Source organism: Episyrphus balteatus, chromosome 2 (assembly GCF_945859705.1).
Source record: "Episyrphus balteatus chromosome 2, idEpiBalt1.1, whole genome shotgun sequence".
NCBI classification, from domain to species: Eukaryota; Metazoa; Arthropoda; class Insecta; order Diptera; family Syrphidae; genus Episyrphus; species Episyrphus balteatus.
Window position 1 is genome coordinate 124101783 of NC_079135.1, and position 444082 is coordinate 124545864.

Here is a 444082-nt window from a genome sequence, read left to right on the forward strand (position 1 = left end):
CAAAAACAAATTGTGCAAACACAGGTTTTAAAAGTGTACATCTAATCCAAAAATTGTGTTAAAACCAACTGCATTTTTTAATGCAATATATCAGCAAAGTGCCTCAATATTAAAACTAGTGAAAAGTGAAGTAAAAGACAAAGTTTAATTTTGCTTTTTCTTATTAAGTACTTAAAGTGAAGTGTTAAGCCTTAACCACTAACATAGATATTGAAGATTAATTTAACATACTATTTTTTTTTAAATATCCAAAAAGGGAAACATAAGTTTTATCAATTTGATTTCTTATTTTTTTTTTTAAACAAAGTTTTGTGAAATACTGTGCCTTTGTTTTGATCCAGCTAAAGAAAAAAAAAAAACTACTACCAGCAAGGCGGTGAAACTGACCAAATTGTGTTAAGATATTGATTGGTGAGTTATTTTGAAAGATAAATAATTTGTTCATAATTTGATTTTGACATTTTGATAAAATTTTACATTGAATTTGAAATGGAAAACAATTTTTCACAATCTCAAAACACCAATAAGGGGAAAAAAAATAGAACATTTAATTTTTCTAAAACTGATAAAAACTTAAATAAAGTCTGTAGCGACGTTATTCCTAAAAACGATGACAATTTTAGTTGTATTAAGGGGTCTTTCTGTCAGAACAGTGACATATTTGACGGTAATTTTAGAAATACTCAGTGCACCAGCAATGCGGTGATGGCATTGTGTATGTCCCAACTTAAATCCGTGACAACTTGGAACACTGATTTCATCGATAAGATTTTGGTACAGGGACATGAGCTTCATGTTCAATCAATTTCCAGTTTTGTTGAAAGGTTTGGCCAACCGCCGCCGTCATCTTTTTACTTGGCGGCAGACGAAGTTCTTGAATTTTTTTCGGTTGAAAATACCAATTTTCATGTAGAATATAAGTTAGATCCTTTTCAAGGCTATATTGATGAGTCGGAATGTTTTTTTACGGAGCTTAATCGTTTTTTTTCCAACGAATTATTTGGTGTTTTGACTGTTGCTAATTTGTCGGTTGCAGTTTTAAAGAACGAAAATTTGATTTGTTTGTTCGATCCTCATAGTAGAGATCAAAATCTTAACGCTGTAACAAATGGTGTAGCAGTTCTTCTAATGTTTAAAAGCATACAGGAACTAGTTTCAACCTTTAAATCGTCCTTAGATTCAATGCTAAAGCCTCTATTTAGTATAACTCCATTAAAAATAGAGTATGAGTCATTTTGTGAGAATGAAACTCCGTGGACAGTTAAGCGAAAAAGTTTTTCATTCAAACAAAAACAAATTTTAGAAAAAAACAAAGCTAGATTAAGACTTTTACGTTTGAATGAGACATTTAAAGCAAAAGAACGGAGAACCCAAATAGAATCAAGAAAAGGGAAGAATGAAGCAATTCTACATGCGATAAGAAAAATGGACGTAAAACGGAAAAAAATCTTGCGATCTCAAAAAGATTTTAAAAATAAGGAAAATGATAGTCTTTTAATAAGAATGCAGACAAGGAGAAGTCTAGCTGAAAATCGAATTTTAGAAAAAAAGAAGGACATAGCTAAGAAAAAGATTTTAAGGACTGAGGAAACTTATAAGAAAAGGGAAAATGAGAAACTATTGACAAGAATGCAGACAAGACGTAGCCTAGTTGAAAATCGAATTTTAGAAAAGAAGAAGGACATAGCTAAGAAAAGGATTTTAAGGACTGAGGAAACTTATAAGAAAAGGGAAAATGAGAAACTATTGACAAGAATGCAGACAAGACGTAGCCTAGTTGAAAATCGAATTTTAGAAAAGAAGAAGGACATAGCTAAGAAAAGGATTTTAAGGACTGAGGAAACTTATAAGAAAAGGGAAAATGAGAAACTATTGACAAGAATGCAGACAAGACGTAGCCTAGTTGAAAATCGAATTTTAGAAAAGAAGAAGGACATAGCTAAGAAAAGGATTTTAAGGACTGAGGAAACTTATAAGAAAAGGGAAAATGAGAAACTATTGACAAGAATGCAGACAAGACGTAGCCTAGTTGAAAATCGAGTATTAGAAAAGAAGAAGGATATAGCTAAGAAAAGGATTTTAAGGACTAAAGAAACTTATAAAAAAAAAGAAAATGCAAGACTATTGACAAGAATGCAAACAAGGCGCAGCATCCCTGGATTAAAACAAAAAGAAAAGGCACTCAATTCTAAACAAAGGAAAGAAAAGCGAGAACATCATTTATACAAATTTCGAGAACAATATTACAATACCTTGCAAAAGAAAAACAGTTTAGACTGTCAAGCAAAGCTTAGATTTATTAAAGAAAGAAGCATGTGTCCTGAGCATATTTGTTGTTTTTGTGAAGGGCTATTTTTCGCGCATTCAGTTGTAAAATACCAAACTAATTATTCCAAAAAATATTTTGGAAAAGAATTTGTTGAGAGCATAGATAAATTGAGAAGTAATTTGTCACCGTGGACATGTAAGACTTGTTATAGATACGTCCAAAAAGGTGTTATTCCAAAATTAGCGACCACAAATGGACTTAAATTTATTCCCATTCCAAATTGTATACAAATACTTTCTCCTCTTGAAGAAAGAATGGTTGCGCCCTTCATCAATTTTATGCAAATTCGCGATTTGAAACCCTTTGCCCTGAATCCCCAACTTGGAATGAAAGGAAGCGTTGTCAATATTTCAGTTGAGGTGAATGATATGCTGCAGGTACTGCCACGGCGTTTTGACAATATGAAGACGATTCAGTTAAAACTCAGGCGACATCTTGACCATGCCACAAACTATATGTTTGAGACTATTCGACCAGCAGTTGTGTGTGATGCTTTGAAATACCTCATGACCACACCTCTCTATATAAAAAACAACATTCAAATCGATAAAGCTTACTTTAATCAGTATGACAAGGAGTATGATGAATTAGTTGAGTTCATTGTGGACTCTAATGATGCACAGAACCCACAGGGCTCTCTCGATAGGTTTTCACAAGGTGATAGCATGTTAGAAGAAATTAATTTGGATGAATTCAAAGGGTTACCGAAAGCAAAACCTAGTACATCAAATAAGGGCAAAAGATTTGAAGAGTATCAGGTTTTACAACAAGAGATTCACGATGAGGTCTTAGTTATTGATAGAAACAAAGAAGCAGCAGATTGCATTCCAATAATAGCACCTGGTCAAGGGAAGACTCCAGTACCATGGCACTTATACCCAAATTTAGAGGAACTATGTTTTCCTAAAATTTATTGTGGGCATCCCTTAGAATCTTCAAACAAAATATCTTACTCAGAGAGAGCAAAGTCAATCGCTCGGCGAAATGACAGGCGCGGGTGTGTTCCCACTAAAATTTTATACATGGCAAAAAAGAAACTCGAACAATCGTGTCTCTCAAATATTAATATTTGCCTCCGGAAGAGCAAAAGAACAAATCAAGTGACCGCAGACAATATTTTAAAGAAAAATTTTGTTGATTCCCTTATTCAACACGACGCAGGGTACAGGATTTTAAACCGTATTCCGTCATCTCCGTCATACTGGGAGTTAAAAAAAATGCAATTAATGGCAATGATTCGCCAATTGGGCAAACCTACACTCTTTTTAACTCTGTCTGCTGCCGAATCGAATTGGCCGGAATTAATCCAACTTCTTTCAAAACTATTAAATAACCAAACACTTAGTATTGAAGAAGCCATGTCACTAGAAAACTGCGAAAAAACTGAGCTTATCAGAAATGACCCTGTTACTTGTGCTAGATATTTTGACCATAAAGTTGCCAAATTTATGAAGTACATAAAAAGCAAAAATGGGCCATTCAACGAATTTGAAGTCCTAGACAGTTATCAAAGAGTAGAATTCCAGATGCGTGGTTCACCCCATGAGCACATGTTCTTATGGCTCAAAAATGCTCCTGTTTATAAATTAAACGATGAGGAAAGCAAGTCGCGATGCACCTCGTTTATTGATAGGTTTATCACGTGCGAAGATAACCCTATTAGTCCCTATATACCCTACCTTCGCCATAGGCATTCGCATACTTGTAATAAGGGAAAGTTAAATAAAACCAAATGCAGGTTTAACTTCCCTATACCAGTTATGCTAGAAACCCAAATTCTTGAACCTCTTCCCGAAACTCCAGTAGGTAAAGAAAAAGAAGAACTTTCAGCTATTTTAGGAAAAATTAGGACCCAAATGCAACATTATTTTGAAAAACCATCCCTTGTTCCTTTTGGTGAGATACTGCATTCACTCAAAATTACAGAGTCCCAATACATTAATGCGATCAGGAATTCCTTAAAGAACCCCCAAGTATTTTTAAAACGCAACAGTTTAGAAGTTGCAATAAATTCCTACAATAAGGACGTTTTGAATTTGTTTGAGTCGAACATCGATGTTCAGTTTGTCTTGGAGGAATACGGAATAGCTAATTATATTGTGAACTACATTAGCAAAGTGGATGCTGGTTTATCCAAGCTTCTAAGAGATGCTGCATCAGATATTAATCAGGGCCATAAAAATATTAAAGACAAATTTAGAAATATCGCGAATGTTTTTCTCAACAGCAATTTGATGTCTGCTCAAGAAGCTGCATATCACGTACTATCTTTGCCATTGTCGAAAAGTAGTAGAGGACATGTTTTTATAAATACAAGTCCAATTGAAAGTAGATTAATGATGCTAAAGTCCAATAAGTTTCTTCAGAACCTTAACTCTGATTCCACTGACATTTTTGTCGAAAATGACTTTAAAAAATATTCAAAAAGGCCTGTGAAACACGAAGAATTATGCTTAGCAGATTTTGTTGCGAATTTCACACATTCGCGTAGGCAAAATGATGAAGAAAATGAAAACGAAGATAACTATCATTTAAGGCACAATTCTAAGATAATTCGATATAGAAGATACAAATTGGCACAGGATCCACACAATTATTATCGTGAGCAGATACTTTTATTTATGCCTTGGAGAAATGAGGCCGAGGAAATAGAAAATATCGATTCTAAGGAAGCTTATTTGAGGAATAGAACATTAGTTGAAGCGAATAGATTAAAATATGCCATAGTAGAAGACGATATTTTAGATGAAGCACTTGAAGAAATAAGACAAGGCAACGAAAGGCATGAATGCACTCCATCAGATTTTCTTCCTGAACCAGAGCAGATAGATATTTTAGAGCAGGGCGGAGTAGAAAATAAAAAGGAAAATTTAGTTAATCGTTTCGTGAGTCCACCCAAAATTTCCCAAGAGCGTATGATTTTACTGCTGAACAAATTAAACAAAGACCAACGAGAATTTGTAATGCATGTATATAATTGTTTTAAAACGAAAAACTGTTTGCCTCTTAATATATTCTTAAGTGGTTCTGCTGGAGTCGGTAAATCTACGGTAATCAACTCCATATTCCAACTAATTACTAAATATTTTGATAATAGACCGGGAGCAATTGGAGATTCCATAAAAGTTTTGCTAACTGCTCCCTCAGGAAAAGCTGCTTTTTTGATTAATGGGGTGACACTTCATACAGCTTTCGCTCTCCCCGTTTCTCAGTACGGAGGGACCATGCCCAATCTTTCCAGTGATATTGCGAACACGATACGACAAAAGTTAATCAATCTTAAATTGCTTATTATTGATGAAATATCAATGGTTGGAAGTCGTCTTCTAAGTAGGGTAGATACAAGACTACGACAGGTTATGGGCCGAAATGAACCATTTGGAGGGATTTCCATTATTTTAGTTGGAGACTTGAACCAGTTACCTCCTGTCTTTGACACGTTTATATTTAAGGCACCACAAAATAACGACTTAAATGTTTTTGCCGAAACGAACACGTTATGGGCACTTTTCAAAATTTTTGAGCTAACCAAAATCATGCGCCAACAAAATGAAACCTTATTTATAAACGCACTGAATAATCTTGCTACGGGAACAATGACAAGTGAAGATATTCAGCTAGTTAAGAGTCGTGAAGTTGATAGCACTTCTATACCTGAAGACGTAATTCGATTGTACTCAACGAATAATGACGTTGATGAGTATAATAGTTTAAAACTGTCAAAAGCACCGGGTGAAGAAATAAGTGCCACATCCATCGATTCTGTGCTTGGAAAAGTGGGAGAAGCAATTAAAAAACGAGCATTGGAAGCACTTCAGAAGAAAAAGTTGTCTGATTTAGGGGGTCTTTCAAATATAGTACGTCTTAAGAAAAACATAAAATATATGATTACAACAAATATAGATGTTGAAGACGGTTTGGTGAACGGAGCCTGTGGTGAACTCAAGCACATTTCAATGAAACCCAATACGAGTGAAGTAGACAAAATTTGGATTTTATTTCCACCAAATCCTCAAGTTGGATTGAAAGCCCGACAGTCCTTAAATAAATTCATAGAATTAAATGACATAGACCGCAACTTGGTCCCTATTGAAAGGAAAGTTCATTCAATAAATGTGAATACCGTTAACACATACCAAATTCTTAGAAAACAATTTCCAATAGTTCCAGCAGAAGCCATAACAATTCATAAAAGCCAAGGCCAAACATACGATAAAGTGTGCATCGATCTGAGAAAATCGAAAAAAATCAGAAGATCTATGATGTACGTTGCGTTAAGTAGAGTAACATCTTTGACAGGGCTTTTTATAATTGGTAATTTCTCACCACCAAATGCTACAGCCGAAGAAAATTTGATTTTGGATGAGTTAAGACGTCTTAGAAATGATTGTAAAATGAATTTGTCGTTTAAAAATTTTGACCAAAAAACCGGCTTAATTGTTGCTTACCAAAATGCTCGTTCTCTTAAAAAGAACATAAATTGCGTTATAGCCGATCACTGGTACTCAAATTGTGATGTTTTAGTTTTTTCCGAAACTCAAACACTTTATTCAGATTCTTTGAATATACCGGGATTTAAACTAATTTATAGGTCAGATCAGGATTATAAAAAGCGTAAGCCCAGAGGATTAATGTGTTTTGTAAAGGAAACCTTATCAATTGACACAAAGAGCATCAAATCGGCTACAATACAAATAATTATAGATTCGACAAAGAAAACTCATATTGATTTGCTCTCATTTGAATTAGGTGAAGTTTTAGTTATCGCAGGTTATAAATCTCCTTCGGCTTCATTTGAAGACTTTAGGGAACAATTCAAAGATTTTATGAATGAAATAAGACACAAATTACTTGGAAAAATCGTTCTGTTGGGAGATTTTAACATCAATTTAAGAAATAAGCCGAACACATTTCTCCATGAAACTTTGACGGAATGGAATCTTAGATCCGCACTACCTAACAATACAGTTACTACAGACAACAATACCCAAATTGATGTCATATTTTCAAACATACATCCACTAGAGTGTGGAGTGTATGAAAGCTTCTTCTCAGATCATAAACCAATTTACTTTATATTTCCACAAGAATAATTAATATGGTGAGATGATCGAATAGGTTTTGGTTAGGTTTTCATAGTTCTTCTTTTATAATTGTTTTTTTTTTTCTTTATTATAATGTTACATTCATTTTGCATACATTTTTTGTTCATAACCGTATTTCTTACATTACAACATGAGGACTATGCCTACCGGGGAAACCTCGGTAAAAAAAACGCGTGAAGGGTCTACCTCCTGGGTAACGTGGAAAGACCTAAAATTTTATTTTGAGTGTTAAAAAAAATATAAGCTAAGTTGTAGGTTTTAAGAAATGTGGGTTATATAATTTTTAGAAAAATTTGGTTCATAAAAGGGAAGAGCCGACATTTAGGACAGATTTTGCTGAATTTTTTTTGTGTTTGACTTTTTTGAAGAAAAAAAAATGCAGTTATATTGCAATTATATTGTATATTACATTAGAGCCGTTTTCGAGTTATTTGGTACAATTTGAAAAATTTGTATGGGAGGTAGGTACACTTTTTAGACTTTTTTGAGAAAAACTAAAAATGCAGTATTATTGCAATTGTTTTGAATATTACGTCTGCAAAGTTTAATCAAAATCGTTAGAGCCGTTTTCGAGTTATTTGGTTTGAACTGAAAAATTTGTATGGGAGGTACACTTTTTAGACTTTTTTGAGAAAATCTAAAAATGCAGTATTATTGCAATTGCCTTGAATATTAAGTCTGCAAAGTTTAATCAAAATCGTTAGAGCCGTTTTCGTGTTAATTGGTTTGAACTGAAAAATTTGTATGGGAGGTACACTTTTTTGACTTTTTTGAGATAATCTAAAAATGCAGTATTATTGCAATTGCCTTGAATATTACGTCTGCAAAGTTTAATCAAAATCGTTAGAGCCGTTTTCGTGTTAATTGGTTTGAACTGAAAAATTTGTATGGGAGGTACACTTTTTTGACTTTTTTGAGAAAAACTTAAAATGCAGTATTATTGCAATTGCTTTGAATATTACGTTTGCAAAGTTTAATCAAAATCGTTAGAGCCGTTTTCGAGTTATTTGGTTTGAACTGAAAAATTTGTATGGGAGGTACACTTTTTAGACTTTTTTGAGAAAATCTAAAAATGCAGTATTATTGCAATTGCCTTGAATATTAAGTCTGCAAAGTTTAATCAAAATCGTTAGAGCCGTTTTCGAGAAATTTGCAATATCGTATTTTTTTGTATGGGAGGTATACGATATAAACGAGATATAAAAAAACAAAAAAAAACCAACTTTCGAAATTCTATAAAAATCATCTGTACCAAATTTGAAGAAAATCCGACCACCCGTTTAGCCAGTAGAAATGTGTACAGATGGACGCACAGACGCACAGACGCACAGACGCACAGACGCACAGACGCACGGACGGAATTGCGAGACCCACTTTTTCGGAATTCTCCATCATCGTAATGTTGGTTTTGATTAAAACCTCAATTTTTTTTTTCGACACGAAACCAATACTTGCCCTATAGAGCAAGTAAAAATCAATACAGTACTCATCCTCATACCCAGTATCCACCCATAATCCTACATCGAAGCAAAAAGGAGAACTTAATAATCTTTAAAAGTTTGTGGCTGTTGCATAAAGCCATCAGACAATCCTCCCTCTGCAACTTTATAACACATATTCTATGACATACACACATGGTGGCCATTACTTTTAAGCTTTAAAGATAATATATGTAGTTCCGTTGAGAACAGAGTGGATAGAAAACTTAAGTATATTAAACATTGAACTAGGTTAAATATCTGGAAACAATATGTTGTTGATGTTGGTCGATAAACTGAAAATAAAAATACATAAACTATTTTATTATGCTCAGTCCACTTAGTCAGTGTTTCATCAAAGTTTTAATATCACATCAATAGACTTTACTATAGAAACAAAACAACTATAGAGTTGAAAAGTTTGCAAGTTGAAAGTATTCATTTGCATAAGTGTGGCAAGTCTTGTATTGGTTTTCAACTTTATATTCTGTGCACTTTCAATTCTACTCAAATTAAAAAAAAAAAAAACTCACTTTACCATGCATTCAATTCGAAAAAAATTGACCACTGAGGGTTTTGGCATAATAATCCCCAAACAGCTTAGAACCTGTCAAAAAAACTATGGAAACAAATTATGTCTAGACTTAAAAAAAAAAAAACTGTTTCTTCATACTTTTTTAATTATTACATATTTTTATTTTAGCACTGGAGATTATTATTGTAGCGAGGTGGAGCGTTTTCGAAGGATCCAACCATGTGATTAAAAAAGGCCCTTTTCTTCTGTGCAGTGATTACGAAACTGTATTTAAAAAGTCCCTAACACCCCCAAAATCTGGAGTTATGGGCAAAAAATAGTTTTTTTGACCTACACCCATTGAAAAAAATCTAGCTTCGTCAAATTTTTACCCATTTTCGATTTTTTAACAGTTTCTGATAGGAGATAAATATACCTTTTCAACAATGTATAAAACATGTTACTCGGTTGAACCACCTAGAATTTATAAGCTGTCAAAGTTCAAAAATTCCATTTTTTTCGTCATTTACCCAACTTCGACATCAAATTAAAGTATATATTTTCACAACAACATGCTGTTTTAAAAATATATTCTAAAATAATATTTATTTCCAAATCAATCGAGGTATTTTTTATGAAAATCGGTTTAAAATTGGCTTAGAAAAAAAAATTTTACGATTTCAACCCAGATACAGAAATTCGAACTTTTAGGTATAGAACAAAAATGTTGTTTTGGCACTTAGTAGGATAACTTGGGCGCCAGGATTTGATAACGGGTTTTTGTAGAGGAGCACAATACAAACAAATTTTTTGGTTTGGGAGGGGGGTCTATCTCCCCCCGTTTAGGTGGGAGGAGCAATTTTCTAAAAAACTTATCAAAATAATAACAAATTATTAAAAAACAACGGCAACACTTACAGTAATGCATGATACCATTTCCGAAAGGCAAAATTGAATATTTAATTCAAATTTTTAAATCAATATATTATAACCAATAGTTTTTGAAATAATCGATTTCAAAGTTAAAAATAGGCGAAAAAAATTTTTGTAAAAACTCATTTTATACTATTTTTGTTCAGACTGTGAATTTTAATAAAAAAAATTACTCACACAAAAACTGCCTCAATTGATTCCTTATCAAACAGTGAAAACTATATGTTTCTATGTCTTCTAGTTTTTGAGAAAATTGAAAAATAAAAACAAATAAAAATAAAAAATATTTTGAAGAAAGAAAAATCTGATAAAATAATTTTTCAATTTTCTCAAAAACTAGAGTCGAAGTTGGGTAAATGACGAAAAAAATTGAATTTTTGAACTTTGACAGCTTATAAATTCTAGGTGGTTTAACCGAGTAACATGTTTTATACATTGTTGAAAAGGTATATTTATCTCCTATCAGAAACTGTTAAAAAATCGAAAATGGGTAAAAATTTGACGAAACTAGATTTTTTTCAATGGGTGAAGGTCAAAAAAACCGTTTTTTGTCCCAAACCCAGATTTTGGGGGTGTTAGGGACTTTTTAAATACCGTTTCGTAATCAGTGCGACTAGCTCTACAAAACGTGATAGGTCTCCGATCGCGTATATTTTGAGTGTTACACCGTGTAATTCATAAATGTCGGTAATCTGCGTTAGTCCAAATGTCTTTCTGCTTTATTGCATTTCAACACACAAATCCTGCAGAATGTTCTAAGGCTTGCTTAAGTACTTACAGTTTTCAGTAGTCACTGAATGTTCATGATTATGTTAGGCTAGGCTAGGTTATAGTAATTGTCGGGCAAAAGACCCGACCTAACCTAGCAGTTAAGGAACTCACTGAATGTTCATAAACGTCAAACAAAAACAAAAAACGACCGCGGAATCAGTTTTTTTTTTTCAATAAGGGTTCATCAAAAAAAAAATATTTACTTTTTCAGTGCCCGAAATTATTAAAAAAAATTTTGAACCGTGTTACATTCGGGTGGCGCACTTTCTTCTTCTTTTAATAGTGAAATTAAAAAAGAAACATGGTTCACATTTGTTTAACAAATTTTTTTTTTTGAGTTTTTGAAAAAAAAAATTTTTAGTGCACAGAAATTGTTTAGAGTGCGTTTTTTGGTTTAGTAATATTAAATTTATATCAAATTAAATAAATCGATTTTGGTTGAAGTCTTAAATGCGAAAATACCTACTCAATGATACATTATTTCGTAAAATACGTTTTACGAAGTGAAAATCAATTTTTTTTTTTTTAATTAAAAAATGTTTGAACAACCCTAATGGCATTTAGGTATTAGTTTTTTCTTTTTCATTTGAGCCACCCTAATACAAAAATTTTCAATTTAAACTAAATATCCCAAAAAAACACGTTTTGATGGAAGTTTTCGATGTTATTAAAATCCAAATTTTTTAAAAACTGAAAAAAAAATATATTTTTTGCTACACCCTAATAAGTTTTGTTTCCCCATTTTTTGTGTCAATATTAACATTTTAAAAACAATAAAATCATCGAATCGAGAACCAAATAAGTTTCTTCGTGAGTTCTGCAGCCAAAAATTTTAGTTACTTAATCTGCCCGACACGTTGACGATATTTTTGAAGTATAAGCATTAGGGCGTTCGTTATTTAGGTTTTTTTTGGGAATCAAGTTCCTAAGTTTAAAAACTATTTTTAAATAATTAAAAAAAAAATCCCCCAATTTTTTCAGATTTTTATTTTGACGCTAGATGGCGCCCCAAGATTGTTAAAGTTTTTTCTCATTTGAAATAGGTCTATGTTGACTTATTAGACCATTTTTTTAGAAACAGTTTTTCCACTTAGGAACTTGATTTAAGAAAAACGAACGCCCTTATAAGCATGGCTTGCTTGAAGTGCTCTCTGGAATTCTAGAAAATTATCTAGAGAATAGAGCTACCAACATGTAACACGAATTCCAGTATTTTGAGTTTAAGAAAATAGTGGCAGGGGACCTACAAGAGAATATTTGAGGTCCTTTATCTTTTGTAAAAATGCGATATCTCTTAAACAAAAGACATAGCAGGAGCTACGTTTGATGACAACACCGAAATGCTTTAAATGAGAAAACGGTTGGCAAATACAAATACTGGACAATTCTGGTGGTGATAATTCCCGGGAAACGCCCCCGTTATGGGGGCCTTAAGTACATTCTTGCCATTTATCTTTCAATTCGCCACTGACTGTTATTCTCATTGTGGATTTTTCACTCGTATTTTTTTTTTAACCACCCGCTTGACACATTGCAAGATTAAATCCACCAAAGAAGAATAAAAAGAAATATGAACAAGAAAAAAAAATAAATACATTATGAAACTAAAATGTAATAAATCCGCTTCCAGGATATAGTACTCTCTTTTTCTGTTTCTGTTACAAAATCCAGTTACAATCATTTTTCGTTTGGGATATCATGTTCCACTTATATACAGCTTTAATTAACATCAAACGAGTTGTGAGTCAGTAAGGAGGACTAATTAAAAATTTTAATTAAAAAAATGTTTATATATTTTTGTAATGTTTTGTAATTTGATACAACTTCTGTCTGGGAAATCGTTATAATTCTTTTGAGAACATATTTACAAAAAAAAAAAAAAAGTTATGTTAAATTTATTATGAAAATAATTTACATAATAATCGTACAGTTAAAAAAGGATAAGTTATTACAACAAAAAAAACTACATTTTTAAAAAGTTTTTGTATTATTTTTAATAATGTTGTAATGTAAATTATATTTAATTGTTTCATTTTTCTGGAGAAAGGATTTGATTTATTCTTGGGTATTTTTAATTTAACTTTTTTTAAGGTTTCCAAGGGATAAACGTTTACTTATGGTTTGGTGACATGTGACTTACACAATGTGAGTTATGTTATGAGAGGTGATTAAATTCGAGCTATTTTCTAGAAATATTTTCAATGAGATTAAATTTGTCATTTATAACACTGTCGGCCCTATTCTGCTATTCGATTCATGTGAAACTCTTAAATAAGAAGCGGTTAAATGGGGGTTGAAATAACATTTAAGCAATTTTTTCTTCCTTAGAATTGTTAAAATAGACGGAAACAACGTTTTGCCTAAGAAAGTTAAGGGTTTTTCATGATGTGATAAAGAAAGGAAATCTTTCGATCCACGTGAATCGAATAGCAGAATAGGACTGTGTGTTACAAAATAAAAATCATGTCAATTACTTTGGAAATGACCTAGCAGAGGTTGTAGGTATTACTGAGTACATCATAATTCGGTACTTAAAATTTTTCGTAGACCCTCAAAATTTCAGGTTATCGTCAAAAAACCGTTTTTCAATGTTTTCAGATTTCAACGAATATTTACTCAGCCGTTTTTCGGTCAATTTCATAATTGTTTACATTTCGAAACAGAGGAGTACTTGTTCTTTTTGAAAATATTTTTTATTATGCTCAAGCACCTAATTGGGTGTAGATTTAATAGGCTGAATCTAAAAGTACCTACAACATTTTTTCACAGTTTTTTAGAGTTCGGAGAACGTTTTAAGCTACATTTTGTGTTTTTACAAACAGTTTTATTGTTTTAAGTTTAATTAAATTTTACGAAACTCACCGCGTAATTATAAGAAATATTTACTTTTATTTCTTCGCCCGACGTTTCGAAGAACTTTCAAACTTCGTGGTCACGGGATTACAATGGGTTTGATGGATGTTGTTAATTGTTGTTGTTTGTTCTCGATCGCACACGCAAGTTGTACCTGTGCGTAGTTGTTGGTGCATTTTCTATTGCAGTGGGTGATGACGGGTTTGGTTCTTCTTGGATTGAACTTGTGTAGTCTTGTGTACACACAACGCTCACGACATCAGCTACTTCTGTGTTCATTCTTGTTGGTTTAAGCTTGCTTATCAGTGGGTCCCATGTTGTTGATAGTTTGAAGCTAGAATCGTGGTTGAAATTCTTGTGTTTTTTTATTTCTATAGCTTCTCTTACTATCCTGGGTACATAAAACCTTTCTGCGGCAATCGATTTAGCTTTATCAAACCTAATAAAATGTTCATCGTTATAAGCAATGTGTTCACATATTGCAGATTTTGTGACAGCATTATTCTGAATTGCTTTTACATGTTCATTTAATCTTGTTTTGATCGCTCTTTTTGTTTCTCCGACATATGATGAACCACAGCTACAAGGAACCAAATAAACTCCTGGATTTTGGAGGGGAATTGTGTCCTTTGGTGTTCTTAAGAACTGTCGAACTTTGGCTGGTGGTTTAAATATGGTTTTTATACCAAATTTGCCTAAGATTCTTGCAATTCCACCCGAAATCTCCTGAATGTAGGGAAGAAAAGCTCGCTTTTCCAATTGGAAAGGTGTGTTTTGTGTTGCATTTGATTTGGGCTTCCATGCTCTTTGTCTTGAGCTGTAACCATTCTTTTTTAAAGTCCTGTCTACATACTCTAATTCCTCTTGTAGGTGATCAGGATCACATATTTTGTGTGCACGGTTTACTAGTGCCGATACTACAGAGGTGAAATTAGAAGGATGGTGATGAGACGTAGCATGGAGATATCTGTCTGTATGAGTGTTTTTTCTATAAACTGTATGTCCGATAGAACCATCATATCTTTTTATCAACTTTTTGTCCAAAAAGGCCAAACAATTTTCTTTTTCTTTTTCTATTGTGAATTTGACCTTTTCATGTATCGAGTTCAGGTGATTTAGGAAGCTGTCTACATGATTTTCTTTGATAATACAAAAAGTGTCATCCACATACCTTTTCCAAATTGTTGGTTTAACCGGTGATGTGTCTAGCGCAAGTTCCTCAAAGTGTTGCATCCATATATCAGCTACTACCGGTGCTATGGGAGAGCCCATAGTTTCGTAAAATTTAATTAAACTTAAAATGATTGATACCCGCGAAAAGCATAACTTAAAAGTTTTATTGTTCTATTCATGCTGATTTAAGAAGGCTTTTATTCATTAAAAACAGTTAGAATTTGTGGAAGTTACGGTTTTTTTACTCGAGAAAGAAATTTAAATTTTTTGGGACAATGAAAGAAATGAAAAATTAATTTCTCTGTTCATAATAATGGTAGAAAATTTTTGATGGTATTAATTTTTAGAAAAAAAATTATTCATTTAATATCGATTTTGGTTGCTCAGATATATATTTTAAATACTGTTCATTTTTTCTTGCCCATGATAACACAAGCCAAAAAAAAAGTGTCAATACTTTTGACCGAACCTGCCTATCTTTATGTATTTTGACGTGCTGAATCCGAATCTGAAGTCAATTTTGCCCAAATACCCTCAAAATTTTGATAAAATTTCAAAAAAATCAAGAAAATTGGGGTTTTATTGCAAAAAAAATTAAATTTCTTTCTCGATTAAAAAAAACGTAACTTCCACAAATTCTAACTGTTTTTAATGAATAAAAGCTTTCTTCATTCAGCATAAATAGAACAATAAAACTGTTTATAAAAACACAAAATGTAGCTTAAAACGTTTTCCGTAGCTTAAAAAATATTTTCAAAAAAGAACAAGTACTCCTCTGTTTCGAAACAATTATGAAATTGACCGAAAAATGGCTGAGTAAAAAATCGTTGAAATCTGAAAACATTGAAAAACGGTTTTTTGACGATAACTTGAAATTTTGAGGGTCTACGAAAAATTTCAAGTGCCGAATTATGATGTACTCAGTAATACCTACAACCTCTGCTATGTCATTTCCAAAGTAATTGACATGATTTTTATTTTGTAACACAGTGAATTAAATGCGTCCTTCACATTAAGATCAAACGGCTAAAAAGAGATTCCATTTTGCCGAAAAGGTATACTGTTTGGTACTATGTCCTACAAAAATATCCATGATTTTTGAAATTATGTTGCACTTTGGAATTATTCAAATATTTTTTAAAAAAAGGGTTTACGATTTCAACGATTTTTTATTATTTTATTTAGTATTAATATTAAAGCTTTTAATGGAAAAATTAATAAAAGAATATTTTTCATTTAATTTTACTACTAATTTAACAAAAAAAAACTTTAAAAATAGCATAAAACTTTTTATTTAGGTAAATAACGAAAACGTCAACAAAGGACTGGGGTGTTTTCCATGCAACCGAAAGGAATGCAGTTATAAGATTTAAGTTTTTTTTTTACTTCGTCCAAAATTTGAAATGAATCAGAAAACTCTAAGTGGTCTTTGCTTATCATCATTTGACTAATGAAGTATCTTTGGATAAGTTTTGCTTGCTGGTGAAAAGTTATCTGAGCTCTAAAGTCGCTACTATCTTGCCCTCTAGAAGAAAAAAGTTCCTCGTGTTAAATCACTCTAATTTCGAATTGTATATTATTATCCACACACAATAGATTTCTGGTACTCTTGTTGCCTAAAAAGTTACCCACATCTGAACAAAATTGACAAAAACCGCTTTTACCCAATGAACAAAAAATTTGTTATTACAAGTACTTTTTTGGTTTATTTTACGTTTTCGAAATTATATCCTTAAATAACAAGATAAGCTATGTTATTAACTTTTTGAATAAGCATCATGAATTCTATTTGACTATTTTGTTTAGGCATTGGTTTTTTCCACAGAATTTTCACCAATCTTGGGAAAGAGTTCTATTAGATTCGATTTTTTAATAAATCGTTTCAATCTTCCATGTATCTGCTGATCCTCAGAAGCGCACAATAAAAGTGCATCAACTGTCATCTTAAAAAAAAAGTGATATATTCAAACTTTTTTTTCACAAAATTCCATAACCTTTAAAGACTTACCTCAACTACAGAAAAAACAATATGACCAATACAAAAAGCACACAATGTACTAAATAGCACTGGTGCCGTGTAGAAAAAGTATTCATGTCTATCCTGATTGAACAAATAATCCTTTCTTTCCTTTAGAAGTTTGATACCAACCAAACAAGTCAAAATTGCAACAAAGTATTTACTCAGGAACAAAATAAAAGCAAAAACTTCACTGATGTCCTTCAATTCCTTAGCGTTCTTAGCAAATATTTTCGAAGCCTGGGTAAAGTAATTTCGTAAAAATATCAACTTATTAGGAATTTCTTAGAGCATTTTACAACTTCACCAGCTGATCTCAAGCTAGTCGTTTCCATTGCAGCTGGAACATAAGCATTATGATTCCAAATTCTAATACGTTCGTCAAAATATTGCAAACGTTGTAGCCACAACAAGTTGGGATTTTGCTTGAATCTGAAATTATTTAAGAAAAATTATCTTGAGTTTTGTCAAAATTCATCCAATACTTTTTGAATATGGAGGTCCAAATAAATTTTGGAACATTAACCAATGCAAAAACTGCTGATCCTTTCGCAATAGTCCCCAAATGATATTTGAACAAAACTCCAATAGCGTGTAAGGATGGATTGTTAATAGAAGGTGTAAAATACCAAAATCCAATAGCAGCACCAATGCAAAATTCTTCAAACGCAAATATAAATTCAGTAGTCCATAACATTCCGATGGTAAAAATCCAAAATGTCTGCCGAATTGTCTTCATGTCAACGTACTCAATTTGCTCAAAAACTAAAGACTTTCTAAGTTAATAATACGTTTAAGTTCCAGTTGTATCACTGAAAAAGCTTCTTACGTCTTAGATCTTTGTATAAATCGATGAATGAGTCTTCTTTATTCGTTTTATAGTTTTCATCTATCAATGGTGAAGTGACAGGAGTCTTGGATGTCACTATACACAACAAAGTATAGCCCGAAAGATAAATCAGTAGACTCATGCAGAGTAGAGCAATAGTTGGAGCTATAATAAGACCCGGTAAGTTTTTCAAACAAGCCGCTACTTCGTCAAACAACAATTTTAGTCGATTCAAATGAAACATCCATACGAATATAACAGCTATTAATATTGTCTAAAAATGAACTTATTGACATAACAAATATCAGATTAGCAATGCTTCGCACTCACATTGACACACAAAGTGAAAAATGTTAAATATAAAATGATATCATTGTTAAATTGGACTTCGTCCAAAAAGTCCCACAAAATTCGATCGAACATTTCGTAAAATATTGATCCACCTTCGTTTCTGAACAGAATTTTTGGCTTAATATCATCTTCATCTTCTTCTGTGTGCAATCCAATTTTCTTATTAAATGGAAACTTATTGTAATTTGACCATAATTCAATACACAGAATTGCATTTGTAATAATCGTTGCCAAGCATATCAACCATGGTAGAAATTTCGGTAGCAAAAACATCAGAATCAGTATTATCAATGAAATTCCTAAAAATTTGTATCACTTTTGTCAATATTGAAGCTTATAAAAATTATATCTCACCAAAAGCAAATCCACATAAAGTCGCAACATAATTCCAAGATTGATAAACTGCTATGAAGAATATTTGGGCTAAGCCACCCTCATTAAGAAGATCATAAGATTGCTGAAGAATTTCAAGACGCTGTTTATCAGGTACACATCTATTTTTGAAATGAATACTGAATGGACAAAAAAAAAGAACATTATGTAAATCTTTTTTTCAAATAACTTTTTTTTTTAAATACTTCCTAGCGGTTAAAGATGGACAAGGACCCATTCTACGCATTATAACCTTGTCATGTTCATCTTTAAGTGTCATTCCTTCTTTCATTACATTCAAATCGTATCTGCATAGATGAGTATGATATTCTTCTTGATAGAATGCTATATCCTGGATATTGTACAATTTTCCAAAGGGACAATTTTCAACACATATTTTTAAAACACTATCGAGATTTTTTATATCGAAGTAAAATAAATATGGTTTCTCGGATGTGTCCCATCCAGACAAAGTAAAGTTTTCAAAGTGTTTGTTGTGGGTTTGGTTGCAAATGTTTCCATAAGAATCAACTCCATTTATAATTGCAGTATAGTTTCCGTAATTAATTGAGAATACAATTATTACAATCTGCAAAAAATTAGCTTATACCAAAAAATTTTAGTTAAACAAAATAAGAAAACAAATAGAAATCAAAAATGAATCGCATCGACTCGTTGACATCCTTGCCCAGTGCACACGTGCGTTTTTAACGAAAAAAAAAGTGATGTAATTTGTTGGAACTGTTGGTTAATTGAGAAAAAGTTGAAAAAAGACAATTTTTACACTGAAAAAAAAAAAATTAATTTTGATTTTTAAGAAGTTGGTAATTTAAAAAAAAAAGTTTTTTTTTTGTGTACCGAAAAACAAATCACTTCACACCATTTTATATTTATTGATACTTTTGAAAAATGTTTGAATATATTTTACTAAGCATGTAGCTTTTCTAGGTGCTTATATGGAAAACCAAAAAACATCAATGATTTTTACACTGAAAAACATTTTTGTATGTTGTGCTTTTTAAGTTGAAATGTCAACTTTAGCTTCTTTAGAGGAATGTTATATGGACAACATTTAATCAATTAAAAATTTTAAGTTAAATAAATAACATTTGAGGCTCAAATTTCGTAATTATAAATTAAAAAAAAGGGTCACTGAGGTGTATGCGTACTTTTTTTTGGGGTGAATAAAAACTAATTCTTCTATAATTTTTAAACTACGCGTAGAATAGCGAAAATAAAAGTTGGGCTATCCTGGGCTAATCTTGGGCAATCGAACCAGGCACGTTTGAAAAAAAATTAGCATTTGGGGGTGACAACTTCACATAGCCCATGGCAGTGTAGTTTTTCCTTCATTAGTTATAAGCAGGCATAGGATGTTGTGGAATTTGCCTTTTTTTTCTTCCTCAATCAAAAGCTAACTTACACAATTTACAATACTTGATTGAAGAAGTTCTCCAGATTTTGGACATACCTAATCAAGAGAGATTTGGAAGCTGCGAAAGGGGCAGTCGCAAAAGATGTTGTTGAGAAGTACAGACAGAGATACCCAAAGGAGATGGGAAACTTCTGACGTCATACGCGTTTGCCTACAAGCTCCGTCGGATACTTTTGGCTAAGTTAGCGTGAAAAATCGGACGCTTTTGGCTAAGTATGCGTAAAAAATCGTACATTTTTGGCTATAGGTATGCGTGAAAACACCGTAGCTACACTGTGCGTGTTTTTTACATTTATTCACGAATACAAAAGAGATTAGGTACATATTACAACAACACGAAATAAACAAATGGGTTTTGGGGGGTAAAACATACTAAAGTTTCCCGTCTCCTTTCGGTATCTCTGAGTACAGATCAGTTTTTTTTTTTGGCAAATAAGGGACTCGAGAGAGTTGAATAAATAAATTGAGTAATAAATGGGAACACAAATCAAGAGCTCCTGGCAAATGTTAAAATGGGTGATGTCGAGTGCTTTACTTGGGCTCCAGTCGTCTCTACAGATGTAGAGAGATCTTTAAGCTCCTTTAAAGCACTGTTAAGGGACAATCGCGGGCGCTTGTTAACTGAAAAATTAAAATAAACTCATGATTGTTCAAAATTACTACAATTAATTTTTATATTTCATTCTTTCTCTCAATAAATGCCTTTTTTTGCCTTTTTGGGAGTTTTATTTTGCCTTTTTTTAAGTTTTTAGCTCCACAAGGAAATATATAAGTGATGCGGAAGTACCTACTTAACATTAATATTAACGGATCAAAGTTCAGTTCCCTATTTTTGGGTCTAAACGAAACTTTTGAGTCTGCTCTGAGAAAATAAGTTTTTTTTTCATGATCAAAAGTATACTTAAACTTGTATTCCAAACTATACAGCTTGCTAATTGAATTAAAAAAATTTTGAAATAGTAAAAAATGTTTTATGAATTTTTTAATTTTGATCTTGAATATCTTTCAAATGATTAAATTATAATTTAGAATATATTTTTTAAAAAGCATGTTGTTTTGAAAACATATACTTTAAATTGATGCCGAAGTTGGGCAAATGACAAAAAAAATTGAATTTTTGAACTTTGACATCTTATAAATTCTAAGTGGTTTAACCGAGTTACATGTTTTATACATTGTTAAAAAGGTATATTTATCTTCTATCAGAAACTATACAAAAATCGAAAATGGGTAAAAAATTGTCGAAGCTAGAATTTTTTCAATGGGTGAAGGTCCAAAAAACCGTTTTTTGCCGGTAACTCCAGATTTTGGGGGTGTTAGGGGATTTTCAAATACCGTTTCGTATTCAGTGCGACTAGCTCTACAAAACCTGATAGGTCTCCGCCCGCGTATATTTTGAGTGTTACACCGTGTTATTAAAAAAAAAAGTATATAAGAACCCTTTGTTGTGGAACAATCTGTTTCCTACAATTTCAGGAATATGACAATTTTTAAAATTTGTTACAAAATAAGTATCGAAAAAAAACTAATTATTAGTTCTTTTCTCAGACTTTGAACCTCGATTTTTTTAAACGGTCTGATAAACGAAAAAAGTTTGCAAGGCATTTTTTTTGTAAAGAATATGTAAAGAAATTTCTTAAAAGTCAAATGATAAGAAAATGATTTTTTTTATATAAGATTGGTATTAAAAAGGGAAAAAGTGAAGCGGAGGATCTTCCCATTAAAACCCGTAGATTTTTGTTTTCAAATTTTGTTTTTGATTTTCCTTTATATTGATTTAATTTTGCTGCTTACCAAAAAACACCAGAATGTTAAAAATAAACAAAGCCATAGTATATCTTTGCAAGTTTTTTTGTTTTTATGAATATTTTGAAGACACATCATATCAGATTTTTTTTGTATTTTATATTTTTAGGACTTTCTACTCTATAATTTATAAACTAGCAAGTACTGACTAACTATAAGCCTCATGAAAAGTTTCAAAAATATGTTTTTTCTATTATTATTGAGTGTTTCAATTTAACAAGAAATATGTATTTACATACAAAAAATTTTATCGATATCAGAATATAAATATGTAGCTATATGCTATTATACATAGTATGGTCTTTATAAGGCTTTTAATTTTTTAACGTAGTTATAAATTCAAGTGAATAAAACCTTAGGGAAACATCTTATAGTATTAATTGAAAGCTTTTAAATAACTAATGACACGTAAGGGGTAGGAAGGTTAGATTAAGAGTTTTTTTTTACGTAAATAATGGATGGGTATATCAGAGGCATACGTTGAGTTGCCGGGGCCCCCCGGGGCAAAGACTAAATTTTCGGGCCCCTTTGATATTCATATCAAATAAAATAAATTGCACGACTGGGGTCGCACGTACTTGCTCTTATGCTTAAAGTAACTATAATTTTAAAGCTTTTTATTCAAGACATTTAAAATTTGATATTTTTAAGAAATTTCATAAGTAGTATAAAAAATTAAATCTGTTTTTATAATTAATTAAACTCCGTTTTAAATTATCTTAAAATAAAAAAAAAATATGCCATTTTATTTCTCGTATAAAAAGGTATTTTTAGAAAAAAATTTTCGAAAATTGTAGGAGCCGTTTTTTAAAAAAATAATTTTTTGTATATAAAAATTTTTTAACATTTTTCAAAAAAAAAAATGGTATGCCATTGTGAAGAAATAATTAATTTACACATAAAAACGAAATTTCAAAATTTTTCATTGATCCGTTTTCAAAAAATTGATTTTTCAAAAAAAAATTTTGAAATATTTTTTAAAAAACCAAAAATGCGTTTTTTGAAAATTTTCTAAAATTTTAATATTATCTTTACTTACACACTTTTGTATAAAAATTTTCATTTAAATCGGATTAATGTTGTACGAGATATTCAGAAACGAAAAATACCGTTCTATGACAGGTAAAATATTTTTTTTATTTAAAAAGTTGGCCCTTATGTGTAGTACTACACACAAAAATTTTAATCAAAATCGTTAGAGCCGTTTTTGAAAAAAATTAGCTTTTCTATTTCCGTTATATGGCAGGTACCGTTAGTTTTGGTCATAAAAAAAAAATTTCAATTTCCCCTCTAGGGAATCACCAAAAACTGCTAACTACCAAGTTTGAAGAAAATCACTTCACTCGTTTAGGCTGCAGCTCCAGATAGAGACAGACACACAGACAGACAGACAGACAGACAGACAGACAGACAGACAGACAGACAGACAGACAGACAGACAGACAGAATTGCCGGATCCACTTTTTTGGCATTCTCCATCATCGTAATGTCATGTAAAATTGTTATCTCGAGTTCGATTTTTTTTACGAATCCTAAACTTGCCCTATAGTACCTATATCGCAAGTAAAAAAGTACGTAGGTATACGCCATTCTTTTTTTTGAAGTTATACTTCTTATGGGAGGGTGGGTATGAAAATTTACTTTTTGACAAGAATGTCAAAGGGATTATGACGCGATCACCCTGGGTAGCAGGGCTGTCGTTTCACCTTTAGAGTAGGCAGTACTTTAGTATTTAAAAATGCAGTACGCCGCAGTACGGCAAACATAAAACACACAACACGTTGCAAGTTACATGTTTCATGTGGCAAGTTGCATGTGGAAAGTCGTATGTGGCAAGTTGCATGTGGCAAGTTGTATGTGGCAAGTTGCGTGTGGCAAGTTGCATGTGGCAAGTTGCGTGTGGCAAGTTGCATGTGGTAATTTCCATGTGGCAAGTTGCCAGGGTTGCAAAAAGCTCACATTTCAGCTCAGCTCACAGCTCAGCTCAAATTTGAGCTAGGTACCATAGCTTAGCTCATTTGAGCTGAGCTGAAAGTGAGCTGAGCTGAAAGTGAGCGCCCCAACTTCCAACGCCTATATCTCGGAATTTTGAAAAAAATGAAAAAAAAAATTTTTGATGCCAAAAGGTAGCGAGGACTCTAACCTACATTTGGGTACAACTCCCATCCCTGTTGGTGCACGCGTTCTCAAACCGGGTGAACTTAAAGGTAAAAAAAAAGTTAAGCCCGATTCTGAAAAAATAGGTATGATGTGGCGGTTTAACATGGAAGATGATTTTTTAAAAATCTGAGAATGTGCAAAGCGTAGGCCCATGACACAAGCTATCATTGGGTATCACTCCCAAAAATTGCTCTCAAGCGGTTTAGCTTCCAGGAGCATTCAAAGATTCGGGGATTTTTCGAAAAAAAATTTTACCCCAACTTTCAAACGCGATTTTCTCGGAATTTTGAAAAAAATCGAAAAACCGGATTATACCACTATCGGCTAGCTGAGAATATAAGCTTTCATATGGCACCACTCCCCTGTCATTAGATCAAAGCGTTCCAACGCCTATATCGCGGAATTTTGAAGAAAATGAAAATAAAATTTTTGATGCCAAAAGATAGCGGGGACTCTAACCTACATTTGGGTACAACTCCCATTCCTGTAGGTCCCCGCGTTCTCAAACCGGGTGAACTTAAAGGTAAAAAAAAAGTTAAGTCCGATTCTGAAAAAATAGGTATGATGTGGTGGTTTAACATGGAAGGCGATTTTTTAAAAATCTGATAATGTGCAAAGCGTAGGCCCATGACACAAGCTATCATTTGGCATCACTCCCAAAAATTGCTCTAAAGTGGTTAAGCTTCCAGGAGCGTTTAAAGATTCGGGGATTTTTCGAAAAAAAAATTTACCCCAACTTTCAAACGCGATTTTCTCGGAATTTTGAAAAAAATCGAAAAACCGGATTGTACCGGAATTTTTTTTTATGATAAAAAAAGAAATATTTTACTAAAAAAAATAGAAATATATTTACTATCAAAAACACCAAGAGAAAAGATCACGAAAAATTATCTGTCTTATTTATAAAAATATCTATGTGTTAAAATAATTCCATTAATAACTAGAACCAAACATCTTAAGCTATGGTGTTATATAAAAGTTTAAAATATCTTCATATTTCATTATACTTTCCAAATAAAAATCAATGTATCCTCTCACCCATCACAGCTCAGCTCAGCTCACTTTACCTTAGCTCACCCAACAGCTCAGCTCACCCCACCGACAGCTCAGCTCACCCAACAACTCAGCTCAACCTTCAGCTCAGCTCAAATGAGCTGAGCTATGGTACATATCTCAAAAGTGAGCTAGCTCAAAATTTGAGCTGAGCTGCGAGCTGAGCTCAGCTCACTTTTGAGCTTTGTAGCAACCCTGCAAGTTCCATATTGCTACTACTAGTGCTGAAGCACACACAATTCTCATAAAATTACCATATCGCACATTTTATGCGCAATCATTTACTTTCGTTAACCATATATAGTACGTTCTGAACCGCACAACATGAGTAAAGTTCACAGATTAAATTGAAAACTACATGGACGCAAGGAGGATGAAAGAATTAATTTATTGTTCACTTGATAAAAATGTAAAAAACGAAGTGTGGATTAATTAATTTAATAATAGAAATTAAAAAAATCAAATGAAATTCATTTATATATGTATACTGAATGAGAAGTATAACTTCAGTCGAGTGTACATGTGTACACCTGTACACACACTATTTTTTTTTTTTTGGGGAGGCTCTTAATGTAGTATTTGATGGTCGCTAAGATTATGCAAGTACCTAATATTTTTTGGAACTCTAAGACCATATTTGATTTTTCTTTCAAATAAGTAATTTATTTTGTTGGGGGCCCTGAGGTAATATTTTTTAAGGTGAATTCTTTATATTATGTGGCTGATTACTAATGCATTAAACTGAAGAATATAATTTCTCTCTTGTGTCCGAAATGATTTATATAAAATATATTATCTTTTTGCTTCGTTACTTTTTTATAATAAGTCTCCTTCTCTGTATAGTCTCCAGTTGAAGCCCTGGCGTTGATCGGGGGCCCCGATGCACCGCCCCGCATGTCCCAATGGTGTGTACGCCACTGAAGTATAGTCGTATTTAGGTAGAGGTTTATAGTTTTTAATACAAAAACCTAGATTGTACCTTTTATTAAATAAAACTGTAAGGTGCATAATAATATGACAAGTCTGTTATACCGAAATCTTTTTAAATTGGTATTTTTTTTAAAGATATGCCGGTAAAATGAGAAGAGAATAAAAAGAAGTTATGGCAATACTCCAATAAAGAATTTTAAACCTTTTGCTTAAACTACAAACTTCTGAGAAATGCTTTAAAAAAATAATGGTAGATTTTTTCGTTTGAGAATATATTTAATTTCTATATGCTTTCAACGGAATAAAGATTCCAATGCTGATTCATAAACAATAAATGTTTGTTGTCTGAGCTAAAAAGAACTTATTTGTTAAAATACTATAATAAGCTTTGAAGTTATGCGGTAATGTACAACTTCAAATTCTCAAAAACTGATTTTTATACATAAACAACTTTTTACCAACGCCACTTTTTTGGTTAGGTATCAGTGTTTTGAAACAGCTTTATAAAATTAGATTTCCTAATATCACGCTTCAATCTTCCATTCATCTGGTGATCTTCACAAGTGCAAAGTAAAAGTACATCAACTGTCATCTTCAAGAAGTGAAACATAATAAGTCAGACTGTTTCGAAATTGCAATATATATTTCTATTAGCTTACCTCAACCACAGCAAACACAATATGAGCAATACAAAAAGCACAAATTGTACTAAACATTACTGGTGCCATATAAAAGAAGATTTCATGCCTGTCTTCATTGAACAAATAATCTTTTCTGTCCTTCAGAAGCTTAACACCAATCAAACAAGTCAGATTAGCAACAAAGAATTTGCTCAGGAACAAAACGAAACCAAAAACTTTACTGATGTCTTCCAACTCCATAGCGTTTTTGGAAAATATTTTCGAAGCCTGGGGAAAAAAATTCGTTAAAATATCAACTTATTAGGAATTTCTTTGAGCATTAATTTTACAACTTCAGCAGCTGATTTCAAGTTTGTCGTTTCCATTGCAGCTGGAACATAAGCCTCATGATTCCAAATTTTAAGTCGTTCCTCAAAAAATTCTAATCGTTGTAGCCACAACAAGTTGAGATTTTGCTTGAATCTGAAATATTATTATAGAGAAAAAATCATCTTGAGATTTGGCAAAATTGATTCAATACTTTTTGAACAGGGAGGTGTAGACCAATCTTGGAACCTTAACCAATGCAAAAACTGCTGATCCGTTCGCAATAGTCCCCAAATGATATTTGAACAAAATTCCAATAGCGTTTAGGGATGGATGGTTGATAGAAGGTGTAAAATACCAAAACCCAATCGCTGCACTAATGCAAAACTCTTCAAATGCAAATATAAATTCAGTTGTCCATAACATTCCGATGATAAAAATCCAAAATGTCTGCCGAATTGTCTTCATGTCAACATACTCAATTTGCTCAAAAACTAAAGAGTTTCTATGTTAAAAATACTTTTAACTTAAACTTCAGCTCTCAGCTGTATCACTGAAAATACTTCTTACGTCTCTGATCTTTATACAGATCTATGAATGAACCATCTTCATTCCCCGTATAATATTCATCAATCGTTGGTGATATGACAGGCATCTTGGATGTTGTTATACACAACAAAGTGTAGCCCGAAAGAAAAATCAGTAGACTCATGCTGAGAAGAGCAATAGTTGGAGCTATAATAAGTCCTGGTAAGCTTTTCACACAAGTCGCTGCTTCGTCAAACAACAATTTTAGTTGATTAAAATGCATCACCCATATCAATATTAAAGCTATTAATAATATCTAAAAAACAAACTTATTGAGATAAGAAATAGCAAATTAGCAATGCTTCACACTCACATTTAAGCACAATGTGAAAAATGTTAAATATAAAATGATATCATTGTTAAACTGAACTTCGTCTAAACGGTCCCACAAAATTCGTTCGAAAAATTCATAAAATATTGCACCTTCGTTTCTGAAAAGAATTTTATCCTCTACATCTTCATCCTTATTATACGGAAGCTTATTGTAATTTGGCCATAATTCAATACAAAGAGCTATATTTGTAATAATCGTAAAGACACATATCAGCCATGGTAGGATTTTTGACAACCAAAACATCAGAAGCAAGAGTATTAATGAAATCCCTAAAAATTTGAATCAGTATTGTTAATATGCAGTTTTATAAAAATACTCATACCAAAAGCAAATCCACATAAAGTCGCAACATAATTCCAAGATTGGTAAACTGCTATGAAGAACATTTGGTCTAAGCCACCCGCATTAAGAAGATCATAAGATTCCTGAAGAACTTCAAGGCGTTTATTATCAGGTAGACATCTATTTTTGAAATGAATACTGAATGCAATTGAGAAAAAAAAAAAAACAGTTTAATTTATTTCTTTTTTTTTTTTTTTTTATGACTTTTGTAAGACCTATAAGTGGCTTTAGATGGACATGGACCCATCCTGCGCATAGGACTTTTTTCATTTTCATCATTTATTCTCATTCCTGCTTTCATTACATTGAAATCATAGCTACATAGTTGAGTATGGAATTCATCTTGATATTGAAACATTTCTTGGACACTATTAATGTCGCCTTTGGGACAATTTTCAACACATATTCTTACAACAAAATCGTAATTTTTGAAGTTATACTTCTTATGGGAGGGTGGGTATGAAAATTTACTTTTTGACAAGAATGTCAAAGGGATTATGACGCGATCACCCTGGGTAGCAGGGCTGTCGTTTCACCTTTAGAGTAGGCAGTACTTTAGTATTTAAAAATGCAGTACGCCGCAGTACGGCAAACATAAAACACACAACACGTTGCAAGTAACATGTTTCATGTGGCAAGTTGCATGTAGCAAGTTGTATGTGGCAAGTTGCATGTGGCAAGTTGCATGTGGCAAGTTGCATGTGGCAAGTTGCATGTGGTAATTTCCATGTGGCAAGTTGCCAGGGTTGCAAAAAGCTCACATTTCAGCTCAGCTCACAGCTCAGCTCAAACTTGAGCTAGGTACCATAGCTTAGCTCATTTGAGCTGAGCTGAAAGTGAGCGCCCCAACTTCCAACGCCTATATCTCGAAATTTTGAAGAAAATGAAAAAATTTTTTTTTGATGCCAAAAGGTAGCGTGGACTCTAACCTACATTTGGGTACAACTCTCATCCCTGTAGGTCTACGCGTTCTCAAACCGGGAGAACTTAAAAGTAAAAAAAAAATAGGCACGATTCTGAAAAAATAGGCATGATGTGGCGGTTTAACATGGAAGGCGATTTTTTAAAAATCTGACAATGTGCAAAGCGTAGGCCCATGACACAAGCTATCATTTGGCATCACTCCCAAAAATTGCTCTCAAGCGGTTTAGCTTCCAGGAGCGTTCAAAGATTCGGGGATTTTACGAAAAAAAATTTAACCCAACTTTCAAACGCGATTTTCTCGGAATTTTGAAAAAAATCGAAGAACCGGATTATACCACTATCGGGTAGCTGAGAATATAAGCTTTCATATGGCACCACTCCCCTGTCTCTAGATCAAAGCGTTCAGCTCCCAGAAGTTTTTTCGCGCCCCCAACTTCCAACGCCTATATCGCGGAATTTTGAAGAAAATGAAAATAAAATGTTTGATGCCAAAAGGTAGCGGGGACTCAAACCTACATTTGGGTACAACTCCTATCCCTGTAGGTCCACGCGTTCTCAAACCGGGAGAACTTAAAAGTAAAAAAAAAATAGGCACGATTCTGAAAAAATAGGCATGATGTGGCGGTTTAACATGGAAGGCGATTTTTTAAAAATCTGAAAATGTGCAAAGCGTAGGCCCATGACAAAAGCTATCATTTGGCATCACTTTCAAAAATTGCTCTCAAGCGGTTTAGCTTCCAGGAGCGTTCAAAGATTCGAGGATTTTTCGAAAAAAAAAATTTACCCCAACTTTCAAACACGATTTTCTCGAAATTTTGAAAAAAGTCGAAACACCGATAAAAAAGAAATATTTTACTAAAAAAATAGAAATATATTTATTATTAAAAAACCAAGAAAAAAGATCACGAAAAATTATCTGTTTTATTTATAAAAATATCCATGTGTTAAAATAATTCCATTAATAACTAGAACCAAACATCTTAAGCTATGGTGTTTTATAAAAGTTTAAAATATCTTCATATTTCATTATACTTTCCAAATAAAAATCAATGTATCCTCTCACCCATCACAGCTCAGCTCAGCTCACTTTACCTTAGCTCACCCAACAGCTCAGCTCAGCTCACCGACAGCTCAGCTCACCCAACAGCTCAGCTCAACCATCAGCTCAGCTCAAATGAGCTGAGCTATTGGTACATAGCTCAAAAGTGAGCTAGCTCAAAATTTGAGCTGACCTGTGAGCTGAGCTCAGCTAACTTTTGAGCTTTGTAGCAACCCTGCAAGTTCCATATTGCTACTACTAGTGCTGAAGCACACACAATTCTCATAAAATTACCATATCGCACATTTTATGAGCAATTCATTTACTTTCGTTAACCATATACCGTACGTTCTGAACCGCACAACATGAGTAAATTTCACAGAATAAATTGAAAACTACATGGACGCAAGGAGGATGAAAGAATTAATTTATTGTTCACTTGATAAAAATGTAAAAAAACGAATTGTGGATTAATTAATTTAATAATAGAAGTTAAAAATATCAAATGAAATTCATTTACATATACTGAATGAGAAGTATAACTTCAGTCGCGTGTACATGTGTACACACACTCTTTTTTTTTTTATATCGAAATATAATAAATATGGTTTTTCGGATGTGTCTCTTCCAGAAAGTGTAAAGTTTTCATAACGTTTGTTGTGGGTTTGGTTGCAAATGTTTCCATAAGAATCGACTCCATTTATAACGGCGGTATAGTTTCCGTAATAAATTGAGGACACAATTATTACAATCTGCAGAAAAAGAGTTATAATCCAGCATTAAAAGATAAAAAAAAGTTGTCAAAGAAAGGAGTGTTCTAAATCCATTAGTCTCGTTATGATGTATATGTCAATGTCATACATTTTCTAATTTGATCATCGGTCAGTCTCTTTCCCTACTCTTTTACTCGCAACATAAAAGAAATCCAAAAGGAGAATTTTGGGGGACTCTGAGCTTTTAAATCAGATGTCCTTCAAGTTATAAACTAACAATTTTTCAAAATTTATTTTAAATATAAATACAAATTAGAACACGTATACGCCACAGTGCATTTGGAAAACGTGCTAATAATGCGGACAAATTACTCTAATTTTTCTTTAAAAAAATATATAAATTTTGTGTTTTTTTTTTTTAATTTTGTTTTAGCTTAACATTGATTTAATTTCTATTACTTACCAAAATACACCAAAATGTCAAAAATAAGCAAAGCCATAATATATCCTTGCAAGTTTTTTTGTTTTTATGAATATTTTGATGGCACTTCATATTAGGTATTTTTATTTTCTATACCTATTGTGTATTAAATTACTTTCTTCTCTATATAATTATAAACTTGCAAGCACTCTACTTGGCTGACTAACTAAACAGTTTATAAAGAGTTTCAAGGATATGTTTTTTTATTGATTGTATGGTATATTGAATATTTATGGGTTTAGAAATGCTTTTAATTTTATATTACATATTATTAATTCAGTAGAATTATCCCTTAGGCAACAATCTTAAAGCATTAAATGAAAGCCTAACTAATCCCAATCAAGGGGTAAGGCAGGTCAATTTAATAGGTTTATACATAAATAGCGGGTGGGTGCTTTTTTGTAGTAGAAAAATAAAAAAAAACAATAACAGGGACGTTCATGCGATCATGTCCCGAGCATATCCCGAAGGTGTCCCAAACATGCATGAGCCTGTTCCTAGCATGTCCCGAGCATGTCCCGAAAATGTCCCGAGCATGTCCCGAAGATGTCCCGAAGATGTCCCGAGTATGTCCCGAGCATGTCCCGAGCATGTCCCGAGCATGTCCCAAAGATATCCCGAAGATGTTTCGAGCATGTCCCGAAGATGTCCCGAGCATGTCCCGAAGATGTCATGTGTAATGTGTCATCTGTCACCTGTTACCTGTCACCTGTCACCTGTCACCTGTCTCCTGTCATCTGTCATCTGTCATCTGTCTTCTGTCATCTGTCATCTGTCATCTGTCATCTGTCATCTGTCATCTGTCATCTGTCATCTGTCATCTGTCATCTGTCATCTGTCATCTGTCATCTGTCATCTGTCATCTGTCATCTGTCATCTGTCATCTGTCATCTGTCATCTGTCATCTGTCATCTGTCATCTGTCATCTGTCATCTGTCATCTGTCATCTGTCATCTGTCATCTGTCATCTGTCATCTGTCATCTGTCATCTGTCATCTGTCATCTGTCATCTGTCATCTGTCATCTGTCATCTGTCATCTGTCATCTGTCATCTGTCATCTGTCATCTGTCATCTGTCATCTGTCATCTGTCATCTGTCATCTGTCATCTGTCATCTGTCATCTGTCATCTGTCATCTGTCATCTGTCATCTGTCATCTGTCATCTGTCATCTGTCATCTGTCATCTGTCATCTGTCATCTGTCATCTGTCATCTGTCATCTGTCATCTGTCATCTGTCATCTGTCATCTGTCATCTGTCATCTGTCATCTGTCATCTGTCATCTGTCATCTGTCATCTGTCATCTGTCATCTGTCATCTGTCATCTGTCATCTGTCATCTGTCATCTGTCATCTGTCATCTGTCATCTGTCATCTGTCATCTGTCATCTGTCATCTGTCATCTGTCATCTGTCATCTGTCATCTGTCATCTGTCATCTGTCATCTGTCATCTGTCATCTGTCATCTGTCATCTGTCATCTGTCATCTGTCATCTGTCATCTGTCATCTGTCATCTGTCATCTGTCATCTGTCATCTGTCATCTGTCATCTGTCATCTGTCATCTGTCATCTGTCATCTGTCATCTGTCATCTGTCATCTGTCATCTGTCATCTGTCATCTGTCATCTGTCATCTGTCATCTGTCATCTGTCATCTGTCATCTGTCATGTCATGTCATGTCATGTCATGTCATGTCATGTCATGTCATGTCATGTCATGTCATGTCATGTCATGTCATGTCATGTCATGTCATGTCATGTCATGTCATGTCATGTCATGTCATGTCATGTCATGTCATGTCATGTCATGTCATGTCATGTCATGTCATGTCATGTCATGTCATGTCATGTCATGTCATGTCATGTCATGTCATGTCATGTCATGTCATGTCATGTCATGTCATGTCATGTCATGTCATGTCATGTCATGTCATGTCATGTCATGTCATGTCATGTCATGTCATGTCATGTCATGTCATGTCATGTCATGTCATGTCATGTCATGTCATGTCATGTCATGTCATGTCATGTCATGTCATGTCATGTCATGTCATGTCATGTCATGTCATGTCATGTCATGTCATGTCATGTCATGTCATGTCATGTCATGTCATGTCATGTCATGTCATGTCATGTCATGTCATGTCATGTCATGTCATGTCATGTCATGTCATGTCATGTCATGTCATGTCATGTCATGTCATGTCATGTCATGTCATGTCATGTCATGTCATGTCATGTCATGTCATGTCATGTCATGTCATGTCATGTCATGTCATGTCATGTCATGTCATGTCATGTCATGTCATGTCATGTCATGTCATGTCATGTCATGTCATGTCATGTCATGTCATGTCATGTCATGTCATGTCATGTCATGTCATGTCATGTCATGTCATGTCATGTCATGTCATGTCATGTCATGTCATGTCATGTCATGTCATGTCATGTCATGTCATGTCATGTCATGTCATGTCATGTCATGTCATGTCATGTCATGTCATGTCATGTCATGTCATGTCATGTCATGTCATGTCATGTCATGTCATGTCATGTCATGTCATGTCATGTCATGTCATGTCATGTCATGTCATGTCATGTCATGTCATGTCATGTCATGTCATGTCATGTCATGTCATGTCATGTCATGTCATCTGTCATCTGTCATCTGTCATCTGTCATCTGTCATCTGTCATCTGTCATCTGTCATCTGTCATCTGTCATCTGTCATCTGTCATCTGTCATCTGTCATCTGTCATCTGTCATCTGTCATCTGTCATCTGTCATCTGTCATCTGTCATCTGTCATCTGTCATCTGTCATCTGTCATCTGTCATCTGTCATCTGTCATCTGTCATCTGTCATCTGTCATCTGTCATCTGTCATCTGTCATCTGTCATCTGTCATCTGTCATCTGTCATCTGTCATCTGTCATCTGTCATCTGTCATCTGTCATCTGTCATCTGTCATCTGTCATCTGTCATCTGTCATCTGTCATCTGTCATCTGTCATCTGTCATCTGTCATCTGTCATCTGTCATCTGTCATCTGTCATCTGTCATCTGTCATCTGTCATCTGTCATCTGTCATCTGTCATCTGTCATCTGTCATTTCATCTGTCATCTGTCATCTGTCATCTGTCATCTGTCATCTTGTTGTTGTTGTTGTTGTTGTTGTTGTTGTTGTTGTTGTTGTTGTTGTTGTTGTTGTTGTTGTTGTTGTTGTTGTTGTTGTTGTTGTTGTTGTTGTTGTTGTTGTTGTTGTTGTTGTTGTTGTTGTTGGTGTTGTTGTTGCTGTTGTTGTTGTTGTTGTTGTTGTTGTTGTTGTTGTTGTTGTTGTTGTTGTTGTTGTTGTTGTTGTTGTTGTTGTTGTTGTTGTTGTTGTTGTTGTTGTTGTTGTTGTTGTTGTTGTTGTTGTTGTTGTTGTTGTTGTTGTTGTTGTTGTTGTTGTTGTTGTTGTTGTTGTTGTTGTTGTTGTTGTTGTTGTTGTTGTTGTTGTTGTTGTTGTTGTTGTTGTTGTTGTTGTTGTTGATGTTGGTGTTGTTGTTGCTGTTGTTGTTGTTGTTGTTGTTGTTGTTGTTGTTGTTGTTGTTGTTGTTGTTGTTGTTGTTGTTGTTGTTGTTGTTGTTGTTGTTGTTGTTGTTGTTGTTGTTGTTGTTGTTGTTGTTGTTGTTGTTGTTGTTGTTGTTGTTGTTGTTGTTGTTGTTTTTGGTTGATTGTAGTTTTAAATAATAAACAATATAATTCTGGTGCTATTTAAAAGGATTTATTAAAAAAAAACAACAATTGAAATAATAATGTATTTCCCCCATTAACAGTTGTTTTTAAATAGCTTTATAATAATTGATTTCCTAGCAAAACCGTTCAGTTTTCCATTCATCTGATGATCCTCACAAGCGCACAATAAAAGTGAATCAACGGTCATCTCCAAAAATTGAAATATAATTTAACTGTTTCAAAATTGAAAAACTTTGCTTACCTTAACCACAGAAAATACAATATGAGCAATACAAAATGCACAAACTGTACTAAATATTACTGGTGCCGCATAGAAGAAGTATTCAAGTCTGTCTTCATTGAACAAATAATCCTTTCTTTCTTTCATCAGTTTGACACTGACTAAGCAAGTCAATACTGTCACAAACATTTTGCTCAAAAACAAAACATAACCAAAAACATTGTTGATTCTTTCAATTTGGTCAGCATTTTTAGAATATATTTTTTGAGCCTAGAAAAGTTATCTAGTCACATATTTTTCACATTTTAGACTATTTTGAAGCCCTTACAATTTTAGCAGCTGGATGCAAATTAATTGTTTCCATTGCAGCTGGAACGTAAGCATTATGGTTCCAAATTTCAATTCGTTCCTCAACAAATTGTAAACGTTGAATCCAAATCAGGTTGACTTTTTGCTTGAATCTGAAATTATTTAAGATAAATCATATTGGGTTTGGCAAAGTTGATATCAATACCTTTTGATTATTAATGTGTACACCAATCTTGGAACTTTTAACAATGCATTAACTGCTGATCCCTTTGCAATAGTCCCCAAATGATATTTCAATAAAACCTTAATAGCTTTTAGGGAAGGATAGCTGCTTGATGGTGTAAAATACCAAAACCCAACAGCTGCACCAATGCAAAATTCTTCAAACGCATATATAAATTCAGTTGTCCATAACATTCCGATGATGAAAATCCAAAATATCTGCCGAATTTCCTTCAAGTCAACAAACTCAATTTGCTGAAAAACTTTAATCTTTTCTAGTTCAATTTTTGACGAAGAATAATTGAAAAATATTCTTACGTCTTTGATCTTTGAATTGATCTATAAATGAACCACCATCATTCCCCGTATAATATTCATCAATCGTTGGTGATATGACAGGCATCTTGGATGTTGTTATACACAACAAAGTGTAGCCTGAAAGAAAAATCAATAGACTCATGCAGAGTAGAGCAATGGTTGGAGCTATTATAAGTCCAGGTAAGTTTTTCACACAAGCCGCTGCTTCGTCAAACAACAATTTTAGTTGATTCAAATGAATCACCCATATCAGTGTTAAAGTTGTCAAAATCATCTGAAAAGGAACTTTTTGGCATTGGAACAACAAATAAACAGCGCACACACTCACAGTGGTACAAAATGTGAAAAATGTTAAATATAAAATAAAAACATTGTTAAACTGGACTTCGTCTATAAGGTCCCATAAAATTCGGTCATACATATCAATAAAGAAGATTTCATCATCGACTTTGAAGAGAGTCCTAGGCGTAGGTTCATCTTCTCCTTCTAAATATTCAATCGTCTTATCATATGGAAACTTATTGTAATTTGACCAAAGTTCAGTAAAAAGAGCCGCATTTGTAATAATCGTAGCCAAACATATCAACCATGTTAGAACTTTTGGTAGCCAAAACATCAGAACCAGGATTATCAATGAAACAGCTGAAAATTTGAATCAGTTCTGTAAAAATATTTTAGTTTTATAAAAATACTCTCTTACTTAAAGCAAATCCACATAAAATGGCAACATAATTCCAAGATTGGTAAACTGCTATGAAGAACATTTGGTCTAGGCCACCAGCATTCAGAAGATCATAAGATTCCTGAAGAATTTCCAGACGTTGCTCATCAGGTAGACATCTATTTAAAATTGTTTTTTTAAACTTTTTTTCTAGTGATTTTTTATTTTTTTATTTTTTTAAACACCTTGAAGTGGTTTTACCAGGACACGGACCAATGCTACGCATTAGTTGTTTGGCATCGGCTCTTGTCATTGTCATTGAAGATCTATATAAATTAACATCATAAAAGCATAATTGAGTTTGATATTCTATTTGGTAAAAAAATAAATCCAGAAGATTGTCAAACGTTCCTAAGGGACAATTTTCAACACATAGTTTTACAACGCCATCTAGATTTCTTATATCGAAGTATAATAAATATGGTTTTGTGGATGTGTCTGTTCCAGATAGTGAAAAGTTTTCAAAGCGTTTGTTGTGAGTTTGATTGCATATGTTGCCAAATGAATCGGCTCCATATATAGCGGCAGCATAGTTTCCGTAATGAATTGAAAATGTAATGATAACAATCTGCAAAAAAAAAAAAAAAAGAGTTTTCAAATGAACATATCCGGAAATTATAGCGCACGTATAAGCTGAACCTTCAATATCTTTACTACGAACAACTTTTTTTACTTAAATATTTTTTTTTACTTAAGTAGTATGAGTATCGGTCATAGTGAAATTTAAGGAATGTGCCAATAACCAGGCAAGGTTAAGGTGGGAAGAGAAACAGTTTTCACTGAACGAACTCGCTTCAGGCTCTGTGATGCTGAATGGGAACTGAATCTTAAGACGATGGATGCTTTCTTGGGCGATGGAAATAATTCAGGTTAAAGCTATTTCAACAAAATGTTCAACAACTGTAATCAAGAAGTAATGCCTAAAGTGAACAACATTTACGAGTACCCTTTCGAGGAAAAGGTGTATTCACTGGGACGAACTAAATCGGAGTAGGAACCAAGTATCTTGGCCGTCAGCGTGACTGGCTGTTATGCGGACGTCTGTTGTATGGGCAAAACCTACTTTTTAGAAGATAACTTATTGCTACATTTAACAGCTCAAACGAGACTAAATGCCAGCGGAAACCTCAGGACTTTTCACAGATCGTAAGACACTTCAATTTTTAACTGACTTCAAAAAAGGAATTTTCAATTTGACTGTATTTTTGTTTGTTTATGTTTGTTACCGCAGAAGTTTCGATTTTTCGATTTTTATAATTTTTTTTTTCTTTGTGTCCCAAATCAATTTGATCCAGTCCTGACTAGGAATCCATCCAAAAACCATATAAGTAAATAGAATTTTTTTTAAACATAAGAATCTTAGAGTCTTTCTTTTTAGGAACCAACGACTAAATGGTTGAATAGAGACCTTAAAGTTTTATAAATTTGTTTATATTTTTAATTGTTATTGTTTGTACACAAAACACAAAACTTTATTTCAAATATAGAGTTTCTTACCAAAAAACCCCAAAATGTCAGAAAAAATAATAGCCATAATGTATCTTTGCAACTTTTTTCACTTTTCTTATAAGTTTGAAAATACATCATAGTGAATTTTTTTATTGAGAGTACTAAAACTGTTTAAATGCACAATTTTCTCTATTAACTTGCAAAATTTATTTTTTTTCTGATAAAGAAAATATTTCTTAAAAAGTATGAAGAGAGGGACATATTTTTATATTAAACAACAAATTTAATTAAACTACAAAGCTTTTAATGCCATAACATAGCTCATTAATGTTATTGCACAATGCCTTTGGGAACTAAATAAGCATATTATTGAATCAATGCTTTTAAGTATAATTAAATGCAACTAATCAGTACTAGGGATATTATCACCTACTTGGGTAAGCATGAGAAGTGTGTGTTTATTTTTAAGCCCACGAAAAATCCATAAATTTAACATTACAAATTTTATTTTTCTTCTATTTGAATTTATACACTTTATGTTAGTTTTACAGTATTTTCTCCTTTTTCAAACAATTTCATAAGGCCTGATTTCATAATAAAACACTTAGTTCTACCATTCTTCTGCTGATCCTCACTTACGCACAATAAGAGATTTTTGAGATTTTGAGATTTTTCCGAAATTGCAAACACTTTCATAAACTTACCTCAAATACAGAAAACACAATATGAGCAATACAAAATGCACAAAATGTACTAAATAGTACTGGTGCCATATAGAGAAAGTATTCATGTCTGTCTTGATTGAACAAATAATCCTTTCTGTCCTTTAGAAGTATGATACCAATAAAGCAAGTTATAATTGCCACAAAAAATTTGCATACGAACAAAACAAAACCAAATACAGTCTTGAGTTTTTCAATTTGTTCACCGTTCTTCGACATTATTTTCCAAACCTAGAAACAAGAAATTTCGTCAGATATTCACCTACAAGTAATTTCTTGAAGTTCTTACAACATCAGCATCTGAGCGCAAGTGAGTAGTTTCCATTGCAATTGGAACATAAGCATTATGATTCCAAATTTCAATTCGTTCCTCAAAAAATTGTATCCACTTAAGCCATAGCTGATTGCTTCTTGATTTTGTTCTGAAACGATCTTAAGATATTTTAAAATTGAAACTAAAACAAAATAAAACAGTTTTGAGAACTTTTTGAATATGAATGTGTACATCAATCTTGGAACCTTAACCAATGCAAAAACTGCTGATCCTTTGGCAATAGTCCCCAAATGATAATTGAACAAAATTCCAATAGCGTTTAAGGATGGATTTTTGATAGAAGGTGTAAAATACCAAAATCCAACAGCAGCACCAATGCAAAATTCTTCAAACGCAAATATAAATTCAGTTGTCCATAACATTCCGATGATGAAAATCCAAAATGTCTGCCGAATTGCTTTCGAGTCAACATACTCAATTTGCTCAAAAACTAAAGGTGTAAAAAATTAAAACAATTTTAGAAACAAAATGTTATCAATGAAGCTTAAAAAGCTTCTTACGTCTTCGGTCTCTGAATATATCGCTTTCCCAATCATAGAATTCATCTATCGTTGGTGATATGATCGGAAACTTTGACGTTGTTATACACAACAATGTGCAGCCTGAAAGGAAAATCAGTAGAATCATGCTGAGCAGTGCAATTGTTGGAGCAATAATGAGTCCTGGTAAGTTTTTCATACAACTCAATGCTTCGTTAAACAGCACTTTTAATTGGTTCAAATGTAGCATCCATGTCAATGTAATAGTTATGAAAATTACCTAAAAACAAACCATTAATTGACTTTATAAAATGGTGAATATAAACATCCACTTACAGTTACACACATTGTGAAAAGAGCTAAGTAAAATATGAAAAAACTATTGAATTTGAACTCGTCTAAAAGGTCCCACAAAATTCGATCAAATTGTTCGTAAAAATCGTAATCACCTTCGCTCTTGAAAAGTATTTTAAACTTAAAACCTTCTTCATCTTTTAAATCTAAATCAAATGGATACTTGTAGTAATTTGACCATAACTCAATACACAAAACTGTATTTGTAATAATAGTAGCCAAACATATAAACCATGGTAGAAACTTCGGTAACGAAAACATCAGAATCAGTATTATCAATGAAATTCTTAAAAATTTGTATAACATCTATAAGTATTTTTATTTTTATAAATTTTCTTACCAAAAGCAAACCCACACAAAACGGCAACATAATTCGAAGATTGATAGACTGCTATAAAGAATAACTGGTCTAATCCACCGACATTGAGAAGATCATAGGATTCCCTTAGATCAAAACGACGGCGACGTTCTTCATGTTCTTTATCAGGAATGCATCTATTTTTGAATTGAAAACTAAATACAAAAGAAAAAACTATCTTTTATTACGTTTTTTTTTTTTTAATTTGTTCTTAACACCTTCGAATAGTTTTGGCAGGACATGGTCCCAATCATGGGCGTAGCTAGAGATTTTATCTAGGGTGGGCCAGATGTTATCATCGACCTGAGTGTGCAATTTTTTTGAAAGTTGTTTTTTTTTTGTTCTTTTTCTACCTTAATTAGAAAGTGTACCCCCATACAAATTCTTCAAGTTATACCAAATAACTGGAAAACGGCTCTAACGATTTTGATTAAACTTTGCAGGCGTAAAACTGCATTTTTAGTTTTTCTCAAAAAAGTCTAATAACAAAAAAAATTATTTAACAAAACTTTGCCCTGAATGTCGGCTCTTCCCCAGCATCGACAAAATTTCTTTGAAATTTATATAAAGGAAGCCCTTACAATCCGTAAACTAACATAAGTATTAGTTTACAGCAACTACGTGACACAGTCGTGCATTTTATTTACTTTGCTCGTTGCTCCTTTAATTGGCAAATAATTCGCCACGCTCTGTTGTTTTTAATAACTTAAAATAAGCAAAAAGTTTATTTTTAATAATATATTCGATCGGTATTTTTAATAATATATTCGATCGGTAATGTAATCGGTAACTCATTTTTTTTTTTTTGAAAAATGTGTGTTTTTTGCTCAATGGTATCGTATTTTGTTAATATCTTTTAATCATTGACCTATTATATAATATAATATAATATATAATAGGTCAATGCTTTTAATATAAAAAGGAATCAACTCCAAATACGCAATATATTTTTGATAGTTACTAGTTTTTCTTTTTATATTGTTTAGTGTAATATGGTACTCGGTTTTTTTAAAGTTTGTTATATCGAAATGCAATTGGATGGAGTTACATACTTTTATTTTGAGCGACACAAAAGTTGAATTCAGTCACAATTTATGACAGCGATTGGCTTTAAAAACTGACCTCACCAAGTTTTCAATTTTATTTGCTTTATTTTTTTGTTTAAGGTGCTCTTGAAACTTAAGCCAGAAGTGTAGGTACATATAAAAATAAAAATTTGTAATTAAAAGTTGTTGTATGCGGGTGACTATATGACTCTAAAGCCATATTTTAAATATTTAGCAGAGGATACATTTTTGACATTTGAATGTCTGGTGAATAAAAGATTATCTTTAGCTCAATTTAGCTGTGTGAATTTGGATACATTTTTAACGTAGATAAATATTTTTTTTCTGCAAATCGAAAGAAATAATGATTTAAAAAAAGGTATAAATATTAACAATTTACAAACTTCCAACACGCGTTGTCATGTGAATTTTATTTTTGTGTTGCCATTAATGGGTAACTAACAATTTTTTTCATCATCAATAAAATGAAATATATTGAAAAATATAAATTTTTCCTAATATACACTCATAATTTTGTACTACTTTTTCAATTTTCTTTCTTTATTTTCAGTTTTTGATTAGTTATTGAAAAAAATACTCGAAAAATTCTGCAAAAATTTTTTTCTCTGAAAATAAAAATTAAACCGGCTCTTAGAGCAGGATAAATTTTTGACAACTGAAATTACCCTTTCACCTCAAAAGTGTCAAAAATATATTCTCGGCTTAGTATTTAACCCGATTCACACACGGTCTAAGGCCGTGTGTGAATTGCGTTAAATAGTTAACAACGTGTAAAATTTTTGACACTATTGAGGTTATTAAAAAAATTTCAGCTGTATGGATTATTATTGTTTAGAATTTTGTCTGCCTTTTTCTGCCATGATAATCCTTTTTAATAAGAAAAAAAAACAAAAACAAAATAAAAGCATCTGCAAAAAAAATTTAACTCAAATTTAACCAGGTGCCAGAGCCCAATAAATTTTTAACAGCTGAAAATTTTTTATTAACCTCAATAGTGTCAAAAATTTTACATGCTGTTAACTATTTAACACAATTCACACATTGAAAAAGCTAATTATTGAATCCGACCTTTTAGACTGCTCATATAAACGGGGTATTTATACATATCGCTGACTAAGAAAAATATACATAAACACAAGGCTGGTTCAAAAAAATCGATTTTTTTTTTTGATTTTATACTCCGATAGATTGCCAGACATCTCTAGAATATACTCACCAAATATGAAATCTTTGTATTAACGGAAAGGTCCTTCGCTTCGCAATTTTCCATTTTTTATATTATCCTTCTACTAAAAAAAAATCATGTTTTTATAAATCGACTTTTTAGCAGGTTTCTTTACATATTCTTGTAGGAAATTGAACGCTCTACAAAAAAGGCCTTTACCACCATTTTCGTTTATCTAACCGTTTAAAAGATATTTGACGTCCAAAGATCTTAATTTTGTAAAAAATTAAATTTAATTAAAAAATTAATTTTAATTAAAAAATTAATTAAATTATTAAACATACATACAGCCCTATAATTTTCAGCAAGCGATATTAAAAAAAAAATGTTAGTGGGATCTAAAACCATACTAAAAGTTCCGTAGAACTGTCAGTTTTTCTAGGGTGGGCCATTGATTTTCTAGGGTGGGCCTGGCCCACCCAGGACCCCCCCTTCCTACGCGCATGGTCCCAATCTACTCCTAAGTTGATCGACATTTATACCAAATGCAAGAAATGCCATAGAATCTTTTAATACATTTACATCATAGCTACATAATTGAGTAGGAATATTTACTTGATGCCTAAATATCAACATAATACGTTTAAGTTCATCTGGGGGACAGGTTTCGACACAAATTTTAACAACACCATCGAAATTTTTTGTATCGAAATAAAGTAAATATGGTTTTTTGGATGTGTCTGTGCCGGACAAAGTAAAGTTTTCAAAGTGTTTATTGTGTGATTGATTGCAAATGTTTCCATAAGAATCGACTCCATTTATAACGGCAGTATAGTTTCCGTAATTTATCGAGAAGACAATTATTACAATCTGAAAATAAGGTGTGCTTTTAGAAATTTAAGTTTATATGCCTTCGGAGGGTCTTTTTCCGGAAAATAAAGAAAAGAAATGGACTCAAAAGGCAACCTTGTTTGACCCCTAAAACTAGTGCCATATTTCATGGGCTGATAAATATTTTATTTTTTGGTAATAATTTTACGCATTAGTTAGCTAATAGTTCACTGAAGTTATCTACACTTTAAAGAAAGGTGAATTTGATTTGCAAAAGAGTGAATTTAAAGAAACAATCTTCTTCTTCCTCCGACTTTTCTAAACAAGTATTTTATGCAGTAGTTTATGGATTTTATTATGGTATTGTTTTTTTTATATTTTTTTAATTCACAGAACTCCAAATCTTATTTTGAAAAATAGTGTAACTTACTAAAAAACACCAAAATATCAAAAATATACAAATCCATAGTGTGTCCTTGCAGGTTTTTTTATTTTTATTAGTATTTTGATGGCTCTTAATAATACAATGTTTTATAAACTTTCACAGAATCAATTTTTCTGACAATGTATAAACAACAAGTCAACAGTTTCAATGATATGGTTTTTGTATAGTAAATTAAACATTTTTGCAAAAATTACTTAACCTTTAAATTTTAATCAGTATAATAACATAAGCATGTGCTTAGGAGAACTTTGAATATTCATCCTTTCAGATAATGCCTTGGGGATCAAAATAATGAAAGTAAATCGAAGTATTTAAGTTAAATTAATGCAACTAGAGCGACAGGTCACCATCTAAGGCGGTTATCATGTCAAATTAATCTATAATGGAAAAGCAAATAAAAATAAAATGCATGATTGCTTATTTTAAAATAGGATAGATTATAAAATTTTATTTAATATTTGTATTTAATTTTTACTTTTAAAAAACTAGAGGAAAACATAAAATAATAATAAATAATAGTTTAAAATCTGTTTTATACTACCAAATTTATGTAATTAAAATATTTTGATCAAAATATACACAAAATGAATGAATTATAAATTGATTCTACAATGAGATAACAAAAATCAATTTCTTACTTAAATTGGATAGTGATTGGAAATTTATAAGGTGTTGTTAGTCTTTCTGTATAAAAAAAAATGTTACTCATACGCCACAGTGACTTTTATATGTTTTGTGTAATAGATGCAATACATTTTATATTCAATTTTCATTTGCATTAGGTTTTTTTTAGTTTTTTTTAGTTTGCATTTGGTGTTGTGGGGCATCTGTAAATTTTGAAAAACTCAAGTCTCAATATCTCGAGAACGACTTGTCGCATCTGATTGGAGATATGTATAATTATCTCTCTATCTCTCCTACATCATTTGCCTATAAGAGCCGTTTCATTTTTTTAACCGACTTCCCCTTTGAAATTATCCTTGCCACGTCACAGGTTGGTTTGGTTCATAGGGGAGTTGTGCTCAAATGACATACTTTTTCTTGTTTTGGCAAGAATGTTGTTTCTTTTTATAATTTAACAAGATCACTTCAGAATAAAAACCATATGAAGGTATATTTCCTTTTAAAGTTATCTTTATTAGTAAAATAGGTAAAAGGATCATCTTATCCACTGCTTTCAAAATGCTTATTAAGATGAAATTTCATAATAAAACCCTTCAATCTTCCATTCTTCTGATGATCCTCACTTGCGCACAGTAAAAGTGTATCAACAGTCATCTATTAAATATGAAAAATGAGAATATTTTGTATTTTAAAAGTTCAAAATGTTCATAAGCTTACTTCAAACACCAAAAAAACAATATGAGCAATGCAAAAAGCACACAATGTACTAAATAGCACTGGTGCAGTGTAAAAGAAGAACTCATTTCTGATCTCATTGAACAAATAATCTTTTCTGTCCTTTAGAAGTTTAATACCAACTAAGCAAGTTAGAATTGCCACAAAAAATTTGCTCACAAACAAAACAAATCCAAAAACATTACTAATACTTTCAATTTGTTTAAGGTTCTTCGACAACATTCTCCAAGCCTAGAAACAAGAATTTTTATAAATAACCAAACCATTATGTAGAACTTTTTTGAAGATCTTACAACATCAGCAGCTGAGTGCAAGTTATTTGTTTCCATTGCAGCTGGCACATAAGCATTATGATTCCAAATTTCCATCCATTTTTCAAAAAATTGTATGCACCGAAGACATAACTGATTGCTTTTTGATTTCATTCTGAAATGATTTTTTTAGATATTTACGATATTGAAGCAATACCAAAAACTGTTTAGAAAACCTTTTAAATATCAAAATAAATATTAATCTTGGAACCTTAAACAAGGCAATAACTGCTGATCCTTTAGCAATAGTTCCCAAATGATATTTGAACAAAACTCCAATAGCGTTTAGGGATGGATTTTTGATAGAAAATTTAGAATACCAAAATACAACAGCAGCACCAATACAAAATTCTTCAAAAGCAAATATAAAATCTGATGTCCATAGCATTCCGATAATAAAAATCCAAAATGTCTGCCGAATTTCCTTCAAATCTACATACTCAATTTGCTGATAAACTAAAGACTTTCTTAGTTAATAATATATGTATGTATATAAGCTGTATCACTGAAAAAGCTTCTTACGTCTTCGATCTTTAAACGGATCATCTTCGTCCAGATATTTATCGTTTGTTGGTAATATTTCAGGTATTTTGGCAGTTGTTATACATAACAAGGTGTAGCCTGAAAGGAAAATCAGTAGAATCATGCTGATCAGTGCAATTATTGGAGCAATGATTAATCCTGGCAAGTTTTTCATACAATTTGCTGCTTCGTCAAACAACATTCTAAGTTCATTAAAATGAATCATCCAAATTAATGTTGAAATGATTACTATTATCTGAAAATGAATTCATAAGAAAACAAAATAGCAAACCATTTTGCATTCACTCACAGTTGTGGCCATTGTCAAAAATGTTAAGTATAAAATGAAAAGATCGTTTAAAAGGAATTCATCAAAAATGTCCCATAAAACCTCAGAGAAATTTTCATTAAATGTGAAACCACCCTTGGTGACATGATGAGGTATCGGTGTCACATCCGGTCCATAGACAATATTTTTATCATATGGTAACTTATTGTAATTTGGCCATAATTCAATAGAAAGAGCAATATTTGTAATAATTGTTACCAAGCAGATAACCCATGGCAGAAATTTCGGTAGCCAAAACATTAGAGCCAGTAATATCAAAGAAATCCCTAAAAAATTGAATCAATTCCTTAAATATTTTTTTTTTTTTAATTTTTCTTACCAAAAGCAAATACACACAAAACGGCAACATAATTCCAAGATTGGTAAACTGCTATGAAGAACAATTGGTCTAATCCACCTGCATTGAGAAGATCATATGATTCAATAAGAAGAGATCGACGTTCTTCATAAGGGACGCATCTATTTTTGAAGTGGAGACTGAATACATAAAGAAAAACTTTTTTTACAGTATATTTTTTTAAGGATTTTTCAATTTTTAAAACCATTTAGCTGCGGAAGAAGGACACGGACCCATCCTGCTCATAAGTCGTACAGCACCAATTTCGTCTGTAGATTCCTTTAATACATTCATATCATAAAAGCATAGTTGAGTAGGGAGGTCTACTTGGTATATAAATATAAAAAAAAGATCACGCATGGATCCTAAGGGGCAATTTTCGACACAAATCTTAACAGCTCCATCGCAATTTTTGAAATCAAAGTAAAATAAATATGATTTTGCGGATGTGTCTGTTCCGGACAAAGTAAAGTTTTCAAAACGTTTGTTGTGTTTTTGGTTGCAAATGTTTCCAAAAGAATCGGCTCCATTTATAACAGCAGCATAGTTTCCGTATTTCATCGCAAAAAAAATTATTATAATCTAAAAAAAAAAAATTTAACTTCTTCAAGTTAGTAAAGTGTGTATAAGTGAATTTTTGATTTTGGGAAGACTTTTGAATCAAACTTAATAGGAATATTTTGGTCGGAATAAATCTTAAAAAGTTATTTTATATTTTTTAAATTATATTTCAAATAAAATAATGTAACTTACCAAAAAAAACCAAAGTGTCAAAAATAAACAAATCCATGGTATATCCTTGCAAGTTTTTTTGTTTGCATTGATACTTTCAAAATCCTTCATATCACTTTCTTTTCTTGATTTTATTTTATTTTTAAGGTTTTTTTACTAAGCAAATGAACAGTTTGTATAGAGTTTCAAGACCAATTCAAATATTAATACTTACAATTTTTAACCATTTTGTTTAGCAAAGCTTTTAATGTCATAACATGATATACCTATATAAATCCTATCGGAGTATTCCCTTGGGAACTTAATAATAAAATCAATGCTTTTATGTTATAAATGATGCATTAATGCACTTAGTATTAAGTACGTAGAATTTAGCCAATTAAAACAACAGGTAGATCACAATCACATTTATATAATATGCATACAGGCCTCCATAACCGTTGATAAAGGTTTTAGTATTACTAACGCCAAAAATAAGAAAAATTTTTTAAAAAAATTATTTTTGGATTAAAAAAAATTGAAAAATCAATTTTTTGAAAATCGATTAGTGAATTTTTTAAGTCTCAATTAAAACTTTTTTTTTTTGAGCATACACATTTATTTTAAAAGATTTTTAAAAATTATTATTTAGGTATAAAAAAAAACTATTTTTTTGAAAAAAAAAAAAATATTTCCTTGAACAAAAAAAAAATATTTTTTGAAAAAAAAAACTCAATAGAAAAGTAGAAAAAAGGAATATTGATGTGATTATTGAAAAATTTAAGTTCTTCAGAATCAAACTTAAAATGAACATTATTTTGAAATAAACCCATTCTTCACTGATCGTATAATTGTATAGCTATAGCATCTTAATAAAGTTTTAGAAAACACTTTTTTCTTTTTTTTATTTCAAATCAACTAATGTTACTTACTAACAGACACCAAAATGTAAAAAATAAACAAATCCATAGTAAATTTTTACAAGCCTTTTTCTTTTTATTATTTTCCAGATTTTTCATAACGCTTTTTCAATTTTTTTTTTTTAAATAAATGTTTTCACTATAAACTTGTTAACATACTCAATTAAGCTATAAAAGTAAACAGTTTCGTGAAGAACAACAGCAAATCCTTTTAGATTATTCCTTTGGGAACTAAGTTATAAAATCAAGGCTTTTAAGTAATTAATACAACTAATATATTTTTGTCTGCAATAAATTAGTAATATGTATGAAGGGATTAAAAGGAAGAGGTATGTTTAATGTAGGTTCTTATATGCATGCGGGCCTCTATTACTATTACCTTTGCAAGACCTAAAGTACAGTACATCTATGAAATTGTATGATGAACCAAACAGTTTATTGAAAGTTGAAACCCCAAAATTTACTATCTCACACGATAGAATTGGTCGAAAACAAAAACCCTGATTATTTACACTAGCAAAATTTACCAAAGCGATAAAGTGACAAGGCGACAAAATGACAAGACGACAAAGCTAATATCTTTTGTTCAATTTGATTGAATCACGCAAAGTTACATTCAGACGTCTTTACCACACCTACATAAATCTATGAATTTTGCATGAAAAGCAAACAAATCGAAAAGTTTGAACAAGGAAATTAATTTCACTGTGTTACAAAATAAAAATCATGTCAATAAGGTACTTTGGAAATGACCTAGCAGAGGCTGTAGGTATTACTGAGTACATCATATTTCGGCACTTGAAATTTTTCGTCGACCCTCAAAATTTCAAGTTATCGTTAAAAAACTAATTGGGTGTAGATTTTATAAGCTGAATCTAAAAGTACAAAATTTTTTCACAGTTTTTTAGAGTTCGAGGACCTTTTATTCCACCTTTTGTGGAAGTTATGGTATTTTTTCTCAAGAAAAAGAAATTTCAATTTATTTTTGCAATTTTCATGATTTTTTAAATTTTATCAAAATTTTAAGGGTATTTGGACAAAATTGACTTCAGATTCGGATTCAGCACGTCAAAATACAAAAGTATTGACACTTTTTTTTTTGGCTTGTGTTATCATAGGCAAGAAAAAATGAACAGTATTTAAAATATACAGGGTTTCCCAAAAGTTAACGTCGAAACGAAAACGATAGATAGGGTAGGTGGTGACAGTTATCAGAAAAATAATAAAAAAAATCGCAGCATTATATTTCGGGAGTTATGGGCATTTGAAAAAAGTCGAAAAAATGGTCACCCTGTGACGGTTTTTCATGTGCCGTGACTACAAATCTTAATTTTTGTCATTTTTTTCATTTGTTATGGAACCTTGAATAACCCTGCTATCAAATGCATTCAAAAATTTTAACTCAGCTGTATCAGTTTTAAAGAAAATATTACTTTTTTACCCAACTTAGTACTAAAAATTTTTACATGACTCTAATTCAATGAGCCGTAGTGTAAAAAAAAATGCACTACAATGTTTCGGCAAGTTGCCTTAAAAGTTGGTGTGTTCAATTCTCTTTTCAAAATGGTATAACATTGTTAAAAATATTCCATAAATAACCGACATAAATTTTTTTTTCTTAAGAAATCCGACTTTTTTATGAGGTAATTTTTCCATAATATATGGCTGCGATTTTTTTAATTATTTTTCTGATAACTGTCACCCTACCCTATCTACCGTTTTCGTTTCGACGTTAACTTTTGGGACACCCTGTATATCCGAGCAACCAAAATCGATATCAAATTTTTTAAACGTTGTTACAAGGAACAACATTTTTTCTTCAAATTAAGACCATAAAAAATTTTCTACCATTATTATGAACAGAGAAATAAATTTTTCATTTCTTTCACTGTCCCAAAAAATTGAAATTTCTTTCTCGAGTAAAAAAATCACAACTTCCACAATGTCTAACTAATTTGGATGAATTAAAATATTTTTGTTCAGCATAAATAGAACAATAAAACTGTTTTCAAAACACAAAATTAAGCTTAAAACGGTCTCCGAACTCTAAAAAAAACGGTGAAAAAATGTTGTACTTTAAGATTCAGCCCATAAAATCTACACCCAATTTGGTGTTTGAGCATAATAAAAAATATCTTCAAAAAGAACAAGTACTCCTCTATTTAGAAATCTGAAATTGACCCAAAAATGGCTAAGTAAAAAATCGTTGAAATCTGAAAACATTGAAAAACGGTCTTTTGGCGATAACTTGAAATTTTGAGGGTCTACGAAAAATTTCAAGTGCTGAAATATGATATACTCAATAATACCTACAACCTACTTTGCAACAAACATGGTTTTTCAAAGCAAACAGTTCGAAATGTGTTTATTTTTGTTTGTTTTTTTTTTTTTTTGCTCTGAAAAAATCTGTTTTGTTGAATTCAAATTGTATTATTTTTCGATCTAACTTCGGAAACTTTTATACTTTTTTTTGAAAACTGCAATACCGGGACAAGTTTTCAAAATATAATGAACCATTGTCACCTACAAATTTTTTTCGGCTTGTTGTTCTGAAATAAAAGTAAGAAATAAAGTTATTATAAAACTTAGAACTTATACATGATTAATTTGCAACAAAATAGTGTATGAAATAAAACATATTTTGATCGTTAATTGTTATTATTAGTCACTGTTCTAGTGAAAGAATAGTAAAAAAAAAAAGTCTTTTATAGGCGGAGAAAGCGAAACACTGTTGCAAAGTAGGGATTTTTCGAAATTTTAAAAGAATTGTTTTTAATTGAAAACAGTAAGGATTTGAGATCAACAAGTTAACAAATTCTGAGAGCCCTTAAGTTGGCCTATAAGCATATTTAGTTTGATCTATTACTTTTGGGACACCCTGTATACATACGCATGATTTATTAAATCTGCCATAGTGTGATTTCTCCAAGTGTTTCTGGTTGCTTATCGTATTGCTTTATATGATCTGCTTCTAAGGATTCTTGGGATGCGAATGCGACACCATTCGCTTAATTGAAAAAATGTTATTATGTCCTTTCCTATGTTACCAATTGTATTTTGTTAAATACTTACATGTTTCTTTCAACAGATTTACAAATTGTTCCTCTCCTCTCGAATACTAATTTTCTTGGCACCGGGTACAAAGGGGCCAAGTCAGAAATGTAGTATCCGAAAAGTGCATTTTTGTGACTTAAACCGGCGCCAAAGATTTATCCTCTTAGCCACGAATTTTGAGGTTAATGTATTGTATAAAGTTTTATATAGAGTTTTGTATAGAGTTTTAAGCACTTGTTGTTCGTTCTACCATGAAATTTAAATTCATTTTAGAAGGTTTTACTCTGTTCAGATTTTGCACTATTTTTGGTTGAAGGTTGAGTCTCAAAAAGATGTCAACGAAGTTTATTATAGGTTCTTAGGTTGTGTGGCTAGAAAGTTAAGCGTTTTACATAATTTCATTTTTTTAATGAATAAAGATCACTGATGCATAATAAAAACGAAATTTGTATTTTCCTTTCCAGTATTCTTTATTAAACAAATAAGAACAAGCTTTTAATTAAAGATGGCTGCCTTACTAATGTATTTTATTAGTAACAAGTTATCCACTACTTTGAAAAAGCTTATTAAGATCAGATTTCATAATAAAACGCTTCAATCTTCCATTTTTCTGATAATCCTCACTAGCGCACAGTAATAGGGCATCAATTGTCATCTTCAAAAAAGGGATATGATTAAAATTTTTCGAAATTACAATAATTTTAAAAACTTACCTCAACCACACAAAACACAATATGAGCAATGCAAAAAGCACAAAATGTACTTAATAGCACTGGTGCAATATACAAAAACAAATCATGTCTGTCCTCATTAAACAAATAATCTTTTCTTTCTTTAAGAAGTTTGATACCAACCAAGCAAGTCAGAATTGCTACAAAGCATTTAGACATGAACAAAACAAAGCCAAACACATTACAGATGATTTTCATTTGGTCAGAGTTTTTGGAGAATATTTTCCAAGCCTATAGAAAAATTTAATTTTTTCAATTATCACTTTCTTATAATTTCAGTTTCTTACAATTGCAGCAGCTGAACCTAAATCGGTTGTTTCCATTGCAGCTGGAATATAAGCATTATGATTCCAAATTTCAATTTGTTCCTCAACAAATTGTATTCGCCGAAGCCATAACTGACTGACTTTTGATTTTATTCTGAAACGATTTTAAGATATTGAACCAATACCAAAAAATGTTCTGAGAACCTTTTGAATGACAAACTATAAACCAATTTTGGGACCTTAGCCAAAGGAATAACTGCTGATCCTTTTACAATAGTCCCCAAATGATGTTTAAACAAAGTTCCAATAGCGTTTAAGGATGGATTTTTGATTGAATGGGTCGAATACCAATATCCAACAGCTGCACCAATGCAAAATTCTTCAAATGCGAATATAAATTCAGTTGTCCATAACATTCCGATGATAAAAATCCAAAATGTCTGCCGAATTATCTTAAAGTCAACGTACTCAATTTGCTGAAAAACTAAAAACTTTCTTTGGTAAAAATACGTTTTAGCTCCAAGACTCATTGAAAAGCTTCTTACTTCTTAGATGTCTAATTGGATCGTCTTTCTCGTTATAATCAAAAGTACCCTTTGTAGGTGATGTAATTAGATATTTGGACGTCGTTATGCATAACAAAGTGTAGCCCGATAGAAAAATGAGTAGAATCATGCTGAGTAGACCAAAGGTTAGGGCTAAAATAAGTCCCGGTAAGTTTTTCATACAAATCGCTGCTTCATCAAAAAGCAATTTTAGTCTATTTAAATGTACCATCCATATGAATGTTAAGATTATTAAAATTATCTAAAAACAAACTTTGTAAGCCAAGGAAATAGCAAACTATGTACTAACTCACAGTAACACACATTGTGAATAAAGTTAAATATAAAATGATAACATTGTTAAACTGAAATTCGTCGAAAAGGTCCCACGGCATATTAGAGAAAGATTCTCTAAATATGAAACCACTTTCGCTGACATGATGAGGTGTTGGTGTTGCATTTGGTTCAGGTTTTTCAAATGGCAACTTATTATAATTTGACCACAATTCAATACAAAGAACTGCATTTGTAATAATCGTAGCTAAACATATTACCCACGGTAGGATTTTCGACAGCCAAAACATCAGCGCCAAAAGTATCAATGAAATCCCTAAAAAATTTGAATCAGTTCTGAAAATAATTATATTTGTTAAAATATTCTTACCGAAAGCAAATCCACACAAAACGGCAACGTAATTCCAAGCTTGGTAAACTGCTATGAAGAACAATTGGTCTAATCCACCCACATTAAAAAGATCATAGGATTGCTTAAGAACAGGACGATGTAGTTCTTCAGGTAGGCATTTATTTTTGAAGTGGTTACTAAATTACAAAGAGAAGAAAAGATTTTTCATTCCGGTTTTTTTTTTAATGTTTCCTTTTTTATTACATTCTAGTTTTGAGAGTGGGACACGGACCGATCCTATTCATAAGTTGGAAGGACCTTTCTATATCGTACATAGCTTCTTTTACTACATTGAAATCATAGATGCACATTTGAGCGGGAAGCTCAAGGTAATATATTATATCCATTATACTGTTTAATAAGCCTAGTGGACAATTTTCGATACAAATTTTAACAACACCATTGTAATTTTGATAATCAAAATAAAATAAATATGGTTTCTCGGATGTGTCTATTCCAGACATATTAAAGTTTTCATAACGTTTGTTGTGTTTTTGGTTGCAAATGTTTCCAAACGAATCGACGCCATTTATAATGGCAGTATAGTTTCCGTAATTAATCGATGATACAATTATTATAATCTGGAAAAAAAAATTGATTTAGGCAAAATTTAAATGTATGTATTGATTCTTTAACAAATTAGGTGACTTTTCTTATATTTAAAATACATTTTTTTATTGTAGGCTTAAAGTCAGTTTTATTTAATTGTTATCTTTTATTTTTTTGGCGCAACGTTTCAGGAATGGTTATCCCCTTCATCAGGCCTTTAAGTAAAAATTTTAAATAATTAATAAAATTTATAAATAACAAAATTGGAAAACTTACAAAATATAAACAATATTTGATGGAAACAAGATAATTTATTAGTGGAGTAACTAAAGCTCAAAAATTGGCAATATTATGGAATTCGGCCGAACAGCTTATAGATTTTGATGATCTTTTTTTTCAAACGTTGGTAATTAAAAATACTTTAAAGTCTATAGATTAAAAGTTTCCGGTGTTGCCGTTTTGATTTTTTAAATTTAATTGAAGATTTTGTGAACAAAAACAAATTTTTTTCAAAAATTTTTCTTAAATTTCATAAATTAATTGATGCCAAAAGATTGCCTAGGAAATTCAAGGAAAAAAAATATATGGGAGTGAGGGACAATCTTCCATAGTTCAAGCGATAGATGCAATTTTCTTATTAATTGACTTCAAACACAAAAAAAAATATTTGAACACAACGGCAACACCTACAATATTCAAATATATATTTTTTAAAAGCTAGAAGCTTAGTCATATATGTAAAATTAAAATTAAGTTAATTGAACGGCTTTTGAAAGAATGGTAATTGAACTCAGATTTTTGAAAAAAAAAATTATTGAAAAAATTTTAACATGTCGTTTTTTAAACTTGGTCGTAGTATAAAATGCATTTATTATGATTTCAAATTATAAAAGGAAATGTCAATATGTATTACGGTTTATGAAAAAAATTAAAAAGTATTTCATTTTCGAAGAACTTTTTTTAAAAAAAAAATGTAACTTATTTTTTTTTTAAAGTTCAACATCTTAACATAAAATTATTTTTTATTCATTTAATAACCCTTACTGTTAAAAGTTAAAAAGCAAAAATTTAAAGTTCCTATTTACCATACCAAAAATTCAGTTTTAATAAAAAAAACCATTGAAATTGAAGTAATTTTTCATTTTTTTTTCAAAAGTGTGATATATTTTACCTTTTTACTTGCGATATAGGTACTATAGGGCAAGTTTAGGATTCGTAAAAAAAATCGAACTCGAGATAACAATTTTACATGACATTACGATGATGGAGAATGCCAAAAAAGTGGGTCCGGCAATTCTGTCTGTCTGTCTGTCTGTCTGTAAGAACCTCGAGCTACAGCCTAAACTACTGAAGCGATTTTCTTCAAACTTGGTAGTTAACAGTCTTGGGTGATTCCCTAGAGGAGAAATTGAAGTTTTTTTTTTAGGACCAAAACTAACGGTACCTGTCATATAACGAAAACAGAAAAGTTGATTTATTTCAAAAACGGCTCTAACGATTTTGATTAAAATTTTTATACTTACTGTTACAGATAAGAGCCTAATTTGATAATGCGAAAAATATTTTTTGTACCGTTATTAACGGTACCTGCCATAGAACGGTTTTTTGGATTTATGAATTTCTCATAAACGACAAAACCGATTTCGACCAAATTTTTAATACAGAAACGTTTAAACAATCATTATTTAAAAAAATTTTAAATTTTTCAAAAAACACATTTTTGGATTTTTAAAAAATATTTCAAAATTTTTTTTTTAAAAATCAATTTTTTGGAAACGGGCTGGTGAAAAATTTTGAAATTTCGTTTTTATGTGTAAATTAATTATTTATTCAAAATTGCATATCAACTTTTTTTTGACAAATGTTAGAAAATTTTTATATATAAAAATTATTTTTTTAAAAAACGGCTCTAACGATTTTCAAAAAATTTTTTCTAAAAATTCCTTTCTATACTAGAAATGAAATGGCATACTTATTTTTTTGTAAAAGAGCATTTAAAACGGTATTTAATTATTTATAAAAGCAGATTTTATTTTTTTGCAGCACTAACGAAATTCCGAGAAAATATCAAATTTCAATAATTTTTCTCTTATTTTGTTCAATTGAAAACTTTAACATTAGAGTAACTTTTACCATAAGAGCAAGTACGTGCGACCCCAGTCGTGCAATTTATTTGCTTCGAAATTCAACTGATAATATTTATGGCCAAACATTTTTTTTAAATAAATTCATATTTTATTAGAAAAAGTTTGGAAAAAAGTAATTTTAAATTTTTCTAATAACATTCTTTTTTTAATTCTGAGTTTGAGGACCATTTTTTCAAAAAGTATTGATTAAATTTAGTGGATTTAAATTTAAGAGATAAGAATGAGCTTCTGGCTTTTTAAAAATGTATTTTAAAATATTGTAGGTGTTGCCGTTGTTTTCAAAATATTTTTTTTGTGTTTGAGGTCAGAATGTTAGAAAATTGCATTTATCGCTTAAACGATGGAAGATTGTCCCTTACTGCCTTTTATATATTTTCCTTAAATTACCTAAAAATCTTTTGCTATCATTTGTTTTATGAAATTTAAGCAAAAAAAATGGTTTTGCTAAAAAAAATTAATTTTAATTTTAAAAAACAATACGGCAACACCGGCAATTTTTAATCTATAGACTTTAAAGTATTTTTAATTACCTACGTTTGAAAAAAATCGTCAAAATCAGAGCTGTTCGGCCGGGTTCCTTAATAATTTGCTTTGGTTACTCTACTATATGATTTTTACAAAATAAGCAAAATATTTAAAATGAAAACAAACTCAAAACTTAGTAATAAAAATACATAAGTGAGGTTATTTAACATTTAGCTAAATGACTGTACATAATACTAAGACCATCGTTTCGTTTGTTTTCTTATTGGAACATCGAAACAAAAACTTAAAAACAGGATATCCGGACACAAATCAGATGTGAGAACCGGTAACTCACAAAAAAAGGCACTAGCTATGCATTGTTTAGAAGAAGACCACAGGCCAGATTTTGATAATGTAATAATCTTACAACAAGAAAATCATTATTCTAAACGTATGCTATTAGAAATGCTGCACATTCAAAAGAACGAAAATGTTGTCAACAGAAGATCGGACTGCACACACACTCTTTTTTTTAAATAACGGCTGTAAGTGACCTTTAACCCTTTCGAACCCAAGCTATGAAAATCAATATTAAAAAATATTTTTTCGGTATTATCGGGTCAAAAACATCACAACTAAGAAATATGAATAGCAAAAAGTTATTTTCTAAAATAATAAATAGCAAAACTAATGTGTTTTTCTCATGTTACGTGTAAGTAACATGCACTGCCTATGACCACCAATAACAGTCGGAGAACTGAGAAAATAATTTTTTATGAAACTATAATGTACCTATGCTACTTCTTCTAAGCAAAAAAACAAAACACTTTCTGCATTAACATTTTTTATATCTTTTTTTCAAAATTATGACCATTTTTTGCAAAAAAAAAATGTGAATTTCAGTCTTTTTCTCGATAAAAAAATTAAAGGTATGATATTTGACTAATTTTTTGTAATAATCCAGTAACTAGGCATTATTATCTTTCAATTAAGGCATCGTAACCTAAAAAATTGTTTAATTTAATATTTTTTACGAATTTTTAAAAAAATGTTACATGAGAGTAACGCTGGGTCCGAAAGGGTTTACGAACGCATTGTTTTAAAATGTATGGGCTGACAAAAATGCTTGAGGAAATTGCACAACAAATTCTGGTTAGAACTGGAAGAACTTCTTTGCTTCTTTCTCAGAATTTGTGACAGTTGCGCATAAAGCAAATGTAACTTCCATTCCATGATTCAAATTCCTAATTTTTTTTTAATGTGCCCATAATTATGAAAGTGGACTTTAAGTGACTGCTAAAAAACGATTAAAACTAGCATTGAAATAGTCATAATTTAAGGGTAAAACTTTATTTGAAAACGAAATTGCAGTCAATAGACCGAAAAAAAATAAAGGAAAACAACATAACCTCAAAATTATAGTAGAAGCAGAGCCCGACTCAGGACAACACGACTTTGTACAGCCCGACTCACGACAGCCCGATTCAACCCATAGCCCGACTCATCGCAACTCGACTCAGGTAAGAACTCGACCTGAATCGAGTTGCGATGAGTCGGGTTATCTTGAGTCGGGCTATGGGTTGAATCGGGCTGTCGTGAGTTGGGGTGTACAAAGTCGTGTTGTCCTGAGTCGGGCTATACCCTTCCCAAAATTATTGCCCGCTTAGAAAAATAATGTATGACAAAGAAAAAGATAATTAAATTTTCAAGAACTTTGATCTGATAACCATTTTTATAGGACCCATAGTTTTGGAGATATAGAGCGATTCGCGTTTTCCAAAATGGCGAATTTTTCCAGGGGGTGGCGTATTTCGTTCCACGAAAAAGTCTATCTTTCCTGTAGTTTAATCTTACCAATCAATATTCATCAGCCAAGATGTATAAGCAAATTTGCCAAAACTCGAAACTACCGAATTTGACACACGTCAGGACTAACAAGGATACAAGAATTTCAAACTTTCACATGTTAAATTAAATTAACTCAATAAAGTTAATTTGAAAAAAGGTTACTTACTAAAAAACACCAAAATATTAAAAATAAACAAAGCCATACTGTATCCTTGCAAGATTTTTTATTTTGATTATTATTAAAACCTTGAAGGCACTTCATAACGCAATTTTTTCTATTTTCCAACTTTTTTTTAAGCACTCTTTTTTTCTAAAAAAAAACTGCACACATTAGACTTGACTGACAAATAAAACAACTTTAAATTTTCAATCAATATAAAAACATCCCGTGTTTAGGAAAGCTTTTTATTTTATAAAATGATTTATTAATCCTTTTGGATTATGCCTTTGGGAACCAAATAATGGGATTTTAACAAAGCTTTTAAGTAATTATTGCAGGTAATAAAATCTAAGAGGCTTAAGAGGTTAAATTAATCACATAGGTCTTCATTTTCAACTAATTTTTTTTTTTTTTTTTTTTGTAAATTATATACATAGAAGCCATTGAATCTTTTTAATTTTGAGGTGATTTTAATTGAAATCACCTGAACTATCAACTATATTAATACTTTCCTTATGTAGATATATTTTAATGATAAGCTTGCTCAAGAAAAAAATTCCCAAAAAAAAGTTGTTATTATTTTTCTAATCATTGCAAAAAGATGCTATAACCATTATGCTTTTCCTTTCATTTTAATTAGAAAACAAGTAGCCCTTTTTACTTTGACACAATACGAAAAACAAAATAATGTCAAGGAAACCAAAACCAAAACAAAAAAACAGTTAAATACCAAATGAAAGTTTCACAATTACTCAAGACGTAAAGTGAGATTAACTTTGACACTGATTCGAGTTGATTGATTCCTAGGACAAGACAGGTCACAATCGACACCATTATTTGATTAATTTCTTTTTTTTTTTTTCTTTTAGTTTGTCGATGTTACAACCTAACCCAAGGCAAACAGGAGAAGAAATCAATGGACAACAACAACAATATAAAAAAAAAGAAAGAAACAATATCCTAGCTTGACTTTGTAAAGTAATCACATTTCCATCAGTTATCGACCCATCATCACCTTAACACTTAATTTTATATTTTTTTTCTAAGAAGAAAAAAAAACACAAAAATACTGGAAAAATTGTTTCAAAAATGTTTCATTGAATAACAGGAAGTCTATGTCCTTCATTTATATACAAATCAATAACGATATACATGGACCAAAATAGAATAAAGGAAAAGAAAAGAATCAATTCTATCTGTCACGTAACATTAAATTCATGAAGGTAATTTTGTTTTGCATGAAAAGCTGACATAAACATCTTGTTAAAGTGTCCTTTTACTTGTGAATCCTTTTTCATTATGATTTGTTATTTATCAATACTTGAAACAATAGATATTTGACCTTAGTAACCAATTACAAGCAAGGTTTTTATATAAAATCTTAACCTTTCAATTTGTTAGTATTTTGGTCCTTCGACCCGGATATCAGATACAGTAAAACCCGGATAAGTACCTCACCTTAAATGCACTATTTTGACAGGCACTAAAGCGGGTAAGGTACTTACAAGAACCCGGTTAAGTGCTCATAGGCACTTATCTCTATATTTATTAAATAATTAAAAAAAAAATATGTTTGATTACTAAAAACATAATCTTCACAAAACAAAATTACTTTGAAAGTTCAAAATAGCTAACTAGTTAATTTCTACCTTTAGTAGAATTTTTGAATTTAAAGCGGTTTAGGAAACAAAGTTTTTCTTACAGTTCAAACTTGTTTCAAATGTGTACTTAAAAGAATTTTTTGCAAGTAAATTCAACTATAAGTATTTGAAAAGCCAGGCAATTAAGCGGGGAAGGCAGTTAAGCGAAAGGTACTTAAAAGATGAATTTTATATGAAAAAAATACTTAAAATGTTGGTTTTAAAAAAACAAAGGTAGGAACTTATGCCGGTTAGGCACTTAAGCGAGAGTCACTTATCCGGGTTTTACTGTATTTGATTTTTAACAAATGAACTTTTGGTATAATTAAAAGATACTCTCTCTGATTCCTTCGGAAGTTTCAAAGGTTAATTTCTTCAACCCCCTCACCCCTTTGTATCCTGACAAAAGGACAATATAAACAAAAAAATTTTTGGAACTATTTTTTCCGGATTATTGTGTATTCCCAAAAAAAAAAGGTATAAGGAAGGACGAAATAAACGAACTAACACATATTCATCGCATTTGGTATTTTCTGCGTCAGCAAATATTTTCAATACCGACGACGACGGAAGAACGTGCTAGCCAGATTCTCAAATTAACACCGATGACAGTCAAGATTGGAACTGGCATCAAAAGAAACAAAAAAAAATTCATAAAGAATTTCGTTTATAGCAGACTATAGCATCGAAGGAGCATACATACAATCGTATATAGAAACGAAAATTCTGGCAAGGATATGACGACGAGAAGAAATACTATAGAAAATACCAACAAAAAAAATGTATGAACCATGCCATGTGGCTGGCTATGCGTACATATGTATGGTGTATGATTTGAATGTGTCCAGAATTCAAAATGAATTCGAAATTGTATCGTCAGTGTATTGTTGGTCGTTCAAATACAAAATGGTCATGTGCCTGTCAAGTCTTGAGAGGATAGATGAAAAAGGCAGGGCCATCCGTCGTCATCGTATATAGGTAAATCAATTAATAGTTAAAATGATTCAAGTGTCCATTTGAATTTAGTGATTTGTGATAGAAAATTACTGACATTTAAGGACATTATTTATATTCAAAATATAGAAATATATATTGACTTTAAATATACACATGAATATAATTAAATACCATCTTATGATATTTAAGACAATTTAATGAAACGTTTTTGATGTTGACTGACATACGATTTTGTATAATTTTATTTTAAATAAATAAACGATTGAATATGCTAAATAAATTGATCCTTCATGTGTAGTATGATATAGGCAATGGAAGGATATTATTTGATTAGGACTAAAAGTAGCCATCTTTATAGTTATTTGATTCAAGGATAATGATTCTACGAAAGGACGTGTTGGATGTGTTGGTACATATTAATCTTATCATGGTTAATGACGTTTTGTTTCTTTGTAAATATTGATTAGTAATTTAAGAAAGCTGAAGGATGGCATACTGATACTAGGATTTCTCCGCTATGAATAGATAATTCTCTTGAATTCTTCACTTTTGGCGATGAGGAAGTGAATTCTAAGAAAAGAATCTCATTGGCTCTTGAAAACACTAAGCATAAATCCCCAATTACAGTTTAAAATGCTGATGGGAGATTGAAATTAAAAGATATTTATTGTTTGTTTTCCAAGTTAAAACTGATTTTATTTTTATTTTGAAACTCTATTCATGCAAGTTTTAATCAGTTTGTTCTTTTCAACTTATTCTCACGATTCTATACGAAAACTATTTCCAACAAAAAACCAAATCCTGATTAGTTATTTGGAGTTAACAAATGCTCAAATACCAATCACTTCTAATATTTCGGAACACATGCTTAACCCTCTGTAGGCACATCTCTTTTTTGTGACGTGATAGGCACACGGGTGCGAATTTGGTTTATACTTTTTAATGTCGCTAGAACTTTTTTCGGTCACAATATTTTATAGAGAATCAAGTATGAAATTGATGTAGAATATTCCGAGGAATTCGAATATTGTATTCACAATTCTGAAAAAAAAATATTTTCACCCTTATAAAGAGACTTTTTTGTGACCACTTTTTTGAAAAATCGTAATTTTTTTAATTTTTGTCCTACCAAATTCGCACCCGTTTGCCGACAGAGGGTTAAAACAAGCAACTGCTAAGCATTACACAGTTCTTCATTCCTTGAAGTACTAACCATAACCTCAAAACGTTTTATAAGAAATCAGAAATCAGAAATTGCTTCTGACTAAACGACTGCAAAGCATTTGTAATTTTGGAACTGCAAAAACAGAAGGGATCTGTAGAAAACAATAAACTGACCAATTAAAGGTTTCAAAAATCCAAAGCTTTTTACATTTCACGTTCAAGGAGTTCGAAGGCTAAATATCCCTGAGCCTATCGTTGGATCCGATTTCTCAACTTTTTATAATCTTTTCACCAATATCGAAAACAAAAAACTAATTGATCGAAAAACTCTACTTTAAACATTAGGTTTTGCAGTAACATAATCAAGAATATAACACAGACTTTCATTTAAATAAATCATAAGCCTTATTTCAGAATAATCGAAGTTCATAATTTAAGCATGTTGGTTACCCCTGGAATGTAAGAAATCAGAATCTTAAAAATTAATCTAATAATTCTGCTTTAAATTATACCCTTAGATCATGAAAAAAACATAATTATACTATGCTTCGTATCAAGATTTAGCTATGATTAGGAGGAGAATTTTCAGCGAAGCATTGAAGAAGTATAATACAGACAATCTTCCCGAGGAAGTGCAGTTATCAGCTAAAAACTGATATCAAATTCAACCAGCTACTCCGTTTCAAACCACATACCACATTTTTTGATTTCCACTGTATCCACTTCCTGATGTGGGAATGACATGTGCTTAGTTACTACTTTACAAGCAACTTATAAGGCTTATTATATCACCTACAACTTCTATCAATAGAAGACATACATGAAGAAGCTACTTAAAAGGTTGCAAATCCGCACAGTGATGCAATATTCCAGGACGCGAACTAAATACCGACCGAAAATACAGCTCTTCAAATTGACAATTATATCTTCCAATTACTTTAAGGTGTTACCAAAATCAAGAAAAACATTTCAATACACTACTACTAAGGAGCATAATCCGCATCGCAAGAAATCTAGAGCATCTAACAATCTACCTGATGAGAACTTAATAAACATAAATAACGCTGACTCTGGCTGAAAGCCTTTTCTCCCCACATCAACGCAATGACAACCAAACCAAACTCTAAAAACCCGAGACAAGAAGCCGTCAGCAAAAAATAATTAAAATACAGCAAACGGATCACTGTGGCTTATGCGCAACTTTTTTTTACTAAGACACAAAAACGTATTGTTACAAGATCGCTATCCCTCACAAAACAGCCAAAATCAATATAATCATAAGATGTATGTAAGCAATTTTGTATTACACGGCGGAAATTGTTTAACAGTTTTTTCTTATATTTCTATTTAAACTTAAAAATTTATAAAAAATAAGTAGTTTTAAATAATTTAGGCCCATTTGCTGAATCGAAACTTAAATAATTTATGTGGAACCTAAACTCTTATTCCCTAGTTTTTCCTCTGTGTAAACTATCACATAAGGATTTATGTAGAACTTAAATGCTTAAGTTTTGATTTAGCAAACGGGTCTTAGGTTTATGCTGAATATTTTTTCTGAACTTGTGTGGCTTTGGCTTTCATAAACTAAAATTCCGATGCATTTGAATTGTAAAAGCTGAACCCCTTTAGTCTTTTCTATTAATTTTAATTAACGAAATTCCAATTTCATTCAAATGGCTTTTAAAATTAACGTAGATTGAATTCCATGCAAAATATTTAACAACACGAAAATAATTTCACTTGAAAACCAATCATCACAAATATTTTCTTTTAACTTTATCCCGTTTTACCTTGAAAAATAAGACTACATTATTCTCTTTAAAAAAAAGTTACCTACACATTTCAATAAAAGAAAGATTTTCCAAGGTTATGTTGAAAACAATAAATATGTCTGTGCATATTGGAGAAGCCGATTTAAAGTCTCCGAACCCGATGTCAATCCTTCGTTGTCATGTCTACTAATATCGTCCTTCAACCGAACGAAAATTGGTAAAACCTGAAGCAAAGAGCTTACCTTCATTAAAACAAAATAACGATGACGTTGGTACTATGCATGAAACGTAACATAAATGGTAATCATATCTTTTTGTTTGTGATTTCATGTAACAATCATTTTATGAATTTACATGTAAGAGTAGATTTATATGTTATAGAATAGACATATGTAACAGACAAAGTAAGGATTGGAAGTCTTTTGAGTATTTTTGATTAAAACCACTTCAAGTAAACAAAAAATTAATGGTTCTAACCGATTCGATTTATAAATCCACCAAGAGAACTAAAAAAAAACTGTTTATTTAAAACATATTAACTCTAACAATATTTTTTTCATCTGGGTTTCTATTTTATTGTATAAAAGTTTAAATGACCCGAAAGCCCAAAAGTTTCCCCAAAAAAAAAATCACAAAGTCAATAAAACATAAAGAAAACATATATCACATTACCTGAGAGATATAGAAAAAAAAAAAGAAACTAACCAAGAAAAAAAAACACACAAACTCTTTATACAATTGTCAAGGACACACCTCAAAAAAAGGTTCGATGTTCTATTAAATGAGAAGACTTTTCTCTTTTTTTGTTTGTCTAAGTCCCATGTGTGAATGTTATTTAAACAAAGTGTATTGGTCAAGGACACTTTAAATGTAAATCACCTGTGCTCTCGAGTTCTTTAAATAGATGAAAAAACATAGAAACCCTTTTTTTGTTATTTCTATTTTTGTTTGTCCTCAAAAAAACTCTATCTTTAAGTGGGAGTGGTTTATTTTATTTTTTTTTTTAAGAATGAACTGTTTTTACCTTTCTTGTGGGTTATTATCTTCAAGACAGCTTATTATCTAGACAAGTCAAATCCAATATAAACCTTCCATTCGAGTGGATGAGACAATGACAATGGGGAAATTCCAAATGGACACAGAAGTAGTGATGGGAACTATCGAATGATTTTAACTATCGATAGTTAGTAACTGAATGATTTGAACTATCAAATAGTTCATTCATTCATTCATTCATTCATTCATTCATTTATTCATTCGAATAAAAACTATCGAATAAAACTATCGAATAAAAACTATCGAACAAACTATCGAATAAACTATCGTATAAAAAAACTATTCAAGTGAAAAAACTATCGTTTAAGAAAACTATTTGAATGAAAAAACAATCGTATAAAAAAACTATTCAAATGAAAAAACTATTCAAATGAAAAAACTATCGTATAAAAAAAAATATTCCAATGAAAATAGTAACTAAACTATTCGAATGAAAAAACTATCGAATGAAAAGCTATTCGAATGAAAATAGTAACTAAACTATATGAATGAAAAAAACTATAGTACAAAAAAAATCTTTTTGAATGAGATATCGTATAAAAAAACTATTCGAATGAAAATAGTAACTAAACTATCGATTGAAAAAACTATTCGAATGAAAATAGTAACTAAACTATCGAATGAAAAAACTATTCGAATGAAAATAGTAACTAAACTATCGAATGAAAAAACTATTCGAATGAAAATAGTACCTAAACTATCGAATGCAAAAACTGTTCGAATGAAAATAGTACCTAAACTATCGAATGCAAAAACTATTCGAATGAAAATAGTATAACTAAATGAATGAATGAATGATTTAAAACTATCGAATGAATGAATATTTTACAACTATCGATAGTTTGATTGTTTTTATTCGATAGTTCCCATCACTACACAGAAGTCGTCTATTTTCAAAAAAAAAAAAAAAACATTATTAAGGAAGATAAAAGTTAAATCAATATTGCTGTAGAGGGAACTGGAAAGATATACAATGGAAATGTATCTGCTTGAAAAAAAAAAGAAGAATGATTATCACAGTCGAATGGAAATCGATAGTCAGAATGGTAATGTCTTAAAATAATTTACAAAAAGCTTTCATTAAACTTCTTTGAAATTTATATATTAAATGCAAAAATGTATACTTTGTGAACACATCCCTAAAATAAAATTGCATATTTTCGGTACTAAATTAAGGACAAAAAAATATTTTACTGAGATTGTTGAAATAGTAAGACTTAATATATAAAACATTACCTCCTAAACCATGGTTTTAAAAAAAATACAAAAAATGATAAATAGGTCTTAGGATATATACCTACAACAAAAAAAATATTACACGAGGAAAGTTATGTGTCATTTCATATGATGTGCTTATGCCTTTTAGCCAACCTTAGTTAAAAACGTTGACTTGCTAACCCAGCTACTTGTATACTTGTAGATATGCCTTTGACAAGGCATGAAATTGTTTTGTCACATATCCGATAAGCAGTCTAGCGTCAGTTTTCATTACCGTGTCAGAAATATTTTTCACATCAGGGAATAGGTAGGTATATTTGGATAAAGATTGGAATATGTTTTAAAATGGAAAATTATGTGCTGTGAGTTTTTTTTAAACAATAGGCCTTATTTAGTGGAGTAAGAGAAGCTTGTCGCCTTATCATTATGTCGCTATTTCGTCTTGTCATTATGTCGCTTTTTCGCCTTGTCATCATATCGCCAACAAAGCGAAAAGGCAACATGGCAACATTGCGACAAGCGACAAGGTGACATGGCGACAAAGCGACATGGTAACAATGCGACATGGTAACAAGGCAACATGCCGACCAGGTGACAAAGCGACATGGCGACAAAGCGACAAGGTGACAAAGCGACATGGCGACATGACGACAAGGCAATATGGCGACAAGGCGACATTTCTACAAAGCGACATGACGACGAGGCGATATGGTGACAATTTGACATGGTGACAATCCAATTAGATTGGCATTGGACGCTTTTATTGCCTTTCAATGCATGTCACTTGTATCAAATAAAATTCTTAAGTGTTCGAATTTTTGTCAGGACATTGTGAAAATACTGCAATAATCCAGTCAAGTAAGGGTTTAACCTCGGAATGATTGCTAATAGAATTTTTTTTTGCTCAATATCTTCGTTTTGGCATTCTATAACTTACCTCAAAAGTCTAGAAAAATGTCCGCAAGTCGCGATTTCAAGGTGAAAACGCGAAATGGAGATTTTCAAAATTAACAATAATAGACGTTCGTATTATTTACTCATATGATACATGATTTCAAGGTATTTTTTAATGCTGATTCCAAAAAATCTAAAGTCAAGGCAATCTGAATTCTCTGAAAAAAGTTATACCTGTTTTTCATGTGTCAACCCATATTATTATAACAGTTGCAAATTTACTACCGAAAAACCCTTAAAAGTTATAGTAGTATGGATTTGCGGGCATGAGATTTTCTTAGATTTTTGACATAAGTTATAGAATATCCAAACAAAGATAGAAACCAAAAAGTTAGCTTATTAGCACTAATTCCAAGATTGTACAAGGACGTTTTTTAGTGCATATCTTAAAATTTCCCTCATTCTCAAAAAATACCATTTTTTTTCATAGATATATATACTTCTTTCATTGCACTGTTTGGATTCTTAATGATAATGGATATTTAAACTTTCATGCAAAATTTGGTTCCTCTACTATAACTTTTAAGGGTTTTTCGGTAGTAAATTTGCAACTGTTATAATAATATGGGTTGACACATGAAAAACAGGTATAACTTTTTTCAGAGACGTCAGATTGCCTTGATTTTAGATTTTTTGGAATCAGCCTTAAAAAATACCTTGAAATCATGTATCATATGAGTAAATAATACGATCGTCTATTATTGTTAATTTTGAAAATCTCCATTTCGCGCTTTCACCTTGAAATCGCGATTTGCGGACATGAGATTTTTCTAGACTTTTGAGGTAAGTTATAGAATGCCAAAACGAAGATATTGAGCAAAAAAAATTTCTATTAACATTCATTCCGAGGTTTACCCCTTTTGTCACCTTATTTGACTGTATTACAATGTTTTTTTCATTTTTTTTTTGCCATCAGTTTATAGTTGAAGGTTCAAAATATTAAATGAGATTCTAAGAATTTCAGCAGAAGTATCGTAACCCTAGGAATTGTTTATTAAAAAAAAAAAAAACTAGTTATTCTAAACTTAAGTGCATATAACTGTTTTGATTTTTCTATAGTTAAAAATAATACACATCCTCCACAATGACTCGATTTTACAAATAAATATGACGTTGATATTGTATTCCATTTTTAAGACTTAAGTATCAAATGAACAATTAATGCTTTTGCGGTATAAGTTTGGCTCGTCAAAGAGTCTTTTGTTTGGAAACAAAAATATTTATTGGTCATAAATTGTTTGTAATTTTCTTTTCTTTCATAGTACATGTATTGTTTTAGTACGAAAAAATACCAGCTTTCAGAAGTTACATACTTGCCAAAAACAATAAAACAAGAACTTTCTATACGAGTCTGCATACAGTTCCCATGGATAATTAGCAACTTTATCCCAACAAATTAGCAACAAATTATCAAACTTATCGCATGTTTAGTGGCGATTGTTTTAGATAAGGTCTTGGTCATCCTTAAACTGTTCACCCTGGTAAAACACTCTCTCAAGGGGCAATTATGATTCCTTTAAAGAATAAAGAAAACTTAACGCATATTTACCTCTAATGGTCTTTAATAAGAAATTTATTTTAACTGTATAATTCCATAAAAAATTGTATTATTTCCCTATTTACAAAACATAAGTTTAAAGTACAATCAAACTGAAATAAGTTTCCGCATCCACTTTACTTTTCAAGTTGGTACTTTAATACCAAACCATTTACTTTTTGATGTTCACCAAAGTAAACGCCCTAACGAGCAACTTTTTTCATCACAGTGATTGTGGCCCTGGCCAGTAACAATTTAAAAGAGCTGTCGCAAATTGTGGTTAAAATGTTGGACTCGAAACGTGCTCTTCGATGTCATTCTATGTGGTTACAATGCGAAATAAATTTAATCAACTCACCGCATGCAGACGAGACAGCACGCTTGACATCAATGTCACTTTTCCATAAAACCTCGAAATGATGGACTATACTGCATATATGTATATGAATATTTTGTTGCTGTTTCAAAAACTGCAAAGTAAAGTAAAGAACAATTCAAAATTAATGTAAAATGGATAATCGGTTGGTAGACGTGTAAAATTAATCAGAGTAACTGTTGGAAGTGATGTGGTTGGTAACCATAGAGTTGTCTCCATTAAAAAGAGGTACACAATACATGCAATTAAATTTTGAATTTAAACAAGCTATGGAAAATTGAAGGATCGATCGGTGGAAGGATGAATCTTTTAAATAATAAAGACATTTTGCCAGAAAAAGAGACACTTTTCAACTTTTACAAGGTTCTAATTGCTTTTAAACGTAATGAACATTTATATCATTATTTTTTCCAAGAGTCTGAACATTTATTTTCACTTTTCTGTACTTACTTTATTTCATAAAGTTCAAAGAGTAATCCTTCAATGCATCATAACATGCGCCAACAAAACAAAAATGAGTATAAAATTCATGTTTATTTACAAGACTTTCCTTGTACTCATTAAAATGAAAAATCAGTTAAGGACACTATTTTCTCTTTTTTAGTTTGAACTTTTTCAATCCCAAACTCAAAAACATTTTGTAAAAACTCTACAAAGTTATTTCTTTTTAATAAAACGAACGCATGTTTGTAACATTTTTGGAAAATGTTTTACACTCGAACATACTCAAGTGCACAAATACGTTACGTTTTTATGTCATTCCACCTGAATGTCTTTCATCTCGTCCTTTTAGCTGTTTTATGTTTGGAACGAAAAAATGACAAAAAAACAACTTTGTTCAGAGTGTATCCTTTGCAAAAAAAGTGAAAATCGAAAAAAATAAAATTTTCCATCTCACATACAAAAGTAAACTTTAGTAAAAGTTATTTTTCATTTATTGAGAGTGATGACATCGTAAATAAGGCAAAGTAAAAGAAGCAAAAAATAAAAATAAAAATAAAAAAAAATATGAGAAAGGATAAGGACGTGCGCAAAGTTGTTTTTGAAAATAAGTATCCGAACGTTTATAAGCACCACTTTCAGAATATTCCCAAAAGTCCTTTTAACTGTGCGTTGTTGGGTTGTTTAGAGAGAGAGAGAGGGAAAGAGAATATACTTAAGGTTTGAAGATAGAATCTATAGTGTAGTTTGTCTTTCTTAGTTCCTTTGAGTACTATAAACATTTTTTGGTCTTAAGTTGCTGTCAAGTGCAGTGATAGTTTGCAGTTACTTTGGGAACAGTAAAGTAAAAAAGGATACAAATCAACATCAAGAGAAAAAGGTCTTTTTTCGGCAAATAAAAGTGTATTGGTGTCTACGGATTACAGATTTCAGACAGAGTTTGACAAGAAACACAAATACTTTTAAGTAATTTCTATGTTTTACTTTCTTTTGAACTGCATTCGGTTTGAAAAGGGAATGCAAATCTATTTTTATTTACAATTACAATTACAATTACAATTACAATTACAATTACAATTACAATTACAATTACAATTACAATTACAATTACAATTACAATTACAATTACAATTACAATTACAATTACAATTACAATTACAATTACAATTACAATTACAATTACAATTACAATTACAATTACAATTACAATTACAATTACAATTACAATTACAATTACAATTACAATTACAATTACAATTACAATTACAATTACAATTACAATTACAATTACAATTACAATTACAATTACAATTACAATTACAATTACAATTACAATTACAATTACAATTACAATTACAATTACAATTACAATTACAATTACAATTACAATTACAATTACAATTACAATTACAATTACAATTACAATTACAATTACAATTACAATTACAATTACAATTACAATTACAATTACAATTACAATTACAATTACAATTACAATTACAATTACAATTACAATTACAATTACAATTACAATTACAATTACAATTACAATTACAATTACAATTACAATTACAATTACAATTACAATTACAATTACAATTACAATTACAATTACAATTACAATTACAATTACAATTACAATTACAATTACAATTACAATTACAATTACAATTACAATTACAATTACAATTACAATTACAATTACAATTACAATTACAATTACAATTACAATTACAATTACAATTACAATTACAATTACAATTACAATTACAATTACAATTACAATTACAATTACAATTACAATTACAATTACAATTACAATTACAATTACAATTACAATTACAATTACAATTACAATTACAATTACAATTACAATTACAATTACAATTACAATTACAATTACAATTACAATTACAATTACAATTACAATTACAATTACAATTACAATTACAATTACAATTACAATTACAATTACAATTACAATTACAATTACAATTACAATTACAATTACAATTACAATTACAATTACAATTACAATTACAATTACAATTACAATTACAATTACAATTACAATTACAATTACAATTACAATTACAATTACAATTACAATTACAATTACAATTACAATTACAATTACAATTACAATTACAATTACAATTACAATTACAATTACAATTACAATTACAATTACAATTACAATTACAATTACAATTACAATTACAATTACAATTACAATTACAATTACAATTACAATTACAATTACAATTACAATTACAATTACAATTACAATTACAATTACAATTACAATTACAATTACAATTACAATTACAATTACAATTACAATTACAATTACAATTACAATTACAATTACAATTACAATTACAATTACAATTACAATTACAATTACAATTACAATTACAATTACAATTACAATTACAATTACAATTACAATTACAATTACAATTACAATTACAATTACAATTACAATTACAATTACAATTACAATTACAATTACAATTACAATTACAATTACAATTACAATTACAATTACAATTACAATTACAATTACAATTACAATTACAATTACAATTACAATTACAATTACAATTACAATTACAATTACAATTACAATTACAATTACAATTACAATTACAATTACAATTACAATTACAATTACAATTACAATTACAATTACAATTACAATTACAATTACAATTACAATTACAATTACAATTACAATTACAATTACAATTACAATTACAATTACAATTACAATTACAATTACAATTACAATTACAATTACAATTACAATAAGACCTTCAAGTTGTTGTTGTTCGTTCAAATAAAAACAATTTATTCTCATTACTTCTTCCTTCGATTTTCTAATTCTATTGTTTATCCTAAGAACCTGCCTTTCAAACGTTTACCTTGAAAATCCAATAAGGAGAAAACCTTATACCTCGAGTACTATTTACGAGTATTTGCTCAGTTACGTTTACCATTAAAACTATACAAATATTTTTTCTCTCTTGATTTCTTTGCAATCATTCATTTTTAAACAATAGCAGTTAAAACAGATTTATCGATACAAATGACATGAAAATCGATATCGAAGAAAACAAACCAACTCACATACAAGAGTGATCAAAGGTTGAAAAGAGGAAACATTTTTCTGCCTCATGGCAATCAAAATGATTTATCTGCAAATTGAAAAAGGATTAGAACATGCGTAAAGGTTAGAAGTCTTATATGTATCTGGACTACACATCACCAAATTGAATGTATACGAGTATATGGTATGTTGTCTTAGCCTTTAGGGTACGTGACTGACTACACTTAAGCTTTACCTTAGGATTAGTTTTGTGATTTCATTTTGGTTTGCAATTTCTTTCTTTGATGTATACATTTACCGAGATAGGAGAAATACATCGATTAAATGGTATTTCCACGTAAAAGAAATTAAGATTGAGGTTGGTTTTTTTTTCTGGTTATTTGTTTGGGACAGGAAATTGGTTAAGTACATTATTGATCAATTTGGACAAAACTCTCAAAGCGCGAGTTTTCAAATTGTTTGTTATTTGTGGAATAGACATTTTTGAATCAAAATATACATATTTTTTGTTTTGATTTGTTTTTTATCCAAACAATTGTTAGGTGTGCGAAAATCAAAAACATGATACATTTACTTAAAGGTAAGATAAGATCTGAAGGGAACGGAGTCCATATTTTATCCAATTTTAGTCGTATTCATTTTTTGTGACCATTATGTTGAAAGATAAAGTATTTTCTTTTCTTCGTTACATGTTCAATATCCATGAATGTTAAAAGGATAACAATAGACTATTTAGTAAAAACATCAAAAATGTCATTTTTTTTCTCTTTCTTGAATAGGTAGTTTCTCCTGAGTTTTTTACAATATTTTAATTTTAAAAAAAATTTTATAGGATACATATAGAAAGGTAATATATAATTCTCTCTTCTCTGTCTGTCTGTCTGTCTGTCTGTCTGTCTGTCTGTCTGTCTGTCTGTCTGTCTGTCTGTCTGTCTGTCTGTCTGTCTGTCTGTCTGTCTGTCTGTCTGTCTGTCTGTCTGTCAGTCTGTCAGTCTGTCAGTCTGTCAGTCTGTCAGTCTGTCAGTCTGTCAGTCTGTCAGTCTGTCTGTCTGTCTGTATAAGGAGCTACAGCCTAAACGGATGGACCGATTAATGTCAAACTTGGTATGTAGAATTATTTGGCGACTCTCCAGAGGGGTTTTTGGAATTAATTTTTCTGGACCAAAAATAACGGTACTTGTCATATACCGATTTTAGTAAAATTGAAATATCTCGAAAACGGCTCCAACGATTTTGCTTAAAAAATTCAAATGTTAGTTTTAAGCTAAGGTCTATCTTTCAATGAAATTTTTTTTTTTAAATCATTATTAACGGTACCTGCCATAGAATCGTTTTTTTTTCAAATCCGATTATCTCTTAAACTGATTATTCGATTTCAACGAAACTTTTTGTGAAAAAGAATTTATACAATTTAAATATAAACCAAAAATAAAATTTCCAAAAAAATAATTTTTGGATTTAAAAAAAAAATTTGAAATTTTTTTTTTGAAAAATCAAATTTTCGAAAACGGGTCATGAAATTTTTTTGAAATTTTGTTTTTAGATGTTGATTAGTGATTTCTACAAAATGGCATACCAATTTTATTTTAAAACTTTTTTTCCAAAAAATTATTTATAAAAAATTAGTTTTTTAAAAAACGGCTCTAACGATTTTGAAATTTTTTTTTCTAAAAATGCATGTTAATATCTCAATCAAAACTGCATACTTGTTTTGGAGGGCAATTTAATTTCAGATTTTATTTTAATTTTTTAAAAAAACGAATTTTATTTTTTTTCCAAATTTCTATATAAAAAGTCTTCAAAATTTAAGCAACTTTAACTCTAAGAGCAAGTTCGTGCGACCCAGTCGTGCATTTTATTTCTTTAATGTTTTGATACATTGCACTTAAACATCTGGAGTGACCCAAAAAAGTTATTCCAGTGTTTGTTGATTTATTAATTCAGCTTTCAGGTGCCGATTTTTTTGTTCAAAATCGTTTATTATTCAAGATTATGTATATGCTGGGAAAAAAAAAAAACGACAAAAAACTTTAAAAAATCATATCTCGAAAACATATCCATAAATGTTTTTTTAAATAAGATTTTCGAGTTTCCTGAATCTATATGAAAAGTATAACGATAACGACACTTGATGTCCAAAAAATTTGTATTTTTTTGTAAACTAGTGTTATTCGACCCTCCAAGACAAAATTTCAAACAAAACCATCGGGCCACTGTCGAAAAATTGATTTTTGAAAAACAAAGTTTTAAAAATGCATAGGTTCATAAACCTCTTATTGTATAAAAAGTTTTTTTTGTCGCAGAAATAATTCAGAAATGTTAAAATTTTATCCGGGGTGTCTAATGGGACGGACATATCGACGTTTAAAATTATTGAATTGTAGCTTGGTGACAAACAGTCCCATGGAAGACCAATTTTTATATATCACATATAGGAAATGAGACCGGTGCACAGTGGGGCGACCCATATGGCAATGTTGGAAACAATTCAAAAAATAAAACAAAAGATATCAGTGTTTTTTGTTAGTTTTCCGTTATATAACATTCCTATGCATCAAAACCACACTCATTTTATCTTGGTGCATGATTTCTCACTCTAAAACGAGCACTTGAAGTTGCCACATTAGTTGTATTTTAATTGTGTTGTAAAAAAATTAACAAAAAGGTTTAATGTTCAACTAGCTGCCATTTTTGTTTAAATAACAGTATAATTCTGATTAAACATGGAATCGAAAGATTCGGTTGTATATTTTATCATTTAAATAAAAAAAATTTAAATCAATGAATTATTTTGCTCTATTTTGTATTAAATGTAGAGTGTTTAAAATTGTTAGTTGGAAATTAAGTTATTTTCTAAAAACTTTAGCTTAAAGTTAGTTTCCACACACTTCCACATCGAGATTTTAGTATTTTCATATGCTTTGATTTATTATCTGTGGAATTCTAAAAAGAAAGGGTGCTCATATGTGCTCCATTTTTTGTTTTAGTTTTTTAAAGTACATCCTCAGTATATTTTAAAAGGCTTACTTTTTGATCCAGGTTTATTAGGAAGGTTTTTGTTTTTGAGATATATATAATTTTTCGCTCTCATAATCTCATATGGTTAAAAAAAATAAGAATTTACGTTCCTCAATTAAAGTTCCTGACTTAATTCTAACCCGTTTTTCTAAGGAACTGAAGTTTCTTATGGGAACAGTGTGGTATTTGAGTCCTTGCCTTGAATAGTAAACTTTAAAATCTAGCGCAATATTGCATACTTTACTATAGCACTACAAACAAATAGATTATCTCACTTCCACATTAATTTCATCCATCAAAAAAATTAAAATAAAAAACGTTGAAAAAATGGTCAAAAACTTTGGGGCAAAATAAATATTTTTCAACTTTATTCGGTGAAAATCATTTTAGAAATAGAAATTTTTGCACACTAACATAAATCAATCTCACCTATAAGAATTAAAAGTTTCAGATTTTTTGCAAGCTTTCAAGAAATCCTAAAAAAAAAATACCACTCAAAAATACTCCTACAAAATAGCTGTTTTTCAAAAATTCACGTTCTACGACAAACCGTTGTAAAAAAATAATTTTTTTCTTACCATGTCATTTTACCCCTATTTTCCCTATCTAATGATTGAATTTTTAGAAATCCTTCCTCAGTGTTCACTTTCAGGATATAAACTTTTAAATAAACAATATTAAATTTTGTCTTTTGGCGTCATATGAAATAAGATGAAACTCTAATCTATACCACATAGCTAACGGCAAGTGGAACGTGAGGAATAGTCATCCTTTTTCGTTTTTGCAGCACGGGTTCATCGATTTATAACATTTTACCACGTCACAAATATAATTCAGCCAACTAAATTTCGCAAATGAATTAATTCCAACTTTTGGGGTATCTTGCCCCATTGTGCGGTGGTGAAATCCCTTTTTTCAAGAGTATGTTCTTTAATGTGTCGAATCGGATCTGTAGACGCTACCATTTATTTCATTTGGGAAATACTTCCACTGCTTCAGTGCCACCTATAATCAAGGAATAATACTCTACTGTAAAGATTTTAAAAGGTTTTTCCTTAGAAAGGTCTTTCACCTAGTGTTATCTATGCTGGCAAAATATTCCAAATGTTTGGAAAGAGTTAATATTTCTCTCATCTCATTTGTATTTACTACTTTTTTTTTATTTTGGCTGTTTAGAAACGAAAGTACCTACATCCATTTTTAAAATTAATTTCACATGAAAAAGTTCCTGAAAATTAACACGAATTCAAAAGTACTAAACAAAAACGGAATAATCCTTTTATTTTGTAATTAAATGATTTAGTTTAATCTTTCATTAACAAAACCTACAGGTCTATTAAGTTCTTATGGTATTTTTTCATTCAAAAAAAAAGTTCAAATTTTATCCCACACAAATCATACAAAGTTTGTGTTTTATATTTTCCTCGAATCTAATAAATTTTATCCATCGCAAATAAATCAAATTAAAATGAATACATTAATAAATTACTATTGTACCATTATAATTTCCAGAAAAAAAAAAGATTTAAATTACCCCAATTCGATTGAATTGCCAAAATCCGGTTGCCATAATGCTCTTAACCTAAGGCCAAATTAAATTATCACCCTTTATCCTCTTAACAAATGTATATATAAAATGTAAAACAAAAAACAAAATGAGTAATGTTTTATTTTTTTTGTATAAGAGATGTGGACCTAACATCTCTTATACAAAAAAAAAAAAAAACATAAAAACCACTAACATCATCAATTTTCTGTGGCAAACCAAAGATAGAGATATAACAAGGCACATTCACAGTGACACATCCGGATTGGGTATATACGAATGCAATTTAAAATAATTTTCAAAGAACCACAATGTGCGATGGGATTCAATATTCAGAGAACGATAAAAGTGTCAGAAATGAATCCAAAATTCATACCTCATATTTTGGTTTGAAATATCAAAAGTTCGCACATATGTGCAGGAAATACACGTTTTATTGGTTTATGAGTGTGTTGTAAATCCTCAAAAATGTATCGTGTTAATAATTTTAAATAGGCCACAATTTGTCACTTTTTATGACATACAGCTTATTTTTTTTGGCGGCTCGAAAGATTCAAAAAGACACAAGAGTTTACCATAAAACTTATGTATCCGGTTTTGTGACATTTAAGTGATTTATGTTTGTACCCTTGTCGGGGTTAATTCAATATAGTTAACTTTGGAAAAAGGGTTTGAAAATTATTTTCTTAGTTAAGAAGAGATATCCAATTAAATGTGTGGCAACAAAGATTATGAGAATAGTTTATTATAAAAATAAAAAAGGTTGTTGTCAAATATACGGCTTTAACGATTTTGATTTTAAAAATAAATAAATAAATATTTTTTCTAACCGATATTAACATTTCCAGTTGTATGACCTTTTTTATATTTCTTACGTTCTAACGACAAAACTAATTTGTACGAAAACTTTATACAGTTACGTTTAAGTAACCTTTATTGAAATAAAGAAAAATTTTCAAAAAAATCATTTATGAATTTATTTAGGTTGACTTCACTAAAAATAGTTTTGTCTATAAAAAACCTCTTCGAACCTTTTATAATTCGGCTCACGTAGTTTAAGAAATAAAGAATATGTCTAGGCTCCTTTTTGTAAAGTTATTTTTGTCTAGTTTTGAAAAATGTATCCGTTCACTATGGTGTATGCGTACTTTTTTTCCTTCAAGAATTTTTTTTTTCGTTTGAATTGTAAAATACATTAATTTTAAGTATATTAAATTTTATAATATTTTCACAATAATTTTAATATTTTAATTATTCGTTATTGCACATAAAATAAAGCCGTGTTTTAAACCTATCCGTTGAGAAACATGTTTAATAAGGTATGCCGAAATTTTTTTTACTTGCGATATATGTAGGTACTATAGGGCAAGTTTAGGATTCGTAAAAAAAATCGAATTCGAGATAACAATTTTACATGACATTCCGATGATGGAGAATGCCAAAAAAGTGGGTCCGGCAATTCTGTCTGTCTGTCTGTCTGTCTGTCTGTCTGTCTGTCTGTCTGTGTGTCTGTCTCTATCTGGAGCTGCAGCCTAAACGAGTGAAGTGATTTTCTTCAAACTTGGTAGTTAGCAGTTTTTGGTGATTCCCTAGAGCAAAAATTGAAATTTTTTTTTATGACCAAAACTAACGGTACCTGCCATATAACGGAAATAGAAAAGTTAATTTTTTTCAAAAACGGCTCTAACGATTTTGATTAAAATTTTTGTGTGTAGTACTACATATAAGAGCCAACTTTTTAAATAAAAAAAATATTTTTTGTACCGTTATTAACGGTACCTGTCATAGAACGGGTTTTTTCATTTCTGAATATCTCGTACAACATTAACCCGATTTAAATAAAAAATTTTATACAAACGTGTGTAAGTAAAGATAATATTAAAAATTTAGAAAATTTTCAAAAAACGCATTTTTGGATTTTTAAAAAATATTTCAAATTTTTTTTTTGAAAAATCAATTTTTTGAAAACGGATCAATGAAAAATTTTGAAATTTAGTTTTTATGTGTAAATTAATTATTTCTTCAAAATGGCATACCAACTTTTTTTTTGAAAAATGTTAAAAAATTTTTATACATAAAAAATTATTTTTTTAAAAAACGGCTCCTACAATTTTCGAAATTTTTTTTCTAAAAATACCTTTTTATACAAGAAATAAAATGGCATATTTGTTTTTTGTTTTAAGATAATTTAAAACGGAGTTTAATTAATTTTAAAAACAGATTTAATTTTTTTATACTACTTATAAAATTTCTTCAAAATATCAAATTTTAAATTTCTTGAATAAAAAGCTTTAACATTATAGTTACTTTAAGCAATTTATTTTTATTTCAAATCGTAATAGCGCGGAAAAGTTGCGAATGGTGGAGCTAAAATGGGTTTAAAAAATAATCAAAATCAGTTAATATCTTCTCTGAGGCTTAAAAAAAAATAAAAAAAAATGGTACTTTCACTAAAAAAATTAATAACCCTAACAATTTTTTTTAATATAATAGATTTGGACATCTTTTATATGAGCTAAATGTTAAACAGAAAAAAAATTTTCAAATTGGGTAAGGACTTCCGGTAGCACAAAATTTGTCGAAATATGGCAAAATTCCTATTTTTACGATATTTTTTTCATTTTTATAGACTTTTTGGACAAAATCATTGAATGATATTAAAAATCTTCCAACTTTTTTTTTTTTATAAAGCTAGAATGTTTGTTCTTATATTTATGTAAAACTGTTCATATTCAAAGAAAAAAAATTTAAAAAAATCATGTGTGCAATTCACACGTGGTAGAAGTGAAACCTTAAAAAATCATTTCTTCCAAAAAATCCACTTTTTTAATTCTATCACCCTTAAATCCATGTTTTTAATATGACAACCTATAATAAATTTTATATCAACGAAAAGCTTATTATTTCACCTTTTGTATGACGCTTCAATCATATTTCTACCATGCCTTCAAAAAAAGTAAGAATTTTTTAGAGCCAACCATGTTATTAAACTGGTGGCTGGTCATCGGCAACATCGCTTTTTCGTTTCATCTTGTTTCAAATATCACTACGATACTAAAGAAGTTTTCACTTCAAAAATTTCAAAACTAAGACCAAAAGTACCAAAGTAGTAAAACACACTCTTAGACCTTTTTTATGCTATTATTTCTTGGATATTTTATTTAAGTTAGAACATTTTTTTTACATCTTTCCTATTTATTTTCATATAAAGTTGATTATTTTGGGGTTATATATTTGCCAATTATGTTTTGAATAGGAAAGATGCTAGTTCAAGTCTAGGACTTGTTTGAAAGTAGATAGCTTCAATACAAAATAAAATGCATGTTTCATGCGTTTATCAAAAGTCTAAGAACTAAAGGACTTGCTTTCATTCAAGATTGTATGCAACCCTATACGTTCCCATTCATGGCAGTTTGTTTAAAAGTTCATTTTTCCCTCTGACCTACGATAAGAGATTTCATATTATGATAATATTATAAGAAAAACCTCATCTTAAGTGTGAAGTATTTGTTTATAAAAAAACCCTGCACCAATCTGAAATCTCTTACGATACTTCGATCAATTCAAATGCCCTCAAGAGATTTCTGATAACTCTTTCATCCCGTTCCATTCATACTGTTTTTTTAACTCCAAGGTTCCGCTCTACTTACATTGAATAACAAGAAACGCCGCAGGATTATCACGAACTACTTAATTCAGACAAAAAAGTAAAATCTGGAATCAAGAGTGCTCCTTCACCTGGTCAGGCTAACTATAGCGCAATAAACTTTACTTGCCTTTATATTTTTATGCTTCAAGATACAGATATTTATATATACCACCAAAGCACTCTAAAGTAAAAAAAAAAAAAATATTAATACAAATCCTTTTCAATATAAAGAAAGTCAGAGAGAGATACCAAAAAAGAAGAAGAAAAAAAATATCTACAATTTCAGGTTAAATAAATAGATTTTGAGTTTAAGGGCGGTTAAGAGCTATAGCCACAACCACAGCTACCGCACATCCACGGATGGGAACCCTGGATTCGAGCTGATGAATGAATAGATAAGAGCGCTACGAGAAAAAAGAAATAAACTTTCAAGTATAAACAGAGACAGGAGTAAAAAAATAAAAACGAAGAGATAGTTTTCCATCTTTTAGGTCGAAACGTTTTTTATTCAAATTTGTTCAGGCATGTAAACGATGCAGAAGGGAAAAAAGGATACGACGAAAAACCGCTGCTGGTGTATTTTCTTGTATTCGTCTATAGATGCCGAGATATTTTCTAGAGTAGCCACTCCTGGATTTGAAGAGTTTTTTTTTTTTTTTTTTTTTGCAGAGAGAAGAAGAAGAAGTTTTGTGTACATATTTTCTGATAGTTTCTATTGAGAAATGAAACAGGAAACAAACGTTGTTGGTTTAACGGTAAAGAAATTTATTTATTTATTATTATACAGAACAAAACGTATGCTTTCTAAGGCTAGGGGATATAAATGCAAGGATTCGACTGATTTTTTTCTAAAAAAAAAAGAAATATATATGAATAAGGATATGGACCATATTGTAAAGTGAATTCCAGAGAAACAAGGAATTCAGATTACCCATTAGGAATTCTTTGTTTGTTTGTTAAATGCAATGGGGTAGTAGCATTGAAATCTTTGGTTAGAAAAATTTTCCAAAACTGAAATTCAACAGAGCCGAAAGTGCAGCATGAAGTTATGGCAGAAATTTTCAAATTAATAGAAATTGACTTTATAAAATCACTTTATTAACTAACGTTACTAAAAATTTGCCTATACACTTACACACCCTTAATTTCTAAGTCATTTAAGCTGCTGTAAAGTTCAGCATCACTAGGTTTAATCATCTCATCATTGAATTTTAACCTCTTATTTCCATTTATGCAACAAACGAGCATAAATGAAGAATCTTTATATTTACTTAATTGCAAGTACAAAAAAATTGAAAAAAGTACGCATACGCCATAGTGAACGGATAAATTATTTAAAATTAGATAAAAACAAGGTGCCAAGCTCTCCATTGCACCAATTTCGTAGATTTGGGTTAAAATTTGTATTAATTGAAAAAATTAAATACACTCTAACTCTAATATTAATCCTCTGTAGGCACACCTCTTTTTTGTGACGTGATAGGCGAATTTGGTTTATACTTTTTTATGTCGCTATAACTTTTTTCGGTCTCAATATTTTATAGAGAATCGTATATGAAATTGATGTAGAATTTTGCGAGGAATTCGAATATTGTAATCACAATTCTGAAAAAAAAATATTTTCACCCTTATAAAGAGACTTCTTTGTGACCACTTTTTTGAAAAATCGTATTTTTTGTATTTTTGCCCTGCCAAATTTACACCCGTGTGCTGACAGAGGGTTAAAGCTTTTTATTGAACAATATTAGTTTTCATAATTAAGTAAATATCGTTTTAAATGATCTTTTACACAAAACCAAGTTAGCAATTTGATTTCTTTTATAAAATAGAATTTTTAGAAAAAAAAATTTCTAAAATCGTTTGAGTCGTTTTTTTAAAAAAATACAAAAAAGTTGGTATTCTATTTTTAACAAAATATTATTAAACACATAAAAACGAAGTTTCAATAAAATTCATCAACCCGTTTTAATAAAATTGATTTTTCAAAAATAAAAAAATTGAAATATTTTTTAAAAATCTAAAAATGTGTTTTTTTTTTGAAAATTTTATGATATTTTTATATAACGTTTATTTTAACGTTTCTGTATAAAAATTTTGGTTGAAATCTGCTTTGTTGTTTACGAGAAATTCATTACTAAAAAAAAAATCGTTCTATCGCACGTACTGTCAATAACGGAACAAAAAATATTTTTTTTATTTCAAAAGTTGGGTCTTATGTAACACTAAAAAATCTTTGCAGCTGTTTTTGAAATAAATTTACTTATCTATTTCCATTATATGACAGGTACCGTTAGTTTTGGTCCTAAAAAAAAAGTTAATTTGTCCTCTAAGGAATAACCAGAAACTGTTAACTACCAAGTTTGAAAAAAATCACTTCAGTAGTTAAGGCTGTAGCTGGAGGTACATACAGACAGAATTGCCTGGTCCACTTTTTTGGCATTTTCAATCATCGTAATGTCATGTTAAATTGATATCTCGAGTTCGATTTTTTTTTTCCGAATCCTAAACTTGCCCTATAGTACCTATGTACATATATCGCAAGTAAAAATTCGCTCGCAAAATTTTGATAAAACAAATTTTTTTTAAATCCATCGTTCGTTAAAAACACCTTTTTTCAAAAATAATACATAACGGTACTTTATTCGGAACATTTTGAATATTAAGATTCCTCGTAAACTACATAACAAAATAACATACATTTTTTTGACTTTACCTAATAACAGTTTTAAAAGAAATTTTTAAAAACAAAAATTTGAATGAATTTTTAATTTGTTTCATAATCTTGATTTAAATTTATATATAATTATTTGAAAATTGCATACTACATTTTTTTTTTACCTATAAGTTTTATAAAGAGAAAATAACAGTTTTTAACGACTTTAATTAAATTGTGTGTCCTTAAAAAATCAAATGAAATGACATACTTAGTATATTTGGAAATTTTATTAATTTACCCCCTCGAGATATTATAAAAATTGTATTTGTATAGGGAAAGCGGTCTATTTGCCGCCTTCTATTTTCTGAAGAAGTTCAAAATATTAAAGTGAATATTTTTACTCTTAACATATCAATAAAATGGAATTTAACAGATTGATTTGAAAATTTATATTTTTATTCATAAAATTTCAAGGAACAATAAAATTTTAAGAAAGTCCTGTAAATAATTTTTAAGATTTAGGTACCCACGCATCTCCGTCTAATTTGACTGTACTAATATAAAACTTATATTTTCCAACACACGCATTAATACGTTAGTTCCTATATTTTATTTTCCCCTAGCTTCATAACCTACACCTACATAATATTCCTTTTTCATAAATCGTTATTAAATTCCCTCAGAAACACCAACTTTCAAGTCTCAAGTGAATATCTCTTCTACTACCCATATACTACCTATATGTATGTAAATATGAGTATGTACGTTGTATTTAGTGTCTGCCTTTCTAAAACATGTTTACGTACACACACTTGGAAATGATTTCATTAAAAAGTTTTTCTGTTTTATATCAAAGTTCTTCTTGTTTAGGCACAAACGTGTTGCATATATGGGGGAATTAGAGAGAATGAACATGAAACGGAAAACTTGACAGAATGGCACTTTGAAGAGGCCAGCAAAATATGTGAATATTTTAATAAGGATTAAGGTGGAAAAACTTCACCCATGAGCGGTTTAATGGGAAGGGGGACTTTATCACCCCCTTTATTATAAAAGAAAGCAAATTTTCTTTTTTGCTTTAATATATAACGAAATTCATAAAACATTTAAAAAATATTCAATAACAAAAACAATAATAAAATGAATTAGTTGGAAAAGCATTTATTAAAAACATGTTCCCTCCCCCCTCCCCAATTTTACACATTCTAAGGGCGCATATGGTGAATAATCAAAGTTTACAAAAGTATTCCCCCTAATTTTTTTTAACATTTGATGAATTCTCTCTCCTTAAGTTAATATTTACAAAATGCTCCTCGAAGAACTTTTCCTTCCAATAACGACTCTCATATTTTGTTCATTGTTGGTTGTTACCTACATACACTCTTTTGTATATATTTTTGATTTCTAACAAAAGGTAACGAGTTTGCTGGAGAAGTTCAAATGAAGGTACAACAAGGGTTGTATCGTTGCTTTCTATATCGACAAGAACTGCTCAAAGTTCGATAGAAATTCTCCCCAACATGTTCCACAAAAAATAAGGAAAATGAAAACCAATACCCATACCTTTTACATTTGTGTCCTCTTCACTTTAAGATTTTTCCATCGTTAGAAGAAGTTTTTTTTTTTGTTGGTAAAATTGTTTGCAAATATTTTATGAGAGAAATTGTGTTTGTGTGTTGAATTTTGTTTTTTTTTTTTTTTTACTTTTGGATCCAAAAGAGAAATTTTGGGTGAACGATTCAAAAGAATTCCAGCGAAATGTGAACAATAGAACATACACATATTTGCTATTGTTAGAGCCTTTTGTGATTGGGCTCCTTTTGTATAACCTTTGTAAACAATCAGCCTTGAACTTATCAACGACCAACATACATACATTTATGTATGAGACTTATAAAAAGTCGAAGTCGAAGAACATCATTGAGGTGGAGGTGGTGATGTTTTTGTGTCGTTAAAAAGCTATTTTAAGTTAAGAGAGAAGATTAGGTATTTGTTGGTCATATGAAAATAACAAAATACCAACCACACGTTGCTTGTCTTATTTTTTTGTCAATAGAAAAAAAAAAAAGAAGAAAAAATATTTTCACGCTCTTCGATGTGTAATTTTACCAAGGTGATTGAAATTTCTTTAGTATTGCTAACTTAATAATATGAAGGTCGCACGTTTTTGTTAAAATTTTCCAAACCCTTTTTAAATTTTTTGCAGAATTTTGTTAAATCATCTTCTCGCAAAATTTGCTGCTTATTTGAGATAACTTACTAACGAGTAGGTACTTTGTCAATTTTTTTAACATTAATTTTTTTTTGCTGGTAGAGATTTGAAATGCAGAATTTTAAAAAGCAGAATTTTGAAAAACTGAATTTTCCTTAAAAAAAAAAATACAGAATTTTGAAAACCAGAATTTCGAATTCAGAATTTTGAAGAGCTGCCAGCTTTCCAGATAATAATAATTAAAGAAAATTAACTGTACTTGCCATATGAACAAAAAGGGAAAAGCTAGTTTTTCTCAAAAACGACTATAACAATTTTAATCACGCGTACTGTGGTAAATCAGGTTATACTTTTGAAATAAAAAAAAAATATTTTTGTAATTATTTATAACAGCCATAAAATCGTTTAGTTATTTCTTGCTGTCTTATAAACGAATTCAACGAATTTTTTTGTACAAAAACCTTACCTTGCCTTGCTTTAATGTTAAAATTAAGAAAAATTTTCAAAAAAAATATTTTTGAATTTAAAAAAAAAAATCAAAAATATATATTTTGAAAAAGCACCAATGAATTTGTTTAAAACTTTTGTTTTTCGTGCCGGTTAATGTTTTCTTTTAAATGGCATTAAAATTTTGTTTTGGAAAATGTTTGAAATTCGTTATGTATAAAAAATCTTAAATAAAAAAACGCCTCTAACAATTTTGAAAAAGAATGTTCTTTAATTCTTTGTCATTCAATTAAATTACATACTTGGTTTGGAGGTTACAACGTTTAAAAAGATGTTAAATTTTTCAGTTAATAAGTCAATTTAAAGTTTTTACAAAATTTCTGATAAGATTAATAATGTATAAACAAATATGTAGTCTTTTATTAATATTTACACAAAAAGCCATTATACATATCCTAGGCAAAATTTTTCCATAAAAACAAGTAAGTACGACCCAATTTTTACTTGCTCTATAAGGCAAACAAAATTTCGAGGTTTTAATTAAAATTAAAATTGGAGAAATTCAATAAAGTCGTTGTGTCATGCTATTCGTTCGTCAAGCTGGGGCATTTCCTTTTAGGTTTGTTAGAATAACTTCAAAATTGGTGCAGATGATTATTGCGTAATTTCCAAGACAGTTTTTTGTTTATTTTTCTCAACAGCTACTTTTAACGGATTCCAGCCATATAACTTTTTTGAGGTATTTCAATAGGTACTCTCGAAAATGGCTCTAACGATGGCCGTAATGGTTTTAGTGATACATATTTCTTATCATTTTAATATTTTTTTAGAATTAAAGTTTTACAGTTTACGCAGAGGAAAAAGTACATAGATAAAATTTTCAGTTTTTTTCTTAAATATTTAAGTTTCATTAAAGTAAATGGTGCTTAATTGGATATTTATTTACATGTTTGTATAACATACATCGCAGTGTTTTTTACTGGCATTAATTGCGTTTAAAAAATGAATATAATGATATTTATTTGATTCCCAAAAGGCAATTTTCAACAAAATAATAAATATTTAAATAATGGAATTAAAAGCTGATTTTAAAAATCAAACCTTCACGTACTTATATTGATTAAATTTTAATTTGCATGTATTTATTTAAAAAAAAAAAACAAAAATTAATTGCATTAATTAAAAATATTCATCGGAAACTTTTTAACAACTATTTAGTTTGTCAACGATGTTAAATCCGTAGAAGTTTATTGGCACAAAAGATATGTGTTGTTTTAAAAATCATAAAAATAAACCAAAGATTTGCAACGATATTTTATGGATTTGTTTGTTTTTAACGTTTTCGTGTATTCTGGTATGTAACATTTGTCATTTTAAATACATATTTTTTAAAATGTAATTTTCCCAAGATTGTAATGATGCTTTTCTCGATAAAATTCGGAAACTATATGCTTTCGCTATAAATGGAGTTAACTCATTTGGATACATTTGCAATAAGAAACACAACAATCGTTTTGAAGACTTTTGATTTTTAATAATCTTTTTTTCCAAATTAAGTCAATTTTTTTTTTAAATTTCCCCTCCTCGTTAAACAAAGGGGAATAGACCCTCCTCAAAAAAAATTTTTTTTTTTCTTATTTCGACCGAACCTACACGTTCTAGCTTTTTGACATATTGCTCCTGAATCACCCAGTATTTTACTTCCACCAATCATGTAAATGTTTAAGGGCGTTGTGAACCCTCAAGATATTTTTTGATCGGGCTGAGATTTGTTATGCTCTTTTTTTTATAACTAATGGCACCCATCCCAGATATGAACAGGAAAAAAAATAAATCATATGTGCAATTCACACGTGGCAGGAGTGAAACCTTAAAAAATCATTTTTCTAGCAAAAAAAAATCGAAAAAATCTACCTTTCTTTTATTCTATCACTTTTAAATCCATGTTTTTTATATGACAAAATGTAATAAATTTTATATCACCTGAAAGCTTCCTGTTTCAGCTCAAAATATTTATATCGACCATGTCTATACAAAATCTACAAAAAGAGCTAACATTTTTTGAACCCAATCACTTTTCATCAAAAAAGCAAAAAAAATCAATCTTTTTTCTCTTCTAGCACCATTACATATATTTTTTTAAATGTAAACCTATGATAAATTTTATATCATCTGAAAGCTTATTTCACATTTTATATCTATATGGAGTTTGGTATTAACAGCATAAGTCCATTTTTTTCGAAAATGAGTTAACTACGCAGAACTATTTAAAAAAAATCTATTTTCGTTTGGTCTTAACAGCATAACTCTAAGTTCCAATGATATTCAATGGCCCTAACCACACTTAACTCCTTTTTCTAAAATTATGTTTGTACATAATGGCAAAACTCCAACTTGTGCTGTTTTGACCATGCAAAAATTCTTAAACTTTTAAATAAGTGTATGTTCAAAACAGCAAAACTCAGTTACTTTGCTTTTTTGATCAATGAGGGAAATGACGGGAAATATTACCAAAAAAAAACCAAAAGTAAATAGCGGTATGTCCGAAAAATTTAAATTCTTAAAAAAAATAATTCCAATATTGGCACTAAGGACACAACTCGAAATAATCTTATTCTTGTTTGGTCAAAACAACATAATATCTCACTAAAAACATAATAAATACTCTTAAAAATTAAAATTTTTTGCCTTATTTGTATAAATATTATTATTTAAAAAAAAATTGCATCCCAATATATTTGTATTAAATAAAACTGGATTTGGAGGAATTTTTCTAACTCTAAAATGCTTTTATCTCAAAACGACGATTTTGGACTTATGTCGTCAATACCAAACTCCATAGATATGACGAATCAATCATACATATTTCTACCATGCCTACAAAAAAAGTAAGAATTTTTTAAATAAAACTATGTATGTCGAAATTTCAAACTGAGATTACGGTACTTCCTACACTGGTGGCTGGTCATCGGCAACAGATCTCCACCAGGGATGGGACTTTGCTGCAATTGCAGTAGATCTACTGCATTTTCTTCAAGAAACAAATCTACTGCCTTTAAATAAAATCTACTGCACACAAAAAAAAAAAAAATTATCAGCCTATTGTGAATCTCATGTGAACAAGATTTCACCCGAAAAAATTGAATTTTACTTTTATTTCTATTTTGAGTTCCGTGAAAAAAGTTGTCGACGTTCGGATAGCTCCCCGTATTTTTTACCGACTTCCAAAAAGGAGGAGGTATTCAATTCGTCTGTATTTTTTGTTTGTTTGTTATGTTTGTTATGTTTGTTACCTCATAACTTTGGACTGAGTAAACTAATTTTGATGATTCATTTTGTATTAGAAAGCTGGGGCCTGCAGTGTGGTCCCATTTCAATTTTGTACAGTTCTGGCTATAAAAACTATGAGAAAAACCATAAAAGCCAGTTTTTAACCATGGAAGTCGGTTTTGTTTTTTTGATCAAAATGATTATTTCAGGTAATGTGCGAGGCAGTGTTGCCAGAGCCGGCTATTTATTGCCAAACAAGCTCCTTGAACATTTCACTGGCTACTTAAAATTTTGATTTCCGATTTATCGGAATTGGGCTCTTTTAATTTTGAACTTGGCGACTTAAGGCTCTTTTGAAATCAAAGCATTTTACAACAAGAATCCATTAGAAATGTGAACAGAGATAAGCAATTTGCATACATTTTTGATTATAAACTAGGTACTACTAATTTAATTTCATGCCCGTCAATGAGCATAAAAACCAGAATATACAAATATCAACAAATCTCATAGCAAAAAAAAACTGTAGGTATGCGTTTTTTAGGCCATATTTTAAAAATCCTATTTTTGGCTCCAAGATTTTTCAAAATCGGCTCCTTGCTTCTTAAATATTCTGGCAACACTCTGCTTCAAAGTTTTGGAAATTCATGCAATCTTATGTGAACTCGTGCTACGGAAATTGATATTTTAGGCTTTTGAGCAACAGATGGATTATTGGGGTCGAAGCAATGGATAGAGGGACCGATAACAAGTTTAATGACGCATTAAAGTGAAAATGTCCAAAAATGCAGATTCGTGGTTTTGGCTTTGTGCCGACGACATTATTTATATTATTTGTTTGATCGTTATTCTGAATGCAGTCAATCTCAATCAAGATATAACGTGTTTAGAAAAAGACCATCTTTTTACCGTTATCTCAGGATATTGAACAAAAAAAATAGTTGAAATTTTGCACAATTGTAGATTATTTAATTGCCTATCAACAATATAAATTTCATTGATCTATCTTTTAAAACAAAAAAGTTGTGTAATCAATTGATTTTTCCTGTCGCTTTTTCGTTTCATCTTGTTTCAAAGAAGTTTTCACTTCAAAAATTGAAGTTTCACTCCACCCTAATGTTGATGATATTGACATTTTTATGAGCACTGAGAGGCACATATGTGCTGGTATTAAGGCCCCAAAAATGTGTTTTCAGGTTTATACAATTAAACAATTAATATGTTCTCACCGAAGAGATACCGATTGCCATCTTCTGTTGGCAATTTTCTCTGAAAACAAAATAATCTTGAATGACTATGAGGCTAATAACCCCTATAATGTTTCATTTCTTCCCTCTCAGCCAAACTACCTCTTTTTCCATTTCCATTTGAAAAACACATTTTTCAACAATTTTCAAACGCACAAAAGTTGTTTGCAGTCTTAATAGCTCAGATTAAGCTTTAAGCATCATTTCGTTGTCGTCGTCGTTCTAAATTGGTTCTGTTGCATTGTTTTTATTTTTGTCCAATTTCTATGCTAAACTTGTTGATACGTTTCATGCATATCCAAAGCATCCTTGATATACTCACTTGTGTCTCCTGAAAAGGCACTTGACAGCGATTGATGTTGACAAAAGCGGATGTTTGGCACAGTTTTATTTGTGAAGCAGTTTCGTCGCTCTCAATGTGTATATATGATTCCTTTCGTGTGCCTAACCTATAGATAGTATATACTAACACTTGTCTACCTTCTTCAGTTGCTGAGTTGTCAATGTTGACACTTCAGCTCAGAGTAATGAAAAATTCAAGGAGGTAAACGTATCTAGGTGTACATTTATATTTATATCCTGAGTGCAGCAAAAATGGATGCAGCAGGAGATTCTCTCTTGCATCGACAATTTAATAACAAATCTCTCAACGAAATCCGTTCAGCTTTTGGCCTAGATCCATCTTTTTTTTTTTTTTATTGAATAGTTCCATCTTTCAACACAGATTCTGTTGTGTTCTATATTTTTGAGCTTTTTATTTATGTGAAAGACTCTGGAGTGTCTTAGCTGCCTTACTATACCATCGAGGTTCATAATCTTGTATTTCACAAATAACACCTACTTGGGAGATGGATTAATGTTTCATGATATCCAGGAAGTAACCTGAGTACATCTACATTATATTGAGAATGGAGATGGAAAATCCTCCTGACAGGAAACCCATAAAACAAGATTCCAGGTGCTACAAATATTCTTATAAATAGCAAGCGAAGGAATCAACACACACATATACAAGAAGACTCATCAATTTGAAGTGTCTTCTATCTATGTGAAGTTGGGGGTTTTTGGTTTCCATCTTAAATAAAATTAAATGAAATGAAGAACCCTATATATTTCTCAGAATTGGATAAGATTTTCACTTTGGTGTAATAGTTGGTGCTGGATGCAGATGGGTGCTTCATCGGACATTAATCCTTTGCTTTGAATTAATTAAAGGATAACCTAAACCAGATAAAGAGAGAGGATTTAATTCTCTAACTCTCCAAAAACCACGGATGTAGAAGAATGTGTTGAGTTAATTAAGTTCTATATAAATTCGCCTGAAGCACATGACAAGCACATCAGCTGCAGAATAGTCTCCTTGAAAAGTGAATGGAATTCACTTTTTTGTCTTGTGAGGAAGCATACATAAATATGTATGTAAGACATTTTCCACTGTGGAGTCCTTTGAAAAGGAACTCTCAGTGGGAATGGATTTGATTAAGGGAAATCACACTGTGTCGTCTTTTATTTTATTTTTGATTTAAAATTTAAATTTTTAGCAAGTTGCCAAACAAGATACATATTTGTAAGAATTAATTCTTAATGTAAGTAGGTACAGTCTGTATCACTTGATTAAAGTCAGATTCGGTTTAAAACTAAACACTTCTTTGTGAACTTTTTTATACTAACTAACTAACTAATTAACTAACTAACTTACAATGTAATAAAATCTGGGAACTAAATTTTGACCTGGGGGTCAATTCCCGATCTGTGAAAATGTGAAGTGATAAGTTTTATCACGTTTTCATTATAAATTCGATTCTTGATTTGTGAAAGAAATAAAACAAATGTCTAAATCTTTTCACATGATAAATTACACGGTGTTACAAAAAAGAGGTTTTAAAATAAGCGCGGGCGGAGACCTTCACCCATTGAAACAAATCTAGCTTCGTCAAATTTTTACCCATTTTCGGACTAAGTCAAAAAATAAAAAAATCCAAATCTGGTGCCAAAATCTCCCCTCTCAAAGACAAAATGTTTGTATTGAACTCCTCTACAAAAACCCATTATCAAATCATGGCGCTTAAGTTATCCTACTACGTGCCAAACAGCATTTTTGTTCTATAACTAAAAGTTCGAATTTTTGTATCTGGGTTAAAATCGTAAAATTTTTTTTCTAAGCCAATTTTGAACTGATTTTCATAAAAAATACCTCGTTTTATTTGGAAATAAATATTATTTTAGAATATATTTTTAGAACAGCATGTTGTTAAAAAAAATATACTTTAATTTGAGGCCGAAGTTGGGTAAATGACGAAAAAAATGGAATTTTTTAACTTTGACAGCTTATAAATTCTAGGTGGTTTAACCGAGTTACATGTTTTACATTGTTGAAAACAAAAACATTACTGTTAAAAAAAGAGCCAAGTTAGTTCTCCTATGTTGAAATTATGCTGGCACAAAAAGTACTGATATGTAAAAGTGTACCAAGTTCTAAGGTTTGGGTTCAAATTCGTGTCAATAAAATTTTGATTGTTCTCTTGACAATTTTTCATTTAATTACCGATTTTTAAAGTTATTTCAAAAATTGCCAAGTAGGAATTCCTCCACTTATCGTATCGAACTTAAACTCTGTACGTAGGTATGAGGTAGCTCAGATGACTACACAATATTTTAGTTGTCTGAACCCTGGGGAGGGCTTTGGGAGCTAATACAACTCAAGTCAAAATTAACCTGCTTTTAATCATGATAAGACTAAAAAGTAGAAAATAAAATAGGTATATGGTTTTAAATACTAAAAATTTGCTTTTATCACGCACCAAAAACTATAATATAATTTAATGGAAATGGTTGGATCAAAAAGCGTAGAGCGCATTTTTGTTGCGTGTACTTTTATAAAGATTGAACAAAACGCTCTACGCTTTTTGATCTAACTGTTTCAAATAAGTCCATTAAATTATGTTATAGTTTTTAGTGCGTGATAAAGGCGTATTTTTAGTTTTTTAAGCTATGTATTTTATTATTTATTTATTTACATGAGAATGCTTTAGAACTTTGAGATTTAAAATCGTATTAGTTTCCTCTTAGCTAGTAATACAAGAGAGCTAGTTGATTTGATGATTATGGATTTCAAAATCCATAATAAATCAATGTTTATAATACCAAAGTTTTCGCAAACATTAAATGAATATTTACGATTATGAAATATTGAATAACCAAAAAGAAAGCAGTATGGCATAAGCTTTGACAACACAATAATCACTATGATTATCCAAAGCTAAATCATCATCCCTAGATTCTTACTTGTTTCAATGTGCTCTATTCTCATTATTTAAATTGATTGATGGAAAGCAAGAAAAATCTAATCGTTTCCTTGATATAACCAAGTACCTACTTTGTCTTTTTTTGTGGTTTAAAAATGAGACCGTTAGATTGGGACCAATGTACTCAACTTTCTTAGTTACCTTACCTTTCAGAAGGTTGCTAAAATACACTTGGTCGTGTCATGTCTTTTGCATATATATGGGAAGACAAATTCTTAATAACAGATGGGAATTCGTTAATATACATGGTAAATAGAAGCGGCCCAAGATAAGAACCTTTAGGGACACCGCATATATGTTGGGCAGAAATTCCTAAAGTTAATCTTGCCTTCTGCTTGTTAAATACGAAAAAATTCGTTTCGTAACAGCAGCTGAAAAATCCTTCTGCTACATCACCTCATTACACAGATTAAAATTGTTGACTGTGTCAAATGCCTTAGAAAAATCAATAAGTTGCTCTAGGAAAGTGCTTTCATTTTTATCTAACATTGTCAGTAATGTTAAACTAAACATAGTCCCACATATCTATGAGCACGCGTTTTTCGGTCCTCATTGAATCTCTTGAAGATTTCAACACCTACCCACGGAAAAAAATATATTTAACAAAACAGTGATGCTTTTCACGAAAACCTGACTTTTTTATTGGTAAGCATATTATTTCAAATCTATGAAAGGTACTAAATGTTTGCCTTCTTCCAGAGTTCAGGTAAATGATTAGTTACAAGAATAGCATTAAAATTACTGATCAGTCAATTGATTCCTCATAAATCTTCTTCTAAACGTTGAAAGTCAATGTTATGAAAATCACGGTGTGTTTTTTTGAAGTGAAAACTTCTTTAGTATAGTAGTGATTTGAAACAAGATGAAACGAAAACGCGACACGAACATTCAACTTGTTATAACTTTTTTGTTTTAATAGATAGATAAATGAAATTTGTACTGTAGATAGGTAATTAAATAGACTATAAATTTACAAAATGTCAATTAATTCCATATTCAAAATTCTGAGATAACGGTAAAAAGATGTTCTTTTTCTACACAAGTTATATCTTTTGACCTAGTGCACATACAAATTTTATTTAACTTTAATACGCATGCTGATAACATAAACTTTCATTATGATATATCAAAATTAACTGTACGAGCTCTACAAGTTACACAATCTTAAATTGAAAAACTTGAAAAATACCTCAAAACACCTGTGGAGATCTGTTGACGATGACTAGTGTAGGACATATAGTTGGCTTTAAAAAATTCTTATTTTTTTCTAGGCATGGTGGTCATAAAAGGTGAAATAACCCTTCAGATGATATAAAATTTACTATCGGTTGTCATTTAAAAAAATATATTTAATGAAAAGAGAAAAAAGATTGATTTTTTTTGCTTTTTGGATGAAAAGTGATTTGGTTTGAAAAAAAAATAAGCTCTTTTTGTAGATGTAGGACGATATAAATATTTTGAGCTGAAATAATAAGCTTTCAGATGATATAAAATTAATATAGGTTGTCATATAAAAAACATGTATTTAAAGGAGATAGAATAAAAAACAGGTAGATTTTTTGTTTTTTGCATGAAAAATTTTTTTTTAAGGTTTCACTTCTACCACGTGTGAATTGCACACATGACTTTTTTTTCTGTTACAGTGGCATAACACTTAGACTTGGGTCGTTCTCAAAGCAAATACTCTTTGGTACGCCATATTTCTAACAGAGACAAGAAAAATAAAGTTCGCTGCTCAGCTCTTTTGTTTAAACGAGTCCTATTTTGCTTGCTTAAAAGCTTTAATGTAGAAGTGTCTTGCAAGTAGAGATTTTGGTAGTAAAGAAAGCAAAATTATCGCAATTCCTGACTTATTACAAGAAAAATATGAAACTTAGTACAAATAACTTGTGGATGTTAAAATAACAGACTTGGTCTAAAGCCTACTATAAGATTATTTATTTATTTTTGTATGAAATGTTGATAAAACCGACAATCAACAATGTAGTCGTTTATGCTTCAAAAACCCTTTTCTCCATTTGTCACAATCCTTCAAAGCTTACACTAAAAAAAAAAAAAAAAATTCAAATTTGAAATTCCAAATGCCAATCTCAAAAGCAAACAAGGTTCCTGTTATCTTTTTTATTTTGTATACCTCTTCACATTGATATATCACTATGTTGTCCTCTAAAACTCAATGATGGAATAATAATTCCTGTGAAAAGTCCATCTCTTGTTGCACAATCAAATTTGTGTTATTCCTGGAATAACAAAAAACACAAAAAAAAAAAAAAAAAACCATATCGTATGAGAAGCACTCATCCATCATTATTTCCTTGTGCCAACATTGTGTATGGTCATAGTCAAACATAGGTACGAGACATTTCATATCAGTATTTTTTCTACAGAAAAAAAAAGGATTTTTTTCCCTTGATCCTTCCAGTCTGTTTTAGGTAAAAAGAACGGAATATCCAGCTCTTGTGTTAGCCATGACAACTGACAGCGGAACTGGAATTGATTCGGCATGCATGAAAAAGCCCATTAGTGTGCATGTTAATTGATGACGGCGTTTCATGTTTCATTTCTGACATTTTATCTTTGTTTATAGTAGACATATGGAGCATGGGGGATTTATATTCCTTATGTAACCTTTAAACCAAAACATAGGAAACAAAATTTTATCCTACTAAAAGGGTTGGAATATACAGACTATAAATTTGCTATTTTTAGAGTTCGTAAAAGTAACCTACATACCTCCCTTTTTTTTTTGAATAAACAATGGCTAGGGTATAAAGCCTTTTCCAGTTCATTGAGTTGTAAATCAAGATACCTTTTAAAGTAACCACACACTACAAAAAAAAGCTTTGCTTTGAAAAATGCCCAGAATATTTTTCTCAGGATTTTTCACAACCAAACGTTGTTCATTGTAAGTACAGGTTTTAGCACCTTTTGTGTGTTTTTTATTATTTTTTTTTTACTGTTGTTGTTGTTCTTTTGATAAAGGCAACATGGAGAAACACTTTAATTGCAATATGTGTTAAGGAAATACCTATAGCATTCAGGAAATATTTCATTAGGCTAGCTTCCTTGCTTGGTTGTTGTTTGAGAAAATAAATTTTATTGTAAAGGAGTAAAAAGTAAAACGTTCCTACTTTTAACAAAAAGGTAAACTCTTGTAGATAATTGTGCTTCAAGAACATTTTTTTTTTGTTTGTTTGATTAAACACGTACACATGTTGGCTATAAATAACATTTTAAGGCTAATGGTGAAGCCATTAAAGTCCTATTCGGAGTAACATGGTTTTCAAACTTTAATAAATTTAAATTTGTTTTTGAAATTCTTGGGCGAAAACAAGATTTATCTAACATTTTAAAAAAGTGGTTCAAGTTTTTTTTTAACAGAAGTACCTTACAACCTAAAAATTTAATAGTTTGTGTGTTAGATGAGCTGATTCTTAGTTTATTTGTACTTTGATAGATATTGCAAGTTAAAAGAAAGGTAGGCGTTAAAAACTATAGAAATAGAACAATACAATACCGGGAGGCTTGCCGACGATTCCTGAGAAAAATTTTGTTTTGTAAACTTTTCCCTCTAGATGAAAAAATTTAATTGATTTTGCGAATAAGGATGTAGGTACTGCCAAAGATGGTAGAGAACTTGGCTAGCCACTGCTGTGATCCTTGATCTCATACAGTTTGCGTTTTATTAAAAAAAAAAAAACCTAACAAGAAAAGCGCATATTATAGAGCCTGATTCTTTTTGTCATGTTGGATAATGAAGCTGCAAAATAATTTGACTCCACCCTAGAGGAGTTGATGCACGTTGTTGGAAAGGGGGACCTTAATCAGGTATCTGGGGAAAGGCCTTTTGGTTGCAACCGTACCACTCTAAAGAATTAAGTACATCCGTTCCTCGTATCGCAGCCAATAATAGTTCAGTCAATGGGGAAAAATCCGACAAAAGTTATGACGTCAGAAGAGGAGTTTTTCCTGAGTATAAATCTCAGTTTGCGTATTATTTGGTTTGCCATTTTGAAAAACACATTAGTCTCAATATCTCGAGAACGACTGGTATTCATAGATATTTTTTGACATGGTAGTGAAGTTTGTTCTTAAATGCATCCAAGTTAACAAAAATGAAAAAATGAATATTTAAGTTAATTTATCGGTTTGTTGAATTTTCATTGCTGGTGGTTATAATTATTCTCACCAAAACTTCAATTAAATAGGTACCTGGAGCGAAAACGATCGAACGATATCGTAATGTAAAAAAGTCTGTTAAAAGTTGTAGATAATTATTTTTAAATTTAAACATCTCGATAATTCGATTAATTTTGTTTACAACTCACTTGTTTTAACCATTATAACTAGTGATTTTATACTAGGTATGATTTTAACAATTTTAAGTGGGTTTTATGAAGTAAAAACCATTCAAAGGTTTATTCAACAAAGCATAGATTTCCGTTCCTTTTTAAATTCAACAAATATTTAAAAATTTTATTAAATTCTATGACGGTGTCTACATTGGATTGCCTCATCCGACTTTTTTTGACTTTAGACACTCTGGTCGAAGAAAAAGTCACAAAAAATCCATAAAGTTTTAAAAAATTTTAAAATGTATGGATTTTTTTTTTGATGAGGCATTTATGTATGCACACACGTCAAGAAAAAAAAAAAAGTATAATATTATGAAGTAAAATAAATTGAAGCCTCAAGTAACATTTTGCTAATCTGGGGATACATATCTTGTGAATCATTTTAAAAATAATATTTTAATGGAAAAAAGCAAATAATGATTCGATTAACGATTAATAACTCTGGTCAACGAAGGGTTTTAGTGCGCTGAGTTCGAATCCAAACTCAGAATTTTTCCATCACGTCAGGTTTTTGAGAAAATTAAAAAATTAAGGTTTTTTTGCAATTTTTGAAGCTGTGCAGCAATGTGGGGTAATTTTTTTCAACAAAATTTTTAATAATTTCTAAAAGTTCTAATCTTATTCTTTCAAAATCAGTTTAAATCTTAAAATCTTTATTTGTCTTTTTTTCCCTACATACATATAGGTATGTAGTTTTAAATAAAATGCTTAGGTATATCGTACGTATAATAGCAGAAACACATACAAAGCTTTCAACTAGATATTGTTCCCAAAGTAAAAGATATATTGGCAAGGTTTAAACTGGATTTTAATGAAGAAAATTATGACTTTTAGAAATCATGCACAGAATAAGGTTTTTAAAACTTTAAAACAGGTATATCTGAAAACCCGACCTGATAGAGCAATTCTTTAGTTTAATTTTGCTGACCAGTCTAATTTGTATTTTGAAAACAAAATTCCAAAAATCTCAAGCCTATTAAGTATGAATCGTTCATATTTGCATAGAAGCAACAATATTCATTATTTAGGGTATTATTAGTAGTAGGTTATTTCAGTTATTAAGTATCACAACAAAAACATTACTGTTAAAAAAAGAGCCAAGTTCTCCTATGTTGAAATTATGCTGGCACAAAAAGTACTGAGATGTAAAAGTGTACCAAGTTCTAAAGTTTGGGTTCAAATTCGTATCAATAAAATTTTGATTGTTCTCTTGACAATTTTTCTTAATTATCGATTTTTAAAGTTATTTCAAAAATTGCCAAGTAAACAATCAAAATTTTATTGATACGAATTTGAACCCAAACTTTAGAACTTGGTACACTTTTACATCTCAGTACTTTTTGTGCCAGCATAATTTCAACATAGGAGAACTTGGCTCTTTTTTTAACAGTAATGTTTTTGTTGTGATTTCACTACTTTTTGCAAGGTATGGCTGTAGAATATAAAATCTCTATATTTGATGAAAATTCAGTGAAAATGGGTGGTTGCCACGCGCCCTGCCTGAAATTCTCAAACTTTAAATTTTTTCCTTTGTGTAAACTACCAGCTCCAACATTCTACCAAATTTCAAGATTCTACGACAATCAGAAGTGCTCTATAATATTTGATGAAAATTCAGGGGGAATGCCGGTTGCCACGCCCCCTGGCTGAAATTCTCAAATTTAAAATTTTTTCCTTTGTATAAACTACCAGCTCTACCATTCTACCAAATTTCAAGATTCTACGACAATCAGAAGTGCTCTATAATAATTTATGAAAATTCAGCGGAAATGGGCGGTTGCCACGCCCCCTGGCTAAAATTCTCAAATTTTAAATTTATTCCTTTGTATAAACTACCAGTTCTACCATTCTACCAAGTTTCAAGATTCTACGACTGTCAGAAGTGCTCTATAATATTTGGTGAAAATTCAGCGGAAATGGGCGGATGCCACGCCCCCTGGCTGAAATTCTCAAATTTTAAATTTTTTCCTTTGTATAAACTACCAGCTCTACTATTCTACCAAATTTCAAGATTCTACGACAATCAGAAGTGCTCTATAATAATTTATGAAAATTCAGCGGAAATGGGCGGTTGCCACGCCCCCTGGCTGAAATTCTCAAATTTTAAATTTTTTCCTTTGTATAAACTACCAGCTCTACCATTCTACCAAGTTTCAAGATTCTACGACTATCAGAAGTGCTCTATAATATTTGATGAAAATTCAGCGGAAATGGGTGGATGCCACGCCCCCTGGCTGAAATTCTCAAGTTTTAAATTTTTTCCTTTGTATAAACTACCAGCTCTACTATTCTACCAAATTTCAAGATTCTACGACAATCAGAAGTGCTCTATAATAATTTATGAAAATTCAGCGGAAATGGGCGGTTGCCACGCCCCCTGGCTGAAATTCTCAAATTTTAAATTTTTTCCTTTATATAAACTACCAGCTCTACCATTCTACCAAGTTTCAAGATTCTACGACTATCAGAAGTGCTCTATAATATTTGGTGAAAATTCAGCGGAAATGGGCGGATGCCACGCCCCCTGAATTGAAAATCTCAAATTTTCGATTTTTTTCTTTGTATACACCACAAGTCCTATCACCGTGTAAAATTTCAAGTTTCTACGACATCGGGAAGTACTCCATAATTTTGATGATCTGTCAGTGAGTCAGTGAGTCAGTGAATCAGTGAGTCAGTGAGTCAGTGAGTCAGTTACGGTTTTTGCGATTTTTGAAGCCCTATATCTCAGTAACTACTCATCGTAGGAGGCTGAAATTTTGTGTGGTGTTTGGTTTCGACCAGCTCAACAAATGTAGTGAGTTTGAAATTTCTAGCATCTTTGGTGTAGAAGTTAGAGGGGGGTCGAAAATGGCCTGAGTTGTTTCCTGTAAATAAGGGTGTAGTGCCAAAGTTGCTAGAGAACTTGGCTGGGCACTACCGTGCCCCTTGATACAGACAGATGCCTCTTCGCTTGAGGCTATCACTAACAAAGTTATTGTAAGCTACGATACATCTTGTAGAGGGGAAACCGACGAAATTACGAATACCAGAGTTACGGGCGACAGAGTTACGCGCGTCAAAGTTACGCGAAACCGAAGTTACGAAAAACTAGAGTTATGAATTCTAAAGTTATGTTAAGCTATGACATGTGATTTTTGAGTTGGCAACAATTGCGAGGAACGATATAGAATTATGGAAATACAAACAAGAGATTAACATTTTTCTTATTGGTCAGAACTAAATGAGTAAAGCTAAAATGGGTGTTATTTAATCTTGTAAAATTTTGATTGGATAGGTCATCCTTATTGCAATTGTCAGGTATTAATTGATAATAAATAGTAAAATTCGTTGTCTTTTTAAACTCAATTATTAAATTTTAATATACATCAACTATAGTTGACAATAGCAATTGGGGTGACAATCTTCTAACGAATTCGCAATTGTTGCCAACCCAAAAATCACATGTCATAGCTTAACATAACTTTAGAATTCGTAACTCTAGTTTTTCGTAACTTCGGTTTCGCGTAACTTTGACGGCCGTAACTTTGTCGCGCGTAACTCTTTTATTCGTAAATCCGTTACCATTTCCTTGTAGATCTACTATATCCTCATATTGGCTATCATACAAAACATAGACGGAGCTATGATGACTCTTTGCTTAAAGAGCTATCACAAACGAAGTTCTGGTAAGGTACGATACATCTTGCATAGGTTCTCTGCGCAAAATAAAGCTACTACATCCGCATATTGGCTATCGTATTCAAGTGGACGTTGTCACGGCTAAATAAGTCGGATACGATAGCTCTTGCGATTTGGTACTATACCTTAATTTTTTTTCTTTAAAATAAGAGCTGAATGAATGTGTTGCTGCAAGTATGGAAAGAGAGATGACAGCTCTAGTTGGGTCGCGGTGCCCGTAATTTGCGTATAATAACTCTGCTTTGGACACGATAGCTGGAATTTTGGTCTTGTTTTTAAATTTTTTGTTCCGGTACCCGAATTTCAAAATGAAAATTTCTGAGTGTGCCTAAAGTATAATTGTTAAATTCCACTGATATCGAGATTTAAAGACCTACATATTTCCAGAAAAAAAAAAAAAATAAGATCATATTTTATTATCTCTTTATTACAGTAACTCACTTACTAAAGGGCTGTCTGACTAAACGTTTGATTTTAATAGTGTTAACAGGACTGCTTCTGTTTGTTCTGCCATTAAATAGTGTTGTAAGATTAGATTTCATCATAAAACGCTGCTGTCTACCATTCATCAAGTAGTCCTCACAAGCACACAGCAATAGTGCATCAACCGTCATCTTTGAAAAGATTAACTAAAAATGATGTCTTTTAAATTTTTTATAAAATCTTACCTCAAACACTGAAAATACAATACGAGCAATACAAAACGCTGAAAATGTACTACATAATACTGGTGCCATATAAAATATTAATTCATTTTTCTTGTCTATGTCTAAATAATCCTTTATGAACTTCAAAAGTATAATTCCCAATAAGCAAGTTAAAATTGCCACAAGGAATTTGCTCAGAAATAAAACAAAATCAAATACATTACTGATGTTTTCAACTTTTTCAGCATTCTTCATAAATATTTTAAAAGTCTGAAAAAATATTAAAATAATTTATACAAAATTATTCTTTTGCATCTCTTACAACTTCGGCAGATGTTTGTAAATCAGTCGTTAAAATTGCAGCTGGGACATAAGCGCCATGATTCCAAATTCCAATTCGTTCATCAAAATATTGTAAGCGTTGAACCCATAACTGATTGATTCTTGGTTTAATACTGAAATAATTTCGTTAAATTTCAATATTGAAGCAATACCAAAAACTGTTTGAAAAACCTTTTGAATATCAAAGTAAACACCAATCTTGGGAACCTAACTAATGAAATGACTGCCGATCCTTTGGCAATAGTTCCCAAATGATATTTGAACAAAAGTTTAATAGCGTGTAGGGATGCCTGATTAGAAGGTTTGGAAGGTGAGAAATACCATAAAGCAACAGCATTTCCAATGCAAAATTCTTCAAATGCAAATATAAATTCAGTTGTCCAAAAAAAAACAATAATGTAGATCCAAAATGATAGACGAATCAGCTTATAATCAACATACTCAATTTGCTGATACACTGAAAGTTTAAAATTTAAAAAACAAAAATTGTTGAGTACATTTTTCCCAATCAATTTTTCAAAAACAGACATAAAAGTTATTAAGCAAAGCTATTAATTAAGATATCATATATCATAAAAATTAATTTACAGCAATGCTGCAAAATACAATTGATCAAGGGGCACGGTAGTGCCCAGCCATGTTCTCTAGCAACTTTGGCACTACACCCTTATTTACAGGAAACAACTCAGGCCATTTTCGACCCCCCTCTAACTTCCACACCAAAGATGCTAGAAATTTCAAACTCGCTACATTTGTTGAGCTGGTCAAAACCAAACACCTGGCAAAATTTGAGAATTTCAGCCAGGGGGCGTGGCAACCGCCCATTTCCGCTGAATTTTCAGCAAATATTATAGAGCACTTTTGATTATCGTAGAATCTTGAAATTTGGTAGAATGGTAGAGCTGGTAGTTTATACAAAGGAAAAAATTTTTAATCTGAGAATTTTAGCCAGGGGGGGCGTGGCAACTGCCTATTTCCGGTGAATTTTCATCAAATATTATAGAGCATTTCTAACTTTCGTAGAATCTTGAAATTTGGTAGAATGTTAGAGCTGGTTGTATGTATACAAATTTAAAGCCAAGCTTTAGAACTTGGTACACTTTTACATTTCAGTACTTTTTGTGCTAGCATAACTTCAACATAGGAGAACTTGGCTCTTTTTTTAACAGTAATGTTTTTGTTGTGATAGTTATTAATTAATGACATCCTAATCTTGTTAACTTCTATAATCTTACGTCTTCCTTCACTATAATCATCTTCACTCTTATTATCTGTTATAGGATCTCTCGTTGGTGATATGATAGAGAACTTGGAGGTTGTTATGCATAACAAAGTGTAACCGGACAATAAAATTAGCAGAACCATGCTTAAAAGTGCTATTAGAAGAACGATAGCGAGTCCCGGTAAGTTCTTTATACAAACAACTGCTTCGTCAAATAACAGTTTTAGTTGACTCCAATGCTTCCTCAAATTCCATGCTAGAGTCATCAAAATAATCTTAAAAACTCATCGCATTAGAAATGGTAAAGCAGAAAATAAACTTTCACACTCACTGTGTTAAACGTTGTCAAAATAGCTAAGCACAATATGATAATGTTGTTTATCCGAAATTCATCCAAAATGTTCCAATGAATTCTTTCGAAATAGTTTGGAAATATTACGGTTTCTTTTTCCGGAATGAGACGATAACTAGATGAATCCTTATCATCCACAATCTTATTATCAGAAGGATAGTTATTGAAATTTATCCACAAACAAATACATAGTGCTACATTTATGATGACCGTAAGCCAGACAATGAGGAATGCTATGTTCTTCGTCAACCGAAACATTAGGCCAATTAAAAGTAAAGATATGACTAAAAAAACTTTAAGTAAGTATTTAATTCTCAAAAGTACATATTTTTGTATGTCCTTACCAAAAGCAAAGCCACACAAAATAACAACATCAATCCATGATTGATAGATTGCTATGAAGAATGATTGGTCTAAGCCACCCGAGTTCAGAACATCATAGGATTGTTTGACGTCATCATGCTCTTCATCATCATATAAACATCGATTTTTGAAGTGAATACTAAACATAAACCAAAAAAATATTTTTTTTATATATTTGAAACAAATACGAATATGTTTCGACCTTTTTGTACATACTGAAGGACACGGCCCTCTTCTGCTCATAAGTGGACCGATTTCTTTTTCCATTGGCGCGAAAGTCTGTTTCAAAACATTGACATCATAAAAACATAATTGTGTTGGGATTACTTTTTGGTAATGATGTATATCATCAAAATAATTAATTAATAAGTTAGGGCAATATTCAACACAAATTTTAACAAGACCATCGAAATTTTCCTTATCAAAATAAAGTAAATATGGTTTGTTCGATGTGTCCGTTCCGGAAAGAGAAAAGTTTTCATAGTGTTTGTTGTGTGCCTGATTGCAGATGTTTCCAAAAGAATCGACACCATTTATTGTGACAACATAGTTTTCATAGATTATAGAAAATACAATAATTACAATCTGAAAATGAAAAATGAAAAATTAATAAATCATGCAATTCGTTCCCATAAAAGAACGAAATTTTTATATGGGTGAGTTAAATTTGAGCATGAGTGTATTAAGCAATTTCGCAAGCCGTTTTGGTATCTAACTTTCACAAGTACCACTTAAATCGAAAGATAAGACAAGTCACTATGGTGTATGAGTAACATTTTTTTCTTACAGAAAAATTCAAACATTTTGTATCACAAATTGATTTTTGTGATCTCAGTGAAGACTTAATTTATAAATGGTTGGTTTACCCCAGAATTATGTTTTTTTTTTATTTTAAGGTGATAAGACTTACTAAAAAACTCCAAAATACCAAAAACAAACAAATCCATAGAGAATCTTTGCAAGACTTTGGTTGTTGACTACAACTTTGAAAACACTTCATATCAGATTTTGTTACACTTTTTTTTTAATCTATAAACCTGAACAAATCAAATTTTACCATCAACTAAACAGTTTTCTGTATCAAAAACAAGTTTATTTTAAATCATGCAATCGTTAAACTTATGTTCATGTAATTAAAAAGGCTTTTAAATCAATAATATAATAATTTATTAATTTCTCTTGTGGGAATAATATATTTTTAACTTTTAAGTGATTAGTGCAAAATGTTACCCTTTTGCAATTAGAAATGCCCCACATGGAGGAACAACAGGTTGTTGAATCTTAAATACGAAGTAACAAGTGTCTCCACTCACGAGAGTATGTTTTATTAAATATTTTAGTCTTTGCTTAAGATAAAAATATGATGTTGCAGAATAAAGTTTTTATTGGGAGCATCTGCACTCGAAAAAAAAAATCAGATGCAGATGTTGATAGCTATAACCATTTGCTTAAACTTAACTTAAATATTTAAATTGGACTGTAGCAACATTCGTATTTAATACAGTTTTATAAATTGGTTTTCAAAGGTTATTAAGTAAAACTGGCTTTAAAACTTAATTTCCCTTTAAACAACGTTGCTTAAATTCTTTTCTATACACTTTTTCATCGATGATAAATTAATCGAAGGTTGTATCAAATATTGTAAGAGAAATAACAAATCTGGTACAAAACACTATTACATTTTAGGAAAATCTAAATGTTTTTCTAACATCTTATATTTTTTTGACCAAAACATGTTTCCAAATTGAATCGTATTGATCTTTATTTAAGTTTTGATCTTCAATTTTTATGTCAAAATCAATTTTAAAATGTCTCTAAAATTGTCAAGCAACGTTGTTTGTTTTTTTTTTGTACTGTTTAAAAGTTGTTTAAAGTTAAATAGCCTTTAAGATTCTTTTATAAATATAATTGTTATTTTCTACTCACATAAGTTTTATGTAGAACTTAAACTTCAAAGATTCGTTTTTCTTTACGTGTTGTCACCCATGGGCCAGTTTGACCCTTGACCCTTAACAAAAAACTAACTGTTTAAGGTTACAATGTACGAGTACCTATTCCAAATCAACGGAAACAAGCTATAAATGTCTTGAAACCTGACAAACCATCAACATAAAAATCGTACAGGTGCATTTCGTTTCTTCATGTAATATCGAAAGTTTTTGAGAGTTTAAAAAAAAAATTTAAAAAATATTCTTACAAAATATTTTATTTTTTTCAATAAACAATACTATGAGCATTATTCAATTACTAAAAGGCTGTCTGGATAAATGTTTGATTTTGATAGTAGTAACAGAAGCTCCTCTACTGTTTTTGTTTTGAAACAGTGTGGTAAGATTAGATTTCATCATAGAACGCCTCTGTTTACCATTCATCAAGTAGTCCTCACAAGCACTCAGCAATAGTACATCAACTGTCATCTTTAGGAATAGACGAGTTAAAACATCATCTTATATTCAAAACCTTAAATAAGCTTACCTCAAAAACTGAAAAAATAATACGAGCAATACAAAAAGCTGAAAATGTACTAAATAATACCGGTGCCATGTAAAAAATTAATTCATTTTTCTTGTCCCCAGCCAAATAATCCTTTATAAACTTAAGAAGTATAATTCCCAATAAGCAAGTTAGAATTGCCACAAGGAATTTGCTCAGAAATAAAACCAGATCAAATATATTTTTGATGTTTTCGACTCTTTCAGCATTCTTTGTAAATATTTTCCAAGTCTGAAAGAAGATTAAAATATATTCTTATTGAGTTTTTCTTGATTCTCTTACAATTTCGGAAGATGTGCGTAAATCAGTTGTTATCATGGCAGCTGGGACATAAGCGTTATGATTCCATATTCCAATTCGTTCCTCAAAATTTTGTAAGCGTTTTAGCCATAACTCATTGAGTTTTGGTTTGATGCTGAAATAATTTCGAAAAACATATTCCAACATAAAACCTAAGTACCAAAAAATTTTCTAAAAACCTTTTGAATACCAAAGTAAACACCAATTTTGGGAATTTAACTAATGAAATGACAACTGATCCTTTGGCAATGGTTCCTAAATGATATTTGAACCAAAGTCCAATAGCTTGTAGGGATGGTTTGTCAATAGAAGTTTTGGAAGGTGAGAAATACCATAAAGCAACAGCATTTCCAATGCAAAATTCTTCAAACGCAAATATAAATTCAGTTGTCCAAAAAAATCCGATAATATAGATCCAAAATGATCGACGAATCATCTTATAATCAACGTACTCAATTTGCTGAAATACTAAAAGTTGAAGATTGAATAAAATCGTTCAATAACTTTTTCCCTTTTTTTTTTGTTAAGTAAGAAATTAATTTTAAATTTGTCGCGTTAAAGACAGGCTGCAAAATAAAATGAAAAATATTGGTTTTATTAAGAGTTAGTAACTTGTAACTTGCTAATTTAGTTTTCGTCCTTGGAAACATACACCAATAGTTCGAAATTAAAAAAATTGCAGTATGTACTTTTCTGAGTTAATGGTTAAGCATGTTAACTTCTATAATCTTACGTCTTCGATCAGCAAATGGATCTTTGCTCTTATCATAAAAAAGGTAATCTATCGTTGGTGATATGATAGAGAACTTGGACGTTGTTATGCATAATAAGGTGTAGCCCGACAGTGAAATCAGCAGAATCATGGTGAATAGTGCAATCATTGGAGCTATAATAAGTCCCGGTAACTTCCTTATACAAACAATTGCTTCGTCAAACAGCAGTTTTAGTCGACTCCAATCCTTCCTCAAAAACCATCCTAAAGTTATCAAAATTATCTAAAAAATAAAACAATAAGGAAATGGTGATAATAATCAACATTCTAACTCACTGTATTAAACGTTGTCAAAATAGCTAAAATCAATATGATGATATTGTTAATCCGAAATTCATCCAAAATGTCCCATAGAATTCTTTCAAAATGATTTGGATATATAGTTTTGTCTTTATCCTGAATAACACTATTACGCGGTGAATCATCCTCAATCTTTTCAAAAGGATAGTTATTGTAATTTATCCACAAACAAATACAAAGTGCAACATTTATGATAACCGTAAGCCAGACAATGAGGCATGCTATATTTTTGGTCAACCGGAACATTAGACCAAGTATAATCAACGAAATAGCTAAGAAACTTTAAATAAGTATTTAACACTCTTAAGTAAATATTTATTTATGTCCTTACCGAAAGCAAATCCACACAAAATAACAACATAAGTCCATGATTGATAGATTGCAATGAAGAATGATTGGTCGATGCCACCCGAGTTCAAAAGAGCATAGGATTGCTTGAGAACATCATGCTCTTCATCATCAATCAAACATCGATTTTTAAAGTGAATACTAAACATAACAAAAAAATTTTTTTTACAACTTTAAAACATATATGCCTATCTCCTTCGACCTTTTTGAGACCATTAAAGGACACGGGCCTCTTCTACTCATAAGTGGTTCATCATATCTTTCATCATATCTTTCATCATCCTCTGGCACGAAAGCCTCTTTCAAAACATTAAGGTCATAAAAACAAAATTGTATAGAGTAGTCTTCTTGGTACTCATGTATCGGAACTAGAAAAAGTACTAGGCCTCCATAATGACAATGTTCAACGCAAATTTTAACAAGACCATTGAAATTTTTAATGTCAAAGTAAAATAAGTATGGTTTGTTTGATGTGTCTGTTCCAGAAAGTGAAAAGTTTTTAAAGTGTTTTTTGTTTGCCTGGTTGCAAATATTTCCAAAAGAATCGGCACCATTTATTACAGCAGCATAGTTTTCATTGATAATCGAGAATACAATTATTACAATCTGAGAAAAAAAAAATATAATAAATAAAAATTTAAAATAGGCAATTTGGTCGAAAGATACTAAACGGGCACTATGGCGTATGTGTATCTTTTTTTATGTGTAGAAGACATACAATTTTTCTTTATGAGAAAATTAACTTACTAAGAAACACCAAAATATTAAAAACAAATAGATCCATATTGAATCTTTACAAGTTTTTGCTTTAGAACTGCGATTTTGATGGGATTTCATATCGGTTTTTTATTTCGAATACCTTTAAAAAAAAAAAAAAACACTTACATCTATTAACTTGAACAGATAAAACTTTACTGACAAACTAAACGGTTTTTCTATAAAAAATAATTTTTGTTTTATTTTATGTATACGTACATACATAAAATCACTTGCATTTTTAATGTGATTTAACAAGCCATTTACATAATAATTTATTTATCTTTTGGGATTAATGTTTTAAAATTTTAAGTAATTATACAAGTAATTTGTAATTCTTTTCTAAAGTAAGAATTGTTGGTGTCAATATCCTATAGAATAAACATAAGTGAAGTACTGAAGTTTCCACTTTGCGTGTACCACGTACCACGTATTTGCTTCACACCTGTTATCCGCCAGTGGGGTTCGCCGGGTTTACCTCAGAAATCGGTGGCAAGCCTCCCGGTTTTGTATTGTTCCATTTCTGAGACCAACTTAAATTCAAATTCAAAAGTCTTTTTCTGGAAAAAAGCAAAACAAAAATATTTTCAAGGATTATCTTGGTTTATTGTTACTATACTGTTAATATTACTGAACTGTTTGTCAAGCCAAATACATAACCCCCAAGACAACGTCTTATCTCTATAACCACACATAGATATGATTTTCATAAACTCTTTGGATGCTGTACTCTTAAGCTTTGATTTGACACCAGTCTCACGGCTATTCTACTTTGTGGAAAAATGTTCAACTTTTGTAGTGCAATTCGCGGTTTTTTCCGTAGGTACCACCCAATTAGGACAGCTCTTTAGAAGCTGCGAAATTGGTTTTATACTACTTCCATAATTATATCCTAACAACACTTAATTGTTAATCGACCATCAAGATTCGTATCGTAGATTTACTACGAACCCCCAAAACCAATCCCAGAATCCGTTCATAGTGGAACAAATCATGCAAATGTTATAAGTTCTACCTAACAATTCTTTTCTGTTAAGCAATAAGGTCTTAAGTCACATATTGTTGTTTTTCAGGGGTGACATTCTGCATCGCATAAGCGAACAAACGTTTTCGCGTGTGCGAAAGATTTGCCTTATGACATGCGATACAGAATGTCACCCCAGAAAATAAGATTGAAGTTTGAAAATTACTTTTTGAGTATTGACCCCCTTATTTCTATAAAAAGAAGTTGTTTCAAATTTATGTTTTTGATACGAAATTAAATAGAATAAAGAGCTTATTCTTACTCAATCAAACAAAAATGCAATTTTGTGACTTGCCTAACGTCAAAAAAAATGTCCCACTGTATTGTGTCAGACAATGGGCTATAATGCATAAAAATAGTAAATGCTTTTACTTGAAAAATTATTAAGTATGAACTTTTTTATCCACATTTTGTGCATGTCAAATCTAGTTTATACTTATTAACTTCATATTGCTAGAATTTACTATTTTTTATGCATACGGGTCAATATTTTAGAAATGGGATTTTCCTGCTTCTTATTTGATTAAGCTCTGTCGTCTACTAAATTTGGTTGGCAACATACCATACATAAAGAAATCCATACCTTGACTATAAAAGTCAAGTTGACTTCATAAAGATTTTTTGTATCAATCCCGCAAAGTCGTTTTCCATCTCAAAGTTATTACGATCCATTGTGACGTTTTGTCCAATACGTCGTTATAGAGTGTCCATTTTTGAGAAGAGCATATACTTGGTTTTGCCCTCATTGACCTTTAAACCCATTTTTCTTCTGTATGGCGTAAACGAACAAACGTTTTTGTATGTGTGAATGTATCATCGGCATACGCAAGCAGGACGAATTTTTGAAAGATAATGGAATGGAATAACAAGAACTACCGACAAAACATTGCAGCCCCTACAATTGACGATGAACAAGTACCAGTAAAACTGGTTAAATGAGGCAATCCACATGTCCCTTTTTCTAGTTCCAACTTGACTGTGTCAAAAGATTGCGTTATTTTCAAACTCATTTCCGTTTTCCAAAGATTAATTTTTCTTTATTTTTAATTAAATTCACTTAAATGAACCATGATTTTTGTTTGTTTTTAATGTTTTTTTATGTTTAATAATAATTATAATTAATAATTTAATTATTATAGATCACAAATTAAATGCTTATATTCCTATGTTTATAAATGTTTTTAATTTTTAATGATTTTTTTTATTATTTTTTGCATAAATTATTCTTCAAAAGTGATACATAAATAAAACCTAAAAAAAAGAGTGATTATTAAAATTGCAAAATGTATTATAAATTAAATAAAGAAATAGTAATTTCCAACTTAAATAAAAAAAAAATGAGAATTACATGAGGTATTATATGAAAAAACACAAAAAAAATGATGTGATGATGACAAGAAATCTGTGTTTAATATGTGAGAGAAGATTAAACCTAAAACAAGCGCTAAATCAAAATCTCATTCATCACTTCTATTTTTTTTTCGTTTTGATTCCATTTTTTCTGAGAAATGGCCATGGCACACACAAAAAACCATTCTTAATTTCTAAAAGGATAAAAAATACTTGAGTTTTATTATATTTTTTGGTTACACACGGGTGCATTAAGCTGAAGCTGAAAGCAGTTATTAAAAAAGTTATAATGATTGTGCTCTTTGAGAGCTCTCGATTCTTATTGTTTATTCTGCCTTGGTTGTCTTCTCCTTAAGTTGATTGATCTTCGAGGAGATGAGAGTACCAAACTGATTCTTCACGGTTCCAATAAAACCATGGCGATGGAGACCAGGATACATGCCCAAGAATAAAGTGGTCATGTAGGCCAGGAAAAGGTTGTCCATGATAGATCCAATCCATGCCAAACTAAGAAGCACTGTGCTCACAACAATGAGGAACTGTAAAAGTAAATTAGTAATTATTTCTATCTTCGTCACCTTTTTATCAATATATTGAATCCTAAGCGGCCTTTAGGTCATTATTGAATAAATTACTGCTAACGTTACGCGTTTACGTTCTACTTCAGGGCTATCTATTAAATTTTAAGATTTTTCTTAAAATTGTCGCTTTTGTTTACATATGTTGAACATAAACTCTTATTCTCTACTTTTTCCTCTGCGTAAACTGTCACTTAAGGATTTTTGTTGAAATTAAATGTTTAAGATAATTTTTTTTAATAGTAGGCTTAAGCCTACTTAATTTGTTAAAGAATTTTAATGTTAAAGTTTCGAATCAGCAAACGGCTCTTAGTTATTGATTGTTTTCAAACTTAAAAGAAAAAATGGACAAAAATGAAAAATCAAATATTGTTTATAAGATAAAATGTTGAGTAGATGGTACAATCAATTGTTGTTCAGTTTATGTAGGAACATCAATGCAAAAGCTCAAGAATCGTATCGAGCTATAAACAACGGATATTCACAAAAAAGAAAAACAGCTTTAGCTTTCCATTGTATAAATAAAGGACATAGATCAGACTTTAGTAACGTAGATATTTTACAGACTGAAACTCACTATTATAAGAGAATGTTAATAGAAATACTACATACACTGCGCGTCACTTGAAAAACAACAATTTTGCTTTAGAAAATAACGATTGGCGCATTGGTGACGTAACTTAGTAGATTTTTGGTTTTGCATTTTCAACACATTGCCATCGCACTTTTTTGATTGATTTTAGCGGCAAATTTAAGGCAATTGCAGCGAGTTTTTTCATTATTTTTTTCTCTGCCCTTGGTTTGGGTCTCACCTGACTTATTTTTATATTCAATCACTAGTTTAAAAGAAGATAACATTCTTTCAATCACTAGTTTAGGTTATTTTAAAAATATTTGCATCCAAATTTGGCAAATCTTCCAAAATCTTTCGCGATTTTGTATAGTGCAAGTGCATTTTCAATGTTAGCTTCTATTTATGCATTTTCTGCGGTGCCTAATGGCGGATTTTGTTTTGTTATTGTTTTGCAAATAAATACAATTATCTGATCTGGATCACGAGGAAAATAAAACACACAGCTAATGTCTAATAACACTGGTCTGCAGAATATATAACTTTTTTTTTTTCTTCAAATAATTTTTTGAAATTATGAAAGATTTTACTTTCCTGAATCTAAATCTGGTTTCAGAAAAATTCTAGCACGTACCATTTTTTTTTTTAAATGATTTTTTAAAAAATATGAGCAGTTTGTCGATAATAACCTTTTTAGATTCGGTTGACCTAGTACAAAAATAAAACTAATAATCGTATTCAGCTAAAATATGGAGAACTTATTTCTCATAACATGATCTATCACATGACGCCAAAATTGTATTTATTAATTAAAGTTTACACACTTAAGATACTAATTGACAAAAACCGCAAAAATATTGAGATTCTGCATCTTAATTAAGGAAAATGTAAAATCTTGACGCCCGCCCGTTATATTAAAACAGTGAAATATGTTAAGAAAACTATAATACAATACAGGGTGTCCCAAAAGTTAACGTCGAAATGAAAACGGTAGATAGGGTAGGTGGTGACAGTTATCAGAAAAATAAAAAAAAATCGCAGCCATATATTTAGTGAGTTATGGGCATTTGAAAAATTAAAATTTAAAATTTTTGAATGCATTTGGTAGCAGGGTTATTAAAGGTTGCGTAGCAAAAGAAAAAAATGAGAAAACTTCAGATTTGTACTCACGGCACATGAAAAACCGTCACAGGGTGACCATTTTTTCGACTTTTTTTCAAATGCCCATAACTCACTAAATATATGGCTGCGATTTTTTTTATTATTTTTCTGATAACTTTTGGGACACCCTGTATATTAATACAAATTTGTACGTGTTTTGTAATTGTATATACTATTTTTCTATTTTAAAATATCTTATTTGTGATAAACCATTCCATAAAATGCCTTGTAAAGCTTCAGATTTGTTTCTCCTAGAAACAAAATTATTTTTTTTTATGATTTTTGATGTGCTGATTTCGAATCCAAAGTCAAAAAAATTCTATCACGTCAGGATTTTGAGATCACAAAATCAAGTTTATTTGTAGAAAAACTCAAAAAAAAAACTGCTAAATCTCAAAAACGAAAGCTGATTGAAATTTTTTGAATTCGGATTCAAAATCAACACACTAAAATCCATTAGAAAAGTATACTTTTGTTCTTGGGGGAAAGAAATATGAATTTTTAAAGATCAGTTTTTTTTTAAGGTAAGACTGATTTTTAACTTAGTAATCTACTCAATGGTTTTCGCAATTATTTACTAAATCGTTTAGAGCCGTTTGCTGAATCGAAACTTAATCATTTATGTTCTATATAAAATAAATCATTATGTGACAGTTTACGCAGAGAAAAATGTAGAGAATAGGAGCTTATGTTCAACTTAATTATTTAAGTTTCGTTTCAGCAAATGGCCCTTAAAATTTTTCACTTATGGTTTTAAGAATTTATGCAAAGAAGATCGTTTAAAAGTTTTGTTTTTATTCATGTTTTTTGTACGATTTATGAACATTCATTCATGCTCCATTCATGAATAGTAGTGGAATTGCCCTAAAATTAAATAGATAGCATACTAGTCCTGACCAGTGGCGTATTGAGCTCAAGCCCCCCCCCCCCCCCCCCAAGCCTCCAAGAATATGTTATTATTTAGCAGATTTCTTCCATGATTAACTGAAACTTGTTCGTAAATCTTAGAGATTTAGAGGCAGCTCAGATGTTTGAGCCCCCTCCAAATTCTGAAAGGGCTGTTTGTGGTTGTTTGAGTAAGGGCCTTAGCTGACGTTGATGGTTGGGATACATTTTTTTCGGATTTTATTCTAATTCGGAATTCTTCAAATCTTTTCTTTCGGTATTTTGGCGTCGAATTACATCACCGTTAAATTTTGTAAGACTTCTTATGCAAACATCGTCTTCAGTATATTTCCTTTTTTTTTCAAAATAATATTTTTCTCAAAGAAAATAGAAATTGTTTGTTATCTTAAAATCTTAGTGGTCAACATAACTAATGGTTTCTTTAAGGAAATTCCAGTTTGCGCTTCTGAAAATTAGTTTGTTCAGACTTTCACGTTCTGCATTTCACTTTTTGCGCATTCACTTGCCGATAGTGAAATTAAATGTTCTGCATTTTTTCACTCATTTTGGATTTTCTGATCGAAAGCAGTTCACTTTGTTTTTGTAAGTGAATTTGGTGCCTTTTTCAATGAATCTGCAATCTTTGGACAAAATTTGTTGTTAATTTATTTATATCATTATTAATCACTGCCTCTGTGTTTGCACCTCATTCGCTTTACACTTTACCTAATTAATTTTTATTTGAGTATTTACAAATTGCAATAATATCGCCCATGTTCTGCATTTCACTAACATACATATTTGATATGTCTCGAAAAATGTGTCTACTTATTTTTTCTTTTAAATTCTGCTTTTTTTTCATTAAAATTGTAAATAAAATTGCATCCATGCAACAAAATAAAAATGGATGATACTTCAGTTTTGACAGTTCGAAGCATTTACGAAGTTGTCGAAATCGATCGAAGATCCATTTCACGTGAAATTGAAAAGTGATTTCAATTCACTTTCGGTCGAATTGCGGAAAACAGTAATGAGTATAGCTCAAAAACAAGACGTGGTAGGAATAAATACGTAAACAGTTTTGAATTCAGCATGACAAAGTTCATGACAAAGTTCAAACGATATAGTGTTTTTTTATTTTTAAGATTACTCAACACCTTGCTGTTTGTGTACAATGATTGGGATACAAGAACTTTGAAAAAACACTACTTTGACTGTGAAAGGAAGAGAGAGTAGTACGAAGCCGTCGAGAGCAGTAAAATGTAACTTTCAGTAATGCAGCACAGTGCACAAAGACGAATTAAAAAAAAGAGAAAAAATGTTCCTACATTTAGGTACCCTATACAAAATTTTTGAAAAATTTTCCAGTTCCTTCCAAATTTTTTTCTAGATACGCCACTGGTCCTGACAAAGAAAGTAAACACGTTTGAAATCTTGACAGTAATTTAAGAATATTCAATAACGACCTAAGGCCCACTTAGGATTCAATTTAAGTAAAAGTAAATATTTAGAAGAAAAACATGAAAATGGTTATTGTTTTGGTGTTTTACTCACCATAGTTGATTTTTTCTCCTTGGCAGTGAACAAAAACGTGTACCATGAGCATAGTTTCATTTTAGTTGCGCATATCTCATTGCAGACCTCTTCGAATTGATTTTCCTTTGACCCGGTCCAATTCTCAGCATGGAAAACAAAATGCGATAGAATTCCATAGCCATAATCGAAGATGACCCCACACAAAGCAGCTAGAGACACTAGCGTCAGTGTGGACATGTCAAGATACCACAAAATCAAGTAAACTAGCGAAACGATGCCAAAAATGACGCCAGGATAAAATTTCTTTTCCCATTTTAAAAAGGAATTGGTGAGAACAATTAATTCACGCCATGCTTCCAAGTCGTGTTTTAATTTGTTGAAAGCTCGTTTCTATTTTAATCGAAGAAAAAATAGAACAAAAAAAAAATACAATTTTATTGATTGCTAAAAAAAAAAGGGTGGCGGCACCCCTTTTTTTCATTTGCTTTACCTGGTCCACTTGTGACATCTCGAATAAAAAACAGTAATCTTTTTTTTCTTCAAGTGTGTAAAATTGTGCAGTTAAATTGCGTTTTAATCTTTTTTTGATGATATTTTTTCGAAAAGTAATTTGTTGATAAGATTAAAGAGATGAAATGACCTCACTTTAAAAAGCAGTTACAAATGAAGATTTTGAAAAATGTTCTTTTTTTTGCTTTCAGAATGCGTTTACGGCAATTTTTTTTTTTAACTTTTTTTTGCAGCACGACCTTCTCTTCCCTTGCTTTTTTTTTTCTTTTCGTTGGTGATTGATGGTGAGAACGGTGACTTTTGTTTTGTTTGTGCGCCGAAATGGATTGATGTGGTTTTGTATATTCTTCTCGCTCGGATGTTGTGGTTTTTCTTATTGGAAAAAGCCGCTGTATTGGTATTATAGTAGAATAAAGAACTTTAGGGGGGAAACAGATTGAACGTTGGTGTTAAGCATTTTTTTTTAAAGAAAATTTAAAAGTGTTTGCTTTTGCCATAATGCCTATGCCCAATCATATAGACAACTTGATTATTTAACCAGTTATTTCAACTATTGATGTTTATGTTGAATCAGAGGGCTTTTTTGATCAATTTCTTCTACATACATGCAAATAAAAAATTTTATTTCATACGTTTTCCTTACGTTTCTTCCTAATTCCTCTAGCCTGGAATGTAGATCGAGTTAAATTTTAGCTCCCATACAAATTCTCCTAGCTAAAATTTATCTTAAATACCTATAGGATAAATTTTAGCTCCGCTAAATTTTTTCGATAATTACCGTTCTATAACAAGAAATTTTAAACTATTGTTATTTGAGGGATGCAAACACATTTTTCTTTTCGTCGTATAAAAGTTCTTTCATTTTTTAAAATAATGGCAACGGTGCCATAAAATAATGAACTTTCTCTGTCAGTGTGGGCAAGAAGCCAAAACCGCGAATCTGCAAAAACGGCTTCAAAGTTTTTTAAACTCATGCAATCTTATGGAAACTCGTGCAACGGAAATTGATATTTAATGCCCTTAGGAGATAAATAAATTTAGAAGAGCTAAAAGCTCCCATACAAATTATCAATATTTGTATTTTAGCTCGGCTAATTTTTTTCGATAATTTGTGTGTGCGCTAAAATTTATCTCGATCTGCGTACCATCAGGCATAAAGAAAAAAAACAAATAAAATTCTTTCGGATTCGGAGTAGTAAAATCTGACTCCTTTGAGATTATTTGAGCATTTTATTAATACATTAATATTGTTTAAATTTAAGATAAACCAAAGAAAGGAAAAATTTAATGATTAAAATAAAAAACATTTCATAAAATTTTAATATATTTTTCCTGGATTTAAAATTGAATTTTTCTTTGGGTACCACCTATTCTTAAAAACGATATATGAATAAAATGCTCAAATGGACTCAAAAGAATTAGATTTTGCTCACTTGTATTTTTGTTCTTCTTTTTTGTTATTGTTTGGCTAGTGTTGAAATTTGAAAAAAAAAAAACCTTCAAACAAAACACAATAGGGGTTTTCATGAAACAGCGTAAAAGCGGAAAATAGGTGTGTTTTTTATTACCACCGGTCTTAACTGAACAAAAAAAACGCCTCGGGGCTTAACCTGAAATCTTGGCAGCACTGTATATTGAATGTTCCGAAAACAGCTGACACAACAAAAATTTAGAGTTGTCATATTTTTCGCTTTCGTCCTTTTCTTGTAATTTTCATGTATGTTTTACAAAGAGATACAATAATGTATGCTAGCAAAACTATTTTAATACATTTTGTCCTTCCAAACGTCAGTTTTCACGTTTTTAAACAAATTCTAAACAATTTATTAAAAAATTAGTTTGGTACCACAGATTTAAAACTCTTCAAAAAGTTAAGCCCAGAGAAATCTTAGGGCTAAACAACTAAGCCCAAGGGGCTAAGGTGTTGTTGTATTTAACATGTAAATTGCTTAGCCCAGACTGCGTTTTTTTTGTCTAGTTAAGACCGGTTGTAATAAAAAACACGCCTAATGTTAAATAATGTGGTAATTCAGTTATCAGTTGTAGGCTTACTATATAAAAAAAAAAGACTTGTGGCACTCGAGGACTGCCGCGGTTAGGCTATTGCATTCCATTTTTTATCAATTTATCATCATCATAAGCTTCTCCAGATCAAAAAATAAGAAAACACAAGAAAACTTTTTCTCTTTTTTATTAAATATCGCAATCCCAACGCAACGCTTTACTCGTTTACAAATCACAACAAGTTGAACAAGAAACAGAAGAATGGGAAGAGAAAACAAAAGAAAAGAAAAAAAATTTGTTGGATTATGCTGAATTAACCGTTTTACCCCAAAGCACCGTTACAACCACTAGATGAGAAAGGTTTTTTTTTGGAAAAGATCATAATAAAAAAGTAAAGAAAAATAAATAGTAAATTTTTGGAAATAAATGTTCTAAAAGTTTAATGTTGAAATCTACTTCCGAAATTTTGGATCTGCTTCACTTTTTTTTTCAAATTTGCTTCGAAATTTTGAAACCAAAAACCATTCACACAAACAGCGCTTGCTTCCTCTCGTTCGTCTCGATACATGCAAGCACATTCGTACCATGTACATTGTACATGTACACACATACCATACACGTTTAGTGAACCGTCCATGTGTGCGGCGTAATAATTTTTCGTTACTAATTTTCGTTACTATATTTCTTGGTTCGCACCCCATCCCAGGCCTGCGTTAAAATCTATGCAATAGCTTAAAAACAGAAAAGAGGTAGTTACTTTATTTTGAAGTTCTTATAATTATTATTTTTTTTTTTATTTCATTTATGAGATTTTAATTTTAATTTCAGTTAAATTTTTTTATAAACTATGAAAATTATATTAATTATTGTAAAAAAGTTACGTTCCACATTTCGAGTCAAAAACTTATTTATTTGTCAAATACCTACTACCAAAAATTGCACCTTCCGTATATGCAAGGACAGCTTAAGATCATTAAAAAAAAAGAAAAATCTATTCAAAATATATTACGTAAACTTTAAATATGATAAAATATATATAAGCAAAAGACCTTTACTATAGCTGTAATACAAAAAAAAAACTTATGGACATCTGTTTATTTTTTATCGAAAATAATTAGGCAGTATTGGAATTGTTAAGTACTACCAATGCATATTTTTATTAGATAAATATAAGCGTATTTTTGTAAAACATTCTCATCAATTAGATGATAATCTTTTCTAGTCTGGATATATTTAGCTTAATTTTTCACAAGAATCCTGTTATTATTTATGGGAGTCTACGCGTGCAAGTAATTAATAGTTGAGAACAATAATTTAAAATCTTACAGAAAATATTCCTTCGCATCTTTTCACTTATAATAGAAAATTAGTTTCACAGCATATTAAACAATAATATCTTTTAACTGGTTATTTGTTTAACTTTATAATTTTAACTTAATTATATCATACAAACTGCAAAATACATATTTCAGATGTGATTATTTATTACGTCTGGAAATTTAGTTTTAAAAAGCATAAACAGTATTTTCATGTTTTTGTAATGAGTTATTAAAAATAACAATTCTGTTGCGCATTGATCGAATAAGAAGATCATAGAGCCTCTGATTCAGAGGAACTATATAGGTATAATTGAAATTGACATGTTCAAAGGAGAGATCCTGAGAATCCCATCAAAAAGGCACTATCATACAAAGTTCGAATTAAGAAGGAAGGTAGGCTTAAAAACTTCTGGTAAAAACAAATGCAAAAACATCAGCATTCAGTTCACCTAATACATATATGAAACAAAATAAAAAAATGTGATGCTTTCCGCCGATTTCTGAGATCAACCCGGTGAATTCCACAGGTGGATCACAAGTGTAAAGCAGATACATTTGTGGGAGAGTTCTGATCTCCTCGACATCGAGATCATAACAGCCTCGAATAAAAAGGAAGAAGAAGTTCTGATTAAAAACAAGCAAGTTTAGACAAAAATTTTGAGTACATAATAGATCTGTTACGATCTTAAAACAAAAGCTTTAATATGATTTTAATTAGATATTAATTTATTAAAGAAGTTTTAATTATTAAAATACTAGCTAACCCCCACCCGCTCCGCTGAGTGCACTTTTGAAAAGAATTGAACCTGTTGGAAAATAAATTAAAACCCGTAAAAAGAGAACTTGTTTATTGTAATTGGGTTGGGTTCGGTATCCCGATTTTCATAATCCTGTTTTTTAAATTGCTGCCATTAATATCCGGATTTTTTTAATACTGTGTTTTCTTAAATCCTGTTTTTTAAAAACCCCGCTTTTAAAATCCCGTTTTTTGCCATCCCGTTTATTAAACTCCCTTTTTTATAACCCTGCTTTTGGAATCAACACAAGGTGTTTTATTTTAAAAATAACCGCAGGGTTAATAAAACGGGAGTTTAATAAACTTGTAGGAACTTTTTTTTAATCATAATTATAAAAAATTCTTTTGCTCAAACCAGTTCTTCCAAAAATCCAACTTAAATAAAATGCACGACTGGGTCGCACGTACTTGCTCTTGCAGTTCAAAGCACTTTTATGTTAGTTTACTTATAGATTTTATGAGCTGGCTCTATATAAAATTAAAAAAATATTTGATATTGAATTTTGTTAATGAAAAAAAAAAAATGTTTATGCAGTTTTTTTGCAATAGCTTTGAATTTTACGTCTGCAAAGTTTAATCAAAATCGTTAGAGCCGTTTTCGAGTTATTTGGTAGTTATAACATGAAAAATTTGTATGGGAGGTACTCTTTCTAAGCGAGATATAAGAAAACAAAAAAAAAACATTAATTTCAGAATTCCATAAAAATCATCAGTCATAAAACCCGTTTAGGCTGTGGAAATGTGTGCAGTTGCGAGACCTATTTTTTCAGACTTCTCCACAATCGCAATGTTGGTTTTGATTAAAACCTCCAATTTTTTTTCGACACGAAACCAATCCTTGCCCTATAGAGCAGGTAAAAAGAGTAAGCGGCTATCTATTCACAGATTTATGTCAGCTTCTCTCTACTATATGTAGTTTTCTTAAAAAATTTTTTTTACAATTTTGACTACTTGACCTTACATTAGCTTCATTATTATAGTTGAAATAGAATGTAAGGTTTAATTGTCAAAATTGTTTAAAAATGTACGAATATTAAAAAAAAATATTTTCCTTCCAAATTTTCCATTGAATTTTTTTTTCAATGCTATTTTTTTTTCAATGCAATTTTTTTGTTTGCAATAAAAATTTTGTTTTCAATGCATTTTTTTTTTCTTTTCTTCGAATTGAGGAACTGATAGGTAATACTGATATTGTACCATATTGAGTAGCAGTTATATGAATTGGGATTTGCTGTATAAACAGGGTTTTAAAAAGCGGGCTTTCCAGAGACGGGATTTTGCTTAAACATGATTTTTATAAGCGGGATTAAAAAAACAGTACTTTAAAAACGGGATTTTAAACATTTCTTTTCGGGATTTTAGAAAACGCGATATTGAAAATCGGGATTCCAATACGCTCCCATTGTAGTTAATATTAACCAATTTATTGTAATGCTTTTTGATATACATACAACATTTTTTGTTTTTATATGTTTTGCATATATAAATTGACCAGATGGTTTTCCTATACACGAACAGCCAACATATAAAGTTGACCATGAGAAAAAACAGAAAAATCAATATGTACCACATATTTTTAAAGATTTAAAACAGAAGACGCTTTAAATCAAGTGGGAAATCTGACGGAATCATTGGAATTCGATAAGTCAATACTTCTTCGCCTTTGAATTTTCAACAGCAGTTTTAAATCTTTAAAAATATATATCCACAACATATTGATGAAAAAATCTACGACATAACAAAATCTGGTTTAGTTCATTTCTGCGAACCATTAACCTGTACGCATAAAAATTCATTGCAAAACAGCAACGGTAAATACACTATACTCACTTTGCTTTAAGCAATTCTCGGAAATCACTTTTAACGGTTTTATTTTGAAACTCTGTCTTAGTTAATATTTTTACTACTTACCACGAATATTGTTGAAAAATATTTATTTTACTTAAAATCAGGCTTGAAACTATAATCATTATTTTGAAAGCATGTCTTATGTCGTTTTCGATTGGCTCTCCGGAAGCGTCCGGAATCATTCAGAAGACTTCTGAAACCGTTTTATTGGCATGAAAATGACAGCCAGAACGCTTCTCAGAAGAGAAATTCTCTTCTTGATTTCAAATCAGAAACAAATCAAGAAGCACTAATACATGAATACTCACATGTCAAAGATACACTCAATCATTGTTTATTATTATTTTTCATTCAAATTTTTTCGTTTTCTGAAATTAATTTGTTTATTTATTTTTAAACAAATAAATTAAGCTTTTAAAATATTTTGCAAAACGAATTCCCGATTAATTTGTTGAATATTAGGTACTATTTTCTTCACATATTATTTATTTTTCAAGTCTTATGCCATATTTGACATTTTAAATTTCACAGAAAAACAAACACAAACACAAAAAAATAGAATTGAGTGGAAGCAATTCAAACTGTTTTATTGGATTTCAGAATGAGTGAATCCTTGAGTGATTCCAATCGAAAACGACATTAATAAATTTGCTTACAAATTAAGCTTAGTTAAAATTTTTAAAAAGCGAGAGTGTTTTTTCTGTCGTACAATTTGACAGCTATGTAAAGATGGTAGAAAAAGTATAATTTGTTTTTATACAAACCATCTTCTTATTAATACCTTTCAAACAAAAAAAAAATTACCAAAATCGGAGCAGTCAAACGCGAGTTTATCGGCCACACACACTTAACGAACTCTCTTTTATTTATAAGATTAAAATTTTCTAAATTTTTGAAGAAAGAATATTTTTGAGATTTTGGATTTAGTCGATAAAATTTATAATTTCTACAAAATGGAATTTAAACTTTATTGCTTTGATATCTGCACCTCTTCAATTATTCAAAAATTATTAACAAGAGTGCTTTTGTGAAATATTATAAAGTATGAACTTTTTCCATCCACATTTTGTGCACATCAAAACAAAGTTTATACTCTTTATTCTTTTGCACAAGAATTTTCTATTTTGTATGCACATATGTGGGTCATAGTACATATGTGTGGATCAGAATCAAAACCCATTATATCCACTTTTCAAAAAAAATGACTTAGGTATGAGGTTTTGTTTCTATTATTCAAATACATACGTTGCGCCCAAGTTTCAGTCTCTTACATTTTTTAGCGTAGAAATCAGACCACAAAGTTAGAGGTTAATTCCAAAACCCATTTTATCCACTTGAGTTTTTGTTTCAAAACCCATTATATCCAAACAATTTTATTCGCATCAAAATTCATTATATCCATTCAAAATATTATTTCTAAAATAAATTTGAAATTCAAAAACCATTTTATCCATGGGATGAGATTAGATGGGAATATCGGAAAATGTATACGGATTTTTGAAAAAAAAAATTTCGGCATTTAGGTTTGAATTTATTTGTTCAAGAAAGTAGGCGTAGTTAAAAAAAAGGAAATAAAGTTTTCTCGTTTTTAATTGAGTTTTTTTTAATGCCATATTGTCTAATTTTGGTCTGAAATTCAGAGGTGATTTTCAAAATCCATTCTATCCATATTTGTTTTGGGTATAACTCTAAAACTAAAACCCTCAGATCACGATTTCTGGACTTAAACTGTAGGGAATCCTAATTGAATCAATCCTGCATTTAAAAAAGTACTAAAAAATGTTTCGTTTACGTGATACAAGTTTTTCTCGATTTACTCGAAATCAAAAAAAGTGGATAAAATGGGTTTTGATTCTGATCCACACATATATCCATATTGAATATTCTAAGTTAAAATTTTTAATTATAGTTTCCAACTTTTACTACGGTATACAACAAGAGGTTTTTGGTAGGTATTACTTGAAAAAAATGATTAAAGACATAACAAATTGCAACTTATGTTCAGAGATTTTGACATAAATAACTTGACATTGTAATTGTTACATTAATCTCAAAAAAGATATTACCAAACCTGAACTAAACTATTTTTACAGCAATTTAAATTTCTACTTAATGGTTTGGTTTCATACAAATTTGATGACAATAGCAATTAAAAAAACAAAACAAAGGTCGTTAAGCCGGTGGTGGTGGTACTTCTGCATGAAACCATTAATCTTTAATAATGCTTTCATGCAGAAGCACAACCAACCTACAACTGCCATGTAAATTACGTACTACCTTATTATCATTATTAATAATTTTCATTTATGTATGTATTTACGTTTTGTTTATCATTATTTGCATTGAAACTCAAGACAAACAATAAAGTTATGTCACACAAATTAATTTTCAAGCAAAAAAAAATAAACAAAAATATTTTGCTGACACGGTGACATGATGCCTATACATATGGTGGAAAACTTTCGCTTGGGGGGTCTATTCCGGAAGCATGTATTTACCATACAACTTCAAGTCTTGAAAAACTTCTATTATTTGCATGAGTAAACAGTTTGTTACCCAAATACGGAGTAATTTGAAACTTATGATGGTTTACGAAATCAAACTGAAGTTTAAGTTTAGTTTAAAGAAAAGTAAAAGCACGATAGGTACGAAGTATTTTTAATAGTTATTGCTGAGCTTAGCAACTGAGATCATCAACTAGAGTCTTTTAGCTGAGCTATACAGAGAATAATGGCTTCAAATAAAAGTGAAGGAGGATACAAATTTCCCTACGATATAGTTCCTATTGATCCTGATATAAACGTTGAGCTTCTTAAATTTTTCCATGGTATGCGTTTTAATTCGTTATTATTTTTAGAAATTTTGAAAAATATTCATATTCTTCAGGTGAACGTGATGGATTTGTTCAAGTTGGACCAAAAAAATACTTCTTTCCACAAAAATTCAAGGACTCTGCAGAAGCCTTTTATAATTTTAAAGCTCGACAAAGTGATGTGTGGGTTGTTAGTTTTCCCAGATCGGGAACAACTTGGACTCAGGAAATGGTTTGGTTGATTGCAAATGATTTGAACTTCAAAAAAGCTCGAGATCAGTTTTTAACAAAAAGATTTCCATTTTTTGAGTAAGTGAATATTATTTTCAAAAAAAAGGTTTTTCTATAACTAGTTTCAAGGCTTTTTATTTCAATTTTTGTGTAGATTTTCCAACTTTATGCATCCCCAAGTGAAAGGTGAACTTTTAAGTGAAAATGCTGATAATCCGGAAAAACAGAAATTTATCGAAGAAATATCTCAGCCAGGTTATGAGTTTTTGAAAAATGTATCAGAGCAAAGATTTATTAAAAGTCATTTACCCTTTTCACTTCTTCCGCCATCTGTTATGAAGGAAGAGTCTAAGGTATGAATTAAAAAACAAGTCAGGGATATAAAAAAATGATATAACCTGAAATATTATTTAAAAAAGGTAATTTACGTTGCTCGAAACCCAAAGAACGTAGCTGTTTCCTTCTACCATCTTAACAGACTCTACAAAACTCAAGGATATGTTGGAGACTTTGAACGTTATTGGCAATATTTTGAAAATGGATTAAGTATGCATTCAATAAATATTTTATCTCATTAATGCATCTTCATAAAAAAAAAACATATTTCAGATCCATGGATGCCATATTGGAGTCACATTAAAGAAGGATGGGATCATCGCCATCATTCGAATGTTTTGTTTTTATTTTATGAAAATATGGTAAAAAATTTAAAAACAACTTTAGTTGAGTTATCAGAGTTTTTGGGAAAAGAACTAACAAGTGAAGATTTAGAAAACCTAATGAATCATTTGAATGTTTCAAATTTTAAACAAAATCCAGCTGTGAATGGAGAAGAAATGAGTGATATTGGAATATTTAATATGGGTGAAGCTGGATTTGTAAGAAATGGACAAGCTATCGATGGATGGCAAGCAGAATATAGTGATAAATTGAAAACTAGAGCTGAAAAGTGGATAAAAGAAAATATGGAAAAGACAGGAATATCATTTCCAGAATGAAATAACTGTGAAATAACTTATAGTTTTTAATTTGTGGTTGTTCTTGTTATTGTTTAAAAAATAAATTAAATGTTTTGTTTTACAAATGTATTATTATTATTTTAAAAATCTATTTTAATATTATGATTTTTTTATATTTTTCTTAAATACAAATTTTAGGAACCTCTGAACTTGAGTATAGCGCCCGTTTATATTTTAAAGCGGAAGTTGTTCCCAAAATATGAATTTATAGTTAAAAAAATACATAATATAAATTGGTACTAGTGTCTGATTTTTTGAAAACATCATGTTATAAAAAAAAAAAAAACAAGTTTTAATTTAAATGGCTATTTAAAAATTTAAATTTCATAAGGCCGATTTCATAAATATTTAAAAGGCTTTTAAATTTTTAAATGAGGTTTTTTGTATGGAACCAACATTCATTTTAGGACGTAAAAGCCTGATAAATATTTAAAAGGGCTTTATGAAATAGGCCTGTAGAGAAAAAAAAATTTATGGGAAGATTTAGTTAAAATTGAGTTTGTTCGGCATTGCTGGAAACAAGCAAAAGTGTTGTTTTCTTCTCTCATTTTAAGAATACCCATGAGAAAAAAAGGAATATAGATTTATAACCAAGCAAAAATGAACACAAAAATGACAATAAAGGAAACTCAAGAACATTTGCCTTAAAAGTCTGTTGAAAATTTAAAAGCCCTTTTTAAAATGGGCATAACTGCTGATATACTTTTTTTAAATTTTAGCCCGTATAGATAGTTTGTTGAGTTATGATATTTTAAAGCACATCTCTAACGATTCATTTATAATAATTCAATAATCATTGAAACAAAAATCTACTATAGCTATTTGAAAGACTATTATTCTAAAAGATTTTTAAAAATTCAATCATTAAAAAGGGAAAATAGGGTTAAAAGTGACATGGTAAAACAATTGTTTTCTAAACGGTAGGTCGTTATTAGTTGATAGATAAACTATTAGAAAAACCATAAAACCCAGTTTTGATCCATGGGAGTTGTTTTTGTTTTTTTGATAAAAATGATTATTTATTTTTATGACATGACTTAAAGATGAGACTAATTTACGTACGTAATTCCATCTTTTTTGTAGGTGATGTACAGACATGATTGTGTTGAATATTTTTAACTGAAATAAAAATCTATCAAATGGTACAAAATTTATATGAGATCAGGGGCGTATACAGGTTTTCTTCTTGGGGGGGGTCATGCCAAAATTTTTTTTACAAAAGTTTTGGTAGTAGGCATAAACTTGAAAATGTGCTATTTAAATTAAAAATATTAAAAATACTCAAATTTGTTTGTTTTGCATTTCGAATCGAACAGTTCCGAAGAGTTCTAAGAATAACCAAACAAAAACGTTGTGTGCATTGTTTTCCGATAGTCCAGAATTATTTTACAAGTTTAAATAAAATCTTTTTAGCCCTGATTTTTCAATCGTCAGTTAGACTATCAGATGAATAAAAACTGCCAAATGTCAATATAAAAAAAAATTTTATTCCTAGGAATAAGCTCTATCTGAGGTTTATCTGACTATTGAAAAATTGGCCCTTAGTTTAATTACACTGATAACTTTCGAATTAATTGTCTTCCTAACCTCGGGCAAACGAATCGCAAGGTTTTGCAAAAAAAAAATTGCATTTGAAAATACATTTTTTTTTTTAATTTTTTTTTTTTTTTTCTTTTAAGACGATACAGGATTCAAGTACCTCTGTCAAAATAGTAAGGACAAAAAAATATTTTTGGCGTAACAGAAAATATTAAACAAAATTATGCTATACTTTGTCCGATAAAAATTGGCAGTACAGGGAAGGTAGGGCATTTGCATCTCACTTTGCTTCACGCCTTCTGGATATGTCTTCTTCTTCTTCTTCCTTTTTCTCGGCGCTGTTATGATCTCGATGTCGAGTTGATCATAACCTTCCCACGTTACTGCTTCACACTAGTAATCCGCCTGTGGGGTTCGCCGGGTTGACCTCAGAAATCGGCGGCAAGCCTCCCGGTTTTGTATTGTTCCGTTTCTAAGGCCAACTGAATGCTGGTGTTTTTGCATTTGCTTGTACCAGGAGTTTTTAGGCCTACCTTTCTTTTTATTTCTTCTGGATATGTCTATCACATAAAAAAGCTCACTTAGCGATGCCGTACCTATTATCAAAAAAAATGTTTCGAAAAGGTACCATTTTGTCAGTAAAATTTCACAAAAACGAAAAAAAAAAATAAATTTTTCGTTTAACACCAAAATAACAAATAAAAAATTCACTCATTTAAGACGCAGGCCGACCCCACGCATGGGTACAAAATTTTGCCTGTTGAAATCTTAAAATGCATGTTAAAATGTTGACATTAACTGTTTTCCTACATACACAAAATAAAAATTAAATAGCCACCAACATTACGACAACACATATGCTTTTTTTCGTTCAAAAAGCTTGAAAAAAGCATTAAGGGGTAATAACACCTTGTAAACCACGAAATCGAGCGTCATTTTCATTAGCGTATAAAACAAAGAAGAAATATTATTTTCTTTTGGTGTTTGTTTAGTTTAATTAAGTATATTAATAGGTAACAGAAAAGGCTAATATTAAATTTTTTAATGATGTGAAATTTTTTTAAATGGTGGTGTAATTCAGGATGATAGCAAAATCATGTGCTTCCATCGGGCGACCAGGTAACTCCTACAGTTTTTAACTGATTGGGCTAAAATTTTGTATGGAGATTAACATTACTATTCTCCATTGAAGTACGTAGAATTTTTTTGAAATATTAAAATTTAATAATTTTATGGTCTTTTTTTCATCGAATTTTGTTTTTCGAATGAAATATTTTTTTCAAAGTAGTGCCATTTTTTTAAAAATTAATATTTCAAAAAAATCCTACGTACTTCACTGGAGAATAGTAATGTTAATCTCCACACCCAATCGGTTAAAAACTGTAGGAGTTACCTGGTCGCTATCATCCTGAATTACACCACCATTTAAAAAATTTCACATCATTAAAAAATTTAACATTAGCCTTTTCTGTTACCTATTAATATACTTAATTAAACTAAACAAACACCAGAAGGAAATAATATTTCTTCTTTGTTTTATACGCTAATGAAAATGACGCTCGATTTCGTGGTTTACAAGGTGTTATTACCCCTTAATCCTGAAAGCTCTTTCAGAAAAATAATAGAAAAAGGAGTAGTTTATGAAGGAAGTTTACCAATGGTAACTCTTATGTATTGTGAATACTTTTAATAAACAGCTTTTATGCTTGAGTTTCATTCTGCCACAGATCGTGAGGCAGATCGGTCATAGGAGGGTGTACTTCGCTTAATAAAGAAATAACAACAACAATGCCATGGCACGTCTGTGGTGTTCTTGTGTGTTTCAGGGGCATATTTTTCGTAAATTGCTTTTTAGCAATCGTTAGGTCCCATTGTTTTTGAAAAAGCTCTCCCATAAGGCCTGTACTGCCAATATTTATCGGACAGAGTATAGTTTAGATATTTTTTCGAAATTTCAAACGGCATTACTAATTAAAGAAATGCTTTAGATCACTTACGAAGGATTTCATAATATTCGGCTCTGATTTAATCAGCTTTCAGGTGTTTATCAGCGGTTTAAAATATAAAACATATTCAGTTATATTTATTAGTTTTTCTTAAATCGATTTTCGAGATTATTTTAAGTGACCTAAGCTTGCTTAAATATTTAATTTGCCTTTAGAAGAGGTTGCCTATATTCTTATCTATTCTCGGTTTAGTCAAAATTAAAAAAATTATTTGGATTTTAAATCCATACAAAGCTCTACAGCACAGCTTAACTTGTAGCCTATCAATGCCTTATATTATCGAAGAATTAAAATAATCCTAATCCAGCATAGCGTTCGCTAAAAATATGACCACATCCCCAGATATGGCAAAAATATTCGGTTGAATAGCAACAAATTTTTTGACTATTCATTTTCGTTCTTGTTCTAAAACTTCGACATTTTGAAAATCATCGTACTCAAAAGAATTTAGTAGAACACAACAATTTCTTGTTTAAGTTTTGAGTTCTTGGGGGGGGTCATGACCCCGTGATCCCCCCCCCCCCTGTATACGCCGTTGTATGAGATTGTCTTGTAAGAACATTGGCAGAATGTTGAGCAAAGAAAAGGAAGTTATTTTTTTTTTGTCATGAAATACCTAGTGATTTCAGAAACATTACAATGCCTTCTACAGAACATTCTGAACTTGAATATATTTTTATTCTTTAGAAAAAATATTAGGATTTAAGATGGTATAATTTTTTGTTAACTTTTCATCCTTGCACAAAAATTGACAAAATGAAAAAAAAGTACCTATTTTTTTCTTAAATAATTAATTTTAATAATTAAAATTAATATTAAATTTTAATATTTATTTAATAATTTAATTAAAATTAATATTTTTTTTACAAAGCGTTTTTTTTAATTTGAAGTTACTGAATAAAGTAGAAACACAATTCACGACTCAAGAAAATTATACAAAATATTTATCTGAAAAAAATGTCTTATGTGTAAAATAATAAGCTGTCTCTTTGCTATATCTTTGTTTCTTTTAGATTTTTTATATCCGCTTACAACCTCATTATATTTGGCCAGCCAATAGTTAAAATGTAGTAAATTCAAAAGTTTTTTTCGGAGTAATACTCGTTATGTGGAGTAGGTAATATTTGTCTTATTAGCTGCGTTCCTTTGGAAATATTTATCTACTTTTTAGTAGCAAAGTAGTTCAAAGTAGTTCAAAGTAGTTTTAAGTACTAAAAAGTATTTCCAAAGGAACGCAGCTATTAATTTTTTCAGTGCTGATTTTTAGAAGTCTTTTTCGTTTCAATAAAATTTTTTCATAATAATTTATGAAAACAAAAAACAAACAAAACTTATTAAATTCTCCTTCAATTTATTATAATAGGGGTTTTTCTTTTTTAGTTCAGAAGAAAGCTCTGAAAAGAGTCTGAACATTCTGAGCACGCTCTGAACATTCTCTGAACTGAACATGTTCTGAGCGCTCTGAATTAATTGAAACATATTTGACAACAAAATGTCACCAAATTACATTTTGTCAATTCATAGTTGTTAAATCCAACAGAGGAAAAAAATATGTTTTAATCATTAAAAATAACATATAGTTTGAACGATGAAGTAATTTACTATGTATTAAAACTTACCAACTGCGCTGGAGCCGACAACTTCAGCCGCCATTTAAGTTTTGATTGTGCATTAATTTTTTTTTTTCATTGACGTAAAGCGTTCAGGTTTTACTCAGAATATTCGGTCTTTTTTTCGGAGCTCGTACAAGCTCCGAACAAATAATAAAAACAAATTTTGAGGCTGTGAACAAAAAAGAAATACAATGTTTTTTTTGACAGTTCAGACTTTGTTTAGAACTAAAAACGAAAAACCCTTAACGAGCATAAGGTCCGCTCCACACTCAGTTTGAAACTGCCGAATTTAGTAATATTTGGTTATTTTTGGTCAGAGTCTGTTCCCAACTTCAAAAATTGTGTAGAAGAGAGCGCTCACGAGAGAGTAAAAAATTTTCCCACCCTGACAAATTTAGCCCAAAGAATTTCTTCGGGCAGAAATATGAGTTCTGTCAAATGAAAAGTTGACGTATGTCAAACAAATAAATAAAGTAAAAATAACAAATCAAAATGTAGTGATTTTTAAATTGAATCGTGTTTACGTGTTTTTTGCATTAAAAAAGTGTTAATGTTTATCGAATTAAGCATAAAATATGAAATTGTGTTGTATAATGGGGTTCAACTTGTTCCAGACTTTTTGGCAGTCTTTCGTAGTTTTATTTCCTACTGAGAGAATTCTTTCCCAACTCTAATTAATTTGACAGACTTCCTAATTTAGTGCACAAAAAGTCTGGAACAGACCTATAGTTTTGTTTACATAAAAAACATTTCTAAACATTACATTGCACATTGACTTAATATATATGGACTGCTAGAAGCATATTCAGATTGGTTCCACTTGTTTCTTCGCGATACTAGCGCCCTAAAAAAAAGCGGAGAATAAGTGTAACATTTTTGACGAAGTGCGAAAGGAACAAATATAGAAAAACAGAGAAAGCACTGCCTTTTAACGACAGATGTCATTAACTAAAAGTTTCCTCTTTTCGCCGTCTAAGGTTATACAGCTAGTAGAGCTAGAAAGATGTGGAATCATTTTTTTTCAATTTTTGTATGGAAAAGTCAAACGACTAGCAGTCCATATATAGTAGGTCAATGACATTGCACATACACAAAGGTATATTACTCCAAAAATGCAATGAAAAATCCTACCCATGTATTTCCGCTCATCAACCTCCTTCATAACATAATACCCCATCATCGCACACATATAAAACTCATGTAAACATGTCACAGCAAATGTAGAACTCACATTAATTATTTGTAACAAATCCGAGGTCTTTAGAGATAAATAATTTTTCAATTTATTTTCTATTGTTTAATTTGATGAGTCCTCTAACATATTAAACATATTCCATAAGTTTTTCTATTAATTCAATATTTATTTTAAACTTTAACAATTAAATTGCGGGTTTATCGCATCTGGAAGTTTGTTAAAAATCGATCGATAAAATCAGTAGTCTTCAGCAAGAATATGAGTTCTGTAAGTTTTTTTTATTATTTTTTTTTTATTGTGTGTGGCATTGCAATTTTGGCTTGTTTTCTTTTTTTGTACAAATGGCGTTTAAAAAATGCAAATAAGCATTTAGAGTTTATTTTCAAGGCAAAATGTTAAATAATTTGTTTAACTTTTCTTCCAAAAAGATCTCGAATGTTGAGAATCTCTCCCCGCAGACGATACGCCAGGTCATGAAGGAAATGCGTTCGTTAATCGACAGTCCGCTAGAGGGCATCAAAATTCAAATAAATGACTCGGATGTAACGGACATTCAAGCTTTTATTGAAGGCCCATGTATGTATTAAATTTATTCTTATTGGAATCATTTTTTAAAGGTTGTTTTGAGACTAAAATAAATGAATTGTTCTATAGCTGGAACACCATACAGTAGTGGAGCATTTCGTGTTAAATTAACATTGGGAAAAGACTTTCCACAAACGCCACCGAAAGCATTTTTTTTGACAAAGATTTTCCATCCGAATGTCGCCTCAAATGGAGAGATTTGCGTCAACACATTGAAGAAAGACTGGAAACCAGATTTGGGCATTAAACATATTCTGCTTACCATCAAATGCCTTTTAATTGTTCCAAATGCCGAATCAGCCTTGAATGAGGAAGCTGGTAAAATGTTGCTGGAACGATATGATGATTACTCGCAAAGGGCGAAAATGATGACGGAAATTCATGCCCAGGTAAGAATATATTCACTTATATATATTTTATAACTAAATAAAAAAAAATTCGGTTGGCAATGGTGCAGTGGATGTATAGTGTTTGACTGCTAAGCTAGAGGTGTGTGTTTGAGCCCTACGTTAGGTAGCATTCTTTTATTTATCTCCTAGGTTTTACTCAAAATGTTCGGTCTATTTTTTCTGAGCTCGTAGTTCGTGCTCTGAACAAGCTTGGACGATTTCTGAACAAAAAAGATACACAAATTTTGAGGCTCTGAACGTTCTGAACAAAAAAGAAACGATTTTTTGTGTTTATTTAACTCTAATGGTTGTTTAAAATATTTAAAATATCAAAAAACGCACAATTTGCGGTACTTTAACTCTGAAATTATAACTCCTAGAGAAAAATATTGTACTAGAGAAAGAAAAATAATTATATTTCCTATCTAAAAAGTCCTTGCAAGTTTTCTGTCCGACCAGTCGTTCTCGCGATACTGAGACTAATGCGTTTTTCAAAATGGCGGGTGCCCCACAAGACCAAACAATACGCAAACTGAGATTTGTACTCAGGATAAACCCCTCTTCAATACTGCATTCAAACTTAGCTGACGTCACAACTTTTTTCGAATCCCCTGCATTTGACTCCTCATTGACTGAACTATGTATAACGGAAGTTAACGAAGCGCGCATATGCGCATTATGGCTATCCCACAAGAATTGTGTATGTCCGACAACTCACTCATGCCATTTTGACATAAGCCCATGCGCGCATATGCCTATTATAGTTGAGCCTTTATTTTATATTCGTCCTGTTTCCGAGTTAAATCTGCTTTCTTAACCATTTGCTGATATAAACCTGGCTTTGTTTCAATTTGCTTAGAATTCAATTAAAAAGAATTATTTCAGCACCAAATTAATTCTTTCTTGTTTATTCATTCATAAAATTACTCTCAAAAAATTTTCTTTTGACAGATCAACAAAATGTAACATTAGTCGTTCCTAAATCAAAGTTGAAATTTTCTAACAAAATCTAACAAAAACAAATACAACGATTTTTTTGACATAACAACAATAGTTAACTTTGTTCAATAAAAGAACGGACCACTTTTATTTTAACTCCTTTGACTTGTAGATGGTTAAAATGTGTCTTAAAAGACATTAGAAGTTTTTGCTGGTTTCACACTAGGTTGTTCAAAATAAGTTCCAAATTGACACTCTAATCACACAGTTAAACTTTTCCACATTATTCTAACTGATGTATAAGGGACATATTTGAACTTACACATCAATTGAGTTTGGTAAGGACTCTAGACTTAGAGCCGTTTTCTTCACTAAAAGTTGAAGTCAACTTGAGGATTTTTATTCTCAGCTACTTTGTACTATGCGCTTAGTAGTGAAGGAATGAAAAAGTACATTATTAAAGTAAGGAAATTTTATTTTAAAGTATGTACTTATGTCGCGTTGAAATAAGAAATCAAGTACATTTTGAAGAATGAAATTTCAATATTTAAAAGTTCTTTCGTTTACATTTATCGCTAAAACAAAAGAATTCTCTTAATTTCGTGTGAAGAAATTAAGAAACCAAGAAATCAAATCGACACGTCGTTAATGAGTTTTTTTTCTGGTGGGTTGTTGTTGTTGCTCGCCATCCTCAGTTCCAAAATTTGGTATAATTAAATCATATGATGTAGAATAGGTCTTCAATAAAGGTCACATCTCTCCTTTCAACAATTTGTTTCGTTTTTGGTTGATAGAGTCTATGTTCTTTGGTAATTTTTTAATATGCAACCAGTATCAGTTTTTTTTTTTCTTTTTTCTGTAGTAATGCATATTATAGCTTTTGAACCGAAAAATGTTTGGCATATTTTCGATTCAGACTTCAAGTGTTTTGTCAGACAAACTTCTAGTTGGGTGATCGATTCATAAGTTTAACGGCGGTTGACACTGCGATGGCCCAAAAATTTGTCGGTAAACGCACGCATCAAATAATAACATTTTTCTAGAGTGCTCAAATTTGGTTCGACTCAATCGCCTTGCGAAGCCGTTTTTTTCTACTGTGTAAGGGTTCCTGATGTCTGATTCTTTTCTTATTATTAATTTCATAAATTCCTTATTCCAATATTCTGTTCTGTTGTCAGTTCTTAAAATCTTGATATTTCATTCAAGGGCCCTACTATGTAACTTTTTGCTACTTTCGCATCTATTTTGGGTTTTACTAATTGTATTCCTAGTCAAACTGCGAATCTTAAATGAATAATACCTATCTAAATCTTCCAAATAAAACATTTAATGATGACTGGAGTTGTATAATTTTCATTTTTTACGGAATTACAGAGATCCATTTTTGCGAATTCGAATGAATCGAAGCGAATTTTTTGTAGAATATTATATTATGTATATTTTCCGCGTAATTAGAAAAACTTAAAACATAAACTATTGTATATATCTTGAACATTCATTGAAAAAAGTTAGGAAATATTTCTCATGAATTCAACATTACATTGTAATGTTGCTTTATGTTGCAGTGATGTTAGAAAGGTATAGAGGTCTGCTTTCCCTGGGGGCTTTTCTGAAAATTCAGCGCTATAATTGCCATTCCATTTTTTTACTTTTTCGTGTTCTCAACGTGTACATGGCCTAATCTTCTGTGCTACAAATCAATTTTTCTACAGTCAAAAGGAATCTGCACTTTTGTAACAAGTTAATACATATTGCCAACAACTAGACGTCCTACTCCAGAAGAAACAACAAACACTGCACAACATTCGGCCATCTCATACCAAAAAAAATACACTATGTACTTGATTTCTCTCCTTAAAGTTAGTGTATGAATAAAGAATGAAACATTTTTTAAAACAAACAACAAAAAGCATGAAAAATAAAATAAAACCTAAAAAAGCATGCATATCCTGACTGAACCTCTGGTCCTAGAAAAATTATTTATGTCGAATTCCAATGAACCAAAAATTCGCTACTTTTTCCTTAAATGAATTCCAATAGAAAAAAATTCGCCACTTTTTCCCCGAAGAATCGATCCTTTTTAAATCTCTTTTTTGAGACGGATTTACACAGATTTTCACACACTACAATTTTGCCAAATTCAAAACGTCAAACCAAACTAAAATTTTGTAAAGAAATGAAGAACCAGGGCAAATTTTTGTTTATTTGTGAAATATATGTAAATCTTTTTAAGGGAACAAATTTACATTTTTTTGTTCTTACTATAAAATTGGGTATATTGTTTTGTTTTTCATCGGTACTTGGACACAAATACATTCACAAAAATAGATCGCTACCTTCTTTAATTTCCCAAACAGCAAAAAAGTATCGTCTTTAATAGCAACTGCAGGTGGTTCAAAGAAATTCGACATTATACCTTTATGAAACGCTATGTAATGCAGAAAAGAACCTCCTAAACTTTACTGACCTAAGTACTGAGTTAACAATAAAACATGCTGATATTAGCCGTGTTTTTTTTTTGGTAACACAGTACATGGCTCAGCAAAATTTTGCACGCGAATCAACAACAAATGATTTCTAAGGAACAAAAGTTTTTTTATTTGTTGCTTTACAGAGGAATTTTTTTTTTTTTTTTCTTAACTTATACATTTTTGACCCTTCAACAATAAAGGATCGTTAATAATAAATAAAAGTAATTGTTTGTTGTTGTTTACAGCATTAAATGTTTACTCAGCAAAATACTGAGTACTCAGTAAAATACAGAGTACCAATAAAACACGGCTAATGTGTTTCATTCTTTAGAATATCTACGTTATTGACGTCTGGTCTATGTCCTTCATTTAAACAATGACAAAATGTCAGCTGTATCGGATTGAAGAGGGAAGTTCCTTGTGGCATGAAGACTTCATTGTTTCATCAATATTTACCGCATTGAATTTCCTACATATTATTATTCTTTGTCGAAATAAATAGAAGTATTCTGCTAGATTCCTCATATCACTTTCACTCGAAATCTAATTGAAACTTATACAAATTATAATTTAATTTCAATCCAATTTCACTTGTATCTGGAACTTGTCTTTTAAAATGTTTTACAACAATTGGTAAATTATCTCTTCGTTTATCACCTAAATGAATGCCGAGCTGTGAAACTGTGAATAAAATGTATTACAGAGTTTCTAAGTAGTCTGGGATAATTTATGTTTATGATTACTCATGGAACCAGTTGAGTGTAACATTATCATTGAAATGTAAAGGTTAAATCGAAGTTACGTCCTTTAATATTAAAGGAATAACACAAGTTCAATCATTGAACCAAGAAGGTTTTTCGTTTTTCTAGCTTTTAAAATCAATAGCATATTTTTGTTCTGTCTTTATTATATTATTAATAATTTTTTTTTTTAATTTTACACCTTTTTTCTATTCAAGCCTCCAAAAACAACAGACGCCAAAGACGATGACGGCCCTTCCTCCAAAAAGCATGCTGTCGACAAAAAACTCCAAGATAAGAAAAAAGAAAAGCTCATAAAGGAAAAGAAACGCATCCTCAAGCGATTATGAGGCGCACAAAACTAATTTTAATTACAAACAAACAAAAACAAAACAAAAAATCGGGCGCATTTCATTGCCAACATGATATAATATGATTTAATGATCTAATAACAAATTTTATTTTATTAATTATAAATATTTATTCACTTTCATTATCCACAACCAAACGCAATTCCTATCACAGTTTAAAAAAACCAAACCAAAAAACAAAAAAAAAAAAAAATAAAAACAATTGCAAAAAATATAAGAACTAAAAACAAAGAAGAAAACAAACAAAAATGCACTTACAGAGAAGAGAAATAGAGAAAAAAACAAGAGAGTATTTAAGCGACGATGACCAGCAGATGTTAAAAACCAGCACACATCACATTTTTAAGTTTTATTATTCGTGTGCGCGAATGTGTGCTGGATTTCTAAGGCAACTGGTTGATCATCATAATCATCACCAACAACACAAATAAACAACAATTACTGCTCAATAGTTATTCAAGTCGCTCTATCTCGATGCCAGGAGCATCATTCGACTCAGTAAGTTCTTGTCTCATTTGTATTCAGATTAAAACAAAATAAAAAAAAAACTTAAGGGGAGAATAAAAATCATGTACAAATCTACTTTTAGTGTAAACAAACAAAACGACTATTAAATAGCAAATACATACAACTGGAAAATAATAATAACAAAAAAGAAAAAAACACTTAACTATAGAATTGGGGGGTTAAATATTAAAAATTAAAAACAAAAATAAGAAGATAAATCATAAAAAAACGCCTTTTTGAATAAAATCAAATGAAAACACTTTCGATCTGCTACTAAAGCTCGAGTAATATCAAGTAAAAACCAATCAATTCCTTTTCTTATCTAAATAATCCTGGTATTATGTAAGCCTTCGAAGCTGAAAATTGCTAACTAGAAATTTGTTCATCTTTTACTTTCATTCAAAAGTGAGTTACAATTGATTTGCTATTGGTTCTGCTTTTTTTTTCTACATTTAACTTAACATCCCGCCATTCGCCAGGTTGCACTTAGATATTACTTGAGATTTAGTAAATTATCTAGAAGATTTTGTTTTAAATAAATTATTCAAAAGGCATATTTAATTTAAGTGCAAGACAAAACAAAAATCATAATTGCAATAAATGAGTTCTTAAATTCAGATTTTAGAAAATACAAATCGCTCTGGTATAACAAATTAATTTTAAATATAAGTTATAAATGTTTGTTTTTTTTTTTAAGAATAACAATTAAATTTACAAACAGCGTCACATTTGTCGCAAACAAAGAGAAGTAAAAGTAAATCAATCACATTTTAAAAAAGAATTAAATTTAAGATAAATGAATTCGTTAGATTCAAGGAAAACAAAAGCAAAACAAAAAAAAAATATTAAGATAAGTTTTTAATCCTTCATCGTAATGCATTTTTCTCAAGTGCAAGAGGGTTTAATTAAAATTAATGATAATTGTGTGTGTCATTTTGTCATTTTAACAGAAAAATATATGTCCTCTATAATTGCAATAATTTGTTATTTATTTTTATTAATTAGTTGTATCAAAGTTCTTTAGTGTTGCCATAGGCCGTTGTTAACAATTGATTTCCTTTGTGCCCTATTGTGAATCTCCAGGGATTTTATAAAAGGCTTATAAAAGGGATCAACCATTGATGAAATCTGAAAAATAAACCAACACCGCCAGTTTAAGAGAAGAAGATGTACAATCATGGAACGTTTTAACAATGTAATTGAAGGGCAATATGAGTGCGCAGCTCACAAGTCAACACCAATGGTATAATTTTTCCAGCAGAGACTTTCTAAAAAAACGTATGAAATGACAACTAAATTCCGCCTCGAAAATTGTTTGCCGAAACCAATAGAATCCGAAGGTAATTTATTGTGTTCATTTTGTTGCCATGTACAAAGGAAATATTTCCAGGAAAATTTTTATTCACGATATTGATATTGTACAGGTGAGAAAGATTAAACATAGGAAATTAAAAATTGTATTTTTTTCACTATTGTGAAATCTGGGTGAAAATTATTGGAGTTATTTCCCTTGCTCTAAAATATTAGGCCCTAATGGAAATTTTCTTTTCCTTGGAATATTCTTTCCACCGAAATTTATTCTGCGATCGTGAATTTCCCTGGGAATTTATTTCCGGGGGACAAAAAAATTATATTAAGTGATTAAACTCACCTACAAAATTTAGTCATTTATTCAGGCAGACACCCTACCCATTTAGGACCTTTCTAAATAGAGAGCATTTTACTCTAGAATCCTTAAAAAAAGAGGACTTGAAAGAAAAGAGAGGAAGGTACCTAACATAAACAATAAAAATTCTTTTTTCTAAGCTGCCACATAATAAGTAAGGGATGTTAGGATACAATGAAAAACGCATTCATCATGGTCAAGATGACCATCTCCAAAAAAGAGACTTAAAACAGGTCATTTGAAAAATAGAGAACAAAAAAAATGTATGAAAAAAAAAGAGTTTAAAAAAGATCAGAGTTATAAAAAGAGAACATGTTTTGTTTAAGAGAAATGTTCTGGAAAACTTATTGCAAGAAACCGGAACTTTTGTTCGGTACGGGTAATTGTATGAAAAAAAATTCCACATCTGAATTTTGATGTTCCAGTTTGGAATTTTTTCATTCAGATACCCGTACCGCTACCGCATATACCCTATTTGTCGTTTTTCGTCGTTGGTTTGGGACAGCCTTCATTTTATTTGATTCACGTGAATAATTCAATTCCCATGTCAAATTGACTTTGCAAAAATTCCATCTTTCGATGGAAAAGCGTTTGCATGTTTTACAAAAAAAAAAATTGTTTGAACACACTCCACGAAAAAACGCATTTCTTTAGTGGAGTTCAGGTGTGACTTTTTTGTTACAGAGCGTCAAACGGTTCTCTTCCAACTCATTATGACGTTTCATGACTTTATCGAAGTTTTTTTTTTTTTTTTTTTTTGACAGGAGGAAATCTTCAAAAGACACTTGGCAGTATTCGACACCAAGTAGTGTGGGACGCTTAACCACTAAAACCACCTCTTTATCAGGACCAATCTTGACATGGTATAAAAAGAGAAGGTATGATCATTAGAAAAAACTCGGTATCGAGAACTGTCAAAACTTATGGCTACTTAAGGTTTTGACAGCCCAGCCCATTGAAATTGTTGTTGTAAACAAATTTGTCTTGGAAATTGTTGTTGCTTTTGACTTTGCCAAATGCCAAACGTCAAAACCTTATTACCCCATTTTGTAAGATGGCGGCTCTAATGATCATACCTTGTCTTTTTATACCATGCAATCTTGAGAGATCGACATCAGATTTTTCTTTCTTAACTTTGTAAAATCACTTTGGGGGAAGTTTAAACTTTTAATACTTTCCCATGATTTTTTAGACCATAAGCTCATGAGGCTTGGTTCTTCTTAATCTCCGAACATGGTTTCTTGTATTCAAGACGGACACCATTTCAGAATTGGTATGACTTTGCAGTCTCTGATTATGCGATACAGCATATTTTTTAACAACTTCTGTAACCGTTTCTATTTGTAAGTCACGATGTAGATCGCTATTTCTTATGTACCAAGGTGCATTAACTATTCCACGAAGGACTTTGTTTTGGAATTTTTGGATGATTTCGGTATTTGTTTTCTTTGTACAGCCCCATACATTGTACAGTCCAAACAGACTTTAGTACTTGATTATACAGCATTATTTTGTTTTGGGTTGATAAATCAGAGTTGTTACCAAGTAACCAGTACATTTTTCTATATTTCAAGTTTAGTTCTTCTCTTTTCTTTTTGATGTGCTCTTTCCACTTTAGCTTTGCATCCAGTCATTCCAAGGTATTTGGCCGTATTGGCGTAAGGTACAGCTTGATTATTAATGGATATTGGAATATTGTTTATCTTTTTATTTGTAAAGTTTATATGTGAAGATTTTGTTTCATTGAGTTTGATACGCCATTTTTCGGTCCAATCTCTGACTGTGTCCACGAAATCGAAGTGAAGAGCCTCTACTGGAAGAATTTCACCAATCTTATTTAATATGTGTTGCTCATTTAATAAAAATTTCATAGATGTTTCGTTGTCGACAAAATGGGGAAGCTTCCATAAGTCATAAAACTTAAATTTGACTTATGAACCCGACACTACAGAATACGAGAGCCTTCAAATTCCAGTTTCTTTAAAGGTGGTAAACTACTAAGTGTTTTACAAAAATCTTCCATAAAATCATAGAGGAAGGAATACCTAGAGAGCCGACTCGTACCCCCCTTACCTAAAACACCCGCAAATTTAATTTCAGATAATCTCTCTTATTTTTCTCTTGTTTTCCTATCTGTGAATACGTGTGAAAAGTACAATTCGTTTAATACCTTCCTTTCACCAGTAGATGTCCTCACAAATTTTGAATTTAAACATGATTTTGGTTTGTACATGAACTTGAATAGCTCAAATAGCTCACTCCAGACACCCACCTTTCAATAAATATGTACAGAAATAAAAAAAAAAGGTTCGTGTTTTGAATTTATTATATTATTTTTTTATGAATTTATTTCCTACTGAGCACTTAAATTGTTTTTAATTGTTTTGAGCTCAACTCCACAGTTGAATGTGTTGGTGCCATTTAAAATGCACGGGAAAACTACCACATATAAGCACTGTGGAGTTTTTCCTCTCATTGCAGCTTGTAGGGTGGAAGAGAAAAACCAACCGAAGTCGCGTCTCTAGGTATTCCTTCCTCTATGCATAAAATGATCTTTTACCGAAATCAATGCAATTCCCATCTACTCTGACATATAAGATCATATCTACTCGTGAAAAGTTTACTTTCAATGGAACACGCCTAAAATTGCACATATTTTTATGCAAATTATTAAAAGTGTTATACCAATTTTCCGATATATTGGCATCACTTGTTTGCCATTCGTTTGACATTTCAAAAATGTCAAAATTTCAAAAAACAAAATTGTAAACAAATAAAAATTCAAACGTTTTTTTTTTCTTACTAAAATATATACATATATTCAGTTTAGGGGGGTTCACATTGACTAACTTACCGGACAGACCAGCCGCCGTTTGGTCTGATCTGATGCTGTTTTGATAGTGTGAACACCCATCCGACGACCTGTCCGGTTTGCCGGATGGTTTTCAAAAAATTTTGATTTTTTGGTGGTCGGACGGACATGTTAGTCAATTGAACGACATGTCTGTCCGGCAGACAGTGATAATCCATTCTCTTGAATTTGAGAGCAGAATAGGTGAAAGATACATTAAAAATAAGATGAAAAATGGGTTTTGATGAAAATTGTCTGATGAGTGTGAACGAAAAATATAATTCAGCCATCAGGCCAAATGACAATCGGTCTGTCCGGTAAGTTGGTCAATGTGAACCCCCCTTTTGACGCATTCTCCATTCCATAATTTCCATTTCTATAGAATTTGATAACGCCACACCCCCATCTCTTTTGACTTTCCTTGGCCTATATATTACCATACACACACTTATTTGGCCTTACCACGAAATTTCCTAAAAATACATGAAATACTCATTACTTAAATGATGACTGATCTCAAGGAAATTCAAACAAAGGTCGACATTAAACTTGCCGAATTGCGTCAGCAAGCACACTATGCTATAAACAAATACGATTACCATCACAAAAATGATGAACTACAAATAATTGAACAATATAGAAATATTTTGAAGCAAGTGGCAAGCACTCACACGAGATTCCTCAATGAAATGCAAAAGTTCAATCAAACATTAAATGATGCCAAAGAAATGAGCGCACATTTTGACCAGTTGTTAAAGGAATCAAAGCCAACAACGCAGCAATTATCATTGTCGCCATTAAATGAACAAAACGAGATGAAGAACCTGCACCCGCTGTCATGTACAAAGAAGGACAAACTCAAGGACACCACTTCAAAAAAACAACTCTTCCCACCTTCATAAGCTGGTTCTACTGCTGCTGTTGGGTTGTTCCCGCTTCCTCCATCATCTCCGCAACCATCACTATCATCCACTGTAGATTCAAGATGATTTAAGAGAAAAACAAATTTTTATTTTTTTTTTGTTGTTGTTTTCCTGTAGACAAAACTTGCAGTTAAAACATTTATTTAAAACTTTCAATGTCTTTCTTTTCTTTTTTTTTTTTTTCTTGTTTTTATGTTTTTTTGATTGAGGTTTTTGGTTGTTTTTTTCTTTCTTTTTTTTGTTTTTATTTTTAAATAAATACTTTAAATACATTTTTTCTACATTTTACAAACAAGCAGCAGCGTTTTTTTTTTCTTTCTTTTATTTTATTTTTTTTCTTACATGTCTCTTCTATCTATTATGTACCAAGTATATAATTGTATATAAATAAAACAAAAATTAAAAATAATTAAAACGTGTTGCTCTTTTTTTTTCTATCTTTTTATCGAATTTAAATAAAAAAAAAATTAAGTTTCCACTTTATAAATCTAGGAAAAAAGAATATAGAATGATGTATATATAATATTACTAAACCAATACAATTATTATTATTAATTACAACAAAATCCAAATAGATATTAGATAAATTTTTTTTTTTTTAATATAAAGTGTGTAATTTAATTTGATTATACTCTAAGATATATATGTTTTCTATCTGTTTTTGCGCTTCTTTCCTTTGTTTCTTTCCTTCCTGACATCCAATTCATATCAGTAAATTTAATTTAATGTACTATGCTCAAAAAAATATATAATAATAATTTCTCCTCCTCCTCCAACTCCGACTACCATCATCCTCATCATCATTCCGTTCCAAAAAGATTTTATTGTTTTTAAGTGTTGTTTGTTTTTTTTTTGTATATGAACATCGCTGCGAGCTGGTATTTATATATATAACAAGTAAATTGGGGATAATTCAAACCATGTTTTTTTGTGTGTGTTGTTTATAGTAGGTATTTCTAATCATCTAAGTCTTCTCTGCATGCTACAGCCGCTACCAACGCTGCACCTCTTCCCGAACCATCTTCCGACAACATCAAATCAAATCTGATACCCGGTTTAATTAAACTATTAATCTTCTCAACCATTATATTGTGGAATTTCGGATGGAAACGATACACAGAGCCATCCACTCCGACCGTTACAAAAGGTTCATTCATTTTATTTATCAAAGTCGCTATACCACAACTAACCAAATGAGCCGCCCTCTTCGATACACATTCGCATATAAAACGAACATCTTCACAATCCTCATCACTGGCACTATTCAGACCCAATTCTTCCAGTACACTCCGGCAGTTTGTGTAGCTACCAATTTCATCAGCTTCAATTTCTGAAACATATTTGGTAAAGAATGTTCCACGAGTCATCAAAATGTCACAATCGACTCCTTTAAACAACATTCCTTGTTTTGCAAATTTAGCCAACACCAACCGGACCAGCTCGCCCATATACATACCAGAAATCATTTTCTCAAAACATTGCTTACCCGGATTAATACTATGCTTGTCCACATCATCATCGTATTCTGTTCGTACAAAATCTAGAGCTCCATTGTCACCAAATGCTCCCCATTCAGTATTGATGAGGACGTGTGGTTTTGAATTGTCTTTAACATCGAATAATTCAGCTTCCTGGACTTTCTCGACGTAGCAGACATTGCAACCGGTTCCAACAATCAAACCAATTTTGCAATTGTGATTCTTCCAGGCACATGACATAAGAGTGCCAGTAGTATCGTTAAGAATAGCACAAACATCAATTTGTACATCACCTCGTCGTGCTATAGCATCTTTAAGCAATTGAACAACATCCTGATCAACAACACCTTCACAATTGAAACCTTTTGTCCATGTAACAAGTAGACCTTTAGTCAGACCCAATTGCGTCAGAGGAAATGAAAATGTAAAACCCAATGGCAAACGTTCTTTGTACACGTCATGTTCGTTCATGAAATTTGACAAACATTCAGCAATATGATCGAATAACTGAATTCCAGATCCAGTCATAATATGTTGTGGTATCGCATAGATACGTGATTGCATTTGAAAGTCATTCTCACCTTTTAAATGAATTAAAAGTACTCGAAAATTAGTACCACCCAAATCGAGTGCTAGAAATTTGCCTCGTTCATTGCCATTTGGTAAATCCTGTACGTATGTGACGAAACACTTGACATTAGCCCGATCGTGGGTATCCTTGGCTAAACCACGTTTTATTTCATGCAAAATGCGATAATTTAATTCTTTGATTTGCTCTTCGGTAAGGATGAGCTCTTTGCAGTGTTCGCGTATCATTTTTGATTTTTCACTGAAAATCTTTGGCGCTTTAGATTTTTCTTTGCATTTGTTGTATTTCTCTTTGCATAAATTATTACTATTAATAGCAATTGTTTCGAATTGTGCACTTATCTCTTTATCCATTTTTCTAGTTTTCTTGTTTATTTGTTGTATTTTTTTTTTTTTTTGTTCAAAATGCAAATGTGTAAAAAAGATTTTTCTTCTTTTCTTTTTTTTTCGTTGATGATTTTTTGAGTTGAGTTGAATTGAGATTTTCCCACTGAGAAAGAAACTAGTGCTGCGTCGATTTTGAAGGAATCTTGAAGGTCAAAATTGACAACTCTCGCACAAGACACACAGACGAAAGAGAAGAGTAGAAACGAACACACTTTACGTTGGTGGGTGGGTTATTGGTTAAAGAGGAAGTGAGAGCACTACTACTACACCATTTACAAAAAAGTAACAAAATGAAAAAAAAAAAAGAACGAGTTATCGTACTAAACTGTTATATACGCACGCAGGTGCATGAATGACAGCACATAAAAGAAAATAGATGTTTTTTTTTTAATCTTTTTTTACTTTTTTTTTTGTTTTCTAATTTATTTTTCTTTTTCTTTATTATTATATCCCGTTTTTTGCGAATTATGTGTGATGTTTTTTTTTAACTGTGTGGCGTGTGTTTGTTCGCACGTCCAGCTAGTCTGAAGGGCGAGAGCAAAATGTCATATCATAATAACCGAATGGAGCCGATACCGAGACAGAAAATAATAAGCTTGCGTTCCGTTGGTATCTGTATCTGGTATCTGGTTTTGGTTGTTTTTTTTTTCGTTTTTTTTGCTAGCTAGCCCAGAAGCAATGGAGCGGTCGGTGATAAAAAATCCTCCTCCAGTTATATCATTTTGAAGAAACTGGTTTGAACAACAATCGCTAATAAGAAAAAAGAAAAAATGCTACGCGGCAACACGCAAACCATTCAGAGAAATATATCTCATTTATTTACTGAAGCTGGAAACATACACAACTCGTGTGTGTACTAAACTAACACGTGCTACAAAAATAGACTAGAACAAGAGATAATTTTTTTTCATTTTTGTAGAGGTATATATTTTTCTTATCACTGAGTTCTATGACAAGATGCGCTCGAGCCCAGCCCACTTTACACCCAGCCTATCTGTTTTGTAGTTTTTTTTTTTTTTTTTTTTGTGAAAGGGGGCATGAACTCCATGACGTGCCTTCATGACCTACTTTTTAACTCTAGTAAAAAATATCTCACACGATTTATTACTAAGATGAGCAAGCAACGACCAACAACAACAAAAAAAAATTGATTAATTTAAGATTAAGATGGGATGAGTAGTTTATTTCAATTGCTAAGTCATAACTTTTGTCTACTATCTAATTTGGTTTAGTTTGGTGTATGGTTTAAACCAGTTTGAGAGATGAATGCAAATGTTTAAATTAAATGGAAGTCAGACGGAATCCAGTTGATAACAAGTTGGAATTATTTATTTACATAAATTATTTATAGAGGTATATACGCGTTCATCTTTCTTATTTTGCATGTTTGGCAGTTTTTTGCAGAAAGAATGAAAGTGAGAGTTTTTTTTTTTAAATTTGGTCTCGTGCGCAATTCTTGTATCTAGTTGATTCCTTAAAATATTGTTTAGGTGATGTGGTTTACTTATAGATTTGTGTAATATTTCATTTATACTTATTACATAGATGTGTATTGTGTACATTTTGTACAGTCTGCGACCGGATATAAAGCAGTTTATAATTTTATTTTCATTCAATACCGAGTGAGATTTTTCAAAATTTGTAATTTTTTTTTTTGAACAAAAAATAATGTGGGTATGGAGCAAAATCATGGAGGTGGAACATTTAAGTTCCATTAACTTTTTCAATTTGTGTATTTTTTTGCTGTTAAAAAAAAATTTCAATTACAAGTACCGGATCGAAAAGAAAATGTTTTATTAAAAAAAGTTACTCTTACGCCACCGTTACCCAGTGAGTTTAATAGCAAGAAATGATAAAACAAAATTATAACTGACTGAATGGTGAAACTAGTTGACTTTTTTTTAATGTTTATTGACCGTCAAAATAAAATTTTCTGATGAAATTATGCTATGGGGACGGATCATTTTTAGCCTTTTTTAACTTGGGCAAATTAAATAATTTCCAATACAATTCGTAAGTTTGATTGATTATTCAAAAGGGTATTAAATCACTTTCCACTTTTTTTTCAATTAATTTTGGAGTTCTGTTCTTCATATTCCATCACCTAATTTAACCCACTCATGTTAAATAAAAATAGCAATTTGATCCCACAAATCGGGCTCGGAAAGCTGATGAGAACTAAAAATCTTAAGAAAAATCATAATATTGCTTAAAGCTTTTTTTGATTTTCTGAGAAAAGAAAAAAGGTGTTTTAGGATCCTCTTTTCTTCATTCCTTAAATGGAGATAAAGTAAGTTAAACAGCAAACAGATCTGTAAGAAAAAAAAGTAGGATTTCATTTGCGAAACAGGCTATACAGCGAACAGAATTGAGCAACCCACTTTTTTGACATTCTCCATCATCCTAATGTTATGTGTGATTGTACCTATAGTAATTTTGAATCGAGAACATGTTTTTGGTTAAAAATGTTTTTATCTATTTTCCTTATGGAAATTTTTTAATGTGTACTGGTTGACATTCCTGCAAATTGTTCCACTTTGTTGACATTGACAAGAATTTTTAAAATGTTCTATTTTGATTTTGTTAACTGTCATTTCCAATACAATTTGTAAGTTTGATTGATTATTCAAAAGGGTATTAAATCACTTTCCACTTTTTTTTTCAATTAATTTTGGAGTTCTGTTCTTCATATTCCATCACCTAATTTAACCCACTCATGTTAAATAAAAATAGCAATTTGATCCCACAAATCGGGCTCGGAAAGCTGATGAGAACTAAAAATCTTAAGAAAAATCATAATATTGCTTAAAGCTTTTTTTGATTTTCTGAGAAAAGAAAAAAGGTGTTTTAGGATCCTCTTTTCTTCATTCCTTAAATAGAGATAAACGTAAAACGTAGAGGTCAAATGAGATAATTTTCCCTATTAATTTTCAATTTAAATTTCCACCCGCTAGGAAATAAAGCCACAATTTTACGAACGCGTGTCTTTTTTTCATTGTTATTATGAGAGAGATATGATATGACAGAAGTAAGTTAAACAGCAAACAGATCTGTAAGAAAAAATAGTAGGATTTCATTTGTGAAACAGGCTATAATAGCGAATAGAATTGAGGGACCCACTTTTTTGACATTCTCCATCATCCTAATGTTATGTGTGATTGTACCTATAGTAATTTTGAATCGAGAACATGTTTTTGGTTAAAAATGTTTTTATCTATTTTCCTTATGCAAATTTTTTAATGTGTACTGTTTGACATTCCTGGCAAATTGTTCCACTTTGTTGACATTGACAAGAATTTTTAAAATGTTCTATTTTGTTTTTGTTAACTGGGATATGGTTGATTACTCATGAGTAGAAATCTACTACTACTATCATCTAAACATTCCTGTCTACTCGAACAGAAGATTATTTTTGTGTAGAATGTAGTACTAGATCTATACTTATCATCTACTTATGAATGGTTTACAGAATCCAATGGAAAGGCAGCATATGTCATGCTTGCGCAATTTATATTAACAATTCTATCGTATTAATTATTATTATTTACAATAACATATTCCAAATCTCATTTAGTGACGCTGGATTACCCGAATCTACCAATTGAACAAAGCTGTATAAATACAAATCAAAAGCAGTGTTTTAATGCAACTCAGTTATTCAATTTTTATTTTAAACGCTAAAACAAAAAGAAAAATACCCAAGTACGTATTTGTTTTGTGAATTAAGCTTTTGGTACGGTACTGAAGCGAAACGAAAATTTTTCTAAATCTACATAGTCGACAGCAAAAATTCTATGTAAAAATGGCTTGTAAAGACAAAATAGAGTGTTGGAGATAATTGCACGTGGGTCACTGTGGCGTATGTGTAACATTTATTTATATCGAATAAACCAAAAGAACTGATATTTTCTGGTTTGTGCATTATTCTATAAGCAATTTATTTTATTTTGCGATTTATTATAAAATCATTCATTAAATGAAAAACTACGATAATCATAAGAAAATATAAAAATTAAAATTTTAAAATGAAAGAAAAATGGTCGACTTTTTTGTACAAACAAAGTTCATCATTTTTTAAATTATGCGCGAATATTTAATATAAAAAATTTTAAGAACAAAAAAGTAGCTTTTATTAAAATGGATGCTAAAACCTACTATATAATGACTTCTGATAAAAACCAATCTGTAGTGGAATAGAAAGTCTCAGAATATATTACAAAGTTTAGGATAACAGTTGACTGAATACATGTTTCCCTTGGATTGCTTACATTGCTTCAAACATGGGAACGAAAATTCTAGGCGAATTCAGCTGTCATTTCATTTTTACAGGGAAACAAAGTTCTTTTGAAGATTGACGATAAGCTCGATTTTGTGTTTTGTAAATGATGTATTTCACAAATACAAACATATAGAATACGTTGTTCCATATTTTAAGCCTTTAATACAATTCTAATTGCTTTACTGGTGGCTAATGAACAAACCCATACCCGCAAAACGAAGGAGTGTGAAATTCCTTCAGAGGCAACTTTATTTTGAAAAGGAACAATTTTTTACAATAAAACTAGGTACCTAATTAACAAAACTACTAAGTATTATTTTTTTTTTTGAAAACCCTAGTCTTATAATATCTAGACCAATCTATATCTTAATAGCTATTAAACATATTAAACATTTATGAATATTTTACCTTATCAGGCATTATATACAATTCCTAATTATAGAATAAACTTAGAAGTATTTTATGCATTGTCTAAATGTTTAAGAAATTCCATAGAATTTCCAAGAAATAATAGATTGTCGCAGTAACGTATATTTCAAAACCCAATATGAATCGGCATATTTCTGATAAACACTATGTACGTAGTTTCTAATAGCCTGTTACTGTGCTGTTAAACATTATTTGAGTACAATCATTACCGCTTGAGTGCTCGTCTATTATAAATAAAAAAGATTATTATCTCTCAATATTTATGTGACTTAATTTTAATTTAAAAACGTGTGATGCTGATCAGTGATCAAAATCTTATTCGAATTCATTGCCATCAGTTTGTGTGGACACGGAAGAAAATGGATGAGCTATACATAGCCGAAGACGTTGACATTTTATTTCTCTGTTTTTTCCTTTTTTTTAAATAAGATGACCTTGCCAAGCCCCCACACTTTTTTTTCTGTCTCAATGTGATTCATTTGGCGAATGCATAATAATTGCGCGGTTACAAAACGGCGTATTTTTTGTATTATTGGTGTTGTTTTTTTTCATTTTTATTATTATTTATAATGGAGGCATTAATCTTTTTTAAGCTTGTGGCTTCCATGTAATTCACCGCAATTGCTATTTTGCATGGCAAAAGTGGGTATTAGTATTTATTGCCTTATGAAAGATCTAGACACTTTTACGTGGTGAAAAATAATAATAATTGCAACAGTTAACAATCATTTCCAGGGGATGCACCTTGTATTTCTGTTTAAATTGTAATTTTTTTTTTAATTATTTGATGGATGATAGTGCAAAATTGCGAAAAGATTAATCTTAATAAAATTCCTTGTTGTTGGATATTTTTTAACAGTTGCTTATTTTTCTAATAGACTCCTCTTGATTTTTGTTTTTTTTTTCTTTGTTTTCATCTTGAGGCGATAAATTTTCAAGGCCACAATTCAGATTGTTTATCATTTTGACTAACGAATCGTTTTGATTATAAGTTTAGATGATTTTAAGAGATGAGATGTCATCGACGACGCACATAGGAGTATTTGCAGTAAAAACCTGGTCATAAGTCGATTTTCTGAAAATCAAAATTGACACCAAAAAGTTTGGCAAAGTGGGTGCAAAATAAACCTGTGTCAATATGCTGCACTCATTTTTTTGTTTTTCGATCGTGTCTTGTTAAAAAATGAGTTCAAAGTTAACTGTTACATCTACCTCATTTTTATTTGAATTCGAAGTATTTTGGTAAGTGTTATTCTATATGCAATATCGAAGTGTTGTGATAGAAGTCTAAAAAAATTTAAATGGAGAATTCTTCTTCAGTTATTTATTAACGATTTTAATAAAGTTTTGAAAATGTTAGATGGTTTTTTCTATTTTAATTCGGGCTTAGAACTAGTATCTAAAAACTTGATATTTTTGTTAAGTTATTATTTGAACTTTAATGATTTTGTTTTAGTATACCCCGTTATTCTGCGATGAATTGAAACTTATGAGTTAGTTTATATATTCTTTAACACAATGCAACAAAAATTGTGTGCTCTTAGGTGCTCTTTAGAGAATCGAGGGTCATTTAGTTTTTCACTTTCTGATAGAAAATACTCCTTACTTTATGCAACGTTTTTTATTTTTAAATTAAATTTACTGATGTTATTAGTGTATTTTATTTTGGGTGATCTTAATTGAGGTTGGGGAAGAGAGAAAAGAAACTGAGAATTGCGTATTAGGGATGAGGAAAAAATTTTGGGAAAAATAATGTCGACAGGCGGAGTAAAGGCCATTAATCAATTTTTTTAGTTTTTCGTAAAAAAATAAAAATAACAAAAACTAGGTTTATATTGTATTTTCTTGTAGGAATACTCATTTTAAACAGAAATAATAACAAAAACCACGAAAAATAATTATGGCCAGGTTTTTGATGACAATACTCCTATGTAGGTACGCCTGGCGTCGGTCGTCGTGCGGATTAAAAAATATTTAAAAGATTATGTACAACTATAGTGTGCGTAAAAAGAAGCTATTTTTGGATTTGCAAATTTGTGGATTGAACTGTTTATATAGAATTATCTAATAATAAATTAAAAAGAAAAAAAATAACTTTGGTTTGTGTGGATATTGTTGATAACAAACAGGAAAACAAGTTTCTTTACTTAAGAAATATAGAAATGTATTCGAGCATCTTAGTGTTGATTGAAATTATTTATGTATGTTTGTTATGAAAACATTGAAATAGCATTATTGTACAGAGGCAAAGTACCAATTTAAAAGCTAAGTAAACAAAATAGTGAGATTTTCGTATTGAAGAGTAGTTTTAATGGGTTTAATTTAAACATTAAAATTGGTCAAACTTTATGTAAGTTGGTGGGTTTATTGATATTCATGCTTTAAAATTGTTGATATTAAATATTAGTAAAAAAAAATATGGACAAAGTTGCCATAGGTTATGATTTATGAATTTTTAAATTGAGACAGAATTCTAAGAAATTATTTAAGACTTGCTCAACGATTTTATAAGAGAAAAAAATGCTCGAATGGGTCGTATATACTTGCTCTTATTTTAAAAGTTTCTTAAAATACTAAACTACTACTACTTGAAAATTCATAAAAGAATATTTTTAAAAATTCATAATTCATATAAGAAATTGAATTTAAACTTAAAAATAATATAAAAAAAATTTCTTTGAGTGCTTTCGTCACCCAAATGAAATATGCCATATAATTTTTTGTAAAGCATTTGTTAGAAATTTGTGCCGTAATTTGGGTCTAAAAAAAATAAATTTAACTTCTAGGGAATAACCAAAAACTGTTAACTACGAAGTATAAGTAAAATCGCTGTAGTTGTTTAGGTTGCAGCTTGAGATAGACACAAACAGACACACAGGCAGACGGACAGCCAGAATTGCGAGACCCACTTGTTTCGCATTCTCTATCATCGTAAATCATGCTTGTTATCTCAAGTTCGACTTTTTTTACAAATCCTAAACTTTGTCCTATAGAACCTCTACACCGATTCTTTCTTTGTAAAATTGGGTACCTATGAACCAGTCTTTCGCACAAATCACCGTCAAGTATCAAAGCGTAGCTTGCATTGTTTGACGTTTATTTGCCACTAATAGTTTAATAAATTTGATTTTGTTTCATCAAAATTCGGGATGTTTTTCAAGATGTAACTTGACGCAAATTTACCAAGGTTCACCTAAAAATGTGACTTACGCAGAATATCCACCCAATATTTACCCATACAACTTATCGAAGGTCTTGCCACTCTCCGAAATCTAAACTTATGAGATTTTTTAGGTTATGAGAGCTTATACCGCTTTTAGACTAAAAGTATTAAAACGTTGCTCATGCCAAAATTTTCCCCTCATTAGCTGCTAATTAGTTGTGACATTTAGCAATTTACTGTTTTCATTATTAAAAATGTCCTCTTTCAAAAAATTGCTGATATTGCCATATTGTTTTCGATTTCAATAACTTTCTTAACATATCTATTAAATGACAAACTCTCTACTTTGATGTAAGTGACATTTGTTCTCTGTCAAAGCAGATAGGTATATTGGAATTGTGCAAGTTATTTTTTTAACTAATCAAATGATTTTAACACTTTTGTTTAAGCAGTCAGCAACTATTTATTTTAAAAATATCTAAGAAATTTTATCCGTCCTTTATCAAGTAATCAATTTTGTATCTGCTAGTTCCATCAAAGTATGAGTTGTGATTTTTTGCTATGACATATTCGTAACAAACCTATTGCGTAGTTAATGCGACGATATTAAGATAATTGGAAAAACACAGGATTAATTGCAGAAAGAATATGGATTTAAAACGAAAAAGCACTATCAATTTAATGATATCTTTAGTTATTTGATCGAGATATGAATCGTCAAAACGATTACGTTCAATTGATTTGACTGTGATTTTAATAGAATGACGCAACTATCTTTTTTTTTTTTTTTCTTTTTAATGAAAACAAAGAACTTATGTATTTATCTTAGAAAAAAAAGAATCATTATCAATCAGACCTTAGCCGAACACCAAAATAATCTTATCAATTTCCGTTTCAAAAGGACAAATATTTAAATATTTTAATTGGCGGGTAAACAACATTCTTTCACTTCTTGTCAACAATAGAATTGATTACAAATGTATGAATCAAATCGAATCCTCAATTATTGAGTAACATTTGGGGGTGGGGCAGAATTATTTTGTGAAATCATCTACTTTATCTTACTTTGAGACTCACAAAAATAAATATCCATTTAAAAAATATTTTATATAACTATTATTGAATATTTTTGTATGGTAGGGAATACAGAAAAGTTATCTTGCTTTGCGATTTTAGCAATTCATATAATATTATCTTAATACTTATGATTTTTATTAAAGGTAAGAAAAACGTTTGGTTAATTAATCTGTGATAGAAAATGTTTTAGGAACCATTTCAATTTTCAATATAAAATAAATTGCACGACTGGGGTCGCACGTACTTGCTCTTATGGTAAAAGTTACTCTAATGTTAAAGTTTTCAATTGAACAAAATAAGAGAAAAATTAAAATTTGATATTTTCACTGAATTTCGTTAGTGGTGCAAAAAAATAAAATCTATTTTTATAAATAATTAAATACCGTTTTAAATGCTGTTTTACAAAAAACTAAGTATGCCATTTTATTTCTAGTATAAAAAGGAATTTTTAGAAAAAAAATTTCGAAAATCGTTAGAGCCGTTTTTTAAAAAATTAATTTTTATATATTAAAATTTCCTAACATTTGTCAAAAAAAAAATTGATATGCAATTTTGAATAAATAAATAATTTACACATAAAAACGAAATTTCAAAATTTTTCACCAACCCGTTTCCAAAAAATTGATTTTTCAAAAAAAAATTTTGAAATATTTTTTAAAAATCCAAAAATGTGTTTTTTGAAAAATTAAAAATTTTTTTAAATAATGATTGTTTAAACGTTTCTGTATTAAAAATTTGGTCGAAATCTGTTTTGTCGTTTATGAGAAATTCATAAATCCAAAAAACCGTTCTATGGCAGGTACCGTTAATAACGGTACAAAAAATATTTTTTGTATTATCAAAGGCGGCTCTTATCAATAACAGTAAGCATAAAAATTTTAATCAAAATCGTTAGAGCCGTTTTTGAAATAAATCAACTTTTCTGTTTCCGTTATATGACAGGTACCGTTAGTTTTGGTCCTAAAAAAAAAAATTCAATTTCTCCTCTAGGGAATCACCCAAAACTGTTAACTACCAAGTTTGAAGAAAATCGCTTGAGTAGTTTAGGCTGTAGCTCGAGGTTCTTACAGACAGACAGACAGACAGACAGACAGAATTGCCGGACCCACTTTTTTGGCATTCTCCATCATCGTAATGTCATGTAAAATTGTTATCTTGAGTTCGATTTTTTTTACGAATCCTAAACTTGCCCTATAGTACCTATATCGCAAGTAAAAAAGTTCCACATACGCCACAGTGACCTATTTTGATAATATAATATAATTGAAAATTACACTGGTTAACAAAATTAAACTTTTTTTTGTTGCCGAAACAAAAATATACTTTTCTGAAGGTTTTCCGTGTACTGAACTCGAATCTGAAGTCCAAAAAAATTAATCAGCTCTCGTTTTTGAAATATTAACGTTAGAAAATGCAGTACTTCGGACCTTATTCTTTTATATAAGGAAAATTGTTGGAGCATATTTAGTAACGGTTTTTATATGAACTATTTTCCACCTTTTTTAATCTGTCTAAATCTTTCCGATATCTTTTTTACTGCCCGAGATATTCTCAGTTGTTTGGTATTTTTAAAAATTTTATAACGTCATTATCTTCTTTATGATTTATATGAACCCAAACCCACTTACTTCAATTTAAGATATCTCGGGCAATACAAAAGATATTGACAAGATTTAAACAGGTATCGAAAGATGGAAAACAGTTCTTATATAAACCGTTACTTAATATGCTCAAACAATATTACAATTATACAAAAGATAAAGGTCCGAAGAACTAAAAAAAAACGGTTTTTTGCATTTTCTAACGGTAATGTCTCAAAAACGGGAGCTGACTAGTGATTTCTGACTTCGGATTCGAGTTCAGCACACCAAAAACTTTCAGAAAAGTATATTTTTGTGTCGGCAACAAAACCCTTGTAAACCAATGTTATCATTCCATCTTTAAGATTTGAGACATTTAACGCTGATACAAAAACTTACATACAATTATTAATAACAACTTGTTTTAAATGCTGTGTGTATATAAAGTTATTTGAGTATGTTATTAGAAAAACCATTGGTTTTTCATTCAGATTAAACACCACAAACGAAGGTAGTAAACAAAATTGAATATGCGGGGTTGGCACACGTGAAATATCTATATGTATTTCCAGCCACAAAGCTTGGTAGCAGCATCTTCTATTTTATGTGGTTGTTCAAAGATAACTAATGAAAAAGAAGAAAAACAGCAGCCTAACTGAAAGTACAGAAATATACAAAATTTTAAGGTATAGTTTATTATGGCACTATGAAACCTTGCACACGTTTTATGAATAGCATTTTTGCGTTAAGAGGCATTATGGTTAGTACATAACTTTATTTAGGGTCCATAATAAATAAGGCTGGCAGAGGGTTAGAGTATCACAAATATCAAAACAAAAATAATGAAATAAATCCAAATACAAATATCAAAAAGACATGCAATCACAAAATGAATAACACAGCAATAAACAAAAATTCAAACGTCAATTTTTCACACACAATTGATGTCCCAGGCATGTATGAAAAAAAAAATCCAAACCGAAACGTCAACGTTTAAATGTGTGATTTTCTTCATTCAGATGCTGATAGAAATGCTACATATTAAAAGAAATGACAACGTTGTGAACAGAGACGATATCTGATTGCGATGGATTAAGTTAAAATTTATAGCCATCCTGCAAAATGCTAAAAACTTAATATACATACTTGTTTTTGAAAATATTAATATAATTTTGAATTTTTTTTTTCATATAATTTAAACTTTTTAATTTCATTATTATCAATATAATATGTTTATTTAAATAACAAATATTTTAATAATGTAAATATTTTATAATGGAAATTTATGTTAATTTAATTTACATATTGTATTTCTTAATAAAGACCTGAAGAAGGGGATAAACATCCCCGAAACATAGTTAAAAATAAAAAAAAAACTTAAACCTAAGGCCTACAAAACCCTTAAAATATTTTTGTATGAACATTTTCGTTTGGCTTCAGCAGCAAACTAGGCGTAACTACTGCTTAGCAAACGCAATCAAGCAAACGTTATTGTGTTTTATAATAAGGTTAGAAATGTTTTCAAAACAAAGTATTTTAAACGATTCATTATTCAAATACATTAATCTATGACTTTCCTTTATGCTGTTGTAATTGTTGTAATTCGACTCCTCATTTAAAAAAAATTATTATACACGTTGCTTTTTCTCAGAATAATTATTTTTTATTGTGTTTTTTTTTTGTCATATCCATGTTCATTTAAGTCTAACGATAAAAATGTGTCGCACGTGCTTGCTCTTATTGTATACTGTGGTCAAAATTGGGTAAAAAAATCAAATTTCCTTCTGAAAAAATAAAATCTGTCTACTATATTTTGAGAACGATTTTTGTCACGTGAAAACACGAAATCGTATAACAGTTTAAAAAAACTTATACAATTTTAAACAAAATTACCCATCTCTACAACAAATTACTAATCTACTACAAAATAGAAACCAACTGATAACAACTGTCAGTTGAATTTTATTTTCGCAGTAATTTGTTTGTTGTTGTTGGAGGTCAAAGATAAAATTTTGTTTTGTTTCCAAATTAAAGTCCAATGGCTCAAAAAATTCCAAATATTACCCGATTATCTGCATCGATAATTCGTGTTTTAGGATGCAATCCTGGTCCAATGACATTGCAAGGCACAAATACATATTTACTTGGAACCGGCAAAAAGTAAGTTCCGCAAACGATAACAAGTTAGTTAACAATCACTTAGGTCGGAATATTTCACTTTTTCTTAATCACCACCATCCAGACGAATTCTTATTGACACTGGCGATGAAGGTGTTCCAGAATATGTTAACAATTTAAAATCAGTTTTGGATGAAGAAAAAGCCACAATTAGCACTGTTATATTAACACACTGGCATCATGATCATGTTGGTGGTGTGAAAGATATTTTGAAACTATCACGACAAGGTAATTAAAGAACATACAAAAATGTAGGGTAGATTCAGGTGATTCTGGTTCCAACTTACAAAGAAAACATTCCAACTTATTGTTATTTAAATACTTTTTAATGACCAATTGTAGCTTGCGATATATGGAAGTTTCCACGAACTGATGCCGCTGACATTTGTCCCGAAATACCAACTGATGTTAAAGTAGAAAAACTCCAGAATGGGCAAGAGTTTTCAGTTGAAGGGGCCAACGTTAAAATTGTCCATACACCTGGTCATACCACTGACCATGTGATACTTACCATGAAAGACGGTGCTCTGTTTAGTGGTGATTGCATATTAGGTTAGTTAAGGTCAAATAATACTGGTCTGCAAAGAAATGATCCTTTTAATAAAACTATAATTTTCTAAAGGATGTTGGTATGCTGATTCTAAATCCGAAGTCAGTATTGTTTTAGCACTTAAGTTTTTTTTTTTAGATATTTCCGTTATAAAACCGATAAACCCCAATTTTTTGCTGTTTTCGAAGCAATATTTTGAAGTAAGGTAACGTTTTTCAACTTTCTTTTAAATTCAGTTTCAATTTTTTAATAGCGCAAAATTTTAAACATTTTAGTAAATTTCTTAAGTCATTTCGTAAGTTACTAAGTTAAAAATCAGTTCGCTTTTTGGTTTAGTAACTTACTAAAATGGCTTCAGCAATTTACTTAATCGTTTAAAATACTGCGCTAAATATCTCTTCTCTTCTCCGAGATATCGTAAATTTAAGATTTTCGAAAAAGTTACCTCATAACTTTGGACTGAGTGAACCAATTTTGATAATTCTTTTTGTATTCGAAAGCTAGTGCCTGCAGTGTTGTTTATTTCAATTTCTTTCAGTTATGGCTATAGAAAGTAAGAGAAAAACTATAAAACCCAGTTTTGATCCATGGAAGTCGGTTTTGTTTTTTTTTTTTTTTATAAAAATGATTATTTTTTATATTACCGACTTTTTATATATGACGAGCGTTGATATTTTACATTTCCTCTAATTAAGATGTTTCTGTTCATGCGGGATTTACTAAAAACTGCAGGATTTCAATATTTTTGCAGTTTTTGTAAATCGGTATTTTAAAATGTGAGCGAACATTTATTAGTAAGGACATATTTGGTGTCATATGATAGATCATATTATGAGGAATAAGTCCTCCAAAATTTTGTTGAATGCAAGTAATAGTTTTAATTTTGTACAAGGTCAACCGATTCCGGAAGGGATATTTTCTACAAACTACTCAAATTTCTCAAAAATCATTATTAAAAAAATGCTATATGCTAGAATTTTTCGGAAAACAGATTTAGATTCAGAAAAGTAAAATCTTTCATAATGCCGAAAAATTATTTGAAGGAGAAAAAAAAGTTAAATTTTGCAGACCAGTGTAATCTTTAGAATTCGTTTAGTTTAATTACTCTTTTAGGTGAGGGAACTGCAGTTTTTGAAGATCTTTATGACTACATGAAGAGTTTGGATCATATTCTTAAAATAAAACCTTCGATTATATATCCTGGACATGGAAATGTCATAGAGGTTCTTATAAAAAAATTCAAAATTAAAGCCATTCCTTAACTTAAATCTAATTTTAGAATCCAATTGATAAAATTCAATACTATATAAACCATCGGAATCAACGAGAAGACCAGATCATAAAGTTCTTCCAGGACAGAGCACCAAATGATCACACAACAATGGACGTTGTGAGAAGTGTTTACAAGGAAACTCCTGAAACACTTTGGCCAGCGGCAGCTTATAACGTCGGACATCATGTGAAGAAACTAAAAAAAGATGGAATCCTAGAGATAGTTGGAGCCGAAGATGTTGACGATACAGAAATTCGTTGGAGAATTCATTCGAAATTATAAAACAAACAAAATAACGATCCAAAGAGCAAAATAAAGTTTAACATTTTTTTTATTATCTTAACAATTAATTCTGATTTTTTTTTAAATTTATTTCTCCTCAACTTCATATGTTATTGTTGGATCTTTAAAACAATGTACATCTTCAAACCATATATCTTCTGGTAATCCTTCATTTTCGGCATTTAAATTTGTAGGCACTGGTGGACCATTTGCTTCTGGTTTTCGGCGAGGTAAGATTGTATCGTAAATGTAGACAAGACCGTTAGTTGGACCAGGAACAGCACTTCCTTGTACCCACATTACATTGTATTTGGTATTGATGCGCCATATTTTAAGACCCTTGATTTTTCTATAACGATTACCCATGTGACCGGGCAATTTGGTTCCTGGCCAAACACGACCCTTTTCACCACCACCACCAATGTTACCGGGACGACGATGGGTTTTTGTCACACCATGGGAAGCTGGCATACCTTTGAAGCCGTGACGTTTAACTACACCCTGAAAACCGTGTGATACTCTAAAAAAATATGAGAAAAATATTTTCAAAGGAGATTGTATTTAGATGGAAGCATTGAATAATTATATATAGAAGTGACACCGGAAAAAACATCCGCTTTGTTTGAGGGGTGGCGCTACAATCGTTACAAGAGTGGCGCCACAATCGTTTTAGGATTGTGTATTCGATGGCCGAAAAATTCCTTAAAAGGACTTTTGGTTACTAAGTAACCACAACTACTATATTATTTATATTTGGTGTATTTGTATTAGTTTTGTTTTGTGTTAGAAGTGTGTTTGTTTATTTTTGTTTCTGTAATATTCAAATTGAATTTATTTTTAATTTTTGTAATATTTTGAATTGAACATTTATTTTTGAATGTTTGATTCTTATGTATATTTGAAAGGATTTTGTTTTTCTGTTTTTATTAACGACAAGAAGATTTTTCTTCAACTATAGAGAGTTTATTTAATTTTGACTAGGGTGCTTTTTGTAATAATATCTAGGTGTAGTTCACATTATTTAAATGTTGTCTGCATGCACTGTAGCATATAATTACTATTTTCTTAAACCCCATATGCAAGAGTAGGTAAGGATCAAGTTCATACAATATGGCCATATTATACATTATTTTAAAGTATTTTAATGCATATTTCAAATATTTTAATACAATACGAAACTATCTCGATTATTTGCTTAAAATGATTTATGTATGCGAACAAGAACTTTGGATTTACGGTTTTTGGATTTGCAGTTTTTACAAAATGTTAAATTTTGGAAAAAAAATCTTTTCGTACCATTTTTGGATACTTTTCTCTGTTTTTAATTTTTTTTTAATCTAAAATTTAAACGATAATAATTAATAAAATGTTGAAATAAACTCACAAGAATTTGAGTTTATTTGAAAAAAAAACTGTAAAAAGGTCTATTTTGATCGCAAATGTATGAAAATGTGGTTTTGGATAGTTCCAATGATTTTCCTATTTCACCATTTGAAATAAAATATTTGGTTCTAATATCCTAAAACTAGAAGAATGTAGCTTTTACATGCTCTTTATTTTGTCATGATACTATATAGTCAAGCTATGCATTCTCACAAAAAAAAAGTTGAGATAACAATCAGACATTGCATTACTATAGCCCTGTTCCATTGGAGAATACTAATAGTAGATTTTTTTGTTCATCTGTCAGTCTGTCTGTCTATAGCTAAACGGATCTACCGATTAACATCAAACTTGGTATGAAGTATTTTTTGGAGACTCTCCAAAGGGGTTTTTAGAACTAATTTTTTTTACCAGAAATAACGATACCTGCCATATCTCGAAAACGGTACCAGTAATTTTGTTTAAAAAAATTATAAAATAGTTTTTGGGCAATCATGGAAATTTTTTAAAATTATTATTAACCTACCGTTGAACCGTTTTTTTCAAATCTGATTTTCTGCCAAACTGCCAATTCAATTTTAAAGAATTTTTATATAGTTTAAATATTTATATAGTTTAAATATAAAACAGTAAGACAATTTGGAAAAATAATAGTTTTTGGATAAAAAAAATTGAACACTTTTTTTTGAAAAATCAAATTTTCGAAAACCGGAAATTAATTTTTTTTGACATTTTAGTTTTGAATGTTGAATAGTGATTTCTACGAAATTGCATACCAATTTTATTTTTGATTTTTTTTTGTTTTAATTTATTTATAAGGTTCCAACGATTTTGAAATTTTTTTTCTACAAATCTTTCTTAGTAGAAGAAATCAAATTGAATAGGTACTTGTTGGAGCTATCACGAATTCTGCTTTGTTCCTTTAACTTTTTGGACTAGTGTATAAAAACAACTCAGGTTAAAAGCTGCACTCGTTATGAAACTCAACTATTAAATTTAGCCGAGCGTTAGCCTTGTACCTGAGTATTAAATTGTTTATTGGTAGGGTGAAATATATATAATTCAGTTAAATATTTAAGTCAGCCTTAAATTTGATTATTGGTAAGGCCCGTAGAAAATAAAATTTACTAATTATAAGTTTTGGTGAATAAAACTTCTTATTCAGATTTCTTTGGCACAAATTTATTTGTCATGAAGTAAAGTTATCAGGTGGAGTTTCGATTCAGCAAAAAAAGGCGCTAGTTGTTACGCATTTTATAATATTGCCAAAAAAAATATAATATAAAAAAATAGCAATCTCTGTGGGGATACGAACTCAAAGAGCAAAAAAGTAAAGAGCAATCACCTTGTCACCTACGCTAATAGGACTATTGAAATAAGTGTAACTTTCATGCCCTATAAGCTATAACGTGCCTAGGATATACAACAATAATTATTTAATTTTGTTCAAATTCTCGTCGTTAATAAAAATGTTTTGTTTTTAGTTTCGAGTTACTATGGATACATTTATAATGTCAAATAACTTTTCAATATTTTTGTTTGATATTTGTGTAGTTTTGTATGTGTGAGTAAAATTTCCATATTTTCTTTTTTCATTTATAGGATGTCGATGTGTCGATAAGATTTATTTTTGTTTGATATTTGTTTTATGTTTTATGTGTGAGTAAAATTTCCTAATTTTTTTTTTTCTAATTTAGGATGTCGACATGTCGATACGTTTTATTTTTATTTGATATTTGTTTTCTAATGTTTGTATTAGTGAAATTTCCTTTTTTAAAAACAAAATTTTGGAAATATAATTTTCTAGGACAAGCCCCATTCTCTCTGGACATTTTTTAGTACATCTGATTGCCGAAAATAATAAAATTCTGTGGCGCTAGAAACTATCGGTGTCACTTCTATATATAATTATTCAATGATGGAAGTTGACTACGTGAATTATGACATTAATGTGAAATGATGAAAACTTGATGTTCATAATGAAAATTGGCATGTGAATTCAAAAGGACACCAGCAACTAGCAACTCCTAATTTAACTTTCATTTGGCGAACATAGAGTACCTTGTATCCCAGTGAGAAATTGTTGATGGCAACAAACGATAGGGAAAGTACTATTTCCACAGCCACTCCTCCTTGGAATCAGGCGACAGATGAACTACTTATTGGACATGATATAATAAGCTATTTCGACAAATTCAAAATTAAGCTTAATAGGCTGGCATCTTGTCGTCGAAATTATGATAGAAATTATTCATGATTCCTAGACAAGGGTCTAAATTGCTGATGACTAAGGATCGGATTTCCATGCATGTGCGTATATTTTTAGGAACACTTTGAAGCAAGGTAATAAATTATCTATACGAATCAGGAGATTTCTTTTAAAATGTCATTCAATCGTTAGTGCATATTTTACTATACCTAAGTGCATATTTTGCATTTATTTGCATATTTTTGCATTTATTTAAAATAAATGCATGTTTTTCGTGCATATATTTCTAAAAATTGGAAGAAATAACTAAATTACAAGCTTGATTGGTAGGTATTGGAATATTTCATGCATTCTGGGCAATTTTCTTTAAATCAAGCCCCACAATTCTGTAACGATACATTTCTGAACTCAGGAATGGTTTTCAATCGAGGCATTGATAACGTAATGAGCAGGCAATTAATTATGTATATAACTTTTAATGAAAGTAGAGCAGAGTAGAGTTTTTATAATTTAGAAGAAATATTGATATTTTATAAAATTATTTGGTTTTAAATGCATATTTATATTAATTATAATTAATATGCACTTAAAATATGCATATATTATATATATATATTAATAATTATTAATGAAAACGAGTTTCTGATGGTGGCTCAATTGCCATTAGACTTAGTTTGTTCCACATTAAATAAGAACTTTTTTCAATAGCCTAAAATAACAGTTCTTGTGAAATCAACGAGCAAAAAAAAACACACATACGATAAAAAAAAACTTCACTTTGTATGCAGTAGCCTTAAGGATTAATTCGTTTCATGGCTCTGTTAGAACGGATATTCCAGGAAGTCCAATTTTATAAATAAGAAAATTTAATTCAACAACAAATTAAACAAGATGTTTATTCAACAATAATATCCATTCTAACAGGTTATGGGCCCAGAACCCCAAAAATTAAAGAAATTAATTCAGAAAATTCTAAAAGATAAAAGAAAAATGTTTCAAGATGGAATATCTGTTCTAACAGGCTCTACGTCTTTTGCTAAAGTCCCACATATTTTTTTATAATTTACTTTGTTGAAAAAATATCAAATTTTTGGACTGATTTATTTCAGGAAGTTTTGGACACACAGAGCTGTGGTTACTGAAAAAAGTCTGATTATTTTTAAACGAAGTTGGTATGCCATTTTCAATTATCAATTAACACCTTAAAACAAAATTTCAAATAAAATTAGAAAATTTGAATTTTCAAAAAAAAAAAAAAAAAATGTATTTTTGATTTATGTAAATTAAAAATACAAAATTGTTGAAATTGAATAACATGTTGGGAAAAAATCAGGGGTCGAATTACAGCATGCGATTACGATCATTCGTTAACGTTTTTACTATTTGTGTCTCTATTTATTTAGTAGCAAAAGATAGGGACACATAGCAACCATACGTTAACGAACGTATGCCGTAATTCGACCCCAGATTAAAAAAAAAAAAAACATTTTATATTGGCAGGTATCTACCAACAATGATTTTCGAAAAAAAAAAAATCATCAGAAGCTAAATCTTGTCTAAAAACTATTGTTTGAGTTTTTTAACAAAATCTTTTAGTCCAAAATACGGTGAATGTTATTTTTGGTCCAAACATATTAATTCCAAAAATCCCATTCTGTAGGATCTTAAAAAAAAACGCTGCATAGGTACCAAGTTTGAAGTTATTCGGACCATCCATTGATAGACAGACGGGCGTACGGAACCCACTTTTTTGCACTTTCTATCATCGTTATGTAATGTTTGATAGTAATCTGAATTTTTTTTTTGCTGTACGAATGCATAACTTGATATATATCTAGTACCTATATCGCAAATAGAAAGAGGCAACACGAGAAAGGGGATGAAATAGAGGGATGCTATTACAGGAATGAGGTTCGGAAGTTTAATCAGTAAAATGTACACTCGAGGATACAAACTCCGAATAAGAGCTGGTAAGTGCGAACAAGGGATCCTCATAGCGAAGTTTAAAATCACTTCATCAAAGTGTCATGAATAAAATTGATAATTAAAGACCTCTTTTTTTATTACAGTCCTGTTGTGTGAGAAATCTTTGGACTAGTATGAGAAAAAAAAAAATTCTGCATTGATAGTGATTGTAGACAAACATTATAACTTGCCAAACGACCAAGCAGATCTCTCCTAGGCTAGATCCAAAACGTTCAAAAAATTTATTGTCTCTAAGTAGATTGCATATCAGCTCTGTAATAGGTGTCTTAACAGGACACTGTCTCATAGGTAGACACGCCATAAGACTTGGCGTAATCTCTAACGACTTCTGTAGAAGTTGCCTCGATGAGGAAGAAGAAGAAACAATCCAACATCTTCTCTGCTCATGTCCTGCCCTTTCCAGTAGACGTAAAAAATACTTGGAAAAATATTTCTTAGAAGATACTAGTGAACTAATTAGCTTTATTAAAAGCTCCAACTGGTTTTATTTAGTGAGGAATTTCCTTACAAAATCATGGTATCACAACGGACCAATAAATGGTCTAAGTGTGTCAGTTGTTTTCCTGACAGCCATTTCTACCTAACCTAACCTAACCTAGTGATTGTAGAAGGTACAAAACTGTACGCAAATGGAAGGAAATTTAAGGTACTTAGCGAGAAAAACTGTATTTATGCTTGTATACGGTTGAATATGATAAATGATTGCGAAAACTATTTATGAGTACAGTGAAAAATTACTTACGTCTTTCCTCTAACATCAACACAATCCCCAACTCGAAAATGTGTCACATCAAGTCGTGTTCCAGGATTAATAGCTGCACTAGGTGTGACCAAAAACCGTGCAATATTCTTCTTAGGCATAACTCCCGAATCTTTAAATAATCCACAGTATTCTTTGGTTAGCAATGAAGGATCAGCGCTTTCAGCGCCCACCAACAAACAACCAAATTTTCTCTTATTTGTTACCGCTGGTTTCTGAGCAGGTTGATATTCTTCTGGTGGTGTGTATTTAATAACATGATTATCAACAATGTGCAACAATGTTGTGCGTATCTTTTTTCCATTCTTTAGCCAAAGTGGATATTGGCCGATTTTACGGGCAAGCAATCCAGTTCGACGAACTTGTGGTGTCCATTCAACATTGGTTTGTTCTTCGGCTTTCAACAGACTCAACTTGTTTGTTTGATCATATGTTTGGACACCTTTTATAATAGCAGGTGGACCAAAAGTGTCGTGAATAAGTTCTTTGACAAATACTTTGTTTTCAGGGGTTATGCTATCATCATGGATCTGTATAGTTTATTTGATTGTTGAATAAAAATTTGGATGACAAGTTGTTATCTAATACTTACAACACGATTTTTACGAACAAACCAATAAGGATTACGAATTCGCGGTCTAGTTAAATGGCCCTTCTCACGTATTTGTGTTATAGCTGGAGAAACTCTTTAGAAAAAGAAAGTTGTTGTTAGTGAGAAATAGAGTAATTTAGTTAGGAAAATACCTTAATCGAGTAAAATCAAGCATTAAGTTCCTAATTAGACCCGCATTTCTTGATATTATTGACATTTTTATTTAAAAAAATAACCTTTTTTTTATCGAAAACACGGGAGAAGAGAACCTACAAATTTTTTGCCTACAGAAATTTGACTTTTGACAGAAGGAATGACAAGTGAAAGTTCTGTTTGATTTGTTTTTGATTTTGTAACCATTTTTTTGTTTTAAATTCGCAGGCCGTGTTCGAGACATCCACTTTTGATAAAAACGTTTCCAAATTTTTTTTTTAATTGGATCATTAGGTGTGTTTTTTATTACCAGTGTCATCGTGTATTATGCATTTGTTTTATTCAGAAATGATTTGATTTTGATTGGTTGGTTTTTTCTTGTACTTCTTTAATAAACAGTTATGATAGAAAAGAAAAAGACCAAGACAGATTGCTTAAAAGCTCAATTGGTTATTAGGTGTGTTATTTTGTTCATCTATATAAGGGGTATTCACGATCCGATGCAACTGGTCTAGTATCATTGCAAAAGTGCAAAAGTGTAAAATCTTACAATACTACAACAACAAAATATATGGATTGAAATTTTACAATGGTCTTGCACTTTTGCTATACCCTAACCCTATTGCAAAATAAAAAATACAATGGAGCAAAATAATTTTTGACAGATGGCAGCTCACCGTCGCGTCGCCCATGATAAACAGTTTGTCTTTTTTATTCTGTTTATAATGGTTGTCGCTACTCATGTCCCGTAATTTAGTTTCTTTTGATGTAAAATAATTAGTGAAAATTAATTAACCCGAACAAAACAAAGAATTAAATTATAAAAAATGGAAAAAAAGAAGAAGCAACGGTGGAGGAAAAAAAAACATCATTCATGCTTCAATATTATTTACTATAGATAAGAAGAGGGGCGTTCACGATCTATTGTAAAAAAAATAAAATTTTACATTTTTACTAGGCCTGTTGCACCAGATCGTGAATATCCCTATAGATTTTGTGCAAAAAAACTACATCGAGATTTTTGAAATCAAAACAATTTACGTGTTAAAAACAACAAAAACTTTATCTGTATAGATTTTTGAAAAATCCAGATAATTATCCAGATTTTACTTTCTCTCGATAAAAACAGTAGTGCCAAGGTAGTTTAATTGTTGTGTTCATACAGAAATATCTGAAAATATTAAAAAAAAAAGCGGAGAAAACGAGGTTTGAAAAAAACTCTCATAGAAAAAAATAATCAAAAATTTGTTTGACATGGTTGCATTGAAATGTTAATATCTCGAAATATACGCAATGCACTTTTCAGATAAAAGTCTTAAATGGATCCTGATAAGATTGTTGAACAAATTTATACATAAAATTACCAAAGTTTTTTCGAAAAATTAGAAAGAAAAAATAAAAAAGTTTTCACATTTGATTTTTAAAAAATCGAAAAAATATTAAATATGGCTACCTTCAAACGCTGATAACACAAGAACGACGCAACTAATGTTAATGATCATGGTCTTAAAATGTAGCTAAGAATATACAGATAATTTTTGGTTTTTTGTTAAAAAAAATTTTCTGAATCCAACATGGATGCAATGGCCACATGAATAGTTTTGGTTTTTTGTGAATTTTTTTTTTTTTTTTTTGAATCCATCATGGATGTAATGGCCATTCCACTACGGAGTTTGGGTAGAGAGCTGCATGCAGCGATGCGTGCAGGTGCCGCACATCTGTTTTAGCCACTAAGCCGACTTTTCACGAGTCTATTTTAGCCGCACGATATGTCGCACGGCTAAAATTTTTTAGGATTAGTTATCTGCGGCTTACGTTTACACGAGTAGAAAAGCATCGCCGCACGGCAAAAATCAACTCGTGAAAAGTCGGCATTACTTAAAGAAACACACTCCAAGATGAATCTCAGCCTCAATCAAAAAGCCTCTACTCTCTAGCTAGCAGATCAAGTTGGGTGAGGTCTTCCTTTTTTCATACGTTCATCTGGGTTATATACGACGAAGAAAAGCTGATGCAGGGTTGTTAATACGTTTACGTTTTCCCCATTTGGTTATTTTTTCATTTTCCAAGAATACTTTCAATCTTTCTTTGTAGAATTTATTAACCCTTTCGAACCCAAGCTATGAAAATCAATATTAAAAAATGTTTTTTCGGTATTATCGGGTCGAAAAAATCACAACTAAGAAATATTAATAGCAAAAAGTTATTTTCCAAAATAATAAATAGCAAAACTAATGTGTTTTTCTCATGTTGCATGTAAGCAACATGCACTGCCTATAACCACCAAAAAAAGTCGGAGAACTGAGATAATAACTTTTTATGAAACTATAATGTATGCTACTTCTTCTAAGCAAAAAAAAACAAAACACTTTCTGCATTAACATTTTTTATATCTTTTTTTCAAAATTATTACCATACAAAAAAAAAAATTTTTTTTTGCAAAAAAAAAAAATGTGAATTTTAGTCCCTTTCTCGATAAAAAAAAATTTAAGGTATGATATTTGACTAACTTTTTGTAATAATCCAGTAACTAGGTATTATTATCTTTCAATTAAGCCATCGTAACCTAAAAAATTGTTTAATTTAATATTTTTTACGAATTTTTAAAAAAATGTTACATGAGAGTAACGCTGGGTCCGAAAGGGTTAATAGAAAGAACACCCAGTTTTAAATTTGTAAAAAACAAAAAAACATGTTTGTTGGCATCACTAACCATGCACAAAAACAAGCCAAACAGATCTCACATGTTTACAAGCCAAAGGACATGTTGCCATAAAATGCAAAATGTCAAAACTCCAAATGTTGTGTTGTGGTTGTGATATCATTTCTGTTGTGTGCTTCAAACCATTTTTTGTGTATTTTTCGTGAAAAAAATGTTGTTTTTCTAAATTTTCATAAAAACTAATTTATTTTATTTAAATAAATTTTATTAAAGTGATGCACTAAACAATTAACAAATCAATAAAATCCATGACAAAGAAACAAAATTAAAAAAAAACAAAGCAAAATGAAACGCAATTAGAAAAAAAAACAAAAAAACTACATCTTGCAACTTTCTAAAAGAAAATACAAGTAAATCACCAACAAAATAGAAAAGGAATCTTTTGTCATCACATCACAAAAATGCAGTCATCTGCTGTTCCTCTACAACCAGAAATCAATCATCAAATACTTTTAATAAAATTGAGAAAATCAATTGAATTATGGTTTTTAGATAAACGCGATCAATTGGAGGACGAATGGGATGATTTGTATTCGGGCATACAAAATGATATTGCTACAATTATATCCGATGGGCTTCAGTTGAGTTTGGTGAGAACAGTTGTTTTGTGTGTTTATTAGATTATTGTCTTATCAGTAAATTGTGTGTATAGATACGATAGACGAGGTTAAGAAGATCTAGTCATTATATTTATTTTTTGTTACTATTTCTATTTTTTTTTTCTATCATCATAAAACAGCTTTAACTTAATGGTAATTAGTAAGAAAAATTATTAAATCTATTGTAAAACTTGAATTTTGTAATTTTAAGAGAGTAATAAATTATTTATTCACATCTTCTTTTTTTAAGACAATGGGAAATAATTTTAATAGATAAACGACCTTGAAGTCTTCTTTGAAACTTATCCAATAAATTAATAATATGTTTGTATCAAAATTTTAGTTAGGTAATTAAAAGTAATGATTTATATATTTTTAGTCATAAATTTTACTTTATTTGCCTTAAAAGGGTTCAGCATCCACAAGTAAATGATTCATTTACAACCACAAAAATGAATGAAATCGAAAATAGGTTAGCTGTGTTTTGTGAAGGCATTTCCTGACTTATATTTTCTATGTCTCTTCAAGGATGAAAAAAAATTCAACAAAAAAAGAAAAAGGTTCATAGAGTCTTTTCAAACTAATTACAAACTTTTGAAGGAGAAAGAACGAATAGAAAAGCTGTAAGAAAGAATAAAAGTCTAGAGTGCATTTGCATGAAATGAAACAGATGGCTTTGAGTTGACTTTTCTAAATAGATAAAAGCATACGTTTCTCTAAATTTAGCAATAACTTTTCAAGGAGAAAAATAATACCATTTTAACATTTCGAGCATTTATGAAAAGAGGAAAGGATTTAGTTGGAGACACCAATGTTAATTGAATTTAAGATTTTGTGGATAATTCGGGAGAGATACTGAGCCTGGTAAAGTATTCCATATTTGGGTTGAATGACAAAAACATAAATATATATCTGTATTTGACTTTACGACCAAATTAAGAGCCTTATGATGACTCTCGAGTCGAAAGTTTGACTCAATTCGAACGATTTGGCAAACACTCATGTTACAATAAATAAAACCGACGTTCTACTCCCAATGCAGTGGTAATAACAAAAACAATGTCCGTTAGTAATAGACTCGACTTTAGCGAAAACTCGGTTTTAACAAAAATTAGAAGTAATACCAAAACATACATGTCGCTTCAAAATAAAAAAAATGCTATCATTTTAAAATCGATTTAGTTATAGGTGAACTGCTTCTTAGCCACTTCTTAGTTTGAATGTGAGGTGTTTGTTTTGTTAGTACTGATTTTTTTCTTAAAATCGAATTTTGCTAAATTCGGTTTTATTACTAAGGAACAATGTTTTAAAGTCATTTTTAAAACAACGAATAGCTTATAATATCCAATTAATTAGGCGCACCAATTTTTATTAGTGATATAGTAGTGCGGTTAAATTATTTAAGGTGATAATGTAACAAGCTATTTCAATAGAGCACTATTTTTGTAAAATACTCGTTAAAAATAATTTAGGCAAGTGACAATGCGACGATTTTTTTTTTTTATAATTAACGCGCACTAAGGGGAGTAAATACCCTTAATATGTTAAAAACAGTGCGAGCTTCAGGAAAATAGGGAGGGATTTAAAAGGAGAAACCGATGGACATTAAAATGGCAGGGAAAAACAGAGGCGGGTAATATATTCCACATTCGTGTGGTGCGGCTAAAGAAAGAATCTCTGTATTTGACGGTACGTCCGAAGTTGGGCTCAAGGGTAAACTGATGAGCATTCCTAGAAGTGGGAGTATTACGGTTAAATATTTTCAGCGGAGGAATGCAACTAGCTATTTCATCTGAACATTGTTTATAAAAATAGCGATAAAACAACGAGAGACATGACACATTACGTCGGTGGTCTAGGGACGCAATTGTCTCAGTTATCGATCTATCATCTATCATTTTGAAAGCACGTTTTTGTATTCTGTCCAAGAAACTCAAATATGTTATCGGAGCATCTGCCCAGATGTGACAATTGTATTCAAGTTTTGGTCGAATGTAAGCTTTATAGATTCCAACTAGATCAGAAGATGAGAAGAATTTCTTGCATCTTCGGATAAAACCTAAACATTTCGCAGCGTTTTTGGCGACATCAAATATGTGTTGATTCCACAAAAGGTGGTTTGTTACACTCATACCGAGAATTGAAAGTTTCTCAGTTTCCTCGATGCAAGTGCCACTCATTGATAGTGGCATAATGACGATGTTCAAGATAATCTTATGATTCAGTAATTGAACTGTCATCACCTAGGTATTAAGGATTTTATTTTAATTTGTCAGGGAATTTTACGAAAAAAAACTCGAAAGTAAATGAAAAAAGATATTACATTACAGCAAAAGTCTGCCCTTCTAGTCAACTGCATAGTACACCATTTCTGGGATTTATATTGGATGTTTTTATTGCGACCAAAAAAGTATTTAATTATATTTATTTAATTAAGTAGATTGTTCAAAAGAATTTCAACGAAATGGCATGCAAATCGAAAGAGCGAAAGAAAAGAACTATTTTTTGTCGCTTACTTATAGTTTTGCAATTTTATTTTATGTACGTTACAAACTAAACAAACATTAAAAAAAAATGGTATGTCATTAAAAAAATAATTAATAGACACATTTAAAAAACAAACTTTCAAAAAATGTTGTGAACCCATTTTCAAAATATTAACTAAAAAAATGTGTGTTTTTGAAATCAGTTGAATCGTTTACAATTAAGTCCGCTTTGAAGAAATGGGTTAACGCCGTTAATAACGGTTCAAACAATATTTTGATATAATTACTTTTCAAGTTTCCAACAAGAAATCTCAACAATCTCTTATGTTAATTTGATAAAATTTTCAATCACACGTCTTACGCTTCCAACATCCAGCCTGAGAAAACATTTGAGCAGCATCTGACCAAATAGGGGAACTATATTTTAGTTAGGCAGAACATAACCTTTATAAATTAAAGTCAGATCAGAAGGCTTAAAGAACGGGTTGGGGTCAAAATTCTGCCGGGGTCAAAATTCTTTTGTCAAAATTCTGCTTTCATTCTGCTTTTCAAAATTCTGCTTTTAAAATTCTGCTTTTCAAAATTGTGCTTTTCATAATTCTGTTTTACAAAATTCTGCCAAAAATTTTCTTGAAAAAAGCAGAATTTTGTAGTCATTTTGAAGTCAGAATTTCGACCCGCTCCCTTAAAGAACTTCCTGCACATACCAAATGATGTTTGCTATGATTCTTGAAAAGGTATGATATATTTAGTTTTAACTACAAAAGACAGCATTCGGTTTTCAAAGAATTGAATCTTAATCGATTTTCATTACCCATTACCATGAATGCTGTCAAGATCAGAATTCAATGAACATGCCATTATAACGTTTCAACAACGATTCAATGCTTCTTCATCTAAAGTGTTGAAAAATAGTTTGCTCTGTAAATGTGGTTAAATTCTAATGTTCTGAATAAAAAAAAAATCTATTTGTTTCCCATTCTTACCGAATTCCAAAGAGAAAAAGGTTCCCAATTTGTGTGTATTTTTTGTTTGTTACTTCATATCTTTGGACTAGGTGAACCGATTTGTATATTTGAAATGATTATTTACAACATTTTTTGGAACCAATCGTAAAATCATTATTGCTTTGTTGAAACATAAATTTTCATTTATGGCTTATCGCTTATCCTCATTAATGGTCTTCTATCTAAAATTCCTCATTATAGGAACATGGACAAATTCTACCACGAACGAGATCTGTATAATATCTTTCAATAAGCAAATGACATTTTGTTTATTTGCTTTTTCTGTTATAAGATTTGCACTTAGGTTCACCACAAAAAAGAAAACCTCATAAAATTTGAAAACAAACAAATTAAACAACGATTGAAGCAATAATATGCGACCCAGAACTTATTTGATTTGAAACCTTTCATTTTTGAACCTTTTTTGAAGACGACATGGTGGTACATTTTTGTATCCTCTTTAACTGAATGTTAAATGTTCTAAAATATAACTCAATAATTCAATGCATTTATTTATATAGAACAAAATGATAACGATAAAATCTCTTTATAATCCTATAAAAAATGTTTTTATTTATTTACAGCAATCATCAAATAAAGCTCGCTTACAAAAGTTCGCCGATGATCTATGTTGGCTTAAAGCTTCCATTCAAGCAAAAAACCAAAGTCTAATATCAATATCAGATTTGAGTACTGCCAAAAGTTTCTTAATAAAATGGGTACACGATACAATGAAAGATAACTGCCTTTGTGCTTGTGTACAATTATTAGTCACCGATAAAGATATACTCACCACATACTATACCAAATACTCATTTATTCGTAATGAAAAATACGCAACTGCTTTATTCATTTGCATTTCAGCAGTCGAATTGAATCGTTGTTCTTTGTTAACCCAAATTGATGCTACACTCTTTGGAGATAGCCCGTTCAAAACCAAACGGGCAACATCTCATCCAAATCTTTCCATTTCACCACAGCCAAAGAGAACTCCAACTAAATCACTGCAACAACAAGACACATCTGATGGTTTGAATCAAATCAAACCACTTCGTCCAATAACTTCAATTCGCAAATGGAACAGTTTGCCTGCACTGAAACATGTTCATACAAAAAAACGTTCCAGAAGTCAAACGATTGGCAATGCTCGAGATGTTTCAGTGAATATTGGAAGATTACACCAAGCATTAGGCATACAAAACAAGAAGATCAAAACCAAAGAAATGCAAGTTGGTTCTCCAAAATCCGATTCGTCTTCATCTGATTACAGTAAAACTTCAACAGAATCGAATAGTAGTTCTTCAATTAATCGAGCTATCGAATTGATCAAATGTGATCATATTAAAATTTGGGTAGATCATAGCACTTATAGCCAAACTAATGTGAATCCACAAAACAACAAAGAAGCACCAATTGTAGGAACTTCATCACTCGATATGAATTGTGAAATGAGTTCGAACTCTCGCAGCAGCTCGAGTCCGATAAATACATTTATCTCGAATATATTCTCTGTTCCTTCGTTTCGTGGTCATTCAGGAAGCAGTTGGAACGATAGTTTTTCATCGATTTGTCATTCTTCGTCAACGCAAAATGATAGTGTTTTAAATTCATTTCTTCCACGATGTGGAGAAAAGTTACCACCACGAAAAACAAGTAGCCTGTTTGAAGATGCAAGCACTTCAGAAATTGAAAAGACTTTAATAGCAGGCCAATCAGTTGGGGAACAAAGTTTAGCTGCATTTTTGCAAAGAACTCAATTTTCGAGAAGTAACAACGATTTGGAGAGAGAAAATGCACATTTTCGAATTTGTGAAGCAATTATATCAGCAATCGAAAAAATTAAATGCCAAAAATTAGAAGCTGATAAGAAAATACCTTCTGAAAAGAAGGAAGACGAATCTTGTGGTGAGTTGGAAATTTTGGAAATTTGTTTGTTTACTTAAAACTTTTATATTTAAATAGAAAATGCTGGAACTTCATCTCGTTCTTGTGAGAATTTGACCGAAGAAAATTCAAATAGCGAAATAGAAACTACACAAAAAATATTGACCACAACAGAGGTAACTCTATTATTTGAACAATCATCATTCATCTAGAAACAAGTTTTAACGTTTTTTTTTCAAATTTATTTAAGGATAATGTAAATATGAAAGAGCACATGCCGTATGCTGAACTCGGTGAAAGTTCCTTGAATAATGTACATTCAGCTGAAAATATTGGACTATCATTAATTTCGAAATTCAACGATAAAAGTCTTCCCAAAGCATCTGATTGGAAATGGCTCGTGTCGGAAGAGGTAAATATAATATTTTTTTAAAATTAAAAAAATAAAGAGATCTTAAAGTTCAAATTGGATAACGGTCTCATCTCAACTTAAAGTCATCTGTACATAGCCCGAATATGAGCTACATGGCGGGCTCCAGTTAAGCATACTAAATTTGTTTAGGTCATGCTCCATAGTGGTTAATGTTTTTACTTCGTAGATGATTTTCTCTGGTTTTGCCTTTTGGAAGGGTGAATCTTTGTTTGATTTTATTTGTGAAGAAATATCAAACGTAGACAAAGTCTTTGACCATTTCAAAGTTGTATCTTTCAATAATGTCGGGCCTTTCATTTATAGATACCTCGATTATTGTTTGCATTTCCGTTTCAGCGCATCCATTTTGTTCAGGCATTTATGGCATTTATTTATTAAATGACTTTTCTTGCTGCATTCGATTTCTGTTTTAAGAAGTACACATATCGAACATGAGAATAATCGTCCTTCAGTAGCAAAAAATATCTTGGCCATCCTGTAGACATTGGACACATCTGAATAGATTATTTCACCGCATGTCTTCGATTGCTCTTCACGACTCCTGAAGGGACCTTTATGATGCCTTCCTTATACACAAGGCTTCACATGTAAAGTCTGCGCCTAAGAAATAAATGTTTCTGGTCTTCAAAATTTTCTTGATGTCAGCGATATGTTGATGTGCTAATCGTTCATGCCATAAACTAAGTAAGATCTTCTTTACTGCTACATTTGCTGCACTGGGTTTTTGAAAAATCTTTTACTTTGAATAACATCTGGAATAATTTTTCTTTACGAAATCCCTCTGCAACAATGTTTCCATCTTACAGAGATTCGATACGTTTGTTATTAAACTGCATTCGATTCCCAAGATTCATGGCGACGAAAAAAGGATTCGGTTTTATTTCGGGAACTAACAGAGCATTAGTCATCCGTTAAGGTACCCAGTCGTTTCCATCCAAAGCAACAAAGTAAATGTTATTTATTTCTCGATCAATTAATTTGCGACCCTTTCTTAATTGTTACATAAGTTGATTTTTCTTCGAAACTTTCAAACTTTCCCGTCTATGAGGCACAAGTCATCACTTGCCCTTAGATATAGAATCTAGATGTTCTTGTCTTCATAAGATGTTGACCCCTGACATATTAAAGCGTCAACCGATGACTTGCTTCTTATGTGAATCGCTCTTCTTTGTACAGTGCCGCTTCCAAAGTCCACTTTGACCACATCTAAAACATTTGCCTTTCGGTTTTTCGTTCTTGAATTTTAAAACTATTTTTCTTGATCATCTAGATTCGCATGGGCTATGGAAATGTTTGTACTCAGCAGGCAACGTCATCAAAATTTTATTCATAACCAGATAATCAGATATGTCTACTTTTTGATCCCTTAGTTGCTGCACAATTTCCAAAATCTTTTACAGAAATTTGGTTTTTTTTTAGCAGTTTCGCAAATTCATTATTTTAAGGAGTGGCTTTTTCATACAAGATGTTTAAATGTTATGCCTTTATCATCCAACTTCTTAAATCCTAAAATTAAAGACGCAAAATTTTCACTTCCAGCAGCTGGTATTGAAATGGTTCAATCGAAAATATCGAACAAATTATTTTCTACTGAAATTTGACGCATTTGAAACTTCCAGGTAAGCCAATTGCTATCACCCTCAAGCTTTTCAATGTTTATTCTGTCGAACTGGGCCAATAACCTTTTGTTCTAAGTCCTTGATTGAACCATCGTTGTTGATCTTAATACCGCCAAGTTGAGATGTGAAAATCAAATTCTTGTTAAAATTCAAACTGCTTTTCACTAGTAAATCATTTTTTGTTCAACAAAAAAATTGTTGATGCTCTCCTAGCTAATCTTGTCGTAAAAGTAAACATATATTTGTACTTCGGGCAAAGATCACCGTATTTTGTCTTTTTTGTTTGATCTGATTCGGACTTCTTTAACGTTCGCTTACAATTTCGGAGTCTCATGACTTCTTACTAAAGATTTTGCCTTACCAAACCCAAACCCAATAGACCTCAATTAATTCCAACTCACATTTGTCTTCTCTATGCGTTCGCCCATTTTGGAGGCCACTTTAGCCACACTTTATTCTTCAAATTGACTTCTTCTGTTCACTGAGCGATATTTTATTATATTTTTATTTTCTTCAACAATTTCTTTAAGGACACGCCACAGAATCTCCTACCAATGCCACAACAATCAAATAATCCAGATGACAATACGGTGCCCACGCTAACAAGAGGAACTCGATATTGGGCGCCACCCAGACAGCAGATAATATTTACAAATCATCCTTCTCCAGAGTAATTACATAGCTTTGCTTTGCTTTTTATTCAAATTAACTATAACTTTATATAGAAAATTCTTCTTTCGCAGGAGAAAGCTTCTGATTCAAAAACAAAACTATCGCTGTGCTGGTTGTGGTATGCGAGTGCCAGTTAGTCATATTAAAAGTTTTCGCTATTGCACATACTTGGGGAAATACCATTGTACAGGATGCCACCGAAACCAAATATCAGCAATACCATCCAAAGTTCTTCATTTGTAAGTTAATATGAATCTTATGAGTCATGAATAAGCAATTTTAATCTTCTTCTTGATTACAGATGGGATTTTAAATTTTATCCCGTAAGTGTTTTCGCTTATCGTTTATTAGAACAGATGTGGACTTATCCACTTTTCTATGTTCCTGATCTTAATCCTGCGCTATATGTTAAAAGCAAACAGCTTAGGAATGCAAGACTGAGAAGAGTGCAAGCGCAATTTGTTAAAGAATTCATTACAGTTTGTCGTTTTGCTGAAAAGTAAGTTTAAAAATCATACATTTTAAGTATAATTCAATCGATTTTTTTGTTTTTTAATTAGCGAACGAACGTATTTTGCATCAGTGCCTGACTACATAACAACTGATCCTGATACATGGTCTATGTCTGATCTAATTGACTCCAAAACGAACACAATCCACAAATCTCTGCAAGATTTAATACAAAAATGTGAAGAACACATATTCGATTGTGTGGTAATTATTAAATTTTTTTTTTTCAATTTAATTTTTGTACAACATTTTTACTCTTTTTTCAGCTTTGTACAGCACGTGGATTTATATGTGAATTTTGTCGCAAGGAAATTGTCATTTATCCATGGCAAGCTAAAGTTCAACGGTGCGATAAATGTGGATCTTGTTATCATAGCAATTGTTGGAAGTCCCAATTTGACTGTCCAAAGTGCCAACGACTTAAATCTCGACTATTGGAGACATAAGCTGACTGTATAACAATTATTATGCCCTTTAGTAATTTTAGTTCAAAAAATTTACGGTGCATATGTTTTTTTTTACAAGAATTTACAGTTTCTTTCTTTTTAAACCTTGTTTTAACCATGATAACAACAACAATGTATGTGATATTATAATTGAAGATTCTATCAATTAAGTTTAATTTAAAAACAAAAACAAAAAAATAATAATATATAAAATATACACATATAGTATAAAATATTCGTATAAAAGTCTATATAGAACAAATAACAATAATAATAAACAAAATGTATTCTTAAAAATAAATTAAAAGTATAACTATGGTGCAGATGATGTTCTAACAAATGGTGCCTTTTTACGTTCTTCCTTGCAGGTTATCACGATTTTTGCAGTTGGTGTTTCGATGACAGCATTTTGACGACAGAGTTTGTGTCGTAGGCTGGGCGGGTGTTTCGTTTTAATCTTCTTACGATGAGGTATTGAAGTTTTGGAGCTTTTATCAGATTTTGATGATTTCGTTTTGGAAGAAGAATCAGATTTTGTTGAGGGGTCTTTTTTGCTGCGACTTGTTTTTGATGTCTTTTTTGAATCTTTACTTGAATCTTTTTCATCTTTAGTTGATAGCTTTAAAGTACTTGAAGTTGTTGATGCTTTGGATGATTTTCTTTTTGATTCTCCAATTTCAGCTTGATGTAGTTTTTGTGCTCGAGCTACTTCTTCGATTTTCTTTTCCTTAAAAGAAAAATAATATTGATTGATTCGTAATGTAAGAGTTAAAAAAAATATATACTTACAAATAACTGACGTTTTCGTTTATCACGTTTTGCTAATATAACAACCCAACCACCATAGAGTATCATTATAAGTGCTGGCACTAAAATACCAGCTAATACTGTAGTTTTTCTTATCCAAGCATGGTAAATAGCTAAGAATATTACAAAAGATGCAACGACTACAGCTACTAAGCGACCATTTGCTTTTCTTTCTTCCTTAAAAAAAAAGAGAAAAAAAAAACATTATTTTTATTATTTGAAAATGAAAGTTGAGGTCTAAAAATGGGCCCTACTAATAATAATCAAATTTAAAGCTCACGTTAATATTTATCTGAATTCTACATATTTCACGATACCAATAACCAATTTAATAATCTGAATAAAGGCTAACACTCGGTAGAATTTTATAATTGGGAAACTCAACTATGAAATTTATTCTAGCGTTAGCATTTACACTGACTATTCAATTGGTTTTATTGGTATCGTGAAATATGTAGAATTTAGTTAAATATGTAAATATTAAAGTGAGCTTTAAATTTGATTATTAGTTTAATTTATTCAATAATTCATATTATGATACATATTATCCAAAATGATAACGGTGCAAAAAATATTTGTTTTATATCAAAAGTAGGACCTTATCTGCCACAGTGCGTGTATTTTTTTAATCAAACTCGTTTGAGCCGTTTGTGGGAAAAACCACTTTTTCATTTTGGTCATGCGGCAAGTACCGTTAATTTTGATCCTTAAAAAAATTTTCAATTTCTTTTCTAGAGAATCACCTAAAATTCTTAACTTTCCTTTTGTGTCAACTGCATATCACTCATTTACTTATACACTGTCATAGCTCAAAAAACTGGTTTTTAAGGAAACGAGTTTTAAATTTAGTTAGTTAGTTTGTAAAAAAAAAACTAGTGCTCATTCTCCGGCAGTTTTTAAAGCTTAGAAATGATTTCTTGCAGGATTAAGATTAATTTATTCCAATAACTTGTGCATTTATAACTCAAAACTCGTAATTTTTGAGTTATGACAGTATTCAAGTAAATGAGCCCTTCAGAGTGAATTTTCCAGATAGAATAAATATGCAACCGCCAAAGTCTTCATAGAAAAAGGTTGCACATACGCCATAGTGACTTATTAATGCAATAGCGTTTTTGTTTTGTCATCGGGTGTAGGTCCGAGGAAATCTGAAATCGTTCATTTGGCACTAAATAACAGTTCAAAGACGTAATCGTAACAGAGGTAAGCACACACTCACAAAATAATATTAATTTCAAATCGTAACCACGGTTGCCGTTTTGGTAGAATCCTACCAAATTTGGTAGGTTTTTTTGGCTTTGGTAGGTTGGTAGGCTTAAACTCGATTTTATAGGTTTTTTTTAATTCACCTTAAAATACTTACTATTTTAAAGTTTTTAGAATGACTATTAAACCCTTTATTCTCAAGTCGTCAATTACATTTATTTAATTCCATTCTTATAAATTACAAAATCTGTTTCTAAAAGTTGCAATTTCAATGCATTAGTAAGAAAAAATAATGTAGCTTCAAAACTTCAATTATAAGTTTATCCAAATAACGTCAGAAATTGACCAAAATTTGCATTTCTAACTGATGAACCTTGTGGTACCAAAACTCATTTTGGAGGAGAGGTCACTACAACTTTAAATTTCATTCAATCACTCCGCTTCAAAAAAAACTTCAGATCTTTAAAATACCAATTTTTAGTTTTGAAATGACAAAAGCAACGAAATTTTCGTTGGCCTTTACAGTTGTAATGTACATACTATAAATGTAGTTACCGTTTTCGAATCATTTTATCAGTTAAGAACAAAAATTCGAGATTTGGTAGATTTTTGTATAATTTGGTAGGATTTCTGGGGAATTTTGGTAGGACGTAAGAATTTTTTTTTCACCAGTGGCAACCGTGATCGTAACGTTCACTTTAAACCATTTTTGTTTGACTTGTAGAGTAAAAGAGTGTTTGCTTTCTAAAGTGAAACAAAACAAAGTAACCAAATAAAAGGTAACCAATTTTAAAAAAAGTTTAAGGAAATAAATTGTTACTTTATTCATATTTAGCAGTATGGCAATGTTTGACGTTTTTTTATATTGCAAATGCTGCAAAAGCTACCCATACTCGTACTATGTATAATTCCAATAAGCACTTTATTCACCTTTAGGATCTTTGAATCCAAAGTTCATGTCCCCATACCTTTACACTGAATAATATTATTTAAACAATGTGATGAAACATATGTTTAACATTTTACAGCTATAAATGTTGTTTACAACGTTTAATTACTTTTTCCATTAAATAATTACTTTTTTTATGTTTGTGTCAATAATAAAGAAAAGGTAAATAATGAAATCCCTACATTATAAAACCTGACTAATGTTTCTTTAAATATTGATTTAAAAACAAACAAAGGTGTAAAAATACTATGTCTTCATACGTCTGAAAAACAAATCCAAAAATGTAACCAATAATTGTTTCGGAAGTTGAAAATATCAACAATAAGGTGGTCTTTGTTTTGTAAATAAAAGTGTAATTTTAGGCTCTTCTAGTTTAAAAATTAATTGAAACAAAATCATGTTTATATTTTAACTCTTTATAATCTTTATGTTTTCACTGGATTAATATGATTTTCGGCATTGATTAGTCATTTTTTTTTTTCATTTGAAATTACTTTGTACACATTTCAGACATTTCTTCGCTGAATGGGCCTTGCTTTATTTATTTTTTTCCTACCTGTTACAGAGTTACTTTGTTATAATGCAGGTAAACATATTATTGCTTATAATGTACCTATGTTTATTTTTTATTGTAATTTTAAGTTAATAAAATATCCAAATTTCCTACAACATATGTTTTTTAAAACTATTATAATCTCAATCTTAAAAATGAATTCATGTACACTGTGGCGTATGCGCAACATAAATTCATTAAAATGGAATTTTTCCCAGAAAATTTGACATTTCTTTTCTAAGACATAAACTAATTTTTCCATAATCAATTCAGTTTAATAATAAATGAAGGGTATAGAAAAAACATTATTAGAAAGTTTCTTGTTCTTATGCCGAAGGCATCACTGTTTCTAATAAGATTGTTGTAGCTAAGATAAGCAAACTCGTTAATCTGTGCGAAAAATAAAAAATAAATGCAAACAAAATTATAGGAAGACATCATATAACAAAAAGTGCAACAAAATCACATAGACTTTACTTTACACTCTAAAAAGCATATAATGGAGACTTTCTACAATTTCTAAATTTTTGGATAGAAACATTTTATAAAAAGTATGGATTTTCTGGCAATCTTTTGAACAAATTTATTATTGAACTCTTCATAAGAAAAAATTATTCAAACACCATGCTTATCATCACGTATTTCTCAGAGAAAATTGGCATTAGAGTCAAAAATTATTATGGGACAGCTTTTAAAAATTAATATCTGTCCAATCAAAACAATAATATATATATTTTAAACACTGCGCTGTTACAAAGAACTACATTTATCTAAAAATAATGCCATGAAGAATATTTCTACCATTAGTTTACGAAAGTAAGCGTTTCTTTAAATCACCGCTAAGTAGTATCAACTTTGCAGATAAAGCTGTAGAATAATTTTTTTTTTTAGAATATGTATAGCCAAAAATCACCCCTTAATATTTCCTTACCTAATTACTCGGGTTGGGCGCCATTTAAATAAGAAAACTGCAAATTTTAAATGGTTTCATGATATTTTTGCAAATTTATTTGCGAAAAGATTTTAAAATGAACAACTGCATTAATTTATCATACGAGTATTGTTAACTGGTATGTAAAGTAAAGAAAATATCATAAAGTTACACTCGGGCGCCAAATCAATTTTATTTAAAATTCAATTTTATTTAAAATTTTTTAAAATTCAAAAAACAAAAAATACACAATTTTCACTATATCTAAATCATGCGACCCTCTCGTGCAATTTGTCTAATTGTTTTTTTTTTTTAGTAAAAAGTATGTATTTTTCCCGACACAAAAATTCTCTTCCTAGAATCAAGTTATTGACATTTTTAAGAAAAGGTATAAATAAATCTCAAAAAAATTTCTGTTTTTTTTTTTTAAGAAATTGCACTAGTATACAAAAAATTCAACACCCAAAAAAAATTAAGTACGTGCGACTCAATCGTTTATTTTATTATTTAACTTTTCAAACATCCGTTTCATCTGCGATATGCGATTAATCTCGTAAACATTTATAGCACCTGTCCGAACTAAAGAATTCCAATAAAATATCTGCACTGTTTCAATCGTATAATTATTCTTTATTTGTATCTATGTACATATTTACAAATGTATTTTTGTTGTATATCTATGGGCAATTACATATAGGTTTATATCGTTTTAAAGAATTTTATTGATGTGTAATTAACTTTCTTGATAGCTTAAAGAACTCCAGAGCTGTTTATTGTTCTTTTGTCCTCGCGTCAAGGAAGGAGAAAAATTCCTATTTCTGGCCAAGCAAAGGTTGAATAAATGGTCTTTATTAACAATATAAATAATTTGAAAATGTATACATTTTGTTTATATTTTTTTTTTTTTTTCTTAAACAAAACTATAATATTTATTGACTTGAAGAAGAAAAGAAAAAGTGCACAAATGAATTTAATGGTGGGTAAATGCGTAATGTAGTTTTCGAATGAATCAACAGATTTTAGTGCAAATCATTCATGAGTTTAAAAGCTTTCATTGGTATATTGTAGAAGATTTAAAGAGCTTAAGGCTAAAGCCTAGACACATTGTTTTCTAACAAAAATTTATTTAAAAAAACTTTTTTAAAAAATTGAAAACACACAAAAAAAGTCGTTGCTCATAATTTGAACCCAAGAGTATTTCGATTTTTTAATGTATTTAATCTCAAGGCAAAATGGGATATAAAATACATGCAAGTCAAAAAAGTTCAAAATTTGAATACATTCAAATGTGATATTGATATTTATCGTAATGATAAGTATAAACTTACTCTCGATTCTTTGCCGAGGATTTCTTTAAGGTTTTCTTCAATATCCTTCTCAGACATTTTTCTTAAATCCATAGTTTTGAGCATCTCAAAGTCTCATAGGAGCTTGAAAATATGTAAGTATTCTATCTTCTTAAGATCTAGATATATATATATATATATATATATATTTTGAAATAAGTAAAACAATCGTAATGATCACAACACTTATCACTTTTAATTAAAATTTCCATATACGAATGTGACTAACATGTCTTTTAGATATTTTCAAACAAAAAAAAAATTATCATATAGAGATCAACACCTTTTCGCTACAAAATATCAACTAGATACTAGAATTGTTCGTCTCCCGAAATATAGAGGTTGAAAACAGATTTTCACCATTTTGGAGCACAAGGTATACTAGATAGATGGCACAGGTATAATATTGGACTCGATTGGAGAGGAAAGTTTTGTGTACTTTTTGTATATAGATATTTTGTTTATACAACAATAAATTATTCCAGATAATGTATACACAGATATCGTCCGGTAACGAGTTGTAGATATTTTTTTAAAAATTCGATTCGTAACATAAATTCTTTTTTCGTGATAGGTTAAATGTATGGATGTTTTACAGAGTACATAGGTGTATTTAGTATTATGTATGTAATGGTTTAGAGTTAATAGACTTTATAATGAACATCTGATGTTATACTTACTTCCTCTTCAACTACAACACTTTACTAGATATATACTGCACATTCTTAATTTTTTGTTTGTTATATGTATATTTCTTTTTTTGCTATTCTTTTTGTTCCTATTTTTAAATTTATTATGATATAAAAAAATTATCAATGAAGATTTGTTAGCGTTTGTAGTAAAATTTGTCTGTAAAACACAGATCATCTGTTGGAAAAACAAACAAAATAACTTTGGTGTATTCCTTGAACTTTGGCTGTAATTGAATATAAATCATAGAATGTTTGATGTTTCTGCACACAAAAATTACTTTGTTTCGAAAAAAGGTTACAACGTTGTTGTTGACAATTTATTTTTGCTTTTTTTAAACGAAAAAGTGTGTTGCATAGATTGCAACTTTATCTTAAAGGCCCTGTCATGTGAAGTGAAGTCCATTTTAAGGCAACTATACGTCTATATTATAAAGTCTGCAGACCAGGATTTTAAACGATTTGTCTTTTGAACCTCAAGTCTGGAGTTCGAATACCAAGAGATCGAGCTCAATACTTTTTTTACTTTTATTTCTTTCTTTGCTTACGAATTAGAACTTTATTTTTGTAGCAGAGCGGAGACACATCTAGATTCTAGTTAATTCGAGTGTGCTAAACTCAGGTGGCAAGCGTTTTAAAAACTTTGTCAAGTTTTCGAGATATTTCAAAAATAAAATCTTGGGTCGGACCTTCCAAAATCCTGATAATTTTCGTCGTTTTAGTTTAGGTAAAGGAAAGCTATTCTTGTATAAAGCTATACATATGTATAAGGCTATTCAGACCAAGATTATTACAAGAAGCATTTTTTAAACAAAAATATCACTATTTCATGTTTTTTTATTTTTAAACTTTCAAAAGCCCTTAATGGATGCAAATAAAGTATAAACATTGATTCGAAAAAGTTAGTTTTTGAATATTTAACTTAGGCCTGGTACGCAGATCGAGGTAAATTTTAGCTCCTATACCTACAAATTATCGAAAAAATTTAGCCGAGCTAAAGTTCATCCTATACAAATTTATCTATAATTTGTATGTATGTTAGCTTTAGCTGGGCTTAAATTTTATTATCTGGACTATCAGATAATAAAAGAGTTATCGGGAAAATTTAAACAGCTTTTGGAAGATCAAAAAATTATGTCGCTATAAATTACCACATATTGAAACATATGCATAACCTCAAAAGCAGTCAAAATAATGTTTTTTTGCATTTTATACCTAACTGTAAAAACAACATGAAAAAGTGTTACTTTTGTTTATAAAACGGGCCGTAAATGTGTGTGCTTGAAAAAGCACACAACCTGCTTTCTTATTGCGTTTTCACATAAAATTAACGTCCGTAAACCGACTTTTACAGAGATAACCATGTTTTCTTTTTTACTATTTATCGACAGCTCAGCTGGAGAATGTGGAATCTACTCCTAAATAAATAAATATTTCCATTTTTTATATAAAGTAGTTTACAAACTGCTCTGTTGACAATAATGATGATTACATTTCTGTTTCCTGAAAAGTTGCTGGAGCCCATGGACTAAAAACATTGCTCGCACACTGCTACGAATAAAAACGAATCATTTGGCAACAAGAGATCATTGAAATTGGTACAAAAATCTCTGTTTCAAATGGAAATCCACATCAAAGAGCTTGTTTTTATTTTTTATTGAATATTCATACAAGAACAATTATATAACTATTATTTTGAGATATTGAACAACTTAATATTTTACCTTTATAATATTTTAACTTGTTGCTCAATCTGGAAAAGAAAATTACTTGAGAGAAAATTAGATACGTTCTCTAAAACAATCCTTTAATTCGTTTAGAATTTCTTATTTAATACAAAAAACTGTGTTGGGGATAGTAATTTGCATAATATGTAAACTAAATATGTGTAAATTAAATTCTGTAAAAAATACTAAAATATGATCCAACCATGGCATATGCTTCATGACCTAGTCAAGAAAGATATAAATCAAATACCAAACATTATGCTAATATTATACCAACCCGTTTAAATGGAATACGTTAGCAACGGTGATGTGTAACCTTTTTAACTAGTTCTTTTGAAAAGACTTTTAACATTATACGAGCCGAAAAGAAGCAGGTTTTAAAAATAAAAATGATTAATGGCTCTCAATAGCTTCAGTTCAACGTACCGATGATGGTGGTTGAACTCTTGAACATAATTTATAACTTTTGGTTGTTGGTTTGAGGTTTGACCCAGACTTTGCTTACTTAAAAAAAAAAAACACCGCAGTCCAAAACATTGTTTATTTTTGTACTCGTATTTCGTATATATCTTATGGTTAATTTGTATAGTCTCCATGTTATTTGATTAGAAGCTCATTTTCGTCAATGAATTTTAAAGAGCCTGTATTTTGCACTGTAAGGGTCTGGATTGTAGTATTTTTGTTATTTGGGCATAAGTCTATTTCTAACTCTGCGATCTTCTAAGTCTAATAGGAGCCATGACATCCCGTCAAAAAAGGTTTTAGACAAGGAAAGAATAATACAGAACTCTAAGTCAACACTAGAGATACCATCTTTCAAAAATGCATCAAAACTGTTTTTTTTTTTTAACACTACACAAATTTAAGTCAAGTTACGCAAAATTGAAAACTATACAATTATTTAAAAAGAAATTTAGTTTATTTATGCAAGAATAGACCAATAAAGTTGCAAGAAATTACAGAGTTTATTTTAAGGACTTTCGGAAAAAGTTCGTTGAAGATATGGCTCGCGAGTCGAATAAAATTTTTTTTTTTTTCAACTTTGAGGGTTTGTGAATACGTTCGGGTTATCTTAAAGTTCCTACTTAGTCAGTTAGTCTTAGTACCACAAAAGAAGTATAAAAATCAAGAGTTTTTGAGTATGCATATTGTGGACAATTGGCTTCGTTTAAGATTTCATGAATTATACTTTTGGTACCTATCAGGGATGAAAGCTCAACTGGTCCAATAATTCGGTAAACTAATTTGTTTGTTATAGCTTTGAATGGACTTTCTTGTACTATTAATATGAATCGTTTACCTCTCTCACACAAGAAATCTGCTACCAGAGCTCTCGATCTGGTTAGGAACACAAACAAATACAGTTAATATATTCCTCAACTCATTGATTTAACCCCGAAGACACAAATACTTTGAATTCTAATTTAATTTTCAAATGGTTTGATTTATATGGATAATGAATTACCTACATTTTTTTTTATTAAAAAATCTTATTCTTAACATATAACGTTAGATCGATGAAAGTCGAAGAATTTCATATATAAAAGAGATTTTAATTTACCAATCCATTTAGAAGGCAAAAACTATTTGCTGAAAACAGTCAAGATATACCAATTCGCCATGAAATTACAAATCGTTTTGCTTATTTTAGTTGCGATGGCTCTGAGCGCATCAGCAGAAAGTAGTACAGGTTTTAGAATTTGAGAAAGTTATTTTTGGTCCCTTTTTTTCTTAAACGTTTGGTTTTTATTTTATTTTTCTAGGTCGACGTTCAAATATTAGATTAGAACAATTGTTGCGGAACCAAAAGGACTCACCCTCTAAGCCTAGGTTCTTGTGGAATAAGAAGCAGCAAGCTGCTCCTGCAACAACTCTTATTATTTTTGAACCCCAGGCGGCATATACGTCTCCAAACGAGGCGTATACTTATGAAGTAACAACTAACGGTACGCAAACATTCAGTCCTGTCACTTCTAATAGCAGTCGCAGCTTTGACGATGAATCAGTTTTTGATGACGATGATGAAGATGAAATCTTGATTCGAAATGAAGAAGAAGCTAGAGTTGAAGTTGACGCCGACGAAGACGATGTTCAAACTTCACCTAGACTTCAAAAACAAAGAAAAAATTTGAAACTTCAAAAGATTAATGCAAGGGATCAAGACTATAAGATTGTCATTCCTGCCAAGTATTTGCGTAGCATTAAAAAAAATGCACATGCAAGCAGGTCAGCGAATTTCAACAACGGTGTCAATAAGTTAAGGTTACTTCGACTTAATGACAAAGGTCATACCAAAAGGAAATTGTAATCCAATTAGTTTCATCATTGAATAATTAGTATTAGAAGTGACCTGGAAAAAATCCGATATGAATGAGATGTAGCTCCAAAAAATCCCTGAAAAGGACTTTTTGGTTACTAAGTAATCAAAGCTATACCTACCTAATAAAATATGCTATTTATATTTCGTTTATTTGTATTGGTTTTGTTTTGTGTTAGGTTTGTATTTGTTTAATTTTGTTTTTGTAATATTTTAGAATTAAGCAGAATTAAAGAGGCTGAAGAAATATTTTTTAAATGTTTGATTCCTATTTGAAAGGATTTTGTTTTTCTGTTTAATAACACTGACAACAAAAAGATAAATATTTTTTGTTAAATTAGTAGTATTACACTAGAAATGGTGACAATAGCGCAAAATTTTAAACGATTTAGTAAATTTTTAAAGCAATTTAGTAAGTTACTAAATTAATAATCCGTATGCCATTTACTAAAATGGCTTTACCAATTTACATAAGCCGTGTTTTATTGGTACTCAGTAAAATTTTATACGGTAAACAACAACAAATGATTGCTAAGGATAAACAAAAGTTTTTAATTTGTTGTTTTACAGAGAATTATTTTTTCTAACTTATAAATTTTTGACACATCAACAATAAAAGATTATTAATAACACTGCAAGTCGAAATCTTTGAAAACGCTGTTGACTGTTTCCCCCTATTTCGGACCTTAGAAATCGATTTGCATCATTAGTTTTTCGATATATCGGTACGACTTCGAACAAAATTTTTTTCGGAAGTTTTTTCAATAATTTTAAGCATTTTGCCCGGTTTAAAGTCATTTTTCTTGTTTATATTGCTATTTATTCTGCTCAAACGTTATTTACTACCAGCATAAACTACTGGCTTTGTAAAAATGTATATCTAAGTAATGAATGTGTTGCCGTTGTGTTGTAATACATTTTTTTTACATTTGAAACCGATTTGTGAGAAAATTGCTTCTACCTCCTAAATGATTTAATCTTATCCTTCACTCTCATATAATTTTTTTCTGTAAATAATCTAAATAACCTTTATACATCATTTTATTTATGAAATTCAGAAAAAAAAAAGTTTTTAAAAAAAATTTATTTTTAGTTTAAAAAACAAAACGGCAACACCGGAAATTTTTAACACATAGATTTTCAAGTATTAATCATTACCAAATAAATTATCAAAATTTGATCTGTAATTTCCTTCAGTTGCTCGACTAAAACATATAATAAACCAATAACATTGCAATACAATCAAAATTTCTTGAATTTTTTTTAACAAAATGTTGCTAATTTGTTAAATAATAAATTGCATAAAATTGTTAATTATCAGTATGTTAGTATCAGTAAATGATGCGTTGTTACAAAATATTAGAAATGATGGCCTTAAATAAATCATATATGACTTTATTTCGTTGTTCAGCGACCATCAACCAATTTCTTTTTATTCCTCAATAGTGTCAAAAATTTTACACGGGATTAACTATTTAACGCAATTCACACACGGCCTAAATTTAACAGAGTTTAAGTGGAATCCACTTATTTTAAGCGGATATTGTATTTAAGGCAGTGGGATTTAAGGTGGACATCATCTTATTTTAAGGTAACCTTTTTTTCTCCGTTTAGGTTTACAAAAATTGATCAAAATATTTTGATGGTGAATGAACAACAACAACCTGTGTGTGTTACCACAAAGTTCATAGGCTGGAGTTATAGCTATTTCACGGAGACCAACCCGATCATCAGACTCCTTTCAGTGGTGCTAAGTCGCTTATGTTTAATTAATTTTGAAAATCTGATGAACTTGTATCTACTACACTCTTTAAAGTAACACATATATTTTTTACAGAGTTTTCCATTTAACTTAAATATTTGTTTTAGTTCAGAAGTGAAAACTCACTTTTCGAAAACCCTCACAAAATAGGAAAGGATATAAATCAATAAGTTCGAACTACATTTTTCTATTTTTTAATACTTTATTGATTGAAGAATTACTCGTATGTGGAGAAAAAAAGAAAAGAAAAAAGAGGATTCCAAAAGAACCCGATGATTTTTTTTAAGATATGTTATAATTTTTGTTTTGCTTTGTAAAGCTATAAGTTTACAGTTCTTCTTCTAAAAAACACAATGCATTTCTTATGGGAGAGATTAACCAAAATCGAAAAAAATTTAAACTCAGCACGATTTTTTTCAGCCAATTGTTTTTGCGGAAAAAAAACTTATCTACAACTGTGATCTGTTTACCACAAATATTTTTTTTTCAAGAAAACATTTTTTTCTTCACCACTTGTTTTTTTTTATCTACTAGGCTTAACCCTCTGTCGGCACACGGGTGCGAATTTGGCAGGACAAAAATAAAAGGTGTTTTTATAAGGGTGAAAATAAAATACCTTTTGTGAAATTGTGAATACAATATTCGAATTCCTCGGAAAATTCTACATCAATTTCATACATGATTCTCTATAAAATAGTGAGACAGAAAAAAGTTCTAGTGACATGAAAAAGTATACACTAAATTCGCAAAAAATAGGTGTGCCTACAGACGGTTAAAGCAAAATAAATTATAGGTAATCCATGACAAACAAAAGAAGGGCAAGTACCCCTTTTTTTAACTTTTGCAGGCCAATGATTGCAAAATAGGGCGCATTTTAAGGTTCTGTACTTCTGTTATTTTGAGCAAGTCAATTGTTATGTCTATTAGAAGTCTTGAAAAAAATATTTTTTACTAAAAACTTTAAAATAAGGCCATCTCGTATCCTTATTTCTCAATAATGTTAGTCTTATTTCACTTTCTGAAAGCGTTATAGGGCTTCACTTTGGCCTTATTTCGCTTAGCCTTATTACACGACACCCGTAACAACATGCCTTTTGCCTTTACAGCAGATACAAGATACAGAAGATCTCATCTGCTAATTTATTTGTTTAATTATTCCTAGAATATTTTTGCAATAAATCTTCAAAAAAATACCCCGAAGGGTCATATCAATATCAAAATAAAATAGATTTTGATACAGAATTTTTCGTATATGTTTGGAGTAAGAATTTTTAATTTTATTTTAAAATAGTTTGATTTATATGAATAATATTTTACATTTCTTTGATTAAAAATTCTAATTTTTACTATATAAATGTTAGGTCGATGAAAGTCGAAGAATTTTTGTATAAAAGAGCTTTTAATTCTCCAAATCATTTATAACGTAAAAACTATTTGCTGAAAACAGTCAAGATACCTATTCGCCATGAAATTACAAATCGTTTTGCTTGTTTTAGTTGTGATGGCTCTGAGCGCATCAACAGAAAAGAGTACAGGTATTAGAATTGGGGAAAGTTATTTTTGGTCCCTTTTTTTCTTAAATGTTTGGTTTTTATTTTATTTTTCTAGGTCGACGTTCAAATATTAGATTAGAACAATTGTTGCGGAACCAAAAGGACTCTTCTTCTAATGCCAGGTTCTTGTGGAATAAGAAACAGCAAGCCCCTGCATCACAAATTTATGTAATACAACCTGGGTACACCTCATATACTTCTCCAAACGAGCAGTTTACTTATGAAGTAACAACTAACGGTACGCAAACATTCAGTCCTGTCACTTCTAATAGCAGTCGCAGCTTTGACGATGAATCAGTTTTTGATGACGATGATGAAGATAAAATCTCGTTTCACAATGAAGAAGAAGCTAGAGTTGAAGCTGACGACGACGAAGACGATGTTCAAACTTCACGTAGACACCAAAAACAAAGGACAAATTTGAAACTTCAAAAGATTAATGCAAGGGATCAAGGATATAAACTTGTCATTCCTGCCAAGTATATGCGTAGCATTAAAAAAAATGCGCATGCAAGCAGGTCTGCAAATTTCAACAACGGTGTCAATAAGTTAAGGATACTTCGACTTAATGATAAAGGTCATACAAAGAGAAAATTGTCATCCAATTAATTCCACCATTAAGGATTAAAAATGTGTTGATGAGTTATGTAAAATAAAATAAAAAGAAATATTTAAATTGAAAAAAAATATTAGGTACTAATGTATGTTTCGGATTTGCTTAGTCTGATAATTTGTTTCTAATCATTATCATCGATGGCACCAAGCTCATCAAAGTTTTTATAGTTGGCTACTGCGAAGCTAGCTCATTTTTGATTTTGAGAATACGCACTTAGAAATAAGTTAGCTCAAGAGGTAGTTATGTAGCTGAAATAAGGTTCTATACAGCTACATATAAAAGACGGTGTTTTTTTTCGTGAAATTCATTTAAAAATTAGATTAGGCCATATTCATAGTCGTAGTTTAAAACCACGTTCGACTGGAGTCTTATGATACTAAACAGATTGAAAGCGGCTTTTTCCCATAGGAAATTGGTAAAGAAGTGGGTTAAAACTGCCTATGAATACACGGTTAAAAATTGTGTAGATTCTACGAAAATTTGGGTTACATGTGAGGCAACACCAAAATTTTATTTAAATATAATACTTTGATTGCTTACATTTTTGAGTTTAATACAAAGTTTACTGAAATTTAAATATTTTTGTATTAAAAATCAAGGACGTACTCCACAATTTAAAGTTTATAATGATATTTCTTTCTTTTTTATTATTTTTTATTATTTTTTCTTTCTAACTTCTTAAAAATGAAACAAAACGTTTCTAAACTTGATACTTTTTTCACAAACTACCTATGTGAAGTGAAAAAACACAAAGCGCCTTGAAAATAGTGCAAATTCAGGGGTCAAATCGTCTTATACGTTAACGAGCAACTCGTGAGCGGAATCTGTTCATTTGGCATGATGTCAAATGCATTTTTCTGAACTCAAATTGTGTTATATAGGTACTTTTTCAGGTAACGATACATACCTACATAAATCCAGTAACAAAAAAAATGATTTCTTTTTTAAAATGACTTCTATTTTCGTTTAAGTTTTTAATACAGTTTGATTAAATTTGATTTTCTTGTAGGTACCTAAAATATAATTACATTTACTAAATTTCTATTTAAAAAGTCCTAAAAATTCTAGTAACTTGAACCCTAAGAGCAAGTTCGTGCGACCCAGTCGTGCATTTTATTTTCTTGCAATGTGTATTGTTTAATAAAGGATAATATTTCGATTCGCTAGTAACATAAAAACAGAATTTTTTTTGTTTATTTAGAAGGTTATGCATAAGATCATTTTTAAATACAAAATTATCTTTACGACAAAGTTCAAATTTACATATAATTAAATACAAAAAATTCAATTTATAAGTTCAAGTGACCTCAACTCCAAAAATTTATAAAGCGTTTCGCCCAAAAAAATCTAATTTCCTTAAAATAAGTCTTTCATTCCGGCTCTATATAAAAAACCTCACCTTTTGTGCAAGCTTCATGGGCCTAAAAGCCTTATATTTTTGACATTGAACCCATTTTCATTACCACACCTTCTACTAAAACACTCTTATTTCTAAGACATTAGCCGTGTTTTATTGGTACAGTAGATAGATAGATAGATAAATTCTTTATTGTATTAAATTTTGTTTCACAATATTTCTTTTCTTAAGAATAATGACATGGCTATTCTGCCGTCTGCCTGATATGACATTTCGTTTAGTGTTAAAAATAATATTAATGAAAGAATATGAAAAAAAGGAACAAGTTTTTTTTTTTTTTTTTTTTTTGAATACTAAACCAATGTGGATACTAAATAAGTTAAGAATTGTTTATAGGTTTACAAAATTCAATTATCCAAATTTAACGATAAAGTTTACTATATTTAATTATCTTGAAAAAAAAAATATCGTTTTATCAATTTTAACGTGATTTGAAACACAAAATATAATAATAGGTATAATTTAACGATAGAGTTCATTTTATTAATTAATCTTGAATAACATAAAATAATATTGTTTTAACAATTTTAATATGATTTGAAACACAAAAAGATACCAATTTTGAGATGTTTTGAAAGACAAATAATTGAATACATTTTCAATTTTAACGTGATTTGAAACACAAAAGATATAATTTTTTTTTTTTTTTTTTTTTTGTTGGTGCAATGAGCTGTAGTAACCGGAGATTTACAAATCAAAACTATTTCGATAGGTTAGGGCGTGTTTGCAGTACTTATAGAGGGAAGACCATCCTAGAGCTCCGTTAAGAATATCATAGAGTCGATTTACATCGACATAACTTACGTCGAAATACAATCGTCGAATTTCCTGCAACATTGGACAGGTTGCAATAAAATGAATTGTGTCTTCATTCTCTCTTCTATTGCAGAGATTGCAAAGTTGTGGCAAGTCATCTCGATGGGGCATACAGTTTAAGTTTAACAGTTCGACTCGTGCTCTGAATACGTAGCTTATAGCTTCAACCGAAAATTTGTTAGAAAAATAGTTTACTTCTGAGGGCAACTGGTGGTTCAGGTTCTTATATGTGTTCCTAGTAGTTGTTTCTGTTGCTCTAGCTAGATGTTGAGTGTAAGTTTTTTCATCAATTTTTGCAATGACATTAGCAAAAATCCCCGGCCATTCATCGACATTTGTTTCATTAATGGAAAGATTAGTCCCATGGGCTATGGCTAATTCATTCCACTCCTTAAATGGAGAGGCCCTCGTTTGTAACAATCTTACCATCATTGATTTGTGAAGACTTCTTCCGCTTCTTTTCATCACTCTTAACAAATAATCTGAGTTTGATTTTAGGTTCAGGATGTAAAGTGGGGATAAACCAGATTCTACATGAATGGCATAGTTTGGCGTTGAATTTGGTAATCTAAATAAGCGCTTGAAAAAATATCTTTGTAATGCTTCAAACGCCTCCATATAAGCATATCCAAAGACCTGGACACCATAGCACATGCATGTATTATTGGTACAGTACTTAGCTCAGTAAAATTTAGCACGGGAAACAACAACAAATGATTACTAAGGATAAATAAAAGTTTTTTGTTTGTTGGTTTACAGAGAATTTTTTTTATAAAATTATACATTTGTAACCCTTTAACAATAAAGGATTGTTAATAATAAAATAAAGTAATCGTTTATTGTTGTTAACAGCAGAAAATGTTTACTCAGTAAAATACTGAGTACCACCGAAACACGGCTATTATAAAAACAAAAAGTAAATAAATACAAACCTAACACAAAACCAATACAAATACAAATAAATAGCATTTCTATAATACAATTTTGGTTATTTGGTTACCAAAAACAAAAAGGTCCTTTTTAGAGATTTTTTGGCTATCGAATACACAATCCTGTAAAACAACTGCAGTGCTACATCTCATTCATAGCGGATTTTTTCCCGGTGTCACTTTAAATATAATTATCGAATGCTTTGGTCCTGTGGTGCTCTGGTAGCCAACGTTTAGAAAAATTTAAATTTAAATAAATTAAATTAAAGGAGAATGGGCATTTTGGACGTTGAGCGGCCATCAATGAAATTGGTAACAAAAGAAAGAATTATAGTATAGGAAAAACTTTTACTATGAACGTTTCGCTGTATTGCGTTTAGAACGCAAGATAATGCAGTATTAGAATTGTTAATGCATTGTTCATACATTGAAGGACAAATTGATTCATATTTTAATTTGGAACATAAAATGTGATGCTCTCATTGCGATGCAATCATTTTCCTTGAGTCTGAAGACATTAATCTTGAAAATAAGACCAATAGAAGTCATAATATAAGATTTTTAAGATAACCACTTCAAGATTTTGTTCGAAAGTTTTCAAACAATTCAAACTAACAAAAAATTGAACAACGAAACTCTAAAAAAAGGCTTGAAATTGTTGTTTTAAAATGCTTATAGTTTGGGTTTTAGTGGTTGGATATTCAAGATAAAAGTCTTCAGACTCAGGAAAAATGACAGAGTATCATATTTTGCACATAAAATACACAATTAAATTATAACAGTGAGACAATCTATATAAAGTGTTAAATGCAAAAATGCATTTTATACGTTGTTGAAGTACGTCACAAGGATAAAACTTCTGCACAATATTTGTAAACCTTAATTACATCAAAAAAATAACAAATTCATTCCTGGCCGCGTAACGTCCACGTTCCATACAAACTTGCCCATTCTCCTTTAAAATAGAATCAATTTCAGACTGATCTTATAAAAAAACATACAGTAGATTTAGTATCATTACATTTTATTTTTTTTTATTGAAATGTAAAACATTTGTTTGTTGAAATATTTCATTTTATTTTTTTCTTTCATAACTCATCAACACATTTTTTAATCCTGTGAAATTAATTGGATGACAATTTTCTTTTGATATGACCTTTGTCATTGTTTCGAAGTAACCTTAACTTATTGACACCGTTGTTAAAATTTGAAGATCTGCTTGCATGTGCATTTTTTTTAATGCTACGCATATACTTTTCAGGAATGACAAACTTATAGTCTTGATCCCTTACATTAATCTTTTGAAGTTTCAAATTTTTCTTTTGTTTTTGGTGTTTTGGTGAAGTTTGATCATTGTCTTCTTCGTCTTTGCCAGCGTCAGCTTCAACTTCAGCTTCTTCTTCATTTTGATTCCAAATTTTATCATCATCATCGTCATTAAATGATTCATTTTGTTCTGCTAGTTTTCTAGAGGCAGGACTGATTGTTTGCGTACCGTCAGTGGTTACAGAATACGAATAACTTACTGGTGAAGAACCTGTTGACGTGGTGTACCCCGGTTGTACTACAAGAATAGTTGGTTGGGCAGGGGCAGCCTGCTGTTTCTTATGTAAAAACCTAGCCTTCGAAGGTGAGTCCTTTTGGTTCCGCAACAGTTGTACTAATCTAATATTTGAACGTCGGCCTAGAAAAATATAGAAGGAAAACCAAAGATTTAAGAAAAAAAAGGACGAATAAAATTTTTTTCAAATTTCAATACCTGTACTCTTTTCTGTTAATGCGCTCAAAGCCATCGCAACTAAAACAAATAGAATGATTTGTAATTTCATGGCGAGTTGGTATTTTGACTGTTTTTAGCAAATAGTTTTTGCGTTATAAATGATTTGATGAATTAAAATCTCTTTTATATGAAATTCTTCAAATTTCATCGACCTAACATTATATTAAGAATAAGAATTTTTCAATTTAAAAAATGTAATTCATCATCCAAATCAATCAAACCACTAAAAAAAATACAATTCTTACTCCCATCATATACAAGAATTGTATATCTTTACCAAGAAAATCAATTTCACTTCGATATTGATGTGACCCTTCGGGGTATTTATGTTTTCAAGATGTGTAGATTTGATGTAAAAAATTTTTCTTAGGAGAAATTAAACAAATGAATGAGTAGATGAGATCTTCTGTATCTTGTATCTGGTTAACCCATGTTGGTAGGCATATGTTAGAAATATAAACATACAACTTGTTTTAGGTCACTGACCAAAGTATTATGTCTAGTTTATGTATTATAAATTTTACCAATAATCATGTTATTTTATCCTAGAGCAAATGAGTTTTGATTCGAATATAGCTAATCAAAATATTTGTATCTTCAGGGTTAAATCAATGAGTAAATCATTGATGAATATTTTAACTGTTGTTTGTGTCCCTAACAGACAGAGAGATAGTTACCAAAATTTCTTGTGTGAGATGTAACCAATTCATATTAATATTACAAGTACCTAGGTCCATTTATAGTGATAACAAACACGTAAGGGACCGGCATGTATCGGTGCCGTTTCCGAGAAAAAGTGCATTAAAAGTGCAGTTTTTTAAAAGAATTGTTATGAAATTTGTAGTTTTAATTAGTAGTAAATAAATTATAGTAATAAAAATAATAATAAAAAATTCTGTCGTTTAATTTAATACAACCTTTGGAATTAGGTCTTTTTTTCAAAACAAAAATTATTAGTTTTTTTTAATATTGCGATTTTATTACACAGTTTTTTAATAATTTTTTTATTAATTTCAAATACAAAAAAATTTAAATGTATTAGTTTCAAATGCAAAAAAATTAAAATGTAATATCAAAAGTATTGAAATATAAGAAAATTTGAAATTAAAACTAATTTCTTTGCAAATAAATTATACCTACTCTATCTGGTGAAGAATTGATATAAAATACTCGTCATCTTTTTTTAATAGGACGTATATGAAAACAAAATTAAAAAAAAAACATAAAAATCGTTTTTCAAAATAATAAAACAGCATCTGAAATCAAATTGCCCTCCAAAACAAGAATGCAATTTCATTTCTTTAATTAAGATGTATTTTTAGAAAAAAAAAATTCAAAATCGTTAGAGCCGTTTAAAAAAAAAAATAATTTTTTATAAATGATTTTTTGGAAAAAAGTTTTAAAATAAAATTGGTATGCCATTTTGTAGAAATCACTTAACGACATATAAAACCAAAATTTCAAAATTCTATGTCCCGTATTCGAAAATCTGATTTTTCAAAAAATAATTTTCAAATTTTTTTTAAAAATTCAAAAATTAATTTTTGCAAAGTTTTATTTTTGGCTTTGTTATTTGTTCCCTAGTTTTAAGTATAAATTTCTACAAATGTAAAATATTTATGTGTTTATATTGAGCAAACACTTGTCTTACTAATTTATGTTGTACCTATGTTATTTGGAACATTATATTTATTCATGTTATCTCCTAAATATTATACTTAAATATTATACCAGACCAATCCTAAGTCGGTAATTTTATTAACTTTAAAAAAACACTTTAATTTTTGTTATTCAATAAAATTTATTCATTCATTCTTATATTAAAATTATAAAAATGCTTTTTTACAAAAAGTTACGTTGAAATCGAATAAATAAATTCGGAGCAAATTGGATTAACAAAAAAAGAAAAAACGGTTCTATGGCAGGTAGGTACTGTTAATACACTGGTGCTAGTTCGAAAAAGATTTTAATAATTTTTTGTAGATAATAACTTAAGAATAGTATCATTTTATTGTATTGAGACATTAGATATAAAACTGGAACAATAAAATTTGAAGAAAATCGGAGCAAAATATGAATAGTCGAGTAAAATTAAGCATAAAATTGGTAAAATCTCGGAATCCAGGGAAAGTCGATGAATCTGTAAAACTAGTATAGGGTTGCATTATTAAAAGGTCAAATAAGAAAGTTAAAAAAAATTTCACCACTCTCGATTACAACAATTTTTAAGGACTGTTTATTGTCATTCGGTATGAAAGCGTTCAATCGGAATTGCTTTCTCATTTTAGATTTTGTTCAAACAAATAAAAAAACGAAAACGACTCTTAAGCCTGGTACTTTGTATATAAAATCTATAGTACTATCATGAAAAAAAAACAGCGCCACCAAAATAGTAAGCTAGCGAACGAACTAAAAACTATGTCAAATTTCAAACAGAAATGTATATCTCATCTCCTTACTCCCCTTATTGAATTCGATCTAAGCGCCCTCGCGACCACTCAGGTAGCGAACAAACTAAAAAATTTCACTTCATGATAGTACTATAGATTTTATATACAAAGGCCTGGTACGCTGCTGATGCGAAACGATAGTACTATAGATTTGTACTATAGTACTGATAGTACTATAGATTTTAAATACAAAGGCCTGGTACGCTGCTGATGCGAAACGAAATTTTCCATACAAAATTTCGTTAACGAAATCTTGAACGAAATTAAATTTGTTTTTGCTTTTACTTTTTGATGTTTTGATTTTTTTTTACTTCTGTTGTTATTATTTTTAGTTTGCTATAATACCCGATGGTAGTTTTTTGTTAACATGTTCGCTGTTGACTTTTGAGACTTCAAAATTTTTCGTTTCGCTTCAGCAGCGTACTAGGCTTTACTCCAAATTCCCGCCAATCGGTAATTGCGTAATTTTTTACACAACTTAAATATGACAATGAAGAGCAGTCCATATATATATAATACGTCCATGGTATTCCCATTTGTTTAAACACTCGGTCTCACAGACCAGTAGGTCACCATATATGGCGAGTTATATAAATATAAATAATTCCATGAAAAGCAAGCAGTTAATAGCGGTTTCCACTTGCGATAGCGAAAGCATGCTTTATCGCTTTTGGTTGGAATTTATGGCTTTTGAATACCGCTTGTAAGGTATAACATCCCTGATAAATAAATTACTATCTATCGCATGCAATTACTCTCGCGATATTTATTTTGCATGACAATCAAAATGTCAAAACTGTCAAAAAAATCTACTACAATTATTCAAATGAATTTGCAGCTGTTTGATAATTCATTCGCAAATCGCAAAATCTCAAACAAAATACACAAAACAAAAGTTAAAGAGCCACTCATTTCATATCTTCACAAATTGGTAAATAATAATACAAATAAATTCGATTTTCTAACAAAACTATTTTCTTAGAACCCCCCAAACAAAAACACTCCCAAAATCACCATGAACAGCAGCAGCAGCAGTAAAAAACACAAATCTTCCTCAAGCGAAGATCAAAAAAGTAGTAGTAAAAAAGCTAAAAACGAATTTATTCGTCTAGCAGTCTCCACTTATATGAAAGACAAACGATATGTTTCGACAAAAAAAATACGCCGCACAGATTTCAATCTATCCCAAGCTAATAAGCAATTTTTCTTTAACAAAATGATCAAAAATGATGCATTTATAAATAATTTCTTTTTATTTTCAAATGTCACATGTAATTCTACAAATTACAAATTTATAAATGATCAATTTAAGAAATTTGCAGATTTTGTAGAGTTGCAAAAGTTGGAGATAAAAATTCAACTTCGTCGATTTTATGGTCCAATTATATGTCATTTATATTTAGAAATTTTAAAGGGAAGAGAGTCTTCTCAGGCAATGGACTTTTTACGTAATAATGTTCATCATATTCCTTCTGATAATGATTCCATTGGACGAGTTAAAACTAACTCTGAAAATGACAATAATACTTCCACTAATTTTAAGGGAAGATATTTCATTAATCTTGTCAAACTTTTGTTTGCCTGTCCAAATCTTGATGCGGCAGAAAATGTCCGTGAAATCATAGCCTTTCGAAGTTCCAAATTCGAAATCGATGTTAATATCGATGCCATTCAGATTTTGAATGAGTTTCTTAAAAATCATGCAAATGTCATGCTTTTAAGTACAATCCATACTTGGATCCACATCAATGTAACTGATGTCAAAGATCATAAGTCGGATAATATGATTTTTATCAAAGAAAAAGAACGTAGGCAATTGACTGAAATGAAGCCACCATTGCCACCTACGAAAGGGGTAAAAAAAGAACCTTTAGACCCATCGAAGGGTCCACAGGCAAATGTCTTTCAGACTGCTCTTAAAAATATAAATCACATAATGTTGGAAATGAAAAGGATCCAACAGGATTATCCACATTATGTGAAAGTCTTTGATCCTGACAAGTTCTTGACTTCGGGACATTGTGATAGAAATCAATGTCATGTTGCAGCGGGATTTGATGATTCTGTGGTAAAGCTTTGGCAACATAGTAGCCAAATGCTGAGGGGAAAAAATGTATATACAAGTTATAATGAGTCCATATGCCCTTGGAATGTGAATAATCAATTCACTGAAGAGGAGGAAGATAAAGAGGACTTAGATAAAGCAATTGAAGAAGACGAATTCCCGGTTGGAATGAATAATCAGGCTTCCTCCGGAGAGATTCTTCTGCGAGGTCATAGCAGAGGAGTAACTGATCTTCGATTTTCATCCCACTATCCTATTTTACTGACAGTCTCAAAAGACGAATCAATGAGATGTTGGTCAGCTAATAACTATAATTGCTCTAGAATCTACAATGGCCATACTAATCCAATTTGGTGTGTCAATGAGAGTCCTATAAGCTCTTATGTTGCAACTGGTTCTAAAGATCTTACAGCACGTTTATGGAGCCTCGAAAGAGATTTTCCATACATCACTTATATCGGTCACACTCAAGATGTAAACTGTCTTGCATTTCATCCAAATGGTAGTTATATTGCAACTGGCTCGGATGATTTTTCAGTTCGTCTTTGGTCAGTGGCAACTGGGAAAGTTTTTCGAGTATTTTCGGAATCAAAACAACCAATTACTACGTTGGCTTTTAGTCCTGATGGGAAATTTTTAGCTGCAGCAGGAGATGAGAGAAAAATTCGAATATTAGATTTAGCAGCTGGGCAGCAACTTTCTGAGTTGAAAGAACATAGTACAAGTGTAACGAGTATTGCTTGGAGTACAAATGGTCAGCGAATTGCATCGGGGAGTAGTGATGGAGTTTTGAAAATTTGGAATATTCATAAATTGGAAGGATTAAATTTGAAAAATGAAAGCAGTAGTACAGTTTCAACGACGACAAGTAGTACACCAACGCCAACAACATTTTCTAGCAATAATCTTAGTCGAATTTGTAAAGTTGAGTATAATGCCGATAATGTGCTTACAGTTATTGGTAGAAAGTAAGAAATGTTTAATTTAATTTTTATTTTTTTTTAGGTTTAGTTTTTGACATGTATTAAATTTATTTTAAATATAATTGTAGTTAATTAATTAATATACAAGATTTGTAAGTTTGTAAACTATCTTTTTTCTATGGCGATAAAAACTTAACGATGAAACATCGATAGTCATTCGCTTTACATGCCCCAGACACTCTTAATGTTTAATCGTCCTTGTATTGTATTTTGTTCACTGAATCTTGTATTGTTTATTTCTCCTTGGTTCTTCGCGTTAGAATTTATTACTCAATCGATTGTTCCACCCAAATAGCTATTCTTGTTGTATCTACTAATAAATTAGTAGCCACATACAATTTCTAATAATATACAAAAGAACAATATTGGTTAAAATAAGTTTAATTCGGTCTTAACTCGATCTAATCTCAAGCATAACAAACTCTACTAATATTTATTTCCCCAGTACCACCTACTCCTTTTCTTCGGTGTTGTAGTACTGCTTGATGAAACATTCGGCCATCGTGTCATCTTCGACGCCCTCGTTGAGTTCACTATCGAATTCTATCCATTGCTTCATTCTGTCAGCAGACCGTACTAAAGAATAGGGTTTCTTAGTCCTTTTATATTTTGCATCTAGTTTACGTGAAGAGCCAGTTGAATTAACAGCACCTCTTTTTGGACATTACTAGTTCACCAACATTGTACTGGCTTTCCCATACTGAACGAATGTTTTCGTTATTTTTGTTGATGATTTAAATCATTTTTTGGGCTAGAACATCCGCCTGTGGATCTCGAGAAATATATCCCGTCATCTTTACTTTTTATTTTTACTCTTCATCCCAATGGTCTTCTTCTCTACACTTGCGAGTAGACCATGCCGAATAGTACGGTTAAATATTTCTTTCTGTCCGTTTACTCTTAGAGTTCTTGTGCAATCTGTAGATTATGTAGATAAAGTTTTCAAATAACTTTGATGTAAACAGGTTAAAAATTTCTGTTAGAAAATTCAAAACGCGTTTTGTCTTGTGTGTGTGCTTGGAAGTGCTTTTATGATTATATTTAAAGTAAATGCATCCACTAGTATTATTAGGCATGAATTTCCCTTAGTGGATTTAGTGAACGGTCCCAAACGGAATATGGGGATGGTGTCATCAGGAATATACTTCTTCTCCATGAGATATAGTTCTCCACGAGGTTGTACTTTGTTGCTATTGTAGACACATTCAACACATGCCTTAAGATACTTTGTGTCATTCGCGGGAACAAATATCTACTTTTCAGGTCGTCCGGTGTTTTTATATCAGAAAAATGTCCCATTATGTCGTGATTGTTGCCCCATAACTCGATTACGAAGTCTTCTTTCGACACGTACAATTTAAGATTATTTCGTCTTGAATATATACTCGCCCATGCTTAAGAACGTAATCTAAATGTATTTGCTTCTCTTCATTATTGTCTTGTGTTCGGTTGAGACATTGTGCGAATTTAGCGATATGTTCGTCTTGGAGTTATGTATAAAGCCAATCAGAATAGTCTATAGTTACTTTCAGCACGTTCATTTCAGCAAAATCAGGCTCATGTGCTTCTTCTTTAGGATTGGTAAGAGGTTAAGCAATTAGCGAATAGTTTTCAATAAATTTTCGGAAATTGTTAAATTTTGCCATTTTTTTTCTAAATGCCCAAGGAATTCTATCTCTGTCTATGTTGAAAAAAAAACATTATGTTCGAAGATTCAGTGTTATATTTGAGTATTTTAATATATTTAGAAAGGTTTTCAATGTGGTTTTCAATTTCTCTACCCCTTCTTTAAAAGTTTCAGATGGCATAACTATATCATCCATACAGCAAAGGATTTTTGCCGGTTTCATATTTCGGACAGTTTTTGAAAAATTAATGTTAATGCATACAAACCGTGAATGCAGTGAAATGTGAATAGGAAAGCGGATTTTGTTCGTGGTGGAATTTAGTTTCCGGTGACACACATTCTCTCCTCGCCTTTCTCTTTTTTTAACAAAGACCACCGGTGAAGCATAATCGGATATGGATCGGAGATGATCCGAATCATTGTAGAAAGTATCTGTCCTTTTGCATATCGGACATCAATAACAACAGTAGACGCCATCTATGAATTATGGATTTCTTTTGCTACCAGCTACCACTTGGTCACAAGACTCTTCAAGTAAGTAAAATATTGATATACCATAAACTTTTTTTTTCTTAACAAACATTTTATTATCTGGTCTAAAATTTCTTATTTAAAACAATTACAAATTAAAAATTAAACGTCAACGGATGCTCTGAAAAATATCCACCACTCTTAAAGACCTGCTTTGTTAGCCTATTAACATTATGATCATTATTCAAATATGGACCTTCGAATATTTCATAAGCAAGTGTTTTCACTTTGGCTTCACCCTCAGCACAAATAGTCAAAGCTAATAACAACTCATAATCAGATAACTTCAAACCTATACAATATGCTCTCGATGCTCTTGATGCACTTGCAAACATAGCATAAATATGAGAAACAATTTCAGCCAATCGATAGATTTCAATATGTTTCTGTACAACTTCCTGACCATATTTTGTCAGAAGTATTTCTGCAGCCATTTGCAATCTTGTTACCGATCGTTCTATACACTGGGCGGCTGGTTCCAATGATGGATGTAATGCCTCGCCTAAACGAAGTTTTGACTTTGGATTTTCTAAACTAGAAGATTCCATGAATTTCGAAAATATATGACCAGGATGGAATAGAGGATTTCTCGACTTCATAACTGTTTCGCCGATATTTTGTCCAGCATACTGCAGTCCTGTAAGAGAGATATACATTCGAAGAGAGTCAATAGGTTCACTCTGTGTATACAACTGCAGGGCATTTCGGAAAGCTATTTCAGTTGGTTGACCAGAAATCAAGGATTTCGGTCCAATGACGTCAATGCTTTTGGAAGAATTCTCAAACAGTCGAGTGAGGGTGTAGTACTGTAAAAGAAGGAAGAAAATACAGAATGAAGGTGGAATTTTGGGAATATTCCTAATTTACCTTTGTAACTGCTGCTTCCATACCAACGTCCTGTTGATCGAATTCATCCAACAGACCTGCTGTTAGGTAAATCATGCTTTCCATTGCATAGGTACTCGTAGTCAAAGTTGAAATATGCTTTCTAATTCCCTCCAGATCTCTTGAAAGTAAAGTCATAAAATTGGTTCAAAGTACTTCGTTTGGTTTATGTTTTTTTTTAACATACTTGAGAGCTATCCCACATTGTTTATTTTGAATACTATGCTGTGTCAGTTCATTAAGAATTTTCTTCGACAATCCCAAAGCAATCATAGAACTACGTAATCTGGTGCTTCTCAAAACCACTTCAGCAGTTACACTACCCTCATTGGCATTCCCAACAACACAACCTGAAAAGAAAAAAATGTGAATCTTCTTCTTTACCAGCATTCAAATCGCATACTTTCTGGAACCTTGACATTATTAAATTCAACTTTACACGATGGCAATCCTTTACAGCCAATCGTTGCATGTTGTTCACCAATTTTCACTCCTGGCGTTGATTTGTCAACCAAGAATATGGTTGTCGTTTTTCCCGCATCGTTGGATATGTTTAGTTTTGCTGTCTGAGCAATGACCAGAAACAGACCAGCATTGGGACCATTTAATACAAAAGCCTTTTCACCATTCAGAATCCACACTCCTTCGACTGAATCATGATTGGCTGTTGTATTAAAGAAGCCATCTTCAGCTTCGTTGTATTCAAATATAGCTTCAGTTGCAATTAGTGAACCTGAGATATTAAAGAAGCAAATCGTTATTAAAAATTCTTAAACCATTGAAGCATTTGTAAAAGGTTCGGGTCAAAATTCTTTTTTCAAAATTCTGATTTTCGAAATTCTTTTTTCAAATTTTTGCTTTTCATAATTTTTTTTTAAAAAATTCTGGAAAAAATTAAAAAAAGTGCGCGCTTTTTAACATTTTCCAAACCCTTTTTTAATTTTTGCAGAATTTTGTAAAATCATCTTCTCGCTAAATTTGCCGCTTTATTTTATTAATTATTACTCATGTCGTTTTCGATTGGTTCCATTGTCAGCTATTACATGAAGCCTCAAGAGGCTTGACTCTTTTTTCTAATTTTCTTTTGATAATCATTCTGTGAGGCGCGTACTATTATTTGAGTCAAAGACTCAAATTTGACATTTCTCTTTTGATTTAAGTATTGTTGTTGTTGTACTCCACCAAGAAGCAAAAAGAAATGAAAGGGAATGTTGAAAAAAGAAAGAGTGAAAAAAGAAACGTCAAAAAAGAGTCTCGGAATTTTGGCCCACGACTCTCCGGTCGGATAATTTTTTGTTTTATCTTCTTTCTCTTTTGTACTCATTGGTTTTGAAAAGAGGCGCGCCTCTTGAGGCTTCATGTAATAGCTGACATTCAAATATTCACTCATTCTGAAATCGAATTGAACAGGCCAAATCGCTTCCACTCAAAACTGTTTATTTGTTTTTCTGTGAAATTAATAAAATGTCAAATATGGCATTAGACTTGAAAAATAATTAATATTCAAAGAAAACGGTACCTAACGTTTAACAAATTAATGGGAAATTCGTTTTTCAAAATATTTAAATGGTGGAGTAACTAAAGTAAATTATTAGGGAACCCTGCCGAACAGCTCTGATTTTGATGATCTTTTTTTTCAAACGTTGGTAATAACTAAAAATACTTTAAAACCTATAGGTTAAAATTGCCGATGTTGCCGTATTGTTTTTTTAAATTAATTTTTTTTTTAACAAAACCATTTTTTTTTTTGCTTAAATTTCATAAAATAAATGACAACAAAAGATTCTCTAGGTAATTTAATGTCGTTTTCTATTGACGAATCTCAGAATGAGATTTGTGAATTTGACAGCTGAAAGGGGGGGTGAAGAGGGGAAATAGTGGACAAATCTCAGATTTCATGATCTATTTGCGTCTTGAGATTCAAAAAAATGACAAAAAAATGAATCTGAGATTCAAGAATCTGATTCTGGATTTTTATCAAGATTCACGCATACAAACACACGCACTTTCACACACACTCCTCTGTTTGACATTTGTCTGAACATTTGTTGTTGTTTTATTTTTTTTATACGCACAGATTTCGCACACAATTACAAAACTAGATTTCATATTCTATTTGCAGTGGAAAATCTGAGAATTTTACACACAAATCTCAAAAGTCAATAGAAAACGACATAAGGAAACAAAATATATGGGAGTAAAAGATAATCTTCCATCGCTTAAGCGATAAATGCAATTTTCTCAGAAACTGACTTGAACACAACCGCAATACCTACAATATTTGCATACACGTTCTTAAAAAGATAGAATCTCATTTCTGTCTGTAATTTAAATCCACTAAATTTAATCAAGAGTTTTTGAAAAAATGGTCCTCAACTCAGAATTTTGAAAAAAAAAGTTATTAAAAATTTTGAAATGACTTTTTTTCAAACTTTTTCGTAGTAAAATATAAATATTATCAATTGAATTATGAAGAGGAAAAGGTAATATTTATTAAAGTTTTGAAAAAAAAAATTTAAAATTACTTCAATTTCATTGGATTTTTTGATAAAAAAACTGAATTTTTGCATTGAAATAATTGATTTTCTTAAAAACTTTGGCAAATAAGAACTGAAGAAAAAATAACTTTATATTTAAATGTTGAACTTAAAAAAAATTAGTTAATTTTTTTCAAAAATTCTATTATAGGTCGTTTCAAATCAAAAGTCCTGACTCAGAGTTTATTTTCTCCCTTCCAATAAAATTGAGAACAAATAAACAAAAAACTCAATTTTATTGGCTCATTGCGACAAATCAACTCAAAAATAACAACAAATCATGCTTGTTTGAATGAAAGAAATGCTAGAGAAAAAAATAAACAAACGAAAATTCTGAATTTGTTTATTAATGATTTCTATGGTGACGACTCCAAAATAATTGAAAAATAAAAATAAGATATTTACTGCCCAATTAAACAAATGAAAAGATGTGAATAGAATTTTAAGTTATGAATTGCTATCATATAAACTGGACATTTCTGGTCCATCTTCACCTAGTCCTATAACAATATCTTCGGCAAAGTTACCCCAACTACCTTCAAATGATAAATAATTAAATAATTGTATGTTTTTTTGTATTGTCCGCGGAAATGGAGTGATGCAAGCCCGGGAGACTTGCCTCCGCTTTCTGAGGCTAACCCAGTGAATCTCACAGACGGATCAATTAATTAAAATAGGGATATTAAGAACTGTTCTTTATTATTTTATCGTATTTTTAGAAAAAGTTCAGCTGCCTCATAAATGCTTCCTTCCAGTAAGCGAATGAGTTTTTTTTATTTTTGCTCAATTTTCCATGGGACTTTTGATTTGAAACGACCTATAAAAAAATTTCTTCGAAAATGAAATACTTTTTAATTTTTTTCATAAACTGTAATACATATTGACATTTCCTAAAAAAAAAAAATTGAAAAATAAATGCATTGTATGTCACGAAAAAGTTTTTAAAAAAGATATGTTGAAACTTTTTCAATAATTTTTTTTCAAAAATCTGAGTTTAATTACCATTTTTCCAAAAACCCTTTCTTCAATTTACTTAATTTTAATTTTACAAATATGAATAAGCTTCTAGCTTTTTAAATGTATATATATTTAAATATTTTAGGTGTTGCCGTTTTGTTACTATTTTTTGTTTGTGTTTGAAGTCAATTTGTGCTTCGCTCCCAAATAAAAAGTCAAAACGGCAACAGCGGCAATTTTTAATCTATAGACTTTAAAGTATTTTTAATTACCGACGTTTAAAAAAAAGATCATCAAAATCTTATATATCCAATTTTTGAGCTTTAGTTAGTCCACTAAATTTTGAAAAACAGAACATTCGTTAAAAAAGCAGAATTTTGACAACCAGAATTTTGACCCACTCCCATTTGTAAATTACCATTTGCAAGTTTTGGAAGATAAAGTTGCTTTTGTTCTTCCGTGCCAATCTCATTCAAAGTGTCAATAACAACACGATGTGATAAAAGTCCTGAAGCAACATCTGTTACACTTGACTCAGCTTCAGATGCAATTAAACTTTGACTATATTGCCATCCCCGACCACCCGAATAATCATCCGGAGCATTAATTCCATACAAACGAAGTTCTTTTAAATTATCGAGAATATCTTTTGAAATTGATTTGGCGGAATCAATTTCAGTTTCATTTATGGAATCAAAAAAGCTTTGGAATTTGGCAGTTTCTGAATGTAATATTGCCATTTCTTCGCGACTTATTACTTCTGGGTAGGCAAGTAGATCTTTTTCAACTTTACCCAAAAAGAATTCTTTAGCAAGTGGATTTCTTGGAGGTAGTTTAGGTTTAGATGGTGGTGCTGGTTTAACATCGGTATAGGCTTTGTAGGAATCAACACTTGGTGTGGATTTTTCTGTATGTTCAGGATTTGATTGTGAACTTTGTAAACGTAAAATGTTGGCGAAATATATGTTTTTTGTATTGCGAAGAGTCACTAAGCGTGTTCGTAACATTTTATTGGAGAAAAAGTTTATTTTATTTCTTTGAAATTTTAGATGATGTAAAAGGACTACTTTTTGGTCGGCGAGCTAGCAATTTTTTTATTATGCAAACTGTCAGGTGTCAAAGTGACGGGAAAATGAATTGAGACCAATTCACAATAGATTTATCAAACATTCACATGAGTGAAATATGGAAGCAAGTACACATGAGCTAATGAAAATAGTAATCTAGTACTACCATCCATATTTGCCTGGCTAATCGCTTAAGCAGTGAGTTTGTAGGCAAGAGAGATGAGGAGTGAAGGGGGAAGATGCTCACGAAGGGAACTGAATTTTCTGAGGGTAGTACAGTTCCATTGCTAAATTATTCCTCTTTTTGACGTTTGTTCCTAGAAAATGTTAAAGTGGAACATGATTGGGCACAACAGTGTGTAGCCACCGCATGTGATTTTTCAATCGATTGAAAAATTACTGTGTAGCCAGGCACTTTTTTTTCGTTTACGCAGAGGAACGCTTATGAGTTAAAATTTCACTTAAATCCAATTAAATTTAGAGAAAAAGTTGGAAATTACGTTAAAAATTCAGCCAAATAACACTGGGGCCCAATAATGCAAGAGCGAGTTTTTCTGTGCCTTGTTCTCAAGGCAACTTACTCTTTTTTTTCGTTTACACAGAGGCTCACTCTTGATTGTAATTCGGACCTTAGTAATAGACCCGAGTTCATTCAAAAAATAAAACATATGCTCACTTCCAAATTTTAAAAACTGCTATGATTTTCAAATCGACTTAGTTAACCAACAGATGGCGCTCCTCTCTACTAAAGATAATTCGAGTATTTTGAAGTTTCTCCTCACAAGAAATATTTTGGCCTCCCCCTCTGAGGTTAGAGTATGTTATGTGGAAAGTCGTGGTTTTGAAACACGTCGCTGCATCAAAAAGAAAAAATCATATCACCCACTTCGCTCTTACGTGTTTATTGAAAGTCTTTGAGAGAATATTTCTTCAGCTTCCTTCATCCAAGTTGCTTTATTGCGATTTCTATTCATTTTGGAAATTTGTTACGTTTCTTGGATAAACAATCTAAAATTCCGTTCGTAATGCCAATTACGCCCATAATAAAAAATAAAAAAAAAAAAACTAATAACTAAAATGAGACTAACCATCTAGGAATGAGTCTCAACGTGAAATTGAAGTTGAAGCCTCTCGTCTCTAAAAATTTAATTTATATGCATGCTTAGATAAGGCTCGTTTTATAATTAGCCCCGTTACATTGGAGGTGGTAGTTTACTCATGAGTAGATCTAGTACTAGAACTAACACATAATCTTCCACTCGAGGAAATAGGAATGTGTAGTTGTTGTACTAGATTTCTACTCACAAGTAAACTACCACCTCCAATGGAACAGGGCTATTAAGTGGGATTTAAATATTTTGAAAATCCGCGCTGATAAATTGAGAGAAATTTATTTGTTACTTAGACGCAATATTTAAAACTAATAAGGTACATGAAACATACCTTATCTCCGATATCGGCCAGGAAAATAAATAAAAATCATTTTTGAAAGGCATTCTGTATACCATGTAATTCTTAAAAGTCACAACAAAAAAATTGCTTATAAAATAAAACATTTTTGTAGATCAGGTTATTTTTTCTTATAAGAAAAATAAAACTAAGTAATTTTTGATGGTCGTCTCTCCCCATATTTCGTTATAATCGCTTGACGATGGTCAATATCATCGCCAGTTCCAAATAAATAATCAAAACGACCAGATGAACTATGTTTCGTTGAATATTTGTTAGAATTTATGTTAACATCGCCATTTTGACGAAATTCCAGAGTTTTTCCATTTCCGTTGATGTAATATTTATCCCTAAATGTTATTTTTTGTTCAGCTGTTGATTCAGATTGTCTTTTATTTGAAGGAACTATTTTCGAATGTTTAGTATTTTCAATACAAAATGCTTTAACATCTCTTTTGTGTTTTTCAATTTGTTCTTCTAATCGTTTTAGTCTTTTCTCATAGTAATTGCTTCCATCGTTAAACATTCTGTACTCTTCACTTTTAGATGGCACTGATGATTTTTTGTTGTTATAATCTGATGCCACTGTCTGATGGTTATCATGAGTGCCGTCAATGTTTTGATAGCTTTTCCGAAATCCTGAGTTTGAAAATTTCGTTTTCTCAGGTTGTCTATTCGTTGAATAATGGTTATTGTTATTTGGCAGTATTGTATTGCACTTTTCTCTTCCAGACGACTGATTTCCTTGATAGACTAATCGACTCGAAGGCTGAGGATAGTTATAACTCCCATCAATAGAATGACGTTTTTCCATCATAGTTTTAGCAGGCTTAATTGAATTTAATCGTTGAATATGTGCTAACTCCGGTGATGAACTTGTGTTCTTATTTGTAGAACTTTGAGCATTTCGAACTGACGATTTCATAGTATACTTTGACTTTGAAAGAACTGCTTCAGCTTTCAAATCTCTTTGTGCTTGATCAGTTGAAAGATTTGTTACAACTTGAGACTTAGGATACATTCCATTAGTTGCAGTTATTGTTTGTGGAACTGATGGCGTTATTATTTTCACTTTATTTGAAGATCTATTGACGATGACCTTAGGTAATAATGTTGTATCATTTGCTGTAGTTGAAAAATATGGTTTGCGTTCTTGTGATAGATATGCATTCCTTTTTAATTTTTCATCATACGCATTTAACTTGGAAGGAATATTGTCCGTTGATTTATTATTTGTCCTTGTCTCTCTGCTAAATAGACAAAAAAAAAAATCAATTAGAAGTTTAATTTAATACATTTTACATCAAAAGTAAAAACGATTGAAATATCTTAGAACTTGCAAAGGTCTGACAATAGCTGCCATATAATTCAAAATTATCCCATAACTAACAATGATACTAAAGTTCTAATGATAAAATAAAACTTCTAGCTTAATCAACCGTCTTCTCTTCTGCCACTATTTTACTTGCAGTTTAAAATATACAATAAATAAATACAAAACGAAAAAATAGCACGTATACGCCACAGTATACGTGAACAACATGCAAATAATGTGAATTACAAGTTTGGCCTAGGTGACAACTCACCCGAATTGATACTAAATAACAATTGCACTTATAAAATTAACAAAATCTTGCTCCCTTTTATAGTGTATTCAGTGTTGATAAATAAACCGAAAATCCTTTCAAATAAGAATCAAATATTTTAAATTTCATCAGCTTCTTAAATTCTGTAAATTTTTAAAATACATAATACAAAAACCGAATATAAACAAAAACAAATCAACACAAGACAAACAAATTAAGAATAGAATTTTTAATATTAGTTTTGGGTAATAAAGTAACCAAAAAGTCCTGTAAGGCGACAGTGGCACCAATTCTTATTGAGAGCGGATTTTTTTTCCCGATATCACTTCTCTATATATTTATTCAAGGATTCTAGCTTTAGACCAAGAGCAAAAAACCGAGAATGATTCTCAATACTTATTTCAATCAAAATAAATTATTGAACTGATGAGTTGAATCATATGATTTTTAGAAGGTGACTGTGATTTACAGCGTAGAACAAAGCTGATATCATTTCCTTCTTTCGTGTGACCGTTAAAATGCCGCTTGACTTTTTAAAATCTTAACAGCTAATTAAAAATAGTCTAATCGAATAAATCGATTAATATTAATATATTCTTATCTGTTCAGTCTTTTGTGGGTATTTAAGAGGCTTATTTCTCTGTCAATAACAACTTCTCATAATGATGATTGAAACAAGAATAGTAAATTAATTATCTGTTACCAATACTTTCATTAAGAAAGTTCGTTTGAATTAGCAGCAGTTAACCTTCCATACTTCTTTTATTAACACCTTATTTTACTTCCACATGAAATGGTAATTTTATTGTTTATTGACTCAGAAGTAAATTTAACCTTAAAGTGACAAATCAAACTTATAGTCACGGATTGAATTTACATTTAAATGGGTGTCTTCTTCCTTTGGTGCCACAAAATATTTTCGTATTTATAGCTCAAATGGCACCACAATATCACAGCCTTATTAACCAAAAGTGACAGTTACATACCTTTTACGATTGAAGCTATAGCTTTTTCCATTTGTACTGGATTTCTCTGTCTGTTGGATTATTTCATAGAGCTTTGATCGATATTCATTTACACTTAAACGAATGTCATCATGAAAGGGTGGTTTAACGTCAGCATTCAGTTCTATCAATTCAATTTTGTCCTGGAATCTAAAAATAGAAATTGGAAAGAATGTTAATTCTATATTCGATTTGGTTCAAATTTTATACTTTTCAACATATTTGTGACTAAGAGCTTCAACCGCTGTTAGCCTGGCCATAGGATCAAGAACCAGAAGTCGTTTAACAAGGTCATTGGCATCACTTGTTCCATCAATTAGAAGTTCATCAAGGGTTGTTGAGCTTTAATTTTGAAGGTTAGGAATATTCGGGATTCTCTATAAATGGTTCTTTGTTACCTGTTGACTGAAATAGTTTTGTTAAGAAGAGCTGAACCAAAACCAGCTCCAACAGAAATGATGTCCTTTTCGGTAACTTCTGGTAATGCCGAAACTATCTTCTCAATCTAATGGTTAGATTATTTTTTAATTTACAAATCCACAATAATTGAATAAACAATTTAAGTTACTAACTTGGTCTACTGTGCTATTTCCCTGAAATATAGGTTTCCCACGGATCATTTCACCAAGTATACATCCAAGGCTCCACATATCTATACCTTTAGTATATCTAAAGTCGAAAGTATTGTTTATATTTTGATAACAAAGATTTCCCTTTTCCTTACCTTTTACTAGCTACAAGAATTTCAGGAGCTCGATACCATCTAGTGGCTACGTAATCAGTCAGCAAAGGCTCAAAAGATTCATTTGCATCAACTGCATCGCGCATTTGTTGGTTTGATACCGAACGCGCCAAGCCGAAATCTGCTAGTTTACAGCTGAAAATCAGGTCGTTAGTAGGAGAGAACACATTTGAAATATTATGAGTTTATAAAGGACCTACTTGCATTTGGTATCAATGAGAACATTGCTAGGTTTTAAATCACGATGTATCACATTTCCAGAATGAATATAACTGATAGCATTAAGTAGTTGATAAATGATGAATCTTTTATGGACATCTTTCAGTACATTACCCTTCTTAATGACATTATGAAGATCACTCTCCATAAATTCAAAAGATAGGTATATATCAAGGTTGTTAGCAGCTCTTAAGAAAATAATTATATTAGATGAAATTGCCTAATGGGAAAATTTTTTTAATGTAGTTTTGATAACTTACTTGTAGACATTGTGCAATTGAATTATACACGGATGATCACGAAATGCTCGAAGAAACATTATCTCACGAAATGTTCTTTGTGCATCGGTTTCATCCCGAAAGGCATCAAAAATTTTTTTTACAGCAACAGTTTGATTTGTTTTTTTATGTAAGGCCTTCCAAACAATACCATAAGCACCTTTACCAAGTCTCTGAGGATTGAAAGAAACACAATTTATAGACATGATTTAGCTCCCAAATAGTATAAGTTGTGCTGAAATAGTTTTTTCAATTCTGTCAAAGTATATATTTTTTCAATAGAGATATTTAAATATGCAAATAATTAATTTAAATCTGTGACTTATTTATTGGTTCTTATCATTCAATTTCAATCATAAAGGTGACCACATGCCTTGGCTAAAAGTTGCGTTCCTTTGGGGGCATTTATCTACTGCTTAGTACCTACTTTAAGCTGCTTTTAACTACTATTTTTGTATTGAAAAAGTAGTTCAAAGCAGTTTTAAGTATACTAAGCATTAGATAAATGTTCCCAAAATAAAGCAGCTAAAAATTTAAACCTCGTAAATCTATTTTTGTAAATTGTTGAGTAAAGTGACTTTTAATAAGCAATTTACAACCGTAATTTAAGCCTTATTAACAAATAAACAAATGATATGTCTTTAGTACTAGTTTGTATTGAGAAAAAAATTTTAAATTTCTTGTTTCTCGGAATGGACTTGTGCTGGTTTCCCCCTAGACCCTTCATATATGCATCAAAGCTATTAACAAGAAATTAAATACAAGACTGGGTTGCATGTACTTGCTTCAATTTTCTTAAATTTTTCAAACTTTTTATATGAACATTTTGGAAGACCATAGGCATTTTTATGCACATAGTAACACATAGTGAACTTAATTATGTGAAAGGTCTTCATATGTTGTTTTTTGGTGTTAAAAATACCTTGGAATCATGTATAACATAAGTAATATTGCCCATCCATCATAGTTTTTGTTTGGTACAAATTTTAAGCTGGAATTCGAATTATCTTTGAAAATACAAATTTCAATTCTTTTAATTGTCACCACCAACAGTGTTTATGTCTTATGACCAAGAGTCACTTTTATTAGCCTCAAAATGCAAAAATTCATCTCGAAACACGATCTTTTTCTAGACGTGCAAACTACAAAACAGCGAACGAAATATTGGCATCCTTGGAGTCAAAATTTGTTTCGTCGAACCTGATAGATACAAATTGCCTACACAAAAACCCAATTTGACTATGTTGAGTTTCTTTTAAAAAAAAATTAAAAGAAATTGTACTGCCAAAAATATTTTTGAACCACATCAGTTTCAGAGAGTTCTGAAAAAAGGACATTAGATGAACAATTTGGTAAAAATAGGAGAATCCACTGTCGTTGTTTCGTTAAAATACTATAGAGGAGAGGACACATCAACGAAAAAGATAGATTGTATTCTTTAAGAAGACGGATGATGGTTCACCCAACCAATATCTATAAATCTTATCGCAAAGTGCACAATTATATTTCTTAACTCACTATAACCTTTGAGTATTTAATTGAACCCTTTCGGACCCAGCGTTACTCTCATGTAACATTTTTTTAAAAATTCGTAAAAAATATTAAATTAAACAATTTTTTAGGTTACGATGGCTTAAATGAAAGACAATTATGCCTAGTAACTGGATTATTACAAAATGCTAGTCAAATATCATACCTTTAATTTTTTTTATATATGGTCATAATTTTGAAAAAAAGATATAAAAATGTTAATGCAGAAAGTGTTTTGTTTTTTTGCCTAGAAGAAGTAGCATACACTATAGTTTCATAAAAAAAACACATTAGTTTTGCTATTTATTATTTTTGAAAATAACTTTTTGCTACTCATAATTCTTAGTTGTGATGTTTTTGACCCGATAATACCGAAAAAACATTTTTTAACATTGATTTTCATAGCTTGGGTTCGAAAGGGTCAATTAATTAAATTGTCTTAAGTTAAAAAAAAAGTTTCATTTTTTAGCTTTTTTATGAAGATACCACTCGGTTTATCATTCTCATCTTTTGATCTTTTTCAAAGCTATTTTCTATTTGGATATCATTTTTTTAGATGTCCAACAACTAAAAATATATCATCAAACACACCAATGTAAGGAATCTTATCAATGCAACTTAATTAAGGCTAACTCCTTATTGCTATAATTTTAGATTTGCTTAAACCTAAGATTTCCTTATTCATACAAGAACAGGATTTTACATAAGTTTAAGCTTGTATTTAAAGAAAATCTTTTAGTTTTTGAGTTAGTCAGAAATGAAGAAAAGGGTTCTAATACAGGTTTATTGACGGTTCAAAAAATATTTTTATACTTTAAAAAGTACAACCTTATTGTGCGATAGCGCACACAATTTTCAGTCAAAAACGTTAGATCCGTTTTTTTTTTTTTTGGAGAAGTGAGATTTTTTTTATTTCGGTCATATGGCAGATAGCGTCAATTTTGGGCCTAAAAATATAATTTAAATTTCGCCGTTAGGGAATCACTCAAAGCTCATAACGAACCAGTTTAAAAAAAATTAATTCAGTAGTTTAGGCTGCAGTTCCAGATAGATATGTGCAGAGAGACAGAATAGCGGCAACTTTTCCCATTCTCTATCATCACAATATCAGCTTTATCGTGAGTTTCACGCGAAAAAAATTCCATCCGGAAGAATTGAATATTAGTTTTTCCCTATTGTGAGCTCCGAGCGATGAGTTCTTTACGTTCGGAAAACTCTCCTTTTTTTACCACGTGAGTTTCACGCGAAAAAAATTCCATCCGGAAGAATTGAATATTAGTTTTTCCCTATTGTGAGCTCCGAGCGATGAGTTCTTTACGTTCGGAAAACTCTCCTTTTTTTACCACGTGAGGCAGTTATCAGCTCTTTTTTTATTTAAGTTTTAGCTGCGACAGGAACATAGACATAGTAGGTATAGTAGAAAATGTAATTTTCCTTCATGTGAAACTCTCAATAGCTTTTAAGATTCCGGGAGAATACAAATATTTAGATCGGAAAAATGTTCACGGTGAAACTCAGGATAGGGCTGATCATCTAGAGTTTCATTTTTTCCCAATGCTAAATTTTAGAGCGTAAATCGCATGTAAAAAATAAAAACAACTTACCCTTTTAATCTCGAAATACTTAAATATATGATCGTCAATCTCACACATCTTGTTCTTCTCTTGTATCTTAGTTTTGCTATTCATCTTCGATATTTTTTTTCTTAACTCTTTTGTATATTTATGGTATATCCTTTATCACTATTACTTCTTTCAAACAATCCGTTAACGACCCTTCCGTCGCAACCAAATACAAAAATTTAATAGTCGAAACAATTCATAGTCTCCTTAAAAAAGATTCTATGTAAAATTGTTAGATCGATTCCTCCTTGTCAGAGGTTGTTTTAATTCACGAGAAACACTATATGAACCAAAAATCAAATTTATATTTTAGACAATCGGTATTATAAAGAAATCACACACGAAACGAAGAAACACTATTACAATCCAAAATGAATTTCAATTTTATTTCAATGTTTATAATCTCAAGTCACTCTAATGCCACCTCCGAAAAGTTAGTATTATTTACAACGAAAGTTATAGCACTTTTCATGATAGCTCTATGCACGGAAGCTATTTAGGATGCCTATGGTTATTTCACAAGACTTATATGGGTAGGATTTCTGAAGTAGTAAGACTTTTTTTTAAATTTAATTTTTTGTTTGATTGACAATGCTCTAATTGTTTCTATAAAATATAATATATAGAAAAAAAAATTTTTTTGAGGTAGTTTTTGGAGTATTTATTTTTTATATGAAATTGAAAAATAGATTTGTGAAGAAAAAAGTTAAAAAAAAGATTCCTTTGCGAGGGAGGTTATTGTAGGTTGTTTTCGGTGGACGAATATTTTTAAGTTACTGATGTTAGAGAAATGTATTTCATTCTTTGTATGCCGTTGTGTTTACAAAATATTCAATTTGCCAAGGTGACATAGCAACCATCACCTACCGGCATAAGAATCCTTTTTCCAAAGGAGCAGGTGAAAGGGGTTGAAATTGAAAGTTGAAAAACCTTTTCGTGATTATGATACCTACAATATGCTGGAGTGTGTGTGTGCATGTGGCTGTGTATACTTATTCATAACGTCGCTGTCGATTGATGAAAATAAATTGTTGTTGTTAGATTCAAAACAATCATCGTAACAAACTTTAAAGCTAGAAATCATTATCACGCTATGTTGATATGTTACAAATGAAAGTTTGTATAACAAGTTTTCTATCTTATACTATTAAGAAGTATGAATCTGATGACGTGTTATGGTGATTATTCACTCTCAGTAAAATATTTAAACGTGATTGAAAAGTTGTCCAATATAGCTAATTATGTATAAACTTCAATCAGGCATTTGAAATGAAAACGGATAAAGCTTTTACTTAAAACCACTTAATTCAATCCTAAGTTTAATCCCGTCTTTCAAAAACAGTAAACAGTTTAAGACAGTAATTGAGTAAGTAAGTAATTAACTAATTTATTTCTACTTTTCTTAGCATGGTTAACAAGAACAATTAATTTTGTTAAGTATGCTAAGAAAAGTAGAAATAAATTAATTAATTACTTACTTACTTCTAGGCAGTATTTCTTGACTCTATGATATGACTTGAATTTGATGGTAAATTTGGAAACTGTCCAAATGTTGTTTCTTTTCTTAACGATTTAAGCCACCCAAGATGTTGGAAAAATTGTGTTTATAGGTTTTTTATGTAAAAAAAAAACTTCTTAAATATGTACCTAAGTTACTAGTTGACTAATTAACGAGAATAGCATTTATAAGAAATTAAGGTTCCAATTTTTGAGTAAAAACAACTTGTATAACATGAATACGTGCCAAGTACTCAAATTTTATCATTTTCAAAATCCCATACGTATGTACATATTTCTAGTGCGGAAGAGTCTAATTAAGATTTGTACTAAATTTTAAGCCGTAAATATTGAAAACAGCTTGAGCTATGTTGCGTGCTATTCGCAGCTACTTTTTTACAAGGTGTGTACAGATATTCACATTTTGTAATATTTTTGTTTTAACAAAAAAAAAAATCCTAAAAATGGAACTTCTTCATCGCCTTTCGAGTTACCTAAATACTTAATTTATAAAAAAAAGTGTAACACAAAAGCGGCTGGCAGAATAACCATTACAGCACAGTAACAATATATTTTTCAAGGAAAACATTTTTTAAAGGCAGAATTTTGGATGCAGGCGAATATTGGGGTGGTTTAATAGAATACCTTTAAATCATGTATCATATGTGTATATAAACCGACAAACAATTTTGGTTCTATAAAGCTTTACAGATGCCATTGTTGCTTCTGTAAACCATTATAGAAGCAAAATTGTTAGTAGGGATAATACCAGATGTCTATTATTTCTTATTTCGAAAATCTAAAATTCGTGGTTTGACCTTTAAAATCGCGACTTGCGGACATGAGATTTTTCTAGACTTTGAGGTTAGTTATAGAATGCCAAAACGAAGCTATTGAGCAAAACAAAATTCTATTAGCATTCATTCCAATCCAAAAGGTTTACCCCCTTTTTCACCTTTTTCGACTGTACTATTAGCGGTTTATACGAATGAGGATTTTTGAAAGATAACATCTTCATGATGCGGATGCGGATGTTTAATATCTTAAATAAAGAACGAATATGCATGAATTAAAATAATGATAGTTATGAGTAACATTTTTATAATTTGTATTTAATAAGAGAAATTGAAAATAGGTGCGTTGGACTTAATTACTATGCATCAAGTCGGTTACACAGAGGTTGGCAAATTAAGCCCACGCAACTTAATTATTGTTCCCTAGGAACACTGCTTTGTGGAGTGCGTAAAAATCGTAGTTAAAGTCTTCTTGATAAAGAGGGTTTGGTGACAAAGTGGTTGATTTTTACTCCGGTGGCCTAGGTCCATCCCAAACCGTTTTCACTTCCCCTACTCATGCATATGCCAATAAAAAAACAGCAAGTTTACGCACGTGAACAAAGTGTAAATGATGTAAATAGATGCTAAACGCACTCTAACATCGATCTTCGTACAAGGCCTAAAGCCTGGTACGCAGATCGAGCTAAATTTTAGCTCCCATACAAATTATCAAAAAAATTTAGCCGAGCTAAAATTTATCCCATACAAATTATCGATAATTATCGTCCGTGAACCGACTTTCAAGGCAACCCATGTTTTTATTTATTTTTCATCTAATTTATCGACCGCTTCTATAAGTTCATATAACTTATTGATAGCATAGATTTTATTATACGGGAGTGTGAAATTAATATGTATTTTAATTTTTTTCTTCCACCCAATCTTGTACTTTGCATTTTAGTTCAATTTAACAATACAAGTTATCGATATCGATAACGATGACAATATAAATCTTGATTTTTTTTAATGAGCTGAATGCATTCAATATAACACCGGCAGCTGTCCCTGTCACTTTATTCAAATCAAAAGAAGCCGCTGTAGTGCCTTTTTATTTATTTACAAATTCCATTGTTTTGATTTTGTTGGGTCTTTTTTTAATTTTTACAAAAAATAAACATTTCCAACAAATATTAAATAAAAATATAACTATAAAAATGGAAAATAAAACTCAAACACTCTGTAGAATATGTTTCGATCTTGGACATTTCAGTCTCAATGGCTATGAAATCAATATACAAGGAAAAAACTTATCAATCGAAGAAATGATCAAACGATTTTCAGATATTGAAGTAAGATTAATAATAAGCAAAAACCACTGAATTTTAAATAATAAATAATTCTTTTAAAAAAGTTCACAGACGAACATGTCCCAGAATTAATATGCGAAACATGCACACAAGATTTGGTTCAAAGTTATTTATTTTCCGAAAAAGTCTTGGAATCGGATGCAAAAATCATGAATCTTGCACAATTACAAGAACAAGAGAAACTTGTTGTTTATGAAGATGAACTACAATCAGAACAAGATGACGACGACGAAGTTGTCAGTCAAGATATGGAAATTGAAAACTTTGAAGAGCAAAATATGGAAATACAAGAAATTAAAGATATTCAAACGATAGAGGAGCAGGTTATAACTGAAGAAGAAGAAGAACACAATGATTTAATAGAAGAGATTCACGAATCGAATCCTCCTGAAGACCTTTACACAGAATCTGAGGTTGCAGGAGGCAATGATCATGAAGAAATTATATGTCTTGAAGAAGTGGAAGAAACAGTTTCGTCATCACTTCAAATTGATCCATCCGAAGAAGATGTATCAAATATACCCTTGAACTATGATTCATTTCCAAATCCAGAAAAAGAAGACGAACCAATTGAACCTCGTAAAAAATACCAAAGACGTAACAAAACTGATAATGAAATTGATAAAAATGGTTCATTTGTTATCACTCAATTTGCGTGTTCGACAACTGCCCCTGGAACTCATATTAACACAAATAACGATGACACTGATGAAGTGGCTGTAAGTGATGTTAGAATAATGAATTATGAAACTGTCGAAGTCAAAGCAGGTAATATAGACATATTTAATCAAATTTCACAAAGCGAACTACCAATTGATGATAGTCGAGTTTATTTGTGTCAATATTGTCCGAGAGCTTTTTCTACGTCGGCTTTTCTTATTGCGCATGTTAGGAAGACACATGGATGTAAGTTTTGTGCGAGTGTTTTTGAAAAAGCAAAAGATCTATTTGCACATATTCGGGAGGCTCACGCGAAATTTGAATGTGTTGTGTGTGGTAAAGAGTTTACTAGCAATAGTAATATGCGAAATCATTTGAAAAATGTGCACAAAGTTAAGGTACCTGCTAATGTATCATTGTTATCGTATAAAAAGAATAGTGAAGTGGAAGAGGAAATTTAAAAAGACTTTTCATAGGAGTTTTTAGTAAATAAAATAATTGTTTTTATATATACTCGTAGTTTAAGATTTATTTAAGAAAAAAATAAAATAAAATATGTAAATTAGTTAAATCTATATTGAGTAGGTTATTCCTTATGTGGAATTCTAGTTCAATTTGGTATAAAAAAGGGACTTTTTCGTATTTAAGTTCTTATTAGAAGCCTTATTTTCTAGTTTATGTATAAAAATAAAATAAAATGGTATATAAACTCGTACTGAATAAGAAAATTTTATTGGTTTATATATTTTCGTTGGAGTTGGGGCTTCTACAATTCTCGGATATGGATGGTTCTATGAAGAATTTGATTTTATTGTATTCCAGTTGTGGCCGTAATTATTTAAACTTCAAACATTTAAGAGCTGTTTGCTGAATCGAAACTTAAGCATTTAAGTTCAACATAAACTCTTATGTGACAGTTTACGCACAGAAAAAAGTAGAGAATAAGAGTTTATGTTCAACATAAATTATTTAAGTTTCGATTCAGCAAATGGCCCAAGTCCCTTAAGTAGTTTCGAATCAAGGTCTGGCCAAATATGTTTGTCGTCTAGTAGAGCATGATTTAAAAGCTGGAACTGTCTGCGTGTAATAGTTCTACTGCCAACTTCCATGTTTAATTCGGTAAGATTTTGTAAGACCAACTATATTAATTTAGAAACCTTTAATGACCGGCAATACGGTTTCGTAGCAACTGGTCCACTGTTGATCTGCTTGTTTATCTCACCGAGTAGTGAAACAAATTTTTACTTCATTTTGGAGACATTCACCACTATCGGGAGTTTTACGTGGAAGGTTTTCCAACCGGAAAATTTTACCCCAATGGAATTTACATTTTACACTAAACTAGTTTCTTGTTCGGCTCCAAAATTTAAGTGAGAGGAGAGCTGCATATTACCTAAAAAAAAGTTGAAAATTAAAATACCGAGAGACGTCCGAGCGTGAACAACTTTTCGCCCGGAACTTACATACATAGGGAAATAGTGAAATTTAATTTTTCCGGGTGGAATCTTGTTCAGGTGAAACTCACGATAGGGCTGATTAAGATTGTTGCACTTGATTTTTCAAAGGCATTTGATAGAGTTTGACATCAAGCTTATTGAAGTTTCTCATTTAGATAAAAGTATATTATATCTTTATTTTAATTGAACATTATTGAATTTTATTTTGATTATTTTTCATTGTTTTTGCCATATTGCTGAAAATTTCTGTTTCTTATTTATAACGCTTTTATAGCTTAAAAGATGTAATTTTAAATATTCTACATTTTCATCTTATCTAATCCGAAGATAAATCTGAAGGACTAGAAACACTGCAGCGCTAGAAACTAAGTCCATTCGCTGGTAGGGTAGAAGGGGGAGGATTTGCCAGGATTTAGGAAAATTGACTTAACGCAAAGTTTTAACGTTTGTTTTAATTTTTTTATATCTGATATTATTATTGACCTTATTATCTTCACTTAAATATTTTTTTCATTCTGATATATTAATTTTTTCTATTTTTAATAATTTATTCAAAAAAACAAAAAGTGATGTGGCAAAGCCTCCCCAGGCGGGAGGCTTTGCCACGGGGGTGGGGAGGGATTGCCAGTTACCTAAATATAAAAGTTAATACAAATAAAACCAATAATCATAAACAAAACTTCTTTTTAGCTGAAAATACGAAGAACTGATTGATTTTGTAGGATCCTGCCATCCTCTTTTGAAAAAGCTCCTTTCTGGCAAATGTACCCCATGGGGTGCATTTGCCAGAGCAAAACCTACCCAAAAACAAATGGCAAATGTACCCCACAAGCTAATCTTTCGAAAATTTACTTATAACTTTTTTATAAGTTAAACAGTAAAAAAATCACTTCTACACAGCATAGTACACATAATTTTCAAAAGATATTTGTATGACAAAGTAATTTAACAAGACAAATATTAAAAATTTACGACGCTTATGTACCCTCATATTTTGGTTCTCAACATTAAAAAACTAACACAAGCGTCTAATTTATTTCGTGTCCAGCCAAAAGCTGTCAAACTTTGTGGAAAGTTTGCAATCATAAATGTGCAACAGAAAATTATTTTTCGGTATTTAATATTCTTTTGGTTTGGAAAAAAACCTGGGCTGGCAAAGGCACCCCATTGGCAAATGCTCCCCCTTCTACCCTACAACACAAGATATTAAAACACAAAGAAAAAGAAGATAAAGATCAACAGAAGAACATATAAAAGAGAACTACTCTAAAGAAGAAATTTATCTTATGTCATCGCACAGGTGGCTTCAGTTAAACTGGCGATTTTAGAAAAACTGTTGAGCCGTGGGCTTGTTACCCACGGTGCCGGTTTCCAGTCCACTACCTATTCCTCTGTGCCATGGACACCTTCTGTTGCTAAATAAATACTAGTTGTATTCCTATTCACAAAATATTGAAACGTAGTAGATACTGACGTACCGTCAAATTCAGCCGCACTACACGAATGTGTAATGCGTTACCCTATAACCGCCTCTGTTTTCCATCCCATGTCAAGGCTTATATTCATCGGTATCTCCTTTCAAACCCCACCATATTTTGCTATAAACGAGTACTCGGTTTTATGAATTGAATACCACTATAATTTTGCTTATCATTAGTAAATTTACAAATTAGGTGACTTTTTTATATTTCAAATAAATTTTTTTTATTGTAGACTTAAAGTCATTTTTATTTTATTTGTATCTTATTTTTGGCGCAACGTTTCAGGGATGGTTATCCCCTTCATCAGGACTTTAAATAAAAATGTTAAATAATTAATAAACTATTTATAAATAGGATATCAGGACACAAATCAGATGTGAGAACCGGAAACTCACAGAAAACGGCACTAGCTGTACATTGTTTAGAAGGAGACGACAGGCCAGGTTTTGGTAATGTAAAAATCTTACAACAAGAAAATCATAATTCTTAACGTATATGCTATTAGAAATGCTGCACGTACAAAAGAACGAAAATGTTGTTAACAGAAGATCGGACTGCGATGCTCTTAGTATTATATACACTGATTTAGCTAAAAGTTAAATAACATTTGAGTTGTTTTCATTTTAAATATTTTGCTTATTTTATAAAAATAATAAATCATTTTTCTTTCAACAGATATTGGGCAGGTTCAGAAACGTTAGGGACTAAATATTTAGGTAATTTCGGTCTCTGATTGGTCAGCTGTCAAAAAAAATCCTTCCAATTCAGGTAATTTTATTGGAAAGCTAACTGGAAAGTTAGGCAAGAAAATTTTCCCTAAAAATTTAGAAAATTTTTTTTTGTCAACATGACAGCAGATTGTTTTTATTTAAAGAATTTATTTAGCAAAATTAAATTTATTTGTGTGAAAAACAACTAAAAAGTGCATTATCGGTTATAATTTATTTTATTTATTCTTTACAGTTAAGTGAAATTTGGTGTCTTACCCATGCGAAATAAATAAATTTAAATAAATTTCGAAATTTGACAATAGCATGAAATCCAAACTAATTTAGTCAACTGACTCAAATTTCCGTTCAGAAAATGACGTTGCCTAAATATCTAGTCCCTAATATTTCCTGAACGTGCCCATTGTTTATATTTTGTATGTTTCCAAGTTTGTTATTTATAAATAGAATAAATTATTGATTATTTAACATTTTTATTTAAGCCTGATGAATAACATTTTTTCCAATGCTAATTACAACATGAAAAGCTATTTTCCAGTACAAAAAACGTTTGTTTACATCTTCACCAGCCCAGAAATGAATTTGTTGGAAGTTCTCCATGGAACAAGGCAATTTTATTCCTTTCATGAGTAGGTTCTTTTGAGGATATTTCACAAAACTGTTATACTTTATTATTTCACTTATTTAAAAAAAAAATGGCTATGCTGGCAGCTCCTTATCAAAAAGAAATTCCTCCCTATCATCCCTGTTCATCAAAATGTCATTTTTTTTTTTCTTATCTCCCGCTGTGTGTGTTGACACATCTGCCAGCCACAAAAAAATTTCTGTTTACGTGTATAATTTTTGTAATTTTCAAATGTATCTAATCGGTCTACAAAAACAACAGAAGAAGATAATACATTTCATTTCTTTGTTTATTTTAAATTAAAAAAGCGCAATGGCTATACACGGTAAGTTAAAAAAAAAAAACTAAAAAAAACATTACAATTATGTTAACAATTAAATTTTCCTAGTCAATGCAAATACTTTAAAATACGTCAGCCTAATCACTTTAACATTACAAAATGCCATACTCGGCCTCAGTATGCGGTATTCACGAACGCGTTCCAAAGACATGTTCCTAAGCTCTACTGGTAAGTTTTGATATGATGCCCCTAGCACAGCTTCTATTATTAACTTGACCTACTTACAATGCCAATGTTTTTTTTTTTTTGTATTACAGCGGTTCTAATGTCGGAAGTGGCTAAATTGATAACGTGCATATTTTTAGTATTCAATGAAGAAGGCAAAGATGCACGTAAATTTGTCAAAACTTTAAAAAAGACTATTATTGAAAATCCTATAGATACTCTGAAAGTATGTGTACCATCTATGGTTTACATAGTACAGAATAACTTGTTGTACGTTTCGGCATCACATTTAGATGCAGCCACGTACCAAGTTACATATCAATTGAAAATTCTCACAACTGCAATGTTTGCCGTAGTTATTCTACGTCGCAAACTCTTGTCTTCCCAATGGGGAGCTTTAATTCTTTTACTTGTGGGTATAATTTTTGTACAATTAGCTCAAACCGAAGAACCGGATGTAGCTTACGCTGCAGCGGCTTCGAGGCCAGTACAAAATCGAATGTTTGGTTTGTGGGCAGCGATAGGAGCATGTTTTCTATCTGGGTTTGCCGGTATATACTTTGAAAAGATTCTCAAAGGAGCTGAGATCTCTGTTTGGATGCGGAATGTCCAACTCAGTTTACTCAGTATACCATTTGGAGCTATTACATGTTTCCTAAACGATGGGGATAAAATTCTAAAGGATGGCTTCTTCTTTGGTTATGATGGATTTATTTGGTATCTGGTGCTTCTGCAAGCTGGTGGTGGACTTATAGTTGCTGTTGTTGTGAAATATGCCGACAACATTCTAAAAGGCTTTGCAACTTCTCTTGCAATTATAATATCTTGCGTGGCATCTATTTATCTATTCGATTTCAATTTAACCTTACAATTTACTGCCGGTGCGGCACTTGTGATAGCTTCGATATTTTTGTATGGTTACGATCCGAATAAAGGAGGCAAGTTGGCAGTTAGACCGTCTTTGGATGAGGAAAAACTCTTACCTCGTGTTTAAGGTATCCCCGAACTCAAATGAAATTTACTGGCTAAGATCATTCCTTTTTTATGTAAAGTTAAATTTTAATCACACATGCACATCATATCACACACTGAGTGAATCCTATTTGCCAGTATTTATTATATATTATATACCTTTTCCTATATATAATTAATTATGTATTTTTATTTTAAATGAACTGAGTTATAGTTTATGTTTTTGAAGAGAATTATATGTCTTACATTATAAAATGCATAAATATGTTTTTGTGCATTGTTTAAAAGTTCCAAATAATATTCATATATGTAGATTAGATAGGAATTCTCATTTTTTGACTTTGAAAATACCCGTTTTATTTATTAAGTTCTTCAGCTTCTTGAACACAATTATAGCGGTATCATATACCTTCGGTGCAGATAATGAAGACTGATTTACTTTTGTTTATATTTTTTTCATGTTTCTGCACAAAGTTAAACACATTTTTTTTCATAAAAATATAAAAAAATATTGTATTGTATTTTCCCAGTGTTATATCTCAATTTAAAAAAGGTTTCAATATATGAAAGAACCTTATATAACTATATAATAATTATATCTTTTAATTTATATTCGTTTATTACTCCCCCCCGATATGGTACTTAAAGGATAATGTTTGTATTTTGTAACAAGCTTGATTTTAAAATATAATAATTATTTTGTGTTAAGTGATTTATTTGTCCTAGAAAATGTGGTTTTTTTGATTAAGATGAAAATTGTTTAAAAATCATGAGTATTTTATAAAAGAAAATATATAAAACAAACAAAACTTATATCAAACAAGTTGTTTGATTATCTTTATAATTTTTTTTTAATTTTGCAAATTGTTTATTTGGTGTTGAAAAATCATTTATTTATGTTACGGTCTTATTAAAAAAAATATTATCGATTTTAATGAAATATATTTTCTTAAGGAGTTCCAGGGTACGTAAGTGGCTTTATTTATTTAAAACTAAATACTGTTGATTGGAATTTAAGACAGTCACTCTTTGAACAACAACTTAAACAATTTCATTAGGTCCTCGTGTTTGCCAGTACCAACCTTTTTATTTGATCTAGTTCTGTAATTGTTCTCGAATTTTTGCTTCGAACCATGAATTTAGACAAATTTCTTGAAAACCAAATACAGCAGAACTAGACTAAAACCAAATACAGAAGAACTAGATTTTATAAAATTTCTGGTACTGGCGCACACGGCGATGGGTCGATTATGGTATGGAGTATATGGTAGCTTTAGGTGCAAATAATTTAAGTTTTTATTGAGGAAACAATGGATTAGTGTCTTTTAGACAAAAGAACACACTGCACCAGGGGTCTATTTTGTAAAACGATTATCGTTGAAAGAACTTCGTTCAAATGCGTATCACTATAGCCGTTTTATTTTTTGGAAAACAGGTGAATGATTTACATTTTTTTATATTAAGCAGAATATTATTGATTTTATTTATGTATATCCACAAAATAATTGCTTATATAGAAGAGGGCAATGAGTTCTACCTGAATATACTAGGAAGAGCCTAGGTAGGCTATATACATTTTTTTGTTTTAACTACCCAACTCTGCTATTTGTTAATGGCCCTTATTGCGAGTGTCATGTGTCCACCGATAGACGACTTTTGTCGATAGCCGATCATCGAAAATGAATTTTGATATTGTGAATCTCTATTGTGAACCATATTTTTATGTTTTTTAGTTCTATATTTTCAAATCAAATCAAAGTGCTATCGATTCAAATCAAGTTCATAACTCACAATAGCAAATTTTTCGAAACATAAACCAGATATTAATCGATTCGATCGACTTTTATCGCATCGAAAGTTGAACGACACTCGCAATAAGGGTCAATGTCTTGTCTTGCTATCTGAAAAATATGATATAAAGACATTTTATTTTTTTTTTGCAACGGACGATTCAATAAATTTTTCAATCAAGTTCAGATATTTGCATCGAACAAAAAAAAAAAATCAAAGATATTTCGACCGAAATTGATAATCGATTTTGAAAATTTTATTTGATCACATTTGACTCGCAAATGTAACTATCAACAATAGTTTATATTCGAAGGGATTTATTAATTGATTGCAAACTACACTAGTATTTCAAAATTGGCTTTATTTAATATCGAAAGATTTTATTATATTACATTTCGAATGTAAACATCTATTTAATTCATTAAATCATAATAAAATACATTGTTTTTTTTATTGAATTTTAATATACATTTATTTTGTATGAATTTAATTCAAAGAATCCAACTTTTGCAGTTTTTTTTAAATTATTGATAAAAAAAAATTGATAATTAACTCAAAATGTGGAAGATCTATTTGAAAAAAAAAAAAAAATCATAAGGAAACATTAATGTTATGATGAACAATTATTTGATTGCATAAAATGTTTATGGTTTTAGGTAAAAATCAATACTTAAAAAAATCAAATTAATTTAAAAAAAAAATAGAACTACCAGCCTATGGTTGGATCACTCGACACAGATTGTATTTTTAAAACAAGATTATAAATCCTCAACGCTGGACCCAATTTAATGGCCAATCTATTTACAACATCTGAGCGTTTAAGAAGCAACAACGATTGTCCATCGATATCTTGATCATTGAATATATCTGCCTCATTGGGAAAGAATTTTGTAAAGTATTCAGTCACTTGGCTTGCCGACCAATTTTTAACAATCGGAATATCAGACATTTCCTGAGTATTCGCTTCTGTTGAAATCGAATTCGTTGAAGGCTGCAAAATTGAACTGGGTGTTGTAGAAAGATTTGACTTCGGACTTAGAGAAGACTGTTTATTGTCCATTTCTTTCTTATGATTATTGGTTATAGCTTCAACTGCAATAACTGGCTTCTTGTCTACATCTGATGATGACAACGGTTTTGATGGTTGTGTCGATGTAGGTGGTTGTGGCGGTGATGCAGCTTTAACGTCCAAAACTTTTAGCAAAGATTTTGCTTTGGGTATTGTACATTTCGAACAAAGCCATTTAGTTTGTGCCGGGAATCGTGCCATACTTGGTATATGGCATGAAAAATGAAACGACTTGACACATTTTGTGCATGTTATGAGCTCACCCTGCAAAAAAAATATAAATACAAATTTTGTGGGAATAAAATATGAAGAGAACTTACATCTTCAGGGCCTTCATAGCAGGATGAACAAATTTGGCAGACATCACAGCGATAATTTTCACGCAGCTTGACATGATCTTCAAAGTCCAGATGAAGGCATGAGATATGAGCTAAATCACAAAGAAAACAAAAAACTTTATTGAATAAAACAAATTAATAATTCTTTGTGCTCAGGAATATTTCCAAAAAATTGGAAAGAATCCATTGTAATTCCTATTCAAAAAGTTGTAAACATGGTTAAATGCGAAGAGTTTCGTCCTGTAAATATACTCCCAACATTTGAGAAGATCTTGGAGCGTTATGTGGCAAATCAACTTCAAGACTATTTTAGTGCAAGAACAATCTGGGTTCAGAAAAAGACACTCTTGTGAAACCGCGTTGAATTGTGTAATATATGAATGGAAAAAAGAGATTGACTGTAAAAATTTGGTAATAGCAATGTTTTTGGATTTAAGCGTGCGTTTGAAAGTTGAAACTATCGAAAGGAGTATATTAGTAAAAAAACTGGAAATTTATGGAGTCAGACGCAATGAGTTCAACTGGTTTAAGTCTTACCTTACAGGAAGGATTCAAAGAACAAAGGTTGAAAATACTATATCCAATGAAATGGAAGTGGATCTGAGAGTACCTCAGGAACCAGTTTTGGGTGTTTTGAAAAACGTTTGAAAGTACTTTGCTGCTATATAACACTATTGTAATTAATAGATTATGTAACCATTTTAGTTATTGTATCTAAAACTTGTTGGAAAAGATTCGATAGAAATCGAATTTTATATTCATGTTGCTGTCGATAGTGTAACTATGTTGCCGTCGCTACTGCAACCTTGTTGTACTCGATAGTGCAACAATTTAGCAAATAAATAGTGCAACCATGTTGCTGTAAGTTAAGTTGCGGCAACAACTTTTGCGACAAATGCCCAAAGAGAAGGTCCAATGATTTCGGTAAAAGAAGCTTTCTTTTATTATAAAAATTTTTGAACGCTATCTTACGGTAGGACAAAATCATTCGACAACTTACCGTCATTGCGAAACGTTAAAATGAGAGGAATTCAAAATCGTCACTCAAGTTGAGAAATATCTTAAGCATTTGCTGAAGCGAATCCTTATTCATAGTCATCACTGAAGTCGATATTTTTCTCAAGTGAACGTCTGAGGAGATCTTTTTACTTGAGGAAACGTTTAAGTTTTTTTTTCAGTCATTTGACATTAATGCCTGATTCACAATATTGCGAGACGACGAGACGAGAGTGTTGCGAAGGTCTCGTTGGCGATTTTAAAAATGAAACGATTCTCGTTGCGTTGAAATTTCGAAAATTTAAAAAAAGGACGCACGAGATGACAATCTTTTGAAAATGAAGTTTTAATATTAAAATATCCTAGACAGCTTATATGGATAAAAGGTTATTGCCTCCTAATCTCGTCGCCCGGAGTGCGATTCTCAAAAAATACTGTTGATTTTTTATTTTTGTTTACTTTATAGAACAAAAAATCGCAGTATTGTGAATTTCCAAACGATTTTAAAACGATTTTTTTAAATATGTAGAAAACGTTCAGAAAAAACGCAACGCTCAGTCTCGTAATATTGTGAATCAGGCATAAAACGCAAGTGTCATTGCGAGAGTTTGTTTTTTGTATTTTATTTTATAATAAAATAAATGAATCGCGAATATGTGTTTGAGTTGTACGAGTGGGACAAAGAATCCGACGAGTATGTTGAATAAATACGATATGAACAAGTAAAAAAATGCTTTTTTGATGACAGTTAATTCAAATCAGTCAAATATTCCAGTTTGAGAAAAAAAATTTCCTTAAGACAAAATTTTTCTTTACTCAAGTAACAGCCCTATTTTCAATTCCCTTGAAGTAACGACTATGAATTCCGCTCATAATGTTTCAATGATTAAGAACGGAATTTATAATCTTTGCTGAAGTTGAGTTTTTTCTCAACTTAAGCATTCCCTCAAGTAATTATTCGCAGCAAGAATAGTGGTACACGATATTTAACATTTCATCTTGATTCAGATCAGATCATTGTATTTATTTGCTTTACGACAAAAGCAGAATTTAGATTTGTTATTGTAACGCTTATAAATACGATGATCTAATCTGGATCACAAGGAAAATAAAACACGGGTATTAAAGTAAAATCGAATAGGGTATTATTAAAAAATATGTATTTTTTAATGATAGTTTTCTCAAATCAGTCAAATTTCATTGTGAGTTTGATTGAAAAAAAAATATTTTGAAAAGTCAAGATCTAACCCTCCCCAAATGAATGCTTAAGTTGAGAAAAATCTTAACCTGAGTAACGAATATGAATTTCGTCCTAAATCTTTTAAAATGAACGATTGCCACAGCTCTATATTCACTTAAATCAATTGATTTACCTTTGTGGTCACAGTCTTTGCAGGAGATCAATTTATTTTTGTTTTTCTTCAATTCCCTTCTGCCGCATATATAGCAACATGTTTCATCGTAAGCACTCATCGAATTAATACGTGGCGGCTTTTCTTCCTTAATCTTTCGTTCATTCGAAGTGTCGCTGGCATGGTCGGATGATTGTTGTTGACTGCTTTGTACAGAACCAGCTGAATTGCGAAGGTGTTTGGGCAGATTGTTATCCGATGGATCAAATACGACTTTTGCTTTCTATAGAATGAAAGTACAGTTAGAAATTAGAACTAGTCCATAGTTCATTGACAAATTTAAAAAATTATACCTTTATTCGTCCAGTTGTACGAACAATCGCAGGTTCATCAGATTTTCGTGCTCTTTTCATCTGGATGAAGTTTAAAGTTCAAAAACACATATATTGCAAGTTATATAAACTTAATTAGACTTATTTCTATCATTAATTAAGGTCAAATTAAAGTTTGTTTAAGAAAAACCTTTAGTTGCTAGTAATTTACCGCCTTTTTTTACATGAAGAACACCCCAAAGACAATAAAGTGAAAGCTTTGCAAATCGTAAGGAAAATATGAATTAGATTTTCAATTTACCGCCTTTTGAGGGTTCTTCCAAAGTTTTTTTAAATAATCCAAATAGACGCTTACCTTTAATTAAAGGAAAATCTTGTTGGTTTTTTTTGTATTTTATATAAGAAAAAGAATTCTATATATCTCATATATTGTTGCTCTTTCTCTTATTTTTTGTATTGATTAGTTAACTTTAAAACTAACTTTTTAAATGAATAAAATAAACTTGATAGACGAAAACTGACTGAACTCTATTCTATTTTACTTTTGTAATAAAAATAAAAATAAATTAACTATTTTTCTTGGAAACAAAAATGGCAGACGTTAATTTACCAACAAAATGGCACTGCCAGGTAGGTAGAAAAATATCCCATAGATTTGGTCCTTAAATAGTAATTAGGAAAAAGTGTTATACACAATTTATTACAATTTTCGTTCGAGTTTGTGGATTATGTGTATTATTAAAATTGATATTTTTTCAGAGAAAATTTATTTTTGTTTTAATTTATAAGCATAACTTGAACTAGTGGAATAATTAAGATAATACATTTTTCATATTATCTCGTTGATGTGTTTATTTAGGTTTTTTTTTAAGTTAAAGCCTAGTACGCTGTTTGAGATAAATTTTAGCTCCCACAAAAATTATCGAAAAATTTTAGCTGAGCTAAAATAGCCCTGTTCTTTTGGGAGGTGGTACAGTACTACTAGTAGTTTACTAGCGATTTTCAATGGAACGCACTTTCAACGAATTCAATACAAATCGTATCTACTGGGGACGAAGAGCATGAGTAGATGATAGTACTAGATTAACCAAAACATCTACTAGTAGTAAACTACCACCTCCAATGGAACAGGGCTAATGTATCCCATACAAATTATCGATATCTTGTATGGGAATTAAAAATTTTATTTCGGCTAAAATTTAGCGCGAACAGCGTACCAGGCGTAAGACTTGACCATAGTGGAAAGGTGTGTGATAGCGGTACGGGTATTTGTATCAAAAAAATTCAGCACCTGAACGTTGAGATCCCTTTTTGAATTTCTAATCAAACAATGACTACCGCCACCGTATATCTTTCTGATGTGATATTCTTAGTTTTTTTTACGCCGTTGGAGTATGAAGATTTACTTTTTGAAAAGAAGTGTCAAATTTCCCATACACTTTTTTTTACTTTTTGACATTTTTACTACGTTTTTCAGGCAGAATCGTGAGATTATGAGATAGATTTTCAATAGAAGAATGGATATATTTAAATTCAATTCACTCATTTTAAAGAATCGAAAAGATTTCATAATCTTGTTTATAATCTAGATTTCGTCAAAATCTCCTCAACAAACGTAAGATTTGAGCTGTTTGCAATTGAAAAAGGACATCCTCGTTTTCACTAGGTGACGTGTAAAACTGTTATACAAGTGTGTTTTAAGTTTGTCTCTATCTCTACTAACATAACCAATTAGTTTTTTAAGGAGATATCGTCGTTATCTAGATTATGAATTTGATTCTGAAAACTGAAAATGTATGGGAAATATAATAGATCTCGATGAAATTCGGAGGTTTTTACTCGAAATCTAGATTTTGATTCGGTGTGAAAAGAGTACTAGATTTTGTTTCGGTGTGAAAAGGGTATATCTAACGATGACGGAGAAGTCCAAAAAAGTGATTTTTATGATGCCGTCCGTCGTCTGCCAGTATAAATGGTTAAACGATTTTAATTTTTCAAATTTGGTACAGATTTAAAAAAAAAAATTCTTGGTTCGTTGCTTAAGCCTAGTACGCAGCTGAGGCGAATACATACAAAATTCGTTAACGAAATCTTGAACGAAATTAAATTTGTTTTTACTTTAAAACTTATTTTCTGATATTTTTTCTTGAATTTTTTGATTTGTACTTTTATTATTTTTACTTTGTTATAATATCTCATGGTATTTTTTCTTCATATGTTCGCTGTTGATTTTGGAGACTTCAACATTTTTCAATTCGCTTCAGCTGCGTACTAGGCTTTACCTTCAATAAAAGATTTTCGAGATATTTAAATTTTCTTGAAATTGGCTCAAACGATTTTAATTAGGTACTTTGCAAAAGTAATATTTTAAATAATTCCATTAAAACTCCAAACTTAGTTTTTCTCAAAAAACTCAAATACCTACATATTTTTATTCACGATAGCTCACATTTATTTTTTTTAATAAAAAAAATCAAAAATTGAACTCAGTCCAATTAAAAAAAAAATGTTGAACTTCTGATCTAAATGGATGGAACATTATTATAGGTACCCCTGAAAAAATCGTTCAATTAAGTTATTTTTTAAATCGATTTTTTTCCTTTGATTCTTTATTGGGTCTGCTGTCCCACTCTTGAATACGGTGAAAACATGAAATGTTTTACTTACAAATTTCCAAACCAAATATACTGCCGGATCTGGCCAATTATCGTTTTTGTAAATTAGGTTTTTTTTCCAAAAACCATTAGTTTTGTTTTTTTTTTTTTAATTTTCAATTTGAGAACCATTTACAATAATAGTTTGATTCCAAAGCATAAAACATCTAAAATTGTATTCGAAATATCAGCGATCACTCCCCTTTTTCAGTTATTTTCAATTTCTGTTTTTTGAAGAACTTTTGAAATTCAGAATAACAAGTGTAATGTACACATGTCTTGTCAATTAAAAAAGAACAAAAATGAACAATGCAAACAAATATTTTAATACTATAATTTAATTTAAATAAAATTTTTCGTTTTCGTTACTTAAATCGCCCGTCAATGTCTGTTCGTAACATTTTTTCTAATTGATCACATACAGAAAAACAAATTATCTAAGTTTTCTTCATTTTTAATTGTCTTCCTTTCTTCCAAGCCAGTTTGAGTAAATCCAAATTTTCTATTCCCCAACTACAAAGGCATACCATGACTCCAACAAATCCTATACCAATGTGAACAAGAAATGAATTCATTGTTATCTGTAAAAAGAAAAGAAATAATAATTTAAAAATATTAAAAAAATAAAATATATAATCACTCATCATCCGAAGCACTTACCATTGAATATTTAGCAATCAATCCAGTTGTAATCAATGATAAGGCAAACAAATTTCCTGGAATAATACCAAGCAGTGGATTCATACCCAATGGCCGATATTGGCGGAATATATATTTTGTGCTATAGCAAATCCTGCAAAACATATTAATGCAATTTGCAAAAATAAATCCAACTGGTCCAAATATGCTCGTCAGAATATAAGACAAAATGAGGAAGCTAATTGAAAATATGGCCATAAGATAGTTGTACTTGTCGATGTCTTTACTTGTGTTCGTTGCAAACATGTAACCCTCAGTGATACCATTAACAGCCATTAGGCATATAGCCAGACAGTGCCACTTGAGTAGATTCTCTGGCAAACCACCTGCAACAAAATCCGCTCCACCATAAATAAGCAGCAATGTATGGGAATAGCTTTGTCCGAATGTAAAAGCTAATAAACCAATCGATGTTACACCAATACAAAGTGTTTTCAAAACATTTCCAGCTTCGTGAACTTTTTCCTTGAATAGAGAAAAGTCATATTATTTGAAAATTTGAAAAAATAAAAATCTTACTATATTTTGTTTCTCCAGTTGAACGTCTCTTGATAGTGTTTGGGTAAAATAAAAATAACTACTTTCTTCTATGGGTCGGAAGATGAATCTAGCTGCCAGGCTTCCCAGATTGTTTACCACATCATACGTAGCTTGTTCACTGAATGAGAGTACCGGACTCATCGACATAACATACTTCTCTCCTTCTGTTAAAATCTGTTTTAAAACTCCCTGTTTTATGAAGCTCAAAGTCAGAATTTGAAGTTTAGGATTGAAATATGATTCCTGAAATTTTCATTTAGATGAACCTTAAAAAAAAGATATTCAGCCCTATTCTGAATGAAAACTCCCGGGGAAACGCGTTCGGGAGAAGGGCTCAAAATCAAAATAAAATGCAAATTGAGTCACATGAACTTGCTCTTAGGATTCAAGTTGCTAAAATTTTTATAAGAGTATTATTTATATTAGAAAATTTGTTTGAAATAAAAAACAACAAAAAAATCGTTTTTCAAATGGCAAAACAACATCTGAAATCAAAATGAGCTCCAAAACGAGTAGGTATGCAATTTCATTTTTTAAGAAGCATTTTTAGAAAAAAATTTCAAAATCGTCAGAGCCGTTTTTAAAAAAAAAACAATTTTTTTATAAATCATTTTTTGAAAAAAGAAATTTAAACAAAATTTAGATGCCATTTTGAAGAAATTACCAATCAATATTCAGTGTCAAATTTCAAATTTTTTTTTAAATCCAAAAATTATTTTTTTTTTCAAAACTTTGTTTTTGGCGTATATTACAATTATATAAATGCTTTTTTACAAAATTTTCATTGAAATCTATTTAGTAGTTTCGGACAAAATCGGATTAAAAAAAAAAACGGTTCTATGGAGGGTACCGTTAATAATGATTTTCAAAAAAAATATTTTCATTAAAAGATAGACCTTGACTTAAAACTTACATTTGAATTATCGGTCTATCCGTTTAGGCTATAGCTTCGTATACAGACAGATAGACTGACAGACAGACGGACTTCCGGGACTCTCTGAAGTAAACCAAGTCACAAAAAGTTTGTTTTTTTATACCTCGCTTAGAAAGTGTACAAGTTTTTCAAGTTATACCAAATAACTCGAAAACGGCTCTAACGATTTTGATTAAACTTTGAAGACGTTATATTCAAAGGGATTACAATAAAATTGCATTTTTATTTTTTGCAAAAAAAAGTCAGATAAACATTTTTTTTTTCATTTAACAAAATTTTGCCCTAAATGTCGGCTCTTCCCTAATATAATTTTTTTTTACCAACATAAAAGTACGTGCCACCCAGTCGTGTATTTTATTTTGACTGGGCACGTTTCAGCTGTGAGCCCATCCATAGATGATATCTGTATCACAAGCAAAAAATTAGGGAAATTTTGCACTTCTTTTCGCTTTTACATCATTATTAACGACAAGTAAACAAAATTTAAACAGAAAAAGAATGATATTCTTGGATTTCTTCAATTGGGAGACTGTCTCTCAAATAAACTTCCCCGGGAGTTTTCATTCAGATTAAAACTGATTCAAAATAAAATCTTACCTTATTTTCCATTCTAAATGGTAACAATTCATTGAGACCTTTAAATGGAAAGTCATCCATACTCTTGAAAAGATCTTCATCTTCCTTTTGGCCATGATTAATCTTAGCCAATTTGTGCTCATTAAACCTTTTTATGTAAAAATAAAAAAATGCATAATGTCCAATGAATATCACAATGGCACTAGCTAACTGTGCAATTGCAAAAGCATTGATCGCAATACTCTGATCGTTTAAAACTATCCAAATAAAAATCACCGATCGCACCATAATGTGCAAAGTGTTGAGGAAAATCTTCAATTTAACAAAGCAGAAAACCTGCGTTAGGAAGACTGGCGCCTCCGCACACAATTCAATCACACAAGATAGTGCGACAGAGTAGCAGGCGAATTTATACTGACTTTTGAGATGATCATCAACTGGCGATAGAATATCTAGCCAAATGTACGTACAAGGAATGCATAGGGCAATACAGGTGGGTACTCTGTTCAAGGATAAAACAAAATCCTTAGAGATAGTATAAAGATAATAACAATAATTATAAAAAAATACTTACGTCAACCACATTTGATTTATTAATTGTGGCCAAGAGCATTTGTCTTTTTGTTGTGAGGTGGCACTCAATGCGGCACGATTAATAGCTTCACGGGACAAAAATAGAAGTGTACTCTCGAGCAACAAGAGTCGCACATTCATGACGCCAAGCACATCTCGGCCGACATTGCGAACAATAAAGGCATTGATTCCGAATGTGACAAAACGGCAAAGAATCTTTATAGTATGAACAATAGAACTTATATAATAGGCATAGTGAATTTTTTAAATTTCATTTCTTATATTTTTGATTTGTTTACAAACAATAAATTCATGTGTGCAAAATATACTCACTTGGAATATGATACTAAATCCGGCATTGAGTAAACTACTTTGCAACACGTTTCTAGTCATGATTGGGTTGATTGGAGATGGCCCCGAAACTATTGTTTTTTTTTTTATTATCTAGGAAACTTTTATCATCTTTTAGTTATCTTATGAGAGACGTAGTATCGAAATCAATACTCAGAAATATGAGTGAATTAAATTTTGGGGAAAAATAAATTTTTTGTCAACACGTCATCCGTTTTTTGTGACAGTTTAACAGCTGATTTTTGTAAACAAAAACAAAAATAAAAATAGCTTTTGAGGTGTAATGGACGCATTCAGGAGGAATAAAATGTGACAAGGCATTTTCTATTCACAATAGAAATTATCTTGTTTTTCATTTACCAATTGGGAGTGCAATTTGCGATTTTTTATTTCATTTGGGCTCTATAATCAGCTTTTACATTCACCATGCATGTGAAGTAATGCGGGATACTTATAATGACCGTCTCATAATTCGCTACAGTTGAAAAAATGTTGTTGTGTCTCTAATATGCTTAATAGCATGTTTTCAATAGATATAATTTCACAAATCAGAGCGAAAACTATCAAATGCTCGGCAGTATGTAGAAGATAGTTCAAGAGGTGTTTCAACAGATTCCACTCGGGCGCTGTCGAAAGCTAGTCGTGTCAATGCTCCGTAGATGTTCAGCAGTAATTAAAAATTACTGTTTTTCAACCAAATATTGAAGAAGTTCTTGAAATTGATTAATTTCATGCATTTTTAAATACGTTCACTGCATCCAACTAACAATTTTGCTTCTATAAAGCTTTATAGATGCTACCGTTTCTTCTATAAAGCTTTATAGAAGCAAAATTGTTTGTAGGGCAATACTTCTATTACTTTGAACAGTTCCTCTTATAAGAAAAGTCAAGGGTACAAAGCACATGACGTCCGAGACATATCCGAGATAAGTCTGGGATATGTTCGGGACATGATAAAGAAAATACAAAATAGCATATAGGAGCTGTCAAAATAATTTGCAATTAAAATACTTTTTGATTTATTTTTCGAAATTATCTCAAAACAGGCTATAAGCAAAAATGAGAAAAATAACTTCCCAAAGAAGTATTTCCATTACAAAATATGTCATTTCGTTTTGTCAGACCATTTATTAATTTTTCCATACACTTGTTTCAATAATTTTCATATTAAGCCTGGTACGCTGCTCGCGCTAAATTTTAGCTCCCATACAAATTATCGAACATTTTTAGCCGAGATAAAATGGATCCCATACAAGTTATCGATAACTTGTATGGGAATTTTATCTCGGCTAAAATTTAGCGCGAGCAGCGTACCAGGCTTTAGCCCTGTTCCATTGGAGGTGGTAGTTTACTACTAGTAGATGTTTCTCTTCTTCCCGAGTAGATACGATTTGTATTGAATTCGTTGAAAGTGCGTTCCATTGAAAATCGCTAGTAAACTACTAGTAGTACTTTGCCACCTCCCAATGGAACAGGGCTCTTCTTATAGCTATTGTGCCTGGCTACACGTTGATTTTTCAATCGCCTTACCAGTCAGGTGTAGGCAAGGGCACAGTACACATAATAAGGTAATATATTCCGAACTGATATTGGTCTCCAAATTGTCAAAACATGACAATGTGTAATGTGTACTGTGGGCAAGGGGATGATAATTTTTTAAAATAAAACATACCGCTACACGTACCGCAAACTCATACCCTTTCTGTGTGGTCAGACCTTAAAACTAGTTTATGACCAATTCACAATGAACTTTTTCTATTTCAATTTTTGCTCAGAAATTTAAGACTGGCAGTGCTATTGAAAGCTCAATTACAAGATAACTTTTTTTTTGACATTTGTATTAGCTTTTAGTATTTTCTTCGCCGAATCCTTAAAAAAATACTTTACAAACAAGTTTTGTTCCAATAAATTATAAAAAAAATATAAACAAATTCAATAACAATTGTTTAATATTCCAAAAATGACGTCAAGAAATCTAACAGAAGTATTTGTTATAATGCGTAATAATGCATCAAAAAATCGAAATTTATATTCCGACGATAGGGTAGGCCAAAGAAATAAAAAAAAAAGAATTACAAAATTATCGATCTGTTGATTCATGTCCAGCTGTTAAAAGAGTTTTTTTTTTTTCTTAAATTTATTTAGCGTGGAAGTGATGCAGAAAAACTACTTAAAAGATCATTGCATGATGCCGAAGAAGGAATGGAAATGCGTGATGAATATGGATCTCCACCAATTTGGGTAGACAAACTCGAAGAGGCACAATATTCCATGTCAAAGTAAACTAAACTATTTCCATTTACTTTGAACTATCATAATATTATTTATATTTGCTTTTATTTGAAGAATCAAACCTAAATTAGATGAACTCGGTTCACTCCATGCCAGACATCTCCTCCGTCCTGCATTCGATGAGAATTGCGAGGAAGAACAACAAATCGAAATACTCTCCCAAGAGATTTCCAAACTTATCACATCAACCCACAGACACATCCAGTGTATTCGATCGAGTCTGGGTGTTGGCAATAGGACAGAGCAACGATTGACATCAAATGTCGTTACTTACCTTCTCTTGTCCTTGCAGGAACTCACTTTCAAATTTCGTAATAGCCAAAGTGGCTATGTTAGGCAGTTGAATTCACGAGAAGAACGATCACAAAAGTATTTCGAAACACCTGACTTCACTACTATCGATTTGGATACCAAGAGCCAAAGTAATTTTGTCGAAACTTTCGACAACTTCCTTCAGCCTGCTTCAACATCGTCTAATGCAACGGCATTTTATGAAGAAACCGATGATCAAATTGATGAACATTTCCAAAGACCAGTTGCAAATCGAATGACTCAACAGCAGTTGCTGCTTTTCGAAGAGGAAAACTCCAAACTAGCCGAACACCGAGAGCAAGAAGTTTCAAAAATCGTCAAATCCATTTTTGATTTGAATGATATCTTTAAGGATCTCTCACATATGGTTCAGGAACAAGGCACTGTACTGGATCGAATTGACTATAATGTCGAACAGACACAAACAAGAGTTTCCGAAGGCTTGAAACAACTACATCGAGCTGAGATGTACCAAAGAAAGAATCGCAAAATGTGTTGCATTATGCTATTGGCGGGAATAACTCTCTTTATGTTGATTTTACTTATTTTTACAAAATTCTAATTAAAGTGTCGCTCTTGTTACTTATTATATTCCAAAATTCATATTTATTTAAACTTTCAATAAAAATCATAAACACAAAGAAAAAATGCTTACATCCTTTCAGATTGCCATGGCCCCTATTATGGTTGTCAAATATCAACATGATATTTATCAAAAGGAATGAATCGGTATTACCGTAATCGACTATCAAAATTTTTGGTCAACTGTATCCTTGCTGTAAATTTGAGATCTATTGTGAATAGTTTGATAAACCTGATATTATGGATGCCAAAAATGTTCCTATGTATCAAATTTTTCATCAATTGCATATTTCTTCCCGATAGATTTTTCTCATATTTTTTTTACTAAAAAACGTCGTTGTTGGACTTCAAATAAAATAGGTTTTGTGGAAAAAACTATATTGCAATAAAAAATAGTGTCAGTGAATAATGTCGTCGATATCGATAGAATAATTTTTTGGAATGGACGAAAATGATGAAGAAATTCGATTTGAGGAAGCCAATATAGGAAGAAAAACACGGGATACTTCAAATCCATTGGTCTTGAGAGAAGATATGTGAGTGGTATTTTAATTTCAACTCATTGTCCGCTAATCGTTGTCTGCAGTTTTTTACTGAATTTCCGACTTTCTAAAGAAGCATTCGTAGTTGTAGATGATTTCTGTTGCCAACTGAATGGTCCAGGGGAAAAACGGCATATGTACACTTTTTGACAAAAATAAACTAATGATGAGGTCTTGTAGTGTTTACTGAGCACTATTTAATGGGATCCTTACTTTTATAAAACAAATTTAAGCTTTGCTGAAAAAATAAATAAAATTTGTGCTTTAAGTACTAATTTGTATGGAGAACAAAATTTTAAAATGTGTTTTCTCGAAAAGAGTTGGAATGGACTTATGCTGTTTTTCCCCTGGACCCTTCAACTATTCTAGCCCTAAGGGTCAATTTATTGAGCCTCCATTAAACTTAAATCACCATTAAAAAAGGGAATTTTAAATTTAAAAACTAAATTCGTTTAATTTTTAACTAACAGAGCATTCAATTTAAAGTAAGACACCAAATTATTCGACCTTTTAAGAAGGATATTTAAAGTTAATGAGAGTTAAAAAGAGGATATCTATTTATTCACTCTCCATTAGCTTTAACTGTCATTTTATTTATTGTTTCATTATTTATTTGAAAATTTGTGAGTCAATTAAGATATCAATCATTTCAAAAAGCATGAAATATGGATAATGGAATATTTATTGAATTTATGTGATGAGGATGAAGAAAATTCGCTTGAACCCAAACGATGGCTTAATTTTGTTAAACCAAACCATCGTTGGTTTGGAATTATTTGAACGGGTGTGGAGTAGATAAAGCTCAAGACTAATTTAATTTCATAGGCCTAACATTTGTTTAAAATTTATGATGTGAAATGGTCAACTACTCATTAAATAAGGCTTTTACGCATTTGTATCAATACGAATTTCTATTGCCGATTTTGTGGGTGTATCCCTTTTGTATGCTACAGCTAACGTTATGTGGGCCATTGTCAATTGTCACATCTACTAGAACAATACTTAACTCGTTGTTTTACTTTCGGATAGCATGTAACGCATATTTAATTTTAGCGAACTGATGCACATATGTATATATCACTCTTAAAAGTATCTACTTATATTCTATTATACGCGCTTCTTCATCATTTTAAACAAGAAAACAAAAATCAAATCTCTTTTATTTAAAAAATTATTAGATTCTGACAGATCTATTTTTAAAATAAATAAAAAATCCTTGGGATTTTTTTAACAGAGTTTTAAATTTAAAGTTTTCATTGACAACAAAGAATTTAACTAAGGAAGAGTGAATAAAATGAATATTTAATGGAATCTCCTTAATGGCGTAAATAGTTTAATAACGCTTTTAACGAAAACGACAAAATCTAATATTTAATGGATGCTCAATAAATTGGCTCTAAATCAAGTAAATATTTGTTCACAAATAAAACAAACCTAATTAAACAAATTACTTAAATTGTTTTTTCGAATAACAATCCGCAAGTAAAAAAAACGACTGAATAAATTAATATGAAATGAAAATTCGAAACAAAACAGCGCATATTCATAATTGTTTTTTAATCAATGTTCACAATAGAGAAAAATTTATCAACTTGCAACCGTAATACCAAAATGTATATTAATTGATAAGTTTATCGTTTATCTATCAATTGATATTTGACAACCGTAATATGGGCCTAGAATTTTTGTAAAGCTTGTTTATCAGTATTTTGGGCAGACAATACTCCTGGCTTAGAATAGCAGTAACAATTATCCGACTTGAACACAATTCAAAATGTATGGACCTCAGCAACTAATGTATCTTTGAAAAATGACTGAGCATATTCCTAGTTCTAAATTCGGAATTTTTAGCAGCACTGTATTTGATGTCAAATTCCTCTAAAAAAAAAAAATCGATTTAAAATAGATTTTTTGTTCAGTAAAACATGCTCGGCACATTGTTTACGACACGTAAAACGCATTGTGATCGATTTTAATTCGATTTTTTTTAAAAGGAATTCGATACAAGACAACATTCTAAAAAGCATTTATTCATTGATTTTATTTTTTATTAAAACCAAATTAAACCAAAATTCATACATTGTTATTTGATATTTTTTTAAATTACTTTAATTTTTTAATGGCGTTTTCGATTGGCAGTCCGGAAGCGTCCGGAATCATTCTGAAAGCGTTTTATTCGCACAAAACTGATAGTTTTGTGTGAATAAAACTTTTTCAGAATGATTCCGGACGCTTCCGGACTGCCAATCGAAAACGCCATAAGTTTAAGAAATAAATGTATAAATACTTGATTTTTGTTCAAATTTTAAATAATGGCGCAAAATTTTAAACGATTAAATAAATTGCTAAAGCCATTTTAGTAAGTTACTATGTCAAGAATCAGGCTGATTTTTAACTTAGTAACTTACTAAATGACTTTAGTAATTTTAGTAAATCGTTTAAAATTTTGCACTAATATTTTTTAATTTGATTTAAACCTGAAGATGAGAAGAATTCTCGAAAACGTTTATTAAATTAACATTTATATGAATATAAGAAAATATTCTTTATCTATTATTTATTTAAAGAACTCATATAGGTAGTCTCCAAGAAAGTAATTTTCTACTAATTCAAATATATTCCAAAATTCATATTTATTCAAACTTTCAATAAAAATCATCAATACAAAAAAAAAAAATGCTTACATCCTTTCTGCTAGACGACTTGCCACCGATCTAAGATTGCCATAAACTTTGTTTGGAGGTGAACCAAGAATCAAATTACAAATAGCTCGACGAGCTAATTGAATGTTTTGGTAGCTTCCTAGGACGTGAATTTTGCTATCAGCCAGAACGATACGGGTTTTGGTTACATTTTCAATTGTAAACTTTGTCCGTCCACCTTTTCCGGCTAGACGACCAATTGCGCGACTCATGTGATCACCTTTTAATGTCTTGACATCTTTAACTTCGAAACTTTCGACGAATAAATCTTCAAGACGCAACAGTGCAAGTGCATCGTCGACTTCGAAGCCACAGAGGAAGGCTTTGACAAAGTCAGCACCTTTTTGTAAATTAGAAATGTCGGGTGTTTCGGGACTTATTCGCAGTTCAACTTGACGGGCTTTTGTATTGAAACGTATTTGTAGTTTCATGTGTTCTACGACGGGTGTAAATATTTTCATCCAATGTTCTTTCAGGGATGAAAATCTGAAATTAATTTTTTTTAATTTATAAAAAATTAATTGAATTTCGAAGAAAACAATTCAAGTAACCTGTGAGGTGGTACACCAATTTTACGAATTTCATTTTTAGTTCGTTTAGCTCGGGGCACTGTGTGAGATTTGACAACACCTTCGATGCCTGTTGCCTCATCGATTTGCATGAGATCGGTTTCATCGTTGGCGGAGCGTTTTTTAGCTTTTTTTGTTTCCTTTTCGGGCAGAAAGACATCGGCTTTAATATTTTCAGCTTCCATTGTGTATATTTTATTGAATTTAGAGTGATTTTGTTGGAAAATTTTATGTTTTTATTTACTGCGTTATAGAAAAACAAAACAGTGCTACGCAGCCATGTGCCTTGAAAGAAGTGTCATCTGTCATTTTGACAAATGTCAAAATATTATTCGTTAAGTTTGTTATTCGTTCAGTTTTAAAGGTGTAATCAGAATGATTTGTAGTACTTTTAAGTTAAGGGAGTGTAGCCACTTTATTTTTTTTAACTACAAAATTATGTCTTGACCATATCGAAAATATATGCTATATGCAGTAGCGGTACGGGTAAATGAATGTTGGGTGATGAGCCCACTGTCATCCCAACTAACATTTCAGCTTCGGTTAAGGTATTACAAAAGCTACATTTTAGCTTCTTTTAAACTTTAGTAAGGTTGTTGGGCATGGAAAAAGGAGAACGTTATACAAGTTTGATCCTCTATAAGGATCTTAAACGAAGCTTTACCGAAGCTCTACAGAAGCTTTGAGATTTGACAGATAACTTCGGAAGAGCTTGTATAGCTCTTTAATACAAACAAAAAAGAATTTTTTTTTAACTGTTTTTAAATCATGAATTTTATCTTTTGATCTGATATTATATATATTATTCCATTAGTTTTTAGTATATCTATTAATAATAATTTTAAAAGTATATAATTTGTTTGCCACACCCAGGAATCGAACTTCGTATCTGCTTGGTGGTAGTCCACCACTCTTACCCATTCGGCCATCCTAGTATATTCATTAAGGCTTGGCCACACTGGAGGGTATGCGGTAGCGGTACGGGTAGCGGTGAGGGTACTTGTATGAAAAAAATTCCAAACTGACACATCAACGTTCAGGTGTGGAATTTTTTTAAGTACAAATATCGTTACCGCTATACCGCATACCCTCCGGTGTGGCCAAGCCTTTAAGGCTTGGCCACACTGGAGGGTATGCGGTAGCGGTACGGGTAGCGGTGAGGGTGTACTTGTATGAAAAAAATTCCAAACTGACACATCAACGTTCAGGTGTGGAATTTTTTTAGTACAAATATCGTTACCGCTATACCGCATACCCTCCGGTGTGGCCAAGCCTTTAATGAAATCAAAAAATTAATCAGTTCAAATAGCAAAAAAATTTCCGAAGTAAATTATTCAATGTCAAAACCAAAAAGTGTCCGAGCTAGATTATTTAATATCAAAACCAAAAATCGAATACAAAACTTAGTAATTTCTGTAAAGCTTCTATAAATTCATTAAACAGGCTTATAAGAAAAACAAGCTTTCTTCGTTTAAGTTTCATTAATAGTATTTAAACAACTTATTAGAAGTTGTTAAACAAGTCCGAACTTCTATAAGCACTCAAATTCTGAAGCAAGCTCAATACAAGCTGTATAAAAGGTAGAACCTGCGAGATTTCAATTTACAGAAGCTGTTGTGCTAGTTGGGATACCTGGGTGAAATGCATATGGAGTTGAGGTCACTTAAACTTTTTAATTGCATTTCTTCAAATCTCCAAGTATCCAATCCAAATATGAAAAAAATGTGTATGATTCGTGATTCACGACACTGTGTAACACGCAAATAAAAAATATCAAATACAAGCAACAACTTAAAAAAGCACATACCCGCAAAACTATTAAAAAGTGCTAAAAGTCAATTTTTCAATTAAACTAAATTGGCAACGCTGTTTGACAGATTTGTCAAAAACAAAGCAAAAACATAAACCTACGAACAAGTTTACAAGTTTTTTTTTTTGTATTTTGTATTCGTACTTTAATTCAAGTCTTGTATAATGGAGATATGTGAAGAAAATATTCAAAATTTAGCCGAAGAAAAGATTACCCTAGGTCAAAATTTAATAGAACAACTAGATAATTTCAAGTCCATCCCAGGTGCGCAAAAAATTCAACGTAAAATCAACCAGGAAATCAAATTTTTACAAAAGGTATGATTGGGGTTTGTACATCTGGTAATTTCTTCTCTTCTAATAATTTGATAGAAATAAACAAAGACATTTGCAAACTCATTTTATCCATCAGGTTGTTTCAACAAACTCGATAAAATTGAATCATGTTATGTGCAGCAATTTGACTCATTACCAATTTCTGGTAAAAATCCTTGAGCTTCAGAAAGATGTTGTTCATATTGATTGTGGGTTTCCTGTGGAAGAACGCAACAATCCATTGAGGGTTGACATTGTTTGTGACAATGGACTTAAATGGATAAAAGGTATTAATTCAACATAATTATTTATACAATTCATACAAACAAATCATTGAAGCAATCGCAAGGAACTCAAAGTCGTTAACAGATGCTGCAGCTGGTCGAGCTAGCTATGGAGCAAAGAGCATTCTCGATCAAGCTGAGGAGTTTGTATATGCGGCCGATCAAAACCTTTGTATGTTTCGCAAACCCAAGGTATGTGAAATTCGAAAAAGAAATTTTTTTAATCAGTATAGAACAGGTATAATCGGCCTTATTATGAATTCCATACGTATCGGAAATCGGAAAAAACAATCATGAAATCCGTTTGGAAATATCATACAAATCGTCACTACTATCGGATTTTGTGATTGATTTTTCGGGAATCGTAGAAAATTCCCGATGTACGAATGGAATTCGTGGTACCTAAGGCCAAATAGTAATTTAAAAAAAATTGTTACACTCATGAAACTTGGCAAAAAGTTTGCTTTTGGAATATGAACCAAGGATTAAGAATCTATAAAAAAAATTTGAGCGAAGGGCTGTTTCACTTATTGTTTCGATAAAAAGTTGAACGTTTATACGTTATACATGAATCATTGGATTTTTGGGACGAATTACAGATTTTACTGGCTCTTGCTTTGCTCTTCGAAATGAAAATAATGTAGAAGGATTTGACCTGGAGCCTGCATTAAAGTTTTTCATATATATACTATTTGAAGAGGTCACTACAAGAAGGGTAGAAGGGTATCATCATTATAATAATTCAAAATATCAAAGATATGAAAAGAAAAATGTAAAGTATAATTTTGTATTCGAGATTCGAGTTTATTCGAGATATTCTGACTTCAGCAATTTATTGTGAGAGTTTGCTGAACTGCATCCATCTGTACTGTATGCTCCTTCTATTTCCTTAAGACCCAGACCGTTTCTGGCAATTGATTCTCATCATACGCTTTACGGACAGCGTAAATCGATTTCTGCAAGTTGTAGCTTATTTAACCAGTATTATTCAAATTTGGATATATCTATGTCTAGGAGCTTATTTAAGAGTCGCCTATTAACTTTGCTTAGCTAATTTATTTTTAATTAAATTTCTTATTCCTTGCATGTATTTATTAAATAATTGTTACTTTTTTTCAAAATCTGTTGAATGCAAATTCGTAGATTAGTTACTTAATTAAATAAATAAATAAACACTCTTTCACCCAATTTTTTTAATGAAAATTCTTTATTCTTAATTCCTATCCCAAACGCAACGTTTTTCCCAAATTTTATTAGGGTGGCCCATCAATTTTTTTTTACTAAAAAAAAAAAAAAATAACACCCTTTCAAACATGATATTCATTTAGACACTTTAGATGCTTGCTTCCAATCTCAAAAGTAACATAATTGCTTAATTTTTCCAATTATTTTCTCTACACCTTAAAAACACCATTTCACATGAAAAAAATGTATAGACCTATTTTATTCATAATTCCCATGGCAAAGACAACATTTTTAGTAGATTTCGTAAGGTTACCTTTAATACAACTGATTTTTGCTTTGGTTTACAATTATTACACAATTATTTTAAAATCATTCGAGCATGGCATTGCTGTCTGCTTGATTGACAACATTTAAAAATACTGACAATTTAAGAAAATTAAGTTACAGCTATTAACTAGAAATATTCTTATAGTAGTATTTAGTTTCTATAACTAAGAGCTATTTTACAAACTTTGAACATCTTTGGTACGTCCATTTCATTTAGTAGGCCTATAAATTCATTCTAAATTCAAATGTATGTCTTCATGTTTCCCCTAAGACCGGGCACCTTCCGACAAATTGATAAATCTCCTCTCGTTCTGATGTGTTCAACATATCGCAAATGATCAGTAGCCCTTCACGATGCGGAATAAAATTTTGATTTAGCAGCTCCCCTCTTAGTCGAAACATACATGGTATTTGTTCGATAGTAAAATCGTCTCGAAAATATTGAGGTCATAATTGAGTATTCTATAAATCTGCCGATGTAGATGTAAATGAAATATTTTTACAAATTTTCATTGGGATACCATTTTGTGCCCTAGTATTTGTGGTAATAATTCTTAATTTCATCAATTCTTAAAAAAAAAGCACCCTTTCACTCAATATAATTTTGTAGAATCCTTCACAAGGTTTAAAAAATTAAGAAAATTTATTAAACCTTTTATGACACCTTTCTTAAACATAACTCAACTCCTTATGGATTCTTTGTCTCTGCTTTGTATAAAAGCTTCATACCGAATTCATCAGTGTATCATGGTTTTCTCATGGGTTTGATTCGGTTATATTTTACCTGTTGAAGTCAAAAAACAAAAACCCTTGCGTTTAATCGCTCAATAACTTTTCTTAGAGCAATTGTATTGGCTTTGTTTATTTTCATTAGATTTAGCATTAAAAAATAACTCAAAAGCATGTGTTATATTATGATAACGTATCACAAACATTTTTTCACTTCTTTGTTGACCTTCAACCGCTCCCTCTTTTCCGCGAAAAAAACACCTATTCACCCAATTTTTTGTATAGACTCTTTTGATCCTTGATTTTTTTTGCCAAGTTTAATGAGAGTAACAATATTTTTTTATTTATATATTTTATTGATTTTTATTAATAATATAAAAAAATAATCCAGCAATACAAAAACAAAATATATTTTTTGTACCATTTTAAATGTACTAGTGTTGACCTTCTAGGTAGTTTTCTACTTTAGTCATGACATCGAGAATGAGATCCTCGAGGACATGAAAGAGATCGGTGTTGAAGCTCTGTCCATAACTAATCAACCATTAACTGCCGATACCGCCGCTGTCATTGATGATGAAGACGGTACAGACTTTGCCAATGTTAGTACATTGAATTTAGACATAACAACCATGCTAGCTTATATCAGTTCCTTGACAAACGGAAGCACCAATTGGAGTTTTAAAGAGCCCATACTGACCGAACAAGCAAAAAGAGAAAGAGAATCCCCACTAAAGCCAGTTCTAGATAAAATCTTCGAAGGGAAACGATTAATTTGTTGTGAAACTGCATTTCAATCATTTCAAGACATTGTCAATTTATTGGCTGGTGATATGGAGAAACAACGAGCCGATGCCTTAATGGAACGTGTTGAAATCCATAAAGATGTTGAAGAAATTCCAAATGAAATATCTGTGATAAATGTGGGTGGAAAAATAAATCCAAGAAGTTTAAAGATTTTTGCTTTTGGAATAACAATGAAGGCATTAACTGTAACATCGAATAAGGGTTTCATACGATCAGCTAAAATGCAGGTTAGTTTGTTTTTTGAATATAAATATATGTTTAATTTCTTTATTGAGCTTATTTTTGTTTTGCAGGGTATTAATGTTCCTGTTTTTATTCATCAGGCGAGAGCGTTAACTGAATCAAAAGAAACAACTGCTCAGCGTTTATAGTTTAAGTGTAAATAAATAAATAAATAATTTTGTTGAATTTGCTAAGAAAATAATAAAAATATATTTTTTTTTTTTTGTAAAAGTTGATTTAGTAATATTTTTTTTTAGTTTTTCTTAAAATTAATTAACCCTAATACAGGTTGGTTATAGGTGCAAATGGGAAGGGTATAACTCGACTGAAGACAACACGATTTTGTACACCCCGACTCACACAGTTATTCCAGTCAACAAAATTAACCAAATCGTCCTCACACATTATATTACCTACTCTTCACTCTCCTCAAGAATCAAATAAACACACTTTAACCACCAACCAAACCAATAACAAAATCCGTCATAATTCTTGAAAAAATTAAACCCCAAAAAAATACGCCTTCCCGAGTCAAGTTGTCGTGAGTCGGGCTGGGGATTAAATCGGGGTATCTGAGTCGGGGTCTACAAAACTGTGTTGTCTTGAGTTGGGCTGCATTGCACCAGATCACAAACCAAATGTTTTGATTAATTGGATAGCAGATTTGCTTTTTAAAGAAAAAAGTTGAGTATACGCCCCAGTGACTGATCTTTTCATACAAAAAGTAGTGTGAAATTTTCCTTCGATCTTTAAGTCTAGTACGCTACTGAAGCGAAACGAAAGTTTTTTATGTTTCCAAAGTAAAAAAAAAACTCTTTTGGAGCAAGAAAAATGACCCGAACACTTATATGTGAGTGAAAAATGATTTAAAACTCTCCAAGTATTCTATCAAAGATACGATTATCCATACAAATTTTCGTTTACAATTTTGTTGTGCTAATTTTGTATGAAAATTTTCGCTTCAGCAACATAACTAGGCTTAGGAGACTAGAAAAGTCACCAATTCTTTTTTGAATTCAAAGAATTGCCGGGGATATTAATTGTGTGCGTTGTTCACTTTGTCATTGCAAGTCTTTTTAAGATTTTTGTTTGCTTTTATTTTACTTTGTACATATTTTTGTTTGTCAAAATACTTGTGATACTTTAGATATTTCCTCTGTGATTTCACAAGTATTTTGTTGTCCGGGTGGAAACCGACAAAACATTTCTTTTCGAAACAACAACATGCCTATTAGACTTTAGATGCTGAAGGCGCTAAGTGACATTTTCAAAAATTTGAGTAATCAGCATGTAACATGATACAATCGAGTTTCGGCAAAACCTAATTTAGCTCAATCGAAGGTTTTCAATTGAAAATGCTCGATTGATCCAAAATAGGTGCTGCCACTGCTCGATTGTAAAAAGTTATGTGCTGGAAGCATTCAAGCCTTGTTCTACCATACAAAACTTTTGTATACAATCACATAATTGAAAATGATTGGGAAGAAAAACTACGTAAATAATAATTGTTTTAAAAAACCACAAAAGCATTGTATTTTTTCAAAATACTTTACAAAACATTTTGAAATAAAACTTTATTTGCAAAAAATTAGAGATAATATAATATATATATATAATTTCTTCTTAATGCTCTTATAATTCTTACACAATATCTCTACAAACGTCATAAAAATATTTAAATTGGTTTTAATTTTTTTTTTGTTTTTTTTTCTCATACTGATTTATATTATTTTTATTATTATTTTGTATTTGTATTATTATTATTATTTTTTCATTTGCAATAATATATAACTTTCTTCCAGCTTGTTTGATTTTTTTTTACTTAAATAATTTTTTTTTCTTCGTTTATGCACATTATATGAAACTAATGAAAAAAAATACCCAATTAAAAAATATAAAGTTCCTTTTTTTTCGCTCTCATACACGCTACATGCAGGACAATAATCAATGTCAAAAAGACATACAGAGGGAAAAATTAAAAAAAAAAAATGAGAAGAAAAATAACCAAAAAAAAACCTTTTCCTTTTGGAAAAATAAAATTAGAACAAAAAATTGAAAGTACATTTGAATTATGAATTAAATATAATAGTTATAGAAACAATGTAGAATAAGCATTTAAATTTTAACTATGAAAGAAAGAAATATTTTTTGTTGTTGTTGGGAAAGAGTTCTCATTAATTAATTAATTAATTTATATAATAACGATGTAGATTGCAAACAACACAAAATTTACTCTCTTTTTTCACATCTCTATTTCGTTTGGGCGTCCATTGAAAATTAAGTTTTTAATATTGTTGGGAGCATCTACACAGATACAGAATAATTTGTCTCGCTATAGACCTGATACGTATCGTCTGAAAAAATCAAAAAAATAGAGAGAAAGAAAAATAGTTTTATAGAATCAATACTTTTTTAATTAATCTTCTTGTTAGTTTAATGAATTAAAGTTATATAAAATGTGCGTTGTTGGAAAATCAAAATTGAAAGAATAAAAAATAAAATAAAGAAAATCAAACAAAAACGGAAAACTTATCAAGTTTACAATTATTCACAAATTATTCACAAATTATTTGAAAATTATTCAGAACAGAATAAATGGATTGGTTAATTGATATTTGTTATTCAATAAGCTTCGAAAAAAATTTGAATAAAAATTAATGCTTCGACAAATAAATCCCTCCACTCATCAGTTGAGAAATATTTACTCACAACATGGGTGCCAGCACGTAACTTTGAACAATCGAGTTAACTCGATACAATCGAGCAGTGGCAACACCCCACTTGTATGAATCACGCATTTTACATTAAAAACCCTCGATTGAACCAAATTAGAAGCTGCCGATACTCGATTGTATCGAACACACTCAATTGTATCAAGTTACGTGCTGGGCCCCAAAAGCTAAATCAATTAACGCTTTTTTTTTCTGTTTTAATAGATTCATTTGGTTTTCCAAAATCAAGTGTTCAATTTAAGTAAAAAAAACAAATAGCCCAATAAAGTTTTGGTTTTGATGCAAAATCCTCAGTGTGTGCCCTAACTAAAGTCAAACACAAGATGGGAGAAATAAAGGAACTATGGGCCCTAGTGCTGCATTAAACAAACCTACAAAAATTATAGCTCTAAGGATACCTATTCTGTTATCGTTCCCAAAAATGATTCGGTTGATAGCCCCATTTCATTTCATGAATGAATGTCTCCAAGATGTTTTGGTGCATCAACAAAGCTTAAGATATCTAATGAAATTAATTGTATCAGTATTGTATATTCTTAATCTTTTTAATGAATAAAATTTTACAACTAGAAAACACTTCACCGGTTATCTCCCAATTTATTTAAATGAACTCTGCTTCACCTTTTAGTTCATTTAGCTCAGTAAAATAGTTGATTTCAAACATCATCATTTTTATTTTTACTACTAATTTTCAAAATAGATTTAGCATTGGGCAGGTTCAGAAACGTTAGGGAATAGTCAATTTTCCGTTCTCTGATTGGTAAAATTTCAATAAAATTCTTCCTATTTAGACAATTTTATTGGAAAGCTGACTGGAAAGTTAGATATGAAAGATCTCCCTAACTCGTTTATATCGTTTGCGACGATAGTGATTATTGAAGTTACGGAAATCAAACCATTGTCGAAACTATATCGTTTTTGATAATCTAGTTACGGAATGACTCCCCTGGAAAAAGCTAGCTAAGGATAGAGCTGGTTGAAGAAGTTTTTTATTTGACGTCCGAATGAATGAATGAATTGTATCGCCACCTTAAGGCGCTGGTCTGGTCACCCTAAGTAAGTAAGAGTTTTAAGAACTAGAACTTTGTCAAGAAATCGGTCGTAGGAGCTTTGAACTTTTTTAAGTGGCACAATAAATCCTATAACCAGCATTATTTTGCTATTCGATTCGATGAAAATATTTTGATTCACTTAATAAATGTCTTCCAATCGGTTTTTGTAAATGTTGTTCTTTTTTGTTGTGCAACGCGTGGTATTGTTTGAAATATTCCAGGAAAACTGTTCGTTACTATTTAACTTTAATCATGATTTTTATAAAGAGATTAAACGAGGATTAGATAGCAGAATAAGGCTGAACAGATAAACTTAATTAATTAGAAGAATGAATTTAAGTTCAATTAAGAGCTGAATTTAAATGTAAGACCCTATTTGACTCCTATCGTGTTTACTAATAAGCTACAGTAACGTTTTTAACTGATAATAAGCTAAATAAAATATAAGAAAGCGAAGCTCAATTACTATGTATTAATTTTAATTATTTATGCTTCAACATTTTTGTTAAGTGTTTGAGATGTCACAAAACTACATAGTATGATTTAGAAAGATTATTATTAATTATGAATGTAAAGTTGTATTTAATGATTTTATTATTAAACTATATGTGGCATATTCAAGAGTGATTAAAACAAGCCAAAGAAAAATGAAGTGATTTGTTTTTTCTATTCAAGAACGTACTTTAAGTTTCTCCAAAAAAGCTTGTTGATAATATCTAAGACACAGGGGCCAAACCACTACATTATTTGGATTTGGATTAAAATTTGACAATTTGAAACCCACTTCTTCTTTCTAAATTTATAAATGAACAAAAAAAATAGTTCGTGTTATAAGTGTAGGAAAGAACACCAAACAAAAGAAAATTGTTGAAAAAATAAACTTATCATAACTAAATTAATTTATCTTATTTTATATCAGACAATATTTTTTGTGAGCAAGGTTTATTCAAATATAAAAAAAAAAATTGGTAACATAGAAGGATATTTAAAAAAATCCACGATAAAAATAAGTCAACAAAAATTTTTTTTAAAAAGTTGTTTACTTTGATTGTAGAAGTATTAGCCCTTCATATATTCAATTTCTACAGCATCAGTTGTAAGTAAATCATCGCTTAAGAATTTTTCATTTGCATTCTCTGCAAATATAAAAAATTTACAAAAGAATTGTGTGTTAATTAGAAATACCAAACAATTATTTGAACTCCTTAAAAATTGTTTCTAACAAAAAATCGCTAAAGATGAACATGTCTTAATAGAATTCTAAACGTTTTTAATTGTTAAAAGAATAACCACCTTCGCATTAGGCAAAGAATCAAAAATGTCTCATTAAACACATTTAAGCGATGATTTTGAATTTGATTGTCTTCAAGGAGAAGACAAGACTCACCGAAAATTTGGAATAAAAACTTGTTTATTTGACTTTTTTGACCTCAAATGCCTTTTTATTTCAATTAAAAAAAAAAAAATAGCCCTACATTTACTTATTGTTAATTTTTTTTCTTAAATTGTACTCTATTGAAATAAAATTTATGAAACTTTGATTAATTTTTTTTTTTTTTTTGAAATTCAACAAGAATCGAAGAAAAAAAAACCTAAAACATTTTAAAACATCAATTTGTGTAACAAACTAAGAGATAAAATAAATAATATAAAGAAATATTTGATTGTTTTATAAAGAAAATTAAAAAAAAATATACGAATAAAAAAATTAAACAAAAAAAGATTAACCTGCCATCTAGGGTTTTTAACTAAGCAAAATTATGAATAATCATCAATAAGAGACGAACCAGGATTAAAACTTGAAACCTTCGGTAGGTGAACCACATCGCGTCGGAACAATGATAAGTTTTGAGTAAATCTGTAAACAAAATTTATAAACATGAGAATAGCTACAAATTAAAAACAAAAAATAAACAACATACCTTTCTCGATTTTTGTTCGCAACATTTCGTTCAATGCCATCCATCAGTCCATCAAACCACTGTGCCATTGTCTGTTGCTTATCGATGGGTTGCGATCGAATAATATTTTCTTTAAGTGATCTATAATTTTATTTTTAGATAACAAATTAAAATTCTGTTTTAAATACAATTTCAATTTTTTTGTTTAAATACCTAAAATAGTCTTCATATAGCAAAATGAGTACTAAGAGCGGACGGGACATAGACCATTGATTCTTGCAGTCTTCTGACATAACCATATTTAGCAGCGTTGACATTATGCCCTGAAGAATTTCAGAATTCATCTCAACTACCTGAAATTTGGACATGTTTTAAGTTATGTCAGTTTTTATATTTTTGCATTTTAAATCTTACCTCAAGGAACTGTGAGTTCTCCGGTGTAATATTACGGAGTTTTTTGTTGGGGAATGTCGAAACTAGAAATAAATAATAATTACGTATATTTTTTAAAATTTTCATTAGAACAATTTTAAAATATGGATATTAAAATGAACAATTAATAAGAATAGGGTAGGAACACATCGTTCAAGGGTTTACCTAATACTGCGTGTTTGAGAGGTAAAAAGGACTTCCTATTAACCCGGGGTCATCTTAACAATTACATTCAACTTTTTTTTACTCCATTTTACGAAGTAAAATTAGCGGATTTTTCGACACGTAACTTGACCCAAGTAGAAGTATTCAGAATTTAATTTTGCTGACTAGGATGGTGTTGTATTTGTTTATAGTTTGCGTAAACATAATTTTGCAAGAGACAGGAAACATTAAGACTGTGTTCGAGAAATTTAGATTTTATTATTTATATTTATATCTCCTATTGCTGTTACGTTTTTTCTTTAAATTTCGTGTTGAAAAATATGCATTAAGTTGGAGCTTCAACTTTCTCATTCCGTCGATTGCTTTTGTATCGGAGGATCGGATCTGTCAGATTGGTTTGAAACGAAAACAGGCGTTCCACAAGTCTGCATTTTAAGGCCACTCCTTTTTGCCTTATATATTGCTGATAATTTCGAATTTTGATGTTTTGAAGCTCGTTAAAGAATAAGTCTTCCCGAAGAGAACGTTACTGGTAATTGTGACTATTGAAGTTATACAGGAATAAAAGTACCAAGGAGTTCTAATCACGCACAAGGAATTGAAGTATCAGGGAGTTCTACTAACACACAACCTTAACTTCTCTAAGCATGTAAACAAAATTTTTGCTAATGTCATTGCAAACTTAGTTGAAAAGCATCTATCTTGAGCAACTGAAAGAACATCTAAAAATATATAATAAGAACCTAAATCACCAGTTGCACTCGGAAGCAAATTACTTCTGTAATGAATTTTCGGTCTACATATTCAGAACACAAACTTGAACCTTATGCCTGTCCGAACTTAGTTGTCACAAGCTTGTAATCTTTGCAACAGAATAGAGAACGAAGATGATATCCTTGTACTGCAGGAAATCCGACGATTATATCGTGGGCACAAAGCCAAAACTACGTTAGAGAGCCAACGCTTTGACTCTCTAACTTAACGATAGTTTATTTACGGTAGTAGAATTAATTTTTTCGGAATGGGCACGTTCAGGAAACATTTAGGACTAGATATTTAGTCAATTTCACTTTTTGTACTGAAATTTAAGTAGACGTGGAAATCGAGACAGAGATTTTTCTTGGAAGGATTTCTTTTGAATTATAATAATGAAGAAAAAATAATAAAAATTATTCATGCTGTGAGTTTTATAAGTGTCCTTAAACATCAACCAAAAACAAGGCGTCTTAGTAAGGGTACGACACATCTAACTGATGAGCCCACTGTCGTACCTGGACGAAACGCGTTGGAGTTGAGTTCACTTGAAGTTTAAAATTGAATTAAAGGAATTATAATTACCTTTAATTTGCAGCTGCTTAAATATATATGACACAACACAGTCCAATATTGAACAGCAGCATATAAAAATGGTGGAATCTGAAAATTGTTGATAAATAATTAAAATTAAAAAACAAAAATCAAATATATTTTCAACTCACCTAGTGCCGTTAGTCCCTTTGACAGACTTTCTAAAATATAAATAAATGCTCGTGGCTCCAATGAAGCCAAAAATGTAATATGATCTTGCGACAAGCAGTTGAGAAGGTTATAGTACGACGAAGCAAGTTTTGGATATTCCTTTTTGAAAATTAAAAAAAAAAATCATCACATTATTAAATTTATTTTACAATAAATTAAAATAAATAAAACCAACCAACAAATCATTTTGCTGAATAGACATGATTAATTTTGCAGCAATACTTAAAACATTGTCCAATGTATCATCACGATATAATTTAAACACTCCGAAATTCACGTAATTCCCACTTAGAGCATTCTTCAGTATATGGAAACATATGGAAATGCCTTTTAATTTCATTGGATATTGCTGATCTCGCGGCACATCCAAATGAAGACTCCTATTGCCGTATATGCAAATGAGTTTAGAGGCCTCTCGAAATAGTAAAATTCCCATTGGACTAGAAACATTGCCTTGCAAACGTTGTGTTCGACAATGCACAAGTTCAGCGAAAAGTTTCAGTACTGGTGTTGTAACAGCTGGATCGTGTGCCCACAATTCAACGGCACGTATTAGTATTGGAATATAATCTGGATAACTATAAAAATAGAAAACAAAAATTAACAATCTCTTTGATTTATCTTGAAAAAAAAATTACATCCATTCGAAGAGCATTGTGTACGGAGCTATAGCATTCAATGGCAATGCAAGACCACGAAGATCACGTGCCAATCCAATTATTGCCTTTTTCGCTTCTTCATTTGGAAAACTATTCCCATCCATGAGTACCGATCCAAGTGATTCGAATTGATCTACAAATTTAAATTTGTTTATTTACTATTTTGAATAAAAGAAATGACAAATGACAAACTGGTAAGTGGTGTCAGGAAATTATAGAAACGCTCTTCATCCTCGCCAAGATCGAACATCAACAGCCTTCCGAGCGATGTGTAGAACATTGTTCGACAGCGCATTTCGCTTAATGATGAATTTGTACCAAGAAATGGAAAGTGTTCGCTCTAAAAGTAAACAAATATAGTAAAGTATATTTGAAAGATGATATAAAAAAACGATTAACTCACCGTGTGATGCGTTAACATAAATTGAATCTCCTCCAACTTGGCCAATTTACGGAGAGAATTAAAATTCACAGATAGCTCTGACAGCAACATTAGGGTCTTTGTTATAATTGGCTCCGAACGGCCCCAGTATTTTAAATTTGTAATTCTATGTAAAAATGTATGAATTATTATACACTCACAGGGGCTGAATTTGAAACTTACATTTTTCTATTTATCAAACTCAAGAGCATCTGTTCATCACTTAAACCAAATACTTCAGACAGTCTTTTGTAGACGTGCGCTTTTTGCGCTTGTTCACATATATGCATCTTACGGACTTGTTCAAGGAAACTAAGAATTGCCAACTCGAGTTTTTCACAGCCGGCTTGTGGTAATCTATTATCTGTGAGACCCATTAGTTGCAGTACCTTTTTACAAAAAACAAATAAACATTATTTTGATAAACAAATTTTTTTATTGTATAAATATTTAAATTACCCGTATTACAAGTTCCCCATCCATAGTATCTTGTTCATCGTTCGAATTAAAAGACAATCTTCCTACAATAGCCGAGCCAATGATATACACAAGCCAAGTCAATTGTAATTCATGAATGGTAACATCCATTGGATTAGGTGACTGACTTTGTAACAATTCTTGATATTCTCGGGCCTTTTGGTCAAAATGTTGAACTAACAGTGTGCAGGTTTTGTCATATTCACAACGTTCAATGACCGACAATTGCTCGAGTTGTTGTTGTACCATACACAGGTCGTCGAGGGGATCTTCTAGGTTGTCTCTTACAATCACAGGTACAGCTTCCAATCGGGAAGTTATGTACGCTTTGGTTACTTCGGGTGTATATGTACCAAGCAAATGGGGTTCGGGTGATTTAACATACGGTACAGAGGCGACCATTCGTTGCCATAAAGTTAACAGGTAATGTACACTATTTGGAGCGAATTGCCACATCTAAAGAAAATTTACAGTGAAAGTAATAAATATTGCTTCTGTTTTATTATATTTGTTATTACCTGCAACGATTGTACAGTGAACTTTGCTATCAACTGAATAGCTTCTGGATAACATTCTACTGTAATGAGTTCTCCCAGCTGGTAGTTCGATTTAAGACGAGCAAGAAGTCTGCAGAATTCGTGATAATTATCTGGATCACTAAGACCCTAAAACCGATAAACGATAAAATAAAGAAATTTTCAATGTAGCACTGTTCTGGCAAAGAAGTCTAGGAAAGACGAGTGAGAAAGATTTAGCATTAATGTTAAAGCCAAAACCTTTTTTTTTTAACCGAATTGATTGACTGTCTTTTGTCTTTCTTACAATAAAATTTCTACAGGTAAACTAGTCTGTGTACTGTAAGGTGTAAAAGAAAAATAGTGGTTAGAAAGGATAACTAGTGTTATACTGTTACCCCAATCTCAATATTTTTTAAATTAAATATTGAAGTCCAACAATTTCAATGATCTTAGCACGTTGACTTTTAATTTGCAGAAGAACTACTGCATCTTTACTAATTTCACACAAATTCCTCGATGACTATTTTAATAACTCATCTAAGTTAACCTTTACATCCTATGGAAGCAACATCTGTCATGATAAATACTCCATTTCAATTAAAAGACGTTAATGTCTGGAATGTTCTTTGGGTTACCCCAATAACTAACCACTAAAATCAGACAGGTTATTTCCCTTCTACCAATTTCAAAATGGAATAGGCGAACTGAAACAAGTTCTAATCAAGCGAAGAAAGTTGTTTCTTGCATCAAAACTCCTAAAATAATGTCTACCAAGAAGCATTGTTTCCAAAAAGGAGATGCTTAAAAATGCAAACAAAAATTATAAATGATAAAGTTCTGATCATTCTGAGCATGTTCCTGCCAGTTTGATGATAGTTTGGCATCGTGTTAAAACAGAGCTATTTGTGTATTTTAAATAAAGTTGGAACTCACTTTGTTGCGTTGAATTTTACAGCAACAAGTTCTTCTAACCTTTATTTTCTTTAACATTCAAGCTATTCTTTAATAGCGGTTTCAACATACTTGAACAGTTTTGCAGAAATATGGACCATTAGCCAAAGTCATGCTCTTTTTTGGAAATGTTACCAATCTAGGTGGCAAGGGCACCAAAATACAAAAATTGTTCAACGACAACATTAATAAATATGTGGCGGTAATCTAAAGATATACTGATACATATGTGTACGTATGTGATTGATGGTTCACAAAAGTACCGATTAATAGTTCGACACCCGACAGTCTTAAAACGGAGAGAATAAAGACATGAAGTATTGACCCATATCCAAAAATGTTGAAACATGAACAATATTTGCATAATTCAACAACCAAACAACGTACAATAAAAGAATTTTTGGTGAAGATAGGTTAAGACTGGTTAAGATAAATATAGTTTTTTAGGCTGATAAAGTGTGTGAATCTCGTTTTGATTTTAAATTGACCTTCGTTTTCCCCACTTTCTTAATCTCGCCGGTGTAAATCTCTAAAAATGTTTCACTAAAATTAAAATTAATCAAAATTAATTAAATTAACAAGGATATTTTTTTTTTTTGTGATATAATTTTTTATAGTTTGTTGAAATGAGTTCAATAACAAACTTTTGAATTCGTTAACAGCTATTAAACTGCGTACTCACGTTTTAGTCATACCTTTTACTTTCACTCACTAAATTTGCTTTGGCCTCTTAGAATCACACCCTATGTATAATATTAAGCAAAATATTTTATACATAATGTGGATTAAATCACCCTGATGATAAATGATAAAAAATCACACATAATATTTACTATTTCTTCAACAGATCTAACATTGATGTCAGCAAACAGAGCTGTCTTTTTTTGCTAAGGTTTTTTCTTATTAATGTTTATATTTTAATTCTACTTAAAAAAAATAAGCTAAGCATAATAATTAATTATAAAATTCAATCTTACATGTAAATTTGTCAGAATATTCTTAACGCCTTCGAGAAGATGAGTTAAAAATTTTGTACGTTCTTGATTGTTAAATAAAGATCGACGAACTGAAGTCATCTGTAAAAAAATTTATGTGAACCCATAAAACAGAAGAAACAGATATTTTAGAAAATTTACCTGCACTAAACAAGACAACGAATAGCTTGCCAATCCATTTGGTAGAATCTGATAGAGATCAAAAAATAACTTCAAAGTATTGGAGTCAAGAAATGCTGGTCTCCAGGAAGTAGGAATCTATGATAAAACAAATATTATTTGATTTAAATAAGATAGGATGATTAAAAAGAAAAAAACAAAACACCATCAAAAACTCACTTGAACACTGTTCATATCATCCGAAGACTCATCAGTGGAGCTTCCAATAAAATCAAAGCTCAAGCAATTCTTAGTCAATCGCAAAACATGTGAAATAAGACTATCAAACAAATTTATATATATCTTGTCTTTAGTATAACCTATAATAAATACTTACGCTTGCTGGGACTCATCCATAAAATTTAAACTTTTGCTGTTGTCTCTTGCTGTTACCAAAAGCGAACAGGACAACAGGAAAATATCGTACAACTGCTGGTCACGGAAAGATGTGGCGATTTTGCGATTCTTTGAAAATGACAAATTAACATCTGCCTCAACAATTGAATTCATTTCGCACACAAGTTGCGACAGAATTTGTACTCCAATTGTACAGTGCTCAGATGAGCCTTGCTATAATGCAAACAAATTTAATTTTAAATTCAATAACTAGATTAGATTTAAACCAAAAAGCAAAGGTACCTGGAGAAATTTCTTCACATCTTCAAGGATATTTTGAAAAATATATTCATTTTTATAGGTATCAAACCAGCCGTATTTTGTTATTTTAGCCAATAACGTGACAAGTGCTTGTACAACAAAATTTTGCAAATTTGGGCGGGTGGCAAGATAATTCAAAATGTAACTCCTGTGAATAATAGTGTTATGTTAAAAATTTAAAAATATATAAATTGATGTGTAGTGTATACCTTATATCGATTCTTTGTTCCAAATTGAGACCTTGTATCAATTTGGTTAAAGTTGTTGCAGCTAAAAGTTGTGCATAACTTGAATCGGCTCGATCCAAAAGCATTTGACATTTAGGTAGGGCATCTTGGCTACTAACAAATGCAACAAGGGCCTTTTCAGCTTCCGAACGAATTACTGAATCAGTTGCTTCGTACAATTGCTTGCATAAAATCTCAAGCTGATGAATTTCCTGTGGTAAGGATAAAATGTGATTTAAAAAAATAATTTTAATAAAAATGAAAATTTTTGATAGCGTCACATTTGACCCTCCCGTAATCACATGTGGTTCTGCAAATGACTTTTCTCTTTAAACGGTTTTTTTTTTAGCAAATAAGTTTTTTTTTCAGATATGACAATAAGAAAGTCCATCATCTAAACATTCTCGTCTTACGAAGGCAAAGGAATGTAGAACATTGGTTTTATAAAAAAAAAAAAGGAAACGGCAGTCAAGTATAAAAGAACCAGTAGTGCTAAGAGAAAAGTTCTAGATTTCGTTTAGTTAAAAAAGTAAAGGGTTTCACCGGTTTCTTAATCCTCGATTTTCATAGTCATGGATATGGTGTTGGTTCGATTGATAAAATAGATGGTATTTTGCACCGTTTTGTGTACAGTGATAGCTTGCAGAATGTCATGGTTCCACGTGCTGAGGAAGATGCTTGGCTCAAATAAACATTCCAACATGAAGAATATTTCAAAAATGATAAAGGACTGGTTTGGGGTGCATAAAATTCATGTGGATTAGCCACAACCTCAACTCTATAGAGAATATTGTAGACCTTCATTGTATCTTCAAAAATAGGAACAACATCAAGTTAAAGAGACTTTGAAACTTGGAAAAGCATTTTAAGTTCCCTTATTGAAAAGTCTTAAATAATGGGTAATATACATAAAAAATAGTAGTGATATGCATTTACTTGAAAAATTGTAAAGTATAAACTTCTTTTTATCCACATTTTGTGCATATAAAACCTAGTTTATACTTATTAATTTCATATTGCTAGTAATTACTATTGTTTATAAATACGGCAAATATGGCTAGGAGGTGTATTTCGCCACAAAATATTAAGAATGTAACAGTGAACTCAATTAATGAAAATATTAATTTTTATATAGAGTTGCTTTTGTTCAGTTAAAAATAGATATTTTATCATTATTTTATTTTTATTCAACCTTTAGTGCATATTTTTGAATATTTTACTAAAAATTAATATTTTGCATTTATTTGCATATTTTGGCATAATTTTAAAATAAATGCACGTTTTTCGTTCACTTATTACCAAAAATTGGAAAAAAAATAACGAAATTACATGCTTGAAATTTTTTACCTAAGGGCTTAGGGCTCAGTTATAGCTATCAGTAAAATCCATCAGTAAAAATTTTGTTTTGCTATTTTGAATACTTTATGAAATGAAATAAATTGAAAACATATTTCCACTAATTTTTTCTAAAAGAATCAATGCATTTTGTGTTAAATATTATACACAAATTCATTTTATAAATTTTACTGATGAAATTTTATTTTACTGAACAGCTGACTGCCAAATGCCATTTCGTTTTACTGTTCCGGTGCCATCATTAAAAAAATTACTGATGAAATCAACACTAAAAAAATTGCTTGAGGCGCGAATGTCAAATAAACATTTAATTTAATGACGTAAATTTAATGATTGCTATAAACGCTCATCAGTAAAAGATTTCAGATTCCTAATGTTTCAATTTTTACTGATGGATTTTACTGAAAGCTATAACTGAGGCCTAAAGCGATTAAGCAAAGCAATTTTATTTATTTTTTTTTAAAGAAAACCTCAATAATTAAAAAAAATTACAATTATGAACACGGGAATCTACCAACCGAGTCATATATAAATTTTTATAAAAGAAACGCAAAATGTTTTTATAATTTTAAAGAAATATTGATATTTTATAAAATTATTTGGTTCCAAATGTATGTACAGCTTATCTTTTCATAAGCGCATGAAATTTCTATATCTGCATGTTAATATGAATAAATATTCTAAAATTTATTTAAATTCAATCATTTAAACATTCGAGTTTTTTTTTTATTCAAAGTTCCTTTTGTTCTGGCCGACACTGAACTCTTGCCAAACAGTTTTTCTTCGGATTCCGTACTAGGAATAAATGTTCTTACATATAACACTCACTAAAAAAAAGAAACAAGAGATCTCTAGATATAATGCTAAACCTCTTGAATGTGGCAACTACACAGGCATTTTCAATTACTTTGAAAAAGTCTGTTCGGCTAATGTTTGCAGAAGAGTGCATGAAGAAGAGATAAACAGGAGACGTTTAATGTATGGAAGCCTACGCACCAGCTCAATGATTTACAACGAAACAATCAGAAAATAGTTGAATCTGATCAGGACAGAATAGTTTTGTGACAAAACTCAGAACACAAAACAACAACATAACAGTTCGCAGTTCTCACGAAAACAGGGAATTCAGTTTCAAATTGTTCCGTATACAAAAAGAAAAGTTCAAACTCTCTATGTTTTTCTTAGAAAATTTTCTTTAAGATTGAGATTGAACTCATCTTTTTGAATACTATCCAATTTCATTGGACAGAGAACTCGAACAGAAAAACATCGTTGAAAAACAAAAAGCTGTACTTTTCTGTTTGGAACAGTCAGAACAATGTCATTGAACCCAGTTATTAGTTTGATAGTTAGTTTACGAACAAGTCTCAGTAGTTTCAATTGATTTGCATGGCAATAGTTGGAAAACAAGAAACCACATCTGTTTCCAGTTATTTTTCTAAAACTCTACCGAAAGAGTGCAGTTGAAACTATGAGTGTATACAAAAGAACTCTCCTTTAAGTGATGCTTTATGTCCAGTTTTCTTATTGCGAAATGAGGGCTGATGCAAATTTAGTATATAATATGCAATAAACAAATTCATGCACTTTACCACAGCCAATTGCATACAATTTAAACCTTCTCGGTTAAATTAAATGTTAAAGGGGTTGAATTTTAGTTTTTCCAACAAAATTTAGTTGATAATAAAATATGAATTAAAAAAGAACAAGAAAGCACCTACTTATTTATATGTAAGAGATAAGAATTTGTCAACTAAACCAACTTCAATTTTTAATTGCAATAAGTTTTTTTTTTTGTTTTTCCAGAATTTTAAAACTAAAACTAAGTGAAATAAATTTAAATTTAATATATTTAACAATGTTTATCTAAATTTGTTTTAATACCATTATTTTAACTAACCAAAGTCCCGATTTTATAAACATCAAATCTCCCTACTTATGGAACACTTTTTTAAGGTTAAGTAGATCTACATTTTGAAATAGAATTCTAATTCGATAGAAATTAAAAAAAAAAAAAAAAACAAAAAGCAATCAAAATTACATTAAAAACATAAACATTACAATAAGAATACACAATAAGCTTAGAGACCTGCATAGTTTCCAAAAATTCTATACAACACTTTCACTTGGAGTCCCCAAAATCGCTCTCAGCTGCAGTCAACAAGAGCAAGAGTACAACAAAAAAATCAATTCTTCCCAATTTTATTTGTTCGATAGTCCCGTGGAACTCTCAAATTGGATTGTTTCTTCTGGTTGTTAACAAAAGAAGAAAACACCCCGCGTTCCGCAAAACTAGCAAAGGCAAGGATTTTGCGTTCTTGTTCTGTAGACTAGTGAGCCTTTTTTTTACTTGCAAATCCCTGCCATTCTTAAAACGGCGGAGTTTAATAAATAGTTTTTTTTTTTTTAATTAATTATTTTAATTTTGCCCTATCTGCACTTTCCTATCGAAAGTGCTGATTGATGGAGGGAGGGATACAAAAAAAATGTAATCAACAAAAAATATTTATTATTTTTTTAGTATTCTTCTCTTGTGGTTTTTTGTGTTCACAAACAAGAAGCAAAATTACACCAGAGACCAGAACATCAAAAGATAAATTTTGCAAATGCGTACCATTTCGTTGCGAATTGATGAGAAGTTTTTTTTTTTTTCTTTCTTTCGTTTTTCTTCTATAGTTCTAGTTGTTTTCCACAGCGAACATACAAAACAAAAGACTTTTTTTTTATGTTTCGATTAGACGGGATGGGAAAAACGAAAATAAAATTGATGTAATTTGAAAATTAAATGATTTTTGATTGAATTTTTGGTTAAATTTAAAAGATAACCCGCTGCTGAATTGCACCAATCACCATTTATATTTTATTTTTCTTCTTTTTTTTTATTTTTTGTTAGGAATTATGTTCGTTCGTCTACTGATTCGCCGGTATCCGCTTTGTGTTTTTGGGCGAAATGAAAATTTTTGTGATAGATGACTGGGTGGCCGTCTGGTGGTAGATAGATGAAATAGAATAGTACTCATAATCTAGTACTTTTTTATTTTGTGATTGGGACAATTTGAGTGAGAAATGTGAAAATTATAAGGTGGTGTTTTGAATTTGCAAGTATTAAGCCTTGACTACATTGGCCTAAAAACTGAAAAAGTACAAAAGTGAACAATTTCAAACTGATTTTGTGAAATCTACATTGGGCACTTTTTGTAAAGGTAAAAATTTTTTCCTGCAAGCGCAGTTAGTGTCTAAAAAACAGCGCACGAATTGGTTTTTAGACTAAAAAATAAGCTTTTATCATTTGGCCTAGTAGGCAGTTCGAGATAAATTTTAGCTCCCATAGTGCCTGACTTACACTGTGATTTTTCAATCGCCTAAGCCCTAAGCAGTGAGTTTGTAGCCAAGCGGGATGAAGTGTGAAGGGGGAAGATGCTCACAAAGGCAACTGAATATTCTGAGGGCAGTACAGTTCCATTGCTTAATTGTTCCTCTTTTTGACGTTTGTTCCTAGAAAATGTAAAAGTGGAACGTGATTGGGCACAACAGTGTGTAGCCACCGCATGTGATTTTTCAATCGATTGAAAAATCACTGTGTAGCCAGGCACATAGAAATTATGGAAAAACTTTAGCTGAGCCCAAAATTGATCCCATACAAATTATCGATAACTTGTATGGGGATTTAAGCTCGGCTGAAATTTAGCTCGATCTGCGTACCAGGCTTTTGTTTAAATTTTCCAGTCCGAAAAACTATCCAAAAAATGCGTAGTTGTAGATGAAGCCTGGTACGCTGCTCGCGCTAAATTTTAGCTCCCATACAAATTATCGAAAATTTTTAGCCGAGATAAAATGGATCCCATACAAGTTATCGATAACTTGTATGGGAATTTTATCTTGGCTAAAATTTAGCGCGAGCAGCGTACCAGGCTTGAGAATTTAAATTTAGCGCGTGAACTGCGTACTACCTGACTTAAGGCTGGGCCACACCGGAGGGTTCGCTGTAGCGGTACGGGTAGGGGTAACGGTACTTGTATGAAAAAAATTCCAAACTGACACATCAAAGTTCAGATGTGGATTTTTTTCATACAACTACCGTTACCGCTACCCGTACCGCTACAGCGAACCCTCCGGTGTGGCCCAGCCTTTAAAATCGTTGCTTAAATTTATCTTTGGAGGAAATTTGTATGAAAGATAAATTTTAGCGTGATCTGCACATCCCAAGTAACAATTTGACTTGTATAAGGTCCAATTTTTTCGATTCGACAAGCATAGTTTGTATGTGTCTCCTCGAGTAGAAGATCGTGTGTTATTATTTGTAGTACTAGATCTACTCATGAGTAAACTACCACCTCCAATGGAACAGGGCTATAATCTGCATTTATAAAGATCTCTGCATTTTCATCTACTCTCTCTATCCAACATCTGTGAATCTTAAATACTGTGTCTCCTTTTAATGCAGATCTGGAAATGCTGACGTATGTAAATCCACCATAAAACATCCAAACTTCAGCTACCACCAACAAAAAATTCATAAAATTCAACATTTGAGTCTTTTCTTTTAAAATCCACTCAACTAAAAATCACTCATTTATCTGCCCATCACTACAATTCATTCAAATAAATCTTCTACTACTTTATCCAATTCGCCTCCTCCCGCCATGCATGTGCTTCCAGCCTTCACAACCCATTTCTTTCAACAAAAAAAAATTTATTGACACAACCTGTCATTTCCAAATGTTATTTTTTTTTTGTATTTGTTTAATAACTAATTAAATATCCATGCTACTCTTCACTAATGAATCTTCAAATCAAAAATGTTATTTTTATCAATCTGTTACCATCTCCATTGTTCAATATTAAAACAACTATACTTCTCATCTAAAAACTTGTAGAGAAAATCTCCACACAAAACAATGGAAGACTATTTCGACGATTACGAAGAAGAAGATCTCTACGAAGATTATGACTTTGACAAAAGACTACTCTTTCCATTTAGTCGGCAAACACTTGAAGAAACATTCAAAAACTGTGTCATTCCTTCGTTAAGTCAAATCACATCATACGCTGGCACTCTGATCGGATGGAATCTTCTCTGTCGATTAGCATGGCTCATTGCAAAATGCGCCAACATTCAACCATGGGTTGACCATATAATCTCATTTGCAACTGGCTGCGGTGTACTCTACTACACAATCGGTTTGGATTTTCTTGTCGTATTACTTTTCTGTCTAGTCTCTTATGTTATTTTAAATATTCTCGAATACAGACAATCTAAAAGTATGGGTTACATTTTAGGAACAATTTGTATTCTGGGATTGTTTCTGTACGAATTGCTAGCAGACAATCCAACTGTCTGGCATAAAATTCGTGGAGTACAAATGATTGCCACAATGAAAGTTATTTCATTGGCATTCGATATGGATGCTAAGAAGCATGCTCGGACTCCAGCCTTATTCCCTTTTTTGGGTTATATGCTTTGTCCAGCGAATGCTGTTCTAGGTCCATGGATGGCTTATGATGAGTATACTTTAAGCTTGGAACAAACTAGAATAGAATTTCGATGGTTTGTCTGGACAGTGGCTAATAGTCTGGCAGCGTTGGGTTTTCTTCTGTTATCGAATTGCTTTGTGGCTTTGTTATGCACAGATTATGCCTCCAAATGGATGATAGCATTCCGAGATGCTTTATCATTTAGATGCAGTCATTATTTTATTTCGTTCCTCTCTCAGGCTACAATGGCAGCTGCTGGTGTTCAGAGTTACCAGAGTCTTAATGATAAATCTAGAGTCTTTGGAAGCCTTGTTACAAAACCATGTTCCATCGAGTTACCCCGATCGTTAACTGAAGTAGTTCGTAACTGGAACATTCCAATGCATCGTTGGTTGAAGACTTATGTGTTCCGCACTATCAAGGACCGGAGTACACTTTTTGCCATCATTTGTACTTATGTGGTGTCGTCACTTCTACATGGATTGCATTTTCAAATATACGCTGTTCTACTATCACTTGGCATTTTCACCTTCATTGAGTTCCAACTTCGAGCCAAAATTGCGAATATATTCAGTGCATGCATATTGCCGAATCCTTGTCGTCATCGAGCGTGCTCGCATGAGCACAAATGGAAGTCTACATTCAGCTTAATCATGAATTCGGTATTTGGATTGTTGACTGTTATGCATTTGGCTTATTTGGGTATAATGATGGAGGGAACAAGTTCACCGAATGCACAAGCTAATCGATTTTCTATACAAACGGGACTTAATAAATGGATGTCGTTGGATTTTCTCAGTCATTGGATATTTGTTTGCAGTTATTTATTTTATTTAGTAGTCTAAAAGTGGTTTGGTCTTTGTGGAACAGAATAAAACAAGTATCGTTTGTGCCTAATTAAGAGGCTTCATAATAAGACTTTTGTAACTATTATAAAGATAGAATAACTTTTGTACTTAGAAGTTTTTTTTTTGTTTTTTCTTTGTGTGTTTTTTGTGATAGATATTGTGGTTCCAAGTACTTAAAAAAGAAAAAAAAAAAAAACAAAAATTAAACTCCAAAGTGTCGAAGCTGTATAAGCAGTATTTTTTTAGGATTCAAAATCTAGTATTTTTATTTTTGATACAAGCTTCCATAGGAAATAAAAATAAAATAAAATTATAACTATTATGTACGTTTAACTTGTGTTTTCTTTTTGCCATCGACTTTTACTATATTTCTATCAGCTAGGTTCGACTTTTCATTCTCACCCGAAATGGAATCGGTTTATAATGAAAATTGCAGAGTTCACATTATGTACAATTTGGTTCATGTACTTGTTTTAAATTTACTGAGCTTGGTTCATGCAATCGATATTGTTTCCACATCCAAATATTGGCGATTCTGTACGCCGAACGAACCCGATATAACAATAGAACATGATATTATCTGTACAAAGCAAAAACCGCGAATCTGCATTTTGGGAAATTTTCAAGTTGATGCGTTACTTAACTTGTTATCGGTCCCCCTAATCACTGCGTGGACCAAAATCCTCCATCTGTTACTTAGCATCCTATCAATGTCCGTTGCACGAGTTTCGCCTACCTCCAACGCTTTGAACTTTGGAGCCGTTTTTTCTCTTTCTTTTGTATAATGAGCCTAAGCGGATAATTCAATTTTCTTCAAACATGGCATAAAACGATTTTTGTGACTCTCTCGACAGATTTTTGGAATCCAATTTTCAGGACAACAAATACCTACAATACGAGTATACCAATTTTGAAAAAGCTGAATTTCTCAAAAACCGCTTTTACGATTTTGATAAAAAAGTGTACTATTTTTCAAAAAAAAAAGTTAAAATTTATTTCAAAAATCATTAAAAGGTAATTCCTATAGAACTAATTCTATACTTGCGATATAGAGCAAGCTTTCGATTAAATCGAATTCGAAATAACAATCAGATCATAAAGTTACGATGAATGAGAATGCGAAACGAGGGTCTCGCAAGCCTGTCTGTCTCTATCTCGAGCTGCAGCCTAAACCATTGAAGCGGTTAACTCCAAATTTCGTAGTTAAAAGTTATTTCCCTAGATTGATTCGCTAGAGAGGAATAGTGTGCATACTTTTTAAATAAAAAAAAAAAATATTTCTTGTACCCTTGTTAACGGTTGCTAAGACAGAACTTATTTCTCTCGTTAACGCAGTAACCAACTTCAAACAAAATTTTTTGTACAAAGACGTTATTTTAGCCTTATTTTCAAAATTAAGAAAAATTTCCAAAATTAGCTGTGTATTTTTTGGCATTGCCAAAAAGCATGTAAACGCAGTTGGCAGTTACATGCATTACAAAAACAACATGCAACTGCCGATACGAATAGAAGCTAAACCAAGCTGCGGATAAAATTTTGACGAAGTGTATAAGTTTACGTATCCTTTCTCTTCGTGCATGCATATACATTTTTATTTAGTCTTGATATTTGGGAAATCCTACTGCGGATAGCTTTGACAAAAATATGCCTAATATGATCTGTGGATTCATAAAATAATTGATTTAAATAAAATCAATTTTTTTAACATTGTTTTTATAAGTCGAAATTTTAGCATACGTGGTTTGGTGGTCAACACTATGCTTTGAAAATTATAGCTCGGCAAAATGTTTGAGATAATTTTGTATGGGATCTAAAATTTAGCTCGATCTGTTTACTAGGCCTTAACAATAAAAACGGTTCTATGGATCACTATGATAATACCAATTCAAATACGACTAACAACGCTAGTATAAGAATACCATGATGATTTATGGTTTACCTTAAAAAAAAGCTGTTACATACCGGTTTCTGTGGAGATGGTGGACTACCCATAAGTTGATAATTAATAAACTAGTACTGCCATCTATCTACACTATACACATACTTTTCTGATATAATAGATGTGAATGTGTTGTTGTTAATAATATACTATCATCTTCTCATAGTCTTTCAACTCCAAAGGAATGCGGCTAAAATCGTGTACAATGTACAATCAAAGAAGTACATAATGTCACAGGCCTTCTTATGTGAGTTTATGTTCCAAAATTAGATAAAACATGTTTAACTTAATTTTTGTTATTTTCTTGAGACAAAAAAAGTCTGCCTTATGAAGCTGAGGCCCAATCTAAATTTTAAAACAAAGTTAATTAAAATTCTAATTGGATTTGGAAGAAAATATTTTTGTACTTGTGTTGAAAAATTTTGTAAATCAAACTATCTTTGTCTAGCACTTACACTCCTTTTCAAATGTTCATTAATCGTTTGTCTCCAATAGTGGTGCGTGACCTAACAAGGTTTTATTTTTTTTTTTTTGATAATTTAAGCTGTTAGGAAAAGCAACGGCTGAAATTGTTTCAAAATGGACCATAACTTTCGCATTGTTTTTCTTGTAAAGTATTTTTTGAGGACTTATTTTTTTCTTCATCAGAATAGGTACATCCTTGTTATCTTTAATGTTTTTGTGGATTTCGAGCAAATTTACCATTAAAAAAAATAACTGAACTTTCCTAAGTGTAATTTAATAATCATACTACCATTTTGAAAAACATGGGTGGATTAAAATCGCTAAATTTTGGAGAAAACACCTTAAGAAAAAAAAAAAAAACAAACAATAAAGGATCCACCAGTATGGTTTAAAAAAAATTACGAATTGTGAATATGCTCTATCCAGACTTCAGATACAAACATTCTGGGGTTAAAAAAAAATGAATGGTGGATTAACGACAAGAATAAAAGTGAAAAACAGTTGTTATTTCTATTTTTAGGACCATAAAATAGAATGCTCATTAGTCCCAATCTTCTAAAATGGCTGAATTTTGAAAAGACACCATCACTACACCAAGAAAAGAATTGTATGCGTTTAAGGTTTTTGAAATCCTTTACCACATGAAAAGTTGAGTGGTATTTCTTGTTATTTTTGGATCAACGAAGATTTCATTTTGATGTCCTTGGTGAGTTAAACTATCAGTTTTACATTCTGCGAAAGGAGAAACCATTTTGAGACCAACTTCATTTTAAAAAAAGAAGTGTTAAGGCATGGAAGAAAGTAATCTACAACGATAATACAAATAATGAATTTCAAACGTGAAGAATGGTCACAATTATTTATAAATGCATATTAAAGAAATTTTTCCTTAATTCTCTAGTATTTGTGAACCAGTATACTGAATTTTTCAACAGGACCACGCCTCCTACTACAAAAAATGCTCTGTAAAATATTGGGAGAAAGTGCAAATTTAGAAAGTATGTACTTCATTATCTGCCATAGAAAACAACCCTGAACCTTGTTGAAAATGTTTGGAAATGGCTAGTTTTGTTATTTTTTTTGTGAATAAAAACGCCACTATACAAAAAATAAAATAAGTAAAATACATTTTTAAGAAGAACTTGTAAAATTCATTTCATGGACCACTTTGACATGATTCTCTATGTGTACCTATTCTGATGAAACAAAAAAATAACTCAATTTTTCGATGTGAAATGTTTTGCCATAGAGAAACAAGAAAAATAACCACACGTTTTGAGTTATTTTTTTTGCTGATTCTGCTAACATCTTAAACAATGACTTGACATCACAAAAATTATTATTTTTCCTACACTGCAAAGCCTGGTACGCTGCTCGCGCTAAATTTTAGCTCCCATACAATTTATCGAAAAATTTTAGCCGAGCTAAAATGGGTCCCATACAAATTATCGATAACTTATATGGGAATTTTATCTTGGCTAAAATTTAGCGCGAGCAGCGTACCAGGCTTAAGGAAAAATTGAATACTGAACATTTGAAAAGTTGTGTACCTATTCTGATGAAAAGGAGTGTATGTCGAAAGTTTTTAGACTAAAGTATTTCGAAATATGTTACCGTATAATAACTACACTACCATGGGATTAAGATTTTAAAGAAGGTATAGTTTGGTTTATTTAAAAGGAAGCTCATTAAGTCTCCATAAATTGATTTCGGGTACCTACCTGTTTTAAATTTATGTTCATCCTAATTGGCTTCCCCCGCTTTAACTAACTGAAATACTCCATTAAATTAAAAGTTTTGTTTATTCTTAATTATTTCCAAATATCACATTTATTAGTTTAATTTTCTACAAACCATCATAATTCTAAACATATGGATTCCAGTTGCTTCCGTCCTCTGGCAACAAATTATTGGTAATTAATAAAATAACATCAATTACCCACCAAACACCAACTCCACCGACAGTCAATAGTTTGCCAACAGCAGTTCCAGTCTGTCCCAAACAAAATCGATCCATTCCCAGAAAACCCAGAAGTATACTATAGATCAAAGTTGTAACAAAATAATGGTCAGTGTATTTAACACATGGAATTCCATCGCGTTGGAAGTTGCGAGGCCCATAGCATTCAATGTCGGGGAAGACAACACAATCGACTTTTGTATGTTCGACATCTTCATACCAAATGCCACCGAATTTCACACAACCATAGCCGACTTCGTCGCGAGCCGATTGATTACCACGATGATCGACTGGGTCCTTGCATTCGAGGAATTCTTTTGATAGAAAACTACAATTGACTAATGGGCCGAGGGGATTGAATTTTGGCGATTGTTGTATGGATATTTCTTTGTCATTGCTAGCGTGTGTTGAATGAACTATGTATATTAATTCGTAGTAAATTGATAAAAGTATAATTGTTTTTTTCATATTGTTTTAAATTGAAAAAAATGTAAATTTTGTTTATTGTTGGGATTTTTGTTTTTTTATTTCATTTGTCAAATTAAAAAATAAAAATGTCATGCAAGATGGACACGTTCAATTTAATTCAGCAAAAAAAAAAATGATTGCCAACAACTGACAGCATGAATGAAAGAGGAAAAGATTGTGACCTTTGTTTTTTATTATAAAGCCTGAAGCCTGGTACGCTGCTCGCGCTAAATTTTAGCCAAGATAAAATTCCCATACAAGTTATCGATAACTTGTATGGGATCCATTTTATCTCGGCTAAAAATTTTCGATAATTTGTACGGGAGCTAAAATTTAGCGCGAGCAGCGTACCAGGCTTGACCTTCAAGCCTGGTACGCTGCTCGCGCTAAATTTTAGCCGAGATAAAATTCCCATACAAGTTATCGATAATTTGTATGGGATCCATTTTAGCTGAGATAAAAATTTTCGATAATTTGTATGGGAGCTAAAATTTAGCGCGAGCAGCGTACCAGGCTTCAAGCAAGAAAACTGAGTTCAGAAAAGACACTCCGACCTTAAAGCCTGGTACGCTGCTCGAGCTAAGTTTTAGCTCCCATACAAATTATCGAAAATTTTTAGCCGAGCTAAAATGGATCCCATACAAATTATCGATAACTTGTATGGGAATTTTATCTGAGCTAAAATTTAGCTCGAGCAGCGTACCAGGCTTAAAACGAAAAAAACGGGGTTGCACTCACACACTTGCAACTTTTTGTGTATGAACAAAAAGTCGAAGGAGAAATCGTGGTGAAAAAACCAATACATATAAAATCGGCTCCGCGGTGATTATAATTTAAATACTAATTTGAGCCAACATCGGACCCGTTTCGTAGTCGAAGTCGGACTCAGCTCCGCCTGAGACGGAGCGGATTCGGACCGAGGTCGGACTTGTTTTCTTGAAGGGTGGTACGCTGCTCGTGCTAAATTTTAGCTCAGATACAAATTATCGAAAAATTTTATCTGAGCTAAAATGGATCCCATACAAATTATCGATAACTTGTATGGGAATTTTATCTCGGCTAAAATTTAGCGCGAGCAGCGTACCAGGCTTAAATGACAACGTTTTCAGAAGTTGAGAAAGCCGAATCTGGGGCATAGAGGAAGAAATACCTAGAGAGCCGACTCGTACCCCCTTTGCATACGGCATACGTTCGTTAACGTATGGTCGCTATGTGTCCCTATCGTTTTTTAAGCCTGGTACGCTGCTCGCGCTAAATTTTAGCTGAGATAAAATTCCCATACAAGTTATCGATAACTTGTATGGGAATTTTGTCTCAGCTAAAATTTAGCGCGAGCAGCGTACCAGGCTTTAATAATTAAATAGAGACAGAAATAGTCAAAATGTTAACGTATGATCGTAATCGTGTGCCGTAATTCGACCCCCTGGTATGCAGCTTGAGATAAATTTTAGCTCACATACAAATTATCGAAAAATTTTAGCCGAGCTAAAATGCATCCCATACAAACTATCGATAACTTTTATGGGAGTTTTAGTAGTCAAAGCGTTAAGGTATGATCGTAATCGTGTGCCGTGATTCGACCCCTGATGTCGCCAACTGGGTAAAGTATTTATATGCGACGGATAAAGATAATTTTTAATTTGGCTAGCCGCTCATAACTACTCCCCAGGCTATAATAAAACCATGCCGACTTTTCAGGAGTCGATTTTAGCCGCACGAAATGTCGCACGGCTAAAGTCGAAATAGATTCTTCTATGGGGATTGTCACTTTAGTCACCTGCGGCTTACGTTCACGCGAGTTGACTAAAGCCTGGTACGCTGTTCGCGCTAAATTTTAAGCCTGGTATGCAGCTCGCGCTAAATTTTAGCTCCCATACAAATTATCGAAAAATTTTATCTGAGCTAAAATGGATTCCATACAAATTATCGATAACTTGTATGAGAATTTTATCTCAGCTAAAATTTAGCGCGAGCAGCGTACCAGGCTTCAGCTAAAATGGATCCCATACAAATTATCGATAACTTGTATAGGAATTTTATCTCGGCTAAAATTTAGCGCGAGCTGCGTACCAGGCTTAAGCCTGGTACGCAGCTCCCATACAAATTATCGAAAATTTTTAGCCGAGATAAAATGGATCCCATACAAGTTATCGATAACTTGTATGGGAATTTTATCTAATTTTATTTAATTTTTTTGAAGCTTACATGGCACGAGCACCACTCTTAAGACGAGTTTTCCTAAGGGCCAGTTGTACAAACGTGGTTCAGCCTCGGATCAGGAATTTAACTCGCCGATTTCGGCGGATTAGCAGTGGATCAACTTTGGTTCAAGGATGGATTTAGCTATTTCTACCTATATGGACCTAGAACCAGTGCTAAAAATCAATTTTACCACCGAATTCCGAAGATAAAAGTTGCTGAACCACGGATTAAATATAACTGGCTTAAGGGCAGTTGTACAAATAGTTAATCCGTGGATCAGAAACTTTTATCTACTGAAATCTGTAGTAAAGCTGAGGTTTAGAACTGGCTGAAGGTCCATGAATGTGGTTATTTTTACATACATGAACCTTGAACCAGTGCTAAACTTCAGATCAACTACCGATTTCCGAAGATAAAAGTTGCTGATCCACGGATTAAATATTTGTACAACTGGCCCTATTTGTGAGATTCATGGAGTATGCATTTTAAATGGCATTGTCATCCAGCGAGTGTATGAATACAAAAATTATTCAACGATCAAAGCCTTTTTGAATGAAACCAATCAATAGCCGTTTTTATTATCAAACTTGATCCATATAGATCATTAATTAACACGTATTACAACAACTACATGAGATCTTGCTTCACGAATCGTGATCCTGATGAAAAGCAAGATCACGATTAGTGATCCTGATGAAATACAAGATCTCATGTAGATAATAAAAAACGGCTAATAATGTATTATTTTTTTCATTTTAAGTTCAAATAGAATTTAGGTTCTATATGAAAGCCACATTGAAGTCAGACTGAGTTATCAAAGGGGCGACCCAAGGGGCTATGATGATACATAAATACTTTATTTTGCATATGAAACCATACATCTTTTTTATATTAAAAATTAAAGTCTTTATTTCTGATTGCAACAATTTTTACCAACTCATATCATATGGACAAATACTTTGATTTGTCAACAACAAAACTTTATTGTTGCAATTTTCTATTGCCTACAAAAATTTCCGAAATAAAACTTAAAGGCTTGGCCACACCGGAGGGTATGCGGTAGCGGTACGGGTAGAGGTAACGGTAGTTGTATGAAAAAAATTCCAAACTGACATATCAACGTTCAGATGTGGAATTTTTTTCATACAAATATCGTTACCGCTACCCGTACCTCTACCGCATACCCTCCGGTGTGGCCAAGCCTTAATAGTTTTTTGTTGGGATCAATATATTTCGGCAACAAGTGCCATCTTCAGGATCTATTAAAACAATAAAGTTATACATAATAATAACAAAATCCCAAATTAACTAACAAAACTTTAATGAAGCACACATTTGAAATCTAAACAACTGGTAATCCAGCAGATATTTGACTTTCAATTCCGCAATGATCGCTGCCACGGAGAATCTTAAATGTTCCATTATCACCCCATTCGGAGTTCCAAGAATTGGAAATTAACCAATAGGGTGTATCATTCTCCACACCCCAACCGATTATACGGATAGCATGACCGCCAAGAGCTTTACCATGAACATGCTGATACACTCCTGTTTAAACAAAAATTATAAAATACATACAAAAATATAACAACAATACAAACCTTTTTTGTATAAAATAAAATCTTCAAACACTGTAAAAGCTCCTTCAACGGGTCCATTGGTTTTAATTTCATTTTGAATTTGTTTCACATCACTGGCAATTGAATATGAAGACTTGCCATAGTGCTTGTCTTCATTGTACTTAAGTTTGTATGAACTTTCACATTGATGTTGGCAACGTGGTGTTTTTTTATAATGAGCATCACAAGGCGGAAGTGTTCCATTGATGCGATGTTCGCATGGTGCGATTTCATATGGACGGCAACCCTTGTTATTAAAAAAAAATGTATGCATATTTGAATAGTAAAAAGTAAAGATAGTGATATCGAATTTCATTACCTGATTAGATCCGAAAGAACCTCCACTCACAATTCCCTTACGTTTCCAATAGCTCCATGCTGCACCAGGGAAACCACCATTGCATCCCATTCCGCAAGTGTGACAGCATGACACCAAGTCATCAGCCGAAAAATGGAAATTGAGTTTTCCTTTGGAGGCAATGCAAACCTGCAAGTTTACAAATAATCTTTGATTTTCATTTTCTTTTTAAAACATATCTCCCATACACCTTTTTCGAGGTATTGCCATTATCTCGAAAACGGCTCTAACGATTTCGATTAAATTTGGTGTACGTAATAGTCTTGATTCTAATAAAACTGCGTTTTTTATTTTTCGCCAGTTTTTGCAAAAATTGACATACATATTTTTTAGGTTCGTACGTTTAATCAAAGCATAAGCCAATTTAAATCAAAATTTACAGACAGGTATTTCTTATTTTGAAGTGTAAAATGTAAATAAAAATTTAAAAAAAAAGTTTTTGAAACTAATTTTAAAAATTAAATTTTTAATTTTTTTTTGCTCGCTTAACAAAATCCTTAATTTCCAATAGATATTTAAGATAAAGATACTTTGGACCACAAGAGCAAGTACGTGCGACCCAGTCGTGTATTTTATTTTTCAATGCAAACATTTTTTTTAATGCAAATATTTTTCAGCTCCAATAAAAATTTTTTTGAATGCAAATTCTTGTATTTGCAATAAATGTTTATATTTTAATTTGTAAAGGAGAACAAATGCATTAAAAAAATTGATTTTTTAAAACCCTGCTTATATGTACCTCCCGACAACTCCTACAGAGATCGGGTGCAAATATGTACACCCATTTTTTCAGGATACAGGATTATTCCAAGATATTTAGCTTTTTAGTGAAGCACACACTTTATATTTTAGAGGAATACCATTGAGTTTAGGAGGGCTAAAGTACTCTAGCTTTCTCGTGAGCCCCACATTCTTCTCATCAAGTTCCAGGCTAAAATTTTGTTTTATCCAATTTATTACTCAAATAAACGACAGAATTGCCACTACATATCCCGACTTGTTCGGTTTTGCCATGTTGTGTCTGAGCGACAAGACACTTTTTGTTGCAATTTTAACTCATATAAAGAAACAAAAAATATATTATTTTATATTACAAATTAAAGTCTTTATTATTTCTGAATGCGACAATTTTTCTATACCCATATCAACAGACAATAAAACTATAATAATATTCTAAATGGACAAAAAATAATTTGATTTGTCCAACACAACTTTAAGTGAAGCACACACTTTATAAATCTAAACAACTGGTAGACCAGCAGATATTTGACTTTCAATTCCACAATGATCGCTGCCACGGAGAATCTTGAATGTTCCATTATCACCCCAATCAGAGTTCCAGGAATTGGCAATAAGCCAGTAGGGTGTATCGTTTTCGACACCCCAACCCATGATACGAATTGCATGACCGCCAAGAGCTTTACCATGAACATGTTGATATACACCTGTTAAAAATTAAAATTAATAATAATAAGAATAACAAATAGATTGATTTAACTAACCCTTTTTGTATAAAATCAAATCTTCATAAACTGTGAAAGCTCCTTCAACGGGTCCATTGGTTTTGATTTCATTTTGAATTTGTTGCACATCTTTGTGAACTGAGTATGAAGACTTGCCAAAATGCTTATCATCGTTGTATTTAACTTTGTATCCACTTTGACATTGATGTTGGCAACGTGGGGTTTTTCCATTTTCACCATCGCAGGATGGGCGAGTTCCGTTAACGTGATGTTCACAAGGTGCGATTTCATATGGACGGCAACCCTAAATAATTAAATAGGTCGTAAGAAGATGGTAATTACATTCAGGAGATTGGCTTACCTGGTTAGATCCGTAAGTACCACCACTCACAATTCCCTTACGTTTCCAATAGCTCCAGGCTGCACCAGGGAAACCACCATTGCAACCGAAACCGCAAGTGTGGCAGCATGAGACCAAGTCATCAGCTGAGAAATGGAAATTGAGCTTTCCTTTGGAATGAATGCACACCTGCAAGTGGGAATTTGCATACGAGGCATTGTTTTAAATATAAACATTTCGAACGGTGTAGCTGTTTTTTATTTAATTTCTTAAAATTGCAAACACAAGACACATATACACTACAATACACCATGTTTTAACAAAATTCACGACTGGATCGCACGTACTTGGTTTTGTAGTTCCTAATGGTACAAATTGTCACTACGATCGGATTTTGTGCAAATTTTAGCTTATGGTTAAATTACCAGAAGAAACTTCTTTTTGAAAATTTAACATTATTAAAAATAATAGGAAATTATTGTATGTAAAATTTGAATATGATGGGTCCAGCCCAACCTATACTTAAATAATCAAAGCATAAGTCAACTTAAAAAAAAGGAAACATCATATTTATGTTATCCGTATTTTCGTAAAAAAGCAGTTTTATCATTAAAATCTTTAAAAACGTTTTTTGAGAAAATTGACATAACTCCAAAATTTTGTACCGTATATGATCAAGGCCCAATTTATTGAATCTCCATTAAACTTTATATCTCCATTAAAAAAGAGAATTTTAAATTTAAAAATAAAATTTATTTATTCAGTCTCTTTTAAGAATTTTTTTTGAAGTTTGACATTAAATTTAAACCCCTTTTAGATAAAAAGCTAAATTCGACTTTTTAAGAAGGATATTTAGAGTAAATGGAGGTTTTAAATATGATATGAATTTATTCACTCTCTATTAGCGTTAAATGTCATTTCTGTAATTACATACTTTATTTGGAAAAAAATAAATATCAAAAAATTGGATGAAATGTCTTCAAAGGATTGTTGAAATAACTTTTTAGTCCTAACATTTTTGTAAATTTTGCTATGCGATTTCAATGAAGTTATATCTCTTGAATCGGTCTACTGCTGATTAAATATCTATGTATCTATTGTAGATTTTGATGGTGTATCCAATCTATTGTCAGCGTCACGCGGGCGATTGCTAAGAATCGGTTAAGATTCATACATATTTATGACATACATAAATACCCAAATACGTTAGTCGTTTGTCCTAAAACGACACAAAAAAGAATCGCTCTGGACACCAAAATTGAGGTTCGAGTAAAGCAATTATCGTGCCATAGGGGAAAGGGGCAAAGGGCGGAGGGAACTACGAAGTTAAAGTTCTAAATTAGTAATACAAACTGGCGCTCCTAGAACAAGTCGTTTTAATAGAAACGACGTTTTCATTTCATTGCAACATTGCACTAAAGATTTTGAATGGACACATATAAAAAAAATGCATCTACTACGCAGAAGAGCACAATATACTATACATTTTCTCCACTTCCAAAGAAACACGACCAGCAGGTTGCTATACTGCATAATATTGCCATCTCATAAAATTGCAATTCCTTCAGTTTTAGGTTAACACTGGCATTTTGATACCCTCGCTTACGCACCAGTTTTTATGTTTGTTATTTCATTCAAATCTATATATTCGATTGTTGTGTGGCTATTGTGAAGCCGTTTTAGATCCAAAACAACTTTATTTATACGTTTAATTTTACATATCGAGTCCTTTCCGCTAATTTACAGTAAGCGCAAAAAAAGTCGTGAATTATGGACATTATTTTATTGTAGTTTTTCCAAAACTGAGAACGAATAGGTTACAATTTGTTTTCTTAATTTTATTTTTATAGTTAAATCACACCTTACTTTGGCTTCATTTAATTCATTTGTTAAACTTTTTATTTAACAAAAAACACTACATTTAACGCAAAACTTATTAAACAAATTCTATCATCAGCAATTGCATTCCATCATCAGTAGTAGCGATTGCTGATGATGGAGTGCATACGCTTTGAAATGCATTCAGGTTAGCTACGTATTTGTTTAATTCGTTTTTCGTTAAATGTTGTGTTTTTTGTTAAATAAAAAGTTAAACAAATGACTCAAATGAAGTCAAAGTAAGATGTAATTAAACTATAAAAAGGTTAATTTTATCAAAAATTTCTCAAAAACAAAGTAACATCGTATATAAAAAGGCATAGAACAAAGAGTAATAGAGATTTTCTGTAAAGTCTGTGGTCGCTTACGATCAAATCGCGGGAAAGATTCGATATGTCATCCAAATAAAGGTTTTATTATGAGATGACTATCTTTAATTAAATTTAGGCCCTCATATTCAATTCTTTAAATTGGGAAATCATCAAAGACAATCAAGACCGTGCGTGAATTCTTTGCCCCCGAGTACAAAAGAGCTAAGTCACAAAATTGCACTTTTCGGGTTTTGATGAAAAAGGAATAGGCTCTTTTTGCTCTTTTATTTGGTATCAAAAACATAAATTTAGAGCAACTCTTTCTTATAAAAATAAGAGGATCAATGCTCAAAAATGCATCGATTTTCATACATAAGCTCAACTTCAATCGCATTTTCTGGCAAATTATCATTTATGACTTAATACTTTTGTACCCGGTGGCAAAGAATTGGGTTAAACACTTGGCCGAGAATAAATTTTGAAACTATTGAGGTGAAAAAAAAAAAAAAATGTTTCAGCTGTCAAAAATGTATTTGCTCTGCAGTTAAACAAGCTCTGTAAAACTATCAGTCTGAGACTTAAGTATTTAGTTATAATTTGCTTATGGTTGGTCCTAGCTTAAAAAATTAAGAGAGCGCTCACGAGAGAGTAAAAAATATCACCACCCTGACAAATTAAGTTTCAACAATTTCTTCGAGTAGAAAATTTTTTTGGAGATAGATAGAAAAAAGGAAAAAAAAAGCAAATCAAATTGTATTGCGTGTCGAGTTGAATCGCGGTTACTCAATTTTTTGCAGCAAAAAAAGTGTTAATTTTTTATTGAATTCACCAAATGAATGATGATTGGTCTTTAACTTGTTCCAGACTTTTCTACAGCTTTTAGCAGTTTTTCCTTCTGATAGAATTTTTTTCCTAATCTCACAAATTTGGCAGAATTACACTTACAGCTGCGAGCAAAAACATAGCAGCGATTTGAAAAATATTTTTAATAAAGCATTTAACATTAAAAGAGCTTTGATTTTGGAAATTTTTTTAAAGTAAAACTCCTTAAGTTTCATTAAAATTTAAATTTTAGTACAAATGGAATTTAATTTATTTCTATTAAGATTAAAAATAATCCAAAGACAAAATAAGCCTCAAATTAAAGCGAGCAAAATAATAGCAGTGATTATCTTTTTCTATTAAATTTAAATAAAACAAGGGCGAAAAAAGTTCAATCAAACGGTATTTTATTAGAGAAAAGGTAGTATTTGCTCCCATGACCGTTATTTTTAATTACCGCTTCGCAACGATTTTCATGAAGTCGTAAAGTCCCTGAGATCTTTGCGGTGTTATAGATCACCAAACCTGCTCAGCAACGGTTAAGAACTCCCGTTATTTTAAGTTTTGGCTTTAGACACATCTCCTTTTATATCCCCCCCAAAGTTTCTAGAATGGATTGAGGTCTGAAAGACTGAGCAGGTTACTTTATGACCCCAATTTTAGTATCTTGGTACCATTGCCTGGCTGCTCTGCTGATGTGTTTTGGGTTATTATCCTTTTGGAAGACCCATTTAAGCTTAATTTGGTGTCGAAGTAATAGCAGCATAATGTTTTGCAAACTATTCAGGTGCCAGAGCTGGTTAATTACTGTTTTGATCCAATGTAATAGGCAAAGTCCATAGTAGCAGAAGTATCCCCAAAACAAAATATTAAACCTTCTATATTCTCTGGACTGATGAGAGAAAATTGGTTCTTTATGGTGATTAAGGGTCTCGGCAATTTGTGTAACTACCACGGAAAACGAAATAAAAAACTAGATACATTACAAAAACTAATTAACTAGGTAGGAGGGTCCAATATACACTCTAACTCTAAACAACATACCTAATATACCAACCCAAACACATTTTATAATTGAACCAAATTATTTAAGTACAATTAATAAATGCGCTTAGTTAGGAGAAAAAAAAAACCATATTTTGAAAAGATATAACTCTAAAACATTTGTTTGCAGGCCCTCGTACCCATCCATTACTTTCTCTGACATCTACTGGAGAAAGCGAGTCTCAGCGAATTTAAGAACTTGTAAAAAGTTATTTGAATATCAAAGGCGTAATATAATAATATTATTTAAATCATGCAATTAGCCTCCAATTTAAATTATTGACTCATTCCAAAAACAGATAATTCCCAACAAACAAAGAAAATAAGTACTCATATAAATGTTTTTTTTTTTTCTACAGAAAAAAAAAAAAAAACAACAAAAACAAAAAAAAAAATAATGAACAGTTTGCATAAACAAGCAGCAAGTAAGAACCTTTCTTATCTCTCTGTTTGCGATAACGAGTTGAAAGCTGAAACAAAAAATGATTTTTTTTTTCAATTGAAACTTACTCGATCCGACATAGCTTCAACAGCTCCAAATGCCCAACATGATCCACAAGATCCTTGATCACGAATTTCCTGAATTGTAGGACAATTTGGCCATTCTTTGCGAGCATCGAAATTTTCTGGCAAATCGCTTGGTGAGAAATATTCAAGCTTCTTTGGTGCTAGAGCATATTTGTGTGCATCTGGATGAACGCCCATCAAGCCTTTAATGTATGATTCGCTTATTGAGGGTGCAAAATTACGACCAACCTATTAATTAAGTTAAATTCAATCAAATTCAGTAAATTGCTTTGTTTCTTTGTTAAATATGTTAAACAAATGAATTACCTCCCATGTTTTTGCCTTTGAACGAACAATTTCAATGAATTCATCGGACAATAGACTGGGCTCAGCTGCAACATGTACAACAAGTGCAACAAAAAGCAAGCAGAAGCGCTTCATTTTGTGTCCTTCGAGTTTTTTTGTTATTCAATAGAATAAATTGTATTTGAGCTAAATAGAAATAAAAAAAAAAAAAAGAAAATGGCGTATATAAATGATTGTTGTACGTATTAAAATTGCGTTTTAAAAAAGATTTTTTAACAAAGCCTTGTTTGATTTGGTTTAAAATATGGAACAAAATTTATCTTTAAAATTAAATGCAGTCTGCATAACTTTTATATGAAAAAAAAGGTTATAAAAAATAAAATTTTCTTACTTACAGATATCTTTTGTTAATTAATTTATGAACAAATTGCAACCGATTAAATATTGATTTGATGGCACAATCCACTAGCGTTTTTACTGCTGGTACCTGTTCGTGTAATCTTGAATTTTAAAATGATTTCTTTTTTTTTTTCCTTCTTCAAAATAAAAATATGGCAGACTTCATGTCATTTGTGTTCGGTGTTGTTTTTTTCTTATTCCGAAAACGGAACGTCAAAAGTTGACGTAACGTAAACGTAAAAGTAGACGTCTTTGAAAAAGTGATGCCAGGCTGACTAAACAATCACATTTTTAGAAACAAATTTAAAAATAACTTAATAGGTGTGTTTTTTTGTTTATCTATATAGATTTTGTGCAAAAAAACGACATCGGGATTTTTGAAATCCATGCAAACATTTGGCACCACTGTACATATATTTTGGCAGCAGTCTGTCAAAAATGTTGCTTTTGTTTTTTTTTTATTTTAACTCCGAAGTCAGCTATTACATGAAGTCAGCTATTACATGAAGCCTCAAGAGGCGCGCCTCTTTTCAAAACTAATGAGTGCAAGAGAGAAAGAAGATAAACAAAAAATTATCCGACCGGAGAGTCGTGGGCCAAAATTCTGAGACTCTTTTTTGACGTTTCTTTTTCCACTCTTTATTTTTTCAACATTCCCTTCCATTTCTTTTTGCTTCTTGGTGGAATACAACAACAACAATACTTAAATTAAAGGATAAATGTCAAATTTGAGTCTTTGACTCAAGAGGCATCGTGTAATAGTACGCGCCTCACAGAATGATTATCAAAAGAAAATTCGAAAAAAGAGTCAAGCCTCTTGAGGCTTGACTCTTTTTTCGAATTTTCTTTTGATAATCATTCTGTGAGGCGCGTACTATTACACGATGCCTCTTGAGTCAAAGACTCAAATTTGACATTTCTCTTTTGATTTAAGTATTGTTGTTGTTGTATTCCACCAAGAAGCAAAAAGAAATGAAAGGGAATGTTGAAAAAAGAAAGAGTGGAAAAAGAAACGTCAAAAAAGAGTCTCAGAATTTTGGCCCACGACTCTCCGGTCGGATAATTTTTTGTTTTATCTTCTTTCTCTTTTGCACTCATTAGTTTTGAAAAGAGGCGCGCCTCTTGAGGCTTCATGTAATAGCTGACGAAGTAGGAAGGCCATTACATCCATGTTGGATGCAAACAAAAATTTTCAAATGGCATCCATGTTGGATTCAAAAAATTTTTTTTTCACAAAAAACCAAAAATTATCTGTATATTCTTAGCTACATTTTAAGACCATGACCATTAACATTAGTTGCGTCGTTCTTGTGTTATAAGCGTTTGAAGATAGCCATATTGTATTTTTGTTTCGATTTTTTAAAAATTAAATGTGAAAACTTTTTTATTTTTATTTCTAATTTTTTGAAAAAACTTTGGTAATTTTATATACATATCTGTTCAACAATCTTATCAGGATCCATTTAAGACTTTTATCTGAAAAGTGCATTGCGTATATCTCGAGATATTAACATTTCAATGCAAACATGTCAAACAAATTTTTGATTATTTTTTCTATGAGAGTTTTTTTTTCAAATATTTTTATATCCAAACTGATGTTTGGAATAACAATTATTATTTAAAATATTTATTTAATAGTTAGTTGAACTTTTTTTTTCAAAAACACACAAGAAACCCCAAAAGCGAAAAATATGACAACTTTATATTTTTTTTGTGTCAGCTGATTTCGGAACATTTAGTATGCAGTGCTGCTAATTTTTCTCACTAAGCCCCGAGGCGTTTTTTTTAACCAGTTAAGCCCGGTGGTAATAAAAACACACCTAATACCCAATGGTAATTTTTCGTTAACATGTTCGCTGTTGACTTTGGAGACTTAAAAATTTTTCGTTTCGCATCAGCAGCGTACTAGGCTTAATACGTAAATTGTTTTGATTTCAAATATCTCGATGTCGTTTTTTTGCACAAAATCAAGCCGTGTCAGCTTGTTCAATGTCTATTTTTCAAAATGATGAAAAATCGATTTTTAAAGTTCAGATTGAAAATTTTTGTTTATATCAGAAAGTTTCTGATTGGTATTGATTTTTTGTTAGAAGCCTTGATAATTTTATTTGTAAAACATGAAACAGAAGAAATTTTTTTTATTATGTGTGTTTTTTATTACCACCGACCTTTACTGAAAAAACAACGCCCCGGGGCTTAACCTGAAATTTTGGCAGCACTGTATATGAAATGTTACGAAAACACAAAACACAACACAAATTTTAAAATTTTCATAAATGTTAAAAAAGGTAAAGCCCAGAAAAATCTCCGGGATAAAGCCTAGTACGCAGCTGAAGCGAAACGAAAAATTTTGAAGTCTCCAATACCATTGGGTATTATAGCACAGTAAAAATAATGTCTAGGTTTTATGAAGATTTTAGAAAATTGATTGAGGTTATTGTTAAGCTGAGTTCACACTAGGTTGAAAACACGTTCAACTAACGTTCCAAATCAACAAAATGAATATTGAATTGAGACAGTTTGTAAAAGTTTAACTATAGTGGAACCTTTCCAAACTGTCTCAATAAATGTGTGGGCCCAAATATGTCCTAAATGCATCAGTTAAAATAATGTGGGAAATTTTAACTGCATACAATTTGGAACGTATGCTAAACGTGATTTTAATTGAAAACAAATTTCTGAAAGCTGACCTATAGCATAGTTCCAGTTAAAGATTTTTACGTAACGCATTTCCAACTTCATAAAGATTTAAAGATACAGGGGTAATATAATGCAACTTTATTATACTATCGAAACTATTTGAAAGCATAACAAAACTTAAATATAAACTTTTTTAATGAGCGTTTTAAAGGGTCAATTTTTAATAGGATTATTAGCTAGGCAGATCACATTAATATTAAGAAAATACTAAAAGTAGTCCATTTATTTCTCAAGCATTGTTTGCAAAAGTGTAAAATATGACATTGATGAACTCAAAATCTATAAAAAGAGAAAAGTTTTAAAAAGTATAAAGAAAAATAGTTTATATATGCATATATTTTACTTTAGTAAAACTCTCCAATGATAAAACTGAAAACTTCATTGCTGTTATCTGCAGAGGTTTTTGGCTCCGCATAATCATTAATTTCAATTTTAAATTAAAATCCCTTCCAGCTGGACAGTATTTTATTGCATCTTGTTTCATCTTTTTATCCTGTTGAGATAATTCTCCACCCTCCCAATTGCATGCGTATAAATGCCAAGCAGTTTTTAAAGACTAGAAAAAAACAAAAATTTGTTTTAAAATCAAAATTATATCCATTTTGATCAAATTTTTACGCATTGTATTAAATTATCTCCATTCCAGCATAAAATAAACAATTGCGAAAGTGCTGATAGAATATAGACCAAAAACTTTAAATAGTCTCCAATGAACATTTTACCCTTTTGAAAAAAAAGAAAATTATTTTTGAAAAATCGTATTATGCATCATAAAAAAAAATTTTGGGATAGTGGAACTTCTATTTCTTACCGTAACCAATTGAAATCCAACCATGCAAATTAAAATCGAACTTATCGAAAAATTTGCCAATAAATGAGGACTATTGAATTTCTCCAAACTCTGTGCAAAACTATACAAACAAATAACTGTTTCATCAATGTAAACTCATTAATTTTGTTTTCATTACTTGATAATTTCACTATGTCGCTTAGCTATAACATGCAATTGCCGAACATACTCCCTTTGGAAATGAACTTCAGGCACTGAAATTTTTCCATTTTCAGCAACAACCTTCCGATGAGCTTGGGGTATAATTTTATAACAATCTTCATGCAAAATACGAAGCTGACCACAGGTATAGGTGACAAAAAATCCAATAAGAGAATCCTCAGCAAACAAAGTCGTTACCACACACATTCCAGCAAACGAGGTGAAAATGTAGGTGAAGACATATTTCCATCCATGATTGGCATCGTAGAAAAAGATCATTTTATACGGAAATGGTTTTTCATCCGCGTTTGGATTGGAAAATAGTTCGATCAGTGGCAGAAAGCAGTACATCAGAATCAAACACATCATCATTATAGATACCAAGCTGAAAATCTTCATATTCGATTGACATTCATTTTCAATTCTGGGATTTGAACCTCTGAAAGGAAAAAAAATTATAAAGTTGCATTATAAGCTCCGAACCTTAAAACCCTTAATAGCTTAGTTAAAGCCTTTGATTGGAATATTCACAAAATTTTCGGGTGCACTGTGGTGTATACGTAACCTTTTTTTTCAATATTAGTGTTAAAATTTTGTATTCAACATTTATTCATGTAAAATTTATTTGGTATATTAAATAAAACTTACTTTTTGATCCAAATGCTTTTGACGAAATTACGCAATATCAATTTGAATGGCTTTTGATTCATTTTTAAATGAACAATACGAATAAAATTCAGGGCTCCCATGAAAGTAGTACAACAATTCTCAGTAGTTTTTAAAATATCACCAAATGTGAATATCAAAAATACTGTCTGGAAATAAATTGTAATGCCAACCGAGAACACGACATACCACGACCAAGCATTGTAAAGGCGTTTAAATGTTTCATTTTGCGTTTCAACAGGCCACGAACCATTTAATTTTAGCCAAAAACATTGTAAAGGAAATTTAAATGTACTACCGTCATTAGGTCTTGGATTGTACATGATGATTTTTGGGTTCTAAGAAATTGAATATGAATCTTGCAGATTCTGCTTGTTTTTATATAGTCAAATAAATCTTTGTTTAAAAATTCTGTTTGTGTTGTCGAAACAAAAAATTTAATTGGAAAATAATTATAGGGTAGATGGAAAAATCCATTGCTTCCTAAATTGGTTCCTTATTTTAATGATAGACTGATACAGAATGAAAAATATTTATAACATCAAATAAGTTAAAATGCAGTAAAGGAAAGTAAAATAATTTGCTGATGATTGTTTTTAATCTTTTGACAATGCATTTTGTATTAAAAAATAGATTTCAAATTGATTGTAATTGATTTTGAAATAATTCGTTGATTTTTTTTTTTTACTTGATACTTTGATATAAATTTAAAGTAGTAGATTGTTCATTGACGAAAATTTCCTTGCTTTAGATCTCTGCACGATGAGTAAAATCTTAAATATAAATAATAATAAATAAAACAACGTTTTTAAAGATTTTTCCATTTTGTTTGTTTTCATTTTATTATTAATTTAACACGTTTAACGAAAAATTAGTTTTTATTTTTTGCATTTCTCATTTTAATTTATATAATAATTAAAATTAGAAATAATATTACACATTATCTACGATTTATTTCGTTTAGTTTTTTTGTTTTCTTATTTATTACGAATAAAATTAATTTCATTTTTTTTTTTATCTTTAAGTTTATGTTTTTTTTTTTTAATAATTACGCCTATTATTTATTTATAGCTTTTTTGTCTTATTTTTTTTGTTTTTTTTTTAGTTGAAATAAAAATTAAGATATTTCTCGATTTTTGTTTTTTTTTTTTTTTTAATTTAAAAGAATAATTTTTAGTTTAACACATTTTTTGCCGTTTACGAGATAATATACTTTTTTTCTTTATTTATTTTTTGTTTTGTTTACGTAAAAAACTTTACTTCCATTCTTAGTATATAACATTTAAGTCGATATCTATTTAATAATCTTTCATTAATATATTTTTTTTTTTGCTTGAGTCCTGTTCTGATAATTAAACAAAGAAATAGATGAAAAAATTGAACAAACAAAATTTAAATATGCAGAAAAATACAAGAGAAGTTGGGAAAAAAAAACGATTTTTTAACTGGTATATCACAGGTTAAATAAAATGAGTTTCAAAAATGTACATTGATTGAAAAAGAAAAAAAAAAAAAACTAACAAGAAAAAGACATAAACAAAATTAAAGAATTTTATTTAAATTTAAAACAAAAAAGATTTATTTTATTTAAAAAAAAACTTAATGCCTAAAGTTAATGATTTTGTTAATGATATGTTCTCTAAGGTTTTCTTTTGATTTGAAAAAACTGCTCGGTTTTCTACAAACTTAAGTTTGGCATTCGTTTCTTTTAACTTTTTTTTTTTTAACAAACCAGGTTTTCTAAAACAAATTTGGTAGCACTTTTTGTTAGGTTTTACTCCTTTCTATTTAGTGCTGCCAAATCTAATAAATTATTTCATTAATTTTCTTTTAATTTGCAGCAAAATTATTTGAAAATTTTAATATAATAAAAGTAAACAACGAATAAAAAGAAATTGAGTCAACTTTAACAATAAATTTATTAAAGATGATAATTAAGAGATATTTATCTATCAGAACAAGATAAGGACGTTAGATATTTCGCACATTTAATCGTAGCAGTGTGTGATTATGATTTTTTTAAATTTATTTTTTTAATCATTTTTTTTCTGTATTATAAGTTTTACAATAGCAGTTGCACAAAAAAGTCTATTCTGTAAAAAACAATGAACAATATAAATATATATGTATATATATAGGGGGAGAAATCTTCCATTAATACTATTCAAATAATACAAACAAAACAATATGTTTTTATTTTTTTTTTTAATTTCATATTTATTTAAAATACTTTAAAACATTTATCTATATTTTTTTTTATCTGGTATTTAGTTACTATAGTAATAAATATATAAAATATATATATATGTCCTGTTTTTTTTTTTTTTCATTTTATAAATTTTGAATCAGAATGAAACAAAATTTATTAAAAGATCATATACATATAAATGTATGTTTATTGTTTTATGTACATTTTTGTATTGTTTTGTTGTTTTTTTTTTTTTTGTTGATAGATTTTAAACTTATTTTTTTTTTGTTTACTCAGATTTGTTGTTGTTGTTGTGTAAATTAAAACCACGACTTTCATTCAATTTATTGAATGTGAGTAGATTACTATAGGGAAATATCGACACCATTTAAATTTTATATATATTTTGTTTTGTTTTTTTTTTTTGTTTATTAAATATATATATATATAATGTATGTTATATATTAATGTATTTGCTCTTTTTTTTTTAAATATTAATGGTTTTTGTTTATAAGTAAATATTTAAGCGATCATAAGTTACATACATAAATATTTATATGTATACTATACACATACATGCATACATATATATTTTTTGTTTTTTGTAAAAATTCAAAGATGCATTTTGTTTGACAAAATCTTAGTTAATGGCAGTTATGATATGAACAATAATTTGTTAACAAAAAAAATTAAGTAATGAAAAGAGCAAGATAGTGCAGATATTTGTTGAGTTGGCTGAGCAAATCTTTGAAACTTGATATTGGTTCAATTAAAAATAACGAATCAACATTTTAAGCATCATACACACATTCTTAAATTTAGGAAGAGTAAAACATTAACAGGCAAATTTTAATTCGTGGTAGACTCCAATAAAATTGATAAATCTTTAAATGCAATAACACTTGGCATCACTGACATTCTGTATAATTCTTAACGCTACTCTACCTGAAAAGCATCAGGGGCCTGTTTTACATCAGCTACATCAAAAACTTTAAAAAGTTCGCCCTTTGAATTTTTCGAAGCACTTTTTAGGGCATTAAAACTCATTTAAATTGGATTAAACTACTGATATCTGTGGTCGCTGATGTAGTAAGCTCTGATACAGGCCCCATGTCTCTTCACATGATTCTACATAGATTGTATACTTTATTTACACGCCTATGAATTTTGTTGTGTAGTGGAATTCGTTTGGAGATAGAAAAGTACTGATGAGTACTAAACTAGAGATTTTCATTGGAACGCACTATAAAGTAAGCCAATGCAATTCTCATTCACTTTCGACAGGTCTGGCATAAAGTTCTATTTGCCGTTTATTCATAGAATCGTAACCATAGCTTAAGCTTAGCTCCGGTTCCATACATGTCGAAATAGCCAAGGAAATGCTTGAACCAGAGTTTAACCACAGTTAAATCGGGTCCATTGAACAGCGCTTACTTAAAGAATGAATCTTGAGTGTGGAGAAGAATTTTATGAATCATTCATAATCAGAAGATGAGTTTATGAGATTTCTTGCAATTGCAACTCTACATAATATACCATAACTCATGATGCTTTTACTAATTTTACTAAAAATTTGTTTCTTTTGATATAGATTTGATAGTGCAGAACAATGTAAACTCATCATAAAGTGGTTAAACTCACGCCACGTACTAAAATTTGGTTCAACGTAACGTAAGGGATGCCAAATGTGAGGTCATTGGAAGCTAATGTCACGTTGAACTACCTTAACGAGTGTAGGAATTTGCTTGCCAATTAAATACAGAAATAAAATTTGATATCAAAAATTTGATCTCAACTATTATTGCTAAAGTAGCAAATGCTGCTGTTATTGTGACAGTTTTGACAACTGCTTATCTAAAAATAAAAAAAGCTATGACTTCACGTTGGGCGCCACTTATTAAAAATCAATTAAATTTAAAGGGAAAAAAAATAAAGCTTAGCCAACAACTCGATATCTGCAATGAATAAATGAATTAAAAATTTTGATTTACCTATCATAAGCGAAATTAGCTGATGTAGCTTTTTTTTACTTTGAATCTCTTAAATATTTCTTATTTAAAATTTAAAAATACAAGCTTTGATGATGACCTCAATAAATATTATGTGTGTTTTTATGTACATGAAGAGAGATGAATAAGATACAAATTCAACAAGAACAATTTAAAGTAAATATTTTTAAAATTCTGGAAACGCTTTTGCACCAATTAAATTTTTTTTTTTTTGTTTTGTATATTTTACTAAATAAATTCAGCTGTCATATAGCTTTTTTGTTTATTCTTGGGGCAAATATATTTGATTTAACAAGATTTTTTGTTTTGTTTTTTGTATTATTTCATCGTTCGTTATAATAAAAAGGGTAACATTTGAAAAACGAAATGTACAACCGCAAATAAATATATAATTATAGGTTTTTTGTATGAGAGTAAATAAGGTAACGATGCTACATTTACATTAGGTAATAGGTATATTAAAAATTTATACAATTAAATAAAAAAATGGATTTTTATAATGATGTTTTTTTTTTGTTTTATTTTTTTGTTTATTTTCGATGCGCAGTTGTGAGTGGTTTTATATTTTTGTTTTGTGTTCTAATTTTATTTATTTATTTTCTTTATATGGAAATATAAATTGGAATACTTTTTTATTTTGATCAATATTTTTTTTTTTTTTAAATTTAAGTGTAATACATATTATTTTTGTTCTTTCCTTTTGAATGTGTGTATCTATCGTGAATTGCCATTTTTCCCTATAAATTTATATATAATTTCCTCTTTTTTTGACAGCTTATTCAGTATATAGGTTTTTATTATCATTTTTTTGTTTAAATTTTTTTTTTCTTAAAATTAACTATGTGTATGGTGTATATGCATAGGTTTATTGAAGTTTTTTTTTTTGTTTTTTTATTAAATTTATTACAATCATTCTTTAAATCACTCTTTTCGTCTTCTTCGTACCCTTAACTTCATCTAAATAGCCTTGTTTTTGTATTCTATTCCAGTTTTTTTTTTGTTTTTTTCTTTTTTTATATCTATTTATATATTAATCTAATCTCACATTCAGTAATCTAAAGTTTACTTTAGTAATATACATTTTTCAGTTAGGTGATTTTTTTTTTGTTTTCTTGTTTTTTTTTTTGTTTTGTGTATAAGTATATAATATATATTTATATGCACTTGCAAAAAGTAAAGCGGACGAAAATAAAATTTTTATTATTTTTTTTTTATTTAAATTTAAGATTTTTTTTATAGTATATAAAAATTTTGTTTTACTAAAAATTAAAAAACTAAACATACATTATTTATAATTTCGATTAAATCAAAACCAAAAAAAAAAAAAACATGAAACATAACGAATTTATTTATATAGTTTTTTTTGTATACATATAATATTTAATCTAAAAAAAACTAAATTTAAAAATTATATAGAATAATTATATATAAAAAAATAATAATATTTAATATTTATATAAAAATAAACGATTTATTACACCTAGTTACAAAATACAGCATGTCGTTGAACAGCATCTACTGGATCCACCTTTACTTTTTTGCCGTTGATCTAAAAGTGGGAATTTGTATATTTTTGAATTTATTTAATTTAATTTTTTTTTAGAATTAATACCTTGTGAATTGGGTTCTGGCAGATTATCACGCGGAACTAAATGCATTACAGTCGTTTTGCCCAATGGAAGTCCTAGTGCACCTAATGTTACATTGCAATGTAAGAATCTACCTTGATAAATGAGACGAAGTATTTCGGCTTTCGAAACAATTTCACGTTCCCAATCTAGAAATAGAAAAAAAGGATAAATTTGAAGAAATTAAAAAAGATATTTGTAAGATAGTTGTAAAGTTTGAGCATCCAAATCAGTACGTTACTTAAATTTAAAACTAAAAACTTTTAAAAATTAAAAATTGGTTTATCAATAAAACTTAACGTAGACAAATCTTCTCATTGTTCTCACTTCTATAGAAGACACCACTGGTCTGGTTCGTAGTGAAAATCCAATAACATATATAAATACTTTTTTTTTCTGGTGACCTGGTTTGATACTTTCTGCGTTACAACTCAAAGTGGATTATTGTGTAGAATATTTTTCCTGTGATTGACAACCATTTGCTCCATAAAACGTGTTATGATTACCTTTTTATAACGACTCTTTTCAAATCTCAGAAACCATCAAAAAATGTTTGAACTTTTTCGTGTTAGGAATCAGGCAGCCATGTAATATCGTTGGAGATTACATAACAATTAAGCTTATATAAGGCTTTAAGGAAGCTACTTCTGCTTGTGTGAGGTTTTATAGAAATAAAGATAAAGGAATTGCAGAAATTTTCATTTATTCTCAAGAAAGATCAGAATAAACATTAAAGCTACTGAGAACGGATCAATTTACGACCACCGCCATTTATGAATAAGAACAGCTCAAGACCGAAGTGCTGCTAATTGTCTAAGTTACACTTTTCAAATCTCGGATAACATCAACAAAATTTTTGAACTTTTTCGTGGTATAATTTAACAAGTCAGGTGATATCACAGGATAATGCTTCTATAAGCCTTTAAAGATGATATTATTGGTTGTGTGCCTTTATAGAATCGATGTTGTAGTTGCCCATGTACTAGAAGTTTCAATGGGAGTAAGCCCCTTACAGTAGTCAGTAGATATTCATTACTGCTCGGCAAGGGCAGAAGACATTTCGAAATGAGTGTAATGACGACGACTTTTTGTTTTTTTTTAAAGAAGAATTTGTTGAAAGCCAAATGAACAATTGAAATTCGAAATTTGTGTGAGTTTCTAATAAAGAGATTATAGGTAATTTGATGTCATGTTTTTTAATAAAATCGTTAAAAATAAATATTAGCTTGTAGTTGACCAAATTTTTATAATTTGTTATTCCATTAGAATCTAATTTAGATTATTTAAATTTAACAAAGAAATATATTTTTGAATCTTGAATAGAAGCAAAAAAATATATTACAAAACAGTGCGTTTAAATGTCTCTCAAGTCCATCGAAAAATGTGTAAATAAGACACATTTAAATTATGCTAATTAATTTTGTAAACTAACAAGCAATGTTCATTAGCATACTTGTGTTAACTACAAAGCTTGTTGGAGTAAGCAGACATTTACTTCTTCTTTAGTATACGTATCGAAGACTTCAATTCATTCATTTTATTAGATCGAAGACTTCTTACGATTTCGTAACACTTTTGCCTTTAACAAAAAGCTTTATTCACAACTGGCATTGACCAACCTTGAAATAGGTTAAACAATCACAAGCCTTGACATTGAAACAAAATGTTGCAAAAAAAGTTACGGAAGTTTTTTTTTTCAGTTCGTTGAGTGAACGCTTTTCAGTAGTTTAAACTAGTTGAACAGAATCAAACCTAAAAGCCTTATATACATACATATTTCTACTTGAAGTTACTTTTCGTTAATTAATGACATCAGTTTTTAAACACTTCTTTCCAAAATTATCAAAAAACCACGATTTGCGGAACGCATCCTAAATGTTACCTTCCTTGATGATTATTCAAAATGTTTTTCAGAGTACTCTACGAAGTATTGACACAATTTAAATATATGAGAAAAAAATACTAGGTGGATCCCATCAAAGAAAAATCTTTGACGACTTACAGATTTTTTCAAGTTAGAGAAGAAATAGAATTTAAGTGAAAACGACATTGAGCCCTCATCGATTTTTTTCTTGTGGGACACTTCTCATGTGCAGTAACTAAAAGTAGTATTTGGCAGCACTTTCAATTTTCCAGATGTGTTCATCCATTTTAGGATAGGGATATAACCGAATCTGTCAAAGCCAAATCTGACAACCCCCACTTTGATGAACATGCGACAGATACAAATTTTAAATTTAATAAAACACGGGTTTTAAATTACTTTTCGTATGAATTTATTAGTCAAGTTATTGATGACTGTTTAAAGACTCTTGTTAAATTGATTTTTTTATTAAAAAAAAATAACAGTTTTCATAAATGCTTTCTAATAGAAAAACAAATTTCAGAGCCATCAAAGTGGACAGTTTGACGTTTGAGCACTTCTTGCTTAAAAGCTTTATTAATTCTACATAGATCTCATATTTATTACATTTTTTGAGTATTTAAAGTCATGAATACAATTTTGTTGTTGTTCTGATTTGGAGCTTTTAACCAAATATAAACCAAAATATGAAGAAAATCATTTCTCAAAACACAAATTTGACATTAGGTTGAAATGTATTATCTTATTTTCGAAATGGTAACGGAGTTATGAATAACAGAGTTAGGCGCGACAGAGTTACGGCCGTCAAAGTTACGCGAAACCGAAGTTACGAAAAACTAGAGTTACGAATTCTAAAGTTATGTTAAGCTATGACATGTGATTTTTGGGTTGGCAACAATTGCGAGGAACGATATGGAATTATGGAAACATAAATAAGAGAATATCGATACGTAGGTGCAATATTAGTTGGACAAATAAGATTAATAAGTTAATTTCAATTATGTCCCCCAAACTTACATAAGTATACTTATGTTTTTTTTTTCTATTTCAACGTTTTTGCGATCTTCTCACAAAAACAAAACCATATATGTATGTATATCTATACCTATCCAATCAAAATTTTACAAGATTAAATAACACCTATTTTCGCTTTACTCATTTAGTTCTGACCAATGAGAAAAATGTTAATCTCTTGTTTGTTTTTCCATAATTCCATATCGTTCCTCGCAATTGTTGCCAACCCAAAAATCAAATGTCATAGCTTAACATAACTTTAGAATTCGTAACTCTAGTTTTTCGTAACTTCGGTTTCGTGTAATTTTGACGCTCGTAACTCTGTCGCCCGTAACTCTGGTATTCGTAACTTCGTCGGTTTCCCCTTATTTTCATTTTTGTTGTAAAAAAGATTTTTTTAATCACTTTTATTGAAAAGAAAACGATCAAATAAAGTAGTGCATGTAGTTACAGGAAAAAGTCTTGAGATGAGTAGGAAATTTTTTGTTTGACATTTTGAAACTCAGCCTCTGTAAAATGTTTCCAAATAACACAAATGGGTGGATTTTATTAGAGCTACCATTGTGCGTTTAATTATCTCAATTATGTATCTTGTTTTGTTCTTTTAATTTGTGCGTTGACTGTCAAAGCACCAGGATGTATTCATTTTCAACAACAACAGACAACTCATAATATGCACTTTGCATGCTGAATGACAAGGAAATTAATTGAAACAACGCAGCAACAACATACACACATATTTGTTTATTTTTTTTTTTTTGAGTTTTTTTTTGTTTGTTTTGTTGTTTATTTTATATCAAAGGAGTGAGTCAACAACAAAAGACAATAGAATGGTAAATAATACTTTATTGGGTAAAAATGTGTGTATATATGCACTGGTACATTAACCGCCCACTATATTTTATAGACATCATCATCGCTACTACCGCCTTGTCACAAAGAAGGCCTGGCCTTGACAGGCTTTCTTTGTTGGTATTCATTATTTATATATTTTTTTTTCAAATCGTGGAATAAATTTGTAATTTTTCCGAATGTAGGAGAATGTTTTAATGTCAAACGAAGAGAGAGAGAGAGACAGTTAAACAGAAAATTTGAAAGATGATAAAATCAACTCTAAGGCGGAAATAGGAAGTTTACTTATGTATTTTGTTTTGATGTAAATAAATATTGTAATGATGACAATGACAATATGTATTATAACCACATATCAGATGCATTGTTACAATCTGTGCATTACAATAAAGTATAATTAATTTGATTGAAAAAGAATGTAACGTTTAATATTAATTTAACTATCCCTGTGGTTTCTGTTTTTTGTACTAGAATTTAGTTTTGCGACATTTTAAGGTTCAATATGATATGGAGCCGTTTCAGCCATTTTTTCGTAAGTGGACTTTGAGTTTTAGGACCAGTTTTAGGGTAAATACTCAAGTTAAAGGACAGTAAAGCAGCATAAATTTGAACAACGAAAGTGTCATTTAATGGCGTTTGTAATTGACAATCTGGAAGCAAAAAAAAAGCAATCTGAAAGTTCTGATTCTGAAAAAAAGAGAATTTCTCTTCTGGTTTTAAAATCAGAAGCAGAATCACTCACACATTCATAGATTTAAATGTCAGATGTCACATTTGACCAATGTCATATTTGGCGCGAATAGACATACATATATGTGACACATGTCAAACTCAACCAATACATTTACACCAAACTACAGATTCTTCGGAATAAAAAAAAAACTGTTCAATTGGGATTCCGAATTGAAGAACAATTCCGGATTGTCAATTAAAAACGCATAAGCTTCCAATATATTTTTCTAAGGAAAACAGTAATATATCTCTATCTCTCTCCCAAACGTCAAACTTAAGTAAAGGAACCATGTAAATTACTTTTCTAATAAAACATAAATTAAACATAAATGTATTTCTATAAACACTCGTAAATTGTTTATACCTATAATAAATTCAAAATTAAGTTGTTCCATGACAGTAGGTGTGTTTTTGATTACAAGCGGTTTTAACTGGACAAAAAAAAAAAAAACGCCTAGGGGCTTAACCTGAAATCTTGGCAGCACTGTATATTGAGTGTTCCGAAAACAGCACACACAACAAAAATTTAGAGTTGTCATATTTTTCGCTTTCGGGTTTTTCTTGTGTTTTTCATGTTTGTTTAACAAAAAGATACAAAAATGTATGCTAACCAAAACTAGTTAAATACATTTTGTCATTCCAAAAGTCAGTTTTCACGTTTATAAACTAATTCTAAACAATTTATGAAAAAAATAGTTTGGTAGCACAGATTTAAAACTGTTTAAAAAGTTGAATCCAGAGAAATCTCCGAACTAAATAGTCAATGTCACTTTCTGAACGAAAAGTTAGGTTAGAAATTGAGTATTGTCTTGCTTTCCAAATTTTAGAGCAGATTTTTTTTTCTGTATAAAGAGGCAGCTCATACAGGTTCTGGATTGAGTTGGCAGTCACTTGATACCTAGATTTGTGTCAATACATGACATTTCTTTATATTGACAACCGGTTGCTCATTTTCACTAATCAATCCCTAATAAATTTGTTTTAAATGAAGAATAAAAAAAAAATGTCAAAATAGCAGAACTTAGTTTTGAAATTAGAAATTTGCAACACTAGCCGATGGGAACTTAATCTTTATCAAGGTTTGCAGTGTAACAAACCACAAAGAACCACACACCCATTTATTTTCTAGATTAATCATTTCTTATTTTTTTTTATAAACACATTTAACTGAAAAATAAAACGATAAATCAAATAAATAAACGCAGAATGTAGAAAAAATGTCAAAGCGTATAACTTTGCGCACGACTCATATTTGTATATATTTTATTTTTCTGCTTCAAAATGATAAAAGCTTAATCAAATAATAACACAAAGAAAATGAGAAATGATAAAATGCAGAGAGCGAGGAGAAAAAAATTAAACAAATTTGTAAACCACATTTTTTCAGTTAAAAACTTGCATGTTCTAGATAAAATCAAATCAAATAGTTAGAAGTAAATACAGAAAAAATTATTTTGGGCTCCATCCAAATCCAAATCAATTTACTTATGCATTTACGAGTGCCTACTATAATAAAAGCGGTCATCATCGTTGGCTTTACGAATCAAGAAATTCAACAAACAAAAATGTTTAATTCATTTTGTTTTTTATTTTTTTTTCTTGGCGGAGAAATGCAAAGTTTTTTTTTCTTTATTTTAGCATGTAAATGAGAAATTTGCTGCATGATAATAGACAAAGAACGGAAGGCAGAATAAATATTTTGAAGATCTGTTCGAATTTCTTGGATGGTGAAAGTGAATTTATTTACTATAGTGCCAGAAATCTAGTACTATCAACTACTCCAGCAGAATTTCATGTGAAGTTTGTAAGTGCTAGATCAACTACTCATGTACTCGTGAGTAGTCTTCCACCTTTTAAAAAACGCGGCTAAATAATAAATTTGCAAGGCTGAATGGAACGCACCTTATATTTGCAAGCACAAACGTCACTTTGACAGATATATAATTTCTAAGACACACCTTGAACAAATGGAAAGCTTTTATTTTGAAGCCCTGAATACTTGTTAGATTTAAAAAAGATAAAGGAGATAAGATATGATAAATGTATCTCACTAATCTACTTAATATATTTATATCTAAAGTAAAAAGAACATGTTTTTACTCCAATAAAGGATGACATTTACTGTGTAAACGTCAAAAGTTGTATGATAATACACTTTTAAGTGTAAAATCGGGTAATTTTAACTTCATAAAGGTCATTTACTCCAACTGGTTTGACTATTCTTAGATTTCTCTTTTTTTAATACATATTATTAACAAGAAAAAAAAAAAAAGGTTTTCATTTATGCCATAGCAAATGACATTTTTCATTTTATTTTTTTTTTTCGCATTCTGTCAATTGTATTTCCAAGATTTTATTCATTTAAAATGTCATATACAAAATCTTGAAAAACCAAACAAATGTAGTTTCATCATGAATTAATCTACATAACATAATAATAGCATTTGTAGGAACATTTGTATATACCTACTCAACTATACAGCAACAACCATCCAAATGGCAATGACCATGAATGAATAAGATATTCAAATAGCCAGCATGTCGCAATTATACTTAATGTCAATTAACTTGAAAGCCTATTAAAGGATTGAAGAACTTCTAAGAAATGTGTATGTAGACATTTTTCTTTGAAACCCAAACTAAATGTCAAGCAAATTAAATTTCTGCTGAACTATATAAAATTTGTGTGTTAACCTTAAAATGATGTTAGTAAGTATGTCAGTTAAAAGTTATGAGACTATGAATGACATTATGTATATTAGAAATACGTTAACTGTGTGCTTTCATACACACGCAACCATATCAAATTTAAAATCATATCTTAATAATACTAAATTGATTTTGTAGAAATTCAACAGAATGCTCCTATGTATCTACTTCAGGTCAAAAAGTAAGTAAAATATGTCAATAACTATGCTAATTACTTGAAAAAATATATAAACAAACAAACAAATAACACTCTTGCACATATCTGTGCTAAATGGTTTGTGGCTTCTTGTTTAGCCAGAGGTGGTTTCAGATTTTTACTATACAAATTATAATTCCATATTTTTAATGATTTTTGTTTTACATGACATTTAAAGTAGTTGATTTAGATACACATTACAGAATGCATAAGTATTATTGCAACGGCAATTTTGTTAATCAAAATAAAAACTATATCTACCTTAGGGTGGGTCAAAAAAATCGAAATTCTTTTTTTTGAATTGGTACTCCGAAAAATCGATTGCTAGACCCCTCTAGAATAAACACACCAAATATGAGCTCTTTATATTAATGGGAAGGTCCTCCGCTTTGCAATTTTCCATTTTTACATCAAGCTTCTACTAAAAAAAAATAATTTTTTTATTAATTGACTTTTTAGCAAATTTCTTTTCATATTCTTGTAGGAAATTGAACGCTCTACAAAAAAGGCCTTATACACTTTTTTCGTTTATCTAACCGTTGAATAGATATTTGAGGTCCAAAAATCGAGAAAATCTTTAAAAATTCGTTTTTTGTTCTTAATTTTGTAACAAATTGAAAAATTATAATGATCAAACGCGCAAGACATATTCTTGTTGAAAATTGATTGCTCCACAAAAAAGGTCTTATTAACTTTTTTCATTAATCTAACCATTCTAAAGATATTCGAGATCAAATTTAAAAATAAATATAAAAACATTTTATATTTTTAAAAAATTTCTAATTCACTGAAACTTCATTATTTTCAAATTAGCAAGATATATTCTTGTAGGGGCTTAAACGTTCTACAAAAAATTCCTTGTAATGAAATTGATTTCTTTTACCGTTTAGAAGATATTCGTATCCAAACCAATGCTCACTGATTTCAATAGTTTTCTTATGACCCGTATGCATTGCGATTTGGATACGAATATCTTCTAAACGGTAAAAGCAATCAATTTCATTCCAAGGAATTTTTTGTATGTAAAAATGGAAAATTACAAAGCGGAGGACCTTCCCATTAATATAAAGAGCTCATATTTGGTGTGTATATTCTAGAGGGGTCTAGCAATCGATTTTTCGGAGTACCAAATCAAAAAAAAAAATTTTCGATTTTTTTGACCCACCCTAATCTACCTCTTTAGTTTTTATTTTGATTATCTGTGAACTACCTCAGCTCCATGTAGCCAGAACTGCGACCTAAACATTTTTGAACCAAATTTTTTTGATTCTTTTGTCCACCTTTTGTCAATGTTTGTCCATCCTTCAAAAAAAATTAAGAGCATTTTTTTTTATAGGAAGTCAGAAAAATGAAAAATTGTCCAAAACGCTTAAATTTTGAGATATAGACGTATAAAATATTGCAATCATTTGTCTACCTCGAGTTCTATATACAAGCGAAATATTATCGTTTTTCCAACCTCCGTTTCAAAATTCGAAAAATCAAATTTTGCACTGAAAAATTTAAATTCCCCTAAAATCCTAAAAAATCAATTTTTTTTTCAAAAATTCAAACTACTGTCACTTTTCCACCTCGAGTTCTTTACATATACCAAATCATAATTTGTTTAGGAGATATTCAAAAAATTAATTTTTAAAAATTCCCAATAAAAATTACACATACACCACAGTGTATCTACTGAAAATTTCAAAATCCCCAAAAATCGAGATATGAATACAAACCAAAAATCATCGTTTGTCCACCATACGTTTAGGAGATATTCAAAAAACAAAATTTTGTACTGAAAAAATTCAAAGTCCCATAAAATCCCCACTTGAATTTTTGAAGAAAAAAAGTTATTTTTGGGGATTTTAGGGGACTTTGAATTTTTCAGTAAAAAATTTTGTTTATTAAATTTCTCCTAAGCATAAGGTGGACAAACGACGATTTTTAGTAAACAGAAATTTGAATTTTTGAAAAAAGTATTTTTTTTTTGATTTTAGGGGACTTTGAATTTTTCAGTACAAATTTTGTTTTTTGAATATCTTCTAAACGTAGAATGGACTTAAGATGATTTTTCATTTTTCAGACTTTCTATAAAAAAAAGAATATGCTCTAAAAATGTTTTGTTTTTGGGTGGACAAACGAAAATTTTGGGTGGACAAACATTGCACAAACGAATAAGACAAGTTTGGTTCAAAAATTTTCAGATTGCTATATGCCAAATTAATACAAAAACAATAAACAAATCACAACAAGGTGACACAATTGTTATTCCAGAACTAAAAAAAAAAAAAAATCTAAAACATTCACATTAAAATTCATTAATATTCATTATTCAAATTAGATATCGAATTCCTTAAAAGACATTCGATATACATAATTATTAAAATGTGTTCAAAATATTTTATTTTAGCACATATTCAGTCGTTCTTTTGTTTATATTTTTAACTTATTCAAACAATCATTTTACCCAAATCACGTAATCAAAGCATAAGAATCTTAAATTTCAATAAAAAAAATATCTATTCCGGTTTTATGTGGTTGGTGTTAAATTCGGTAGCTTATCCGTGTATCAGATATTAATTATGAGATGTATGCCTGATCTCTTAAAATTCAAGTCCTTCCATCATAACCATATACATACACTATACCTTATTCAACTTCTATTTTAATATATAAATAGGACAGATTTATTAGAGTTTTTTTTATGGCAAATTTGCAGATTTTGGGGTAATAAAAATCTAAACTATTTCACAAAGTAACTTCTAAATTCAGAAATTGGGTGCGATAAGTCTCTTTTAGACATAATAAAATTGTACTTGAGCTTTTCTCCAGCTGAACAAAACAATTCGTCAAAAAATTAAAATTGTTTTTTTTTTTTTGCTTTTATTTTTCGCGCGAAAATTAGTATTCTGAACGAGATACGCGTGCGATGTTATGTTGTGATTTATTCCCTCGATCTGCGAATATTGTTTCGCTTCGCCCCATAGTTGTCGTTTTGTATGGAGAGTCGGCTTGGCATTGGCACTCCTCCTCCGGGGGTAAAATTCGTGTTTAAGCGAGCGAGTGTTTCCAGAGTACGTTTGCGGCCAAAGGCAGCAACACGATGCGATGATAGACGACGGAGGGGATTTTGCTGGGCCATAGTACCCGGACAAAATTTTAATGCGCTAAAAACGTGTATATGGTAATTTCGTGTGAATAAATGGAGAACGTCGTCGGTCGTTGGTCGTATACCAACCAAGGCGGAATTCAAACGAAATCTCTTAAATGCTCCATTACACTTTTGTTGACAGTGCGCTGCGGGTATAGGTAAAAATGTATAGTATGATTATACACTCGAATTGTGTAGAGCAGGAAGAGAGTATGGTCGATATTATAAAATAGAGGTGATGGTTGGTACCTAGTTGTTGTATAGGACACCATCAAGAGAAAGAGACGTTTTCCTAGTTGTTTTTACTCCCAGCCAAAAACGGTTCAGTTGATTAATTTTTTTTTTTTTGCTGTCCCTCTTTTCTAACCAGGTGAAGTCACGACAAAAGAAGACCAAAAACGAGGAGCTCTTTAATGGAAGGCGAAAGGATTTAGCCATTCAGATGTTTTTGTGAGTCAGCAAACGAAGTACCTGGGTCGTTGTTTCTGCACCATTTAGTGGCTATGGCTGGCTTTCAAGGAATTTTAAATGACGTAGATAAAAGGGTGATGACCGCAAATAAATTTGATAATAATTCACCAAGTTATATTTCGATGTGATGGTGTGGTCTATCCTTTTACGATGGAGAGGAAGTTGAAGAAGTGGAAGACGGGACAACACACAGCTTGAATAGTCTTTTTTTTAGTGTTTGGTGCCAATGTCCTTGTTTATTGAGAAGGTTGACAAAGCAAATATGAAAATGGGATAATTTCTTCCAAGAACTTTGAATCTTTAGTAGGTTATTGTATCGGGTTTGTTGTGAGGTTTTAAAGGTCTGTGGAAGGGTTTTTTTTTGTGCTGCTATCAGGTTATGTGGAAAAGTCATAAAATAATACCCAGATTGCGTTCAGGAGCTTTTTTCGCGAGTCAGCCTACAGCGTTTCTTAATTATATACTCCGGTTAGGAAGGTGTTTTCGTACTATGTTTAACCTGGAATTCCTAAAGCCTTTTAATCAATAAATCGCAATCGAAACTGGTATAACGTAGTTGAAGCTGGAGAACAGCAGCCAAAGCTGATATATTGCAAGGGAAACTGGTATCGCAGCCGAATCTCATAAATGTCAACCGAATCTGGTAAATCGCAACCTTAGATTGGAAAACGCACCCAATTAAAACTGGTTTTTCGTAGACACAGTCGAAAAATGTGTTTTGCTGGTAAATCACAACTAAAATTTGTAAATCGCAGCCGATTTTTTTATATCGTAGACGAAACCGGGAAATTGCTAACGATATTTGTAAATCGTGGAAGAGGCTATTGCATTGCAGCAGTTGAAGCACGTATACCTATTTCAGCTGTTACTGATATATCGCTGCCGAATTTAATCATAAATCGTAGCCGAAAATGGTAAATCTCAACCGAAAGTAGTATATTACAGCCGAAGCTGATCAATCACTACCGAAATATTTAATCGCAACCAAAACTTGTAAATCGCAATGGTCCTTCGCAACCAAATAAATCTGATAAATTACAATGAAAACTAGTTAATCGCAGCCGAGAATGATAAATTGCAACCGAAACTGGTATCGAAGTTGGAAAATCGGTGCCGAAACTGGTAAATAGAACTCGAAAATGGTGAATTGGGTCGCAGATTCAAGTCGCAGTTTTAAGTTTCAAATTCGAGTCGCAGATTTGAGTCACAGATTCGGTTTAACAAAGTTTCTATTCATCGCGGTTGAATAGAATGTCTGAATTTTTTAATTTTATTTTCGTTAGATTCGCGGTATTCTTGAAAAAATTATGTTCAGCAAATTAAGTTTAATTGTGCAGATTCTATAACTTCATCCAAAAAAGGGTACGAAAACTAGAAATGTGTACTATCTACAGCAACGAAAGGATTATGGCAGTTCCGAAAAATAGCCGAGTCATTAGAGCTTGGATTGATTACATTCAACCGAAAGTCCTATCTACAAACCTCTCGAATTCACAACTAATTAACTAAAATAACAAAGCTTCTTATAAAAATATTTATATTTTTCCAAACAAATAAAACAAAAAACAAAAAAAATCGGGAAAAACAATATCAATAAGCTTCATTAAAATTAAAAGGAAAAAAAAAGATAGATTCATGAGTCAATGACGACTCTTCCAATCAATTTTCCACTCATTCGTACACTTATACTCTCTTGGAATCGAAAACAATAATAAAACCGATTAATTGCCTCAATAATAGGTCAACAAAACTAAGTATTTTCACGCGAATAAAAACAAAAAATTTATAAATACAAAATGAGAAATAGCAATAAACCTGAGTTGAATGAGGACAATTTTCCAACAACGACACATAAAATAAATTCCAAAAAAAATCCTGAAAATATTTATACCCACCAAAAAACCCCAAAAACGAAAAAAAAAAAAAACCATTTAAATCAGAATCAAATATCGAAAAAAAAATTAATAGATGACACACCTCTCGAAACCGCCCCCACACACACAAACATTGTTGTGGGGGATTTTGCATAAAAAAAAAAAATAAACAAATGGAAAAAGGAGCACACCAGAGTTACCACCCCCACCGCACCAAAACACAATACCTCCAGTCAGAGCGTTTGTTATTCCTTCATTCTGCAAATAAACGAGACTACCATCAATGACTATTTAGGGTGGAATCGTGTGCAACTCTCAGGATCAATTCGTATCGACATCGAAATCTATCGACAACATCACACATGACTATACAACAACGGAGAACTACGACGACGACGAGGACATGTAGGAGAATAATTTATGTAAATGAACCACGCTGCAGATTAATTAATTAGGCAAACACAATGCCAATATGTACCGACAACGTTCTGCTGACGCCTCCAAATACATTGTAAGAGCAAACATAAAAGCGGTATAGAGATATGTAGTAGATACCAGCGTACCGCATAAAAGTAAGCGGAAATATCGACGTACTCCAGAGATAAATATATTTTAACTTCATTTTAATATGTTTTTGCATGGTAATGCTGTGGATTTTTCAGTTTTTTTTTTTGTATAAACGAAAAAAGGGCAAAGATTCAAATCAATGAATTCAATTCAAAAGGGAGGGTTACCAGGTGCACTGATGATGATAAAAATTCCCAGTTGGTTGTCATCAATAATTGTATATACGAGTAGAGTATGTATTAAAATTGGAATGTTTTGATATAAATAACATGATTATAGGATACAAAATATAAAAGAGATAGTACAGAACAGATAGATAGATACTCACCATCGGGCCAATTATCGAATACTGTTTGTGCGATATCACCAGCTGAGTCTGAGGGGCTGAATAGGAATTCTTTTGTTTTACCGCTAACGAGTATTAATCGGAGATTTATCTGAAATTAAACAAAAAAAAAAAGATAAAATAAATTTAAATTATTAAAAAAAAAAAAAACAAATAACAAATGCAATTTGTTATTTTAAACTTAAACTTTTGACAGTTATCCTAAGCTAAGGACCTTTAAGCTTCACATTGTCAAACAGTTAAGAGCTTTGGTGAATTGATATAACATTACCTAAATATGTCATTACCGTGGCATAGGTAAAAAAAGAATGGACCAATTACTTTACTATAACATATTTGTATATGAAAAAGCTTGAATTTAAATGCATTCTTGGGAAAATATATAGCTGAATTTATAAGACTTTATTATTATTTGTTGAATGTAGTCATTTACAAAATTTGTTGCCATTACTCAGAATGTAAGTAACTTATTTCAAAAAATCAACGTACATATACGTGCATAGGTTTGTGAACCATTAACATTTTTAACATATTTCGTTGATTTTAGAAGACAAACTTGAATCAAATAAAGAAATGTCATTACCGTGTTTTCCACCGGTTTTAACTATTTTACTATTGGGTAAACATTCTGTTACAAACGAAAAGTGAACGGAATTCAAATGGAAAAGGAACCATATTATGGGTATTTTTGATTTGGAAGCCCTTCGCCCCGAACAAAGTTCCTCGCGAGTTTTCACTTCGAAAAGAGCAAGAAATAATAAACCAACTTGAACCTTTTAATACATTGATAAAAAATATGAAAAATGTGTCACAGTAACCACATTTTTCAAAATATTTAACTGAAACTATGATTTTCCTTTCTTCTAATCAATATCATATAATTGCATTAACGTCTTTTCTTTCATAGGTCATGGAAACGTTAATTAAGCATCAATAACCGGACATCAATAACCATGGAAACGTTAATTAAGCATCAATAACCGGCAGTACGGTTATCGTAGTAAAAGTTCCACAGGCGATTTGATAGCATAGCTCACCGAAAAGTGGAACCAATATTTACAATTCTTTAGAAAAAGTAGGAATATTGCGTGTTAGGTAATTTTTTTACGAAGAAAATTTGCCAACGAAGAACAACACTTTTTCAAAATAATGGCGGGATAATAACTAGAAAAGCGGATTTGTGTACATTGAGATCTTGAAGAACTCTCTTTACCAAGCGGGTGCCAAAAAATATGTTTGTTCTTTTATGGAAAATGCATGCTTTTGGTATCGATGAATGCCATCTCCGTTAGATTAGTAATAACAATAACCTTTCCGGTCATTCAATAGAAGTTGTGTTGCAAGGTTTAAAATATGATCAGCCCTATGATGGTAGCCGATCGGAAGAAAATTTTATCCGATTTGTACGAATTTTTCAATTTTCATATGATTTTAACCCTTCCGACAGTAAAATCGGACAGATGTACGAAAAAAAATCTTAGGTGCGTTGAAAATTTAAAATACATGCGATGCTATGCAGTGAACTGTCAAAATATTTGAGACGCGTTGTGCTTCATGCTTTTTTTTCTTTCCGATTCTTCCCGATAGAAAATTAAACGTGAACAATTATCCGAAAAATATAAAAACCAAAAAAATTGGAATAATTTCTCTCCTCAAATTCGGGTACCGTGAATACAAAAATCTTCCGATCGGAACTTTTCTCCGATCGGATATTTTTCCGATCGGCTACCATCATAGGTCTGGATATTCAATATACGCCGGTGTACCTCACGGTTCTGTTCTGTCTCCATATTTATTTCTTATATTCATAAATGACCTCTTATCCAAAACACTGAATTGTTTTGCCGACCACAGCATCTCATATTCATTTTCAAATTCGCTGCAATTAAAGTAAGTGTTTTATGTACAAGTTTTATGTTCCTAAAATTCTGCTAATAAGTAAGGTTTTATCAAAGGGTGCACGAAACTCTTCCAATTTGGCTTTAATTTATAAAGCCGAAGTACGTGCTTAGCTAGAGTATAATTCACATATTGTTAGATAAAGTACAAAATAGAGCATTAACAGTGCAGTTACTAAATCAATGGATTTTTTCAAACATCGTCGAAATGTCACTAGCATTCCTCCTTTATCGCTTTATAAAAGAAATCAGTGCTGTATTGAAATGGCTAGTTGCATTTTTGCACTTAAAACCAAATTTTTTTATAATATTTCAAAAGGGTAGTTATAACCTTTTGATTTGAAATGAAAAAGTAAGCATCATCAAAGTAATTTTTCAAGCCCACTTTGTAAAATAAAAAAGTCATTTATTCATCAAGTTCAAAGAAATTCTAGTTCTGTTCTTCAGAAAGCTTAAAGAAGGTGGATTTTGATCCTAAAAAACTTTCAAATAAATTTGTGACGGGTTTTTTGATTTTAAAGAATAACTTGTTGGTCGCAACTTAAATCTTTATTATATGAAATAACTTAATTGGTAATTTCGCATTGATATTACCGCCCACAAAAAAAAAGAAAGTTGGCATTACTTTTAACCAGACATAGGTACTAAAAATTTTGAGTACATTTAAAAACATCATAAAATTCCCAAATCTGAAGTCGATTTTGACCAAACACACTCAAAATTTTGAATAAATTGCAAAAAAAACTGTCGAGGATTTGTAATTTCCTTTTGCAACAGTACTTTTAACCGGATCTAACTACTATCTCTATGTATTTTGACGAGCTGAATCCGAATCAGAAGTCAATTTTGTCCTACACCCTCAAAATTTTAACTAAATTGCAAGAAACTATAAAAATCTCTACACAAATCGATTTTTTGTGCAGTTTATTAAAAACTGACTTAAGATTTGGATTCAGCGTGTCAAAATAAATAAAGATAGGTTAGGTCTGGTTAAAAGTATTCACAACTTTTTTTTTGTGGGCCGGTGCATTTATTTGCTATTCCGAACTATCAACACACTTATTGATGAAATGGTTTATCAATTAAAGCATAAGAACTGTCAATTAAAGTTGTATTCAATACAATAATGACAAACTGATAATCGGAATAGAAATTTTTAATTCTATTACACTTCATTTCTATACTTTCATTCCTACATTTATTAGATGTTAAGAGAGAAATAGTTTTATTTTTTTTTTTTAATGTGAAAGTCAATGTGAACAAATGTTAATTATTACCTCTTTCTATATGATTTTTTTTTTGAATTTCATAAATATAAAATGAGAAAATAATTTGCTCTAATTAATAACGTTTAGTTAATTTTGTTTAACCTTGAAGAAAATAAATTTAAAATAATTAGGTATTCGTTTTAACTTCATCAGTATCTAGTAAGTGCGATTTTTGCAACTTTTTTGACCCCGTAGTTCATTTCAAACTCACTATAATTAAAAACACAGGGTGTCATAATGTGAATGTGCCTTTATGATGTCAAAATTCATTGTGCTCTCTCATATTTATTGTAGACAGATATAAAATCTAGTAAACAAAAAGACCTGACGCAGAAATCATTTAAATTGTTGAAGTGGTCATACGTTTCCGGAGCGGAGTGACAAAAATGCTAATGTATAACAGTTTTTCAGTATAACAGAGGGCTTATGAAAAATTGCAATAAGGCTCCTTAAATCGTGCTGAGCTAGCTCCATTGAATATTCAATGATATTAATGACAGTGAAAACTGGTGAGGTGGTAATACGTTCCCGAGGTGACAAAATTTATAACAGTTTGTCTATATCACAGAAACGAATTTTGAAGTAATTTAATGTGGCCACTTTAACTAAGCTGATCTAGCTTTATTGGACATTCTAGTCATAATAAAACACTGAAAATTTGTCAAACTATGTCACTGTCACCGTGTTGCGTTTTTGGAAACCTTCACTGTGACAATATTTCGTCAAAAAACTTACCTCGATTTTTCTTTTTTTTAATTTTATCTAGAATTTATAGCCAACCATACTTAAAAGGAATAAATAAATATTAAGTTTCATTTTCATTCTGTTTTTTTTTTTTTTAAGTTACATATATATACACTTCCCATTTAAATTCGTAAGCCTCTTAATGTGTCGTTTATTTGATTCCTCTTCTGACCTTCTGTCACTTTCTTGTTTTTTTTTTTTTTGTTTTGTTTATTGAAGTTGAAATTACCCAAGATTTACATAAAAGATCTTAAAACCAACATTTATTCGCTTCCATTACAAAACAGATATAATATAAAATTGCATAATAAACCAATTACATTTGTCAACTTGTGGTAAAAAAAGCAGCAGTAGCATCGGCAGCTTGAAGGAAATCCCACAAAAAAAAATATACATAAACAAGTTGCAGACACGCAAATGATGAAATAAAAAAAAAAAAAAAAAAACAAATCAGACAGACAGACTCCGGAATGATCAACTCTCAGACGACGACATCTGCATCAAGTTGAGAGAATTAACAAAGCAAAAAAACATAAACAACTCTTTAAAGACCGACCCTCAACAAATTAGTCAAAAAATATCGTGTGCAGCTACTTAATGTGGATGTACAGACATAAAAAAAAAAAGTAAACAGAAGTTATCAACAAAAAAGAAAACTAAAACAGCGTGAGTACAATTATATTGCTCAAGAGGGCCCATTGTTTGATCTTTAGCTGACTAAATGTCTGCCATCTTTTCAGAGATGATCGTGTATCTTTACAATTATTTGGAAAGAAAACAAAAGTTAACAATAAACTTTACAACCTGACATTAAAGTTTTAAGTTGAACTTATATTTTGTTGTATCACAGAGAGGTTGTAATGTCACAATTATATTGGCGTTGCGAATGATTATTGTGTTGTTTAACAACCCTGGTTATTTTTGTTTTTATTATTTTAATTAGTATGTAGCTGTCAGTTTGAATTTTTATTGACATTAGCACGTCAGAGTGTGGCGAGAGTTTGTCATTTCGCCATATTTTGTTGTTGTTGTTTTTTTTAGCTGTGATACAATATCGACGGCGGCGACGATGATGAACTTTCTCTTAATGGGTTTAATAAGAAGGTGCGGTGTACTTTCTTATTTGTTTTTTAATTGATGTTGTTTCGAACGTTGTTTGCATATAGAAACAAAGTCTAGTTATTTTGACATTGACAGTTTAGAAACGAAATGACGCATGAATGACACAACTAGAGTTTGAATTGTCAAATGTCAAATGCTGAAAATTAAGTAAAGTATGGGTGACTAATTTATTTAAATGTCTTTGTGACGAAACAAGTGTAAAGTACTTGTATGGAAAATGATATTTATTTTTAACTTTTCTATTAGTAGTTCTTTAATTGAATTATGTATTCAACCATTAGCCTGTAATTGTTTAAGCTTTATTCATGTCACTCACTTAAAAGAAGGTTAATTGGTCAAACTGTCATGTTTAAATGACACCAAATTGATGTTTTTTTTTTTTTTTTTTTTTTGATGGAATATTAATTTTGGTAAATTAACACGTGATGATTTTAAATCGCAACGAAAGAGTTCATCTCTCTCAAATATCTTATTTTACTTTCAGTCTGATAGCATTCATACGAGGTATCGAAGACTATCTGCTTTGTTTGAATAAACATTTCGTAACGGAAAATATGACAGGTTGCTCCTATAGGTATCACGAACTTCAATAATATCACAGATTTCTCGGCTATTACGATTTTTCCTGTTACCATCATGGATTTCTAAGCTTAGTATCAAGAATTGCTTCAATAAGTATCGTGTCTGAAGTATCACATATTTCTATATGAAGTATCATTTCCTGGAAAGTATCACAGATCTTTTCATAACAGTATCATGGATTTTTTTCGGTAAGTATTTCATAATAGTCTCACTTTTGCTTAGGTAAGTATTACGGATTTATCCGGTAAATATGGAAATTTATCCTATTTATATATATCACGAATTGCTCTAGGCAATATCATGGATTTTTCTGGTATGTATCACAGATTTTTTAGCTATCAAAATTCCTCCGGTAACCATCATGGAGTTCCGCGCTAAGTATCACGGATTATTATAGTAAGTATATCGGATTTCTATATAAAGTATCATAGATTTCAACATTAGTTTAACCGAAAATTGTAAATATCATGAATTTTTTTTATATTTATCACAGATTTCTCTAAGTAATTTTCAAGGAAATCTCCGGTATCACGAATTTTTCTCGGTAAGTATAATTTATTACAATTTTCTCCAGTAAATATGATGAACTTCTGTGCTATGTATCAAAGATTTCTCAGCTATCACAATTGGTCAAGTATTCCATAAATTTCTGTTGTATCTGTCATAGATGTTGCATCATCTATGACAGGCTAAGTATTACGTATTATTTTAGTGTAGGAAAGTATCACGGATTTATCCAGAAAGTATCACCAGTAGTATTACAGGTTTATACAGAACCCGTTATTATCATGGATTTTTTGGTATGTATAACAGGTTTTTTTGCTGTCCCGATTGCTCCGATAAGAATCATTGATTTCCCCGGCATGCTCCTGTGGGTATCACGAATTTCTCCAGAAAATATTATGGATTTTTCTTGTATTACAGATCACTATTGCCCCCCTATTATAGTATTATGGATTTCTTCAGTGAGTATCATGGATTTCACCAGTGGTATCACGGATTTCTGAAGTAATATCACAGATTTCTCCTGTATTAATGTATTGTTTTGGGTAATATCACGGATTTTACCACCTTTTGTCCAAAATAAAAAATACAATACAAGTGTATCGTCAAATCAATAGATCCAACTGTCCCATTTATAAACTGTTGATTGCATTCAATATCCCTGAATTCAATTATTGCACTTGTCAATGACATAAATATAAATCTAATTGAATTAATTTAAAAAAAAATCAAAAGAATAATAATTTATTAAATCACGGTCAAACAAAAATATTTCATATTGAAAAAATAAACACAAAAATAAATAAAAAAGTCACATTAAATTAGAACCGCCATGCTAGCTAGCAGCGTCATTGCCTCGCTCCGGCTTCATTCGAAAAACATGAACATAAGGGTCAAGTTCGAATCAGAAGCCTATGCAATTTAATATGCAATATACTCTATATTATGTTGTTCGGCATGTTCATATAAACACGCATCTAATGTGTAGGTACACATCGCAACGTCTAAACAAAATCATGCAAATTTGAAAGTATTCAGGCAATTAAGCCATCAAATTAAATCGTTTTAGATATATTATGCACACACAGGGTGATCCTCTTAAATGTTTCGAGATGAATTTTATTTTATTTTTAATTAGAATTTGAGTTTGGGAATTCTGTGGTTTTCAAAATATGTATATAAAGTATGCGTGTGTAAATCATGAATGTTGGACATTGCAATGTGGTGTGGTGTCATCAGCAGCGTACAATTGAGAAATTTTAGGCTTTCCCGCACAAGTAATTTATTCGATCAAATAGCAAATGGTCGACGTCGACGACGCCATAGCTACGGACAGTTACGTATGTACGTAAGAGGCACAAGCAAGAGGTAAACATGATCAACGGGATTTTATTTTCAAATTGCATTCGGGATTATTATTAGCTGCATTAGTTGCGGTGATGCTTGTACGATGTTTTGCAATCGACAAAAAAAAACACCTGCACTGTGCGTTTTAAAAAGAGAATGATGGCAGCTTCAATAAACTATAACCGTGACAAGGCACAGTGGGACGGAATAAGTGTATTATGAGTCGAATGTAAAAAAAAATCTACTACATTTTCTGTCAAAACGACAATTGCTGTTTCTACTTCAACAAAAAGGACTGAATCAGCAATTCTACGTTATATTAACCAAGTCCCTTTGGAGGTGGTAGACTACTTAAGAGTAGAAATCTAGTACAACAACCACACACTCCTTTAATACTCAAGCTGATGATCATGCGTTGATTATAGTACTAGATCTACTAATCATCTAATCAACACATGATCTTCTGCTCAAGGAGAAAGGAATGTGTAGTTGTTATAGGAACTAGATTTCTACTCACGAGTAAACTACCACATCCAATGGAACAGGGCTATTGTTTAAGTGACACAAACCTGCCATCGCATCATTCAGTTATCAAAATGACAGCAATAAGGTGGTGATTACACTTCACAAAGGAGTTTAAAAAAAAGTTCGATAAGCGTAAGGCTGAATACTAAAGTGATTTTATTTATGGGAGTAGTTGATTATTAACAGCGGTATTTATTAGATTAGCTTAAACTGGTTCTCAAAGGTTGTTTAGTTAAGCTTGCTTAAATATTTAATTCGCCTTTAAGCAACGTTGCTTAAATTTGTATTTATAATCGAATTTCCACAGATGATTAACTAAACGATAGCTGTGTCAAAAAATTAAGGGGAATTGACTAGTCTAGTACAAAATACTATTACATTTTAGAAACATCACGTGGTTTTTGACAACTTGAAGGTATTTTTTTTTGTAAACAAAAATTCTTAACCTTGACTGCGCAAAAAAAAAAAAGATTAGGTCGCTGACGATGAGTTTGCTTTCGTCGGATTCCTTAATAAAATGCACAGAGCAAAGCCAGACAGCATTGATTTTTTGCATTTCTACTAACCATTTTATTTTTTTTTTAACATTCTTTAATATTTTGATTTGAATTTAAAATTCAAGCTCCTTTTAGGGAATAATTTCATTTCAAACCAAAATGAAGTCTTCACCCCATACCCTAGATAAATTAATAACATGATACTGAGCTCACGATCTTAGTAATAATTCATATATGTAGTCAAATCAATCTTAAAATGGCTCTAAGCAAGCTCTAAACGCGGTGAATGGCGTTTAAGTTAAGCAATCGTTAAGCAACGTTGCTTAAATGTGTAAATTCTTTATAAATACACATTTTGTACTTAAAAGCTATTTAGAGGTTGTTTAACGTTAAACAACCTTTAAAATTCTTTTATAAATATGGCTGTAAGAGTCGAGAGAGTGTTGAAGGTCCCAAGTTCTTACTTTATTTATTGATTTTGTCCATGTTTTGAAGCAATTTTTCCCCACTGTTGAATAGATTGGACTTTAGGGGATACTTGAATGGAATCTATTGTGCGTGCCTGGAGAAATTTTGCACAAAATCTGAAAATAATTTATGTAGGCGTTCATACTGTATAGTTGTAATATAGTTTTTGGCAAATGTTTAGGGCTCACGACAAGGAGTAGTGAAAGAGAGGAAAGAGAAAGAGAGAAAATTTGGAATTGAATTTAATTACATTGCAAAATTAATGGCAACGACTACGATGACCAACGATGACGATTGTTTTAGGTATATGAAACAACACGACGCGACGGCAACGGAGTAAATAATGAGGTATAAGTCCATGACTGTACATTGTAGGGTGTAGGTAGTGTATAGTAGCTGCTGCTATGGTGTTAGATGATTAAGTTTTTAGTGAAATTCCAATTAACAGCAATTATTTTCAATTTTTGTTTTTTAAGTTGTTTTGTTTTCATATAAACAAAAGCTCTCGTTTAAATAAATGTTTCGGGGGAAATTATTCGCAATTTAAAAATAAACGCTTATGAAATATGGTGGTATTAGAAAAAATTAAGTTTTTAAGTTGAATTATTGCTATGAATCAGTGTTGTTTATAGAATGTTTTTGAAACAGAAGTATGGAAAAGAAGGACGATGCTTATGAGATTGAAAGCGAAGAACTTTTTCTGAAATCGGTCTGATGATAATATATGATCTAGTACATTTTTTACTATAGCCTCATACTTTTGTAGGTTGAAGTCTACTCATGAGTATATGATCTAGTACATTTACCTACTACTCAATTCTTCATGCTCTTCTGCCCGAGTGGATGAAAATTGCATTGATTTCGTTGAAAAAGCGTTCCATAGAAAATAGCTAGTAAAGTACTCATGAGTAGTTAAATTTCCCACTAGCAATTGAAAGGGGCTGTTGAAAGGTTCAATGTAGATCCACAGTTTTTACATTACAGACAGCTGGAGCTAGGGGTTTGCTAAAGGGCGATTTTTAGAGAGCAGTGATCGCACTGAGTAGCATACAAAAAAAAGCAGCTATAAATAGCTGCTATTTAATCACTTTATAAATAGCAGTTATGTAACTTCGCAAAATATTCCTTGAATTTCTTCCTGATTTGAAATATGATTAAATCAATTTCAAGGTAATCTACAAACCCGTTTTGGTTCTAGATCACTAGAGATGTGGACGTTTATATGGACTATTTTTCTAAATTTGTTATCAAAGAAGTTTCCAATTCGAGGCAGCTTTGACTAAAAACATATTCAATGTCGTCACCTTTTTAAGAAATTTATAATACCAACTTTCAATAAATATATTGAAGAACTGACATCGTTATAAGTAGCTTTAATACCTAAAAAGCACACAAGTTTTAGGGAAAAAAAACATCACAAAACCGTTTTTGAGTGGCTTGGCTGGGTTTGTTTGAAAATCTACTTGGCATACTTTATTTATTATTCTTCAATCTTTTTCTATATATATATTTTCTAGCGCAAAAGAACACTTGAAACAATATGTGCTCGCATTAACAGTAAAGATACCTATAACCGTTCTATAGGGTATAGAAAGATGTATGATTTTTCATCCTTTTCGACCCAATTTTTTCGTTATTTCTTAAGTAAGTAGATATAGAACTGCGTGTTACGTATTATACATAGGTACCTACCCTCTTGCCACCCTATAGGAATTTCTAATAAAAATTCCATTGGCAAACAATACAGAAAACCTCGACTTGATCCCTCGTCTCTTTGAGCAAGTCCACCACACAGCAGCAAGAAGAAGAGTTCTGTTTTTGCCTTTCTTCGTATAACAACCATTCGTTCCGTATCCGCTATAGAACAACGCACACCATCATCATAATCATCATCGTCATCAGCCTCTCTTTCATCATCATCATAACTTGCAGCAGCAGCAAGAAACACTCTTAACGCGACTTGTATTTACACAATCCATTCAGAAAAGACTTGAAAAGCAGGTAGAAAATATTAAGTGCGGCTTCTATAAGTACAGAGAAATGCAATGTTTGGCGGCGCAGCGCGGCAGCAGCAAAAGCAGCTGTGTGGTAGAAAGAACCCTCTACATAATTTTCAAGAATAGAGAGACCATATACACATAAAGTCTTCACCACCATCACACCATCGTCATAGCAACCAACACCATACATCCACCCACCACCACCCTCTCATTGTACCCTTGCGGCATCAATAATAATATAGGGGTGGTTTTAGATGAAACAAAGCCCAAGTCAAGAAGAAGACCAAGTGGGACTAAAATGCAAAACGAAATAAAAAGTACAGAACAACAACAACAACCATCCCAAATGGAGACGCTACAGAAAGAAGGATTGGATATATGTGTATTATTTTTTTTGCTCCACATAAATCAATAGAATCAAGGCAAGTTTTATGGTATTTTAAATGAACTGACTTTGACCCAGGACACAGCAGCAGCAGCTGTGGATTGGGAGTTGGGTTGGTTGTGTTATATGTTAAGGGTTGCATAGCGTTCATGGCGACGACGACGACGAGTTGATGTAGAAAGTTGGCGCCTAAGACAGCATGATAAAAAAAATTACGTGGGGTTGGACGGTGGTTGTAGGTATTGAGGTCTATTTAGAGCGCATAATGTGGCATTCGCATTTGTATTATTTTTTTTGCTTTTCTGCTTTTTATGTGAATGCATAAAAATCTCATTAAATTTTTCAGATTCTTTCTTTTATTTGGTGTCGTCGTCGCCGCCACCAAACCACCAACGAGCTTGGTGGTGGTTATAGTTGCCGTCATCACCAAACGGGTTTTTGGTGAAGGTGATGGGGATGAGTTTATTTTTGGTTATAACTCAGAACTTGGTGTAAAAATAGAAATATTTTACAGAAGTTTATGATATCTATTACTTGATAATAAATCCATGATGTTATGCTTTGTCATCTTCAGTTTCAATTTTATCTTTCATGGTTCAGGTACGAAACTGATGCCATATGGTACGATTTGCGGTTTTCTCAACAATGGACGTTAAAAACGCTACCATAGTATCGTTACAGTTATACAGTATAACAGATATAACAGTTTTTTAAGTTGAGTTTTTTTTTTGGAGTAGATGATTAGTAGATCTAGTACTGCAATGAACACACATGATCTTTTTCTGGAGAAGATAAGATGAATAGCTGGTAGTACTAGATTTCTACTCAAGAATGTACTACCACCTCAAAAAAAATCGCAGTCAAAAATGATGTAATTTCGGACAGAAGTGTATTAGTAGACGTAATAGTTATTGTACTAGATTATTTACTCAGAAATAGCTTATCACATTCAAGGGAACGGTTGGTAACGGCAAATTATATCGTGTTTCATTGGAGATGATCTAGTACATTTACATCCACTAATGCTCATCTGTCTTGGAAAGTGCTTTCGACTTTACTACTAATGAGTCAGTTGAGTACTCATGAGTAGTTTACATCTACTTCCATCACTGTAAAGCTCCTAAAGTTGTAGTCAGCAGTCGTGTTTCCTTGGAATCTACTACAATTACTACTAGATCTACTCAAACTCTTGCCCAAATAGATGGGAATTCCATTGATATTGGTTGACTTTGTTTGGAGGTCGTAGTCTATTCATGAGAAGAAATCTAGTACTACCAAGTATTTGAGCAAAAATGTATTTATTTCTGATACACCAATTTAAATGTACAAAATTTCATTGTTATTGTTAAACTTCCGACTTCTTAGTTTATCAATTCATTTTTTAGGCTTAAAAGATTTTATTCCAGTAACAGATTAAAAACTTCCGTCGAAAATGAGTCACCTCATTGATTGAAAGTGAAACCATTTACAGTGAATTTTTTTTTTGCCTGCAATGCATTCTTTTTGCAAAAAAAAAAAGAAAAATTTAAAAAGAATTAATAAAAAGATGAAGAGCAGCCAACATTTAAGTGCACTCTTTCATTTTTACAATGAATGAACTACTTTATCATTGCATCTGGAAAAATTATCATCGCCATTTCAACAATATCATCATCACCATCGCCGAAGGAAATTTATATATGAATGTAGTAGAATATTTGTGAATTAATACAAACTTCAACGTCGTCGTTGTAGTTGGTTGGTCGTCATCATTCGTCTGTGGTAATGAACCGCAGAATCAAATTAATTATTGCACAGCCATATCAACGTCATTTTGAGAGATGAGATCTCATATTAGTGAGTGAGTGAGTGTGGTTTTGTTTAATTCCCATCATCCCACAACTATCATCAACATCAGCTCTCCTCATCACCATCATCATCGTAAAAGCATTTTAATCATCTACTTCATTTTTATTATACCTAAATATATACATTATATCTATTTATGTATATACATATAGCGGCCATATTTTATGCATACATATATGTATACAAAAGACAAACAGAGAGCACACAGAAGGCACTTTAGTTTGATTCTTTTTATCATATAATTATGACAGATAAAATAAAGAATGGATTAAATTGTGCCAGAACGGGAACATCATTAATATGTCAAATGTTAAGTCACACGGAAGTCATTTGCGAATCGTAACAAAATTGAAACGAAACGAACAGAGCTTAAAATAAAAATCGATCGGATTTTTTCTCTTCAAATTGATTCGTAATGTGTTTTAATTTTTTTTTTGCTTGCGATTTCTTTTTTTGTGTTCGATTTTATTTTTAAATCAAGGACAATGACGATGATGATTTTATTTTTGTATTTTTGAATTTAAAATTAAATACAAATTTAAAGAACAAGTTTGCAGGTTAACGTACTAGAATAACCGTTAACTGCAAGGACGTCAAAACCAGATTTGATCTTTAAATTATTCATTAATATATTTGAAATTATATAATAATTATTGAATCAAATTAACTGTTTTGTTTGGATTAACATCGAAATATCTTTCTTTGAGGTGGAATATTCTAAAAGGGGATTAAGCACTACAAAATATTGTGTATGGATATGTCTTCAGGGGATGTTCCTTCAAGAAAGATACAATTAAAGAAAATTAGCTTGTCCAATATATGCTGCATCGAGCTCTAAAATGTACCATTTGTCCCTTTCCTTTAGTGGTGGTAAACTTCTCATAAGTAGTTGATCTAGTCAATTACTATTAGAACAACTCATGCCTTTATGTCGAGTAGATGGCAATTGCATTGATTTTGTTAAAAGAAATCTTGAGGAGATGATCTAGTACTTTCTCTAACAGAACTACTAATTATCTTCTGCCGAGGAGATGAGAAATGCATTGATTTTGTTGAAAGTACTCATGAGAAGTTGATCTAGTACATTTACCACTAGAACTTCTCATGCTCTTTTTCCGAGAAGATGGGAATCGCATTGATTTTACTAAAAGAAATCATGAGTATATGATCTAGTACAATTTTTACTAAAACTACTCATGTTCTTCTGCCAAATTGGTGGGAAATCTCTTGATCTTGTTGGAAGTAGTTATGAGTAGATGATCTAGTTCATTTATTAACTGAGCCTTAAACAACAGCAGTACTCTTAGCACTTCTTAAGATAAGACTAAGAATTGCCTGCCTGCACAGAAAAAAACAACTACCTTAAAGTTGCTGAATGTTTTGACAGTTTGCATATTATTGGTTTTAAAATGAAAGTTCAAAGTTGTCAAGACGCAATTGGAGATAGGTATCTATCAAATTTTTATGTTTAAGTGCCTGAACCACAGTTTGAACACTTTGTAAACCCCAGATTGAGTTTTTAGCCATCCTTGCAATATTTTAAATATAAACTTAGCAGGAGTTTCAGATGTGTTAAAAATATGTGGTTTGTTTATTCACACGAGTGTATCTGTCACTTTGATGTCATCTGTCATTTGTTTACTTATCAATGTCAAACTTTTTGAAAAAGCCAACTCACCCTTCTGATTCTCTATTATTTTCATTCCTCATTCAATAAACATAATTTTATTTCATTATACCAAAATAAAAGCCCAACCAAAAGAAAAGCCCTTTCGGGCCAATTTACTCGCACAAAGTGGCAATTAATATAAATATTTATCCACACCCACATAAATGTCTACCGGCTTTCAGCGCAAACATGCAATATTATGTAACATAGCATTTGGTACTCAACGTGCGTGCACATCAAATCCTCCCTTTCAAATTGCAATCCCTTCCATTTTTTGTTTCCTTTTTTTTACACAAGAATTCCTTGTAGCAATTCCCAAAAGTATACGATGGATGATGCGAGGGAAATCCCCAATACAAACCATCGAAACCACTCAGCTATGTAGCACCCTGACTTATCAAAAAGTATATGTCATCTTCGTAGTCGTATCGTAACTCGTAACATCACCCCGCCCATTACTCTCCTACGTTGAACTTAACGATATAATTAATGGTGATTGATTGAAGGGCGCCTCAGAGGTCATTTTTTAACGTCAAAATGTTGCTTCTTCCCTCCTTACTTATGCTTATCTATCTTCTCATTTTCATTTCCCTGTTGCATTCGAAATAAGAGTAAGGAAACAAAAAAAAAAAAACAAACATGACAGCAAAGAAGAAGACACACTTCAATTTTTGTCTTTGTGTTCCAATAAAGAACCTAAAGGGAAGTTTCGCTTTCGTAGATGGTTTCTTTTTTTTTTTTTTGTTGGTATAAATTTGTCAATGGCCGAAGGCAGCAATGATGATTTGTAGCCAGTCTTGTCGTTTACACCAAAGAGGTACCTTTAATGTCACTTATACTGGGCTTTTATTCTAGTACAATTCGTTTATTATGTCAGGCACATTCGTTACAAAGCTACAACATATAAATGTAGAATGTATGTAGAAACGTATGTATTTTGAGTTTGGAAATGGACATGGGATTGTGCTTGACATGGAATCGATATATAAAAATAAAAAAAAAAGAAAAGGGGATCTCTATCGAAACAAATTAAGACATTTCAGAGTTGTCGCACATTCTTGTTGTGTTTTTAGTTTAAATAAACCGGAGTCCACTGTCAAACGAACCTAATAAATGTCAAACTGACAGTTGATAGTTAAATTTGACAGCTCAGTATGTTTAAGTGTGTTGCGTTCTCACTTTTACTTCATTGTAAGATAGAAATAACGAATTTAAGCATCTCTTTCTCATAAAAGGACAAAATGTTTCGTTGGACTGAGTCAAATGTGAACATTTAACTCTTGTAAAAAAAAGTAAACAAACAGCTCTAAATTTTTGTTCGAATCCATGAAATACCCTTTAGTTCCTTTGTCAAAAGTACTAAAAAAAAAAGAAAAACCCAAGAAATGAATGAAAGAAAAGAGGACAAATTTATGACCATTAAGGAATCGCTTTTGGACATTTCATTCAGCACACGAAACATATGGAAGACACAAGAACCAGAGACTTTATTCACCAAGCAAGCACTCCTACTGAATGAATTATGAATTTTATTGATCTTTTTCTGCTTTCATGGGGTTAGGTTAGGTACGAGTATATGGCTGCTTTAAGTTGATGGTTGTTGTTGTTATTATTTTTGGCCCTTCAAAGACTGTAGTATACTTCTTATAAATTCTTGAAAACAAACTCAAGTATTAAGTAGGTATACCTGTATCTACTCATATATATCAAACTTTGGGTATTTCAACAATATTTAAGGACATTTTGAAATTTATGAAATATTAATTTATATTCATGTTTGTAGGTTATGGGTGCTGTCAAGTTTTTTTTTTGTATTGTTGTTGGCTATTTGACGTATACTGTATGTCATACATTTTAAATGCCATGTAGTAGAATGATATATTGATCAATTCAATATGTATATCAAATTAAATCGAGTTCAATTCTATTTAGAAATGGTCTTCCAGTATCAAGATATAGAGATACTGTTTATATTATTATTTACATATCTACCTACGTAAGTAGAATCTTCTATGTTAAATTTATTTAACTTATAAAATAAGGTCAATTGTAGTGTCAATTTGTTGAGCGCCACTTGATAAATTTCATGTTATTTTTATTGAATTTTCATTTGATGGATAGAAGTCAGAGATCAGGCATAGAAATGAGTTAAAATAGAAAATAGAATAAAATTTTTTGATGGAAATAACACTCAATTAAATAAGTTATTTTCTTAAAAGGTATTGCATTGGGTTTGGTTTTATAAAAGACCAGCAGATGAGACTAAAAATGTGAGCAAAATGTAATGTTTTTTTTTTTAAGGAAGATACAATTTTTTTTCTTTTGATGTCAATACATCCATAAATTTGGTTAAGTGATCTGTCATTAGCCGCGTTCCTTTGAAGGTTGTAGAATACTCTCGAGTAGTTGATAAGTAAATCTAGTTCTCTAGTAGGTATTACACCTTGTTCATTCCGGTCCGCAAAATACTGAATGAAGTGAGGGACAAAAAGTTACATCAGTATGAACAAGTCTATTTTCTTCTTTTTAGCAGTACATCCATATCAATGCACGTAACTCGCTTACAAAGAATATCCATTTATTTTGTACAGCTCATCTCAAAACCTTTTGGACGGTGCTCAAATTGATCACACGCAACCGTTTATTTTGACATTTCTGTGAGTCCAAAGATTTTAAATTTTCTGCCTCTTTTGGCTATCTCTTTCTCACCATAAAGTGCAAGTGAGAAAGCAAAGCAGAAATGTCAAAATGAGTCCGTTCCTGTTTGACAATGTACCAATTGTGGGTTTTCTTACAATTTTGATTTTTCTACTTTTGTAAAAGATGACATTTAAGGTTCGAGCGCACTAGAACCTTTCGGTTCTTAAGCAGGGTTTTTTTTTTTTTTAATTGTTGACCAGTTTGCTACTCTCAGTAAAGTGTGGACGTGTCATTGTTGATGTTAAGTTTCAATGAACTGTCAATATTGAATTAAATTACCATTCCCCTGTCAAAACTTAAAAACGATGTTGCAACATTCTTTGATCTTTACCGATTTAAATTTGCGTTCGGGTCAACAAAAGTTGAGCAACGCTATTGATTAACATGTCCACATTAAATTTACTTTGTTGATCAAGCATGTTGCACATCAAAAATCAACACAGTTTGGACGCTACTTAGAGCTGAGATTAGCTTGCCAGTTCGCCAAGGGTCTTACTGGAAGATATCGGTCGAAGCAGGTGCATCGCACCTGAAACGAAAAAATCGCAAACGATACTTGAAAATCGCAGCCGATACTTAAAAATCACAATGAAAACTGGTAAATCGCAGTTTAAGCTGGTAAATCACAGACGAATCTGTTTAATCGTAACTGAAAATGTTAATTACAGTCGAAAATGTGAAATCGCAGCCGAAATTGCTGAGTCGCAGACGAAGCTAGAAAATCGCAGGCGAAATTGATAGTCTGAACATGAAGTTATAAAATCGCTTCAAAAATCTGGTAAAAATCGCTGCCAAATGTGTTCAGTGCCGAAGCTGTTTAATCGCAGCCATAACCTGATAAATGACTGTCTACAAATCATAGAAACTGGTAAATCGTAGCAGAATTAGTTAAACTGCAGTCGAAACATGTGAATAGCAGCGAAAATGGTGAATTGTTGCCAAAAGTGTGAATTTCTGACCAAAGCTGTCAAATCGATTTGACAGCTTTGGTCAGAAATTCACACTTTTGGCAACAATTCACCATTTTCGCTGCTATTCACATGTTTCGACTGCAGTTTAACTAATTCTGCTACGATTTACCAGTTTCTATGATTTGTCGAACACAGAACCTTTTGTCCATTCACTAACCATAACGCAACGGGCTACTATAATCTACATAACATTAAACTGGTTTATTTTCTTGAACGGTGGGTAAATGTTTCATTTTTCTCAGCCCTAAAAAAACCTTCATTATCAAAGACAGGATAATCTTACACAAACTTGCTAAATCCATAAAAATAATATTGAAACATTTTTCACCCTGCAAATAAACTAATTTCTACCATTTATTTTTTGGAAAGAAGAAGTTCTTCTCGTACATTTTAAAAATTCGATACCACAAAAAGCTTTCATTTTTTCCTTCATCACTAAGAGCCCTATTGTTTCAACATTGCTTCTGATTGACTGCCAAATCCCGACTCTAAAATAAACAGTTCATATCAAACAACCTGTTTCCGCCCCCTACTTACGACTGCATATAAAAAAAAAAAAAAATGCTCAAAATTTATTTAAAACTTCCGTTTTGTCAAAAAGAAAAATTCCCAACCTACTTCGTTCTTGTTTAAGGCCAACATCAAAAAACCCACCGACACAGACATTGCTGCTGTCAGTCTGAGCACTAAAAAAAAAATCTTTCAGTTAATGTTTGAGAGTTTATTACAAATTACAAGAACCCAAAGAGCAGGACAGAACTATAAGTTGGTTGGTATGGTAGTTTGAAAGTGGTTAAAAGCAAAAAAACGAACGAAATCCCCCCAAGGACCAAAGGAACCGAAAAATGTAATAAATACACAATTTCACGTTCACTTGAGGGATTTTCGGTTTTGCTTTGAGAGAGTATATACGCAAGCAAATTATAAAATTATATAAGTTTGTGTGTTTGGTTGGACTGTAATATTTGTGTCTAGTTTTCTCATTTTATTTAGGCTTCCGTTGTAATTTCTTCGGTTTCTCTATTTTTCCTTCTGTTCCAACCCAACAATGGCAAAACGGAAGAAGGACTGGCGCGCCTTTCGTTAAAGTAGATTTTGTTGGTAGGTGTACTTGGGTGCTTGGAGTTGGCAGGTCTGGCGGGTATTATGACTTCGTCAACAGACAAGGCAAATGAAAAGATATCTTCTCTAGTGCTTAAAAAATAACGATAAATGAGGTGGAGACAGGGACGGATTTTGTCAAATGTAACAATCTTTTACAGATATGAAATCATTTGACAGTCACTGTCAATCACTTACTTACCAACCAAACGTAAGTAAATTAAATGCAACAAAGATGGTAAGTTCGGTTTGATAGAAGCTGTCAAATTACTACTTAGCATCATAAACAGATCTTTTACAAATAATAATTCACTGTAGGTAAGGTAGTGTTGCGAGCCATACACATTTTTGACGTTTAAGTATTTAGCCAATTTGTTAAAAAAGAAGCCATTACGCCGATTTATTTTGACAGCTATGTGAGTCCAAAGATTTTAAAATTTACTGCCTCTTTCACTATCTCTTTCTCACTATCAAATGCAAGTGAGAAAGCAACACAGAAATGTCAAAATGAATCCTTGGTAAGGGCCCATGCATATTCGTTTAGTCCTGCTCTGAACACGAAGAAATTTCAAATAAACAAACGTAACGTAAGGCAATTTCCATTATTTCTTTAAAGATAATACCTACACATTTTCCAACAAAAAAAAAATTCTAAATTAAATTAGAAAGATGCCGAGAAAAGGAATTCGTGAAGAACAAAAGCAAACAAATCGACAAAATAATGGAGGGAAAGGGATGAATGATTCAAATCTATCATCTAATGTGTGCACATGTTTCGTATATTTAGTTTACGTTACGTATAAAGAATTTAAGCTGTCAGTTTCGTTATGGTGTATGTATAAACAAAAGTTTTAAAGTGTATCGAGGACGAAATGAAATGCAGAGGTCCTCATTTAATAGGTCAAGGGCTGAAATGATTATTTTTTTCCATCATGTTGTCTGACAGTGCCAAGGGATTTGGGTTGGTTGGACTTAAAACCTAGGTAGGTATGAGAGGTAGAAAAAACTGATGCAGTGTGAAGTGCTCTGCATCATAAAATTCCGGATCGATGTGTGCTGCTTATGCTTTCAATTTCTAAGTGGAATACCTTCTTGCTGGCTGTTTTATATATTTTTTTGTATTTTAGAAAGCTCCACACACTTGTACAATATGTGCATTGCAATCCGCGGGGGCTTTTTACAAAAATGTACATCATTGTCACCCATCTCCACTATACTATACCAAACCCTTTTTATGCAAGTGCTCCCTCTCTCTCTCTCTTTCTCCTCTGTGATGACTTTCTCCTTCCGCTTGGTTACATTTTTTTTAAGTCCGTGGTGGCTTTTTGTAAATTCGAAACATGCAAAGTATTTTGTTTTTCATTTTAATGCAATGCAAATAGGGGCCAGGGTTTTTGTGTCGTTTCTTTTTATATATATTTTTTGTGTGCTTTCGTCAATTTTCGTCTTTCGTATAAGAGCCGATGGGAAGGACAAGAAGACCCAAGCCCTAGAGTGCCTTTAAGGTATTTTTTTTTGTACTATGCAAATGCATATTTGAAACGGAAATTTATGGAATGAAATAAATAAGAAAAAAAAAAATTCTAACGAAGTTTATTTTAAGTGTATTGTAAATATTTTTGAAAATTTGTCAAATATTTTATAGAGCACTTAATGAAGGCTTAAAGGAGTGTTTTTTGTAGAGATTTTTTGTAATAAATTTGGTATTGTGCCAAGGTGGTTTATTTTAAATTTTTTGAAGGAAGATGTAATATAGGTCAAATAAGTAAGTAAACAGATCGAAACTGTGAAAAATTCATATCGCAAATGACAGATTAAAAAAACTCTTCACCTGAATGCGGTTTTTCTTAATTAAAGATATTTAACGAACAAGACCAAACGTCATATTTTTAACAAGATGGTGTTCACACACTGGACGAACTCCACCGACTCATTTGACGTCTGTGTTTTTTCTCACTCACACTTTATGGTGAGAAAAAGGTATTAAATTGCCATCAACTCAAACGACGGTTTACCGGACAGTAAATCAGATCTTTTTCAAAGCAATTTGATATTACCATTTCTGACAGCTTGTCATTTGGTCTGTTTTTGTAAGCTTGTCAATATGAACTCCCTTTTGTCAAGGCAATAAATATGACATTTCTTCACTGACGGTTCAGGAGTTTAACGTCACCGTCGACGCGACGTTGCCATTGAAAATAGATAACGAGAACTATACTACGTCATGTTGACATTTTTTGGGGTCAATTTGTAGGAATCAATCAGAACGTAAAAAAGAAAAGCAACCCATTTTACTGATATTTAGACCGTAAATTCATTTTGACAAAATTGGTTATGTCATCGAATCCCCAAAAATCCTTTATTGCTTCTATAATTAATAGTATAACACCATTACCCAAATGTTCTACAAAACGATACCAAAATGTCCTAGATTTTTATTTCATTTCTTAAATATATATATATTGCATTCAACCTTCAATCACACTCCAAACAAAAAAAAGTCACTTTCTCCGTCTGGGACGTGTTTGAAAAATAGAACATTTAATAAAAGCCAAGGTAAAACCATTAACAAAAAAAAAAAAGAAAAACTTAAACACAACATGTCTGACATGTGTGACCATTTAAAATGCCACTCCTTTTCAAGAGAAACAAAAAAAAAAAAAAAACAAAAGGAATAGAAGAACGAAACCACTCGTAATAATATAGAACACAATTATCATCATCTATACATATAGTTGCCTCTTTAAATAAACGTCCCAGCAGTATTATAGGAATCATTAAATTGTATAGACCCCTCCTCTAGACGAAGAACGTAATCGTCAACATCGTCTGCCAGCTACTATACCAGTCTAAAGACTTAAACCGTAAACGGGCACGCACAATATGTGCGTAAATCTCTCCCCCCATTTTATGTGATGTACTCGTATAGGTACTGTGTAGAGTGTAGAACAACTTCTAGGCATGACATAGATACAAATGGAGAAGCAACCTTCATCTGGTTTCGTTTCCCATTTCTTCCTCAATCATGCGTAAGAAAGAGAATAATTTTTTTCAATATTTTTTTTCTTTTTTTCAATTTCTCAGTCTTCTTAGTTAAATGACATTACATTCAAAAGTGGGTGATATTTTGGAGAGAAAGGGCGGAGCGGGATAATTTCCTCTTTATAAGAACTCCCAGGAAGAAGTGCGGACCCCTTTTATGCTGCACGGATGGAGATAACATTTATCGGCAGTGTACGCGCACCACTGATCATCATCTCGAAAAAGGCAGGCAAAAATTATAGTCTCCTGCTGGAATGGGTTGGCTCCAAACAATGTCTGGAGATTTTGTGCGTCTAAAATGTTATACAGATACTCATACATAAACGCTTCTTCGTGCAGAGTGTCTCAGATGTCGTTTAAATTAAATTAATTTGAATTTACAGTAATAAATAAGGTGCTTTAAGAGGTCGCATGTATTTACTCCTATAAGACTAATAATAAGCTCATAAAATGGAACAAAACTGTACGTCTTGACGAAAAAAACGTAATAGAATCGCAATAGGTTAAGAAATAGGAATAGGAAATAGGAATAGAATAGAATAGAATAGAATAGAATAGAATAGAATAGAATAGAATAGAATAGAATAGAATATAATAGAATAGAATAGAATAGAATAGAATAGAATAGAATAGAATAGAATAGAATAGAATAGAATAGAATAGAATACAATAGAATAGAATGGAATAGAATAGAATAGAATAGAATAGAATAGAATAGAATAGAATAGAATAGAATAGAATAGAATAGAATAGAATAGAATAGAATAGAATAGAATAGAATAGAATAGAATAGAATAGAATAGAATAGAATAGAATAGAATAGAATAGAATAGAATAGAATAGAATAGAATAGAATAGAATAGAATAGAATAGAATAGAATAGAATAGAATAGAATAGAATAGAATAGAATAGAATAGAATAGAATAGAATAGAATAGAATAGAATAGAATAGAATAGAATAGAATAGAATAGAATAGAATAGAATAGAATAGAATAGAATAGAATAGAATAGAATAGAATAGAATAGAATAGAATAGAATAGAATAGAATAGAATAGAATAGAATAGAATAGAATAGAATAGAATAGAATAGAATCGAATAGAATAGAATAGAATAGAATAGAATAGAATAGAATAGAATAGAATAGAATAGAATAGAATAGAATAGAATAGAATAGAATAGAATAGAATAGAATAGAATAGAATAGAATAGAATAGAATAGAATAGAATAGAATAGAATAGAATAGAATAGAATAGAATAGAATAGAATAGAATAGAATAGAATAGAATAGAATAGAATAGAATAGAATAGAATAGAATAGAATAGAATAGAATAGAATAGAATAGAATAGAATAGAATAGAATAGAATAGAATAGAATAGAATAGAATAGAATAGAATATGAATATCTAAAGTACCACATGGTAGCCATACAACCCCAATACTTTTTTTTAACGAAACATAACATTGCTAAGGAATTCCAATGGTATGTTCTTTTAAGTCGATTATTTTTTATATACTAACGGTCCGTTCTCCAAACATCTATTACAGTCGCCTTAGAGTTTTCCGTTTCAAATTGAAATCACCCTGTGTAGTTTCATTATTTTTCCATTTTTTCTATGAAAACAAACATAATTCGTCCCTCCAATTTAAAACTAGAAGTGGAAATTAAAACAACCAAACACACACAAAATTCTCAGCTCCCATAAACCAATTAAGAAAGATACCCCACGTGTGCAATTATAAATTGAGAGTATACCACCACCACCTCAGCTAATGCGTGCCATATGAGATCGCTTCGCTCTTGACAGGAAATTCAAGGGGGCCACTGCCATCAAAACAGTCACAGTTGTTCTAAATTTTCTTCTATTTTTATTTTTTATAATACTTTCCACAAAAATTAATCTAATAGACGAGATACTTTCTTTCAAGAGAAAGATGATAGGAACAATAACCAAATGCAGACAAAAAATATTACATAAAAGAAGAAAAAAAAAAAAGTATATAAAATCACTTTAAATCAATTAAGGAGGGTCGTTCTTTTCTAGTCTGAGATTTACCTACACCACTGTTGCTTTGTGTCATGCCATCGACCGACACAAACGCCACCGACAGAACAGTGGTTCGTTTTGACAATAGTAACTGTCAAATTCAATTTTTTCTTTATAGATTTTTTTGACTAAAATAAAAGTCAAAAAGAGTCACTGTACACGTCGTCATTGAGTTCTAGCAACGACAAGTGTCTAAAAATTTTAAATTTATAATTGATGGTTTTTGGTGGTGGCGCAGTGGGAACGAAACGAAACGAATAGCGGCGGCAACGGCAGTGGCATACTATGCGGGGTGCGAAGCTAAGCTAATGAATGAATCACTGCAGGGGTTGCCAAAGACGGCTGAGACATTACCCGCCTCCATCCAGAAAATTACGACGACGAGTATAACACAAACGAATACGTCGACGACAACAATAATAACAAAAACAAAAAAACAGTAACGATGATGACGAACCATTAATGAGTTTGACTGGCAAATTTAATTTTAATGAATCGGGTCACTAATAAGACAAGTCATTGGTTTTATTTTATTATTTTTTTTTGTGTGATTCGTATAATTTCAGCGAATTAATTAAAGATTAAATTTTTTTTGATATAAGAGACGAATGACATAATACGAATCATAAACTATGCTACTCGTTACATCTTATAGTTCTGTCAAATTTAACGATTATTTTATGAGATGTCGGTAAAGTAGAGTACACAATTTACCATGTATACGCGCGAATAAAAATTTAGATGAGGCGCCACTTGTGGTGACATTTCATTGATTGTGACAGCTGCAACATCAGAACTTTAATGTGGTTTATATTCTTTATTTTATTACCTATACCTATCTACTGGAAATAAAGCTTCATACAAAAAAAAAATACATTGAAATGTTGAAATATTTATTACAGTGAGATTCTTGACAAGTATAACAGAATTTATGAGGTAGAAGAGAAATTGAGTCTGAATATTATTATTTTGAGAATTTTGTATACCAACAATGAGAAAAAATAAATATAACGGAAACATATTAAAATGTCAACGTTACAAATTGCAAACACAAAAAAAAATGTGAATTATAAGAGTGGGTGAGAAATGTCAATTTGAGTTATTCTATAAATTTTTCTGTATTTTATTTTATGGCTAAGCGAGTTTTAATATAAATTTGAGAACATTTATGGTTCATTCAAGATTGTTTCTATAAATAAATATGATGTTGGAAATGAATGTAGGGATTTTGATTTATGGTTGATTTGACAAATGAATGAATTTTAAATTCAAGGACATTAAAAAGTCGTATGAAAACGAGAGAATGTAGGGAACAGTATGGTTTTAAATTTGGCTAGTGCAACAAGGTTTCCTTACTTATTTGAGTGTCAGAATCATGAATTTACAGTTATTCAGACTTAAGTGTTGGCTGTGAAATCTATAACAAAACTAATCGATAACAAAACAGTGGGACACATGTAATAATTGAATCGTTTATTTCAGAAACAGCATAACTTTTCAGGAGCAACAAAAAACTGTTTTTTTATGTTAAAACTCCACAACACTTCAAATTTAGAGTAAGCCGAGTTATAATCTAGCCAAAGACGCATTTGAAAACCTTAAAAATATAAACGTTTTTTCAAGTCTTAGCGGGTTTTTTAGCCTTTAAAGTTGCTGGACTTATGTCGTTTCTGAAATAAACGAATTTTTGTTGGTAAAACTACTGTTTTCATCTTCAATTTTAGGCTTGCGTGTCATGATGGCTGCCAAAAAAATTAAAAACTGGTAAAATGTCATATATTCAACAGTTAAAAACACTATCACCGCGAGAAATCTGGCTATAAATTTTGAACCCTGAGTTCAATTTTAATGAATTTAATAGACATAAATATAATAATAGGTGTAATAAAAGGGTGTGCGTGTCAAGATTGCTGCCAAAATAACTTAAAACTGGTAAAAAGTCATGTATTTAGCAGTCAAAAATGTTGTCACCGGGTGAAATATTTCCATATATTTTGAACCCTTTTCTTTCAGTTTTCGTATTTGGGGGGTCTGACATACTTAATTTTTTTTTCAGAAGATGAATAACTATAAATAAATGAGAAATCTCCAAAAAAAAAAAATTTGGGAAAAATGGACTTTTGCTGTTTCTGAAATAAACGATTCAATTGATACCACTGGAACGGATAACAATCCGTTTGTGCAGGATGCCGATGGAGAATGCATGCTGCTCCGTCAGGCAAAGACCTCACCGACATACATCTGATCCGATGTCAAAAAAGGATTTAGACAGGTTGACGGCGGCGCTTGTCAGTGAGTAAGTACCTAAGGAACAGATAAAAGAAATTATAACGTCACCGATATTTTCGAAAAGATCCATTCGCTTGATATAAACTTAACCAATACTTTCTTTGACTGTTAAAACAGTAAGCTTTTTTGCTTTTGCAAAATGTCAGGCTATCAGTGTGAGAAAATCTTCCAAAAATAAAAATTTATACTGACACAACTACTAGTCGAAACATAATAATGATTCTTCCACTAATTTCACCCTGAGCGTTTTCAGAAAAAAACCGTCGTCCATTATAATTCTTCAATAAAACTGAACAGTTTTCAAGAAAAACACCTTTCAGCTCCAGAATATAATAAAATCGAAGTCTATAAATTAACATTCGGACCATAGTAGCTGTATAGAACCGATATCTCTTATATCTTCTGATACAACAGCAAAACTTTCTTCAAAAAAAAAAGTACATACACTATAGAAAAAAGATTCACGCAACATTTTTAATTAAATTGTTTCGCTGATGATAGTAATCTCAGTTTTTCTTTACCCTTGAGCCCTACTTCGGATGTACTGTCAAATACAGAGATTCTTTCTTTAGCCGCACCACACGAATGTAGAATATATTATCCGTATCTGTTTTCCCTGCCATTTTAATGTCCAGAACTTTAAAACTAATGTGCATCAGTTTCTCCTTTTAAATCCCTCCCTATTTCTAAAGCCCGCACTGTGTAAGATATAAAAAAAAAACATGTAAATGTAGAACGTCATTCAAGTTTAGAAAAAACATTTCAGACTGGTTCCTTTTAGTATTAGAGTAATTAAAGCAAATTATTAGGGAACCCGGCCGAACAGCTCTGATTTTGACGATTTTTTTTTTTCAAACGTAGGTAATTAAAAATACTTTAAAGTCTAAAGATTAAAAATTGCCGGTGTTGCCGTATTGTTTTTTAAAATTAAAATTAATTTTTTTTTTAACAAAACCATTTTTTTTTGCTTAAATTTCATAAAACAAATGATAGCAAAAGATTCTCTAGGAAATTTAAGGAAAATATATAAAAGGCAGTAAGGGACAATCTTCCATCGTTTAAGCGATAAATGAAATTTTCTAACATTCTGACCTCAAACACAAAAAAAAATATTTTGAAAACAACGGCAACACCTACAATATTTTAATATACATTTTTAAAAAGCCCGAAGCTCATTCTTATCTCTTAAATTTAAATCCACTAAATTTAATCAAGACTTTTTGAAAAAATGGTCCTCAAACTCAGAATTAAAAAAAAAATGTTATTAGAAAAATTTAAAATGACTTTTTTCCAAACTTTTTCTAATAAAATATGAATTTATTTAAAAAAATGTTTGGCCATAAATATTATCAGTTGAATTTCGAAGCAAAAAAGGTAAAGTATATCACACTTTTGAAAAAAAAAAAAAATGAAAAATTACTTCAATTTCAATGGTTTTTTTTAATTAAAACTGAATTTTTGCATTGAAATAATTAATTTTCTCAAAGACTGTGGTAAAAAGGAACTTTAAATTTTTGCTATTTAACTTTCAACAGTAAGGGTTACTAAACTTTAAAAAAAAAATAAGTTACATTTTTTTTCAAAACTTTTATTAAAAAAAGTTCTTCGAAAATGAAATACTTTTTAATTTTTTTCATAAACCGTAATACATATTGACATTTCCTTTTATAATTTGAAGTCATAATAAATGCGGCCAAAAAAATTTGAAAATAAATGCATTTTATATTACGACCAAGTTTAAAAAACGACATGTTAAAATTTTTTCAATAATTTTTTTTTTTTTTCAAAAATCTGAGTTCAATTACCATTCCTTCAAAAGCCGTTCATTCAATTATATTAATTTTAATTTTACATACATATATGACTAAGCTTCTAGCTTTTAAAAAATGTATATTTGAATATTGTAGGTGTTGCCGTTGTGTTCAAATATTTTTCTTTGTGTTTGAAGTCAATTAATAAGAAAATTGCATCTATCGCTTGAACTATGAAAGATTGTCCCTCACTCCCATATATTTGTTTTCCTTGAATTTTCTAGACAATCTTTTGGCATCAATTAATTTATGAAATTTAAGAAAAATTTTTGAAAAAAATTTGTTTTTGTTCACAAAAATCTTCAATTAAATTTAAAAAAGTCAAAACGGCAACACCGGCAATTTTTTATCTATAGACTTTAAAGTATTTTTAATTACCGACGTTGAAAAAAAGATCATCAAAATCTAAGCTGTTCGGCCGGGTTCCCTAATATTGCCAATTTTTGAGCTTTAGTTACTCCACTATTTCTTCTGTTATTTATTATTAAATGATGAGAATTATGCCTTGGATTAACATTTGATGGTTTTCATTTTTCAATTAATGTTTTCCATATTTTGATGACTTGTAGTATTGACAAAATCTCTCACGTCAATCCAGTAAAAACTGGGGAACAGACTCAAGGCTGTAAGCTGCAAACGAAATGTGGTACTCACTAAAAAGAAGATTGACGAAAGTTGACCATATTCCTAATGCTTATTTTCTTGAATTTGGAAAAGCACTTTAGAACAAAAAACAATCTGCCTTTAAAAACGCAATTAGAACAGTTTAGCAAAGTGTTTATGGAAATGAATCAATCTCTTTCACACCTTTATACAAATTTTTATTTATGCAGCTGGACATGCACAGAGAAAAATAGACCACATAAAATAGAACAAAAACAATAAGATTTCTCTATGGTTTTCATCCAAGAAGGAAACCTTATTAAAACAATCGGGTTTTCCTTATTGTTTTAAAATCTGCAAAAAAATAAAAAAAAACGATGACCAGGCTGGGAATCGAACTGGAGACTTCAAATCATTAGTCGCCCACCTTACCACCTGAACCAACCTGCCATGAAAATATTGATCGCGATTTTTGTTCTAGTGCTAAGTTGCAAAAAAAATCAACTTTTCAGTCAAATTTTAATAAGATTTTCTCTATAAAAATAATAAGAAATCTCCTTAAAAAAACCTTATTAATCGTTGATTTTAATAAGATTTCCTTATGAAATGTATGGACGGTAAAACAATATGGCAATCTGTTAGTTTTTAGCGGGTCATATTTTTCTCTGTGTGGCGGAAATTTGAAAACAGAAAAAGTTCTGAGATAATTTGTTCAAAACGCCAATTCTGTCTACTAGTAACTATTCTAAGCTACATGTAACATGCAGATATAGATCAGTCACCCTGCCACAATATGCCGTATCAAAAACTGTCTGTCGACCTTATTCCACATTAACCCTTGTGTACTCCATTTAAATTTTGACTTCAGAAACACAATGTCGGTAGATCTCAAACGATTGAAAACAAAAATCAACTCCATCTACTTCAGCTTGTAAAAATGACAAAACGTACCTACTAACATTTTGCCGTATCAAACAGTGAATTTCATGAATCGGTTTTTCATTCTACCATAAATTTTATTTCAAAAAAAAATCTTACTCCCCTTTTTATACTATTGTAGGTATATCTCGTATATTTTATACGCTATGTCAGCAAAAGTATTCAACGCATACCTTTACGTCACTTGTGTGTAAAAATGTAAAGAGAAATGCCACAAAACGCATGAAAGATAAAACACAAAAAAAAATAAAAATTCAGAGAGGAAAATCTCTCACAAATCCAATAAAAAAACAAACAAAAATAGATACTGTTTGTCATCGTTTTCTTTTCCATTCACACCAAACAAAAAAAAGGATAAAAGCATTTTTGTGCGAAAAGTTCGTATTGCTTTCACATAAATTTTTTTTTATTTTTTGTCGACAACTGCTGAAAGTTTTTACAAATTGTAATGTCTCCTCATACAAAAAAAAAAAAAAAAAAAACATAAAGCATGATTAAGAAAAACAGTAATATTACGTTCGCTTTTAGGATGTAGTAATACAAGTTACAAAAAAACAGTAAAAACCTCATATTTATATTTCAAATGTTAGGCTTTTGACATTTACACCTAAAATGATCCAGAAAAGCTTCTTATCTCCTATAACAATGTTAAGAAGTAATTTCAAACACTCCTATAAGAACTATAGAAGTCTTATAGGATTGTTCATTCTAAAAACATGTTTGAACAATGTTTCACACAAGACTAGATTACTGCAACGTTATTTGTTTACAGAAGCAATAAAGTATTAAAAAAAGATAAGAAGCTCTTACAGAATTTTTTTGAAGTGAAAACTTCTTTAGTATCGTAGTGATTTGAAACAAGATGAAACGAAAACGCGACACGAACATTCAAATTGTTATAACTTTTTTGTTTTAATAGACAGATGAATGAAATTTGTACTGTAGATAAGTAATTAAATAAATTATAATTGTACAAAATTTTAATTAATTTCATATTCAAAATTCTGAGATAATGGTAAAAAGATGTTCTTTTCCTACACACGTTATATCTTTTGATCTAGTGCACACACAAATTTGATTTAACTTTAATACGCATGCTGATAACATAACCTTTTATTTGATATATCACACATAACGGTACGTGCTCTACAAGTTACACAATCTTAAATTGAAAAATTGAAAAATAACTCAAAACACCTGTGGAGATCTGTTGCCGATGACCAGCCACCAGTGTAAGAAGTACCGTAATCTCAGTCTGGAAATTCGACATGGTTGACTTTAAAAAAATTCTAACTTCTCTTGTAGGCATCTTTGAAATGAGATTTTCATATGAAAGGTGAAACAATAAGCTTTCACATGGTATACAATTTTTTAAAGGTTGTCAAACAAAAAAAATGATTTAATAGCATGAGAACATAAAAATAAATGTTTTTTTTTGCTGTTTTTGATGAAATTTCATCGAGTTTAAAAAATTCTAGCTCTTTTTGTAGATGTATATAGGTTGTTAGGGAAAAAATAGATTTAATAGCATGAGAAGATAAAAATACGTGTTTTTTCGCTGTTTTTGATTTAAATTGATCGAGTTAAAAAAATTCTAGCTTTTTTAAGAGATAAATGAATGAAATTTTTACTGTAGATAGGTAATTAAATAAACTGTAATTTTGCAAAACTTTATTTAATTTAATATTCAAAATCCTAAGATAACGACAAAAAGATGTTCTTTTTCTAAACACGTTATATCTTTTGATCTAGTCATGTGCCAGTTTTATTTAAGTTTAATACGCATGCGGATATTAACTTTCATTTGATATATAAAAAACGTGAAAATACCTCAAAACACGTATGGAGATCTGTTGCCGATGATCAGCCACCAGTGTAGGAAGTATCGTAATATCAGTTTTAAGTTTCGAGATGGTTGACTTTAAAAAATTCTTACTTTTTTTGTAGGCATGGTAGAAACATGATTGAAAAGTCAAATAAAAGGAGAAATAATAAGCTTTCAGATGATTTAAAAAAAAAAATATGGATTTAAAGGTGATGGAATAAAAAAAGGTACATTTTTTCGATTTTTATTTTATGCAAAAAAAAATAATTTTTAAGGTTTCACTTCTACCACGTGTGAATTGCGCACATGATTTTTTGTTTTCATTGCTTCTATAAAGACACTAGGTATAAAAATACTTCAAAGAATATCAAAAAAAGAGTTATATCAGCGTTTGTTGTTGCACCGAAAAGGTATTATAGGATCATTATTGGTACTAATTACGCTTTCGCTTCAAAAATCGTAAGCAGCATTTTTCCTATTGACGTCAGTATCTACACATCATGGTAATGACATTCTTGCTGTTGCAATTTCCACTTTATTTCTTCTTTATTTTTGTACTAGTTCTGTTTGGTTACAAAAATCGATTTTACTAACACATATTTTCATTCTTCAAGACCACACATCTCATGAAAGCAGATACGATAATTTGTCTGTTTAACAATGAAGTGCGAATGGTGCTTTAGAATGAGTATGAATGAGGTAAAAACTTTGCAATGTCTTTTGGCATGTGTAGAGGTAGTGCATTTAGTTTATTGTTGTTGTTTTTTTTTTTTTTCATTTAATGCAGGTTCTCATTCTCGTTTTGTTGGTCTTGAATTATTATGTTTTAATGAATGTTTTTTTTTTTTATATTTAGTACACCGTGCCACTGTTTTTTTTATAGTGGGTGGATTGTTGGTTTCATGGTGATATATATTTTTTTATTTTTCTACCTTTAGCAAATTTCCTTGATTACAAAACAAAACGTAAATAAACAAAAATATTTTCCGATTAAGATTCAAATTGATGACGTATGATGTAAATTGGTGAATTTTGATGACAGTTCCAGAAGAACTGTCAAATTTAATTATTTGGGGTTTGTTTGATTTAAGCGCATGAACCTTGACCTTCTTATATGTAAATGGTTATATAAATACTTTTTCTATACTTTTTTTTTTGTTTTGTTCTTTCAATATCAAGTATAATCATGGAATGTTACACATATTAATGTGACGTTCGATAGTGGGTTTCCTTGTTGATTCATATATAGATTCATTGAACAGTGAAGGATAAACAGAGCAGCTAGGTTGGTTTGTTAATATAATAATTATAGTTTTATTTTTAATGGATTTAATGATAAATGACAACAACTCGACAGTATACGGAATGTTGTCAAGGAACTTTACGTTTATACTTACTTTATGACAATATTGTATTACGTCACGTTATGAGCAAACTGAAGAATGTGTCGTTCTAGTTTAAAACTTGATTATTTTAAAAAAGAGTATGGGAAATTACCTGAAATGAAAATGAAAAATATGTCAATAAGCATGAAATTATATTTAATTAAGGTATGTATATTTTATATTTAATTGAAGTATGTTTAAGTAATTAATAGAGTGACATTTGTATAAACTATAGTTTCATTTTGAAGTAGGTATTACGTAACGAGTGTCAAAGTACATTTCTTTCTCAACATCGATTAAGAAATTAAAGATTCGTTAAGTTTTGATATTCGATCTTAAAAATAAAATTTAACATCAAATTGACTTTTTATTCGTAAACAAAATCTACTCATGTATGCAAAATTGAAATAATCTTTCCATATTTATGTCACATTGAAAATGCCTACAACAATTACATGTATGTCGTCAATATAAGAAAGTCAAATAACTAGTTTCTGAAACAAATATATTATGGATTTTGCATTCAATACTGGATAGATTCCTTTTTAACCTCAATTTGAATGTAATGTTGTATATGTCTATACATTTTTCCTTTATGTATGTATGTTAGATGAATTGAGTTTGACTTTGGTGAAAATTTCCATTTTATGGGAAATTTCACCACATTTATGGGTTAATGGTACTGTGCAAAAAATTTTGGCTTATTAGGATCGTTTTGATTCAATATAAGTTCAAGTGACCTCAACTCCAAAAATTTTATAAAAATAATTTTAATAATTTTTTATTATTTTTGTTATTTTTTTCTTCGTTAGGATCGTTTTGTTTGCAATTTTTTTTTATCTTGCTATTTATAATGGTTTATATAAGGCTCTTAAAAAATAGAGATGAAATGTCTAGGGTGAATTTGGTTTGCAAATACATATACATGAAATTATTTTGCAAAATGGTAAATATAATAACTTGCAAACGGGTGAACTTTGTTGACAAAATTTATAAATGTAAATGAAATCTCAACATTACAATTTTTTAGTTTTTATTACGAAAAGTGTAATAGAAATTATTTTATTCAAATTGTTCGAAAGGAGTAAATATGACAGCGAATACATGAACCAGATTTATAGAAGGTAGTTCTTACGCACAGACTCTATTAAACAAGATTCAAAATTTGGTATTTGGACATGCGTGACGGGTGGACAAAAATTAAAGTGGTAAGTTGCAAGTGGCCCGAGTAAGCGGAAATTGGCAGAAAAATTTTCTAACTGATGGAGGCTGAATTTGAACCTACAACCTCTGGCGTGACAGTGCACCGCACTAAAGTTTTCATTACACGGGGTAATTCCATACAACCTCTGTGAATTTAATTTTCAGAAGCAAAAAATAAAAAAAAAAAAATAGTTATAAGACGCAGCCTTGCATGGTTCCATTTTTGCTCTCAAGTTTCTAACCTTACTCAATTTTGATGAAGTTGATCCCAATACTTTAGCATTTTAAACAATACAACATTTCTTTCCCATCACTGTAATATGTTTATATTAATTCCATCATATTGTCATACGTTATCCACAAGGCAAGTTCTTCTTCTGTCATCACACACAAATATAGTACATAACTACATCTATAGATATTGCAAACGAAAACTAGGTTGGATTGGTTTAGTTTTGGTGTGCTGAAGCTTTGAAATCGATATGAAACTAAATCGGCACCAGGGTGCCATTTAGTTGGAATGAAGTGTGTCAACCAAACGATGCCTTTCGGTTTCGGAGCGGGACAGGCAGGGAGTATTATAAGCTCGGGTAATGGTGGGCGGGAATGAGTGTTGTATTGGAAAACAGATGTTCTAATTTTGAATGAGCAATTGGATATCGGATACAAATTGCATTTCAATGGCGTGTGTACAATTTTAGATTGATACTCTTTTGCAATTGGATTTCTCTTCTTCTTCTTCTTATTCGTTTTTTGCTTTGAAATTCATTTGTGTAGGTATAGGTCTTTGCAAGAGAATCATATACACAACATTGAATTCGGATGAAATCATTCTATTTGTAAGTTATTTATGTATGGTACCGAACCCACTCATTCCAAAACTATACAAATATCCCTATTTTATTTACATACATAGGAGATGCAAACTGCATCTGCTTTTGTATATATGTAAAGTCCTTTAATCGTTATTTAATGCATCAATGATGATTCTTGATATTCAAATATTTATAGATGCACACAAATATATGCTCAGTTTGTTCTCTATACTTTCACACACACACACACACACACACATTTTGCACTCCAATTGGATTATCGACTTCAATTAGAAAATAATTTAATCGGATTCAATGGTCTTTGAAAATAATTTATAAGACTGATTGGGATATTTACGTTTGAACATGTGCAAAATTTTCAAGTTCTAAAGTGCATTAGTTTTTGCTAGGATATAGGACATTGAGAGGATATAAGACTTTTGTTCATTTGTTATAACAACATTATGCAAGTTCAAGGTATTTTGTTCGGGTTCAAAAATCACCATAAAAGGGTTTAAGACCGAAAGGAACATTTTGTGTCAATATTTGAAATGGGCTCAATTTATTTTTGATTCGATAAACACATTTGACTTGTTTTGAAATCATGAAGGATATCAATTTGTTTAGTTTTTGAAATTATAAGGATTTGTCTATTTGGATTGAAAAAACAGGAAGGCGTTTTTTCACATTTTCATTTCCCGGGCGCCAGTTTTCTTTTTAATGCATTTTGCAAAATTCATTGAAAACTCTTGATTTCTGGTGAAAAACAAATTATGTTTCGTGCCTATTCGTACTAAAAGTTCATTTTTATATTCATTCAAATTTCTATTCAATTATTATTTTCTAATATTCAATTTTTATTTTAGTCGTCATTGAATTGAATTTGAAATCGTACATAGACGTATAATTGAAATTGTTTATACTGTTATATCGTGTTCAATAAAATAAGTTTTTATGATTATTTACATTCCTACTCTACTCTACACAACATTGTAACAACACGATGATGATGATGATGATGACGATGAGAATGGCACGTGTTCAGTTTTACAAAATAGCATGTATTTCCGCAATAAATATAAATTTTAAAGGTGTTAATAAAATTGAAAATAGTCACGTCTTATTTTTTGATGACAAAATGTTGAATGTTTTCAATTGACGTTTTATTTGAAGTTTTTTTTTATTGTACACATTTTTTTTTTTTTTTTGAAGAGCCACAATAAATTTTGTTATCAAAATTCTATAAATTTTCTAGTGGCCATCACTTATAACTTTATTTCATTAAGTTTTGACGTACATGCATAATGTTGAAATGATTTATTATACAAAATATCTCTTTAACCCTAAAGTTTTTTTATTATGACCTTAGTTATCGTTTATTTATCACTTGGGAAATGCCTTCAAAGTTATTTTGTATGAAGAAGAATATTTTGATTGATGTCATTTTATATACACCGAAAAAAAAAATTGATAATAACAGCTATCAAATTAACATTTTTCAGTGACAAAAGTCGTCCAACAATTAAAATATCAATTTTGATATTTTATCATATCATTTTCACATTTTTTAATTTCAGATGGGATAGTGAAAATTTCACTTTGACAATTAAAATATCATTTTGACATTTTTTTAAGTTTAAGTGGATAGTGAAAATTTCACTTTGACAGTTAAAATATCAATGTTGACTAGATTTTACGTTTTAGTTTATTATAATGAAACCTATTTCTTTCCTTTTCTTTTTTATTATTTTTATTATTAAAAGAATTTTCTTTCTTTTTTCAAAACATTACTGAAAGGGAATATTCTTTACAAAATAATGATCATATTATTTTTTCTATTATAGGTGATATAATTGTTTTGTTATTTTCTCCCAAACTATGTGAAGTAAAATCTTAGTGCCGATCAAATTTTATCAGTAAATCATACATTTTACTTCGAAAAAACACAACGCGCCTTTAAATTAGAACACATTAAGAATTTTGTATTTAATATTTTTCAATAATTTGGAATGAGAAATTGATATGAAAAAATGATAATAAAATATCAAAAAAAATTTCCAATATGTGACATTTAAATATCATCCTGATAATAAAAATGTTGTTTTAACATTTTAAATATCATTAAACACATTTTATAGAGCATTTTTGGCTTATATTTAAGAAATGTTATTTTGATATTTAAAAAATGTTAAATTGATATTGGTTTTTTTTTTCGGTGTAGCTTTAATTTTTGCATTCATAAAATTACATTTTGAGTAAAACTTTGAAAGAAACATTACGAAGTTTGTCGTTTAAATGCTAAAAATTGACTTTCATATTATGCAATACATATAAAATAGGCATTAAAAAAGAATAAGAAATATAAGAGTCTAAAAATAAAAATAGGGTGTTTTTTTTTAGCAAGAGAAATATAGAGATTTTGAACGCAATCCTGCACTAAAAAAAGACCCTTTGACCTATAGGTTCTTTTTTTTGTTCTCATTTTACAAATAGAACATTTTCATAAAAACTTAGGCCCAATTTATTCACACTCCATTTAATTTAAAGTCGCCATTTTAAAAGAAAAAAATTTAAGATTTGTAGGAGATTTGACAGTTTTTTAATTTTTAATGGGGACTTTAAATATAATAATGAAAGGCTTAAGTTTTTAACCAGTCAGAATTAACTCCCTAATTTAATAAAAAAACACCCTTTCATCCAAAACTATATTTTTTAGAGTCTTTTTAACCATGATATTCTTATAGACTTTTTAGATTCTTGCTTTCAAGCCTAAATATAACATAATTCGTGGGTTTCAATAGGGTACCATTATTATTAACTTAAATCTAAGTTGTTCACACATTAAAAAAAAATAAAAAAAAAGTAAAACTGGCATCCGCTGGGGATCGAACCTGCTATACCTGGGTTGTCAAGCTTGTGCTTTACCACTGTGCCATCTCACCTATAAAAATTTATGTGACAAACTGTAAGTTAACCATAGGACGATTTTTAGAAAATTATTGAATATATTTTTCACCATTGATTCAATGTAGAACGGATTAAAAATTACTATGCGTTTTTTCTCTGGGTGTACACTAAAAAAAAACCCTTTCACATGAAAGAAATGTAGACTTATTTTATTCGTAAAATTTTTTTTAACCCCTTGTAACCCAAGATCGCAAGTTTTAAAATTAATAATGTCGATCGACTTGCCTTTAGCTATAAAAAAAACAAGTATTTTTTTTAAATTCAATATCTTATTCATTATATACTTAGTTATTTCGAAATTTACGGAGTAAATAAATAAGTTTAAATAATTTATTTTTGTATATATGTAAATGCGAAAGGAGACTGGGCATTTTGGCCCATTGGTGTAACATATTGAGACATACATCAAATGAAAGGTCTCGATGAGTGTACTATTTATTTATATGGGCAAAAGTCTGTATCTTGTGCAGGGAAAGTGAAGTGATGCATTTTATGTTCAAAAATGTATGTTATAAAATTCAGAAAAGTATACATTTTAACTAGACGCTCGACTAAATTGTTTCAAAAACATTACATAACTGTGTTGGAAGTTCAATTGGGCTATTCCATCACCAGTTTTGACCCATGACGCAATGCATTTTTCGGTTTTTAGAACACTTTTTTATGGGACGTGGCTCATTTGTGTAAATCATTGAGACATACTTCAAATGAAAGTTCTCGATGAGTGTATTATTTATTTATAAGGGCAAAAATCTGTATCTCGTGCAGGGAAAGTGCAGTATCTAATAAAAGTCAGAAAAGCATACATTTTGACTAGATGCTCGATTGACTTGATTCAAAAACATTATAATAACGGTGTTCTGTTGAACTTATCTATTAACTGCTTTAATTTTCAAAAAATGCATTTATCGGTTTTTATGGATTTATGAAATGCAATAACAAAAAATGTTTGAGTACCTAAGTATATGATCATCTGTACATTGAAGTCGTGAGCGAAACTACCTTGTTGGTTTTAAAATAATTTAAGTTTACGGAGTATACTACAAACCATACGGCATGGATTTAGTCTTTTCTCCACCTTTTTACTTGCGATATAGGTACTATAGGGCAAGTTTAGGATTCGTAAAAAAAATCGAACTCGAGATAACAATTTTACATGACATTACGATGATGGAGAATGCCAAAAAAGTGGGTCCGGCAATTCTGTCTGTCTGTCTGTGTGTCTGTCTCTATCTGGAGCTGCAGCCTACAAGAGTGAAGTGATTTTCTTTAAACTTGGTAGTTAGCAGTTTTTGGTGATTCCCTAGAGGGGAAATTGAAATTTTTTTTTTATGACCAAAACTAACGGTACCTGCCATATAACGGAAATAGAAAAGTTAATTTTTTTCCAAAAACGGCTCTAACGATTTTGATTAAAATTTTTGTGTGTAGTACTACACATAAGAGCCAACTTTCTAAATAAAAAAAATATTTTTTGTACCGTTATTAACGGTACCTGTCATAGAATGGTTTTTTTCGTTTCTGAATATCTAGTACAACATAAACCCGATTTAAATGAAAATTTTTACACAAACGTGTGTAAGTAAAGATAATATTAAAAATTTAGAAAATTTTCAAAAAACGCAATTTTGGATTTTTAAAAAATATTTCAAAATTTTTTTTTGAAAAATCAATTTTTTGAAAAAGGATCAATGAAAAATTTTGAAATTTAGTTTTTATGTGTAAATTAATTATTTCTTCAAAATGGCATACCAACTTTTTTTTTGAAAAATGTTAAAAAATTTGTATACATAAAAAATTATTTTTTTAAAAAACGGCTCCTACAATTTTCGAAAATTTTTTTCTAAAAATACCTTTTTATACAAGAAATAAAATGGCATATTTGTTTTTTTTTTTAAGATAATTTAAAACGGAGTTTAATTAATTATAAAAACAGATTTAATTTTTGTATACTACTTATGAAATTTCTTCAAAATATCAAATTTTAAATTTCTTGAATAAAAAGCTTTAACATTATAATTACTTTAAGCATAAGAGCAAGTACGTGCGACCCCAGTGGTGCAATTTATTTTGTTCTAACAACACAAACATGTAGAATAACCTTGAATACATTTTTCAACATAAAATGCACCACTGCACCTTCCACGAGATAGAGTTTTGTGTCCATTTAAAGAAATAATGCGCTCATCAGTACTATTTCATTTGATGTAAGTCTCAATGTGTTACATTTATTTTTGAGCATAAAATGCACCGCTGCACTTTTTCTGCACGAGATAGTCTTTTGTCCATACAAAGAAATAATACGCTCATTGTGATCTTTCATCTGATGTGTGTCTCAATATATTACACCAATGAGCCACGTCCCATACAAAAGTGTTCTTAAAAGCGAAAAATGCATTGCATCATGGGTGAAAACTGGTGATGGAATAGCCCAATTGAGCTTCCAACACAGTTATGTAATGTTTTTGAATCCATTAAATCGAGCGTCTAGTTAAAATGTATACTTTTCTGAATTTTATTACATACATTTTTGAACATAAAATGCATCACTGCACTTTCCCTGCACGAGATACAGACTTTTGCCCATATAAAAAAATAATACACTCATCGAGACCTTTCATTTGATGTATGTCACAATGTGTTACACCGATGGGCCACGTCCCATACAAAAGTGCCCAATCTCCTTTCAAACAAAAAACTATCTAGTATTTATTTTTAGGCGCATTCCAAAAATCCAAAAATAAAACCCCGTTAGTTTATGCAGGAAAAATATTTTTTTCTGAATTTCGTATTTTTTACACAAATTTTCTTGTTTAAAAAAAAAGCCTAACTTTCAACATTAACTGCCAATTAAAAACTATTGGTGCCATTTATTTGAATTCTTGAGCTACAAAAGAAGAAAAATGTAGTTTTTGAATTTTTTGTGGGATCTTTGTTGGCTTGTAACAGATATGTATGTCACATGGGGCTAAAAGGGGTTAAGTTCGTTAGGGTAACATACATAAATTTTTCCAAAACTTATCGCAGATTTCCTTATTCCCCAAAAAACAATCATTTAAACAAAAATATTTTTAAATACTACATAGATTCATGATATCTTTTGTAAATGAAACATTTTAAGCCAATTTTCATTGGGGTATCCTTTTTTGTCTCTGATTTTATGGTACACATTCTGAATTTTATCTTTTCTTTAATAAAAACACCCTTTAACTTATAACAACCGAAATTCTTTAAACAAAATTATGTCAGCTATTAAGAAATCTTTCTCACTTAGCCCTTCAGAAAAAACACCCTTTCACCAGAATTTTTTTTAGGAACTTTATGGATCCTATTAGCAGCTTTTGGCACTACACCCTTATTTACAGGATTCAACTTGGGCCATTTTGTATCCCCTCTTAGTTCTATACTAAAGAATTGTGAAATTTCAAATTCCTTACATTTTTGTTATTAGGTACTAGTCCAAAGCAATCACTTCCGGAAATTTCACCTACTTAAAATGAGTTGAGAAGGTAGTTCCTGAAATATATGCCTTCAAAAATCACAAAAACCGTAACGGACTAGATCACTCACTCATTGATCTTGTAGTACAGACACGGGAAAAATCGGTAATTTGACGTAACGACGCATTTCCGCAGAATTATTTATAACACACATTGTGTACCACTTTTGATCATCTTAGGGTTTTGAATTTTGACAGAGCTGATTTTTTGGAAAATAGAAGCATTTAAAATATATGAGATTTTCTAATCAGGGCGCGTGGTTACCGCCCGTTTTCTTGAATTAGATATTATCAATTTTCTATTTCGTAGCTAGAGTTTTCTCATGTTTTCCAACAAGTCAATAACTTTAAACTTTTTTCATGCGTTTACCCGTTCAATTTTTAACCTGAATGAATTCTATGTTGGCGTAAAATTTGAAACATACAGAATATCATATACCTTAACTTTTTTGCGTTTTTAATGTCAACGTATGTCAAAGTATGCCTCTGTTTAAATGCTAAAAGCAGCGTTGACCGTGAGAGTAAAGAAAGATAAAAAAAAATAATACCACGCAAACAATATAATCTGGTTCTTAAAATACATAATGCATTGTTAAAAATTATCTTTAACCTTATCGGGTATAAATTTTTTTTTTCATACAAAATATAAACGTTTTTTTTTTATCTTTTGATAAGTTTAACCATGCAATGTTTTTTGCATTCTGGTTTGATAAAAGGAAATAACTTTATTTCTGTAGTTCTTTATAATCTTGAAAATTCCCACAATATTCATACTCATAATTTATAAGAAACATAAGAGGATAAGAGTAAGCTCAAGGTTTTTAAGGAAAATAAATTATTTAAAGACGCTAAAAAGATAAGCTTGAAAAGACTGTTTAAGAACGCATATTAAAATAAATTATTTAGATAGAAACCAAAATAATATATCTACGAAAATGTCCACAAATTCATTATAAATCACAGATAAATCTGCCAAAACTAGCCAAGACTAGAAAGGTATTCTATAAAAATAAATAATTCCAAGGTTTGCCCGATGGAAATTTTATGAATTACCTAAATTTTGCTAGACGCCTAACTTAACTATGGTTAGATCTGATAATAATGAACTGACTTTTCCGGTTTCAATTCATTTTATCAGCTGTTTAACATCCGTTTTTATTCTTCTTTTTGTCTAAAATTTAATCTGACAGTTTTTTTTTTAACACTGACGTCTTTTTTTTACCCTTAATTTGGTTAAAAACGTCCATACACGTACTTGCTTACCCATCACTTCATTCTCACCTGCGACAGAAGATTAAAATATGGAAAACCCCTAAACCGAAAAATAAGGAAGGTTTATTCTAAAATTAATGTCACATAATTTCCCCCAAAAAATAAACTGAAAAGAGGTCAAGTGGGACACTCTCTCTAACGGATGAATCCAAAATTAACACCTAAAGCAAACAAAAAAAAAAAACAGACAACTTTTGGTTGACGGTCACCCCACAGAGAGTAGATAGCAGCACCACCAACACCAACCAGAGTTTATACCATCACCATAAAAGTAACTTCATCCTCGATTCGGTGATGGTGACAAAGTTTGTGTGCGAACACAACATTTTTCCACCCTTTTTTTTTCTCTACTCTCGCGCTAAAGTTAAATGTCTCCCTCAGATTCTCGGTTAGGTGCGGTAGAGAATGGTTTGGTGAAGGTAGGTACTACATACCATAAAAATGAAATTAAGCTCCAATCTTCAAAGTTCGTGCGGCAATCGAACCCAGGCTATTATATAAACCGCGCGCTTCACCTCGTTGTTGATACCACACCCCGGATAGGATGGAAATAAAAATAGGCGGTTGAGTTTATAATAAAAATAAAAAAAATTATCCATGTTGATTACAGTGGAGACTCACTTTAAGGATGAAATGCTGCTTCATTTTAGAAACCTCTTCTAAAGTTTGTAAACAGTACCAAGTATTGAAGTCTAATTTTTAAAATTTTTGTTCTAAAAAAGGAAGCTTTCCGAAAGTATTAAAAATTTGTAATATTGAAAAGCTTTCACTTTTGGAAATTAATATCCCACATTAACCACATTAACCAAAAATAAGAAAAAAGGTCTTCCAGTTTAAGTTCTGTCTTGAAATTTTTTTTTTTTTAAGTAATATTAGGTGTTGTAAGTTGCTTCCTGGGAAAAGTTCGCACAAAATCGAAAGGTTTACCTTCGCATACAAACGCACTTATTTGATCGGTTAAGATTTTTACAAATATTCTATTGGAATGTTTGAATTATCGATTTCTGGAACAAAATTGGACCTAAAACACTACCTTGCGGTACCCATTCAGTGCACTTATTCCCTTTAAATCTCTAGATCAGAAGAAAAATACTTTGGAAATATGTTTTAAAAATTGTGTTTATTTTTCACATACTAATGTCGTTTTCTATTGACGAATCTCAGAATGAGATTTGTGAATTTGACAGCTGAAAGGGGGGGTGAAGAGGGAAAATAGTGGACAAATCTCAGATTTCATGATCTATTTGCGTCTTGAGATTCAAAAAAATGATAAAAAAATGAATCTGAGATTCAAGAATCTGATTCTGGATTTTTATCAAGATTCACGCATACAAACACACGCACTTTCACACACACTCCTCGGTTTGACATTTGTCTGAACATTTGTTGTTGTTTTATTTTTTTTATACGCACAGATTTCGCACACAATTACAAAACTAGATTTCATATCCTATTTGCAGTGGAAAATCTGAGAATTTTACACACAAATCTCAAAAGTCAATAGAAAACGACATAAGAACGGAAAGTTATATGGTTTCCTCGATGAAAGTACTACACATGGATAGCAACATTCTTATTCACCATTGGACAATGCTATACAATTATTCCCTGCTAGATTCACACCCAAAGAACATGAGAAGACTGGATTAGAAGTTTCAGAAAAAAATCATTTATAAAAATGTTAAAGAAAGTCAGACGGAGCCTTGGGGCACACCATAATTAATTTTGCGAATTTAGGCTTTTTTCAATCCAATATGACTTTTATTGAAAGGTGCGAAAAAAAGTATATGTATAAACCTCCTTACAGCACAAATTGCAACTAGTTTTCTTTCTGTTTGATAGTTTTAACCCTATTCGGGTAAAATTTTACATCCGGAATAGAACATGTTTTTGCTATCATATTTCCCCTAGAGTGAACGTTAATATAAGGACGCATATTTAGCAGTTCAAGTTCTTAAAGCGAATATCATGATCTAAAATGTTTTCGACTCGACCATCAACGTCTGTTAAACCAGGTGAGTTAGGTAGAGTTCAGTTAGCGAAGATCTAAGCATGCTTTTTTCGATTGTTGCCAGAAAAGCAAGCCACAAAAAATTGTGTACATTCAAATCGTTCGTTATAAAGCCTTCATAACGAGGATAAAAGAAACCAATCTTTTGAATGGAATTGAATCAAGTTAGTTACATTAGTCGAATTACTTTCCAGATAGTTTTAAACCCGAAATCGTGTTCAGGTGTTAGACCTTTTTCTTTGATTTTTTACTTAGAAATGTTCTCTTAATCTTAATAGCTCTCGATTATTCAGGAAAGAGCAAAATGGGCCTGTGCGATTTCAGTTTATGTGGTTTGTCAGGTTTTAAAAGACGAATAAAATTTTGCGACTTTCCATTGGTTTGGAACATACTCTAACGTCTAATCTATGATAATTCCTATCTTCGTGACCTTATTTTTGAATACAAATTCAATCCTAAGTGGGCTTTAGGTCTGGTTTATAAGTTTTTTCTATCTTGTCTCCGACGCGACGTTTCGACCGTGTTTACAGTCTTCTTCAGGGAGAGTATTCTATCTTCTAATTTTAAGAATTTAATCTTAAAAATTTTAAGTTTTTGTTTGTTTTGGTTTGTTTTTATTTTTAAATATTTTAAAACTTCAAAAAATTCAAAGTCTTGAAAAAGACGTTTCAAATCATTGAAATGTCGATGATTTGAAACGTCTTTTTCAAGACTTTGAATTTTTTGAAGTTTTAAAATATTTAAAAATAAAAACAAACCAAAACAAACAAAAACTTAAAATTTTTAAGATTAAATTCTTAAAATTGGGAGCGTATCGGAAACCCGCTTTTTAAAATCCCGTTTTTCGAAAATCCCGAAGAAAAGTTTCAAAATCCCGTCGCCTGAAATCCCGCATTTTAAAATCTCGTCAAATCCCGAAAATCCCGATTTTTTTTTACAAAATACATGCTTAATTCACAAATAAAAAAATCATGAGAAATAGACAAAAAAATTAGTAAAACTAATTTTTTTGCGTTGTAAGGCCTACACAATATTTACCTTCAACACATTCTGAAAACGGTATTTCTTTTATAAAAACATAAAATGATTAAGGCCTTAAATTGTGTTCACAAGTAAAAGAAATTTCATTTATTTAAATATCAAAATTGTTGAAATTCATCCAAATATAAGTTGAAATTCATTCATTCATTTAAATGAAATTTCTTTTGATTATGTAGTGTGTACTTAATTTCAAGTGTTGTGATCATTTTAAGTTATTATTAATCTATGGGATTATCACGATTTGATTGTTCTTCTGAAACTTTATTTAAAAAATCGCGCGATTTTTTAAAATTAAACAACTAGTTTTGCTTGCAAAATCGGGATAATAAAAACGGGATTATAAAAATCGGGATTTTAAAAAGCGGGATTATAAAAAGCGGGATAATGAAAAACGGGATTTTAAAAGCGGGATTTAAAAAAACGGGAATATAAAAAGCGGGATATCGAACCCAACCCCTTAAAATTAGAAGATAGAATACTCTCCCTGAAGAAGACTGTAAACACGGTCGCGGAGACAAGATAGAAAAAACTTATAAACCAGACCTAAGGCCCACTTAGGATTGAATTTGTCTAATCTATGAGTAACAATCGAAAACGCCACCTCTTTGTTGCTATCAGCCCATTTGTTTTAGCATTTCCTAGTCGGTGGTGCCGAAAGCTTTGTTAATTTTATAACTTCTGGATGAAAGTTGAAAGCAATTTTCAAATTCTCGGTTCATAAAATTTGATATTATCTTTTTTAGCTGATTTTATAATAGATTTAAATTAGCTTTCTGTTAACGATTACGCGTTTGATACAATTTCGTGTGAGCTATTCCCTTATTGTTATTGATTCGGAAAGACACAAGTTACTTTGACATTTCAAAATTAATTTAGGGAGTTACTCAACATCAAAGCAAGTCACAAATAACGAAAAATCGAAGAATTTTTTAACGTTGGAAACGTCCAATTTTGATTTCTTTTAATTGGACGGGTGATCATTATTTTTTCTCCGAATTGGGTAATCTATGATTTAAAATTCTGACTTTAAATATTTCTTTTTTACTTGCGATATAGGTACTATAGGGCAAGTTTAGGATTCGTAAAAAAAATCGAACTCGAGATAACAATTTTACATGACATTACGATGATGGAGAATGCCAAAAAAGTGGGTCCGGCAATTCTGTCTGTCTGTCCGTCTGTCTGTCTGTCTGTCTGTCTGTCTGTCTGTCTGTCTGTCTGTCTGTCTGTCTGTATGTACCTCGAGCTACAGCCTAAACTATTCGAGTGATTTTGTTCAAACTTGGTAGTTAACAGTTTTGGGTGATTCCCTAGGCCTAGAGGACAAATTCGAATTTTTTTTTAGGACCAAAACTAACGGTACCTGTCATATAACGGAAATAGAAAAGTTAATTTTTTTCAAAAACGGGTCTAACGATTTGGATTAAAATTTTTGATATTTTAATATTTTTTTTACCTTTATTAACGGTACCTGTCATAGAACGGTTTTTTTGATTTATGAATATCTCGTTCAAGATAACCCCGATTTCAACGAAAATTTTTATACAAGAGCGTTTAGGTGAAGGTGATATTAAAATTTTAGAAAAATTTCAAAAAACTCATTTTTGGATTTTTAAAAAATATTTCAAAATTTTTTTTTGAAAAATCAATTTTTTGAAAACGGGTTTATGAAAAATTTTGAAATTTCGTTTTTATGCGTAAATAAATTATTTCTTCAAAATGGCATACCAACTTTTTTTTTGAAAAATGTTAGAAAATTTTTATATATAAAAAATTATTTTTTAAAAAAACGGCTCTAACGATTTTCGAAATTTTTTTTCTAAAAATTCCTTTCTATATAAGAAGTAAACATGCATACTTGGTTTTTTGTGAAAGGTCATTTAAAACGGTATTTAATTAATTATAAAAACAGATTTTATTTTTTTTAATTTCTTGAAAATATCAAATTTTTAATTTTCTTAATTTTCTTGAATAAAAAGCTTTAACATTAGAGTAACTTTAAGCATAAGAGCAAGTACGTGCGACCCCAGTCGTGCATTTTATTTTTAACGGGTAACCTCTGGTTTATTAATTTTTAAGTTAAAATACTGCCAAGCAATGGGTTTGTTTTTTTTTTAGACTTTGATTTTTTGTAAATTTCATCGGTTACCTATAAATTTTCTTCAAACTAAGGTTTTTTGAAATGAGATAAGATTCTGGTTTAAAGTTTTGATATTTTCAAAAACATGCATAGGCTCTAAAACTTTGTCACATGGATGTTCTTTTCCAGTTTTGTGACCTATATTTTTGGTTTTTGACATTTACATATTTCTTCCAAACCAGATACCCTGGGTTAACCTTTCCGATATTAGAGATTCACCTGTTATACACATAGGTTGTAAACATATCCCAATGGGCAGGCAGGCAGGCAGGCATAGGATATTTTTTTATACATATTTTTGGCTCTGAGGGTTAATATAGGTACACAAGATATCCTTAACTTTTGCGCTTTTATTCATGAAATACATTTCGATTACTCAAAACATGCAACCGCACACACACCAGGATTAAGTGGCAGGATATTCACATCATGCAGTAAAGGGATGTAGGTTCATACATATACGAGTATGGTTGGATTCGTATTGTTTTGCGGACTTGATACCGACTAAATCAATTGGGAATTTGATGTGGGATTGGAATTGGGGGGGGCTTTGGCTTTACACAAAATTGTATGCAGGCAGGCAAGTCAGGCAAGGAGAACTGACTTGATTGTGTTAATTTTGTGGCAAAAGAGAAGTTATTAAGGAGATAATGTATCACAAAAGCTAACATACATACATTTATACGGGTCGGGTATTATGTATCGTCGAAATAGGTTTATTCTTGTTTCATTGGGTTCTACGTAGGGTGTAGTATTTAAATTTTCTTTACAAAGTTTAATTTGTAAAAGTAATCCTTAAATTGAATTAAGTAAAATATCCTTAAATGACAACTAAAGGTGTTAAGCTAATGGAGAAAGTGTCATTGCGCAAAGGGGATGTTATTTTCTATGTCCTTGGGGGTAGTAGAGTGTGTGAAATTGTTTTGACTTTGATAGAAGAAATTCGACAATGTTGGTTTTTGCTGATGATGCCAGGCCCTTTGGTCCTTTGGTCAATTTTTTTTTTCTCTTTGCGATGATGACACAAAAAGAAAGCAAAAAAAAAAACTTGAAAACAAACAAAAACGTACAAAAAATAAAAACAACATGATTTTGAGAGAAAACACACAATATTCCCTACGGAGATATAAGATAAAAATTGTGATCTGAGAGTGAACGGATATTAAAAGACATCGAATAGGGGATATAATATTGAAGTTTCTTGCTGTGAGAGTTACATAGAGGAAAGCTATGTGTTGGATATTGTCAGGGAATATATTGTATTTTCTTCTTTTATATGAAGGGTCAATTGTTTGAATATTGTGAGGGGGTGCATAAATTGAATTGGATTTTTTTTTCGATTTTTATAAGGACGATGAACAATGTAAAAGGACTAATACTGAATGTTGTGAAAGATGGAACACAATAAAAACACATCGGAATTCCTTTAAGGATTTGCATATTGGTTTGGATTATTTGATAAACGAAATTCTGTATTGGACCATATAACAAACAATTCAATAACAAAACTCTTATGTAAAATACATATTAGGGTGGGTCAAATAAATCGAAATTCGTTTTTTTTTGATTTGGTACTCCGAAAACTGGATTGCTAGACACCTTTAGAATATACTCACCAAATATGAGCTCTATATGTTAATGGGAAGGTCCTCCGCTTTTCAATTTTCCATTTTTACATCAAGCTTCTACTAAAAAAAAAATATTTTTTTTATTAATTGAATTTTTAGCCAATTTTTGTACATATTCTTGTAGAAAATTGAACGCTCTACAAAAAAGGTTGAATATACTTTTTTGAATTATCTAACCGTTTAGTATAGATATTTGAGGTCCAAAAATCGAGAATATCTTTAAAAATTCGTTTTTTGTTCTTAATTTTGTAACAAATTGAAAAATTATAATAATCAAACGCGCATGACATACATATTATTGTAGGAAACAGATTGTTCCACAAAAAAGGTCTTATTAACTTTTTTTATTTATCTAACCATTTGAAAGATATTCGAGGTCAAAGTTAAACAAAAATATAAAAACTTTTTTTACTTTTCAAAATTTTCTACTTCACTGAAAAGTCATTATTAATAAATTAGTAAGATGGATAATTGTAAGGGCTTAAATTTTCTACAAAAGAGTCCTTGTCATTAAATTGGTTGCTTTAACCGTTTAGAAGATATTCGCATCCAAGTCGCAATGCATAGGAACCATAATAAAACTATTGAAATCAGTGGGCATTGGTTTGGATGCGAATATCTTCTAAACGGTTAAAGCAACCAATTTGATGCCAAGGACTTTTTTGTAGAACATTTAAGCCCTTACAATAATCCATCTTACTAATTTAATAATAATGACTTTTCAGTGAAGTAGAAAATTTTGAAAAGTAAAAAAAGTTTTTATATTTTTGTTTAACATTGACCTCGAATATCTTTCAAATGGTTAGATTAATAAAAAAAGTTAATAAGACCTTTTTTGTGGAGCAATCTGCTTCCTACAATAATATGTCATGCGCGTTTGATTATTATAATTTTTCAATTTAGGTATTACAAAATTAAGAACAAAAAACGAATTTTTAAAGATTTTCTCGATTTTTGGACCTCAAATATCTACTAAACGGTTAGATAATTCAAAAAAGTGTATTCAACCTTTTTTGTAGAGCGTTCAATTTTCTACAAGAATATGTAAAAAAATTGGCTAAAAATTCAATTAATAAAAAAAATATTTTTATTTTTAGTAGAAGCTTGATGTAAAAATGGAAAATTAAAAAGCGGAGGACCTTCCCATTAAGATAAAGAGCTCATATTTGGTGAGTATATTCTAGAGGTGTCTAGCAATCGAGTTTTCGAAGTACCAAATAAAAAAAAAAACGAATTTCCATTTTTTTGACCCATCTTAATACATATTTATATGTGATCCAAAAATTGCTTGGGAATGCATTAATGATTCCTTAAACCGATTGTACTGAATGCATGTGCAGCATTGTACTAAGCAAAACATTGCATTGGACTGAGTACAGATACTAGGTACACTCACGGTTAAAAATTCTGGAGTATTTTTTAATACAGCTCTTTTATCAAAGCAATTTTCAATACAAAAAATATTACATTTTAATACTTCCAAAATATTAAAATTATTATTAATCTTTTTGTATTAAATTTCAATATTTAATCCTCTGTCGACACACGGGTGCGAATTTGGCAGGACAAAAATAAAAAAATTACGATTTTTCAAAAAAAATGGTCACAAAAAAGTATCTTTATAAGGGTGAAAATATTTTTTTTCGGAATTGTGAATACAATATTCGAATTCCTCGGAGTATTCTACATCAATTTCATACTTGATTCTCTATAAAATATTGTGACCGAAAAAAGTTCTAGCGACATGAAAAAGTATAAACCAAATTCACACCCGTGTGCCTATCACGTCACAAAAAAGAGGTGTGCCTACAGAGGGTTAAGTATTAAGTTTACTACTTGTAATACAAAAATTATTAGAAAAATAACCTCCGTGGGTTAAATTCTAATCTTGTATGAATTTTAACACCGCTGTATTAGATTTTATTATTGTAATATTTTTTTTATTACATTTTAATATATTGTATTATAATTGTATTACATTTTAATATAATTGTATTACATTTTAATACAATTGTATTAAAATATAATACAAATTTATTAAAAAACTAATATAAAAAGTATTAAATTGTAATACAAGAATATTAAATTTTAATCAAACGACAGCCGCAGCCATTTTAAAATAAAAACAATTCGATGTTTGAGGAAGGTACCTTTTTTAAAAAAAATTTAAATTAAAAATTGTAAATTTGTACTAATTTGAAGGCGCTTTGTGTTTTTTCGAAGCAAAATGCATACATTGCAGATGAATTTTGATCGGCAATAAGATTTTACACAATAAAAATACATATCACCATTATTATACATATATACCTATTTATGATTAATTTTTATTTTCAGTAATGAATTTTGGAAGAAGAATACATCTTATTAACTTTAAATATATTTGGTATTGAATTGAAATATTTTTGTATTATCTTTTAATAAAATTCTTATTAGATATTAATATAAAAAGATTAAATTTTAATATGTAATACTTGAAATTTTATACATTTGGTATTAAATTCTAATATAAACTGTATTATTTTTCAATCTTCTTCTTCCTTTTTCTCGGCGCTGTTATGATCTCGATGTCGAGGGGATCATAACTATCCCACGTAACTGCTTCACACTAGTGATCCGTATTATTTTTCAATACAACTATATTAAATTTTAATACATTTTGTATTAACTAAAAAATTTTAATATTTGTCATGTATTAAATTCTAATACATTTCTGGTTTGGACCAATATGTAACCCAAAAAATATTAAAAAAATACTCCAGAATTTTTAACCGTGTATTTACCTACATTTTAGTACCTAACCGTTAGGAAATTCCCCCTATGGCAGACCTTGCCAGCTTTAAAAACATTACTATCCTCTTTTTGGAGTGAAAATTAAACAAGTTACAGGTGATCAAACATTGTATTTTAGTTCTTTTTGGAAGCAAACACTATCAATTGGTGGAAAGATGTGTTATTGATCTTTTTAACTTTTCATTATTGGCTTTTAGACAATTTTCAAATATTTTTTTTTTTAAACTTTCCATTAAAAAAATTGATGTGGAATTTTACTTTCAACAGTGTAATGGAGAAACTATAGGTAATAAATTTTTAGTTCGCGTTCCTTGGCAGTAATTGCAATAAACTCTTGATTTTATAACTCTACCAACTGCGAGCTTATTTTCTTACAAATACACATATATTTTGAATGTAAAAAATAAAGTAAAATATATTTTATGCATGTTGTATACAAGTACATAAATGCAAACGACCAATTTTCGCTTTTGAATACATTCTTTCCATTTGACAAAAAAAAAAAAAAAATAATGATAAAAAACTTTTAATACACTTCAACTTCAAAGAGAGAGAGCAAAGTAGATAGCACCAACAAAAAAATAAAAATAAAAATAAACTTCAAAAGCAGATCATATTCTAATGTTATTTTTGTCGTTTGCAAAATTCTTTGTAAAACTTTTGAGAAGCTTCCTTGTAGTTTTTATGTCCTTTAGTATATGATGCTTCCTGTGGGACAGACACACACCATTAGGACGACAACGACAAGCTCCGTTAGCTTCGAGAGTTTTTTTTCTTTCTTTGTGTTGCTGCTACTCTCCGCATGGCGTCTTTCACAAAAAAAAAGTAAAAAGGACGACAATACCTACGCGGTGGTAATGACATATACACAAACCAAACCCATGTATACACTAGTTGTGTAGTATAGTGGCATTTAAAAACGACCACTTTGATGGCATATGGCCGAAAGTACTTAAAAAATAAGAGGATGGTGTCCTTGTGTGGAAGAATAAAATCTCTTCTCTAGCCGTCCAGCACAACCAAACCAAGCACAAGCATCAGTAACGCTAAGCCAGATGGTTGTGAAATGCCCACGTGAAATGAGAGGTTGCACTTTATGCATACACATTGTCGTTATACGGAAAAGGACTTCATTAGGAATGAAAGTAACGTTCGCTTAAAATGAAGTTTTTTTTTTGTTGCATTCCATTCTTCTTCGTTTTGTTGTTGGTGCTTCTGCTTGGTGGCTTGAGGGAGTTATAAAAGAGGTACTCGACTCGACTAGCAGCAGCAGCATCAGAAAAGATTTAAAGGATTCCGAGGGAATTCCCACAACCTTTGCAGTAAAATTTATATGAATGTTTGTAATTTGAGATGAAATATGCGAATATGTGGGACTGGGAGTAATCACGTCGGATTGACCCAATTTTGTCGTAGAATTTTTTTTGTTCGTTTTTTTTTTTTTCTCATTTCCTCGTATTGCTGGTTTACTAGAGAGGTTTTTATATCTCTGGTTGAATGCTGGGATAGTCATAATATTATCCTGATTCAAGCAATTTTATACTTGGACTGAGGTTTTTTTTTTTTTTTTGCTTTAGCTTTTTTTCATTTGAAAAACTCGGAATGTTGGGCGAGGGGGGGCTGATGGCTAGGCTATGGTTATGGTTGGTCTGCAGAAAGGATGCAAAAATGTTGCAGTAGTTGGTAGGGACTATATAGGTACTTTTGTTTGCACTTGGAATTCCCACAAATTAGGTCGATAGAGGAGGAAATATTGTGTAAGTTTTGCAGCGCAGCTATATAAGGGTATACCTAGACAGAGTTTGGCACGGTTGTAGGATAGTTTCAGTTTGTTTTTTTTTTTTTTTCTCTTTATTTTTATGTGAGGTAATCAAAGTAGCACGGAAGGGTAAAGTTTTATGCACTGCCATGGAAATTCTTCTAACCGACAAAGAGGAAAATAAAATTCCTTTTAACTTGTTTTTTTTTCTTTTTTTTTTTTTAATTTTTATTTTTATATTTATTTTTCTTTTAGAATTTTTTTTTCTCTACTGTTTTTACTTCTTCTTCCTTTTAAATGGAGGAAAGATAAATATTTTTGATTGTTTGCAAAAGAGATACCTAGTTTTTTTTATATATTCATTTCTTTGGATAAAGTTTTGAATTTGTAATACACATTTTCAGTAAAGTTAAAAAGAAATTTATTCAAGAGGAAATATGTTTCTTAAACTATAAACTGTTCATTAGTTTCTTTTAGGTTTTAGGATTTGAAAAGGAGAAAGAATATCAGATTATAAAGTAGTTTTTTTTTTGTAATCTGCTGCATTTTCTAAACTTAAAACTTCAATCTAGAAACTTTTAACAATGTTGTCATATAAACGCTATACATAAATATCATTCTTCGTCACGTACAGACAAATCGAACAGTTCTAAAATGTTAAATTTAAATGAGTTCATATTTTTAATTTTTTTTTACCTACTTCAAACATAAAGCCTAAACTGGTTTTAAAAGTGAAAAACTAACAATGATGATGCAGAAATCCTACTTTTCACCAATCAGTGCGCCACACAGTGGGAAAAAAGTGGAAAAAACTCATTGGTGTGATAGCTGGATTTTTTTATATGTTGGAAGTTTTTCTTACAGTAATTATGTTGTAGAATCAGGATGTGAAAGCATTTCTTTCAAAAAAAATTTATAGATTTAGAAATTTGTATTCAAAGTTGAAAAATTATGAAAACTGATGCAAATACGAGTATTTTTTAAATGGTATAAAATCAGTTAAATTTTGACTTTTCAAACAAATTTTTTTTGTAAATATATTAAAAATAAACAGTTTAACAATATCAGTTAAAAGTTTAGCAGAAAAAAAAAAATGTTCGATTTTTCATTTTAAGAATACTTATAATTTTCCGAAATTTTGAGTTCAAAAATTGTTTTAACTACTTCCTCTGTTTGCCTCTGTGGGCGGACTCATATCACATGATAGTGTTGAATCTCAGCAACATTTGGTACCAAAAACCTCATCCTAGTTCGTCCTAATAAACTTTTTAGAGCAATTTGAAGCTAAGCAAATGTGAAAAATGTATTTTCTAAAAAAGCAGATTATAATAAAAAATGGAAAGATTTTTTTAAAAATCATAAATGTTTTAATATGTTTTTGATCCGATGAATTCAAATCTGACGTTAGTGTGAAAATACCTATATATTAAAAAAAAAAAATCGAAAAATACATAAATGGACGGTTTTCAACGTTTTGTGCAATTTATTTAAACTTTTCTGGGGTTTACGAATATTAGATTCACAGCCGTTTGCTGAATTGAAACTTAAGCATTTATGTTCTAAATAAACTCTTATGTAGCAGTTTACGGAGAGGAAAAAGTAGAGAATAGGAGCTTATGTTCAACTTAAATTATTTAAGTTTCGTTTCAGCAAATGGCCCTCAGAGCACAAAAAAACTAAAATAAAGATATGACTAAAATTAAAACCTACAAATTGTTTCTTAAATTTCTTCCTAAGTCTTAAACAATAATTAAGCTTGCAAGAAAATCTTATTTTGGTTCCCTTGCTTTTAATAATCTTGCCTGAAAATTTCATTAAAATCGGTTCAGTGATTAAGGTTTAATTGAGTTTTTTCCAGTTCCCCATACAACGTGAATAACGGTTTCTATTAGAACTATTTTCCTTTTTTCAAGATCTGTTTAAATCTTTTCGATATCTTTTTTATTTCCCGAGATATCTTAAAATGTAGTAGGTGGTTTCGGCTTCATATATTATAAAGGAGATAATGACGGTATAATTTATATGGTAGATATACCATGCCAAACAACTCAAGATATCTCAGGCAGTAAAAAAGATATCGAAAAGATTTAAACAGGTCTTGAAAGAAGGAAAGCAGTTATTATATAAACCGTTACTAAATATGTTGAGACAATTTTACTTAAATAAAAGAATAAGGTCCGAAATAGTCAAGAAAAAACTTTTTTTGCATTTTCTAACGGTAATATTTCAAAAACAGGAGCTGATTAATTTTTTATGACTTCGGATTCGATTTCAAAACATTAAAAACCTTCAGAAAAGTATATTTTGGTTACTGCAAGTCACGTTGTCTTCGTTAAATTTCATACAAAAGTACTAGTTTTCGACTTTTTTCAACTTAAATAGCCATTTTTCACTTTAGTGGGCGGGGCAGTGGGCGGAAATTACTGGTGTTGATTTATCTTCTTATTTCCTATTATTCCTGAAAATTTCATCAAAAACGGTCCAGTACTTTAGATTTTACGGAGTTTTTTCCACTCTCCCATACAAGGTTCCCCACTGTGCGCCATCCATCGAGAAAAAAAAATTTTTTTTCTGTTGTACTTTAGCCTAAAGTCTATTGCACCTCTTTGAAGGAATATCTTAAGAATAAACTGAACGCATCTTGCACTGTGCGAGATCGTTTGCCAACATTAGCCACCAAAAGTACCGTAAACTCAGTTTTAATTTTGATATGCTTGTCTTTTAAAATTGTAATTTTGTAGGTGTCGTACAGATATGCTTGAGGCATATTTTTAAAGGTGAAATGATAAGCTTTCCAACGATATAAAATTTCTTATAAGTTGTCAAATAAAAAAATGGACCAAATCGCAATGGAAGAAAAAAAGTTTGTTTTATTTTGATTTTTTTCATGAAAGTTGACTGCATTCAAAAAATCCAGATTTTTGTCTAAATGAGGTATAAACATGAATGAGTGAAAATTGAAAGCTTAAAATTTATTATAGATTGTCATGTAAAAATATTGACAGTGTGATGTGTAAATGTCAATAAAAAAAAAGTTAATTTTTTCGCTTTTTTCATGAAAAATGTGTAATTTCAAGAAATCATTTTTATACTTTTTACAAAGCATATTATAGGCTTTAGTTATCTATGGTTTAATTCTTAAGACGAAATATAAGTCTTATTAAAGGTATAATTTATTTTTGTATATACTTTTGCATATACAAGAAATTGACACAATGAAAAAAAAAAAAATACTGCATAAATAAAAAATAAACAAATAATTATAATTGCAAAAGTTGATAAAAAAATGCAGTGAAAAAGCTTTACCGCAGGCCCTCGAGTGCCACAATTTTTTTCATTCTATTACTTTAAGTTCGATACTCAGCAGTTTTCTTTAAGGTTTCAATAAAAACAAATTTTATAATAATTTTATTATTTAAGAACAGAGAACAGTCTATAAACCCTTACTTTAATCAGTTTTCATTTATTTAATTTATGTGGAATATTTCTTTAAAGTTTTGTTGGATATGAAATTTGCTCCAATTTCTAAATTAAACCAGTTGTTCTTTGTGGACCACATTATTGAAATAATGTTTTGTTTGGTCGAAATTATACATTGTAGACTTTTAAGGTAAAAACTTAAGTTAGTTCTATACAGAATTGTATCGATGAAAAAGGAATCAGTTCCATTAAAATTAAAAAAAAAAAAAAATGTCAACATTCATCCATTTCAGACAGAGAGCAAAAATAAATTTTCATATTATTGCTCTTCAGAGTTTACCTTCATTCTACTTTTTCCATCCAAGAGTTGAACAAGGTCACAAAATTAAAAAGTCCTCCAAACAATTCTTTTAATTTCCATTTTAAAACGGTAAACAACTGCCAAAAATTAAAAGCTGAAATTCTCTTTCATTTAAAAAAAAAAAGAAAATACTCCATACAACCTTTCTAATTTATCTCTGATACTCGTTTTCGTTTTTTTTTTTTTTCGTCTTTTATTGAAAAGCTTAATTTTCCAGCTTGAATAAGTTACAAAAGAGTCTCGTCTGTACTACTCCTGCTAGCTCATTATGTATATATGTAGCTTGTTTTTTTTTTTTACAATTTTCTGTGTCATTTTTTTCAATTTGTTTCTCATTGTGTAATTGGTTTTTCATGTACAAAGTTGTTGTGCCAAACAAATAAGGATGCTCCTTTCAGGTTGTTGCTATTTATTCAGTTGCTTGAGTTGGAATATATTTTTTTTTTTTTTTTTTGTTCATATCCGGAAATGTAGGTTAATCAATAATAATAAGCTAAAAAGGAATTGAGAACAAGATGGCCATGAAATGAAAAAAAAAAAAGAAACAAAAAAAAAAATTGTATCATAATAAAGCTATATGAAGGTAGAGAGATAGTATCTAGTAGAAATGCAAAAGAAGAAGACTTAAATTAATTTTCTTTTGTCTCTTTAGAGGGCTTATAATGTATAGAAAAGATATACTTACTCAATAAACAGAGACAGCTGTTTCATTGAGTTTAAGTAGGTAGGCAAAGGAAGACGCTTTAAGTAAGAATGACAAGCTTTTGAATAAGAACCTTATGATGTTTTATGTAGATACAATAACAGAAAAAAAAGAAAGACAAAAATGAAATTGTATCTTCTCTATAATGGAAAAAAGGAATGTCAAAGGGACCGTCAACATGTGACTATTTTAGGCTTATTAATTGCTTTTTTTTTTTTATTGTTGGTTGATTGAGAAATTCTTTTAAAAAGATAAAAGGTAAAAATGTTGGTTTGTTAGTTTGGGCAACGAAGGTGGTCTTGTCTTATTTTTAGATTAACGAAAACTGACATGTAATATTTGAGAATCTATTTGATCATGTTACAGTTAATTTTTGTATTTAAAATGGAAAGTTCTGGTGTAATTATTTTCAAAAATTAACTTATACAAACCTGAACTTGTCCATAAAAAAATTTCTCAAACACAAGAGAAATTACCGAAAACATGATGTTTTTCTGGATATAGATTGATGTATAAGCTTTTTTCACGAAACCGACTTATGAAAAAATAATAGAAGAGAAAATTGATGAACAATTTATGCCTAACCCAATTTTTTGATCGACTAAGAGATTTAACTATAATTTGAAATAATTTATAATATCAGTACTTTTTAATGAAATAGGCAATTAAATAAAAGTTTGCAATTCTACACAAAACTCTATAATACTACTTAATTCCAATTATTAGTCGACTATTAACATATGGATGGAAAGTAAAAAAAATCATTTTTATTTGAAAATCTCGAAAAATTTTTCGGAAAATTGGGTAGATACTTAATTAAAATTAACAGATCAATAAATTAAAGATAATTTTACAAAATCATATTTTAATAATACCATTTTTTTTTTATTAAAAAAAAATTTTTTAATTTAATTTTAATTTTTTTGAAATAAAAAATTAAAAAATTTTTTATTTTTTTTTATTTTTTTCTTGTTTTAATTTTTTTTATATTTTTCTTTTATTTTATTTTTTAAGTTTTTTTTTATTTTTTTTTTATTTTTTAAGTTTTTTTATTTTTTTTTTCATATTTTTTATATATTTTTTTTATTTTTTATATTTTTATTTTTATTTTTTATATTTGTTTTTTATATTTTTTTTTTTTATTTCTTAGATCTTTTTTAAATTTTTTTTATTTATTGCTCTTTAGCTTTGAGGGACATTGTAAATTTTTGGAATAAAATGTTGCTTACCGTTGCAAAATTTTATTTCAAAAACCTATTTTTTCATGTCCCTCAAAGCAAAAAAAAAACATAATTATGTATAAATTAAAAACAAAAAAATAAGAATTTATCTGTAATTATTTTAAATTTTGCAAAAAAAGCAACATCGTTCCTTTTCTAACAAATCTAATTTTAAAAATATAATCATTTTTATTAATTGGTGAAATCTTAGTCAGTCGAAACTGATAGAAAATAGTTACATAATTTCGACTGAAACTGGAAATCTCGACCAAAAAGGAAAACATTTTCGGTGAAACTTTTGAATATTGGGCGCACTTCAGCTCAAATCTTCAACGAAACTGGCGAATTTCGTCTAGAATTCAGCTCAAACCACACTCACAACATGTCCGCCGAAATGAGAAAAATGTTTGCTAATACTTTTGTATGCCAATCTCGAATGAAGCTTGTGAAGTTGGGTTAAAAATCAGCTGATCTTCAACGAAACTGGCGAATTTCGTCTAGAATTCAGCTCAAACCACACTCACAACATGTCCGCCGAAATGAGAAAAATGTTTGCTAATACTTTTGTATGCCAATCTCGAATGAAGCTTGTGAAGTTGGGTTAAAAATCAGCTGAAAACTGTGAATCTTATTCAAAACATGTTAATCTCCGCCGAAACTGCAAAATTTCCGCTGAAACTAGTAAATCTCGGTGAAATTCCGCTACAATACCGTCGAAACTCACGAATCTGAATCAAAACTGGAAACAAAACAAAAACAAATTTGAAGAAACTGTTGAAATTGAAAGTCATGCAAACTTCTAAATTTCTGCTGAAATCAATCTCAAACGAAACTTGAACTTGTAAATTTCAGCTGACAGGCAAAGCCGCTAATTTTTAGTTATTTATCGGCGGAAATCGAAAATCTAATAACCTCACCAAATATTTACTATAGTTTAACTGAGACTTTTAAATCGTTGTTAGAGATTTGGGAATCCACAACACCGACATGTTTTTCTCACGGGCGGAAAATTCGGTTAGAATGAAAAATTCCGATCATAAACCTTTAAAACAAGACAAATTGATGCAATCTTATAACTGGCGGTAGAATGTTTGTCCGGGGTTAATTGGCGATAAGAACAGATAAATACTTTTAAGTGTTATTATCTGCCTGCCAAAACCAATACCTAACCTAACAAATAAACATAGATTAAGCAATTAAAGAAAAAGGGGATGATTCAACCGGAAATCAGGCAGAAAGAAAAAAAGAAAATCTAACCATATTGTGGGTGGTTGCAGCAGCAGCAGCAGCAGCATTGATGGGTGAACAACACAGTACATTATTAAGAAAAGCAAACTAAACTCTAAGTTATAGTGGTGACGTCACTTTTGTATAGCCTGTCTACCATAAGACCTCAACCCGGGAGCAATCTGTTTTGTCCCATTTCAAATACGAAAAACCACACAGTAACTATTCCATCGAAGCATAACCATAGAAAACCATCATCCCATCTGTATATTACATATTTCTCTTTATTTCCACCATCCTCTACTTTTACCTCCTTTATTTCTCTTTTTCATCACACTGCAATGCAATGCGCCAGTAAACTATTTGAAGGCAAACGACTATAAGAGAATAATATATATATTGTATAGATATGGAATTTATATTCGTATAATGGTGTAATAGCGAGACAAGGAACACAGAAATGGATTTATAGAACTAAACGAAGTAACCAGGCGTGAGGATATTTCAAGGCAAGAGCAAGAGAAGGATCACTCTAATATTTTTACGTTTTTTTTTTTTGTTGTTCTTCTTCTCTATAGAATGCAGTAAATTCACCCTCGAATGACGTTGAGCATCCGTTCAATGGGTTTTCTGGCTAAAAAAAACAGTATTGCCAACTTTGAAAATAGAAATTGATAAATTAAACCTTCACAGGTAGTATTATTATTACTATTTTTCACTCAACTGATTCAAATAAAAAATTGAACCTAGTCGGCTGTTTTTTGTGGTGATTTTCCTTGGTCTTAAGTAGTACTTCGATTCTTATCTGATGTTTTTTCCATGTCTAATAGTCACTTTAGGACTTGAAATTTGCAAATATAATTCACAGTTGTTGGATCAGTGCTTCACGTCTTCAGCCGGTTTCACTTTCTACTGACTTTTGACCTAAATTTTAAATTTTAAATTTTCCAGATTAAAAAGGTTTTTTTTTTCTAAACTCTACGTGCCTTTTGAAACCGCAAGAGAACAGACTGGCGGATAGAATTATAGAAATAAGATATTAATTTGAACGCAACGATAAACTCGAACGCAGTTTTTGTATGCTGCTTGCGTTTTTTTGCTCGGTGGAGTTAACCGAATCCAAAACGTTACCAAATTATCCCATACATTTCCTGGAACGACAGCTGCATTCAGTTGACCTCATGAATGCATCAACTTAAAACCTGCCTATGGTTTCTGAGGTTAACCGAATTTTCGGAAAAATTCACATCCGCAGCATACAGCAACTTGTATCCATGAGTTCTGAGTCCAAAATTCTTTGATCGAGACTGAAGCTGGTGAAGAAAGGAAGCCAAAACTTAAATAGGGTGTCGAAGATTAATCTATATCAAATAAAGCGACGAGTTCTTTGATAGCAAAGATTAATCCAAATTTTTCGTTTCAGAGTCTGAGCTCATAAAGCTCTTAAGCATCCCTGCGGGAAATTCTGTCGATGGTTTTAGAAACTCCTTTTTGAAGTGAAAACTTCTTTAGTATCGTAGTGATTTGAAACAAGATGAAACGAAAACGCGACACGACTTCAACTTGTTATAACATAGATAGATAAGATAGATGAATGAAATTTGTACTGTAGATAGGTAATTAAGTAAATTATAATTGTACAAAATTTCAATTAATTTCATATTCAAAATTCGGAGATACGGGAAAAGGATGGTCTTTTCCAACACACGTTATATCTTTTGATCTAGTGCACATACAAATTTGATTTAACTTTAATACGCATGCTGATAACATAACCTTTTATTTGATATATCACACATAACGGTACGTGCTCTACAAGTTACACAATCTTAAATTGAAAAAATTGAAACATACCTCAAAACACCTGTGGAGATCTTCAGCTACCAGTGTAGGAAGTACCGTAATCTCAGTCTGGAAATTCAACATGGTTGACTTTAAAAAATTCTAACTTCTCTTGTAGACATCTTTGAAATAAGATTTATACATCATTATACAAGGTGAAACAATAAGCTTTCACATGGTATACATTTTGTTATAGGTTGTCAAACAAAAAAATTGAATTAATAGCATGAGAACATAAAAATAAATGTTTTTTTTGCTTTTTTTGATGAAATTTCATCGAGTTTAAAAAATTCTAGCTCTTTTTGTAGATGTCTCATAGACTTGATCGATATATATGTATATTTTGAGCTAAGACAATAAGCTTTCAGATGGTGTAGGTTGTTATAGGTTGTTAGGGAAGAAAATGGATTTAATAGCGTGAGAAGATAAAAATACGTGTTTTTGCGCTTTTCTTGATGGAAATTGATCGAGTTCAAAAAATTCTATCTCTTTTTGTAGATGTCTCATAGACCTGATCGATATATATATTTTGAGCTTAGACAATAAGCTTTCAGATGATATAAAATTTATATAGGTTGTCATATAAAAAACATGGATTTGAAGTTGATAGAATAAAAATAGGTAGATTTTTACTAATTTTTTTTTTTCAAGAAAAATGATTTTTTAAGTTTTCACTTCTACCACGTGTGAATTGCACACATGATTTTTTTTTGGTTGGCATTTTGCTGTCACAGACGAAAATGTACCGAGATTGCCGATGTTCATTGATGCATATATTTCGTTGCCGTGGGAACGCGTCATTTAATAAGGCCTCATCTTTTTTGTACACTTCAACATTGATTAGGGTGAAACTATATCCGATTGGGGCTAGCAGCTATTCTTTATAACTTGGATTAGTTCTAGATTAGACTTCATGATGGTCTGCTAATCTAGATATCCCGTACCAATACCACCCAGATTCTGTCAATAATCGCAACGATTATTTTGTCTCAAAATGCATCAATGAATGTGAGATATATTGCTGAATTACTGTTGTTCTCAACTTTTAGGCGCTTGGATTCTGCAAGGGTCCCTTCGCAAAAGGCTTTTGTCGTGTTTTCACAGTCGATGTCAGCTTCGTTTTGCTTATTGAAGATGCTCCTGCCCTTAAATTCAATTTTTCAAAACCCCAATTTAAAACCTTTTTATATTTTTTTTTTTTTTATTTCAGCAGCGAAATTTCTTTATTCATAATATCTGTTCCCACAAAAAAAAATGCTTTCCTGGCAACACTTTAATTTGAATATTGTGAGAACTACTGTGGAGATACACATTCCAAAATGGAACGTGCATTGAATAAGCCTTTTTCCCGATTCAACCAAACCCAACCCAACCCAACAGAGCACAGAGCATACAACAAACCCCTTACAACTCCTTCCGCATTATTATTGCACATAGACACTTACTCTACTTGCGCTGGGGCTCTTTCAATTTGTGTTTCACGTACTTGTTCTTTTTGTTTATTCTCTCTCTCTCTGCTATTGTGGTGTTTCATTGTTTTTTTTTGTCGTTCTTGTTGTTGTTGTTGTTCCTTTTTTCACAATACATAGAAATATATATATGAACGAGGACGACGACGATTTTGTTGTAGTTGACCTTATTTTTGCGTTCTACGAAGGCCAAAGTTATACAGCCATTAAATAGAAGAGAGTGATGTGTGTGTGTTGGGGGGGGGGGGGGGGATGTAGGTTCTATTTTAAGACCAAAATACACTATTCAACCATAGAAATGGACAGAAAGAAAAAAAATCTCATTCGTATACATGTCGTCCTCTTTCTACACTCAAACTCCAACATCCTACCGATCCTATACGGAAAGTTGTTGTTTTTGTTGTTGTTTCTGTAAATTTGGCTTTTGCTTCAAACAAGATTGTGCTTAATCTGTTTTTGTTTATGATCTGCCACAAGAGATGTGTGCTCCATCGTCTAAACATCGTCTCATGTATGCATGCATACATCTGGGCTCTCTCTTATTTTTTCTGTATGTCTCTGGATGGTTTTATGTTTGTTTGTGTCTGTTAGTCTGTTGGGGGTTGAAAGGACGCAATTAGATAAAAAAGTTAAAGAAAAAAAAATAAAGTTTGAAAATATGTGTCAGATTGTATAGAGTATATTTATGCAATTTAATTTTTTTCTTTTATATCTGCAAACTGCAATCATCAGCTGGTGTTATTTTTTTCACACATGCAACTTTAAAAAAAAAAAAAGTAGTAGTTGATTATTATTATTATTTACGAAAAAGTCTAAACTTTTCAAAGCCATCATAGGAAGAATGCAAACTAAAATTTTGTGCACAAAAATTATTATGAAATTTAATTACAAAAAGTTTAAATTTAATTGCAAAAATGATATAGAACACAATAATGATGTTTTAAGTTTAATTTATGTTTCATAGAGGAACAAATTTTTGGAAAAAAAGAGAGAATATAGAAGTTCTGCATTGGGGATGACATTCAAATCCCACTGTCATTTCCTTTGACATTTGAGTTATGTGTTGCTCAATTAGTTGCATCATTTACCGGTTTCTAAACAAAAATTTAGGTTTTAGTTGGCTTCCAAAGACTTTCCGAAGAACGCAACTGGGAAAAAAGCTCGTTTGAGTTATTTTATACGCATGTCTAATGACAATAGCTTCGATATTTATGCATGATTTGTTTAAATCTTGTTCTAGAGCAAGTAGACTTTATAAAGAACGGAGGTAAGTAAAATTGGTGTGTTATTAAGAAGATGAGGTTAGTTCACCTTTTATTGGTGATCATATTTCATGGATCCGATAAACTCGTATAACAACACTCTAATTTAACACTTTTCACTAACTTTCTATTGAAAAATATGGTAAAGGGTTATCAAGTGGATGTTATCTTTACAGATTTTGCGAAAGCTTTTGACCGAGTGGATCATAAAATTCTGATAAATAAACTTAATCAAATAGGTTTTCATTCGAAAATGCTGGATTGGTTAAGTTCATATTTAATCGGTCGCACACAATATGTTAAAATTGATTCAACAACCTCTAAATCTATAAAAGTAACGTGTGGAGTTCCACAAGGTAGTCATCTTGGTCCACTACTTTTTCTAATATTTATAAATGACTTACCTAATGTTTTTTCTTCTACGTCATGTCTTTTGTTTGCAGATGATCTAAAGATGTTTTCTTTGGTACAAGAAGATTTTAATAGGCTTTCGGTATGGTGCAATAAAAACAAATTGTTTCTAATATTTCTAAATGTCATAGTTTTTCCTTTACTCGTCGTTTATCTCCCTTGTTGTCTAATTTATTGTATTGATAACGTTGTTCTCAAAAGAGTTTATGAAAAGAAGGATCTTGGAGTTATCTTTGACTCTAATTTAAAGTTTAATCTGCATGTTGACTTTATAGTCAGTAAAGCCAATTCAATGTTAGGTTTCGTTATTCGGAACTCCAAAGGCTTAAAAGGGTGCCGTGAAATAACGCCGAGCGAAATAACGCCGAATTCCAAAATTCGGCGTTATTTCACTTTACAAAAGCGAAATAACGCCGAATTTCAAGTGAGAAATAACGCCGAATGCTAGAAAAGTGAGCATAGAAGTGGACCTAAGTTAACCCGTATATTAAAATGCTAACCTTTTTTTATTTTCAAAGGCATATAAGGCCCTAATTTATTAAGGCAGAATGGCCCCAATACCAATTTGGGACTTATGTCCATCCAATCGAGGTATAGGTTCCAAAAAAGTTTTTTGTCTTATGTGCCTCTTATTTATTCATTAACAGATTAGTCTCAAGAAGGTACAAAAATATGTCGCAGGGACAAAAGGCCCAGGGATATAGCACCCACTTTTTATTTATGGGAGTTATGTTCCACTTGAGTGGGTTGACATTTAATTCAAGAATTATATCCCACTTGAGTGGGACATAAGCTCCATATATTTTTCATTTAAGTGGGACATAAGCCCCACGCTTTTTGAAATATAAAACAATAATGAACAATTATAACTTTTGTTATATTTTATTCGCGTTTTGTTCCAGGTTCTTTAAACGCAAAAGAAACGTTGAATAAGATAATGATAAGAAACAAATAGATGCCACCTGTTTTAGTTGGTGGAAATAAAAGCGAAAAATAAATTCTTGCATAAGAATTCTTACAAAAACTCGCGCGAATTTTTATTTTCACACCTCAAAATTGATTCTCCCGTGGGCAAAATTTTTTTCCGCTTCGCGTTTGGGTTCCAAAAATTAAATAGATTCTTATGTAAGAATTTATTTTTCGCTTCGCGTTTGCCAAGTTATAACACAAACATATCTTTGTTGTTTGGTATACACATAAATAAAACAATAACACCCAGGATACTTAGGTTTATAAACAGTGAAATATGTTTGGAGGCTGAGAGCATGCTGCTCTGCTGCAATCCCCTTGATTGGATACACTATTGAATCGGCTTATTTGTCAATAAGGTGGAACATAAGTGCAAAATCGAATTATGTAACTATCCCAAATACAGTTATTCAGTTGGGAGATAATTTTATAATTTGTAAATTCTTTGTTAGTGAGACATAACGCCCATCCTTTATTATTTGTGGGTCTTTTGTCCAACCTGAGTTTGACATAAGCCCCACATTTAATTTGGAACTTATGTCTCACTCAAGCGGGACGTAAGCCCCACAAATAAATAGTGGCTGTTATTCCATGGGCCTTATGTCCTGTGCCAAAAATATGGCATTTCAATACCAAACTGACTGCAGGTGGTTACATAGAAATTTTTCCTAAGCTCCACTTAGCAGGATTTGCCTCACTGAAAAAGTGAAATAATGCCGAATCGGCGTAATTTCACTTTATCATTGTGAAATAAGGCCGAATGTTGAAATTCGGCGTTATTTCGATTTTGTAAAGTGAAATAACGCCGAATTTTGGAATTCGGCGTTATTTCGCTCGGCGTTATTTCACGGCACCATGTGGCAGACTCTTTTTCCACTGTCATTTAATTGAACAGAAAACATTTAAATTTCCAAAACTACTTTTTAATTATTATTCAATACCTGCAATTGTATTTTTCATTTGAAAATTTTATGTTTAAAAGCACACTCGCTCACAATCAATCTCCTAACAACACTCACCAAATCACCACAAATTTAAAAAAAAAAATCCAGAAAATAAACAGCTGACTTTGAACTTGTTTTGTCACACCAAACACTTTACCTCAAAAAAAAAAAAAAAAAAGAAGTGCATAATATGAGCCCATGTATATTTACCATCCGCTTTGTAATAAATTTAATTAAAAATTTTAATTTTTAGAAAATCGACTTTTGCCCAGCTTTTCGACCAGAATACTCCTATGTGCGACGCAAAATATATTCAATAACTTTTATAAGAAATATATTATCTTGTTTTTTTTTTTTGCTTGAATTAATTTATTTTTATGCTACAAGTCGCTTCCTTAGAAATAGTAATTTATTCCAGTAAGCAAATTATAGAACGAATTATACATTAAATGAGCCTATAAATCGCTGTGTGAAAGAAGTAAATGCTATTTTGATTGATTTTGATTTTAATTTTCAATATAGTAGAGAAACTTTTAAAAATTTGTTAAATTTATATTTTTTAAATAGCTAGATTATTGCATTGTATTATTTCGTAGTCTGTACAGTATTGTAACTCGATTGATGAATATAAAGAAAAAATTAAATTAAAAATTAAACACTCCAAAACACTCCTTGCAATTCATTTTTCATCGTTGCCCTCCTAACGCGAATCATAGGGTTTTATGTCTGCAGGGTTTCCCATAAAACATGGAACCCTATTATTCTCAGCCACCGAATTGATAAGAAATTTAGATTGCTTTTGCAATAACTTTTCTGCAAATTATCAGTAAAATTGTCTTATTCGAAAATAACTTTGCGAATTAATTCTTTGACAATTAAAACATCCAGTTTTAGTTGTTTAAATCTTTAACTCTAAATTGTAGGTTGTAGTTTGTTTGTATAATTTGAATTCATAAGTTAGAAGAGCATTTGTGCCCAAAGTACTGCAGAAACTAATTTAATTTATCATTTAGAAATTCTTTGAGGGTTAAACCTGCTACCATCAAAATTCCGTTCTTTTGATTTAGAACCGTTAAATTAGAGAACATTACCCTAAATGAAAATATTGACGTCCCATCAAATATTTAAGTGAGACCACATTTTGAATGATGGTACTTATTAGTTCAAACCTTAAATATGTTATTTGTATAAACAGCAGGAAATTATTTAAAGAAGACATTAAGATAAAAAAAAAAACTAAAATGCGGGTCTTTTCATAACAAAAAATCTTTAAGTATTAATAAAAATTTATATTTCCTTTGTAAATGGGTTAATATTTTAACCATATGTAGAGTAGATCCCACAGTTCATTGAAGCCTTAGCGACCTAATTCTTCCTAATACTTGGAAACTAACACAAAAAACTTTATGATAATCACTGTAAAATTGGAATTTTAAAGACCCTCTTTTTTTCCCCAAAACTATTTCCCTTTTTTTTTTCCTATTGTCCATCAAAACACTACAACAAAAGCTATATAAACATAATAAATTTTCCAAACCAGCAGCAGGTCTCTCACTCTAATAATAATGAGAAGGAAAACCTTATAATCCACACAGATGATGCTGCAATAAATTTGAACACGTCATGTACTGTTGGGTTTCGTAAGTTTTATAGTCGAAACAAGGTTTTTAGTTCACTAATTAAATGGCTGCATATACGATAAAATGTTTGTATGAAGTCTTACACCAATTTTTTTTGTTGTTGTTGATTGTAATGATGATGATGATGATGATGTTGATGATGCAATGCAAAGTGAAATTTTAGTTTTACACAAAAATAATGAAATGAAATAGAAAGTGAAAGCTTAAATAGAAATGTTTAGAAATAGAAAAAATAGACTTTTTAATCATTTAGGCTAAAGATTAGGATGATTATGTGATTCTGTTGCAATTTTTTTGTAACTTCGCAGTTAAAATAGAAGAACTAAGGGGTTTGTGTATAGTCAAAATGAACATTTTTCCTGTCAAATTTACATGACAATATGTGAAAATCGTACTGATTAAACACTTAAAGTTTTGATGTATGAGTAGATTCGCAAAGATGTATGAGTAGTTCTAAAGTTAGGTCACTATTCATTTTAAGAATTAAGATTCTTTGTAAGTAGGTACTTACTTTTACAAACTTTTTGAGCCATTGAGATACCGTTGCACATTGCTTTTAATTTTTTAAACATCACAACGAGAGGCGAAAACAGAGCTAAATAAAGCGTTATACATTCTTGTTGTGCGGTTTATGAATGAATCTCTGTACTTTACTGTGCTTCCAAAATTTGGCTGATGGGAAAACTGATGGACATTTCTAGAAGTGGGAATATAACGGTTGAATTGTTTAATGGGAGAAATTCAACTGGCTATTTCGAGCACTGTTTATAAAAATATCTATAAAATAAGGAGATACAAAAAATATTACGAAGGTGTTCATTAGGGTGGGTCAAAAAATCGAAATTCTTTTTTTTTTTTGATTTTGTACTCCGAAAAATCGATTGCTAGACACCTCTAGAATATACACACCAAATATGAGCTCTTTATATTCTGCCCTAGCGAGGTATTCCATCGGAGCGGAGATTTTCCGCAACGCATACTCCGTCGGAGGTTCAAATTGCATTCGAGGTATCTTTCATCGGAAAAAATACTAGACAAATTCTACGGCGCACCGCATCGCAATAATTTGACATGCGTCAGATTCAAGATTTTAATAGTGATGTGCAAAATATACCGATATATCGATAAGTTGGTATATCTTTCGATATTTTTATATAAAAACACCTAAATACATTTTAATTGTCATATACCTGGCTCTGTCTTTCCTCCGCATTACAATCTACAAAGGTTTAAAGTCAATGTACATCGGTGTCTCCTACTTAATCCTCTCCTCTTTTCCTAAAAGCTCGCACTGTGTTTTTATAACATTTTAAGGGTATTCATAACCCCTTGATGTGCGCGTTAATTATAAAAAAAAAAAAAAAAAAAAAAATATAACTATATAGAGAGTTTCATTGCATAGTTTCTCATAAGTAAAAATGTCAATGTACGCTAAATTACACCCTTGCGTTAATTTGAAAATGAATCAATATTCCGATATTTCTATTCAACAAAATATCGAATCGAAAAATATCGATATTTTTTTTGAGAAGGCCATCTCTACAATTATCACAGATGACAGAAAAGAACAACAGATGAAAAAAAAAAACAATTCAAAGAATAACAAACGAGTTGAAGTTATTTCATTGAAGAAAATTAAAGTGTCTATGGAAAGTGTCGCGTTATTTTTGAAAGTCGAGTCCAAACAAATAAGGGTAAAAAAAACTCAAGAAAAAAGGAATATTTTAAAGTGAAAGAAAATTTATTTGTGAAAGACTTTTGCCTGTAAGGCCCCCCGCCCGCCAGTGCCCGCGATTTCTTTTCTGTTTTCGAAATTTTTATTTTATGTTGGACTTATGTATAGTCAAGAACATCCTTTTTTCCATTCACCAACATCCCTTTGTCGTGGTCCAATTCAATTCAACTGATTGGGCAGATCTTCCCAATTTATCCACAATTTTTGGTGTTTTTTTTTGTTTATACTTATGTTTTTTCGTTTTGCCTAAACACAAAAATCCATAACAAATAAATAAATTTTACTAAAATACTTTGTTTTCTTTATTACTTACATTTTAATTATTTATTCCGCAACAAAAACTTGTCGGAGGGCTTCGGAAAAAAAATGATTTGTATCTGTCAAGAATACAACCATTAGAAGTACTTCATCGCATGAAATGGCATGCGTTGAAATTTGTCGGAGAAAATCTCCGATCAGCGGATCGGAGAAATACCTCGAAGCAAAAAGTCTCCGATTCGTAGAAAATCGGAAAAAATCCGCTCCGACGGAATACCTCGCTAGGGCCGATTAATGGGAAGGTCCTCCGCTTCGCAATTTTCCACTTTTTAATCAAGCTTCTACTAAAAAAAAAATCATTTTTTTATTAATTGACTTTTAAGCAAATTTCTTTATATATTCTTGTAGGAAATTGAAGGCTCTGTAGACATTTTTCGTTTATCTAACCTTTTAATAGATATTTGAGGTCCAAAAATCGAGAAAATCTTTAAACATTCGGTTTTTGTTCTTAATTTTGTAAAAAATTGAAAAATTATAATAATCAAACGCGAAAGACAAATTCTTATAGGAATAAAATTATAAAAACATTTTTTACTTTTCAAAATTCGCCAATACACTGAAAATTCATTATTTTCAAATTAGCAAGATATATTCTTGTAGGGGCTTAAACGTTCTAAAAAAAATTCCTTGGCATCAATTTGATTGCTTTAACCGTTTAGAAGATATTCGTATCCGAGATACGAAGAGGTGCTTGTAGTAGCTTTTACATTTTTTGCGTATCATGAACCGTTTTCGAGATATCGATCAAGGAAGTCAAAAATTTACGATATGCGATTTGTTTTTGACATTATCTATTTTTTGGTGATGAATATACAAAAAAAATATTAAAATCAAATTTGTAGACCCTGTTCAGACCTACAATTTCGTATTTTTATTTTTTTTTTTTTTGACAAAAATTACGAGCTCCAGCCGCCCTCACAGTCGTTTAGTCTAGAGCTGTGTCAATCGTGATTGATTCGGTCTTTTTGACCTGTTCACCGAAAATTCTGAGTGATTGCAATCACTATAAACCAAATCAATCAATCCTTATATCAATCTCGTTCATAAAATAAGAAAGTACAGAAAGAAAGAAAAGTGCGTTTCATTCATCCAAATCGTTCACAATCAAAAACCACGAAGTGGAAAAGAACGTTTCGTTCATCCAAATCGTTCACAATCAAAAACCACGAAGTGGAAAAGAACGTTTCGTTCATCCAAATAGTTTACAATCAAAAACCATGAAGTGGAAAAGAACGTTTTGTTCATCCAAATCGTTCACAATCAAAAATCATCTAAAAAATCTCTCAGAACTCGGATTTCGTTCATTCCATTCATTCTCAATCATCATTTCGATTCCATGGATACAACTGATACAAGTTTATATAAGCAGTTTCAGAGTTTGAATTGAATCGGATTCGATTGGGAATTTCTATCGAATATCTGACCTTGACTTCTTTTTATTTTTGATGTATCTATTTCGACGTTTTGAACTTGGCGGAGACATAATGCCTTACTGATAATCAAAGTTACCATTAAAATTTTCCAAAAGTATATTTTCAAAAAAAAAGCGGAGATAATTAAATTTTTAAAAAACTCTCATAGAAAATATAAACGAAAAATTGTTTTATATGGTTGCATTGAAATGTTAATATGTAAAGTTAAATGCGATTTCTTGTTTCTTCTCTCATTTTTCAGAACGAAATGAGTGAAAAAGAAATGGTTTCGAATAAATGAACGAAAGAACGATTGATAGAAAAGACCGAATCTTTGGTGAAAACAATCTTTGAACGATTCGATCTTTTGTAATGAACGATTTGCCCAGCTCTAGTTTAGTCTGCACCCACCGCCAAGCAAGCCGCTCGTTCGGTTGTGAAAAAAACAATCATTCATTTTTTTTTAATGTCAAAAAAAAAAAAAATACGAAATTGTAGGTCTGAACAGGGTCTAAAAATTTGATTTTATATTTTTTTGGATATTCATCACCAAAAAATAGATAATGTCAAAAAACAAATCGCATATCGTAAATTTTTCACTTTTTTGATCGATATCTCGAAAACGGTTCATGATACGCAAAAAATGTGTATGCATGAATTGTAGAACATGGTAAAAGCTAGAAAGAAGCACCTTGTAAAATTCTCGTATCTCGAAGGATAGTCGAGTTATTGTCAAAAAAGTTATTACAGAAAGAGTATTTAACAAAAATCCCATTGGTCTATAAATATAAAATTTTGAAATTAGTCTCCCAATTGAAATATGCTAATGGTAAGGGCATATAAATATTTTTCGAACTTTCGTATTTTGAAAAAGTTCCAAATGATTTTTTCTTTACGGTAACCTTGAAGTTGATACCAGTGTACTTATGTGTCAAACAATCAAAGAACATTCTTAACAAAACCGAATTCAGTGATGACACATGGTTAAGCTTTTCCCAATGGTACATATCGCTCATTTACTTGAACTTACTGTCATAACTAAAAAAAACTGGTTTTTCAGAAAACGATTTTTAAATTTAGTAACGATCTTTTTTTTTATGTAAAATGTTAGTTTCTAAAACAAAACTAGTACTCCTTCTCTGTCAATTTTTAAATTTAAGAAATAACTTTTTGCAGCATTAAAGATTGCTTTATTCCAATAACTTCTGCATTAATAACTCGAAACTCGTGTTTTTGAATTATGACAATATTCAAGTAAATGAGCGATATTATGTATTTTAACTTTCTCTAAAAGACAAACACTGATTTTGTTTGTTTTTCTTTTTAATTTTTTAGAAAAATTGTTAATTATAGTAAAATATAAATAGATTATTTTTCAATTATTAATTTTCTTAACAATTAGTGTGACCCAATTCAATGTACAGTTCACTATAATTCGTTTATAATTTTAATGATATTTCTCCAGCATCACACATGTTATTTATACCTGAACGTGCCCATTAGAGGAGAAAGAGAGCAAAAAACCTTCAACCCATTTTGTTGGAATTATATTCCTTTTATTCTGTTGGCCTTATCATATTTTAACAAGAAGAAAAAGAAAAAGTAGAAGTAATGTTCCAAGTAAAGGTATTATGAGAATAAATTGACTGAAATTGAGAAAAATCGATTGACACGAACAAAGGAAAATGCAAAAGAAAAAAAAAAGGAAAAAGGAAAAACATATCCTTCGACGAAGAGGAAACATCCATACCCGCTATCACCACCCCATAGCATATACCTAACTATCTTCAATAACCCTCCCATTCTTCTCTTTTTTTTCTTCTTCTGCAGAAGTTGCCCATAAAATTACTTTGCACTTCCATCCACATTCTCCATCATTTTCTCTTTTACTTTACTTTATTTTGATTTCTGTTTTTCTTTCTTTTTTTTCGGGGTCCCTTTTGTGCAAAAATGTATTCAAGTTTTATTTTTTTGTTTGGTATATTTTTATGTATTTGTTTTGGCAGCCAAATACCTATCCTTTTATTTTTTTGCAACAACTTTGGAAAAGGACAACCGTCCAAAATATTTCTTTTGCGCCATAGATTTGCTCCTTAAGGTTCTAGTTTTTATATTTGGTCCTTTTTCCTTTATATGTACAAGGAAAAGTAAATACATTTTGTTATGTGTTTTGTGTGATGACGACAGATTGGGAATATTTTTTTGTCTAAGTAATTCACGTCCACAAATTTAACATGTCTGCGAGAGATAACTCAGAGGCGACACAGTGGTTACAGAATACTGGCGACACATCCTCTAACTTTTTTTTTTTTTTGTTGGAATGAAGAGTTATTTTTTAATATAAAAGTGTTTTATTATTTATTTTTTCTTCTTTTTTTTGGGGGGGTATTTTTTGTGCTGAGGGGAGATGATGGAAAAATATTTTCAAGGGTATAACATCATAAATGGGTAAAAGTTTATTTAAGCCGTGAGGGTTTATTTAGAAGCTTTTGCGGTCTATTGAAGAATTTAGTAGGATTTAAGGGAGTGAAAAAAAAAATATTAGAATGTGATGATGTTATTAGATAGGTATGGTATAGTATAGTCGACTAGAAAGAGGTGTAGGTGTTATGAATGCTAAAAGGATTTGCAAGTTTTTTATGAAAAAAAAAAAAAACATTTCTTAAATGGAAGTTATCTTGTTACAGACTAAATAAAAATAAAGAGGGTGCATTCAATACCTTTTACAATTTAAAGAAAAATGGGGGATTTGTCATAATTTTTTTGTTCCAAATTATGGTGCCGTGAAATAACGCCGAGCGAAATAACGCCGAATTCCAAAATTCGGCGTTATTTCACTTTACAAAAGCGAAATAACGCCGAATTTCAACATTCGGCCTTATTTCACAATGATAAAGTGAAATTACGCCGATTCGGCGTTATTTCACTTTTTTTAGTGAAGAAAATCCTGCTAAGTGGAGCTTAGGAAAAATTTCTATGTAACCACCTGCAGTCAGTTTGGTATTGAAATGCCATATTTTTGGCACAGGGACATAAGGCCCATGGAATAACAGCCACTATTATTGTGGGGCTTACATCCCGCTTGAGTGAGACATAAGTTCCAAATTAAGTGTGGGGCTTATGTCAAACTCAGGTTGGACAAAAGACCCACAAATAAAGGATGGGCGTTATGTCTCACTAACAAAGAATTTACAAATTATAAAATTATCTCCCAACTGAACAACTGTATTTGGGATAGTTACATAATTCGATTTTGCACTTATGTTCCACCTTATTGGCAAATAAGCCGATTCAATAGTGTATCCAATCAAGGGGATTGCAGCAGAGCAGCATGCTCTCAGCCTCCAAAAATATTTCACTGTTTATAAACCTAAGTATCTTGGGTTTTATTGTTTTTTTTATGTGTATACCAAACAACAAAGATATGTTTGTGTTATAACTTGGCAAACGCGAAGCGAAAAATAAATTCTTACATAAGAGTCTATTTAATTTTTGGAACCCAAACGCGAAGCGGAAAAAAATTTTGCCCACGGGAGAATCAATTTTGAGGTGTGAAAATAAAAATTCGCGCAAATTTTTATTTTCACACCTCAAAATTGATTCTCCCGTGGGCAAAATTTTTTTCCGCTTCGCGTTTGGGTTCCAAAAATTAAATAGATTCTCATGTAAGAAATTTGTGTCCGCTTTGCTTTCCACCAATTAAAACAGGTGGGATCTATTTGTTTCTTATCATTATCTTATTCAAAGTTTCTTTTGCATTTAAAGACTCTGGAACAAAACGCGAATAAAATATACCAAAGTTATAATTGTTCATTATTGTTTTATATTTCGAAAAGCGTGGGGCTTATGTCCCACATAAATGAAAAATATATGGAGCTTATGTCCCACTCAAGTGGGATATAATTCTTAAATTAAATGTCAACCCACTCAAGTGGAGCATAACTCCCATAAATAAAAAGTGGGTGCTATATCCCTGGGCCTTTTGTCCCTGCGACATGTTTTTGTACCTTCTTGAGACTAATCTGTTAATGAATATTTAAATAAGAGGCACATAAGACAAAAAACTTTTTTGGAACCTATACCTCGATTGGATGGACATAAGTCCCAAATTGGTATTGGGGCCATTCTGCCTTAATAAATTAGGGCCTTATATGCCTTTGAAAATAAAAAAGGTTAGCATTTTAATATACGGTTTAACTTAGGTCCACTTCTATGCTCACTTTTCTAGCATTCGGCCTTATTTCTCACTTGGGACTCGGCGTTATTTCACTTTGACAAAGCGCAATAAGGCCGAATGTTGAAATTCGGCATTATTTCGCTTTTGTAAAGTGAAATAACGCCGAATTTTGGAATTCGGCGTTATTTCGCTCGGCGTTATTTCACGGCACCCCAAATTATAGCATTCGCACTTTTATTTAAACTAAACACAAATTATTTAACCTTTTCACAAATATATTTCACCTTTTAGCAAATATAATTAAACTAAAAGCAAATTAATTAAACCCAAAAGCAAATATAATTAAACTAAAGCAAACTATTTAAACTTTTAGCAAATCTATTTAAACTAAACGCAAACTGATTAAACCTTATCTAGACAAAGTTTTTGGTATTGAGCTATGAACAAGGGATTAGGATTTAGAAGCTGTCCGTAGCACTAAAATCAACGAAAAAAATAAAAACCACAATAAGACCCTATAAACAAAATGTGCATTTCAGTTATGGAAAAATCTCACAACAAAAGAAACTCCACCTAGGATTTGATGCAGTTATGAAGAGGGGTTTATTTTCAGTGTAAATCTCAGATTACGTAATTTTTTGTTGGGTGGGACATCCGCTATTTAAAAAATTGCGTTACTGTCAGTTGCTCGTTACATCGCCGTAAAACCTTTGTTTTTTATGTTTTTTTTGTTCGAAAAAGTTATGTTGGAAAAAATTAAAAGTAACATGCTCTAACTCTTATAGTATACTGCCCATAATCTCGTAAAGGCCCTAACTACATTTTTCTTACTTCTGAGTTATAGAGGGAAACAATAAATCTAATATCGCAATTTGCATATAGCATTCGCACTTTTATTTAAACTAAACACAAATTATTTAACCTTTTCACAAATATATTTCACCTTTTAGCAAATATATTTCACCTTTTAGCAAATATAATTAAACTAAAAGCAATTATAATTAAACTAAAGCAAACTATTTAAACTTTTAGCAATTCTATTTAACCAAAACACAAACTTATTTCACTTTCTAAATTCTTATCCCTTCTTCATAGCACGATATCAAAAGCCTTTTCTAAAAAAGGTTAAATCATTTTGCGTTTAGGTTTAATAGATTTGCGAAAAGTTTAAATAGTTTGCTTTAGTTTAATTATAATTGCTTTTAGTTTAATTATATTTGCTAAAAGGTGAAATATATTTGCTAAAAGGTGAAATATATTTGTGAAAGGTGAAACTGATTTGTGTTTAGTTTAAATAAAAGTGCGAATGCTATATAAAAATGAAAAAAAATTCAAAAGTACATTTTGAATTTTCTGACTTATTTGAAGACCTAAGCTAAAAAAATAAATGAGAATAAATCAGAGACAATACCCTAACTCCGAATATGCAAAAAAATCAAAATCGAAAATTTTGTAGTTAGGGACTTTACGAGATTATGGGCAGTATAGCCCATTAAAGAAAAAAAAAGACATTTTCTTTAATCGAAACAAAAGACGACTTAAAAGAATAGGGGTTTATTTTGAGAATAAATCTCAGTTTACGTAATTTTTTGTTGGGTGGGACATCCGCTATTTAAAAAATCGCATTAATCTCAATATCTCGAAAACGACTTGTGGCACAGGAAATTTGCTGATTTTTTTGGTTTGAAAATACAATTATCTTTTTTCTCCCATATCTCATTTCCTCATGCGAGCTATACTTTCTGAGTTACATCGCAGGAAAACCTGTGATTTTTAATGTTTTGGTTAAATAGATTTGCTAAAAGTTTAAATAGTTTGCTTTAGTTTAATTAAATTTGCTTTTGGGTTAAATTGATTTGCTTTTAGTTTAATTATATTTGCTAAAAGGTGAAATATATTTGCTAAAGGGTGAAATATATTTGTAAAAAGGTGAAACTAATTTGTGTTTAGGTTAATTAAAAGTGGGAATGCTATATGTATGTAGTATTTTTATGCTGACTCAAAAAAAAAATTTAATCATAACTAGGGCTGAGTCTGCTATTGCGATAGCTGCTTTTAATCACTCTGCTCTTCCACTGAGCAGGAAACAGTTGCGATTACTCTTCAATATAACTGCACACTACAGAACACTACTAGAACCTTATACAAAAATGCAAAAGCAAAATTTTTGTTTGTAAATGTACTTTATTAAAAGTATTGTGGGAAAACCCACAAGTGACATTATTTGGTTGTTAGGTTAGGTTAGGTAGAAATGGCTGTCAGGAAAACGACTGACACACTTAGACCACTTATTGGTCCGTTGTGATACCATGATTTTGCAAGGAAATTCCTCACTAATTAAACCAGTTGGAGCTTTTAATGAAGCGGTGAAGGTTGAAGATGTCAGTATTTATTAGTTCACTAGTATCTTCTAAGAAATATTTTTCCAAGTATTTTTTACGTCTACTGGTTGTTGGTTGTTCAAAAACCTGATCATATTTCAAATCAGGAAGTAAGAAATTCAAATAGCTGCTCTTTTGAATGCTGTTCACTGCTATCACTGCTCTTTAAAAATCGCTCTTTAGCGCATGATTAGGGCATTCTTAAAGTTGACATTTTTCCACAATTAAAAGCTCATGTAATTTTCGTCTTAAAAATTCCAAAACAATTATTTTCCTATTTATTCACGTTTTATGCCTTTCTTATACAAACAAAATTGCCAAATTTAAGTTTTTGTAAAACTTTGGAGAAATTTTACATTCCACCAACAAAACAAACACAGACAATATACGAAATACACGATTGGATTTAGAAATTAAACCACCCACTATCGTGCTTAAGCAATGAAATGCATCACAATAAGAACAAAACAAATAAAATAAACTTGAAGGGAAAATCAGTTTATTTTCCTGCTATGTATTTCTACTATTGTGAAAAGTTTCTATGAAAAAGTCAATAAAAACCAACAAATTAGAATATATAACCCACTCACACAACTCTCACTCCACTCCCTTTCAGAGAAACTTTTAAGTCGTGTTGTTAAAAATATAAAAGTCTTTAGTTTATTTTGAAAAAAAAAACCAAACTTATCTGTATTCTGTAGTTATTAAACTTTTTCCAAAGTTAAAAACTTTATATTTCAATTCAAACTGTGAATGGGAGTATTTTTGTTTGGTTTCGCCGCAAGCGATATTTATTTATTTTTTTTTTATCTGACATATTTGATGTAATTTGTGGTTTTTTTCTTTATATATTTTTTGTATTTTTTTTTTTCTTCTGAAAAATTGATAAAAGTAAAGGAGAGTGTAAATTAAGTAGGAAGTAATGTATATAGAAATAGGTTGCATAAAATTATTTCCTTCATATAAGACATTGCTTATAATAACCATCAGGGAGTTGGTTCTCTCTCTCGGTTTTAAAACCGCACTTATTTCTCACCAAATGCAATGCTAACCGCATAAAACAATAGGTACACTCTGTGTTCCTCATTACAAAGTAACACGATCTTCTACTTCAGTCGAATACTTACCGATGGCGTTTTACAGTGGGATATTTTCTCATAAAATATAATAAAATAAAATAAAATAAAATAAAATAAAATAAAATAAAATAAAATAAAATAAAATAAAATAAAATAAAATAAAATAAAATAAAATAAGATAAAATAAAATAAAACATAATTAACATAAAATAAAATGAAAAAATAAAAAGATTGAGATTGACTTTAAAGGTCCATCAAGGGTACTGTCTCTTGTGCAGTTGCAAAGTCTCCTAAAATATTAGGTACTGTCATGAAAAATTGCATTTCACCTGAGTTGCTCGGAATCAGCAGGAAATCGTAGGTCCCTCCATCAATTCTTCCAAACTTTTTTATAATCCGGTCAAATAAGGGTTTAACCTCGGAATGAATGTTAGTAGAAATCTCATGTCCGCAAGTCCTAATTTTCTTGGTTTGAAAATAAGGTGCAGATTTTAAAAAATTAATAAGAAAAGTTTAAATTTTTATATGTATACCAACATAAGCGACATTATTTAAAGGTATTTTTTAACACTTATTCCAACAAAACTCACAAAAAATTCAACCTGACCATCCCTGCATTACTTGCATGTTGATCTGACACAAATATCTGAAGTGTAGTTTTTCAATTTTTTAAAATCTGCACATTATCTTCAAACCAAGAAAAGTAGGACTTGCGGACATGAGATTTTTTTAGATTTTTGAGGGTAGTTAAAGAATATCCAAACAAAGATTAAAATGAAAAAATTAGCCTATTAGCACTTATTCCTAAGATGAACAAGAATCTTCTTTAGTGCATATACTAAAATTTGCCCCTCCATCAAAAAATACCATTATTTCGTAGGTATACAGGGTGTCCCAAAAGTAATGGATCAAACGAAATATGTTGATAGGCCAACTTTAGGGCTCCCAGAATTTGGTAACTTGTTCATCCCAAATCCTTACGGTTTTCGATTTAATGCAGTTTTTGTGAAATTTCGAAAAATCCCGACTTTGCAACAGTATTTTGCTTCCTCCGATCATAATTGATTTTTGTTTTTTGCAAATCTTTAACTAAAACATTGCCTAATAATAAGAAATAATTAATTAATCAAAATATTTTTTATTTCATACGCCATTTTGCTGCAAATTAATTAACAGTTCCATATTTTAAAAAAACTCAATTTCTCTCTTTTATTTCAGAGCAACAGCATGAAAAAAATTTGTATGGTGTGGCACTGGTTTATTATTTTGAAAACTTGCCGTGTTATAGCAGTTTTCAAAAATGTATTAAAAATTCCAAAGTTGCAAATAGAACGAAAGATATTACAATTTGAATGCAAAAAAACAGACGTTTTCAGAGCAAAATAACAAACAAACATCGAGGCTTTTGTTCAAAAAGAAATAAACAAACAACACCCGAGAAACTGTGTTTATTTTTCTTTGTTATTTTTCTCCGAAAAGCCCTGTTTTGTTGCTTTTAAATTGTAATATCTTCAGTTCTAACTTCAACTTTGGAAACTTTTATACATTTTTGAAAACTGCAATAACACGACAAGTTTTCAAGATAATAAACCAGTGCTACACCATACAAATTTTTTTCATGCTATTGCTCTGAAATAAAAGAGAGAAATTGAGTTTTTATTAAATATGGAAGTGTTAATTAATTTGCAGCAAAATGGCGTATGAAATAAAAAATATTTTGATTAATTAATTATTTCTTATTATTAGGCAATGTTTTAGTGAAAAAATTGTGAAAAACAAAAATTAATTATGAGCGGAAGAAGCAAAATACTGTTGCAAAGTCGGGATTTTTCGAAATTTCACAAAAACTGCGTTAAATCGAGAACCGTAAGGATTTGGGATGAACAAGTTACCAAATTCTGGGAGCCCTAAATTTGGCCTATCAGCATGTTTCGTTTGATCCATTACTTTTGGGACACCCTGTATATAGTTTTTGTAATGGATTGTTTTGATGTTTAATAATGATGGATTCTAAAATCTTCATGCAAAATTTGGTTCATCTACCATAACTTTTAAGGGTTTTTCGGCAGTAAGTTTGCAACTGTTATTATAATATGAGTTTACAGATGAAAAACAGGTATAACTTTTTCCAGAGACGTCAGATTGTCTTGATTTTAGATTTTTTGGAATCAGCATTAAAAAATACCTTGAAATCATGTATCATATGTGTATAAAATACCATAGCCTATTTTTGCTAATTTTGAAAATCTACATTTCGCTATTTGACCTTGAAATCGCGACAAGCGGACATGAGATGTTTCTAGACTTTTGAGATATGTTATAGAATGGCAAAAGGAAGATGTTGAGCAAAAAAAATTTCTACTAACATTCATTCCGAGATTTACCCCTTTTTTCTCCTTATTTGACTGTATTATTAGTTCATTAGTTATTTGTCTGCCCCACTGTATCTTATTATAATTACTTCAGCTGTTGTAAGTTTGTATAGGCTATTCACATAATGAGTCGCTTGCAACGTAATACACTTTGGTAAACCCACTTAACTAATTTCTCTTCATATAACACTTACACAAAAGACCTTGTCATTCATGGTTGCCATATGATTTTTTTTTTAATGTTTTTAGTACTAAAAACTTGCCTAGTATTTTTTTTATTTTCTTGTCCACATTTGAAAAATAACATCTCCTTGAAGTGTTTTAAAATATGATTTAACGGAAAAGTATTACAGTATTCCATAATTTATAATATAAATTTTTGAATTCTAGGTTCATAAAATAGTTTTGAAAATGCGAAATTCGTTCAACGCACATATCTTTAATCAAAATTGATTTAACGATAAGAAAAAAATAAACTCCTGCTCAAAATTAACGCACACTTTTTTTTTCTTTAGTTATACCCCTGCATCTTGTTTGAAATGGCTTTAAAATTATTTGTTGTATTTTTTTGTGTTTGCTTATTGTTTAGCAAGTCAGAAAAATGCTAAATTGCAACAGTATTATTAACCAAAAAAAAGATAAACCAAATTTAGCAATTCAAGGTCTGAAAACTGATATTAAAATAATTTTTGTTTTTTAAGAAAAAAAATTTTAAAAAATGGAAACGCGTGACAGTTCTTTCCAATAATTTTTTTCAATACTTGGCATTGTCTCCTGTAGCGCATATGGTAATTTGGAGTCGTCTATTCATTCCACGAATTAAGTTTTGAAGGTTTTGTTGTAACTTTTCTTTCACTGCAGTTTTCAGTTAATCAAGAATGCTTGGAGGTGGATTTCGGCCGCAAATGCATTTTTTTTCAACATTTCCTAGACATGTTCTATTGAATTTACATCCGGATATCTGTGTGGTCAATTCAAAGGTGGCACATTTTAATCATGAAGATATTCTCAAACCACTCTAGCATGCATTATCGTGCATCAGACTGATTTGTGGACCAAATCTAGGGGTGATTGGAACCGCATGCTGTTCGAGAATATCAGCAAAGTATCTTTGGGTACTTAAATTAGGTCTAGGAGATCTCACTAACTCCGTAGGTGTTGTGAGGCAGAGTTTACTCCATGAAAATTTATGACTCATCTCTAAAAGGTTCGCGGGTTGACAGATAGACTTCAGCATACCTCTCCAAATCTTCCCCACAAACATTTTATTCCATACCTTCAATTTAAGCTAACTCCTGTCTTATTTGAGAAAATAACCACGATACTGTGAGATAAAGTAATAGTAGGACCTTTTTGTAAAATAAATATGATGTGCGTTAAATTTGAGCAGGAGTGTATTTGTATTCAAAAAAAAAAAAAAAAACATGTAGGAATTTCAAAGCAGTTGGCAACAATAACTTCAGTTTGCAAATAAAATACGCTATAGTCTCAGGAAATACCTTCAAAATGCAACACTTCCTTAATTCGAATACCTTCTATTCCTCCCTAACCTAAACATCGGCATTTTCGAATGTGTGCAAAATTGTTTGTTTGCAATTACAAAACTTCTATATGTGGTACGGCTTGAATTCCTTCCACACCAACATCGATTATGACTGTTACTGCATGCAGTTGGTATATTTTGCTCCATGGTACCTCAAGAACGACCTAACTACGACGACGATGACGATGAAGACTCTATATACTTTAACGTTGAAGGTATCCAAATCCAAATGCACTTATGCAATTTTTTCCTCTGCCTGTCCATCGAATTTGTTGTTTCTTTTTTTTTTTTGTTATTCATTTCTTATTTCATTTTTAATCCACTCTGCCGATATCCGATTCATCGCTTCCGATATTCGCTGAAATTCAATAACATTGACTTTCCGCTTGCAGACTGCAGGAGCCACTATATATCGAACACTATTATACATAAAACATACAAGCTTTAGTAGAAACAACAACAAAAAAAAAAATTGCAATTCTCTTTCAAATCTTTCCATCTATACGATGATATTGCATGTTCATTTCCTGTGGTGGTACCGCTATCGCTCAAATCAACGAACCATCCTAAAACCTCAAAAATATTCATACAAATGTATCTATACAAGTTGAGTATATTTCGTATCTCAGGATAGAGAGAGAATAAAGTTAGTTTGTGTATTTTTGTATTTATGTTGAATGTACAGTACTGGAGGAGGCATAGAATAAAGTTCCATACCAGTTTGCATTGAGATGTATTTGAATTTTATATCCGCATTTCCGACTTTGTTGTGTGAAAAAAGTCGATTTGCTAAGTTTGTGATTTTGATAATAAAAGAACGCTGCTTTTAAAGAACACAATTTTCGTTTCGATAAAGTCACATTTTGTCACTTTCGCAAAAAATTCGAACTTGTTTTTCCGTAGGTAGGTGTTAAAATCGTCAAAATGCATGTTTTATGCAATAATAATCCACTGAGTGACAACTAAGGCCCTTAGTGGACTTAATTCCCTGCACCTTTTGACGCTTTTATAAAAGTTCATTTCAAAAACCTTCATGAGTAAATTAAAATTTCCTCAATAATCCTAATCCATCGTCAGTTAGAGCTGAAGCTGCTACGATAGTTGCTTCCAATCAGTCTGCTCTTCCACTGAGCAGTGAATAGTTAAAATTGCTCTTTAATAAAGTTGTTCACTGCTGAGTTCTCAGCCTTTCAAAAATCCAAACCAAGCTTATTTGATGTGTTCTTTTTTTCTTATATTTACAATAATAAACATGAAGCGATCAAGTGAACATGGAGAACTCACTCTAAAAATGTTAAATGCTTTTACAGATTTCACTGCTTTTATAAGCAAAACTGCTCTCTGTTTTTTGTAACTTTATTGCTCTTTTTCAGAAAATTTTACCAGCTCTTTGAAATTTCACTCCTTTTTAGTAAGCATTCTGTTCTTCGTATCTAAAGATTTAATCAACTATAAAAAAGCAAAGATGTAGGGAAATGCTTACCATGATGATGACGAAATAGAGAAATTCTTTTTGAATTACCATTGTTTCAGTGCAGGCATTCAAGGAGTTTTTTCTTATTATAAAATAAGAAAATAGTTCCTTATTTTTTATTAATTTTGTATGCAATATTTTCAATATCATCAGGGAAAAATTTAAAGAGAAATTTGCAACTTAACTGCTATTTAAAGAGTGATTAAATAGCAGCTATAAATCGCTGCTATTACTGCTCTTAAAAAATCGTTCTTTACCACACCCCTATCATTATTCTCAGTAAACAGAGGGTGGATTTTATTGACCTCAGAACAGACTCGTGTGTATTCTTCCACTTTTAAAGAAGAAAAAATAAAAAATTAAATTAATAGAGACGTTTCAATTTTCTTTGTGTTTCTTATTGGGTAGCAATTACGTGTGACCTATTCCTTCAGTCTATTAGTCAATTAAATCCAAAAATATATGTATATATAGAAATTCTCCTTTAATAGCAGACTACGAAGCTATTTAAATCTTCACAACCAATCAATTAGATTATTATGACAAAAAAAAAAATTACAATATTAAATTTATTGATTTTCTATTTTAACTGTGGTTTCGGCTCTTTCTTCGTTATTAATTATAATTTTTGGTTTTCGCCTAAATTAGTCTTTGATGAATTTACACTGACCGCATATTTGAATTTTATGAATAAAAATAGACAAAGTGGCGCCGCGCCGCTTACTCACACGCACCACTTGCGTTTTCTTTTATCAAAGAGATATTTTTTATGTTTTTATCATTTTAAGTTTTAAAAATAAAATTTGATTTAGGTTAGATTATACCTTTCTCTGATTTTGTACACTCTATTCAACAAAACACCTTTTAATAACCTTGACTATATGCACCATTATACCATTATAATAATAAAAATAAAATAGAGAAAGTGGTTATTTCAAATGATTTTTTTGTTGTTGTCTTGTATACATTTTTTTTTAAATATTTCTATGGGTTCAATGGACGTGAGTTGAGCTTCTTTTTGCACAAATTTCCTTCCCTCATTTATTCATTGATTTTTTTTTTCCTTCTTTTTGTACCTTTTATTTTTAAATATGCAAGCAAGCAAGCCTCCCCCGACTTAAATGGTTTGCAATTTATATAATAATTATGGAGTATTAACATCATCGAGAGAGTGTGCCTATGTGCCTTTGCAGTGTGCACACAGCCTCGTGCGGTTGCATAGTTTTATTTCGTTTCCACGTGTGCGATAAGCTTTAATCCATAAACGGATTGTAAACGTTTTAATGAAGGTATATAATACCAAAGAGGAGATTTTTATAAAAAAGATACTTGCGTTTTCGATTTAACGAATCTGAATAAATGATGCCGCAATAGAATAATTATTTGAGCGATTAATTAATTGCAATAAATCTAGCTTGGCAAAGTGATTTTATTTATTTGTGTTGCCTAGGGCATAATTAAATGTAGGTACCTTTGGTCTTTGAAATTTCGATTTTATGTTTAATTTAAATGATTTGGTTGCAGCTTAAGTAAAATCTATTTTATTCTTTTTTAATTGCGATTTTTTAGTGGTTTCATCCGTTTTCATTTAAAAGGTTATTCTAGCATATTTTTCCGTTTTTTTGTAACTTAAAATCTTATTAACCTTACCACTCAATTTTTAATAAAGCACTGCTATTATTATCTTTTTTCCCTATTCTTTAAGTCTGTATGATAACTAATTCTTTTTTTTCGCATTTTGAATGCATTAAATCGGATGGAAATGTCAAATTGCAGCAAAAGATGGAAGTTCTTTTTAAAGAAAATGAATGATTCAACGAGAAACGAGTTAAAGATATAAAAAGAACAAGAAATAAAAAAACTGTCTCTTGATCAGTGAAGTTTTAATGAACAAATTTCATTAAAAAAATTAACAATGGCTGAAAAATGTAACTAGTTTTAATTTTTAATACGTACATTTAACTTTTTTTATATTTTTGGCATTTTGTTGCCTTTTATTGCTTACAAAACACACATACTCGTGATGTGAATTTTTGTTTGAAACATGTTTTATTGCTCAGTATGCATATTAAATGCATTAAAAATGAGAAAAAAAGAAGTATCATACGAGCTTTACAAATAGAGTTAGATTGAACTTTACAGCATAACCAAAAAATTACAATTTAAACAAACAGATCCATCTGACAGTTGGATTCGTAACGTTCATTGCAAAGAATCTCAACATTGTTCAAAAATAGGCGCGTAACACCAAGAAAAAATCTCTGAGGGCTGAGTGGAACAAGTTTCTCACATGAATCCAATTTTTGTTCAAATGAAACACTTCAACTGCAACTTCATACAATTGCAACTTTTCTTCAAATATTCAATTTGCGATAAAAAATTATTTCAAAATATATTATTTCGTGAACCAAGCTCAAAATAATAACATTTTCTTCAAATTTTCATTAAATTTTTCATGTTTATAACCGCACTTCTATAACCGCAAACCCTTAAAAAAATCAAAACAATAACAAAAAAAAATTAAAGAAAGAGAAAGAAAATTGAGAAATTGAATCCAAAAAATTTTCGTCTCAGAAATCTCAGAAAAAAAAGTGAGCGCTCAGCTGAGTTTTTGTCTCACTTAAAAAATCTCAGAGATCTCACTTGGTGGGACGCACCTAATTTTTCAGGTTGGTCAGCTGTCAGTTGTCAATTTGAAATTTGAAGCCATTTTTTTAAATTTAATTTTTATGCTAATAAAAGATTCCAAATCATCTGAGTTAAAGTCTCGGTTTCTGGTCTTTAACGTGGCAACAAAATCAACATCATTAAAATTATTATTATAAATGTACTTTACTAAAACCTTTAATCAAACCACCCTGTTTGGTTGACGATCCAACTGTCAACCGGGCTGTCAAATAGATCTGTTTGTTTAAGTTATCATTTTTAGTACTAGAAATATTTACAAAGAAGAGAATAGCAAATGTAGGTACTTCCTCGAAATGGAAGTTTTGGGTGTGTTAATATTTCTACAGAATTCATCCGCTATTCCTCCTATACATGAGTCTTTAAATTGAAAAACAAATACAAACACATATTACGTATCATAAGAATTCAATGATATATTAGAAATTGAGATTATTTAAACAAACGTTTATAATGAAGAGATACGTAAAACTAATAGAAAACAATTTACTGACAGCAAAATAATTAATCTCTCTAATTTACTATCTCGCATGACCACATCACAACAAGTCTATACATTTCTTCATTTGTTACAACAATTCTCACCCACGTGACTTATATATTCTTGTACAATTTTATTTTATATGTATTCTATGTATGTATAAAACTTCTATATATAGAAGATGTTCTTCTTCCCATAAGTACCAATCTCTTGAAACAAGAAGAAGAAGACACTCCAGAAACTTTTCATGTATCTCTCTCTCTTCTCGTGCGGTTGGCTTCAAAATGTGTGGTTTGGACTCCCACAGCTAGAAAACCACAAATAATACTACACAACAACTGCTTATAGAGATGTATATTTGTTGTAGACATTGGGCGCATATGAACCGTTTGGGAAACCACCTTATACGCCCCATTAAATGTTCGAAAATCTTCAATTAACCGTCTGTCCATTTTGGTACCCTGCCGCTCAGTCCCGCCATAAGTCGTCGTATGTCGTGTATCTCACTTTGACATCATCCCATATATCGCTCTCTATGATGACAATGAGTCACATACCAACATTTCATTCCATTCTCCACTCGACTTCACTCCACCCACATACAAAATGAATTTTACTAGGTCAGCGTTATAATGTAAATATAGCGTTGTTGGCTACATTAAACACACAAACATTTTCTAGTTCAATCACCGTTCACCGTCGTCAGTCGTCGTCGTGTCGTAGTTGTTGCGTATAAAATATACAAACTACACACGACACCGTATTCTTTAATTTACATAAAATAATTAATTTGTACAATAATTCCATAATAGTATACGAGAGTATGTACCTACTACGCCATGAAAGCACAACAATGTCGACCGTTTGTGGCAAAGGCAATGTCCCCACAGTTTCTAATTCAACCGATGACAATTGCGGGGGGGCCTTTTTAGCTTGGCTCTCTCCAAAAAGGAAATCCCCCTTCAATTTACGGAACAGAGCTCTAATTGCGCTACCATTTGTGGTTGGCCATATACAATACATATATATGGAAGAGGAGCAGCAGCAAAGCAATATACGAGAGTACCCAGAGATAACCACCAGATAACTTCACTTAGCTAAAGCTAATGAACTTCAATTAATTTTAGGCCTTTCATCCATTGCGTTGGTTGCGTTTGTGTGCGGTTGGTTTCTTTTGACAAAGGGACACGTTTTTGGTTTATAGTTGCAATAATCAACATTAAAAATATTCCAATGTTTCCTACTTTGAATCATTTCAAACATTTTTGAATAGGATTATCTTTAACATTAAAATTTACATTATAGTAATTTGCGAAATTAACGAAAAAAGCACCAGAATATCTTGTATGTTTCGTTCAGTAATTTATTTTATAAATTCTCTTTTCTAATTTTGTTCCAAAACGCCTGAAATAGAAAAGCACATTTTAATGAGAAATTTTCTGTTATTTTATTATTTTTTTTCGATTTGGAATGAGTTACAATAGATTCTTGAAACTCACGGCAGAATCTTTGCTTTTATATTAATTCAAAAACAAAATCAAACAGATCTAATGCATTGAACGATTGTTTTAAAATTAACTAAAAACTTTTTCAATCAAATCAAATTCAGTGGACGTAATTTTGATGTCAACAACTTTTAAAATTTGACATTTTATAAGTTTGTATTGAAAAAGTACGCAAACAGATCTTATCGTGTTTTCTTTCATAAAGTAAACTGACAGATATAGATAAAGTAGTTAGCTTGACTATTATGGTTCTGAGCCGTGTTCATGTTCATGATTTTATTTTCTGTCACCGAAAGTAAGGAAATCAACTTTTTTAAATTATTAATTCTTTGAATTTAAACTTAATTCTGTAAATTAAATGTTTGGATGTGATTTTGTAAATTCAGAAGACTCTTATCCGAGTAATGTGCGTTTAAAATGTTAAAATACGTTGATCCGTGCTATCTTCCCAACAGATGGCAAAGACTTTCTCGAGGACACATAGAAAAATGTCAAGACATGGCGAATTCGTTCCAAAGATTGGAAATGTATGCTGCCGGGTGAAGTCACAGCCTGCATGACAATACCCTAGGAAACGACTCATTAGGCAATTACTGAAACGTCATAAACAACCACTTGATTTGGACTCAATTCCTAGATATTGACAAGCTGAGTTGGCGGTTTTGAGACACAAAGAATCATTTTAATAGAATGCCGCTTAAGGCTCTCTCACTTTTGGTAGAAAACAAAACTGTAGAAAATTTTAACTTTAAATCAAATTCCACTGTTTGGCAAATAGTTTTAAATTTCTTTGCCACTCCTAAAATCTGACATCTCGCAAGGTTCTCCAATTAAAAAGAAAAGACAAACAGATCGCATTATTTGTTGCAAAACGTAAACTGACAGAAAAAAATACTCAGCTGTGCTTGACAAAAATATGGCTCCGGGGCGTGTTCATATTCAATTCTATTAAAAATAGAATTTTTATTTTTCAATTTTGTTTTCCCAATTAAATGACATGAGTAATATCTTTCTAAAATAAGAACAAAAATAAACTATCATTGTCACAAAACAATGATTATAATATAAAATGCCTCAATTCGTAAATTGGTATTCCCAAGCAAGATTCCTGATCAATTTAAATTTAAATTATTTAAAATAAATCGTAACCACAAATAATTTCTTCCAATGCAAATAATTACATAAACAACTATAACTGTGATTATAAGTCATTTCTAAACAACTATAACAGGAAATCTAAGAAATCCCAACCATCATCATCGCAATTAATCATGTCATGTTCATTTATCAAATCATTCAAGCAAACAAAAAAAACCTCACTATATATTAACAATATCCACACACAGCCTAAGAAAAAGTCTTTTCTTTTTTTTTTTACTTGTGTTGCAAAAGTACAAACTGTCATCTTAAGGAAATTCCTGTCACTCGAATAAAACTATCACCTGTCCACCTTCGCTCAGATATAACTTGACAGCAAATGTCAAAGATGCACGTCATTCAATGAACATATGATCACAAAAAAGAAAAAGGAAGGTTGCACGTCGTCGTGCGAAGTTGGATTTTTGGCGGCTTTTTGAGACACGTGTTTAACACAGCAATTTTATTGTGAAAAACTAAATAAAAATCATTTAAAACCAAACAAAAACCCCTCAAAAAACTTAAATAATCAAATATTTAAAACAAAAGCAATCTAAATTGCCTGCTATCTTAATTGATTTATTTGTTCAAAAAATGCCACACGGCACAAGCCGGAGAGATGAACAAAACCTCTTCTAACATTAGAAAACGAAAACAGCCCAAAATCACCATCAACAAATCCATCGAGATGGAAGTGGCGCAGCAACTCGTTGTACTCAGCCGCCCGCCAAAGCAACCTTCGCAACAAAACGATGGAAATCCTGGTACCTCCAACAATGGCGCCACAACCCGAGCCCTTCAAATCGAAATCGATGACGACCTCCTGACAAAGGAATGGAAGATGCCGGATAAAAGGCACAAGGCAGCAACACCATCACCCCGCCAAGTCATGGACACTGGCGCTCCATCACAAAACCAATTCGCCCCTCTGCTGGACATAACAATCCACACGCTAAAAAAGAACTCGCACAACCACAACATCACGAGACAATTATCACAATCAGCAGTCAGCAACGTGGAGGAAGATGTCCCAGGACAAAATAATAACACCGATGGAAGCACCAAAGACGGTACCAACAATACTCCAATCAACACCTTAGGAAAGGAAAGCATCCCTAGCGATATACCACATACAAGTAAGTACTGTCCGCCAATTATAATGAAAAATGTAGACACTAGAAAATTATTATTTGATTTCCGAGAAAAGTCGGTAAACTTCGCGTATAGGATAGTGAATCGCGGGAACAGCAGTAGGCTGTACGTCGATAACGCAAAAGTCCATAGGGAGCTTATGGATCTAATGAGAAAGACAGAGAGTGCCCAAGCACACTCCTTCACTTTGAAGGAAGACAGAACCACCAACGTGGTCCTAAGGGGCCTCACCTCAGATTATTTGGAATCCGAGATCTTGGACGAGCTCAAAATGAGAGTCCCTTTCGCGGAAAAGGTTTCTATATTTGAAACACTTCGGTCTAGGCAAAAGAAAATAAACTATAATCTCTTTTTGGTCCGGTTAACACCAGGCACCAGCATGGGGGAACTCCTCAAAATCAAATATTTGTTTAATACCAGGGTTCACTGGGAGAAGCCAAAGGGAAACACGGGCGCCCTACAGTGCAGGCGCTGCCAACAGTTCGGCCATCTCGCAAAGAATTGTGCAAACCAATACAGGTGCGTAAAATGCACCAATAACCACCAGCCCGGCGCCTGCACTGTGGAGAACAAGGGGGAGAGCAAGGCCACTTGCGTCAACTGCGGCTCAGACCACCCAGCTAACTTTAGAGGATGCGAGTCCTACAAAAAATATGACTCCAGAAGAAAACGCCTTCTGCAAGAAGCAAGTGCTAAAAAAGCTGACGCAAGAGGCCTCTCCCTCGCGATCTCCAGGGGTGCCCCTGTGGCACCGGGTATTTCTTATGCCAGCCATTTCAAAGCAACCCAAAATAACACCCCCCGAGTGGAACCCATGTTCCCGAACTACTCCAATAAAAAAACAGGACAATCCACTATTGATCAATTCATGTCACTGTCAAATGACCTTTTTGGCATTGGCATGAACACACTTATTTCGAATATTGAAAAGTTCATGTCTAACCTAAACAATTTCAGCTCCCTCGCGGAAAAAAGAATAGCGTACCTCGACCTGGTCAACCAACTCCTTTTCTGCTCCAAATGATGTGGTTAAAAATTCTACAATTCAACATTACGTCCTTAGTTTCACAAGCGCGGAGAATAGAACTTCAAAAAATTCTCCAAGCTAGCAATTGTTCTTTTGCGTTTATTCAAGAAACTCATTTCTCGAATAGACACAGAATACAAATACAAAACTATCACACTTTAAGAAATGACAACCACCAGGGGGTAGCCCTGCTCATCAAAAATAACATTGAATACGAGCTGGTGGACTATCACTCAACAAATTTTCCTTCGCTTTTCGTCACCATCAAACTGAAAATTGATAATTCACCCAAAACACTTCTACTAGGGTCGGTATACTTCCCCTCGAACACCCCCCCTGCACAATTTACCTCAGAACTCAACGCTATTGAAGCCCTCTCCAACAGATTTGATGGTTCAATTATAGGTGGTGACCTCAATGCTAGGAGTACCAATTGGGGGGACCACACCCATAACCTAAACGGTAAGACGCTTGAATCATGGTTACAAAACTTCAATCCATCCCTAGCCAACTTCACATCGGATACACCCACCTTTCCCAGAGGACCATCTTTTTTGGACCACTTTCTCATATCCAGTCATCTAATTAACCACTTCAATAAAAACTTCTCATTGAAAACCCTTCCCACCTTTACAGAGCACTGCCCCCTACTTCTGTGCATAAGTATTGGAGAAGCAAACATCTGCCTGCGTGAGGAGCACTCACTCAGATCATTTAAAAACACCAACTGGCAGTCCTTCAGAAACCAATTAGATAGCAACCTCCTTCAACTTTTTCCCCCAGCGACCTCCTGCCTACCCAATACCGACATTGATAAATACATATCACATTTTAATCAAACACTCATTACCACCCTAGAAAGAAACTCCACAAGCTCTTCCATCTCATTCAACAAGTACAAGAACTTACCCCCTGAAATCGAAAACCTCTATAAAGTCAAACACCAGTGGCAAAGGCGTTTAAAAAATATATTCCACAGATCCCTTAACAGAATCAGTCCAGCATATAGAGAGTTATCATCCCAGATCGCCTTATTAAACAACATTATTAAGCAAAAAGTAAACATCTGGTTAAACAAGGAACTAAGTGACAGACTTTCCAAAATTAAGCCTGGCCCATGGGCCTTTAAAGAGGCGTTCGGGATCTTGGGCAAAAAGAAAAAATTTCATTGCAATAAAGTGGTCGTTAATAATGAGACCTTCACCAGCGAAGCAAAAATCGTTGAATCTTTCGAAAAACACTTTACAGACGTGTACAAAGAAAGAGTGCCGCTATTCAACATAAACACCACGCAAAGAGCCCAAGAGTCCGCTAACCCAGTGGCTCTAAACACACCGGAACACATTTTCCTATTCAATTCCGAAAACTCTGCACTGAACCCTATTGCACCCCATATTTTTACTGACCCTGATTCTGTGAAGAACCTGCTTAAGCTTCTAAGACCAAAAAAATCGTCCGGGCCGGACAACATTTCTAATTACTTTCTGAAAAAAATCAAATCAAGCGGTTAACTTCCTAACAATTCTATACAATAATTGCATTAACAATGCCTACTTCCCCAGCCTCTGGAAAACAGCTAGGATCCTGCCTATAGTTAAAAAACAAAACAATTTTGACATTAACAATTATAGACCGATTTCCCTACTTTCCAACACCGGGAAAATACTCGAAAGAATAATCCTGAACAAAATGAATTGCCCGCTAGACAACCCCATAGACCCGATACCCGACTTCCAATTCGGGTTCCGCAGAGGACACTCCACCCTCCATGCGCTAACCAAATTTCAAAACGATATCATCTTAAATCTGAGAGAAAAAAGATGCACAGTCGCCTGCTCTCTCGATGTTGAAAAAGCCTTCGATAGCGTATGGAGGGTGGGGCTTATCTCTAAACTCGTATCAATTAATCTTCCTAGTTACATCTACAATATTCTGCACAGCTTTCTATCTAATAGAACTTTCTTCGTACAAATTCAAGGGACAAAGTCGAACCCCCGAAGCTGCGACAGTGGCGTCCCGCAAGGGTCAATATTGGGCCCACACCTATACAACATCTTTGTGCACGACTTCCCCCATACATGGTCAGAAAATAATTTGGTCTCAACCGGTCTCCTTTACGCCGACGACACCATCGCGTACTCCAACCACGAATATCCACTAGTAGCTCTACACCACCTCGAAAAACACATCGGGGTCATAAACGACTATTACAACACCTGGGGTATCAAGCTGAATGTCCCAAAATCAGAACTGATTTGCATCAGAAACGCGAGTGGTAAAGGTCCAATTGGAGTAGTAAGGGAAAGCAAACATCTCACACTAAACGTCAACGGTTGCCCAATCCAAGTTCAAAACAAGTTGAAATATTTAGGAATCAACTTCAACAATCTATTTAAATTTAATTATCATGCTAAACTCACCATTGAAAAGACCAGAAAAGTCTCTAACATGCTGATGCCCTTTTTCAGGCACAGAGCCTTAAACAAAAAATCCAAACTACTGTTTTATAAAACATTAGTTAGACCAGTAATGACATACGGGTTTCCAATATGGTTTACCATCTCTCCCTCGGTAGCCCAAAATATGGAAATCCTTGAAAGAAAACTTCTTAGGCTCTGTGCTGGTAAAAACTTTGAGACCCGGACCAAAAGATTCTCAAATAACTTTATTTACAGCGACACAAATACTGTCCCGCTGATGAGATACGTCTCGCTTCTCATGAAAAAAACAATTTCAAACTTTGAACAATCCGAAAACGACTTAATAATACATTCCTTAGCATCCCAGACTGGGTCCTCTTGGGACGGCGTTGGTTATCTGTCACCACTCGGAATACTCTCAGTGGATCTTGACGCTCCAGTGTTAGAACCTTTAGAGTTCTATAACAGGGCCATCCCAAATCAAAATCGCGGATAATTATCCATTCGCCACTTGCGTCCCGCGATTCACTACAGTGTACGTTGGGGGAACCCCTTTTCTACCTATAAAATTATTAAAAATAAGTTACCAAAATTCTCTAAAGATTGGCCGACAGTACTTACTTAAAAATACTAGAATAAGTATCATTTAGTTATCTTCTAATTGAAATAAAATACAATTCAAGTATTTATCAAACAATATATAACAGGTATTATTATAAAATAAATAATTACAAAATCACCAATGTAAAAGACAATTAAATGAACAACAAATCAAAAGTAAAAATATTTTATAAAACAAATAATTGTAATAATCAATGTTATCTGTCATTCATTATCTTCATTAATGAAGTTTCTTTTTTTTTCTTTTGTAACACCCTCTGTGTATCTATGTTTATCTCGTCTCGTACACAACAATCGAAGTATAAATGTGTTCCCCGATAAATGCCTTTTTCCTCCATGTTAATAATATTCACTAAAAAGGGAAAAAAAAACAAATAAATAATGAATCTAAGGGCGTACTCGCTCTTATAAACGAAAATGTTAACCTAACATACAATGTATTCACAAGAATCTGACTGAGCTCTCGCTCTAACAAAAAAAAAAAAAGAAAATGTATATTTGTATTCCGTACATACTATGTATATTCGTATCTCACAAACCTAACAAATGTTCAAGGCATTCTATCGTAGGGTTAGTTGTAAGGTATCTGTAGTTTTTTTATTGTATATATGTATCCTAGTTTATAAGAGGGTGACAAAACGTCACACAGTTAACGTAAACAAAACTCTCTGTCATGAGCAAGAGTAGAAAAAAAGAAAAACATTTTACTGACCGCCATGAGGCAAACATTGTATTCATTTTCATTACAAAGCAACTGAAAGAGCAGGCAATACATTATAGCCGCCAGTTTAACTTAAGTAAAGTAGTAAAGAATTGTTATTTTTAGACTAAGACAGCAACTGTAACCTAAAAGACTCAATAAAGAAATTCAATTCAATTCAATGAACATATACAACAGACAGACAGAATCATGGTGTCATTCACCATCATCATGACAAACGCAACGTAACGCAATGGTGTAAGAGGAATGAAAGAAACATTGAAGTACTCTCTTTTACAACAGGCACTAGTAGAGCGTAAAGTTAAGATATAAAAATGACAGCAATGCCGTAGCATTTAATAAGATGACATACAATTGAAAGCTGTGTTTGAAAAGAAGTTTCACTTCTTTTTAATACAAAGCACGCTAATGTGTAGTATAACTGTAAAAACCGTTTACCATTAAAGACGTCATGATTTGTATGTTTTTTTTTTTGTATTGAAACAGATCTTAGTCATATTGAGAGAATAGAAAGAAACTGAGAAGGAGAATACCAGTTTATTATTCTTAATGCGGATGATCTTGAAATCTTGGAGATATACTTTGTGTTAATTTCACTTCTTTTGCTCTAATGACCTTATTAAAAATGACATTATATTCCTACCAAGACTTTTTATAATTTATTATGTCAAACGTAACTTTAATGTTAGCTATCTGACAATTGAGGTACGTAGAGAGGGAGAGAAAGAGAATGTAGCAGACAATAGGCTTATACTGAAAATGGGAAATGGGAGTAATCGTAATCATCCAAGTTGAAAGAAGGTTGATATTCAAAAACTCCAAACAATCACGGACAAACTACGAAAACGAAGAAACATGAATAGAGAGAGCCCTAATGTTATTATAATTTTTCTTCTTACTTTGTTTTCAAGTGATTAACAAAACGGTTATTTTTTTTTCGTTTCGTTTCTATCAAAGAACATGCATGCAAACATCCATAATGTAAGTGGATTCTATGTTTATGTTTTCCATGTAAAAAAAAAATTAGACTTCTTCGTTGTTAGAATAGGCTTTTGTGTTATGCATGATGATGTTGAGAGAATGTAAACGCACAATTCTCATGGTTGGTCATGGTTATTAAGTAGTAGTTTTATATTCTTCCTCATTTTTTCGAAGTCATGTTCATCTTCTTTCCTGTGCATTTAATGTATGCGAGAGAGTACGAGGTCTATACTCGGATATGGGCCTATGAAGAAGAAAAATAATAATTACCGTTAAAGTGTTTTTTTCTGAGTAGGTATAAGTTCATTGATGACTTGAAACACACACAAACACAAAACACGAACAAACATTAAAAAAATGGCTCTGTTTGATGATGAATAGCTTTTTAAACGGTACTCAAAAGGTTCTTTTCCGTTCTCAATGATCATCCGGATGGCTTACACTATGAAGTTATAGTTCATATAGCGGTAAGAGTGTAGAGTCAAGTGGCGGTTGTTTTTCCTTTTTTTTTTTTTTATTATTATTTGAGTATCATTTAATTACCTGTAAAGAAAGAAATAAAAAAAAACACAAACAAATTAGATATGCAAGAATTTTTTGTTGTTTTTGTATTCATTAATTAAAAAAAATAAAAATTTTTATTATTAAACATGACAAACAACAACAGAGTATGAGTAGTGTAGGTACAACATGTGGCGCTTATAACATTCTGTTGTACCGGACTGGCCGCTGATATTATAGGTCAGTGGGTAATTTGAGTAATTAATTTATTTATAACTTTAATTTATGACGTTTTTTTCTTGACTGAATGTGGTTGTGTTTTTTATAATGGTTGTATGTTTGCTGTTTATTAAGTAGGAAGAGCAAATAATAAACAATAAGTTTAAGTTTTTATTTTAAGCACTTTGGGTGGAGACAGACAGCATGTTTTACGACTTTTCAATCGGAAGTCGGAAGTTAAGTTTAAACTATAAGGAAAAACATTTTTAAGGTAGATAACATAAGGTCATGTTAAAGTGAAGATCGGAAGAACATTTCTGATGCATTTTCGAAATACTTGAAAAGTGAAGACGCAAGCATAAAAATATCTAAACTGACCAAGTCTGAAAAAGTACAAAATATCAAGCAAGTTATGGCTAACACAGACAAAAACAGGTAAAAGAGACACTAAAATATTGCCTCTATAACTGCCCAGCCCAATCCCAATCAAGCTTTTAATGCTTACTTCTTAGAAGACTTAAGCTTTTGCGCTGAACCAACTTCAGATCCTTGGAATTGTTTCCATAGAAGTCTGGCTGTCTTGGGCGATGAACAGAATTCAGCGTCCATACATGTCAAACGTATTCCAGCAATAGGCCACAGATACCCTTTGGAAAAAAAGGCTTGCTCACTGGGATTCTCCGTTGCTGAATGGGAGTCGGAATTTAGATAAGCGGCCGTCAGCATGACAGGCCGTTACGAGGAAGATTTTTGTACTGAAAAACAACCAATATCTTTTCATCCGCTAAACTCACTACTAATTTCCTACAGATTTCTGACCAGAATCTTCTCTTCTTCTTCTCTTAATCCAGAAATTGTCAATTGTTTTTAAATTAAATCCATTTTTAGCATGCCACCTGCAGTTAAGTCTATAATGTTTTTTTTTTTCAGTTTTACAGACGGTAGATGAGCAAGCTCAACCGAATTATAAATCCCTTCTTAGTTCCATTTTCACTTTCAGAATCCATTTCTGAAAGTAACTCGATAGTTTTATCTCCAAATTGAATAAACTCTGTACCATGAGAGAAATATGGGAGCTAACCAATATTCATTCTTCCCGTGAATTTTCTTCAAGAATCTTTTGAACGCAGGGAGAAGAATCAAAGAAGAATCAAATAACCGCAACATAACTAGACGAGGAGTCCAGGAGAGCAAAAAACTGGGCAGAACTACCAAAACTGAGACAAGCGAAAATGCTCCTCGGGAACTACAACCGAGAGCGTTTCAAATCATGTATCAGTCTAAGTACGAACAATCTCAGGTTAATCACTGGGCTCCTCACTGGCCACTGTAAGTTAAGAAGGCACCTACATATTTTGGGCTTAGTAAATAGTGCAATATGTAGATTCTGTAGCGAAGAAGAAGAAACACCAGACCACATCCTGGGTAGTTGCAATGCACTAATACACCAAAGATTTAAACACATGGGTCGCTACCAAGTCGAAGAGGATAAATTGCACTCTTTGAAAATACCCCAAATAATCAATTTCATGAAAGGAATTAGGTTAGAGGAAGAGCTATAAAATGAGGTACTAACTCATTTAGCTTAATAGGGGGGTACAAGAGATCTTACAGGTCGCAGTACATCTTATACCCCAAATATCAATCAATCAATCAACCGCAGTTTTCCAAGAAATCCTCTGATTTTGTCTTTTGCAGTTATATTGTTTTCCTTTCTTCCTCGGAGCCACTTATTAAGAATGTTTAAGGTGTCAAACAGATCAGCGAGAAATGATAATTTAAAAAGCCACGGAGGGTCAGAAAAATGGTTCGAACTTTCAGATTTTCAATCTTGTAAAAAAAATCAATAATTCAGATCTTGATTCCAAAACTTGTGTCAATACTTTTTCACACTGACCTCTGTGTTTGGATTGAACCCATTTCATCGCAAAAAATCCTAAAGAGTCGACTTTACAAGGCCTTGCCTTTTAGAAAGTTCACTTCTCGATCACATCATTTAATTCTGGAGGCAGTATTTTTTATGCAAACAGAAAGCAGTAAGTTTGGCAGTAAGATGATAAGTTTGGAATTATGAGTTTAAATTATGAGTTTCACTTATGTGCAACACAGAAAAAAATTCTTATCGAATAAGTTAAATCTCATGCAATTAGATCGAATTTTGAACGGGTACAGTCAATACGGGAAACCGACGAAGTTACGAATACCAGATTTACGGGCGACAGATTTACGAGCTTCAAAGTTACGCGAAACTGAAGTTACGAAAAACTAGAGTTACGAATTCTAAAGTTATGTTAAGCTATGACATGTGATTTTTGGTTTTTCGTAACTTCGGTTTCGCCTAACTTTGATGGCCGTAACTCTGTCGAACGTAACTCTGTTATTCGTAACTCCGTTACCATTTCAGTTAATACAGCTATTTAAAAATACTGACACATTTTAGTGTGAGCGGGCCGCCAAAATATTTTTCTTCTCAAGGGGGACGCGAACTCAAAAAGTTTGAAAAAGACTGCTCTAGTAAAATAACGAATTACATCGGCAGGGTTTTATTCCATAAAATCACGGGTTGAGCAAGTCAAATAACTGCAAAAATGATAGATTCCTTCGGTAAAATCAGTTTTTTTGTTTTCAATATAATGCTTGGTTGCCCTCGTTAAAATTTCAAGTGGGCAAACATGGACACCAGATAGGCAAACGAATCAGACCAGTTTGGCTTCACGGAGCTTACTAAACATACATAAATGTACATAGATAAAGAAAGGAACATTATTATAGTTGATATCATTACAAAATTCCGATGTGAATACGCAATATTAAGTACATATAAACTTTGCTTTAAATAAAAAACAAAACAAAAAACACGTTTTCATACAACTATTTCCAAAGTTTTCTTGTTTATTTATTTTGATAAACAAATTAACATTAATGTGAAACTGCAAAAAACTACCTAACTACTGCACTGACTAATTTTTATGATGTCATTAAAAGTTCGAAATCGTGTTTAACAAATAAACAAGCACACTTCAGTTTTACTTTCACCTTGCAATCATAAATGTTTGCATAAAATCGCACGAACAAATTAACATTCCCCATATAGTACGCATACACTCCACACACCAACACATACAACCAAATTCACTAATCAAAAACCCTTTTGTCCAAACAAATTAGACAAAAACGGACAGAACTAAGTACTTTGTCTAGGTTAATTGTCAATTATCAATGCAATAATTTAATTTCGAAGTAAACAGAAAACAAAACAAACTCAAAAACATATTGGACAGAGAACGAGTCCTCCTACAAGAACAATGACAAAAGTTAAAAAAAAAAAACACAATTTTACACCAGATTTGATCAGTAACCATGTTTTGATGGTGATGCTTAGTGTTCAACACTTTATGTTAACACATTTTCTAGCCTCTGTTTCGGTTCGTTCCTAATATCCTTGTGCCGTTTAAGAAGCAATGATTACATTTTGTGTGTGTTTTAAAATTCAATTTGGCAGCAACAAAATTTATTGCTGCTTCGTTGCTCGTTATCACCGAACGTGACTGACAGCAAGTGGCAACGCCACCATTTCTATACTCTATATATGCAACTAAAAAACAATATACAAACATACATACAATGCATTATATTGCTGCTGTACCGCTGATGCTTCTGCCCGCTCTAGGAAAATTATTCAAATTTCATTTTATTCCAACAAAAATGGGTGAGGCTCTAGCGGCGGCGGCGGCGGCGGGTTGTACTACTGTGTTGTGGTTTTGGTACGATGCGATGGTAGTTATAAAGTGGGAAACACAATAACAAAAGTCGACAATCGAGAGATGGAAGAGAATGCTTCTGCATTTTTCCACGAAATTAAATATCTGTTTAGATATTCCCGGTGGTCACAGTCGCAGAGCTCAGCTCCTGCTAGAATTGTGCATAAACAAAATGGGATAGAAGAAAGCAACGCAACACAGACTAAGTTCTTTTAGTAGTTTATATTTTGTTGTTGTTGATGTATATTAATGCGGTGGTGGTAATACTAATGGTAATGTTGTCGGGTATAAGTTGGAAACTAGGACAGACAGCAATATAAATTTCGTTTTTTCATCCAAAACAAAGAATTTATAACTATCTAGTACTCCCAAGTATATAACATTGTGTGTTTTGAGTACCTTGCTTTATGTGTGGCTGTGTGCATATACAATTTCAAGGATACCTTGTCGTTTTGTTGTTCTCTCGAACTGGCGATATACCTATTTTATGGGTACTCGTCGTCGTATTATTATGATCCCAAGGTGGTTTTACTTAAATATATGTTTTCTCTTTGTTCTGTCATTATCTCTCTCTGAAAATCATTATTTCCAATTAGAAAGATAAAAAAGCAACACAAAAAAAAACCCTCATCATGGTTTTTTTTTTCAATGTCAAAGGATTTTTCTGTATTATCCTTGAGGTCAGCAGAGATACCTATATTTTTTTTTATTTTATTTTATTTTTACACTTGGTTTTTTTCTTGCTGCGCTTCTCTGCAACTGAAAATTCACCTCTTGAACACTACTTGAACTCTTTGAAGAAGGAAAATTTGTGTTTTCTTTTTAGTGTTGTTGTAGGTAGATTGCATGGCGTTGGGTGATGATGCTGCATGGTTGCATAATACTTGACAAATTGCCTGAAGTAAAACCACTAAATTAGATAGTTAATAACAGCTTAACCTCAGTTTTGTGTGTGTTGAAGGTTTAAAATTGTTTAAAATGGGTAGAAAGGGGTGTGATGGGGAAATTAAATCAGAAGTCTTTACTATAGTAATGAGATTTAGTTAATTTGTTATATTTATTCAAGAGAATGGGTGTTTGTTTTAAATTTTATGCAAAGATTTTAGAAGTTGGAAGGTAGGTAATTAGGTTAATGCAAAATAAATTAAATATCCTTTTTAAGTTTCTAAGGAAGTTTTGTGTAGTACAAACTGACTGTATGTCAAAAATATCCTTTAACTATTTAAAATTTGCTCGCACCAACCAAATATTTATAATGTAGATTAATTTGTTCGAAGAGAAAAGTTTTAATGTACCTACCTAATTGTTTTTAGTGGCTTATATTATGCTTCTTGAGTTACTCCCTCGAGTTATCGAATAAAAATTTTTCACGGAAGGTAAAATATTACCATTAACTACATATATGGAATTAATAATAAGAGCATTAAATAAGACATAGGGAGCATTCCATCATAAAGGGTAGGACACTTACACAATTATGCATAAAAAATAGTAAATTAATGATTATAAACTAGATTCCATATGCAAAAAATCTGGATAAAAAATGTCCATACTTTACAATTTTTAAAGTAGAAGTATTTACTATTTTGTATGGATATGAATGACCCATAATTGTACAAATTTTTGATGTTGGTATTATGAAAGTCTACGTTAGACTTATTCTTACTCGCTTATAGAATCTCTTCGAATCTATTTCAAATATTTGTTCAAATCTTTTGATTCAGTAAACAAAATATTGGTTGCATTATATCTAGAATTAAAATAGCAATTACTTTGAAAAAAGAGACACAAAATTGCAGTTTCAGTCATTCCAATCACTTTTCTCTGTAGGTGAATTTATGTAAGCTAAAACCTATCACCTTTCACTCAATTTTACTTATATTTACATTCTTGTCAGAATCTTATAGTATTTATGTAACTGTTTTTCAGTTTGGTAAAATTGAAAAAAAAATTGATTGTTATGTGCTTATTATTGCACAGTTTTAAAACACCAAATTTCAGTATTTATCAACTATCAATTGATAATTGACAATCGTAGTAGGGTAATCATTTTTTTTACAATTTTCAAAAATTCAAAACTAAAGTGCGGAATTAAAATTGAAGATTTTGATTTTGAGCCTACAGTTCCTGGCCATATTTTCAGGCCGAAGCGAAAAAAATACATCTTTTTGGTTTATGTTGCTCAGTTTTTAAATTTTTGTCAAAATATCTTACAATTTTTGGTCTCATTAACTTATACATATCATACTTTTTTTTGTATTGAGTAATAATGAGATACTCTTAGTTTAAAGGTTAGGCCCACATTTCGAATAAATATAGAAATTTCAATCTTAAATAACCAATTCCGAATTCGTTAGTTTGATTATTCTATTAACGTTCTATGAATAGCTCTGCTAAAACGCTGTTTCGAGCTAAGAATGCTTTAAACCCCTCTTTCAAAGATCCTAGGAACACCTGAACAAGTGCAATTCCAGTTCTACTATATGAGGCGGAGACACATGGACATGGACATTGACAATAGCGGATGAAAACCTTCTTAGTTGCAAAGATTCTTCGTTGGACGTAGGACGGACGCTTTTGGTCGAGGTCGAGTACCATCCTAAACTATAAGTGCCACCATAAGATATTAAGGAACCCTTAAAAAAAAAATGGCTCAGACTGACAGACAAAAATAAATGTTAAAGAATCGCCATAAAAAAAAATCGAACCATTAACAACAAAATTCACTTCATTAATTTTATTTTATTTCATTTTAATTTTATTATAATTAAACAAATGATTTCTTTAAGATTATAGCGGTCTTTAAATTGAAAATTAAAAATATTTACGAGTATTTATTATTTCTTTCTATTTTCTTTTATTTTTGGTGGGCCTATCTGTAAGATTTATGTTTTGTTCAATATAAGAAAAAGAACTCTCGGGTTTAATGTAATTAAAAACCCTATAAGTAATGGATGAGAAATAAAATGAAAAAAAAAAAAAAAAATCATTTCGTGGTTGTATTTAATTTGGTTCTCCACAAGATACAAAATACCATAATACTGACATTGTTTTTGGTCTTAAAAAGAGCAATCATTCATAGAATTTAGGGAAAAAACCTAAGTAATTTTATTTTAATGACTTTTAATTTGTATTTTTTTTTTTTTTCAACTACACAGATTTCGTCAATCAAAAAAATCAATGTCAAACATTTCCATTGAACCAAGAAACTTACCATTTAGTAAATGCCTTATACATATGCACAATCCATAAAATATGTCAATTCATAAAATAATATGATACCTTTTACTTTAATATTCCCACATGTTCTGTGGCACATACTTGATTTCCCATTATAATTGACCATGATAACCTTTAAGAAGCCTCTTACACATTGTTCCTTCTAAAAGGCCTATAATCTCAATTCAAGTGCAAACTATAAATCATTTATTGATCCAATTATAATGATGACTTTATTATTCACCTTTTCACAAACCATCCCCTCGTGCCATTCCCCTTTTTCTAATCAACTTTTTTCTGTTCATTCATTCGAATCGATAAACAAAACGCATTCATTAGATTGACCTACACAAACGCAACCTCCCTTTTTTTTTAGATAGAAGAGACTCTGTTCAAAATCAATTAAAACATCAAAATGGAAAAATAGAAGAAAAAAAAATATATCAAACGCAAACTGTCGTCCTCGACATCTTTGGTCGTCATCATTATTTCTATAGATTCAAAAACTCAGACGCACTCATTTGATGGCAAATATTTAGAAAGTGCGTTTCTTTCAACGCTTGGATTGACGATGCGGTGGTGGCATGAAGCACAGCAACCTCGTCTTTGTCGTCGTCGTTGTTGTTGTTGTTGTTGTCGTGCCAGATGTTTGACGCCTGGTGTGTTGTGATAACTTATAGCTATATGATTCCGTATTCCCTCTTTCAAATAAATATAAAAATAAAAATAAAAACACATAAATATGACCACTTATTCGTTTTAAGATACGAAGACGGAGCAAAAAAAAAACTCTCTATTTGTGGTTTTTTGAAAAATTCGAGGCAAAAAATATATATAATATAAAATGAATATCCTCCAGTTTTGCAATAAAATCAACTGAAAATAGTGTCGATGGTGTTGGTGGTTATGATGTAATCATAATATTCCCTCTGAGCTCTAACGTCAATTTACGATGAGTTCAGTCTGGCACTGACAATTTTTGTGCGGTTAAGTTAAGCTTTTAGATATTCAGATATTTTTTTTTCAATTTTTTTTTTATGGGCATATAAATGTACGAGTATAACAATTTAAGGGAATTTGCCATTTGAATAATTTAAAATTCTATCACGGAAATAGGAAAAAATATATATATTTTTTTTTATGTTTAAATGGCATTTGTGTGGAATTTTTTTAAGGAAATATATTTTCTAACAAGCTTGAAAAATTTAACCACAACAAAATTGAATAATCATGAACTTAGAGAAGAAATCCATTGCCAATTAAAATGCAAACATTTTGATAATAATAATTAATAACTGTTAAATTTATTAGTTTCCGATTTTTATTGTTCTTTAATTTGTTTTATGATCTTTCATAAAAAGATTGCAAAGCACTCCTCTTTTACTAAATCGAAATGGAAGTTATATTTTTCTGCTATTTAGTCGTTTTTCGAAGTTCATATGAAATTAAAGAAAGTTAGCAAATAGGGTATTCCTCCTAATTTTGCACAATGACTGTATAATTGTTTATAACCTTGAAATGCTCGTTTTACTTTCTGTGAAAACATCCGAAGCTCATTCATGCTAGATTAATCCTCTATTTCTTCGATCGCTCATTTCTCGTGTTTGAAAAAAAAAAAATGTTTGTCTGTTCTTTTTTGTTTGTAGAACTCATTGGCAGCTTGAGTCCTTCTCTTCTCGTTAAGCTGTACGCGCTTGCTGGCATTCATCATCAAACAAGGGGTTTTGTTGCGCTCGTGAAACCCAGCACTTCAGAGGCGGCATCTCTGATGGCTCTTTGGCAATTTTGCCACTTTATAAGAGGTTATTCGAATTGCGTTACGATTGTAGTCCGACATTGAAATTTCTCACAGACGGCCTGGAAATCCACATCCGTACAAAAGAAAAAATGAACCAAATTACTGACCGGTAAGATCCACATTATTAATCTGTGATCTCTTCTGAACTCAAATCCAGTGGTGAAGCTCGGTCCTCATATTTTGCATACTCAACTAACTTTAGCGCCTGCACTCATTGGCTACTACCTGGTAGTGGTCAGAGTCAATGTTTTGGTCCTCGGAACATTCAGAAGTCCATAATATAGAAAAAATGCCTAGCAATATGTTTAACTAATGAATATAAAGATGAGGGAAACGCGTTCTACCTAGAGCAACATTTCACCACGCAGAAAAGTCGACTAGCTTAAATCCGTAATCGAACGTGTTATCGTGCAGGATATGCTTTCCGACTTGTCTTCCATAGATGCCCTCTTTTCCAAGATTGGTATTAAAACAAAAACCGAGCACACAGCTTGTAAGGCAGTGCAGCATCAGTCAACTTTGCATTATACTTGTATTGTAATGCAACAAATAAAAAAAAATTGTAATCTTATAAAGAATTTTTAAATGTTGTTTTCAATAAACTTCGATCTTAATCTTATAAAAATTAAAAATTATAAAAAAAATAATTTGAAACAAAGTTCTTTGTCTTCAGCATTTACCCAATCTTTCAGCCATTCATTGAGTTTGGTTTATATCTCGTATACCTACTTTGCCTACTCAATCAACAATCGAAATAATGTCAACTGAAAACCCATTAAGTGTTCTTCCATTTAAAACAAAAAAAAGGTCAGGAATGCAAAAAAAAGAAAAACAGAAAAAAAAAAACAAAGACAGGATGTCTCCAATAATCCAGCAAAACCTCACATTAATTCTTTATAGTTGGTCGTTTACTCTCCTTTTGCCAACTCTGATCGCTTTCCGAAATTTCATCCGAAGGGCAAATTTAATTGTCCTGACCAACACTATCATCATCAACAGACAAGTCTCTCGACTCTGACTACAGCAGCAGAGAAATTCCAATTCATCATCATTGCATCGTCGTCGTCATCGTCATCATCATTTTGTGTTCGTCTCCTGCTGCATTAGGTTATCATTAGAATTGAAATCAAACAAAGCAGAAGAGAACCTAAAGTGACTTCTCTCTCTCCAAGCGCCCGCCCCGGCCGCTGCGCTGATATACCATCGTCAGTTTGGTCTTCATTCCTAGTTGTTGTTGGGTTGATGTTGCTTCTTGTACTGCTTTCTGCTACCACGTCGTCGCTATCTTTCTTTCCCGTAGAAGTAAAACAACGTCGACAGCCAACGACCAGGTAGAAAATAAAAACAAACCAAAAGATATTTGCCAACCTGATGATGATGATGATCTCAGGCTCCAATCATGCAGGCGGAAATCTTATCTTTGAATGTTTATAATTAAAAAGTTGATGCGACCGGCAGAGGGTGCACACTCCTCGACTCAAAGTTGAACCAGAAAGGAAGACACGAAGAAGCGAAGGAGGCAGAGCAGAGCCAGCAGCATCAAACAAAGAAGAAAAGCAAAAATATCAAAAGGAATCATTTGAAACACAGAAAACGAATAAGAATAAGTGAATTGGTCAAGCAAAAAAGTAGAAGTATAGATAAAAAAAAAGATTCCACACGTCAATCGTCTATGCTTTGGCGAAGCCCTAAAGGTGGAGACAGAAAAATAAAAAAATATAAAAAAAAACAAAACAAATGAATAAAATTGAGCGAAAAATAAAAAGAAAATCGTCGAGGAACGACCGACGTTTGTTTGTTCGTTCATTCGTACATTCGTTCAATGTGATAGGTGGCCGATTCTTGCTTAGAGGAATGAACGCAATCGGAAATCATAAAAAAAGATTAACCAAGCAAACAGCAAAGGGATTTGATTTTATTTCTTTTTATCATTTTTTGTTGTTCTTATTTATTTATGCTTTTGAAAAGATTATTCGTGAAGTTGAAAGAGTTGAAAAGATAACAAAAAGGACGCACTTTATTAGCAAAAAAAAAAACTTTACAAGCATTTTTGTGGAATGATTCATAAAAAAAAACTTGGCATCAGAGTTAACTTTCTATGTCGATCCGGAGGTAGGTTATTATTAACTATTAGTTCAAGACTTATTTTCGAACAGATTCGGTTACATTCTACTTTTCGATTTCAAATTGTTTTTAGTTTTTTTCATAATCTTCGTTGAAAGGTTCAACATACAAAACCAAAATCAAGAATTGCAGTTTTGGAACATCTTATACAATTTTGACCTCGTAGAAAGCTTGCATTTCGGAAGTGACTTTGAAATATTTTAATAGAGTTGTAAGCGATGCCGAGAATTTGAAGAAATCAATTCTGCGATGATGCAACAAACTTCGCCCTGTGGACTTTGCTAAGTTTGCTTAAGTTTATCGCTTTGTCCAGAGGAGTCCACCATACTTTCACCGCGTATAGAACTGAAGCCATCAAAAACGAACAAGGGAACACCGCAGTAGAGTCGCCAGCGATGCTGAGAACTTGGAATCACTTCAACCAACAATTCCAGCCCCCGACCTGGGCAAAGTGAAGTGAGGCCCGAATCGACACGAAACCGAAAACCGGTTCGCAACCGGGTAAACGCCTCTTTTAGATGTTTGCAAGGTACTCATTATTTTACCTTACCAAATGGGACGTTTACCCGGTTCCGTGCCGGTTATCGGCATCGTGGGAAATGACCCTGAGGATAACTAATTATGCGACTGAACAGTCCTATTCTACAAGGAAGCATGCGTCAAATTTTAACTTTTAACTCGCCTTGTATCTCATTTCCCAGAAACATGAACTGATTAATTTTTTAGGCTGGTATTTTTCACACGCTTATAGCTTGAGGCTCATAATTCTTTTTAGCGGACAGTAAAAAATTAGATACCCTAACTTATTCATTATTTATATTTAACTTATACGCATATTTATGTCTTTGTATACAATTTCAACTAAATCCAAAATAAGAGATTCGCTATTACATAGTTCCAGCCAAGGAAAGTCAAAGATCGAAATGTCATTAGCATTCTCTAAGCATTTAGATTAAAGAAATTGAATAGTTTTGTACCCAAATGCAAATCAAATCACTTTGCATTTAAAAATAATTTGCAAAACCAAATACCTACGTCTGCCACAAGTTTTTGCTAATCGCAAGTTACAAGTAGTGAAATGAAATCTTCATTTACAAAAAACTAACAAAAATTCTTTTAATTAAATTTGATCCTTAATTGCAGACTTTTCAAGTACAACTGCAAACTTCCCGACTTCTACAAAATGACTCAAGCATTAACATTGCAACAAATCTAACAAAAAAAAAAATACTATACAATGAAAAACATGGTCTACACTAAAACATAGTTGATGCCAGCAGGCAATGACAAGCTTCCTGTTACCCGAAACTGCATCTGCAATCTGCATCCTACTCTCAAAAAGAAAAAAATCTTTGACACTCAAACACAATCTACTAGCATTCCGACCTCTTTCCTGTGTCGCGGCACCGCCACCGACGACAACACAAGGCAGCGGCAGTGGCGGCAGCAGCGAGGACGACTACGTCAAAAATGCTTTGATTATTTTTTTTTTTTTGTGTCTTCTTTTGTTTCTCACAATAATATTCTTATGCCAAGAAATGCAACATACACAAGTATTCAGGTCAAGTTGGCACGTTTGCATCTGTGATTGTTAAAACAAGACAAACACTTACCTACCCTACCTAGAACACAGTGGGGGAGACAAAAAATAATCAAAAACAATCAAGTCCTTAAAATTAGCTGAATAAACTTTCAAAGTATTTACGTTACAAACTTATATATGGGGGAGAAGCGAGCTATTTTTGGAAAAACACATTTGTGTTATACAACAAAATTTTGAAATGGAAGTAAAAAAAATTATGGAACTCAGATTTATTAGGTCTATGCGTCTTATAATGATTTCAAAAGTCAGTTATATTTTTGCTCCGGACTGTGTTTTTACAATTAAAATAAAAAATGATGATTTGTCATTTTCTTGATTCAGAAGAACTTAGTCTTAAAAATTGGATCAATAAAACTCTAGATATAACCAAAAATCATATAACTTGTTATATGATTTTTGATATAAACTTTAATTGAAACAATATATTGGTTTTATTTTAGGTTTATGAAGCTTCTGTGGTAAATTAATTTGGTCGAATCTTCAAGCAAAAGAAAATGTAAGATTGCCAAAAAAAAACTAACAAAAACTCCAATTTTTTATATTTGCAGATTTAAACCCTTGCAAACGTGTTTTTGATAACAATTATTAATCACAACCTTAAAACCAAGGAACTGCTTTATTAATTGAGTTTAAGATCTTCAACCGGTGAGAATAGAATTTTTTTCGAATTGGAGTGTTCTGTTCCTTATCATCAGACTACAGCTACAGCTACAGTTTAGTTTTAAGCTACAGTTTAGCCCGAATGTGTCAACTGCCTTTTTTACTTGCGATATACATAATGTATGTAAAAAAAAAACGAACTCGAGATAACAATTTTACATGACATTACGATGATGGAAAATGCCAAAAAAGTGCGTCCGGTAATTCTATCTAAACTACTAGAGCGATTCTCTTTAAACGTGGTCTTGGGCGATTCCCCAGAGGGGGGAAACTGATTTTTTTTTTAGGATCAAAACCAACAGTGCCTGTCTTGTAACGGAAAAGCTAATTTTTTTCAAAAACGGCTCTAACGATTTTGATTAAATTTTGTGTGTGTATTATTACACATAAGTTCCAAGTTTTGAAATAAGAAAAATATTTTTTGTACCGTTATTAACCGTACCTACCATAGAATGGTTTTTTATTGGTTTCTAAATATTTCATACAAGACTAACCCGATTTCAACGAAAATTTTTATACAAAAGCCTTTAAGTAATGGTAATATTAAAATTTAAGAAAATTAAAAAAATCCACATTTTTGGATTTTTAAAAAATGTTTAAATTTTTTTTTTTTTTTGAAAAATAAATTTTTTGAAAATGGGTCGGTGAAAAATTTTGAAATTTTATTTTAATGAGTAAATTAATTATTTCTTCAAAATGGCAGATACAAAATTCCTTAAGGGCCCAACCCATAGAATCCGTTGCGTCCGTTCCGTCGAAGTTTTTGACTGACAGCTCGATAAAATACACACGTTCTAATATGGGAAGCGACCCATAAGCGACGGATCGGACGGAGACGGACGGTTTCGACGGAAGAAGTTGTCCAACTTTCTACTTTTTCATCCGTCGTATGGTTTGACATTGGTTGTCAACAGTAGATCTGTTCAATTTTCTGTTTTAGAGTGCACACCGGGGAATTTCAGAACTAAATGAACTGCGCTCTTTTCTTCTCCGATTTTATGAGTTGTGAACTTTCAGTATTCATTAGTGAATTAATTGTAATAAAAGTAACATTTAATGATATATCTAATAAATTATATCAATTAAATACTAAAATTCTGTTGTAGAGTTCAATTTTACTATGCCAAAGTCATATCTACAAATGATAATCTGTTATTAAAAATTGTTTTTTACTGAAGAGCAAGTACCTACATGAAATCTAGTCGCGCATTTTATTTTATTAAAAAAAAGAACAACAATAATAGTTCAAAATTTCTTGCATCAGAACTTCCTTAGTGCACATTCAGCGATAAAATATCGAACACACCTCGGAATTTGAAGTGAGCTGTCAAAAAGCAATCCGTCGTACGACGTATTCTATGGGTCACCCCTTTCTGTCCCAAACTTCAACTTCAACGGATGGATTGACGGAACGGACGCAACGGATTCTATGGGTTGGGGCCTTTAAATGTTTTCGTTTGGTAAAAAAAATTTATTTATTTTTTGATCTGTTCAAATACAATAGCTGCGTTCCTTTGGAAATATTTATCTACTGCTTAGTACTTAAAGCTGCTTTGAACTACTTTTTCAGTATATCAAAAGTAGTTCAAAGTAGTTTTAAGTACTAAGCAGTAGATAAATATTTCCAAAGGAACGCAGCTAATAAAGTAGTCGCAACAACAGTTTTTTGACAGAAGAAGAAGAAGAAGAAAGAAGTTGTTTAACTTTAAACAACTGCTTAAATTTGGAAAATGTGTTCAAAAACTTGTTTGTAGTTGTCTTATAGCTGTCAAACTTGTTTCTAAGTATAGATTGTCTTAACTTTGAATAGTGTGATATTTTTTTTAATTAAATGAATCATATTTCGCAAAATTTGAATAAAAGTCAAGCAGTGTTTAAGTAGGCAAAAATCTAATAAATATGCCTGACTATATTATAACGTAATTATAATTTAATCTAATGGAAATAAATCAATTAATTTAAGTTTAAACTTTATTCTATCATCATTTAAATCTGAGGCTAAGCATTTGGAATTAAACAGATGAACTCCATATGCGTGAGCCCACTGTCATACCTGGGCGAAACGCATATGGAGTTGAGGTCACTTAAACTTTTTAATTGAATTCACTCCGCTTAAAAATAAAAATAATTTTCATTATTTTTTCACTTTGTTTACTTAAACAGATGAATACATTTTTTAATGGGTTCATTTTGCTCATATCTTAAAACATGAAGAGGAACATGCAAAAGACACATCTGGCAAATAACCCTTTCTGGAGCATATATTTTAAATTGTTCCAAAAGATTAGGAATGACACGGACACTTAATACGGTCAGAAAAAACATCATGGACAAACATAATACAATTTACATTTCTTCTAGTCTCTAAAGACTCAAATCTAATCAGGCTAACCTCTTAACTAATTTAACTTTTGTTTCTTTAAGAACTCATTCCTAACTAAGCCAGGTTTCAAATATCTTCTCAATTTTAATTTAGGCTTAGGGTTGCCATGCGTCCGGGTTTTCCCGGACATGTACTCTTTTTTGGCTTTGTGGGGGACGTCCGGGATAGTTTCTATCAATTGTCCGGGATTGTACTCTTTTGAAGCCTTTAAAAATCTCACTTTTTGTATGCTACTCTTAATTCATTCCTTATTCAAAAAACGAATCGAGTTCATTAAAAGCGAGGCGTTTTTATTTTGGTCTATTATCTGCTCAATTCTTTTTTGTGTTCTGTTCCAATATAATCAAAACTCAAAAATGTGCGTATGAGGTACTGGTTAGTTAATTCTCTGACCAACAAAAATTTATTTTAATAATTTATTTAAATTTTATTATTTATTACTATATTTATTATTATATTTTAATAATTTATTTAAATTTTATTATTTATTACAGTAGGTACCTTAAAGGTGCAAAATTTTAAATGATTAAGAAAAATATAGGGCCGCTTAAGTAAGTTGCTAAGTCAAAAAGACCATTTCTTAACTTAAATAGTAACTTACTAAAAATTCTATTAGCATTTAACTAAGGGTCAATTTTTCAATAGTCAGTTAAACAGTCATTTAGTACTTATTCCTAAGGATAGAGAAAAAATCAATTTTTCAACAAGCAGATATAGCTTATTCCTTAGAATAAAACTATCTGCTTCTTTCAGAGACGAATAAAAATTATTCTAAAGAATAAACTCAACAAAAATATTGTGTCAGTTGTCAAAGCTGTTTTGAAAGAATTTTGAAAAAAATACAGTGGAACACAAGAAAACAAAAACAATCATGAATAAAAATGACGTTTAATTTTAAATATTTTTGAATAAATTATTCTTGATTGAAAAATTCAATGTTTTTATCTGATTGTTTATGAGCCTAATAACTTTATTCGTCGAACAGTTAACTGACCTTTTATCAGAAGATTGAAAAATTGGCTCTAAATCGTTTAAAATTTTGAGCAATTGGATTTTAATGGAATTTTAAATTTTTTTTACTGTAACTACATTCCAACTTTTGTAATATTAGCTAAAATTTTTACTTTTATTTTTTTTTTTTGTGAAAAAAATAAGAAAAAAATGCTACGGGAACAAGGGTTAAAGATGTGATTTTTAGTTAAATTTTGAAAAGATTGTTCCGCTTTTTTTTGTTTCTATAAAACTATGCATTCCTTTTGTCCTAGTTTTGTACTCTTTTTTGTGTCCTTATTTGTCCGGGAAAGTCCGGGATTTTACATCTCGATTACTAGTTTCGTCAAAATACATCTGGTAACCCTATTTAGGCTTAATTTATTCACTCGCCACTAAATTTAAAATCTCCATTAAAAATTTGAAAACTGTCAAATCGCATATACATTTTAAAATTTCCCTTTTTAAATTGCGATTTTAAATTTAATGGAGTGTGAATAAATTGGGCCTTAGAGGCTTTTTCAATATACTATTGAAATAAATCAGTAAAGTAGAAGAATAAGTACTATATTATTTGGACTTTTTAAATTAATGATTTAATATAGCTTTTTACTGCCTTTAGTCCATACAAAAATTTGGCCTTTCGTCCCGGTGGAGATCACTTATAATAATCAGTTGACTTATCGTGAGACACTTTGTCAAAATGAAAATTTTGTTGAATTTAGATAGATTTTACTAACAAAAATCTAATGCAAGATTAAGTAGGTAACTAGAATAGCTATTTCCACATTTGAATTACTAAAAATCAAAGAAATAAAAAAATAAAAAAAAAAAATAATTAAATATATTATTATATTCACCTTATCAGCTGGAATAGTCCGAGACATTTTCGGTGTGGCTGTTGTCTTCTTAATGCTGTTTGGGGTCGAATGGTTTGTTGTTGTTGTTGAGGAAGTGTTTGTTGTTGTTGTTAATGTTGTCACACCCCCACAACCCCCAGTTGTTATAATAGACGTTGCAGCTATAACTGTTGTCGGATGCAAGGGTGGCGGGGTTGTTGGCGATGGTGTTTCAACTGATGTCGAAGACATTTTTACAAAATTTCTCTTCTTTCGTTGCGTGTTATAATTTATATTCTTTTTAAAATTTTATTTAAAAAAAAAGAAAAAAAAAACCTTGAAAAGGTAGTAGTTTCTTCTTTCGTTGCTTTTTTGTTTTAATCCTTCTCTTTTTTTTTATTATTATTCTTCTTTTTTTGTATTTTCTATTACTCCTTGATTTCTGCTATTACTCTTGCCACTCTTTTACTTTGGGGGCGAACAAGCAAAAAAAAAAAAACACGAACAAGAGGATTTTTCGCCCCCTTTTTTTTCGCTCAACTTCCACTAAAAATATTGATTTGCAAAAAAAAAACAAGAATCTTTTTGCAAATTCAATTTGTTTCACAACAAAAACAAAACATATAAATGGAAATAGCTAGCTTCTGCTGTTCCAGGGCCACGAATGAACGAAAGAAAAAAGCAAAAAACAAACGCAAAAAAAAACTTCTTGAATCAATTTTTATTGCACATTTTTTTTCTCTCAAAGCCTAATTAATTTTAAATTGTGTAACCCTTTGCACTTGTATTAAATATCTAACTGGATATCAATTAGAGAGAAGAAAAAATAAAGACAACAAATAAACACAAAGGCACGGTGCCCGTTGATGCACGTTTCCTTTTTTTATTTAACGATTTTTCATTGATTTTTGATTTCTTCATGTAAACATCACCAACATAAAAAAAATTCACGTCCGAACAAGAACGAAAACAGACAAAATCACACACACAAATAAATATATCTCGTTCAAGTCGAGAGAAAAGGATCAGAAAAGGTAAAAAGGAAAAAAGGTGTAGGTGCTTCGCGCACACTAATACACCACTACGAGACAAAAGACAACAACAACAGTAGCAATACGCGTATATTTGGGGAGAGAGAAGAGAAACACACGAAAAGGTGAAAATCACAGCAGGAATAACGAGAGACGGCGACGACGATGAAGGTGCTTTTGGAAATTCTTCTTTTTCGTTAATTTTCTTCCAATTGCATGTCGATAACGATTTTTTTACGAGTGTTGTTGTTTTTTTTTTTTTTTCAACAACTTCTTGCACTTTAAGAAAGATAATCCTTTTTTTTTCTTTGAGTGGTAGTTTCACTCACTCCCACTTTTTTGTTGGTATTTTTATTTTAGTTGATAAAAAGACAGGTTGTTTGTGTATCTTTTTTATCTTGTTGGGTTTGTTTCTCTTTTTCACACTAGAAGAAGAGGACGAATTTATTTGAAAAAAAAAAAAAAAAAATCCAAGACGAAAAGGCAAGAAGAAAAAAAATATGTCTATTTATTTTGGAAGAGAAATTTTCAAGGCAGAATGAAAGAAACAACACTATTGTATAGCAATCGCGATTACTCTTTGTTAGAAAGAGATGTACTGATTTATTATTATTGTGTGTGATGGTGGATTTTCCTTGGGATTATTTTTTTCCCACTTGGCGATGATTGATTTTTTTCCTATTTTCGTTAAATTTTTTATTTTTCTTGTAAAAAATTTTCAACTTTTTTTTTTTTTGGGGATTTGTCACATAATAATCACTATCATTTATTGATAAACGGGTTATTTATTTCAATTTATTTTTTAACCGAATTTTCGACCGTGTCGTCGTCGTGCAGAGTCGGATATCGTCCGTCACTCGCCACTCTACGCCACACAAATGTCAACTTTTTTCTCGAAACTGACTGATCTGACTGGACTGGTTTTTTTTTTTTGCTTTTACGTGGAGGAGAGTTGCAGTGCACACATACACCATACAAATATTACACATTTTTTTTACATAGAGCAAAGTGCAGTGCAGCAAAAGAAGAAGAGATATATCGAGTTCTTTCGTATTGTTTTTGTATTGCTTTGCTGTTTTATCTTGTTTGTTTTGTTGGTAGTTCATTTGTTGGGTTTGGTGTTGAAGTGAGATGGATAGTTGTATGGTGGGTGTTTGGTTGTTTCAGTCTTTCTAATTGGAAAAAGAAAGGTGTCCATCTTGAATTTGGAAAATGTTTCGTTTAGTTTTGGTGGAGTTGCCAGATAGTTTGTTTTTCGACTCGGATAAATAGGTGAGTTTGGATAATGTGTTCGGGACTTAAGGTGTGGTAAGTAAGGCTGTAACAACATTGGCTCAAAAAGTGAAAAATAGATTTTTTCCGAAAAAAAAATTGTTTTCTATCACCACAGCTGAAAACCAAAATCAGATTTTTTTTCTCGCAAATCAATGTGCGTCTCAAAGCTGTTGGCCACAACGGAAAGGTATGCGGTAGGGGTACAGTTAATTGCATGAACAAAAATCCACACCTTAATTTTGATGTTCCAGTTTGGAATAGTTTTCCAGTTTGGAATACCCTTTCGATATGGTCATGCCTTCGGTGCAGTGCAATAACATCCGCGGCAGTAACCCCTGCAATTGTTATTACCTAAATGAAAAGGAAATATCCCCTGCAGGCTTTATTTCCTTTTTAATATGACAATTACACCCGTGGGTGTTATAGCGTTTTCTTATTTTTTTTTTTTCAGTTTTAACTGAGCCACTGTACAAGATAGGAAAACAAAAAATAGCAGTGCTACGTGCCATACACTTTGATTAAGGTATGGGAGGGGGTTTAAGCTTAAAGCGTAAATTTTGGTTTGAAAATAATTTGCATACTTTTTTCAGAAACTAGAAAAAAAAACTCAAAAATGTATCCTCTGAAGATAAATTTTGACAACTAAAAATTTATCTTTTCACCTCGAACAGTTTTTGATTATTTTATCATTAAAATTAAAAACAAAATTGTGTGAGAAAGTTTACCATACTTCGGTAATTTTTCCATAAAAATTTTAACGGCTGATTTACTACATTTACCATTTTACTTCGTTTACAACGTCAGTGCATCTTCGTCTCCAGTAAGAAGCATGAGTGTGCAAATTGTTTTTCTGTGGTGAATAAGATCGTTTTTTATACGGTGTGATTCGATCCCTTGTGTGAATTGTGTTAAATATTTGGCTGAGGATAAATAGTTGACACATTGACTTAATATATATGGACTGCTAGAAGTCAGCTAAGGTTGGTTCCACTTGTTTCTTGCCGATACAAGCACCCTAATCAAAAGCGGAGAATAAGTGCAACATTTTTGACAATCGATATTCGCGCTAAAAAATTAAAAAAAAATTAACAAACAAAAAATATTAAAACAATTTTTTTCCAAACACTTTTTTTTATTATTTATTAGGTGTGTTTTTTTGTTTATCTATATAGATTTTGTGCAAAAAAACGACATCGGGATTTTTGAAATCCATGCAAACATTTGGCACCACTGTACATATACTTTGGCAGCTGTCTGTCAAAAATGTTGCTTTTGTTTTTTTTTTTATTTTAACTCCGAAGTGGGAAGGCCATTACATCCATGTTGGATGCAAACAAAAATTTTCATATGGCCATGGCATCCATGTTGGATTCAAAAAAATTGTTTTTTCACAAAAAACCAAAAATTATCTGTATATTCTTAGCTACATTTTAAGACCATGACCATTAACATTAGTTGCGTGGCTACACAGTGTTGTGCCCAATCACGTTCCAATTCACATTTTCTAGGAACAAACGTCAAAAAGAGGAAAACCCTCACCCCTCTTGCCTACAAACTGACTGGTTAGGCGATTGAAAAATCACCGTGTAGCCCGGCACTTACGAATCAATTTTTAATTTTTGTTTATTTTGTATATCAAACTACTAAAAAAAATATGTGAAGTTTGCTTCGCTCAGCGTTTCGCTCTATATGCTCGGTTTCGGTCGTATTATCCTCTGAGCAGATCGATGAAGCCCAGAGCTAAAAATTTTTGTGCTCTAATATGTCTGAGGTAAAAAATAAACACTGATATTTTGTATGACAGTTGTTGTGTAATCTGCATAAAGGCTTGGCCACACCGGAGGGTATGCGGTAGAGGTACGGGTAGAGGTAACGGTACTTATATGAACAAAATTTCAAACTGACACATCAACGTTCAGATGTGGAATTTTTTTCATACAAATATCGTTACCGCTACCCGTACCGCTACCGCATACCCTCCGGTGTGGCCAAGCCTTTAAAGGTAAAAAAGAAAAACGCCAACTATTGAGGTGAAAAGATAAAATGTCAGCTGTCGAAAATGTATCATTCTCTGGGAGCCAGTCAAATTTTTATTATTAGAGGATACATTAATGAAATGAAAACTCAAAATAAAGAATGGAAAATACGAAAGAAATACAACATTATGAGTGTATATTAAGGCAAAAACAGTAGGGGTATTCACGATCCGGTGCAACCAAAAGGTGTAAAATTGCTAAATTTTATTTTTTTACTTCTACAACTGCAAAAGACAAATTTTGCATCGTTGTATTTTATTTTTGCAATAGGGTAAGGGTATTGAAAAGTGTAAAAAAGTTATAGTCTGTATATTTTGTTATTTTAATTGAAGAAAAAGTTACACTTTCGCACTTTTACAACGATACAAGACCATTTGCATCGAATCGTGAATACCCCAAGTATTTTTTAATATATTTCACTTTATTGATGGTGAAAAAAATTGGTAGTGCATGAGAATCAAAAATAAAATTCACAGAACAATGCGTGTTGGAAGCAGGGTTGTATAAAATATCAATTAAAAAAAAAATGCCTTTGATATTAAAAAAATAAGATTTTTTGTAAATAAATAAAATTTGCATTAACTAAAAAAAAAAAAAACAATTTGTTGCAACTCAAAAAAAAAAATTGCGTTAAAAAAAATTTTATTGCAACTAAAAAATATTTGGATTGAAAATAAATTTTTTATTACAAATACAAATAAATTTTTTGCATTAAAAAAAATTTTATTGCAAGTACAAAATTGTATGCACTGAAAAAAATTCAATGCAAAATGTATGCATTAAATATTTTTTTTTTTAAATTTTTGTAGATTTTCTTACAATTTTGGCTATTTTAACTATAATATTGAACCTAATGTATGGTCAAATAGCCAAAATTGTAAAATATTCGATTAATATTAAAAACAAAATATTTAATGCACACATTTTGCATTGATTTTTTTTTTGTTCAATGCAAAAATTTTTTTATTTACAATAAAGGACCCCACACATTTTGTATGGGAAGTGGCCCTGGGTGAAATTGTATGAAATTTTAGTATGTTGTTCTCTTGAAGCTCTTGATCAAAAGTTGATATGGGCAGAAAGTAAAAAAATGGGCAGTTTTTAAGATAGCGGGTTTTTTTTCGATGATGATCTCAAACCTTTTATAAGGGATAGTAACTCTATATGTTGTGTTTTAAGCCATTTTTTAGTGGAGTTCATAGGTTTTTAGGGTCGCTGAATCCAAATCCGAAGTCCATTTTGCCTAATCAGGTAAGGTTTTAAAGATAACCTCAAAAAATGTCACAGCCTCAAAAAATTTTTTGTGTTTTGATCTGTGAGTGCGACTATATTAAATATATGTTTTTTGGGTCGCTAAAACCAGATTCGAAGTCTATTTTGTCCTATCACGTCAGGTTTTCGAGATAACCTCAAAAAAGTTGTTCGTTACAATAGGGTAAGCGTATTGTCTGTATATTTGGTTATTTTAGTTTACGAAAATATTACCCTTTTGCACTTTTACAATGATACAAGACCATTTGCATCGAATCGTGAATACCTCTATTATCTAATACTGCAACTACAAAAGACAAATTTTGCACAATTGTATTTTTTGTTACAATAGGTTTAGGGTATAGCAAAAGTGCAGAAGTGTAAGAAAAATTCTAGTCTATTATATTTGGTGTTTTTAGTGTAAGAAAATGTTACACTTTTGCACTTTTGTAACGATACAAGACCATTTTTGCATCAAATCGTGAATACCCCTACTTATATTTTGTTATTAGGAGTATTCACGATTCGATGTAAATGGTCTCGTATCGTTGCAAAAGTGTAACATTAACTTACACTTAAAAAAAAACCCAAATACCTACATATACAGACTACAATTTTTTTTACACTTTTGAAATTTTGCAATATCATAGCCCTATTGCAACAAAAAAAATAAAATGGTGCAAAAGTTGTCCGTTGTAGTAGTAGGCATCATTATTTTTAATTTTTCTGTCGGGAAAAACTATCAAAAAATGCGTTTGAAAGTTTTTACTTTTTCACTTTTTGCAAAAAGTGGACGTTCAGTTTCAGTTATATTGGTACGCAGATCGAGCTAAATTTTAGCCGAGCAAAAAATTACAACACAAGTTATCGATAATTTGCATGGGATTCATTTTAGCTCGGCTAAAATTTTTCGATAATTTGTATGGAAACTAAAATTTAGCGAGATATGTATACTAGACTTAATACTTAAAAAAGTGGTAAATTTACATAAAGCATTGACTTAATATATATGGACTGCTAAAAGCATATTCAGGTTGGTTCCACTTGTTTCTTCGCGATACTAGCGCCCTAAAAAAAGCGGAGAATAAGTGCAACATTTTTGACGAAGTGCGAAAGGAACAAATATACAAAAACAGAGAAAGCACTACCTTTGAACCATGGTATAAAAAGACAAGGTATGATCATTAGAGCCGCCATCTTACAAAATGGGGTAATAAGGTTTTGACGTTTGGCATTTGGCAAAGTCAAAAGCAACAACAATTTACAAGACAAATTTGTTTACAACAACAATTTCAATGGGCTGGGCTGTCAAAACCTTAAGTAGCCATAAGTTTTGACAGTTCTCGATACTGAGTTTTTTCTAATGATCATACCTTCTCTATTTATACCATGCCTTTAAACGACAGATGTCATTCACTAAAAGTTTCCTCTTTTCGCCGTCTAAGGTTATACCGCTAGTAGAGCTAGAAAGATGTGGAATCATTTTTTTTTTCAATTTTTGTATGGAAAAGTCAAACGACTAGCAGTCAATGACATTAAGGTATAACTACAATTACCTAAAAAGTGAAAAAGTGGGAAATTTACAAAAGTAATTTTTTTTATTTCTTTCTAGCTATTTGTTTACAAAAATTATTTTTAATTTTGTGGTCAAAAAAACTGTCACAAAATGAGTTTGAAAATTTTCACTTTTTGACTCATTTTCGTTGGAGAAACTATCA

General features: G+C 30.9%; 35 protein-coding genes and 1 long non-coding RNA gene across 48 annotated transcripts; 14 read left to right on the forward strand and 22 right to left on the reverse strand.

The window, feature by feature from the left end:
* Positions 1-2583: 2583 nt before the first annotated feature.
* LOC129909724 (uncharacterized) lies at positions 2584-7422 on the forward strand. The gene has a single exon (XM_055986797.1). It carries the CDS (start codon positions 2584-2586, stop codon positions 7420-7422), a length of 4839 nt encoding a protein of 1612 aa, XP_055842772.1.
* Positions 7423-14094: 6672 nt separating this feature from the next.
* On the reverse strand, positions 14095-15255 carry LOC129909725 (uncharacterized). The gene has a single exon (XM_055986798.1). The coding sequence runs from the start codon at positions 15253-15255 to the stop codon at positions 14095-14097; it is 1161 nt and encodes a 386-aa protein (XP_055842773.1).
* A 1675-nt stretch (positions 15256-16930) lies between these two features.
* Positions 16931-19169, reverse strand: LOC129912018 (choline transporter-like 1). The gene is made up of 8 exons (XM_055990100.1): positions 18932-19169; positions 18708-18865; positions 18333-18652; positions 18003-18276; positions 17659-17938; positions 17473-17605; positions 17165-17413; positions 16931-17099 (listed from the first exon to the last, which is right to left on the reverse strand). The coding sequence occupies exons 1-8, from the start codon at positions 19015-19017 to the stop codon at positions 16959-16961; spliced, it is 1641 nt and encodes a 546-aa protein (XP_055846075.1). The 5' UTR covers positions 19018-19169; the 3' UTR covers positions 16931-16958.
* A 7217-nt stretch (positions 19170-26386) lies between these two features.
* LOC129909211 (choline transporter-like 1) lies at positions 26387-27546 on the reverse strand. The gene is made up of 4 exons (XM_055986246.1): positions 27271-27546; positions 27080-27212; positions 26769-27017; positions 26387-26701 (listed from the first exon to the last, which is right to left on the reverse strand). Exons 1-4 carry the CDS (start codon positions 27522-27524, stop codon positions 26585-26587), a joined length of 753 nt encoding a protein of 250 aa, XP_055842221.1. The 5' UTR covers positions 27525-27546; the 3' UTR covers positions 26387-26584.
* Positions 27547-45321: 17775 nt separating this feature from the next.
* On the reverse strand, positions 45322-45761 carry LOC129909213 (uncharacterized). The gene is made up of 2 exons (XR_008771423.1): positions 45547-45761; positions 45322-45483 (listed from the first exon to the last, which is right to left on the reverse strand). It is a non-coding gene; the product is annotated as an uncharacterized LOC129909213 (long non-coding RNA).
* A 5-nt stretch (positions 45762-45766) lies between these two features.
* LOC129909726 (choline transporter-like 1) lies at positions 45767-46690 on the reverse strand. Its single transcript, XM_055986799.1, has 4 exons — positions 46398-46690; positions 46052-46331; positions 45858-45990; positions 45767-45787 (listed from the first exon to the last, which is right to left on the reverse strand). Exons 1-4 carry the CDS (start codon positions 46621-46623, stop codon positions 45767-45769), a joined length of 660 nt encoding a protein of 219 aa, XP_055842774.1. The 5' UTR covers positions 46624-46690.
* A 56524-nt stretch (positions 46691-103214) lies between these two features.
* On the reverse strand, positions 103215-106282 carry LOC129909727 (choline transporter-like 1). Its single transcript, XM_055986800.1, has 8 exons — positions 105906-106282; positions 105685-105842; positions 105320-105624; positions 105002-105263; positions 103938-104223; positions 103747-103879; positions 103446-103694; positions 103215-103391 (listed from the first exon to the last, which is right to left on the reverse strand). The coding sequence occupies exons 1-8, from the start codon at positions 105968-105970 to the stop codon at positions 103215-103217; spliced, it is 1635 nt and encodes a 544-aa protein (XP_055842775.1). The 5' UTR covers positions 105971-106282.
* A 1563-nt stretch (positions 106283-107845) lies between these two features.
* LOC129909210 (choline transporter-like 1) lies at positions 107846-110770 on the reverse strand. The gene is made up of 9 exons (XM_055986245.1): positions 110664-110770; positions 110119-110522; positions 109900-110057; positions 109545-109840; positions 109230-109491; positions 108676-108964; positions 108479-108611; positions 108179-108427; positions 107846-108120 (listed from the first exon to the last, which is right to left on the reverse strand). Exons 1-9 carry the CDS (start codon positions 110751-110753, stop codon positions 107944-107946), a joined length of 2058 nt encoding a protein of 685 aa, XP_055842220.1. The 5' UTR covers positions 110754-110770; the 3' UTR covers positions 107846-107943.
* A 2460-nt stretch (positions 110771-113230) lies between these two features.
* On the reverse strand, positions 113231-118561 carry LOC129909212 (ADP-ribosylation factor-like protein 6-interacting protein 1). Its single transcript, XM_055986247.1, has 3 exons — positions 118268-118561; positions 117796-118167; positions 113231-113585 (listed from the first exon to the last, which is right to left on the reverse strand). Exons 1-3 carry the CDS (start codon positions 118283-118285, stop codon positions 113373-113375), a joined length of 603 nt encoding a protein of 200 aa, XP_055842222.1. The 5' UTR covers positions 118286-118561; the 3' UTR covers positions 113231-113372.
* An 8218-nt stretch (positions 118562-126779) lies between these two features.
* Positions 126780-128381, forward strand: LOC129910597 (sulfotransferase 1C4). Its single transcript, XM_055988030.1, has 5 exons — positions 126780-127081; positions 127141-127375; positions 127452-127650; positions 127717-127843; positions 127907-128381. The coding sequence occupies exons 1-5, from the start codon at positions 126985-126987 to the stop codon at positions 128293-128295; spliced, it is 1047 nt and encodes a 348-aa protein (XP_055844005.1). The 5' UTR covers positions 126780-126984; the 3' UTR covers positions 128296-128381.
* A 6317-nt stretch (positions 128382-134698) lies between these two features.
* Positions 134699-140655, forward strand: LOC129910692 (ubiquitin-conjugating enzyme E2 S). Its single transcript, XM_055988162.1, has 4 exons — positions 134699-134936; positions 135098-135245; positions 135324-135643; positions 140012-140655. The coding sequence occupies exons 1-4, from the start codon at positions 134928-134930 to the stop codon at positions 140141-140143; spliced, it is 609 nt and encodes a 202-aa protein (XP_055844137.1). The 5' UTR covers positions 134699-134927; the 3' UTR covers positions 140144-140655.
* A 4882-nt stretch (positions 140656-145537) lies between these two features.
* LOC129910033 (uncharacterized) lies at positions 145538-146420 on the forward strand. Its single transcript, XM_055987273.1, has one exon. The coding sequence runs from the start codon at positions 145692-145694 to the stop codon at positions 146088-146090; it is 399 nt and encodes a 132-aa protein (XP_055843248.1). The 5' UTR covers positions 145538-145691; the 3' UTR covers positions 146091-146420.
* A 130-nt stretch (positions 146421-146550) lies between these two features.
* LOC129910032 (hexokinase type 2) lies at positions 146551-149077 on the reverse strand. Its single transcript, XM_055987271.1, has one exon. It carries the CDS (start codon positions 148529-148531, stop codon positions 147068-147070), a length of 1464 nt encoding a protein of 487 aa, XP_055843246.1. The 5' UTR covers positions 148532-149077; the 3' UTR covers positions 146551-147067.
* An 11918-nt stretch (positions 149078-160995) lies between these two features.
* On the forward strand, positions 160996-163443 carry LOC129908660 (beta-lactamase-like protein 2 homolog). 2 transcript variants are annotated; one of them, XM_055985319.1, is made up of 5 exons: positions 160996-161275; positions 161335-161498; positions 161613-161822; positions 162934-163043; positions 163100-163443. In XM_055985319.1, exons 1-5 carry the CDS (start codon positions 161190-161192, stop codon positions 163373-163375), a joined length of 846 nt encoding a protein of 281 aa, XP_055841294.1. In that variant the 5' UTR covers positions 160996-161189; the 3' UTR covers positions 163376-163443. The 2 variants fall into 2 exon arrangements, with proteins under 2 accessions (XP_055841294.1, XP_055841293.1); XM_055985318.1 differs by having other exon boundaries at positions 161003-161252.
* On the reverse strand, positions 163407-170624 carry LOC129908659 (39S ribosomal protein L3, mitochondrial). The gene is made up of 4 exons (XM_055985316.1): positions 170458-170624; positions 170306-170399; positions 169696-170243; positions 163407-163895 (listed from the first exon to the last, which is right to left on the reverse strand). The coding sequence occupies exons 1-4, from the start codon at positions 170520-170522 to the stop codon at positions 163463-163465; spliced, it is 1140 nt and encodes a 379-aa protein (XP_055841291.1). The 5' UTR covers positions 170523-170624; the 3' UTR covers positions 163407-163462.
* Positions 170625-173268: 2644 nt separating this feature from the next.
* Positions 173269-182980, forward strand: LOC129908661 (run domain Beclin-1-interacting and cysteine-rich domain-containing protein). 3 transcript variants are annotated; one of them, XM_055985320.1, is made up of 9 exons: positions 173269-173770; positions 177857-179177; positions 179235-179332; positions 179407-179568; positions 181739-181878; positions 181934-182119; positions 182182-182379; positions 182441-182594; positions 182657-182980. In XM_055985320.1, exons 1-9 carry the CDS (start codon positions 173582-173584, stop codon positions 182834-182836), a joined length of 2628 nt encoding a protein of 875 aa, XP_055841295.1. In that variant the 5' UTR covers positions 173269-173581; the 3' UTR covers positions 182837-182980. The 3 variants fall into 3 exon arrangements, with proteins under 3 accessions (XP_055841295.1, XP_055841296.1, XP_055841297.1); XM_055985321.1 differs by having other exon boundaries at positions 173270-173770; positions 181952-182119; positions 182657-182979; XM_055985322.1 differs by lacking the exon at positions 173269-173770 and adding an exon at positions 173809-173932 and having other exon boundaries at positions 182657-182979.
* A 34-nt stretch (positions 182981-183014) lies between these two features.
* LOC129908662 (nucleolar protein 58) lies at positions 183015-188969 on the reverse strand. 2 transcript variants are annotated; one of them, XM_055985324.1, is made up of 4 exons: positions 188822-188969; positions 188611-188747; positions 183626-183820; positions 183015-183563 (listed from the first exon to the last, which is right to left on the reverse strand). In XM_055985324.1, the coding sequence occupies exons 2-4, from the start codon at positions 188692-188694 to the stop codon at positions 183150-183152; spliced, it is 693 nt and encodes a 230-aa protein (XP_055841299.1). In that variant the 5' UTR covers positions 188695-188747; positions 188822-188969; the 3' UTR covers positions 183015-183149. The 2 variants fall into 2 exon arrangements, with proteins under 2 accessions (XP_055841299.1, XP_055841298.1); XM_055985323.1 differs by lacking the exon at positions 188822-188969 and having other exon boundaries at positions 188611-188766.
* Positions 188970-192639: 3670 nt separating this feature from the next.
* LOC129908663 (uncharacterized) lies at positions 192640-193431 on the forward strand. Its single transcript, XM_055985325.1, has 2 exons — positions 192640-192734; positions 192808-193431. The coding sequence occupies exons 1-2, from the start codon at positions 192665-192667 to the stop codon at positions 193350-193352; spliced, it is 615 nt and encodes a 204-aa protein (XP_055841300.1). The 5' UTR covers positions 192640-192664; the 3' UTR covers positions 193353-193431.
* Positions 193432-196439: 3008 nt separating this feature from the next.
* On the forward strand, positions 196440-197332 carry LOC129908664 (uncharacterized). The gene is made up of 2 exons (XM_055985326.1): positions 196440-196658; positions 196732-197332. The coding sequence occupies exons 1-2, from the start codon at positions 196589-196591 to the stop codon at positions 197283-197285; spliced, it is 624 nt and encodes a 207-aa protein (XP_055841301.1). The 5' UTR covers positions 196440-196588; the 3' UTR covers positions 197286-197332.
* A 4222-nt stretch (positions 197333-201554) lies between these two features.
* LOC129908665 (uncharacterized) lies at positions 201555-202376 on the reverse strand. The gene is made up of 2 exons (XM_055985327.1): positions 202214-202376; positions 201555-202138 (listed from the first exon to the last, which is right to left on the reverse strand). Exons 1-2 carry the CDS (start codon positions 202281-202283, stop codon positions 201579-201581), a joined length of 630 nt encoding a protein of 209 aa, XP_055841302.1. The 5' UTR covers positions 202284-202376; the 3' UTR covers positions 201555-201578.
* Positions 202377-205564: 3188 nt separating this feature from the next.
* Positions 205565-207819, forward strand: LOC129911491 (TAF5-like RNA polymerase II p300/CBP-associated factor-associated factor 65 kDa subunit 5L). Its single transcript, XM_055989305.1, has one exon. It carries the CDS (start codon positions 205700-205702, stop codon positions 207719-207721), a length of 2022 nt encoding a protein of 673 aa, XP_055845280.1. The 5' UTR covers positions 205565-205699; the 3' UTR covers positions 207722-207819.
* A 2103-nt stretch (positions 207820-209922) lies between these two features.
* Positions 209923-215384, reverse strand: LOC129910890 (complex I assembly factor ACAD9, mitochondrial). The gene is made up of 5 exons (XM_055988480.1): positions 214688-215384; positions 211179-211508; positions 210963-211125; positions 210758-210896; positions 209923-210696 (listed from the first exon to the last, which is right to left on the reverse strand). The coding sequence occupies exons 1-5, from the start codon at positions 215274-215276 to the stop codon at positions 209986-209988; spliced, it is 1932 nt and encodes a 643-aa protein (XP_055844455.1). The 5' UTR covers positions 215277-215384; the 3' UTR covers positions 209923-209985.
* A 1431-nt stretch (positions 215385-216815) lies between these two features.
* On the reverse strand, positions 216816-224407 carry LOC129912069 (mitogen-activated protein kinase 15). 2 transcript variants are annotated; one of them, XM_055990174.1, is made up of 9 exons: positions 223749-224407; positions 220597-220787; positions 220318-220524; positions 220100-220252; positions 219948-220044; positions 219774-219880; positions 219586-219717; positions 219358-219525; positions 216816-218032 (listed from the first exon to the last, which is right to left on the reverse strand). In XM_055990174.1, exons 1-9 carry the CDS (start codon positions 223830-223832, stop codon positions 216934-216936), a joined length of 2238 nt encoding a protein of 745 aa, XP_055846149.1. In that variant the 5' UTR covers positions 223833-224407; the 3' UTR covers positions 216816-216933. The 2 variants fall into 2 exon arrangements, with proteins under 2 accessions (XP_055846149.1, XP_055846148.1); XM_055990173.1 differs by having other exon boundaries at positions 216816-218035; positions 223749-224404.
* A 2769-nt stretch (positions 224408-227176) lies between these two features.
* On the forward strand, positions 227177-229132 carry LOC129910035 (zinc finger protein 652). The gene is made up of 2 exons (XM_055987278.1): positions 227177-227388; positions 227451-229132. The coding sequence occupies exons 1-2, from the start codon at positions 227254-227256 to the stop codon at positions 228525-228527; spliced, it is 1212 nt and encodes a 403-aa protein (XP_055843253.1). The 5' UTR covers positions 227177-227253; the 3' UTR covers positions 228528-229132.
* Positions 229133-232517: 3385 nt separating this feature from the next.
* Positions 232518-234355, forward strand: LOC129910428 (UDP-N-acetylglucosamine transporter). The gene is made up of 3 exons (XM_055987810.1): positions 232518-232682; positions 232746-232865; positions 232955-234355. The coding sequence occupies exons 1-3, from the start codon at positions 232670-232672 to the stop codon at positions 233854-233856; spliced, it is 1035 nt and encodes a 344-aa protein (XP_055843785.1). The 5' UTR covers positions 232518-232669; the 3' UTR covers positions 233857-234355.
* Positions 234356-235969: 1614 nt separating this feature from the next.
* LOC129910427 (polyhomeotic-like protein 2) lies at positions 235970-240288 on the reverse strand. The gene is made up of 5 exons (XM_055987809.1): positions 240068-240288; positions 239734-239793; positions 239402-239663; positions 237015-237124; positions 235970-236958 (listed from the first exon to the last, which is right to left on the reverse strand). Exons 2-5 carry the CDS (start codon positions 239791-239793, stop codon positions 236332-236334), a joined length of 1059 nt encoding a protein of 352 aa, XP_055843784.1. The 5' UTR covers positions 240068-240288; the 3' UTR covers positions 235970-236331.
* A 2398-nt stretch (positions 240289-242686) lies between these two features.
* LOC129911425 (protein RFT1 homolog) lies at positions 242687-246268 on the reverse strand. Its single transcript, XM_055989228.1, has 6 exons — positions 246022-246268; positions 245690-245904; positions 245137-245617; positions 243585-243848; positions 243027-243530; positions 242687-242947 (listed from the first exon to the last, which is right to left on the reverse strand). Exons 1-6 carry the CDS (start codon positions 246079-246081, stop codon positions 242804-242806), a joined length of 1668 nt encoding a protein of 555 aa, XP_055845203.1. The 5' UTR covers positions 246082-246268; the 3' UTR covers positions 242687-242803.
* A 1612-nt stretch (positions 246269-247880) lies between these two features.
* Positions 247881-249302, forward strand: LOC129911981 (syntaxin-16). The gene is made up of 3 exons (XM_055990023.1): positions 247881-248083; positions 248185-248318; positions 248386-249302. Exons 1-3 carry the CDS (start codon positions 248000-248002, stop codon positions 249203-249205), a joined length of 1038 nt encoding a protein of 345 aa, XP_055845998.1. The 5' UTR covers positions 247881-247999; the 3' UTR covers positions 249206-249302.
* Positions 249303-252379: 3077 nt separating this feature from the next.
* Positions 252380-253339, reverse strand: LOC129909854 (RNA-binding protein pno1). The gene is made up of 2 exons (XM_055986973.1): positions 253021-253339; positions 252380-252955 (listed from the first exon to the last, which is right to left on the reverse strand). The coding sequence occupies exons 1-2, from the start codon at positions 253221-253223 to the stop codon at positions 252448-252450; spliced, it is 711 nt and encodes a 236-aa protein (XP_055842948.1). The 5' UTR covers positions 253224-253339; the 3' UTR covers positions 252380-252447.
* Positions 253340-254952: 1613 nt separating this feature from the next.
* LOC129911609 (UPF0415 protein C7orf25 homolog) lies at positions 254953-258958 on the forward strand. The gene is made up of 5 exons (XM_055989459.1): positions 254953-255165; positions 255260-255449; positions 255502-255638; positions 258140-258721; positions 258788-258958. The coding sequence occupies exons 1-5, from the start codon at positions 255013-255015 to the stop codon at positions 258863-258865; spliced, it is 1140 nt and encodes a 379-aa protein (XP_055845434.1). The 5' UTR covers positions 254953-255012; the 3' UTR covers positions 258866-258958.
* A 1470-nt stretch (positions 258959-260428) lies between these two features.
* Positions 260429-275630, reverse strand: LOC129909634 (ran-binding protein 16). 7 transcript variants are annotated; one of them, XR_008771440.1, is made up of 22 exons: positions 275026-275332; positions 271563-271792; positions 271336-271501; positions 271034-271266; positions 270877-270976; positions 270679-270795; positions 270520-270618; positions 268592-268738; positions 268056-268529; positions 267780-267985; positions 267579-267723; positions 267368-267515; positions 267155-267308; positions 266692-267094; positions 266477-266615; positions 266337-266414; positions 264816-264877; positions 264615-264754; positions 264423-264542; positions 264288-264358; positions 263183-263293; positions 260429-261070 (listed from the first exon to the last, which is right to left on the reverse strand). XR_008771440.1 is itself a non-coding variant. In XM_055986711.1 (22 exons), the coding sequence occupies exons 1-21, from the start codon at positions 275551-275553 to the stop codon at positions 263560-263562; spliced, it is 3312 nt and encodes a 1103-aa protein (XP_055842686.1). In that variant the 5' UTR covers positions 275554-275630; the 3' UTR covers positions 260429-261070; positions 263544-263559. The 7 variants fall into 7 exon arrangements, 6 of the variants coding, with proteins under 6 accessions (XP_055842686.1, XP_055842681.1, XP_055842683.1 ...); XM_055986711.1 differs by lacking the exons at positions 263183-263293; positions 275026-275332 and adding exons at positions 263544-263636; positions 275551-275630; XM_055986706.1 differs by lacking the exon at positions 263183-263293 and adding an exon at positions 263544-263636 and having other exon boundaries at positions 275026-275333.
* A 1984-nt stretch (positions 275631-277614) lies between these two features.
* On the forward strand, positions 277615-279366 carry LOC129911892 (protein-serine O-palmitoleoyltransferase porcupine). The gene has a single exon (XM_055989892.1). It carries the CDS (start codon positions 277835-277837, stop codon positions 279254-279256), a length of 1422 nt encoding a protein of 473 aa, XP_055845867.1. The 5' UTR covers positions 277615-277834; the 3' UTR covers positions 279257-279366.
* A 4080-nt stretch (positions 279367-283446) lies between these two features.
* Positions 283447-284167, reverse strand: LOC129910426 (TM2 domain-containing protein CG11103). The gene has a single exon (XM_055987808.1). It carries the CDS (start codon positions 284089-284091, stop codon positions 283528-283530), a length of 564 nt encoding a protein of 187 aa, XP_055843783.1. The 5' UTR covers positions 284092-284167; the 3' UTR covers positions 283447-283527.
* A 3430-nt stretch (positions 284168-287597) lies between these two features.
* Positions 287598-295484, reverse strand: LOC129910055 (cathepsin B). 2 transcript variants are annotated; one of them, XM_055987301.1, is made up of 6 exons: positions 295337-295484; positions 294963-295127; positions 294639-294884; positions 288232-288399; positions 287895-288159; positions 287598-287841 (listed from the first exon to the last, which is right to left on the reverse strand). In XM_055987301.1, exons 2-6 carry the CDS (start codon positions 295074-295076, stop codon positions 287636-287638), a joined length of 999 nt encoding a protein of 332 aa, XP_055843276.1. In that variant the 5' UTR covers positions 295077-295127; positions 295337-295484; the 3' UTR covers positions 287598-287635. The 2 variants fall into 2 exon arrangements, with proteins under 2 accessions (XP_055843276.1, XP_055843275.1); XM_055987300.1 differs by lacking the exons at positions 287598-287841; positions 287895-288159; positions 288232-288399 and adding exons at positions 289351-289715; positions 289773-290037; positions 290095-290262 and having other exon boundaries at positions 295337-295483.
* A 2752-nt stretch (positions 295485-298236) lies between these two features.
* Positions 298237-300176, reverse strand: LOC129910693 (odorant receptor 13a). The gene is made up of 6 exons (XM_055988163.1): positions 299680-300176; positions 299009-299470; positions 298852-298951; positions 298659-298763; positions 298384-298596; positions 298237-298319 (listed from the first exon to the last, which is right to left on the reverse strand). Exons 1-6 carry the CDS (start codon positions 300018-300020, stop codon positions 298263-298265), a joined length of 1278 nt encoding a protein of 425 aa, XP_055844138.1. The 5' UTR covers positions 300021-300176; the 3' UTR covers positions 298237-298262.
* A 4685-nt stretch (positions 300177-304861) lies between these two features.
* On the reverse strand, positions 304862-438725 carry LOC129912152 (ubiquitin-like protein 3). The gene is made up of 4 exons (XM_055990281.1): positions 436793-438725; positions 319266-319374; positions 305507-305671; positions 304862-305443 (listed from the first exon to the last, which is right to left on the reverse strand). The coding sequence occupies exons 1-4, from the start codon at positions 437021-437023 to the stop codon at positions 305379-305381; spliced, it is 570 nt and encodes a 189-aa protein (XP_055846256.1). The 5' UTR covers positions 437024-438725; the 3' UTR covers positions 304862-305378.
* Between the last annotated feature and the right edge of the window lie 5357 nt (positions 438726-444082).

What these genes read in the sequence shown, in the direction of transcription:
- LOC129909724 (XM_055986797.1), top strand. Translation starts at nt 2,584, where the DNA reads ATGGTTGCGCCCTTCATCAATTTTATGCAAATTCGCGATTTGAAACCC.
- LOC129909725 (XM_055986798.1), bottom strand. Translation starts at nt 15,255, where the DNA reads ATGGGCTCTCCCATAGCACCGGTAGTAGCTGATATATGGATGCAACAC.
- LOC129912018 (XM_055990100.1), bottom strand. Translation starts at nt 19,017, where the DNA reads ATGAAAGAAGGAATGACACTTAAAGATGAACATGACAAGGTTATAATG. An exon ending in TGGACCTCCATATTCAAAAA is followed by an intron (nt 17,606 to 17,658) that starts GTATTGGATGAA and finishes AAATAATTTCAG; the next exon opens with ATTCAAGCAAAATCCCAACT. An exon ending in TGAGATCAGCTGGTGAAGTT is followed by an intron (nt 17,414 to 17,472) that starts GTAAAATGCTCT and finishes TACTTTACCCAG; the next exon opens with GCTTCGAAAATATTTGCTAA.
- LOC129909211 (XM_055986246.1), bottom strand. Translation starts at nt 27,524, where the DNA reads ATGAAGACAATTCGGCAGACATTTTGGATTTTTATCATCGGAATGTTA. An exon ending in TACACCTCCCTGTTCAAAAA is followed by an intron (nt 27,213 to 27,270) that starts GTATTGAATCAA and finishes ATAATATTTCAG; the next exon opens with ATTCAAGCAAAATCTCAACT. An exon ending in TGAAATCAGCTGCTGAAGTT is followed by an intron (nt 27,018 to 27,079) that starts GTAAAATTAATG and finishes TTTTTTCCCCAG; the next exon opens with GCTTCGAAAATATTTTCCAA.
- LOC129909726 (XM_055986799.1), bottom strand. Translation starts at nt 46,623, where the DNA reads ATGATTCATTTTAATGAACTTAGAATGTTGTTTGACGAAGCAGCAAAT. An exon ending in TTTATTTTGATATTTAAAAG is followed by an intron (nt 45,991 to 46,051) that starts GTTTTCTAAACA and finishes AAATCATTTCAG; the next exon opens with AATGAAATCAAAAAGCAATC. An exon ending in TGCACTCAGCTGCTGATGTT is followed by an intron (nt 45,788 to 45,857) that starts GTAAGATCTTCA and finishes CTAGGCTTGGAG; the next exon opens with AATGTTGTCGAAGAACCTTA.
- LOC129909727 (XM_055986800.1), bottom strand. Translation starts at nt 105,970, where the DNA reads ATGGAAAAAGAAATCGGTCCACTTATGAGCAGAAGAGGGCCGTGTCCT. An exon ending in TTTGTGTGGCTTTGCTTTTG is followed by an intron (nt 105,625 to 105,684) that starts GTAAGGACATAC and finishes AAGTTTTTTTAG; the next exon opens with TCATATCTTTACTTTTAATT. An exon ending in TTGTATTTTCAGTGTTTGAG is followed by an intron (nt 103,392 to 103,445) that starts GTAAGATTTTAT and finishes ATCTTTTCAAAG; the next exon opens with ATGACGGTTGATGCACTATT.
- LOC129909210 (XM_055986245.1), bottom strand. Translation starts at nt 110,753, where the DNA reads ATGAAATCCCATCAAAATCGCAGTTCTAAAGCAAAAACTTGTAAAGAT. An exon ending in TTTACTTTGGTATTCAAAAG is followed by an intron (nt 108,612 to 108,675) that starts GTTTTTAGAAAA and finishes AAATTATTTCAG; the next exon opens with CATCAAACCAAAACTCAATG. An exon ending in TTATTTTTTCAGTTTTTGAG is followed by an intron (nt 108,121 to 108,178) that starts GTAAGCTTATTT and finishes CTATTCCTAAAG; the next exon opens with ATGACAGTTGATGTACTATT.
- LOC129909212 (XM_055986247.1), bottom strand. An exon ending in AGGAGAAAAAATCAACTATG is followed by an intron (nt 113,586 to 117,795) that starts GTGAGTAAAACA and finishes TTACTTTTACAG; the next exon opens with TTCCTCATTGTTGTGAGCAC.
- LOC129910597 (XM_055988030.1), top strand. Translation starts at nt 126,985, where the DNA reads ATGGCTTCAAATAAAAGTGAAGGAGGATACAAATTTCCCTACGATATA. An exon ending in TTATGAAGGAAGAGTCTAAG is followed by an intron (nt 127,651 to 127,716) that starts GTATGAATTAAA and finishes TATTTAAAAAAG; the next exon opens with GTAATTTACGTTGCTCGAAA. An exon ending in ATATTTTGAAAATGGATTAA is followed by an intron (nt 127,844 to 127,906) that starts GTATGCATTCAA and finishes AACATATTTCAG; the next exon opens with ATCCATGGATGCCATATTGG.
- LOC129910692 (XM_055988162.1), top strand. An exon ending in AGCTTTTATTGAAGGCCCAT is followed by an intron (nt 135,246 to 135,323) that starts GTATGTATTAAA and finishes ATTGTTCTATAG; the next exon opens with CTGGAACACCATACAGTAGT. An exon ending in TGACGGAAATTCATGCCCAG is followed by an intron (nt 135,644 to 140,011) that starts GTAAGAATATAT and finishes TTTCTATTCAAG; the next exon opens with CCTCCAAAAACAACAGACGC.
- LOC129910033 (XM_055987273.1), top strand. Translation starts at nt 145,692, where the DNA reads ATGATGACTGATCTCAAGGAAATTCAAACAAAGGTCGACATTAAACTT.
- LOC129910032 (XM_055987271.1), bottom strand. Translation starts at nt 148,531, where the DNA reads ATGGATAAAGAGATAAGTGCACAATTCGAAACAATTGCTATTAATAGT.
- LOC129908660 (XM_055985318.1), top strand. Translation starts at nt 161,131, where the DNA reads ATGGCTCAAAAAATTCCAAATATTACCCGATTATCTGCATCGATAATT. An exon ending in TAGTGGTGATTGCATATTAG is followed by an intron (nt 161,823 to 162,933) that starts GTTAGTTAAGGT and finishes TTACTCTTTTAG; the next exon opens with GTGAGGGAACTGCAGTTTTT. An exon ending in GACATGGAAATGTCATAGAG is followed by an intron (nt 163,044 to 163,099) that starts GTTCTTATAAAA and finishes ATCTAATTTTAG; the next exon opens with AATCCAATTGATAAAATTCA.
- LOC129908659 (XM_055985316.1), bottom strand. Translation starts at nt 170,522, where the DNA reads ATGTCAATAATATCAAGAAATGCGGGTCTAATTAGGAACTTAATGCTT. An exon ending in CTTGATTTTACTCGATTAAG is followed by an intron (nt 170,400 to 170,457) that starts GTATTTTCCTAA and finishes CTTTTTCTAAAG; the next exon opens with AGTTTCTCCAGCTATAACAC. An exon ending in GTTGATGTTAGAGGAAAGAC is followed by an intron (nt 163,896 to 169,695) that starts GTAAGTAATTTT and finishes ATATTTTTTTAG; the next exon opens with AGTATCACACGGTTTTCAGG.
- LOC129908661 (XM_055985320.1), top strand. Translation starts at nt 173,582, where the DNA reads ATGCAGTCATCTGCTGTTCCTCTACAACCAGAAATCAATCATCAAATA. An exon ending in ATGGGCTTCAGTTGAGTTTG is followed by an intron (nt 173,771 to 177,856) that starts GTGAGAACAGTT and finishes ATTTATTTACAG; the next exon opens with CAATCATCAAATAAAGCTCG. An exon ending in AACACATATTCGATTGTGTG is followed by an intron (nt 182,595 to 182,656) that starts GTAATTATTAAA and finishes CTCTTTTTTCAG; the next exon opens with CTTTGTACAGCACGTGGATT.
- LOC129908662 (XM_055985324.1), bottom strand. Translation starts at nt 188,694, where the DNA reads ATGCTCAAAACTATGGATTTAAGAAAAATGTCTGAGAAGGATATTGAA. An exon ending in TCCTCGGCAAAGAATCGAGA is followed by an intron (nt 183,821 to 188,610) that starts GTAAGTTTATAC and finishes TTTTTTTTTAAG; the next exon opens with GAAGAAAGAAAAGCAAATGG. An exon ending in AACGAAAACGTCAGTTATTT is followed by an intron (nt 183,564 to 183,625) that starts GTAAGTATATAT and finishes TTTTCTTTTAAG; the next exon opens with GAAAAGAAAATCGAAGAAGT.
- LOC129908663 (XM_055985325.1), top strand. Translation starts at nt 192,665, where the DNA reads ATGAAATTACAAATCGTTTTGCTTATTTTAGTTGCGATGGCTCTGAGC. An exon ending in ATCAGCAGAAAGTAGTACAG is followed by an intron (nt 192,735 to 192,807) that starts GTTTTAGAATTT and finishes TTATTTTTCTAG; the next exon opens with GTCGACGTTCAAATATTAGA.
- LOC129908664 (XM_055985326.1), top strand. Translation starts at nt 196,589, where the DNA reads ATGAAATTACAAATCGTTTTGCTTGTTTTAGTTGTGATGGCTCTGAGC. An exon ending in ATCAACAGAAAAGAGTACAG is followed by an intron (nt 196,659 to 196,731) that starts GTATTAGAATTG and finishes TTATTTTTCTAG; the next exon opens with GTCGACGTTCAAATATTAGA.
- LOC129908665 (XM_055985327.1), bottom strand. Translation starts at nt 202,283, where the DNA reads ATGAAATTACAAATCATTCTATTTGTTTTAGTTGCGATGGCTTTGAGC. An exon ending in ATTAACAGAAAAGAGTACAG is followed by an intron (nt 202,139 to 202,213) that starts GTATTGAAATTT and finishes ATATTTTTCTAG; the next exon opens with GCCGACGTTCAAATATTAGA.
- LOC129911491 (XM_055989305.1), top strand. Translation starts at nt 205,700, where the DNA reads ATGAACAGCAGCAGCAGCAGTAAAAAACACAAATCTTCCTCAAGCGAA.
- LOC129910890 (XM_055988480.1), bottom strand. Translation starts at nt 215,276, where the DNA reads ATGTTACGAACACGCTTAGTGACTCTTCGCAATACAAAAAACATATAT. An exon ending in TAATGTCAAGGTTCCAGAAA is followed by an intron (nt 211,126 to 211,178) that starts GTATGCGATTTG and finishes TTTTCTTTTCAG; the next exon opens with GTTGTGTTGTTGGGAATGCC. An exon ending in CAATGTGGGATAGCTCTCAA is followed by an intron (nt 210,897 to 210,962) that starts GTATGTTAAAAA and finishes TTTACTTTCAAG; the next exon opens with AGATCTGGAGGGAATTAGAA.
- LOC129912069 (XM_055990173.1), bottom strand. Translation starts at nt 223,832, where the DNA reads ATGAATAGCAAAACTAAGATACAAGAGAAGAACAAGATGTGTGAGATT. An exon ending in CAATTGCACAATGTCTACAA is followed by an intron (nt 220,525 to 220,596) that starts GTAAGTTATCAA and finishes TATTTTCTTAAG; the next exon opens with AGCTGCTAACAACCTTGATA. An exon ending in AGTCACAAATATGTTGAAAA is followed by an intron (nt 219,526 to 219,585) that starts GTATAAAATTTG and finishes TTCTATTTTTAG; the next exon opens with ATTCCAGGACAAAATTGAAT.
- LOC129910035 (XM_055987278.1), top strand. Translation starts at nt 227,254, where the DNA reads ATGGAAAATAAAACTCAAACACTCTGTAGAATATGTTTCGATCTTGGA. An exon ending in AACGATTTTCAGATATTGAA is followed by an intron (nt 227,389 to 227,450) that starts GTAAGATTAATA and finishes CTTTTAAAAAAG; the next exon opens with TTCACAGACGAACATGTCCC.
- LOC129910428 (XM_055987810.1), top strand. An exon ending in CATGTTCCTAAGCTCTACTG is followed by an intron (nt 232,866 to 232,954) that starts GTAAGTTTTGAT and finishes TTTGTATTACAG; the next exon opens with CGGTTCTAATGTCGGAAGTG.
- LOC129910427 (XM_055987809.1), bottom strand. Translation starts at nt 239,793, where the DNA reads ATGAAAAGAGCACGAAAATCTGATGAACCTGCGATTGTTCGTACAACT. An exon ending in GTACAACTGGACGAATAAAG is followed by an intron (nt 239,664 to 239,733) that starts GTATAATTTTTT and finishes TTCATTCTATAG; the next exon opens with AAAGCAAAAGTCGTATTTGA. An exon ending in GCTATGAAGGCCCTGAAGAT is followed by an intron (nt 236,959 to 237,014) that starts GTAAGTTCTCTT and finishes TTTTTTTTGCAG; the next exon opens with GGTGAGCTCATAACATGCAC.
- LOC129911425 (XM_055989228.1), bottom strand. Translation starts at nt 246,081, where the DNA reads ATGACTAGAAACGTGTTGCAAAGTAGTTTACTCAATGCCGGATTTAGT. An exon ending in GATTTAGTATCATATTCCAA is followed by an intron (nt 245,905 to 246,021) that starts GTGAGTATATTT and finishes CATACTATAAAG; the next exon opens with ATTCTTTGCCGTTTTGTCAC. An exon ending in AACTGGAGAAACAAAATATA is followed by an intron (nt 243,531 to 243,584) that starts GTAAGATTTTTA and finishes TCTCTATTCAAG; the next exon opens with GAAAAAGTTCACGAAGCTGG.
- LOC129911981 (XM_055990023.1), top strand. Translation starts at nt 248,000, where the DNA reads ATGACGTCAAGAAATCTAACAGAAGTATTTGTTATAATGCGTAATAAT. An exon ending in ATTTATATTCCGACGATAGG is followed by an intron (nt 248,084 to 248,184) that starts GTAGGCCAAAGA and finishes AAATTTATTTAG; the next exon opens with CGTGGAAGTGATGCAGAAAA. An exon ending in GCACAATATTCCATGTCAAA is followed by an intron (nt 248,319 to 248,385) that starts GTAAACTAAACT and finishes TTTTATTTGAAG; the next exon opens with AATCAAACCTAAATTAGATG.
- LOC129909854 (XM_055986973.1), bottom strand. Translation starts at nt 253,223, where the DNA reads ATGGAAGCTGAAAATATTAAAGCCGATGTCTTTCTGCCCGAAAAGGAA. An exon ending in ATTGGTGTACCACCTCACAG is followed by an intron (nt 252,956 to 253,020) that starts GTTACTTGAATT and finishes AATTAATTTCAG; the next exon opens with ATTTTCATCCCTGAAAGAAC.
- LOC129911609 (XM_055989459.1), top strand. Translation starts at nt 255,013, where the DNA reads ATGGAGATATGTGAAGAAAATATTCAAAATTTAGCCGAAGAAAAGATT. An exon ending in TGGACTTAAATGGATAAAAG is followed by an intron (nt 255,450 to 255,501) that starts GTATTAATTCAA and finishes AAATCATTGAAG; the next exon opens with CAATCGCAAGGAACTCAAAG. An exon ending in GTATGTTTCGCAAACCCAAG is followed by an intron (nt 255,639 to 258,139) that starts GTATGTGAAATT and finishes TTGACCTTCTAG; the next exon opens with GTAGTTTTCTACTTTAGTCA.
- LOC129909634 (XM_055986706.1), bottom strand. An exon ending in TTATGTTAACGCATCACACG is followed by an intron (nt 267,516 to 267,578) that starts GTGAGTTAATCG and finishes GTTTACTTTTAG; the next exon opens with AGCGAACACTTTCCATTTCT. An exon ending in TTCAGCAAAATGATTTGTTG is followed by an intron (nt 266,616 to 266,691) that starts GTTGGTTTTATT and finishes ATTTTCAAAAAG; the next exon opens with GAATATCCAAAACTTGCTTC.
- LOC129911892 (XM_055989892.1), top strand. Translation starts at nt 277,835, where the DNA reads ATGGAAGACTATTTCGACGATTACGAAGAAGAAGATCTCTACGAAGAT.
- LOC129910426 (XM_055987808.1), bottom strand. Translation starts at nt 284,091, where the DNA reads ATGAAAAAAACAATTATACTTTTATCAATTTACTACGAATTAATATAC.
- LOC129910055 (XM_055987301.1), bottom strand. Translation starts at nt 295,076, where the DNA reads ATGAAGCGCTTCTGCTTGCTTTTTGTTGCACTTGTTGTACATGTTGCA. An exon ending in CAAAGGCAAAAACATGGGAG is followed by an intron (nt 294,885 to 294,962) that starts GTAATTCATTTG and finishes CTTAATTAATAG; the next exon opens with GTTGGTCGTAATTTTGCACC. An exon ending in GTTCTTTCGGATCTAATCAG is followed by an intron (nt 288,160 to 288,231) that starts GTAATGAAATTC and finishes TTTAATAACAAG; the next exon opens with GGTTGCCGTCCATATGAAAT.
- LOC129910693 (XM_055988163.1), bottom strand. Translation starts at nt 300,020, where the DNA reads ATGTACAATCCAAGACCTAATGACGGTAGTACATTTAAATTTCCTTTA. An exon ending in AAAAGCATTTGGATCAAAAA is followed by an intron (nt 299,471 to 299,679) that starts GTAAGTTTTATT and finishes TTTTCCTTTCAG; the next exon opens with AGGTTCAAATCCCAGAATTG. An exon ending in GAGATAATTTAATACAATGC is followed by an intron (nt 298,597 to 298,658) that starts GTAAAAATTTGA and finishes GTTTTTTTCTAG; the next exon opens with TCTTTAAAAACTGCTTGGCA.
- LOC129912152 (XM_055990281.1), bottom strand. Translation starts at nt 437,023, where the DNA reads ATGTCTTCGACATCAGTTGAAACACCATCGCCAACAACCCCGCCACCC. An exon ending in ATTCGATAATTGGCCCGATG is followed by an intron (nt 305,672 to 319,265) that starts GTGAGTATCTAT and finishes TTCTATTTCTAG; the next exon opens with ATTGGGAACGTGAAATTGTT. An exon ending in GCCAGAACCCAATTCACAAG is followed by an intron (nt 305,444 to 305,506) that starts GTATTAATTCTA and finishes TCCCACTTTTAG; the next exon opens with ATCAACGGCAAAAAAGTAAA.